At 42.4% G+C, this 576,716-nt stretch overlaps 5 protein-coding genes, 2 non-coding genes and 1 pseudogene across 54 annotated transcripts in view; 2 read left to right on the forward strand and 6 right to left on the reverse strand.

Annotated features, from left to right (window-relative positions):
- Window positions 1-18,184: 18,184 nt before the first annotated feature.
- On the reverse strand, window positions 18,185-353,750 carry SH3KBP1 (SH3 domain containing kinase binding protein 1). Of its 6 annotated transcripts, XM_070291401.1 has the most exons (20): window positions 351,958-353,750; window positions 308,717-308,874; window positions 223,658-223,781; window positions 186,153-186,256; window positions 175,170-175,299; window positions 174,580-174,639; window positions 167,240-167,314; window positions 163,479-163,684; window positions 117,558-117,633; window positions 101,733-101,827; window positions 81,777-81,884; window positions 70,969-71,020; window positions 68,220-68,300; window positions 65,400-65,559; window positions 51,248-51,333; window positions 31,650-31,759; window positions 28,002-28,130; window positions 23,099-23,367; window positions 20,222-20,285; window positions 18,185-19,220 (listed from the first exon to the last, which is right to left on the reverse strand). In XM_070291401.1, exons 1-20 carry the CDS (start codon window positions 351,959-351,961, stop codon window positions 19,179-19,181), a joined length of 2,133 nt encoding a protein of 710 aa, XP_070147502.1. In that variant the 5' UTR covers window positions 351,962-353,750; the 3' UTR covers window positions 18,185-19,178. The 6 variants fall into 6 exon arrangements, with proteins under 6 accessions (XP_070147502.1, XP_070147499.1, XP_070147497.1 ...); XM_070291398.1 differs by lacking the exons at window positions 167,240-167,314; window positions 174,580-174,639 and having other exon boundaries at window positions 308,743-308,874; window positions 351,958-352,357; XM_070291396.1 differs by lacking the exons at window positions 167,240-167,314; window positions 174,580-174,639; window positions 308,717-308,874; window positions 351,958-353,750 and adding an exon at window positions 286,763-287,061.
- LOC138930068 (protein TFG pseudogene) lies at window positions 257,433-258,433 on the reverse strand (annotated as a pseudogene).
- Window positions 353,751-379,536: 25,786 nt separating the features above from the next.
- On the reverse strand, window positions 379,537-435,822 carry BCLAF3 (BCLAF1 and THRAP3 family member 3). 28 transcript variants are annotated; one of them, XR_011446288.1, is made up of 15 exons: window positions 435,554-435,822; window positions 433,166-433,318; window positions 420,913-420,987; window positions 417,898-418,467; window positions 416,870-417,526; window positions 408,569-408,744; window positions 406,940-407,054; window positions 406,165-406,228; window positions 404,583-404,698; window positions 394,517-394,631; window positions 392,387-392,482; window positions 389,593-389,748; window positions 388,273-388,391; window positions 381,342-381,370; window positions 379,537-380,575 (listed from the first exon to the last, which is right to left on the reverse strand). XR_011446288.1 is itself a non-coding variant. In XM_070291415.1 (14 exons), exons 3-13 carry the CDS (start codon window positions 420,951-420,953, stop codon window positions 381,365-381,367), a joined length of 2,052 nt encoding a protein of 683 aa, XP_070147516.1. In that variant the 5' UTR covers window positions 420,954-420,987; window positions 433,166-433,318; window positions 435,554-435,822; the 3' UTR covers window positions 379,537-380,575; window positions 381,342-381,364. The 28 variants fall into 28 exon arrangements, 21 of the variants coding, with proteins under 21 accessions (XP_070147516.1, XP_070147507.1, XP_070147512.1 ...); XR_011446292.1 differs by lacking the exon at window positions 381,342-381,370 and having other exon boundaries at window positions 388,273-388,388; window positions 408,569-408,684; XR_011446291.1 differs by lacking the exon at window positions 381,342-381,370 and having other exon boundaries at window positions 408,569-408,684.
- Window positions 435,823-445,513: 9,691 nt separating this feature from the next.
- MAP7D2 (MAP7 domain containing 2) lies at window positions 445,514-543,523 on the reverse strand. Of its 2 annotated transcripts, none has more exons than XM_070289569.1 (15): window positions 543,279-543,523; window positions 495,963-496,040; window positions 494,666-494,829; window positions 487,836-487,950; window positions 484,542-484,652; window positions 479,800-479,930; window positions 478,144-478,253; window positions 464,279-464,556; window positions 463,575-463,707; window positions 460,313-460,535; window positions 459,455-459,559; window positions 455,836-455,892; window positions 455,331-455,409; window positions 451,296-451,482; window positions 445,514-447,198 (listed from the first exon to the last, which is right to left on the reverse strand). In XM_070289569.1, the coding sequence occupies exons 1-15, from the start codon at window positions 543,403-543,405 to the stop codon at window positions 447,177-447,179; spliced, it is 1,920 nt and encodes a 639-aa protein (XP_070145670.1). In that variant the 5' UTR covers window positions 543,406-543,523; the 3' UTR covers window positions 445,514-447,176. The 2 variants fall into 2 exon arrangements, with proteins under 2 accessions (XP_070145670.1, XP_070145669.1); XM_070289568.1 differs by lacking the exon at window positions 445,514-447,198 and adding an exon at window positions 448,908-449,183 and having other exon boundaries at window positions 543,279-543,411.
- TRNAG-CCC (transfer RNA glycine (anticodon CCC)) lies at window positions 520,470-520,542 on the forward strand. Its single transcript has one exon. It is a non-coding gene; the product is annotated as a tRNA-Gly (tRNA).
- Window positions 530,529-530,635, forward strand: LOC138931293 (U6 spliceosomal RNA). The gene has a single exon (XR_011446535.1). It is a non-coding gene; the product is annotated as a U6 spliceosomal RNA (small nuclear RNA).
- A 6,741-nt stretch (window positions 543,524-550,264) lies between the features above and the next one.
- EIF1AX (eukaryotic translation initiation factor 1A X-linked) lies at window positions 550,265-560,777 on the reverse strand. Its single transcript, XM_070291425.1, has 7 exons — window positions 559,748-560,777; window positions 558,780-558,863; window positions 556,487-556,590; window positions 555,411-555,461; window positions 552,783-552,864; window positions 551,923-552,014; window positions 550,265-550,372 (listed from the first exon to the last, which is right to left on the reverse strand). The coding sequence occupies exons 1-7, from the start codon at window positions 559,761-559,763 to the stop codon at window positions 550,367-550,369; spliced, it is 435 nt and encodes a 144-aa protein (XP_070147526.1). The 5' UTR covers window positions 559,764-560,777; the 3' UTR covers window positions 550,265-550,366.
- Window positions 560,778-561,754: 977 nt separating this feature from the next.
- RPS6KA3 (ribosomal protein S6 kinase A3) overlaps window positions 561,755-576,716 on the reverse strand; it is a 102,149-nt gene continuing 87,187 nt past the window's right edge. For all 15 annotated transcript variants that reach the window (XM_070291434.1, XM_070291429.1, XM_070291432.1 and 12 more), the window contains 6 exons: window positions 575,986-576,144; window positions 573,761-573,922; window positions 571,112-571,188; window positions 570,474-570,591; window positions 567,906-568,046; window positions 561,755-567,268 (listed from right to left, as the gene is read on the reverse strand). In XM_070291434.1, coding sequence (XP_070147535.1) covers window positions 567,146-567,268; window positions 567,906-568,046; window positions 570,474-570,591; window positions 571,112-571,188; window positions 573,761-573,922; window positions 575,986-576,144 — 780 coding nt within the window. In that variant the 3' untranslated portion in view covers window positions 561,755-567,145. The remainder of the gene's footprint in view (window positions 567,269-567,905; window positions 568,047-570,473; window positions 570,592-571,111; window positions 571,189-573,760; window positions 573,923-575,985; window positions 576,145-576,716) is intronic.

Here is a 576,716-nt window from a genome sequence, read left to right on the forward strand (position 1 = left end):
CCCCAGGCAGCCACTAATCCACGTTCTGTCTCTGTAGATTTGGCTATTCTGGACATTTCACATAAATAGAATCATACACTGTGTGGATAAAGCTTTTCATTTGCTTTGGGTATATACCTAGGAATGGGATTTCTGGATCACATGGCAACTCCATGTTTAAGCTTTGGAGAAACTACCACTGCTTTTCAGCGTGGCTCCATGGTTTTATATTTCCATCAGCAGTAGACAAGAGTGCCAAATTCTCCACACTCTCACCAACATTTGTTATTGTCTTTTTGATTACTGGGAATGAAGTGACAGCCCACTGTGGTTTGGATTTGCATTTCTCTTAAAGACTAATGATGTTGAGCATTTTGTCATGTGCTTATCTTCTATTTGCATAATTTCTTTGACAAAGAGTCCATTTGGACCGTTTGCCCTTTTAAAAATAGGGTAATCGTCTGTTTATTATTGAGTTGCAAAAGCTCTTTATATATTATGGATACAAGTCCCTTATCAGATATGTGATTTGCAAATATTTTTTCCTCTTCTATGGGCTATGTTTTTACGTTCTTGACAGTGTCCTTTGCAGCATATCACAAGCCATTTTGACACAAGGAGAATAGGACTTATAAAGTAACACTTTGCCTTTTCTTCATGTTTCAGTAATAATATAGTCCATTCCTCCACTTCACCCCCAACAGGAAGCAGAAACTGCCAGCATAAATCTTTGGAGAAATCCTCATTCCTGGCCTGATACAAACTAGCATTTTCACAAGTGACGTCAGTGTGCACCTTCTTTTGTGGCCAATGACTGGAAAATGGGCTCCAAGGAAAACTATAAAAACAGCAAAACCAGAATTAGGAAGAAGAAAGCTAGAGAAAACTTTCAACATTTCCGTTCTAAGACTTTTTAAAAATACTATGCTATAAAAGGACACATTTTCTTTGCAACCTTGTAATGCATAATAATAGTAATTTTCCTAATGTGCCTGTTCATCTGAGATTATTTCAATGACTAGTGCAGCCTTCAGAAGGGCAGAGATGCCCATTTCACAAATGCTTGCCAGTATCCTGCTGTTGCCACACTTCAATCTTCCCATGTTTCTTCCAGCTCTCACTGGGCCCTGATGACTAAGTGAGCCTCATAAGAGTTGTGAATTCTGGCTTGAATAATATCTTTCTTTAAATGCAACCCCTGTGGAATAAAGGACCTGGCTAACAGGCACCTTCCCCACAGGTGGAACACACAGCTCACCTTCTCATTGTCTCCAGTAATTTGAATGCTTGAAACATACCCGAGTCCCTTCTCCTGATGTCCTTCCTACCTCCCCTGCTCCCGCCCCACTGATGAGAAAACTGAAAAGTTCTGGATTAGTCTTTTCCATTTAGTTGAACAATTGTTCTGTTCTTACTTCTGCCTTGCCCCTTACTAAGCACATACCCTGGAAAATACTTTGCCTCAATGGAGAGATGTCATTTGGACTGGAATGGGGAGTTGAAGAATAGAGTGGAGACGCTGTAGCTAAAGGTTAAATCTAGGTGTTTTTCTAATTTCCTCTATTTTATTTTAGACTGGTTATTCATACCAATTAGAAGCTGACTGTGGCTCAGATCATGAACTCCTAATTACCAAATTCAGACTCAAATTGAAGAAAGCAGGGAAAACCGCTAGACCATTCAAGTATGACCTAAATGAAATCCCTTATGATTATACAGTGGAAGTGAGAAATAGATTTAAGGGCCTAGATCTGATAGATAGAGTGCCTGATGAACTATGGAATGAGGTTGTGACACTGTACAGGAGACAGGGATCAAGACCATCCCCAAAGAAAAGAAATGCAAAAAAGCAAAATGGCTGTCTGGGGAGGCCTTACAAATAGCTGTGAAAAGAAGAGAGGAGAAAAGCAAAGGAGAAAAGGAAAGATACAAGCATCTGAATGCAGAGTTCCAAAGAATAGCAAGGAGACATAATAAAGACTTCTTCAGTGATCAATGCAAAGAAATAGAGGAAAACAACAGAATGGGAAAGACTAGAGATCTCTTCAAGAAAATTAGAGATACCAAGGGAACATTTCATGCAAAGATGGGCTCGATAAAGGACAGAAATGGTATGGACCTTACAGAAGCAGAAGATATTAAGAAGAGGTGGCAAGAATACACAGAAGAACTGTACAAAAAAGATCTTCACAACCCAGATAATCATGATGATGTGATCTAATCTAGAGCCAGACATCTTGGAATGTGAAGTCAAGTGGGCCTTAGAAAGCATCACTACGAACAAAGCTAGTGGAGGTGATGGAATTCCAGTTGAGCTCTTTCAAATCCTGAAAGATGATGCTGTGAAAGTGCTGCACTCAATATGCCAGCAAATTTGGAAAACTCAGCAGTGGCCACAGGACTGGAAAAGGTCAGTTTTCATTCCAATTCCAAAGAAGGGCAATGCCAAAGAATGCTCAAACTACTGCACAATTGCACTCATCTCACATGTTGGTAAAGTAATGCTCAAAATTCTCCAAGCCAGGCTTCAGCAGTACATGAACCGTGAACTCCCTGATGTTCAAGCTGGTTTTAGAAAAGGCAGAGGAACCAGAGATCAAATTGCCAACATCTGCTGGATCATCGAAAAAGCAAGATAGTTCCAGAAAAACATCTATTTCTGCCTTATTGACTATGCCAAAGCCTTTGACTGTGTGGATCACAATAAACTGTGGAAAATTCTGAAAGAGATGGGAATACCAGACCACCTAACCTGCCTCTTGAGAAACCTATATGCAGGTCAGGAAGCAACAGTTAGAATTGGACATGGAACAACAGACTGGTTCCAAATAGGAAAAGGAGTACATCAAGGCTGTATATTGTCCCCCTGCTTATTTAACTTCTATGCAGAGTACATCATGAGAAACGCTGGACTGGAAGAAACATAAGCAGGAATCAAGATTGCCAGGAGAAATATCAATAACCTCAGATATGCAGATGACACCACCCTTATGGCAGAAAGTGAAGAGGAACTAAAAAGCCTCTTGATGAAAGTGAAAGAGGAGAGTGAAAAAGTTGGCTTAAAGCACAACATTCAGAAAACAAAGATCATGGCATCCAGTCCCATCACTTCATGGGAAATAGATGGGGAAACAGTAGAAACAGTGTCAGACTTTATTTTTGGGGGCTCCAAAATCACTGCAGATGGTGACTGCAGCCATGAAATTAAAAGACGCTTACTCCTTGGAAGAAAAGTTATGACCAACCTAGACAGCATATTCAAAAGCAGAGACATTACTTTGCCGACTAAGGTCCGTCTAGTCAAGGCTATGGTTTTTCCTGTGGTCATGTATGGATGTGAGAGTTGGACTGTGAAGAAGGCTGAGTGCCGAAGAATTGATGCTTTTGAACTGTGGTGTTGGAGAAGACTCTTGAGAGTCCCTTGGACTGCAGGGAGATCCAACCAGTCCATTCTGAAGGAGATCAGCCCTGGGATTTCTTTGGAAGGAATGATGCTGAAGCTGAAACTCCAGTACTTTGGCCACCTCATGCGAAGAGTTGACTCACTGGAAAAGACTCTGATGTTGGCAGGGATTGGGGGCAGGAGGAAAAGGGGCTGACTGAGGATGAGATGGCTGGATGGCATCATGGATTCGATGGACGTGAGTCTGAATGAACTCTGGGAGATGGTGATGGACAGGGAGGCCTGGCATGCTGCAATTCATGGGGTCGCAAAGAGTCGGACATGACTGAGCCACTGAACTGAACTGAAGAAAGCTGAGCACTGAAGAATAGATGCTTTTGAACTGTGGTGTTGGAGAAGACTCTTGAGAGTCCCTTGGACTGCAAGGAGATACAACCAGTCCATTCTGAAGGAGATAAACCCTGGGATTTCTTTGGAAGGAATGATGCTAAAGCTGAAGCTCCAGCACTTTGGCCACCTGATGCGAAGAGCATCAGGGTCATTTGAAAAGACCCTGATGCTCGGAATGATGGAAGGCGGGAGAAGGGGATGACAGAGGATGAGATGGTTGGATGGCATCACTGACTCAATGGACATGAGTTTGGGCGGACTCCGGGAGTTGGTGATGGACAGAGAAGCCTGGTGTACTGCAGTCCATGGGGTCGCAAAGAGTTGGACACAACTGAGCGACTGAACTGAACTGATTCATACCAACTATAGTTCTACTAGTTAGTTCCTTGACTCTAGAAAAAAAAAATTTTAGTTACCATTTGAGTGGTAATCTTAATACTTTTCTCCTAAGAAAATACATTGTACCTGAGGGCCAAGTAAATAGTGACAAAAGGGAAACAACCAGCTTGCACTATATTAAATGTGTTTGGAAAAACTCTAACATGCAGTAATTCAACAAGAATTTATTGAGCATCTATTATGTGTCAGGCATTTTCCTTGGTGCAGAAGTTATCAGAATGAACAAGACAGCCAAAGTCCTGCCATTATGTTGTAAATAGATAAAGAGATATGGATAAAGAGATATGGCTATAGACAGATATACCTGTGTATAGATGCTATAAATATTGTATGGACATAAATGATTATAATCTGCCATAAAGTACAAAAAACCAAACAGAATGGATGAAGCATTAAGCATAGATTGTGTGTAAGATATTAGTTTATGAAATATAGGTGAAACTCACAGCTTGTTTTAATTATACACCATGAGTGAACAAGTAGATTATGAGAAAAATGTGGACTTCATAAGATTTATTAAAAATAATAAGTTATTTCCCTTTAAAACATGCTGCAGATGGAACATATGATGGAACAAGAGTAGCACTTACAGATAGATAAGGATGGAAAGTCATTTGGTATGAACATACAATCTCTGAACTGACAGTCACCCCCTAAATTGATCACCCATTGGTGACACCAGGCACAGTCCCATTCTAGTCCTACATGTGCCCTCCACCTTCTTGAACTGACAGACTATATTTATAATAACTGTTTTACTATACTTGTTTATGGATACTATCATGTTTTATTACTGGATCTTTTCCTATTGGTTGATTTTTCTCTTCATTCTGGGTCATGTTTTCCCACTTCCTCACATGCCTGATGATTTCTTATTCGATGCTACACACTGTGAATTTTACTTTAATGAATACTGTGTATTTTTATATTGTTATAAATATTCTATATATTCTTATGTTCCTATATAGGAATATATAGACATTTTTATATTCCTACAAATATTCTTTTATATTTTCTGGGTTGGGAAGATCCCCTGAAGAAGGGAAAGGTTACCCACTCCAGTATTCTGGCCTAGAGAATTCCATGGACTGTATAGTCCATGGGGTCACAAACAACTGGACACGACTGAATGACTTTCACTTTACTTTCACTTTCATAAATATTCTTGAGCTTTACCCTGGGACACAGTTACTTGGAAAAACAGTTTGATCCTTTTGAGGCTTGTTTTTAAGCTTTAAGAGGGATCAGAGCAGCCTTTGGGGCTTCCCTGGTGCCTCACAGGGTAAAGAATCCACCTACAGTGCAGGAGACCTTGGTTCAATCCCTGGATCGGGAAGATCCCCTGGAGAAGGGAGTGGCTACCCACTCCAGTATTCTTGCCTGGAGAATCCCATGGACAGAGGAGCCTGGTGGGCTATAGGACATGGGGTCGCACAGAGTTGGACACAAATGAATGGCTAACACACACACACACAGCAGACTTTAGACTAAGGTTAATTAATCCCTACTACTGAGGCAATGCTATTCCTAATTCTACACGATATCTTATGATTTATGAATTGTTCCATTCTGGCCAGTGGAAACAAACTATTTGGGTCCTGTGGGACCTCCAAGGATTGTTCCCTCTCATCCATTCAGGTAATTCTTGCCCCAGCCCTGAATGTTTTCTTTACCCCCAAGCGCTGGTCAGTACTCTACTGAAGATTCCAGATCTACACACCTCTAGAACTTGGTGCAGCTCTCTCCTCCCCAAAATGCAAACTGGAGCCTCCGTGGCCTCACTGGCATTCCAGCTCCATCAACTCAGGATGATCCTGAGGCTCCCTAGACTGCCCTTTCTCTCTTCTATGGCCTAGAAACTCTCTCAGGCCACTAAGCTGGGAAATTATAGGGTTCTATTGTTCCCCCTTTCTCCAGGATCTCTGTTCTGTGTTGTGCTATATGATTTTTTGCAACCTTTTTTCTGGAAAAGTCCAAAATTCTTTTAAAGCCGAGACCGAGAAAGTTCTAACATTAGACTTCCCTGGTGGTCCAGTGGTTAAGAATCTGCCTGCCAATGCAGGGGACACGGGTTCTCCACACCTACTGAAGCCCACATGCCCCAGAGTCCATGCTCCGCGACAAGAGAAGCCACCGCAATGCGAAGCCTGTGCACTGCAACGAAGAGTAGCTCCCACTCGCTGCAACTAGAGAGAAGCCTTCTGGCAGCAATGAGACCCAGTGCAACCAAAAGTTAAATAAATAAATAAAATTTTTAAAAGTTTTAAACATTTAAAAGAAAAGCGTTTCCTCCCTTCTCTACTTTAGGCCTGCTGCAGACTGCCCCCTTGCGGCAGGAAAAGAAGGAGCAGTGTTGGCTTCTCCACCTTCTACCCTACCAGCCACCTCTCCAAGATGGAGGTGTAGGGAGAGGGGCTGAGACAACCCCACTCATGGGTTTCTCATCCTGAGAAAATGCATACTGTTCACTCCACACTTGTCCGCTATGTCCTGAAAACTTCTTGGGCCATATGTCGCAAGCCATCTTTTGAGTCCTTTTCCTAGGCTCCTAGTGAATAGTAGGCAACCCTCCAACATGGCCAATGGCAGGGAAGAACTCACCAGCACACTGATCTCTCTCCAAAATACTCTTCTAATTTCCAATTCTCTTTTCTGGGACTGCTCAGCCTCACTTTGAAAATGAGCATCTTGCTTCTGGTACCAAACCTTCCAGAACTCTCTCCTCTCTGCCATCAACCTTCTGCTACCAGAACCGTTCCAGATGATATCTGCTTCATCAGCCTAGGGCCTGGAGTGAGGAGGATGATATAACGAACCAAAGCCCTCATTTAACTTAAAATGGACATTGAAGAAGAACTTGAAAGAGATGAAGCTGTTAGCCATGCAGATATGTACAGGAAGAGCACTGCAGACAGAGGCAAGGGCCAGTGCAAAGGCCCTAAGGCATCCTGGCATGCTCAAGCAAGAGCAAGGCCAGAATCTCTAGATATTTAGAATTCCGTCATTTCATTTTTTAAACAGATCTAGTTTCTAGAAAGTTCTTCCATATATTTAAATAAAATCTTTTCTTATAACTTCCACCCATTTATTCTAATTTAATTCTTCTTCCACATGGCAGCTAAATACTGCTCTTGGGTCTTCTCCCCCCTCCCACACCTTTCAGTCATTTCTCCATGATATAATTTCCAGGCTACTCACCACCTTGATGATTCTGTTATCATATTCAAGAAATCCTTCAGAGATTGAGTGTAGCTTTTAACCAGTTTGCCCCAATGGTATCATCTTGACAAACTATAGTATGCTCTCAAAACCAGGATACTGGCATCAAGACAGTCAAGATACAGAACAGTTTCATCGCTACAAGGATCCCTCTTGTTGCCCTTTGACTGCCACAACCATCTCCCTCTCACCTCCCATCCCTAACTGCTGGCAGCCATTAATCTGATCTCCATGTCTATAATTCTGTCATTTCAAGAATGTTCTATAAGTGGAACTATACAGTATAGAACCTTGGGATTCATCCAAGTTGTTGCATCAGTAGTCCTTTCTATTTATTGCTGAGTACGATTCCATGGTAGAGATGCACCATGGTTTCTTTAATCATGCGCCTTTTGAAGGACACCTGGCTTGTTTCCAGTCTTGGGCCATTACAAATAAAGCTATGATGAACATTCATGTATAGGTTTTTTGTGTGAACATAAGTTTTCGTTTCTGTGGGATAAATGCCTAGGAGTGCAAATTCTGGGTCGTATGGTAGTTGCCTGTTTAACTTCTTAAGAAACGGACAAGTTGTCTTCCAGAGTGACTACACCATTTTACATTCCCAGCAGCAAAGTATAAATAATTCAGTTTCTCCACATCCTTACTAGTATTTGGTGTTGTCACTTTAAAAAATTGTAGCCATTTTGATAGGTGTGTAGTAAAATCTCATTGTGGTTTTAATATGCATTTTTCCAAAAGGTAATGATGTTTAACACTTTTTCATGTGCTTTTCTGCCATTTATCTTTCTTGGTAAATGTTTATTCATATCTTGTGCCAATTTTCTAATTGGAATGTTTGTTTTTTTTATGGTTGAGTTTTGAATGTTCTCTATATATTTTAGATAGTTGTTTTTCAGATATGTAGGTTGCAAATATTTCTCTACCAGTCTGTAGCTTGTTTTTTTAATTCTCACAGGGTCTTTCACAAACACAGCAAAAGTTTTTAATATTTTTAAAAAATTCTTTTTCATATTCTTTTCAATTATGGTTGATTACAGGATATTTCATATAAACCCTGTGCTATAGGCTTTTCAGTGGTGCTAGTGGTAAAGAACCTGCCTGCCAATGCAGGAGACGTAAGAGACACGGGTTTGATCCCTGAGTTGGGAAGATCCCCTGGAGGAGGGCATGGCAATCCACTCCAGTATTCTTGCCTGTGAAATCCTGTGGACAAAGGAGCCTGGTGGGCTATGGTCCATAGCATCGCACAGAGTTGGACACGACCAAAGTGACTTAGCACATGTGCACGTGCTATACAATAGGATCTTGTTTATCCATTTTATATATAATAGTTTGTATCTGCTAGTCCCACGCTCCCAATCCAACACTCTCCCTCCCCACCTCCTCCTTGGCAAGTCTGTTCTGTAGGTCTGTGAGTCTGTTTCTGCTTTGTAGATAAAAGCTTTTAATCTTGATGAGGCCTGCTTTATCAGTTTTTTCATTTATGGATGGTGCTTTTGATCCCAAGTTTAAGAACTATTTCCCTAGACTTAGGGCTCCGAGATTTTCTCCCTTTTTTCTCCTAAAAGTTTCATAGCTTTACATTTTACATTTAAAATCCATTTTTGAGTTAATTTTGATATAAGGTGTGAGGCTTAGATAAAGGTTCATTTTTTGCCTTTGTATGTTCAATTGATCCAGCACCATTTGACAAAGAGGCTCTTTTCTTCACTGGATTGGTTTTACACTTCTGTGAAAAAACAACTGGGCATATTTGTGTGCATCTATTTCTGGGTTCAATATTCTGTTCCACTGACCTATGTATCTATCCCCCCACCAATACCACATTGCCTTGATTACTGAGCAGGCTGCATAGCAGCCCCTACTGTGAAGTGGAGTGACTACTGTATATAGCATATATATACACATATATATATACTGTATTGGAGAAGGCAACCCACTCCAGTACTCTTGCCTGGAGAGTCCCATGGATGGAGGAGCTGGTGGGCTGCAGTCCATGGCGTCGTGAAGAGTCGGACATGACTGAGCGACTTCACTTTCACTTTTCACTTTCATGCATTGGAGAAGGCAATGGCAACCCAATCCAGTACTCTTGCTTGGAGAATCCCAGGGACGGGAGCTTGGTGGGCTGCCGTCTTTGGGGTCGCACAGAGTCGGACACGACTAAAGTGACTTAGCAGTAGCATATACTGTATATACTACTGTATATAGTGACTACTGTATAGTTCTTTATTTCTCTTTTCCAGGATTGTTTTAGCTAAATTAGAGCCTTTTTCTATATAAATTCCAGAATAAGCTTGTCTCTGTCTATAAAAACCTTATTAGGCTTTTGATATGAACTACATAAACCTATGGATCTATTTGAAAATATATTATGCTGAATCTTCCAATCTATGAACACAGTATTCCTCTCCATTTATTTCAATCTTCTTTGATGTCTTTCATTAGAATTTTTTAATTTTCAGCATCCAGATCTTGTACATATTTATTAAGTTTATATACAAGTATTTAATTTTTAAAAAGCAAGCATAGTCATTTGTTAGCATGGAGAAATGCAAGTGCTTTTGTGCATTGCATTTGTATTATTACATGGCTTTGCTGAACCCACATATTAGTTCAGGACAGTTTCTTCTTTTGCCCCCTTTGGGATTTTCTATGTCGACAATCATGTAATTCACAAAAAGGGTTAGTTTTATTTCTTCTTTCCAAAATTTATGCCTTTTATTTCTTTTTCTCCCCTTATTGCTATGGCTAGAACTTGCAGTTTTATGTTGAATAAGAACAGTGAGAGTGGATGTCCTTGCCTTGTTCCAATCTTAAAAGGAAAACATTTGAACTTTGACCCCAAGTAAGATATTAGCAGTAAGTTTTTTGTAGGTGCTATTTATCCAGTTAAAGAAGCTTCCTTCGATTTTAGGTTCACTGAGAATTTTTTTTTATTGTGCATGGGTATTGGATTTTTTTGAAACACTTTTTCTGTATCAATTGATATGATTATATGATTTATTCATCTTTAGCCAACTGATATGGTAGATTACATGAACTGATTTTTGAATGTTGAACTTGCGTGGTTGGAATAAATCCCACTTGGTGTGGTGTGTAATTCTCTTTATGTATTGCTGGATTTTGTCTGCTAACATTTTATTAAGGGTTTTTGCATCTAGGTTCATGAGATACACTGACCTGCAGTTTTCAATTTTTTGGTACTATATTTGCCTTGATTTGGCATCAGAGTAATACCAGACTCAAAAATGATTTGGGAAGTGTTCTGTTCTTCTTGATTTCCTAGAAGAGACTATGTAAAATTGGTGTTACTTCTTTAAATATTTGATAGAATTCTCCAGTGAAACCATTTTGATCTGGGGGTTTCTTTTTCAGAGCTTTTATAAGTTCTTTTCCCCAGTGGTTATAGGATTGTTAGGATTGTCTATTTTGTTTTGGTTGAATTTTGATATTTTGTGGTTTTTCAGAAATTGATCCATTTCTTTTAATATGTTGTATTTATGATCATAAACTTGCTCATGGTATTCCCTTATTATTCTTTTAATGGCTACAGGATCTGTAATGATGTTCCCTGTTTTATTTTTGATTTGGTGATTTGTGCCTTCTCTGCTTATCTTTGTCAGTCCTGGTATTTATTCAAGTAAATATAAATATTTAAGTGCTGATGAACCATCATTCTTCATTTCTGCTACTGTTTTTGACTTCTAGCCATTTGAATCTTTCTTACAGTTTCCATCTCTGCTGAAATTACCTATCTGACCTTGCATCTTATCTACTTTTTTCATTAGAACCTTTAACATATTAATAGTAACCATAATCATTCTAAATTCATTCGCTGATACTTCCAACAGCCATGTCATGTCTAAGTCTGATTCTGATAATTGCTTTGTCTCTTCAGGCTGTTTCCTTGCCTTTTGGCATGCTTTGCGATTTTTGGTTGAAAGCCACACATTTTGTATAAGGCAGTAGATATTGTGGTCATGCTCAAGTTTGTTGTCTCTATAGACATCAGAGATATTAAATTCCTCTAGTGATCTTTTTTGGTCCCTCCTCTTGGTTTGGGGGCTTCCTTTTGTGCTGTTCCCTAGTCTATCTCTTACAGCTCTTCCTTCTGTAATCCACTGTTGTTATTCCCAGAGTCTTGTTAGTGTGCTCGTGGGCATGGTGCAGTGTCTCTAATAATCTAAGCCTCAGTTTCATCACACTTGCTTCTGCCCCTCCTCCATCTCTTTCCCCAGATACAGTGGGTATCCAATCAACAGCCTTGAGGCCCTTCTTCCTGAAGATTAAATTTTTGTTTTTTTAGGCGAGATGAGAATCGAGGCTGAGTGGAATTGACTCCTCCAGCTGTGGTGGTATATCACCAGTGCCCTTTGACATGTCCTCTCTGCTGCAGAATAAGCCTTTTGCTCCTTAAGGGAGAAGGGTCTGACTGGAATTCTCAGTGATTCCTAAGCCAGTACTTTCAACCCTGCCCCATACATTTTCTCTGGATTTTCTGTGATCCTCTCTGTAAGAGCCAAGAGGGGTTCTTGGAGGAAATGTCTGCAAAAAGTTTTAACCCCTCTCCCCAGGAGCATTGTGCTCTCAAGCTAGACCACACTAAGCCTCAAGAAATTTGCTCTATTTTCTACTTTGATATTCTTTTCCATTTCCATAGTATCTGGCTTCCATCCCTGGTAAGTAAATGTTCAGGTCCCATGTCTCAAAAAAAAAGTGCTTATGTCTCTCCAGATTTTAAAATGGCTGTTCTTAAAACTCAGTTGGTTCTTACTTTCCAGTCTCTCTAGCTTTCTTCTTATTGGAAGCACGGGAAGGACATCCTGCAGCTCTCTACATCTCCGAACTGAAACTGGAAGTCTTATTCAACTGTATTTGACCTACAGATGTCAATTCCTTATGGTTTAACCTAATAGACCATGGCATAGTTTCTGGAGGGTGCACCCTGTTCTGCTGCAGCCAAAGTCTAACTAGAGATTTCTGAAAAAGATTGCTAAGGTTTATTCTACACATAATTCATTGAGAGTGAGATCATTAAAACACAGATTGCTGGGTCCTTCTCCAGAGTTTCTGAGTCAGAAGGCTGAGGGCAGGGCCCGCGAATTTTCATTTCTACCAGTTACCTGGTTGGTGATGCTACTAACTGCTTTTTTTGGGATCACACCCCAAGAACCCTATGGCATATCTCAGAGGCTCAGGGCACATCTACATGTCCTTCTTATCCATCACTTTGACAGCAAATGGTCAGTCCTGGGGGGCAGTGATTAGGTTCTCAGCTGACTTCAGAGAACTGTCAACAGTTAAGGATCAGGAATATGCTCCCTCTTGAATCCATTCTGCACAGTGAATCTAAGTAAAAAATAATACTTTATGTCTTTAAACAAAGGTAGCCACAGCTTTATAATAGCCAATGAAAGTCTTAGAGATGACGGTGTACAGACCCTGTGAACTTGTTCTAGATCCATGGTGATGTTAGCACACTCCTTTGGGTCCAGGTGTTGAGTGAGACTCAGGTACAAGGACCTCTGAAGGCTTTCTTTATTAACTGTTTTCTTATGTCACGAATCCTACCAAGTGCTACAGTTTTACACTTAAAGAGTTTTAGTAAAGGTAAAACTGGCTGCTCAAATGTATAGAATAAATCCCAATTGGCCTCAGTCACAATGACCAATTCATCTATTCAATCAATAAACATGTATCAAGTGCTTACTATGCACTTGGCAATGTTTCAGGTGGTAGGGACATAGCAGTGAAGAAAATAAAGTCACTATCTCATGGTGGCTTCATTCTAGGGAGAGTAGACAGAAAACAAGTAACTGTGTTTGTGTGTGTGTGATTAAAACAGAATGAAACACACGCTCCTATGGGAGAATCTGAGGGAGAACTAAGGCTATTGTTGCTCTTTTATTTAGCAGGTTAGGGATGGCCTCAGGTTAGAGATGACGTTTGAGAAGTCACTAGCCAGAAGGAAGAGATCCAGACTTGACACCAAGGGAGGTTTAGGTGACTACAACTTTAGGGGCAGATGGGTGGCTAGTCACTTTTGTATACTAATGTTAATTTGACTATGTTTGTACTCAGTCGCTTGGTCATGTCTGACTCTGCAACCCATAGACTGTGGCCCGCCAGGCTCCTCTGTCCATAGCATTTTCCAGGCAAGAATACTGAAGGAGGTTGCCACTTCCTACTCCAGGGGAATCTTCCTGATCCAGGGATCGAACCCACTTCTCTTGCATCTCCTGCATTGGCAGGCAGGTTCTTTACCAGTGAGCCACTGGGGAAGTCCCTCAACTATGTTTATCTTCAGGCAAAAACTATCCTTGCTAAATAATCTCAGGTAACTCACACTCCACTTCTAGGAATTGCCTTAAGGGTAAACTGGAAATGCGGACATAGATTTATGCCAAAAGGTGTTCATCATAACTTTATAACATAAAAAACTAGAATTAACCAAAAAATGTCTTTTCCCTGATCTATCCACCCTCAAGGCTCCATTAGGCACCTCTGCTCTGCAGTTCCAAAGCCCCCAGACTTCTCTCTGGTCATGCTCTCTCACTGCGGAACACTTGCCTGCTTACCTGAGCTTATCTGAGCTCCCTGAAGAGAGGCTCTACATTGCATTCAGCAACTATCATGGTGTCCGGCACATCATAAGCACTCAACACATGTTCCAGAAAAGGTTGCTTAAATGCTCTCTGGCATATCTAGAGACAGAATATTATGCAGCTACTATAAATCATGCTTTTGAAAAAAAGTTAATGGCAAAGAAATGATAAACTAAGTATAACCTATAAAACTACAGACACAGAATGACCTCCATTAGGAGACACCAAAATTATTAAAGGCTGTATCTGAATAAAATTAGGACAATTTCACCTGTTTTTTAAAATTCAAAGCCTCTCACATCTCTTTTTTTATGTTCTGATAATCTTAATGCCCAGACCATGCAGCCATATTGGCCAGGAACTGCCCCTACCCAACCCCAAGAAAGCAAGAAGGCACAATCCTACCAATGTCCCTGTGGTGGAGATGTGGAAATACTTTCTGCCTTTCTCTTTACAGTTTTTATTTTCTACTCTGGGTATAATATTAGCTTCACAATCGGAGAAAAAGTAAGTTAGCTAAAAATACTCAAGGTAACAGAGTGAGTTCCACATTTGAACTTATGGTCACTGCTCTGGTCTTCTAAACCTTAGAAGATTCATTGGTAGGCATGACATGGGACACCTTAGCACGTGGTGGCCCCTATTATCTCAAAGCGTCTCACTCTCTCCTCTGCCTCCTTTTGTCTTTCTCATCCTCTCTGCCACATTCTCAGCACTAGACGCACCCTTGTAAAAGCAGGTCATTTATCCTTCCAGGCCCGAAGTTCCCTTTGAGACTTCTCTTCTCTCTTCATTCCAGATTCACTTCCTCCATGGAGACTGCCTTGATTGAGAACAAACAAGAACATTTTTTTTTGAGAGCCTCTTTGGGCCAAGGCAGGGGGGGATAGGTGGGTGTTTCAAAGAAGGGTCCCTGTTCACCTACAGTTCCAGCCCCAGTCAAGTTCCTTGTTCTCTCAGATTAGGCCCCACACTAAGAAATACTTATTAAGTTTCAAGAGAACCCACTCCATTTCCCTGAAGACATTTCTGTTTTTCTCTTAGGGAATAATCTTAGAAATGCTATTGACTTCTTTGTGGTTCTTCTGTACCATGAATCACTTTATTAGCTTGGTTAGTTTAACAATTAGCTTGTAAACCCTTCATGTTGATGTATGGCAAAACCAATACAATATTGTAAAGTAATTAACCTCCAATTAAAATAAATAAATTTATATTAAAAAATGAAAATAAATAATTTAAACCTTAAAAAAACTTAACACAAATTATAATGAAGTTTTGCATTTCCAGGGCACTTTCCCAGCAAAGCACTCAAAGTTTGCTGACACATCTTAGTTTCTTGGAGAACTAGTCCTTCTATAGGGGTGAGAAGGAAAGGAAGCATTCATGATTTAAATGGCCCTGTTTGTATAATTTAATTAAATCTGTTGCCATTGAAATAAGACTGTCCCATGAACCTGGTTCTCCAGGAACTCTTCTTTTTTAGTCAGTTTTTTCCCCCTGTTTTTTCCTTAGAAAATTCTAGTTACAACCTACTAGGTTACCTTGTTCTATTGTTTTGTTGAAGATACTTATCACCTATTACTCCAACAAGAAAAAAAGCAATAATAGCCCATTTTACTGGGGCTTCTGAATTCACAGATACGGTCTGCACTCACTTTTTCACTGATGTGGAGAGGCTGCTCCATGGCCACTCCAGTTCGGGGTCACTTAAAAAGGCATGAAGTTAAACCACCTCAGGAATCGGCAGCTGCTTCATGGATTCTCCCTGGCTTCAGACACTGCCTTCTGCTCCACATGTTGGGAAAGCCTAGCGACAGAACTAAGAATGACAGCCAAGGTTCAACACCTTAAGAGACAGGACTCCTCTCTGTTCATACCACACTGACAACCGTTTACTTCCGGCCAGGAAAGAGTTTTTCTGCCCTGATCGTTGTGTTTCCTCATTAGAGCCAATCTGGGGAATGGCATCTTATTCTTCTGGCTTGGGTCGAAAGAGCAAGCCTTCACTGTTGGAAACTGCAATTAGCCACACTGGACACCTATCACCCACACAAGCATTGCTTTGTTAGACTTTTCATTTGTACAAAACCAAACAGAAAAGCTTTTATTCTCTTTTTTAACCAAATCCCTTTGGTGCTAAAACATCTTGACATTAATTTGTGGTAAAATAACTAATTTGTGATAAAATAACTAGAGGACTAAAACCTAATATTACACACAAAAAAGGAGATCATGATGACCTCAGGTTACAATATAAAGGCCTTTGTAGGACCTGGGGCTTATTTTTATACAGATCATGGCAACTGTAAGCAATAAATTATATACCCTGTGGTTTTCCTATCCAGGAGATGGTTATGTAAGGAAATAAAAAGCCTGCGATTAGTAAGCAAAGACACACACGTGATCACAGGTACAGGCTGTCTTTATGGGAGAAACAAGTGTGCTTGAGTATGCTGTCTAGAGGGCTGTGCATGAATAAAAATGGCTTTACACAATTATTTGAATAATAATTTAATGATTTTTACACTAAAAAGAATTTAGACCTAACTTGAATCTTCTGCTTAAATATGAAAGTAAAAGCAAACAACTTGGAAATGGAATTCACAGCCACAGATTTTAATGGGTTATTTCTCTTCACTAGGGAAAGATGAGGGAGGAGCATGATATTCCATGTCTTCTGAAGACATTTATCTGAGAGTAATCAAATTGTGGAAAATGGAGAAAAATGACTTGAATTCCAAGATATCATTCCTCTTGGACCATGACAACTTTGAACAAAAATATTTTCACAAAACTTCATTTTAATCATCTTCTTTACAAAGCACAATACTTAAGACTTTTCTAAATACAACTTTAGAAAATGAAGCAAAAAAATAATCTCCATAGATGCTGGTCAAGTCCATGCTGAATGCAAAAGAATTTTTTCAGAAGTGGTACTTCCAAGCTTTTCAATATTCTTGATGGGTCCATTTTGTAAAGATGGCGGCTGTTTAGGCAGTGGCTCATCCAGTTCCATGACTGTAGAATCCTCTTGCTGGCTAGCCCATAGGGCAGGAAGGAAGCTGCATATGCCAACTTCTCTTTTTAGAATTGCTTGTCCTTCTCCTGAAAGCCAATGACTCTATGAGAAGGTAACATCCCTCTTGTATTCCAGGTCACCAATGCCCCACAAGGGTGCTCCAACCTCTCAATTTAACTATTCACAATCGTCTGTATACACATTATATAAAACTATATCATTAGGGATTTTCATAATGAGTGAGATATCCAAACGTAAAAGAATCCTATCCTCATTCTTATATTAGGTGGCAGGAATCTCTGAAGGCTTCAAACTTAACATAGAAACTCTTAGAAGCACAGGAACGTTTTATGTCACTCAGAAACATGGTGCTCCTGGCCCCCATCATACTGAGGGCAAGGTAGCTGGAAAGGCAGTATGTTCAGATGTGAGAGTGAAGGGTGTGAAGCTTCTTTCCTTACACACTCCATCCCTTAACTATGCCCTCACCCCAGAACCCCACCTGGAAGACCAGGGTGTCCAGGGATCTGTGAATACTCTAGAGAAAGTAGCTGCCTCTAGCAACAAGGCTGAGTATGTAGGTGAGAGGGAGGAGGAAGGAAGGGAGAGAGGAAGAGACGTTTATGTGTAATACTTTTGATAATCAACATGTGGTTGGGTTGGGTTTTTTTTTTTTTTTGCATCACTCCTTCATTTTAATCAATTCTCAGTCTTTGTCGTGCGAATCTACTGATGTTTAGTAGCTTCACTTTAAAACTCAGGAAATGGACAAAGCAGCTTTTTAGAAACACATAAAACATCTTCAGGGGCCATGAAGGGACCACCCCCCACACCCCAATCCCCAAACAGTCTTGCAATACTGTATGCTTCCCTTATTTTCAGCTAAGGATGAGAAAACAGTTACAGAGTCTAGGGCTGAACTCTTCATTGGCTACAGAGATAAAGCAGACAAGCAAACACCAGTTTCCTTGGGTCGGAAAAAGCAATTCCAGGAATGCAAGAGCGAGCCAACGGCTACACTTCAACAAGCGCCTCCCCCCTTTCTCTTGGACCTGAGGAAAGGGTTACAAGAAAGCAAGGCAAATGACATCATGTGAGTACAGTTTCCACAACAGCACACACGAGGACCCAGTGCAGGAAAGAATACAACATTCCCCCCCCTTGGTTTTCATTTTTACTTTTATTTATTTTTGCTTTAATAATGCATATTCTGTTCACTCAAAAGGTGCAAAGGACAGGAAGCAGGGGTTTAACTTGGCTGATGAAAAATCAAGCAGGGGTGACATTTCTAGTTCATGAACCTAAAACTAGAACTTAAAAGTCACAGCTGGTACCAAAGAGCGCGCCCAACTTCACAGCTGTCTCCTCTTAGGACCTTTGGTTAGGCGAGGGAAGCTTTGAAGACAGTGGCCTCTAGTGGACTTTGATAAGTGGCTAGAAAAAAAATGTGTGTGTGTCTTTTAAATCATGGTAGCTGCATCACAAAAGCTCCAATCAAGAGGGTGGTAAAAAGAAGGCACAGATCATTGCAAATACCAGAATTTCTCTTTCTCTTTTTGTAAATATACCATCATATATAAGCTAAAATTTATCTTAGGGTGGTGGGGTTTGCTGGCAGAAGGGACAGGTTGGACCTAAAATTGCATATGTAATAGAATCCTTGAGGGGGACACAGAGCGAGGCAGCTTTCCACGTAAGCGAAAAGAATGGGACACTCACTCTGGACTGTGTGTAGTACAAACACTGGGGAAATCTGTGGCAAAACACGATTTAAAAAAAATCATAAAATTATAAAGCTTGTAAACGAAGAATCTAAAATTACATTTTATTAATGGAAAATATCATCAAAATAGTACCACTATGGACTAAACTGCCTGAGTTTTCGTTTCGCGTGAGATCTCATAGTAAAAAAGCCTTTAGCACAATTTGCTCTGTTTAAGTCACAACCAGTGCCAGACCCAGGACTATACCATGGGGAAGAATCTCCTCTTGGATGGAATTTGTGTTGTGCTATCAAGACTTTTGTGCTAATCTTTCAAACAGGGATGTGTTGAGGCAAACCTTTAATCTTTTGGCACAAGGTTATTTTGGCTGGGGCAGAAAATTTGAGTCTTGGACTCGGGATGAATAATGCAACATTTCATTTATCAAGTATTCATTTTGATTGAAGAGCTTTCTTTATGTCATTAACTTCCATCTACAAAGGAAAAACAAGAGCCAAACAAAATCACAATCAATTGGCTGGCTAGATAAAAGCTGGAAAGATAAGCAGCCTGGTTGATTAAAAGAAAATAATCAACTTGACAGTTTGAAAGGTGAAATGAGTGAAATGGTATCTGAATGAAGAGTTGATCACGATGCCAGAAATGACATAAGCCAAAAGAATAGGCACATCGACATGAAGCTCGAGGAGAGGGTAGATGTTTGAATTCTCCAGCTACAAGTGTCCAAAATTTGTCAAAAGCAAAAATACAACAATAATTCCAGTTTCTTGGTCAGAGGGTAGAGAAGGTTGTCCTGACACCCTGGACCACTTGGCAGGGCTGGAAGGCCACTGTGCTTGGGCCCAAGGGGGTGTCTATGAGCACTCCCAAAGTGATGGCATGCAGTCACCGATCCTTTAAACACTATGGATCCCAGTCACCACCAAAGGAATTGACTGCGTGAGAGCGGAAAGCCCACCATTTCCAACTCCTACATGCTCTGCCCTCTGGTCATGGCTGAGTTAGGTCAGAGAGAGGCCAGAGGGGGGCAGAGCTTTGATGCCCTGCAGGACAGACACAGCTGTCAGGGAGAAGTAGAGAAAGAGCAGGCATGAAGTGTGAACGGCTGAGGTCCTTTGAACTTCAATGGCTGCATGACAGAAACACCAATGGGGTCTCCCTAGCCCCACACTCTCTGGTAGTTATGACAATGAGGCCTCCAGAAACAGCGGGGTTGGGGGGTAGTTTTCACAGAGATGGATTCCAAATGAGAAACCCAACTGGGGGCACAATTGCTAATGCCTCCCTTCTCCAAGATTTCCTGGGTCCCAGGAGGGGATGTGAGTAAGGCTGTGTCATTCTAAGACAATTGTCACAGGAAGCCCATCTAAATCGGTAGAAAAATAACTCTCGTCTATTTTCAAAATAAAGCCCGGACTTTGCTCCCACCCTCAACTGAGCCTCTCATGGGGCAACAGGACCCCAAGGGACCCACCTGCAACCGAAGCCGGATTTTCTTCTCTTCATCCAACTCTGACAGTAACTGCTTAATCTCTCGTCTGGAAAGCAAATGGCAGTAACATTAAACAAAGCCCAAATTTCTATAACAGGAGATAAGAAATCTCTTATTACTACAAAATCCATCTGTTCCTTTTACAAAGAACATGTGGACAGAACATTACACTATTTTCTTTGTATGGCTAAGGCTTAGAGCCTGGTGTAGATAGAAAGGCCATTACTTTTGGGTTCCCCAAATATGCAGCCATTAAATAATAGGTCTGACGTGACCTTGGAAATCCCTTAATGTAAGCTTCTTCTAGAAGAAGAAAGGGAAACTGAGACTCAGGGGGGTGGCCTGATTTGCCCAGGGTCTAGTCTCTAGGTATCCAGGCTTGTATTTGGTTGTCTTCCCTCTCATTAGTCCTTTCTTCTAGAATTGCTAGTCTTTACATGTACTTACATTAACAATATTCATTGCAGAAATTTTACTGCTCCCCATATATATATATATACACACACACACACATCTATATGTATATATATTTCCTTAATTTTCACAGAATTTTAAATTACTAAAAGGTTAGCATTATGTTTTCAGATATTTTCACAGAATCCTACAAATAGGAACACCTGAAAACTTGCAGGTCAAAGAACTGAACTAAGGATATAGTAATTATGTCACAGATGAGGTAGACACAAGTTAGAACACAAAGCCCGGTGCCCTTTCTAACGTTAAATAATGAAGTAGAACAAAACGAATCATCTCACAAACCCAGGCTCTAGACTGAGGTCACTACAACCATGCTAACTCTGGTCAGAGAGCTGTGCTCCATTTTAGGGTACTAGACACTCCAGCTTACACGTGCATGTGTGCAAACTAGACTGGGAAATTAAAAAGCAAAGGCCGCAGAGGCCTTGTGCGGCATCTGCTCACTGCAGATGCGCGCCATGTGGTCCTTGTAGCTGGACCAGTGTTCTAGCACTGTGGTTGACACACTGGGTTCTCTGACATGCACCGGTCACGCTTTGTCCGTGTATTTATTCATGCACACGCTGTGTACCATGATCTCAGTGGGCCCTACTTAGGATTTAGGAGAGAAGTATAAGATGGGGCCTGAAACACACGGCACGACTCCAGGAGGGAATCAAGTCCAGGTAGGGGAGTTCATTGGAGAAGGAGGTGTGAAGGAAGTTGCTACGTCTTGAACCAGTGAAAAAAGGTACGTGTCTATGAGGAGGGGAGACAATGGGGGAGTTGATGGAGAAGAGCCAGGACAGAACAGGGAGGCGAGAACTTCAGGTTTGGGAATAAGGAGAGTCAGCACAGACTTGAGCTGAACGCTGCACGGAAAGTGACACAGAGAGGTAAGCTGGGAGACTGGTGGGGACCCAGCACCCCGGGGCAGGGAGGCCAGGCCCTGGAGAGGAGCCACTGTGATGTCTGATTTGAGAAGAAGTTGGCTGGGGAAGCACAATTCCAGCCGACCACGCCCAGGCTTCACAGTGGAGAGAGCAACATGGGGTGGAGCAGCCCCCAGGCACTGGTGACTCTGCACTTAGGACTCAAGCACAGGGCATTTCAGACAGGCAGGAAAGTTCTAGGCACTTCCCAGAAGGAGGGCCCCAAGGCAGGAAGCCGTGGATCCAGGAGTGGCTGATTCATCTTGGTCAGAAGGCTGAGAACCAGTGCTCTGGGACAAACTGGGGTTGTGGGGTCACTGTCTAGGCAGGGGACGCCTGTTGCCTGGACATGGATGGGGCCTGTGGGTACCCATAGCTCTCCTGTGCAAGGACAGCTAGGAGCTGGGGACTTGGGGGAGTCAGGGGCAGCCTGGCTAGCCCTTCAAGACCCGTTCTAGTCCCATCCTGCAGTTCTGCATAGTTGTCTGATGAGCCCTTGCCAGGCAGGGAATGGGTTCCTACGACACCTCCAGCCTGAGCGGAACAGAAGCAGGATATAGCCGCAGGGCTCCAAGTGTGTTCCACAGGAGCCTTATCTTAGAATGCTCTGGGGAAAAGACGATGATGTACTTTTGGGAAACACCGCATACACTAGCCTCTGTCTTCCCAGGCACAGTGAAGGCTCTGAGCAGTGCTCTAAAGAAACTAACTTGGTTTAACCCAATTATTCCCCGAAGAACATGAACACTCAGTGACAGGTAGGTGCTCACCCTCAGGTGTCCTCCCCAGGGCATGGCTGCAGGTGCCTGTGAAGCTGCCGTGCTGCTCCCCAGCTGGGCTGCTAGGCCGCTTTTGGAGACCCTTTCAGGAAACACCTCCTTGAGGTGCCTCACCTGTTCCCTCCAGAAAGAGCTAACGGGCCCCTAAACGTGCTGCACCTCGGTTTATTCGGGTAAGTGCCTCCCGACTCCTAGCCCTTTTACCATTTTTGTCGCTGCACGCAGTGTCCTGGGTGGGGTGTGTGCGCCGAGTGTCAAGCCTCAGGTTCAAAGAGCCCCTGCATCTTTTTCCTACTCTGTGTCCCTAAATGCAAGCCAGTTCCTACACAAGGCAGCTAACTGAAGAGATGGCAATTTCGCTGATGCCAGAAGGCCGCTGGGCTGATTAAGCAGTGGTGCGTGTGCATACCATGTGTTCTGGGGATGTGATCTTTTTCACAGCCTGCTCAGCACATTGGTCCTCGTGGCTGACTCCTCCTCATCCACCCTGCGGCCAGCCTGGGCCCTTCCCAGGTGCGGCTGAGCTACCTGAAGCCTCTGGGCTTCACCCGCCCACTCCCGCCCCTGCTGCCATCATCCTGGGGGAGGCTGGCCTATCCCCAGGGAGGCTGGGACCCAGGCTGGCAGAACTCATCCTTGACTTGCGGAAAGCACCCCAGGAGGTGGTTTGAGAAGGGGCTGCAGACACTCACTTCTGCTGGTCCTTCATGGTCTCGATGATGCTTCTCAGCTCCCGGACCTGCGTCCTCAGCTCCTCCATGGCTGCCTGGCTGCTGGCCACAGGCTCCATCTTTGGTTTGCCTTCTGTGCCGAACAGAGATGGGGAGTTGGCTCTGTGTCCAACTGTTCCCAAGGAGGATGACAGAGGGGAGGATGCTGCCGAGGACAGAGGAGCCGGCCCGCCGCCGCCCGCAGCCATGGTCCCCGGCTTCGGTGGCAGGGACGCTTTGTTGTCGGACACCTGCAATGAGGCAGGACAGACAGGGTTCAGGCCAGGGAGGCATGTGGGGCGCCACCCTGCCCTGTTTACTACGACACTCTGTCTACATCACCTGCCCCAAAGTCCTCCACATGTTCCACCCATTCATTCCTTCCTCCATGTGCCCTCAAGGGCCTTCTTGCTGCAAGCAACCCCTTGTTGCTGTTCAGTTGCTCTGACTCTTTGCGACTCCATGGACTGCAGCATGCCAGGCCCCTCTGTCTTCCACGGCTGCCTAGAGTTTGCTAAGATTCATGTTCACTGAGTCAGTGATACCATCCAAACATCTCAACCTCTGCTGCCCCCTTCTCCTTTTGCCTTCGTCCCTTTATGTATTTTAAATTTGACCACCTTTCTGAACAGGTAGTTCCTAATTGATTTAATGTACTTGTCCAGAGGCCCATGGACCTGCTAGGCTCTTCAGACTCTGAAGTGAGTAAAACATTTTCCTGACCTTCAAGGGGCTGAGAACCCAGTGAGATGCAGACAGACAGACCAACCAACACACTGCAAATGACAGGGGAGTGCACAGGCAGGAAGGGAAGCACCCAGGAGAGACCCAGGGTCCTGGAGGGAGGGTACCAGGATGAGGAGGAGGACCAGGAGGTGGTCAGAAGGGGGCAGTTCAGTTCAGTTGAGTCGCTCAGTTGTGTCCGAATCTTTGCGACCCCATGGACTGCAGCACGCCAGGCCTCCCTGTCCATCACCAAATCCCGGAGCCTACTCAAACTCCTGTCCATCACGTCAGTGATGCCATCCAACCATCCCATCCTCTGTCATCCCCTTCTCCTCCCACCCTTCAATCTTTCCCATCATCAGGATCTTTTCCAATGAGTCAGTTCTTTGCATCAGGTGGCCAAAGTATTGGAGTTTCGGTATCAGTCCTTCCAATGAATAGTCAGGATTGATCTCCTTTAGGATGGACTGGTTGGATCTCCTTGCAGTCCAAGGGACTCTCAAGAGTCTTCTCCAACAACACAGTTCAAAAGCATCAATTCTTCGGTGCTCAGCTTTCTTTATAGTCCAACTCTCACATCCATACATGACTACATACATAACCACACACATCATGTATGGGTGTGAGAGGGGGCAGTGTGTGAGACAATGGCCTAGAGACCAAAGAGTGAACCGCAGTCAGGGGAAGCTAGAATGTCAGGGGGCAAGAGAGGTGGGGTGTGCCCTCAGGGACAGTTAAGGCTAGGGAGGCACAGGGGGCTTGTGGAAAGGGATAAGATCGGCTGCCAAGCAAAGGTCACCGTGGCTGCAGAAAGGCCGAAGGGCTGGTGGGTCTGGAGATCTAGACACTTTCTGGGAACTCTCATATAGTGAAAGCTGGACACAGTGAGGGTTTGCCTCAGGCAGTGGCCAGGAGTCTAGAGAGAAGACAATTTAGAGAGATGTGGCAATGGCAGGTCCATTCAAACAAGAGATGCAGCCCTGCCCTCCCGGAGCAGACGCCCCACAGTCACGAGGATGTGGTCCTAGACAGGCCATAGGAGGTGAGATGAAGTACAGACCAAAGGCCGCGGGTGGGGATGCGGAAGGAGGCACTAAGGCTGACCCTTTCATGGGAGGAAGAACAGACTGAAAGCCCAAACAACAATCTCAGTTTCAGATACACTGAATTTTAGGAGCCTGATGGACAGCCGAAGGGGAAGTCCAATGGGCAGAGTCAGTGACTGAAAAAGTGAATTGGGCCAGAGAAATCACCAGATGAAGTGCAAGCCATGGGGGTGGACGACACAGAACGGCAAGAGAAGAGGCCCACTGATGGAGCCTACAGGTGCCCAGGATTGAAGAGGTGGAGAGAGAGGGAAGGACTCTTGGGGGCTGAGATGGAGAGGTGAGAGAGGGGATGGAGCCAGACCAGAAGAGGGCCCCCTGGAGGAGCTTTCAGAGGTGCTGAGAGCAAAACTGAGGGGAGCTGATTGCTGGAGCTAAGGAAGAGTGAATTCTGGTCAAGGCAGGTTGGCAGCTGAAGGGGTGGTGAGGGGCACGGCCTGCAGATTTAGAACTCCTTTTGCAAATACTCGGCTGAGAAAGGAAGGAGAAGCCTCAGGAGGAGATAGGATCAAGAAAGGGTTGGATTTGCTTTCAAAGACAGGGGAGACCCTGAGCTGGAAGATTTCTTGAGGGTAAGAACCCAGCGTGAAGATGGAAGAGACAGACAGGAGGTCTGATTGGAGAGGTGTCCTGAGGGGGCCAGGAGGGCACAGGGAGCATGAGAGACATGGGTGGGAGGGAAGAGGGGCAGGCCGCAGGCCTCTGGAGGTGAGATCATAGGGGGGGTTGGGGGAGGGAGTAGACAGGATGGCGGGAGGTGAGGGAGTCGAGGCTGCTGCTGACGCTGGGCAACACAGCCGGGACTCCCTCCAGCAGCCGGCGCCCAGGGCTGGAGCCAAGATGGGGCTGGGCTGGCATGGTGAGGAGGCTGAGCCTGGACTCAGGCTGTGCTGTAGGGAGAAACTGGGCAGAGTCAGCCAGAAGCAGATGGGCCATCATTCCCAGTCTTTCTGCTCGCCTTTTCTCTGCCAAGTTATCATTGAGAAAATCGCTTTCTGCTGCCAGAGAGAATGCGCCACCATCCTGTGCTGATTGTTAGTAGGAGTCAGAGTAAGAGGGGCGAGGGGCTGACATTTACAGAGCACTAATTATATGCCAGACATTGGCTGGACAACTGAAACGAGGGTCAGCTGGCACACAGGCTTTATGGAGCAGGAAACTGAGGCTTAGGGATGTGGTTGAGAAATCCCCCACGTTTCAGAGCTCATGAGTGGCAGAACTGAGCTTCACTACCCTCCCTTGATATCAGCTGGACCCTCAGGCTTGGTAATGTGACCAGGGCTGCCTGTGCCCGAGTCTCAGGGTCCTCTCTCCTGGCCCGATTTTCTTTGCTTCTTTTCTACTCCCAAGTTCATACCTTTCCTCATTTCCCACCCTGCATTCTCACATATGTCCCTCAACCAACCCATGTCCTCACAGTGACTTCCAGACATTTCTTGGATCGATGCTTCTCTTTGCATTTCCTACATGACTCACCCTCCAAAATCACTTCAGGTAACACGTGTTTGTTATAAGCCCTCACAGAGTACAGGCCACCAAATGTCCTGATCAGTTAGTTCATGAGGAATTTCTAGAAGCAATAAATAAGACATGACAACTCCAGGAAAGAAAAATGGAACAGAACTGAAAACTCAGAAATGTGAAGAGCCAATGCCCACCAGTAGATGTCGCTACAGAGATGTGGGACAGAGGGCAACTCTAGGCATTCCTGGTCACCAGAAAAAATGGATCTAAATCCAATTTCTACAAATGGAATCCTTTTATAAAGGCAGACTGCTTCAGTTTTGTGAATATTACAATTGATCTGCTTTATAGGATTATATTTTTGCTGACTATATCAACTTTTTAAGAAAATCTATACATGTCAATCCGTAAATCTATGAGAAGGAAAATTTCACACCACCTTTGATTTCTTTGTGTTAATTCCTGCTGTGAGTGCCTTAAAAATGACTTCTGCTTTCTGTTTTTAGACAGAAAGTAGTTGCTAATGTTTACCGAAAATAACTTCAATTGACCAGCTTCTCTCAGCATGAGAACATGACATTTTAAAATCATACCTCACAATCACAGGATGAACGGAACTTGTTTAGGATAACCTCTAGAAGCCACACACAGTTGCTAAACAATGTGTTCTTTGTTTCTCATAAGCCAATAATAAAAGAGCTATACCATCCCTGGGCATGCAGTGAAATTAAAATTTTTTAGACTATAAATTTATCCTAATAAATCAATCCAGATAAGCTTTTATGTAAGAAATCCCATTAGTTATTCAAATTCATGAACTGCCAATTGTAATTTGTGACACCACCAGTTTTGAACATAAAAGTCACAATCTGTAGGCAGAGGGCACAGTATTTAACGTATTTCATGTAATCTTTGTAAAACTGTTTTGGTTGTTGTGATGGTGATGGTGTGTGAGGAAATATGTGTGTGTGCACGTGTGTGTGGTTGCTGGTATGAAAAGGGGATCAAGCCATAAGAGAAAACATGGGATTATGCTCAGTTTTGGAGACCGTAACATTCCTTAGGAATTTTGATGACCAAAGTCATCACTGTCACCAAAGAATGACAAAAAATTTGTGCTGTGTATTGTAATGGACTGAATGTGTCTTCCCAAAGTTCCTATGTGAAAACCCCAACTCCCCTTGGGATGGTATTGGGACAGGGGATATCTGGAAGGCAATTAGGACATGAAGGTGGAGCTCTCATGACTGGGTTGTTGCCCTTCTAAAAGGGACCCCAAAGAGCTCTCTCACCCTCTTTCTTCCATATGAAGATACAAAGCGTAGTCATCAGTCTGCACTCCTGAAGAGATCTCTCAGCAGAACCTAACCACGCCAGCATCCTGATCTCGGGCAGCCAGCCTCCAGAAATGGGAGAGACCGATTTCTGTTGTTTCTATGTCACCCAATCTGCGGCACTTTGTTTCAGCAGCTCCACATGACTAAGGCATCTGTTTCTCTTTGTTTGGTTTATAATGCATCATCAGAGCAGACACGAAAAGGCAGGGGTCCTGTGCTGTCAGGATACCCTCGCCACAGCTAGCCACTCACTTGGGATATGGTAACAGTCTTTGACGTTTTCTTGGATGCGTCCACTCCTCTGTGTGCAAGCGAAACGTGTTCTTCTTTGTCTTCTTCAGGACTTGGGGAGTCAAAGATGTCAGGGCTTGAAAGGGAAGACTGGATAAAGCCAAAAGAAAATGCTTTTGTCAGAGTTATACCTTAGCTGACATAGCTTTTGTTAACATAATGCAGTACACTTTTGAAAGCACTCGACACTTATATTTTGTTTGTCTCTTTATTATAATGCCAGGCAGAAAGTGTGCTATTGTCTGTGTGCTAGAGAGAGGGGCAGAACTGGGACTAAGACGATTTCCTTGACCAGAGATCTTTCTTTCTATGGGATCTTTCCACTGATGGCTGTTGGTCATTTCATCTGTGCAAGCATCCACCTATCCATCTATCTTTTCCAGCTCCCTCCATCCCTAAGAGACCCTCTCTTTTTTGTAAACATTTGCTACAATGTGCCAAGCACTCAGCTTGGTACTGAACTTGACAGGGACATGCCAGACACGGTCCCTGCTCTCACAGGGTGGACAGTCCAGTGGGGAAGGACATTCAGGTTGAGAGGAAGCTGCCTCTAACCCGCCTCTCCTCCCTTCCCTCCTGATCCTTTCTCAGAACCACTGAATCTGTTGCATAGTGAAGTGCCTAAAAGGACTTGTCTGAGAGGAAACCATCTCTGGGAGTAAGGGATCAGCAGCCCTACAGTCCAGTGAGCAGTGTTATCTGCGGCCCCAGAGAACCGCCCTGCCTGCCAGCACACCACACTCATGTCTAATCTGCTACCTGCTGCTAAAACGCTGCCCTCAGGGCCATGGACGATCATTATCCATTCTGGATTCCATCTTTGCTAAGGTGTATTTACAGAATGGCAGCATCTCTTGGTGAAATATGAGGAAACACTCCTACCCTTTCTGCCTTGCTGTGAAGATTGAAAAAGCTGGATGAATAAAAACCAATTCACTGGAATCACCTCGTCAAAGAAGATGACTATGTTAGAATTTCCTTATTTTAGGACAAAGCAAAGAAAAAGAAGAGTTCCTGTGGCAAGGAGGAATCTTCCAGAGATGTTGCTGGCTGAGCTCCTATTCAGCCTTGCCTCTGCGCCTTCCACCTCTGCAGTGGGAAGAATAGCCATGTTCAGGGTCACCGTGTGGCTCCATTATAGAAAAATCAGACCTATAAATACTATTCAGTTTCTTCTGTTTACTCTACTTACTACGCATTACATTGAGGGAATGTTTAAGCAATGTTTTAAAATGAAAAGGTCTTGTTTGTTAATCTTCAGTTAATCTGAGAATCCAATTACCTACATCCCCCCCAACCAAGCTTTCTTTTACTATAAGCTTAACTACCTTATAATGCCTCTTATTTTCAGATTTTATTCAAAAAGCCAGTTTCCTCCTATATAACCTATGATTCATGAGCTGTCAATCAATGTTGGCTCTTTGAATTCAATAAAAAGCTCACACTAGGTTGAGAGGCCCCAGGCTACAGAGACATGACTAATGTATTTCCTCCATCATTCCCTCCAATTGCCTTTTAGGAATATGTTCATACCCAGTAGTCCCATTTTGCTATGAAAAAACTAATGGGAAAGTGCTAATGGGAAGAAGGGTAAACAGGAATGGACAGGAATGAAGGGAAAGACCACAGCAATTGTACTTCTTTAAAGCACAAATGTATCCTGCTGCTTTAAGTCCACAAATAAAATTGTTTCATATAATATGTCAAAGTTCGAGCCACTATTTCATAAGCTTTCTGCAGACAGGGACCATATTTATCTCATTCCCAGTCATAGCCTTGGTACCTGGAGCAGAGCTGAGCCCACAGCAGATAACCATCAATATTTGTGGAATGAGTGAATGAACAAACATGTTATCTAAAGGCGGGGTGAAGATGACATGCCTTTACTCAGTCTCCCCCAAATGTATCCGAACCCCCAGACACAGGCTGTAGGGACCAAGAGTGTGGTGCGGGGAGGAGGGCGGGTGGAAACTCAAACTTCTCTGTATTTAATTCTGTTCTGATACCTCAGGGTCCTCTAGATCTTGAAAAGTTGAGAAGAATTTGGACAGAAAACAAAAATGATGAAGGATGCATAGAGAATATATCAGAGGTAGCCTGGAGAATCCCAGGGACGGGGGAGCCTGGTGGGCTGCCGTCTATGGGGTCGCACGAAGTTGGACACGACTGAAGCGACTTAGCAGCAGCAGCAGCAGCAGCAGAATGAAATATTTAAATACAGAGATACTAAGAAGCAATTAAATAGTCTGTGTGTTCATGAAATGTTTGAGGAGGGTGTGGAAAGCTAAGAGGGAAGGAAGGTGGTGCTGACACAGTGCTCTCTGTAATAGTGAAAAAGTAAGCCACGTTTTCAAGCCTTTCTTCCCCAAAGATGGCACTACACAGTTAGATATGCTTCCTACAATGAGGAAAAACAGGACCACTCAATCCACACTTCCAGACTCAGTGGATATGAGAGACGAGGTCCAAAGGAAGTGGCATTCTTTTTCTTCTAAATGACCACTCCTTAGGTGGGATCATTAGAAAGCATCCTGAGAAACCTGAGAAAGGTTAATTCTTTGGTATCTGAGTTGAAGGCTTTAGTTCCACAGTCCCAGCAAGGACAAGGCAACTCAATATATAGAGACAGACAGACCCACACACATACAGACATACATATGCTGCTTGCAGAAGCATCACGATTTTTCTACAGTGACCTTCACTTCAGTGTTTAGGATGAATGGAAACATACATGTCCAGTGATACTGCACTGGCTAGATAAACGCCCACGTATTCCCAGGCTAGAGCACGGGGGGCAGCCACATTCACTGTGGCGTGATGGGAGGGCATGCAATGATGGGGAGAAGGTGCACAGCGGAAGGGGAAAGCAACTTCCAAAGCCATATATTTTGTGTGGGCCTATTTTGAAGAAGTGCAAGATACACAGCAGGAGGTGAACAGGTCTTAGCTCTTGGGAACAAGACTATAGGGAACTTACTTTTTTCTTCACCCTTTTTGTGCTTCAAATGTGGTACAATAATGCATTATAGGTTTTGAATAAGAAAGTTATTCAAAATGACCCAAACAAAAACTTCTTTGGGTTATCTGGAGTGTTCTGACTGTTCTCTCCTGCATGGTCAGGTGCCTGGTACGTTTGAAACCCATCTCCTAAAGGTCTATGTGGGGTTCCGTGCAAGGGTGCTGAGGACAGGGCTTTGAGAGAAAAATGCTGGGCCACTGCCAAGCACTGGAGAGCTGCTTACCCTTTCTTCCCCCAAAAGTTCTCTTTTGTTCATAGGCCAAACCAGCCTTACTCTCCTTTCCCATCAGAAAACATGACATTTTTTTCCTCTTACCAATTTCACTTCAGGTTCAAACAAAAATCCGTGGACGGACAGAGGAGGAGAGTGGCACGAGGGAGTCCCCACCTCACTGGCAGATGCTCAAAGAACTAAAAGAAGGAAGCACTGCCTGACTCCAGAAGACTCTCCAATTGCTTCCAGCCAGCAGTGTAGCTCATAGACCTCCCTCTCCCAGAGGGTCCTCCAGTCAGCCACTCGCAGCACAGCCCTTGGCCAGAGGCCCCAATCTCTCCTGCTTTCCAGCCTCGGGAAGCGAGGAGACACTTACGGATGTCAGAGACTGGGATGGAGGTCGCCTCCCTGTGGCTTTTGGTCTGCTTGTGGTTGGGTGACTGAGTTTCTCAGTAGATGATACCACGGAGTCAAAACCTTCTAGGTCTAAAACGAAAGGACAACAGATTTTTTAAAGTGCATCAGTAGGAGTAAGGGAAGGTTCTTATGCTGCAAGCATGTCTTTTCCTTAATAATCATCCTTTATGTCTGCTTTATACTTCATCATTTATGAAGGTTGTTTTACATCTTTGGTCACCTCATCAGTGTGATTCAAATTGAATGAAAGAATCATTTCCGCCTCAGTTTAACAAGCTAACATGGAGGAAAGAGAGTCATGATTTTTCTCCCCCTCTTCAATAGCCATATTCATAAATCTTCAAAAGCTACAGAAAGAGAAATAAAGGAGGACTCCTCTTTCTTCCGCAAAGCCAAGTCCATTTTGATAGATACAACATTCATGTAGTTGTAATACAATAAGAACTCATCACAAGGTACCACATCCCTGGGCAAGTGAACGCTGGTTGTTGATTCCAGAAGACAAGCAATGGCAACCTTGTCCTCTGGCTGGACCATCACCCTACTGTTAGACTCTTAACTGCCTGGAAACAGACAGCAAGCTTCTGTTCCCTCAGATGACTCACAGAGCCCCATACCAGTCTGTTCCCAGAAGCATCGCTCAGCGGAGACAATATCATCTTCAGTCACCAGTCTGCTCACTCGATCTCTCCATGATGACTGAGCAACGACTCTGTGCCCCACACAGAGCTGGACACCAAGGCAAACCCAGTGAGCCTGGTAGAAATGAGCCTGTCCTCGGGGCACCCCCATCTCGAGGACTGATGTCTCAGATGAACGGCACATCATTCAGTCAGATCATCACTGCCTTTACTTTGTCACCTCCTTCAACCAGATCAGGCAAAAGGGGTGGCCTGGTTCTACAGAGTTCTGGGGATTTACAAACCAAGTGTAGATCTGTGTGTGATGGACAAAGGGATGGCTGGCAGAAAGGGACCAACCTTGAGACTCATTGCTGCTGGTGAGTGGGACCACGCCCCCTCTTCCTGACCAGGAGACCATGCTTCATCAGCCATGCCTGACACTGCCTTCCCAAACCATCCCTGTTCTCCCAACAGAGCCCCAGTTTTGTTTTACGACAATGTGCCCAGCAGAAGCTTGTTTGGACTAATCTGGTGATGGCAATCCTGCTCCTCATGGCCTGCGATTGGTTTAGAGGTGGCCGTGGAGCCCAATTTGGGTCACTGAGAAAGGAAAGGAAGTCCACGAACAGCCTCTGGGGGAGATTTCCTCTCTGCCTCTAAACTTCCTCTTCTTTCCTACTTGGGGAGCTGTTGTGCAAGAATAGGATGCCTGGAGTTGTGGATAGGCTTGATGTCCTTCTAAGAAGAGAAAGACACCAGGACCCACTTATCCCGCTGCCATTTGAAGACACAGTGACAAGACAGAGTCCGTGAACTGGGAGGAGGGGACTCAACAGACACAGCATCTGCTAGTGCTATCATCTTGGCCTTCACTGCCTCCAGAACTGTGAGAAATAGATGTCTGCTGCTTAAGTTCTGTCATGGCAGGTCTGGTGGACTAAGACAGGCATGGATTTTGAGCTAAGCTGTTTGGGCTCAAATCCTGGCTCCACCACCAGCCACCAGTGTACCTGGCATGTTTCTAGTCTCTTCCCATCACTTCTTTTTTTCTTTTGCCCATACCCCACAACATTTGGGACCTCAGTCCCTGACCAAGGGTTGAACCCACGCCCCCTGCACTGGAAGCATAGAGTCTTAACCACTGGATCGCCAGGGAAGTCCCTTCCTGTGCTTGTCCTGCCATTGCACAAATGACTAGTACACTCTTTTTATGAACCATGAGGGAGATGCTCTTGGAGATCTTCAGGACAGCAGAGCAGAAAAACAGAAAAAGCTTGGGTGACTGATCACCTCAAGGAGCCACTCGACAACCCTGAAATGACAGTGTCCTGACTTCTCACCATGTGAAATAAACTCCCCCTCCCCTTACGTCAGCTAATTTTAGTCAGATATTCTTTCTTTGCAACTGAAAGCATCTTAAACTGCCACAACTGCAAATATGCTGGCTCGGGACAGAAAAGATAAAAACGATGTGTGTTTTTTTCCCCTCCTTATTTTGGGGAGTGCTCCTTTGTTGATGGGTACCATAAGCAGTCTGGCCGTGTGACAGCTTTATTCTATTAATGAACAGGCAGGTGCTGTCTGCAAACTACTTCCTTGAGTGGAATATGCAAAATCAAGCACAACTCACTGGTCAGGACAAACCATTACATTACCCCTGGGATTAGATGACATGACTTTATTCCAGCACCTGGTGAATGAATAATTACTCAACATGAACTCATCTTATCAGGGCAAAGCAACTATAACCAAAGGCTAACTCTGCAGAGACAGCACCAGAAAAGCATCAGCGGTGCTCTGAGGCCAATGAGGAGCTGATCAGCACCCGGGGCCACAGAGAGGCTTCTGAAAAGGGCCCCCACTCACCAGCCAGCTCTGTGGAGATTGGGGTGGGTCCCTCTAGAGCCTGTTCACTGGCCTCACCCTCTCAGGGGCCTTACCTTTAAGAGAATCTTACTTTCCTAAAAGATTCCCCTTCAGTCCCCACCCCAGGACTCACTTCTACCAGCTCCATGTTGTCTAAAATTGAAATTACCAATTACACACTTGGATTGGTGCCAAAAGCCATCATCTGACACTAATATCTGAATTAATTTTTTTAATTGTTGTTTTCTCCAATTATAAATGGAATATGTGCACAGTGTATAATTTTTCAAAGCCATAAAATGATAACAACAAAACAAAGTCAACTATAACCTTACCGTGCTGAGACAACACTTTTAGTATTTTGGTAGCTTTCCCTTCAGGCTTTTTTCTATAAATAGACTGCCTAGTTCACACTACATGTAGTAATGCATTCTGCTTATTTCACTAAACATTATATTCCATGTGTCTATTTTGATTGTTGTAGAATCTTCCACTGCACTGCAGTTCATGATTTACTGAATCAATTCCTTACCAATGGGTAATTAGTTTTCAAATCATTTCCTCTCTCTCTGTTGTTGTTTTATTAAGGAGGAGTGCTGCACAAACATCTTTGCATACACCCTACATCCAGTGAATTTAGCAGGTTCTCTGGGCAGCTCCTCAGCTGGGCCCTAGAGGAAGGGATTAAGGCCCAGGGCAGGGAGGTCTGCTGGCAGAAGGGTGGAGGTGGGGTATGGAGGGCACAAGGCACTTGCAGGGCACAGAAAGCCTGGCGGTGGGGGGGGCGGGGATGTGGAGCAAATGCTGAGCAGAGCCAGGAGGGAAGGAGGCGAAGAAGAGGGTCGCAAAGGTTGCAGTAAACAAGCCAGCACTGAGGGCCTTGGCCGGGCGCTGCCAGGACCTGAGAGCTACCACCTAGACATCTCCTAGACAGGCTCCATCCTGGACACTGAAGCCAGCTCAGGAGGCAACACTGGAGCAGGCTGAAGCCGTGAAAGAACAATCAAAGGTCTGCTGACTCTGGTTCTCCACCTTGACTGCGGAGAAGAGCCACCTGGACAATTAATAAAAAGGCTCCTGCCTGGCTCCCACCGTGGGACTGACTGGGTTAGTCTGGGGTTTCAGTCTAGGCCAGGCGGGCTCCCCGTCTCCCCAGGTTTATTAGGATGTTAGTAGCAGCAGCGGGGGGCAGGGTAGGGGGTGAGTCAGGACTTGAGCAAGCGGAGGAGAGCAGAGGGCACTGGGCCAAGGGCCACCAGGGGGGTAGCAGAGGTTCCAGGGTCCAGTGAGGCATCGGAAGTCAGGCTCCTCACAGGGTGGGCCCCCTGCTGACCTGGTGGGTGGGCAACAGAGGTGATCAGGTGGTAACCAAAGTGGTCACAGAGGTGACAAGTCAGAAATGTGGCAGCTGGGATGAGAGAGGCACTCGAGGAGCCCAGCATGCAGAGTGGGGCAGGAGAGGGGACAAGGGGAGTTGGGGGGGTGGCCTCGGGCCCCCCCTTACAACAGACCCAGAACATCCCCTGGTGTGCAGGCCAGGCAGCACCCAGGAATTTTCTGTTGGACTCCATCTGTGCTTCCGACCCACCCTCCTGAGCCCGCTGAAAGAATGAAGGCCCTGGGGGAGTTGAGAGTTTGACGCCGTGTGAGACAGTGGTCTGTCCTAAATCACACTTTCCAAATGACTCAGAGGGCTGGTCTGTGTGCAGCACATGACGGTGAGCCCCGGGAGGGCAGGGACCTGTCTTCATGCCCTCACACTCAGCGCCTTCCTGGGGCAGACACGTTGGCTGTCTGGTGAATGAAGGAACACACGAGCAAGCCCACGGATGAACTGACTCTCAAGAAAGAACTCTGATTATAGGCATGCAGCTTATAGAGTGGGGGCTGTTGGTGGGCTACGAGGAGCAGCTTGGTCAGGGAGGCTGTGGTGGGCAGCCTTTGGTGCCAGGGCTGCAGAGACAGCCCAGCTGGCCCATCCATGCTGTTTCACTGGCTGAGGTCTGCACTAAAAAAGTCCCGCACAAGCTGAAGCCTGGCCACTCAGCCAGCAGCCTCAGTCAGCATCCCCGCGACAGATGGCCCAGAGGAGCACCTCGTCTCTGTCACTCCACAATACAAGCAGGGCCGAGGCCTGCAGGGGAGCCGCACTCTTAACCTTCTCACACAGACTCAGTTATGTGGAACTTTCTACAGTTGGAGCTCGTAAAAAGCATTCTGGGGAAATAACAAACAAAACCAAAGTGCCAGAAAGAAGAAGATGCACCAAAGATGAGGTCACTTGTTGAAAAGGGAACCTCAGACCTTGAACTTCAATTCACTTCTGCTTTCGGACAGTGGAGGGGGCAGCTCTTCAGCAGTGTAACATAAATTTTCAGTGGCACAGAGCGTGCTCTCATGACTGTGGCCGGGGCAGCTGAGATTAAGGCAGAATTTCCATGACTAACCCATTGTGGTGTGAAGAAAATGTCCCAATTTTCATGGTGGTTTTGAAATGAATCAGGCTGAAACCTGATATGAGCTTTCTCAGCCTGGCTAGGAATTTTTCCTCTTAATAAAAATTGGTTTTAATGCCCATAAGCCAATCCAAAACTCTGGAACTGGCAAATGTGGGGTATTTTTTTTAAAAGTTAGTTTCATAAGGATGAGAGGCCCTGAGCTTTTCTGATACTTGGAAGACGAACCTTCTGCAGACATACGGGGATAATTCATGCTGGACATGAAGTTGGCTTGGAAATAAATGCCTTTGGACTCTTCACGGCACAAGGAGTTGCCCGTTTTCCATAAGTTTCAGTCACACCTATTTAGTTCAATTAGAAAATGTGGGCTCATTTTCCATTGATGGGAGGGATGGTACCAGTGACCACAGGCGACCTGAAACACACCCACTGAAAACATGGAGGAGAGTCAACAGCCTGAGGCGGGCCAGTGGCACCAAAGGAAATGTTTGTGAGCTCCTACGTGGCTCTGTTTATTTACTGTAGTTCGCTGCTCTGGACTCGAGAATGAGTCCTGGAGTAGAAGTTTCCTACATCTGAAGCTTGGCAGCATTGCTCCCTCCCAATATCTCTGGAAACCACACCATCCCTGCATGTCCTGTCAAGGACCATTAAAGCTGCAGGAACTTCTTGCGTGGAACCATGGAAATGAATTTCTCACTCTAAGTCCTGTACCATCCCACAAGCTGCTGCCAGAGGGAGATGTGTAAAGGGAAGATCTGAGTATGCCCCTTTGCTGCTTCAAGTCCTTCCTGAGTGCCAACGAAATCCTGGTGCCTTCATGTGGCTGATGCACCTCTGTCCCTCAGGTGACTTTCTCTTCTCTCCTCCCCTCTCCTCTCCTCCCTTCCCCTGGGGCCATCAAGGCTTGGCTTGGCAACTAAGATCTCTTCCAAGAATCCATACTGCGCTCTAAACTGACCTGAGTTCTCCCTAGAAACTCATCACTCCAATGTCAATGTTCAGCACCCTGAACTAACAGTCTCTGTTGGCCTATCTCCCTCCCTCACCAGCCAAGGAAGAAGCCATGGCTTCTACCTCTGTTTTTCCCAGGCCTAGCACCATACCTGGCTTGCAGTGAGTGTTCAGTAAATGATTATTGAATAAATGAACAAACAACCTTTCTGGGCTTTGGTTTTCCCACAAGGCAAAAAAAAAGGAGACAGTTATCTGAGCCATCAGCTCTGCACAGTTATTCTTTAATAAATGAGAGATTATGTGAAAACCCTTTCAGATCACGCAGGTAGAATTTTGTTTTCAGACGCCAATGATGGAGCTGTGGGATCTGGGAGCAGAGATTTAAGAGCAAGGCTAAATCTTTTAAAAAAAGAAAACCAAGCCACAACCAAGATTTTTCTTTCTTTAAAATTTAAGATGAGAAAACTCTAAACCCACAGGGCCGCAGGTATATTCTCTACAAGGAAGAAGCATCTCAAGGTAGTCTGGTCAGGAGGAAATCTCACCCTGCATGGAAATCCTTTGACACATGTGAAAAATCTGTGCAGACTGCAAAGATAGGCCTGTGATGAGGGGTCAGTGAACTCCCGCATCAGCTGAGTCACCAACTGAAAAATTCTCATTTAAGCAATGATTAGATTCTGTGGGAAAATAAGCCCTCCAAAATGTGTATGGATATAGCAGATTCACTGTTTTGTTTTCATTTATTAACCAGGGTGAAGTTTTCAAGATACAGGCGGCTAGGAGTAAACAAACATGAGCTACCGGTCAGCCACCCTACTACTCCACCCTTCATGAGAGTGTGCTCATCCAGCCCTCCCAAAAACCCATGCCAAGCAGGCTACTCTATTCCATAAATGAGACAGGGAGGTCACAGGTGAGACAACATTATCAAGGTCACAGTCAGAAAGTGGCAGGGTGCACTCTTAGATTCACGCTGGTGACATTCTTTCCATTACAGAGCACTGGACAGGCAGCAGTGTTCCTATTGGACCTTCCTTCTCATTCAACTGATAGTGAATTCTGAGAATTGTTCCTCCATCAAGAGCAAGATGCCAGGACATGTAATTTGTGTGTGTGCTCTGAAAAGAAGCTGCCTTTGTTCTATTTTATTTAAATGTGCTCTTAAAAGGACTGAAAAGGGGGCTGGCTTCTTTAAAGAAATCTCTGGCAAGAAATACAAGGTGTGAGGCAAGTTAAGGGAGAATGTTGGTCTATTCAGTGTGGAGTAACTTTTATATGGAAACTTGTAGCTCAAGAATAAAAGAGGGAGATAAAGTTTGTTTACTCATTCACTTAAACATTTGTTACGTAACTACTGTGTGCCAAACACAGGGAAAGTTTTGAAAATAAAAGGACAATCACTTTATATCAGTACTATCCATTAAAGCTTGCTGGGAAGATGGAAACTGGCTATATCTGCACTATCCAATATGGTACCACTAGCCCCTTGTGGCTGACTGAGCACACAGAACACGGCTAAGTGCAATGATTTAAATTAAATTTAAATAGTCACATGGGGCTAGTAACAATGAAGACCTCTAGCGTGCCCTTACATCGTGCTATTTCTTCTCGTATGTGCTCAGTCCCTAAGTGAAACTTGTGAGCCAGGCTCTGGGCTAGGCATAGGGGTGGGGTGGGGGGCGGCATGCAGTGATGAACGAAACAGCCATGCACCCCACCCCATGGAGCTCAGAGCCTCTGGAGAGAGACAGGATTGTACAGACATAATTACAAATTCTGCTAGCTAATACGAGAGACAGGTAGAAGATGAAATTAGCAGTGACAGTCTGGTGACCTAATTGAGATCAGCAGAAGGGATCTGGGAAGGGGGTAGGGTACATCTTCCTGAAGTCTAGCACAGAGAAGTAAAGAGCTTCACGTGCATCCATAGCCAGCAACGTGGGGGAGGGGGGATGTAACGCTTCACTTTTGCATTCTGTTAAAAATTGCTCGCTACAGGCCCAAATTTGTTATTGAAAATGATTTAGTAAATAATGTATCTATTAGAAATTGTAGTTATGTTAGTATTTGCCAGAATGTAAACTGGCGCAACCTTTCTGTAATGCTGTTTGGCAATATCTGTCACAAAAATGTGTACACCCTCAGATATTCTGCTTCTAGAAATTAACCCATGGCAATGTTTCAGTACATGTAGAATGACATATTCCTGAGGCCAGGGGCATTCAGACTGTTTACCAGTGTACCTCCTAAAATAATTTAAAAAAAAATCTATGTACTCCCTCACACAGGTTAAGTTGACATCTAAATTTTCCACAAATTTTAGTCATATAATTTCTATTATAATATAGAAATCATAATATAATTTATTATATATTATATATTATAATTTCTATATTATAAACATTGATATCTTAAAATATAACTATTGCTCTCTTGAATATATTCAATGTAAATCTGATACCATACCAATTTAACAACCACCATCATCCATTTAAAAAATCATGAATAAATTTTTCTTTAATGGTTGGAAATTCTGCATCACTCCTTTTCCTTTTTGAATTCATATATCCATCATACTTCCACTGCTGAATTTTATCCTAATGTAGTATGTTCTATGCTTTTGTTAATTTTATCCATTGTTAATTTTTCATCTCTTCCTGCCATATGAACATGTATATAAACTGAAAATAACTTTTTCATTTCCTGAAATCATAAGGCTCTAGGTATAAAAATGACTTTTTTCTGGATTGACCTATCATTATTACTATGAAAATGATCAAAACATATGTATACACATTTTGATAAGGAATTTAATAGCATAACAAGTAGAATTTTATTTGGCATCTCCCTCAATCAGCTCATGTGTATTTACATTCAGCTTGATATTGATTCTATTCCTATTTTCCACTTTATAGATATAAGCGCCAAGAAACTCTGTTAACACAAAAATAAGTAGACAGGAACAGAAAGAATTTTGTTATCACAATGTCACTTAATTCTTTGAAGTACTTCCAAGTTACATACCAAAAATCAGACAGTGGGCTAACATCAAGAACTATTTTTAACTATCTATCAATGAACAACTCAGTGGGTACCTCCTTCAATTTGGATGGAAGCAAAAGGATTAGAAACCAACTGGCTTGTATATGGATGTTTTTTTGGTCCAGTCAATAGAGTCTTTTAATTTCTCAAGTATAACACCAATCTCAGAATTATCTCTGAGTTTCCACCAGAGATTTTTGTACCCCTGGAGTGGGCAAGAGATTGGCTATGCCACATGAGGTGAGAGAGGGCAAATGAGAAAGGGGAGTGAGAAAGGAAAATCAGCGTGACATCAGGACTCTCAGGAGATGAGTCTGAAGAAAAGAGTACATAAGAAGACAAGGTGCTATCTGTGGCCTGGGAGATCTCTATGGTCCCCCAAGGTTCATGTCATCCTATTTGCAGATCACTGTCCTAAGGTGCTCTTGCCTGGAAAATCCCATGGATGGAGGAGCCTGGTGGGCTATACAGTCCATGGGGTCGCTTAGAGTCGGACACGACTGAGTGATTTCACTTTCACTTTTTATTTTATGCACTGGAGAAGGAAATGGCAACCCACTCCAGTGTTCTTGCCTGGAGAATCCCAGGGACGGGGGAGCCTGGTGGGCTGCCGTCTATGGGGTCGCACAGAGTCGGACACGACTGAAGCGACTTAGCAGCAGCAGCAGCAGCAGCAGTCCTAAGGTGATCTTTGCAACATTGCCCCTAATGAACAGGTTACAGTAGAATCACACATGGAACATCATGTAGCCTTTAAAAATATAAGGTTGATCTATGTGACTTATGTGGAAAGATGTCAAACACACATTATTTAGTACAAAAGAACAAGTCAGGACTAGAACTGTATTGCAACATGATAACATTTTAAAACCTTCCATCCAAACACAGAAAGACTTCTAAAAGTATGTACAACAAGTTAACAGTGATTATCTCAGGAAGAGGCTGAGATTCTAGGGGAATTTCCCTAACTTCCTGTATTCTTTCATTTTTTTAAGTGAACACCTTTTCCCCTTTGTAATTGTGGGGTGGGAAGAAGCTGTTTGATATAAAAAGACAACTGAGCAAATCACATATGAAAAGATCTCTGATACAGTTATCAAAATTTCAGCTGATTTATGTGTTCAAGAACTTTCCTAATTTCTGATAACAGGAGTCATGGTAAGAATGAAGGGTGCTATCTGGTTCTCTCTTACTGAACCACAGCTATATCAACTACCACTCTGAAAGAACCTGTTTTGTTTCAGCCATGTCACATCATTAGCTCTAAATTCTACAACAACCCTCTGAGGCAGGTGGGCATTAGGAACTAACCCTGTCATATAGAAGAGGAAAAAGGAGCTCAGAGTCTCTTAACCCAGACTGCAGAGCTAGGAATTCAAATCCAAGTGCACTTTTCTGAAAACCCACGGTCTATGTAACACGCCACCACTTTCCTCAGTGGTTCTGTGGGATTATCTTGCCTCCATATAAGGGTTTGCTCTGGCTACTCAAACTTATTTTGGATGACAAACATCCCACCTTTTACATTTTTCTGTAAGAATTTGGGTGAAAAAAATCAGAATGAGTATTTTAAAGGTGAATGAATTTTTAAACTTCATAAAAAGTTCTGCCTAAACTATTATGCCCTTAATTCTTAATGATTTAAATTTCCAGATGGCCAGCAAATCTCTTATAAGCAAAAATCTTTATGCCAAAGAAAACCCTGGATGAGAACTCAGAAAGGAGCAAATTATCAATTCTGGGTTAAAGGAACTAACAGAACTAGAGGGAGTGAGGCAAAGAGACAAATGGAAGAACAAGCTATTTAATCTTATAGAGGATTCAGCGGTTACCAGCAGAGTAGTTTTCTCAACGTCCAGAAAACTCAGCTAAACTAAACAGATCGAGTCAGAAAAATAAGACTACAGGGCTGAACTGGGCCCTTGGATCACTTCTTCTAAGCCCCTGGTTTAAGGATTAAAAACAAAACAAAAACAAAAACAAAAAAAAAAACAAGCTCCTAAGAGGCTGACACCCTGCTGATGGCTCACTTCAGTGGGATGAGCCGCAGGCAGGTAGAGGGTGCATATTCTTTGAACAGGGCATTTCTTCTTCAACAGTGGTTAGAGAAAGAGGAGTGGAGGGCAGTCAAAATAGCAAATTCTAATGCACATGTGAAAGAGTATCTCAATGTCCAGAATATGTACTCCAAAGCACATCAAGTGCCAAAATGATGCTGAGAGCAAAACTCGAGGAGGAAGTTCCTCCCGGCGGAAGCACTTGTTCTACTGTGCTGGGCAGAGCTGCTAGAAGGATTGGCAGGCCCCCACACTCCAGTCGTGGGCAAAGGCAGAGGAAAGAGATACTAAGTATTTTAAATGCCCTTACAATTCTGACATTCCACGAGTGATTTTTTTTTAAACAACAGGCAATTACATCTCTCTAAAAAATTAGCTAATTGTTCATTTCTGGGTGCTGAGTTTTTATCCCAGCTTCAATACCTGCCTCTGTCTGGGGCCTTTCATTTGCCCCTACCTGTTCCCTCCTCCTACACTGCCTCTCTACAGACCTGTGCTAGACCAGTAGTTTTCCAAGGTCACTCCCAAGAACTGGTATGCATTCATAACAACAAAGTTATCTCCAAAGCACACGTCAAGTGCCAAGAAAAAGAAGGTCAACGTGGTGAGTCTCCCAGTAAGCCAAGTATGTTCAATTTTTAAATTGGAGATTATCTCCTACCAGATGATGGCATTTGCTTTTTAAAATGTGCTTCAATAGACAAATAAAAATTAGCAGTCCTTCAAATTAAAAGGCTTTAGAGGGGGGAACTGAGGTAAATGAGTCTGTTAAATTCCAAAGATTATAAACCACCTCGAGAGAAAGGACTCAGGCCTGGAGAGGTGGAGGGTGCCACGATAGGTCATTGGGAGCTAAATAAAGATCTTCTGACTTGAAACTAGGGCTCGCTGTTCACTGACACCTCACCCTTATCTTGTCACCACCAGATCCAATTCCCTTCGAATGGCCCCCCCAAGCTTACTCCACAAGAGCGCATCACTTTTGTCACTGAATGAACCAAAGGCAGTGGGCGGCAGAGTGGGCTGAGGTTCCCAGCCCACGCCTTCCCAAGAGTCCATGGCTAAAAGGAGTTTGGTAACTCAGCTTTCCTCCTTCATAAAGGGTGGTTTGTCCAGAATGCTTTTAGTATGACAAAGGGGTACTTGAGCATGGTTTTCTGGCAAGTTGTGTCTCCTTCTGGATATTTACAAGTCAAACGGAAGCCAGACAGGGCTCTGCCAATCCATGAATCCACAGCCAGTGGGTGGAAGGGCCATCACAGGCCAAGTAAATGCCATGTGCAACCTGAGCACTGACTGTCACTTGCTCCCTTCTTACCTGCACATTCAGTCGCAGCTCAGAGGCCTCAGTGGGCACACTGTGTATGTAACAAAGGTTACTATATATGTCTCTTTGCTGTGATATAGACTACTTTGAACCTACTGGGTATCCCTTTGCATTTATATTCTTAAAGCTGAAAATGGTCCCTGCATGTAGTGAAAGCAGAGGTGGTGAAGCAGCTGGGCTGAACGAAGAATGCCAGGGCCCTGTCCAGAGAGGGAGGGGAGGGCATAACGCCCCGGCACACAGGTGGATTTCTGGGGCTGGCTACCAGCCCACACAGCCAGCGGACATTGTGACCCGCTTCCAGCCAAGACCCATCCGAAGGATGCTTGCTGAATGCCCAAATGTTCCCCCCTCTCATCTCCCCAGTCACTCACTCTTCCTTGGGGCAGGCTGATGGCTGTGGGGGGGCTCGGGCAGGAGGGTACTGTTTGCTCTCTGTTTTAGAATAATTCACAGTCCCAAATACTTTGCTCCTGGGAGGTTATGCACTGTTTATCATCGTCACCCCCACTTGGCTTTGTTTAACCTCCACCTGTGTCTCTAGAGCATTCATGAAGCTTTTGCTATTAGCACTGTGAATGTTTACTGCTTTCAGGCTTACTGGATGTCACGAGGTCAAAGTAGTCTGTGGCACCCATCAAAGCGCAAACCTAACAATGCGACAGACTGCCAAAGGCCAGGGCTGCCCTGTGAGGGGCCAACTGGCGGAGGTGAGCACCTCAGTTTTGGTCTGGACTGATGTTTCTAATGGTGAAGATCTGGCATTGGAACATCTGGGATCAGAGTCATAGAAGTGCCAAGAAGGACAAGGCCTGCCATCAGCCTGTCTTCTCTAAGATTGGCTGTGAGTCCTAAGAATCTTAGATGAGAGGTCGGGAACCAGGGGAAGAGGTAATGCAGGGGGTACCCGGACAGAGAGCCTTTCATGAGCCAAGGCTAAGTCCAGAAGCATGGGGTGGAAACCAAAACTGGTCAGAGGGACTGACTAGGTTCAAGACCCACCAATTAGAAGTTCAACCTATTTCCCTTCCTTGGTGTAAAGTGTTCGATCCTAAGTACAATCTCTTTTGCTTTTGTTATCACACTTGCTTCTCAAATTATCCTGATACGACTTGAAGTTTAATCCTCACTGGTGTCCCTGGATAGGAGCAGAGCTCCGTAGGTGCAGACCCCACAGCCTCATGTGCGGAGCTGACAGTGACAGAGCAGGAATCACATCTTCCTTTTCTTTGTACGGGTCATGCTGGCCACTGTCCTGATCCCAAAGGTCACGTCTGAAGGTCACTGGTAAAGGGACACTGCCTGTCAGAGTGAGCTGGGGCTCTCGAATAAGCTTAGAGATGTGGCTTGCTCACACACAAGTTCAGCCAGGAGACCTTCTGGAACACTCCAAATGTCACTTACGGGGTTCTCTAAGGCAGGTAGGATACAGTATATGTTGTCCTATTAAACCCGAGAAATTGCTCAATGACCTGAAACGCTACAAGACCCAGTAACTGGACTGGTAGCTCCAAAAGGGGAAATTAAACATATGAAGGGGGTGGGGAAGAACAGAAAAATCAACAGCCCAAAGCTTGGGGACCTAACTCTTCCCCTAAGATCTGTCCAAGAAACCCAAAGAAATGGTTTCTTATGGTAAAAGGCAGAAATTTCAAGTAAGTTAAAATTTTCATCACTTGTTTACAGAGACTTGGGGTCACATTGACAAAAAGTTTGTGTTACTGGTCACTATTAAACTGCTTTAAACTATATATAGTCTTCAGCTTTATCACACAAATTTCTAACTTAGCATTGATTAAATTTCATGTTTGTTGTCCTTTTATTTAATGTCCATTTAAACACTGGGTATTAAGTCTTTGGAGAGTAACTAGTCTCAAATATAACACTGTTTGTGTATGAAAATTAAATGTAAATTATATTATTTTTTATAGGGCAAAGAGAAAGAGGATGAGTGTCTTCTCAAAGGTCATGGCAACTTCCTTGGTCCATGTTTAGGTCAATAAGTTAAATATAGTTAATTTTTGGTATCTAAACACACCAGCTGCCAAAAGCTCTGAAACCATTTTCACACACGTTTTATAAAGAATCCCAGGAAGCAAGATGAGCTATTCCAGGACCATAAGGCTGCACTCAACTGAGGGGACACTGTCCTTGGCCCAGCTGTTCCCAACTCACCACCTGGCTTTCTCAACTGTGGCGCTACTGACACTGGCACCAGATTGGTCTTTGCTGTGGGGGTTGCCCTGTGCATTGCGGAACGTTTAACAGCATCCCTGGTCTCCACCCACTAGATGCCAGTAGCATCCCCACTCCCACCATGTTGTAACAAGCAAAAATGTCTCCAGACATTGCCAAATGTCCCCTGGGGAGAATGGCTGAGAACTGCTGATACAGACCAACTTCGTACACAGGAAAATCTGGGCTCTATGGGTCAGGGGGAACTAGGTTCAAATCCAAATCTGCTATTTACCAGCCAGTTAACCTTTCCCAAGTCACTTGACTTTCTTTAGTCCCTGTCCCTTCCTTGTAAAACAAGACATTACACCTCCCTCACAGGGTTGATGATGATGAAAAATATATAAAACATACCAAGTGTCTAGTAGGTACCCAGTGACTATTAATTCCTTTTCTCCTCTCCTTTGCTCACTCCCATTGCTATGAGTTCACCACTATAACCTCAGGATGACAGCAGAGGGGGATGAAGAGAGCGAGCATATGCTCTTCATTGCCCTGGAGGAATGATTCTAATACTAGGATGTTAGACACAGAGCTATTTTACTTGGAAGAAACTATCACAAATTGTACCTCAAAGAAGAATCAAAGAGATTATAAAGGCATGTTCTACTATAAAAGATTCTGAGAAAGCACTCCTAGGCTTTCCAAACACTTTGTGATGATTCTATCACATACCTGTATTTGTGCCAATGCCCGAGTAGGCCCCAATTTAAGAAAAATATGGGCCCGCTGAAAAAATACAGGGGAAATCAGCTTCCTCAAGGGAACAGGGGATGGTGTCCATATAAAGAGACCAAAGTGGGAAAAGTATGATGAGATTTGAACAGAATGGAAAACGAGTCAAAACAAAGAAGTCAAGCAACTGAAGAGGAATGAGAAAGGCTTTTTTTTGAAGTCAATTAATTGCAACTAGATGGCTTAGTTCCCAGGCTGCTTCACACCTGGAGGCCCGTTGCTATGTGCTTTAGTGGGAAAGGAACAGAAAATCTCCGTAGCATTGAAGTATAACAAGAAATCCCACCATGCCATGGGAACTATAATATACTGCATAATAAAAGTAAATGTTATGGCACTTGACTTCACGGCCTATAATCTCCCATTCAATCAGAACAGAGATTCTTCCATCAGCAAGAGAAAACTGGGCAATTTAATTTTCCTTTCTATTCATGTGCAGGCCTGTTTGGAGCTCATCCATGTATTCCTATTATGTTACTTGAAATATGGCCACATAGTTTGATACAAACAATATCTCAAACTGACATCAACAAGTCAGCTTTGGACCAACTGATTTCATTCCTAATTATCTTGGGCAGACAGATGCTGGTAGCTGCCCACACGAGATCTGAAAAAGCCACCTTCTCTAATTTAATAATAATTTTAAATTATAGCTTTATTAAGAGGAAACACAGATTTATTTATAGCTACCAATGATGATTTCTAATGGGTTTTAAGGCTGTATTCTGTGATTTCACTGTGGCCCACATTTGGACAGCTTCAATTGTCTGAATCACTAACAAAACATTCTGGTACAGATAATTTCCTTCTTGATTCAAAGCAATGAACAGATGCTACAAAAGCAGATATACAAAAGCAGCCCAGAAGAGAGCCAGCCCCTTGGCAATGTCCTAATCTTGACAGACCCACCTGCAAAGAACGTTTCTGGATTTGGACCTAAGACACTGCTTAAAATCCTCTCCTCCACTGGCCCTGGTGATGCTGTAAGAGCCCACTTTTCCCTTAGGTGTGGGCTTTGCACCAGGTTTAGTCCTCAGTTCTAGGTCCTTCTTTGTCTTTTCTCATGGTAAGGATTTTACTTATTTTCCTGACAATCACTTTTAAGCAAACAACATGAACAATTAGCATCTCTGCCTTTCAGCAGCTCATCAAGTGATTTTACATAATTCTGGAAGACAAGGTGAAGAAGCTGAGAGAGACAGTAGTAGTCTTTACAGAGAAAGCAAGTTGAAGCTCAGAGAGTTGGTGTAAATTATAGAAGGTCACCAAGCCAGGAAGCAGCACAATCAACAGCACTCAAACCCAGGTCCACAGGTGCCAAGCCCTGCCTTCTCATCTCCTGAAAGGTTCTAATCTCCACTGTAATCCCTGCCCACCTCTCTGGCCTCAGCCTCCACCTTCAATCCACATGGAGCACTGATGCAGTATGTCTGGCCACATCTCAATGTCAACATGCTTAAATTCATCATGTTTATCCCAAACCAGTTTCTCCGCTGGATATGTTTATTTCAATCCAAGTCACTCCCCTGCCTCAGTCAGTCCCCCAACCCTAAAAAAACCTCAGAGCTAACAAATCAGTCTCTCCTCCTCCCCACTCCCAAATCTGATCTGCTCACGAGGACCAATGATCATTCTCTCTCATTGCTGCTCCACAACTATCCCCCTTCTTTCCCACCCTCCTGTGAGCCTCTGCCTCTCTCTCACTACCTCTCAGGTGAACTATCAATAAACCTGACTCCCTGACACCCATCTACCCTTCATCTGATGGGTTCCACAGAGCTCCACCAGTTATTATCTCAATTTTTAGACTGGATCATGTCACAACCATCCATGGCTCTCACTGCTTATAGAAAAAATGACAAATCCATCCCTCCCAAATTCAGAGCAGCCCTGACTTCCATTTCTGGGTTAGCACCTTGCTCTGCTCCAGGCTGACTGATGCCCGGGATCAGCACTCCCCATGTGACTTTCCTGCCTGCCTCTGCCTTGACTGAAGCGAATTTAACTTCCAGATCCAGGTCAGTCTGTCCCACTTTGCAGAGCCTGCCTTGACATCCTGGACACCATGGAACAGCCCCAACTATGGTCAGTATTACTTTCTACCACTCAGTTAGCATAGTCAGTGTGACACTTCCCATTTGCTGTCTTGAGGGCCACAACAGACCCAAAGCCCCTGGAAAGTGGGGCCTGTGTACAAGGGCCCTGGCATCTATTGAAACCTTGCACTTGAAGAGTAGGTACTCAAGTATTTAGTGGTTGTCAACAAGGCTGCCAATCATTATTTCTGGCAATGCAAATAATATATACATTAAATTATTAGCTTGAGGAATTAGTCTTCTGGGATTAATGTCTCCTTGGAAAAATGAGAGTGAACCAAACATCAGCATCTCTTTCTGGGCTCCCTGATCCATACACAGTATGAAAAGCTTGCATAGGCCAAGCCCCCTCCATCAACGCCCCAGTATTTCCGAACTAGATCATCAGACTGAAAATCCTAGGATTCTTATTTTTGCGACAGCCAGCTTAGCCATCTCCAGACCCAAAGGAAACAAGGCTTAAGGGCCAATGCCCTTCACAGCAGGGCACAGCCCTGTGCATCCTGGACGTGGGTAACACCTCCTTTCCTGGGGGTGCCCCATGGGACCCTCACTGCCACTTTGCCAATGGGCCAGCCGGCCTTAGCATGGGGCCCAAAGGCTGAACCATAGCAGTGAAACCAGGACTTAAGCATGCTCATTCTGATGATTCCTTCTCATTCACAGCCAATGCCTGCTCTGCTCTTTTCTGCCCTTTAACCAGATCCAAAGCTGCAGCAGGCCAGTGTTGCTATTATTGTTGCATCAGCCCAAGCTGTCATAAGCTCCTGGTCGCACTTCCTGACCGGGCTTCTCAAAGGCTATGAGAGGATGTAAAAGAGTTTCTGAAACCAGGGCAAGTACTTGTGGTGTTTATGGTCACAACAACGTATCATACTCCTAGGCTGTCATAAGACCGGACCAGACTGTAGGTCAGCAATTGCAAAGATGCAACTCGATTAGCAGGTTCAGAATAAAACAGCACCCCAAAAAGTAACCCCAGGTGATGAGACTGCTCATGATAGGCGCCCCAGTACCTCTTACAAGGCCTGCTGTCAGCCGTTTGTTTCTAAATTGAGCAGCCGATGCAAATCATGCTAGAACCTTCCACTTCAAATCAACCCCTGATAGTGGTTGCCAGAGCTTAGGGAAGGGAAACGGGGTGGGAGGTGTGCTTAGTATTAATAGTTATAAAAAGGCCACACGAGGGATCCTAGCGGTGATAGAAATATTCTGCATCTTGACTCTGGTGGTGGATATACAAACCTACACATGTGACCTAAGTGCAGAGAACTAAACACACATGAGCACTGCTACAACTGGAGAGCCCAGTGGGCTGTATCGATGTCAATATCCTGTTGTGACTGTGCACTCTAGTTTCATAAGATGTTACCACTGGAAGACACTGGGCAAAGGGTATGTGGATCTCTCTTCATTGTTTCTTCCAACTGTGTGTGAACCTCTATTTCAAAATACAAATTTAACTATAAGGCTAATTCCAAAATGTATACTTCTGGCCATGATAGATACAAATACAGATGTAAAAATGAAAGAAATGTAGTCCCTGAACCCAGACTTCTTCAAAGGGCTATCACCCAAACAGCATGCACTTGACCGCACTCCACCCATGCACACCACCCCCTGCAAAGCCCTTGGACTTGTTTACCCACAGGCTCCAGGTACCTTCCCATTTGCCACATGCTGGGATCTTGACCTTGGGAAAACTCATGTTCTGAACTAAGTGGCAATTACTCTACCAAAGCTCATTTTTAACTCAAAGTCAAAACACTTAGTGCTGTGTCTATAGTGAATTCTGCCACATGGCATGTCCACCCATTCACCTTTTTCCACTAAATACATAAATCTCTGGAAAATATGAATATAAATGCTACTGTCCACTTCTCCAAAAGGTTTATCCATCATTTCTTTTCATTAGACTTCGCAAGGAATTTCTCCTAAGGCTGGGGAGAGTAAAAATCCCAGGCATTCTGCTTTAATGTGGAAACCATCCTCACGTCCTTTCCTTAGAAAACTGCAACATCAAAACTGACTGAGGGCTGTTAGCTTCGCATTTAAATGGTTGTGTTAGTTGACATCAGGCCACTGGAAGGGGCAACCCGCACTCTGCAGTTCCTTTCAAGTTTTGCAAAGAGAACAAAGAATGCTCTCGTTACTCACCAATGTCATTGCTGCGGTCTGAGAGGTCCTTGTCCAGCATGCCAGGTATTGAGCTGCCCACCAAGTCGATCTTGGCACCGTCACCCCTACATTAAAGACACAAGTCTTTTAATAATCATTTTGTCAGCTTTCTTGCACACAATTTAAGGGGTATGCTGCGCCTGGGGTAGGTCGCACTGTTTCCTGTGAGGGGGCCAATGGGAGCCGACAAGCTGTCCAACCACGTGGGCCTTGGTGCAAACCAGCCGATACACTGAAAGCCCTCCTCTCCTGCACACATTTTCAAAGATGGCTATTTTAATAACGAGCGTTCAGCTAGGCACCTTCAGCCACAAATCCTCCTGCTGGCCCACAGGGTGCGACGCAGGGCCTGCTCCCGCCCTATGGCCAAATAAGCACCAGCATAACCAGGAGCTTCCCTTTTAAGGAGACAGGAATTTAGCCAGTGCCGCTTGTCAAAGGTCGGCTACTTTTAACCTTGAGAAAAAGAGTTTCTGGCCTGGAGCTGAGGCATCAGCCAGGCTGTTGACAGGCACAAGGTGTCAAGTTGAGATCTGGCAGCCTGACGGCTGGCGCTGGGGTGGGGGCCCGTAAAATGAGACAGCTGTTGGGTGGGTGCCCCCAGGCCCATTGGGACACGAGAGACTTCCCTCTGTGTGTGGGCTAGGAGCAGCCCGTTGGGAGGATGGGGACAGGCCTCCAAGATGATGAGAGAAACAGGCCACTCATGCACGGCAGAAGATTCCTCCAAGTCCCCCCAAAATGGGCAGTTCTGGGGACCCTTTCAGGGAGATGAGTCACAAACTAGATTATCCAAGGTCTGTGATGGCAAGTGAAATAGGCAGATCTTTGCTCTTAAAGCAAGAGACTTGTCACAGCCCCTGTGGTCACCATGTAGCCAAACTACACAAGTAACAGATTCACTCCAGGAGCATTTGTCAAATACCCACCACACTGATGGCTATTGAGTAATGAGTGATACTTGGTAATGAGAGGGCCAAGCCAGGTGGCACCCACTCTGGGGGGGGGGTTATTTCATGGTCTAAATGGGGGAAAGAGACAGAGAGCCCCAAGCACACATGGCATAGGCTGAGTAAGATACAGGGGCATCTCAGTCTTCAGGGAATCAAGAACTGGGTCAGGACAGATACCTGCGGGCAGGCCATAGGCACACAGAGAAGGTGGCCTTATAGTTGGGCCTTGGAGGAGAGGGGAGAAAGGACATGACAGAGCAAGGGCCCAAGGCATCTGGGAGGGAGGCATCTGGCCAGGGAGTCTCAGGGCTGAAGTCTGAGGTCCCCAGATTGAGAGCAGTGAAAGGACAAAGGTTGGCAAAGGTCAGTTGGCAAAGGTCAATGGTGCTGGGCTGAGTTCCATGGGGTTCAGTGTGTCCCGGAGGCAATGGGGACAGAATAAAGCTGAAGCTGGAGACCTATGAACCTGGAAGTAAGAGGCAGACTTCTGGGTTCCTCACTCAAGAAGAGGTGATGGGGGTGGCATTCAGCGAGACATGCATATCCTTGTGATAGCGGAGAAGGCCCAGGAGAAAGAGGTCAGCTTCCCTCAGCTTCCAGATGAACAAGGCTGACTCTCAACCTCAAGCACCCTTGGCAGAAGATGAGCAGACGTGAGAACTCCACAGGACCAGGGCTAGGCTAGATGGCTTGGTCCCCACCAAGAGGCAAGACAACTTGAGGACTGTGTGAGAGCAGCAGGAGACTGCCTCGCCTCAACCCTCAAGGTTGTGGGACCCCTGGACCGAGTTTCCATAGTTAACCCCCCCTCCCATTCCCTGGCTACAAAGCCCAGCTCTCACAGGCACACTCGCCTGGACAGATGCTGAGCCAACTGGAGTGGCGGGATTGAGGACTTTTATTTCAAAACACTTTACTGGCAGGGCTCCTGTATCTGCTAATTTGAATGTGACCTTCTGAATGAAATGCTTTAGAAATGCATTTCTTACTCTTAGTTAGAAAGCACTTTCATTTTAAAAAATTCTTGAGGGTTCTTAATCTTGTTACTTGGTAGCTGTGGCGTTGGAACGATTTGGGGCTGTCATCTTCCCGATTCCCGGACTACACTCAAGTCGTGCTCACAGCCAGCCAACTCTGTCCTTTGGGAACACACCAAGAACTAAAACTTACGAGAACACATGTTCTGTCTGGGGAGAGATGTCACTCAGGCAAGGAAGGTCCAGTTAATTCCACTAGCCTTTTTTTCTTTTGGCCAAAGGGGAAGATGATTGGAGGTGACACTGCAGAGACCATCAGGGCAGAGGTGGGGGTGTTGGAGGTGCAGGTCGGGGGAGGAACTTTGCACATCAGTGAACCACGTGTATCTCAGAACAGCTCAGCTGTTTCTGAACACGTGGCTTATTCATGCATTTTGGGAACTGTGAATCTTGTAGCTACCATTCCCCTCTTCGGTTTGACACATGGAAGCTTCCAGTCCAACATGAGCCTCTCTCAAGGGGCCATAGAGCACTCTATGTGCATTGCTGTGCTCATCTGATCTTGGGCTGTATTACTTATCTGCCCTTATTTCCACTTTGTTGTCACCCTTTTAAATATTTTATTCTTTTATATGCATTTTCAAAAGTTACCTCCTAGCCTTTTGGGACCACGGCAGGGTAAAAAGTAGTAATTTTTCAGAATGGGGTATATTCATCTGGGGGTCTACACTACAGAGATAGTCTGAAAAACCCAAATGGGTTCTGTGGATCAAGATGTTTCTCACAGCATTATCTGTAATATAGAAAAACTGAAAAGAACTAGAATTTTTTTATAAATAGGGGAACAGTTGAAAAACTATGATATTTGATGGACTTTGATATAACCATTAAAATGATATGTATAAGTAGTTCATGACAACAGGGACAAATGCTTATGTTACAATGTCAACTAAAAAACACAAGTTAAAATTGACATACACCTTACTTCACAGGCATCCACATGCCCTCTGATATATTAGGAAGAGGGATTTTTTTTTTTTTTTTAAGGCTAGAAGAACATGTATTTACAATGGCTATTCCTGGGGAGTCTGATGGGTGATTTCTAGCACCAGCCCAGCACCTGGTACATGGCAGGAATTCAAAAATACTTGTGGAATGAACGAGCATTTGCCTTTTTTTCCTGAAATGGGAATGCATTATGTATTTATAAGAATTGCACTTATTCCCAAAAGACATAAAGTTGTACGACATTCGGTATGCTCACACCTATGTAAAAGCGATGGAAAACAAACTGAGTCATACATAGGAAAAAGATGGGCAAGAAACAGTTTGAAATGTTAATAGCAGTTGTCTCTAGGATAAGCCTATAGGTGAATTTTTCCTTCCTTTGAAAGTTCACTCTTTTTTTTGTAAGTTCACTTTCAATAAAAGATGCGTACAATTCAGGCAGCTTCTGTTCGCTCCCATTTCTCCCTAATAGTATCATCCAAGTAAAAGACAAGACTGCCTGGCCCCTACCTACAAACTCTCCTTTAAGGATCTCCCCGATCCAGGGGCCTCTGTGATCCCCTGTGACCACACCTGGAACTCACCTGGGAACCAGTTGTGGCGGGGGTGGGTGTGGTAGTAGAGTTACAAAGCCTACACTGACAGGGCCAGGTTATGAGAAGCGTCCATCCAAAGAAATAGGAAACAGCGCCCGTGAGTGACCCCTCCCCAGATTCTAAAGTGCCTGCCATATTCTGACAGGAAGACTGGGACACCCCATCTCTAAATGAGCTCTGATCCCTCATGCCAAGAGCAGACACAGGCTTTCAGCTGAAATTATCTTCTACACAGGGCCAGAAGCAAGCCTATTTTGAAAACACAGTAGGTGCAGTTTAAAAAAGGTTCTGATCCTTCCAAGTAGGGAAGCTGCAGCTGGTGTTTTGACAGTGTTCAGACTGTGGGTGTGGAAGCGTTTTACAATGTCTATTTGTAAATGCCTTTCACTGTATTTATAGATGCTTACAACAAAGCTAATGAATTTCAGTTCTGAAAAATAGCAGAATTTCTGAAATTCTCCAAGGCACATGTTTGGAGCGGCTGACACCCAATGAGGCTGCAGCCCTCCGTGGTCCCCGTTCTCCTCCAGTCTGCCCAACACATGGGTACCATTTTGGCAAAAAGGATGTTACTAAATTCAACAAAAGAGGAAAGAGCTCATCCTTTTGTAGTTTACTAACTCCCATGAGGATTTTTTTTATGGTGTTTCTGTGCCTATGGCTGTTAAATAAAAGGAGAAAATAGAAGAAAGCAGGCATATCCCCACATAGCCAACAATGTTGGAATGTGACCCTCACTCAACTCTGAGTTTTAAACCAAAATAATGTTATTTTTCTTGTATTTCTTCAGCGGATTTGATTATGGATACTTAAAACATGTGACTTGGGTAGGCAACTAGCAACCAAGAGTCTCCATGCTTTGCTGGCCAGGGACCTGAAATCGCAGGGGATGGGCTGACCAGCCCAAGGACATCCGGCAGGAGTAAGTGGAACCCACAATCTGAGAGAACTAACAGCAGTACCACACTTGACTGGCTGCCTACCATGAACCAGGCATGAAGATGAGATCCTTCCATGTAAGATTCAACCGCCCCAACTGTCCCTTGAAGAATCTCCTCTGTGTGGCAGACAGAAAGCTGCACCACCCAGAGCCCCATTCTGTGAAGTGGGTCCCCCCACCCCGCCACTGCTAGGAGAGGTGCTGGCCCCTCCAGGGACCACCTCAGCTTCAGGGAGCCTCCTTCGGCCTTTCCAGGGTGGCCCACAGTTCGTGGTATAAAAGCGTCAGCCATTTCAGAGGCGGTTTTGGGGGAGAATGGATACATGTATACGTATGGCTGAGTCCCTTTGCTTTTCACCCGAAACCCACAACACTGTTAGTCAGGTAGACCCTAATACAAAATGCTTCTGGTGTTAAAAAATTAATTAAAAAAAAAAAGTCTCAGTCATTTCAGCTGAACATCAGACAAGTCGGAGGGGTCATTTTAGTCCCAAAGCTCCATGGACTTGGCCGAAGCTTTGGTAAGGCAGCATCACAATTTTTCTCCCTCTGCCCAACATGGCTTCCTTCTCTCTCCCCACAGGCACTGGCCCCTACATGTATCTTGCATTCTAAACACTGCCACAGAGGCTGCTTTCTGGAGAAGCCCACCTGGGTGGCCCTTCTTTTCATTATATAGAGCAGGAAACTCAGGATCAGTGAGAAGAAGTCACTTGCTGACAAAAGGTTATAAAACTAGTAGAGTGGTGGCATCTGGATTTGAACCTACTAACTTTGACTCTGGAGCCCAAGCTCTTGACCACTTCTCAGAACTGCTTCACTGAGCCTGCTGGTCGTGGAGACCATGCAGCAGGGTAGAGGCCTGGCCACCTGTGTCCCTGCAGCTCACTGGCAGCTGGGGACATCACCTTTGCTCCCCAAGTTAAAAAGTGCTAATAATAAACAAAAATCACATACCCGAACCCAGAGGGGCCTGCTCTTCCCCCTCAGATCTGAGACGTGAGACGGGGCACATGAACAGTTGGAAATGTGGAAGACGCGCCATGCGCATCCCCTGAGAACATGAGCTCAGCCAGTGGCCTGGCCCAATTTAGCCCAAGTTGGGACAGTTAAGCCAAGACATGTGGCCTGGAAAAGACGCTGAAGTGCACAGGAGGCCGAGGAAAGCAAACAAGTACGATAAATAAATGAATGAACAGCAGCACTAACAGCAGCAGCTAAAATCCACCCGAAAGACCCCACAACCCTTCTAGAGGGGAGTGGGGATGAAGGGAAACAGTGAGTCTACTTATTCCTACCAAGCGAAAGACTCTAAGTCCAGACGATGATTCTTTTTGTCAGTCTCTCCTCTGGACCCTCAGCAGGATCTATTACTATCATGTAAATGCTTGGATTTTAACTGTCTAAATATTGTTACAGGGGTTAAAAAAAAAAAGGCTGGGGAAGAAAGGAAAGAAAAAAGAAGCAGAAAATCCTCATCCCCTGTTCTGAGAAAATCATTGAGGGGCACCCCTTCAATCTTTGATTTTCCCCCCAGCTTTCATCCTGCCCTGGCTTGTTGTTCAGTTGCTAAATCATGTTCGACTCTTTGCAACCCCATGGACTGCAGCATGCCAGGCTTCCCTGTCCTTCACTGTCTCTCGAAGTTTGCTCACTCATGTCCATTGAGTCAGTGATGGATCCTGCCTGGGAGTCTAGCCACTTACAGGGATGATGACAGATGGCAGATGGGAAGTTGCTAGAGAAACAACTGCAGATTCTCTCTCTTCTCTCTTGCTCCAACCCTGCAACCTTGTTTTATCAGCCCCTTCTGATGCAAAATCACCCTATCTTACTGCTCACCTCCTTCGTCTTGGTCCAACTATGCACTGAGGATGCGAGGTCAGAGGAAGTGAATGCTCTTCCCCGCTTTCTAGGCTGCCTTATTGTAACATCTCAGACTTAGGCTCTGATTATGAAAACTGAGTAGAGATTACCCAGCTCAAGCCCTCATTTTCTTATAGACAAGGGAGCTGTGCTCCAAGGCCGGGAGCTATGAGCCCGAGATCATGCAGTTAATTGGTGGCCACACTGAAACTAGATAGAAGCTTCTTGACACCCAGCCCTATCTTTGCCCACCACCCTTGGGGCAGTGATAATCAAAATGTACATGTTTGATGCTTCTAGAGCTATTTCTCTCACAAAAAAAGCAGTGATAATGGCCCTTCCTGGGCCCTTCCTGCCTGGGGAGGTTGACTCTTTCCTTCAGAAAAGGACAAAATGGTGGCAGCAGCGAGGCCAGGGGTGCAGGAAGCAGGGACCAGAGTGGTTTTCCTGGCAGCTCTCCCCTCGCACCATGTCCCTGTTTGGATGAGCACAGGGAGGCTCGGCTATTTATAGTTGGTGAAGACACTTTGGAAGATGATGGGACACTGCCCGCTCAATTCTCCCCCACGTTTCTGTTCTCTGTGCAGACTCGGCAAGTGTGTGTGGAAACAGGCCTCCGTCCAGAGTCCATCCAGGGCATAACGAGCCCCACAGCCCCTGAGGCCAAAGAACGATGACACCCATAGCCCTCATCTGCAGACCCACAGCCGGGTATCTCAGAGGGGCAACGGGCTTTTCAGATGCCTGGAGGAGGGGGTTCTCATCATCAAGAAACTCTGAGAAGAGTCTGGGGGTGGGTGTCACTTGGAGGAAGAGTGTTCAAAGAAACAGCCCATTGGAAAAGCATCACATGAACCACGTAGTATTGTGCCCATGCGGGGTGCCACTATCTGCTGCTGACTCCTTGCCTGCCTCTGGCCATCACTAGCAGGAAAATCAATGTGTCTCAGTCTGGACTAAGGCTAAACCATCACTACTGCTGGATCTCGCTGCAGGGAATAAAATTTATTCTTTGTGAGGGTAGAAACATGTATGGAGAGAGTTATACATACAAATGAAATGAGGCCAGCAAATGCTGCACAGACATTTCTACACGATGACCAGGTGTTTCTCCAGTGTCCTGTAGGATTATTGTGCTCCATACATCACCCGCCCTGCCTCAGGCCCCAGCCTTCCCTCTGCTTCCACTCCCTGGAGACCCCTTGTTGTGTAGTCTTGAGGGTGTCTCTATTTCCCCATTCCCTCAGGGCTACCAAGCCTGATCTGCTTATCACCATATGGCAACCCCTCTCCCAATAAGGTTACCCACTGAGCTCTCTCAGCGAGGAAAAAAGATAGACTGAGGGCCTCACAAGTACCAGCTGAGGAGCTAGGTGCCTTGGGGGTGGTGGTGGAAATGGAGACTCAGGAGGTGGCCACTGTGCCCAAAGCCACAGGGTAAAGAAGCAGAGGAGTGGGCTTCTGACCCTGGTGGGCCTGGCTCCAAAGCCCAGTAAGCAATGGGTGAGCAGGAAGAAGGTCTGGCCTGGTTACCAGAGTTAACTACCACCCAGAAGAAGGCCTGGTCAAGGGGAGGCACTTGATACATTTCTGAAATGAATGAATGAGACACACACACTCTTCTCTTATCACTGAGTTCATATCTAGCACCCATTTTTCATCTTTTCCCCGCAGCTGAGTTTCTCACAAGACAAGTCTACATGTGCTCAGCTGCCCATCTGTTATTTCTTCAACTCAACCCAAGTTTGTCTCTCAGCCCTAACTATTGTACGGAATCAGCTTGACTGGGATCACGAAGGGCCAACTAGTGCCCAAAGACCACAAGTGCCTTTCAGTCTCCCTGGCTCTCACTTTGGTGGCAGTTTTCATAGTGGGTGTGGCAAACCAGTGGAGGCAGCAGCCCCAGGAGCTTGCTAGAAATACAAATTCTCAGGCCTGAACCCAGATCTCCTAAATTAGAAGCTTGGGGAGCAGCGACCTGCGTTTTAACAAGCCTGCAGGTGATGGAGACGCACATTCAAGTGTGAGACCCACTGGCCAGTAGCCAGTCCACCCTCCCTTCTCCTAGCTTCCATGGCCACCCTGCCCACCCACCCTTTCCCACGGCTCCTCATCCTTCCTCCACCCTGTAAGTAACAATTTTCCCCACTGCTGTCTGTACCCACTCCTCCTCTTCTCTGTAATCTCCTGGAGTGATTATAGCCATTTCATGCCTGTAACTACAGTCTACGAGCCAGTGACACCTACCTCTGTAATTTCTAGCCCAGATCTCTCCTGAATTCTCCAAAGACATATCTTGGTCCTGACTTGCAGAGAAGAAGGGAAACACTCAAGCATCACATGCCATATCCTTGGAATCTCTGGAAAGATGTTTAGAATACTCAAGCAATCCAAACTCAAAATGGCGGCCTGGCCACCTGGGTGCACATTCTGCATGCCTGCTTAGGGAATGTTTGGGTACACTCTGGCTAGCTTCTTTCCCTCTTTTTTAAAAATATTAAATGACTGATTAGCTTAGAGCTAATAAGAGCAAAGGTCTTTTTTTTTTTAATGCTTTCTTTTGGTGGGTACGGGGACCACACAAGTCATAAAACCACTAGACCAGCTTACTTTGGGCTAATTTGTATCCCGAGGGGCTTGAAGCAGCCTGGATGCCTGCATAAATCTAAAGAAAAATTAATTTCTGGGCAGGCAGGTTGGTCTCCAGAGAGACATCTGCCCTTCCCTAAGCACTTAGTTGATATTTGGCATATAAATACTTACTTAATCTTTGCCTCAAGCTAAAATGTCTCAGGACTCAACAGTCACTAATCTCCCAGGGTTTCTCTGATATTCAGAGATCCCTCTTCATTATGAAGAAAAAATGTACAACTCCAGGGTCCCTCATACCTGATCCCTGTTCCAGGAGACTCCACATAGCCTTCAGCCTTCCATGCGAAAGGCACCTGGTGTGTTTAAGACTAAAAGGAATAGACCATTTCCAAGAAGCACAGGTCTGGGAAACCACCAGGCCTCATGCCCACAGCCTGGTGTCCAAGACCCGACTGCCAGTCTTCTCACTGAGATTCCTCCTCTGACACATCTGAAGCCAGGGGACAGTGCCTTCTGTGGTGCTTGAGCCATAGTAACCAACTCCAGCCACCTGAAACCTCTTGACTGCTACCACTCTGACTACCGAAACTTTCTCATGACTGACTGTCATCAACTCCCAGAATGCACTGACATCCACCTGGGAGGATACTGGCTTTGAGAACACCAGCCTCATCTCACTTCAGCTCTTGCCATCTTCCTGAGCCTGTGACAGCCATGTGGGTGATCCATTCTCCCCCTCCTTCCCCTGGTCCCTTCAGCACTTACAACTTTCATTCACCCTCAGCCACCCACATTCAGGGCCCTTCCCTCTGTGGATATGTCCATCTTCAGACCCTCTCCGCCTCTGAAGTTGTGAACATCAATCTCCTCTTTCTGACCAGCATCTCTAGTACCTCTGATCATCAACTTTCCACACTTTCAGCTCCCACTCCATCCCTGTTCATCTCACCAACTCTTACTTCTTTTGGCTTTACTTCTGTTCCCTCCATCCCAGAGCCCCTATCACTCAAGTTCTGTCCCCTCAGCCCCCCATTCCCTGTGCTGCCCCAGACAACCAGCACAGCTCCCAGGCAAAGCAGACTAAAGGTCTCATTCCCTGTTATTCCCCTTATTCCCAGGAAAGTCTGGTGGTTTCCCTTATTTGCCTGTTCTTTGGGAAGAAAAATGAAGGGTTATTACAACTTGGGGTGTCCGTGTTTGGGAAGATTAACAAAGCTGTTCTGGTCTATCCAGCCTGCGTCTACCTCTTTCCCTCTGGGGTTTATTTTCCTTTGAAGGCACACACCTGCTCTGCTGCTCAGGTTCTGGCTCACTGCCTCCCACTGCAACAGACGGCTAGAGCTCAGGACAGCCTGCTTCTTTCCAGCTTTTCCTTTTTTTCTTTTTTTCCTTTTGGTCCCTTCTCTCAAGTTTAAGACCTCTTCTCATGGGGGTTTCTGACCCTATCTTTATTAAATCTACACTACACATTATGAGATGTATAACATTACATGTTCATTTGTGTGTATACAACACATATACACAAAGGTTTAGGCATTCTCTGTCATTTGAAATACCTTGATGATCAAATATCAAAAAAGTAAGTAGGCTCTTTTCAGGTGTGAAGATAGATGTAGGCAGAAGGCTCTTTGGATGACTGCCTTAGTTATATGGTGGGCTGGATGAGACTAGCAGACACTGTTTTCACGCCGTGAGATAATAACTGACACATCCCCAAAGCACAGACTTTCAAACAAACAGGCACTTAGGACCCAGGGGGATCTCCTATCATCATTCAATTTGTAAATTAACTCTTATTGACTTTTTTTGAAACAGTCTCTTTTTTTCTGTTACATTTCTACCTACATTTACTGTTTAGAAGTAAGTATGTTAATGGCATACTGCTACTTGCTCAGATGGACTCCAAATCACGCTGGTGTCCTAGTTCCCTTAGATAAGATTCCTGAAGCCCGTGATCTGGTACACAGACGTCCCTCAATCCATTTCTGTTAAGTGAATGCATCTAAAAACGACTCCTTTCTTACCAAACTTATGTATTCCTTTTTCTAAAAGGTGCTAGTTCCTATTTAAATAGAAGGAAATTGATCTCTTCTGGAAGCCACAGTTGGCGGCGAGCTTTCTGGCAGGTGAGAAGAAGCTAAGCCCAAACACTGCAGCTGGAGTGGCAGGCAACGCCTCATGTCTCTTTTCCGGTAAGAACAGCAAATGGTGATTGCCCACCCATGTGTTCATCCGTCCGTCCATCCATCCGCCCATCCCATCCCATCAGGTAAATCCCAGCAAGGATTTGGGTTCACACAGCAGACAATACCCCTTCTCTGGAGGACCACCAACATAAAACTACTTGATGTGAACATCCCTGAGTCAACTCATTTGGCAGAGCAAAACAAGTTCACAAACCAGTATGGGTTGGTTGTTTAACATAACTGCTTAGCAAAAAATATGAAGCGTGTGAGATACTGAGAAACAGTAAGCCTTTCTTCAATTTTCTTAAATTTTGTTATGTTGAAATCCATGGCATGCAAGGTGACCTGGAACATCAGACATGAGTGCGACGGAGCTTGTACAGGAGAGCCAAAGTGAACAAGATGAAAGCACTGGCACCTCCCCCCCACCCCTTTTCGGAACCAGGGCATTCAACAAGTGTATTAAATGAGCCACTGCCATATGCTCAGCCCTGTAAAGCATGTGGAGATGACAAAACACACTCTTGATCCGCTTCAAATCTGGGGAAGGAGTCCGGGGGTGTGAATATCCCAAGTGGCAGAGCAGGGGGCCCTGCACCAGGCTCCACATGGGGTGTCAGGCATTTCAAGGAGAGGAACTGTGAGGGATGAGGGAAGGCTTCCAGAAGAGGGGCATGCTAAATGGACAGCTGAGGAGCACTGACGGGTGCAGGAGAGGCAGACAGGGAAGGGAGGAGGCGCCACCAAAAACCCAGGGGAATGCAGACCAGAGGTTCTCACAGCATGGATGTGGGCTGGCAGCGTCAGCATCACCAGGGAGCTTGTTAGAGATGTCAATTCCCAGACCTCCCCTAGACCAACTGCATCTGTGGGGTGGTGCCCAGCACGGTGTGCAAATGAGTTCTCCAGGCGACCCTGATGCACACTCAAGTTTGAGAACCACCGAGTGGGAGCGGGCACTGTTCTCCCTCCACCTGGCTGACAAGGGGCCAGACCAGGTACCAGCTCCTCCTTGTCTGGCTCTGTCACTTCCTGGGGCTGGCAGGAGGGAAGCCTGGGGCTTGCCTCCCACTCCCTCCTTTCTGCAAACCAGCGCCCTGGGGGTTTGGGAGGTCGGGGGCTGCCCACCCACCCTCTCCCAGGCTCCTCAGACCTCACACACAAGGTCAACAACAGCTAGGCTTCTGTCTAAACCCCTCTCATGCATCTTCCTCAGTGGCTTGTCCTTCTGACCCACAACTGGATGCTGCAAGAGCTGGGGGTGGAGGGGAAGAGCTAAGCAGAGGCGGCAGGGAAGTGGGGCCTCTGTGAGCCCAGAGGACTGGTAGTTATCATTCAGGCCCACTTTCCCTGCAGGTCTAATCGATGGCTCACAAGGCCCACACCTATCTCCTAACAAGACAGTTGAGAGCAACCTTCGAAGGTGCAGAAGCTACTGGAATTGCACTTCTCTTCAGATTAGATCATTAGAGAGATCAACAGGAATATTCTGGAAATCGTTACTGACTTCGCTGAAACGCCTGTGGTCCCTGGAAGGCTGTAAGAATTTGGCAGAGCGTGGCTTCTGTTCTCCTTTCACCACCACAAAGTGATGTTCGACCTCTGCTGGTCCACCCTCCCTGGGTGTGGAGTGCATATTCTCTGCAGAAGCACTTAACATTCACATACCCTTTTCCTTCTGAAGTGCAAGCCCTGGGCCAACCACGCTACTGAAGCGGCCCTTGCTCAGGTCACTGTGGCTGTCAAGTGGCCTCGTGGTGCACATGTCAGTCGGCAGAAGAGGACACAGCACGTAGGAGCCTGACCAACTCAACAGTGGCCCTGGTCCCATTAGTTTCCCCCCAGGCCATCATAGGGGGCAGTTGTTTCACTGCACCTCGGGGGACACCTGCCAAATGTCATGGGTGAGCCAGCTGCTCCTCCGATGGGCTCACACACCTGAGATAATCATGTGTTACGTGTATTTTACCAGGATTGAACCTTTTTTCTAAAATGTAAAAGTGAGCTATTTTTCTTCCAGTTTGATACACAATCATAAATATGACAATGGAAGTGAAACTGGTTTACAGCCCTAGGGCTACATACTTGGTTATTATATCCTTCTATCCTTTCAGATGCTTTCCATGATCCCTGCAATCTACAGACAGGGAGAGTGAGGGGTGAGAGGCAGTGACCTGCCGAGGCTGCCCGGAAGCCTGCCTGACCTCAGCGCAAGGGCACCGAAGCCCCGTGAGATTCTCCACGTGCAAACTTAGCTCACAAGAACAAAAATTCGGTGAGTGACCGTGTGTTGACAGGTCCACATAAAGAACTCTAAGCCACCGACTTGCTCCAGTATATCACATCAACACATAGAATGTGCAAGCAACAGTAGAAAGTTCCAGCAATGAACTTGTGGAGAGAATGCAACACTCCCTTGTTCCTTGTGGTAGGCATCTTGGGTCTGGAAGGCACACTGTCCAACTCTAATCCTATCATATCACTAACACTAACAGTCAGCAGCAGAACGCATTTGAGTTTTGCCGGGCCCGTCTCAGAACTCATGCCTGAATGAAGCATGCCCCTTGCCTTTGAGGGTCTCACAGTCCACAGACATGGACACTAAGACAATCTTTGCTAGACTACGTCCTGGGGCCCACAATATGGCTGTGCAGGCAGGGGCAGAGGGAGCCCGGGATTGCGGAGGGAAGCGCCACAGAGCAGGGAGAGCCTCAGAGATGGAGCAGCCAGTGAGAGGACCTCCAGGGGTGAAGGCAGGCAGGCCATCCCTAGCACTTCTGGTCTGAAGGGCAGCTGGCCTTGCTCTAAGGGTGCATAGGGAATTCCCACATGTGAGCAGGGTGAAGATGCCAGGACCTGGATTCTCATCTGTAATCCTGAAAACCAGGCCGCACCTCCCAGCCTCGCTCCCACTTCTGCCCGAGCACAGGAGCAAGGACCCAAGTGGCCAGCGTCCAGTGTCCTTTGGTTGCCCACCCCACTCCCACCCTTGGCATCAAGAGCAGCACAGTACCTGGTGTGGGTCAGGGGACCCACGGGCCTCTCTGGCCTCCTCGGGGGTAGCGCGCCTGGTCTGCTGAGAGAATTGGTCTTGGGTGGCCGTGGCTTTTTGGGTGGTATGGCAGGAACAGAAGGCTTCGGTAAATCCAGTTTTGGCTCTCTCTCTGGTCTTTCTTTAAGGAAGCATAAGGAAGACAGAGAGAACTTATGTAAGGGGCAGTACCGAAGACTGTGTACTTCTTGCTTAAAAACAAACAAACAAACAAACACACTGATGCTGTTTGCCAAGGTGAGGATGGAAGCAAAGAGCATCACCTGTTCTTGGTCAAGTTAGAAAGTCCCAGAGAATCACAGGCCACTGCTCGCCTTTACTCATGCTGGTCCCTCTGCCCGAGGGTCCTTCCAGTCCCTGCCCAGCCTTGGAAAACTCCCACTCACACTTCATTGGGCCTACTCACATTTCCCCAGGCTGCAATGTCACACCATCATGTTCCCTTCTCAACAGCTGGACCCACCCTCAGAGGCACACTTTCCTACTACTCCCTTTCCTGAGCCATGAAGGACAGCCCTTTATAAACAAGCTCCACTTGAATACTTTCTGGGCGTCTGTATGCTTGGCCCAGCCGGCAGGCTGTCAGCCCCCAAGGGCAGGGCCCACATCTGGTCATCTGTCTAGGACCTGCATGGGGCCTGGCACTGAACATGCGCCTGGTAAATGGCTGATGGGTTTGGTCAATGACCAGCGGGCCCTGTTGGGTGTGGGGAAGAAAAAGGCCTGTCTCCTCCCAGGTGTAGAGTGCCAGGAGCCACTAACAGGGGAGCATTTCAGAAAACAACAGCTGAGTCTGGATTCTCTCTGTGCACAGTTTCACCTTGGAAGGTAAACTGGGACTTCACAGGTAATTGGTTTCCGAGGGTTTGGGGCTTCGTAGCTATTAGAATGAAGTTACAGCCAGATCTAGTGGCCAAACTGGGCAGGGTTTGGTGGCAGCTTCCTGTACTCTTTCCCAGATTCACCTTGCCCTGTGTGTGCTCTGAAGAGCCTGCACCCACATGCTTCTCCGTAAAGACAGGGCTTCAGAGAGCTGCCCGTTGGGGGACTGGCAGCATTGCTGTGTTCACTCGGAAGCTGGAACCCTGAACACGTGTTACTTGCAGACACAAACTCATGTCGTTTGGGCGACCTGGACAACTGGCAAAGCTTTAAAAAGCCCATCAGGTATCATACAGACATCAGTGTGCTCAGCCCCACAAGAGTTCAGTAAGGGAGTGTGCTCCATCCTGGCTTGCTAGGAACTCTTTTCCTGGTCCGCAGGGACCAGAGGAAGAAGGGCTTTGCTAAAATACAAAGGAGCAGAGATTCCTCCTGCGGGGAGGGACAGGCCCTCGGCAGCCTACAGAACGAATGGGAGAGAGGCTTTGTGCCCACCTACTAGGGAGGTCGAGTCTCAAGGCAGGGCTGGTTCACCAGCTTCCCTGTTGCTTTTGACCAGAGCGTCTGCACCCTGACTCACTGCAGCCTAGAGCAAGGCATCATGAGAGGGGAAGGAAGCAGAAGTGTGTGGCCATTTGGCCAGCCAACTAGGGTGGCTGTTCACACGTAAGCCAAGGCCATATGCTAGTCAGCATGGAACAGAGCAGATAGTGTCCTCAACACAGAGCCTGGCGTGAAGCCCAAAAGCAGCCACATGTCCTCTATGAGGACAGAGGCAGTGTTTAGCTATGTCACAACATGCACACTTCTATCAAAGAACTATTCGGATGGTGCGTATTTTTATTGATCTGTGATGCAGACCTGGCCTTCACAGTGAGCTTCTACAACTCAAGTTTTAATTCTTCACTCTGAAAGAAAGATGTATAACTTCTTAAGAACTTGCAGTGTTGTGGCACACTGATATAAAACTTGTGGCACACTGATATAAAATATTACATTTCACAATAAAGCTTCATGAGGCCACCCAGGAGCACCTACAAATAACTGTGTGCATTAATTCAGCATTTCTCTTGTGACTTACAAATAACTGCTTTTTAAAATGGAATTTGCTCTGCCTCCTGTTAATAATAATAACCTAACACTTTTCCCATAAAATGTGTGATCAATCAAATTTGAGACACCTAATAAAATCAGTCTTTCCACAGCATACAGATTTCTTTGGGAGGGACACTCAGGCTGTAGAAGTCAAACCCAGCCATAAAACTGACTGTGTGATACAGGTTAGGGTACTTCCCTGAAAATGATCATTTTTGACCCCCTTAAGGGGACTGTGGGCACTGGGCTGCTTTTCCCAGTTTGGCCATGACAGCCCCATCCTCAACATTCCTGACCAGGGACGTGTGTCTATAATACAGTAGCCAGAGTCAAAAGCCCAGCAATGACTGACAGCTTTCGTTTGTCTGGATGGGAATCTCTCTAAGCCATGCTCACTCATCAGCAGGTAATGAGCGCCTGGGGCACTAGGCTAGCCAGAAAACGTGGTAGGTACATCCAGGCCCTCGGGGGACTTACACTCAGCATCCTGACTTCGGGTTGCTGCTGGTGTGGGGAAGGTGGTAATTGCAAGAAGATTGGGATGAAAGAGCTCCAATGTGTTAAATGACTAGGCTGGGTATTTTTCATTTGATGAGAAATGCTGGCCCAAAGAAGCACCACAATCACCTTCTCTCCTATTTCCTTAGACACAGGAAATTTAAAAGCGATCAAAACAAAACCATAATCACCATATTGCATATTGCAAAGAAAAAGAAAATTCTGTGGGTAATCTGGAGTAGCCCTGCGACAGACAGCTCTGTCCCCTGCTGTTCTAGAAGTGCCAACAAAGACATGATTTCATACCTTTCTCTTCTGTTCTGTTTGGAAGCGTTTCCGGTCTTTCAGGAGGTATCTTTTTAATTTCATGTTTTCTTTCAGTGGTACCTGGGCAGGGGGAGGATAACAATTATTAGCAAATGTTTTCCTATCCACTTATTAGACACACTAGCATTTAAAATATTTATCAGGTACAGCAAAGTCAACAGATTTTTTTTTCCCCCTAATCTGAGGGCTGGTGTTATCTGGCAAACACAAGCTGCTTAGAAACAGAGCAGAAGCCACTTTTGGCATATGCCATTAACTCTGCCTACCTATACATTCTTAATTTACAAGAACACCACTACTATTTATTGATGTTTAAATCTGACTTCCTTCAGCATCAAAGCAGACACAGGAGACCATGTGGCATGGGTAGGGAATATGTATAAATCAATAAACAAATCCACGGGATAAGACGATCATTGTTTTATGCCACCAAATTTGGAGTGGTTTGTTATGCAGCAATGGTAACTAGAATATGCATTCTTTTTTTAAATTGAAGGTTAGTTAACTTACAATATTATATTATTGGGTTGGACAAAAAGTTCATTTGGGTATTCCTGTACATCTTATGGAAAAACTTGAATGAATCTTTTGGCCAATAGTTTCAGGTGTACAACACAGTGATTTAATATTTTTGTACACTACACCCCATATAATGTTATTAAAATATTGACTATATTCCTTGTACTGTATATTACATCCCTCTGACTTATTTTATAACTGTTGTCTGGGCCTCTTTCATCCCTTTAAGTGGTGGGATATAATGAAAAACTAGGTGGCTTTCCCTAGGTCCTTTGCCATCTGAATTCCTCAAGTATCACATTTTCCCAAACATGACAATTTACACTTCCTCTTCACGCACATGGACTGTAGCTGCTCCCTTGCCTGGGGCCTTCATCATCGTCAGTGCCCTCAGGTTCATAAGAACACTTGGAAAATAGCTGAAGCATGAAACCCATCACAAGTACTCCTCTGATTTATGGACTTGGTTGAGTGATTGACAAATCCCTTATATGACCAACCCTATAGAAGGGTGCTTGGTACTAAAATCTCAATCACACGGCATAAGAAGCCAAAAGAACGTAATGAGCCACCTGAACACACACTTTACCTAATCTCTTTAATGACTCACTACAAATTAAACACTGGATCTGATTTCTATCAGTTCTGTACCTGATTTTTTTTTATAGTCAAATAACCAAACACAAGGAAATATGATAAGAAAGAAAAGAGGAATATCTACGTCCCTGTCACAAAACAGCATCCAAGATTATGCAGGAGGATAAAAGAACAGTAGTAGTCGTCTAGGAAGATTAAATGCCAATCATGCTTTACCCCTAGAGATCCAGTACAACCTTTGGTAGAACTGTTTTAAAAGGATAAGGATTTGCCTACCATGCTACAATCTGGTCTCCTAAGGCTAATGAAGAAGTTCAGTACCATTCTGAGAGACACAGGAGGAATGGACAGTCCTATTGCCATGAAGAATCCAACCCTAATGACATTCCAGGCCACCTGAGCCCAGGACCACTCAACTCACCTCCTTGGTCTCCATAACCTGTCATTCAGGCGTCTAGGGAAAAGGGTCTTCAGAAAAAAGCCAATCAAGAGCCTGCTTTCATCTCAGCAAAATAAAATATTTATCCAGCCAGAACCACTAGGTGGCAAAATTAAACTGCTCAACACAAACAAGGATGGGGGCTGAGCAGGAGATGTAATTAACGTCCCATTTTGGGGCTTAATCTCTGTAATTCTCAACTATGCCAAAGGGAATGGGAAAGGAATGTGAGGTCAAGCTGATTTTTACCCCCAACAGGATGGGCCAGAAGAAACAAATCACTCCTAACAAATGGGTTGAATAAACCAATCGGGAAATGTATTCATACTTTAAATGCTATATTAGAATATCGTAACTGCAGAATTAAAAACACCCCTGCTCTTCTTCAGTTTGAGCTAATTTTTTAAATGCCACTTAACTAGCTATTCATGGAGGAATTTCTCCCTAAACTGTGTTTCTAATCATGTTAAAGAGCAGTTCTTCTGGGAACTAGGAATGTTAATCTTTATGTGTGAGACATCAGCATACAATGAGTTACCAAGTGTTGAACAACGTCAAGTCTTCCTATATTATTCAACCTTAATATCTGAACCCCGCAGAAAGAGCGAATTAACTGAACTCTTTTTCAGATGAGAAAAGAGTCATGAGGGAAAGTATTGCTAGAAAAAAACACTTTTTTGTTGTTGGGGGCAAGTGAAGTAAGCACAAATTTTGGTTAACCGCACAGGACAGAAACTGAAAATTCAGCACTGCCATCCATGCACAGAGACGCCATGACCCACGGGAAGCAGTTCTTCCCAGGCTGACCCTCAACGGGCAGACACGGGCAAAGCACACAACTAGTTCTTCTGGCCACAAAAGTGGTTTATTTTTATTTTTTTTAAAAAAGCAAACAAAGCTGGCTGATTCCAAAACAAAGTCTTTCCAGTCATTCTCTTTGAAAGCTAGATTCTGTTGCTGTTGTTGCTGTATTGGGGATACATTTTAATGACACATTTGCTTGTTTAGGAAAAACAGGAGTGTATTTAAAACCTGCCTGTCGAGACCAAATCGTTACTTCCCAATTTGGTCATCTGTGGCCTTTGAATCTAAAGCTCTTGAGCTCTACCCAGGATGCTGTAAACATACACAAACAGAAAGATAGTGTGTTGACAGAAGCGAGAGGTACATTACCTGCCCCTTGCTTGATCACAGGAGCCGAGGGAGGAGGTGGCTTCTTGGGTCTCTGAAAAATTAATGAAAATGATACCACATGAGATTGTTGGCAAGCCCGGCCTCTCACATAAGGACCACAGACAGTGTTTTCTAGATGTAGCTTGGACAGTCCAGAGAAGCTCTCCAAAAAATTGAGCAATTCTCTCTCCAGGGATGTCAGGTTTTGGCACCTTTAAACAAACACTAAAATAAATCCAGTCTGCAAAACAAAGCTCTGATGGACAAATGAAATACCATTTCCCCCTTTCTAAATTTGTAACAGCCTTCTGGAAAAGCACGGCTCAGCAAAAATGGCCTGAAACCAGCAAGCACAATGGTACTCCTACGCTGAAACCGCATTTGCAATTAAGATTTAATCTGCTGAATAACCAAGCGATTCAGAAAGAGTCACTGGGAATGGCTCTAAATTAGATGGGCTCTGGCTGTGGGACCTGCAACAAAATGCAGGCTGAGGGCCCCCTGTGGCTGGGCAGGGTTCTAAGCCTTTTGCCCCTTTTCACCTCAAGGCTGCGAGGGTCCCCCACAGACCATACATACCCTGGACACTGGAACGAAGTTTCTTTGCCTATCAGCTGCTATTTATTTTTCTCTCACACCCTATCATTCTAGAGGGGGATGAGCAGCAATGCAATCAATGGCATCTCCTGGCTCACCCAGGACTGGCTATAGGAGGGAGGCAGTCGGGCTGGACTTGGCAAATGTCCTGGGGCTGAGAGTCCAGCCAGGGCAGAATTCTTGGACACCATTCTTGGACAGGGGAGAAGGGAGCCGAAGGCAAGGAGAGAACCATCTCATTATCAACATCATTAAGGGAGACTTCCTTGGTGGTCCAGTGGCTAAGACTCTGTGCTCCCAATGGAGGGGGCCTGGGTTTGCTCTCTGGTCAGGGAACTAGATCCCACATGTGACAACTAAAATGATTCTGCATGCCACAACCAAAACCCAGACCAGCCAAATAAAGAAGTAAACGAACAGTTTTTTAAAAAACATCATTAAGGAAAGATGGACTTGGGGAAGGTTTGAGCATATGATCCGTGTTGCTGCTGATACTTCTCCTGACCCTCTCTGGCTATCATATACTTGTGATTTTAAAAAAGCTCCACAGACTCTTCCACATGCTGAAAAAGCACTGCTGTGACCAGCCAAAGCGCCCAACCCGCCTGTGCCTCCTGGTTCCTGATGCAGTACCAAGGCACAGGAAGAGATGGCTTTCAGTAAAACCTACAGAATACGAGACCCACAAAGAACTATCTCAGGGAGCATCATAGCATGCAGGCTCTGGATATGAAATTTCAGCTCTGCTCTGAGTGGGGTGACTTGGCCAAGTGACCCTGAGTAAGAGTATAACATGGTGGGCAAGAGGCGGGGCTTCAGAATGTGGCCGTCATTACACAGCTTGGCTCTTTTCATTTTTACCCGTGGACCCTGGGCAAGTGACCTCACCTAGATGAAAGCTCTCATCTGTAAAATGGAGATAATATTATTACTTCCCTCTTAGGAGGAGGTGGTTTCACAAATGGGGAGAATCAGTAGGCACCATCTCATCCAAGCCTCATGACAACTCTGTAAGGAGTGATATTATTATGCCCATTTTTCAGATGATATAATTGAGGCTGCAAGAGATAAAGTCATTTCCCAAAGTCACCAGGCTAGTAAACGGGACAGGGGGCCAAGACTCTAGGCCAGGGCTATCTGCCCTGTAGGCATGCTCTTAACCCCTGTGCAGTGGCCATGCTGCCAGAGGGCATCCACAGACAAACCATCTTACGGCCATAAACCACACAGAGTTTAGAAAAGCACAAGGAACTGTGGTATGTTAACATTAAGGAGGGAAAAAGGGGTATCGAATTGCAGCTAGAGTATGAGCTCAACTATGTTACAATGCATTCAGAATGTGAAAAAGACTGGAAAGACAGAAATCTATAACGCTGATCTCTTGTAGGATTATGAGTGCATATGTGTGCTTCCTTAGCATTTTTCTGTACTGTCTACATGCGTCCAAACTTCATTATAAAAATAAAGAAAGAAGGATGCTGCAAGGTCTCCTCTGCATGGGGGCAGGCCCTCCACCAGTCCAATGTGTTCCATTCCCAGGGCTTACTGCTCTCTCCCCTGTTGTCAGCCCCTTCCAGTTCTCTACCCTGGCTCCTTTCCCTTCCCCTTCTCTCTCTGTCTTCGTAGAAATGAGACTGGGGACAGATATGTGTTTACCGAATGAACTTATCGTTGAAACCCTGCCAATTAACCTTCCTTTACCTCCAGATCAGAGTCATTTCTTATGCACGAAACTGCCAACACCCTCTGGCCCAATTCTTCCCAGCCCAGCCCCAACCATGCCCACCCCCTGAACGGCTTCCTCACTCTCAGTTGTTGGAACATTTTTCGAACCAATTTCGCATGAGCCTTCTCTTGCTGAGGCCGTTCCCCCAGCGACCTGGCCTCAAACCACAGGCCCTCAGATAAAAAAAGACAATTACAAGTCATCGTATTTTCCAAGATTACTGTGCAAACGAAAAAGAAACCCTTAGTGTTGTGTCAGATTTGGCATGGAACAGACACATGAAATGTGACAGGGCAGGGCAGAGGAACACCAAGAGAGGGGACAGGAAGGACTGTGCTCCCTGACAGTGTGTGGAGAGCAGTCATGCCAAGTGCCTGCTCAGAGGGCAGAGGAAGGAGACAGGGGTATAAGGTGGTATCAGGAACCCTGGCAGCTGCGGAGGCAGGTGAGGCAGTTTGGAAAGGAAGGAGCAGTTGGCGAGCTGTCTGTCTTGTATCCACCAAGCCTGATTGACGCTGGCCAGGTGCCTGCTTTGCTTGGGAGCAGAGGAGGTTTACAAGTTGTCCTGTTTTTTTCTTCTTTGATTGACTTCACTCCCTGATTCCATCAAACTTAGCCTTCCTGCCTTCTTCCATGAGAAATGATGCCACATTTTTTCAAAGGAGATGTCTCTGAAGCTAATTCTAAACAAAACCAGGGTTCCCTGTAGCTCTAGACTACCCCCCCAAATGATGACTAAAGTATTCATATGAGCTGACAATGATGTTTTCTTTGAATGCCACAAGAAGACAGGGCAGTGAGAACTGAGAAGGCAGAGTGGGTAAATTGGTGGTAGTAGAAAATTCATCACAAGAGTTCATGATTCTCAAATAAAAAGACACAATTGATTTTCCAGGATAAGCAGTAGGTCAACGCTTTCTCTATTGTGTTTACCAGCATTAACTAGCTCCTGTAGGTGCACAGACAGAAACAGCCTTTCAACTCAGTCAAGTATTTTAAGTCATGAGTTTTTTAGAGGCACTCGTTCTATTTATTCTCTTCCCTCCATAGTGAAAATAAAACACTCCAGCTCCAAGCCCAGGTGGTGTCATCCTGCTCAACTGGCAGGTTGGTGCTAAGAACAGAGGATGTCAGAGCTCTGAGTGATCTGAAGGTCTCCTTTAAGCTGAGGAAACTCAGGCCCAGAGGGGCCAGGTTAACAGCCATGTTAACAGGAGCTAAAATACATCTCTCGTTGTCCAGACTGTGGCAATTCATTAAAAAAAGAACCAATGTGAAAATATTCCTCAGAAAGTCAATGAGCCAACATCTTTTAATTTCCAGGAGAGAAGAACACCTTTCCTGGTCTTCATATGTGCAGGGCATACAGGCCCATGTGTGTGTGTGCCTGTGTGGCTTGGACACAGAAGCAAAGACCATCCTTCAAAGGATATATGAATCAGATTTCATTTCTTCCTATTATGACCAGGAAGGAAACAGATTTGGGTGTTCTGGAGTGAAGACAGCAGGAAGCCAAGTTTTACTTCCTGCTGAAGGATTTCATCATTGATTCTGCCTTTGTGTGGCAAGTCTGGCCAGTCCCAACCATCCTCCTGGGCAAGAACTGTGATTTGTCACTATGCTTCACAAGCCATTTTGTCTTCAGAGTTCTGGCCCCACACACACAACTTGCTGAAAGTAACCAGAGGAGTGGACTCCTGATGGCTGGGTGCCCTTCAGGGCTCTTTGTCAGCAGGAGATGGTAAGGTTGTGGAAGCCAATTTCAGCCTGACTTTGAGACTGAAGGAAGCCCTCCTCCAGGCCCCTGGCTAAGTTTTCTGGAGGTGTCTGCATGTAAGGCTGGATAGGGGACACAAATACACAGCTCCTGATCAGTGTACCCCTCATGGCTCTAGAAACACATAGAAGCCTTCACTCTGCCCTTTCTTCTCCTGTCCCTGGTAGATTGACAACACTTTTGAAGAGTGCATCTGGGGCTCTGCCCCTATGTACCCTACAGAGTTCCCCCACAGGAGATCCCCGAGAGCTACCACAAAACCTGCTCTCTGGAGAGTCTCTCTCGAGTTTCCTCTTCTTGGCCTCTGGGCCGGTGGCCTATATCCACAGTCTGCCTCTTGGCTGGGCTCATCCAGATTGTCAGCCTGCTGGGTAGTCACCCAGGCTTTGGTGTTCGGTTTCTCCTTAAGGTGCTCTCAATTCAACCCCTTGGCTTGCCTCCTCACTCTATCTATCCCACCTGGAAAGTGATGCTTTGATTCCATGGCCAGACCTCACAACTGCATGGTGGATCTGGTCCCCGCTTTGTATGGAAAAGAGAAATCTGACAAAGGACCTGGCTTTCCCTGCCCCTCCCTCTACTCTTCCTCCTCTCTCATACTGTCATGGAGAGCAGCTAGGAGGAGGATGGGGCAGAAGAAAGGGAAGGTACAACTTGTCACCAAGTGACCAAAAGACAAGGCATTCCTTAGTGCCAAATGTATATTAACCATGCTCCTAAGGACTGAATATTTGCCCATTGAATGAACGCAAAATTCTTCTGCTGAAACCTACCCCCCAGTGTGGTGTTATTTGGAGATGTGGCCTTTGGGAAGAGATTAGTCATGAGGGTGGAGCTCTCATGAATGAGATTAGTGCCCTTAAAAAGCAGACCCCAGAAAGCTCCCTCACCCCTTTCACCACACGAGGACACAGCAAGAAGACAGTTACCGATGAACCAGCAAGGGAGCCCTCAACAGATGCCAAATCTTGGACTTCCTAGCCTCCAGAACTGTGAGAAAGGAATTTCTGTTGTTTATAAACCACCTAGTCTATGGTATCTGTTATAGCAGCCTGACCTGACTAAGACACATACTGTTAGACCCTATGAAGGTGAAGCTTGGGACATGGGGTCTGCCTTCAAAGAGATTATAGTCCAGATGGCATGATGAGAAAGAATCACTTCAGGCAAGAGTATACTGAATGAGCTGCTCAGCTGGGAGAACAAAAGCTGTAAGCACCAACAGAGAAGGAAGAAGGGTGCCACCCAGGCCACGTCAGAGAAACTCAGCTGAGGTTTTGTCATTAGGCCATCATTATCACTGGGGCAACATCAACACCTCAATGATCCCCTTCTCTGCAGGTAACATTACCCAGAAAATCAAATGTACAGACAAATAATGTCAAAGGCAAGTTTTATTCATCATGCTGCTTATTAATAAGCACATATTTCTTTTTGGAAGACTAAAAAGAAACAAAGAATTCATTAGGCAACTTCAGAAATTAGAAAGGATAGTGGTTCTCAAAAGGATGAAGCTCATGACTAGGAATAAAGAAAATTCTGGCCGAGGATAGTGTTGTAAACTAGATTATGAGATGACGGGGGCTAAGGTAAGGGGCCTCCTGAGAACTTGGTAAAGAGAATGTGGTCCAAGTTAAACCACCAAAGTCACCTAGAGAGATGATCCATCATGGGAATCAAGCAAGAGAGATCCTTTCCTATAAAACTTTGAAACCTACAAAACTCCCACCAAACCATCCTAAGGTTGGCACTCAATTGTAATGGAGAAGGTGGGAAACCCACTTGATTGTACCACTGTGTGTCCAAAGATGGATGATGGATGGGAAGTATCCGATCAGCCATGAAAACAGAGAAAAATGGAGAGCTGCGGGGGCCACAGGTGTGGGACTCTCGGCAGCATTTTCTAGGCTTTGCTGAACTGAACTTAACACCCAGTTCCCTTGGCTCACCCTGCCCCCTGGTGCCTGAGGGACCTCAAGCTACAGCTCTAAGACCCTTTGTGAAAGTAACTAGCTCCTTTTCTTTTCATTCTGTGCTCTCCTGGAAAGTACCAAACAAATGTGGTTTCCTATAGAATCTGGATTTTAAGGAATCAGGCCCACAGGGAGCAAATGCCCAGGGCAGGCAGACCCACGTGCTCCAGATGGGCTGATATTTCAGTTCTCGTCATGATTAGTAAGCTGCCAGTCTGCTCCCTGAGTAAGTCTCTGTGAGTTTGCCAATGTAAGTTTGCATCACAGTCACAGGTACCCTTCAAACTCTTTAAGGGTAGGGTTCTGTGTCCCTGAGGCCGAGAGGCAGACCCTCCACTAGGGCAATGCCTCTGGGCTTCTCAGCAACATCCTAATTCTCGACATGGCACAAGCTCATGAGCCCCCAAATCCGTGCAGAGAAGTACAGTACCATTGTCTGGTGATCAGAACATTTTCTCTTAGAAGAACTGGATCCCGAGACTTTCTTAAAACACTATCTTTCAGAAACATTACCTTTCAGGATACCTGTTCTATCTTTATTATTATTGTTGTTGTTATTTTTAATGATGAAGATGTTTCTGCAGTTCAGGGAGTCTAAGTTCCCTGCTTTCCCTCAGTCCTGACAACAGAGCATGCACGACCCTTCATCAGAGCTCTCAGAACATTTAATCTTTCCATTCTGATATTCAATTTTCCTGTTGAGGCTCAAAATAAACAGGCAGCCACTGAATCTAGGTTCTCTTATAAACAGCTTATATAATTGCTCCAAAATATGTACCCGGAGATTGACCGGTGCTCTCAGAAATGTCTTAGGGAAAAGCCCCAGAGTCTTTGCAAGCCCGGTGCGAGAGAACCCTCTGAAAGAAAGACTTCCAGGAGTTCCAAAAGGCCCAGGAGTAACCACCTGAATCCACACCCCAGAAGAAAATACGCCAGCCTTGTCAGAAGGCGTTGCTGATGCCTACTGATTCAAGAGGTCTGCCGTTGAATAAATGCTGTGTGCGGCTGTCTACCCTAATCATCGCACATCGTCCTCTTTTCTGGGTGAGCGACTGCAACCCCAGCCACTGGCAAGACAAGATGACATCTGCTGAATCCGATGGCAGAATCATGTTGCAGGCTCTGTCATTCACATCGTGCATTCGTGTTAATGATTCTAATCATCTTTACACAGTCAACTCTGCACACGACAGCCCTGTCTCCAGTCACGCTGTCACCAACTCACCAACACTCTGGGTGCAGTAATAAAGGCTGGTGTAACAACCAGTGCAAAGCTGGTTGGTAGGTTTTATAGGTCAGAGGGGATGAAAAGGATGTAATACTTTGAATCTTCTAAAAGTTAAATGTCACATTATACAATCACTTCTCAGCTGTGGCTATTACTTTGTCTGACAGGTATAACTATTGTTTCCCTAAAATTGAGTTTTCTGCTTCTTAGGAACAAAGGTAAAAGACCTATCAGAGAGATTGTGGCTGCCTGTCTGGGGTGGGAAAGATGTCCATGGGCCCCCAAGAGCATGCATGCCTCAGTGAGCAAGCCGAATCCACTCATCACTGACAGCTTCACTCTCTCAGCAGGAGTCCTCCTGCAATACTTTATGTAACAGAGCAGCGCTTCTAGAAAAGTATGCCATGGACTCTCATTTGAGCGAATTTATTGCCCCATAAAATATGACTGGGGACTAGAAGGCAGGGTGCCACAAGGTAGGCAACCACAGGCTTTGTCCATTTGTTAAACTATTTATACAGATTTTACCTCAGCATTCAAAACCATACTACCTCAGTCAGAATCAAGAATGTGTCAAAAGTCTGGTAGGATGGCGAGCTTGCTAAGATCCTTTAGCCAGAGAGAGAGGTGTCAACATGGAGGCCTTGGCATCCAAGTGCTTTGGATGTGAACACCCTTTATCAGGCTCAAACAGGTAGTCTGGGTGGTCCCCTGCTACCCAACCCTAAGCTCACAAGGACAGCGGCCATGTGAGTCTTCTTCACTTCCATCAACCAGTATGGCAGCCTGTCTAAGGAAGGAACCCAACAGATACAGAGAAGATGAATGAATAAACATAAAACATCACTGCCAGGCAGCAGATGCCCACCAAATATGCAAAAAGACATGAAAATTATGCCATCCTGTACTCGCTTGTCTCTACACATACATAAAGCACCAGATTTCTTTTTAAAGGCTATTCATCAAAGTTCTTAGATGCATTGGGATCCCCAGGGAAGCTCACCAAGACACCAAGCTAACTCTGTGCTGATGTGATGAACTGGGGTCAGATTTCTACCACTGTTGCAGTTTTAGCTGGAGTCTTCTCACACTTGTGCTAATAGTAATTACACAGACTGGAATAGTTAATATGTATGGGGTATTCGCAAAGGACCAGGTGCTGTGCTAAGGAATTCATATGTGTCATTTTGGTTAATCTTCTCAACAATTTAACAAGGTCGGTATGATTATTCCTGCAATTTAATAGATGAGAACACAGTTGTCACTCAGTATTCATGGGAGATTGGTTCCAGGAACCCTGCAGAGAGCAAAAATCCACAGATGTCCAAGTCCCTCATATAAAATGGGAAAGTATTTGCATATAACCTATGCACATCCTCCACTATACTTTAAGTTATCTCTAGATTACTTATAATATCTAATACAAAGTCAACGCTATATAAATGGTTGTAAATGCTATGTGTATAATTGTCACTACACAGCAAATTCAAGACATCTAAGCTTTACCTTTAGGAACTTCCTGAAATTTATTGTTTAGTATTTTCAACCCAAGGTTGATTGAATTCATAGATGCAGAATCCAGAGATATTGAGGAAACAGTCAATGAGTTGATCTTGAACAGAACAATTAAGTGACAGGGCCAGGGTTCAAGTTCCAGTCTATTCAATGCTGCAGGCTAGAGTCACAACCACGTTCTACAAATGTCTGCCAAACCTCCTCCCTGTGTCTTACAGTTTTAAACATTTACTATACAGATACTGCCAAGGGCTAGTGTCTTTTTCTTCCTCAGGGATGAATTCTGTTAGCCGATAACCCACCACTACAACCATTATCAATAAAAATGGCTCAAATGACTTTGCTTGGTGGAAGACGTCTACTGAATGGCGAGCCCTTCTCTGTTCTATGAATTTATTCTCCTCCTAAAATACGGTTCGAAACTAGAAGATGGGTTGTCATCACTTAGACAGACACCCGCATCTACACCAGAGCTTCCCAAATCGTAATGTGGAAACAGACCACCTGAGGATCTTAAGAAAACATGGGTTCTGATGCACAGGTCTAGGGTGAGGTTCAAGCATTTTTAACAAGCTCCAGGTAAGGCTGACAAAGTGTGGTCCCCAGACCAGCAGTGTCTCAAGGATCTAGAAAACACTGGGAAGCAGAATTCTCTGAACCTCAAACTTAATTCCCAGAGAGAATATAGATGTGGAACCAAGCATCCTTCAGCTAAACAAGACAGCCAGCCATGAAAAAGCCTAAAAGGTGTAGCCGTTTGTTCAAACCAATCTACAGGCCATAATCTTGGTGGGTACAAACACCATCTGGCTCCTTGAACAATCATATCCATCCATCTAAGCAGTGTATACACCACCAATGCTGTTTAGTATCCTTGGTAATCAACCCACTAGTATTGTAGCTACCTTCCCCAAACCTCAATTCCATGGGAATGTGATGGGTCAAAGTTTATGGTCCAGTAATAGAGCCCCCATGGGCATGAAGAGAACACAGGCCAGAAAAAGTGGGCAGAAGGCAGGAGAAAGCCTGAGCCAAGAGCTCTGAGCTGAAGAACAGCTTGGAAAAGGCCAAATAGACCAAATCACTGTGGAATTCCTCTTTACATTCCTCTTAGAATGTAAAGTGCTTCTAACTTTTCAACATTTCCTGTTAGAGTGTCATTAGAGAAACAACATGCTTGCCACGAGGCAAACAAAGATGGACTGGCTCATTTAAACCACAGCATTGTAAAAATGGGTTCTCACAAAGAAAGAGAAAGTACATATCAGAGGGATACACACACACACACACACACACAATGGGCATGCGTGTGTATTTGTTGTTGTTTAGTTGCTAAGTTATGTCCAACTCTTTGCGACCCCATGAACTGTAGCCCACCAGGCTCTTCTGTCCATGGAATTTCCCAGGCAAGAATACTGGAGCTGATTGCCATTTCCTACTCCAAGGCATCTTCCCAACCCAGGGATTGAACTCATGCCCCCTGCATTGGCAGGTGGGTTCTTTACTACCGAGCCACTAAGGAGCCCACACACGTGTACACCTGGCCAAATGTGTGTACACAGATACAGAGTTGGGAAGATCAGTAAGCCTCATCCTGCATCCTCGGCTTCAGCCACTTCCACATTAGTCATGTCACCACCCAAGGACACACCATGCAGGATACAGGCCATCCACTTACCAATGGAGCCCCCAAGGGTTTCTGTCATTTATTTGGTTGCTGAAACGCTCCAGGTACCAAACCAAGTGCTTTGCACACATCATCTTGTCTAGTCACACAACGACCCTAGAAGAAGGCTCTCTGATGAGGAAACTGGGGTCTGCGGAAGGTAACAGACCTGTTCACACACACTAGGTATGGGGCAGCCGGTCCATCAGACTAAAATGCCGGGGCTCTTCAACAACAGATGTCCTCACCCCGCGCCCCCAGCCCGTCACGGAGGCCGCAACTCTGACAGCAGGCGGTGTGCTGAGAGCCGAGCCGCAGAGACTTACGTTTCCCTCCTTCTCAAAGTCAGGTGGCAGCAACTTGACGAAGTTGTCAGGAAACACTCCTCGTCTGCCGTTCAGTTCTCCTTCCCACCAGCCCACGTCGATGCAGTCCTAGGAAACAGGAGAGCAGAGTGAGAAAGGGGGCAAGCACCTCACGGAGAGCTCTGACACCCCTTTTAGAGAGATGGAAGTGCTTTCCTTGAGGCAGCCATCAATGGTTCCTAAGACTCAATAGTACAAACGCCAAAGTTGGATGGGAGGACAAAAGCTCCGGTGTCCGAGAGCTGCCAGCTGGGACTCGAAACCCAGTGCGGCTTTTAGAGGCCCTGCAGATGGTGACTGCAGCCATGAAATTAAAAGATGCTTGCTCCTCGGAAGTAAAGTTATGACCAACCTAGATAGCATATTAAAAAGCAGAGACATTGCTTTACCAACAAAGGTCCATCTAGTCAAAGCTATGGCTTTTCCAGTGGTCATGTATGAGTGTGAGAGTTGGACCATAAAGAAAGCCGAGCACCAAGGAACTGATGCTTTTGAACTGTGGTGTTGGAGAAGACTCTTGAGAGTCCCTTGGACTGCAAGGAGATCAAACCAGTCCATCCTAAAGGAGATCAGTCCTGAATATTCATTGGAAGGACTGATGCTGAAGCTGAAACTGCAATACTTTGGCCACCTGATGTGAAGAGCTGACTCAGTGGAAAAGACCCTGATGCTGGGAAAGACTGAAGGTGGGAGGAGAAAGGGATGACAGAGGATAAGATGGTTGGATGGCATCACCGACTCAATGGACATGGGTTTGAGTAAATTCTGGGAGTTGGCGATGGACAGGAGGCTTGATGAGCTGCAGTCCATAGGGTTGTAGAGAGTTGGGCATGACTGAGTGAGTGAACTGACTGAGAGCAATAAGATCTTTTTCCCTCTCTTAAAGATAGGAGAAAATATATTTTCTTCATTTTAACATAATGAAATTATTTCATTAACTGCAAATGTGGGTTAGAAAACATCACACACACAAATGTTCTCTTTGATTAGCCTGTCACAAAGCTTGTTGAAATTAAGAAGGGCTGGGTGACAGTCAGCCAAGTGGGAGAAAAATCCCACTCTGTGCAAGCTCATTAATGCACCTTTTCCTCCCCGTGTTGAGGGGGCACAGTCGTCATCATGAAAAGCCCTTCTCCCCACCCTCCAGAGCTTAGTGTTTGCTCACTAAATGAAAGAAGAAATCTATTCATTCTCCCAGATCAAACCTGCTTCCCTTGGAATAAATCCTATTATGTTCATACACTTGTCGAACGTTTGAGTGCCTACTCTGTGCCAAGTCTTGGGGACAGAGCTCAGCGTAGCCTTCACAAGCTCCCATCCCGAGCCTAATGGGCCCATGGCGCTTCCAGGCACTCAGCCTCATGCCAGAGAACCACCTGCAGGTTTCCCCATCCTCAGTGGGGGGCATGGGGTGGGGAGTTTGATCTTCTCTAGTTCGATAATAAATCTCGTATTTGTTCTCTGGGTCCAATTCCACCTCTCCCACCCCAATCCAAGACCTACCAGCCTGTTGTCAACCTCCTCACTTGGGCATTTAATCCTTCCCTGTGTATGTACAACATATGCACCACTGTCAGCACATGTCATTGACAATTCTCAGACTGTGATCGACAGCTTCCAGCTAAAAACCCAAATGGGCAAAGGCTTTCCCCCAGAAAAATGCTTTTAAAATAAATGCTTGAGAAAGGAATTCCTGCTCAGAGCTCACAGAGACACACTCGTGGTCCTTCATGATACTGGTGGGGCTGGAGGAGGGCTCAGGCAGGCTCAAGAAGCAGATATGCAGCTGGCCTCAGGCCTGGCACTGAGCCCTGGGAGGCCCTGGCTTATGTGACTCATGTGTGCCTTGCTAGAGCATCCAGTCCAGCAAAGAGAGAAACACAGCTGAATTTTTCACCATCATACCCCCAGACCAATGCCACATATAATAAGGATTTATGGAATCAATGAAGGCTCTTTCTAATCCTGAGTTCTGTGATCTCCCTCAGTCCAAGACTAGGATTACTGCAGGACAAGATAGTCTCTATCTGCCCCAAGCTGTGAGGATTCTATGTAAGTTACGGCAGAGTCCACCTCAGGTGAGAAGTAAATGCTCACCATTGTTCTCTTCCCACAGGGGTAACTGTTACAGGGATAGACCGACTCTTTAGAAGAGAACATAGGTTTGGGAAGTGGGTCCTACATCACCCCATAAATTCTAGTCCCAAGCAACATCCTTAGACAAAGACTCTTGAAGCATCAAGTGCAGATTTACTCAGAATAAAACAAGGTTCAAAAAACTTAAATCTGAAAGAATGCTTATCTTTCGTGGAAAATGACAATGTGAAGCTGAGCTAAGTGTTTTGGTCCTGCCCATGTCACATCACTCCCTGAGCAATCTAGCATCAGTCCGAAATAATGGATTCATGAACAGGGGTTGTGGAAGCAGAATTTGATGGGTTGTGAGTTTCTTCCATCTCTGAGAAACCATTATGTCCTCAACAGTATCAGGAAAACTCATGAAGGAGTAGGGGTGGAAATTCTTTACTCCTAATCCTTGAAAATTAAGTCTTTAAATCCAGAGCCTCTGTTTCTGAGGAAATGCTTGGCATATATATTTTTTTCTCTTGTTTTTTTTTCTGGACAAGTTCTTGTCATCTTCAAAACCCAACTTGAAACTCACCTGTAGGAAAGTGACTATAATGAAAGCTTTTGTCTTTTCTCTAACACTCAGAACTGTGTTAATTTGCATTTCATGATATTCCATTTAACAAACAACTATTACATATAAAATATATGTCAGTTCATTCTGTAGGCACCAAACATTAAACATGCAAAAGAACATGACCCCTAACTCCCAGTAGCTTAGAGATGTGTGTGAAACACACACATGCACACTAGCACTCACATAACATACAAGGTCCTTTTTTTGATAACTGTATCAACCACGAGCTCTGGTACCAAAGAGAAAAGAATCATTAACAGCTTTTCCAATAATCTTAGATCTTTTCATGTGTGAAGGGTTTGCTTACATGAGGGCTGAATTTTTCTCCACGTTCATTTCAGATCATCTGATACAGACTTAGGTCTGTAAAAGGCACTCAAATATTGTTTAGTGCTGTCTTTCTTTTGAAGGCTTTTTAAAACTTTCTAAATGGTGCAAATCCAAGCTTCCCATTAGTCTTATGCAATCAGTAACCGAAGAACCACTGTAATGAAGCTTTCGGTTTTGCATGCCAGAAAAACAATAAAGAACATTTTAATAAGCAAAAGCATATTCAGAATAACTTCAGAACTTATGTACGCCTACAGGGAAAAACAGTGCATATGACAGTATATTTATGATACCTCCCATCAGTGATGAATAGCTCGGATGGCTCATCTGGGTTCTGCTTTTTAAGGAAACCATGAATAGTGCTAATCGCTGTGCAATTCAAGGTATGAGAGGGGAAGCATGAAGGTGGAACACAGTGTGTCTAACCATTCTGACCGGTATAAGAACAAACACAAGGTTCATGGATAAGTACACTGAAAAAAGAAAACTGACATCATGACTTAGAATACTGAGAAAAATGAAAAGGGCATCTGCAGCAGGACAGAAAATAGCCACAGGGTCAAGATGCCTGCAGTGGGAGCGAGATTTAGAGAACTGAGACTTTTTTCCCCCTAGCAATAGAAGCTAATTTAAGGGAAACAGGAAAAATTCTGACAGCAAACTGAGAAGTGAAAATAAGTCCTCTTCAACAAACCAGACAGAAGAATGAGGCTTTTGGTGGCAGAGATGAAGAGAGAATTATTTGTCTGAGGGCTCTATTTCCAGAAGTGTGAAACAGCAGCGAATTCAATTTATTTAATTAGGACCTAAAACATGCAGGACAGGAGAGGAATTCAGGGGGGAAAGAACATCATCGTGACCTTATGGGGCTCCCAAGCTCAGAGCCAAGTGAAAGAGGCGGGCACGGCGAATCACGACTGCACTGAGAGACAGGCAGCAGTGCTAGGCTAGATTAGCGATGACAAGGGGGACCGGGAGAAGCCTCATCCTCGTCTCGAAGGAGAGGAAAAGGGCAAGAATCAAGGTCATGAGAAAGGCCAAGGGTGGGATCACCAAGGGTGAAAGAAGGGGAAAGGGAAAGCAGGAAGCTGGGGTCATGGAAGAGAACATTCAAGAATTGGCCCTTAGAATGAAGGCAATGCTTGCCTCCCAGGAAGCGCCAACCAGCCTCTACCGAAGAGTGATGTGAGGGGTGAGGCAAGACGGCACTCATGAGTGATGGGGGCAGAATGGACAATCAATGACTTATGAGGCCAGAACATCATCAGGGTGGAGTTTTAAATGTCCCCCAGGAGGATGGCAGGAGGTGGATGAAGGCAGAATGATGAGGCAGTAGCTGACCACTAAGGAGAGAGGCAGTGCTGTTAAAATACTGGAAGCTTTTACAGTGACCATATAATTTATTTCCAAACCTAAGACACTATTAATAATTATACCACAGGTATAACCCAAGATGATGGCTACCCTAGTGAATTTTGAGATTTCAATAAGGATGAAGAAAGGGCAGTATATGCAGGTAAAGGGACGGTCTTTAAATGAGGTGGAAGTTTGCAGTGGGAAAGAGTAAAAGATCTGCATGTATTATAGATGAAAGTTTCCAGAACAATGACTAGAAATAAGATCTATTCACATGCAAGCAGAGGAAAGTAGACCTTGACCCTTATCATGAATCAAAGAACATGGACAGAATTATATTTCTGACATAGGATGTTCACTCTTTTATGATTTAAGTCCTCAAAACGGTTTCTGTATGCCTCATCCCCAGGCAGATATTAGAGTAAAATATATTTTTCCTTGTAAAATACAAATGACATGTTTCCTTTTAAAGAATGAACAGAGCCTTAGGTGTGCTGTACTCCAACCTACATTCCTCACTGTATCTATCTCATGAACCAAGGCATCTCAGAGAGTGGAGGAAGACAGTGAATTGGGGCCATCAGATACTTCAGTGGCCCTCCAGTGATAAAGACTCTGGGTCTCAGTTCCTTGATACACAGGAGAAGATGTCTGAAGTGTAAAGAGCAACGCAACTGCTGAACTGCTGCTGGTGGGTGTCGTCATTATTGTGATTCCATGGGGGTGGTCCCAGAGACCTCGAGGGATCGTGAGCCCAGGAAAGCATCTTGATTAAGTATACAATACATCTGTCACGTGACTCAGCATCATCTTCCGGTGAAACTCCCTGGCAGCGGCTCACACGCCTGGAGGGAGGCTAAGGCCCCAGAGTGTGTCTGAGGAGGGAGACTGGCCCGGCCCCCCATGTCAGGCTTTAGTCCGCTCCACCATGCCAGAGGGGCCCTGGGGAACATGGAGGCACCACCACTGCGCACAGCTCTCCCACTAGGGACCAGCTTAGAGGTGCCCTCTGACATCCAAGCTGGCGGCAGGAGTCACCAGTGAGTCCTGCTCTGTCTGCCTCCTGTGTAAGAACTTCAAATGTTTAAAGACCAACTTGCCACCTGGCTTATAAACTGTAAAACCTGGCTGCAACCTCATGTGGGGCTCCATTTGGTCCAGAGTGCAAAGCAAACTCTTAGAGCCGTGTTTCTTTAAGCTGGCTGCACATTTAGAATCAGTTGGGGCTAATACCCCACACCAATTAAACTATAAATCCTGGGGGTGGGGGTTGAGACTGAGAAATCAGTGCCTTTTAAAGGTCCCTGCGTCCTTCCAATGTGCAGTCTGAGAATCAATTATTTAGACTAAGGCTGCTCAAATGTGTACACTGTCCTTGTGTGGATCATGTGAAGATGACAATTTGGATTCAATAAGTCTGGGGCTGGTCAGAGATTCAGCATTTTAACAGGTTCCCAAGTGATGTCAATGCTACTGGTTGAAAACTTTGAGTAACAAAGTTCTCAAAAATGGAAAGCTCCATAGAAACAAGGAATCTTATTTTTATACTCTGTATCCACCAAACACCTAGCACAGTGCCTGGCAAATACTGATGATGAGACATGTCAGCTGAATGGATGAACTGATGGATGGCCCAATCTCCTCTCAGACTACTATTCCACTTCTCACAATTTTCAAACATCCAAAGTGAAGTCAAGTTGAACAAGGAAGAGGAAGGAGTAGATTAGCTACACAAGAAAGCTTCATTTATATAATCAGGCTTACCTGGTGGTCTGTACTGAATTATTTGTTCATAATTATAACAATTTAAAAAGTACCTTTCAAAGAGAGGTCACGTTTTCTAAGACATTGTACATGGCCTATGTGAGTTTGGACAGGAATGTATAGTTCAGACATAGTTGGCTCTTATGTCACCCCAGCAAACTTCAAAATGATGGTTTCACCAGCTGGTCCTCTTGAAAAAGAAAAGTGCTCCCCTCGTGGTCAGCTGTCCCTACACTCCCTAGTACTGATTTTCCAGAAATTACCCAGCATGGCTGTTTCTCATGACCTTCTCTATGACTGAAATATCATTAGAGAAAGTGAGTGCTATGTGATTTCAGTGTGGCTGTCAAGTGAGCCTCTGAGTGCCTCGAGGGGGTCTGACACTCTCAGCACCCTACCAGCAGTATGAAAAGTGCTGTTTAATATTTACTAATGAACGCCTTCTACATGGAGCTTCAGGGGGGCTGTTGAAAGGACACTCCATGGAAGCCGAAGCCCAGGAGCACTTCGTTCTGCCTCAGCTTCTTAACACCTTCTCAAGAGATGCAATTATTCTGCATGGCTGGGATTTCTGCTCAGTATTTCCAACATCCCCTAAGTCAGTTACTCCAGCAGACTCATCAACATCACAGTCAATGAGGTAACAGGAAAAAAGATAACCATGCCTATTTCAGTGTCAGAAGAAATGCCCAGCAGAGCATAGTTACTGAGGGAAGTCAAGGAGACCATTCCAGGGACAAGCCCACTAAAAAAGATGTCACATTTCGAGTGTTCACATCCTAGGATGGGTGAGGCTTAGGCAGTCATTCACTGTTTTACGATACTGGGAAGTAGTAACCTCAAAGAGATTGTCTACTTCCAAAAGAAAAAATCCTGACTTTTTATTGGGCAACAACTTACAGGCTTTGCTATACTTATAACCTTTCCGTTTTACATACTGTATGACTGGTAACAAAAACTTGGGTGAATAACACGAAAACAGCATTAATCAAGCTTCCTTTTAGTCATGTCAATATTAATTAAAGCAAGTCCTGATGCCTGAAAATTGTATTCAGAAATAACTGCATGCCCTTTATAAGCTATCCATACCATACCTCACATTTTTGAGCTTCTTCTTACATCGGGTCATTTGTGACTGTATAATCTCAACATGCACTGCACACTACATTATCAAAGGACTGGATTTTGCTGTCTTCCCTGCAAGAGTGTGGAGTTTCATTATGGTGGGCATGTTATTTGCAAATCAGCTTGACCTGTCAAGGCTTAGTTTTAGCCTCCATTCAGGGTGGGTCTAGTGTAGCACTGGGCTTCCCAGGTGACTCAGAGGTAAATCCACCTGCCACGCAGAAGACACAGGTTTGATCCCTGGGTGGGGAAGATTCTCTGGAGAAGGAAAAGGAAACCCACTCTGATATTCTTTTGTTTTGTTTTCTTTTTTTTAATGTCTTAGTTTATTAAAATAAATGTTGTACATTTTTGGCATGACCAAAAATAAATGACAGTTCCTATTGTGCATAGGTTCTTGGTCATGAAAACTCCAGTATTCTTGCCTGCAGAACTCCATGGACAGAGGAGCCTGGCGGGCTACAGTCCATAGGGTTGCAAAAAAGTCAGACACGACTTAGCAACTAAATAACAACAAGGGTAGTGCTATTCCTATGACTGACCTTTTGAGTTGTCAACTGGATGCCAAGTGTGATCAATGAAGTTTTCCTAGTCTGCTTGGCCAGAACTCCAACATCTCCAATTACTGATCATCTCTAGGATATCCACTCATCTCACAGCCCACCCACACCTCCCCTCCCATACTTATTTTCCGCTGGGCCTGGTGGACTCTTGCCCTACTGATGCACGCTTAGGATATGGCAAAGATTCAAGGGACTCCTGTGTATAAACCTCCAGAGCTTGCTCTTTGCACAGCTCGATCTTCTGCAATTCCCTGCCCTGAAAATTTCATCCACCTCAGCAGTTGTGAGTTACAAACAGTTACAATCTCTGTTTCCTCTATCCGATGAGTCTTCTGCTCTCTGTTTGTGCTCCAGTGCCCTGTGCTGCAACTTAGAAAGTTGTTGTTCTTGTTGAGTTGCTAAGTTGTGTATGAATTTTTTGTGACCCCATGGACTGTAGCCCTCCAGGCTCCCCTGTCCGTGGGATTTCCCAGGCAAGAATACTGGAGTGGGTTGCCATTTCATCTTCTAGGGGATCTTCCTGACCCAGGGATCCGACCCGTGTCTCTTATGTCTCCTGCATTGGCAGGTGGCTTCTTTATGCTAAGCCACCAGAGAAGCCCCAATTTAGACTTAGCACTATCTTTCTTTCTTTTCCCAGGCAAAAAGCCAGGGGTTACATGGAACTCTATGCTTCATTTCTCCGAAAGATCACATCCTTGTGCTGTGCACTGCCCAATGCCTCAAAACAGCTGATTCATGTATTTTGTCCAAGTTTAAAGTTGTCTATGGGGGGCAGGCATGCATGCTAAGGCGCTTCAGCCATGTCTGACTCTTTGCGACCCTGTGGACTGAAGCCTGCCAGGCTCCTCTGTCCATAGGATTCTCCAGGCAAGAATACTGGAGTGAATTGCCATGTCCTCCTCCAGGGGATCTTCCTGACCCAGGGATCCAACCCACGTCTCTTATGTCTCCTGCATTGGTGGGCGGGTTCCTTACCACTAGCGCCACCTGGGAAGCCCAAAGTGGCGGAAGGGTAAATCTAATATACCCTTTACTCCATCATGGCTGCAACCAGAAGTTATATTCTCACTTGAAAATGGGATGACCCAGAAAGATGTTATGGGGAGGGAGGTGGGAGGGGGGGTTCATGTTTGGGAATGCATGTAAGAATTAAAGATTTTAAAATTTTAAAAATAAAAAAACTAAAATTAAAAAAAATAAAAAATAAAAATAAATAAATAAATAAATAAATAAAAAAAGAAAGAAAATGTTGTTTCTTTAATCAGAGTGAATTTATTTTATTCTAGATAGAACTTTAAACTCTATCTTTAAAAGTCTGAGCTATTTCAAGGTCTAATTCCCAAAAGAAGTCTAGGGAAAGAATTTCTGAAATGAAGACACATATAAGGGTTTTTAATTATCCCGGAGTTTCCTTTGCTCGTCATATATGCTCTTCTCTAACAAGGAAGGTAGAATATTCCCTAAGGGAAAGTCGAGTCACTGTTAACCATTTTTATATGGAAAAGTTAAATATATACAGTAAGTTAGTGACACCCAATCTTTTCTAGGTAATAGCACATCTATAAAATGTTAATATTTTGATGACATGCTGCTGGAGGCCTGACACTGTTAGAAGCCATCAACCCAGGAGAGGGTGGAGTTCCACCCCCTAAGGCCCTTTGCATCCACACAGGAGAACTGAGAGGATGTACGACAGAAGTAACATTTGAGTTCAGATTTCACTAAGAAATAAGAGAAAAGTTGAAACCAAATCTCAGTCCCCAGAAAGAAAAGAGAGTTTTCACAGGCATTATGAGAGGCAGGCAGACAGGAATTAGGGGAGACTTTTACAGGAGACAGCCCAGAGCAGAAGCCTCAAACACCTCTGGGCTCATAGATGGTTTGCCTCTTATAAAAAGATGCTTCTATATGGAGCCCTTCAGAGAACAGCACCCAACAGATGCTACCATACTGGCCCAACTCCAGGGTCATCACTCACAATGGGCATCTCCTGGAACTGTGGGACGTGGCTATATAGTTAATAACAACAAATATATACGAATTGCCAACTGATTTCATTTGCAGCCTATACAATCCTAAGTCTTAGGAAATGTTTATATTTTGTCCTTTTTTGTTTTTCCTAGCAGAATGAAAGACTTTGTACCCTCTTAATTCTGCTTCAAACATCACTAATCATGTGAAAAGCGGATGTTTGCAGAGAGGGCCTTTCTTGGCTACTTGTACTCTGGCTTTCAGAATGATCAGAGACATAACATATAAAGGCATGTGAACTAGCATTACATCAAGTGTAGATCATCAAGGTGGCACTTTTTCATTTATTTGTCCATTTAAATATAATTAAGCATGTGAAATTATATAACAATATGTTTTCATAGAAACTTCTCATTTTCTACTTGTTAGGTCATTTACATTGAGAGGACCACTCAATGCTAAATTTTAGAAGCTGTTTCTAATGGCACCTTCAGCTCATCCAAATGGCTAATGGCATAATTTACCTCTCAAGGCTGTGCATCCTACAGCAGAGATTTCACTTTCACTTATGTTTAGAGAACTATATTGATTCTGCACACAAATACATGCTTTTCTTCCATTAAAAGGATAGTAGGTATAATAAAAAATCATTTTGCTTCATTACAAAGACACTGGCATTTATAAAACATATTTCATTATGTTTTAAGAGATGTTCTTAGCTCCTGCATCACCTCTAAGAGACACAAAGAAGGCTGTTAGGGTGAGGGGGGAGGAATCTTCATTTTCCAAATAAGCACCAGGAAGGAATAAGAAGTGAAGGGTATAGTCATGATCATTATGAAGGTCAAGAACACCCAAGCCAGCTGCAGGAGCTAATGGTAAATTCTTACCATCCATCTCCCCCTTTTTTTTTTTTTATAAGACAATGTACATTTCTTTTCTTTCTTTTAGAAAAGCTTATTCCTTGGCATAAAAATTTGTTTGGAGTCTTTTCTCTATACACAGAAAATTTAGCTTCTAGGCCTGAGCAGTAAGTGTAAAATATAATTCCCAGGTCCAATCTCAGTCCTCAGGCAACTCAGACCTGAGCAGTGGACTACAGCTACACTTGTCTACCACTTGGAGGAAAAGGGGGCACAGGAGTGTAGAGGTGGGGTACATGAAACAGCTCTGCTATGGGAGCTTCATGGTCTCTTGTCTTACAAAGAATATTCCCAGGAAGACTCAGAACAAAACCAAGCTCTTTGAAATTCAGGCAATTTATGTATCAAGCAGTTATTTACTAAACACTGAGGCTCAGATGATCTTGGAGGAAAAACAGACTAACCAATCACATTCTCTCAACAGTACCTTTGCAGACCAAAAGTCTGTAATTTTGCCAAACTCCAATGCATCAGTTTTTTTCTTTCATGAATTTTGCTTTTTGTGTCCTAACAAGTCTCTTACGTTTTCATAAATAACTTTTTCATGTCTTATGTTTCTATGCAGATCTGTGCTTCATTTTGAGTTAATTTTTGCATAATGTGTTAGATTAGGTTAGGGCTCTTTTTTTTTCGCCTGTTGATGGTCTATTGTACTAACACCATTTCTTGAAAAGATTATCCTTTCTTTCTTAAATTTTCTTTGTATCTTTGTTAAAAAAAATTAAATGACTATATTTTTATGGATCTGTTTCTAGACATTCTATTTCAAGGGCTAGCAAACTACCTCCCATAGATTAAATGTGGTCTGCTACCTATTTTTGTGCACCTCTGAAACTAAGAATAGTTTTTACATTTTCAAATGGTTTTTAAAAATCAAAAGAATAGTATTTCAAAGTATATGAGAATTACAGGAAAGTAAAATTTACATGTCCATAAATAAAGTTTTATTGGCACTCATCCATGCCCATTCAACACCTATGACTGCTTTTGTATAGTTGACACAGATATTGTATAGCCCATAAAATCTAAAATATTTTCTCTCTGGCCCTTTACAGAAAAAGTTTGCAAAGACTTGGTCTAGGATCTGAGAATCCTTATCCATGCATAATCTCAGGGGTTCTCTGAATGATATTATAAAAAGATACTGTAAGGACAGAAGCTTTAAATAGAACCTCTGAAAGCCCCGAGGAGGACAGAGAAGGAAAACACTTAATAGCCAGCTACCCATTCCAACTAGGACTAAAATATAAAAGCTTTAAGTAAAACTACTCTTAAAAGGATGAATTTTACTGCAACATGTAGTTAACTACAAAATGGGGAAATTTTAAGTTTAAAAGGTATTTATTTTTAATGACATTTTCTTAAATATCTCTATGAATCACAAACTAAGGAAAAACACTTGCAATGTGAAAGATGACATGATAATGCCATGAATAATATGGTATTTTTATAAAAACCAACTGGAAAATTACAAAATTTTCTACTTGAGTAAGCATTTTTAAAAATGCAAACACTTATCAGATTAGCAGAGATGACAAAGAATGACAATGCCAGGGGATGATAAGGACAGGGAAACATTCTCATTGGCTCCTGAGGGGAGACTAATTGGGAGATGATCTTTCAGAACATCACTTAAATGCCTTTAAAAGGCACTGAGATGGGACTTTCCTGGTGGTCCAGTGGTTAAGAATCTGCCTTCCAATGCAGGAGATGCGGGTTCCATCCCTGGTCAGGGAACAAAGGTCCCACAAGCTGGGGGGCAATTATGCCTGGGCACCAAAACTTGAAAGCCTGAGCGCCACAACTGGAGACTCTGTGCCCCACAACTACTGAGCCCGAGCACTCTAGAGCCCATGCTCCACAACAAGAGAAGCCTGCACGCTGTGACTAGAGACAAACCATGGCAGCAGTGAAGAGCCAGAGCAGCCAAAAGAAAAGGCACTGAGGCAGCAACACAGCAATTCATCAGCATGAAAGAATAAGTGCGAACATTTATCCAGAACTTACTATGAGCCAGGGATTTCAAGTGCTTCGCCTCCTTTAACTTGTTTCATCTTTACAACACCAAGAGGTAGCTATTGTTATCATCTCCATTTCACAGATGTGAAAACCAAGGCACAGAGAGACTGAGTAGCCCGCCCAAGGTTACACAAGTAGTAGAAAGTGGTAGGAGTGCTTACACACATGAGGATCTACAAATAAGGTGATGACTACCGGCAACATGGTGCAGAATAGGGAAAACTCAGAGACAAGCAAATGTAAAAGAGGACTGTGGTCCGCCATACATTGGGATATTAAGGAACCATTTAACCTTGCTGCCAAAGATAGGCATGCTATACTGGGGACAAATGAGGCTACACAAGAGTGTATATGATATGACCTTATTTTTATTTTGAACTATAATTGTGTGTGTGTGTGTGTCAAGTCTGGAAGAACATGGCTCAAATATTAAGAGAGATATCTGAAGGTGATGTGGTCACAGGTGATTTTGACTTGCCTTCCTATTGATCTGTCTTGTTCTCATTTATTCTCTGAGAGTAAGTATTACTTATTTAATTTTTAAGTAGAAGAGGGCATCAGAAAATGAGATGGCTAGTGGCATCACCAATGCAATGGACATGAACCTGGGCAAACTTTGGGAGATGGTGAGGGACAGGGAGGCCTGGAGTGCTGCAGTCCATGGGGTCGCAAAGAGTTGGACATGACTGGGTGACTGAAAACCAACAACTTAACAGTGCATCCCACGCTACTTTCCATCTCAGAAAAGTATATTTTAATAAAATGCAAATATGAATGTAAAGAGCTTTGAGATACTTTAAGAAGACAGAGGCTATAAAACTATAATAAATCAGTTTCATCCTAAGAAAAGTTAAATAATAGAGGGGCATTTCAGGGAAAGTACAGCCCTTAATTGCAGGGGAGTTCAATATACCAAGAAAGAACTCCCAGTCAATGGGCATTTGTCTATTCTTCTTCCTATCATAACTTATCACAGCAATAACTATAATTTAACTTTTTATTTCTAAAGCACTTTCAGTCACAACATTTCATTTAATCCTACAACAATAATACAAACAGAAAGGGTGGAAACAGAAAACAGAAAAAAGAGTTTCTCTAATTCCTTAAGACACCTGCAGATTTTTATGTGTGTGTTGGAGGAAAAATGTATTCCAAGATGCTGGGGAAAGGGTGATTGATGTCCTGTCACTTAAGCACAGCACTTGGGAGAGAGATGATAATTAAATTGAACAAACACAGGGTCCGTTCAGTTTTATATAATTTGAGGTAGCATGCAAAGCTGAGAGTCGGCATCAACTGCCAATTCATATGTCGATGAGAAATCTGCAATTATCGAAATTTCCAGGTGGCATTGTTTTGACTGTCTACTGGCAAGCGCAAGTCCTACTTTTACCATCTTCAGCTAATTTAAAACTGTGTCTCTGTGATGGTACACAAGCTCAGGAAGCAGAGTTTTGATCAAATGTGTTTCTGGTGCCAGGAATCTTCCCAACGGTCTCAGAGTCCAGGTTACTTTTATTAGCAAGACAAAACAGCAGCAAACTGTATTCCTGGAGCTTTCCAGTGGTCTGAGGAAAAGATATACTGTGACTGCTGTACCCAGTCAGGACATATGCAGTCTAACAAGACAGGCTATACCGCGAGAAATACATCCGAGGACATAAATGACTCATTTGTTGAACACTGACATTTTTCAAATGTGTGTAAACCCAGATGATCCCAGACCTATGCTTAACTTCTTCATTCACTCATAAAACACGTCCTTCTAATGGGTCTGTCAGAGCGTGTCATCATTTTCAGGGTGACACCTGCTAATTTACTCCTCACCCCTGAAACCACATTTAATCCTACACTTTAGCTCTGCTAAAAGCTTCAGCAGTTGAGAGAGAAAGGGTCAAGGCCAGCAATCTATATAGCTGATCAGCTTTCTTCTTCCAAGCTGAGAACCTTTCCTGAGATTTCCAAAGTCACTTTCTCATGGGGAGAGGAGCAAGGGAGTCTGGACACATTTTTCTCATGAATAAATGTTTCAACTAATGAATTAATGGAAGGGAGGCAGGAAGAGAAAATAAAATTAAAATAAACAAAGGACAGATCATAACAGAAAGACTTAGGAAGGAGCTCAGGGTGACTTTCCTTTCTTTCTCTTTCCCCCTTGTCCTCTCTGCTCTCTTCCTCTTTCTCTTTTTTTCACGGTGACAGCAAGGAGAAAACTAACCAGAATCGAGAAGAAAAGAAGCGACATGGGCTGGGCATGGGAAGAAGTGGAAGAAAGAAGTAGGAGAAGAGAGCTTCAGGCACAAAATGAAGCAACATGAGCCCTGTGCTGACCTCAATGTGGTCTCTGCACTATGATTCCATTTCTGTAGACGCGACAATGGAATCAGCAAGTCCTGAATGATTCTGACCCTAAGAGGTCACAGCCATGGATACCAAAATGTCAGAAACGGATGGGGGAATGGTGTCATAATATTGTTTTCCTGATAAAATAATGATGATGTCATGAATTTAGAAAGAAAATCCCACAGGCACTTGCCCTAGATATACCCAGCAACAACATGTGACTCAATCAGTAGACAAGAGTCACCTCAGGGAGTGACCGAGCCCCACCTACTGCAAGAACCCACAGCCCCACAGGAAACAGCAGTCCCGTCCCGCCAGCCCCCACAGTCAAGGTCAGAAGACGCCTCTGCCCTGGCGTGGCTGCTGGTGACTAGGAGTCTCTTGGGAAAGTCGCTTCCAGGCTCTGGGCCTCTCTCTGTTCCTCCTTTGTCATCAGGACAGAACACCCAGGGTGCCATCTAACTCCCAGGACTGCTGTGACCTCAGGCATTTGGGGTTCCTGGTTTGCAACATCCCCAAGAACAGGTGAAATCCCTAAAAACAGGCAAAACCCCTAAGAACAGGCAACATCCCTAGCTGGGATTTTTTTCACAGTGGTGACCTTAAACCGCTCCTACCTGTAGCTACTCTTCTGGCTTCCTTCTTTCTTGAGAGGCACACGTATCAGTTTTCTCCCCCGAACATCAATGCTGTCTGCTTCTCCTTCCCTCCAACTACACTACACCGGGACTTTAGTCAATAATGGTACCTCTCTTCATATTTACCTTGATATTGTCAAATAGGCTGTATAACCATGAAGAAATGGGAGTGTCTGTTTGCCTTTAATGGGTCAAAGACACAGCCACTCAGGGGAGCTTTTTGATAAGATATACCTGAGTTCTAAAGGAGTCACGTGGGAAGCCCTTCCTCCCTGGTGAGTGGGGATCACTATTGTGGGGCCAGGAGGCTGTTGCCCAAGGGCAGGGACATCGGCCCTCTCCACAGCTGGGCTTGTTCTGCCCCAGGCAGCAGCGGCCAGGGCGCACACATCCTTCACAGCTGAGCCCCACCTGAGCCCCCCAGCTGCTCTCAGTCCTTCTCCAGGGAGCTTCTCGGGTTGGAAACCAGACCCAGAGGCTTCTGAACCCTTTCAATGATGCTCTGAGCACAAGCCAGGAAGGCAGGGATGGGGGTGGCAGGAATGCAGACGAAGGAGCTATTTTTGAGTGACTGGAAATAAAAGCTAAACACAGGTGTGTTCTGCACCCATGGAAATTTTCCCAAATCCACAAGAATTCTTTATAAATAAACTAAAAAAAAACACACCACTGGAGTTGCCACATTTCATCCTGGTTTCCAGGGGCACACACAAATAGTTCAGGCCAGTGCACACTACTTCCAGAACTTAGGAGCGCTTACAGGCACCCACTAAAGGTGTCTGACTCATTTTCTAGCAAGCTCTATGAACTGACAACCTAGGACTGAAAATGAGGGTGATGTTTGCCCTGTGACTCCTACCATGGCTCAGAAAAGCAGGGCAAAGAGAAATCAATTTAACTGACTATAAAATGAGACCACGGCTGGCTTTTAGGGTAAATTGAGAAACTCTACAGCAAAAGCCATCAACACTTAGAGAACAGCAATTCCGAACTTTCAACTCAACTCATAATAAAGAACCATATCAAAATGTAGATTAAACAAATCATGGTGAAACTATTCACTCTGCAATCTGAAAAGCAAACAGTCATCTAAATGAACTTGTGGGTGATCCCTCAACTTGGAGCAAGAAGAAGATTTTTTTTATAAAGCAGGCTTGACAGACTCAGATTCCATCCTTCCCATCTTCAGCAGGCAAAGTATTTTTGGCATATTTTCTTTCCAATTCTTGCTGAAATCTCACCCATTGCAAAATTCTTTTTTTTAATATAATTTTATTTATTTATTTTTGGCTGTGCTGGGTCTTTGTTGCTACTCAGGCTTTCTCTAGTTGCAGCGAGCATGCTCAGTCCCTTCAGTCGTGTCTGACTCTTTGCAACCACAAGAACTATAGCCCACCAGCTCCTCTGTCCATGGGATTTCCCAGGCAAGAATACTAGAGTGGGTTACCATTCCCTTCTCCAGAGGATCTTCCTGACCCAGGGAAGAACCTATGTCCCCTGCATTGCAGGCAGATTTTTTTTTTTTAGGTAAGAAGTGGGTTTATTTAGAAAGAAACACACTCCACAGACAGGGTGTGGGCCATCTCAAAGGGCAAGTGTGGCCTTGGGAGAAACACACTACAGAGTGTGGGCTGTTGCAACAACTAAGCCCGGCAACATGACTACTGAGCCTGTGCTCTGGAGCCTGGGGAGCAGAAACTATTGAGCCCACGATTCACAGCTACTGAAGCCCACATGCCCCAGAGCTGAGCTCCACAAGAGAAGCCACCACTATGAGAAACCTGCACACCACAACTAGAGAGTAGTGCCACCCCTCCATGTGGAAGCCAGGTCCAGGGATCAAGTGGACAGGGAGGATGCCAAGTGCTCATTTTGCAAGTGTAGTTGTAATTATCTGTAAGCTGCTTCACAGGTCCAAACTGCTTCTTAACATTCAGCTAGGGAACTGGGGAAAGCAGTCGCAACCCTCAGGACACTGTTAAGAGCAGCCTTCCACCTCCACCTGGTTCCCTGCTTCCTACTGGGTGGATGGGACCAGGAGAGAGTCCCACTCTAACTAAAGAAGCTCTTTAGAAAACTCCACTTTCTTTTATCCAGCAGGATTTCAGGCTGGGAGGAAGGAGTGAAATCACCAGGATGAATGAGTTCTCATTGTATAGAATCAAATGACAAGGATGGAATATAAGATGATGTTGAGGTAGAAATAGAAGAGACCATCTGCGGCAGTGTTTTCTTTTCCCCAAACCTTAGTAAACGTTATTGTACATCTGGTTTTCAACTGAAAAGAGGGTGTCCCCCTCCAAACAAAAACAGGAAAGTGACCTCCCCCCCTCCACATTGCAAAGAATGGCAGTTGTTTAAAACTCTGGTCACTTTATTGTCTGGGGGTGGGCGGGGGGTGAGGAACAGTTCCATCCCTTCCCCTGTGGAAATAAAACCTAATCTCTGTGCCAGTTATCAGAGTGTCTATCTCCTGCTTCACAGCCACTTCACGTCTTTGGTTCAGGGTCTGATTTAAAATAGGCAATGCCCTGTGCCCAGGAATGCAGCCTGGAGGAGGCCCACAGGATAAGCGCAAGGCTGGCAAAGAACCTCTCTGCCTCCTCGGCTGAAAGGAACAAGAAGGGCACTGTTTCCCCTTCTCTGGGTTCCTCTGGCCACAGTCAGCACCTACAGAGGTGAATCAAATTAAGTTCACAGGAGAAAATTTTAGAGGTGAGAAGATGGATGTTCTGGGGCCCTCAGCAAGCAGGGAACACTCTGCTGGTCCAGAAAGGTGCTTGAGCATTGCCCAGCATGCCACTTTCCATGTAGAAGGTGAGAGCGCCAAGCTGTCTCCCTAAATAATCTGACATTGGGCAAGCTACTTAAACTCTGGGGTCCTGCATTCCTTGGCATCTGGGGCTTGGGCTCTTCAAACACACAGCCTCCACAGCCATTCCTTAAAGGTCACTGTCCTTGATTAGAAGGTTATAATGGTAAATCCTACCAATCACCTATAGACACATTTGGGAGTGGGAGATGGGGGGCAGGTAACACCACATCCCTCCCCTCTCAGTGATGGCCAGAGGCAGCAGGACCCAGGGCCTGCTTCCCACCTGAACCCCCTGCCCTCTCTCCCCTTTCTCTGCCCTCTCCACCCTGTCCATGCTTTCTCAGTTCAGTTCAGTCGCTCAGTCGTGTCCGACTCTTTGCGATCCCATGAACTGCAGCACGCCAGGCCTCCCTGTCCATCACCAAAACTGGCTGGAGTCTACCCAAATCCATGTCTATTGAGTCGATGATGCCATCCAACCATCTCATCCTCTGTTGTCCCCTTCTCCTCCTGCCTTCAATCTTTCCCAGCATCAGGGTCTTTTCAAATGAGTCAGCTCTTCGCAGCAGGTGGCCAAAATATTAGAGTTTCAGCTTTCTAGCCCTGCATAAATGTAAGCAGTAGTGATGATTCCCCAGTCACGCCCTTAAGCATCCTAAAGACAGCTCAGGTTTTCCTCATGGTCAACCATGATAAGAACCCTATATTTCAGGGAAAAGGCCACATATTCTGGGAATTACTTAAATAATAGATCTTTCAACCCCCTTCTTGATGAGTACCACTGCATGAAAGCATAAAGTCCATGGTGCAGGCCCTGTTAAGCTGTGTCACTTCACACAGATGCAGTGATCATAAAATCATCCCATCTTCTCAGCCTGAGCAAGATGGGCAAGATTCTCTCAGGCATGCTACCTGTCTTTGATCTGAACACTAAACAGTCTTTAAGCCTTATCTGAAAAAAAAAAAAAAAAAAAGCCTTATCTGCCTGTGAGGCCCAACTTTGCCTTTCTGGAACCCCTCCTTGGGTCCCTCATGACACAGAGCTTTGCAGCCAGGGCTGCTGTGGAGGGTGGACTTGCCAGTCAAGCAGGCCGCTCTCCGTCCCCCAGGTTAGCCTTTCTGGAATAGGGCCACGCAAATCTGCAGCTGGCTCCAAGGCAAATGGTATCTAGCTGTGCTTCAAGTTCATTCATTCACTTGGATACATTTGGCCTAGCCTGACTGAGAGGAAAGACGCAAGATTCTTCCTTGGGAATTCAGGATTATGAAAATAATTTCAAAGGTTATAACAAAAGCTCATATTATCCGCTCAACACCTCAAAGTAGTTCAGAGTTTAGAAGATAGGAGGGAACCTTTGTTTACCTTATTGATGAGAGTGACTATATCTCCTTCTTTGATTGTCAATTCATCGTCATTCTGTGCCTCATATGGAAATATAACTTTGCAGTAATCCTTGGCTGTAAGGAGAAAAGAAAACACAGCCTTTAAAATGCTGTATCTAATGAGCTGTCCCAGGAGGAGATGTTCTCTATCACATCAACTGCAGAGAAAGGCACACTTAACCGACAGGACATAACTGCTGCATAAAGAAACAAGGTTCACCCTCGGAAAACCACCCAAGATGGCTCATTTTTGGTTCATGCATTTTTTTATTCTTGCTCTTTTCCCTCACAAATTAGGTGATGTCATGAAAGCCACTGACTGCTTTGCTTTTCTCAGACAGAAAAGCAAAATGGTTTCCTTGGTCTCAGAAAACAGGGGTGTCCTTTTATAGACTCTTTATTTTACACACCATTTTATATCTTCTTCAGGTGGATGCATACGTAGATACAATCTACAAAGAGCTTAAAAGCTTAAATTTTGCCCTCTCTTCTGCACATCACTAAATCAGAAATCAAGCATACGCATACATTATAAAATGGTACTCAAAACAATGGAAAAGACTCCAGTATGGTCTGTTAAGAGACAGAGGTTGATGTAGCTGTATGTGATCACGTGTCAGTCACAAATGGCCAACAAATACTGACCAAATGTTCTTTACACACACGTGGGATGGGGGCGAACTTTTCAAATATGTTTCAAGGTCCCTCTATGGGAACCTGCCTACTCAGAAAGGGGGTTGTTTGACAGTAAGGAAACAGAGAGAAAACCCAGAGAGAAAACACTAAGGCCAGTCAAAATCCATTCAAATATGCTCTGAATTATATGCTTTGGAAAGTCTGCTGCTGCTGCTGCTAAGTCGCTTCAGTCGTGTCCGACTCTGTGCAACCTCATAGACGGCAGCCCACCAGGCTCCCCCGTCCCTGGGATTCTCCAGGCAAGAACACTGGAGTGGGTTGCCATCTACCTGATACTAAAACCACAGATGCACCTGTTTAGAAGACAGTGAAAATATTTGTAAGGTACTGGGAAAATTAAGACTTTGAAAAGAGGTTTAAAGACTCAGGACAGAAGGTAGAAAGAAAAATTCGAAAGAATTAGCACCTACTAATATATCTACCTAAAGAAACTAAAGACCCATATTTAGAAAACTATAAAACACTGATGAAAGAAATCAAAGAGGACACTAATAGATGGAGAAATATACCATGTTCATGGATCAGAAGAATCAATATAGTGAAAATGAGTATACTACCCCAAAGCAATCTACAGATTCAATGTAATCCCTATCAAGCTACCAGTGGTATTTTTCACAGAACTAGAACAAATAATTTCAAGATTTGTATGGAAATATAAAAAACCTCGAATTGCCAAAGCAATCTTGAGAAAGAAGAATGGAACTGGAGGAATCAACTTGCCTGACTTCAGGCTCTACTATAAAGCCACAGTCATCAAGACAGTATGGTACTGGCACAAAGACAGACATATAGCTCAATGGAACAAAATAGAAAGCCCAGAAATAAACCCACACACATATGGACATCTTATCTTTGACAAAGGAGGCAAGAATATACAAGGGAGTAAAGACAATCTCTTTAACAAGTGGTGCTGGGAAAATTGGTCACCCACTTGTAAAAGAATGAAACTAGATCACTTTCTAACACCGCACACAAAAATAAACTCAAAATGGATTAAAGACCTAAATGTAAGACCAGAAACTATAAAACTCCTAGAGGAGAACATAGGCAAAACACTCTCAGACATAAATCACAGCAGGATCCTCTATGATCCACCTCCCAGAATTCTGGAAATAAAAGCAAAAATAAACAAATGAGATATAATTAAAATTAAAAGCTTCTACACAACAAAGGAAACTATCAGCAAGGTGAAAAGACAGCCTTCTGAATGGGAGAAAATAATAGCAAATGAAGCAACTGACAAACAACTAATCTCAAAAATATACAAGCAAAAAACAAACAAACAAACAAATAAAAAAAATATACAAGCAACTCATGTAGCTCAATTCCAGAAAAATAAACCACTCAATCAAAAAATGGGCCAAAGAACTAAATAGACATTTCTCCAAAGAAGACATACAGATGGCTAACAAACACATGAAAAGATGCTTAACAACACTCATTATCAGAGAAATGCAAATCAAAACCACAATGAGGTACCACTTCACATCAGTCAGAATGACTGTGATCCAAAAGTCTGCAAGCAATAAATGCTGGAGAGGGTGTGGAGAAAAGGGAACGCTCTTACACTGTTGGTGGGAATGCAAACTAGTAGAGCCACTATGGAAACAGTGCAGAGATTCCTTAAAAAATTGCAAATAGAACTGCCTTATGACCCAGCAATCCCACTTCTGGGCATACACACTGAGGAAACCAGAATAGAAAGAGACACATGTACCCCAATGTTCATCGCAGCACTGTTTATAATAGCCAGGACATGGAAACAACCTAGATGTCCATCAGCAGATGAATGGATAAGAAAGCTATGGTACATATACACAATGGAATATTACTCAGCCATTAAAAAGAATTCATTTGAATCAGTTCTGATGAGATGGATGAAACTGGAGCCGATTATACAGAGTGAAGTAAGCCAGAAAGAAAAACACCAATACAGTATACTAACACATACATATGGAATTTAGAAAGATGGTAATGATGACCCTGTATGCGAGACAGTAAAGAGACACAGATGTGTAGAGCAGACTTTTGGACTCTGTGGGAGAGGGAGAGGATGGGATGATTTGGGAGAAGGGCATTGAAACATGTATACTATCATGTAAGAAATGAATCGCCAGTCTATGTCCAATGCAGGATACAGGATGCTTGGGGCTGGTGCATGGGGATGACCCAGAGAGATGTCATGGGGAGGGAGGTGGGAGGGGGGCTTATGTTTGGGAACACAAGTACACCCATGGTGGATTCATGCCAATGTATGGCAAAACCAATACAGTATTGTAAAGCAAAATAAAGTAAAAATTAAAAATTAAAAAAAAAAGAATTAGCACCTACTGGGTATTTATTATTCTGCACCAAAGTCAACAACCCCAAAGACTCTGAATGGCTTTAGATATTTCCCAAGGATTAGGCCAGTTCCTACAGATTACAACCTAGAGGTATATAAGTAAGTATCAATTATATTATCCCTGGTACAATTTACATCACTAAATTGTGGGGATATTTTTTATTATGGTTAATATATCAATCAAAGAGAGTGATATATAAAATTAAGGCAATAAAACATCTATAATACAGACACACTGGTCTAGGGTTGGGATATGACAGAGAGTAGGGAGGGGACAAGGGAGGAAGGGAGAGAGGGAAAGAGAGGGACTAACTTTGTTGACAGATGTTTTTGCTTCCCATTCAATGACTTGAAGATATCATTTATATCCCCTAGCCTAGTGCAGGACCCCTTCTGTCTTAGGAAGTTGATGGCTTTTGCTCCTTAACTCATCCTAAGAGGCACTAGTTCTAAATCCCATCACTATCAATCCACCCAAATATTCCTAAGCCCACATGGTTCCAGCTCTCTTAAATTAGCTATAGCAAACCTCCAAAATTCTGAATGGACCCAAATGTTCTAAAGGGAGGGGGAAAGTTAAGCATCTTTAAATTGGATAATGACAGCTCCTTACCAATTTTCCTATTGACTGTATTAGTGAAATATGACTACCCCACCTCAAAACTTGCAACAACACTGAAATAAATGCAGTATTATTGGAGAACTGCCCTGCAGAGTCTTTGCTTTAAGAATAATTTGTTGGATCAAAATCATGGAAACGTTTTACACAGAAGATAAGGCTTCTGTGGCCAACAAAGAAAAGGAAAAAAGTCATGTTTCTATTCCTTTCTACCCATCAACAAATAGTCAATTAAGTGTGACAGACATTGTTGGTTAACTTCCTGGTCACTATTCCCCATCCCCTTCCCAGTTCATAGAAACCTAATTTGCTCAGGCATTATTTTCAGGAATAGGGAACCCTCCCACAGCCCTGGGGATGAGTAAAGTATGTCTAGGCAAATAATAGTTTTATAACCGTTTTTACATTGAAATATAGTTAATTTATAATGTTGCAGTTGTTTCAGGTGAACAACAAAGTGATTCAGTTATGCACACACACACATATAGTATTCTTTTTCAGATTCTTTTTCCACACAATTTATTACAAGACATTGAACATGTTTCCTGTGCTATAACAGTAGGTCTCTGTTGTTTATTTTATATATAGTAGTGTGTATGTTAACACCAAACTCCTAATTTATCTTCCTCCACTTCCCACTATCCCATTGGGTATTTGTATGTTTATTTTCTCTGTCTGTGAGTCCACTTCTGTTTGGTCAATAAGTTCATTTGTATCAACTTTTTAGATTTCAAATATAAGTGATATCATATGATATTTGTTTTTGTCTCATTTACTTAATATAATAATCTCTAAGTCCACCCATGTTGCTGCAAATGGCATTATTTCATTCGTTCTACGGCTGAGTAATATTCCATTGTATATATGAACCACATCTTCTTTATCCATTCCTCTGTTGATGGACATGTAGGTTGCTTCCATGCCCTGGCAACTGTAAATAGTGCTGCAATGTAGCTTCCTAAATTATGATTTTCTCTGGATATATGCCCAAGAATGACATTACTGGATCATATGGTAGCTCTACTGCTAGTTTTTTAAGGAACTTCCATAGTGTTTTCCATAGTGGCTGTACCAATTTGCATTCCCACCAACGGTGTAGAAGGGTCCCTTTTTCTCCACATCCTCTCCAGCACTGTTTGTAGACTTTTTAATGATGGCCATTCTGACTGGTGTGAGGTGATGCCATATTATAGTTTTGATTTGCATTTCTCTAATAATCAGCCACATTGAGCATATTTTCATATGTCTGTTGGCCATCTGTGTATTTTCTTTGGGAAAATGTCAATTAGGTCTCTTTAGGCAAATAATATTTATTTCACTTCCCTTTGTGAGTGATTGGTTGAGAAATGTGCATGTGATCCACTTCTAGCCAATGAGATGTGAGAAGAAATGTTCTGGGGTGGGGAGAGGCTATTAGATTTTGTTCCCAGATTAAAAAAAAAAAAGATACATGAGAAAAATAGTTACCCCGGCCTTTTTGCATTTAACAGTTTCACCCTTGTTGGAAGACAGTACACCGTTTTGTCCTGCAGCAGTCACATTTCAGCCATGAAAGGAAAGCCAAGAAAATCAAACAGGAAGTGACCTTGAGCCCTGACACTGTTGAGATGTCTGTCAAATTATTCAACTTCAGGGGACCTGTCCTTGGATTTCCTGTTATCTGACTTAATAAAATTTCACTGCTTATCATCACTTTGTGGTGAGGTAGGTATTTATCACTCAAAGCAGAAGGCTCCCTGACATGAAGGAACTCAGAAGAAAGAGGACACTTTCAGTAACCTCTTCTGAAACACTTCACTATAATCTGCCTCCCCAACCCAAACCTTCTTCCTATGTATCTTTCTCATCCCTTCTCCCACCCTCCCCCACCAACTCTTCCCTTGTTACCTTAAGACCTGGCCTCATAATAGGTCAGTAAATGACTATGAAATTGATTTATAACCAACAGAAGTGAGAAAACATTTTTATAAGAAAGTACTAATATGCTTTTAAAATGTTTCATGAGGCCATTTCGTTTTATGGTCAGTTTCCTTATGAGCTAAAGGAGGGTAGGTGTTCCTCTGTCATTTTTTTAAAAACAGCTTTAATGATGTATGATTTATATACCATAAAATTCACACATGTAAGTTGTACAGTTTGAAGAGTTTTAATAAATTTATAGAGTTGGGTGGCCATCACTGCAATGCAGTTTCAGAACACTTTCAACATGTAACTATGCTGTTTTATATGTAAAGCCTTAGGCGCAAAATGATCTGCTGCGCTATTGCTGCTAAGTCGCTTCAGTTGTGTCCGACTCTGTGCAACCCCATAGACGGCAGCCCACCAGGCTCTCCCGTCCCTGGGATTCTCTAGGCAAGAATACTGGAGTGGGTTGCCAAATGATCTAGAAAGCACCAATTTTAGATAAAAGAAGGAGGTGATAGTGCCAGTGGCTACCATTAACTACCTCTCTCAGTAAAGCAGGTTCCCACACGATACCTTACCCATCTTTGTATCTCCAGAACCTGACATAGCTCCCATTCAGTGTTTCTTGATGATTCTCTAGCAACACCTATAAAGTAGAGGACTATGGGATAGCAAAGCAGGAAGAGAGGATTCTGGGCTAGAAGTCAGGATGGTCAAGACTGGGTTTGGCCCCAACCAGTCCTTCCCAAGCACACAACTTGAGGCAATCATGCTGTTGCTCTGGACCTCACATCCTTAGTTGTGAAAGAGAGGCTGGCCCAGGAGTACCAAGAGGAGGGTTTGGCTAACTTTAGCAGGACTCTTAGAGCCAATTTAAGCTTATTCTAGAACTCTAATATAAAACAAATAAAAACAGAACTATCTGGTTAAATTAGAGAGTGAGGCTCATCCATCTTCTCCCCAGATCCTCAGAAATATCTCAGTGAAATAATGGAGGCATCAAGGAACACACTGGGCTACACATAAGTCCCAGCTGCCTCTGACCGTTCAGGGCTCTGGTCATGAGCCCCGTAACTCACAACACTCCTGACAACTACTTACCCCACATTTTAAGTTATTATGATATATTTGAAAATAAGAATTTTTTTTTTTACCTCTGAGGCATTTGGGCCCTAACTCAGCAGTATTGGGAAATAACATTAGGCTGGTTTGGCTATATCAATGGTTTTAAGATATTCAAAAGTAAATTCAAATACAAAATAATATATTAACTGAGACTATGATTTTAATTTTCTAGTCTGTGGAATAAAAATGTTTCCTACTTTAATTCAAATATTTACTGAGTCACCACCATGTAAAAGATGGGCTTCCCTGGTGGCTAAGTGGTAAAGAATCTGCCTGACAATGCAGGAGACACAAGAGATGCAGATTTGATCTGATCCCAGGGTTGGGAAGATCTCCTGGAAAAGAAAATGGCAATCCACTCCAATATTCTTGCCTGGAGAATCCCATGAACAGAGGAGCCTGGCAGGCTACAGACTATGGGGCAACAAAAGAATTTGACACCACTTAGCGACTAAACAACAACATGAAAAAGTTACTGTCAGTTCTTGGGCTTGTGATATACAGGTCAGTCCAACCACCCTCACACAGAAGTCCAACCTAATACACAAATAAGCATCAACTCACTATGACAGAATATTGTCACGGCGTTTCAGAGAAAGGCAAGATCATATTCAGGAGAGAGTTCACAAAAGAGCAGGCATTTGATAGGTCTTGAAAGAAGGGTATAATTCCAAATCCCTTTTGAACGTGGGAAGATTATAAATTTTAAATGAGTAGCAGACAGAGACGGAGAGTAAAGGACTGAAATTAATTTTTGGAGGCAGGGATTTTCCATCTATTCATCAATTAGGTGGATTTAATTAGTCGAAGATCAAATAGGAATGAATACACACATGCACATCAAGAAATAAAGACATGATTTATCCAGTGATTAAGATGATTGTGTCTCTATTTTTTCTTTAGAAAGATTTAAAAATATTAATAAATTAGCATAAGACTGAAACCTTAAGTCAGTTTTTAAGCCTTTTTTGTCTCAGAGTCCTTCAAGAATCTGATAAAAAGCAATGACTCTTTCCAGAAAAGAAAAAAAAAAAACACAGATACATTCAAAGGTGCAGAGAAAATGTGTTATACAATATCTGGTATACAGTATCAGAAGGGTCAAGGACCCTGAAACAAAAATTGCCCAGTTCCCAATCAAGAGCCCCTTATAAGTGATGATCGGCACTGCAATTTCAAGAAATACCAAGTCCAGTCATAATTCACATCCCTTTCAAAAAAAAGCCCCCCAAATTTCTAGAAATTTACATGAGATTAAAAACAGATTGTTCAAGGAATTTAATTCACATGACCACACCCAATGACACCCTTCAGCTGCCTTTATAGTCTATTTGTACAAAAAGCAAACAAACAAACTTAAGAAAATACTCTCACCTTAAAAAAAAAAAAAAGCAGAGAAACAGAATAAACATATCAACAAAGAAAACATATACACACACCAAGAAAGTAACATTAAATTTAGGACAATTCTTTGAGCTCAACTTAGGACATGAAGATCAAAACTCCATGTGTCACAAAGTCTGGTTGGAAGCCTTCCAGAACTTTCAGCAGAGATGGAAAGTATCAGGTCATGCCTAGAACCGGAGGTTTTCTTTTCTTCTGAGGACACCAGAACAAAAATATCAAGCTCAGTGGTGTCTACTTTTGCCAACATCAAAATCTGAAAATTCTTTCATTAAACTGACAAATATTATCTGAGACACTACTGGTTCATAATCCCTTATTCAGAAGGCCTGGGGACAGAATTTTTCAGATTTTAGAAAGGAAATACATTGCACATACCATATAATATGTAACATCCCCAGCTGGGATCTGGGGCTATACTCAAGCATCATATACATTAAAAATTTTCAGCAAATGGATGCTTCGTCACCCCAAATGTGATGAATGAGCTAGTGGTAAAGAACTGGCCTGCCAGTGCAGAAGACTTAGGAGACAGGGGTTTGATCCCTGGGTTGGGAAGATCCCCTGGAGGAGGGCATGGCAACCCACTCTGGTATTCTTGCCTGGAGAATTCCATGGACAGAGGAGCCTGGCAGGCTATAGAGTCCAGGGGGTCACAGAGCTGGACACTATTGAAGTGATAAAGCCTTCTAGTTTTCGGGAGTGTTTTGTACTTTGGAATTGCAATAAGGGTTTGACTTCTTTCATGTTCTGGGGAAAACTGAAATAAGACTAGTTATTTGATTCTCAAGGAGTTTATCATTAAGGAGAGGAAATAAAGCACTTATATGCAGAGCTCTGGACAAGGCAACAGGGAGGAGAGTCAGAGTGATGTGTTTGGATTAAAGCCTTAGAAACTTGGAAATGGGGAAATCACTTCCTAAAGCAGAAACCTGGGGTCCCTTCCTAGCAGAGGAAAATAGCACTGGCCCTGCCTGGACAATGTTCCAGGCCTTTGACTAGAGTGGGGTGGGGTGTTTCCCAACCATTCTTGATGACAAGAAGCAGATAACTAGTCTTATTTCACTTATTCTCTTTAACACTCATGGGAGGGGTGGGAGGAATACATTTATTCAAAAAATACTGAGTGTCCAGCATATGCCCGGCGGCAGAAGATACAGTGGTGCCCTCCTGGGGCATAAGATAGTCCACACCAGCAGTTCACAACTGGGTTGACTTGGCTTCCCATGAGACACCAACAAAGCCCCTGGATGTTTATGGCTGTCACAGTATGGGGGGAGGTGGTAACTGACATCTGGGAGGCTGCTAAATACCGTACAATGGACACAGGACAGCCCCCAGCAAAGTCTGATGTGGTCTAAATGTTCACAGGGCCCAAGTGGAGAAAACCAGGTCTATATCTAAACTCGGGGAAATGAAGCACAATGTCTTTGCCACTACATTGTCAACTCTGACCCAATGCTTTCTGTCACGAAAAAGTTGACTCCTCTGGTATTGCATGTTGATGGTAATATGACTTTCAAATTATTTCATATATATGAACTATGCCACTTTTTACTTTCTTACTTTGAAAAGAAAAGAAAAATCAAAATGTGACAGGCAAAAGAAGCCTTTCTGTTCTCTAATATGGAGCAGACCGTGGCTCCTCTCAATGACACCTTCTCCTGCTCAGGTGAGGAGAAACTCTGAGTCTTTGGGAGGAAGCAAATCCACTAGGACAGCAGAGCGAGAGTTCATTTTGTCTTCTAAGAGGACTGCATTTGAAATCCAGGTCATCTGCAGCATGGGTAGGCTGGGCACCCTTGCAGAAAGACCCCCCCACTCTGAATCTGTGTTGTGAGCATTTGATGAAAGGTGCTTTCCTAGGGTGAACAATGACCCTTGAGACACTGAGCCTGAGGGCTTTAGGGACAAATCAGGTGTGGGAGAAGCTAAAGGGCTGGGTAGGACACACATTCCAGTGTTCTTGCCTGGAGAATCCCAGGGATGGGGGAGCCTGGTGGGCTGCTGTCTATGGGGTTGGACACGACTGAAGTGACTTAGCAGCAGCAGCAGCAGCAGGACACACATTTCATATCAAACTTCCAAGGCCCAAACGTAAGCGAGCTTTGGAGAAGATAAATGAGCAAAAACACCTATCCTGGCAAATGAGATGAAAAGAGTTCACAGGTAAGGCTGGGCGAAGGCAAAAGGAGAAGAGGGTGGCAGAGGGTGAGAAGGTTAGATAGCATCACTGACTCAATGGACGTGAATCTGAGCAAACTCCAGGAGCTAGTGAAGGACGGGGAGCCTGGCGTGCTGCAGTCTATGGAATCACAAAGAGCTAGAAACAGTTTAGTGAATCAACAACAACAACAAGGCTGGGAAAAATCCCAACATAAGGGGAGGTGACCCTTTTTTCTCCTAATCAAACATGTAGCGAGAAAGTGAAAATTAGCTCAGACTGAGAAAGTAAAAATCTGCAAATGCGGATACAAATGCAGATACAGCCAGCTGCAACATGAACTGGAAATAGTATTCCTTCCAAGCACACACGCTACAGCTGCAAAGGGTCCAAGAAGCCCCTTCTCTGAGAGAGTGACTACTGCTTTCTTACTCCCTGAGAAAGTCTGTCCTCTAAGACCACAGGTAATCAGAAACTTTGCTTTTATGTATCGTATTAGTAATAATGACGTGTTCCACCCTTTGTTGAAGGAAACAAGTCACCGTGACACAGAAAAGAAGCCTGGAATCCCCACACCAGCGCAGGGCCTCCTGTAAGGGGTACTGGACACAGCCCTGCTCTTGGATCAGTGGTTCCCAAAGACACAGGACTGGGTTCAGCTCACAGACCAGCTGTGATGTGGCCCCACTTACACAGCCCTGTTTTGCTTGGAACATATCAAAACCCTGCTGCTTCATCTAAATTTTGCTCACTTCCGCCTCTCCTCCAAATCTGTAACTGCTCGTTTTTGTTTGGTGCAATGCTCCACAGGGTTCCTGGGCAGTCCCTGTGTTGCAATGAGCCCAGAAACGTGACCTTGTCAAACTAGCGTAAACCAGGAGCTCTTGGGTTGGCTGGGCGTTGGCAGAGGCTAGAAAGAACAAGGATCTGTCAAGTCCCACAGAGCAACCACTGCTGACCCCCTAGGAATCTGAAATAAGCTCGAGGGTCAACAAATATGTTCTTTCCCTCCCGGTGACTGTGAACTTGGGGAAGGAGACTTGTGGCTTCTACACTGCTTTGACAAGATTCTGTTAGGTACAGAGCCTGGTAAACTGAAATCATTTCTAATTCTCCATCTGCTCCACCACCATTGTTGCCAGTGTCCACTGAGTCCATGGCACTTTCCTGGACTGGATGGTGGGGGTGGTGGGCAGAAGACACCGCCCCCACCATGAGGGATCAATGATAGCCACAAGGTACTACATGTCACCGTCACAGGGGACAATGCCTAAGAAGCAAGTCAAGGGACAAAGTGATCAGAAAGATGGTGCAAGTGTCCAGTGATAATGTGAGGGGAGGATAAGCAGACAAAGTTTAGCCTTTGATCCCCAGGCATCGTTTATTCAGAAGCCTGACCTGCCTTTGTACACATTCTGTCAAGGACTATTTTTTCTCTAACCTACCTGTTCAACTGGTCCTCTGAATCTCTAAGACTGAACTGTTTGTTCAGGAAGATGCTAAAGAACTCTTTCTTCAGGCTATTTTTCTATCCCACAGAGGCCACAAATCTGTATCAATTGTAGTCAGAAAGAGGGGAGCTCCAGATGTGGTGAGCTGGAGGCACCTCAGGGCACTACATTTATGAATATTTAGACAGCTTTTCTCTTGTTACAAAAATTATGGCAATCTGTTCCACAGCATGCATTTCTGATGAATTTCAATATCATAAAAGCTTTATTGGGGGTGGGGAGATGATGTTGTTTAAATAAATCCTGATCAGCTGAGTTTCACTTCTCTCAGAAGATACCAATCTACACTGAATATTTTTTGAATCATCATAATGCTTACTCATGACGTGAGCTTGTATCCGGTTGGCAAAAAAGACCACTTGGGTTCTTCAGTAAGATGTTACCAAAAAACCCAAAGAAACCTTTTCAAAAATAGTTATCTATTTATTTGGCTGCACCCAGTCTTAGGTTGTGGCACATGAACTCTCTGTTGTGGCACGTGGGATCTAGTTCCCTAACCAGAGACTGAACCCCGGCCCCCTGCACTGGGAGCTCAGAGTCTTTGCCACTGGACCACTGGGGAAGTCCCCTGAACAAACTTTTTGGCCAACCCAGTATCTGAACGCGCTAAGGAGACAGCTATGTGGGAAGGCACATCTCTTCTCTGTACTGCTGGGCAAGTTGTTATGGGTGTGACTTCCAACCGGAAGGAAGGAGGCTGTGTTCTTCCCCAAGTTCAGGGTCATTTCGAAAAGTGGGTCAGTCCTCTGTGTCCTTCCACCTGAACTTGGGTACTACACCAAAATCCAGAAGCAGCAAAATGTTCCAAATGGAGGGGGCTACCTGGTGGACTAGGAGCCCTCATGGAAATCATGGGAGAACCATTACCCCAGAATTTGCTCTTTACAGTGGAAGCCAGAAAGTGTGTGAGGGGTGAGATTAAACTGCAGCAATCTTGCTCTGGCTCCATGAAAACATGGTTGTCAATAAAAACCTCTCCAGGCTTCACTGAGAGTGATTACTCTTCCCAACCACTTACACACAGACTTATCTCTGGCATCTGTGCCAAATGACATCTTCTCATATTCCGACTCAACTGTTCACATCTTTCTTTTGCCTCTCCCAAGGGCTGTTCAATTCTTGGAATGCAGAAAGCTTTCACTCTGAATTATAAAGCTTTTGGAACTGAATCAGATAGTGAAGATGCTGGGAGAGACCCGAAGGCTTCTCTTGAGCACAACCCTCTGACTTCAGAGACAATGCAGACAATGAAGAGCAAGGCCAGAGAAACAAAATTATTTGCCCAAGGTCACACAGCTAGCTAAGAAGAGAGCTAGTCCCGGAACCTGTGCTTCCTGACTCTCAGCAGAACACCCCTGCTACCGTGTAAAACCACTCGTTATTAACAACTCAGCCCCACTCTGGGATGCATCTAGTGATAGACGTCGTTAATAGACACTTGTAGGACTGAACGAGGCGTGGGCTAGAGTCAGGATTCTCCCAAGTGCTCAAGGGACCTGAGCATTCTGAACTGTGTTAAAATCCAGGCCCAGGAGGCCCATCTTAGATCCCAGAATCACTTTCAAACTACACTGTCTGATATGGTGGCCCCTGGGCATGTGTGGCTTCTGATAATCAACACGTGGCTAAGCCAAGATGAGATGTGGTATACATGGAAAATACACGCTGGATTCTGAAGATTCAGATGAAAAGAGAATTAAAATACCTCATTTAATAATTGTTTATGGGTTACACATGTTGAAAGGATAATACTTGGGATATATTGAGCTAAATAAAATATATTTAAATTGAGTCCACTTAATTCTTTTTTTAACCTGTTTCTTTTCTTGTTTTTTTCTTTTTTTATTTTTTAATGTGGCTACCAGAAAATGTAAACTCTTGTATGTGGCTCACATAGTATTCCTATTGGTCAGTACTTCTCTAAAACTCCTTCCACACCCACCACCTAACCCTGCCAAAACAGACCTGAGTCTCCTGCCTGCAGACATTACCGAGGACAAAAAGATCAATCAAGGATATGCTCTTATTCTAGTGTGAGTTCTTGAGGCCTGAGGATGAGTCACTTAAGCATGTCCTGCAGACTGTCCTATTTTGTGTCACAATCTTACAAGTGACACTCAGATTCCCCCAGCTCTGCCTCCCCCAAACCAACTCACAAGTCACCCTAGCTTCTATTTACTCTGCAGAGAGAGGAACAATCTATAAGGCATTTTTCTTTCACTTCTATTGAAACGCTTTTCCATTAAAAAAATTCTCTGTTTCTCAGATTCTTATTTCTGCAAACATGACTGAGGTTGGTGAAGGCCACTGGTTGTCACCTGTCACAAGGACAGCCTGTCCCAGGGACCCCATTCCAATTACCTTTGAAGCTTGATGTGTCTTCCCCTCTTCCTGCCCATCTTCCACTCCAGCCATTCCAGCAAACTTGCCTAATAACCTGGATCACTGATAAACTTGTCAATTGCCAGAACTACAGAATGAGCAGTTGAATGGAAGGAAGGATGGGCTACTGTCCAACAGCAGAAAACATTATGGAAATAGTTTAACTTTGAATTCATGTAAAGAAAAAGTTTCAGGATGCTCTTCAAGAATCTTGAAGGTTTTAGTGTTTAAATGGAGATTTAGCATTAGCATTCTAGCACCCGGGAATTTGTTGGAAAAGCACAATTTCAGTCCTCACCCCAGACCTGCTGCTTCAGAAATTCTGGAGGTGTGGCCCAGCTCTCTGGGGCACAATCAATTTGGGGGAGCTGCTGGATTAGAGCGTTAGTCTAGTGAGCTTCCTGCCTCTTAAACAGAGTCTGATTGTATCATTAACACCTTGAAGGCATGTCGACCTCATCTGAACCTGAACCATTAAGACAGCTGCACCTATAACACCCATGAATGTATTTATCTAAAACACCATTTGGGGCTTGGCAGTCCCATAAATTCATTTTTTATGTCTAAGGCAGTAACATTTACTTGCTCTCAAAACTACCTGTTTTGCACTGAAAAAGGAGTTCCTGGTATATTTTCCGCAACTAAAAGAATATATTTGTGCTTGCTCTTATATTAATCATAATCACATATGTATGATAGAGCCTCTCTCAACCTTTGGATTTCCAAACTAGATTAGTAGTCTGTCTACATTATCCTCATAAGGAAATCTGAAGCTGGAAAAAAAAAATAAGTGAAATCCCTAGAAGGAACTGCAGTATTTATTTCTGACTAGAGCATGTTCAGAACATTCCAGTTATTAGAAGAATGACTAAAGGAATTGGAGGGCTGCCAGACTCAGCAAATACAAACACAGGATGCCCAGTTACATTTGAATTTCGTATAAATAACCAATATTGCATGGGACATACTAAAGACAAAAAATTGTTCCTTGTTTATCTGAAATTCAAATATAACTGGGCGTTCCTGTATTTTCTCTGACAACTCTAGGATGGAGAGCACTGACCACTGGGAAGGTTGGGGTGGGGCAATTATCCTCAAATACTTAAAAGGCTGTTAGGAGAAAAGTGGGCTAAAATCAATATAGACCCAGACACTAGAACCAATGGGTAAAAATGACAGGAAGAGCATATCTGGCTCGACAGAAGACAGATACTTTTAACTACAGGAATACAAGCAGAGCTGTGCTGAAGGAGTCAAGATTTGGGAGTGTCTGTTGAGTGGTCAGGCTAAAACATAAAGCCTCTCTGACTTGAAGGCCTATGAATCTCGACACTGCTTGAATTGCCATTTTCTAAAACCTTCCTGACTCCTCAACTATGCAGATGGATCCAAGTATACATGGATAAGCCCTTGGCTCTTCATGCAGGTGAGAAACAAATGGCAGGAAAGTATCTTCTTCCACTGAGGAGTTCTGAATTGAACTTGTGCCCACCCTACTGGTAGAACACAATGAAACCTATCTGGGTGCATTTTTTTTCCTAATGTGCTATTAAAAAAGCTATTAAGATTATATAAGAATTTTTCAAAAGTGGCTCAATGATCATAAAACCATTCACTGCTTTCAAACATAAAACAGATAAACAAAGAAAACTCACCCTTTGTCCGGCTGTCCATTTCTGGTTTTGACGAGTCTGGAGTTGCTGCAGTTGGAGGTAACTTCTTGCCAATAGTCTGAGGGGGGAAAAAGATGATTTTTACTTATCAAGATGATTCTCTGCATTAAACAAAGGAATAAAAACATCAAGATTATGATGACGAAAATCTCACAACTCATCCCCCAAACCACACACTTACGTTTTGGTACTGTTCTAGGTAATGGCTGCCTGTCTTCGATTAGGTCTGAACCACAGGGACAAGTAAGTGGGAAAACCAGCTCAAAAAGGTTTATCCTTGTAGGCAAGCCATATCTCTTATTGTCATTCTTCCTCGGCTCTTATTAAAAGGTTGATTACTTTCAGCAGAGAAAACAGGTTACATTTCCCCTCATTTTATGAGAAGTTGGCTCAATCTATGGCCCAGAGCAGGTGCTTAAAAGTGTCCGCATGCAGCGTGGAAGAAAAGCAGGAAGAGGGAGAGCACAAAAGGACAGAAAAAAGGGAGGAATGGAGGGATAGAGGGACAGAAGAACAGACTGATGATGGACAGGTGGAAGGACAGGCAGAAGCCACAGTCCACAACAAACGTGCCTTGTTGCGTCTCCTTCTAGTCATCTACAAGCCAACCTGTGGTGAGAGGAAGTATGCTTGTGTCCTCCAAGGTAGGTCTGTCTGCCCTGAAGGTGGAACAAGCAGGGCCAACAGCTCCCTTCCTCCTCACCAGCTTTTAAACCCTCCAGGGTTTTGGGTAAGGCCAATGCTGCAGACCCAAGACACCTGCTTAGCAATTTTTAAAAAAATACATGAGTTTGAGTTCGTTTCATCTCTTCATTCATAGCTAATTCTATTGTCATTCATTATTTCTGGACCCTCCACAGGGAAGAATGGATATCGTCTCTGACTAAAGATAGTCCCCCAAACACAGGCAACTCAGTGACTCAAAGCCACAAAGAAGAAAAACAAGAGTCCCAAAGGTGAGGTCTGGCCCCTCTCTGCTCCTCCGCTGTCATATATGTGTGCTGGGGATTAACGCCCAAGGAAAATGGCCCCTGACGCAGGGAAACAGCTGTCAGAGCCAAGTAGCCACATGCGGCAACCTCTCCAGCAATGAGGGCTTTTCCCAGGGAGAAGTTCAGCCACTGGGAAAACCAAGCATATCTGCCCCTTGAACACATGAAGGGGAGTAAACCGCACGATTCAAACACCGCCCTGTGGCCTGCTTCTTCAGATACAACTGGTTCACCACAGTTTTTCATTCGAAAAAGCTCCTCATGCTTCAAATGCTGAAACTAACATTAAATAGGAATATATCACAGAAAGAGGGTAAGATAAATCTAATCCTCAGCCCTTCATGAATTTTTAAAAACATTTGTGACAGAAAGCCTTTAAATTTTACACGGTGACATTTTTATTTAGTGCCACAGGGCTTTCTATATCGGATAAAAAATGAAACCCCAAATATTATGCCGCTCCTCAACCACCGCTAAGTACTCAAACTAATAACATGGTGTGATTCTGACAAAACGTCAAGGAGGAAAAAAGCTGGTTGTTATTTGGCCATAAGGTCACATTTGATGAAAAACTATCCTTAGAATTATCTTGAAAAGCCAGGAAGTGACAATAAAAATAGAGGCTCTCAGAGTGTTAGCCGCATTCCTGCTCACACTTCCAACAGAATCTCTCTCCCTTTCTCTGGTTTTCCCTTTTGGGGACCAGAATAAATCAACACTATTGTCAACAAATTAGGAAGAAGAAAACAAAAACAATGAATCCTTGAGTTACTGCTGACAGTAGAGAGAGAAAATTAGGAAAACAGAGCAGTAAACACAATGTCCAATCCTGACTTGGCTTCCACTCCTGAAAAAATCAGACATCCAATGGTTTGGACCTTAAGCCAGGTGCCTTCCTTTAGAGAAGCCTTCACAGGTTGTGTATTTTTATGACTCCCCCTTATTTGGTAATGAAAAGAATTGTTGCCCTCCAGCTCTAATGTCTTGGTTTACCAGTGATATCCCAGTTTACCAAGTTAAGAGACATCAAGAAAGGCCACCAGTTAAATACACCTACTTCTGAACAGAAAGACATAAGAAAGCAAAGATTACTCTATTTTTTTCTTTGTATTTCAGAAAATACAGCACACTGGCCTCTGCATGGATCCCAGAATTGGGGTGGTGGTGAAGCCGATGTGGCTGTCATCTTCTGGGGGGTGCTATATCTTAAGTTCTTTCTTCTTCCTCATATGGGCCCTGACTAAAGGTCAAGAGGAATGCCAGCTCCTCCCCAATCAGCCTGGTCTTCCAGGAACCTCTCTTTTCTCTAGGACCCAGACCTAGAGAAGTTTGCCTCCCAGACCCGTGGCACCAGCCTCATCTGTGAACTGTGTCAGGAAGGCCAATTCCCAGGCCTCGCCCAGCCTTTCTCAATCATAAAGCTGGGGGATGGTGCCCGGAAGTCTCTGTCTGAACACACCCTCCAGGGCATCATGATGTACATTCAAGTGTAACAACCACCAACCTCGATGTAAAAGGATTCTATTAGCACTAACCAATTACCTGTTCCTGGGATTAACAGCTTGGGTGTTTAGTCTCAAACCTAGACAAATTATAAGACATCTTTCTTGCTCTTCTTCTCTACCTCCTTCCACCAAATGCCTTCCTCTTCTCCAGTCTTACTGGCATAAGAACTTGTTATTACTACTAAATGAGTCACTTCAGAGAAGACATGAAGTTTAACAGAGCAGACAAGGTGACAATATCACTGAGGGTGGGGGCCAGGGGAGCATAGGTGGCCACGAGACCCTTCACCAAAGGAGGACTGAAAGGTTGAATGAACGGATAGCAGATGAATGAATGGATAGTAAGATGGCTTTGAACCAAAAACGGAAGACTGTATCTAGCCTCCCTGGGCTCAGACTGCCTTGAAGGCCAGGTGTGTAGATCCCCATGACTGCACCAACCTTCAGAGAAGGCCAAGCCCTGCTGCTCTTCAGTGGCATTTGGGTGGGAGGTTTCTTCACTGGACAAGACTCTCACAAGACTCTCAAGGGGAGTTAGCAACCCTCGCTCCTGCCCAATAATAGCCTAGAGTGCTCCTTCATCACTGTGTCCACCCCAAACACCCTACACCTTTTCCAAATACCCCATCTGAGAACCTCTGTCCCTTACCCTTCTTCTAAATACAAGAAGAAAGACAAAAGGTAGTGAAATACTTCTTTCTCACCAGACTTCTAGCTTCCCCTACCTCTGAAAACATCTGGACTAAACATGAATGGAAACCCTAGATTTTAAAAGGCACACATTATGAGAGCAACGCCCAGCTCCAGTGCACACAAGGGTCCTATATAACTGAAGGTCAGCCATCATGTGGGCTTATGTGGACGGAAAAACTGGGGAATCGTATCCATACATCTCTCATCTACTTGGCAGGCGGTAGTGGATGTGGAAGAGCATCTGGGATCTCTTGTTTTGGCCTCCTCAGCCGAGTTCAGAGTTCCTGCCCTCCTGGGTATCGCAAAGAAGACGGTTTATCCTGGGCAAGTACCGGCCCGACACTTCGGGGCTGTGCTGATGCTGCTCAGGATGCAGCTCTTCCATCTTCTAAGAGATCTGCAAATGGGCCCACTTTATCAAGTGCTTTCCAAAGGAGGGGGGCTTCCCTTGTGGTTCAGCTGGTAAAGAATCCGCCTGCAATGCAGGAGACCTGGGTTCGATCCCTGGGTTGGGAAGATTCCCTGGAGAAGGGAAAGGCTACCCACTCCAGTATTCTGGCCTAGAGAATTCCATGGACTGTACAGTCCATGGGGTTGCAAAGAGTCGGACACGATTGAGTGACTTTCACTTTCCAAAGAAGGAACTCCCATGCTCTGCTCCATAGCTCAGCCCACGTGCCCTCCTTTATTCTGTGCTGCGGCTAAAGACTTCCCAGGATCCACATCAACATGACTCTGGTCTGACTGCCCCCAACCCAGAGGCCACTGCTGGTCTGGGAGTGGATGTATGTCTGGAGCTGACGTGTATGGAGGGGGAAGCTCTACAGATGGTGACTACCTTCAACACACAGTCATCACCAAGTTGGTGTCAACTTCTGTCACTCCTGTCACGCCCTAAACTCCAATTAAAGCCTGATTTTTAAAAATAAGTAATTCAAAAAATTCTGTCCTTTGAATAGTTAATATCAGAAGTCCCTCACATGTGAGCTCTCTTAACAAAAGTATTAACCACAGTTTTGGGGGAGTTTTGTGAACAGTAGGAGCATCATATACACTTTCAGCTCAGCAAGATTTTGGTAACAGAGCATCAGGACAGATAACTCACATATGATTTCAGTTAGCGAAGTTCTTTTCTTTTCTTTTCTGTGCCAAAATGAAGAAACTAATGCTTGTAGGAAACTCAATCACTGGACTGGACTCAAGTGGAATCCGGTTCCCTAATGACTAATAATATCTGTTTCTCTTTGCAACTGCTGGAGCCTGAGACCAGGATCCCGCTCAAACCAAGCACAAAAATCACTCCTCTGACTTTATTCTAATTCAGATGCAAGCTCCTTTGAGTGCAAAAAAGTTTCCAGTTATAGGACAATGCTAAGGAGAAGAAAGTTTCAGTTTCACCTCTGGAAGTCTCTTTTCCAGCACGATCACAGAAAACTGAAATCACAAAGGCAACCAGGTTGGCGGGGCAAGGGGAGGAGGGAGAGAGCTCTGCACGTCCTAGCAGTTGGTGAAGCCCCACTGTGGGGAGACTAGACTTTCTGGCGGCTATTCTAGGAAAGGGTGATCTTTTGAGGAGCTAAATGGAGACATCATTCAAGTGTTTACACAAAGCCAAACACAGGGATGACGTTTCAAAAAGCTGGTGAGATAAAAGATCAAGGATGGATCTTTGAAGGCATAAATTTTACTACACTAGTATCTGACAGCACTTTCCCTTTATGTTCAGTACAGATTTATTAAGCATCCAAAACACATGAAGCCGTGAAGCAGACGAAAAGGCAAGAGGATGCTGAACGTCCCTGCAAGCACTGAATCAGCACTTCCCTGGGTTCTCCAGAGTGGTGTGTTGAGGGGTGCCCACCCATTCAGCATGGTCATCCCAAGTCCTGGTCAAGATACAGGTCATGGGAGATCACAATGAGAAGAGAGACAAAACAGTGTCTGTATATGACCATATCCACAACCTTTCAGCTTTCCTTTCCCACCATAACTCAAAGAGATATACAAACTGCTATGTAAACTCACTGTTACCTTTTTTATTTATTCTTACAGGCTCCTTTCATGAACATCTACAACTGATGATACGATGAAGTCTTCTCAGTGCTCAGCAAGGAGAGGCAGGAGCGGGGCAGAAGCTACTGTCTGAGCCAAAAGAGAGCTAGTACAAAAGAATGTCCACACAGCGGAGCATCTGTGCACTTTTAATGGAAGATTTTTTTTTTTTTAACTTGCTGGGAAATTTACATTAACAATTGTCAATACACCCACCTTTGACTGGCTCAGCTTAAATGACTTGATCTCAACAGAAGATATGCCAGAATAAAATACAACTCAAAATTCTAAAAATCAAATGCAGAGTGCAGTAGGAAAAAATATATTTGGACCTCCATCCTAGGGACAGAGGTTACTTTCGAAATACCTCACATACCGCTGTGTTAATTCTAACATCTCCAAAGGGACATGCTTCATGTGAATCTCTTTCAAACTTGGCTATAAGAGAAGATAAAATGTAAAAAGTAATCTTCTGATTATAATGTTGGGCTTAAGACTTACAATTATTCACATAATGTGTATTTCCCTGGCTGTCTTGAAAAGTTAGTGATAAGTCAAGTTACATGAAACCTCCCAGCCCAACCAGAGCTAAAGACCTTGTCAGATTCACAGCTGCTTTAGAAGTATTTGAAGTTTAACTGCTTTTCTCCTTCTTTCTTTTCAGAAACAGTGCCCTCCTTGAGAGCAAAACCTAGATGTTAATTATTCTCTTATCTTCACAAAGTAAAGAACCAGGAAGTGTTCACTGAATGGAGCCAGAAATTTGGGGATGACATCTCCTCCCCCTTTGCCCTACCATTAGCATCCTACCACATCACAAGAGCTACATGAAAGGAGCTGTCCTCCTTGACAATCCAGACCCCTCTTGGAGTCCTGGTGTTTGTCACTGTCACATATCAGCTCTTCTAGCCTGGTTTCTGATAACAGCAGATTGTATTCTTGGCCCTCTATGGCTCCTGTCTCACTCCCTTGTTCTCATGCACATGACTCCAATCTCCTATTAATTATTGGTTGCCATAAAGAAGAACCCAATGTCAGCCAGGTTTCTGGTGGTCCTCTCTCTGCCTGTGACTTCCAAATACTCTTCCTAGCTTGCTCCCTCACATTGTCTCAAGTTCCTATTTATTATGATCAAAGGACTCTCACTTGGAGGGGTCTCTATCACTCATGTATGTGTACACACACACACCCCATTCTCTTGTTCTGAAATAATTTTCCAAAACATGTTGCCAAGATGTTCCACCATCACACCAACTAACCACCTCAACACCTAATGTCACAATCTGGTAAATGTGGGAAACACAGAATACTTGGGCTCGAAGAAGTCCTGTAGTTACAGTTTACTTTTATCCTTAACATTATTTCGGAGTTTTCTAAACTTATCTGAACATACCCCCACTTCTTTGATACCTGTCGACACATCGCAAGAATGAGCAAGCTATGGAAGAGCTGGGTGAGAGCATTATCACCTCTGCTTCCCAAATTCTCTTGCCTCATCCTCTCTGTCTAGACTCACAACTTGGAACCCACTCTTGACTCTCTTACTGTACCTTTCTATATCAAACCCACCACCCAGTTCCTGCTTTCAGATTCATCCCTTCCTCTCTGAGCCCAGCCTATGGACTTAGCTTCTGTCACAGGGACTATTTTGAAAGTTTTCTAGACAACGGTCCTATTCCCCAATTCAAGTTGCTTCTTTGGATCTCCTGTAGACTCATATTTTAATCACTCTCCACCATCACTCCTTACTATATCTACTTAAAAACACTCAGAATATATACTGTTTCTCAATGGTTATTCATGTAATTTCCCAAAGTCCTGAAGAAAGTTGAGGGTTTACTTCTAATCACTGCAATGTGCTAGATCTCTCCATGGCTGGCATCTTTCTCTTGTGCTCTTAGACAAAGAGCAAACTTTCTCTGACTGTAAGACACCTAATCCCATCTTAGATGCTTCCATTAGATCTTCCAGGGTTTACTCTGTCAACCTGTCCAATAGAAACATTAGTATCTATCCTTTTACTGAATGTGCTTATATGAAGTCTGTTTTATATTTGTATGTTAAACACACATACTCTCTCTCTGAGACACATGTGTGCATCAGCAGGAAAAATGTACCTGAGAATATGAGCCAAATTCTAGAATTTATCATGCATCTGCCAGAATCTGATCATTTGGTTCATTTGTTTGCTTTTTGAATACCTCAGGAGACCATGCCCTAAAAAAACTGGAAAGAACCATCCAATACATGCATTAATGGGATGGGTTGGATTTTCTCTTTGTCAAAGCAAAATAACTTTCTGAAGGTGTAGTAGAGGCTTCCACTTGTGCTGGAGAAATGCAGTGCTAATGAATGAATCAAAACCTACTTAAGTACTCAATAAGGTGGAGGATGTACATTCAGACAACATTAAAAGCGTAGAAGGCAGCTCTCCAAACGTCTGACAGCATATGAAAATGCTGTTTCTATTTTACCCCCACTTTTCCCGAGAGAGGAGCCTGCATGCTATTTTGTTGTAGGACATCTTATTCAAAGAGGATAAATAAGCCAAAGTAAATTTCCATTTCACATACTACTTTGGCAAAACAGTTTGCCATTATGCTTTCAAAAGACTCTTTTCTGCTGTTAGGACACATAAAAGGGAATTTCATGCCTTTCTTCTACCAGAGGATTTGTTTTATCTTTTGATTAATAATACCTTCCTTTTAGATGCATTTAGAGAATTTAAGATGTAGAAAGATGGTAGGGCAGCAGGGAATATCACAGGGCCAGTTTCAGTTATGTTTATCCAGGGCTTTAACAAGAAACTGCCTACACATACATGGAGCAAGTCCTAATTTTCTAATAAAGCAGCTGTATGAATTCAATGAGCATACAAGATCCTTCCCAGCTCTACAGTATTTTGACTTATTCGGTCCCAACATAGTCTAGGCTATTCCCCTTACCTGGGATAGAATCTTTTCCTCTAGTATATCTGAATTCCATCTCAACTCTAATGTGCAACTAAAGTCCAACTAGCTAAATGTATTCTACTGACATGCAGCTGACATGTGATCATGACATTTTTATGTGTATGAGATATTTGAGGGCAAAGTATTATTCAGTATTCCTTTCTACCTTTAAAGTGTTTCAATACTCTTCCTTCATTCACCCCTCCCTTCCTTTCTTTCACTCACCCACGTGTTCATTTACTCAGCATTCTTTTCTAGAAATACCATCATGAGTGAACATTTGACTTTGACCACTATTACAGGGGCATTAGGGGCTTACCAGGTAGTGAAGTGGTAAAGAACCTGTTTGCCAATGCTGGAGACACAAGAGACGTGGGTTTGATCTCTGGGTTGGGAAGATCCCATGGAGGAGGAAATGGCAAACCACTCCAGTATTCTCATCTGGAGAATTCCATGGACAATGGAGCCTGGTGGATTACTGCCCATGGGGCTGCAAATAGTTGGACAGGACTGGGCAACAGAGCACAACAACACAACCATAAGCCACGATCCATGCTGGAACCTGGGTATACAAAAATCAGACAGGCCAAGTCCTGGATCTTTAATGAGTTCAAAGCTTAGCAGTGGAGACATACTAATTAACCAAGAACCACAGTGCAAAGGGATAAACTGACAATAAAAGTATATATAAAAGAGAAAAAAAGAGCCATTAACAATTCTACATGGGAAAACAAGTCTCAGAGCAGTGATGCTGGAGTTAAATTCTGAAAGATGAGTAGGAATTTGCACAGTAGAAAATGGTAGAAAAAGCATTAGGGCTAAAGAAGAGAAGGAGTGAAGGCAAGAAAGTAAGCAAGGAATGGGGGCTTCACAGCACAGAATGGGGCTGACAAAGCGGGGATCCTGCAGGTAGGGTGAAGGGAGGGGGAGATGCCTGGACCAGGAGGTCAGCAAGATAAATGGGGCCAATGTTACAGTCTTAAAGGCAACTTTAACTTTTAAAGTCTGCTTTATCTTAAAGGCAACTGGGAGTAAGCAGACGTATGGTCTGATCACATTTGTGACTTTAAGACCAGTGATCTGGTGGCACTGGGAGGAATGAAGAAGAAAGAGCATATGAAAGTCAAGGAGATCTTTAGGAGGTTGACACAATGATCCAACTGAGGCAGTGAAACTAAGGATGCAGAAGAAAGGTTGGAGAAACACACAGACTGACAACACGTTCATACTCCACGGTCATGATGGGGATAAATCAGTGGCTGAATTGGTGTGTATACAGATGGGAAAACACCCAAACTCTGTTATGTTCTTAAGTCAACATATGTATTCGACAGAGGTGTTGAGTGCCAATGGTGTACGAAGAACGTTAAATTCAGACCCTCACTAGAGAGGCAAAAAAGCTGGAAGCAGAGGCTTAGAGGAGCATGGTGGAAAATCTATCCCAATAAGAAGAACCACAGTGGATGTGTTTCTCAAGTCTCTGATGCTGGTGTGGTGACATCAGTAAAAAAATAGTAGGCCTGTGATAGTTTTGAACAGTTAGCTTACTGTTAAAACATCAATCCACTTACCATTTGAAAAGATTAAAAAAAAACATAAAAATACATAAGCTCTTGACACATATGAAAAAGCATCTTTCTAATCTAACAAATTTCAAGTAAACAGTTTAGTCAAGTATGTCTCCAAAAATGCCTTAAGATAGAGACAAAAATGGGAAATTTCTTTCCTCCAAAAGAAATTTCCAGACAAGCTTTTCTGTCCTTCAGAGGAAGGAAAGGAAATGAAACAGTTTCAGTCAGAATAAGTTAATAAGCTACGCTAAGCTTGTTAATAAGCTATGAAGTCCATAATAAATGACAAAGCAGGCTGAGCTGGTTTAGAAAGCTGACCTATATTTTGGGGCATCATCATGAAAACTGTGACTGACTGATACCTGATTTTCAGTGTCACCAATAAGGTCTCACTATATATTTCAGGACATGCTTTTAATTTCTCAGACAGTTCCTTAACAACATTTGGAAGCTTCTGCAATGTATTTATATTGCTGGCATAAAGATCTAATAACCAATCAGTATGAGCATTGCTGGTTTCCTTATAACTCTGACATGCTAGAAGCAGCTTGCTTCTGTTCTAAAAGTGATATTAGTCATATTTTGTACACGCAAAATTTTTTAATTGTGTATTTTTCGAATCAAAATGTAATGTCCTCTATTCTAGGTATTCTGGGTCTTAAAATCACGGCAAGAATATTCACACAAATGTGAATCTATAAACATGTAGCTTCTTGTTTCTTCTCTGTAAGCTGTTGGAGTACTCATTTTAGTTTTATATATTTCTAAAATAAACATTTCAAAATCCCCACCCCCACCCCATCAAAGAAAAGAAAGAAAAGAGGTAATACTTGGAGCAATGTTTTGCTGCTTGGTTTTCAAGTAAAACTGCTACTTACAAAGCTAGGGCATACAATGAAAGATTATCCAGCCTTAAAAAAAAAAAAGGGAAATTCTGACATATGGTACAGCGTGGATGAACTTTGAAGACATTACATTAAGTGAAAGAAGCCAATCACAAAAGGATACATACTAGACGATTCCTCTCATATGAGACAGCTAAAATAGTAGAAATCACAGAGACACAAAAGCAGCATGGTGACCACCAGGGGCTGGGGCAGGAAGAATGGAGGCTTGTTGGGTACAGAGTTTTGGTTTCGCAAGGTGAAAGGAGGTCTGGAGACAGACAGATGATGGTGATAGCTGTGTAAAAATGTGAATGTACTTAATGTCACTGAACTGTACGCTTAACAATGGTTAAAATGGTAAGTTTTATGTCATGTATATTTTATCACAATTTTTAAAAAGGCTAGGGTATACTGCTCTTTCCCTACCAGCCTCTCTCTATGTAGGAATACTGACTAGAATGGCAAAAAAAAAAAAGAAAAAAAAATTGCTCATGAGGCTCTGATATCCTGCTATTTAATATTCAATCACAAAATCATTAGGGGTGCAGACAGCATGTAGTGAGGTGAGTTACAGAACAAACCCATCTTTATCCAGAAACTCACCTCAGTCTTCCAGTAAAGACTCTTTCCACTTCTCTGAAAGATAACCGACTGTCTCCATAAAGACAATCTCTAAATCTGGCTAATGTAAATATTACTAGCTCTGGCTTAAATCCTGTAGGACTCATTCTTTATGTTCATCAGCTGCTCCACAGATTCCCAGAGAATAACACTTACTCCTTTGTGGAATCAACTAGGCTCCCCGATTTTACAGAAGAACAGAAGAGAAAACGGCATCAAAGCTTAAAGATTCAATGACACTACCTTTATATTTTATTAGAAAGAACGAGTTCACAGCACATACTTATGCAAAACTGGGACTTTTAAGCACATCCAGAGGCCAGGTCCACATTGCTTACGTCTTCTAGATGTAGAGCTGAATTCTTAGAAAGGTGATCCCAAGGTGCTCCAAGAATGAAGGGCCTCAAAAAGAGATCCAATTAAACTCAGAGCAGTTTAATGACTAGTTATTAAGACATTTAACAATGAGGGGTGAATCCAAATTCCGTGCCTTCCATAAAAATATCCTAGATGCCAACTGTTGGAATCCTCTCTCACTTCTTCCTGTTCCTACTGAACTTGCTTTGAATCTCTAGAACAGCATTCACTACTCTCTGCCTTGTAATTATGGCCACTGATGTATGTATCTGTTTAACAGACTGAGACTATAAGCAAGATAGGAAGGCAAGGGCGTATTGTGGTAATCTTTGTATTCTGTGATGTGTCTTGCACACTGAAGGTACGAAATATTCATGATTTACTTCAGTCAACAATAAATTCAACATCCATCCAAAACATTTAGGTTTTGGGGCTTCTCTGGCAATCCAGTGGTTAAGACTCCATGCTTCTAATTCAGGGAGTGTACATTCAATCCATGGTCAGGGAACTAAGATTCCACATGCTGGGCAGCATGGCCAAAATTTTTTTTAAAATATTAACAATAAAAAAATTTAGATTTATGGGGAAGTCCTGTGTAAGATGCACTTTCTAGGTGCAAGGGATGTAAGAATGGAACAAATCAACCTGTTTTCCCTTTCATGACAGCATCTGGTGGTTAAGAGCGAATCAGTATTAATAGGAATCCCCTCTAAGATCAGACTTACCAACTATGTGATCCTGGGCAACTTACTTAACCTCAGTTGCTTTGTCTGAAATGGAGATAATAGGTATCTTATAGATTTTCTAGGAAGACTAAATGGAAAAATGTATGTAAAGTATATAACCATTATTACTGTTATTGAATTTTACCAAATAAAAAAATCAATCATCATAATGCCTCTTCATGAATCTAGTTACAAAGGAAGACTGTTTCAATTACAACAGCTTTGAAAAACAGCAGGTTAACTGTCCCACTCCTCTGCTTGAGGACTGGAGAGCATGAACAGCTTATAGAAGATAGTCACACAGCAGAGACAGGTTCAGAGGAAAGCGATCATTCTGAGAACAGATCAAGGAAGAAAGGCAACAGCCATCACCATACAGTCACTGCCTATAAGGAAAGGCAGACAGAACAAACAGGAGAAGCCACAAGGACCAGAGCCGACAAACCACAGAGCATTCAGGTCAGTAAGGCTTCGGTAAGGTGGTGCCCAACAGTGAGTGGCCAGAAGCCCCTCAAGTTCGAGCCCATGCCAACTGCTTCTGGCTGCTCCCAACTGTTATCTACTGTTAACGATGGAAAAACAACAAGGCATGTGTCTGGGGAAAACGGCCTGTTGTCAGAGAACAGAAAGCCTTTTATTGAGCATTTTGATACTCAGGAGTAAACACACCACCACTGAAAATCACCCCAAGCCATCTTTCACAAAGCTTGGCAACCATTCAATAATGGATGAAGAAATCTGAAATTGCCAGGCCAAACTGATACTCCTCCCAAGGCAGTGAAGAAACAGTGGCTGAATGAGACCATAAACTCATGTGGTAGAGATTTCCAAATATGCTAGTGGATATTGCTGACAGATACTTCGACCTGAAAAGATGGATTCACAGGCCTCTTCCTGGAAGGGGCCAGGCTTTACTGCCAAATGCTGCTCTTAAAGGCTTCTTTCAATACCAGGAAGGAAGGGACAAATGGTATTCAGTTTGGATCCTATAGGTAGTACATTAAATTCAGCAAACCTCTGTGGAATGCCTACTGCTACACAGCCCATCCCACAAGGCAAAGCGGCTTTCCTGTTATTTTTATCTCTGTTTTCAAGACAGTGTTGTGTTTTTAGCTATAATATGGGAGATTTAAACACAATATTGACAAGGATCAATGCAACCATCCAATTCCAGATCTCCCAGATCTTCTAGTAACTATAGCCTCAAAGCTGAACATTCCACGGCCTTCCAGAGAGATGTCTACTGAAAGTTTGCAATGACATGGGAAATCATATATAATACTGAGTGGAAAAGATACACAATTATGTGTGTGAAAAAAATTATGCATGTGGTATGATCTCAACCAGTTAAAAATGCATGGCAAAAGGAGTGAAAGCAAATACAAAATAATGTCAACAGTGTGGACCCCAGGGTGATTAAATTATAATGCTTTTTACTTTTATATTTTTACAATTATTTTTTCAATTGAAGGATAATTGCTTTATAGAATTGTGTTGGTTTCTGACACATATCAACATGAACCAGTATACATGTCTCCTCTCCCTCTAGACCTCCCTCCCACCTTCCTCCTCATCCCACTCCTCTAGGTTGTTACAGAGCCCTGGTTTGAGATCCCTGAGTCATACGGGAAATTCCCATTGGCTATATATTTTTATACTATCCAGTGTTTCTACAAACCAGTGATTACTTTTAGAGTAAAAGTTTTCAGAAAATAGCACACACTAACATAGGTAGAAAGAATGGCCTACCTTTCACATTATTGATGCCTTTCTTAAGGTCTGACTTGATTTGCAAACACATCCTAACTAGAAATCACATGCAGCTTCCATTAGTGTGTCATTATGTTTCCTTTTCCAAGTCATTAGTAAGGATGCTAAGAACAGATGTAAAATGAGTCATGATGGTAACTCACAAGATACCACCCATACAGAGCATCCCCGGCCATTTATCATCACACTTCACTTATAGTTATCCATCAGTTCACATCCTCAGCGACTAAGTGGATGATATAAAGTCATTTTCAATTAATGCTGTTTCACAAAAAGCATCAAGTCATTTTATCAAATGTTTTCAAAGTAAAAAATATATTTCTTGCTCCTCTAATTAAACCTATGAATTCCTATTTATACACGGGAAAGGGACTGAAAAGAGTTGAATTAACTGTGTAACTGCTTTTAACGTATGATTCCTTATCAAGTTCTCACTTCCCTGTATTTGAAGAAGCACTGGTTTAAGGGGTGTGACCTATTTGCACAGGGTCCACAGCTTAATTGTTCTCAGTTTTCTATCAGTTCTTCATAAGCAAAAACTCATTTTAAACACAAACCAAAGTAATTATTTAAAATAGTTTCTCAAATGGTAGAAAAACAAAATGTGATGGAACTCTGGTTCCCCAGATTTTGAGGTTTGGTTGTTTTCCCCCTGTTCTTAGAACTACAGACTTAAGTATATCAAACCCTTAAAGTCACAGATTTCACAGCTGTCTTCTTTTCTCAACTATTTGCCAACTGTCTCCACTAAATGTTAACATACTTTGATTTTGCTACCTTTCAAAAACCAAGCCTGACTTTTTTAAAAATGAGATTCATGTTTGGGGTGTGGACAGATGGAATAAATATAGTTTTAAGAGAAACCTTTGTGTAGAAAAATTTCTGGTCTCTTAGAGCAAAAGTTCAATTCACTCTACACTTGGCTGCCATTTTTATTCATTCATTCATTCAAACTGTAGTGTCACAGCACGTGTAAGGAGGAAAAACAGTTCTCTTAAGTCTACGAACAAAGCTAGTAGAGGTGATGGAATTCCAGTTGAGCTATTTCAAATCCTAAAAGATGATGCTGTGAAAGTGTTGCACTCAATACACCAGCAAGTTTGGAAAACTCAGCAGTGGCCATAGGACTGGAAGAGGTCAGCTTTCATTCCAATCCCAAAGAAAGGTAATGCCAAAGGATGTTCAAACTATTGCACATTTGCACTCATCTCACACACTAGTAAAGTAATGCTCAAAATCCTCCAAGCCAGGCCTCAACAGTACATGAACAGTGAACTTCCAGATGTTCAAGCTGGATTTAAAAAAGACAGAGGAACCAGAGATCAAAATGTCAACATTCGCTGGATCATCGAAAAAGCAAGAGTTCCAGAAAAACATCTATTTCTGCTTGACTACGTCAAAGCCTTTGACTGTGTGGATCACAGCAAACTGCAGGAAATTCTTCAAGAGATGGGAATACCAGTCCACCTGACCTGCTCCCTGAGAAATCTGTATGCAGGTCAAGAAGCAACAGTTAGAACTGGACATGGAAAAAGACACTGGTTCCAAATTTGGAAAGGAGTACGTCAAGGTTTTATATTGTCACCCTGCTTATTTAACTTATATGCAGAGTACATGATGTGATATGCCAGGTTGAATGAAGCACAGCTGGAATCAAGACTGCTGGTAGAAATATCAATAACTTCAGATATGCAAATGACACCACCCTTATGGCAGAAAGCAAACTAAAGAGCCTCTTGAAAGTGAAAGATGAGAGTGAAAAAGTTGGCTTAAAGCTCAACATTCAGAAAACGAAGATCATGGCATCTGGTCCCATCACTTCATGGCAAAGAGATAGGGAAACAGTGGAAACAGTGTCAGACTTTATTTTTCTGGGCTCCAAAATCACTGCAGATGGTGATTGCAGCCATGAAATTAAAAGACGCTTACTCCTTGGAAGGAAAGTTATGACCAACCTAGATAGCATATTCAAAAGCAGAGACATTACTTTGCCAACAAAGGTCCATCTAGTCAAAGCTGTGGTTTTTCTTGTAGTCATGTATGGATGTGAGAGTTGGACTATAAAGAAAGCTGAGCACCGAAGAATTGATGCTTTTGAACTGCAGTGTTGGAGAAGACTCTTGAGAGTCAGACTGCAAGGAGATCCAATCAGTCCATCCTTATAGGAGATCAGTCCTGGGTATTCACTGGAAGGACTGATGCTGAAGCTCAAATTCCTGTACTTTGGCCACCTGATGCGAAGAACTGACTCCTTAGAAAAGACCCTGAGGCTGGGAAAGAGTGAAGGCGGGAGGAGAAGGGATGACAGAGGATGAGGTGGTTGGACAGCATCACCGACTCAATGGACATGAGTTTGAGCAAGCTCCAAGAGCTGGTGATGAACAGGGAAGCCTGGTGTGCTGCGGTTCATGGGATCACAGAGTCAGACATGACTGAGTCACTGAACTGACTGACTGGCTGCAAGCAACAGAGAAGGAACAGCCAGGCAGGGAGGCCTTTGGAAGGCCAGCTGCCAGAAGCTAGATAACGACTCTAATAGTGCCAGAACTCCTGTACCTGAAGCCACTGGCATCCCTGCACACTTGGCGCTGCCAGGGTCCCTGCCATCCAAGCAGCTATGCTACCTCCATGCTTGATCCTCACTAGGACAGAGCTGCCAGAGGGTAGAAAAAACTTTAACAGTGCCATATCTCCTGTGCCCATGGTCACCAGCTCCACTGAGTACCTGGTGCTGCCAGGGCCCCTGTGATCTAAGCAGCTGCAATACCTCCACACCTGGTCCTCACTAGGGCAGACCCAAGTCCTCGAGGGCAGCCTCAGGAGCAAACTCCTGTGGATGACCCACATGCAGAAGTGGAGATAAAAACACAATTGAACTCCAGGGGCAGTGTGGCAAAGAAGGAGGATCAAAACCTTTTCCACCAGCTGGACAAGATGCAGATTAAATCCACATGATCAACTAGGCAGACTCTGTGTCCATGGAATATACAAAAGGACAATGAAAGTTTCCACAAAAGAAAATGCCTTCTCGCTCTGGCAGCTGGGGACACTGGAGGCAAGAACATGCAGCGAATAGGGCCAGATTAGAGTCTAGTTGTCCTGACAGCAGGTCCAGAGACCAGCCTTCTAGGGAGGCAGAGGCGGACTATGACTCACAGAGAGGGAAAGGAGGCTGGCAGCTGAGATCCAAGAAAGACATTTATTATTCTTCTGATATTTTGACTTGTTCTGTTTTTCTTTTTTCTCTGTCACTGTTATTTTATTACTATTATTATTAACTCTATCTAACCTTTTGAGAACTTTTTAAAAACTCATACTTTTTATTCCCTTTATATACCTCTCTTATCTACTTCTACATTAGCTTTCCATAGTTCTATGGGGTTTTTTCTTTTTAAAATTATTTTTCTTACTGTCCTTTCCCTGCTGTAGTTATTCTTTAATATATACAAACCTTTTTAATATACTCCTACTTAAATTTGTTTTTCTATTTTTTTCCTTTTCTTTCTTTATTTAACCATGTTTGTTACTTTGTTTTGTTTTGTTTCCTTTATTCCCCCAGTTGGCACTCTGCTTTGGTATTGTATCCCAGTTTGAGTTTTAGTTAGTTTTGTTTATAATTGGTCAACATCATTTTTGGTTTCCTTCACTCACCATGTCACTCTTGTACTCTCTTTTTTCTTTGTACTGTTTTGGTTTTTCTTGTGTGTGTGTATATGTTCCTTTGATTTTGGTATTACTTGTCTGATTTTGTATTTACCATTTGTCTGGAGTTTGTTTTTTGATGATAGTTTCTTTTTTTTATTTTTGTATGTTTGCTTTAATCCCTTTAATGCCATAACAAACAGGTTGTGGAATCTCGGTTCCCTGGTCAGAGATCAGGCCTGAGCCACTGGGACGGGAGCACCGAGTCCAGGACACTAGACTTTCAGAGAACTTCTGATCCTCAGTCAGTTCAGTTCAGTTCAGTCGCTCAGTCATGTCCGACTCTTTGTGACCCCATGAACTGCAGCACGCCAGGCCTCCCTGTCAATCACCAACTCCTGGAGTTCACCCAAACTCATGTCCATCAAGTCGGTGATGCCATCCAGCCATTTCATCCTCTGTCGTCCCCTTCTCCTCCTGCCCTCAATCCCTCCCAGCATCAGAGTCTTTTCCAATAAGTCAACTCTTCGCATGAGGTGGCCAAAGTACTGGAGCGTCAGCTTTAGCATCAGTCCTTCCAAAGAAATCCCAGGACTGATCTCCTTTAGAATGAACTGGTTGGATCTCCTTGAAGTCCAAGGGACTCTCAAGGGTCTTCTCCAACACCACAGTTCAAAAGCATCAATTCTTTGGCCCTCAGCTTTCTTCACAGTCCGCCTCTCACATCCATACATGACCACTGGAAAAACCACAGCCTTGACTAGATGGACCTTTGTTGGCAAAGTAATGTCTCTGCTTTTGAATATGCTATCTAGGTTGGTCATAACTTTCCTTCCAAGGAGTAAGCGTCTTTTAATTTTGTGGCTGCAGTCACCATCTGCAGTGATTCTGAAGCCCCAAAAAATAAAGTCTGACACTGTTTCCACTGTTTCTCCATCTCTTTGCCATGCAGTGATGGGACCAGATGCCATGATCTTCGTTTTCTGAATGTTGAGCTTTAAGCCAACTTTTTCACTCTCCTCTTTCACTTTCATCAAGAGGCTTTTTAGTTCCTCTTCACTTTCTGCCATAAGGGTGGTGTCATCTGCATATCTGAGGTTATTGATATTTCTCCCAGCAATCTTGATTCCAGCTTGTGCTTCTTCCAGCCCAGTGTTTCTCATGATGTACTCTGCATAGAAGTTAAATAAGCAGGGGGACAATATACAGCCTTGACGTACTCCTTTTCCTATTTGGAACCAGTCTGTTGTTCCATGTCCAGTTCTAACTGTTGCTTCCTGACCTGTATATAGGTTTCTCAAGAGGCAGGTCAGGTGGTCTGGTATTCCCATCTCTTTTGGAATTTTCCACAGTTTATTGTGATCCACACAGTCAAAGGCTTTGGCATAGTCAATAAAGCAGAAATAGATCTTTTTCTAGGTTGTATTAATTAGTGAGAACTCCCACTAAGGCCTCCACCTGTATCCAAGACCAGGCATCACCCAACTGCTGGCAGCACCCAGTGCAGGATGCCTCAACCAAACAACAAGCAAGATAAAAACACAAACCCAATCATCAGCAGATAGGCTTCCCACAGACACCTCAAAACATAGTGCCTCATACAGTACTGCCCACCAGAGAGGGGAAAAAAACTTGCCTCCTCCTACGAGAATGCAGGCACAAGTCCCTCCCAACATGAAACCGACACAAATCATTGGATCAACCTCACCCACGAAGGGCAAAAATCAAAAGGAAGACGTAATATGACCCTAAAGCCTGGGAAAAGGAGACCTCAAACACAGTAAGTTAGAAAAAAATGAAAAGACAGAGAAATTTTGTGCAAATGAAGGAACAAGGTAAAAACTCACAAAACCCAATAAATGAAGAGAAAACAGGCAAATTACCTGAAAAACAATTCAGAGTAATGATAGTAAAGATGATTCAAAACCTCAAAAATATAATGGAGAAAATGCAAGAATCAATTAACACCTTTAACAAGACCTAGAAGAAATAAAGAATAAACAAACGGAGACAAACAACACGATTACTGATACTAAAAACACTCAGGAAGGAATCAATAGCAAAGTAACTGAGACAGAAGAATGGATACATGATCCGGAAAATAAGATTGGTGAAAATAACTGCTGAAGAGAAGAATAAAGGAAAAAGAATGAAAAGAAATCAGGATAGTCTCAGAGAACTCTTGGAAATTAAACACACCAACATTCAAATTATACGGGTCCCAGAAGAAGAACAGAAAAAGCAAGCGTATAAGAACATTTTTGAAGAGATCATAGTTGAAAACTTCCCTAACCTGGGAAAAGAAATAGTCAATCAAGTCCAAGAAGCACAGAGAGTCAAATACAGGATAAAGCCAAAGAAAAACATGCCAAGACACATACTAATCAAATGAACAAAGATTAAACACAAAGAAAGAATATTAAAAGCAGCAAGGGAAAAGCAACAAGTAACACAGAGGAGAAAGCCCATATGATTAACAGTTGATCTTTCAGCAGAAACGCTGCAGGCCAGAAGGGAATGGCAGGACATATTTAAAGTCCTGAAAGGGAAAAATCTACAACCAAGATTACTCTACCCAGAAAGAATCTCATTCAGAACTGACGGAGGAATCAAAAGCTTTACAGACAAGTAAAAGTTAAGAGAATTTAGCACCAGCAAACCAGCTATACAGCAAGTGTTGAAGGGATTTCTATAGGCAGGAAACACAAGAGAAGGAAAAGACCTAAAAAAACAAACCCAAAACAATTAAGAAAATGCTAATAGGAACACATATATCAATAATTACTTTAAATGTAAATTGATTAAATGGTCCAACCAAAAGACACAGACTGGCTGAATGGATACAAAAATAAGACCTATATATATGCTGTCTATAAGAGAACTCACTTCAGACCCAGAGACACATATGGAATGAAGGTGAGAGGATGGAAAAAGATATTCCATGCAAATGGAAATCAAAAGTAAGCCAAAGTAGCAATTCTTATATCAGACAAAATAGACCTTAAGATAAAGAATATTGCATGAGATAAGGAAGGACACTACATAATATTCAAGGGATCAATCCAAGAAGAAAATATAACAATCTTAAATATCTATGCATCCAACGTAAGAGCACCTCAATACATAACGCCAACACTAACAGACATAAAAGGGGGAATTCACAGTAACACAGTAATAGTAGGGGACGTAAACATCCCACTAACACCAATGGACAGATCATCAAAAAACAAAATTGATAAGGAAACAGAAGCCTTAAATGACACATTAGACCAGATAAACCTAATCGACACCTTCAGGACTTTCCATCGAAATGCAAAAAAATACACTTTCTTCTCTAGTGTACCTGGAACATTCTCCAAGATAGACCACATCTGCCATTGTGTCACAAATCAAGCCTCAGTAAATATAAGAAAATTGAAATCACATCAAGCATCTTTTCTGACCACAATGCCATGAGACTAGATATCAACTACAAGAAAAAAAACTGTAAAAAAAAAAAAAACACAAACATATAGAGATTAAACAATACATTTCTAAATAACCAATAGGTTACTGAAGAAATAAAAAGGGAAATCAAAAAATTCCTAGAAACAAATGACAATGAAAACACAGTGACTCAAAGCTTATGGGATATAGCAAAAGCAGTTTTAGGAGGGAAGTTTATAGCAATACAATCTTACCTCAAGAAACAAGAAAAACACTGAATAGACAATCTAACTTTACACCTAAAACAAATGGAAAAAGAACAAAACCCCCCAAAGTTAGTAGAAGGAAAGAAATTGTAAAGATCAGAGCAGAAATAAATGAAAAAGAAATGCAGGAAACAATAATAAAGATTAATAAAACTAAAAGTTGGTTCTTTGAGAAGATAAAATTGACAAACTGTTAGCCAGATTCATCAAGAAAAAAAAGGAGAGGAATCAAATCAACAAAATTATAAATGAAAAAGGAGAGGTTACAACAAACAACATAGAAATATAAAGGATCATATGAGATTATTACGAGCAACTGCATATGCCAACAAAATGGACAACCTGGAAGAAATGGACAGATTCTTAGAAAAGTTCAACCTTCTAAGACTGAACCAGGAAGAAGCAGAAAATATGAACAAGCCAATGAGAAGCACTGAAACTGATCAAAAATCTCCCAAAACACAAACACCCAGGACCAGATGGCTTCACAGGTGAAATCTATCAAATGTTTAGAGACGAGCTAATGCCTATCCTTCTCAAACTCTTCCAAAACACTGCAGAGGAAGGAACATTTTTAAACTCAATTCTATGAGGCCACCATTACCCTGATACCAAAATCAGATAAGGACATCACACAAAAAGAAAACTACAGGCTGATATCACTGATGAACATAGATGCAAAAATACTCAACAAAATTCTAGTAACAGAATCCAAAAACACATTAAAAATATCATACACAGTGATCAAATTGGGTTTATCCTGGTGATGCAGGATTCCTCTCTATATGCAAATCAATCAATGTGATACACCATATTAACAAATTGAAAGATAAAAACCATACAATAATCTCAGATGCAGAAAAAGCTTTGACAAAATTCAGCACCCCATTTATGATTTAAAAACTCTTTAAAATGGACATAGAAGGAACCTACTTCAACCTAATAAATGCCATATATGATACACCCACAGCAAACACTATTCTCAGTGGTGAAAAACTAAATGCATTTCCTCTAAGATCAGGAATAAGACAAAGGTACCCACTCTTGCCACTATTATTCGACATAGTTTTGGAAGTCCTAGCCTGGCAATTGGAAAAGAAAAAGAAATAAAATGAATTCAGATTTGAAAACAAGAAGTAAAACTCTCACTCTTTGCAGATAACATGATATTATACATAGAAAACCCTAAAGATACTATCAGACAATTACTAGCACTGATCAGTGAATTTAGTGAAGTTGCATGATACAAAATTAACATACAGAAATCACTTGCGTTCCTATACACTAGGAATATATAGGAATGTATAGCCATGAAAAATAAGAAAGAGAAATTAAGGAATTAATCCCATTTGTTACTGCAACATAAAGAATAAAATACCTAGGAATAAATCTACCTAAGCCACCCTGGTGGTTCAGATGGTAAGGAAACCACCTAAAATACAACAGTCCCAGGTTCAATCCCTGGGTCAGGAAGATCCCCCACAGAAGGGAATGGTTGCCCACTCCAGTATTCTTGCCTGGAGAATCCCATGAACAGAGGAGCCTGGCAGGCCACAGTCCATGGAGTCACAAAGAGTCAGACAGGACTGAGCAACTAACACTCACGAGGAGACAAAAGAGCTGTATACCGAAATCTATAAGACACTGATAAAAAAAAAATCAAACATAAACAGATGGAGAGATATTCCATGTTCCTGGGTTGGAAGAGTCAATATACTATGCTGCTGCTGCTGCTAAATCACTTCAGTCATGTCCGACTCTGTGCGACCCCACAGACGGCAGCCCACCAGGCTCCACCGTCCCTGGGATTCTCCAGGCAAGAACACTGGAGTTGGTTGCCATTTCCTTCTCCAATCAATATAGTATAGTCACCGTGAAGATGACTATACTACCAAAAGCAATCTGCAGGTTCAATGCAATCCCTATCAAATTATCAATGGAATTTTTCACAGAACTAGAACAAAAAATTTCACAATTTGTATGGGAACACAAAAGACCCTGAATAGCCAAAGCAATAATGAGCAAGAAGAATGGAGCTGGAGGAATCAACCGTCCTGACTTCAGACTACACTACAAAGCTACAGTCATCAAGACGGTATGGAACTGGCACAAAAACAGAAATACAGACCAATGGAACAAGACAGACAGTCAAGAGATAAACCCATACACCTATGGGCACCTTATCTTTGACAAAGGAGGCAAGAATATACAATGGAGAAAAGATGGTCTCTTCAATAAGCGGTGCTGGGAAAACAGGACAGTTACATGTAAAAGATCAGAACACTTCCTAAATCATACACAGAGATAAACTTGAAACGGATTAAAGACATAAATGTAAGATCAGAAGCTATAAAATTCTTAGAGAAAAACACAGGCAGAACACCATATGACATAAATCACAGCAAGGTCCTCTATGACTCACCTCCCAGAGTAATGGAAACAAAGCCAAAAATCAACAAATGGAATCTAATTAAACTTTAAAGCTTTTGCACAGGAAATGAATCTATAAACAATGTGATAAGACAACTCTCAGAATGGGAGAAAATAATAATAAATGAAACCACTGACAAATGATTAATCTCCAGTATTGGAGTTTCAGCTTCACCACAGCAGCTCATGCAACTCAATATCAGGAAAAACAAATAACCCATCAAAAAGTGAGCAGAAGACCTAAACAGACACTTCTCCAAAGACATACAAATGGCTAATAAACACATGAAAAGATGCACTCAACACTGCTCATTATTAGAGAAATGCAAATCAAAACTACAATGAGATATCACCTCACACTGGTCAGAATGACCATCATCAAAAAATCTACAAACAATACATGCTGGAGAAGGTGTGGAGAAAAGGGAACCCTCTCATACCGTTTGTGGGAATGTAAATTGACACAGCCACTAAGGAGGACAGTATGGAGATTCCTTAAAAAAAAAAAAAACAACTAAGAATAAAACTAACATATGACCCAACAATCCTAGTACTGGGCATATACCCTGAGAAAACCACAGTTGAAAAAGACACATGTACCCCAATGTTCATTGCAACACAATTTATAATAGCTAGGATATGGAAGCAACTTAGATGTACATCAACCAGATGAATGGATAAAGAAGCTGTGGTATACAACAGAATATTCAGTTCAGTCCAGTTCAGTTGCTCAGTTGTGTCCAACTCTTTGTGACCCCATGAACTGCAGCACTCCAGGCCTCCCTGTCCATCACCAACTCCCAGAGTCCACCCAAATCCATGTCCATCGAGTCAGTGATGCCATCCAACCATCTCATCCTCTGTCGTCCCCTTCTCCTCCCGCCCTCAATCCTTCCCAGCACCAAGGTCTTTTCAAATGAGTCAGTTCTTCGCATCAGGTGACCAAAGTATTGGAGTTTCAGCTTCAACATCAGTCCTTCCAATGAACACCTAGGACTGATCTGATCTCCTTTAGGATAGACTGGTTGGATCTCCTTGCAGTCCAAGGGACTCTCAAGAGTCTTCTCCAACACCACAGTTCAAAAGCATCAATTCTTCTCCGCTCAGCTTTCTTTATAGTCCAACTCTCACATCCATATATGACCACTGGAAAAACCATAGCCTTGACTAGACGGACCTTTGTTGACAAAGTACTCAGCCATAAAAAGGAATGGATTTGAGTCAGTTCTAAGGAGGTGGATGAACCTAGAGTCTATTATACGATGAAATAAGTTGGAAAGAGAAAAACAAAATCACATATTAACACATATATATGGAATCCAGAAAGATGGTACTGATGAATCTGTTTGCAGGGCAGCAATGGAGACGCAGACAAAGAGAACAGACTTATGGACACAGAGAGGGAAGGAGAGGGTGAGACAAATGCAGAGAGTAGCATGGAAACACATACACCACCATATGTGAAATAAATAGCCAGTGGGAATTTGCTCTGTGACCCAGGGAGCTTAAACAAGTGCTCTGTGACAACCTAGAGGGGTGGGATGGGGTAGGAGGGAGGTTCAAGAGGGAGGGGACATATGTATACTTATGGCTGATTCATGTTGATGTATGGTAGAAACCAACACAATATTTAAAGCAATTATCCTTCAATTAAAAATGAAGAGATTTTTTAAAAAGAAGGAAAAAAACCATGAAATCACCTACTTTAATCATGTGCTTTCTTAACGGCACTTTTTGCGGTTATATGTTATTTTCTAAAGGCATATTTTGTTTTCTTATGAGGGTGTGGGGAAGATAATGTGCACAGTAAAATACCCAACGGATGCATTTTCTGGTCTTTAGAAATCCCTTGTCCTTTTCTGTTACAATGGAGAACGTTCATTTCAGTGCTCTCCACGTTTGAGTTCCCGAGAGCAGCAATTCCTCTTTGTGCCTTCTACGAAGACTCGCTATAGGCTTGGCATGGAAAAAACAACACAGATTCACGGAGGATGTTGACAAAGGTGGACAGAGGCCAGTGATGGCACTTCTGGAGTTTATAACCTATTCCCTACTCCCAAGTTATTATACTTAATCTCTTTCAGACAGGCGATCTTCAGATGAGCATCTATCCAATTCTACAGGGACTTTCAGGGGAAGATTTCTGCACCGTTCCCATCATAGGACAAGGAAGAATGATCAGTGCTCACTGTTGGCTGTGCATGCATGCGAAGTTGCTTTAGTCATGTCTGACTGTTTGCGACCCTATGGACTGCAGTCTTTCAGGCTCCTCTGTCCATGGGATTCTCCAGGCAAGAATACTGGAGTGGGTTGCCATGACCTTCTCCAGGGGATCTTCCCCACCCAGGGATCAATCCCACATCTCTTACATCTCCTGCATTGGCAGGCGCATTCTTTACCAGCACCACCTGGGAAGCTACTTCTCTTATTTCCAAGCTGGCCACCATGTCTCAAATTAAAGGGACTCCTTTTTTTTAATCCATCAATGGGACCAGAGAATGGTCAACCATTAACCCCAACATAATTCTTCAACTCTGTTTATCCTTCTCTCTTTGCCACAAGGACCAACACTACTCCACACTCCCAAATCATCCCCTGAGTTCCAGTTTCCTGACTATCTTCATTCGCTGCTTTCTGTCATCGCCTCTTAGAGTACCCCTTCCTCTTTCTAGTCATTCAGTTTCATGACAAGATCATCAACCCATGTTAGATCTTCATTTCACACAGGATTTTTAGACTAATGTCAGGGTTGGGCTTCACACAAACATACTGCTCTGTGGCCCTATTAAACCACTTTGGTACTGTGATGTCTCCCTGACCCAGCTGTATGTCATTTGGTTTCTCATGAATTTTCTCAAGACCCCTTGTCCTCTCTTACCTGGACCACTTTTCTCCTCTCCTGCCTAATGACCTAAGACTGAAGGCTCTAGTCAGAAAAACCTGGAATTCTTGGGCAATGAATACAAAAATTACACCAAAATGTCAGTGATCCTATAACACTTTACTGTAAGCACCATAAGAATTAATTATGCTCTGCTCACCTCTATGCTGCAAATCGACAACATGACATGCATTGCTTAGGCAGATTACATCCATGCATGGGCACAGAGTTACCATCTTTGTAATATTTTGGCTTCTTCTGAGTCAAAAATAGCAGTATCTGTATTCACATCACTTGAAAAAATAGAATCCTAAATTCTGAGCAAGTCTACTTTCTCTGCTACTAACAACACCTGAATGCAGAGAGGATACTGGGGTTTGAAGCAAAAGAAACTAAATCTAAAATTGAGACATATAAGACATAAACTGTATCCAGCTCTTCCAATGCAGTAAATAGACAAGTGCTAGGCACTGTCCCAAGAGGACATATTTGAACAATTCTAGGATCGAAAGTCTTGACATTTTATATCTTATCAATTTTTCTTAACAGTCTAGAAAAGGTAACCAAGAAGTTTCAGAAAAGCTGCCTCTGGTGGAGAAAAAAATGAGAAATCCAACAAAGAAATCAAAATAAAAAGAACAGACTGAGCAGATGCTACCAAAACAAATGGAGCAAAAGATATTAAAATCACTGGCGGGTGAAAATGCTTAGTAAGTGAAAGAAGAAAAAGAAAATGAGGCAGTAAATCCATCTTTATCACTTCTAACATCCTCAGCTTAAATGAGCAAAACAGAAATATAGCCTCTAAATGATAGAGACCCCCAAATATCTGTCTTCAATTTTCCAAATAATGTTTATTTTCTCCCTAAAAATTCAAGGATGAGTTTAATTGAGGTGACACTCCTGAGTCACAGGCCATTTGTGAGATGACTTAACCATGGTCCTTTGATGAAGAACTGGCTTTTAAGTCAATACTGGAAAACTTTTAATTTGTAAATTGTTCATTTTGTTGCCCAAGTTTAGAGAAAGAGACATTGCTATTAGAGGTGCAAATAGGGGTTATTATAATTATGCTTCCATGTGTTTCTAGAGCATTTATGGTTATTTATTTATTTAGGATCTGGCCTTTGACATGAAGAGCCTGAGTTGAGAATAAGGCTGTCATCTCACACTTTTTTTTCCCCTTCATCTCACACCTTTTAAATGGCCTTGAATGCCACAGAAAACTACAAAACAGGTTGCTGACTAACTGAACGATCTCTGTGATCTAAATTCTTTATATGTAAGCAAAGACAGACTACCATGCAAAGTAAGCTGAATGGGTTGTTTTAAAGTTGCAAGAATACTCGAATGGTTAGGCATTCCCTTTTCCGGAGGATCTTCCCCACCCAGGGATTGAACCTGAGTCTTCTCCATTGCAAGCAGATTCTTTACCGTCTGAGCCACCAGAGAAGCCTCCAGAGTGAAAGTGTTAGTTGCTCAGTCGTGTCTGACTCTTTGGGACCCCATGGACGGTAACCCGCCAGGCTTCTCTATCCATGGGATTTCCCAGACAAGAATACTGGAGTGGGTAGCCATTTCCTTCTCCAGGGGATTTTCCCAACCCGGGGATCAAACCCAGGTCTCCTGCATTGCAGGAGGATTCTTTACTTTCTGAGCCACCAGGGAAGCCCTTTCATAGAGCCTTACACTTAATCCATCCCACTGAAATCTAGTTGCTTAGAACATCATTTAACAACTAGTGAGAATCTCTGAGAGAAAAAGACAAGCTAGGTACTGAAGCATGATCATTTTAATGGCCACACAGAAAATTTTAAAACCTTGAACTTCAGGAACCAAAAGTATCTGAAAACTCTAGGACTACAAATATTATGAAATAATTGTTAATACATGAACACAACAGGGCATGATGAAATACTTACAGATACCTCAGCCCACCCCACTGAAGAATGTCCACTGAAGCAAATGAACATGTTGGCAAATGATGTGCGAAAGGAAGGACTTTCATCTCTTGTCCCCAAGGAATTTCAGAGCAGAACGTGAAGAGAGAAAAATCAATCATAAAACTGCTTTCCCCACAACATTAGATGAAACAAGTACTATCGTTTAGAATTAAAATAGTATGGGGTTGGGGGAGGGGGAGTGGGATGAATTGGGATTGACATATATATACTACTATGCATAAAACAGACAACTAGTGAGAACCTACTGTATAGCACAGGGAACTCGACTTAATGCTCTGTGGTGACATAAATGGTAAGGAAATCCAAAAAAAGAGAGGAGATATATATATATATATGTGTATATATGTATATGTATATACACACATACGGCTGATTCACTTTGCTTTACAGCAGAAACTAACACAACATTGTAAAGAAACTATACTCCAATAAAAATTTTTAGATAGAATGAAAATAGCACAAAAGAGAAATTCATCTTTTCTCAAAAGAATGGCTTTGAATCTACTCTTCATAAACCTGTCACCCTTAAACCTCTGAAGCTCAGCAACCACCAAAACTCTCTGCTCATCTGTTCTGCAGGAGCCACAGGAACAGGGGGAACTAATTCTTCCTTGAAGCAATTTTACAATCTCTTGGGATCATGTACCTGATCTGCTAGTTCATAGTTCTAAGATGAGAAGAATAATATCCTTTCCTTTTAGTGATAGGCAACACGAACACACGTTAAACACCAATCTCAACCACAATGAGACACTACTTCATACCCAATAGGATGGCTATTATTAAAAAAGAAAAACAAATAGAAAATCACAAGTGTTGGCAAGCAAATGGAGAGACTGAAACTCTTGTGCATTGCTGGTGGGAATGTAAAATGCTGCAGTCACTGTGGAAAACGGTATAGAGGTTCCCTCTAATGTTAAAAAGAGAATTACTAGATGATTCAGTGATTCTACTCCTGGGGATATATCCCCAAAACACTGACAGTAGGGATCAGTATGGCAGTGTTCACTGTAGCATTATTCACAGTAGTAAAAAGAGGGAAACAACCTGTTTATCAGTGGAAGGGTGTGCGTATGTGTGTGTGTGCACGCGTGCTAAGTCCCTTCAGTCATGTCCGACTCTGTGTGACCCTATGGACTGTAGCCTGCCAGGCTCCTCTGTACATGGGATTCTCCAGGCGAGAACACTGGAGTGGCTTGCCATTTCCTTCTGCAGGGGATCTTCCCGACCCAGGGATCAAACCCAGGTCTCCTGCATTGCAGGCAGGTTCTTTACCCTCTGAGCCACTAGGGAAGCAATGAAGGGATAGTTAAACCAACTGTAATTTACCGATACAATGGAGTATTATTCAGCCTTAAAGAGGAAAGAAATTCACGCACATGGATGAACCTTGAAGACATTATGCTAAATGAAACAAACCACAAATGGACAAATATTGTATAACTCCACTCACATGAGTAGTCAAAGAAAAAGAAAGAAAGTAGAAAGGTAACTGCTAAGTGGAGGGGGAACTGGGAGTTAGTTTTCAGTTTGGGAAGACGTAAAAGTTTTGGAGATAGATGGTGATGATGGTTGGATAGCAATGTGAATGTATTTAACACTACTGAATTGTACATTCAAAAAGGAATAAAGTGGTGTCATGTTATATATATTTTACCACAATGAAAAGATTTTATACTTTTAGAAGGGTACACAGAAAGCTCTTATGGGGGATTTCCACTGGGAAGTAAAGTTAAGTGTGGGATTGAGACAGTCTTGGTTTTGTTCTGTTGGAATTTTTTTTAATCATATACTTACTTGGGTTATTTTCATTTAAAACAAAAACAACCAGAATTAAGTCACACTATAATCTGGAAGTTCCTCTTTTAAAAATTCAGTCAAAGGAAATAATCAGAGAAGGTACAATGATGCATATACAAAATGTTATTTTTAATAGCAAAAATCTGGAAGCAACCTAAATGGCTATCACACAGGGAATGGTTCAATAGATGGTGGTGCATCTTGACAGTGAATGATCACACAGCTCTCTGACAAAAAAGGAGAACTCATATTAAGTTTTAAAAACTGGTAACATTTAATATGATCTAATTATTGTATGAAGAGTGACGTGTGCTACATGCACATTCCGGATCAGATAACAGATGCATATACAATGTTGACTATAGTTATTCCTGGATCATAGAATTAAGGACAATTTCTATTTGTTTCAACTTTGAGTTGTTTTTATTATAATAATTATTGCAAAGAGCTTCTATAAGCAGAGGAATAACAGAGCTATTTCCATTCTGAGAAACAAGTAAGCAAAGGATTTGGGGGGCACTCAGCAGTGCAAAGAGTAGTTTACAGGTCACTAACCTTTAAGGGGCCCATCTCCAGGCCCTCATCTGATGGAGCCAGAGAGGCCATCATCAAGACTTTTCCAGCTTACACTTCATCAAGTGTTTACTCATTTCCCAAATGAAGAGTCACCATCTGAATTTTGCATATAAATACCTAATTCTCATTTTTACTTTTCACAGCTCAGATCAGTGACATCCAGTGATAAGAATAATCAGCAAATGTAAGATATCTTTCAAGCCATTGCAGATGAATATATTTTTTATTTTAGCCAACTGCTGCCTGCACTCATGTCCTTCTAGGCAAGCAACAGACCATTCAAAAAACTTTTCAAGAAGTCCTCCTACTCTTAAAATAGTGTGTTAAAACAGTGTGTTTCCTTTTTTTCTTGCTGTTTTCCTTTTTATGTAATTGTGAAAATATTACGTTAGAGCTGACAGAAAAAGACATAGAGGAATATATTTTATAGATATCATCAACTTGTCCCTTAAAAATTTTTTTTGCAACAAAAAACAGGAATATGGAAGACATATGACACATTGGAAGCCTTACTTGTCCTGTGGCTTATTTAGGGAATTTTATTTTGTGTTTGGAAAATGACAGACTTCTGCTTTTAGGTAGACAAATATGAACAACTCACAGAGAGAAACCAGACTACCTATTACTAGCAAACTCTTAGAAAATCAAATAATTTAGTGTCTCTATTTTACCCTATATATGAGCAAACAAACAGAAATGTCCAGTACTACAAAATCAGCCAAAGATCTTTACCTCAATAAAAAGCAATTCAACAGCACCCAGAAGTCACTACTCACAGCTTCTTCATTCACCAGGAAAACGCCAATGTCCATGCCCCCCACCCCAGAGTGAAACACCCCATAGCTGGCTCACTCTGTGTGGACGTGGTCTTCTCTCCTAAGCTAACCTGAAGAGCAAGCTGCATTTGTTTACCACACAAACATCTGTAATTGCTAAACATCTCGGTGACATGGTGTAACAGTTACTGCTTGTGCAGGCTGCCCATCCAAATCACCCTCTGCAGTGTGAGCACAGGAAAACCCCAGAAATTAGAAACATCTGTAAAAATTAATGGCCAATTGACCAAAGTGGTGGGGGGTGGTTAAAACAGCTAAATAGTTCCAGTGTCACATCTGATTGTAGAAAATAATCCTCCACATTATAGGTTGTTCCTTAACCCATTCACAGCAACTCCCCTCCCATCTCCACAGGGGATCCTAGCTAGCAAACACTTCATTTTAACCTACTAATGCAAACTCATCACAAAGCTTGTTAGAGAATAGTATAGGTAAGATACAAGTGAAGGGAACTTATTCCATCTCTAAAAGAAAATAGAAAAAAAGAAAAAAAAAAGAAATACCTCTTCTCCCATCATGTAGGCAGCCTCCTCTTTTCAGTTTGAAAAGGTCCCAGAACTTCCCTGCAGCCCTCCCACTTCCTTCCAACAGCCAAAGGCACGGAGCCTGAAGGACCCAGCCTAACCCTGAGTCATACTTGGGACCAAATGAGCAACGGGGAGAACAAAGCTCCCATTTGTTTGTGGTTCAGGAAGCCAGGGCCGATTCATGGCTTGGGTGGCTTCACGAAAAGTCCTCCTCCCTCGCCTACGTTGCCGCAGGAATCTAGGCTGCCTCCTCAGACCCACAGGTGTGACCACTGGGACAAGCAACACACTCAAGGAGCATTTATTTGGCAAGACTCGGCAACCACTTCTGGTTAAAAACGTCAGAGAGAAAATAAAAAACCCACTATCTTTCAATAGATGACATGATTTAGGAGTGAGAGATGTCTAAGATATGGTTTGTATATGAAATGCCCATCATGAGTGTATTTTAAAGAAATAAAATAGTTGTAAAACACAAAAATTACTCATTTAAAAAAGACAAAATCTGAAGAAGGAGCAGCAGCCATCCACTTCCCTTAGGAAAAATACAGCAAGACTGCTGCCAGCCATGCCAGCGGGAGTATCCTAACAGATAGGAATAAAGTGCTTAAATAGAAATCTTGTTTTTCGCCTAAATGAGATACCATTTTAATTGTCACTATGATGAATTCAGAGCCCAGTGTTTAAGAGTTCACAACTCTATAGCCAGAGCGTCTAAGATCAAATATCCAGCTGAACCACTTCCTAATTGTGTGATCTTGAGCAACTTATTTAGACTGTGTTCACCTCAGTTTCCTTATCTATAAAATGGGTATAATAGCACAATGATACAGGGCTATCCAGCAGATTAAATAGGCAATATATGTAAACTGCTTAGAAAAGTGCCTGGCACACAGGAAGTACCCTATGAGTGACTATTACAAATTCAAGCTCTCTTCAATAGTATCCTCATCTTACTACAGTTTTCATTTACGGAGATTCTGATAACTGGTTTCAGTTATTAACTATGGTTAATTTTTAAATTAAGCTCATTCAAAAACCATTTATTCCGTATTTATTACCTACCTACAGTAGTAAAGAGCTTTGAATAAGATGCTGTCCCAGTCCTCAAGAAACTTGCAATCTGCTTGAGTAAATAAGGCATAGATCTACTTATGCATCAGGCAAGAAAACACATGTGGGAAATGTCACTTGCCTGAAAATGGCAAGTATGATGCATGTGCCACAGAATTAGCATTTTGAATTTAGAGGACAGATAAGAAATCCCCTTATCAAAACCTAATTAGGATGGGAGGGACAAGACAAATCATCTCTGCAGAAGAACTCCAAATAATTAATGTAGATACTCCACCCTGAAGCAGATAAGCTCAACTTCCCACTCCTGAAGAGCGAGGCATGTACAGTGACTTCTTCCCAAAGAGTTGATGGGGAAAAGGAGAAAAAACAGACCAGCTTTACAGTGGAGAGAACTGCTAAACACTCCCTCAGCTGGGAGACCAAGGTCAACATCACCCGTGAAAAGTCATGTTCAGACCATGGACCCTTTCTCTGATGGGATAAGAACAGCACTCCACCTATGTGGATCTCCCCCCAAATCCATCATTTCAGTCAAATCACGAGAAAAACATCAGACAAATGCCAACTTGAGTTCAACCTACAAAATTCTGCAAAACTACCAAGGTTACCCAAAACAAGGCAAGTCCGAGAAACTGTCACAGCCAAGGGGAGCCTAGGGAGACCAGGGCAAGCAAATGTAATGTGGTCTCCTGGATAAGATCCAGGACAAGAAAAAGGACTTTAGGTAAAAACTCAGGAAATCTGAAAAGAGGATGGACTTTAATTAATGGCAACATTAGTTCACTAATTATGATAAACTTACTATATTCATGTAAGATGCTAGTAACAGAGGAAACTGGCAGTGAGATATGTGGAAACTGTATTATCTTCATTATTTTTCTATAAATCTAAAACTACTCTAAAATTAAAATTTTCTTAATTAGGAAGATAAGCCTGCTGAATGTACATGTATATATAAATGTATATACATCATTTATAGACACACATGATGATGTTCTGACTATATACATCTGCATATATATATATATATATATATATAAATGTATTTAACACGTATATAAATGGATTTAATGCCTTCTCGGCTTAGCTTTCTTATCTCTTCATCCTAAGCCTAGCTATTGATATAGAAAGTCGAATGCTGACTCCTGGCATTTTGCTTTCCATAACACACAAAAGAGTTTTCTTTGAAAGGAAACTTGGCTCTTCTATCAGTTCTGCTGCCAACCCAGTCTACAGCGGCCCAACTCAAAGAGTGTGCATGAGGTGGGCCCATCTGCCCCTTTCCAAGAGCTACTAGAAGTTCCTGGTGCCTGGCCAATTAGTCATCAACCACGGAGCCCTGAGACTGGCAACTCTCCCAGCTACTTCCTCTCCCATCTCCAGTCCACACTGCCCGGCACCTCCCCAGTTTTCTCTCTAAAGTGCCAATGTGCCCAACACACTGCCTGTCAGAACCCCTCCACCAGTGTGCCAGCCCACCCAGAGATGTAGCCTGTGAGTAGGCTGGCAGACCTGAGGAAATAGGGTCAGGCTTTCCTGCAACTCGGGCTTCCCTTGTGGCTCAGCTGGTAAAGAATCCGCCTGCAATGTGGGAGACCTGGGTTCGATCCCTGGGTTGGGAAGATCCCCTGGAGGAGGGAACGGCTACCCACTCCAGTATTCTGGTCTGGAGAATTTCATTGGCTGTATAGTCCGTGGGGTCCCAAACAGTTTTTACTTTCACTACAACTCCCCGCCCCCAAGACCCCTGCAGTGCAGCCAGACCCAGCCCTTGGCCATCACCACGCTCTCCCCTGGTCCCTGTACACACTGCTGGGACCATGAATCTCCAGGTATCTTTTAACACTTGGCTCAAATGTCACTTTCCTTGAAAAATCTCCCCTACACACTATTCCCTCCTCGCAGACTCCAGGCGAGTTAGCAGCTCCTTCCTCTCTAACGTCTTTAATGCTTTGGACATAGCTCTGCCAGTCCTTTTCCCGTGCATCAGAATGACTTTAAATATGTCCTCACTTCTCTCTCATGTAGGGACAATCCAAAGCGCTAAATAAGAGGCCTGTATGTGACAGCTGATCTAAGGCGTGATGTGGGGGAGGAAGTGTGAACTCCCTTCCAGTTAAATACACCAGAGCCGCCCACCCCCTCCCCCTCGCCCCTGCAACAAACAACCTGCCAGGTGAAAAGTCTGCACACATTATGCTAACACAGCATCCAGACATGCTACCTAGCCAAGCCCTTTCCAAATGGATTGCCATTCCTTAGCTCATTTATCCAGAAATTTCAGAGCTGCCGCTGCTGATCCATAAAATACATTCAATAAAGCTTCAGTGAATGAAGGAATGAGCCAATTAATGAGCAAATGGAAGAGTAAATCTACAACCAGGCTACAAGCAGACCCCAAACAGAATGAGTCTTCCTTTATTCTCATGCTTGGATTAGGACAAAACATACTCATGTATCCAGTCACAAATATTTATTGAAGGCCACCTATAGTTTACCAATGATTTTCAAGGAACTGTAGATACAATGGTGACTAACAAAGACAGGGTCCAAAATAATGGACTTGCTTTCTTTTATTTCTTAGACTTATTTTTAGAGCACTTTGAGGTTTACAGAACAGTGAAAGGAAGGCGTAGAGATTTCCAGATACCCTATACCTCGTCACATGCTCAGCCTCCCCTGCTATCAACATTTCACACAAGAGTGATATATTTGTCACAACCAATGAACCTCCTTATCACCCAGGGTCTCTAGTTTACCTTAGGGTTCACTCTTAACTTTTCAATTCTATGAGTTTGGACAAATGTTTTGTATTGGCCAAAAAGTTCGTTCTGTAAGATGTTTCGGAAAAACTTGAATGAACTTTCTGGCCAACCCAATATAATGACATGTGTCTATCATTATGGAATCATACAGAATTGTTGTTTAGTCACTAAGTCATATCAGACTCTTTTGCAACCCTATGTACTACAGCCCACCAGGCTCCTCTGTCCATGGGATTTCCCAGGCAAGAATACTAGAGTGGGTTGTCACTTCCTTCTTCAGGGATCTTCCCAGATCAGGGATCGAACCTGTGTCTTCTGCGTTGGCAGGTGGATTCTCTACCACTGAGCCACCTGGGAAGATGCGCCGTACAGAGTATTTTCAGTGCCCTACACGTCTTCTGCACAGCACTTACTTTCCAATGGCCGACACTGAAGACTTGGTGATGTCAAACAGCTACCACAGATGTAGCAAAATTTATTTCTACTTCTCCAAGCGTTAAAATTTCCATAATGAAAAGTTAAAGACATGATCCTGGAGACTGCACTGCTATTTATAGGCATTCGTATTCTAACAACCAGAAGGGTAACAATAACTATTAACGTTAATTCAGTGATTATTCTATGCCAGGCACTTGGACCCATTTTTGTGTGTGTTACTTAATCTTCCTAACAACCACATGAGCCAGGTTTTCTTGTTATTTTATTCTACAGATGAGGAATCTAAATTTGTAGATATAATAATAATAATAATTTGTACCAGGAAGAGGTAGAATTAGGATATGAACATTGGGAATTCTGACCTTCATGCTTAATAACCACTACATTCCTAAAACACAATTTTAAGGCCTCCTGGGAATGTGATTCTTGGTGACCATATGGCTGCTATTAAACATTTCATGGAAAATACACTATCTGAATGTTTTAGAAAGTATACATGAAACACACATAAAATACTAAATAGCAGCTACTATGTCCAAGAGTAACCCTGTATACTGCTTCTGGTTCCCTTTTCCTACCAGCGATCTTCTTACCTTTCCTAGATTAAGAAAGATAACACATAAAGCAAAGTTTGAAAATCCCAGACACTTCATTCAGCTTAGGCAACCAGTGGGCATCTCAATTCCATCTGCTGTTTAAAAACCACAGGTCTTTCATCTGCTTAAGAGATGTCACAAAATCTTATCTTTTAACCATTGTGCAAGACATTCAACATTATAGGTCTCATATAATCGTGACAAGGTTTGACCCAGTTGTGTTTCATTAATCAAAGTTTATATCATTAGCTCCTGGGATACCACACAGCTACAGTCTTCAAAGGATTAGAGACATAACTCTCTCACTTTTAAGGAACTAAGATAATCACTTTAGATGTTTACATGTTTTAATTTTACATCAGTATACAGCTTGATGAATTTTTACTAGTAGGGATAAAAAGACTACCTGAGATATATATGACGATATTAAAATTTCTCTTCCTGTAATTTGGCTGATTAAAAAATTGATTACTAGCTCATTTGTATGTGACTTTAATTCTAATTTTCTGTTGCAAGTAAAAGCTACAATGTTGATATTATCAAGGCATTAATTTGGATGCCTGTGATTCTATAAATGAGATTCAAGATGATGAGAGTTAAAAAAGAGACTGATGCAAACACAATATCTAGTTGTGGAACAGAGAAGAAAAAAAAGAAAACAATCATTTTGAGAGAGAGAGATCATAATGGAAATCAACTAAGACGGGAAGACCATGGAGCTTCTTATAGGGAATCCAATAAGGTAAACAACCAACCTAGAAAAATATTTTTTCCAATCTGGCCATTTGAAGATCCCAGACCAAAAAGACTACTTTTCTCATTAATTAAGGGGGCCAATACTAGCTGTACCTAGGGCACTTAAGCATGGAATAAGCTGGTACCAAAAGGCCAGGATTATTCTATATAAAAATATACCAGGGACTTCCCTGGCAGTCCAGTGGTTAAGACTTTGCCTTCCAATGCAGGGGGTGCAGGTTTGATTCCTGGATGGGGAGCTAAGATCTCATATGCCTGCCTTGGCCAGAAAACAAAAACATAAAACAGAAGCAATACTGTAACAAATTCAATAAAGACTTTGAAAAGACACATGTACCCCAATGTTCATCGCAGCACTGTTTATAATAGCCAGGACATGGAAGCAACCTAGATGTCCATCAGCAGATGAATGGATAAGAAAGCTGTGGTACATATACACAATGGAGTATTACTTAGTCATTAAAAAGAATACATTTGAATCAGTTCTAATGAGATGGATGAAACTGGAGCCGATTATACAGAGTGAAGTAAGCCAGAAAGAAAAACACCACTACAGTATACTGACACATATATACGGAATTTAGAAAGATGGTAATGATGACCCTGTATGCGAGACAGCAAAAGAGACACAGATGTATAGAACAGACTTTTGGACTCTGAGGGAGAGGGAGAGGGTGGGATGATTTGGGAGAATGGCACTGAAACATGTATAATATTATGTAAGAAACGAAGTGCCAGTCTATGTTCAATACAGGATACAGGATGCTTGGGGCTGGTGCATGGGGATGATCCAGAGTGATGATATGGGGTGGGAGGTGGGAGGGGGATTCAGGATTGGGAGCTTGTATACACCCGTGGTAGATTCATGTCAATGTATGGCAAAACCAATACAGTATTGTAAAGTAAAATAAAGTAAAAAAAAAAAAAAAAGCCCACACATCAGGTTAGGTAGGTCTTGGGACTCAGCTGTGCATCTGGAATTGACCTACCCAGGTGTAATACCTGACACATCTTTCTGAGCTTATTTGGCCAGGAGTGATCACCTGAGTGACTCGTGAAAAGGGAAAGCATTCAGAAAAAGAGTGAGACGAGAGCAGGGTCACAGGGAAGCAGCCTGATGAGGAAGTTCTCTCTCTGGTCCACAGGTGGGAGATAAGGTATAAGCCATGTTCATGAGAATAAGGTCCTGTCTGGGTTGCCTTCTTACAGTCTCTCAACCTGATCTCTAGGTGGATGACTCTAAAACCCAAATCCACAGTTCACTCCCCATTACTTATTTACCCAACTGCTTGATGGATGCCTCCCTTGATGGTCCCACAAGGACCTCAAAATGCAGCTAGTCTAAGACTGACCCCATAACCTTCCTTCCCCAATATCTTTCTCCTCCTGTTTTCTCTAATCAGGGAATGATACTGCCATCCATCCAGCTGCTGAAGTCAGTTGCCCGAGGCATTCTCTTCAAGTCTTTCCTCTCCTTTATCCCCCACATACTATCAAACTTCTTGATTCTATCTCCAAAATATTTCCCCCCAATACTTATAATAGTAGTTCAAAGCTGTTAGAAAATTTGTCTTATCTTGATATTTCTTTCCATGTAAAGGGGAGACCAAACGGACACTCTCTCTGGACGCTCTTGGCCTCTGGGCAGAACTGAACACTCTTGGAACTCTCTGTCTCCCTATTCACTTATCCTGAGAGAGTGAAATGACTTCTCTGATATGTGAATTTAGGTAAAGTAAACTGGGCATGCTTAGCTCCACTCTTCTTTCTCCTCCTCTTGGAAATTGACTGTCTCTGCTGTTCCCCAAGGAGCAGGCTCTTCTACATCACATGGGTCTGCCCGAGCACAGCATCACTGAGACTGGGTGAGTGAGTCTGTCTAATTCTGAAGATCAATAGCTAGGCCCATTTGATTTTTCTAATCTATATCCTCTGGCTTCCCTGGTGGCTCAGAGGATAAAGCATCTGCCTGCAATGCAGGAGACCCGGGTTCGATCCCTGGGTTGGGAAGATTCCCCTGGAAAAGGAAATGGCAACCCACTCCAGTATTCTTGCCTGGAGAATCCCATGGACAGAGGAGCCTGGCGGGCTACAGTCCATGGGGTTTCAAAGAGTTGGACATGACTGAGTGACTTCACACACACACAATCTATATCCTCCAAATTTGCCTTCATCAATAACAACATTGTAATATAACACAAGTAGAGAAACAGACACAGATCATAAATATATAACTTGAGAAATTTTTACAAAGTAAAATAAGACCTATGTAAATAAATATACCATGTTCATAGATTGGAAAGGTGTCAATTCTCTCCACCCCCCCCAAAGTATCTATAGAGTTCAAGTAATGCCATTCAAAATCCAGAAGATTTTTTGGGGGAGTAGGGATTAATAAGCTGATGCTAAAATTTATATGAAATGGAACAGCCCAGGAAATCTTAAAGAAGAGAAATAGAGTTTGTGTAGTTACAGTACCAGAAATCAAGACTGACTACAAAGCTACAGTAATTAGAGTAGTACAGAATGACCATAAGGACAAACAGCCAACAGAACAGAGAGTATGGAAGTGAACCCACACATACACAGGCACTTAAATTATGACAAAGGTGACCTTTTTGATAAACAGGTGATCTTCAGAAAGGATGATCTTTCTGATAAACAGTGCTGAGTCAACTGGACATCCATACTGAAAAAAATAAGCAAAAATAATATTCTGATTTTCCACCCACTGACTCACCTTATTCATTAACTGGTTTAGAACCTATGAGGAGGGAGATTTACTGGTAGAGTCAATATAAAGTTTCTGTTACCCTCTCTCCTGAATTCTAGTTACCTGGCATCTGTAATCCACTCCTCCCACTGCAACTTGGTATACTTTCCCTAAACCGCATATCTGATCACATCCTTCTCTGCTGAGAATTGCTCCCCACTGCCCTCAAATTCAAGTCCAAACTCCTTAACAAGTCTCACCAGGCCCTTGCTAATCTGGGCCCAGCTTTCTTCTTCATTCTCATCTTTCCCCACTTCCTGCTAGAAGCTGGACACACATTCTGTGCTGTTTTCTTTTCCCTTCAGGCACGTATACATGCTGCTCTTTCCACTTTGACAACTCTATTCTCCTCTGCCTAATGAATGTGTACTGGACCCACGGTTCTCAGCCTAAACATCACTTCCTCTAGGAAGTAGGTACACACAGACACACGGGAATACACACTCTCCAGCCTCCCTAACCACTCACCACTTCCTGCCACGCCCAAGGCTTCTTGCAGCGCAGCACATGTTCTCAGCCTGGTCATGGCATTCCCCACGCTGCGTTATTCTTCTTGTTTACTTTTCTGCAGCTCCCTGATGGGCAGTGACCTGTTCTTATTTACCACTGTATCCCCAGTGCTGAGCGTATAGTGAATACCCAATAAATACTACCTGAAATGAGTTACATTTACATTTCCCAAGTATTTTCAGCTATATAGCATTTTTTAAAAGTCCTATGATTCCCTGGTGGTGCAATGGAAAAGAATTCACCCGCCAATGCAGGAGATGTGGGTTCCATCCCTGATCCAGGGAGATCCCCTGGAGTAAGATATGGCAAGCCATTCCAGTTTTCCTGCTTGGAAAATCCCATGGACAGAGGAGCTAGTGAGCTACAGTCCATGAGGGTCACAGAGAGTTGGACAGCATGTGGCAACTGAACACACACACACATATGCACACACGAAGTAGGATAGGTATAAAGAGTATTCCCATTTTACAGATGGTCCAACTGAGGCGAAGTCAGCTTGTAAAGGTCAATCAGCTAGGACAATGGTACCACACCTTTCTAATCTTATGATATTTAACTTAGTTCACCTTTAGCCACACCGTATTTTCCACTGTTTTTGATATAACACATATTTAGCTCTGGGCTGAGTTTAAATGGTACACTTTCCCCCAAGTTTTTTTTTTAACCTTTATCAGAGGAAATTTCCAACATGTACCAAAACAGAGCACGGCATCCTGCGGCCCCATGTATGCACCACCTAGTCTCAACAATTATCAACTCATAACCAATCTGGTTTCCTCTGTGCCTCAGCCACTCTTCCATCTTCCAACTTACTGGAAGTCAAATCCCAGACATTAAATCTTTTCATCTATACATATTTTGGTTAAGTGGTGCATTAAACACATCATTCACAGGCATATTCACAACTGGTAGTGTTAAAAAGGTTCATAACTGGGGTCCTTCCTTATCGTTCAATAAGAGAAGCAAGAATACGAATTATTTCCTTGTTGTTATGGGTGGGTGTTAAAGCTACACCAGTACCTCTCTCCTGGTGTTTAATCATCAGCATTCAACCACTCCGGGTAGGGTGATACAGATTCAAGCCCAGGTAAAATAAACACATAATTTTCAACTGACTCAGAAAAGTAGATCTTAGAACTTCTCACACTTGAACAGAAAGCACACTAGAATGCTCGCAGCTGTTAACAATCATCATAGTCCTTTTTTTCCCCTCATGTAAGTTATCAAACCAGTCATGTCTGAAGGTCAACTGCCCCAGCCTAAGTGGAAGACCCGCTTGTGCTTCACTGAACACAGATGCCGTCACATGAGATCCAGTCTGTGCTTCTGCAAACCTGAAACAGTGAGCTCAACTCTCAAAGGAAACTTTCTTCCTTAAACATAAATCTTTGGCGCAGAACTATCTCAAAAGCGATGAGAACCAGGTTGTACACTAGTAAAACATCATCACACTCATGGGCTCCCACGCCAGGTTGTGCAATAACATAATGGAACCATAAATCTATGGAACTATCCATGGCACCAACAACAGGGGGTGGAGAGAGTTTTAAATCCTCTTAGATGCTGTAAAAATTGTCCGCTGCCAGTAAAACAGGCTGGGAAGTTTACGTTTCCCCCAGAGACTTCACAATGAGAAGCAGGCTAAGGGAGCTGCCAGCACATGGTTTCATTCCACAAACAAACCACGAATCAAGATGCACACACACGCTGTGTGTGTGTGTGTGTGTATTACTCTGATGAAGTTAACATTTCATGTCTGTAAGACCAATGCAGTAAATCTTGCTTCACAAAGATGTAGCGAACCATACAACTACTATATTTCTGACTATATATCTGTTACACAATCGCCTCATTTCATAGATGTCTGTAATCTCTAAAGTGCTAGTTTTAATATTATTCCTGTAACTAATACTGAGCATCTACCATGTGCCACACACTGTTCTAAGCACATTACACACATCAGTGAACAAAGAATACACATAATACAAGATAAACATTATGTCAGAAGGGTGCGCGTGCTAGGGAAAACAGAAAGTGCAGTGCAGGAGGGGCCAAGGGGGCAGGTTCCTGAATGGTGGGGCATCGGGGAGGAGGGGCAGGCAGCTGGGGGCGCAGATGGCAACAGTGTCCAGGCAGAGGCCCGCCAAGCGGGAGCACACATGGGATGTGTGAGCAGGAACCAGAGGGCTGCAAGTGAGCAAGCGGGGAAAGAGCAGTGAGCAGAGAGGTCCGAGTGGCCATGGGCTTCAGGTCAGCCTAGCTCCTGGGCTGTGAGGAAGACTCCCACTTTGGTCCACAGGGGAGCCTCTACAGGTGTTTGAAAAGAGTGGCATGACCCTGGGTTCGACACTGACACTAGGCTGTAGGGGAGGGAGACCAATTAGAGGCCACCGCAGTGATGGTGAGACCAGAGCTGATGAAGGCGCCAGACACGCTTAGGAGGCAACGCGGGTGGGGCTGCTGATGGATCAGCCATGGGATGTGAGGGAGCGAGGGGAGGGAGAGACCACCCCAGTGCTTTTCTCTCAAGTGATGGGAGGGGAGCGGCACTGCCCTCAACTGAGATGGGAAGGCTGTGGGCAGAGTGATTTGAGAGGGAAGAGGATGAGTTCCGACCTGGACAAGGTGATAAGAATTTCAGAACTGCAAGTGACTTTTTCCCAATCTGCCTTCAGTTGTTCTTGTTAATTTGCCACAAACTTGGCCATGAATAAAAAAAAAATACGATTAAATTTTTTTCCAGCATTTCAGGAGTTCAGTAGCCAGTGAGATTTCTCTGTACATAAATGGTGTGTTACACTGCTATACTTAAAATGGATAACGAACAAGTACCTACCGTACAGCACAGAGAACTCTCCTCAATGTTATGTGGCAGCCTGGATGGGAGGGGAGTTTGGGAAGAATGGATACATGTATATGTATGGCTGAGATAGATGAGAATTTATCTTATATAAAATTGTCTTATATAAGAATTTATCTTATATAAAAAGAATTTAAGAACTTCAAGTGGAGATATTCAAGTTGGCAGCTGGACTTGTGGCTGGCTGTGGGGCTCAGAGGACATGTGCTGAGATACAAACCTGAGAATATTATATTTGTCACTGATTACACACACACAATGTGCTTTTACACAGAGAAGAATAAGACCAAGAATCATGAAACAAACAAGGAATTAACTGTTCACTGACAGAGTCAATGATCATGCTCATTTCGACCACTTGAATAAAATGAAGAAAAACCTGTATTCATTGTTCCTTCCCAAGATGGGAACTTGCTTTTTTGTAAATATCTCCTGGAATCTGAAAGTGACTGTGTTGAACAGAAATGAGCTCACAAGCTGGGATACTAAATAGTTTTCAGATCTTGAGAAACACCAAATTGATTACTGAAGGAAACAATAGTGTATAAGAGAAGTTTCCACGAAAGAATTTAAATGAAACAGTCTTCATTTTTAAGTGTCTGTCCTTTCTGTCTTACTCATTTCTCAGGATGTTTAAGTGTCCAAAAAGTTTCCTTTCCAGATTTTGTTTCTAATGCATGATGACACCAGGCTAAGTTGCTGGTGGATGGAGGGAGGGAGGTGGGTGGAAGTTCTACAGCTGCAGAAGATGATGCAACTTTCAAAAATTCATCTCACTGAAAAATGGAAAACCCTTAAAAGCTGTGGGTAAACCTGCAGTAGCGATGTTGCCAATACCCCATCCCCCAAGCCTGCTGGCACAAACGTCAAAGAAAAAATTTCAGCACTAAATCAAATTAACAAACATTCCTTAAGCACAGCAGGAGTGTAGCTTATTACAATCTGGAAAATTCCACAGTATTTATCAAATCCTAAGCAAGGCTATGATGCTTAGAAGTGTACCACAGTAGACGTCACTGACAGCCACAAGCATGACGGCTCGGGGTGTGTTGCTGTGGCAACCGAATAGTCAGCAGCAGCACGCTGTCTGCCTTTTACCAACCCAGAACCAGGGGCAGGACAAAACAGCCAGCTCCCTGACGGGAAAGACCCAGGCACTCGCAGAGAGGGCCATCTCCGCCATTCATGCACGCAGGAGACTTCCTGGTGGCAGTCTGAAATCATTTGCACCAAAGACCTTGAGAAAAAAATGCACAACCCCTTTCTCTAGTGCAGAAGCAGTCAACATGCCCCAGCACAAAGCACCAGAGAAACATTCCAGGAGAGGAGAGAGACTGGTGGCTGCCTGAAAAGTATCAAGGTCATGTGTTTAGCTGAGACCAGGCGTGAGTGGCTTTTCTCCAGAGAAAACCGAGAAGGGCTGGTCTATGGGAAAAGTCACCCTGAGAAACGTTCCATAGACAGGAGATTGGTAAGAAAAGCAACAGTAAAGTAGAGCATGAGCCTTTTTAAAAGCTGTCCTCATATAGAAGGTGAGCTGCACACAAGGACAACGAGAGCCCAAGAGAGGCACAGGACATCTTAGACGCCAAGCCCTACAAGGTAACTTTTGGATACAGGATGTTATGTGGAAATAAAACAAACTGTCAAACATACCTTTTCCACCGGCAGAAAGTCATTTTCTACTTCAATCGACCTTGGTCTTAGCTTTATTGGCTTGTCTTTGAAAATATCTCCAAAGCCCACTCCCTTGACTTTCTTCGGCTGGATGGCAGCTGTTGCGACTGTGCCGTTGGCACCCTCAGATTTGGTACTGCTTGAGTCACCCCCGTCACTCTCGGAGCCTGTGGTTTCCCTTAAACCTGTCAAGAGCGGGGATGGGGAAAGAAAGAGCTCAGAAATCAGCCACAGCCATGAAGCACCTCATAGCCAACCAGGAACCACTGCTCCAAGTATCACAGGGTACAGGATAACTCGCGTTGCCATTGTTCATTTAGTGTGTAAGGATGTTGCAGGGAGGTGGCTCTGAGTTTTGTTCCACCTCCCCAGCCTTGAATTTTAAGAAGCAAATCAACACTTTTCAGAACATCCAATTTCAAAGCAGATGCCTCTGTCAATGTGGCATGTCACCTCTTTTCCTCCAGAGCCTGGTTCTTAGCCAAATTTGTTTTTGTGCAGTCTATGCAGTAACAACCTTTCCTGCCCCCTCCTCGCCTCCCCACCCAGTCAATACCACATACTGTACCTCCTATCTTTATGACATGTCAATTAGCAATTAGCAACGAAAGTAACATTTCCTAAAGGGAAACTGTAAAGCTAAAAGCCATTTAAACAAATTAGCAATTAAAGAAACCACACAAAATTATGACTGCCAAAGAATTAAATCTCTGGATGGCTTTACAAGGAATAAATGCACACAGACATGCTTCTCTAGGAAAGCACTAAACCAAACTTGACATTGGAACGCTTTCACTGGCAAGATGATTGTATTTGTTAAAGAAGGAAAGGAAGCTGCCTTGTGGGAGGCCAGAATGCCCCACGCCTCCAGCTCTTCTTCACTCCCTTAACACCAATGTTTCCCTGAAGCTGAACTCCTTTCCAAAGAAGAACGCTGGGGACATGACACCTTTCCTTGGACTTCCTACAGTCAAACTGTTATCAGTAAGACAGCGTGGACACTTACCTCCCCAGATTCCTCTTTCCCCAGGCTCTGCCCACAATCATGTTCCTAAAAGGAAGAGCCTATTTGTTTCTAGTTAATTTCTGAGTGTACATTCTTACTTTGATGGCCAGTACATTAGTCATGGCATCAAAGGACAAGAACCAAAGGAAATTTTATGAAAAGTCTACCATTAAGCCTGTCTCTCAAAGACTCGAGATGTACAGAATAGCCCCTGAACATTGACTATGTATCTGCTGATGACAATGATGCTCTAGTTCTCTATTAGCCACACTGTGCATTATCTTCCTACAGGTAAGGTGGCCTCCTAGTACCTAAGAAAGATACACCAAATCACTGCTTGCATAAACTGTCATAAAATGTCGAAGTCATTCATACAGACAAGTCTCAGTGCAGGAAGAAACTGTTAAATGAAAACAGAAAAATACAGAAAGGTCATTAAAAATCACTAACATGTTTCAAAATCAAATCTTTTAAACAATGGCTGTGTTTGTTGTTGCTGCTATTTTCAATAAAACAGTAATTATAAGCCAAGAAGAGGGGGGCAGGAATGAGGAAGATCCCAGGTGTACATTTTAATTAACTAAAGAACAGCACTTATGAGCAAGAACAGAGGGCATAAGAATAAGGAACAGCCCACAACAAGGGGGTCAGCTGCAATTTACAGGCCTGGATGCAAGTGTGCAAACATGGAGAACCTCCCTGGATTAGCTATCCATTCATGTGTTTATCTGTTCATTGTTTTGGGAAATATCCCTGCTGGAGATATAATTTCGGAGTCTAAATATTATGTCATTTCCCCTTTAACATGTTCTCATTTTGCCGTATGGATTCTTTCTGTGTGATAAATGGCTTGTATATTCTTTTCTGGTTTGGAAAGAAGCATTTGAGAGTGGAATAAAGAAACGGTTAGTGAATAGAAACCACCATCGTGCCTCCACCCTGCCCCTCAACCACCACCAGCAGAAGGCAGCAGGGCAAAGGGAATAGGGCAAGGCTGTTACCGTTTTTTCAAAGAAAAGAATTTGAAGGATTCTTTTTATCATTCCTCATTACCTAGAAACATAATATTTTCAACCACTGGCATCCTGATTTCACTGAGCTTCTGGTTTTAGGGATTTGCCACCTTCTGGGCTCACCTTAATAACTGTGCATTAGTTACTCTGAGAAATACTCTTCATGTTACACAGCGAGAGGTTGCAGGGTCATTCAACCACACAAGCATGGGCTGGGAAGGAAACACACGGCAGATCTGTCTTCCAGAAATTCTGGCAGCCTGCTTCTATCACTTTCCAGTATGATACAAGTTAAATAGCTGAATATTTAGATTGATGAAAAACCCCAAAATCTAGTCCTTCCCTTTGGTGGGAAAGAAAGGTGGCTTTTCATGTTCACGTCTGTTTGGTGCTGTATCTTTTGGTCACTGGTGCTCGTAACACACACTACTGTGTAAAATATGCCACATGACACCCAAGGGCAAGGGAACCCAAAGTGTGGTCTGTGAACTGGGGCCAGGTCATGAAGGGTTCGTTACTGAAACACTGGGTACCAAGCACAGAAAGTGTCTGTGCACAGAAACACTTATAGCAGTGTGTGCTGGTGTGACTTCCAGACGTGTGGCCCACAGACTTGTCTATGTGAATGGAGCACAGACCAGCCTTGGTCCGTCTGCTCCCACAGGGAGGCGCAAGAGGTGCAGCACATGCGCAGTGAAGGCACGTCCCGCAGGACCAGGTTATCTGTCCGCAGGGGGATGGAAATCAAAGAACACTTTGCTGCAGACAGTTTGAGAAGCCTGGCTCTGGAGTTCATGCCAGAACCTTCTCTTTCATAGTCATGTATACATCTCTATGCACACATATGTGTATACGTCTTTATGTACACATATGTACGTATGCACACTAAGGCAGATGATTTTCCTTGGCCGTGAGAAAAGAACAAAGCTTCCTCAGGTTTGCTATGGCCGCTCATATAATTGGCTGAATTACAGAAAAGTCATTGTCAATAATTCCCTTAATATTCCAGCACTAATCAATTCAAATCCGTGAGCCATTTCTATTTACTTTCAGTTTTACGCTCACATGTCTAGTGCTTACTGTGTGGCAGGCCCATTCTAAGAACTTCATGAGATTCATTCATCAATCTCATTTATCTCCATCCCCTCAACTTTTGGCAGCTTTCTTTCCACTGCACCAAAGGCTACACCCTGGTCCTGACAAAAAGAAGTCTGCCGTGTGGTGATTGGCTGAATGAGCAAAGCAAAATATCATTTCTGGCATGGACTGTTCATGCCCACTTCTTACTTCTTTGAACCGCGCAATGAGGCAATGCCTTACTGATTGACCCACTCAGTAAAAGCAATAACCACAAAGGGTTGACATCTCCATGAGAAGCCATCTTACACCACTCCAGAGGTGCAGATACTGGGACAAATACATATGCCATGACCAGTGTTACGGATCCCTTCTCTGCACGCATGGTTCATGCACGCATGTCACACACATGACAGAGGCACAAAGCAAACAAGGCAGCGCTGGGGGCCGGTGATGGGAATGCTCCTGCAGCACACACCAAGGAGACAGCACTTATCTCAGGCAAATAAGTCCATGTCCTTGGCTGAGAAATTCACAGACACTTGGCAGAAGCATGAGCAGCTCAGGGGAGTGCAGCTGCATCAAAAAACACAAGTACCCAGATCTTATCTTTACAAATGCCTCCTGCTGTTAAGGTCACTCACTGTAATAGCGTCTGTGGCCCTCCGTCTTTCCCGGTGCAGCTCGGTACAGAATTGTCCCTTCAAAGGTAGTCTTTCCTGACAGTGAATGAGAAAAGAGAAGGGGAGAGAAAAACAAGAGGGGGGAGGGGGAGCAAGTGATGGCAAAAGAAGGAAGAAGGAGAGTCTTTAACTGAACTTGTCTTCAATGAATCCACTTTAAGCTTCATCCACAAAATTAATTAGAAATCATAAAGGCAGAGTTTAAGAATGTTATAGAATGAGCCCAAAGTCCCCATGCAACCATGATGGCAATGAACCCCAGAACTGGGGCTCACCTCTCTGAATGCCTGGCATGTGGATTATGCCCAATTTAAACCTGGAAGCCACTTCCACATTACACCTCAAGGACAGGAAAATCTCAATTAACCAGAGGAAATCTAACCAATCAGATTCCTTAGGTAACTCAATCTTCTCTTTGCAGAGTGTGACTCAAACAGAATATAGATTTTGGTCCATTATCTTTTATCTTCTACCCCTAGAGCCCAGGATGATACAAACTGATACTCATGACCCCAAGAATCTAAACAAGGCACAGAATCCTTTTTAAAAGATTTTTCATTCTTAGTACCTTTAAGCAAGAAAATGTACTAGAATTCTAGAAACGGGTTTTTATCAATGAGGTTGGAAACCAATCGTGACTTCCATGTTGATGTAAGGGGTTTGCTGCTTAGCATCAAAGATGCCAGAAAACCCTATTTCTTTAAACCACCTTAATTGAGGTTTGCCATATCAGTCATGAGACTGCACTTAAGCATGAGGACATAGGACTCACCCAGTGTCAAACTATCTCCTTTTTTGTTGTTACAAGTAGAAGTTAACAAATAGCATAAGACTGGGCACATGGCTAAAGCCCAAATCTCTCTGGAATCACGAGTAAGTACATAGACTACACATACTCTGCCCCAGTCTGAGTGGACGAACACACACACAAACACACACACCCCCTACATTAGGAGGTAAAATGGTTTAATAAAGACAAACAATATATACATTACTCTAAGTCATCCAAGAAACAGGTCCTATTATGGTTGTGAGCTAAATATCGAACTGGAGACCACATAGCTCCCTCATAAGAAGATATTGTTATAGCTCCCTCATAATAAGTTCGAAGGATGAAAAGGTAGGCTACATTTACAGAGAGGCAGAGAGGAAAACTGAGTGACAGAAAGCAACTTGTCTCACTTTTTAGAAACACTCTAGGAAAATGGGAAACCCCATTAGGGACCATCATGTCAACTTCTGGGCCATGTCACTCCTAACACATGAAAGGAACTGTAACTGATCAGATCAACAAATTAAATGGAATCAGGTATTGCCAATTTCTGTGTCCTATAGACATGGAGGTACACCACTGCTTTAAAATCTGCCCTTTTTGACAGATGTGCTCCAACTAACTAAAGCGAAAACTTAGACATTCAAATCACTGGCTACATAGGGTAATCAAAGAAACAAGTGTTTTAGATGTTCTTCGTTAGACTTGTAGCTCTTGAGGACTTGATGACAAAGTGGAGCAATTAACAGTGGCTGGTTTTTATTTGGGTGAATTTTTATCCTGCTTAACTTCAATCATTAAGGTAACATTACTCCACTCCTAAGGAATACAGCTGTCTTCTGAGCCAGACTCCTCCCATCCAAGAACTGAATGGCAGCAATCCTCTTGGTGTTACACACACAAAAAAGAAATCAGTATTTCAATGAAGTACTTCAATTTTTTCAATTATTTTCAAAAAAGTACTTCAGTATTTCAATTTCCTCCAAGTACAAGAGAACCTCCCTTTGTTCTTCCCCAGGACCAAGTCCGAGAATCAATGAGGCAGACATGGCACTTCTGTCTCTGAATGGCCAAGCACTTCTGTAAAGGTCCCCCCATCCACTGGCAGCAAGATGACTGAAGTGGAGCCTGGGCTGGGGGTGAGTGAGGACACACACATTCCATCTAAAGAACAAGAGAGATGGGCCATGGAAAGGCCATGAATGTGAATGCTATTTATTTTATGAGGTGGGGGGATACTCTACTATTAAATATTAGTATTCAAAGGCAGAAAACTCTGTAAAGGGGAACCATTTTTCAATTTCAACACAAAATCATATGCTTACACTAGCATCTAATTTTGCCTGAAACTCTATTTCATCAATTTGCTAATTGCTCCTTCCTGCCACCAGAACATCATATACAAAACAAATATCATTTAATATTAAAAAGAAAAAAGTATACAAATACCAAAGCATGGTGGATACCAGCCTGGCTTTAGTTTTTATAGGCATGGGGCACTAAGTAATCCATTTCTCACAGCTAATGAAATAAAATATTTCTATATCATGGAGTGGTTTGGCCTAAGTTTTAAAAGGCCGCCGTCTTTGGCTTCACTTTGTCTTCACTTTAGTGAAAAGTATCTGAACTTATAATTTAAAAATAAGGAACTAGGAAAATAAGAAAGCCAAGTAAAACTCAAATATCATGGTTATTAAGGGTTATAGAAAGAAAATGCAAACTTTCTCCCTCTAAAAACTATGGGAAAAAGCTGAAAACATTTCTGTAGCTAAACAATGTTTTCTTTAAAAAGAAAAACAGGAATGCTTTTTAGTTTTACAATTATTTCATACTCTAAGAAATTAAATAATATCAAAAAGATGTTAGAAATAGGAAAGTCACATATCTTAAATGTGAAGCAAACAAAGTATACATGAAATTGAAATTGGACAATAGTCATATCTGGATTTCTTGGCCTCTACATCCAAATAAATCTTATAGATCAAGATATTTTCTGATTATAATTTAATACCATAATATAATATCAATATAATTCATAATCAGTTCTATTCCACATCATTTAGTCAATACTACATATGCAAAATTGTCACTGAAAAGATAATTAATTCATCATAATCTGTGATAATTAGATGAAATATTAAACTACTCAGATTTGAAATTTGTTACATGCTCTGTTAAAAGGTAAACTATAGGCCATACGAGAAGCAAAACTAAATTGTGCAAAGTACAGGCAGGAAGGCTCACCTATATGGTGGCCTCAGAAGCCAGGACACACCCAAGACTCCATCTCACTGGGCTTTAGTGTTCATACTGACATCAGGTTAGATTTCTCAATTCCTTTCCATCCCTGACATAAGACTTTGCCCACACAAGTATTGCAAACCCTTGGATGTTTTGTTTTTAAAAAATCTAATTTAAATTTAATTTTTTAAATTTAATTTAAAAATCAATTTTTTTCACTGTTAATCTCTTACATGGGAGCCTATTTCATTCTTCAAAAAAACGAACAAACAAACAAAAAACCCTCCCTGTTTGGTACCATTTTGCAAGCCCTAATGAGAGAAGAGATCTGGGTGATAATCATCAGTGGCTAATATTCAAAAAGAAAAAGAACCAGACATTATAAGCTTCCAAATACACTGTCCACCACCACCTATTAGGCAGCTTTTTACCCCTACCCCCCCAAATCTCTCAAATCTGAATCTAATCAAGGCCCTAGATCTAATTACCAGTTTATAGGACAACAAAGTAAAGGACGCAGCAGAGATGAAATCAGCAAAAGGCAAGCTGTGGGGAAATAATGACAAAGGACCCCACTTTCTTCAACAAGAAGGTGACATGGAGGAAGAACCTAGAGATCCAGAGACTTGAGACATACCAACCAATCACATTGCATGTACTTTCTTTGGGTGCAGATTCAAACAAACAGATTGTGTTAAATAATAGAAGAGTATTAGGAAAAAGTGAATATTGACCATATAGGTAATTATTTTGAGGCATTACAACTATTATTGTTACTATTAGGAGTGATAACAGTATTTAAGATATCCTTTTATTGACATATTGAAATTTTTATGGATGAAATTATATATCTGGGGTTTGCTTCAAAATAATATGAGGGAAGATTGTACAGTGGTATAATTGCAATAAGCTGGCCACAGCCTGCTAACTGCTGGAGCTGGGTGACGGGTATGCAAGGGTTCATCATATTGTTCTTTCAATTTGTGTATATTAGAAGATTTCTCTAATAAAGAGTTGATAAAAATCTTTTTGAAATGGCACCTTTAAGGTTTCATGAATTCTATGAAAGGTAAAGGTGCCTTCAAATTAAATACACAGCAGAAAGTTTCTGCTACTACCTGACAATTAATTTTCTTATTCAAGATAAAATGTCTAAATCAACATCTCAACCAATATAATTGCTGCAACTCTTTCCTTGATAAATTAGATTACCCTGAATAAAGATCTAAAGTTTACAGATTTTCAAAACCAACCACCATATACAAAAATACATGGGGGCAGGACTTCTCCAGTGGTCCAGCAGTTAAGACTCCCTGCTTCACTGCAAGGGGCACAGGTTCGATCTCTGGTCAGGGAAGTTCTGTGTGCCACGTGGAGTGGCCAAAAAAAAAAAAAATCAGGGTTAAAGAAAAGCAAGTTCAAGCAATTTGCATCTGTCATTCGAAGCTAAAAACGCCTCCTCAGAGTCAGAAAGGATTCAGCAAGCATTTACTGAATATCATGTGTCAAGCTGTCTTGGCACACTTCCTTATAAATATAATGCAATGTTTCTTCAACTGCACTCATTCACTGGTTGACAAAACTCAACCGAGTAACTATCCCCAAAAACATTCTAGAAGTAGAAATGTGAACAGTACAAATATCAAATGAGTTTCTGCACATGCAGGTGTGTGTATGTGCATAACAAAGAGATGTATAAGGATACACGAACACAAAGTTTTCTTCATATATACCAGGATACAGGTTTTACCTGTACTTAAAAAAAACCCTCTCCTAATGTCTACTAGCATTTTAATTGAGAAGATTTTTATATGATGTCACTAGGGTCCCTAAAATTTACCAAAATGGTATAAAACATTTTGAGTTTGACTTTCCCCAGAACCATGTATTAATTATGCAATCTCTGTGAAAACTAACTGGTCTAACAAAGACCTTTATTACCTACAGCTCAGCTCATACCAGAGTAAAAAGCTAGATATCTTTTGTGCATTAACTCCATTTGTCTTTCTCAGTTCTATGATAAAAGTAAATATGCATGTATCACAGCTATACAAGATATTGTCCCTGGGGGAAACTGCACAAAGGGTTCATGGGACCTCCCTGTACAGTGGGGTTTTTTTGGCAACTTTCTATGACCCTACAATTATTTCAAAACAAAACGGTGTTTCTTTTGTGAAGTAAAGTACCCTGAAACTAACTCCATTCCCTGGAGATAGACAATAAGCAGATTCACTCTAAAACCAAAGTTTCCCAGGTAAACAAATCCTACCAATATACATAATCTCTGCATGTGATCTGATCTAATTATATGTATTTTACCATCTCAGTGTAAAGAGCTACTGAACAGCCTGTCAGAACACTGAGAGATGGTATTTCTCTTTCAGGGGATGATCTCAATTTAGCAAGCCCTAGGGACATGATAATCACATCTGCTTTCCTCGGAAGCCCTTCACGACCACCATCGTCCCTACATCCCTCTGGGACTGGGCTCTCTCTGCCTGTGAACCTCACTGCTCCTCACACACCTGGCTGGCTGAGCACCTGCGGGCCTTTCCTCAGCTGCCGCTGGTCTGTGCACCCTCTTTCCTCAGTGTGAGCTGACTGAAGACAGGGACCCTAACTGATTTGTCTCTGTATGTCTTCAGTGCCTTGTACAGCATCTTAGTAACAACAGGGGCTAAATAAAAGTTGAACGAAGAATAGAAGACAAGAAGGAAGGAGGGATGGATGGATACGGACAGCCAAAGACATGGAGAGAAAGGCCCTCTTCTCCTTAACTACACGTACAGGAAGATTACCAAAGCCGAGCATTTCTTTCACAAGCATCCATCCTTGTTAGGAAACCAGGCCTCTCTGGAGGCCTCAAACCCCCTCACCAGGGACAGATCCCATGAAAACTAAACATGGCTGCTGGAATTATCAGGCTGTCCCAGGCCTGAAACGGCAGACTTCTAACTGATTGAGAGTGCTGGGGACAGCAGTCTCTCTGAGAGAAACAGCCCTTCTGAGCGTGTGATGAAAGGCTGGGGGAAACCATTCCACTCTGTCTCCTAACCTCCTGCCTCAGAAATTCCAGCACCATGTGCTTTGAACTGAGGAGTGAAGCAGGTTCAAATATCCACATTACTGACTTGGAGGAAGAGGAGATGGTTTATTGCAACAGTTACAAGAACACAGGAGGCATTACTTCTCTGAGCTCCAGCTCTGGAAGCACAGCTAACATGGCAGGACACCAAGAGGTCAAGGTTCTCCCAAAGATGTGGTCCAATACCTCTCCAGATCGCCTTTTCTGCATCAGTAGAGGAATCTCAAAGTAATTTCCAAATGTAGAGAGAATGCTTCAGTGAGCACGGTACCAAGTGCTGTGTAAATAGCCTCAACATACTAACAGGGATGTCCCAAGGGTTAATCATGATTAACAATGAAGGTGACCATTTATAGACGGTCTTCTATAGGTGAGGTACTTTGTATACGTTCTTGCCATGGGAAGTCATAACACACTTACCCATAGGAATAATGCTATGATGACCCGATTTGGTCCTCCTTCCAAGAGCCCATCTAATGCACAATAGCCCTGAGATATAGTATTGTTATTATAGGACCCAATCACAACACTATTCCAGTGTCTGAAAGGAGAAGCATAGCACTGAGAATTCTTGTGTGCAATCTGGAAGCCATAGCAAATGCCACTCTCATGGGGTCAAGGATACTTCCTGCTGTCCTGCCCATACTCATCAGCTGGCCTATGTTAGCAGAGAATTGCCTTATCCCAAACCAGAGAACGTAGGAGTCTCAAGATGCTTCCTTTGCCCCCAAATCAGCTCCTCTCTTTCCTATCATAGATCCCAGGATGGAATGAGGTTCAGGGGTAGGGGCCCCAGACTTTGGACGCCATTGAGCCGATCAGTCAATGCCACTGAAACACCAAGTGAAGGAGGTGGCCCTAGCACGACTCCAGAAATGGCTTACCTCCACACTGGGGATGTGCCCAGTCATGCCACTGGTTGAATAAAAAGAGACACAACTAAGTGGGAAATAAACTCAAGTCAGACTTTTCCAAATGGAAAAGAAAGCAATTTAAACAATTATTTTGACAGGGCTGAGCTGTCCTCTTCTTGTTAGGAAGGGACGTCTGCAGCCCCTGCCAGTGCCAAAGCTCAGTGACACAGTCGCGCCTCTACGACACTCACATGCACGACTGCGGCTCAAGACGGCACAAGAGGGACACAGACGCTCACATAAGGAAGCTGGGTTAGCAACTGGGAGAACAAAGCTTCCCCGGCCTGACCTTTTGCTCCGTGAGCTGGAAAGGGCAGCAGAGAAGCTGGAGGGAGGAGAGCTTCAGGCCCTGGAGAGAAAAAGACCTGGAGTTCGTTCTCACCATCGCAGTAGGACACGCATGCTCACCTGATGTGGGGCTGGACCCTCAGCTCGCTTGGCCCACGTGTGTCCTGAACATCATCCTTCTCCCCACCAATGATGTTGTGTGTGTGTGTGTGTGTGTGTGTCATTTTCTCTAAGTTCCTCAAGAGATGCTGTGAAATATCAATAATCTCATTTGATTCATCTTAAAAATAATTATCAGCTTGCAGGGAGTGACACTTGAGTATAGAGAGGTACGGCAACCTGGGCCATCCATGGGGGAGTGGGAAGGTCGACAGTCACCTATCCAAAGCTATTAACAGTGTGCGTCTGTGCATGTCACACACTTACAGTGATACACCTACTAAACCATGGTGGGTTAAGGCAGCAGAGCCAGGAAAATACTCATGAGCTTCTGTCACAGTCACTTAGCACAGGCCATGGAACAGAGGGGAGGCTACAGAGGCACCCGTGGGTGCCCCGACCCCCTCCTGTGCGGTGGGAGGACTTCCTTACTTGACTTGGAGAGCTGGTCATCCTGGGAAATGCCGAGGTCATCCGACTCCCCTGACAGCTCCTTGATGAAGTTGGAAGGAAACATTCCAGTCTTTCCATTGAGAACACCTTCCCACCATCCTTCTTCTACCTGCACACATGTGAACAGAACAGAGGCAGGACTCAGGTTAGACGTGGTGTTTCCCAGTTTTCTGTCCCATCTGTATAGGGCCAAGTGCAAAATCCACGCAGGGAGAGCTGCGGGACCCAAAGCTTCCAAGGGAACAGGGAACGAGACGGCAGACCTCACAGACCCTTGAGATTCAGGCACAGGAACGGGGTTTAACCTAGGAACTATAAATGCAAGTGGAAAAGAATTAACACTTCATTTTCACTAACCTCCAACTGAAATTTGCCATCTCCTTTGATTGGAAATATAGGTAACATACCAGACTAAGAGAAGAACCTGTGATTTGATACCAACCAAATAATATTTTCATATTGCATCATAGATACTGTGGGTATTTCAAGATATCGTTTGCACTCATCACTACTTTGAAGTGGTGGTAGTTATCACAGCTGCTGGGAGACCGTTATTTAATGTATTAATAAGAAATTATAACAAGCAAGTACACATAGATTGATATACCAAAATGGCTCCCTTGGTAATCTTATGTGTTTTATGTGTGTGCATGCTGTCATATCTTTGTGACCCCATGGACTATAGCCCATCAGGCTCCTCTGTCCATGGGATTCCCCAGGCAAGAATACTGGAGTGGGTTGCCATTTCCTCCTCCAGGGGATCTTCCTGACTCAGGGATCAAAATCGTATCTCTTGTATCTCCTGCATTGGCAGGCGGATTCTTTACGACTGTGCCATATGTGTTTTAGATTATGCATATATTGCTAGTATTTAAAAACGGAGAATGGCTTTCCCAGATTACCAAACCTAACCAGACAGCCTAACAAAAACTGCTTAAGAATCTACGGAATAAGAACTTGATCAGAAGGTAGAAGGACCCTCTGTACGTTTCTGGAAGGTTTCAGATTACCCTGAGATGAACTGATATGGGATGAAGGGAGGTAGGGAGGGCAGTCAGACTGCAGTGACCTGGGTGGGAGAATGAAGCCTGGATCTGGGGAGGGGCGATAATGAACAAGGCATGGACAGATCTGAGGATCTATGAGGGATCTGTTGGTCTGCAGAAACCAACTAGCTGAGCTGAGTGAGAGAAGGGTTAAAAAAAATCCTCCTAAGTTTCTGTGATGAAGCCACTAACAGAAGAGCAGAAGTGAGAATTGTGAACTGGCTTCTTGGAAAAAAATAACAGAGCATTTTGAGAACTATGAAGTATTCAGTTACCAGTAATGGTGTGGTATACTAGAAAGAGACCTAGAAACTTTGAAAAAAAAATTTAACCATGTACACGTATTACCTACTCAAATCAACAAATATAATTTAAAAGCTTAAATAATTAAAACAGAAAAGAAAATTAAGAGTCAAAAGCCCAGTTCAAATCATATTCTGAAACTTAGCAGTTGTGTGACCGCTCAGATTTCCTACTGACTGAACCCTGACTTTCCTATCTGTACAATGGCATGATGGGTATGCTTGATGTGTTAGAAATAGATGTATTATGATTCTACACTATGGGCTAGGGACACAGGACTGTACAGGACATGTTCTTTTTTTTCCCCTCAAGAAAGTGACAATCAATCAAGTTAGAAAGGGCATGTGGTTTAAAGATGGCAGAGGGTGGCAGCGACCAAAACCTAGCAAATGCAAGGTAAAGAGATAAGAAAACACCATGACCTAGCACAAACCAAATGTGTTACACAAAGTTGAGCTCATCGAGATCCGGGATGCTAAAGGAAGACTTGGAGAAAAAAGGGAAGTGTGAGATATTCAGGGGACCGCTGACAGAGCCTCAGAATAGAGACAACCAGAATGCAATTTAGAGCACATGTTAGGGAACTCCTGGGATATCTAGACTCACAGAGTGGACATTACATCTGCGTGATCACAGAATCTTCAGGAAAGAATCCAGACAACAGCACTTACGCATGACTGTCCCTATTCAATACCAAATCACAGCATTTGAAGCATTTCCGCTGAACTCATTCCATGTTTCTATGTCAGCTCTACTGATACGTATTATTCTTTCAAGGAGCTTTTTATAGGATTAGAATGGTTAGGAAGCTTTGCCATAACCCTGAATATAAACAGTTGCACAATTTGTAGCATGGGGTCCTTTGTGTTTGTCCTGAATAAGGAACCATAAAATGACCTTCTTTCTCCCAGAAATCTCAGGGCAGGAGGGAGAGACCAAGGGCATGGACGGCAAATGAGCAGCTCCTGTCGCCATCCCCAACAGCGCAGGGCAGCTGGGCCAATTCTGTTTGATTCACTTTGACAGTATCTAAAATGCCCCCGTTCCAGTAATAAGCGGCTCCAGCTCGAGATCCCTGAAGGAAGTGCTCCTGATGTGTGGGCTCGGCAGGCTGCCTGCTGGGAAAACAGGGGTGTCTTCACCTCACCACACCCCCATATGCCCGCAGCCCTGTCACAGCACAGTCTGAAAGGAGTGGCCAAAAGGGAACTGGCAGACGCCTATCATTAGCCTTGCAGCGCACAGAGGAGCAGACAATCAAACCACTGCTCATCGCCCAGGGGGGTACACTTCCCATTACAGGCGCCATGGAGGGCGTGTCTGTACCCAGCAGCAGAGAGAGCTGCGCAGTGCTATTTCCTCCTACAGACTACTGCTCTGGTTGCAAGATTCAGGACAGAGATAGGAGACAAATGATCCCCACCCTCACAGGATCCCTCTTCAGCAATATTCCATCCTACAGCAAGATGAGGACACTGAAGCCCATGAGGATTACAGTCATTCATGAATGGTTGGATGGATAAATGAATGGATGGCAGGGAAATCAACCAGGAGAAATCCTCCATGGGGGCTATGAAGCCCTGATTCATCCACAAAAGGAATTTTCCCTTCTGTGGGGAGCAAAATGGACCAGGAGACCCTGACTATATTGCCCGCTGTTCTCAATCAGGTAACACCACACTCAGGTCTGTGTGTCCCTCCCAATTTCACAAATATTTAATGAGCACCTATTCTGCATTGCCCTAGGACCTCAGGACAGATTCATCAGTGAACAAAACAAAGATTCCATCCTTGAGAATCTTCTACAAGAGTAGAACATGCAGAGTCTGCACATCACCTGCTTAGAAATCAGGTTGCTTATGCTTATGTTTCTATATTTAAAGAGAGAAAGGAATGCATCCATTTTTAATAAAGTGAGGATTATGAATGTTACCAAGGGCTTATGATTTCTTTCCCAAAGAAAGTATTCAAGTGGAACAGACACCAACCTTCTCTGCACCAACACACACGTATCAGCAGGCTTCTGCAGGCCTGGGCTTCTAGGCTGAGAACAAACCCCTTGTACCTCCAAGACCAACCCTGCCAGCTCTGGAGCCCATAGCTGTATCCCAGAGCTGGGAGCAGGGCAGCTTTACATGGCAGTGTTTGAGAAAGAAAGATGCAGTAAAACCACTTAGACCATTCTGTCTGTGGGCCCTGCAGTTCGTAAGTCTTCACAGTCACCAGCCTCTAAGTGGGTTCAAGGCCCATGGAACTAGTTTTCAGCTCTTAGCCCTGTTCCAAGTTGTAGAAGAGGCTGGGAGAATTATACCTCCATCTCTAGCGCCCCAACTCGTACAAACATTAGCAACATTTTCAAGGCACTGAAGGGGATGCCTGGGAATACAGAGGTGACCCCAGTTACTCAGAACACAGGTGCATCGATTTTACCGCATGTTGCTTCACTGTGCCTCACAGATACAGCATTTTTTTCAAACTGAAGGTGTGTGGCAATCCTGCCTCAAGCAAGTCTATCGACACCATTTTCCCAATGGTATTTGCTCACTTTATGTCTCTGTGTGACATTTTGGTAATTTTTGAATATTTCAAACTTTTTCAGTAGTATCATATTTGTTATACCGATCTCTGGTGATCTTTGATGTTACTACTATGACCCAAAAGCTCACATGATGGTGAGCATTTTTTTTTAGCAATTTAAGACATCATACTATTGCATACTTAATAGACTACAGGATAGTATAAACATAACTTTCATATGTACTACAAATTGAAAAATTACTGTAACTCACTTTATTGCAATATTTGCTTTAGTGCAGTGGTCTAGAACCCAACCTGCAATGTCTCTGAGACATGCCTGTAGTTCCTACATCACTGTTGAAGTTTTCCCTCTCAACTGTACCCAGGAGGGGAACAACAGATTCACCAAGTCTAAAATCTACTTCAGGGTATAAGCAGCAAGACAGGAAAGGTTCATTTAAGGGTTGCTACAGTTTTTCACATCCAATTGCCCTTTGTTACCCAAACCTCAGTCAGAAGTACACTGGAGGGGACTTTCCCAGTGGTCTAGTGGCTAAGACTCTGTGCTTCCAATGTATGAGGCCCGGGCCAGGGAACTAGATCCCACATACCACAGCTAAGAGCCGCATGCTGCCACTAAGATCCTGCATGCCACTTTTAAGACTGAAGATCCCAGTGCAACAACTAGGACATGGTACAGCCAAATAAATAAATTTTTTAAAAAGCCCACTGGAGAGGCGAGTGTGAAGGAAAAGGGAAGCATGGGGGAGGGCGAGGCTCACAGGCAAATGGGTACTTGTGTTTGGGTACGTCATTGTTTCAAGAGCCGTTTTGCCATTCTTTCCAGAAAGAAACATGGTTACAAGTTGAGCTCTAAGGAGAGGCCCACATCTCAAGATTACTCAAATTTTTGTCAAAACTTCATACTTGGTAGTTTCTATGTTTCTGGGAATGTATCCATTTCCTCTAGCCTGGCCAATGTGTTGGCATATAATTGCTCATAACAGTCTCTCCAGTTCAGCTCAGTTCAGTTCAGTTGCTCAGTCCTGTCAGACTCTTTGCAACCCCATGAATCGCAGCACGCCAGGCCTCCCTGTCCATCACCAACTCCCGGAGTTCACTCAGACTCATGTGCATCTTATGATCATCTATATTTCTGTTGTATCAGTTGTAACTTCTCTTTCACTTCTGATTTATTTATTGGAGTTCTTTTTTCTGGGTGAGTCTAGCTAAAGAGCTGTGTTTTATCTTTCCAAAAACCAGGTCTGAGCTCCTTTGATCTTCTCTATTGTCTTTTTAGACTCTACTTCATTTATTTCTGATGATCTTTGTTATTTCTTTTCTTCTACTAACTCTGGAAGTAGCTTACGCTTTTTCTTGTTCCTTGAAGGCCTTATGCTAAGTGAAATAAGAGAAACAATGCACAGCACAGTGAATATAATTAATAACACTGTACTGTATTTTTGAAAATTGCTAGGAGAGTAGATCTTAAATGTTTTCATCACAAGAAAAATACTGTAATTATGTATAGTAATGGATGTTAAATAAAATCACTGGAGAGATCTTTTTGCAACATATATATATATATATCTCAAATCATTTTGCTGTACACCTAACATAGTACAGTTATATGTCAATCATGTCTCAATTTAAAAAATTTATTCAGAAATAATTAAATGAGAATTTCAATAACAGTCATTTCTCCTACCTGTGAGAGGTAGGGGGAAATATTTTAGAAATTTTTTTAAGCTAGAAAACCATCAAGATACTTTTAAAAAAGTTTTTACATTTAGACATAATTCATTTAAATGTACAGATCTTAATGGTACAAGTCAAACAGTTGTGATAAATGCATGCACACACCCATGTAATCCATACTTCTATTAACATACAGAGCATTTCTATTGCTCCAAAAAATTTGTGTTACTTCCTAGTCAATCTGCCTCCAAGCAAACACTAATCTGACTTCTATCACCTATGATTGGTTTTGCCTTTTCTAAGAACTTTATGTAAATGTGCTAAGACATGGTTTTACCTTTTGAATACTGCTGAAAAAATACAGATTGTTTCTAGAAAACATTTTTTCTATTTGTGGAATTGGTGGGGAAAAATATTTTTGAGGGAACCACTTTCTGAAGCCATAAATACCTACATTATTTTCTATTTTCATTGCTTTAAATAACTATACTTGTTGATCTGGGAACATGGAAAGCTGGTTGTGCCAACTATAAACAAGTGTTATCTAGGTTCTAAATGCCCAAGTCAACATTTTCCCCAAATTGCTACGTCTCTTTGTCTGATTACCTCTCTGGGCAGGACCATACCGAGAGGAAGTTGATTTTTATCCCCTCCCCTTATTCTTCTGAGAACAAGCCTATTCCACATGAGAGGGGTCCCTCAAAAAAAAAAACCTATAGGGTAATGACTTAAGAAAATACATATGATACATATTTAAGACTTAAGCAAATGCTATCCAATGAGAGAGAGAGCAATATACACATGGTTTTCCTGACAGTGGCAAGGGTTTCTGGTACAGCTCTTACAGACACCCTTCAGCAATGCTTGAAAGTCCTATCCTTTCAAGCTACATATCAGATCCTGTTAACAGCTGAGCAACTTCAGTCAAGTTACTTAACCTCTCTGAGCCTCAGTTTCCTCAGCTACAAAATACAAATACTGATCACACCTTCCAGACACTGATTTCTGTGATGACCAAATGAAATATCATGTATCACAGTGCCCTGGCATGTGGTAAACACCCTATAAACATCAGCTTCCCCATCCCATCCCACTGCCCTTCTCTGCAAGTGAAGAATGAAGGGTGGGGAACCTCTTGCCGGGGGAGCAGGGGCAAGTCTGGCTCTTACATTTGTAAATAAAGCTTTATTGGAACACACACACACAGACTAGCTACAGGCTAGTCTAGACTGCACTGGCCAGTCCACTCCACTCCAGACAGAAATGTCGCAACTGTGTACTTAAAAATGCCTACCAGGGATTTAGCCTGCTAGCTTTCCTTCTGGAAAGTGAAGTCCCATTAACTTCACAAGAACTTTTGTCCTCCCTGCAGACCACTGACTGCTCTCCAGCCAGGAGGCAGAAGCACTTTCCTGAGTGACCTTCACTTTGCCAGCCCCACTCATCCCTGGACCGCCCCACACTCTGCATTTCTCCTCTGGCCACACTGCAGAGACCCATCCGGGCTGAGCTGGTAACTTTGGCCAGAAGTGCTGTTCCCCTCACCAAGGATCAGGGCCAGGTCCACCCAGACCTGCTTCAGTTCACTGCTCTTCCTGCCAGCACACAATATGGTTAAAGAGTACAAAGTACGTAGGTTTGAAGACAAAAGGCTAGTGGTGAGAAGAAATGCGATCATAATTTGAAGGTTTAAAAACATGATGCCAACAAATTAGGTATAGAAAAGACAACTAAAAGTTTGGGAGGTGAGGGAGTGTAGAATTTTAGGAGAATTATTAACCCTCATTGCTTCCCTTAAGTTGTCTTCAATCCACTTCAAGGAAACCAGTGGTGGGACTTCCCTGGTGGTCCAATATCTAAGACTCTGTGCTTCCAATGCAAGGGGCCCAGGTTCGATCCTTGGTTGGGGAACTAGGATCCTATATGCCACGTAGTGTAGCACTCTTACTTCCAAAAAGTTTAAAGAAACCAGTGGGAATAGTAGAGGATGCATCATGGATGCAGAGAAGGCGGAGCTCAAACCAACAAACACATAGTTTAGGAAAACGCCCTGGCCCTATAAGGCAGATGAATATACATTTTTAAGCTAAGATTACACGTTGAGATATAAGTATATCATTTTTTAGGATTCTCTACCTGCTTCAACTGTTCTCAAGAACTGGTCCATATATTCAAAATCCTAGGAACTGTCTCTTGGGGACAGGTGGGGAGCTGTTTGTATAGCTTTGTAACACTGCAGAATTAATCTATGAATCAATTTATCAATAAAAATATAATCTATATGCACATACACAATACGTTATCTTTCTCTTGACAAACAGATTGATACTATAGTATTGCAAAGCTGTAACTATGGTCTTCTCATAACCTGCTCCTGTGATTTAAGGGATTTTGTTTATTTGGGATTTTTATTTTGTTTTTAGTCTTCAGTGGCATTAGACAGTAGCAATCTATTGGCATTTATATAACATCTGTCATAAGAGAAAAGGACAGACTATACGATACAGGGATAATGGCCCAGAATCTGCAATATTAGAATAAACTTCAAAAGTAGGGAAATTAACTTTTGGTGATATAATTTTAAAATATGGATTAAAAGGTAAACGTTTATGCTTTGTTTTACAGAAATAGCAGAGGCTACCCAGTTAGTTTTCCTTTTTCCTACTTGAGGCAAGCCCAGGACGAAGCCTAGCACTGAACAAGCATGGATGGTAAAGAGGCTGGGCCCACAGAGGGTGGTGAAGCTCTTCTTCCAGGAAAGGAGAACACCAGCCCTGTAATGATTCCTCTCCCTTAGCGATCCTCACTTGGTTCCCCTGGAGTCAACAGACAGATGAGGCTCAGCAATAATTCCAGAAATTTATTAAGAACTTTTATCTTGATTTGTATTTCTTACAGTATTATTACAACATTAAAGGGAAAACCATCTTCTATGGCAGAACCACTTTCAGTCCTGCGGCCCTTTCTGTCTTTGATCACATGCATTGAGATAGACTTCAGACAATTATATTTAACTGTTCCTAGTGAATGTAATTTTGTGACTGATCTGTTCATTTTGAAAAAAATATTTTCATACTTCCATGTATTAGCAAGCATTTATTAAAGTATGTGTTAGGTTTCAGGCACTATTCCATGTACTATGAATATAAAGATAGATAAAAACCAGATCCTAGCTGCTGAAAAGCTCTCAGGTTAGTGGAATATAACAGATAATTACAATGCACAGTATTGTAATAAATATAAAGGCTTCTGTATTTACCATCTTAAAGGCTTCACAATCTTCTAGCTGGATAATATACTTTAATTCACACAACTATTCCCTTTCTTGATGATTTTTTCATTATCACAAGCATTGCTGCAATTAACATGTTTAACATATTTTTTTTCTGTAACCATTTTCCATGAATAAATTTCTAGGAGTAAAATTACTGAGTCAAAGGGTATTAATTCAGATTTTTATAGCTCTTGAAGCACCTTGCTAAATAGCATCAAACAAGGATCATAAAGATATACAAATTCACCAGTTCTTCTAATCACTGCCAAGTCTCACCACTAAATATTTTTTTAGGATTTTCAAAAGGAGGTACCCAATCAAATTGTCTTAATTTGATTAATTAGTAACAGGTTAAAACAGTTTCTCATGGTTCAGATTTTTATTTCCACTTGTGGGATATGTGTTTATAGCATATCTATCCTTTATCATTCTTATAATAGCTTCCTAATATATTTTCATATGTTACATATATAAAATTTTTTCAAATTTTTTCCTGTTTGTTGTCCTCTTTGTTTAGCTAAACTCACTTCAAATCATACCAAAATTTTAACTCTTTTTTTTAATTTTTAGTCACAATCGTTTATTTTTTCCCCTGGAATTTCGTCCCTGGTTTCAGTCTTAAGAACTGTGTCCTTCTACCTTTGGCACAAATGTTCTACTCCGCTGTCCATTCATTTCGCACTCATTCAGCTTTCAGTAAATATCTCCTATGTGTTGTGCTTGGCACCAGGAATAAAACATGATGAACGACATACTAATTCAAACGATCCAAAACTGGGAAACTGGCAAAAAGCGAGTTGCTGCATGTCCTCCAACACTGGGAACCACACTGATTGATTCTCTAGGGACAAGTATCTTTGCTTGACACACTGTTTACTTTTTATGAGGAGAGTTTACAACTGTGTTAGGGCAGATGCTAACTGCTAGAAGACCGAGAACAAAGTGAATGAGTCTTGTCAGATAACCACGAAAATAACCTTTGACCAGCAGGGAAAAAGAGATTCATCCCCTAGAAAAGATGACCTCAGAGGTTCATCTCACTGCCCTGTAGGACACAACGTAGTTTCGCATCTAACTTAGCAATCTTACTCAAACTTTTTTCTCTTTCAATCATTTATAAACACTTTGCTCTTTCACCATTCTCTTTGAGTCAGCCTTACCATCTTGCAGATGCCCTCATTAATGAGTGAAATAAAGCTTTGATGCGTGCTCCCTTTATGTTTATATGAGAGTCCAGAAATCTGTCTGCTGGCATCAGCCCTGCCACTCCCACCCACGTCATACTTCACTTAACCTCCTCCTTGACTTCTGGCTTCCTAGTTTTTATTTTTTAATAAATCATGGGTTTCTGTAACATTGAATGGTATGCAGGAAATGAAAGCAATTGGAAAACTATCACTATACACAGATACATATGTTGAATCAGGATGAATGATCAGATTCTAAGTGCGAAGCCCGGGATGTTCCTGGCCTGAGGGAGTGGAGCCCCCAAATCCTGTGCCAGGGTCTGGTGCCCACCTCACCAGCAGGCCTGGCTGCAAGCATCTGGGACCACTCAGGGACAAGGTAACGTAGGGCAGTGAGAGAACAAAGGTCTCCAGCCAGGTGGACCTAGCTTCAACCCTCAACCCCTGCCTCTTCTGGGGTCTCTCAGGCCTCTTTCTTTATCTACAAAACTAAAGTGGTTATGAATAGTCAATGGACCAATGTATAAAGAACCTTGTCATGCCCATCACATACTAGGTCTTCTATCAATGTCACTTCTTTCCTTCCCTCTGAATCCACAGTGCTCCCCATGACCAATACCGAATCCATCCTTTAAGGTGGACATGGTCACTCTGGATACCGAGCGTCTATGAGCACTTGAAGCAGAGGAGGAAAGCTATGCTACTGGGTTGGCGTTAGCTAGCGTGCAGTGAAGAAGATCACAGTTTTAAATGGTCCACATCTGCCCTCAGCGGGCTGGGAGGCACACCTCTCTAGAGGCATCTCTTCTGGAAGACTCAACCGGATGATGTCCCCGGTCTCTTGAGTCCTAACACCCCCCACAGCAAGGCCAACTAGCCACAGGTGGGTTCTGACAGTCCATGAGAGGCCCTGCACCCGCCCGCCTGGCACACGTACCTCTCCCACCACCTCTATGATGTCGCCGACTTTCAGCTCAAGCTCGTCATCGTTCTGCGGCAGGTAGCTGAATGCTACCTGGCACCGACGCCTCCGTCGCTCGCCTGCACGGGAAAAGGAAAACATTCAGATCCAGCTCTGGTCTCAAAAATCGATTTTAAAGAGAGGCATCCTAGGCATGCAGGCAAATTAAGCTGACTTGTCTCAAATATGCTCTCTGGGACATGGCTAGAGGCATGACAGCTCTGGTCTCTGGGAGAGAGGCAGGAGAAAGCAGAGCAATGCTGCTTGGTCTTTGAAAAGCTGCTGGGTCAGAAAGGCATGGATATGAGAAACCAATCTGGTGGTGCAGAAGGCAAAAGCCCACCCCGAAGCGCTGGAGCACAGTGTTGCCTTAAACGGTTTTCCATGGACAGGGCTTTGTATTTGCTGGTGACTTTTAATGAAAGCTGATGTGATACAGTGGAGGGAAAAGAATGGTCTGCTTCTAATGCTAGCGAGGCAGAGGAAATTCTTCCCAAATGTGCAAAGGAAAAGATAAAGTATTCTGGCCTTTCTCTCACTAATCATCACCCTTTTAACATGCTGGAACTCAGGCTGATAAGCAAAGGCTGATTAGATTTCAGCCTACTCTTGGTACCATTCCAAATGCCCCACAGGGGATCAGCAAATCCACTTCGGTCCTCTTCTCTCTGTCCCAGGGGAGCCATTAGCAGGATCCCTGGCTGCTTACACAGAACCAATCCAGGAACATCAAGAGAAAAGCCAGGGCCACACTTTGCTTGACTGAAGGACACTCAAAGTCACAGCATCTCACTCCCCCAGTGTGGCCCCACTGGGAGGTCCTGGTTCAAAGCTGTTCAAATCCGGATGCAACTATCCACGCCACAGACACGCACTGTGGGGAGACAGAACATGCATATGGTGTGTGTGATGGGGCTTAAGGGGCAGAGACAGACAGCAGAGGAGGCCCAAGCTGCAAAGACGTGGACCGGAGAGGGGGACTGAGACCAGCATTGCTCAGAAGCTTATCGCTCAAGGCTGACCACCTCACCTCATTCCTTCCTGCTGCCACATGGCCTCGAACACCACAGGGATCAACGACTTCAAGGCCACACATTTAGAAGTGCTTACATTATCTTTGGGTACTGTCTACAGGGACTCCTTTCCTTTTCTAATCTTCCCTGAAACAGCCAGTTCCCACAGGAGTGACCACTGGCCGCACTGAGACCCCCATGCAGTGTGATGTCATACAGAGGGGAGGCCTTGGCTACATCTGATGTGCTGATTGATATTTATCCCAAGCCAGTGGCCTAGTTTTCTCTGTTCTATTTTTTTTCTGCCCGAACCTCACGAGGGAAGAACAGAACTGAACAAAGGGAAGAGGGCAGAACTTGAGCACCAGCATGTCACCTAACCACGACTTTGGTGGTGACATGAAAATACTTCACCCCCCCCAAAAAAAAAAAAAAAGAAAATACTTCACCCCCTTGTGAGAAACCACAAGCTGCCTGGTCTCCATAAGAACCAATACGTGGCTCTCAAGCTGGTTCCCAGGTGCCAAGTACACTGTCTGTGGACAGAGGAGGGCAGCCCCAGCTCTCCTAGGAACAGAGGGCTCACCCAAATGGCTCTTCCCAGGCGGGAAGTCCACAAGAGTCATCTTGAGGACAAAGAACTCCACTGCTGTGACTCCCTTGATGGAGCAGTGGTTAGGAATCTATCTGCTTGCCAGTGCAGGGGACACAGGTTCGATCCCTGGTCTGGGAAGATCTCACATGCTTCAGAGCAACTAAGCTCATACACCACAACTACTGAGCCTGTGCTCTAGAGCCCATGCGCCACAACAGGAGAACCCACCACAATGAGAAGCCCGCGCATCGCAACTGGACAGTAGCTCCTGCTCGCCGCAACTAGCAAAAAGCCCATGCGGCAACGAAAAGCCAGCACAGCCAGAAATAAATCGAATTATACAGTTTAAAAAAGAACTCCACTGCTTCTCCTGGCTTCCAACACAAAGGAAGGAGATCAAGCCCTCCAGAATAAAGGATACAGATTTTCATTCGAGCCACGAGTCCAGATGACCAAGCGATCATGGCATCACCTCCTACTCCCTGCGCCTCCGCTGCCCCATCTACACCTCGTAAGGTGAGCTTCTATAATCTTTAAGAGCTATACTTGTTCATGTTATGTTCAAAACAAACTCTGCAGACAGAAAATTGAGCATGAAACAAGTAAATATGACAAATGTCTGACACCTCACACTCATACCCACAGAGGTCACCTAAGTTCTGACCAAAATGACTTTAAAATAACATCTGAATACCTATTGCTAGCTGAAGTCATAAAACTCAGTTATATGTAAATTCGTACCTTCACAGAATCCTTTGTAAAATGTAGCATCGAACCCAATGCTACATAAAGGGCAAAGGAGAGACAAGACTAACCCAGCAATCAGGACCTAGAACAGAATAGTATTTCTCTAGAAGCAAATGTTTCCATCGGACATCTGTAGAGCCCTGCCTGGAATCAGAAAGAAAAGCACACTAACTAATCTCTCTCTGCCAGGCTACTCAATATTTCTTAAAAGCTTCTAAGATTATTCAACTGGTGGCACAAAGACCTATAAAGACCAAGAAACATACAAGACCAAGAAAAGTGAGCCTGAAACAACGACCCCCTCGGACACTAGGATTGTTTCTGATCTTTTCTAAGGCACCTCTGCCACCCATCACCCTAACTCACCCTACCAATCGCAGCAGTGAAAAAGAAAAGAGCCAGAATGAGCAACCATCTTGGAAATGAAGCAGCTCGGGCTCAGTGACTTACCCAAGGTCACCAAGCTAGCAAGTGGCAGTGTCTCCCTGCCCTGAGTTCAGAGTTCTCGCTCTAATGCTGGATGAACCAATTCAGGTCACATCTCGGCTCAAGTTCCCTGCAATCTGTACTTAACTGCTTCCCACAACATTGCATAACACAGCCTGAGGGCTTCTCCACAGCTTTCTCATTACAGATAACTCCTCATTCCTCAACCTCTGCAAATTACTGTTTCAATCTTGTTTGCCAGTTCCACCCAACCTAAAACTCAGCTCGGGGGGAACATCTGACATTCGGAGGCACTGTATCTCAGTGGCTTCTGCCCATATCAAATTAAAGGAAATTTAAGACTGTCATTTGCCATGTTTTCCTTTCCCTGGCATTTCACTGATGTTCACTAGTTGGTCTTGACCTTCCTCGAAGAGGTATGCAGACAACAATGTCATCTCCTTTTAATAGCTAGTAGAAACTGGAGGGGAAATAATGTATGACTTGCCCAAGGCTGTCGTTTGGAGTCCTTTCATTCAAGTTACCACCTCCACACTCACAGCCTGGTCCACAGGCAATTTTTAATACACTTCTACTGCATGTGTGTTTTTTAACTCTTTATACATAACTGAAAGTAACGAACACAAGTTTTATGAACATATAAGCAAAGGTACGGGGGCACACAGCTTACTAAAAAATTATGACTAAGGCAGACTTCACAAGGCATACTTGACATGTCTCTACTTTACTGCCATATCATATGATGGCCACAAAATCCAAATGCATGAACAGGCACTCTTTCAGAGGAACACAGGCAAACACAGGTAGCAAGGCAGGTACCCTCAACTCCCTCACTAGATCTCATAACCACCTTCCATTCATGACCAGCTTTGCTTAATAAAATAGTAAAAGCTAACATTTATTGAGTACTTACTGTGTGCCAGAGACTACTAAGCAATTCATACGCATTAGCCCATTTAATCCTCTCACTGAACCTTGAGGGTACATCCTGAACCTTCCCTTTTACAGACAAGGAGACCAAGGAGGCACATAGAGACTATTTTACCAGAGGTTTCACAGCTAGAAAGTGCTAGAAGGGCCTGGGATTTTGAATCAGGATATGCAACTCCAGAGACTGCCTCCCCTGTCTGACTGTTCTTAAGAAGAATTCCCGTCCATGAGTCTTGAGATTGCAGAAAGGACTCACTGGACTAACATGGTACATGGTTAAGATGTGAAACCAGGAAGTGACAAACCATGAATCAGAAGCATTTCCTTACAGCTGCTGAGAACTGGGGCCCATATTTTAATGAAATAAAACTGGTTGGATGGGGAGGAAATGTCATATATTCACATTCTCTAAAAAGGAAATAGAAACTACAAAAGGTGCCAAGACCAAGTGTCAGAAACAGCACACACATCTATATTTTAGGGCTTTCCGGGGTCTTATGGCATGAGAAAACTTTACTAGGTCAGTTCATTCAATGACCACAAAAATATAACAACAAATAGTGCAGTGGTTGAAAAAAGCCTTTGGGTCAACTGAAAACTTTCAATACTCATACAGCCTGTTTGTTTTTTTTTTTTTTTTAATATGCCACATCCTCCTTGACAGAACAAGAGTAAAACTATGAGGGTTTAAATCACTTGATATTTTCAAGAAATTCACTAACTTAATCAAGGGAATCCTCACCACATGCCTAGAGAATGCAGCAGTATCCTGACACTGTTTTACAAAAGAGACAACATTTATAAAATCAAAGAGAAACATCATAAGAAGCCTCTAATTCTTAGGGTCACTTCTGGCATTTTCTCCAGATAAGGCCTGGGGTCCACCTGTATCAAAACTTTGGCATGCAGGGCAGACCAACAGAACTGTACTCTCTGAGGCTGAGTCCAAGGGCTTGCATTTAAACCTGACTCTGCAAGTGACACTGCCCACAAAAATGTAAACCTCAACAATGCATCAGAGCTACCAATTATAGGTGACCGAAGGAAAATACCTTGTGGGACCAAACACTCTCCCTGTGGAGGATGCTAAGCAGTAGTCCCAATCTTGGCCGTCCCCTGAAATCGCCTGTTTCATAGTTACAAGTTTTATAAAATTTCCCATAACTTCCTAAACAACAGCCCCTAAGGAACTAGGTCTCCAGAGAAAAATGACTTCTTCCAGGACTGGAGCAAAGAAAATACAAAGTAAGACTGGAATATGTGGCTATGACAGAATGAATGAAGCACCTGAAGCCTTGACGGGTAATTTCAAAAGGACACAAGGATGAGCTTCATGGGGCTTCTACTGGCCAAATATGGGACAATGACACCATTTACTGAAGAATTCATTCATTTCAAAAAAGCTCATGAACCCATCATGATACATTCACTAGGTAGCTAGGTTCATAGCTAGACAGATGGGTAAGATTAGACAGGTAAGGATGGGCCATGAGGGCAAAGCTCTCCTTTACAAAAGAATGTCAACAAATACATGTAGAAATTACAGGAACTGACAATCACTATCTTATAACCATCATGGCAACGACTGATTCTGACAATAATCAATGGTCTCTATAACCACGGGGTGAAATCTTATTGGGGATTAGGAGGATATCCCTGTAGCTCAGATGGTAAAGAATCTGCCTGCAATGCAGGAGACATGGGTTTGATCCCTGGGTCAGGAAGATCCTCTGGAGAAGGGACTGGCAATCTACTCCAGTATTCTTGCCTGGAGAATCCCACGGATAGAGGAACCTGACGGGCTATAGTTTGTGGGGTCGCAAAGAGTTGGACACGACTAGGTGACTAACCCACTAGAGAGTCTCAAGGTATCTCCCCCAAGATTCATTGATTATGAAAGGAAATAGTCCCCACAGTATGGAGGAACCTGGAAGACAAGGTCTCAAAGTCCCTGTCATCAGCGATGGGACTAATTGACACCAGGTGCTGCCTCCTTACGTGATATGCTAAGAAGGGCTTAAGACTGCCTATAGAATGCTCCCACCCAAAATGTTTAAATGAAATCTGACAGTGAAGAAACATGCAAATTCAAATCCTGTAAATCCAAAATGAGGGACGGTTGACAAAAGTGACCTGGTTTTATTTTTTTTTAATCTTTTCAAATTCAATAGCACATAAAACTTTTTAAAGGGTTAGAGGACTGTTCTAGACTTTGAAACAGTAAAGAGATTTAACAACTAAATATAATGCAATTCTTATCTAGATTCAGGGTTTCTTTTAAAGGTTATAAAGGACATTATTGGAAGAAATGGGGAAGTTTGGATATGGACTAATAGTAGATAATAGCATTACATTAATGCTACATTCCCTGAGTGTTAATTCTACTGCAATTACATAGGAGGAAGTCCTTGTTCTGAAGTATTTGAGATGAAGTGTCTTGATATTTGTAATGTACTTTCAAATTGTTTAAGGAAAAAATGAAGGATGTGCACATGTATGCATATACATTTACATACAGACAAATATGAATGCACACAGACATATAGTGAGAGAAAGAGAGAAAGCCAATGTGGCAATGTCAACAAAAGGGGAATCTAAATGGATGTTCACTGTACTATTGTTACAACTTTCCTGTACATTTGAAATTTTTCTAAATAAAATGTTTAGGCGGAAAAGAAAAAAAAAAAGGATGCCTGGGCCCCAACCCTAGATTCTCTGAAGTCACCGGTCTGGGGTGCAGCCTGGGCATGTGAATTTCAGGAACTCCCCAGGTGATTCTAACATACAGCCAGGCTCTAGAGACATCTAGACAGGTCAGTTGTCAAAAAATAAATGGGGGATTCCCTGGTGGTCCAATGGATAAGAATCCACCTGCCAACGCAGGGGACACAGGTTCAATCTCTGGTCTGGAAGACCCCACATGCATAGAGCAACTATGTCTACGCCCCACAACTACTGGCCCTATGTTCTAGAGCTGGAAGCCACAACAAGAGAATGCACAACAATGAGAAGCCCACGCAATGAAGAATAGCCCGTGCTCGGCACAACTAGAGAAAAGCCCATGCAAAGCAATGAAGACCCTGGGCAACCAAAGAGAAACTATTTTAAAAAATCAGTGGGACTCTTCCAGACCATGCTCTTTAGGTCCTATATTCAGTTTCTCCCAAAAGGACAAAAAAAAATTGTACTTATTGGCAATGTCATCTAACACACAACCCAGGTGAACGCTGCTGTGCTGGGTTTCTATTTTACAGGCCTTTGGGACCGTTGTACTAAGCAGTTCCTAGCTCTGGAAATGTGCTCCTGGGGGCCGGGGGATGGAAAAGAAGGTAGTCTCTGCTATAATTAATTAGTGAACACTGCCAGGGTTGCAGCAATTCCCTAAGTTACTGAGCAGCATTCTGGATTCTTGAAGAAGCTGGTTTTTTATTCAGAAACATCAATTTATGCAAGGGGTCAGGTTTACTATTTTAGGACAGAAAAACAATACAAAGTGAAATAAATGAAAGTGGAGAATCACCCATTTTACTCAGGACACCCAGTGGATTCTGGATGCAAGGGAAGAGAAAACTGAATGACTGACTTTGTGGACCCAGCATCAAACCCTGTCCTGGAAAAATTCCCACGCATGCCCCTGTTTCCAGTGGAATGTAACTCAGAGGAAGAGAAGGCTACTTCAGAGGCTGATGGCATGCCAGGAGAAAAGGAACTCATGGGTCTTTCTTTACAAATGACTCTTGGCTGTGGCTGGACTGTCGCAGCGGAAATGTACAATATTTAATCAGCCAGCCCTGTTTGGTCCCTGGAGATGAGCCTGCTTGATCCTCAAAGGGATATGTATAATCAACATCTTTGCATGGCAGAAAACAGAAAATCCAATTGCCTACTCCTTCAAAGGCAAGGTTCATCCGAAAAGAGGTTAGAGCTAAGCCAGTGCTCATTTGCTCCCAAGTCTCACCAGAATGCAGGAGGGAAGTGCAGAACCAAGAGGGAACCAGTGAGTAGGGCCTCTGGGCCACAGAGACAGGGTTGGGAGGTGAAGTCAAAAGTCACATAAGGAAAATCAACTGCATCTTAGCAGAGATGAAGGAAATAAACACTGACTAGGTATCTGCTATGTGCCAAGAACCCTGCTAGGTATGTCATATGTATCCCCTCAAGTCCTCGCACCAACACTATGAGGATCAGGGTGCTGGCCCCATCTTGATGGATGGGCACAGAATGCCTGGATGACTGTACGAGGTCCATGAGTAAAATAAGCTGTGGTCTGCAGGCCTCTTCTTCCACCGACCCCAGATAATACCAGGAAGGCAGATCAGGAGTGTATTTCTGGGGGACTTTGTACATCAAGCAAAGGATGAGAACTTTTATTTTGTGAGATCCTGCCCAGAGAAGTGACCAGAACGTGTGAGAAGGACAGTGATCTGGGAAGAAGTGCCTGGTACCAGGGGTATGCAGGACAGCTTGGGGGAAGGAGCCTAGAAGCAAATAGAGAGCCCAACAGAACACAAAGAGAGAAAGTCTGAAAAACACTCAGAATCAGATATGCAGGGAAGGAAAGGAAGGATGATACCACAGTATCATCATCAGGTGATATGTGTGTCTCTGTTGACCCCTCTGGAGGCCAATGACCCTTTCTTGTTCGTCTTTGATCTCCAGTACCTAGCTCAGTGTCTATTCAAGCAGACACACAATTCATTCTTAATGAATGAATGAACTAATGAACTAGTCCACATTCTGTCTGTGAGTCGTCAGTTTTGTGAACACAAATTCCCAGCACTGAAGCAGGATCGGAAAGGTAGAGGGAAAGAGTTAAAGACTCAACCTGATGTTAAGCAGGGCCCCCACCAATGTGTGTTTAAAAGCCAATTCCAAAATGGTTAAGTTGGTATATTTTATGTTATGTACATTTTACCAATTTTAAAAAAAGCCAGTGGCATGGATGAGAAGATTCTGGTGACCCTTGTAGTCTTGCCACTGTGCTGAAGGTGTCTCACTCTCCACCAGTGTTGTAGTCTGAAGCATCTGTGATGTTAAACAGTGTCTGTGATAATCTGAACTGCTCTCTTCTTCCAAGTTTATGGTCAACTGTCAATTATACCTAATGGGAGAACGGGCCTAGATCCGAACAAGAAATGATGTATATTTGATTTTAAATGTAGTCCTCTTTAAGACAGGAAATACTTGTTTTCAGTAGGCAGAGATATATGTGTAAGCACGTCCAGGGCAGCATTGTTTCTAACATGTACAGAGACCCACACAGGAAACATCCTGAATGTCTTCTGTGAAGGAATAGCTCCATTAATCATGGTTTATCAAGGCCTTGGGAAATGCAGCAGCCAATTAAACCAGACAAGCAGCTCTACGTGTACCGATGTGCAATAGGTGCCCATTGTATATTAAAAGACCAAATTACATAATACCTATATGATCCCAACACTGCAAACACACACACACACACAGACCACCACCTCCCTCCCTCCTTAACCCCCATCGTGGACTCCTTTATTTACTACTATTACCCAGAACCTATCAAGAGTAAGGATTCAACAAATGCTTATTAATCAATAACTGGATTCATTCACTCAACTGATATGTGAGAGCCTAATATAATTAAATGAGTGAGAGGAGGAGAGCATGTGTGCATGAATAGCCTTGTGTAGAAGATGGTATGGAAGGGGACACACACACTCTCTGCCATGAGGGTTCCTTCTCTATGTTCCCCTAAGAACTATTGCTTCTCTCTAACACTGCCTGCATCCCACTGTATTTGCAATATCTTTGAGCATCAGTGTGTATGTTTTTCTCCATGCCTTCAGCTCTGACACCTCTCAGCTCTTTCATGCACACCTTTTTCAACAAATGCAACTCCTTTACCAACATCCACATGTGCCTCATGATGGTTCTGTGGATGCCATCTCATCATGAATGTCCACTCAGCATCAACGTGTGAGTCCAGGTAGCAGGTATCTTGAAACAGGGGGAGGGACACAAATCCCTGATCTAGACCTTCCCTCAGGACTAAAATTTCAGAGTCTAATGCCCTGTTTAAAGAAGCCACTGAAAGCAGCCTTAAAGTTAGCCAATTAACGTATCATAAAACACACACACACACACACACACACTGAGATTCTACTGCCAGCATAATACAGAAAGGGGCCATCCATTTCACAAGCTGAGCTTCTGCAAATAGAAGCTACACATGGGTATTTTCAATGTTAACATTGTCACCTGATATTTCCATAGAATTCATAAAATACATTAATAATACAGGTGCGCAGGGCATGAAGAACTCCTCCAACCACAGTGGCCTCCACCTCAAACTGACTCATAAAAATAATGTGAATTAGCTGTCCGAACCTAGATAGCATATTGAAAAGCAGAGACGTTACTCTGCCAACAAAGGTCCATCTAGTCAAGGCTATGGTTTTTCCATTAGTCATGTATGGATGTGAGAGTTGGACTGTGAAGAAAGCTGAGTGCCAAAGAATTGATGCTTTTGAACTGTGGTGTTGGAGAAGACTCTTGAGAGTCCCTTGGACTGCAAGGAGATCCAACCAGTCCATTCTGAAGGAGATCAGCCCTGGGATTTCTTTGGAAGGAATGATGCTAAAACTCCAGTACTTTGGCCACCTCATGCGAAGAGTTGACTCATTGGAAAAGACTCTGATGCTGGGAGGGATTGGGGGCAGGAGGAGAAGGGGACGACAGAGGATGAGATGGCTGGATGGCATCACTGACTCGATGGACGTGAGTTTGAGTGAACTCTGGGAGATGGTGATGGACAGGGAGGCCTGGTGTGCTGCGATTCATGGGGTCTCAGAGTCGGACACGACTGAGCGACTGAACTGAACTGAACTGAAGGACACATGCAGCTCACGGACACATGGTTATCAACATAGCATTAAGGCACATTAGGAGAATCCTGGGCCTTGTAATAGCGAAAAGACAGATAACCCAGTGGCCCCAGCATTGCGACCACATCGTGCAGCCCACTTGAGCTCCCAGCCTCAGTTTTCTCATGTGTCACAATTGGAATGATGAGGGCAGACTTGCTTTACAGCAGGGCTTGCTGCCACCTGACTCCTGCCCTTTTTTCCCACTTCTTTTTACATTCAAGAATATGCTACAGGACACCTTTGTTCATCATTTATACCAGTTCAACCAATTTTTTTTTTTTTTTGCCAACCTTTGCTTCCCATTAGAGTGAGATAAAGGAAACACAATGGCCAACAAACTCAGTGATATCTCTCAACATCCTTCTGGTTTTCCCCTTTCCTTAGGCTGGTAGCAGGGCTTGATTTAGCCTTTCTGCATGGCCCCTTAATCCACATGACCAGAACCACAGCAGACTGCACTGGGGGACATGGCTCCAAAGCACAGCTGGGGGAGGGAGCCTGGATGTTCAGAGAAGAAAATCTGCTACATAAAGCACACTGCTTTTCTCTGCTTTAGCAAAGCTGATTTGGGCAAAATGCCCAAAAGAACTCAACATATTTATAGAGTTTTGTTTGATCTACTTTTAAATGCTCCATGCAGAGTCATTCAAGTGAAATGAGAATACAGAATTTCAAAGGAAAAACTGAAGGGAAATTCTAAATATAAGTTATTTGTTGAGCATAAACAAGATTTCTCCTATCGAACACCCCCCCCCCCAACAACATCTCTATTTTTAAAGGCCTTCTCAAACTTTGCTGCTGACAAATGGATCCATCCAACCCCTAACTTTTACGGTGAAGTGGGGAGGCAGAGAGGGAACAAGAAGAAGAGAGAGGGAGCGATGGGGAATACGAACTGCAACAAAGGTCTAGCAAACCCCAGAAACCTTCAACTGGGGTCCATCTCTCATGACTAGAGAATTTGCAGGGGAAAATACCCACCATGAACAAATCTAGAGTTTCCCAGTTCTCAAGATCAGTACCAAAAAAACCAGCCCTGGGAGATTTAGATAATGACAGAAAATTCCATGTAACTTTCTCTTTAGGAAGAAGGGAAAAGATCTTCATTGCAGGTAATCAAAATGTTTGTTAAATTCTGATTCATTTTTAATATAGTTTCTTTTCTCATCCCTATCAGAATAAATAGGGGGGAAGTGTAATTTTTTATAAATTTTCTTGATACAAATGGGGGTTTTCATTCTAATTCCTTCTTTTGTATCTAAAAGCAGAGATTCTTTTGTGTGTGTGTGTAATAAAGTTTTATTAAAGTATAAAAGAGATAGAGAAAGCTTCTGACATAGGCATCAGAATGGGGCAGAAAGAGTGCCCCCTTGCTAGTGTTAGCAATGGAGTTATATACTCTCCATGAGATTCTTTTTTTTGATCGGAGTATAACTGCTTTACAATATTGCGTTGGTTTCTGTTGTACAACGTGAATCAGCTATATGTCTGCATACGTCCCCTCCCTCCTGAGCCTCCCTCCCACCCCTCGTGGTCGTTGCCGCTCCCTGGGCTCTACAGCAGTTTCCCACTAGCTGTAGTTTCCACATGGTCGTGCACATATGTTAACCCCACTCTCCCAATTCATCTCCCCCTCCCGCACCCCACTCCCCACCGTGTCCACAGGTCCGTTCCCTGCGTCTTAAAAGCAGAGATTCTTAACTGGCTTTGTGGACAGATTTCTGGGCATCTCAACATGGACCAGAAGAAACTTACGTCTTTATTTTCACTACTCTCTATCTGAAACCTGGTCTTTTTTTCCACTCTGCATACAGACAACAAGTTCACAGAGTAGCAGCATCTGTGGATTTTATTGACTGACTATTACGTGGGATAGGTATTTTCAGTTCACATCATGGTCATTGCAGTGATCTTGAAATATTATTGATAGTCATTCCTACTTCAAAATTATGAGCACCTCTAGGCCCACTGCTGGATCTTGCTGCTTAATACATCAATAAAGGAATATGTATTACTTAAGTTTTTGCAATATTTTGATACCTGTATATGAGTATGACTGGCTTCTTTTCTAATCCTATGGATTTTATTCATTTACAGACATTATTCTGAGAAGTGGTCCATTGGCTTCACCAGATTGGCAGAAACACTCCACAGCATTAAGAACCACTATTGCTGATTTCAAGTTTATGGTTTGCAAGGAAATTTCAAAGTGTGAGGGAGAATTATATATATAAAATAAATCAGTAAACATAGCATTTGGACTCTGCTTGTTGTAATGCTTCACACTGGGCAACTTGACAGGTCCTGACCCACGAGCGGCTGTATGGCACAGTGTGCAGGTGGCTGCTGGCCAAGTGCCCTCTTATTACCCGGGTCAGTGGCTGGCAAGAGCCCTGGTCTGTCATCTGGCACCTTGGCTCAGCTGAGCTCAATGCCCATTGCTCCCTTCCACAAAGGCCAACACAACTAATTCCCAGGCTGACACCTGCCACTGCCTCAATGTCCCCCTCCAATTGGGCCCTGTGTTCCTCTCCCTCTGCAAACTAGTGAGGTTGTGGAAAGCATCACAAGGTCCCCCTGCCACCCCAGGATGAAGAGGTCACCTGGGCTTCTGTGCACCCACAGAGCTCCAGGTACACCTCTTCCTCCCACCCCTCATCAGCTGCGCTGTCTTCTTTGAGTCTGTGTTTCCAGTGCCCCCTGGGCAGTCAGTGCACCAATATTTCATGAAGGGAGGGAAGTTTGTGCCAATGTCTACAAATGCACAGAATTTGCCTGGAGGGTCTGCCAGGCTTCCACCAAGGTCCCGTCTTCCTGGTATCACTGGAGGATGAAGGACTCTAAGGTCAGCAAGTCCAACAGACCAGAGGCATCTGACAAATTCTCAAAAACAAAATATTTAAAAATCAAGAAAACAGCGCTTCCACTCTTTAGGAAGTTATACTCCAGATAACTTACATGAAATGTACAAAGATACATGCATAATATTCAGTGCTCCATTATTCAGAAGAGTGAAAAACCAGAATCATACTAAACTTCCTTAATTCAGGGGACTGGAGGAACTTTCCTGGTGGTCCAGTAGTTAAGAATCCACCATGGGATGCAGTTGATGTGGGTTAGATCCCTGGTCAGGGAACTAAAATTCCCTATGCTACTAAGCCTGTGTGCTGCAACAAAAGACCCCATGTGCTGCTACTAAGATCCAACACAGCCAACAATAAATAGCTAATAAATGAGAGGATGAGTTGGTCAAGTTGAGGTTTACCTACAGGCAGACTACTCAACAGGAAGGGAAGTAAAGTGGCTCAGTCGTGTCCGACTCTTTGCAACCCCATGAACTGTAGCCTACCGGGCTCCTCCATCCATGGGATTTTCCAGGCAAGAGTACTGGAGTGGGGTGCCATTTCCTCAACAGGGCACTGCCTTAAATGAACTGCTATGGCATGAGTTCCAAGATTCTCTTCAATCTAACATCATGAATCACAATACACTATAAACAACATGATGCCATCTGTATTTCTCAAAAATACCAGTACGTCTGTATCACAGTGTACTGAAATTAAGTCATATCCTTCGAAATTGACACTTTTGTGGTCGAATCTCTGCAATTTCTTATGATTCATCCCAATAGATACGAGTGGAGATCTTCTGAGGAGATAACCACAAGCCAGGCCTCCTCTGGGGAAAATGAAGGAAGGAAGGGATTTTAAGCTACTTTTTGACTTTCATTACCATGATGTTCCCTTATTAATTTTTCACACAAAGCATGTATGATTTGTATAATAAGTCTAACAAAGAAGACTTGGGGTGAATCTAAAAGAAAAGGTACAACCTAAATTTTAATAAAAGAGTAGAGAGGTCTAGACACCATAGCACAAAAGCTGCCTTACAGAGCAGGTGATTTTGTGGTGATGAAAGAACAAAGCCCATGACTGGCTTCCTCTGGGGGCTACAAAGGGCTTTGTTGCCAAGGCCCCTCTGGAGGAGTGTCATTCAGAAAAGGATGGGTTTTTAGGCAAATGAGCAGTGCAGATAAAGGGACTGGGCTACATGTATGGAAAGGCTTTTAAGCAGAATTTTCCCCCTAAACAGTTTACTGATATACATAGTTATCTCTTTGTTTAAGGCAAATAAAAACTGTTCTCCCTTACTGAAGCAAGTCATACTTTCCTTGGAAATGTGGGAGAGTAGCAAAGGTGCATTAAAAAGAGAATCTCACACTCTGATTTTTCATTTTCCACATTAATCTGCACCCTTATTCCTCCCTCTGAGGGAGGGAGCAGAATGTTGTGAAAAGTGTAAATTTAGAAACTGTAAGTATAGAAAGGGTCCACCTAGAAATTTGGAGGCAAGAAAATGAATGTAGATTCTTTTGTGGAACAGAGAAAAGAAGACCAAGAGGTAGAGAAACAGAGAGAAATAAATGCACATGAATTCCTCCAACGACTCTGATTTTTGTCCCCAGCACTTGCCTCAACACTTTAGTATCGTTCCCTTAATAGGCTTCATGATAAAGTTTTCCACATCATATACCTAAGGCAGTGTCTCTTGCAAGCTGAAACTTCCTAGAGGGAGCACGTGCGCACACGCACACAAACACACATGATATGTAAATGAAGGGGCGTGGCCATGTGCCAATAAAACATTATTTCCCAAACTAGGCAGCCCCAGATATGACCCATGGGTTGGGGTTTACCAACCTCTGGTCTGCACAAAGGGGAGTTAAGTGTCCAAATCAGAGACCAGGTATGATTTTTCTTTAAAGGATGAGCAGGAAACACTGCTAAAGTGGAATCTTCACCTTAGAAGCAACCCCCTTCTCAGACGCCTTCCCTGACAACTTCTGAGACAAGATTAGGTGTCCCCCTGGGCACTGCCATGGGACGGCACAGCACCCAAAGCAGGATACTCTCTTCATTCTGATCCCACTGACCATCTGCCCAGGACTCTTCAATTCTCAAATCCTAAACTCCTGTGAGCAGTTGCTGAGCTGGTCTCCTTGTGGATTATGACAGGCTAGCCCAGAGCCCAGCTCTCAACAAACCTTTAGTAATAATTTCAAAAGCACAGGAAAGAGCAACAAATGAAGATGAGGATGAGGGAAAAAAGGAATTACAATATGTGTCTTTCTCTTTCTGACTTACTTCACTCTAGGTTCATCCATCTCATTAAGACTGACTCAAGTGCATTCTTTTTTATAGCTGAGTAATATTCCAGATCCAACCAGTCCATCCTAAAGGAGATCAGTCCTGGGTGTTCATTGGAAGGACTGATGCTAAAGCTGAAACTCCAATACTTTGGGCACCTCATGTGAAGAGCTGACTCGTTGGAAAAGACCCTGATACTGGGAGGGATTGGGGGCAGGAGGAGAAGGGGACGACAGAGGATGAGATGGCTGGATGGCATCATCAACTCGATGGGCATGAGTTTGAGTGAACTCCACAAGCTAGTGATGGACAGGGAGGCCTGGCGTGCTGCAATTCATGGGGTTGCAAAGAGTTGGACACGACTGAGCGACTGAAGTGAACTGGACTGAACTGAATATTCCAGAGCTCTGTGACAGCCTAGAGGGGTGAGATGGGGTGGGAGGTGGAAGGGAGGTTCAAGAGGGAGGGGACACATGTACATTCACGGGTGACTCATGTTGCTATATGGCAGAAACCAACACAATACTGTAAAGCAATTATCTTCCAATAATTTTTTTTTAAAAAAGAAGTTGCAATGATCATGAAGTGCTGACGGGAAGAACTGAAGGCTGGGATGACACTGCCAATGAAAATGCAGAAGGAAGCAGGAGCGGGAGTGTGACAGGAGAATCTCTGGCTCAGCCACGTGGGCACAGCTGGGGACTCCACTGCAGACAACTGAACCTGGGCACAGGGCTGGCTGGGCAGCCCTAAGCCAGGGTGGCACAGAGAGACACAGAGACAGGCCTGCTCTGGCAATCCCAAGGAAGAGAAGCCACTGTCCTGCCCCCATGGGGTATAAGCAGGGCCGCCCACCGCCCTATCTGTGGGCCATAGCACAAAGCCAACTCACTGAGAGGAAGGGCAGGAGGAGAAATAACCCGCAGCCCAAGGAGGCTGCCCTGCCTCTGGACCTCCTGTTGTACAAGAGAGACAATTCCTTACAACCTAAGCCAGGTGAAACCAGGGTGTCTGTGACTTGCAGCCAAGAGACCAGCAACCAGCCGGGGTGGCCAAGTTGAGATGAGGGTGAGGGGAGAAGGAGGGAGGTCTGGCCCAGAGGAGAGGTCTGAGGGTTCGTGTGTCTTGTGGCAGTGGCTGAGCCTGGCAATGAGTAGCCAAAATCGAAGATACCTAAGACAGAAGCATAAAAACTGGTTACATTGAAGAAGTTGGAGAAGATGCATTAGCAAAATATAACAGAGAAAGAGGCAGAGCAGAGGTGAGAGGGATAAAAACACAGAGGGCAAAATAGATGTTTTCAGAGAGGCAGTAATGCCAAGTGCTGTGGAGTCGGGCAGGGCAGCACAGAGGAGGCGGTTTCACAGACGAGTCCCAGCCCAGCCTACATCGCTCACTAGAAGTATAACCTTCCATAGGTCGCAGAAAGTCTCTGAGCCTCAAGTCTGCCAACAGTCACACAAAAACGATGCTGCCTTCTTCAGGGTTGTGGAGAGGACTGCCAGGTGTTTCTACTACGCCGTCACACAGAGCTGGGGGTGCTGACCACGTTTAGGCCCTACTCTTTCACCCCTCACATGACTGTCACATGGCTCTGGAGGGCCTCCCTTAAAGACAGAGTAGATCTCCCCAAATGCTGTGACCTGTTTTAGGAAACAAAGTGACGTGTAGGTAGCAGCGTGCCAATCTGCAGCCCAGGCCTCAAGAGAACTCCGATGTTTCTACTCACTCTGTTGCCCTCTACACTGCCATGTGAATATGCTCCCACGAGCTGCTGGAGCATGCGAGACACAGCATAGGACAGCTAGAGCCAAAGCAGATGCTAGCAGGCCTCCAGACACATGAGGCGAAGGAAAGTGTCAGTCACTCAGTCCTGTCCAATGCTTTGCAACCCCATGGGCTATAACCCACCAGGCTCCCGTGTCCATGGGATTCTCCAGGCAAGAATACTGGAGTGGGCAGCCATTTCCTTCTCTAGGGGATCTTCCCAATCCAGGGGTTGAACCTGGGTCTCTTGTATTGCCAGGCGGGTTCTTTACTGTCTGAGTCACCAGATACATGAGGAAGCCTGGTCAAAACCAGAAAAGCTACCTCGCTAGCTCCCAGTTAACCCCAGATTCAGAAGCAATAAACGCTTACTGTTGTTTGTCACTGAGGTTTTGTGGTTGTTCATTATGAAGCATGACTGCGGCCACTGGTAGGTGATACAATGCCTGGCACAGGGTAGGTCCTCAGAAATGGTTTAGAGCACACACTCAGCAGCCCTCCTGCAAGGCCATGAAGATGAGGCATCTCCCTCTCTGCAGCCCTTCTTGTCCTCCTGGGCACCCTGGTGGCTGGCACCCAGGGGGATGAAACCAGCGCCCCTGCCCGAGCCCGGCTCACTGCCTTCTGCCTGGAGCCTCCCTACCCGGGTCCCTGCAGGGATCTGCTCACTGGGTCCGTCTGCAATACCAGCTCCAGGCTCTGTAAGACCTGCACTTATGGCACGTGCAGAACAAGTTCCTGGATGAGGAGGACCACCTGAGTACCCGTGGTGGTCACCACAGGCCCCAGGAGAGCAACCGTGCTCCCCTGAGAGGCTGAAGTCCTGGGAGGCCCCGCATAGGGCTGGGCTGTGTGCTTCTGAAAGACGTGCATCTCTGCCTCTGCTCCCTTCTCAAAGCCACCCTCCTCGGCAGAAGCCTGCCTCTCTCATGGCATCCTCACCCTCACGGCCCCTGCCACCATCACTGCACTGCTTAGAAGGGGCAGTAATGGAATTTCTGGTAGCCAGTTCTCAACATCAGTGGTGGCAAAGGTCTTTTCCCTAAAGAAGCCCCTTTCTCCACAGTGATGTTGTATATTTATCTCTTTGTGCCTTCAACCTCGGGCCTTACATTTAATAAATTTGTTTTCTAATCAAACACACACACATACACACTCAGGAAAGATAAAGGCTGCAACTACACTGTATCATTCTATCCTGGTAAGTTTAGTGTTATTTCCCTTGACTGTTTGGCTGTATTCATCCAGCCACAAAGGGTAAAAGAAGTTTCTAGAAAAGATTTCTTTTTAGAGGTTTTTCAGTTCAGTTCGGTTCAGTCGCTCAGTCGTGTCCGACTCTTTGCAACCCCATGTACTGCAGCACGCCAGGCCTCCCTGTCCATCACCAACTCCTGGAGTTTACCCAAACTCGTGTTCATGAAATCGGTGATGCCATCCAGGCATCTCATCCTCTGTCGTCCCCTTCTCCTCCTCCCTCCAATCCCTCCCAGCATCAGGGTCTTTTCCAATGAGTCAATTCTTCCCATGAGGTGCCCAAAGTATTGGAGTTGCAGCTTTAGCATCAGTCCTTCCAATGAACATCCAGGACTGATCTCCTTTAGAATGGACTGGTTGGATCTCCTTGAAACACTCATTTCAAAGGCCAGGAAAAAGTTACTAATTTCCTACTTGTTTAGTATGTTTGTTTTCAGCTAACAAATGCAAGTGGAACATAAAGCAGACGGAACTTTCTCCTGTCCCAGAATTCTGTTCTCCTATCCCAGAATTCTATCACCCAAGTCATTCTCCACTCCTCAGAAAACACACAATTCAATTTAGGTAGTGTAACAGATATGACGTGTCAATGGTAATTATTAATTTTTAAAACTTCTCAGCTGTTGGTGGGTAGAAGGGTGTTGAGTATTTTTCATTCATGATCCTTTCTTAAATTGTGGTAATAGATACATAACATAGGGTACAGTTCACTGGTATTAAGCACATCCACATTACTGTCCAACCATCACCACTAGTCATCTCTAGAGCTTCTTTCATCTTCCCAAACTAAAATTCCATATCAATTCTCTCCCTCCAGCCCCTGGTAACTACCACTCTACTGTCTATCTCTATAAATTTGATTACTCTAGGGACCTCATTCAAGTGGGATCATATACTATTTGTCGTTTTTATGACTGGCTTATTTCACTTAGCATAATGTTCTCAAGATTTATCCACGTTGGAGCATATATCAAAATTTCTTCCTTGCTGCTATCAACATGGGTGTACAAATACCCGTTCCAAGTCCCTTCTTGATCTGATTTTATGTCTCTTTATTAAAACCTTATTTTGAAATTATTAAACATGGTAATGAAGAGCCTAAGCTACTCTATCTTGTAAAAGAACTCCATTTTGCAAAGGTACCAGGCAAACAGACTTAGACTTTGGATATTGCCTAAACTTGCCCCACTGTGCACGAGCCAATCAGCCCTTAGGTTAAACCTCCTGACTTTAAGTTCAAGAATTTGTGATTTACCTTGGAAGTAATGATTTACCTTTGTGATTTACCTTGGAAGTAATGATTTACCGTGGAAGTAAAAAAAAAAAAAATCAGAAATCCACACACAACCCTATAGAAGAGAGTAACCAATCAGCAGTCCTTCAGCCTGAACACCCCCTTTGTTACCCTTTCACCTGAATATTCCCTACATAAGCAGTGTAACCCAAAACTCGGGGCTCCTCTCCTTAGCTGCTGCGTCGGTAATGGTGGGAGCCCCAGCTCGAGCTTGGTAATAAAAACTCTCTTGCTTTTGCATCGGATACCGGCTCCCTGGTGGTCATTGGGAGCTTTCGAGACTTGGGCATAACAGCAAAGGATCTACATCACTTAGCTAGCAGTCTCCAGGCATCATCTAACAAAGATGAGGGGACGGGATTGGTACCTACAGTTTGCAAATCAAGCCAATTTGCTATGAGAGATTTTTATTCCACACCCACTGCAATGAATAGGGAGATGCTACAAAAAAAAGTCTTTGGGGGAGTAGGATTCTGAAACATGCTAATCTGAACACAAAATGAACACATGTCCTACCACCCATTCAACCCTGTACAATCAAGCTGAGTAAGAAACTTGCAGTATCGTGCAGTGGGCAACAGTGGTTTACCAAAGGCAGAAACACTGTTTCAAATTCACTGCTCAATAAACCACCATGGAGCTTTCTCAGCAAAGAACCAAAATCCTCTAAAGTTCTCCAGAATTTTCCAATAGATCATGTTGGAACCTGATTCATCCAACAAACATTTGTTGGCCATAGAAGCTTGAATGGGCTGCTGAGAATATGCAAAAATGGATTCCAATATTCCTTCCTGGAGACGCAGGTTTGATTCCTGGGTTGGGAAGATCTCCTGGAGGAGGGCATGGCAACCTACTTCAGTATTCTTGCCTGGAGAATCCCGTGGACAGAGGAGCCTGGAGGGCTACAGTCCATAGGGTCACAAAAGAGTCAGACATGACTGAAGCAACTAAGCGTGCGCACACACACACATTCCTTCCTGGAGACTCTGGAAAGCATTTGCAAAAAGAAGAGTGTGACCTTTCACCTTTCTAACATTCCAAAAGGCTTAATGACCAAAATGAGGGTACACAGGTTAAAATGCTTCACAGGACTATATATAAACAGTACCATGACCCTTATCTGAAGAACTAGTTATATGCTAATGAAGATATGGAAATTTGGCAACTAAAGAGTCAAAAACTCAGAAAGGGTTCTCAGAGTTAAAGAATAATGGAAAGTTCTCAATCAACCTTCCAGTTTGCAGATGAAGAAACTGATGTTTCAAAGGTGAAATGACCTTCCTAAGATGGCTAATAGCTGTGAGTACTGTGAACTATATGAATGTCTCATGAGTGCTCATATAAAGGTCTCTGACTCATCCTGGGCAGAAGTATAAGGGAAAAAAAGGAACACAAATGGTTTTCTAGCTTCAATGTACTCACAGTCAAGTTCTAAGCCACTGAAAATGGATAGGATATTTGGCAACTGTTACCAAGTCTTCCTGGTTACCCAAGCCTCTTCTGCCTCCGGCACCATGTAATCTAAAGACTGAAAGGGAGGCCACTGGAGTCTGTCTGGTGTGGTTTGGTTTGGTTTCAATACAAAGCTGACACTCCTCAGCTCTAACAAATGATCACTTTCCATTTTCCACTTCAACTTGGGCTTTTTACAGAATGAGTTCACACATCAATATGAACAGATCGATACAGTCCATAATTTATGAAGATATGGATGGAGGGAGAAATTGATCCTGTGGAACCACCCAACTGAGGCTTGCATCTCTTCTTTTAATCCTTCTTGCTACTTAGGTTGGTCATTTTTTTAATTTAACATCTCCACCCGAGCAGATCAATGAGAAGTGAGAAAAGTGAAATAGTACCCTACATAAAGCTTTCTAATAAACTGAAAAAGGTTGTCTGCAGGTCAAACCTGGATTTCCACAATCCATGTCATTCCAGTCGCACAAATGTAAATAAAAGCTGGTGGAGAGGGAGGTGGGAAGGCGGTTCAGGACAGGAGGACACATGAAATCCACGGCTGATTCATGTCAATGTGTGGCAAAAACCACCACAATATTGTAAAGTAATTAGCCTCCAATTAAAATAAATAAATTTTTTTTAAAAAAAAGCTGGTGACACATATGCAACATATGCCGACATATGCACAGCCTGGGCCTAGATCCAGAATGGGATGCAGCTTAAAGAGCAACACATCACAGAGGAAAGAGGGAAGGAAGAAAGGAAAAGAGAGAAGGCGAGAAGGAGGCTCTTAAAGACAACTATGAATTATACACTAATTCTGTGCAAGAAGGTCAGGGCTATACAGCCCAAGCTCAGGAGGCAAAGATGAAGCATATTGTGAGGTGTACATATATGTACAAAACGGAATCAGAATTTCCATTCCTGGCTCATCTGGGTTTGCTAGTCCCTATCCACACAGTGTCAGACACGTTGGCGTCTTAGTTACTTTTTCTCTTTCTATATAACTTCAAGCATCTTACTTTTTATCTTAAAGATTTAGATAAAAGAAAGCTAATTTCTTCAAAAGAAACATACTGTTTCCAATGGCATTATCAAAGAGTTGCTTTCAAGCTTTTTAAAAGTCAAACTTAAAGCAACGGGTATCTTTTTTTTTTCTAAACATTTTTTTTAAGATAACTTTTACAATATGGTTGGTATTTTTGTTTTGCTTTTTTTAGCTTTACTCTGTCAAATACCAGGGCCTAGAAAAAAGGATTAAAAGAAATAAGGGGAAAACTCAATAACATAACCTTGGGAAATCTGATTTTTCTTTGCAAGCAATGACAATACTGAAGAACCCATCCAAGGGGGGTGGGGAAGACAGCTCCCTGATCCAAAGCTGCAGCATCTTCAACAAGCCAACAGGAGGTGGTTACACAGACAGATTTTACTTAAACTGAAATCTGAAAACACGATACTAATCACCAGTAATGCATAATAAATGTGGGGTTCCAGACAAACAAAATTAACAGATAATCACATAATCCAGCCATCTCTTTTAATGAGTATCTTCACTTTCCCTCTTCGGTTCTGTTGATAGTAACGCTGAGCACTCAAATATCAGAGAGGAAGGAGCCCAGAAAGGAGGGAAGACAGGTACACTGTTGGATGGAGATAAACTGAAGCCTATCCACTTGCATTTAGAAGACCTTGGGGAAGGGTGTAAAATCAGACACAGATTAAAATGATGACATAAAATTTAAACCTTCTCATGCCCCGGATATACTTCACCTAGGAAATCAGAAACATTTAGGAGCCTTTCCTCAAACACACTTACCCTTATCACTTAATTCTACTTTCAATCTTGTTACTCAAGATCTGGTTCAAATTCCCTCCTTTGGAAATGTACTTCACTTTCTCACTCTCTACTAATGGCACATTATCAGGTCTAGAGCTAGATGCAGTCCTTTTTCTCATAATCCACTTTCCAAAACAGACACTTAATAAGTCTCCTCTCTCCTCGGTGCTCAGTAACAGACAATTTCTCTGAATCACAGAATTTCAACACCTTCTCCCTAATACACAACTTAATGCGCTTGTTCTCTCTCTGATAGTTTCCTTTTGGTATCTCATTTTGCAAAAAGGTTAGGATGTTTGAGAACAACTACATATAGCTGACCCTTGAACAACATGGGGGTTAATCTGGGTATAGTTTATAGTCAGCCCTCTATCCACGGTTCCTCCACATCCACAGAGTCAACCAACCATGGACCATGCAGTATTGTAGTTTTTACTATTGAAAGATATCTGTGTATTAAATGGACCCAGGCAGTTCAAATCTACATTGTTCAAGGGTCAAGTGTATTTCCATCCAATATTTAAAGTTGATTCCAACATGAATACAATATGGTTTCTTCCTTCAAGGAGTTTACAATCTAATAAAGAAAACCAAAACCGAAATACACACACACACAAAGAAGAATATAAGTGTACTGACAGCATGAAATGCAGTTCAGTTCAGTTCAGTCGCTCAGTCGCGTCTGACTCTTTGCGACCCCATGAATCGCAGCACGCCAGGCCTCCCTGTCCATCACCATCTCCCAGAGTTCACTCAGACTCACGTCCATCGAGTCCATGATGCCATCCAGCCACCTCATCCTGGGTCGTCCCCTTCTCCTCCTGCCCCCAATCCCTCCCAGCATCAGAGACTTTTCCAATGAGTCAACTCTTCGCATGAGGTGGCCAAAGTACTGGAATTTCAGCTTTAGCATCATTCCTTCCAAAGAAATCCCAGGGCTGATCTCCTTCAGAATGGACTGGCTGGATCTCCTTATAGTCCAAGGGACTCTCAAGTCTTCTCCAACACCACAGTTCAAAAGCATCAATTCTTCGGCGCTCAGCCTTCTTCACAGTCCAGCTCTCACATCCATACATGACCACAGGAAAAACCATAGCCTTGACTAGATGGACCTTAGTCGGCAAAGTAATGTCTCTGCTTTTGAATATGCTATCTAAGTGTCCAAAAGTAACCATTAAAGATCAGCCATCCACTAAAGCTTTTCTGACACTATTATTCATATTACTGCATATATTCTTTTGTGCGATGAAGGCAGCAAGAGACCTTCTGTGTTTACCTTTATTGGTGTGTCGGGCAAGTCATTTCTCACCTCTCCCCACCTCAGTTTCTTTATATTTAAAATAGATGGAAAATGATGTTTCTCTCACCACCCTTCACGGTATTATTCTAAGAAGTGAATGAGTCTTTTAGTCTATCTCTATGTAAACTGTAAAGCTCTATCAAAGTCAAGGGATTTTTAAATCAACTATGTTTCCATAAAATTTTTAAAAATAAAACTAAAGCTAATGAGAGAAAATAATCATACTGAAAAAAGTTAACGAGTTTTTGTTTAAAAAATGTCATTTGTTCAAATATAAAACTGTGTAATTTCTACCCACCCACCTTCTAATAAGTACTAGCATTTCTCCTATACCAAAGAGGAACATTTTCATCAATAATTAGCAAGAGTATTCCACAAATGGCTATTACGACAGAAACATTCAAAGGTTAAATTCTTCTGTGGACTGGCAATAAGAAAAAAAATATGAAGGGGAAGTGATCCTATTTACAAAAGCCAACAATAACCAAAATCTATGTAGGAAAAAGGGGTAAGCAAGACAGCACAGATAAAAACATAAATGAACAGAGTAATATCCTATGTTAGCGGATCACTACAATTTAGAATTCAGAAGGGGATATATGTTTTAATGTGGTGATATATTTGCCACAGCTGGACCCCTGTGATGTTTGGGGCAAAGAGGTGAGGGGGAGAAAACAGTTTCACTTATGTGTATAAGAATATATATAAGCACCTGTAGATAAAGGCAGTTTATATAATACAACACAAAGTTTTTAAACAAAGTTGAGCAAATGTCAATTCTTTCTAAATTGACATAGAATTTAATATAATTCAAATCCAAATACCAACGGAATTTAAGTGAGAGTGGCTAAAATGTATTTGAAAATGAAGAGTGATAACAGGAAGGACGAAAGCCAAATCCTATATTCAAATGTATTCTAAAGCCCCAACAGTTAATGATATTGATACAAGAATGGTTAGACAAATTAATGGTAGAGAACTGAAAGTCAAAAAAAATTTAAATGATAAATGAGGTATCACAAATGAATGGGGGGCTAGATTAGTCAATAAGTGGTCCTGGCAAAGTGGCTACTGCAAAATAAAAATCAATTTGCACACCAACCTCATACTCTACATTAAAATTCCTTATTAATTAAAAATTGGAAGTTAAAAACCGAAGCTTGTATAAAGAAGAAAAATTAGGTGAGAATTTATTCAGAAAAATCTCCAAAGAAAACATCAATATGCAAATCCACATATAAATGTACTATTTTTGTACATGAAAATCAGCAATTGCAAACAAAATGAAAAGCCAACAAACCAGGAAGCATAGTCCACTGTGAATGACAAAGTAATAATATACTAATCAGTAAGAAAAATTGTATACAGATCTCAATATAAGAGCCAAGAACACAACAAACAGGAGAGGGGGGAAAAAAGGTTGAAGTACTCTATTAATCAAAGAAATTCCAACTAAAAACACTAATAAGCACTCTCCCCACTTCTGGTGGTGGTGGAAGTTGGCTGTAAGCCTTCCAGAAATCGATTCAATAACAATTTAAAATCCCCCCAAATATATACATGCTTTTGTCTGGGATGACACATCTAAGAATCTTTCCTAAAGAAATCATCAGCACTGCAGATGAAGATTTAGGAGCTAAAATAGCCAACGGAGAGTTACTGACAACGGCAAGAAAAGCTGGAACCATAAACGGATTCTTTCCTTTCCAGCAAACGCTCTGTCTATGAAGCACAGAATTTAGAAAATAAGAGGTCTGGCTTTTGATTTACAGGGAAACTCATTCCCCTCCCCCCTCAAGAAATGAACAGTAGAATGCCACAGTCAGTTCTCTACCCTTCTCAAATCGATTATCTAATATTTAGGTCATCTCTAGCAAAACAGTGTCTTTTTGATCCCTCAGACTCACTATCTCCTAGGCAACTGATTGAATGAGGAAAAAATAAAGCTTCACTGAGAAATATATAATTTGTAAAGATGAGAATAAATGCAGTGACACATCTTGCCCCTCAGCTGGGCCGGGGTAGTGGCTGAGGACGGAAAAGAGGAGGAGAAGGACAGACAGACAGACACAGTCAGATGACACATTGTAACACGAATTTATGGGGCAATTGTTTTAAATAGTTTTACTGAGATCTAATTTGCATACCATAAAATTCACTCATTTTAAGTGCTCAGTGTGATGGGTTTTATGTATTTACAGAATTGTGCAACCACCACAACAGTCTAATTTTAGCACATTTCTGTCACCCCAAAAAGAAACCTCATGCCCATTAGCAGTCACTTTCTGTTCCCATACCCAGCTCTGGGCAAATACTAACCTACCTTCTGTCTATAGGGATGTGCCTATTCTGGACATACATATAAATGGAATCATACAATATGTGATCTTTCATATCTGGCTTCCTTCATTTCGTAGTGTTTTCAAGGCTCATTCATGTTGCAGTATGTATCAGTACTTCATGCTTTTTATTGTCAAATAATATTTCATTGTAGAGATTAAACCACATTTTGTTCATCCATTTATCAGTTGATGGGCATCCGGGTTGTTTCCAATTTTTAGCTATTAGGAACAATGTTACTATGAACATTTGTGTACATGTTTGTGTGTGGTTTTCCTTGGGTGTGATATACTGGGTCATATGGTAACTATACTTAAAATTTTCTGGAAATGCTACACTGTTTTCCAAAGCAGGGGTACCATTTTATAGTCCAACCAGCAGTGTATAAGTTATTCATAGTATGCCCTTATAATTATTTTAATTTGTCTAAGATGAAGAGTGATGTCCCTTTTTTAGTTCTTCATATTAGTAGTTTAAGTCTTCTTTCTTTTTTCTTGATCACTGTAGCTAAACTTTATCAATTTTGTTGACCATTTCAAAGAACCAACTTCTGGTTTAAATTATTTTCTGTATTGTTTTTCTTGTCTCATTCATTTATTTCCACTCTGAGCTTCATTGTTTCCTTTTTTCCACTTGCTTTGAGTTTAGTTTACCCTTCTTTTTCTAATTTCTTGGGGTAAAAAGTTAGGTTATTGACAATCCCACTTCTAGCTTCTATTTCAAAGGATAATTAAATCACTACCTCTAAGAGATATCTGCACCCTGATGTCCACTGCAGCGTTATTCACAATAGCCAAGACATGGAAGTGACCTATGTGTACATTGATGGAACAATGGATTTTTAAAAGTGATACAAACACAGGTGTGGGTGTGCAAAGACACAGGAATATTATACAGCCATAAAAATAAGGACAATGTGAATGAACCTTGAGGGCATTGTGCTAAGTGAAGCAAGCCACAGAAAGACAAATCTTACATGTTCTTACCACTACACACACACAAAAGGCAATTAAGAGGTGAGGGATGTATTAACTAACCTTATTGAGACAAGCATTTCACAATATGTATGTATATCAAATCATTATGTTGCACACCTTAAACTTACACAATGTTATATATAGCTCAAAAAAGCTCGAAAAACAAGGTATTGATTTGCAATGTTTTCTTTGTGAATATAGCCATTTGCAGTTATAAATTTCACTCTAAGCACTGCTTTAGCTGCCTGCAATAATAAATTTTTGAATGCTGTGTTTTCATTTTTACTCATTTTGAAGTATCTTAAAATTCCCTTGTGGATTCTTCTTTGATCCACTGGTTATTTAGGAGTATGTTGTTTAATTTCCATACATTTGTGAATTTCCCACATGTCTGTTGTTGATTTCTAATTTCATTCCACTGTGGTTACAGAATATACTTTGCATGATTTTAATCCTTTTAAAATTATGAAGAGTTATTTTATGGCCTACCATATAGTCTAAACTAGAGAGTGCTCTGTGTGCATCTGATCACTGGCCCTTTCATGGACACTTTATTAATATTTCTCAGACATCAATAATTTCTTCCCAACACTCTGGGGCCCTACTAGCAGTTTATCACTTTTAATAACAGCTACTACTATATTCAGTGAGTGATGCCCCATACTACTATTACCACCCTCTGCCCCCAAACTTCTCTTTCCTAATTTTTATCCTTATAATTTCCCTAAGGGAGTTAACAAGAATAGCATTTCTCTTATTTTACAGAAGAGAAAACAAGAGTATGAGACTTGCCCAAAGTCCCACAGAAACTTTGGGGTGTAGCAGAAGGGGTTCTGGACTCTGCCCCCAGCCATTCTTCCTGCAACAAGGCCCTGCTGTCACTGAGCTTATTGAGGTCTTCGGAGAAACATAAATGGAACAATAAGTTCAGTCCCACTGGAATGCACTTCCCCCGCAACCTGCACACATACACACATCCAGGGGAACCTTCAAGCTGTCCTTTCCTTCCCTTTCTAGTTGCAGACAAAAGGGTGGCCCACCCAGCATTGCAGCTGGGCCTGCTGTCCGTCTGACCATGGCTTAGGAAGATAGAGGCCATGAAACGTCCTCATTGTTCAGGGCCTAGCAGTCCCAGAGCCTCACAAGAACAAAAAACCACAAGTCCAAAGACTGAACTGTGGCTGCAGATGGCATGGGGTGACCAGGCTGTGATGACAGACCAATACGACCAATCTGTGTAATTAAAAGAGAATGAGGAAGTTTCTGAAGAAAAGGTCTCCTTTCCAGGGCTTTCTCTAAATGAGGACAGCTGCTGTCCCAACACAAGACCTCCAACGAACTACTTTCAGTTAACCTATCAGTTCTCTTTTGAGAATAAGCTCCCTTTGGAAAGGAGGAGCCCATGTGGGCCTCAGCAAAGCACAGCCCCCCAGATCAGAGGGATGTCCTTTCAGGTCTGCTGAGCAGAGACTCCATGTCCTCATGCCTGGCACGCTGACAAATCGGACCCTGAACCAGGCCAAATCCTGGGCCACTAACAGGGACCTCAGCCACCTCAGGAAATCTATGATTCTACAACTCTGAAATTGCAGGCTACATGGTTTATTCTCATGGCCCTATAGGTAGGTTCATTATCTGAACTCAAAATGCCCACGTCTTTCACAAGGAGTGGGAAAGAATGAATAAAGCTCTTCTTCATGTCCAATCAGGTTTTAATAGAGTCAAGAAAGGCTAAGATTCCCTATAGTTCTACTAAAGTGGATAAAAAAGACAGTGGAAACGTTTTGACTATGAGTGACGACCATTCCGTCACCATTATAAAATTCACCACTAGATGCACAAGTTCCATCCTGACTCAAGTCCCAGGTAGACCTGGCCTCTTAGTTCACTGGCTCTGCCCTCTTTTCCTGCTAAAACCCAGCCCAGGGAGACGCTCTTAGATACGAGGACACAAAAAATGATCAAGAGAAAAAATTTTCAGCTTGTCACCAAAAATAATACCTTTCAAATTTTAGATTTCAGGAATGTTCTCACAGCATCATCTAACTTGTTTACTCACAGCCATGGGTTTGAGAAGTAACATCAGTCATTACTTTCAGTGCCAGCATCACCATCTGCACTCACTCATTCTAACATAACCTGTTCAAGGTAGAATCTGAAGATGATCTGAGACATGCTTAGATAGTCCTTGCTTTGCATTTTAAAGCCCAGCACACCTCAAAGTGGAATCCTAACTAGTCTCCAGTAAAATGTGGTTCAGTGGTCAAAGAGAAGCAGGACATCTGAGAGCCTGCAAAATTATAATATGTTTATCAGTCTCTAAGAGGGTCTTAGCACATGCATAGCTGAGGCTGAAAGTTACTTGTCCTGACAGCCAAGTTTCTCTCTTTATCTCTCTCTTCATTCCCCATTTGAGAATAGTTTACAGGGCTACAATTCTGCATAACACGTGCTGGGAAATGCTGGTCTGCTTTCTATTCGAGCTTATCTGCATGGGCTCTTCTCTAGTATATGGAAACATACAACACCAACCTCTTTTACAACATGCCTTATAAATATAAACTTGAGTACACCAAGGTTCAACTCAGGACTTGGGAAAATTAAGCACTGCATAAAATAAGCACTGCATACAATGGTGCAATGTGGCTGAGCCCAACACTGTCCTTGGGCCCTGGTATGCTGCATACAGCTCATACAATTTCAGCATTCTGCACCATGTGAATCATAAACTCCTCTACAAAATGAGACAACTTCAGTCATTCCCACTTATATAGACTCTCTGACTTTTAAAAGGTACCTAAGGCTTTATGCCAGCAATATAAAATACAAAATAAAAAAAATCAAGTGAGATTTACAAGTGCTCATGCTCTATGCACAGCGTTTAGAACTCCAAATGCTTTTTCCCATAGAAACAAAGTCGTAAGTGGTGATTAAGTTCCCAGACTAACCCACAATGTAGCTAAAACAAGGCACCTCTGCAATGTCATCAAGTAAAAAAATTAATACAATAAAATTAAAGAAGAAACAGATTTATTTATCAAGAACACTATGCTCAGTGGTATATCCAGAGGAGCATAGAGGGGCAGCCCCTTCCCAAACAGGAAGGGACTTCCTGTAGAGAACTGACAAATGATAATGAAGCCAGCAAACTCAGTTGGCTTTTTATTCCACTACCTGCTGACAATTGAAGAAAACATCAGTAATAAAATAGTACTCCTCTGAGTAAAACTGGGTTCAACAAGAAGTAAAGCAGCAGTTAGGAGTTCTTAGAGCTATGAAGGTGGAGACCATGGCTTACCCACATGGATTTTAGTGTAATGCTCTATTGTGTCCAAATTAGTTTCTATATTTAGAGTCTTGCCTATAGGAGTCCTTTTTTTAAAAATGCTTATCAGCAATTATCCTGATCAGTAGGAGTATAAGAGATGGAACAGGACAGAGAAACAGATTCTATGAGTTCAATGAGTAAATATTAGAAGAGAAAGGAAAGGAGCCAAAGAGAACACGTGTATAATGTGAGAAGCCATGGGTCTGAGATGAAATTGCACAGACTGAGAACACTAAATCAGAGGAACCAAAGTCATCCTGCACAAGACTCTTCCTGGGAGAAAGAAAAGGCGGGGTGGAGGAGGAGTTTCCTAGGAGAGCCACCAGGTGGAGCCACCACCACAAAACCACTTCAGGGAGGGTCCTCTGGAAGGACTTGGGTTGAAGTCTCCAACCATTGATTGTTCCATGGGACACTCATGACTCCACTGTTAATGCTTTATTCCCCAGGCACAGAGATAAAAAGGAGACAAATATAATAGAAGAAAATTCTAAAAATAATTTTGTCAATGACTCACACATTAAAAATTACAGAAAAAAAGTGATAGCAACATCCTTCTAGAATGACTTCTTCCCACTCTTTTCATCACTAACCCTAGGCCCAGTAGGCAGTACTACTCAGATGAGAAAATGGACAAGAGCACCATACTCTAACACCAATTACTGATCCTAACATCGGCTCCTAATAAAACATGTCAGAAATGCAGCCAGGGACCAGTTACTGCATTAGACCTCTCCATGGCCCCTTTACTCTCAAACTTTCAAGAATGAAGGTCCACTGGGGCAAAAGAAAAGACCATAAATGCATATACAGACACATTCAGATAGACATATATATTACTGCATGACTATATATGATATTCATCTACATTCATTGCCAGGTGGCCAGCTTTATTTTTATCTTCCCATGGGTGAAGTGACAGCCAAGAGCTTCCACACAATAGTAATGCCTTCTCTTAACCCTCACTAAAAGCCAGCAATTTAGGTAAAACAGACAGATGATTTGGAAACTTAAAGAAAAATCTGACTCAATGCCCCCCATTTTCTGATTCCTAGTTAACTGTAGGTAACTCATATTCGTTTCTCCAAAAAGAAATTTGAAGGGAAAAAAGTCTTGCTTCTAGAAAAAAATCCCCAGATCTCACACCTACCTCAAACAAGGCACTAGAAAACCAAAGTAGTTGACATTTTCTTTATTAAGGACACACTTGTTCCATCCTTTGTTTATAGTTTCATTTCAAACAAAGAATCGATCCATGCCACTGCCTCTGAGCCAACACAAGAGTTCCACACCAGAATGTGCACATTTACATACAGACGCACACACTCACGTTCTTTTTTTTTTTTTCACACTCACGTTCTGATGGACAAGCCAATGGATACCTCAAGGATATTATTCAAAGTTGCTAAGTAAATGCTCAAGAAGTGAAAGCTTGAACAAACATTCCCCTTTCGTACAGTCATGGGAGGGAGGTCACCATGGCCAAATGTGTTTAGGGATTAGAGTGACTAGTGCTGAAACTGAGAAGATGAAACCTAAGCAGAAGGTGAAACTCTTCTGACAGCTCTAGGCAGCAGACCAAAATGGAGAGACCCTCTGTGAGGCAAACACTGGGTCCATGTTACACTGAGGGGCGTGTATATAGCCCCAATCCCCACAGAAAATGAATTCTGGAGAATTTATGCACTAACTTTTAAAGCAACAGTGTGTCACCAGAGGCAGAGCAGCTGCTGGTCCCTCTGGCAAAGAACACTTTTGAATTAAACCTGTCTGAAGGACTACATATACAAGAAGTGAGCTTCAAACAGTCGTGTGCTTTAAAGTCATAGCCACATTACCAACTTGGATAGCAACCCTCCCCCATCTCATCTTGAATCTTATCTCATAGCATCAGCACTATACCTGTTACATAACATCCTTTAAACCTTCAGATCTTTCCGTATTAATCTCTGGAAGGGGCAGTAAAATGCAAATGCATAACAAACCTTAAATAAAGATGGTAAAAGCAGTTTATCTTTCGGAAGGCAGATGCCAAAGTAGCAGAGCGACTTAAAAAGATGATTATAGAATACATTGTATATCAGGAGAGCATAACAATAATAATAATAGCAAAGAATAATAAATGTGCAAAATACAATAGAGACTTACCAAACACTGAATTCATGATAAACTGGAAATAGAAACAAGGACATATAAAGCCAACCAGAAACATGTGGAGTGGCTTCACATTCAGAATGACAGAAGTAAATAAGAGATATATCCCCACTGTGCCAGAAAAAAAGATATAAGAAATGTGCAGCACTTTCTTAACATTTCTCAAGTGACACAACAGACTGGAACTGCTTATTGGCAGGACCCGCTGGTATTTTTCTAGTCTTTCTCTCTGTCCCAGCACGAAGCACGGGGCCAGGACCATAGCAGGCACACAGGAAACATGTGTTAGGGAATGTCTGTTAGTATCCATTCCAAAGTGAGTAAAGAACAATATCCAAAATTACAGGCAGCAGGAGGGGTTCAGAGAGAGGCAGCCTCCCCATGAGGCTGCTAACGGTACAAAGACTGGGAAATAAGAGCCCTGAAACAGAAGCTGATCCTCACAGAGGCCAGCAGGGTACTGATTCCAGGCTGGACATTTAACCTATCACATGGATAAACCTCGATGAGAAACACTTATAAGGGTGAAACCAAAAGCTTTTTAATTATATTCTACTTCAAGTGGAAAAGAGTCCATATTCAAATGAACAAAACCCTCCTTGCTCATTTTCAAGGATATATTTATTGTATTTGCTGTTAACGGTTAAAGCATCCATTCTGTTCAGTTATGGTTTTAAACTCAAGGTGTGAGTGTCTTTAAAAAATAAACTTCCATGTAGTAATGTTAAAATTTAGGAGGGCCCACTACTTTCCTATATGAGTTCTATGATGGAAGAAGCAAAAGAATAAATCATTCTCAGAAGGAAACAATCTTCTTCTTTCTGGTTCATGAGAATGATGTTTTGCTCCAAGAAAAGTTTTTACATTTTCTGACTGTAATTTTAACATTCTAGAGTCCGGGATAACTTTAAGATATATACCATCCATGATTCAAAGTTTACATAAAAAATGACCTCTCAGGTCTTGGGGAAGGTTTATTTTAACCAGGAAGCTCCCTCACTGTGACTCAGGTAAAGCCCAGAGAAGTGGCCAAGGGTGAGAGCAGATACAACTGTCCTTAATAGTGCGAATGCCTGGAATATATAGCTAATGGTTGCAGGACAATGGGATGATCTGTTTGCTCACTTGCTTGCTCTCTCTCTCTCAATTTCAGTCACATCTTTTACTTAAATAAAAAGCCCGGGGAGTCATTCCAGTACCTCCCTAAATCAACTCTGTAGAGCTTTGCAAAGGTTAAAGCTGAAAACTGAAACTAATCAGTCCCCAAACTCATGTTTCCATGGTCCTGGCCTTTTCTCAAGGCTATGAATAGCTCCCATCAAATGTAGTATCTTTTGACCTTCTGCAGGTGCCTTGGTGGGGGGGCAGTGAGTTCATCCCACACTGTGAGCTACTACAACCCATTTGCCCCTGCTGCAAAGTGAGGCACGTCCCCAATGCAAAAACTTCTGGACACAATATTTCTTCAGCTCAGTCTGTCTCAAGTTCGGGACTCAATAAAATGGTTCAGTTTCAGACTTTCCATAGAAATAGACTTCAGTCTTTATTAAACCATTGCTAAGCCTGTATCAAATGATATAGCCCATATAAAGTAAACAATCATCTCACATTTGATAAAGATGAAGAAAAAGAATCTGTGTTAATTCTGTCAAATTCACACAGGGTCCAAGGCTGAACCACAAGGTGGACTCATATACTATAAGAAAAACTCCAAGTTAGTGAATCCAAGTAGCCTATTACTACACTCTGAAGGCAACTTCCTTCCATAACAACAGCAAAGGACAAAAACATCCAAGAGATTTCTAGGGACAAAGCTTGATGGAGACAAAGGGAAGGAGGAGACTTTGGTCATTTACAATAACTCATAAAACCTGAAAAAATTAGTCGGACGGAAGTGTTTACAAGTAACTAGAATCATCCCACAGATTTAGCCTCTGATCCTTGTTTTAAGGGGAAAAAAGTGGTTTTTCATTAATTTGGGGTGGGAAAAAATGTAGCTTTTGAGCTCAGCACAATGAACTATTTATCTGGCCTGACAAGGCCAATCAATCCAGCTCCCTGTTTATTATAAGGAGTAGTAGGATACTGTTAGCTTTGATGAGTGGGGGCAGGGCCAAAGACAGCCCTGATCCTGGTACACAATTCTTCCCTTCAACTGGAAATTTATGTTTGGCCCAGGTGACCTGGGGGTCAGGATGAAGCCTGGGATAGAATGAAGATGGTTTCTTATGTGTTTCATATTTACAGGACACCCTCACGTGCTAAGGTCTCAGAGTCAATGACAGATTCATTATATAGAATACTTAGGAGTAATAAAAAGTTGGTCAAAATCAGGTGGAGGCTTAAAAAGGGAATATTAAAGTCAGTAAGCCAGTTCTTTAAATGCCCTTTTCTGGTTAATGAAAAATTCTGTAGGGTACTTCAAAGGTCATATTTTTGTTGCAGAGACAATTACCTGAAAAGTTTGATTCTTTCATTGATTTAAAAGTTCTCAGGTAATTTTATCAAATTCATCTGGATAATTACCTTGGTTCCTTAATTAATTCCTTATCTTGCTAAATTAATGAATTACCTGAATGATCTTATTTTACTTTACAAAAACAGAGCTGGCTGGAAAGGCCTTGCCATTGATCTCTGTGTATGTAATTCCTCAGCCCACCGACCCAAGCAGTATCAGGAGAAATGGGAGGGGCTCAGGTGAGCAAGGGAGGTTTGGGGGTGCAGACCCACGCACCGAACTCTAGCTGTCCAAGTCCAGTGAGCACAGGCCTCAGGAGTTCTGGAACCTACTTGCAAGAACGCAGGATGGGCTCTGGGCTACAGCTACAGTTTTAGAGCTAGACAGCCCAAATTCTTACAACGGGAAATCTCCATTGGCAGGATGGGTTTTTTAAAGAAAAGGGAAAGAAAAAAAATCCTATAGCTGCTAACCAGCGTGGGCCGCCAGCCAATATTTCATCTGAATAATTCAAAAAAGGAAATGTAACCCAGGGCAGCTGGAGAGGGTAGAGGAAGAAGCAGGAAGGAAGAGAGACACAAAGCTGAGGTCTCAAGCACTATGATCAATGGACAGTTTATTGGACAAAGTCTTACAATGTCTAAATTTGATGAAAGATTAGCTGTTCTTGCCCATGGTTATGCAAACTTGCCTTCTTTTTTCTTTTTAATGGAACTCTTTGCTAATACATTTCTGGGTCCTGCTTTTTGACCGGTTCTATGTTTCTCTTTAAGGAAGTAATAAGCCCCTGAAAAGGCTGCCTCTGAAAGTTAAGCTACCTCGGGTGTGATCAGTGTGTGCCTGATGGGGTGGTCCAATGGGGAGGGTAGGCATGGGAAAAACTAAGGCAAATCAGTTTCCATTTTAGTATAAAACTGAGTCAGGTCATCTGTACTATCTTATAGAATCTCTCCTACCATTTTAAACAACAAGGTCACAAAGGGTGGACAGGGGAGAAAACAAAACTCCAACCAGCTGATAACTGGAAAATCCACCAAGGTGGAGACAAGATGGTGAAAGGTTTTCTGGTTACACAGAAGGCTGAAGGAGCTGCATCTCTGTAAGTCCTGCCTCCTAAACTGAGAGACAAGGCCTGTGTTTGGGAGCCCAGCAGTTAGAGAGAGAAAGAGTCTGCTGAAGTCTGCCCTTAAATTAAGCAGAGAGCATGGCCAGACCTGCTTGGCTTAGCCAGCACCATAGCATTCTCTGAAGTCACCTGTCATCCATAAAAATAGACACAAAAGAGAAAGCTAAAGTCCTAGAAAAACTATCATTTAGAAATTTAGTCTACCACTGTAAAAAAAATTTTCATTAGTTTCCTTTAGTATGGTTATTATATCATTACTTGCCATGTATGAGTGTGTATGCACCCAAAACATATACAAAAATCAATGCCATTCAATTTTCCAGAAATTCAAACTTTGATCCAGTTCACCCAGCAGTTATCAGTTTGGGTTTGTGTGTGGGGAGAGAGCTCTCTCTCCTTTGCCATACCTCTCTTGTTGGTTCTTAGAATAGTTTCAGAAGACAGCAAAGCATTTCCACTGGACACTTCATGCATGGGCTTTTCTGGAGCTTTGCTGGAGAGAGGCTCTTTCTTCATTTCCTTCTTTATTTCCTGTGAGGATAAAGAAAAGGAAAACAAGATTGTAGTTTAACATTTCCAAATGTCTCTATTTTAAGCTTCAGCTTTCTGGAATGCACTACAGTGACCTCAACTCAGTGCAACATTTTAGAAACACCATTTCCTATGTGTCTGTTGTTTGTTTTCCTTACATTTAGTAGAGAAGCACCTGGTCCTATAAAACAGAATAATGTCCAATACAGTGATGCAACCTTCTGTGACTATGGTCAAGTGATCATAAAGGCCACCATACAACTCTAAGGGACAGCCTGTTCTACTTTTTGAACAATGACAAGCTTTGGCCAAACACAGTCACCCCTCAAAAACTTTCTGGTTTCTATTCTTCCAACAGGGGTTTAAAGAAGTATATTCCCACATCACCATTGCGCTCACAGTAATGCTAAACCCAAAAGAAGACTTAAGTTCATTTACAGTTACCAAGTTCCTCTGGCTTTAAATCCTTAACCGAGAAAAGTACAGAGATAACAAACTAAAGACTATCGTTCTAAGCCAGAGGTCGGCAAGCTAAGCCCACCATGTGTTTTTGTACATAAAATTTCATTATAATACAAGCCCATTCATTTCATTTAGGTATTTGCTATGGCTATTCTGATGCCACAACAGCAGAGTTGAGGAGTTGGAACAGAAATTCAAGCCCAAAATACCTGACGCTTTACACACAAAGTTTACATGAGGTAGTCTCTTATCAAAGCTCCATTAAATCTGGATTTTTAAAACCTGATGCCTGATACAATCATTTCAAATTACTTAATAATTTACATAATTATGTTCAAAAGCAGTAAGAGTCAGAAATGATAGTAATTCACAAGCTGCAGATCTGGGCTGGGGTTCTGGGCTTGTCTGGACCCAGGATCACATTGACTTGGGAAGAAGGGAAAGTGAAGTGCCTGGAGTCAAAGCATACCTGGGTGTCAGGAAGGGCTCAAAGAGGAAAGATGTGTTTTTTAGAAAGAGGCTGGGGCAAGAATTGGGCATGGGTCCTTCAATGAATGAACAGGAAGATGGAAAATTTGGTGGGAGGCCACACTTTGGCCTGGGCAGAGGTGGAAAGAACAGAACAAAAGCTTGTCAAAACATAGCCACTGCCTAGCAGCTTCCTACACACCCAAGTGTTAGTTACCGTATCCAATTCCCCGATTGCTGGCCCTGTTCACAACAGCCTCGCCCTCTTCTCCCTTACCAGGGCCCCACCGGAAACCAGCAACTGTGGCTGGTGCTCTGCTAGGTTGAGAGTTTCAGCTGGCGCACCAGGCCAACACAGCGTAAAGCTGTGTGCATGCGCGTGTATGTATACGCACTCCCACCTCAGCAGCCCGGCGCCTGCTAGAACAGCAGTTGCTGGGGGTTTGTGCAGCTTCACAGGCAGATGGCATCAGGGGACAATCTGCAAACACTGTCAGCCTGAGTTGCATGAAAGGATGCTTTCTTAGTGATGGCTGCCAGCCTGCTATGGCTCTAGAAATACAGAAAAGCAGCCACCGTGGGGTCTTCTTCCCCAATGGCTGCTTCTTTGGGGGTAGAAGAGTTGCTTAAACATCACTCTCCACTGTAGGGTGGGTATGACCATGCAAACACCAATTTCCCAACTGGACACAATATAATGCAGTGATGCAACATCCAGTTTTGCCAAGGAGTGATTCAGAGAAATTCAGTGGGCTGTGGGTGACATGCTGAGTACTTGCTTAGCACTAACCACTAATGGCATGCAGCTGGGGAAGGATGAAGGGGTTGCAAACATTTGAAAAATTGGGGTGGTCACTGGGAAAAGCCTCAGAAGCCATGGTTGTCAAGAATGTTCACACCCAAGGCTTCAGAGCAGCACTGCTTAAGGGCTGAGAAACCAGCAACAGGAGAGGATCTGGTTCATAAGTTTCAGATTCTGTGCCCCACACCAATGATTGTTCACATTTGCCAGATACATAAGCCTAATGATGACACAATTCCATAAGTTGCTTCTTAGATGGAAGCAAGGAGACAAAACCAAAAATATGCCTTGCCCTTTTCCAAAGAAACAAACCAGACACGCAACCATGGCAGTGCATCCTACAGCCTCTCCATTGGCCCAACAACCAGGTTCATCCAGGCTCAGTGTAACCTCACCAAAACCAAACATCTTCCCTCCAATCTGCCCCTTCTCTGGGAGCGACGGGAGCGATCCCGCTTGATAGCTCATCATCTGCACACTTACCCTGGCTGGAAGACTCAGTGTTAATCCTCGTTATCTAACCAGCCACCCAGTTGGGCTCTATCTACTTCCTTAATCTATTTCTCTCCTTCCTCCCATACTGCCTCAAAAATATGAGTGTCAGGCAAAGAACCTGAACAGACATTTCTCCAAAGAAATATACAAATGGCCGATAAGAACACGACAAGATGCTCCACATCATTATTCACTAGGAGAATTTAAATCAACACCAAAATGATATACCCTTTCACTCCCACCAAGATGGCTAGATTTTTTTTTTTTTGTAAAGGAATACGAGTGCTGATGTGGAAAAAATGGAATCCTCATACACTGCTGGTGAGAATGCAAAATGGAGCAGTCACTGTGGAAAACAGCATGGTGGTTTCTCAAAAAGTTAAACGCAGAATTACCATATGATCCAGCAATTCCACTTTCAGGTAATATACCCCAAAGGGTTGAAAGCAGGGACCTAAATAGATACTTGTGTGCCAACGTTTGCTGCAGCATTATTCACAAAAGCCGAAAAGCAGAAACCACACAAGAGTCCATCAGCAGGCAAACGGATAAACAAGATGTGGCGTGCGCATACGATAGAATATTGCTCAGCCTTAAAAAGGAATACAATTTTGATACATGCTACAACATGAACGAACCTAGAAAACATCATGCTAAGTGAAATAAGCCAGACACAAAAGGACAAACATGATCTGATTCCATGTATATGGGACATCTAGAATAGTCAAACTCAGAGACAGAAACTGACTGGAGGTTACCAGGGGGCAATGGGACGGGAGGATGAGAGTTAATGTTTCACGGTTCTGGAGTTTCTGTTTGGGGTGATGAAAGTTTGGAAACAGACAGTGGTAATGGTTGCATAAAATTGTGAATGCAGTGAATGCCACTGAATGTACTTTTAAATGGCTAAAATGGCAACTTTTGTGTTACATTTTTTTTTACCCACAATAAAAAATATACATGAATACCATCTTATATTTGAGAGTTTACCTTGTACCAAAGCTTCCTCTCAGAGCTGCACCTGGATTGCAACTTTTAATATGCAGAACAGCCCTATTCACTGATGTGCATGCCAAGTCACAGAGAGCTGAGGAAGCCTGTTGGAGGTCAAAGAAGGAGACGCCAGAACAGGAGCTCAATGGTCTAGCTTCAGAGCTCGCCTCTTAGCCACTCTCCCCCAAATGCCACTGTCTCCAGTCCTGCCCTCCCTGCTCCACCTCCACACTGCCCCAAGGGACGCTCTCCTAAAACCACTGTCCACTCTTGCCACTCTCCTCCTCAAAGCCTCCAATTACTCCCAAAAGACCACAGGGAAAGCTTGTGCCTTCAAACTGTTTCAAATTGCACAGCAAGCCACACTTCCCTGTGTGCTCACTTCTGTCTCAACCTATCTGACGTATGTGCTGACCCCAGGCACCAACTACTGTGCACAAGCAAGGGAAGGTGCACCTTTTGAACACCCTGACATTCACAGATGTCTGATGTCATGGACCCCTATGGGGGGGGGGGCTCCAAAAATAGGTGACGATGCTGGCAATGACACAGCCTTACACTGGCAAGGGTTTATATAAATTAAAGTGCTGTCACTTTTTTTTTCACTAGCTCCTCACAATAACACTGTCATTTTGTTACTGAAAAAAAAAATCCTGATTTTTCTAGGCTGATATATTTTTGCACACAAGAATCATGAGACCCAGTCAGGGAGGATGCAAGACCATCAAAAGGCTATGAGGCTAGTATGGGGCAGGGAGGGCCGTGGAACCCAGCTCCAGGCCTTCCAGGCAGACCTCTCCTGCTACATCTCACTTCCCTCAAAGAACCAGTGTCCTGGCTACAGTGCTAAGTTATGTCAGTTGCGTCTGACTCTGTGAGATCCTATAGACTGTAGTCAGCCAGGCTCCTCTGTCCATGGGATTTCCCCAGCAAGAATACTGGAGTGGATTGCCATGCACTCCTCCAGGGGATCTTTCTGACCCAGGGATCGAACTGGTATCTCTTATGTCTCCTGCACTGGCAGGTGGATTCTTTACCATGAATGCCACCTGGGAAGCTCCCTGACTATACTGGGGAGGCTCAAATCACCCCAGCCATGGCTCCAGTGGGAAACTTCACTTTCCTCCACACCTAAAGAATCTAACACTGCTTTATCCCTAAGCCCACGAATACTAGGGCTAGAATCCTTGAAGACTCTTTATCATCCACATAAAATGGCTCTTTGCTGCAGAAGAGGGTGGACTCGACAGTGGAATAACCCCTGCTAATCTACAGCTGCCAGGATCCCTGAACCTGGAGCTCTCCGAGGTTCTGATCCAAGTCGGAGGATGCCAGATTTCCTGGGTATGAGCATTCCGAGCCCCCAATCCTCAGTCTCAGCTTTCTAATGACGAGGTCTAAGTTATTAATCCATTTATTGAGAACCTGTATCCTACTCTCTCAGTGGTAGAGAACACACCCTGGGTCAAAATTGTGGGTCACGGGGGCTTATAGAAATTCATACATGCCCACAAATATAAATCAGCAATGATTCTGCTTGCTTTAAAACACAACAGAATAATCACGGTATCCACTATCCTAAACCTTTTTAGGAGGTAAAGGAAACCCAGTTTTTCTCTTCTCAAATCTGACGCCTTAACAACAGAAACTCTGCTTGGACAGCAAAATTGAGGCCATCAATAAACTATCGATGTTCCCATGACACTCAAACTGTGTTGCAAGGACCTCCTGAGTGAACGGAGAGGGGAATTCACGCCATTCCTGCTTCCCAAAGCAGTATGCTCATCAGAGTCTGAGACAGTTTATCCAAAACTGGAGGCCAAGAAGCCCTGATAATGCCACTCTAGCAAAAATTCTGTGACACATTTAGCAGCCTGTAAACAGCAGCCTCACTGGGCAAAGACATAATTCGTACACCACTAGGAGTTAAACTAGCAGAGTCTGCTTTCTGATAAGCAGGATTGCCTGGATGTAGCTAGTGGCAGAGTCAAGTCAGCGCCCTCTTTTCACCTCTCCCTCCCCATTCATTACATACTAGGCAGGCACTGGGGGGTCTGCTCGGTTGAACCTCAACTTCTTTCAATTAACCAAAATACTACATAGCAAACTATCAATGAAGGTCCAGGTGGGGGCAAAATATCAATGAAGGTCCAGTTGGGGGGCCCCGCCCTGATTTCACCCTTTCTGTCTTCTACCAACCTCTGACATAAGTTAAGATAGAGACATCACGCTGGATGGAGAGAATGCTGTCAACAAACCAAAACTAGTCCTGGCATCATCATTTAGCAGGTGGGTGACCTTGGGGTCAGTGGTGAAAGCCTCTAAGTGGCTCTTTCATCATCCCCAAAAGTAGTTTAACGCTAGACGCTTTGGCACCATTAGAGAGATGTCTTTAGGATCAAACAGTGAATTGAAGAGTAGTATACAAAGTGATTACTTATTGTCATAATTCATGCCATCATTAAATAGCAAGTGCTATTTAAAAAAAGAACTACACCTAAGAACACGGATGACTTTTTACAGTCAGAATGTTGAGTGAAAGAAGCCAGAGCCAACAGATCACATACTGTATGATTCCATTTATGTGAAGTTTGACAACAGGCAGAACTAATCAATGGTGAGAGATCTCAGAATAGACGTTACCCTTGGGAAGGTACCAAATGGGAGGGGTACAAGATAGCCTGCTGGGAGGATGAAAATGTTTGCCAATTTGATGTGGGTGACGGTTTGCACATGTAAAAATTCATTAGGCTGTATTTCTAAGATCTCTGCACTTCACTGTATGCTATTTCAATGTAAAAGAAAAACATAAACACATAAGCCAGAAGAAGACAGATTCTCTTCAATCAAAATGTGCTAATATTTCATTCCAGGAAGTCAAAAACCAGAAAAGCTAGTGCTTTGGTGTTTTAATATTCATCTCAGGGAGTGGAAAGCCTTCTGGGATCAACATTAAGACAATAAATGGTCAGAATATGCCAGATGCACCCTACCAAGTAGGTGAGCCAAGGGGCGTCTCATCTAATCGACATAATCAGCTGAGTGGCTCAGCTCCCTCCAAGGGGCACTTCCTCTCCCCATTAGCGGATTTCCTCAGATCTCACAATGATTCTTTCTCTCCTGCTACCAAGAATACAGGCACACGGGGCAGGCTGGTGACGCCGACACCAGGGGAGCTCAGTGCTGTCCTGACCAGCCAGAAATGCTGGTGCCAGGATTTTCGCAGCATTAGAGCAAGGCTGTGCAGGGTCCTCTAAAGCTCAGGGCTGAAGCAGGACAGGGAAATGAGGCATCGTTTGTCAGCCTGCCTTCAAACTTGGTCGGTTTCTTTCTGAAGAGTAAGGTTTCCTTTAGAGCTAGATGGGACTGTGGGTTCACAGCCCATGCTAGTTCATGGAAAATCTTTTTGCAAAATTACCACTGGCAGAAATTAATAGGTAGTCACTAAAAATTACCCCAAATCTACTGATCAAGAGAGTTTTGAATAGATACAGAATCCTGGAATAGCACATTGCTGTGCCCCCCACTTACACACAGATGCATGATATCTTCCGCCCTCCTCACACACAAAAAGGCAAGTTTACGAAGAAGCTGCTCCATGAACATTCCCTGCTTACAGAGGTTCTGCTCTCCTACCATTTGGCTCCCTTCACAATATCAGTCTTAAAACACCCAGGAAGATACTGCAAGTAACCTGAAAGTAATAGTAGACACCAAGAGAGCTTCAGCTCTATCTGTAAGACTGTTTCTTTAAAACAATACATCTCATTATTACAATATTTTTTGAAGTACTCATGCTGCTGAACCACAAAATGCACCAAGTTCATTAGGGAGAATTGTAAAGAAAATGTATATAAAATATCTGAAGTAAATAAGGCAAAATATGAGGATTTGATAAAGCAGACTGGTGAGTACACTGGTACTCATTATTCAGTTTCTCTCTTTTTCCAATGCTTGAAATATTTCATAATTTCCCTTAAAAATTACATAGTGAAACCACGTTGATGTCTCGTACCACAATGACCTCCTTATATTTATAAAATACACTGCCACTTTAAAAAGTGCTCTGACATACTATCATAAATATACCTAAGATATTTTCAGCTCAAAAGCTAAGAAGGAAAGTTTTTTAAGTAGCAGGAAGCTTACTGTCATGTCTCTATGTAAATCTTCAAACGACATCTATCATATATTTGTATTATTACCTCCCAAGAATCACCCATTACACAAGCCTAGGCAAGAAGCTCTTGACCTGCAGGATGGGAATGAATGCTGTGAAGAGTTCAGCCAGTGCTAGATTCCAGGCAAAGATGAAACTGACTAATTTCATGTTCCGAAGAGATGACACAGCTTTCTGATGCATGACACAATTACCTGCATGACACTCAGTGCCTTTATATATGCCCATGCCCTGCTAAACAGCTAGATTATTTATTACCATTGGATCAAAGGGTATCAATACCAACTGTTTGGACATGATTTAGTGAGCACATAATAAATACTTGTCAACTGAATGGCCAATCTAGCAGGGTGTAATAAGCAGGATGGCTATCTACAGATAAGAGGGAGTATTTTCAATTCAGCTCAAAGCTATGACAACATTGAGACCTGTATGATCCTTACAATGACACAACTGGTGTTCACTGGGTCACAAGTAACTCCTCACCTAAGAGAATGCAGGTCTGGCATGAGAGTGGTAGGAAGAAGATACCGTAAGAAAAGTCACACGGTGCCTCATTTTTTAAAAATAAGCAATGCCATTTCTTTCTAGACTGTGAATATTCAAAATAAATGTACGTATATAAAATGAAACCTTAAAAACACTAGAAGAAAACATGAGAGAAAGATTTTAAATCTCATAGCGGGAAAGACTCTTTGAAAGTCCGACACAGAATCCAGAAGACAAAAGAAAGAGTTGATAAATTACAGAAAACTATAAATATGGCATAGAAAAATAAAAGAAAATTTATCAAGAAAGACAGAAGTCAAAGTGGGAGAATATTGCCTGTGATATAGAAAGACCTCTTTCCACAAAATATAAGCAAAGAGATCAATAACCCAACTTAAAATAGGAAAGCACAATTCACAGGAAAAAATGACAAACACATGAAAAGATGTTTAATCACACTCATAAGAGAAATACAAATTACAGTGAGATTCATTTGACAATACCTGTACAGTACTCACCACCAGAAGGACCCTGAAACCTTTTGGCGATTTTCTTTTATGAAAACTGTAAAATTTATGCCTTCTGTATTAGAATATTTATACAAGTATTCTCAATAGAGTGTGGACTCTCTCAGAATATTGTCTTGGCTTTCATAGCACGCAGCACAGTGCCTGGCATACAGCTGCTACTCACGCAAAGAATAAGTATGAGAGATACAGAAATGGCAAGCATAAAACTCCCCCAAAGTTGACAGTCTAGATAGAGAGGGATATAAATAACTTTTTACTTACAATGAGATATCTTTTCCCCTTGATATTAAATACCATAAAGTTTCTCAATGGCTCTCTCTTATACCCAGTGGATTTCTTAGTCTTACTGATGTAAGATAGTTTTTATTTGTCAAAAACAATCAAAAATGGTAATATATTGACAATGATATAGAGAAAGACATCCTCTCAGACTTTCCACTGAGAGTATAAACGATGAATAAATTGGTACAACCTCTGTGGGAAGCAATGTGGCAATTATCTATCAAAAATGTAAATGCCTATGCCTTTTGACTCAGTATTTCCACTTCTAGGAATTTAAACTGCAAATATACTTGCACATGTTTGAAGTGGCATATGTACAAGATTAACCACTATGGCGTTGCTTAAATTAGTAAAAGACTGAAAGAATATAACATGTTTCAGTAGTGAACTGGTTCCATGAATCCACACCATGCAACCCTCTAAAAATGAGGCTGGTCCAGAAGTGTCGTTAAGGATATACACCAAGACATGTTACTAGGCAAAAAAGCCTAATAATGCATGCAAACATTCATGTGAATTTGTGTGCGTGCCTCATCGTGCACACAAATGGATACAAAACAACAAATGGATAACTGAGACGACCTTCAGAAGAGGAAACGGTGGAAGAGATGGAAAACTTATTTTGTCCCTTTTAATTGGTATCATGCACCTGTCTTGCCTGTACAAAATTTAAATTGACTTCAAAATTAATAAGTAAAATGTGTTTAGTATTTTCCAATCATTAGACTATTGACTGCTACTTTTTCTGCAAACAAGAATTAAGTTGGGATTATATCATTTCCATTGCTAATTTGAAAGATCCCAACATAACCAGTCAAAGTGAGAACAGTACATATAAACAAATACAAAACTTAAAAAGAAAGCTCTTTGGCACATATAGTTCATCAAGAAGGGGACACAGGAAAGTTAAAATGTGGGGAAAATCATGACAGAACCAATAATCAATTATTTCTTCAATTATTTCATACATAACTCAATATTACGGAAGTATAATTAATGACATGATAACAACTGATAAAGAAAAATAAAATGCATATAAAGAGGCCATATTAAATCTTATGTGTACTTTTATCATGGGGAGAATACATTTTGCTTTGGTGCCCAGAGTGCAAGCTATAGGGGTTTAACAGTTTGGGATTAGTTAACTACACTTGAAAAGGTTAATTAAACAATCTCAAATTGTTTAATTTGAGCCCCCTAAGGAATGGGCACTTTCTCTATCAATTGCTTCCTCAAAAAAGTTTAAATGTTACTGATAGTATTGTATCTACTTCATGAAGCTATACTATCTGAAACACATAAATTATTGGGCCTTTTGCTAAACAGATTGCTCTTGGAGAAAAAAAGAAGGGACATCCATGGTCCAATATCCATTTCTTCTTTTTTTTTCTGTCATCTTTTAAATAGCTTTGATGATTATTACAATCCTGTGCCTCTCTGACCCTTTGCTGGGTTCCCAGTCACAGCACTGACCACTGTACTCTTGAGTTAAGAAGTCTCTCTCTCAGTTACTCGGTAAGCACTTCAGGGGTAAGAAATAGGTTTCACTCATCTTTCATCCCCAGACACTCAATAAGTGTTGGTCAGCAGGTACACAATAAATGTTAGCCATTACCATCACCTCTCTTTTAACCATTATCTGAGTACCTACTTTGTGTCAGATAGAAACGAAAACAGCACATGCATCTGGCTGACTATCAATTTTTACAGTCACAACTGCTTCTAAGACTAATAATCTAATGGAAAAATGTAAACACAAGGTAATCTACTTGAGAAAGTTTAAAGTAATGATCATAAAGGTGATCAAAGAACTAAAGAGAATGGATACACAGAGCAAGAAATTATAAGTTTTTTTTAAATTTTATTATTTTTTATTTACTTTACAATACTGTATCAGTTTTGCCATATGAATTAAAAAATATAAAGAACCACCAAGCAGAATTAAAGAATATAATAACTGAAATGAAAAATGCACTAGAAGAAATCAATAGTAGATTAAATAAGGCATAAGAACAGATCAGTGAGCTCACAGAAAGAGCAGTGGAAATCACTGCTGGCAAACAAAAAAGAAAAAAGAATGAAAAGAAATGAGGACAATTTAAGAGACCTCTGGGACAACATGAAGCACACCAATATTCACATTATAGGGGTCCCAGAAGGATAAGAAAGAGAGAAAGGGCCTGAGAAAATATTTGAAAAGATAATAGCTGAAAACTTCCATAACCTAGGGAAGGAAACAGTTACCCAAGGCCAGGAAGCACAGAGTTCCATACAGGATTAACCCACCAAGGAATATACCACATCACATTGTAATCAAAATGACAAAAATTGAAGATAAAGAGAGAATATTGAAAGCAAAAAGGGAATAGCAACAAATAACACATAAGGGAACTCTCACAAGGCTATCAGCTGATTTTTCAGCAGAAATTCTGCAGACCAGAAGGAAGTGGCACAATATATTTAAAGTGATGAAAAAGAAAAACCTACAACCAAAAATATCCTACCCAGAAAGGCTCTTGTTCAGATTTGATAGACAAGTCAAAAGCATTACAGACAAGCAAAAACTAAAAGAATTCAACACCATCAAACCAGTTTTACAACAAATGCTAAAAGAATTTCTCTAGGCAGAAAAGATGACAACTAGAAACAACAAAGAAACAAAATGGAAAAGTTTACTGATAAAGGTGAATATACAGTAAAGGTAGGAAATTTTCCACACACAAAGATAGTTAGGTTAAAAGACAAAAGTAGTAAAATTATGTGTATCCACAATAAGCAGTTAAGGGATATACAAAACAATTAGATGTAAAATATAAAATAAAAAACAGTAATTGTGAGGGGAGGAGAGTAAAAATGCAGGGTTTCTAAAAGGTCTCTGAAATTAAGAGATCAGCAACTTAAAACCAGTACATATAAATGCAGACTCCTATACAAAAACCTCATGGTAACCACAAAATAAAATCCATAACAGATATGCACACAAAACAGAAAAAGGAATCTAAACATAACAGTAAAAATAGTCATCAAATCACGAGAAGAGAACAAAACAAAAAAAGGGGCGGTAAGACCTACAAAATCAAATTCAAAACAATTAACAAAGTAGCAACAGGAATATACAGATAAATAATTACCTTAAATGTAAACGGCCTAATTGCTTGAACTGAAAGACACAGACTGGCTGAATGGATACAAAAACAAGACCCACATATCTTCTGCCTACATGAGACTCACTTCAGATCTAGAGGCACATACAGACTGAAAGTGAGGGGATGGAAAAAGGTATCATATGTAAAAAGAAGTCAAAAGAAAGAGCAGCAATACTTATACCAGACAAAACAGACTTTAAAAACTGTTGCAGGAGACAAAGAAGGATGGAAGATAATGAGCCAGACAGAAAATCAGTAAGAAACATGGGCCTTAAATGGCACATTAGACCAGACGGACTTAATTAATATTTATAGAGCATTCCATCCAAAAGCAGCAGAATACACAGTATTTTCAAATGCACACGGAACATTCCCCAGGATAGATCACATGCTAGGCTATAAAACAAGCCTTGGTAAATTTAAGAAAACTGAAATCATATCAGCAAAAAAGCATGCTTCTATCAGCATAAAAGCATCTTTTCAGACCACAACACTAGAAATCAAGTACAAGAAAAACAACTGCAAAATACACGAACACGTAGAAACTAAACAATATGCTACTTAACAACCAATGGATCATTGAAGAAATCAAATAGAACTCAGAAAACACCTAAAGACAAATGAAAATGTACACACAATGATCCAAACTCAATGGGATGCAGCAAAAGTAATTTTAAGAGGGAAGTCTATAATGATACAAGCTTACCTCAGGAAACAAGAAATATCTCAAATAAACAACCTAAACTTACACCTAAAACAACTAGAGAAAGAACAACAACAAAAACTAAAGTTAATAGAAGGAAAGAAATCATAACAATCAGAGCAGAAATAAATGAAATAGAGACTTAAAAAAAAAAACAATAGAAAAGATCAATGAAACTAAAAGTTGGTTCTTTGAAAAGACAAAGTTGATAAACCTTTAGCTAGACTCATCAAGAAAAAAAAAGGAAAAGGGCTCAAATCAATAAAGTCAGAAGATGATAAATGCAGAAGAACCAACACCACAGAAACTCAAAGTATCATAAGAGACTACTTAATATAAGCTATTATATGCAAATACAATGGACAACTTAGAAGAAATGGACAAATTCTTAGAAAGGTACAATCTCCCAATACTGAACCAGGAAGAAACTGGAAATATGAGCAGACCAATTATCAGTACTGAATTGAATTAGTAACTTTAAAACTCTCAACAAGCAAAAGTTCAGGACCAGATGGCTTCACAGGTAAATTCGACCAATATTTAGAGAAGAGTTAAAACCTATCCTTCCTAAACTATTCCTAAAAATTGCAGAGGAAGGCACACTTAAGAATTCATTCTATAAGGCCACCATAACCCTAATATCAAAACCAGACAAAAATATCACATACACACACACAAAGAAAATTATAGGCCAATGTCACGGATGAACATAGATGCAAAAATTCTCAACAAGGTAGTAGCAAACCAACTTCAGCAATACACCAAAAGGATCATACATTATGATCAAGTGGGATTTATCCCAAGGATGCAAAAATTCCTCAGTATCCACAAATCAATCAACGTGATACATCACATTAAGAAACTGAAAAACAAAACCATATGATCATCTCGAAACATGCAGAAAAAGCTCTTGATAAAATTCATTATCCATTTATGACTAAAACCTCTTTAGAAACTGGGCATAGAGGGAACATACTTCAACATAATAAAGGCCATATATGACAAACTCACAGCTAACATCATACTCAATGGGGAAAAGCTGAAAGCATTTCCTCTAAGATCAGGAAAAGGCCAAGGATGACCAAGCTCACCACTTTTATTCAACATAGTTTTGGAAGTCCTAGTCACAGCAGAGAAGAAAAAAAATAAATGGAATCCAAACTGGGAAAGAAGTAAAACTATCACTGTTTGCAGACAGCATTATGTTATACACAGAAAATTCTAAAGATGTTATCAGAAAACTACTAGGGATCACCAATGAACTCAGGAAAGTCACCTAGAGTAATAGAAATAAAAACAAAAATAAATATGACTTTCCTGGTGATCTAGTTTAACCACTAGACTCTACACTTCCATTGCAGGGAATGCCAATTCAATTCCTGGTCAGGGAAGTTCCACATATCAGATGATGCAGCCAAAACAAACAAACAAAAATAAACAGACAAACGGACCCTAATTAAATTTAAATGCTTTTGCACAGCAAAGGAAACCATAAACAAAATGAAAAGAGAACCTATGGACCGGGAAAAAATATTTGAAAACAATGCTACCAACAAGGGTTTAATTTCCAACATATGCAAACAGCTCATATAGCTTAACATCAAAAATAACACACAATTTAAAAATGGACAGAAGACTTAAACAGACATTTCTCCATAGAAGACATACACATGACCAAAAGGCACATGAAAAGATGCTTGACATCATTAATTATTAGAGAAATGCAAATATATGTGTGTGTGTGTATATGTGTGTATGTGTATATATATATATATATATATATATATATATATATATATATATATAACTGAACCACTTGCTACACACTTGGAACTAACACAACACTGTAAATTAACTATACTTCAATTCAAAAATGTAAATACACTAGGATCTTTTAAATATAAAAGGATCAATGTATGGCAAAACCAATACAGTATTGTAAAGTAAAAAAAAGTAAAAATAAAAATTAAAAAAAAAGAAAAAGAAATTAACCCCCAAAAATAAGAAAAATAAAAAATAAAAACTCATGTAAATATAAAAAATTAAATAAATATAAAAGGAAACCAAATACATTCTTCATTTTCCTAAATCTTCTAAAAAATATAGAATTAGCTTGCAATTATGAAGAGTGTATTAGGAGCAAAGTACTGGTCTAAGGGTTTACATGGAGTATAAGTCATTTGGTGCTCACAGCCACAGTATGAAGTAGGGAGCATTATCACCTCTCTTTAACAGGTTGGGGGAAGTGGGTCCCAAGAAGAGATGAGCACAAAGGCAAAAAAGGGCTGAGAGAGAATCCTGAGAAAAAAGAGCAAAGCCAGAGGTATCACACTTCCTTACTGTACAGGATACTACAAAGTCATAGTAATAAAAACAGCATGGTACGGGCACAAAAATAAACACACTGACCAATGGAACAAAGTAGAGAGCCTAGAATTAAATCCTGCTTACAGAGCCAACTAATATTCAACAAGGGAGTCAATAATACCCATGGGGAAAGTATAGTTTCTTCAATAAATGATTCCCAGAAAACTGGAGGGCTGCATGCTGCTGCTGCTAAGTCACTTCAGTCATGACCAACTCTGTGTGACCCCATAGACAGCAGCCCACCAGGCTCCCCGGACACCCATCTCATACCACTCACAAGAGTTAACTCAAAATGGATCAAACACTTAAACATAAGACCTGATACCATAAAACTCCTAGAAGAAAATGGAGGGAAAAAAAAATCACTGATGCTGCTCTTGGCAGTAATTTGGGTATAAATAACAAAAGAAAAAAGAAAACAACAACAAATGGGACTATTACTCAAAAGCTTCTGCAAAGCAAAAGGAACAATTAACAAAATCAAAAGACAACATACTGAATGGAGAAAAATTCTGCAAATCATATATCAGATAAGGGGTTAATCTCCAAAATACATTAAAAAACTCAGTCAACTAAAAAAAATCTGATTTTAAAATGGGCAAAAGAATTAAATAAACAATTCTCCAAAGAGGACATCAAAATGGCCAACAGACAACATGAAAAAAATGCCAAACATCTGGGAAACATAAACCAAAACCATAATGAAATATCATTTCACACCTGTCAAAATGGCTATTATTAAGAAGATAAGAGACAACAGGTACTGGTGAGGATGTAGTAAAAAGGGGACTTGTGTACACTGCTGGTGAGAATCTGAAGTTGGTTCAACTACCATGGAAAACAATATACAGGTTCCACAAAAGATTAAAGACAGATCTACCATATGATCCAGCAATTCTACTTCTGGGTATATACCCAAAGGAAATGAAAACAGGATTTCAAGGAGATATATTCACTCCCATGTTTATCACAGCATTATTCACAATAGCAAAGATTACGAAAACAATCCAAAAGTCCATTAGTAGATAAATGGATTTTTAAAACACACACACACACACACACACACACACACACACACACACCGGAATATTATTCAGCCATGAAAAGGGAAGCAACCTTGCCATTTACAACAACATGGATAGACCTTGATCACATGATGGTAAGTGAGACAAGTCTGAAAAAAACAAATACTGTATGATATCACTTATATGTGAAACCTAAAAAAATGAAACTCAACAAGGTCCTACTGTAAAGCACAGAAAACTATATTCAATATCATGGGATAAACCATAATGGAAAAGAATATAGTACAGAGAACTCTTCTCAATATTCTATAATAATCTATATGGTAAAACTATCTAAAAAGAGTAGATATATGCATATGTATAACTGATTCACTTTGCTGTAGAGCAGAAACTAACACATTTTAAATCAACTATTCTCTAATAAAAATTTTAAAGTTAAAATTAAAACTAAATAAGAACTCCAAAAATGGAAAAAAAAGAATGTATATATGTGTATAACTGAGTCACTCTGCTATACAGTAGAAATTAACACAACACTATAAATTGACTATACTTTAATAAAAACTAAATTTAAAAATAAAAAGTTAAACCTGTAATAAAAAGAGTAAAATGGTGGTTGCCAGGGTATAAGGGATGGTGATGAGAATGACAGTGTTGAAGGGCACGAATTTGTAATGAGGAGTAAATAAGACATAGAGATCTAATTCACAGTATAATGAATACATATAATACTGTATTATAATGATGTAATATGATAAATATCACTATACTGGCGACCGTATTACAACAGATAAATGTTGTCAAAGTAACACATTATACACCTTAAACTTACACAATGTCACACATCAAATTTATTCAATTTTTAAAAGTCAGAGGGGGTTGCTGAGTGAGGGCTGATGGCTGGGTAGCTCTGTAGGCAAGCCTGACAGTTACACCATGCTACACCCACAAACAATGTACATTCCTAATGTTCCCCCTTCTCTAACTCTGAAAGGCTAACTTTCATAAACTGCTATTTAAAAAAGGAGAGACAAGGAAAATGATCATAGAGTAAACTTCCAGAAGTGACTAGTGTGAGAGCCAACAATTTGAAAGCCACTCCCAAGTAAAGAAATCCTTGAATTTTCACCACCAAAAAAGCACCTGTTTACTGGTTGTTGAAAGATTGTTTATACACATGTCCATCCAGGATCACTTGATTGTCAAGAATAAATTATTCCAAGCCTGTGACAAAACAATGCCATTTCATGCTCATTTCCTGATTAAAGCTTTTAGACAGCTGGGCATTCTCATTTCTCAGAGCTGTAGGGAGCTATGCAAATTTCCATGCAGCAACTCCAAGATCATTAATCTAAGGAAAGCATGTGCCAACAGAATACCAGATTTTATACTGTTTCAGTAAAGAGGAGGGGCACCTTAATCTAATTACCCTGTGTGTGGTCACCTGACTGTGGTTAACACAAAGATCAAATGCTAAACTGTACAATCAGCAGAAAACTGTTAAGTAATGAGGCATTTCATATTACAAAAGGAGTGGGAAGAGGCGGGTGAAATTCTTACATTGCTTGGAAACAGATACTATAGCAATAAAAATAATCATACCAAACCTATAGGGATGATAGGTGGAGCATTTTAATTCACAGGGAGCTAGAAGCATAACTATAAAACAATTTCTCTCACACACATGTGCATGCGTCAATAAGACTGGAAGATAATTCTAGCAAAGGATGGCTAAGTAGAGATGAAGTCATCAACAACCAGACCCAGGCAGGCACTCACAGTTAGACTCAGCCTACAGCCATGACCATGCATTTGGCACTCAGGCCCCAAGACTGATATTTCCCTTTCCAGTAAGAAGCAGCTGGGCTTGGAAAGGCAGTGCCACTGGTTTCAGCAGCTGACACTTCAGGTCAACTTCTGGCTCTGACACTGCTGAGGGGGCAACCTTTGCTGTCTCACTTTTGTTAGTTGTCAAACAAAAGATTAAAATATTTTGAAGATGAAGTGAGATCTAGTGGATGAAGGCACCACCTCTGGGTCCCAACATTGTCAGGTTCTGATTATCACCAGGAGCAGAAACCTCACCCACCAACACAGGGCCAGGCATGGAGGGGTGAGGAGTATGAAAAGGGAACAATTTCCAAGGGCAACAACTCTAAAGCGTGGCAGATCTGGCAGAAGTATCAAACATGTACTTCCATGCACTCACTCAGAAAGCTACTAGACAGTGTGCTCTACGAAATTAAACAGCTAAATGAAGGAGAGAAGAATCCAGGACCCAGGGCAGGCAGTAATGAGGGAGAGGTAATGGGACTTCCTGGCTGACTGTGGGGCAGCAGCTTCCAGAGACCAGTTCAGCTAGAAGCTGCTGGTACTATTCCAGGTGGGAGAGGGGAACAGGGGGATAGAGAGATGGAGTGAGATGGAGGAAGAGAGATTGAGAGGCGTCTCACAGCACTGTTTCCTTAAAGGTCTGAGAAGATTCGAATGTCCTAGGACAACTCGACAGACAAAAAAGAAAATTATTATCCCTAGGGAAAATGAAAAGTTATATAAGGATTCGAATGTCCTAGGACAACTCGACAGACAAAAAAAGAAAATTATTATCTCTAGGGAAAATGAAAAGTTATATAAGGAAATTAATTACAGTATACTCTTGCTGTAATAAATGTCAACATTTCTATAGTAATAAAAAAACATTACATAGAGATTAAACCAAAACCTAAGATATGACCACATATAGGGAGGATGGCAGATGGGGGTGGTGGTAAATGAGCTAAATTCCACAATTATCATCATAGGTGACAGATAATGTCCTAGAAGTCACAAAGGAGACAGAAGCACATGCCTGTTATTTAGAAGTAGAGCAGCAAATACTAGAAACAACAGCTTGAACTGAAAAGTGATTGTATCCTAAAAGCAAAGCAAGAACATGAGAAGAGACTTGGAGCTGCTGTTTACTCAAATGGGAGTTTTAAAGCATACACACACACACACACATTATTCATATACATTACATATACCATGTAACTTTGATTAAAAATGTAACAATTTTAGAGGCACACATGCTTGTCCACCCAAAATAAACCAAATAGTAAAAGAGGTTATAAAGCAAAAAGTAAAAGTTATATCCATTTCCCCCCTGCCAAAATCTCATTTGTCCTCCCTAGGTATCGTTAATGTGAAGTTGTGTATGTGTGTGTATGTCTGAGGGTGTGGTGCATCCCTATTTGTTTTTAACACAAACAGACTCATACAATATGTGGTGTGTGTGTGTGTGTGTGTGTGTGTGTGTGTCTGTGTGTGTGAAAGCAGCACAGAATCCACCTCTGGAGTATACTAGCATCAGAGCAGATGATCTGGCTGTGAGGGACAGGAGATTTCAGATGGTGGAAATCTGACCAAGCAGAAATACCCAGATTAAAGGATGCTGAATCAGAGCTGGGAGTGTGGAGATCCTGGGGAAATGGGAGGGTGGAAAATCAGAGTGCAGACACCACCTTGGGAACTTGTGGACACTGCCTCGACCTTCCACTCCTCAGAAGGATGCATGGGGAGCCACATGTTTGTCACCACAGCATAAACAGAAGTACACCCACTGTCACCACTGGCTCTCTGGCACACGGATGGAGAAAAAGACTTGTGACAAGCAAATTTCAGCCGTTTCTGAGGCCTGACAGAAACTCCACTGCCACATACAACACTGGGGCTAGAGCATAAAATACAATGTCAATATACACCTCATCTGCTCCTGCCCTGAGGACACCCCCCCCCACCTTCTGCTAAGTTTCTGTATTCTTGGCTGGTTAAATGGATAACTTATTTGAACCTGGTGGGTGAAGACAGTCCTTTTCCCTCCTGGATATAACCCACATAAAACCATGCAGTTGTCTCAAGTCTTCAGCAATGACAAACAACACTACGCTGAGCATCATTGTACCTATAACTTTGAACACATGCACAAGTGTAATTGGGGACAAATTCCTGAAAGAGAAATCTCTGGGTCAAACACTTGGTGCATCCTTACTTTTAACAGATAATGCAAAATTGGCCTCCAAACAGTCTGTCTCAATTACACACCCACCAATAGCATGAATCTGCCTGCAATGCAGAAGACCCCGGTTCAATTCCTGGGTCAGGAAGATCCACTGCAGAAGGGATAGGCTACCCACTCCAGTATTCTTGGGCTTCCCTTGTGGCTCAGCTGGTAAAGAAGCCTCCTGCAATGCAGGAGACCTGGGTTCGATCCCTGGGTTAGGTAAGATCCCCTGGAGAAGGGAAAGGCTGCCCACTCCAGTATTCTGGCCTGGAGAATTCCACGGACTGTATAGCCCATGGGGTCGCAAAGACTTGGACACAACTGAGCAACTTTCACTTAATCACATGAAAGAGTGCTGGTTAAACTTGGTAATTTCTGCCCATCTATTTAGAGAAAATTATATCTAATCTATATTTCTTTAATTAGCAAAGGAGATGAGAAGGAAGGGAATGGAACACCACTGTCAATCCTTTTGCCAAGGTTATTAAGTTCCAGCTATGTGCTAGGCACTTCATCATGCAGTGGGGTTCAAGATGGTGCCTGATCTCCAAGGCCTCAGCATCTAGCAAGGCTAGAACCCCAAGCGGCATGGGCATGCACACCAGCTCTTAGTCATCAGGGGACCTCAAACAAGGTACTAACCTCCCTGAACCAAACAGTCCTCATACTAGTTTCTTACCAACAATTTGGATTTATTCTCTTCAAGTTCTGGAGGTCAAAAGTCTAGGAACTGTTCCACTGGGCTAAAGTCAAAGTGCTGGCAGGAGTTCCTTCTGCAAGTTCTAGAGAGAAGATTTCTGCGTCTTTTTCAGCTTCTAGGGTTGCCTGCATTCCTTGGCTTATAGCCCCTTCCTCTGTCTTCAGGGCCAACAGGGTAGCATCATCAAAGCTCTCTTTCTGATCTCTGTTTCCATCATCACTGACCCCGATCCTCCTACCTCCCTCCCTCCCTTTTATAAATTTTAGTTGTGGTCAATTACACATAATAAAATTACCACCTTAACCATTTCTAAGTGTTTAGTTCAGTAGTGTTAAGTACATTCAGATGGTGTGCAACCAGTCTCCAGAACTTTTCATCTTGCAAAACTGAAACTCCATACCCATTAAATAACAACTCCCCACTCTTCTCTCCCTCTAGTCTCTGGTAATCACCATTCTATTTTCTGTTTTTAGGAGTCTGACTACCTTAGACATCTCATACAAATGAAATCATACAATATTTGTCTTTTTGTGACTGGTTTACTTCATTAAGCATAATGTCCTCAGGGTTCCTCCATGCTGTAGCGTGTGTCTCCTTCTGAATAGTGTTCTATCACATTTTGGTTATTCATTTATCCATTAATGGACATTTGAGTAGCTTTCACCTTTCAGCTATTGTGAATAATGTTACTATGAACATGGATAAACAATATGTCTTTGAGACATGGCTTTTGATAATTTTGGACAAACACCCAGAAGTAGAACTGCTGGCTCATAAGGTAATTCTATTTTTAATTTTTTGAGGAACTGCTATACTGTTTTCTGTAATGACTGCACCATTTTACATTCCCACCAACAGATCACAAGGGTTCCAATTTTTCCACATTGTCACTGGTTCTTGTTACTTTTTGTATAGCAGTCATTCTAATGGGTGTGAGGTGACCTCACTGTGGGTTTGATATGCCTCTCCCTAATGATTAGTGACATCAAACATCTTTTCATATGCTTACTGACCAACTGTAAATCTTTGGAAAATGTCCATTCAGTTCCTTTGGCCATTTTTAATCAGGTTACTGGGGAGGGGTGTTGTCGAGTTATAATAGTTCTTTATTATTCTGGATATTAATCCCTTACCAGATTTGCAATATTTTCTCCCATTCCATTTTATCTTCACTCTGTTGATTGTATCCTTTGATACACAGATGTTTTTAATTTTTATGTAACCCAACATATTTTTTGTTGCCTTTTGCTTCCCTCTATAAGAACCATGGTGATTATAATCTCCCTATCTTAACAGCCTTAATTTAATCATAGCTGCAAAGTTCCTTTTGCCACATAATGTAACATATTCACAGGTTCTGAGGATAGAATGTAAAGCTCTTTGGGGAACCATTATTCAGCCTACCTCATCATTTAAATGAGAATATCGGCAGTTTCTAACTCAAGAGTTGTTATGACAACTAAAAAAAAAAATAAACTGAACTTAGAACAGTCCTGGTAAATGTTAGAGATTATTACAAAACCATACGAAGTGTTACAGTAGAGTCACGGGTACTGGTAAGCAAAGAAGTTGGAGCCATTTATTCTGTGTGGGGAGAATGAAATGCCTTCTCAAAAGAGATAACGTACCAATTTGGTGATAAGAAATGAGAAGGATTTGGAGGGTCTGAAAAGGAATGCCAGGAGAAAAAATTCTGAACTTTCTTCTACATTTTTACATTGGCATTAATAATGCAGAAATCTCATTACTTTCCCAAGAAGCCACATCTGCTTTCAGACAGTAGCTACACAGTGTTACATATATTTATGTATGCATATATATTTATAAATATATATGTGTGTGTATATATGTATAGGTTTCCCTGGTGGCTCAGTGGTAAAAAAAAATCTGCCAGCCAAAGCAGAAGATGCAGGTTCGATCCCTGGGTTGAGAAGATGCCCTGGAAAAGGAAATGCCAACCCACTCCAGTATTCTTGCCTGGGAAATCCCATGGACGGAGGAGCCTGGTGGGCTACAGTCCATGGGATAGCAAAAGAGTCAGACATGACTTAGCAACTAAACAACAACGTCTGTGTGTATACTTTCCAGTTTATTTATTAGAAAACACACTCAGCTGAATTTCTGAATCTTTCTTCAATAAAAAATTCACAAACTTTTTCCCAACAAACTATTTTTAGAGTAGAAAGGGTTGTGTTTTTTTTTTTAAGGATAAGAAGAAGCTCATATTTATAAAATTTGTCCTTTAAGCTTAAAAATAGATCTAAAACTTTGGTGACAGCCCTGCCCCACCCTCATCCCTCAATGCCAGAAAAACAGGCACAGCATGCCTGAGACTCTGGGTTTTTAAAGCCAGCCTCTGCTTAGCAGCTCTGCTCCCTGGAATGTTCACAGTAAATAGCAGGCAGACGCAGTAATGAAGGAAAATCACTATTGCAGTTATTCTCATTTCTCCTTTCATATGTGCTGGGGAGCTACAATAACTAACTGGCTGAGATGTCGAATAATTTCTCAACTGCCCTTGTCCTCTTGGGATGAACCTTCTCCCTGCCCCCACCACTGACAGGAGCTCAGCTTCAGCACTTCTTACACGGAGGTTAATTTGCTCTGAACCCAGGGCACACTGGGGAGTCTGACAAACGAGTGGCGTGGTTTTAGGTCACACGTAGGAGACATGTTGATAACAATGCATCGCACTGGTATCAATTTTCCAATCGACTGCAATCCAACATGAAACACATGGACACACAAAACACACATACCAGTTGCAATTTGAGATTTTTACACAGCCACAAACACAGATGCATAGAACTGCAGGATTTATTATCCTCCTGAGCCATCTTGTTGCTCTCTGATCATTTGGGGCAATCAGCTATAATCATCTCAGCTCAACAATAAAAGGCACCTCTAGAAGGTTAAACGCAGAAAGAGCATGCTGGTGACTTTGTTTTAAGGCTTTACGATATGTTGGAGGGGGGTGGGGAAAGTGCACAGTAATATATAGGGTTCAACCAAAATTAACATCATTTTATAACTTATATTCCACCTTATAAATGAGAGATTTAAATACATGTTGTCCACAACCCCAATAATCACTCAGAGTGAGGCTAAAATCCACCCAATGTAACTGACTCAGCCCCACAACCAAATAGCATGTATCATGGGCATTCCATCCTGGACACATGGAATAATTTTGACTGGCATTTGTCTTAGAGCTTAGGTAATATGGGCAAAGAACTCTTTTCCTTGAAGGAAAGAAACAGATACAAAATACTTACTTGTGGTGTCTATGTTTGGAAGAAATAGAATATGCTAAATTTTCAAAATGAAATAGATCTCCACAATAGGGAGATTAAAATGAAGCCGACATGTTCCAAGACTGATACTCAATTCTGCATTTTTTGATGAGTAATCCCATGGTCTGATTTATGAGTCAAACATGAGTACAACATTAATTTTTTCAGACATTTCTGACACCCACAAAAGCCTAGATGTGACTGTTGAAGGCATTTGGGTTGAAATGATGGAGAGAACTCAGCATTTTACATCTTGTTTTCCTGTCGGCCCAAGTTCAAAACATAGTTTTTTACTTAGTAACATCCATGTAAAGTTTCCTGTCTTCAAAGTAGATAAACCTCTTGTTAAATAGAAAGGCGTTAGAAGACTCCACTGCTTATAAGACTGTATTGAACATAATTTTAAAGCTGCATTATAATTTATTTTCATTACAAATAGCCACTGCATGCTTTTGCTCCTTTTCTAATCAATATTATTATTGATTTAGCATCACTGGGCAAACAAACAGAAGGAAACAAAAGTCTTAACTACTTTCTAAACACAAATCCCCAAAGCTACAATGCTATTTGTAAGGCTGACGTTACTTATGACATAAATGTCAAAACGAACAAGGGACACTTCATGTCTTTCTCAAGTAGAAGATGTTCAATACAGTGTGTGCTTGTAATAAATCAAAAGATTGAACTCTCACGTTACAATTTGAGAATAGAGTAATAAAGATAAGCAAAACCCCTAGGAAACTCCCCAAACAAGGCAGTTATTGGCTTTAATCTTCTCTCTAATCAATATTATAGAGCATTTCTAAATGGCAGATAAGACACATAATATCATAAAATCCAAGACTGAAAACCAGAATGTTATCCTTTCTAAACTGTTATGTTGAAATCTGACTGAGAATTTCAAACCACAATCCTCCTCACCCACTTAACCTTGGGATTCATGGACAAACATCTAAATGTTAAAACAGGTGAAATTTATGAATAGTCAACAGACATATAAAAATATAAACGTAGTAGTAACCAGAGATGCAAATAGCAAACAATGAGATACACTGCAGGAAACACTGAATTTGTAAGGGAGATAGTTGGGGGACGGAGCCTTCTCCAATGCTGCTGGTGGCAGTCCAAGTTGGCACACTTCAGGGAAGATCAGTTGGCAACAAGGATCATATGTCTTTCAAAAAAAAAATCTCATAAACTCTAAACCTAGTAACTTGACTTATAGGCACTTATCCAAGACAAGTAATCATAGATGTACTCAAAGGTGTATATAAAGGAGCACAATTTGCTCTTTATGAGAAAATTAGAGCAATCTAAGATACTAACAATGGTTTCACAGGTGGCTCAGTAGTAAAGAATCGGCCTGCCAATGCAGGAGATGCAGGGGATGAGGGTTCAATCCCTGGGTTGGGAGAATCCCCAGGAGTAAGAAATGGCAACCCATTCTAGTATTCTTGCCTGGGAAATCCTATGGACAAAGGAGCCTGGTGGGCTACAGTCCATGGGGCTGCAAAGAGTGAGACACAATTGAGCATGCATGCATGCAAGCTATTAACAATCGGGACACAGTGAGGTAGGGCTTTGTGTTTTCAAAGTCAATGACTGAGAGTAGCCAGGATGCCTAGAAGCCCCCAAAGCTACAGGAAAGGTAACTGTGGACCTGGGCCTTGAGAAGATCGGCCTCGGCTCCCCACGCCTGTCTTGATGGTATCGCTCTGCTTCTGTCTGTCTTGCTTTTGAGGAGAGGGTTCTGCAACTTCAAAAAGCTTGCAAAACATTACTGATGTTGTAGAAAACTAAGTGATACTATGTTAAACTTAAAAATTGGTTACAGTGAAGACTTGGTACCCAGGTGAATTGAGGTTGTTTCTTTTAAGAAAGTATTTTTTTTAGTGCACTATTTTTAATTTTTCTCCTCTGCTAAGCATTGGTTTTGTCTTAGCTGTTTTATTCTAAAAATAAAAACATTAATAGTTTTGAATATTTTTAAAATTGGTTACACTTTCACTGAATATATTTTACCATAATTAAAACTTTTTTAAAATTGCCTGCAAAACACCACCTACACTATGATCCCATTTTTGTAGAAAAATTACACTTATCCATGTTTAAGACAAATGACTGGAAAGTCAGAATGTGAACTCTCAACCATGGTTATCTCTAGAAGGTGGGATGAAAGTTATTTTCACCTTATGTCCTTTCCTTCATTTTATAAATTTTAAATATGTACATTAAGAAAGAAAATACCTGTGCTGGTGGTAAGAAAATTAAAGAGACTCAAAACACTGATTAAACTGGAAGAGAAAAAGAGGGAAAAGAGCTCAGGAGATTTATTCAAATAATTGTTAAAGACAGTGGCCTTTTTTAAACTCAAAGTTATTATCGGCAGTAAGAGAGCCCCTTCTGCCTCTAGAAGTGGTGTTAGGAGAAATCCATTGATAGAGGTGAATTCAAATAGCTGAAGAGCATCTTTCAATAATGGGGGTTCCCAGTAACCTGTAACAGCTTTGGGAAGCTTTGAGACCATCAAGGCAGAAGTAAGAGGGAAAAAATTGAAGGAGAGAGGTCAATGGAAAGATAGCAATCAGAAAATTCAGGCCAGAACAGCTTGGGGCCAGTTTTTAAATATTCAAGGGGAAAATTCTAGACATAATAAGGGATATTTCCCCAGCTTCCTGAGTCACCACCCACCCTCTCTCATTTCCTCTCCTTTGCAATACTGAACACTGAACATGAAAATTAACGGGAGCTATAATAATGACTCCCAGGAGGAAAGGTTTCTGCACAACAGAAAGTCAAAGAAAGCACTATGAATTCTGGGAATATCCCATAGAGATGGGCGAGGATGAAAGTAATGCAAAAAGAGGAGTGAGGGGGTAGTCTGTCAGGGAAAGGGTGGGGCGGGGGATATGAGCCCCAAGTTACACACAATTCCAAAACTTGCAGCTCTCTCCTCCTCCTCACCTTCCCCCACCCTGATGACAGATATCATATGACCATGAGGAAACCTGGTCACTGTGTGGTGCTTTGAAGCACACCTATTTTTGTCACCTATTTTTGTCTGCTTGTCACATTTTTGCACTGATCAGAAACCAGATGTGGCTTCAACTCAGCCCAGCTGACCCTGCCTGATAAGAGTTCCTGGAGCAGCCTGTTTATTTCAGGAGAGAGAGAGAGATCACACATAGACAGACAGACACAGACACATAGAGGCATAGATGTACAGACAGACGCAGACCTACAGACACACACACAGACAGATACACACACAGAGATGGACACAGACATGTACTGATGGACACACACAGAAACAAACAGGCACAGACATACAGACACATACAGAGAGAAATACAGACACACACACACAGAAAGCAGAGACACCCAGAAAGAGAGATCATTCAGGCCCCAGAGGTGAAGCATCGTGAAGGTAACCTTAATACTGAGCTGTGTTTCCTTCCGCTCTCCGCCTCTAGCTCACCAAGTGGTCACTCATTCCAGGGGCTCCTTTGTCCTAGACCACAGCTTGCTCCTTGGAATTCTACCTCATTTCCAATTATTCAAATTGAGCAGAAAATGTGTGTTTCTTTTCTCTAACTGCAAGGCCACAGGTTCACGTGCATATCTGAATCACCCACATTCACTGCTGCTGTCACAGACGTCAGCTTCTCTCTGAACTCAAAAGCAAATTTCACCAAGCAAATTGCTGTCTTGCGAGCGCGGACACCTCTATGCGAACCATCATTTTCAGAACAACTAAATGAACAGCCAGGGAGGGTCTGGCTCCGTGTTTCCTCCCTAGGTCTCAGCTAACGGCACTGCTCTGAGAAAGGCATGTGGTTTTGGGGAATGGCTCACCTCCTGAGAACACCCTGTCACCCAGTGCTACCCTTCTGTAGGAAAGAGTTAGCAGCTATTCGACAGCATTCACAAAGGATACACAACCTGAAGGAGCAGAATCCTCCGAAATCAGTCACTGTCCTGATTTCCAAATGGTCCACACAGCTCAAAAAAAAAAAAAAAAAAAACCTCTCCATAGTCCTAACTGTAGGGTCTTTTTTTATTGTCTTTTAAAAGGGTTTGACCCTGAGGGTATCTTTTCCCTATTTTCTACTATAAATAAAAGTACTTGATTTCCTACCCCATAGTGTGTGCTTTGGTCTTACATCTTAACTTTTGTCAGCAATCATTTGAGCCAAGTGAAAAGAAATTTCAGTGCATATCCTTTTGGTAATCTTCAGTTAACTTTTAAACCTGAGGAAGTTCTAGTTCACACTGTTTTCCCCAATAAACTGAGAGCATGTGTTAAAACCCAATAGAATGCATTTTCACCTTTACATTTTAGAAACTGTATTCTCAATTCTAGAGAAATCCAGAAAAGTCCTGACTAGAGAAAAGTAATAATTGCAGGGGCCATCCTACTTTGCAAAGCTAGACCTCAAAACACACCAGACTTGCCAAGAGGCTGCCTGAGTGTTGCTCCATCCGGGCTTCTGAGGGTGGGGGTGGTGAGTAAAGCCAGCAGCTGAACAGCACTTCCCCCACTCCCCTCCCCGAAAGCCTTTCAGGGTCACAAAGAATTCTCACAAAGAATCTGTCACCGTTCCCCAGAGCGCAGTCTGTGGAAATTCCATCTGAGGCCTGCCATCAGGGGATTTTATCAGGGCAAAAGTGGTCCACCCTGAATGGAAGCAAATCTCTTCACAGGTCTTCACAACTAACCCCCCAAACAAGCTGAAGTCTGTGCCCAGCCAGGCTCCCTCCATTCCCGTCAGCCTGGTTGAGGTAAAGCACCACACCACCGGCAAAAGCTCCACCGTATGTCAGGAAAGGGACAATGTCATGGAACCAGAGGAGGGTTTCTTTTCTTTCATATTCACTTGGCTTCTAAACAATTAAAATACTGGGTGGGCTTGATTTCCTTCCAATTAACTGCTCTTATTCAGCTTATAAGCCTTTTGGGGAAAGTTTTACCTTGCATTTTCAACTACTGATTTAAACATCATGCCTCATTCAATGTTTTAAATGAAATATTCACACTATATCTTAAACTGACATGCCTGCTTACTCAAAATCATTCATTACTGGGGAAAATTCAGTGTAATTAACTCCAAAAGGAAGAATTAGCTATATTAGTCAAGTGTTAATTCTAGTCCATTAAGAAACCACACAGCAAACTAGTCCTCGGTCTGTAAGGAAAACCTAGGCCTCAGTGGCGCCATTGAGCCACCCTTTTCAGAGACCCACTCACCCCTATCTGTGCTTCTTCATGGTCCAAAGGCACTGGAGACCTGGCTTAAATGGCCTTAGAGAAAATTACCTTCTCAATCATATCTAGAAAAGTATTTTAGCAGTTGTGTTTTCACTGAAATAGCTATAATATCAAAAGATTTGCAAGCTACTTCACATTTATTATCCCCCATTGATATTTAATAATTTCACTCTCAAGCCCTGCAGCCTAATTTACCCCTTGCACACTGGCAACAATAAGATGGTCTCCCTCTCCTACAGGGAGCTCAGTTGATATTTAGTAGGAACATGATTAGCCCAAAGGATGACAGAATGGGCCAAGAATTCATCTCCCCAAGAAGAACTGATTTAGCTGCTTCCATCAGTGTAGAGAATATAAAGATCTCAGAAGATATCCTCTTCAAAATGATCTAAAGTCATGGGACTTCCCTGGAAGTCCAGTGGTTAAGACTTTGCCTTTCAACGCAGGGCATACAGGTTTGATCCCGGGTCCAGATGCCTTGGGGCCAGAAAAAAAAAAACCATAAATGATAATGTAACAAATTCAATAAAGACTTTAAAAATGGTCCACATCAAATATTTTTTTTTTTTTAAAAAGAGAAATGATCTAAAGTCAGAATTCTCAAAATGCCACACACTTATAAATGGCCACTCTTCCACAGGGGAGCTGGAATCACCTGTACTGTTGGAGGGAGTCTGATATGTAAATGTTTTCTGATCTGGGTGTGTAGAGGCCTGCTCAGGTGGTCTAGTAAGAAGATGCTGAGGGAGGAGGGAAAGCACTGCCTCACAGATGCAACTCTATAGAGCACACACTCCCAGGAAGAAGGGTAGGTGACGAGCTGAGGTGGCCACTAGGTAGTGAGGGGCCCTGGGCTGACAGACAATAGAATTAAGTGTAAATCTAGCTTGACAGTGGGCCCTTTGAGTCAATGCCTCTCTTAGTTTTCACAGGAGCCACTGCCATCCTGACTATTTGAATGCATCTCGGGTTCATACCAACCTGCCATCTGGATCTGCACTGCAACAGCACACGGCCACTACCAAGACCACAAAGGCCCATTGAGACAACTGATGAAGTCCAGATAAAGGCGACTAAAGGTGCCCTCCATCTCCCCTAACCCATTCACTGTCCTCAAGCCTTTCAGGGCAAACGGAAACGCTAACCCCTCAAGGTCTTCAGCGGACAATGCAACTCAAGGCTCCACGGCCCACTCCCCATTTGGCTAAGGACCACGGCTGCCACCACCAGCGGGCTGGGGTTGTATGGGGAAAGAGCCTGCTGTCACTTGGGCCCTGCCAGGAGAAGCTGCCCTGCCCCACTGAGGGGAAAATCCTATGGGGAGGAGAGGAAGTCAAGAGAAACAAAAAGCTGGGGCTGAAAGGTTGTCATGTTCAGCTCAGCCCTGCGCTAAGGGAAATACTAGGGCCCGCACCTCCTGGCTTGCAGATCGAGTTCCCATGAGGCCCTAAAGACTTGGGGCTCCTGTTCATATCCCCTCAGTCCCTTATTTCCCTAAATGACTCAGTAATCCCGGTCTAGCTATGTGAAGTAACCTGAATGAGCTGCTGTTCCCTATACTCAGAAGGGCCTATGTAAAGCCTCACTCATTCATCAAATTTCACCAACTGAGCAAGCAAGCACCCCCACAGCAAGGCACTGCATCTGCATGCCTGGACACGATCCCCAGTGACAGGAGCCTTAAACACACAGGTCCTCCAGTGCCCTGCTTCATCTACTTGGAAGTGATTGCAGGGGAAGAGAGGAGGCCCCGAGCAGTGGATCCCCCAAGAACCTGTCAGAAATGCAGATTCTCCAGCATCGCCCCAGACCTTCTGAATCAGAAACCATGCAGATGGAGCCCAGGAGCCTATGTGCCACCAAGCCCTCCCAGAGGGCTTGGACATGCCAGGACACACACCCTGGCATGAGAATCTGTCCAGAGGAACAAAAAAGGTTGCCCCACTGCAAGGTTCCAGGAGGCCCAAGACCCTCCAAAGTGGCGAGATGGCTCTGCACTTTCAGGAATGAGCACTTCCATGATGTGCTCTACCCCCCTAGCCACCTCCCATCTAGGAGGAGGAGTGAGTTATAGACTCTTTAGGCAGCAGGGGCTTCCAGGAGACACATGTTGGACTGCTTGCAAGGGAATAACTGATCAAGGGAGGCTGGAGGGTAATGGAGTATAGGATTCTAACAGATGAGAAAGTACACACAGGTTCATGTTTTTGTCACTTTCTATTTTACCACTGCTTAGTAATAATCTGTACTTCACCTTTTGGTGCTGTTTTTGTTGATTCATTTTATTCAACAGTGAAACTGAAGTTCAAGAAGATGGAGGTGAGAGTTAGCAAAATGTTCTACATCGGACACTGGGGTCCTGATTTCCCATTATCTGCTTGGCTTGAGGTCCCGTTTCCAGGAAAATGGTGTGCTAAATGACCAACGACACTGATCACCATTTATACACACTTCCTAAATTTTATCAGTATACTTGGACAGCAGGGAGATCAAACCAGTCAATCCTAAGGGAAATCAACCCTGAACACTCATTGGAAGAACTGATGCTGAAACTGAAGTTCCAATACTCTGGCTACCTGATGTGAACAGCTGACTCACTGGAAAAGGCCCTAATGCTGGGAAAGATTGAAGGCAGGAGGAGAAGGGGACAAAAAAGGATGAGATGGTTGGATGGCATCACCGACTCAATGGACATGAACTTGGGCAAACTCTGGGAGACAGTGAGGAACAAGGAGGCCTGGCATGATGCAGTCCATGGGGTCACAAAGAGTCGGACACAACTTAGTGACTGAACAACAACATCTATTAATTATTGACTTAGGATAATTCCAAGAAATGGAATTATTGGCATAGTGGATACAAAACTAGGCACAAAGATTTACATACATAGATGGCCACCATAATTTTATTTTCGGTGGCAAAAAAGATGGGAAACCTGAGGTCTACCCTAAAGTGGCTGGTGAAAAAGACTGCAGTATATTCTTACAATGAGACTTTACTATTCCCAGAAGACATGTAATAATTTTTGCGAAATTCAAAGGATCACTATAGTAAATACAATGTTTCAGTGCTTCCATAAATCTACTATGCTTAAGAATTTCCTGGAAGTCTTCTTACAATACAGATTCTGATTGAGTAGGTTTAGGGTAGAAACTGAGATTCTGCATTGCTAATGAGTTCCCAGGTGATGGGATTCTATTTCTTCACATTATACAAGCAGAAAAAAAAACTGTTTTTAAGTTTTAACTAAAACTCTATAGGAAACATCCAGAAAAGGCTGACCTATAGAGACAGACAGTAGGACCAGGGGAAGGAAAGAAAACTATAAAGGGCATGAAGGGTCTTGTAGGGGTGGTGAAAATATTCTAAAGCATTTTATGGTAATGGTTGCACAACCATATACATTTATTAAAAAATCACTGAAATATATACTTGAATGAATTGTATGATATGTAAAATATACCTCCATTAAATTACTTTAACTGTTTTTTTAAATGACAGGCAGATTTTTTTAAAATGATCACACAGCACTATTTTAAAACACTGAAAGAATTTTTAAAAAAATACTAAGTTGAGGGAAGGGTAAGTGTTTCATGTTTCATAGGTACAAAATTTCAGTTTGGGGAAGATGAAAAAGATCTGGAGATCGATCATGATAATGGCTGCATGACAACGTTAACATACTTAATGTCACAGAACTGTACACTTAAAATGATTAAAATGGCAAATTTTGTGTTACATATAATTTATCACAATAAAAGTAATAATGATAATTAAATAACAAAATACAAATAGGAGCTGCTTTTAACTATTTCCAAAGAAGGGTTTCTTTCCCTCTGCTTCCTCCTTGAGGCCCACAGTATGATTCCTACAAGGGCCCCATCCTGGCTTGGTGCTCCCACTATAGTGGGTTGAATGGTGACCCCCCTCAAAAAAGGATACGTCTACATCCTCATTCCCAGAACCTGAAGATGTAATTAAGTTAAGCATCTTGACTCATGACCCCTTTTCTCATTGCAAACCCCACTTTTTTTTTTTTTGGATTCAATCATCTTTATTAACCTATCAATGTTACATTTTATACATAATAGCTAGTCTTCTCAAAGGGATCTACTTTAGTACATCGTGTTAATAATAAAAAGCCAAGTAAGAGGGCTGAACTTCAACCTAGCATTTTAATATCCTCTGGACAAGGCAAGCTAGAAAATCAATCACTTTGCACACATGTAAGAGTAGTGTTCCAAAATAAGTACGAAGCTGCTATACTTTTAAGCAGGGGAGGAAAAAAACTTCCATTTTGGTCTTTTTTCTTCCAGCAAATTATACTTTCAATTACCAGCAATAATGGTATCATAAAAAAATGCTCTGCTTTTTAAATTCCTGAACTTCAATACAAATTAAAATAGTAGTATTGGAGTCTTTTGCGAGGCAAACAGCTAGCAGCTACGTTCATCAGTGTAACTGAGCCTCTTTATCGATAACCTGGTCCAGGTTGGGTATAGCCCTGACCAAAGGGAGGACGGCTACGTGCATATGGGTTAGACCCACTTGAAAGAGGGGTCATGGTACTTCCAGGAGGTGGGGTGAAACCTGGTCTTGGCTGGTAGGCCCCGGGTTGGCTTGGAGCCATTCCCGGTTGTGAGGCAGGGGCCACAGTGTAATTAGTGGGCTGAGAAGTTTGGGTAGTGTAAGTTTGTGGAGGGTAACTGCTTGCCTGATACTGCTGTGGAGGTTGAGCAGGCAGTTGCTGAGGCTGACCAGAAAAGGCAGGTGCCGGTGCCTGGGAAGTTGGTTGCTGGCCATATCCTGGGAACTGCTGAGGTTGCTGGGGTCCAGTCTGCTGACTATAGCCTGCTGAATACTGAATACCGTACTGCTGCGGCGCCTGAGGGGGCGCCTGTGGCTGCTGAGTGCCATAGCCGGGCTGCTGCGAGTACTGCTGGTACATCTGACCTTCACTCTGACCTGCTTGAGTCTGAGCTCCTGTATATGGTGGCTGCTGTGGCTGAACTCCTGGTGGGTGAGTTGCGGAGGAGGAGGAAGCAATGCTGTCGGGAGTTCCTGACCGGTCTTCTGCAGGAGCACTGGGAGGCCCTGGGTGGTCATGAAAACTCAGCTCAGTTTCTAATACAAGATCTGAAACCTGATCATCTGTTAAGCCAAACGCTGACACTGAATTGCAAAGGAAAGGTCAGAACTATCAAAAATTGTTATAAGATCTCCATCTTCATCTTTATATTTAATTGTAACTTCATCATTACTCAGAAGTTTTCCTCTGAAGACTCGCTGCATCATTAGCACTAATTCATCATAAGTAATATCTTCATTATGAATGGGAATTCGTCGAATATCCTCCCCAAGCTGAGCTTTGATGATTAGTTTCCCACTCAGATCCAACTGTCCATTCATGGTGGACTCCAGGATGTTCTATGTATGTAACGCTAGAGAAAGACGTTTTCCCGAGGCCGCCACTGCTGCCCCTCCGCGGGTCTCCGCTGATCCGACCCCGTGCGAGGCCGCCACCGTCGGGCTCTCAAACCCCACTATTTTTTAAAAAGTTTCTCTCTTTGAAAAGCAGTCATTAGGATGGTAAGTAGTAGACCCAAGCACTTTGACCAACTCTCTGAACACAGGGAATAAAATCATATGAGTGTATTTTAAATGCCTATTCTTATTCATTAACTCAAGTTTCAGAAAACAAATGGGAAAAAACTGTAAACACTTAAAAAAATTCTCAACCAATTTTACAAATTTTACCACTTCTAAAGGTGGACATTTATAACAGAAATAACTGTATCCATATCCTTAACTTTATCCTAAGTACATCATGCAATCAATTCATTGCTTCCAATTTTCCAGGGGTTACTTCCAAGACGTTAGCGAACTCAACTTCCAAAAAACCCTGCTGGCATTTAAAGACCAACAGAATTACTAAATCTTTCTACTGGAAAATCCAGGCCACCGTTCCCCAAATTGGCTTAAAATGAACATACATCAATTATCTGACGACCATCTGGTTGCCAGCAAGAGTCTTTTGGAAACCAGGCTTAAAACGAAAATGCAGAAACCAGCACATAGTTCAGAAAATCAACAAGATTCAATACTCAAATCGTATCTCCCGCCACTGTTCCTTACCAGATTTTGATCTCTAATTCTGGAAGCTTTCTTTTACTTAGTTGCTATTGCCTTGATTTGTGTTCATGGTAAAATTATTCTTTGTAAAGATGATGATGTGAAGAGTAGGTTTCATTTCTATTCTTGTATATCTACAAAACGTGGTACACAATTAAGCTAAACTTAAAATAACTGTTTAGCTGCTGGCTTTTTGTTATTCGAAGAATGTTACCACCACACAAAGAGGAAATCTCAAATCCAAAATGTTATTTTAAGAAATACTATATCCTGGGGTGGTTCTATTTGTAGGCAACTGTCTCTGGGGTATAATTCAAGGGGTACTGAAAACAGATCTTCCCAAAAATCTCTCTCCCCTGATCCCTGACTCTCCAGTCTTTCAGAGTTTGAACTTTTCATCATAAGATTTAATGGACCCAAACAGTGCTAGAACCAAAAGGACCTTTAGAATTCATTGGGTTCAACTCCCTAATCACAGAGATACGGTTATGTGACTTGTCCAGGGTAGGGTTGGCCCTGTAACAAACATTTCATGAGCACCCAACCAGTACCAAGTACAGTGCCAGGTAGAGGGCAAAAGAAGATACCTCCCCACCTCTGCCCTGTTCTCCCTAAATTCATAATCGATTCTAATAAGAGACAAGATTCAATATCAGAGCTTCAAGAAAAAAAGGTGTCCTCAGTCACAAGAGTAGAAAGGAAGGTTTGCTGGTCTTTGCAGGTCAAGTTTTTGTCATAAAAATTCTCAAACTGCTTCACTTTCACTTTTCACTTTCATGTACTGGAGAAGGAAATGACAACTCACTCCAGTGTTCTTGCCTGGAGAATCCCAGGAACGGGGGAGCCTGGTGGGCTGCTATCTATGGGGTCGCACAGAGTTGGACATGACTGAAGTGACTTAGCAACTTAGCAGCTCAGGATTATTCTCTTAACTGGAGGATCATAGTGCTGTCGCATGAAATTGTTATGAGATGCAAAACACTATATTCTAGAAGGGGGCAAAAAGTCAAGTCCACCCCAGAGTCAGCTGATATGGTCTATCCCTACAATGAAATATTCTTTGCCCTGAAAAAGGAAGGAAATTCTGACACATTCTCCAGCACAGATCAACTCTGAGGACGTTCTGCTAAGTGAAATACGCCAGTTACAATAGTACAAGTACTGTCTGATTCTACTTGTATGAGGTACCTAGTGTAGTCAGATTCAGAGACACAGAAGGTAGACTGGTGGGAGGGGAGTGGGGAACTGTTCTAACATCACCAGATGAAAGAGTTCTGGAGATCAACTGCACAGCAATGTGAACACACGGAACACTACTGAACTGTACCTTTACAAACTATTATGATGGTAACTTTTACGTTACACGTATTTTACCATAATTTTTTAAAATTACACCAAGGGAGACGAGTCAAATTCAGTTCAAGAAAGTTTTTTCCACCTCAAGCATGGCCATGTGGGTTCCAGGAGGTCCGAGTCATAATTCTAAATAAAACAATCGGAAAGGCACTGCCTTCAAAAGATTCAAGGTTGGGGTGGAGAGGGAGAGTAGGAGGAAGAGGGAGAAGCTTTGAAATGAGTCTGGCCAGCAGCTGGTGACTGCTGAAACTGGATGATGGGCACAAAGGGGGGTCCTTATACTATTCCCTCAACTTAGCACGTACTTGAAACATTTCTAGTGATAACCCATAAACATGAAAACCTGGTTAAGAGAATTTCCTTCTCTGGAAAAATGCAAAGGCTTATCCCTGAGATGTCTAGTATGGCTGGTAATCCTCATTCATTCTGTCCCAGGAATGCGAAGCCCCCAGACACTGCAATCAATGTCAGAGCGACAGTGTGAGCTAACACTAACGTCAGCACCCCTAGATTTCTTTTAATCTTTCTGAATAGGATACACTTGTATCATTCAAATCTTTGAAATAAAGCACAGAGACACATGCAATCCAGCTTCCCCTCCTCTAGTTTACCACTATCACTCCTAACTGTAATTAGCTTCTTGGCTATCTTCCAGTGTCTTTAAGCAAATATCATACATTAGTATATGATTCATGCTCTCCAAAGCTTTGCTTTTCTCACTCAATAATCTATTGGTGGGGGGGTCTTTCCATATCAGTAAAAAGTATTCCCATTCTTTTTTTCTGGCTGTACAGTGTCCCATATAATACGGAGATTACTCTAGTTTATTCTTCCCAAGTTAATGGGAAGTTTAGCTGTTCCCCAAATTTTCCTATTCTAAACCAGATCGTATCTATGCTGTGAAAAAAAATCAATTTTATTAAAACAAGGTTGCTCAATACACATAGTGGGACTATTACATACATTCCCGGTGTGTTACTATTATCCTGGACAAGTATTTTCCCTCTTCTTCTTGGATCTTTCCCCATTTCAGTATAGCCCAAGCTTAAGTTCAGTTCCTCCACAAAGCCTGTCCTGACTCTCTGGCCCACAGTGAGCAGCCTTTTCTTCTTAATTTCTATACTAAACATTCTCATGCAACTTTGTGTGGATTGGTGTTTATTTTTCAAATATCTGATGTGAACTGTGTGGTGCTGGAGGCCATAACTTTTATCTCCGCTACCTATGGTCTGCACAGCACTGAACAAGGTTTTAGCAAATAAAGCATACTCAATCAACAATAACCAATTTACTGGAATCAGGAAATGTCTCCCTTACTCATAACTTGCAGGTTTTCTAGACCCAAGACATCCTTCAGAGAAGGGTTCTAGCCAGTTTTGCTGTGTGAGTTACTGTACAATCATAATCAAGCTGTGATTCACTGCAAAAAAAAAAAATTAAAATCCAACAGATTGAGTCCTCTTGGCATGCTCTGCACACAGAACAGGAAACATCATGACATTCGGGAGGTGCCCGACATCTCAATTCACAGGCACAAAATGATACTTAAATAGCATCTGTGGTGGTGACACAGCCAAGATCTACAAGAAAGCTACAAGTAACATCTATGGTGGGGGGAGAGAAGCTCCCTCATGCTCTTAGGGCAAAATAGCAGCATCATTCACAGGCACAGTTCAATTTTACTCCACATCTATTTCATTCATTCCATCAGTCTATGCTGAGAGTAGCTACAGAAGGCTTCTTTGAGGAGGTGACTTCTGAGCTGAAATCTGCATGACGGATGGGAGCTGTAGGCCAAGCGAGGACACTCCTCTTGGGAAGCTGCCAGCTGCAGGCAGAGGGACACAGATGGCAAATCGAGTTCCAGTATCATTGCTGTTACGACTTGAATTGTATCCACCAAAAGATGTTATATTCTTACTTTCCAATACCTGTGAATGTGACTGCATTTGGAAATACGGTCTTTGCAGACAATCAATAAGATGAGGTGATTTGACTGGGCCTTGATCCAATATGACTGACGTCTTTACAAAAAGGAGAAATTTGGAAGTGGCAGTGTGCACACAGAGAGAACGTCATGCAGAGATGAAGGCAAAGATCAAGGTGATATATCTACAGTCAAGGCCAGCAAAGCCCCAGAAGCTGTGAGAGAGGGCCTGGAATGGGTTCACCTTCAGAACCTCAGAAGGAATCAACCCTGCTCACATCATCATCTTGGATTTCCAGGCTCCAGAACTGTGAGGCAATAAATGTTTGTTGTGTAAGTACCTCTAGTTGGTGGTACTTGGTGATGGTAGCCCTAGCAAACTAGACATTAGGTCCAGGAAATACACATACCACACCAAAAGTCACTTTCAATCAACTTTAGCAGCAAAATCCTTGTCCTAAATAAAATTATACCTGGAACCCCAGTATGTTAGAAGATTAAAAGGATGAAAAGGATTACTCAGAAGAAAATATTTCATTGCTTGTTAAATACATGAAGTATCCACCTCCTCTGATCCCAGGAGTTCTTTGCAACCCTGTTTGAAAAGGACTTAAAAGTAAAGAATGAAAAATAAAGGAAGGAAGGGAAAAAACCCTGATAGCAGGATGAGGCCAGAAAACCTGAGCGGGAGATAGGGCGGTAGTGTCTACCATTATGTTATTAAACCACCAGCACCAGTTATGAGGATCTGCTCTAAGCCAGGATTATATCTGTCCCTCGTATAGAGTCTGAAAGCCAGGTGTTCGGGCCCTCTCTTTAGTGGTGGGGGATGCGAAACTGGAGAAGCTGACTTGATAAAAGCACCTGTTTTCATGTGCCAGGGCTGTTGTAACAAACAGCACAGACTGAGACGCTTAAATAACAGAAATTCATTCCCCACAGTTCACTTCTGGAGACTAGAAGCCAAAGTCAAGGTCTCTGCAGGTCCGCTTTCCTCTGAGGCCTCTCTCCTCAGCTTCCAGACGGCCACCTTCTTGCTGCGCCTCACATGGTCTTTGCTTGGTGTGTGCGTCCCTGGTGTCTGTGTCCCAGGCCCCTCCTCTTACAAGGACAGCAATCAGTTTGGCCTCATTTTTACTCAATTACCCCTTTAAAAGGCCCTGTCTTCAAACATCATCACATTCTAAGGAACCGGAAGTTAGGGCTTCAGCATTAAAATTTGAGGGTGGTGGCACACAATTCAGCTCATAACAGCCCCTTAAGGAGAAAGCTGCAGAGCTCACAGTCCACCCCAGAACCATTTGGTGCCAAAGGCCATTTTCCTTGGATCACACTGCCTGCCCCTAAAAGTCTTCTTTATTAGCTCTAAAAGAAAATATATTACTTGAACAATAAGAAAAATAAAGTTCTTTTCTAAGGCTTCCTGCTGAGGTCAAAGCCAGCCATGCCTCTGGAAGCTCCCGTGAGAGCCGTGTCAGCAGGCTGGGTGTGAGCCCTGGAGGGCAGAAGAGAAGGCAGGGGAGAGCCCCTTCGCCCCCTAAGGAGCCCTGCTGGAGGCCAAACCCAAACAGACGCCAGCTTCCACCATCAGGGCAGGGGCCCCAAGTACCTAGGCAATCTTCTAACATTAGCTGGAGTGCTGGACAAGGGAGTTCCAACCAAGAGTTGCCCCAATTTCAGGCTCACTGACAGGAGAAGTTGGTTCCCTCAGCCCTGCTTACCTCTCTGTATCTCAGCCTCAGGGTGGCTCACCCAGGCCAACTCAAAAACTTCTGGTCAAGACTGCAGTGAGTGAACATTTGAAGTGCCCATCAGAAACCCCCCAGACTTCTCAGAAAACACAGGCCCCTCACGTTGTTACCCAGAGCCATGGCAGCTGCTGCGCCCACCAGGGTTCACGGAACCATCTTCAAATGTCAGCCGGCCTCCACGGCTTCAAACACGACATCAATAAAATGATGGCACCTTGCTGTGCCTTCCCCCGGGCAGGAAAGCAAGGCCCTGAAGAGTGAGGCGACAGAGACCTTACTGAGCACAGTTCTGGGGGCCAAAATAACGGAGACTTCCAGGGATGGTTCTCCTTCACCAAGCCCAGAGGCCCCATAAAATAAGGAAAGTTCTGAAGTGAGCAGCCAACCCAAACACATATGTCCCAAAGACCGTGCTAGGATTCTGAGGACTAGAAAGCAAGGGATGGTGAACATTTGATTAGGGAGGCAAAGCTGGTCACAGATAATAAAACGACAAAAGACCCAAAATGTAGTACTTATTATGATTATCAGTTTTTTAAAAGGACAGTACAAAAAATTATCCCCAATGAGTAGACAAAGACAGAGAAGGAAAAAACATCAGAAAAGACTTCACCTAAAACGTAAGGGGAGTGAAAATGATTATAAAATGATTGTATCATATTACATTTATATTTATTATATTGACATGTTACATTTGGTACACTGTACCAAACGCTAAATGGTAGGCCCTTCTATTTCAGAGACCCAATGAGAAATAAATGTTGTCACCTTTTTATTAACAAATGTCCATTTCTAACCACCTCAATTCTAATTGAGACATGTCATCAAACATCACCAGAAAATTGTCTACCTGGGTATTGTCACCCAACTTTACACGTATACTTCTTATTCCATACTTGACAGGAGAAAAAGCCAGTTCCAGGCCAATCCCAGAAGAAAACCAGTAAATACATATCCCCCCAGGTGTCCCCAGGCCTCCTCAGTGGCTCAGTGGGTAAAGAATTCACCTGCAATGCAGGAGACGTGGATCCCTGGGTCAGGAAGATCCTCTGAAGGAGGGCGTGGCAACCCACTCTAGCATTCTTGCCTGGAGAATCCCACGGACAGAGGAGACTGGCAGGCTACAGTCCACGGGGTCACAAAGAGCCAGGCATGACTGAGTACAGCACAGCAAGTGCTTCCAAGGCCGAAAACCAATCCCAAGGGAGACTGAGGTCTCCTCCTAATCTAGATTGTGGCCCTTCCCATAGATGAAGGTCAACTATTGTGTCCCTAGTTTATTAATCCATAGTTATGCCAGGCAGAAAAAAATACACGATGGAAGCAAGTCAGGAGATACACATACACACACACACACGAAAGTGAAAGTGTCAGTCACTCAGTCATGTCCAACTCTTTGCGATCCCATGAATTTAGTCTGATAAGCTCCTCTGTCCGTGGAATTCTCCAGGCAAGAATGCTGGAGTAGGTAGCCATTTCCTCCACCAGGGGCTCTTCCCAACCTTTACCATCTGAGCCACCAGGAAAGCCCCCCTATATATATAGGTGGAAGGGCAATACAATTGGTGGAAGGGAAATTTAGCAGTATCTGTGAAAATCCTAAGGAGAGACTTAACCCAACAACTCCACTCTAAGGTATTTATCCTATGGGTGGACTCACATAGGGTGCTTTGTTGCAGGAAAAAACAGAAAGACCAGAAACAATCCCAAATAGGGCACCAATTATATAGAATAAGGAGCAGATATAGCAAGAATCATTAATTGAAAAAAAGCCAATTGGATCAGACCTTGCATACTGTCTAGTTTGTGGGGTTTTTTAAAAATTGTGTTTTTATTGTTTGTAGTTGCAATAAAATTCTAGAGAATTAAAGAAAAACAAGAGGAAGTAAAGTAGGGAAATCTACTTAAGCTCTTCTGTTGTGCTTCAACCATGAGGTGGGGTGTTTTTTTCCCCATTTTAAACACATATAAGAAAAATATATGAGCAGTGAGAATTCATGAGAACTTAGCCCTAAATTGCTCTCAGCAGTGAACAGAGTCTTAAAGAAGACTTACTGATTGTCAGTGGGCTGTAATTCCTACTCAGGAAGTACCCTGATACAGTTAAGAGTGGTTTTCATGAAGCAGGCATGAAATCTAAATAGTGTCTTATTAGTCATCATTTAATCAGAAAACCAAAGAACTTTCCACATTGCATTCTGCAAGTTGAGTGCATAATTAAAATTTTATCAGTGCACTTTTCATAATTTTAAGGGGCAAAAGTATGTAATATAATCAAAATACAATTCAGCAGATTATGAATTGGGTATCTTGTTCATTAGGGCTAAAATTTCTTTATTTCTACAAGGAAAAAGAGCTGTGAAGGGCTTAGATGCACACACATGAATCCTCATCAGAGCTTTGCATGTAATAGCAAAAGCAAAATTGGAAATGAAACAAATGTACACAACAGGAAGCTGAGTGAATAAATTATACCATAGCCATACAATGAAATGCTCTGCAGTTCAACAGCATAGATACAGAAAGATGTTGGTGGCACATTTAAGATTTTTTTTAAAAGCTGATTTTAACAGCATTTGTAGCACAGCCCTATTTGGAAAATGGTGCACATAATTATACATATGTTGGAAAAAGTTAGGAGCAAGAACATACTATAAATTATTGTTATCTCTGGGCAGTTGGATTACAGGAGATTTTAATGTGCATATTTCAATTCATCTCTATTCTAACTTTTTTATTTAAAAAAAACTGTTGTGTGATTTCGAAAATGCTGGCTATCTTTTCCTTCCTTGGGATAAGAACCCAGTGTTCTTCTGTGGAAGAAAATTCCCACATGAAATGTGAAGCTTGTCCTCTTCTTCTGTCCCTTTGTGGGGCTTTCAGTAGTTTTTCTGATACTTCAGAAACTAGAGGGAGAGGGAGAGACAGGTCTAACCAGGGGCAACTGTGTCCCACGGTATATGTTGCCAGTGCCTGAAGACAGTTTTCATCGCCACAACTAGGTGAGGAAAGGAGCTGTGTGCTATTGGCATCTAGTGGAGAGGTCAGAGATGCTAAACATACCACAGTGCACGGGGCAGCCTCACAATAGCCTTGAAATAGCCCAAAATGTCAACAGTGTCAAAGTCGAGAAGTCCTGTGTGTTGGGGTTAATGAATCCTCAGGTGACATGCTTATGCTCCAAAACAGCACCCTTGAAATGTAAACTATTATTTACAGGATGGATAAACAAGGGCCTACTGTACAGCCCATGGAGCTATATTCAATATCCTGTGATAAAACATAATGGAAAAAATATTTTTAAAAAGAATGTCTATATGTGTATAATTGAGTCACTGTGCTGTATAGCAGAGACTAGCACAACACTGTAAATCAACTGTACTTCAATTTAAAAAGATTTTTAAAGGCAGCACCATCAAATAGCTGCATAAGGCATGGCTTGGCATATGGAAAATGCACTGCTGATGGAGGCAGAATATCGGAGTTGAATCCTGGATCAGCTCCTTTTCTGGCTGTAAAACCTCAGGCAGGTGACCACAGCAGCCTGCTGATCTTTCATCCTTCTTCCTAAAATGGAAATACCACCACCCACGCCCCAGAGCGTACAAGAAGTTTCAACACAATACTGGAGGAGAAAGGGTTCTGTAAATGACGAAGCACCACACACACAGGAACAGTATGATCACCCTGAGCTACTCATTGTCTACATTTATCGGTGAATGCACACAGAGGATTGCAATGGGTCTTCGCCCAGCACACTCTTCCCTACCCTGAGTCACATGTCACAGTGGTGATTTGAACCATCAAGAACGTTGTTTTTATACTACATGTTCCTTGGCCTAAGGTGTGAAGCAGCAGAACTTGATGGTCAAGCAACAAGATCTGGAGTCAGACTTCTAGGAAGAAACCCAGCACTACCGCCAACTGCCTGGTGATCATGGAAAGTGATGCGGTTTCTCTGTGCCTTAGTTTCCTCCTCTGTCTATCCAAACCAGAAAATTTTAGAGTGAAAGAATTTATCATCTGAACCAAGACATTTTGGAGTGAAAAGGATGCTACTGATGTCAATGCCAGGACAACAGGCAGATACCAGGACAGTCCTCCTGCAAACAGGGACATGAAGTCACTCTAAAGATAAGGATATTCACAGTGCCCACCCCCAAAGGCTGGTTCTGATGATTAGATCAGCTAAAAGAGGCAAAGCACACAGTATACACTAGTAAATGCTACCTATGATTTTTTTTTTCCTTTCTCCCTTCATTCATCTAGCAAGTACTTAGTGCCCTGGCTTGACACTCCGCTCCAAGCAAAGAATAAGTCAGACACAGCCACCCCCTGTCCCCAGCAGGGCGCCTCCTCTGTGCCACAGTGTGTGTGTGTGTGTGTTACAGCCCCAGGACTTTTTTTGCACAAACACAGTCACAACACTTGCAGAATTAAGCACAAACCCACGGTGAGCACCACAGGTCAAGAATGCCAGGAAACACATACCAAATGTATAAAAGTTCCAAGTCTCTTTCACAAGCATGAACAATGAGTAAGAGCTTATCTAATCCACAAAGCTAAAGGACTTTATTATTATTCCAAAAACCCTGATTCAAGGAAACGGTTGCACAGTTTGACAAAATTTGCTATCACTGCATTTCACCAAGGGTGTTGATTAATACAATTTTGTAAGAGCATGTAATGTTTAAAAGCTCAGTAAAGTATTTGCTCTGTTTCATTTCTACAAACATCCCGTTACAGAGAGCTGTGTACAATTTGTCCACCTAGACATCTTGCAGAACACATTTATTATGAAAGCTGAAAAGCTGTGTTAACTCTAGCTTGCTTTTGCACTGAGATGCATTTATGTCTTTCACTAAGAAATAAGCAGTTTGCTTCAGTGTGCTAAAACAATTTTCTCTAAAAGTCAACACTCACCATGAGAGGTAGAGGTTCCTTATTTCACAGAAAAGTTCACTGGCTTCTAAGGGCCTGGGACTCTAATCACAAGTTCCCTTCCTTCCTTCCTTCACACCCTCCTTCCCATCGCCAATTTCAGTAAAATTGGTCTAAATTATGATCACCATAAATCCTCACACTTGAATGTTTCCATATCCCACTGTGAGGTCCTGCCCTTCCCTCCTCTTCCTCATTCATATTTTGCCAGGCCCATGTTCAGCCAGCCTCCTTTTCTGCCCATTTCTGACGATCCCTACAGAAACCTTGTTCCATTTCTTGGGTGGCTGTTAGATCTAAAATACAAGTCTGGTTCCATCACTAGAAACACAAAATATGGATCTAAAAAGAGAAATTCCATCAAGTAAGCTGGATGTGCATAATTCAGAACAAATTGTGGGCCTATCTGTTTCTTGTTGTACTCCACGTCTGCCTGTCTTGAATCAAAGAAGCTTAAATCAGCGGTGTGTGTTTTGATCTGATGGTTACACAGATATGTTCAGTTTCCAAAACTTCAAACAGCTTACTCTTATGTGCATTTTATATGTGTTCTTATGCTATACTTCACAGTCATTTTAGAAAGTAGCTTACATCGCGTAAACCTCTATGTAAAGTAAGCATATATTACACATGACCTACACTAGTGTTCGCCAGTTTCCACACTTGAGACTGCTGTCAATTAGTGGGCCATGCAATCAGTTTAGAAGGTCCTCACCAATACTGTGTGTGTGGGCATGGGGTGGTAAGAGCACTTGAACTACCTTCTTAAAAATTAAGTGCACTACACAGTATTGCTGTACAGCGGAACTTTACAATACACAACACAGTATTGCTGTACAGCGGAACTTTACAATACATACATCTTGCATAACTGGAACTTCATACCCACTGCACAGCAGCTCCCCACAGCCGTCTCCCACCAGCCCATGGCAACAAAGATATCGCAACAACTTCACTGTCCAGTTATGGATGAATGGATACAGACACCACGGCATATAAAAACAATGAAAAATTATTCAGCTTGAAAAAAATAATGGAATCCTGCTATAACCTGACCAGCATTCTTTAAAAAGAATACAGAATAAAAGAGCACATCATACACAATGAAGGCAACTATTGCTTCAGGAGATGTTTTGCAACTCTACGTATGTGTCTGTATATGCACATGTGTACTATATGTGCACACGTAGACTAGGTTGTCAGACTTTTTAAAAAACTGCAGGACACAGTAGAAAAAAAGCCTAAGAAACACTGAGTACACTGACAATAGAATTTGGAAGCCAGGAGGCCTGGGTTCTGATCCTGGCTGGTTACAATCTACATAACCTATGTGAGCCTCTATCTCACCATTTCTAAAAATGGAGGGTAATATTATTTACCTCCTGGAGTTGGTGTAAAGGATCAGTGATCTGGCTGACAGTCCACCACAGGGAACTTAAGACACTGTCTCCAATCCTGCCACCATTTGCTTGGTGCCCTGGGCTAGGTTCCTTATCTGTAGGAAGGACGCTTGAAGGAAATATACAAAGATGGGCAGTATCCAGGCTGAGCCCCCATCATGGGACCCCCTTCAGGCCTCTGATGTCTGAGAGTGGCAGAGCAGGGAAGCTACTGCCCAGCACACTGGGTGATAAATCATCCAGCTGTGGATTCTGAGCAGAGGAAAAAACCACTTTCTAAGATAAGAGGGTTTTCCCATTATTCTTGGCAGGAGGTGATGAAAGGCAGAAGGGGAGGAAGGCCTTGGTAAAGAAATAAGCATTTGTTTTAAGCAAATCACTTTGGAGACAGGTGGTTTTCATTTTGAGAACAAAAGTGATGCTTACAACAGTTAGAGGGCAACTCCAGATAGCAGCCATGGGCTTGCCAGGAGAGGGAAACAGGGTCCTAGGGTCTGGAGTGCTCCCAAAGTACCAGAGCAATGACAGAGGCACATGGGAGGGTCCAGCACAGAAAAGCGGGAACTAACTTTATCAGGTTGTAGAAACACACTGCTTAAAAGGCATCCACTGTAGCCCTCATCCAAAGCCTCTATCTATTTAACAAATACTTGTTGAGCATCTACTAAGTGTCCAGAATGGAGTTAGGGCTTGGGGATACAGTGGAATAAGACAGACAAGACCTCTGCCTGCACCAGGGCTGAAATTCCAATGGAGGAGGTAGCAAGTGCCAAGAAAATCAATGAGGCAACAAGAGATTTACAGGCTGTGATGTAAGCACTCTGCAAGAAATAGATACGGCGATGTGACAGGAAAGGAGAAAGGAAACCTAAGATGGAGGAAGTCCCATTAGATAAGACGGCCCAGGAGGGCTTCTCTGAGTTAACACCTGAAAGTGGAGCAAGAGGCAGCCAAGCAACAGCCAGAGAAGGGTGCTCCCCAGCGACGGCACCCCAAGTGCCTGAGACCAGCAGCAGGAAAAGCGCTCAGGAGGAGCGGGGGTGGCCAGGGCCCAGGGGAGAAGGAAGTGGCCAAGTGGGAGGGTGACCATGATGAGACTGGAGAGGCAGGCACGTGCCAGACCACACAAGGCACAGCCAGCCATGGGCAAGATGACAGAGTCCAGTGAAGAGCAAGAGAGAGCTACTGAAAGTTGGTACACTGTGACACATGATTTTGATGATGGTTAAGGGGAAAGGCGCCCTCTTAAATCATTGCACACAAAACAAAGTGTGCAGATTATGATATGATGTCTCCAAAATCAATAACAAAATTACCACTGTCTCAGAGCTCACAGATACAGTTATTGAGGAGTCTTGCCAGCTAGAGACAAAGAATTTTAGTCTACATGTGAGATAAAATACATGGAATTCAATGGAGAGAAAGGGGTGGGAGAACTTGTAACTGACAAGGGAACACTATTACTAGCAGTTAGCTCACAGTCAGCAAATATAAAGCGTAGAGTAAAACTAATCAACAAGACAGGCTCTAGAAAGTCCCATCAACAAGCTAACACACACGATGGTGCAAAGGTAAGTGAGCATTGATCCATGCACATGGAGGTTGCCTAAATCCATAAACAGGTTGACTGAAACAACTGGTGGCAAGTCAACACGACGGTGCTCTACACCTACTTCTGAATCCGAAATTAGATGAATTGCTGAGCAGTGTTCTTCAAGCTCTATCTTTTCTTTATCTTCTCCCTTGTTCCAGCTGAATACAGGCATTCATAACTCAGAAACTCAAAACTGAACAAGAAATGACTATTCTGAGTGGTCACTTTTTCTCTAGGACTCACGACACTTGGGTCCCCAGGCTCCATGGTCTGTAACACAAACAGGTCTGTGGCACATGGGCATGACCCACTCACAACTTCTCCCCAAGACCTCTTTTTTCTGGGGAGTCATGTGCCCGTGAATAAAAGGGTAACCAGGCCAAATGGCCGAGTAAGATAAGCCTATGACACCAACCGCGAGAACTCAACGGCCACCATGACTGCCCCCAAACGAGCTGGGGACAGCAACACAGGCGGCATTTCATAGTCCAGCACACTCCTTGGGTCAGTGGTCTAATACCCCGTTAAGGAAGGAGATGGGGTTAGGAGGGCAAAACACATGGTTAGGGAAGGCCTACCAAGTGCCAAGCGCTTTCACGATCATCACTCCAAATACCCCAGCATTTCCATGAAGTGCAACGATCACAACTTTCAAATGAGAAAAGTACAACTTCAAAGAGGTTTCTGTGAGTGGCCCCAGGCTACAGTTAGCTGAGTGAGGACTTGAGCCTCGTGTGCCACCTGAGTTGGCACTGAGGAACAGGTTGGCGGTCTGAAAAGACCCTGCTCTTTCTGTCCTATTTCCCCCATTTTGCTCCCCCCTCTCCTGTCCCATCGTTTCTTCCCACTATAGGAAAGCTGGACTCCACAGCTGCCTTCATCCCAGCCTCCCAACTCTGCCAGCTACCTTAGAAATGTTACCTGCTCCCAACCCTTTCCAGGGACACTTCACCCGTGAAAGGGCCACCTGCAGGCGTGGGGGGTCGCGAGTGGGCTTGGCTGGCTGGGGTTGTCTTGTATGCTGTGTTCCCTGGAAAAAACTCATTGATAGTGGTCAGGAGAAGGAAAGAGCCACCCCACCAGATGACAGGGCTGTTCGAAATCTTTATGGATGCTGCCATCAGCCGAGAGTCACTTCTGTCACAGAGGAGGGCTTGGGGAAGAAATTCCCTTTCTCCACAAAAAAGAAAACTCAAACGCCTGGGTCCAAATGAAAAGCGGTGTTGCTCACCATCGTGGAAGGACTGAGCCAGGACCGAATTCCCCATCATGCCTCCCTCCCAGTCTACAGAGTAGTCGGGCAACAGGCTACAAAAGATGCAGACGGAATAACAACTGAAACAGATGTATGGCCTACTTACAATCTCAGACGCATCGGCAGCAGCGCTCGGGGCTTTGGCTGCGGAAAGCTCCATACTGTGGGGTATGAAATGGTGAGTGTGGGCTGACTGTGTCTGAACTCTGGGCAGGAGTGTGTGCTGTGCTCGGCGAGAACTACGAGTCTCTCTGATTCACTTGGCAGCAGAATTATTCTAAGCATCCTGTCCCGTACCCAGCCCGCCCGCCTGCCCGCCCCTCCCACTACACATTCACACTGGCTGGTTTTTTTTTTCCTCTCTCTCTGAGCTTATTTCTGTCACAAATCGAGTGAAATACACTTTTTCCAAATTAATCCAGTCTCTGGCACTTGAGAGTGTGGAACCTTTATGACCCCGGGGGTGAAAGAGGAAGAAGAGCTACCTAATTAGGAAGAAGTTGTAACTAACATAGGAGAGGAGAGCTGGAGAACCACAAAGTCTGCAGTCACAGCAAAATGGAGATTATTCAAGACAGCTGAAACACTCCACCCAGCCTCCAGGAGGGGACATGCATGGGGAACAAAGGGCATATGGTGTTTGCTTTCTTCAACATCCGTTCTCACCATTAAGAGCTGCACCAGCAAACACTCAGTACTTACATGGGGACAAACCTCACTTCACAATAGACTTGAAAATGTAGCTCATAATCAAATAAATGACTGTGCAAAGCACAGGCCTACACTGATTTTTTACTACATATAAAGCAAATTTAATAAAGTCCAAATAACTGGCAGAATGTCTATTTGGCTTAGTTAAGCATGGATTATACTTGAAAGAAAGTCAATTTTTGTTAATTCCAAGTTCATATGGTAACTTGAACACTGACATATTCAGGACAGGATTTTATTTTATTTTTTCCTCCAGGAGAGATTCCAAGGGGCTAACTTAATAACTAGATAAGAATGATTTTCTATTATTTATTACTAGTGACATATTTAAACAGTTCTATCCTAAAGCAAACAGGTTTTTTAAAGAGACTTAAATCATTAATATCCCACATAAGTTAATGTTACCACCATCCCCCTTACTGCCCACACCATGACATCATCCAAAGGTAAACTTCAGAGCACTCCCTGATCAAACTATGATGAACTCCTGAATTAGTGAGAGCTGAACTGATGACACTTTTCAGAGACAGAAAGCTAGGGTCAGCTTCAAAAATGCTCGGGTACCACTCTTAGTTACAGGTGTCCACCTATTCTCCACCCCCCTCCCCCTCCCCCTGCCAGAGCCCATTCCCAGCTTCAGAGAGGCAGCCTTATTAATTGCAAGCCAATCACTGGTTCAGGGTGAGCAACAGGAAGTAAGCTCACCCAGTCAGGCTGCAGGAAAGGACTCCTCCTACATAACCAGCTATGAACAAGGAAGCAGAGGGCCCCATAGCCAAAGCCTGTCATCCTACAACGGCCTGATGACCACAGAGAAACCAGTCCTTGGGTGAAGCTACTGCCAGACGCATACAGTGGAAGAGAGACAGTAAGAACATAGGTCTCTGATGTCACTTTTAGCAGCTGATCACACTGCCTTGGGTGATGAGCTAAAGCACTGCTGACAAGAACAGTCAGGGGAGCCAAGAGCAACAGTTTGTAAGTTGGCAAAAGAGACTCCTTTAAAGTTAATAAAACACTCACAGAAAACATCCCCCTTAATGTTCAAGAAAACGGAGAAGTTACAAAGATGAGTGGTTGCCTAGGGCTGGGCATGGAAATGGAAGTGACTACAAAGGGCACAAGGTTTCTTTGGTAGGGGTGATAGACAAGTTCAAAAATTAGACTATGGTGATGGTTAAACAATTCTGTAAATATACTAAAAACCACTGAATAGAACACTTCTAATGGGTGAATTTTACAGTATGTAAATTAGATCTCAATAGAGCTGTTAAAAAAAAAAAAGCTACATGGGAACAGATGCTCATTCAGAAGTCCCAGGATGAAGGGCCTTTAGCCTTTACCTTCATCCACAGCTGACGGAACATGTCCCTGCTTAAAATCCTTCCTTCAGTGCGTCCCAATTCGTTGCAGAATCCAAGTGCCTTACAAAGGGATGCGACGTCCCCGTCACCTGCCAGCCTCACTTTCCCCACTTCCCACTTCACTTGCTGGCAAGGCTCACTTTCAGAAACTCATCCAACTGTCTCCCCACAGCCTCTGAGCACACTACACCCACTTTCTTGCTCACTCTAGCTCCAGCTATCCTCTTCACTAATCTCATCCTGCTTATCCTACACTGGCTCTCAGGTCCCATCCCTTTGGGCTCCCTGAGCATACTATGTGCTTGCCATGGTGGGTTGAAAAAGTATGTTTTGGGGTCTGTCTCTTCAGGCTAGACTCTAGGACCGAAAAGAGCACTCCAGACATAACAGACACTCAGCAGACACCCACTGAACTGGTCTGCTCTTTCTCTTTGGGGGAGGACACCAGCTTCTCCTATAGGTCACTTGTGTCATTGACATTGGGGGTGGGTGAGCCAGTGAGGTCCCGAGTGTCCTGGCTCTCATCCACACCCACTTGCCTAGAGTGATCTCAGGTCCAGCAAGAGACACAGGCCCCTCCAACATGCACACGCCGTGTGAGGAACCCCTCATCTGCAACCACACTGAGCACGTCGGCTTCTCGGCTCAAACGCTCCCTGACGCAGAAGGTAATGGTGACAATGCACATCGTGTCTCTCACCATGTCTAAGCTTTCAGAAAAGGAAGAGTGGGAATCCATTTTTCCCCCCTGATGACGGAGTTGTCCTTGTTTTCTTTAATCCTTACACAAGGTAAAGAGCTGGGGTACCAAAAGTCACAAATGCAACTAGAATGGGAAACACTTGATTTCATGTCAATGTATGGCAAAACCAATACAGTATTATAAAGTAAAATAAAGTAAAAAATAAAATAAAATAAAATAAAGCAAGACTGCACATTTTTAAAGGGACCCAATAAATGGCGGAATGCTGGCAAGATCATTTCCACCAAATGTCTTATCTGCCGGCAGGATCTCAGGGGAAAAGATTAATAGCAAAACTTAAGAACGTTAAAAAGCCAGTTCCTGGAGAGTCTCAATGATCAAAACAAAACAAAGTCACTCTGTGAAAGGAAAGACCCACAGAAACCCACCATGGAGTGGATGCTTCATCACAAGAAAGACATGGCCCAGCCCTCCTGCTTGTCCCAGCTCTCCAAACGTCCCAGAAATGCAACTCCAACCCAGGAGTAGAGGAAAGAGCTGAAACAACACTTCAAATATTCGTGATGGTAACTGTAAGTCCTACCTCATAATCATGACTCCTCTTTTCCATATTTGGGCCCCAGCTTCCCTGGATGCACTCCACAAGCCCTCACAGACATTATCTAATGCTAAACAGATCAGCAAACTAACCATTAAGTACTCTGCTTTTTTCTCTATGCGCCCTGATTTAAAGCAGTCTGCGCACAATCTTAAAGAAGTGGTCAATTCCCTTGTGTGTTGGGGGGAATGCTAAGATTTCTCACACAGTTTAGATCAAACAGGAAGCTCTTAGGATGTCAGGAAGTTTGTCTTTAAACATCTCAATTTGATTCCAACAGTGAAGTTTTCAAAGCTGTCACTATCCCCCTTCTCCCCCTCACAATAAAACCAAAGGTGGCAGATTTATCATGAAATCACTTCAGTAGCTTTTTTCTCCCTAAATACCTGGCTGGCCTCAGCCCCAGTGTCTCTAATCCAATTAGTTGGTGTGGGGTCTGGAAATCCATAGTATTCAAACTTCTCCAAGTGACTCAGGGAGCCAAGACAGCCCCCCAATAGAGGGCTGGGTGAAAAGGGCCAGTTATACTCTGGCTACTAAAAGAAGCATCAACCTCAGCCTTTCCCCACCCACCTGGCCAAGACTCCCTGAGCCCGAACTTGCACTTTCACAAGATGGGAAAGGACAGATCACGAAGGCCGGGAGGCATGACAGAGTGTGAGAAACTCAGGCTACACCATCTCCTAGGTCGTGTTTTGTTTTCCCTTTGCAAGTGGAAGAAGCAGTAGCAGGAGGTCACCATCAGACCTCAGAATCCATATCCCAGTTTGTCAGGATCTTACTGATGAACAAGAGGGCCAAATCCTCCTCCCTCCCTCCCTCCCTCCCTCCCTCCCTCCCTCCCAGAAACTATGAGCAGTCAGATTAAATGTAAAGGGAGTCAAAAGACTAAACATCGCCTGTTTGTTCAATTAAAGCAATACATTTTTCCACTCATGCTGGCAACATCAACACTCATGGTACTGTGCATGTTTAAAAGCTATCAGCCACATTCAACTCCTACCCCAGCACACCAGCAGGACCGGCAAAGTTTCTGAGTATTAAAGAGCTCTACACGGACCCAATGCATGCCAAGATAAATCATTCTTAGGATTCATGAGAACTACTAATTGCATCCATTTTTAAAAATCAATATACTTCAAGAAACTTTTTAAAAATTCATATGGTTATTTCTCTTGCTCAAACAACTTCATAAGGCATTCACAGGAAGTCGTGGTTCCAAGCAAATGTGGCTATGTATTAAAACACACACACACACACACACACACACAATCTCTCAGTAGCCCAACACCCAGCTCAGCAAAGATTTCTAGCAGGTTTTTAGAACCCAGCAAATCAGGGTATCCCTCGTGCTACTTAAGATCTGTGTTGTTGTTTTAATGTAGGCAAAGCCACACTGACAATCCTGTACCCCTGTATCATAGTACAATTAGGAGTGAGACAGCACGGATTCAAGTGAAACCACCCACAGGTTCAAATTCAGCTCTGACTGACTATCTGCTCTCCCCTGGGCAAATTATTTAACCTCTCTGGTCCATGGAAAATGTTGTATAAGAATTCACCGTTTTTCCTACCCAGAATGTAATACCATGGGGCTTTTCTCATGGCTCAGTGGTAAAGAATCCACCTGCCAATGTAGGAGACATGGGTTCAATCATTGGATCAGGAAGATCTCCTAGAGAAGGAAATGGCAACCCACTCCAGTATTCTTGCCTGGGAAATTTCATGGACAGAGGAGCCTGTGGGTTACAGTCCATGGGGTCGAGAGTCAGACATGACTTAGTGACTGGACAACAACAACAATACAGTACCATGAATGGTGTAGATAAGAGAGCTATGTACACAAGAGGCACTCAATTATTACACCCAGACTACATTCCCTTCAATGAATATTTCATTTCTTAACATGAGCAAACTTTTGCTTCTGTCAAGAAATGTGCCTGTGGAAAAGATTTTTTGTTTCTTTTCTCTAATGGCAATGGCAAAAATAAATAAATAAATAAACCAGAAATCAATGAGTATATAAAGTTCTTCTCAAATTGTGTACTTGATATGGTTTATTTATATTACGACATTTATTCTTAACAAAGAAGCATTAGTATAGAAAAAATTATGAAAAGTATTTAACACTTTTTTCCACTCATGCTGGCAGCATCAACACTCATGGTACTGCGCATGTTTAAAAGCTACCAGCCACATTCAACTTCTACCCCAGCACACCAGCAGGACCAGCCAAGTTTCTGAGTATTAAAGAGCTCTACACGGACCCAATGCATGCCAGGTGAAAAATGCACTCTATAAAACAGTAGACTGGTACCAGTGACATACAGTTATTGTGATCACAAATGCTGATTTCCAGAATGCTGAGGGTAGGCAACTACCAGGCAATATTGTCTTCAGAGTATCAATGTTACATTGTAATACATGCAGTAATAAGACAGCAGAGGGACTTGGGATGTTGAAACTATTTAAACTACCAATCTTCATCTGATTTAAGCACTCATGACAAATGAGCAAATGATAGATTATTCAGTGTATTTATTAAATCCATTTCCCTGGGCAATTTCACTAGCCAACACTCTACCATAAACTGAGTTACCATAAGAATTAAACGATTTTTTTTTCACCAGAGGCTCATTTTAAGAATACCCATCCTTCCAGTTAGTTCTTACAAGGCAATCATTCGAAGAAGGGCTACTGGTGTTCAGACACCAAGGCTGACCTTTAAAAGAGCTACAGTCTTCACCAAGTCAGATAACCTCTCTGGTTTCAATTTTCCTGTTTGTAATATGAGGAATAATCACTATTTCAGATGGGGGTCTAGGGGTGAGGATTAGCTGAATTTATGTATATTCTCTACAATTATGAAGCGTAGTAACACTCCCAAGAATAAGACTTCTGCTCACAACAGCAAATTCACGTTACTTTTCCCTCTATGTCAGGTCCTGAAGTGGCTATTAAAAATGTTTATTTATCAAATAATAAACTCTCACTGTCCCTCAAAATGCAGGGAGAGAGGAGTAATTCCTGCCTGTGTTTAAAAAACAGAAGAATGAGAGCAGGAAGAAACCCACACACTACTTCCTCTCTGGGTTAGCCTTGACAGTGACAGCTGCAAGGGTCACTCTCATCAGCAACATCCCCATAGTGCTATGACCTTCTGAACCTGAGGGGATCCAAGGTTGTTCATGGCTCAGGGCCTTTGCACTTGCTATTCTCTATTCAGATGGCCCTTAGTCACAGAGAGCCTCCTCACCACTCAGGTGTGAGCTACGATGTCACCTTGCTCCTGAGGCCTTCTCTGATGACTCTGGATGAAACAGAAACAGCTCACACACTCCACCAGTCACTCGATCCTTTCCCCCTCCTGTATTTATATTAAGGCAGAGACCTTGTGAAGTGCATTCCCAAACTGGCACCTGGCACATGAAGGGCACTCAGTGGACAGACCTAGGTAACCTATGTGTTTGACAGTTTCAACACTCTGTCATATCTGCATCTGGTTCTGATGATGGCTTTGCCTCTTCAGACTGCATTTTGTGGCCTTCTGGCATGCCTTGTATTTTTTGGATTGAAAGCCAGACATTTTGTACAGGGTAGTAGCTACTGCAGAGAAGGCACTGGCACCCCACTCTAGCACGCTTGCCTGGAAAATCCCATGGGAGGAGCCTGGTAGGCTGCAGTCCATGGGGTCGTGAAGAGTCGGACATGACTGAGCAACTTCACTTTCACTTTTCACTTTCATGCATTGGAGAAGGAAATGGCAACCCACTCCACTGCTCTTGCCTGGAGAATCCCAGGGATGGGGGAGCCTGGTGGGCTGCCTTCTATGGGGTCGCACAGAGTCGGACATGACTGAAGTGACTTAGCAGCAGCAGCAGTAGCTACTGAGATAAATGAGCCCTTACTGAGGGATTTATGCTAATTTAGTCAATAGTTGGGCTATGTTGCTGTGTATTGGTCCCAAGGACATTAGAAACTTAGAATTTCCTCTGGTGATCATTTTTGCCCCCTCACACCCTCAACTTTTGGGGCTCCCTTTCTACTGTTCCCCAGAGAGAACCTGTCTCGTAGCTCTTCCTGTTGAAATCCACTGCTGTTACTCCTGGAGGCTTCTTAGCATGCTCGGGGAGAATGGGTTCTCGAATATTCTGATCCTCAGTCTTTGGAATGCACAGGGGGCCTGTGTCTGAGGGTTGGGGGTTCACCTTCAAAGTGCTTCTGCCCCTCGCTCACCCATTTCCTCAGCTGCAGGGGGTGTCTCCAGTATCTTCAGTCCACAGCCTTGAGGCCCTTTTCCACGCAAAGACTTTGCTTTAGGCGAGGTAGGGGCTGGGGCTGAGTGGAATTCCTGCCTCCAGCTGCAATGGTATTTCACTGGTGCCCTCAGACCACGTCCTTCCCCCCACAGAAGAAACCTTTTGTTCCTTAAGGGACAAGGATCTAAGCAGATTTCTCAGTGGTTCCTGAGACAGTACCCCCAGACCACACGGTGAGTTTTCTCTGGATTTCCCCCAGGCTTTGCTGTGAGAGCCAGGGCGGGTTCCTGGCAGGGAAAGCCTAGGAAAGGGTAAGACTCCCTTCTACCCACCACTGCCCCTAGGAGCTTCCCACTGGTGTTAGCCTACACTCAGCCTCCAGCAAGCTGTCAAAACTTGAGCTTCATCTTTCTACCTGCTTCTGTGGTGCCTGGGGGCTTCTGTCTCGAGTAAGCAAAAGTCTTATGTCTCAGAAAGTGCCCTCCTCTCTCTCCAGATTCTGAAATGACTGTTTGCTCTGCAAACTTGTTCTCTGTTCATTTCTAGTCTGTCCAGATTTTTTCTTGTAAGTGTAGGAGGCACATTTTTGCAACTCTCTCTGTCTCTGAGCTGAAATCAGAAGTCTCTTTACTGATTTTTAAAGAATCAAAAGTAGGTATGACAAAATGGTAACATTTGATAAAACTAGGTGGTGGGTAGGTAGATGTTGTTTATATTCTCATGCCCTTCTATATTTTAATAGATCCGTAACATTTCAAGTTTAAGGTGTGGGTGGCCACAGTGGGAAATGGTACTATAATATAAATAGACTGAGATATGTATACATTTGGTTCTTGTTCAACAATACACAGAAGTCTCCTGAATTTTAAAAAATAACCATCATTTTTGGCAACACCTCAGAAACTGTTATGAAAAAATTTAAATCACCCCAATACCATTCAATTTTAGTGTCAAAGTAAAAGAGGAAACTAAAATAGAAAAATTAATGTCTTAAAAGAGAACAATTTATTTGTACATGGTTATAAATCAATGTACATGACAATATTACATGTTAATTGATTCACTGTCCTTTAAACTGATAGCCAACCATTACTATTCATATTCCTGGGAATGTGAAGTTACTAATGCATGGCCTGTGGACCACAGGTCATTCAGCAAGTGCTGCGTCCCAGGCTGCAGTATATCAGGCAACACATGGGAACCTAATTAACACACACCGCAAACCTCGGCCCGCCACATCTCCCCTTACCTGCGTTACTAAATTAATATAACCTTTAATCACATACAAATGAAAGCAGCAAAGGCTCGGTAAGATCCATCTCATGGAAAGAACTTTCTTTTTACTTAAATAATTCACTACCTTAGATAATAGCAAGTAAATTATATGCTATGAAAAAAATGAACCATTAAAGACTTCAAAACTTCCAATTAATCTTAAGGATTGTATATTCTATTCAATTCAATTAGATGAATATTTAACACACTTCTCTGTACTTCCAACCATTCTAGTCACTCTGGGGAAAGAAATGGGCAGACATGAATAACCTACCAATCTCTGCCATCACGACAGACCCTGAGATGGGTTGCAGGGCTGAAAGGAGCCTGCATGACCACACAGTCTGAGGATGGCAAATGCCTGGCACAGACCAAGAAGGGCCCTCCAGTTAAGTTTCATCAGCAAAGAAGGTGACTTTTAATTATTTTGATGCTTTAGTATTCACTTGTATATGCCAATTAAAAGGAAATCTTTTTTCAGTAGAATGCATCTTCATTCGGCTTTTTTTGTAATGAATGAAGACAGGCCTAAGCTTGGCTGTAGTGAGCCTTAAATGGGATGGCTCTACCAGTGATGAATCTGCAGCTTTAATTATCATGCGTGGTTCTGTTAGATGCACTCCAGGTAGAACTGCAATCAGGGTGACCAGTCAGACAGCGAAATAACACACTTTCCCCTGCCTGAGAACCATCACTCGTCGGCTGTGCTGTGTCGTTACCACAGCTGTTTACCTTCCTACACTGCAACAGGCTCGAAATTAGACTGCACCTCGAGCTCAAGGGCTGGGGACGATGTTTAGCTGAAAGCTGGCAGCATCCTAGTCTTAATGGTCACCTTAAAATACCTGTTAATGGAATCCATTCGAATTCAAGTTTTAAAATAAAAGGGTGAGTTAAATTGAATTAAAAAAATATCACAGGCTATAACAGAATAAAGGCATATAGATTTTTAACCACCACTGATAGGAGAAGCTCACGTTATAATTGCATGGATTATATGTACCAAAGAGAGCATCTGTCATGTGACATTTTGAACCAAATAACACAGCACTCTCTGGAAAAAAAAATATCAATAAGCACAAAGAAGCAATTTCTCAACAGTTGAAAGAAACCACACAAACCTGACATGCTCCATATTCAAATACTTTTCAAAGTTCATATTATGTGTCATCAGAGTCTAATGTCATAATTACTCATTTGACACAGAATAGCTGAAGCTACTTTCATATGGCAGATGTACTTTTTTTGTAGTCAGGTTGACAATTATTCCAGTTTCAAGGTTTGGGGAGAGAAAAGTTGTGCACACACTCATGATTTTGCTGCCAAGAGGAACAGTTAAAGACTGAACACAAGGCAAGCTGTGAGCAGATACAGCATGACCAGCAATAAACCTGATTCCTTTTCTATTTGTGCCCATGAAGGCCTCAGTATTACAGTGTGACTACAGGTCTAGCGGTTATAACTTGATAATAATTACCATGTTAAACAGTCATAATGTATCTTCTGCCTATAACCGGCCAACCTATTGATTTGGATACCATTTCTTTACTATGAATCTATGTGGTCAGAAAATGAATCCCAAGTGACCAAACCCTGCAGTAGCTGGCATCACACTACAGACAATGAGGTGTTGTCCAAACACACATGGCTTTGCTAAGACCACATTCATGTTTTATCATCAATGCCAATTATAGTTTATTACAGTCATGACTAAGATGCACATCTATAGTAAGTCTTTTAAAGATAATTTGAATTTTTTTTCTTCCACAACATGCAAAAACCAGTCCTTTTTCATTGTAACCTGGCCTCCCACTGTACTGATACTAGTTATCTCAGATCTTGACCATGGCCTTGTTTTACAGACAGGAAAATTACAGCCCTGAGAGCTTCAGGGCCGCCACCAAGGAGCTGTCCTGCCTCATTCAAAGAAAGACTGGGTGTAAGAGGAGGCGGTGCCAGAGTGTCCCCACGCCGCCTGGGAATGCAGTGGCGCTGCAGGCTCCTCACTCTGGGACCTCACATCTGGGACCACCTGCCTCAAGAAAGCCAGGGCAGGGCGTGTTTTGGCTCATACAAGCTTGCGGCTCCAAACGCAGGCCAGCCTGCTTTGTTTTCCACCCGGATACCCAGACACAGGATATCATCTCTGTGTCACTTTTCTTGAGAAAAACCTGGTGGTCCCAGAGGAAGGATGACAACAAATGAAACTCTCCTTCCTCCGTGACGAGCAAAACAGGCAGCCAAGGGCTAACAGGGCCCAACGCCACGTACTTCATTCCCCAAATAGCTGAATACATCCATGTGTGGCTTTCGCGTTACTGCGTGCAGTGAACACACATTAAAGACACATTCACTTTTCCACCTTTCCTCTCCCTGAACCTCCCTCAAGAACTTCTTGTCTCATCTTCCACAGAAGAAAGATGAGGAAGTTTACCCCTGAGCCTGGGAGTCAGGGGGTGGGGGATACATTATTTCAAATCCCCTTGGGAGTTAAGAAACCAAAGTGAAACCAAATGTCTCCTGGGCAGCCCATGAGGTGTCCTGTCCACACAGAGCTTCAGGACAGACCTTGTGTCTCCAGCCTCCTTCCCAGATCCTAGGTGGCTTTCAAGCTGAGGTCACACTGCCCACCCTCACCCACTGCCAGCTCCTGCTAATCACTGCCCCAGGGCAGGGGCAGTGCCAACACCTGGCCATTGCTGCCTGTTTCTGCTCTTCTCTCCGGCAGTCTGGGCTCAGAAGCTCCCTGCCAGGCTGACTGGGATGAAGAGCGTCACAGCCTGTGGCGCTCCCTGCACCCCTTCCCCACCCTTCCAAATTCCAGGGCTGTTACTTTCGCCCCCACCAAGAAAACCTGAAGCCCTACCTCCATCTCAGCACCAACTGGAAAACTCTCATCTCTGTATCTTCCCAATCTCTCAGCATGGCTAAATACTTGTATTAATAGCTAACATTTGCTGGCTGATGAATAAGTATCAAACACTTCTCAGTTGCCCTACATGTGTACTCTCGTGCATTCTTCCAAGGACACCAACTAAAAGATATACCGTTGTCATCCTTCCCATTTTTCATAAGAAGAAAGAAATGGACACCTGGGCAGAAGGATCAAATGGCCTCCCCAAGGTCTCAGGGCTAATAAATACAGATTCCAGCTTCTAGACCACCAGGCATGACTGCTCCAGGTCAAAGTGCACTGAGTCCCAGGCACAGACCTCAGTAAGGATGTGCTGAACGTGGCTGACTTGACCAGGCTCACAGGTCACAGCAGAAAAGGCTGAAATGACCAAGTAAAAAGACAAGGTCATGGCAAACTCTCTTCCCACACACAGTGTGTGTACTATGGGGAAGGGGGAAGATGGCTTCTCAATATGACCCACACTATAGACACTTTCATGCAGATTTGTCTACCTGCACCATGAAAAAGAAATCTTAGATGAAAATTTGATTTTTAAAAGGTCATAATTAAGTAAAAGTTGAATGGATGAGTTGAAAATCAAAAAAGGAGAAGTTTAGTTACCACACAACTTGTTCACATATGAAAACTTTTATTCTAAAAATTACCATTTTTATTTTAAACGACTACCATTTCATGTCCTTCAATAAACTTTGGAAGATGGCATTCATTCCATAAGGCCTTCTTGAATAAAGATTTTATGCAACGCATCAAATTTACTTTGTGCTATAAACTTGGAATGTTCTGCTTCCTGGTTTTGGAGACACCAACTTTTTTTTTTTTTTCACATCAAAATTTATCAGCCTGAAGAATTTGTACATCTGGCGGGCGTGTAAAACTAATTTTTTAAAAAAATTCTAACTCTTACAATGTGATTTAAGAGCTCCAACACTACTGATTAGAGTTTTTTTAAAATACTAGAGATATTCTGTATGTAAATGCATGAACATTAGAGAATAGTGTTATATTGGGCGGTTAAGAAAAGTAGCAGTTTTCCTTTATATGCCCAAACTTGGACTCATTCCAGAGAGGAGTAGAAAAGCCCCTGCTAAAAATTCCCCTTATATCCAGTGCTCATCATTATTAATAACAATAGTAACAAGGTGCAGTTCACACCCCATGCTGGGAGCCACCTGGGGAGAGAGTCTGGGCCCAAGTGACCACTCTCTCTCCTGGCCTGAAGCACCTTCTCCTACCTTTCAGAACATTCACTTTCCTGAATCTTCTCCTCCCCTTCTGACCACTACCTGTCAGTCTCAATACTGGTTTTACTGTCAATACTATAGTTGGGGGAAGGGGCAAAACTCCTTTCTTCTTGGACCCCACTCTCTGCCCTGATGATCTCTGCCAGTCTGGGCTTTGAAAGACCCCTAAATTCCTGTCTCTAGCCTTGAAATCCAGACCCACATCTTCAATCTGCTTCCCAGGACTCAGTACCAAAACCTTGCCATCCCCCCTCCCTCCTCTGTCTGTCTCACCACACACAACCAGCCTTATCCGCAAATCCTGATGGCTCTACCTCCAGAAGCATCCAGAATCTGGCCACTTCTTCTCTGGTCTCCCCGGGACTCCTGCATGGGCCTCCAAACCGCCCTGCTTCCACCTCTTGTCCCCTGCAGCTTGTCCCGAACACTGCAGCCGGAAGGAACCAGTTAGAGCACCCTCGGTCACACCACCTCACTGCTTGCATGATTACTTCCCATCTCACTCAGCGTCCCCAGGCTTAGAGCAGCCCGACCAGATCTGCAGCCCCGTGACCTCTAAGCCCATTCCTTGCTGCTCCCCTCTGGCTCTCTCCCCTCAAGCATACTTGTCTCTATTGCTCTTCCAACACACCACAGACTTTCCTTCCTCAGGGCCTTTGCACGTGCTATTTATTGCCTCTGACCGAAAGGTTCTCTCCACAGATCCCCACAGGGCTCCCCTCCTCACTTCTTGAAGTCTTGACTTAAAGGTTACCTTTTCAGTGAGGCTTGTGCTGGTCTCCTTATCACAAACTACAATCCCATGCTCAACATCCCATACCCCCCCTCCTCTGCTTTTCTTCCCTCCAACATATTATGTAACTTGTTCATTATGTTCATAGCTTATTGCCCATCTATCCCACTAGGATGTAAGTTCACGAGAGCAAGGATTTTTGTCTGATTTGTTCAGTGTCTTTGCTAGTAACTATAACACACCAAGCACACAATAAACATTTGATGAATGAATGAAACTCAGACAGCTTAAATAACTTGCCCAAGGTGGGAAAGCTCAGCTCTCACTCCAAAACTAGTGCTGAGTCACAATTTGTGATGAAATAAAGATGCTTTATCACTACACACTCAGATAACTACAGACCTGATAAAAATTTGAACCAAGTTACATAGCAAGGGTTACATACCATTAACCCAGCTCATTTGTTACTTTCATTATTTGCTGCTTCCTGATATTCTTTGGGAAGACAAGAGGGATGTAAAAACAATTCGGAAAAAGTAACATTCATCTGGGAGCTACTCCCATCACAAGAAGTCAAAGGATTGAATGCACCTCAATCTCTGAGGTAAAGTAAACAAATCAGATGAAAATACATAATTTTCCATTTTAAATCAACTTTCAAAAATCTTAGAAATAAAGAAGCCAAAACCTCCACTAGTAACATTTAGCATTTCCCCCTACACACACAATTTGGTGTTTGTGTAACATGCTGCATATACAATTATGTAGCCTGCTTTTGTTCTCTCATAGCATATACGTAGTTTCTATATTACTGCATAGATCCTTGTATGTGCATGCTCATTCAGTCATGTCCAACCTCTTTTGTGATTCCATGGACTGTAGCCTGCCAGGCTCCTCTGTTCATAGGATTTTCCAGGCAAGAATACAAGAGTGGGTTGCCATTCCCTTCTCCGGGTGCTCTTCCTAACCCAGGGATCGAACCCACATCTCATGTGTCAACTGCATTGGCAGAATTCTTTACCACTGAGCTACCTGAGAAGCCATAGATCCTTACAGCCCCCAAATTTAAGGCTATGTGGTATCCTGTCAGCAGGCAATGCAATTCTAAGCTAGTATGGACAGAGGAGCCTGGTAGGCTACAGTCCATGGGGTCGCAAAGAGTTGGACACAACTGAGCGACTTCACTTTCACTTTCAAAAAGAAAAGCAGAGAACATAAACATCAATTCGAATTAGAAGTCCAAGACCGCTGCTCAGCAGGCCATCTTCAAATTGACTGCTAGCTCCACCACTGGATTTGACACAGGTGTGTCTCCCAGAGCCAGGAGCATCAGTTCCTTTGGCAATCCTTGGGCCATATCATTTCCCATAAGACCAGGAGCTTAGGACCGCCACCATCTAAAGAGTAAGAACTAAGTTCCCAGCGGTGCCAATAACCACAAACATCGGGCAACAAGCAACAAAGACAGTCACTCATTCAACAAATATGGAAAAGCACCACTGTGTGCCAGGCACGGAGACACAATGCTACACAGAGGCCACAGACCCTCAGTCCAGCAGGGATGATGGACATTCATCAAAGAACCAAAAGAACAGATTTCAAATCTTAAGAGTGACAAGTGTTAGGAGAGAAAAATCGCACCACAAAGACTCACAGAAAATGGAGAGACAAAGCTGGAAAGAAAGATGGGAGCTGCAGCCCATGGGTGGACCACGTTCAAGAGCTTAATCTCTAGCCTAAAACCAAGGAAAAGCCAAGGAAGGATATTTCTAGTATGTGCAGTATCTGGGGAAGAGGGTGTGATCAGATTTGTCTTTCAAGACCGTCAGTAGAACCTCAAGGTGAGGCAAAAGAAGGATAGCCGTCCAAGCAGCCTGGGGAGGCGTCTGCTCCAGCAGACGTGGCCCAGGCAGCAAACAAGACCCAGGCCCTTTCGTCAGCACTGTCTCTGAGGCCCCGACCCCCTCTGGTCCACCTCACTGCTGTCTTCCTCCACTCTTCTTTCTTTCCGGTCTGCTTCTCTCATCGGTCTCCAGACAGCCACAGAGACATCAAACAGTGATGCCTCCTGGTGTCTGCACAGTGGGCAGGGCTCCACTACATTCCAGCCATGACCTTAACAACACAGCACAGATAAGAGAATCTGACCTTGGGAGAGAGAACTGCCATACCCAGGACAGGCTAGAGAACTAAGCGTGAGGAAAGTGGGGGGAAGGGGTTGGTTTGTTTTTGTATTTTTCTAATTCAGTGGAAAACAAGGACAAGAGTTAAGAATCCTAATATATACCAATGCTGGCACTCACAAGCAGAGATGCAGATGGCTCTGGGGTACGGTCTGAATATGGGGTTTTTATAAAGCTCCCCAGCTGATACCCATGTACAACCAAAGGGGAAACCCACTGGCATTATTATTTTTTAACTTTTTATTTTGAAATAATTATGTACTCCAGGGCAAATTAGAATGAAGCAGGGCAAAGGCTAATAGACTTTTGCCAAGAGAACACACTGGTCATAGCAAACACCCTCTTCCAACAACACAAGAGAAGACTCTACACATGGACATCACCAGATGGTCAACACCAAAATCAGATTGATTATATTCTTTGCAGCCAAAGTTGGAGAAGCTCTATACAGTCAGCAAAAACAAGACCGGGAGCTGACTGTGGCTCAGATCATGAACTCCTTATTGCCAAACTCAGGCTTAAACTGAAGAATGTAGGGAAAACCACTAGACCATTCAGGTATGACCTAAATCAAATCCCTTACGATTATACAGTGGAAGTGAGAAATAGATTCAAAGGATTAGATCTGATAGACAGAGTGCCTGATGAACTGTAGACAGATGTTCATGACACTGTACAGGAGACAGGGATCAAGACCATCTCCAAGAAAAAGAAATGAAAAAAAGCAAAATGGCTGTCTGAGGAGGCCTTACAAATAGCTGTGAATAGAAGAGAAGTGAAAAGCAAAGGAGAAAAGGAAAGATGTACCCATTTGAATGTGGAGTTCCAAAGAATAGCAAGGAGAGATAAGAAAGTCTTCCTCAGTGATCAGTGCAAAGAAATAGAGGAAAAGAACAGAATGGGAAAAACTAGAGATCTGTTCAAGAAAATCAGAGATACCAAGGGAACATTTCATGCAATGATGGGCACAATAAAGGACAGAAATGGTATGGACCTAACAGAAGCAGAAGATATTAAGAAGAGGTGGCAAGAATACACAGAAGAAGTGTACAAAAAAGGTCATCATGACCCAGATAATCACGATGGTGTGATCACTCACCTAGAGCCAGACATCGTGGAATGTGAAGTCAAGTGGGCCTTAGGAAGCATCACTACGAACAAAGCTAGTGGAGGTGATGGAATTCCAGTTGAGCTATTTCAAATCCTAAAACATGATGCTGTGAAAGTGCTGCACTCAATATGCCAGCAAGTTTGGAAAACTCAGCAGTGGCCACAGGACTGGAAAAGGTCAGTTTTCATTCCAATCCCAAAGACAGGCAATGCCAAAAAATGCTTAAACTACTGCACAGTTGCATTCATCTCACATACTAGTAAAGTAATGCTCAAAACTCTCCAAGCCAGTCTTCAACAGCACGTGAACCGTGAACTTCCAGATGTTCAAGCTGGTTTTAGAAAAGGCAGAGGAACCAGAGATCAAATTGCCAACATCCGTTGGATTATCAAAAAGCAAGAGAGTCCCAGAAAAACATTTATTTCTACTTTATTGACTATGCCAAAGCCTTTGACTGTGTGGATCACAATAAACTGTGGAAAATTCCTAAAGAGATGGGAATACCAGACCACATGACTTACCTCTTGAAAAATCTGTATGCAGGTCAGGAAGCAACAGTTAGAACTGGACATGGAACAACAGACTGGTTCCAAAGAGAAAGAAGTATGTCAAGGCTGTATATTGCCACCCTGCTCATTTAACTTACATGCAGAGTATATCATGAGAAACCCTGGGCTGGATGAAACACAAGCTGGAATCAAGATTGCCAGGAGAAATATCAATAACCTCAGATATGCAGATGACACCACCCTTTTGTCAGAAAGCAAACTAAAGAGCCTCTTGATGAAAGTGAAAGAGGAGAACGAAAAAGTTGGGTTAAAGCTCAATATTCAGAAAACGAAGATCATGGCATCTGGTCCCATCACTTCATCACAAATAGATGGGGAAACAATGGAAACAGTGACAGACTTTATTTTGGGGGGCTCCAAAAATCACTGCTGATGGTGACTGAAGCAATGAAATTAAAAGATACTTACTCCTTGGAAGAATAGTTATGACCAACCTAGATAGCATATTAAAAAGCAGAGACATTACTTTGCCAACAAAGGGTCCATCTAGTCAAGGCTATGGTTTTTCCAGTAGTCATGTATGGATGTTGAGAGTTGGACTATAAAGAAAGCTGAGTGCTGAAGAATTGATTCTTTTGACTGTGGTGTTGGAGAAGACTCTTGAGAGTCCCTTGGACTGCAAGGAGATCCAACCAATCCATCCTAAAGGAAATCAGTCCTGAATATTCATTGGAAGGACTGATGCTGAAGCTGAAACTCCAACACCTTGGCCACCTGATGCAAAGAACTGACTCATCTGAAAAGACCCTGATGCTGGGAAAGATTGAAGGCAGGAGGAGAAGGGGATGGCAGAGGATGAGATGGTTGGATGGCATCACTGACTCCACGGACATGAGTCTGAGTAAACTCCGGGAGTTGGTGATGGAGGCCTGGTGTGCTGCATTCCATGGGGGTCACAAAGAGTCAGACACGACTGAGCGACAGAACTGAAACGAACTGAATCATGTACTCACAGAAACTTACAAAATGGTGCAGAGTGCCACGAACCCTCCACTCAGCTTGCTCCAGTGATGGCATCTCACATGACTACAGTACAATATCAAAACAAAGAAACTGATGTGTGTACAATACTGGTAACTACACTACAGATCTCATTCATGTCTCATAGTTTTTGCATGCACTGATTTGTGTGTGTGTATATAACTCTGTGCAGTTTGCCCCATCATACACATTTGAGTAATCACCATCGCAGTCAAGATACAGAACTGTTCCATCTCCACGAAGTAACGCCCTTGTGCTATCATTTCATAGTTCTACCAGTCCTCTCCCCACCCTGTCACTGTCCCTTAGCAGTTAATCATCTGTTCTTCAACTCTATAATTTTGTCTTTTTGAAATGTAATATAAATTAATCATACAGTATATAACATTTGAGACTGGCTTTATTCCCAAAGCACAATGCTCTTGTGACCCATCCAAGTTGTTGGCTGTATTCATTTCTTTTTACTGCTGAGTACTATTCCATCATATGAATGGACTAGACTGTGTTTTATCATCCACCCATTGAAGGACATTCAAGTTATTTATAATTCAGAACTATTATGAATAAAGCTCTGCTGCCACGAACATTCTTGTACAGGTTTTTGTGTGGACAAAAATTTTTATTTCTCTGAGATGAATGTCCAAGAGTACAATCACTGGGTCATGTGGCAAGTGCAAAGTTAGTTTTATAAGAAACTGCCAAACTGTTTTCCAGATGGCTGAAACCTTTTACAGTCCCTGCAGCAGTATATGAGAGAACACTTTCTGTACACCCTCGCCAGCATTTGGCATTACTGCCGTTTTTTGTTGCAGCCCTTCTAATGCTTATTCTAATAGATAAATAGTACTAGTATCATTGATACATAGATCAATAGATACAGTGTCATTGTCCTTTTAATTTTCCTTTCTCTAATGGTAATGATGCTGAACACCTTTCATGTGCTTACTTTCCATCTATATATCGTCTTCAGTGAAATGTATGTTCACATCTCTTACCCATTTTTAATTGGACTTTTTGACTTAGTATTGCATTTTGAGAGTTCTTCATTCATTCTAAATATAAGTCCTTTGTCAGACATATGGTTAGCAAATATTTTCACTCGGTCTGTAACCTGTCTTTTCATCCTCTTCACAGAGTTTTTCACAAAAGTTTTTAACTCTGAAGAAATCTAATTGATTGATTTTTTATCTTTAATGTTCTGTTGGTGTGATGTCTAAGAACTCTTCACCAAGGCCTAGATTCTGAAGATTTTCTCTTGTGTTTAATTCTATAACTTTTACAGTTTTATGTTTTACATTTAAATCTATGATCCATTTTGAGATAATTGTTACAAGGTGTAAGGTTTAGGAAGAGGTTTATTTTTTTGTCTCTGGCTGTGCAACTGATCCAGCACCATGAGATGAAAAGGCTCTTTCCTTTGTTGAATTGCTTCTGTACCTTTGTCAAAATCAGTTGGGCATATTTGTGTGGGCCTATTTCTGGGTTCTTTATTCTGTTCAATTGACCTATGTATCTATCTCTCCACCAATTCCACACAGTCTTAATTATTTTAGCTATTAAACTAAGTCATAAAATAGAATAGATGCCTTGTACTTTGTTCTTCTTTCTCAAAATTATTTTACCTATTCTAATTCCTTTGATTTTCCAACACACATCCTGTCCATGTTTTCTTAGATTTATACCTAAGTATTTTAATTTTTTAGGGTAGATTATAAATGGTATTGTGCTCTTAATTTGGGTTTCCATATGTTCATTTCTAGGACACAGAAATAATTTTTGTGTGTTGATCTTGTATCCTGTGATCTTGCTGAATTTATTTACTAATTCCAGGAGTTATTTTTTGCTTTGGGGGATTTCCTACATAGAGAATCATGTCATCCACAAATAGGGACAGTTTTTATTCTTCCTTTCCTATTTGTACATCTTATATTTCTTTTCTCAGAATGGCACTGACTAGGATATCCAGTACTGTGCTGAATAAGACTAGTGACAGCAGAGATCTTGGCCTTGTTCCTATTCTCAGGGGGGAAAGCATTCACTCTTTCACCATTCAGTATGATGTTAACTGTAGATGCTCCTTATTAAGCTGGGGAAATTCCCCTATATTCCTACTCTACTTAGAGTTTTCATCATGAATCTTTGTTGAATTTTGTCAAGTGATTTTCCTACACCAACTGATATGATTATCTGATTTTTTCCTCCTGTCATCTGTTGATACGGCAGATTACATTAAGTGATTTTTAAACAATGAAGCAGACTTCCATATCTAGAATAAACCCCACTTGGTCACAGTACATAATTCTTTTATATTCTGCTGGGTTTGTTTTGTTCTTTGTTGAAGATTTTTGTGTCTATGCTCTTGAGGGATACTGGTCTGTAAATTTCTGGTACTGTCTGTCTAGTTTTGGTAATCAAGTTGCAATGACCTCATGAAATGAATAAGAAGGCATTCTCTCCTCCTCTGTTTTCTGGAAGAGATTACGTAGAATTGGTGCCTATTCTTCAATTGTTTAGTGGAAATCTCCAGTGAAACCTAGCCCTGAAGATTTCTTTCGTAGAAGCTTTTAAATTATCAATTAATTTCTTCAACAGTTATAGGACTGTCAAGATTATCTATGTCATCTTGGGTCAGTTTTGGTAGTTTGTGATATTCAAGGCAATGGTCCATTTCATCTAAATTGTCAAAATGTATGTGTATAGAACTGTTTGTCATATTCCCTTACTCTTTTTAAAATAGCTGCAGGATCTGTAGGGATAGCCCGTTTGATTCCTAATATTGCAATTTGTCTCTTCTTTTTTAAAAAATAATTTTCAGTCATCTTAAAGATTTATCCATTTTGCTGATCTTTTTAAAGAATTGGTTTTTCATGGATTTTCTCTGTTGTTTTCTGGGTTCAGTGATTCCTGCTCTTCATTACTTTCTTTATTCTGCTTGTTTGGGTGGGGGGAGGGTCTTTTCCTTTTCTAGTTTCTTGAGGTGGCAGTTTAGATTATTGATTTCAGATCTTTCCTCCATTTTGAATCAAGAATTTAGTGCTATAAACTTCCCTCTCAGCACTACTTTAGCTATGTCTCATAAACTTTTTAATATATACTATTTTCATTTTCATTCAGCTTGATGTATTTTTAAAATTTCCTCTGAGACTTCCTCTTTGGCTCATGAATTATTCAGAAGTGTGTTATATGATTTCCAAGGGTTTGGAGATCTTCCTGTTATCTGTCACTGATTTCTAGTTTGATTGTATTATGGTCAGAGAACATACACATATTATTTCCACTCCTTTAAATAAACTGAGATTAGTTTTATGACCCAGGGTATGGTCTAACTTGGTGAATGTTTCATGAGTACTTGAAAAAGGTATGTTTTAAGCTGTTTTTGAGTAGAGTGTTCTATAAATATTAATCAGAACTGCTTGGCTGATAATGCTGTTCAATTCTTCTATATCCTTCCTGATATCCAATTTAGTAGTTCTTTCAAATTCTGAAAGAGATGCTGTAGCTCCCAAATATTATTATTATGGATGTGTTTACCTTCAAGTTCTATCAGTTTTTGCTTCATGTACTTTGCAGCTCTGTTGTTTGGTTCACTAATATTTGAGATTGTTATGTTTTCTTGGTATAATGACATTTTTGTCATTGCGTAATGTCTCTATCTCAGGTAATTTTCTTCACTCTCTCATCTACTTTATCTGGTATTATATATAGCTGTTCCTGCTTTTTCAAAGTTAATGTCTGCATGGTTTATCTTTTTCTACCCTTTTACTTTTAATGCATCTATATCAATACATTTGAAGTGAGTTTCTTGTAGATGATAGCACACAGTTGAGTCACATTTTTTATACACTCTGTTATCTCTATCTATTGGTATACTTAGACCATTTTCAATTAAATAATTATTGATATTATGTCTGTCATCGAATTCCTCTTTATTTCCTGTTTATCATTCTTCTTTTTCCTTTTTCCTACCTTCCCGTGAGTTACTTGTACATTTATTTACAGACTTTTTGAGTATATCTCATTGTATAGTTTTTTAAATTACTTTTTAGTTTTTTAGTGGTTTGGGTTTGGTTTTTTTTAGCTATTACAATATACATATGGAACTTATCAATGACTACTGGTATCAATGTTTTCCCATTTCAAGTGAAGTGTTCTTTTGCTTGCAAAAGCTTTTAAATTTAATTAGATTCCATTTGTTTATTTTATTTTTATCCCTTTTAGGAGGTGGATCAAAAAAGACCTTGCTGTGATTTATGTCAAAAAGTGTTCTATGTTTTCCTCTAAGAGTCTTATAGTGTCTGGCCTTACATTTAGGTCTTCGATCCATTTTGAATTTATTTTTGTGTATAGTCTTAGGGAGTGTTCTAATTTCATTCTTTTGCATGCAGCTGTCCAGTTTTTCCAGCACCACTTATTGAAGAGGCTGTCTTTTCTCCAATGTATATTCTTGCCTCCTTTGTCAAAGATAAGGTGGCCACATGTGTGTGGATTTATCTCTAGGCTTTCTATCCTATTCCATTTATCTACATTTCTGTTTGGGGACCAGTACCTTTGGTAGCTTTGTAGTGAAGTCTGAAGTCAAGAAGCCTAATTCTTCTACATCTGGAGAAAACCATACTTGGAAAAGATATATGCATACAGCATTCAATGTAGCACTATTTATAATAGCCAGAACATGTGAGCTATCTAAATGCTCACTGACAGAGGAATGGATACAGAAGATGTGGGACATATATACAATGAAATAATACTCAGCCATAAAAAGGAATGAAATAATGGCATTTGCAGCAACATGGACAGACCTAGTGATTGTCACACTGAGTGAAGTCAGACACCGAAAGATAAATATCATATATCACTTATACGTGGGAAAATAAAAGGCTACAAATGAAGTTACCTACAAAACAGAAATAGAGCTACAGATGTAAAAACAAAAACTTATGGTTACCAGGAGGTAGGTAATATGGGGAGCAGAGGGTAAATTGGGAGATTGCAATTGACATATACACAATACTTTATAGATAATAAGGACCTACTCTAAAGCACAGGGAACTCTACTCAATACTCTGTAATGGCCTACATGGTGAAAGAATCTAAAAAAGAGTGGATACACATACACACACACATATATATATATGTATGTATTAATAAGACACATTTCTGTACACCTGTAACTAATACCTAATACAACACTGGAAATCAACTATACTCTAATAAATCTTTAAAAAGTTAATTAAGCATAAAGACAGTCTATTAAACATACTCCTGTTTTTACCCATCCACTGTTTTGTTTTTTTCCCTCTTTCTGTAGTTCCAGGCCTCCTCCCTGTTATCATTTCCTTTTCTGTTGAGAGAATTTTCTTTAGCCATAACTTATTTAAGGATCTGCTGTTGACAAATTTTCTTTCTTTTCCTTCATCTGAGAATGTTTTTATTTTCTTTTTATTCCTGAAGGATATTTTCACTAGATGTAGAACTCGGAGTGAAAAGTCCTTTTTGTTCAGCACTTGACAATGCTGTGCACTTCCTTCTTGTCTCTATGATTTCATATTAGAAATCCACTGTCTTCCAAATCATTCTTCCGCTATGGGTAATATGTTACTTCTCACTCACTGCTTTTTGTCTAAAGACAAAAAGTTTTTAGAAGTTTGGTTATGATGTGTCTTGGGATAGATTTCTTTGAGTTTATCCTGTTTGAGTATTGCTCAGCTTCTTGATTCTAATGGCTTATCCCTTTGCCCAATTTGGGGAAGTTTTCAACCATTACTTCTTCAAATATTTTTTATTTCTATAGTCTTCTCTTCTCCTTTTGTTACCCCAATGATACAAATGTTAGACCTAATGTTATTGTACCAAAGGTCTCTGAGGCTCTGTTCATTTTTTTTTTTCAAGACTAGCTTCCATCTGTTGGCTGGACAACAGACAGATAGGGTACCTAAGTTTTATTGGTCTCTCTTCAACTTCATTGATTCTTCCTTCTGTCATTTCCATGATAAAGCTCATCCAGTGTACTTAATACGGTGATTTATTTTTCAGTTCTTTAATTTTCATTTTTTAATATCTCTATTTTTTTGCTGAGATGTTCTAATTTTTTGTTTGTTTCAGGAGTGTTTGCAACTGTTTATTCAAGCATGTTTCTGATGGCTGCTTCAAAATGTTTGGCAAGTAATTCCAACATCTTAGTCTTCCCGGTGTCAGTGTCTGTTGATTTTTTCGTTGAAGTTCTAATTTTCCTGGTTCTTGGCACGACAAGTCACTTTTTATTGTATCTCAGGCATTTGAGCTATTATAAGACTGCATCCTATTTACATTTAGCAGGCACTAACCCTATTTAGATTAAGCATGCATATCCGGGGCTAATTTGTGGGCTAAATGATACTAGTGACAGTTAAGTTTCCAGAGCCCATGCAATGCTAGTCTGGTCTTCTTCATTTGTGTTATCTAGAGGTCACTCTGAATACCTAGGTGGCATTTCCTACTGTAGTTTTTTTCAAACTTTGTGGAACGTGAATTCTAGTCAGATTCATTTATGTATTGGTCAGGATTTTGCTCAGGATCTCCTATATGAATCCCTTTCTCTAGCTCTCTCTTCTTCAAGATCCTCCCCACTATCTAGTGGAGAGGGTGAGGAGTGTCCCGTACCACTGCTGAGCCCAGGGCAGGGGTAAGAGTCCAGACTTCCCATCTGGTATCCACGGACAACATGCCACTAGGGAAGGAGCCAAACGCCCCAGGAACAATTAGCTATCTGTATTTTAAGCCACACACTTAATGGCTCAACCTCCATTTATTACGTCTCACTTCTCTAAGTCAGAAGTCCAGGTCAGCTCAATTAGATTCTCTGCTCAGGGTCTCACAAGGCTAATATCAAGAATCTAATCAGGCTGGACTGTAATCTAGAGACCTGGGAGGAGAATCCACTTCCAAGCTCATTCAGGTTGTTGGCAGAATCCCTTTTTTGCAGCAGTGGGTCTGAGGTCTCCATTTCCTTGCTGGCTGCCAGCCAAGGTTTGCTCTCTGCTCCAATAAAGTGGCCTGTATTCCTTTTCACATGGCCACTCCACCTTCAAAGTCACAACTCCTCCTCAAGTTTTCCAACTTTCTGATTCCTCTTCTTTCACTTGACAGAGAAATCTCTCTGCTTCTAATGGCTCAAGTGCTACAGTTAGGCCCACTTGGATCCCTTTCTTTTGGAAAGTCAATGGCACCATGTAACATAACACAACTACTAGAGTGATTGTTGTTGTTCAGTCGCTAAGTCGTGCCCGACTCTTCGTGACCCCATGAACTGCAGCACACCAGGCTTCCCTGTCTTTCACTACTGGGATGACAGCTCATCACATTCATGGGTTCTGGAGATTCAGGAGTGGAATCTTGGGGATCATTCCTAGAAATTCTGCCCACCTTAATACCACTGGGTAGAAGACAGTATTTACTTCAGGGTTTAGTAGTCCAGAGTTGTTGCAATTAGGATGTATTAATTCTAATGGGCTCACATAGAGCATTGTTTGCATATTTCTATGTTGTTTTTGTATTTGTAGTACAATTTAAAAAAAAAATTTCCAGCATGATTATGTTTCTTTATATATTCATAAAGGTACTTTAGAAATAATAGTATTTTCAAATGTAGAACTTCAGCTCACAGGCTACCAAGCCATGGGCTTGAGAAAAGAGACTAAAGAGAACGACACAATCAGTTCCATTGTACAAAAGGAGTGCCCAAGCTTTTTCAGACAGCAAATCTGAAAAATATTCAGACAGCAAATATTTAAAAAATATTCCAAGGCTCCTATACCAACTGCTGCCCACTCCAAACTTCTGACAAAACAGTGTGTCTGGAGCAGTGCCAGACTGGAGACTGACTGGTTTACAGTCCTGTATGGGACCCCCACAGTTCCCAAGTTTAAGTGTCTGGTAATGATCACAGAAATATCTTACATGGTTTAGGTTCTGATCGGTTAGAAAGCTAGGGGCTGAAACACATGATTTCAAAGTCCCTTTCCAACCTCAAATTCGATAATCCTGTCATTAAGAAAATAAGACTCCATTATGCATAATCACCAAGATCAACTGGGTCAGGGGACTGCTCTCCCTGAGTCACAAGACACCCCTTCACACACACACACACACACACACACACACACACACACACACACACACACACACACACACACACACACACACACACACACACACACACACACACACACACACACACACACACACACACACACACACACACACACACACACACACACACACACACACACACACACACACACTTCCTGTGCTGCAACAGTGAGAAAGGCTGAGGAATATGCCAACTGGTGTGCCTTTTACTGGTAACACATTTGTCTTCAATTACTCCAGACCCTTCCTGGAGTACCATTTCTCGTAACAGCATCTAACAGGCTCCAGTTGTCAGTTTTAAGATTTTGTTCTCTAAAAGAAGACTACATGTTGAAAGTTTCAACAAAAATTTGAGTTAGAACTGGTTGTGTGCAAGGCCTCCATGGATGGGGAACAACTAGATAGTCACACATCTGGGTTATTTACCATTCTTAGGAAAGACAACAAAGTTCCTCCTGAAAAGCATATCCTGAACACTGCAAAATAACAAGCTTCTTTACAAATGAGTAAAATGAAATATTTTCCTGAATTGCCTTACTTTCAGAATTCATAGGAAAAGAGAGTACCAACCCATAAATCCAGGCAAAGGTTGTTCTTTTGAGCTGAAATAGCTGATTTCTTAAGAGAATTACTTAAAATGCAGAAAGCAAGTTCACAGCCACAATTCTGAATATAGAATAGCAACCTGGAAATCTCTACTTGATGTCCCTTGTAAAGTAACTTTGTAATTTTTTTAACTCAAGAATGGCAGAGTAACTGAGAGGTTTCTCTCAGAGTGGCACAAATGTGCACTTCCCTGGACACCTGGGGAAGGCAGGATGCAGTGGGCAATAATGGTGAGGGGTTTAAGCCCACCACGATAACTCGGACACCCAGACAAGGCTGCCTGCTCGAGTTCAGGTTCCAAAGTTCTCTACTCCTCACTAGCTTGGAACTCGTTTAACCTTAAGATGCCTCAGTTATCTCTTCTAAAAAATGGGCATGATTTAAAAAAAAAAAAACTGGTACCTATGTTATAGGGTGGTGTTAAGAATTTAATGATATATAAAGCATGTAAAGGGCTGGGATTTTGTTTAAAGTATCTTTAATATTAATTTCTCACTTTGATACTAATTTCTCATTTAAATGTTTTCTTCTCTGCAATCACCCTCTTTGTTTTTTCAGTCTTTTAATTTTACTGAGGCTTTCAATGGCTAAGTCAATGATCTCTCTTGGTAAATGTCACAATGCACTTGAAAATATCTTTTGATATTGATTTCTAACATAATTCCACAGTGATAAGAGAACAGTCTCTGTATGATTTCAATACCTTTAGACCATTACATTTTTTCACCTTGTTCTATGTCCTTGGATATGTTCCAATAGCTCCTAGTTTACAGTCTATGGGAACTTGAATAGAATTTGTATCCTATTATTGTGTGAAAATTGTATAAATCTTAATTATGTTGAATTGGTTCAGATTGCTTTTCAGGTCTACTATATCCTACTTCTCTGGATATTCATTCTATTAATTTTTAAGAGTCTGATATTGAAACTCCAACTGAAAATCTTCATTTATCTACCTAAAAAATAATTGCAATATATAACAGAATTATATGTAACCTTGTTCTGTATTTTCTAAATCTCCTGTAAATGTTTCATCATATTTTCATAATTTAAAAAAATTAAAATTAAAAAAAAACATGTAAAGGGCTTAGCCTCCTTCCTGCTTGGTGTAAGTGTTCAACAAATTTTAGTCCTTGTATGCAGATAGACACGGGCAAGATTATATATACAGAGCTAGGCAGCCAGCGAGCCTGAAAGAGAAGACAGTCATTATTATTCCATAAAGTAACCCAGCAATCAGGGCCAAAAGATAACTGTAGGTTCATTTAGCGTGTTGCAACAGAGCCGCCTGATGAATCTAGTCAAAACCTTCTCAAGTGGCATTTTAATCAGGCCCATCTTTTCAGAACAATGTCTAACATATGCTCTCCGGAGTATAGAATGACCAAAGGCCAGGTAACAGGAGCTAACATTGTTCTCCTGAGGAAGAAGCTTCCTAGTAATACATGTTTTCATTTCACACGTCTCCTTTGCGCTCAGTCCCCGGTCCCAGCCCATTGCAGATGGCCAGTAAAGGGTCCTTGAGGAGTATGGCAGATTCCCCACACCCGAGGACATCACCACGATGCACTGTGAGCAGGAGGAGGCTGTGCATGCTAGGAAACACACCTGGAAAATTCCTGCCACCTTTCTAAGAGAGGTGAGTACCTTGAAGACAATATTCTAGAGACCTCACAAAATCAATGGCCCTTGGGGTAAAAAAGAAAAATGTGATCAAAGAGATCTACTTCAGGGTTTCTGATATAGAATAGCAACTTGGAAATCTCTCCTTTCTGCCACTTGTTGAAGTAAATGTGTGTGTTTTCTGAAATCAAGACAAGCAGAGTAAATATGAGCTTTGCCTCAGACTGGTGCAAACATGTAAAAGCCTCACCTTCCCCACCTCATCGATGAAAAAAAAATAATAATAACCATGTTCACCAACCACTTTACCCAAGTACAAAAAAGACTCTGGATACGCCAGAGAGAGATCTGAAACACCTAGCAGATGAAAGCTGGGGCAACGGGAAACCGAGCTGAAAACTGTTACACTCAGCATAAGACTTACAGCTACAAGTAAACACACCTCAGCCTTCGACAGAGGGGCCTGCGGCTGCGGCGGCGTGTGCTTCTAGCTCACATCCACCGACAGGCAGGGAGAGTGCACACTTCCTCACACACACAGCAACTTAAAGATCAACAAGCACATTCTTTTAACCCGTGCTGCAGCTTCCTGCTTTCTACTTGAGAGCCTGGGTCCCACTGCCCTTCACCTAAGGTCACCCCCTAAAGCAAGCCAACCCTGCTTGGCGACCCAAGCCATGGGTTCAAGGCCTCTGCCTTTTGAGAGTCCTTTGGCCAATTGTGAAAAAATGTCTGTCTGTGGATACATGTCAGGAGAATTCAGGAAAAGGCTAAGAAGATCTTTGCTGGACTCAAATCCACTGTTGTCTGGCTCTGATGTAAGGTTCCAACAAGGGGGACACTGGCAAGTAAATCCAACATGGGGGAAATGAACCCCTATGAAAGAGCCCACATCTGCCTCTCATGGGTGGCTATCTTTCTCTTCCATTTCAGGTCTCAGGAGGGCAGCCATATTTTTAAAAAATAAATAACTATGAGGATTTCATCCGTGTCTCCTACTATTATATCTCATATTACAGACTATTGTGGTCTGTGCAGACAAAATATCCAAAACTTGGAAATGAAACCAAAAATGATCATTGTGTGAACTTTTAATGTCATGCTGATGTATTTTCTAATAAGTGTGACCCTGCCGAAGGGGTTATCTTATTCTCTCTGAAAATATATCCTAACTTAACTCATACTTTATTAGGGTATTTTACAATTCTATAAAATTCCTGGGATAACGTAGAAAAACAGTAAGATACGCCATTTTCTTTTTTTCTTTTCTGATAGAGATGATAACCCCAGAGGTTAAGATTTTATTGTTCTCTTCAGGTATATACTGCTCTATTTAACATGGATAACCAGCAAGGACCTACTGTATAGCACAGGGAACTCTGCTCAATGTTATGCGGCAGCCTGGATGGGAGGGGGGTTTGGGGAAGAATGGATACATGTATATGTATGGCTGAGTCCCTTCACTGTTGACCTGAAACTACCACAACACTGTTAATCAGCTATACCCCAATACAACATAAAAACGTTTAAACAAACAAACAGAAAAAAGATTTTACTGTCCTCTAAGACATGGGCTTCCCTGGTGGCTCAGCAATAAAGAAGCCTGCCAATGCAGAAGTTGTGGATTCAATCCTTGGGTCAGGAAGATCCCCTGGTGGAGGACATGGCAACCTACTCCAGCATTCTTGCCTGGGAAATGCCACGGGCAGAGGAGCTTGACAGGCTACAGTCCATAGGGTCGCAGGAGTTGGATACAACTGTGTGACTAAACAACAAAAAACGCATGAACCCATTTTGATCTTCTTTAATTTTATTGAAGTATAGTTGATTTATAATGTTGTTTTTGCTTTTCTTTTCTTTGAATATTCCTTTTCTCGTGGACTTTTTAATCAGTTCCCCACATCCTCAGAGAGTCAGTTTTGTTATTCTGCTAGTTCTTTCATTAAATGAGTTCAATAAAACTTTGACACATGCTCTCTACTGGCATGTTTTTGACAATCTAAGGAGTCTTTAATAGTTCATGGACCCAACAATCAAATCGTCCCTGGGAGATTGAGTTCTGTGCTTAAGGACACTTCAGCAGTCAAACTCAAAGGTCAACTATGTGAAGACCACCAGACTCAGGCACAAAGGAGGCCCCAGATCCCGCCTCACAGAGGCCACAGATTTAAACAGAAAAACAAATATGTTGAAAGTGAGGGAGGGCAGCAATTCCACTCCTACTTGTATATACATAAGAGAAATGAGTGCCTGTCTCCACAAAACACTCAAACTGGAAACAACCCAATGTGCATGTATAAGAGAAAGGATAAACAAATTACAGCATACTCATAAAATGGGATACCATACAGCAAGAACAGATGATATACACCACGTTTTGTTGTGCGAAAGTAGCCATATATACAGAAGTACATACTGCATGACTCCATTTACATGAAATTCAAGTATAGGCAAAACTAATCTATGAGGACAGATTACTTATGAGAAGGGGAATGACTGGGAAATGGCATGATGGAAATTTCTAGAGAGATAGAAATAAAATTCATCTGGCTGATGGTTACAGAGGCATGCGCTTATATAAAAAATATCAAACTGTACAATTATGATAGCATTTTAGTCTATGTAAACTGCACCTTGAAAAATGAATAAAATTTTTTAAAAGAGAAGGGATCAAGAAAAATGTACTCTAAAAGAAGTGGGTGAGGAGAGAGGTGGGGAGAAGAAAGGGAAAGAGGGATTCTAAAAGATTCTTCTTCCACATGTACAGTAAATCAACTAAATTAGAACTAACTAAATAAAAGAAAAAGAGGAACAAACCCAAAAGGCCATGGGGCCTGGTTGGGTACATTGATGGGCACCAAGAAATAGCCCAAGAGTTGGGGAAGCCCAGACAACTTTGTGTTTTGTTTTGTTTTTAATTTTATCATTGCAAACCAGGCATCATCTTAATGCTGGAGTGGTCAGACTGCAGGGTATTTTTCCTTGAAGAAATTGAGACAATACAGAGTTGAGGGTGGATACAGAATCCCCACACTTTACGGGAGCAGGTTCAACTGGGACACTGATTAACAATCTGACAAATGAATCAAGAAAACGCTTAAGATAAGCTCTCCAACGATGGTCACATTGGCATAAGGCACACAACTAAACAACGGGATACCACAAGATTACGCAATTCCCTCTGGGGAAAAATGATTCTTAAGCTAAATAAGGCATGTGTAAACCTACTTTCAAAACTGTGAACTTATGCCAATATGATTATTACTACCTAAAGATGTATTTTCAGCTTCCAGAACTCTCTATGGCAGCGTTCTTTATTGTTCAGCTCTGCTGCATCCACCCACTGGATTTTCAATAATAGGCCTAAAACATTCCCAGTGGGTGAAGACTTGAAAATAGAATCAGCCATCTGAAAGAAGCGAAGTTTCTTTTTCTGCCAAATGTAACAGCCACAAGTGGTGCGGCCCCAGCCACTCCTGCCACATCCTCTCTGGCACAGGTAGACCAAGCGCCTCCCAAGCATGCGGCTTCCCCTCCCTGGAGGTGCTCGAGCCAAGGTGAGACAAGTGTCAGGCAAAGAAGACAGTCTCTTCCTCCACCAGCAGCAGGGACAGCAGTAGGTGTTAGTAGGTGGCCGGCCACACGCTAAGTGACTTTGGCGCATGGTCTCCGTGAATCCTCAGAGGGCCCTGACGAGGTGGCTGGGCTCAGGAAGGACGGAAAAACAGATGGCACACCCGGATTAGGTAATCTGCGATGGGAGGCATAAAGAGACTTTTACAAAGTAGGTGAAGGAGAGAGACACTCCAAGGCAGGAGCTGAGGGCTAGAAACAAAGGAGCCCCAGCTCTGCTGAGATGATGCAGGGAAAGGAATGTAGAAAAAGAATTTGGTGGGAGCAGCCACCATCTTGCAGAGGGACACGGCTGAACACGGGCCAGCCTGGAGTGGGGAGCCAGAGGGATAAGCCCTAATGTCGCTGGCCTCCCCTCTGCCTCAGACATCTCCCACCAGCCTCCCCTTGAGACAGAGCCCGTGGGCCATGGTGGCCTGGCCCAAGGCCCAGCAGGTGCAGAGGGGCAGACAGAGGCCCTGGCAGGGGGGCAGGATCTCAGTGACGAGCTCCTGCTTCCCAGCACCCCTGGGGCTCTTCATGAGTATGCCCTCCCTGCCCTGGTGCCCACTAGCTTCCACAAACACTTATGATGCCCCACTATCCCTGAGTAAAAGCTAAGTTCAAAGTTTCTCAGTCTGTAGATTAGTGGTTTGGAATAGGCCAAGGACATAGTAAGGGGCTTCTCTGGCAGCTCAGATGGTAAATAATTGGCCTACAATGACCCAGAAGACCCAGGTTCCATCCCTGGGTTGGTAAGATCTCCTGGAAAAGGGAATGGCTACCCACTCCAGTATTTTTGTCTGGAGAATCCCATGGACAGACAAGCCTGGTGGGCTACAGTTCATAGGGTCACAAAGAGTCGGACATGATTGAGCAACTGAAAGAAAGTAAGAACACAGTAAAGGCTCTCAAAACAGGGCCCACTTTCTAAACTAGACCTGAAGTCCCTTCTTCCCATCGTCCTCCCTTCCTTCCCCTGGTCCTCCCCCCTTCCCCTGATCCTCCCCTCCTTCCCCTGGCCCTCCCCTCCTTCCCCTGGTCCTCCCCTCCTTCCCCTGGCCCTCCCCTCCTTCCCCTGGTCCTCCCCTCCTTCCCCTGGACCTCCCCTCCTTCCCCTGGTCCTCCCCTCCTTCCCCTGGACCTCCCCTCCTTCCCCTGGTCCTCCCCTCCTTCCCCTGGACCTCCCCTCCTTCCTCTGGTTCTCCCCTCCTTCCCCAGGTCCTCCCCTCCTTCCCCTGGTCCTCCCCTCCTTCCCCTGATCCTCCCCTCCTTCCTATGGTTCTCCTCTGTAACTCCTTCCTCCTCCATCTTCACGCAAGCTTTGTCTCTCTTATCCAGAAAAGTTCCCCTTTCAACTCAGAATTTGGCTCAATGCCAAGGATGGTCCTTGCCCCCAAATTGGGGTTTAGCTGGGAAGGGCAAAAGAATTCACCCTCGTTCACTCATCAATAGCCTCAACCCCTGGGTCCAGATGTGAAGCTGTTCTCCTCTTAAAATGGGAGAGACAGGGCTGCCAGGTCCAACCATAGTCCAAGAAAAAAAGTCTATCCTCCCACCACTGTTTAGAGTAAGCAAGGCTTATCAGCCTGGAACCCACCAAGCTCTCCCCAGCTTTCTGCACACCAAGGAGAAAGAGCACGAGAGAGGTTAGTAGGATCCTCTGAGGCAAGATCTTGAAGAAAGATGAAACTGGGTTTCCATTTGTTCTACACTGGGCTGGGGGGGGGGGGTGAGGGTTACCGTTAGAGGGCCCAGGGGGTGAAGCCTGGAGCATCTCACTGTGCTTCGTCAACAACTCCGCCCATGTCGCTCACATGGCTCTTTGATGGGGGCACCTGCTTCTCTGGGCTCAGCATCCCCCACACCACCTGCCTCCCGATGGCCCCAGGTCTCAGGCATGGTCTGGTGCCACCGGAACTACAGCAGGGGCCCTGGCGACTCCTGCACACCCCCGTCCCTACCAAGAACAGGCCTGTCTAGCCCGGCACTGGGTGGGAAGGTTACGGTCCAAGGACTTTTTAGACCTACATGGTATTTCCCACTGGGATCAGCCCGCAGGTGATCCGTTTTTAAAGCTAATTCCAACTATTATTTACAACTGCATGGTATGAACTTTCTCAACATGACTGAGTTATTCAATACATTTTTTTGTAATTAACCCTTTGGCAAAGGCCATCATTTTCAAAACGTTACTAGAAAAAAAAAAAAAAAAGATTTTACTCAGTGCTTCATGACCACAAAGGAGGAAAGGAAAATAACATTGTTCCTATCAAAACAGCAATATGATGTAAAGATGGAAACATGGCACAATTGGAATTCTGTGTTTAGTTTGCTGCTTGATTTAAGTGGTCAAAACTGAGTTTCACCTTCATCTCGGATGGGATAGAAAAAGGCAAGAGTCTTTGAAACTATCAAAGCATACACACAATTAAAAGTAAAACAAGTAAAGCAAGTGGATAAACTTTACATTTTTCTAGCGTTGGCTAAGTGATACACAGTTTGGAAAGTGAACATCCTGGGCCTTAAAGGAAGTGAATTCAAAACAAGTATCCCCCTATATCAAGGGCCAAGCTCTATGTGCTCTTCTCGACAGCACATGAGATGTCAAACTGAACTACCCCCTGGGAGGGTCCCTGGAAATTCCTCCTCAAGTGCCCCCCACCTTTGGCCAGCAGAACCCGCATAGGAGACAGGAAAAGGGGTTTTCGCTTTGTACTCACTCTTACAAAGTTGTCAGGGAACAAACCTCTCCTGCCATTGATCTGTCCCTCCCACCAGCCTCCATCCTCCTTCCTGATGTTGGTGATGATCTCACCCACGGTGATCGTCAGCTCATCGTCGTGCTGGGCCTGGTAGTCAAACTCCACTATGGCCTCCACTGGAAGGAACAGGGACCAAAAAAGAAGAAGAGCACTTTAGATCGGATGTTGGAGAAATCCGAAGCCGGCAGCACTGGACAGTCAGGGAAGTCCTATTAAAGGGGCTTCCCCTCTACCGATACTTAAAAATAACAGGGCCACCCACAGCAGCCTGACTTTGGTTAACCTGAGGCCTGTAGCACAGAAGCCACAAAGTGCTGGTCCGTGGTCAGGCACCAGCAGAGTGACCTACAGGTCTCAGGACCAGCGGGGACTTCAGAGGGGAAACACACAATGACAGAAGGAAGACAACCCTGGCCCACCACCCTGCCCCCAGACGCAGCCCAGCACCATTTCCCCAGGCGCAGAGACTGCGGGCCACAGCAGCTGCAAGTCTGGCTCTCGGGTGCCCCCTCTCTCGTCAAGACCAGGTGAGGCTAACCTCCCAGCCTGAGCTATGCAAAGTGTGGGTGATGATCATTCCCATGCTACAGAAATAATGCCTGCCTCTCACCGACAAGAAGATGGCTGCTTAGGCAGCAATACCATTTGCAACTGTTCTCCCAGCTCACGGTGATTTTGTACACACAGTAATAAGTGGAGGCAAAAAATGAGGCAGAGAGGTCTTCTGGTACCCATGCAAATTAACAGAGCCAATCAACCCAGAGGTTGACTAGTTTATCCACACACAGATTAAACAGTTCATCTGCTCTTCAGGGTTCACCTCATGCCCACCTCAATCTCCTGCCCTTTGCCTTTTTTACTTGCAGCTTAATCTGAAAGCATGAATAAATGGATGGATAGACAGATGAACAAAGGGTAATAAAAATTAGGTGAAATCACAAGTGGTAAAAAGGGACTTGTCTGGTGGCTCACTGGCTGATACTCTACACTCCCAATGCAGGGGGCTAGGCTCTAGCCCTAGTCAGGGAACTAGAGCCCACATGCTGCAACTAAGACCCAGCATAGCCAAATAAATAAATTAAAATAAATATTTTTTTAAAGAGTGGAATATATGTACACCTATGGCTGATTCATGTTGATGTTTGACAGAAAACAACCAAATTCTGTAAAGCAATTACCCTTCAATTAAAAAATAAATAAATTTTTTAAAAAAGAAAAAAAAAGAATGGAAAGTTAAATGACCTCTGTAAGGAACCCATATATAAAAATGAACTCAAAATGGATCATTGGTCTAAATGTAAGAACTAAAACCATAACATTTTTATAAGAAAGCACAGGAGAAAATCTTAGTGATCTTGGGTTTGGCAAAGATTTCTTCAATAGAATACCAAAAAAAAAGCGCAAATGACTTCTACAAGTTTAATACACAGGGGTAGGTTTTCCAGGAAAAAGGCTGGTAGGTGAATGGGCTCCTTGTCAAATACATTTTGCATATATATCCATTGGGGATAAATTCCTAAAGTGCTTCCAGATGAAACAAGCCCATCCACCCAGACTGGTGTGCTCATCTCATCCACTTGTAACCCAGACAGTTCATAAGCAACTCAGAGCAGAATTTCCTTTCCTAGATTATTTTTTCATTCCAAAATTAGCTGGCTGACTGTGCTGTCATAAATCTGCCCAGGTTGAAGTTGACTTGTGAACCATTTTCATCACTTATCAACAGAAAGGAAAAGTGTAAGAGCATAAACAAGGCAACCTTTTCAGATTTCTCCTGGTTCCTGACAAATACAAAGGCAGAAACACTCCAATTTTCTTATATCATATCCTCACACCAGCATCCATCCACCCAGACTGGTGTGCTCATCTCATCCACTTGTAACCCAGACAGTTCATAAGCAACTCAGAGCAGAATTTCCTTTCCTAGATTATTTTTTCATTCCAAAATTAGCTGGCTGACTGTGCTGTCATAAATCTGCCCAGGTTGAAGTTGACTTGTGAACCATTTTCATCACTTATCAACAGAAAGGAAAAGTGTAAGAGCATAAACAAGGCAACCTTTTCAGATTTCTCCTGGTTCCTGACAAATACAAAGGCAGAAACACTCCAATTTTCTTATATCATATCCTCACACCAGCAGTTAAAGTGAGCCATCATAGCAATCAGAACCAGGTCGATCAAAAAGCAGCTTTCTTCAAATTACCTAGACAAGAATCTACTGAAGCTGTGCTATCAGAACTGAGATTACAGTAACCACCGTTTATGTCCCAGACACTTTCTCTGCATTATCTCACTTAATCCTCTGATGCCCATCTTCCCAATTAAAGAACCTGAAGCAAAGTAGTTAAGCTTATTTTCTGAGCCAGTGTTCTCCGAACCAAGATGAACTCACTACTTGAGGAATTAGTTGACAAGATGAAAAAAAAAAAATGAGTTCATTCATTTTTTAATTTTAAAAAGAGAAAAATTCAACATCTCTAACATTCCATTTGCAGAATGACACTGGCTCCTTCATCCAGCCTCTAGGTCAGGCAGTCAGGGATGCTCCAAGGGCACAGAGCAGCCTGCAGGACAGCTGTCTCCCTTGACAAGAGCGGCTGCCAGAGTCAGCACCAGCTTTCAGCTTCACGGGCACCCCACAGTTCTGAGAGGCTTCTTGGTAGAGCCTCTGTATGACTATTACCCCTTTTAACTAAAATCACCCTCACTAAATGGATGAGAGGCTTGAGAAGAGTTTGTAAAGAAAATAGGGGTTGGAGATAATATTCAACACACAACCATGTCAACAAACAAACACGGAGGTGTTGACACTTCAGTCCCTAGGTGGGAGCTCTCTGTCAGCCATGTTAGGAGGCAAAGACAAGGACCAGCCAATCACCACAACACACTCTGAGTTATCATGACAATTTGTAATTCACGTTTTCTCCTACTCTTGATATAGGTTTGCTGCTGCTGCTGCTGCTAAGTTGCTTTAGTCGTGTCCGACTCTGTGCGACCCCATAGACGGCAGCCCACCAGGCTCCCCCGTCCCTGGGATTCTCCAGGCAAGAACACTGGAGCGGGTTGCCATTTCCTTCTCCAATGCATGAAAGGGAAAAGTGAAGTTGCCTAATTATAATATGGAACTATTGGGATTAGCAAGTTATTTAAAATGACGTACCTGAGCCATGAAGACAAATGTCTTCACTTTTTACCAAAGTCTAAAATCATACAATAGTCAGTCTTATGTTTTCCAAAAGTTCATTAAACCTAATAATAAATGTTTAGAAGCTTCTTTCGGGTTGTCTTAATCAATACGTACAGCAATACATTTATACATAAGCTATAAATAAATACATATATGGAGATAGTAATTTTTTAAAAAACAGGTATTATTCTTTTTCACAAGAACAGGATTGGAACACTGACCTAGGCTCCACAAGGCTGATCCTATTGCAGTACTTAGAGATGAAAACTCATAGCTTTTTTTTTCTTTAATATTTTGATGCAGATCATTTTTAAAGTCTTTATTGAATTTATTACAATATTGCTTCTGTGTTATGTTTTGGGGTTTTTGGCCATGAGGCATGTGAGTTCTTAGCTCCTCGACCAGGGATCAAACCCTCACCCTCTGCAGTGGAAAGCAAAGTCTTAACCACTGGACCACCAGGGAAGTTCCCACTCATAGCTTTTCTGATGGAGACAGAGTATCGCCCAAAGCAGAGTTGGGGGGAAGCAACCCATGGGACCTGCCTGATGGAGAGGGGGAAGGAAGCTGCTCAAGGGTCCATCTTGATGCTAAATTGAAACGGTGTGTACTTTGGGAACTCAGAACCACATCAACTTCAAGAACACAACTGTGCTTCTTCTTTCCTAAACAGCAAGTCTCATTTTCTGCCTTCTCCACACTGGCTTTATCAAGGTAAAGCTGGAAGAGGACAAAGGGATCTGCTTCAAGAAGATGAATCCAAAGAAATAAACAGCTGCTGCCTGCTGTTGAAAACTGGAGAGAAGCATAGCCTGATTTTCCTTCCATCTCCTTCTTATGAGGAGTCCAAGAAGAACACAGCTTTACCAATGGCTGCTAGAAATAAGGCTGAGAATGAGGAACTGGGGGCTCAGGGATCTATAAAGCATAACTGAGTAATTTTTAAGTCTTCCAACATCCTATTGAGCTGGTCTTTCCTGAGTTACCCTTCCTTTAAAGTCCCAGACACTTAATCTCAGGCACTCTGCCTTCCCTCGGGGCCCAACCAGACTCTGGCTGGCCCCTTTCTGGTTCATGTGGCCCCTGAGCCTCCCTGGGCTCTGGCACTGAGGCAATTCCATGCTGTGGTGGCTGCACGTGTGTCTTATCCTCCCAGTAAGCCTCTAAATACCTTCTGGGTACAGACGTCCCTTAGTTCTGTCGTGGTCCCTATGAGCACCCATGACGTACAGTAAGTACTCAACCAAGCTGTGAGAAACCAACGGCTCAGCTTGCATTTGCATTTTATAATGGCAGATAGTTCTCTGCCCAACAAAGATGCTACTAAAATGCCAAGTGTCAATCACACTTTTGCAAATTGAGTCAGATCTTCGGTGCACGAAGGGAGCTTGCTATTTAAAGGATCCTGTGGTTAATTCTTTTGTAACATGAATAATCACTTCCTGCTTTACCTTTCCTGTCAAGAAGAATTTTTACATATCAAGTTTCTCTAAGAGGAGGAAACCTATGTATGGCTTTGTTAAGAGCTCACAAAACATGTGGTTATGTCTCTCCTACCCCTTTTAAGGGCTCTTTCAATGTCCCTTGTAAAGCCTTTGAAAGGTTTAGAACTTTTGCTGTCCACTGAAGTGTCACTTGCCACGTGTAGCTATTGAATACTTGAAATGTGGTTCGTCCAAATTGAGATGTGCCATAAAATACACAGCAAGTGGCAAAAACTTATTAGGAAAAAAAAGAATGCAAAATATCTCACTAATTTTTATATTGATTATATGTTGAAATGATACCATTTTAGATGTGCTCGGTGAAATTATTCAAGTATTATTCAAATAAAATTCACTTGTTTCTTTTCCTTTTCTGAATGTGGCCAGTAGAATATTTAAAATCACATACGCAGCCAGTATTATATTTCTATTTTAGAGAGACAGTTTAGGATAATACTCAGCAGACAGATCTAGATCTCACAGAGCACAAACACAGTCAAAATATGCACAGGAGCCCATGAGAAAGTCTGTGGCCCTAAAACCCATTTCCTTGTCTTCAGGAAGCTGCCACTAGGAGAAAACCTGACCTAAGTTTTTTTTTTTTTTTTTTTTTAACAGTACCCTTTGGGAAACTACCTCTGGGCATGAGCACAAAATTAAAACATTAAGCTAAATAAAATATATCAGAGGTATAATTAGGTCAACAGTAAACAAAATCCCGTATTTAAAGACACCATAAATTATAAAACTTAAGGACGTCTCCCTGTCAGAAAATACCACTCTCCAGCTGCCTGCGGTGCCAAAAGCCAGCCTCCACACGTCTGCTAAAGCTACCATCGCTGCAAAAGCCAAATCTACAGTTAACCTCAGTGCACAGAAAGACAGAAGCAGAGCCAGAGGAGATAAGAGATCTGCTTCGAAAGGCAAAACCTCCCCATCTCCGCCTTCAAACCTGCTGGGATGTCTCCTCCCCCCAAAGATGAAATGGGTGTTTTTAACTGTCGGTTGGCTAACCCAGCTGCCAAGCAGCTTCTCACAGCGACCAGCTTCTCACGGTGGCGGTGGGGTTTCGGAGGCCCCGCTCAGTGGCCGGCCCCTCCCTACCTCTGCGCTGAACTCGATCTGGGTGCTAACCACGCCCTGCCAGCATTCGAGGGCGGCTGGCTCCAATCAGACAGCGAGCTCCCGCTGGGAAAAGCCCTGCTCCTTTTCAGGACTCCACCTCCCTCGCCCAGCATCAACTTGTGTTCCAGCTCTCTGACTGAAGAGAACAGATACAAATCAAGAAGTACTTTTTCACCAAGAAAGTTTTCACCAAAAAAAGATCACAACTGCCAGTCATTAGAGATAGAAAGAACACGAGTTATCATCTTGTCACATCCTTTTCTTAACTTTACAGATGAGGAGGAACTGAGGCCTGGAATGTTCCGTGACCAAGGCTTACAGAGCTAAATAATGGCAGCATCATCAAGACTAGGATTAAACTCTCCAGCCTTACTCTCCAGGTGAGAGAAGGGAAAACAGAAAGTAAAAAATGGGAGGGGAAAACTGAGACCAGTAATGTACACACTTCCACAGCACTGGCCTTTTCTCTTTCTTTCTTTCACCTAAAGCATAGTTAACAGGATACCCAGAAAAAATTTCACCAGCCAGGAACATATGAGAACCTATGTTCAAATCTACAGATACAGAAAACAGATGAGTAGTTGCCTAGGGCTGGAGTGAGAACCGGGCCTGACTGCAAATGGCTAGGAGACATCTTTAGTTGGGGACAGATATGTTCTAAAATTAAATTCTGGTGACAGCTTCACAATGCTATAAATGTATTAAAATCATTGAATTGTGTACTTTAAAAGGGTAGAATTTAATACCTCTACATAGTTTTTAAGAAGACAGTCTGTGTATGTGAGTTTTGGAATTTATGATGGCAGAGATTTGCTCATCAAGGTGGTTGCCTGTGTGTGTCCCAAGGAGAAACCACTGCCCACCCAGGAAGGAGAAGCCATTTGGGGAACTTTCCCCTCCCCCAGGAGATACCATCAGATGGAACCGTCCACCCACAGGCCGGCCCTGCCCTCTGCCAGCACAGGACTCAACTACCTCGCACAGCAGCTGTGACAAAGGCTGGAACGGGCTGCAGCAGATCCCCCAGCAGGGCCCCTAGATGAGGCGGGGACTCTGGGGCTGACTGGTTGCCATCTTTCCCAGACTTGAGCCTCCAGTTTTTTCTTCCACCCTATAAACCAGCCCATGGCCTTTCAGTAAATCCTGTTCCCTATTTTAGTGAAAGGAGAATTGGTTTCTGTTGCTTTCAGCCAGAGAACCCTAATGGGTACATTCAAGCATCAGCTTTTAAGGCGTGCAATCTTAACCACTGGAACACCAAGGAAGTCCAAGCATCAAGTTTTTAATAAACAGACTCTTCCCAACACAAGTGTGCATGAGGCCCAGTTCTCATTAGCTCATGCTTTCTCGCCAGCATCTGGGCTGAGGGTCTGGGGACCCGCACTTCCTGGGTGAGGACCTCAGGCACCACAGGGACTTTCAAGTCCAACAAAGCTGACCTTAACACCAGCCACCTTTTCCTTCAGTGTCTTTACAAACACACCACTAAGGGGCACCAGGCCAATAAGGGGGTCATGCCTAAGGCTTGAAACTTACAAATTGCGCACTAGCGCCCCCAAGGAAGAGATGCTCAGAACACAGACCTCAGTGAACCAAGAGCCACCGGGCTTGAACTCTTTCCCTGGGTAGCAGCCAGTAGCAACTCCCAGAACCCGGCATCATCAGGGAAGTGGTAAAGAGATGAGATGAGTGGTAAAGTCAAGATGAGAAAGAAGAAACCCAGGTGGGAGAGATAAACGAAGGCACAGCCTTGAGAACACCTGTCACACAGCTTTCTAAGATGGCCCGAGGAACCCCAGCTTCCCAGCCCATCTCCCTGCTCTTGTCACCTCTGCCTAAGTGTCTTTACAGAGGATGTGAGGAAGAGGAGAAAAAGCACAGGATTTGGAGCCTGGGATGCCCAGGGGTGAATTCCAGCTTGGATATTCAGTAGCTGTGTGACTTGAGGCCAAATACCTTGCTTGAGTTTATTTCCTTTGTGCTTAAAATTGGGAGATGATCTCCCCACCAGATCATTGTGAGGCAGAGGGATGATGCCTGTGAACTCCTGTACACAGAAGCTGCTCCATGAATGACAGCCACTAGTCCTATGGGCCCTGATGCTGTGAGGGTTTCCTGGGCCCATCTTCCCAGTCTGCCCCCTGGAATGGGAGCCCTTAAAGGACAGATCTGACCATTCCCTCCCCCCATCTGCTTCTCTGGCACTCGTTATGTGCTCAACAAATGTTGATGATTGAGTACGTCTGGAGGAAGTGTCACCCTGAAACCAGAGCTTATCACTCAGCACAATGAAACGCAGTTGCCACTGGGAGCCTAGTTGTTAGGCCAGAAGGCTGGAAAAAGTCAAAGATCAGGATGACTGGACAGTCACAGAACAGGAACGGTGCACTGGGCCGAGCCTCTCGAGTGCACTGGGATCAATCTCGACTCTATGCTCTCCCCTGCCATGACAGGACCACTGCTCCTGACAGTAGAGGGGTGCTGAATTCAAGCTGAGAATGGGGTACAGGGCTGTTCCCTCAATGGGGAAGTGCTTCACAAAGCCTTGTGGCCTGCACTAGGAAGCCTTCGCCTCACCAGGGCCTCAACCAAGAAGCTGAGAACAATGAGTTATTAAACACTTCCCGACTAAAATTAACCCTTGCAAACCTCATGCACAGCTCTCTTAAGAACATGCATTTGACAGACGGGATAAGAATACCTTAGGCAGAAAAAGCCTCTTTAAAGGAAAAAGGAAACAGAGAGAAAGTATGCAGATGGTTTGGCAGGTTAAAAAATAAAAAGGAGACTAAATACAATTGATTAGAGTTAGATAAGCCTGTACAAAGAAGGATTCTGTGTAACAATTATGGAGGGGAAAATAAACTGCATCTTAGAGCACCAATTTAGTAAAAAGTCAGCTAAGTCAAAATGACTTAGTCACCTAAAACAACCTTTTTTAAGTAAAAGAGAGAAAGCCCAGGAATATTGCTCTACATAAATATTTATAAAGTTTTAAGTAATAAAATGGCTTGAGGATAAGTAGAGATGGTATTTTTCCCTGGACTTTATAATCACAGCCTGGTTCTCGGACTCAAAGGAGACTCGAAGCTAGGTGCTTCTCAGTGCAAAAAAATCCAAAAGGTTTGAGGCCAACCAAAATGTAAAAGAGAAGAACAAATGGTCAGATGTCTGCTTCTACTACGTATTAATTAGAGATTCTGTAAAATAAAATAATTAGAAAATATTTCTTTTCCCCCAACACCCAGTCATTTCAGGAACCAATTTTACTCAACAGATACTACATAGATGGTTGAAACACCATTATGGATAAGGTATCTAAAAGGTTTGCTTAAAACTCCTTTATTAAAAATAAATTCATAGAACCCTGTTGTGAAAGATTCTCTGTGAGGACTGTAAAAGAATACATGACAGGGCAGACGGGAAACTGGCTTTAAAGTTGGACACGTGTGAAAGAAAAAAGGCAGAAGCCTTTCCGCTGATGTCAGTGTAGCTAAGCTGAATCAGCTTTAAGAGGCAAGAATGTTTAGAAGAGTGGAGAACAAGGTCAAAAGCAGGGAAGTGAAGAAGATTCCAGAGAAAAACATGGTCAGTGTGGTCGGGGGGTGGGGGTGGGGAGAGTGGGCACAAGGACTGAGCCACTGCCTGGCCCTCTACTAACAAGAAATACCCTGTCTGGGAAGGGAGAAAGCAGAGAGGGAAACCACAGTCTTTCTGCTTCCCTTCCCAGCAGATTTAGTGCCCCTTTTCAGGCTTTTATACCCCAGGTATCATAATCCTGCTAAGAGCCCCTAAAAGGCACAAGAGAAGTGTAAAGCTGAAGCTGTGGGTCTTCTAAAAGAAAAGTCACACTGCCCAATGCATCTTCCTGCCTCAAGCGCTGAGCTGACTGCTTGGCCCTGCCAGGCACTCAAGAAATGCTTGTTGTTGAAGGGAGAAATTTACCAGGATGATTTTATCAAGAAGCTAAGAATCCAAGAACATGGGATCTGAGACAAACGCACAGGGCTGAGAGCAGAAAATAACAGCACAATAGTAGCTCTTCAAAGCAATCGAGAGTTTCAAACTGTCAGAAGCATAACTACTTTGAACTCCGCAACAGCCAAACGGGATATAAAACCTAGAGCATTTATAACACCATAACATGTAGGTTACTTGGGCTGTTGCATCTCATGGTTTCATACATGATGTTATACAATAATTCTGAGTCTATCAATAGTAACTACCAACAGTTTTCAAATCTATTTGATTGGTATGTTTAATAGCAGGGCAACAATTTGAACTTAAAGTTGCCAGTCAAGTATCCACTTTGCGAATATTCTTAATCAACTAAAGTATACTTTGTCACAGTATCAGAAAACCACTTGGTAAGTATGCATCTAGAGAGATTAACAAAAAACGGAAGTAGAGCTAAAACCCAACATTTCTTTCTTTTGAAGGTTATAAATTAAAGCCGGACAAACAAAATAATACCTAAATAAACTGGACTGAGGTTTAAAACTATGGAAACCTTTTCCAAAACTGAAACATGAGGTTCATAAAAATTAAAAAACTAAAAGGATCAACAGCCCCATATCAACAGACTTCTAGGATGATTTGAGTAGACCAATGTGTAATTTTTTTTTTCAGAAATAATTACATTTAGTCGTTAGACATCATTTAAAAAAAAAAAAGCCAGGTAACCTTGGAGAAATGGCTGATTTCAGGTCTGGGGCAGGAAAGATGACAAGCCTGAAACATCATATCAGACAAACATCTTGTCAAACCAAGGAAGCCATGAGAGATTAATAAAGTCGTGTCTAAAGGATTCAGAACTGAATGAGAAAAGGACACAAATGAGACAATATGACTATCAGTAAGAAGAACTGCAGTGGACTGAAACACATCAAACAGGTTTGATGCCTCAAATTGATATATGTTATGTGAATCTATGTTTCAGAGTGATTTTTTAAAAATCAAAGCTAGGGAATCAATTCCTATTCTGAAAAGTGGTAAATTCAGGGAAAGAACCAAACATATATCCTGCTTTGCCCATATGAATTCAGGATAACTAAATTGTTAATGAGGAGAAATTTCTCTTTACAGGCATATTCTAACTAATAAATGAAGAACGGATGAGAGAATTAGACAATCGACATTTTGCAACATGTAGTGTAATCAGGGACAAGGGCAATGCTCACTAACGGCTGCTGATGTTACAAAAAGGGAGACAACCAGGCTTTGAGAGCCTCATGATGGAAGTACACAGAGTCCCGTGAAGCACGCTGGCCAATGAGGGGAACGAACCTAAGTCAAATCAACATCTGGATTTTACTGACAGTTGATGGGGAGGACAGGAAGATGGTCGATGGCTCCCGAAAGTACAGTCAACAAAACCCAGACTATAGGAAACTCCACAAGCAAACTCTTCAACAACAACAACAAAATTATAAAGGAAAAAAGAAAAGATATGGGAGAGCCTAGATTAAAAGAGCCTGGAGAAGAAAATGGCAACCCAGTCCAGTATTCTTGTCTGGAGAATCTCATGGACAAAGGAGCCTGGCAGGCTACACTCCATGAGGTCGCAACAGTTGGACACGACTTAGCGACTAAACAGAGAGAGAGAGAAATTAAAAGAGACTCGGGGACAAACAACCAATTAGAAAGTTCAGACCTTTCAAATTCAAACAAATGCCTTTTGAAATATTTTAACTATGTGTAATAACTGGCCATTTGGACTGGATGCCCGATGATAAGAAAACACTGTTAGTTATTGTAGGTGTAAAAATGATATTATGATTATGGTTTTGAAAAGAATCATTATCTTTAAGAAATACATGCTGAAACACTTCCAGATTGTTAAAGTGCTCTAAATATGCAAGGAGAAGAACAGTATTCTACACTGAACCTAAGAGAAAAACCTAAGATAAAAATCTTAATGATGGTGTAATCTACGCTGGTGTAATCAGTTGTTTCACAAGTGATTCAGCTAACTGTGTTATACACAGCAAGGCACCTGAAAAGGCCGTTATAAAGGCAACAAGTCACTAAAAGTGTATGTGTGTGTACCTAAGGTTGTTATCAATGGCACTGTGTGTGTGTGTGCTGTGCTCAGTCGTGTCTGACTCTTTGCGACCCCATGGACTGTAGCCCGCCAGGCTCCTCTGTCCGTGGGATTCTCCAGGCAAGACTACTGGAGTGGGTTGCCATTTCCTCCTCCAGGCGATCTTCCCAACCCAGGGATCAAACCTGAGTCTCCTGCATTGGTAGCCAGGTTATTTACCACTGAGCCATCTGGGAAGCCCATTAAGGGCACTGCTGCTGCTGCTGCTGCTGCTGCTGCTGCTGCTGCTGCTGCTGCGTCACTTCAGTCGTGTCCGACTCTGTGCAACCCCATAGACGGCAGCCCACCAGGCTCCCCCATCCCTGGGATTCTCCAGGCAAGAACACTGGAGTGGGTTGCCATTTCCTTCTCCGATGCACGAAAGTGAAATGTGAAAGTGAAGTCGCTCAGTCGTGTCCGACCCTCAGTGACCCCATGGACTGCAGCCTACCAGGCTCCTCCGTCCATAGGATTTTCCAGGCAAGAGTACTGATTAAGGGCACTAAGTATCTACAAACATTTTTAAATAAACAATTAAATCAAAAGTATTTTCTCTTTTTAGTGCTATACTTCATTCTCTGTGAATAATGTATAACCAAACTGGTGATTATCTCTCTGTAAGACATGTTTTATAAGAGAAATCTCAAGGCAGCTTGGATGTAAACTGTTTACCTTGGAGGGTGTACATACAATGTTTAATCCTAATTGCTTTGTTAAGGTACACTTTCAGCTACTTAAAAACTACAATAAGCAACAAGCACAATCAAATGTATGCTTGTTCTATACAACACGTCTACAAGCATGGACCTCCGGGAAAAGCTTCAAGGCAACCTCTAGGAACATTTTCTTAATTTGAACCTTTTTTTTTTTTTTGGTTGCTTTGTATGTGGATGCATATGAAGAGTAAGGATGTAAGTATTTTTATCTGTCATGTGTCATGTCTTTTTTTAGCTTCAGTGAAACATAACTGACATACAACACTGTATAACTTTAAGGTAATGATTTGATATACTTGTATATTATGAGTCCCACAGTAAGGTTAGTCAACATATTTGTCTCCTCACATAATTACCGTTTTGTGGTGGTAAGGTAGTGGGGAGAAGATTTAACACCTACTCTCTTAGCAATTTTCAAGTACATAATTCAGTATTCATAACTACAGTCATCCAGATATTCCAGAACTTATTTATCTTATTATAGGGAATTTGTCCTCTTTGACCAGTGTCTCATTTCCTCCACCCCATTCCCAGCCCCTGATGACCACCATTCTATTCTCTTTTCCTGACTAAAGCTTTTCAGATTCCACAGTGTGATATCATACAGTATTTATCTTTCTCCATTTGAGCGCCAAAGAATTGATGCTTTTGAACTGTGGTGTTGGAGAAGACTCTTGAGAGTCCCCTGGACTACAAGGAGATCCAACCAGTCCATCCTAAAGGAGATCAGTCCTGGGTGTTCATTGGAAGGACTGATGTTGAAGCTGAAACTCCAATACTTTGGCCACCTGACCACCTGATGTGAAGAACTGACTCATCTGAAAAGACCCTGACACTGGGAAAGATTGAGGGGAGGAGGAGAAGGGGACTACAGAGGATGAGATGGTTGGATGGCATCACCAACTCAATGGACATGAGTTTGGGTAAACTCTGGGAGTTGGTGATGGACAGGGAGGCCTGGCGTGCTGCGGTTCATGGGGTTGCAAAGAGTCAGACACAACTGAGTGAATGAACTGAACTGTCTAACTTATTTCATTTAGCACATGCCCTAGAGGTTTACGTATGGTGTAGCAAATGACAGGATTTCCCTTTCATGGTTGAATCATATTCCACTGTATACATCTATTACATTTTCTCTATTCATTCACCTGCCAACAGACACCTAAGCTATTTCCTTGGCTACTGTAAATAATGCTGCAATGAATTCTGGGGTACAAATATCTCTATGAGATAATGATTTCATTTCCTTCTGATACATATCCAGGGGTGGAACTGCTGGATTACATGATAATTCTATTTTTAATCTTTTGAGGACCCCTCCACAGTGTTTCCAATAGTGGTTATACCAATTTACATTGTGAGTTTGGGATTCTTGAGATGAGTTTTGTATAAAGAAGGCTGTGGTTTTGGTTGTTTAGGTGTAAAACTGATAATATGATTATGGTTTTTGACAAAGTCCTCATCTTTAAAAAATGTGTGCTGAAACATGGCAGAACGTGGCAGGTCACCTGCCTAGCCCTTGAGGTTTCACTCTCTCTGTGAGCTGGCCCTCACCTGGTATGGAAAAGCCTAGATAGGCATCTCTGTCTTTCCCTTGCTGGTATTGCCCACAGCCTTGCCAGGCCTGGCTTTGTCCAGCCCTACTGAATCAGAAGCTTCAGTGTAATGAGAGTCCCAGGGTATTGACACACACAGTGTCATTTGAGAAGTACTGGTTTAAAACCACACAGAATCCTCACCCAGGGGTCAGAATCACCTGTGCAGCCTCCCCCTGCCTCTCCTCCCAGCCTGGCCACATAAGAATGGGGGGGGCACATCTAGTTTGAAGAGGGTCCCCCAGGTGACTCCACACCACCACTCTCTTCAACACCCCTTTTAGGAAGGAGGAACATAAGTCTACATTGAACAGTGGGGTTGGGGGTGCTGGCAGACCCTAGGCCTGATGATTTCTGAGGTACCTTTGAGGGCTATGAGCCTACAGGTCCACAGAAGTGCCACTAGCAAGATAGGAGTGAGCAGGATCATTAATGCCAGACAGATTGCCCTTCCTCAGCATTCATGGGGGGAAATTCACTTCATTCTCATGTCAAATGAAACAAATCCAAATGCTCACCCTGTCCCTCTCCCTGAAAGGAGCTGGAATTCCGAGGCTCTATCACAGATCTAATCACACTGGATGTCAGCCTGTGTCCCCTACTGCAGTGTGAGCCACAGGAGGGCAGAGAGCACGTTGGCTGTGTCTGCCCCTGGAGATCCAGTGCTGGCCTAAGCCCTGGCATACAGTAGGAACAGAATAAAGAATTGCTGGATGAAAACATACTCAATCTCTTGGTGCCAGTTGCCTTTGTCCTCATCACATCATTTAACTATAACAACCACTCTGTGGCAGATTATACTTTCCAAGACGGCTACAGCAAACTTTCCCATCCCTCATGCTCTTCTAGAATGTGACCCCAGGCAACAACAAGGGAAATCTAAGCTCAATTGCTGGGGCTCTGAATTTGGGCAGGCTTGTGAACACTTTGACCAGGTGAATGCAGGAAAATGATGCTGTGTGACTTCTGAGGCTGAGTGACAAAAGGCTAATATGCATTTTCCAAGCCACTTGCTGGCTTAGAAATGGTCAAGTTATAAGGAAGCCTAGGCATACGTGTTACATGTAGGCCTTCACCACAGAATTGCTGAGTCAGCTGAGCCCAGGCCAGCATGGACCTGTCAGAGGCTTCAGATGATTCCAGCTTTTCCACTGTCGTCACCCCGTGTTCCAGTCTTTCCAGCTGAGGCCCCAGACTCTGTGGAGCTGAGATAAGCCATCCCTACCATGCCTTGTCCCAATTCTTGACCCACAAAAATCTAGGAGCATAATAAAATGGCTGTCTGGAGGTGCCAAGTTTGGAATAGTTTGTTACACAGCAGTAGTAACTGACACACACTCTATGAAGTGTCTATTGTGGTACCAAATTTATGAAGAATCTGGTTCCCAGAAAGGTCAGATATCCTGTTCAAAGGTGGGAAACACAGGAATTAAGGTCATCTGTTGGTGATGGTCAGGTGAGGAAGGAATCTGAGGAGCCTGAGAAAACAATCTAGGATGAGTTCAGTGCAAAATGCACATAGGATTTTCTTTTGCACTGTGTGTGTATGTTAATTTACAGAAGAAAACAAAGGAGTGGGAGAGGCCAGTGGAAGCACTGGCTGGGTGGCTGTGAGACCCAGCGGAATGGGAAAAAACCATTCACCCCACCCCCGCCACCGCTCCAGAGCCAATGGCAGGGCCAGAGGCAAGCGTGGCATGGGCATCCCAGGGCTCGCCCCGGGAGGAGAAAAAGGATCAGAGGCGAGCTGAGCGGCCTCCAGTAACTGATTGAGGCAATGTGTGTGTGAGGGAAGCGGGGAGGGTGTTCAATGTGTACCTGGAGCCAAGATGGCAGGATCCAGGCTGGAATAGGGGACATGGCAGCGGGTGGAAAGATGATGATGGATGACCAGCTACACAAGGCTGGGGAGCCAGAAGCTGAGAGTCCACAGCCTGTGAGGACACATGCAGGGAGCGCTGCAGAGCCAGACAAGATGGCAGACAGTGCGGAAGCGCAAAGGGAAGGAGACAAGGAAGCAACCCAGGATGGGGGCTCCTCCTCCTTACTTCTCCCCTCCCCACATCACTCATCTACACAACATTTCTTTCCAGAATTACCTTCTCAAAAGACTCTCCAGAACACTGTCACCAGGGAATGCGAGACTGTCTGTCCATACAAGTCTCCTAGCGTTAGTGGCCTTCAGAGGATCCCAAGGTTAAACCTCTCTTGGAAATGACAGCTATTTCTCCAAACACACCTAGAACTAGCACTACACGAAACAAATAAGCTGAATTTACCATTCCATGAGGGGACTGTTCCTCCATGAATGTTAACACACCCTTGGAGTCAACCACGTCATAGGTCTGAAATCAATATCAATTGTGTAAGTGAATGTTGCCTTTGAAAGAAAGCAGATGTCTGGGAAAGCTCCCATCCTTGATTCTAGAACTCAAAGGCCACCACTATGTAGCACAGGTTTGACATTAACAAGCTCAAATGCATTTATACCCAACCCCTAGCCCCAAGTGCAAGTGGACAGTCCTGGTTGCCATCACTCACACACTCTTCCCCAGAGGGCATGATCTATATTCTCACCCATGAACCCTGTTTCTTATTCTCCACAACACAAAACATCCTCCATCTTCATGGCTTGAGGTCAACTTCAAGCCCCATCTTGAGATACCCACCAGTATATTCTCACTAATTGCAACATTAACTACCTAAATCACGCCTATGAGACACTGCCTTTAACATCTTCTGAAATATTGTCTTCAACTGGGGGTTGGTAAGCTTTTCTTAAAGAGTGAGATAGTAAATGTTTTAGGCTGTGTGGGCCATATATGCTGTTCCAACTACTAAACTGTGAAATACAGCAAGAAAGCAGTCTTGAACAACACAGAAATGAATGGGCAAGCTATGTTCCAATAAAACTCTACTTACAAAAAGAATCAGCAGGCCAGATTTGGCCTGTAGGTCAGTTTGCCATCCCCTGTCTTGGATTGTTATTTTAATTCAGCTCTTAAATTGTATGTCCTGCCACCTCAAAACAAATTTAAGTTCCTGTAAGGAAGGGACCCAGCATAAATATTTTCATTTACTCTTAGTCCCTGTCTGGCACAGTGCTACACATGGAAGGAACAGACACATTTTCTAAAAAAGCCTCTGAGTATATGTTGAATGATGGACTACACATCACACCTGGACTCTGTCTGGCATTTAAGCATGTACACTGATGGTCCAAACATAAATTTCTAAGGAGTAACTTAACTGAATTATCTGCCAGAAAGTATTTTTTCTAATTTTCCCAATCTGCTCTTTTGCCAGATTATTTTTTTCTTCTAGTCATTTCTACAGATGACTTAATACCCTCATTCTACCAGTGACTTAATCAGACTGGCACATTGCATGAGCTATTTGACATCAGTAGCAGGATTTAGTGGAGAAGGCGATGGCACCCCACTCCAATACTCTTGCCTGGAAAATCCCATGGACAGAGGAGTCTGGTAGGCTGCAGTCCATGGGGTCTCGAAGAGTCGGATACAACTGAGCGACGTCACTTTCACTTTTCACTTTCATGCATTGGAGAAGGAAATGGCAACCCACTCCAGTGTTCTTGCCTGGAGAATCCCAGGGACGGGGGAGCCTGGTGGGCTGCCATCTATGAGGTCGCACAGAGTCGGACACGACTGAAGCGACTTAGCAGCAGCAGCAGCAGGATTTAGGCAGGTTTTCTGTAGATGCCCACTTAAGCATTCAGAGTTTCCCTCATCATATCACAGGAACAGAGAGAGAGAAAGATTTGCACAGCTAAAAGGAAAGCTTTCGGGGGCGGGAGGAGCGGGGGGAAGGAGATGAAATCTATTGCCGCTGCTCTGCACAGAAGCAAACATGAAATAATTACATGTAACCAAAATAAAATTAACTTCACTGTGGGTTAGTGACAGTTCCTGTCAGATGCTTCTAGCTCACTTCTAAATCGATAACTGCCAAGAGAAAGAAAAGAAAGGAGACATCTTCTGAGGAATTTCAAATATTCAATCAACTACATCACCCCCCACCTCAAAAAAATCCCTGCTTTTGATTATGTTAAGGTAGATCCCATATATAGAGCAAAAAAGTAATGATGGTCTTTCAGAATGAAATGATAAACAAGTTTCAGAAAGCCTGAGACCTCTCTTCTTGGCAGTAGTGACCTTCCATGCCAAGACAGTCCTCACTTCCTTTCACCACTTCAAACAAAGGCAAAAGCAGCTCAGCACAGGCAACCCTCATCTGCTTAGTGAAAAGTTCATCCGGCAACCAACTCTTCGCCCAACTCGTCCTCCCCTGCTTTCACGGCTTCTTGAGAGGTCCAGGTGCATCAGATGGGCTGCTCGCTTCATCCTCCTTCAAAGCCTTCTGACCTGGGGGTGTGGAGGGGAATGCAGTGAAAGTGACGCTGCTACTCATGGGGTAAGGAGGGTTCCGGCCTTTGATACAAGCTCAATAGACTGTGGGATCCGCAAGCCCAGGGAGAGACCAGAGATGTGGGAGCAGAGGGGAGATACAATCACACCCAAAGGTTTTTGGAAGACACCTGTGGCAGGAGCGGGATCCATGGACAGAGTTTGTAGGTGGCAGACAAACCAGTTAGATGGCCAAGCAAGAAGAGGGGTAAGGAGCAGAGAGGAGGCAGGGGAATCTCTACAGGAACAGGGTGCTTGATTAAGAGACATTTCTGGGATTAAAAAAAAGTCTACAAACAAGGACCTCAATATTTTATAATAACCTATAAGGGAAAATAACCTGAAAAAGAAAAAGAAAAAAATATATATATACACACACACACATATATGGGCTTCCCAGGTGGCACAGTGGTAAAGAATCCAGCTGCCATTCAGGAGATGCAGATTCAATCTCTGGGTCAGGAAAATCCCCTGGAAAAGGAAATGGCAACCCATCCCAGCATTCTGCCCTGGAAAATTCCATGGACAGAGGAGCCTGGCAGGCTGCAGTCCATGGGGTCATTAGAGTTGGACATGACTAAGCACACACACACACACACGCATATATGTAACACACAGCTGAATCAGTGCACTGTACACCTGAAACTAACACAGCATTCAAAATCAATTATGCTTCGATTTATTTTAAAGAATGGAAACAAAATGTTCATAATACTTTACTGATTTAAAGAGGAGCCTAAAATCTATAATAAAAACGTCTACATAAACACACACCATTCTAAGAAATGTAAGTAAAAATATTCCTATTTTAAAGAAAAAATGGCACCTTTTCTCCACATCAATACTAAACTTCCTGAATTCTACTTTTGTAACTGTAGTAAATTTCTTTAACGAAAAAAAAGAGAGGGGTGGAAATGCTTTCTAGATAATCTGAAACAAAGAATCAAAGGCCTGAAAAACAAATCAGATAGTCATAGAGCTAAAGGAAAATAAGTTCAGACCTTGCTTTAAAAAAAGTCTCTAAAGAGGTAGACGCCTCCAAAGCTTTTCTCAGTCAAAATCCAAAGTTCTCAATGATTTCCTAGGTATTCCATCATCATATTCTAATGCATTCCACATAGGTTGGAGCAGCTCTCAAGAATTCATGTAGTAAAATAACAATATATTGAATAATTAGGATCAGAAAAAAAATACAGTTAAAAGGTAAAGAGCCAGGAAAAGTTAAGGTATCAGTAGGAATGGTATATGATTATCATATAGAGACCAACCACTTGGTCAAGCCGATTGGCTTTTAGTTTTCTAAGAGCCAAATCAAAAAGGGAAACACGATCAAACCATATAGTTTACAGTGTTCACAGAAGCGGTGGCAGAGTTAGGGGCACCCAAAGAAAAACTAACTGGCACAAAGAACTTTGCATGTGGGGCTTCATAGAGCACTGTGTTTAGAAGCCAAGGTCATAATAAGCCTTTTTTTTTTTTAATGCAACAGTGTTGAAAAAAAATCAGAAAACATTTCATGCAGTAAATGTTTTCAGTGAAATGAGTATTTCAGTTGTACTAAGGATGGGTGTGTGCACCAGGTTGCTATGTAAAACATATTCCTTACTGGGAGATAAGGTCACAAAAATCCAAAAAAGAGGAACTTCCCTGGTGGTCCAGTGGCTAAGACTCCAAGCTCCCAATGCAGGGGGCCTGGGTTTGAGTCCTGGTCAGGGAACTAGATCCCACATGCCACAACTAAGAGTTCACATGCCAGTACTAAAGATCCTGCCTGCTGCAATGAAAATCAGAGATCTTACATGCTGCAACTAAGACCCAGGACAGTCAAATAAATAAATATTTTTTTAAATCTGAAAAAGAACAAAAGAAATACTAAGTGGACTAAATTTCCAGCCTGGCCTGTGCCTGTTCCCTCCTGCCTGGCTCCAGGTGGTAAGGAATGAACTACCCCCACTTCCCCTTGGCCTTTGACTGTCCACTGCTCCTGCTTGGAACCTTCTAGGCCATCCCTCAGTGGTGGCACCTCTGGCCAAGTATGACAGCTTGGCTTCCTCTCTCTTGCTGGCCCCTCAACCTTCTAGCACCTGCCTCTGAGTCCCCTGCCCTTTCACTGCCCAGCCCCATCCCAATCTCTCTCCTATGGAAGCCTTCATCCCACAGGGCACAGGAGAAGCAGAAGAGTACCTTCTCCTGCCAGCCCCAGCTGTATCTTTCCCAGTTTCGCCATATTCCTTTTGAAAATGTGAACCAATGACTTAAATACCCATGTTTCTAGCACCGCTATTCACAACACCCAAAGGTGGAAACAAGTGTCAGTCAGCTGGTGAATGGATGAGCAAAATGCAGTCTCTCTATACAGAGGAATGAAGTTCCTCGTGCTAAACATGGATGCCCCTTGCGAGCATTAGGCGAATGAAAGAAGCCAATCACAAAAGGACACATATGATATGATTCCACTGAGACGAGGGACCTAGAACAGGCAAACTCATAGAGACAGAAAATAGAATAGACGTTATCAGGGGTTGGGGGGATAGGTGCTGGAGAATAACGGAAAGAATGGGGATGGCGGCAGAACACTGTGGGTGTGCTTGATGCCGCTGATTTCTACATTTAAAATGGTTAAAATGGCCATCATTATGTTATCGATATTTTGCCACCATAAAAAGGAATGACCTCAGTCCAATCACGAGAAAATTCACTGTGAGGGACATTCAACAAAATACTGATCAATACTCTTCAAAACTGTCAAGGTCATGAGAGATGAGGGAAGACCAAGGAACTGCCAACAGATTGCAGGAGACAAAGGAGAAATAACAACTCAGGGCAAGGTAGGACCCTGAATGGGATCCTAGAACCCAAAAAAAAGGACATCAGTGGAAACTGGTGAAATTAAATAAAACTCTTAGTAAATATTAATAGTATCACACCAATGTTGATTTCCTGGTTCTGATAACAATACTGCATCATGCAAGGTGTTAACATTAGGGGAAGCAGAGGGGGGGAGATATGGAAACCATATTATTTTTGTATCCTTTCTTTAAGTCTAAAAGGAAATTGGAAGTTAAAAAAAATCTGTTTAATCAATACCTCATAAAAAAAAAATAGTGTAACATACAGATGTGTGGACACAAATCCTTACCCTAAAGGTGGTCAGTTCCTATGTACCCAAATCAGAAAAGAATACTTCAGGACTTACCTGGTGGTACAGTGGATTAAAGTCCGCCCACCAATGGAGGGGGCATGGGTTCAATCCCTGGTCCAGGAAGATTCCACACGGCACTACTGAACCTGTGCCCTAGAGCCCAGGAGCCGCCACTACCGAAGCGTGCATGCCCACGCCCATGCTCCGCGACAAGAGAAGCCACCACAACGGGGAGGCCACGCACTGCAACTGGAAAGCAGCCCTCACCTGCTAGAGGAAAGCCCGCACGGCAGCAAAGGCCCAGCACAGCCAGAAAGACAGTTATGTAAAAAAGAAGCCAGAGCTGCAAATCAGCAATAAATCTGACCGAAAAGAAAAAGAGAAAAGAACACTCCAGGGATGGTGGTGGGGCTGGGGACGGGTGGGTAGCACTTGACAAACTAAGCAGAGTCCATCTACCTGCTGCTGCGGCGGCTAAGTCACTTCAGTCGTGTCCGACTCTGTGCGACCCCATAGACGGCAGCCCGCTAGGCTCCCCCGTCCCTGGATTCTCCAGGCAAGAACACTGGAGTGGGTTGCCATTTCCTTCTCCAATGCATGAAAGTGAAAAGTGAAAGGGAAGTCACTCAGTCGTGTCCGACTCTTCGAGACCCCATGGACTGCAGCCTACCAGGCTCCTCTGTCCATGGGATTTTCCAGACAACAGTACTGGAGTGGGGTGCCATTTCCTTCTCCAATGCATGAAAGTGAAAAGGGAAAGTGAAGTCACTCAGTTGTGTCCGACCCTCAGTGACCCCATGGACTGCAGCCCACCAGGCTCCTCCGTCCATGGGATTTTCCAGGCAGGAGTACTGGAATGGGGTGCCATTGCCTTCTCAACCATCTACCTGGGAGTTAGCCAATTAACATAAGTGAACTGAACACTACTGGCTCCCTGTTCTCTGGATGGAGCGAAAATGTGCTGGCATGTGAACCTTAGCAAGAACCACACATAAGAATTGAGGAAGACCAGCAGTCCACCTCCTGCGGGAAGGGAGGCCAGGACTCCATCAGGGTTCATGCTGCCCATGAAAGAAGGGCCTGTGCGCTCCCAGTGCACTGGGGGGATCCTCCCAGTGGAGACCATGACATCTGCCTTGACTGTCTCTCGCCTGACCAGCGAGCTCGAGCCTAAGGGACAGGCGGGCTTTCCGGGAGCCTGCCTGCTGACACGTGGCCATGTGAGTGGCCCCAATCGGTCTGAGACTTGCTCTCCCTGTAACATACCTCCCAGTCATGTGACTGTGGGAAAGAACACACAAGGTTCCCATAAACTGTTTCCCAAAATATTCTGACAAGCCTTCAAACGCCAAACCAGTCGAGGTCAGTTTACAACTAAGATCATTTCTTAGGATTGCTGAGAACATATCTGCGGTTCTGTGCACATGCGCCGGGTCATCTACACTCCCCAGTGCGGAGCACCGCTCAGATGGGGTCTCGAGCTGGGCCACTCTGCTCTCCAGAGAGAGTCCTTTGGGCAGTGACAACCCTCCCCTGGGCCACCAAGTGTCCACAGTGAACCCTTAAGGGGTTTCAGGGCTGGAGTTTACTGGATGCCCAAAACGTGACCCAGGTCTCCAAGCTGACTCAACAGTGAAATCAACACAAAACACATGACAAAAAAGCCCAAGCTTTTATTTTCTTTCGGGCCAGATGTAATCAACCCCATCTTCTATTTTCTTCCTCCCAAGGGGCAAACTCGTCTGTCATTTCCTGTTCTCGTCCCCCTGCTTCCTCATTACTCTCTTCTCACTCAGCCCAGCTGTTCCCAGCCATCCAGACTCCCTGCTCGCCTTCAAGGCCACCCTTGACCCCCGCACCCTTGGGAAGGTAGCCCTAGGTGACAGTCCTAGCTGGATCATCAAGATTCCAGGGTAGACCTCTAAAGAAACAAGGTATCTGAGAAACTTCATTGCCTGCCAGGCTAAGAGAAATCTCCTTCTCAACTTCCTCAAACTCTGCAAAGATGGAAGCCATCTCCCACACAGGCTGCCACCAAAATGACTGCCCTTTGGCCTGACCGGATGTGGAAATCAGGAAAAACAATGCACCCAGTGTGGTCAGCAGAGCAGTACCCACCCTCCCCCTGGGATGCTCACACTGTTATCCCCGGAACCTGAGAACACATGGCAGAGGGACCTTCAAGTTACAGATGGAATTAAGGTTCCTAATCAGCTAACCTTAAAATACAAAGAATAGCCCAGATTAACCAGTGGACCGAACATAATCCTGAGGCTCCTTAGAAGTCTAAACTGGGGGCAAAGAGAAGGTGACAGTGATGCAACATGAGGAGAATAGGACCCACTGTTGCAGGCTTTAAAGATGGAGAAAGGGGGCCATGAGCCAAGGAAGATGAGTGGTCTCTAGATCCTGGAAAAGGCAAGGGAAGGGAATTTTCCCTAAAGTTCCCAGAAAGGAACTGGGAACACACTGATTTTAGTCCAGTGAGAGCCACATCAGACTTTTGACCTACAGAAAATAAGACGATAAATTTGGGTTGCTTTAAGCCACTAATTTTGTGGAAATTTATTATGGCAGCAATAGGAAATAAATACAACTGGCTATCAAACTTAAGTAAACTGTCCATGCAAAGTCCACAGCACTTTCCAGTTGCCTCTCTGGAAGGCCTGGCTCCATGCCCTGGATGCCATTGGCCTCCATTCTCTCAGACCTTTCCTCCAAAGAAACCAGTGCCCAGGGATGGCAAACACACATGGTTTTGTGTCACAGGGCCATTCTAAACGGAACAGTTCGCCTGTGCCATTTTTATGAGGTAGCTGCTTGACACAGATCTTTAAAAAGAAAACCCACTCAGAGTTATTTCTGTAACTGAAGGTGGGCAAGAATGGGGATAGTAAAATGAGATTATTACTTAAGAAATGAGCAATGGAAGTTAAACCTATTCTTACCTTTCACTGAATTCATCAATTCACAACTAAGTATGATGATGACAATTTCCATTTGAGACCACCCCAGTGCCACAGTGCGAGGGCGGGAGTCTCAGTGTGGCTTTCCAATGGCTTCAAAACTGGTGCATTCCCATCTGTGTCAGTGTTTGGCTTAACCAGTGCTATAAACTTACCAAGTGCCAGAATTCACTCTTTTCAACCTATTTTTCTTGCAACAAATACCCTAAACGCAAGCAGAATTGTCCCAAATAGAGGGTGGGGTAAGGAAGGGAAGCCACATGGCAGTCAGTCTCTATCTTTCCATAGATTTGGATCCTCCTTCCAACTGGCTGGGAGTGAGGGCTCAAACTCTAACAGCATCCAACTGGCAATAGTCTTGCTCAGTGATTCCTCTTCCCCAGGCTTGACAATAGTTAGGACTGACAAGAGCTGGCCTAAAAATAAAAAGCCATGATTTCCAATGCCAGAAAAGTGAGGCCATTTAAGCTCTATTTTTAGCAAGTCTTGGTTACCTGGGAAGCTGCATATGGCCCCTATAATTCTCCAAAGCATGAATGCATTAAAAGATTAAAGTGCCTGCGGAAAGTGGGTTGGGCCCCCAATGAGTGTTCTCACGCTTGACCCCATCGGCTTCCACAGGGACTGGAAATCATGCTGCCATCTCTTCTCCATTAGCCATGGTGAAACTATCAAATGAGAGGGGAGTTTTCACCACCAATTTATGATACTGGAGATATTATGTTTTTGACAAGAGGGCATTTTCTAAGCAATTACTCCCTAGGGAGGAAGAAAAGCATCCAGAAGCAAAAAGTCAGAGACTGGGGTCAGGCTAACAATAAAGTCCAGCAAGAGGAAAAGAGAAGAAAAACATCGTGTGGCTCAGGGCATACAGGGGACCAGTGACACTTCCCTAAAATGCAGGATGAGAGCCCTGCAGAAATGAGCCTGCAGGCTCCCTTATCGCAGCTTGACTCTGCACAGCCCAGGGCACCTGCACGCACTTCATTATGTCCCCGGACGGAAGTTGGCAAGCCTGAATGCAGACCACAACTGAGAAAGACCAAGGAGAAAATTGCTGGGGTGGACCCAGGGCGAGGAACCTTGGAGGAGCAGTAGAGCAAGGCAGCCTGCTAGCTGCCCCAAGGACAGAGCACGCCCCGCACCAGGAGCCACCACTGGTCTTCTCTTGACAAGTTCACTGTGACACAAGTGTCTACTAATGGCTGATCTAGAACCCCAGGAAGATGTGCGCTGTGTGTGCAGTTGAAGGGGTCTGGGTCCAAGGGCAGTCACGCTGGCTAGATTCTATGGAGACCACATCACAGATCATCGTTATCCATTTTTTGAGGTCTTTCAAAAGAGAAATGCTTTCAAAGACACAAATACACCTTACAAAATGATAGGCCAATGGCAGAGAAGACTCTTAAGCGGCACTGTCTCTCTCCCTGGCACTTGATCACATGCAATGTGCGGACGAGACAGGAATAAGCGATGCCGTTAAAGATCAATTTCCGGCCCAGTTTGGGGAAACGAGACTCTGGCTTGAGAGTCATACATCATCCCTTGTTTATAGTCATTTGACAGATATTTTCCTTTTACTGCTCATTCTGGCTGAGACAACAGCCAGGTGCAGGGATACCAGCATGGAGGAGACAGCCACGGTCTTCAACTTGGTGCTGAGGAATGACAGTCCACAGAGTAAGATTTATGGGGTCCCTGTGGTCCCTGGTGGGGCCTCCTGAGCCAGCACATGCCCAGTGCCCTCTCCTCAAGTGGTGACCCTTCTCCTACGCATCCAGAAGCATTCATATTTGAGTCAGGGGTGGGGAGGAGGGTGGAAGGGGAAGGAGGGTGATGTCTAGCTACAACAAATCGGATGTCCTTGTGTTTTCCAGCAGATCAAGTAAAGCAAAGATAAATAAGATGTCTCATGATCTCTCCTCAAAAATAAATTACTCATGCCCAACTGGCAGCTTCTTCCCGTTCATAACTGTAAACCTGGGGAAGTGATCTCCTGACTGGCACATGCGTGGATTAATCCAGCCCAGCATGCTCTTTCCTTTCACCTCCTAAGCAAGAACTCACCAGCTCCAGGCTGAGAGCCAAGATTCCCCAGGACCACGCCTGGGATAATACGGACAAAGGAGACCAGACAAAGACCTAGCAGAGACCAAGGAGGGCGAGGCAGTGATAGGAAGGTGCCCACGATGGTGCTGTGGGAGCCAGCAGATTGAGTCTCATGGGGCCATGAGACTGGCAGCCTCCTCAGTCAGCACCACACAAAGTCTTCCCTACCTCACATAGCAAAACTGGTGCACAGAAATTTGACATATTATCGACTTAGCAACTCCCCTTCCATTATCAGAAGGAAGCATTTGATGGCAGGAGAGAAAACAAAGAAGATTCCTAAAACTTTTAGACAGGGACCTGAGCTAACACAGAAATCAGACCAGGCCCTGCCTCTTCCCCTTGCCCCTCCCCCTGCACCCCAATCCCCACCTTCTCAAGTAGCGAGGAAATTCACTTTTCCACAGCACTCGCCAAACTGGCCCTGTTTTTACTTCTCTGTATCCCACCTCTAAAAGGATTGACTCAGAACTCTCCAGTCATGCTGCACCTTTAAATATCTTTTCCTGCTACAGAAGTTCCACCACCTGGTGGACCACTGATTTTTTTTTTTTTTTTTGGAGCGAAGACAGTCTTTATTAAGAAATGGTCCTCTGACTTCCCGGGTGGTCAGTGGTTAAGAATCTGCCCGCCAATGCAGGGAACACGGGTTCAATCCCTGGTCTAGGAAGACTCCACATGCCGCAGGGCAACCAAGCCCGTGAGCCACAACCACTGAGCACAAGCGCTACTGAAGCCTGCTAGCTCAAAAGCCTGTGCTCTGCTACAACAGAAGCCACCGCAATGAGAAGCCCTTGCACCACAACCAGACAGAAGCCCGGACTCACCACAACTGGAGAAAAATCCTCATAAAGCAAAGACCCAGCACAACCAAAAATAAATAAATAAATATATATTTTTTTTAATGGTATGGAACAGCTGGACATCCACATGCCCTCCCCTCACCCCGCAAAAAGAATCTAGACACAGACCTTATGCTCTTCTCTAAAAGATTTAGAGAAATGTGTCATAGACCTAATATGAAAAGCTATACAATTTCTGGAAGATAACATAGATAAATGACCTCGGGTATGGTGCTGACTTTTTCACATACTAAGTCACTGTCATTAATAAGCTGAAACTTCATTAAAATTCCAAAATTCTGCTTAGCAAAACATGGTCTCAAGAGTATGAGGAGACAAGCCACAGACTGGCAGAAAATATCTGCAAAATACATATCAGAAAAAGAATAGGTATCCAAAATATACAAATAACTCTTAAAAATCAACAATAAGACAAATAAACAGGGACTTCTCTAGCGGTCCAGTGGTTAAGAATCCACTTTCCAACGCAGGGATTTGGGTTCAGTCCAGGGAACTCAGATTCTGTCCCTGGTTGAGGAACTAAGATCCCACCTGCCATGGGTCAACGCAGCCGGAGGGGTCCAACTACTGAGCCCTAGTCCTCGAGAGCCACGCCTAAGACCCGATGCAGCCAAATAAGTAAATATTAAAAGAAAGCAACTGATTTTAAAATTGGACCACTGATTTTAAAACAGCGACTCCCATGGTACATCCAGTCAAGAGCCAACACACACGTGTCAGCAGCCAAGGTCAACAATGGTCTAAAGAAAGTGCAGCAGACACTGGTAGTGTTCATTGCTCAAATTAAATCTCAGATGAGTAGGGAGAGCCTGGGATATTGGAACTATTGGGATTTCTCACTCGAGGGCCAAGCAAACACATGATGGGCCCAAGGTTATCAGATGAAAACCAACATATCAGTCCTGTGGAGTGTAACTGGGACATCGAAAGGAGAGTGACCTGGAGTCCATCATTAAAGAGCGGTTCCATCTAGAGGCTCAAAGTCCTGGTGACCTGCAAAGTTTTAGCAACTTTGTCTGTAAGAGTACTTCTGCCCCATCAAGCAGAGACAATCTGGTTGTAATTTCAGGAAAGAATTCAAACTCTTGAGGTTGGGGGTGTTTGACGGCCCACTCAGTGGTTTCCTGGGGTGGAGACAGGCTACCCAAGAGCATGAGAACAGAGACACAAGCCTGATTATCTCTAGCAATGGACTGTCAGTCCCGCTTGTGTCTGGGAGGCAACAGGGCATGGTAGGGAACACAACAAACTGAGCCCTCATGCTGGCCCATCTGAACAGACGCACCACGACTGCAGCAGAACAAGAGCAGTGGCCCAACGTTTCTCCAAGACCCGGCATTTCAGAGCAGCTGGGGATCTAAAATGTCATGAGAAAACTCAATCTGAGTCTCAAACATGACATGAGCGGTTTCAGATTTGTAAAACACCCCAGGGCACTTTGAGCTGGTACAACTCTCACAGATCCAAAGATCCTGAGATTATTTTCTGCACTGAATTTCCAGGACACCCCCCACAGCAAGGATCCTTCCCACAACCTTCTTACTCACTACCCCAGTGTTCTCAGCCCCTGCTTTCGCTCCACATGACTGAGTCCAGCGCTCCATTTGAAGATGGTCTGAATTCACTGGAGAGATAAGTATTGATTTATACTATTTCCACATTCTGACAGAAGAAAAATTTTATCATTTCAGATGATTCAACCTGGGTTATTTTCCAAAATGTCTGTGTATCTCTTAACACTGTTATAAATATTTGCAGTTTTCCAGCACAGAGACAAACTCAAGGACTAGTAAATAGATCCCACCATAGTTCTCATGGTCCCTGCTCCTCTCCACACTGTCTTGGTTTGGGGTGCTAGAAGAAGAATACCATAGACTAGGTTACTTAAACAAGCATGTGTTCCTGATGGTTCTGGAGGGCTACAGTTCAAGATCACGGTGCCAGCATGTCAGATTCTGGTGAGAAGCCACTTCCTGGTTTCCTCATATGGCGGAGTGGGGTGGGGGACAGAGAGAGGAAGCAAGCGCTCTCTCTCTTCTTATAAGGGCACAATCCCATCATGAAGGTTCCACTCCCATGATCTAATAACCTTCCAAAAGTCCTGCCTCCAAATACCATCACATTTGGAATTAAGGATTTCAACATGAATTTTGCAGTAACAAAAACATTCAACATTCAGTTGATAGCACATGTCCAAAAAATCTGTGAGGGGCAAAAGATACCAGGAAGGTATTTGATCAGTGCACCTACTGTGGACACAAAATATATGATGAGAGGGTCTTCACACACAAGCGGGCTGTGGCAGTGTGCCAGTGTGGCCATTTATTGTTGTATATTTATAACTCATCTGAGCCGCTACTCTGTGACAATAAAAACATTCATCACGTATTTAATCCTAGTGATGCTAGTGGCACTGTTAGCTTTTTCTGAGGAAACTACAAGCATAACAACAGGGAAGTGGCCTTCGGGAAAGGAATGCGGCCAACAGAGGATGGACAGACGATGCTCACTCGTGAGAGAAGATGTAGACCTCAAAAAGTTTTCTTTTGTGATTATTTAGATATGCAAACCCCAAGAATCACAAAGTACAAGAAAACAAAGTCCCATCTTCAGCAAGTTCACCAGCTCTGACAATTTAATACTTTAAAAATCTATCCATGGGCACAAAATGGGAAAAAATGCAGTCATGTGGTGCAGTAGAGACTCTCATCTCCAAGCATCCCCTTCCTCCTTTAGAAATGGAGCCCTTGCCTCCGTCCATGGTAGACATCATAATGCCCTCCCCAATTCCCAGAACCTGTGAGTATGTGACCTAACCTGGCAAAAGGGACTGTGCAGATGTGATTAAGCTTGAGATGAGGGGATTATCCTGGATGATCTAGAGGAGACCAGGGTCTTTAAAGGATGGAAGAGGGAGGCTCAAGAGAGAGAAGGAGATGTGATGATAGACACAGAGGTGGCCAAATGTTGAGCAGCATGGGAGCCACAGAAACATTTATCCTCTGGGAACACACATTGTGAAAACCAATTAGGCATTCTCTTCTAAAGCTCACATCCTCTCTTCAATGAATATGGTGTTCTCTCCTTCATTATTAGTTTGTTTGTTCAGTCCTTTGTTGGGAACATGCTGGTACAACCACTTTGGAAATCCACCAACTTGCAACCCAGCAAAATCACTCCTTGTCATACACCTTTCAAGGACGTATTTCACATGGGCACCTGGAGACAATGATCAGCATGGTGACAGGACACCCATTCATAGTAGCAAAAACTGGAAGCAATGCAAAAGTCCATCACCAAGTGAAACGAAAAAGCCACAATGGCACATTCAAACAATGGAAGATCAGACAGGGAAAAGAAGTGAAGTACAAAATGAGAAACAGCCAGTCACCAGTCTCTGTGTGGTTTGCATGCTGGTTACATAAAATTAAAACCAAGCAAAACCAGACAAAATGTTTTTAGGAGTTACATATGGAAATCATCAAACTAGTTCTTAAAAAGAAGGGAAATATAATTTTTTAAAAGGCTCCTGATGTTCATCTCCTCTCAAGAAGGCAGGGGGACAGGGCGGAGCCACAGTGCACATTGAGGGGTGGGCTTATGAGGACTTATTTTGTACCAATGCTTGACACTGTCCACACTCACACGTGGTCTATGTGGATCAAATGTCCTCTCAACTTTCAGAATCGGTTCTCATGCACAGCACGCCATGAAAAGGCCTCAGAGAACACTGTGTGAAGGAAGGATTCTCACATTGGTTTGAAGAGGGAAGAGATGAGATGACCAAGTAAAGTCAAAAGATCGCACCCTACATCAAGTGTGTATGCCCAGCCACCTTGCCAGCAACAATGGCAGCTCTGAAACACATCATTGTGGCTCCTGTTAGTGTTGATTGAGCTTTATTGGGTTAATTCATCCTTCATTTGTGAATCAGTTTATACTTCCAAATGAGCTTCAGGTTGATACTGCAGGTTTATAGTTCCAAATGAGCTAAAAGCAAAAGGAGCATATATCTAGTTAAGTGCCTATTTTTTAAGCCGCATCATTATTACAAAGTTTTAGGCAATTAAAAAAGAAAGAAATTCTGACACATGCTACAATATGAGTGAACCCTGAAGACACCACGCTAGCTGAAATCAGCCAGATACAAAAGCACAAACGTACGATTCCACTTAAATGAGGTCCCTGGAGGAGTCAAGCAAACAGAGTCAGAAAGGAGAACACTGGTTGCCAGGGGCTGGGGGGAGCAGGAAATGGGGGTGGCTGTTGGAGGGGTGGGGAGTCTCTGTTTTACAAGATAGAAAGAGTTCTGTGCTGGCTGGTGGTGACACTTGAACAACAAGGTAAATGTACTTTATGCCACTGAACTGTCCACTTAGAAATAGTTAAGATGGTACATTTCACATTCCGTGTATGCCACCACGATAAAAAGAAAATTGATGGTAAATTTTCTGTCATGTATATTTTGCTCCAAATAAATAAATAAACGCTAATAAACATTTTTTAAAGTTCAAGGCAAAGAGGGGGTCTTGGTAAATACTTCCCTGAAAGGAACTTCAGCCTCACTCATCTGAGAAACCCTGTTCTATTTGGTTTCTCTAAGCCTCCAGCAAGGAGAGAGTTTCAGAGACCAACTAACAACTGTTATCTCAGAGAGTTGTCTTCTAACTTGATGTGTGTTCCTCATATGGACACCTTTCCTTCTCTGGGGAGAAACAAAACTTGTTCAAACTAACACTGTCCAGTTTAACTGCTTATTTCATTGTGTGGTTCATGAAATGATCACATCACAATCTCCCACGTAATTAGGGAAATGAGAATTAACCAAAATGTGTCATTGAGGGAAACTTTAGATATCTGTGTCCCTCTGGTTATATCAGCTCTCACACCTAACAGGCACTAAATAAAGACTTGTAGAACCTAATCAAATTCCAATATAAATGGCAGTAATGAATCAACTATCTTGTCTGTCCTGCAGTGCAGTCTGGTTATGTTCATAACTTAAAAATGAAACAAAGGGAAAAAGGATTTGGTACCCATTAGTGATCAAGGCTTCCTAATATGTTATCATGAAGTTTAGAACTTTCACAGACATTGGACACTTGGCCTTGAAAGGGTATCATAAATGTTCAGCTTCTTGGCCAGGTCCATGAGCTAGCATCTGACATGCACTTGGGTGGCTGGGGAGCAAATGCTTTACACAGTGCTGTCCATTAACTCATACTGATGCATCAAGAAGGCAGGCTTCAAGATGCTTCATCCAGCCTGGATCCTGGGGTTCTAGCCACCCTTATCTGATGTCCTTTGAAGCTAAAAGTCCAATTTTTTCAAGTGAGCCTATGACAATGACATAAAGCTAAGCTAGGAAGTCACAGCAGGTTACAGTCACAACCTTTCCCTTGTCAGCATGAGACCTGGACCCACAGCCCAGCCAAAAGAGAAGGCCCATTGATGACCCAGCGCCTTCAGGTCAGTTTCCCCTGCAGTTCTGGGGCACTAAAACCCTTTAAACAGTCAGTCAGGGAGTGAAGTGGAAGGAGGGCAAGAGGGAAGATGGAAAGAAAGAGAAGAGTAGAGAAGGAAGCAAGTCTCCGAGGGTTTCACCTTTCGCTGTGTTTATCACGTTCTCTCATGCCTGAGCACTGAACCAGGGTTCATCGTCTCCAAATGGCACAGTGCAACAGGTACACGCTGTGGGATAGGAGAGCCCCAACGGCAGTCTCCTTCAGAGACGTCTCCCTCTCTCCCCGTCCCTGTGTCGCTTACCGACACACACAGCACATATAGCACAGAAGGGATGATAAGCCATAGGAGCAGTTTCTTGAACTAAAACTGAAAGCAAACACAGGGATGCCACGCACCTTGCCAGTGCACAGTAATTGACCCTCATGGACGTATCATCATTATCATCAGCATGGGCCATTCCAGTCACGTGGAGGCTATGGAAACAAAGAACGGATGTGGAATGTCACCCTGCCTGCAATCTGGTTTCCTTAAATGATAAAGAGGAAAACGGCGTCCATCCCATCCTTATTTATAATATCAATATTATGGAAGCAACCTAATGCTCAAATGGTAGGGAAATGGTTCCATAAGCTAGGATTCAGGAACTCACATATTCAGCTACTACAAACACCAGCTTTGGAGATGATTATGACGTTAAAAAAAAATCAGGATGTACAATTATATATACTACATATATTAATATTATCTACAAGTATATAGTAAAAAGTCTAAAGAGATATGTATGTTGGTGTTGTTTAGTAGCTAAGTCATGTCTGACTCTTTGCAACTTCATGGACTGTAGCCCAGCAGGCTCCTCTGTTGACAGGATTTCTCAAGCAAGAATACTGGAGTGGGTTGCCATTTCCCTCTCCAGGGCATCTTCTGGACCTAGAGATCAAACTCACATCTCCTGCATTGGCAGATGGATGCTTTACCACTGAGCCGCCAGGGAAGCCCCTAAAAAGACACACACAAAGATAAAGTAAAAGTGGTTGTACTGGGGTACTGTATGAGCACTCAATTTAAATTGTCCTGCTTCCTATTTTCTGAACTCTATTATAGAGTTACTATTTATAACAAAAAAACTTTTCAGGGTTACAGAATCCTGGAACCAGAAGAAGACATATCCATCCTAGAATCTGCCTCTCCCCTCGGTCAGGGATGGAGCCCCCTGCACCACTGTTGGAGAAGAGGTTATCCTTTAAGATGACTGTCCTCACTGGCAGGGAACCGGCTGCCCAGTGTCTGCAGTGGAGCAGGAGCCATTTCTATACATCCTCAGGTGGCCATCTTGACCTTAGATGACACTGAATACACACAATGGCTTCATCCACGAAGGAGGTATTGCTCTCAGCTGAAGATGCTGAGGCAGGGGCGGTACCCTACGGGGAAGATTTATGGGAAGAACCGGGGAGGGCGTGAGACATGGGGGATTTCAGGAGAGAAAGGGGCTTGAGGGAGAAGACCACAGAGTGGCGGGAGGGAAGAGAAGAGAGGGCTTGAGGGGGAGAAAGTTGGGGGAGAGTCAGGGGACGGGCAGTGGGAAGAAAGGGAACAGGAGGAGGAAGGAAGCGGGGTTAGTAAGAAGGGGAAGTGCAAACAGGGGGTGAGGGGAGGTCCCCTTAGGAGGAGAGGTGTGGACAGAGGGACCTGGAGGAGAATGGGACAGACCCAGGGATGGGAGAGAAGAGGTGGGGGGACAGACTGGGGAGGCTGTGGGGAAGAGAGAAGGAAAGAGGTGGAGAGGGCAACGAAAGAGGCCTGGAGGGAAACGGGGAATGAGCAGGAGGCGGGTCTGGAATGGGTGGGTGGGCAGTGAGGGGAGAGAGAGGCTGGGGAGAGATGAGAGTGGGGTACAGAGAAGATGTGGGGAGGGCTGGGGGAGAGAAGGGAAGGGGACCCAGTGAGGGGGAGAGCAAGAGAGGAGAGGAAGGGAAGAGAAAGGGTGGGAGGGTGGAGAGAGGGAGCCCAAGCACACAGCAGCCACAGTCCCCTACCCCTTCCCCGACATCACTTGGTTAACTCGCCCGGCCAGGCGGTGGCTGCTTTTCACAACGTCTTCATCTCTTCCTCCATTTAAAAACCCACAGGTTCCCTAAAAGAGCCAGACAATGTCACAACTGCACCCTGCCCCCACGGCGCGCTATCATCAACCCCTCCAAGTGCCCCCAGTCACATCCACGCTTTTTAAGTGCTGCCAACTCAAAAGGAGAAATCGAGTTCAGTTAGACAACTCTGGGTCTCAAAAGGTAAAAATAGCCATGACTCACTCAGAAACATAAGGGTGCCCAGCAAAGCCAGGAGCCATCCCTCGGGGGGTGGGGGCCGGGTGCATCTCTGACGGCTCTAGCACCACACCTCACACCCATCACCCCTGGTCAAGACAGCCAGGAAGAGCAGGCAACAGGGCACCTTCGCGCATCCGCATTTATAGTACCTGCCCCAAGAGCGGGCCCCCAAGCACCCCATCCCAGGGGCAGGGCTACACCCCCATCAGGACTGTCCCAGCACTCAGCATTCACCTGGCACCAAGGAGGCCCTCCTTAAGAACTCACATGGGACTGGACCAGGCACTTCCTCCCCTCACAGATGTGGGCACACAGCACCCACTTGTGTGTCTCCAGGGTGACACCAACTCCAGGGGACTCGGAGTCACCCTGTGGGAACCCGGAATTGGGATTTAACCAGGCGAGCACGCAAACTACTCAAGCAGAAGCAGGCAGCATCCAGAAGGGCCTGCCAAAGAAGATGCAGATCCAGAGAGAAGCTGGCTGCGGGCTGGGGAAAGCAAAGCCAGAGCAGACCTTCCCAGCGCTCTGCCAAAACAAGGTTCAAGCACCTCCTTCTAGCCCTGGGCACAAAAAGGAGAACTAGCTGGAATAATTAGAGAGGACACTAAGCTAATTAAAGACTTTTCACCCGGGGAGTGGGTGTGCGATGGATAAAACTGGTGCAGCCCCAGAGGACCAGACCTAGAACTGGGCCCCAAGTTTTCTAAGTCTAGAAGAGTCCAGAAAAATCCAGCAAAAACACCAGGGCTGATGTTTGAGCACTGACTGTTAAGAAGTGGAAGTTTAAAGACCCAGTATTTTCAACTGTCTATATATGCTACACTTGGATGCTTAAGGGCTTAAATTTGTTATGCAAAATGAGTAATTAATCAGCACTGAAATATTTATAGTCTTTCATCCAAGACACTGGGAAGAAACAGCAGTATGAACTGAATAGCACTCATCTTGCTCTCTATCCCCTGCGTCTAGGCACAGACCAGCCTCCTGCAGTGGCCCCACCACTTCCCTGGCCCCTGTAAGGAAATAAGCGAAGGCCTTTACAGAGCTTTTCTTGCCAAGTGAATACTGCTCAGGGAGGACAAATATCCCAGGATTTTTTTGTTATCAGTGTTTTTTCCTCCTGAGCCTAACTATAAGCATAGTTTACCAGTGAGGTAAGGCCCATGAGCTCCATTTTGCTTTGCTTAAGTGCCCCCTAATGTGAACTACAGGACTGCCTGTAAGGTATTTATCCATAAAATAATGATCGAGTTGAAAAACAAGCGCTCATCACCAACCAGTTGCCAGTGTAGGGACATAAGCAAAGAAACATGGCATTCCATCAAACCCCCACGTGTGGATTCCGGAGACCAGTCTGGCACCACAGTGTATTCTCCCATGACTGAAATACTCTTAATGGACCCCAGTAATTGCAAAGGAAGTTGCCCAAGCCACTGACTCACAAGTGCTTCAGGATACAGAAGGAAAGTCACAATTCTCCCACAGGATGAAAGAGATGGATCCAAGGGAGCTGCCTGGAGGGACAAAGCAAAACTGAAGTACCCCACCCCTCAAAGAAAATATCAGCAAAAACCATCATAAAAAACAACAAAACCATACTTTCTCTTTTCCTGTATTTCTTTGGAATCTTAGCTGGGATCCTTGGGCTTCTACCAAGTGTTCCACCAAAACGGCTGAGTGGTCCAGGAACACCCCTCCAGGGGATGGGGCATGGACTCTAACCTTCCAGTTACAAACTTACAGGGAGGAGTGATGAAAAGTTTTCGAAATAGACAGCAGCACTAGTTGCACAACACTGTGAATGCACTTCATGCCACTAAGCTGTGCACTTACCAATGGTTAAAATGGCAAATTCTGTTATATATGTTATACCATAATTTCGCAAATAACATGATATACAGACACTGAATTGCATGTGTTAGATGGGTGACCTATATGACATGTGAATAATATCTCAATAAAGCTGTTTTAAAAAACTTCTCAAGGAAACAGGCTGTAGAAAGCTCCTCACAGTGCTGGGGGGCGGGCAGCAGGGCTGGGGGGAGGGGAGATCAGTAGCCTGATTTTTACTAAGCACCGATACAGGTGGCTGGTTCTCTCTCAGTGAAAGAAAGCTGGGTTCTGCACCTGGGGGCCCAGGTCAATTGCCTCTTGGAGTCTCAGTTCCATCATCTGATGGTGTGGTCGACGGCTGCCAAGGGCCCTACCAGCACTCCAGAACTGGGCACCAATAGCTGGGCAGCAGCAGGACCATTATGTGTCACCTGGCATCTAAGAACATCCCACCAGGAAGGCAAAACATCAGGGGAGCCACACATGCAAGAGGGAAGTTCAACAACTTCACAACCCAGGTAAGGACAGAAGCGGGGTAAGCTGTGTGAAGACACTGTCCACTCAAAGGACAAAACAGTGAAGAGTCCTGCTGTCCATTGACTTCTTGGTCCATTCATAAAGCAAAGGCTGTGGCCAGAGAGGAAAGTCTTAGGTTCCAGAACGGCTAGGATGAAGGAAGGGAACAGTGCTCGACCATCTGTGTAACACCCAGAGCCGGCTTCCCCAGAGCTCAGGGCCGGATAAGTGTGGTGGAGACTGGCGCGCTGCAGGAGGCAACGCAGCATCTCTGGCCTCTGTCCACCAGATGCCAGCAGGCTGGCTTCCCCCAGCAGCTGCCACCCCCAGACACTGCCAAATGTCCCCCCAGGGGTTGGGGGCAGAATTGCCCCTGGTTGAGAACCACTGCCAGAGAGAACTTGCTATCTTAAACTTGTAGCTCTTTGTTGAAGCCATGTGACACATGCGGCATTACCGTTCTTCACCCGCTGCTGTGCAGGCCACTGGGAACTGTTAGCAAATAGACCTTGTCAGCACCCTGTGCCTGCAGGAGTTTATAGAACTGCACACATACTCCTGGCAGCCAATAGCCTCAAAGAATTTCAAGTAGTAGCTGCACTTGGGTGAGAGGGTTATTCATTTATTCATTCGTTCACTAACATATGGCACTTACCCTCTGCCAGGCAATGAGCCAGGGCGATGCAGTTGGGGACACCCAGCTAGAGATGAACAGACTTAACACAAGATGAAGTGTTGTAAAACAACCTTTGGAGCAGGCCTCAAAAGAGGAATAAGGGAGCGGTAGGCTGAATAATACTCCACCAAAGAGGTCCACATCCTAATTCCCAGAACCCATGAGTATGCTACCTTCCATGGCAAAGGGGCTTGGCAGATGTGATTAAGTTAAGGATCTTGAGATGGGGAGTGAAGTGAGTGAAGTTGCTCAGTCATGTCTGACTCTTTGCGACCCCGTGGACTGTGGCCCATGGCTCCTCCGTCCTTGGGATTCTCAAGGCAAGAATACTGGAGTGGGTTGCCATTTCCTTCTCCAGAGGATCTTCCCGAACCAGGGATCAAACCCAGCTCTCCCGCATCACAGGCAGATGCTTTAACCTCTGAGCCACCAGGGAAGCCTCTGAGATGGGGAGAGTATCCTCAATTATCTGGGTGGGCACAGTATAATACAACAGTACTTATAAAATGAAGGCAGGAGGGTCAGAGAAAGAGAGAAGGAGACATGAGGACAGAAGCAGAGGTGAGAGTGATGCGGCCACAAACCAAGGAATGCAGGCTGTCTTTAGAAGCTGGAAAAAGCAAGGGAATGATTTCATTTCTCAATACTGAGTCATAACTCCAGGAGAGGCTTGTTCCAGACTAGGAGCACATTCTCCTCCTTCTCTGAGGTCCTGTATCACTTATAATGGCATATTATTTTATGAGCAGAGTGCCCACAAACTCATGTACTCTGGACCTCAGCCTTCTCATCTGCAAGGCAATGAGGTTCTATACTTGATCTTGACCATGCAGCAAAACCCCTGGAGGGCTCATTAATGCTCTCACCTTCCTGACTCAGTGGATAGAATTAGGGCCAGAGAACTGGTATTTCAAACAGAATTCCAGGAGGCTGCAGCTGCTGATTGGGGGACCACATTCTGAGTACCACTGTATTAGAGATCCTCCTTCTCTCACATTGAAAGGATTCCAGTACTTTCCTGCATTCCATCTCTCCCATTAACAGCTGTGCTGCTTCTCGGTTTTCAGCAGCTTGCTCTATCCCTCCGGAATGATTCCAGGTGGAGTGTGCAAGTTGTCCATTCTGTAAAGGCTAAACAACAGCCCCCAGATGGGGTGATATTAAGGAAGTCACCCCCAAATATACCTAGATAGCTCTTATCTCCCCACCACCAAGTCCTACTCCCCACCCCCACTCATCACATAGTTGACAAGACCACTCAGTAATCAAGTGAGAACACAGATGAAGCAGGAACTTGTCCAAACCACCAAAGTCACCCAATGTCCCTGGGTCCTGGCTTCTAGGAGCAACTCTGGCTTCTTCACCAATCCCAGCCTTACTCTGGTTTTCCCTGCTTCTAAGTAAGGTTACTAAGGCACTCGATCAGGACTCACTCCTACTTCCTAACACCACCTAATCCAGAGGAAACCTCTCTCACTGTGGTAGCCCTGGCATGCCCACAGCACAGGGCTGTTCCACTGCAGGTGGTCCTGGGGGGTGAGGGAGAGGAGGGCAGTGATGGTTCCTATCCAACTTTCATATTTCAACTCAATCTCCTCAAAGATGCTGTCCTTAACCCTCCGCAACCTAAGTCAGATCCCACCTCTCTAATCTCCTTTCACAAGACCTATCAGGGCTTATAATTACATATTGTTGTAAGTATTGGACTCCAGCCTACCTCTCCCACTAGAATGAGAAACCCAAGCTGGCAGGTCTGTGTGCTGTGTGTCTGTTCCTAGCACAATGCTGGGCACAAAGCAGGAGGTCAATAAATATCAGAGGGATAGATGGATAAACAGACAACTGGCTTTGAAACAATTACAAATATAAATGGTGACCAGAGAATATCAATAACACAGTAAGAATTAGAGCTGTCAGAGAAGAAACAAACAAGATCTGTGCAGCCAGGAGGTAGTTGTGATGGCTAGAAGAGGATAAAGTAAAGGTCATTATAGATAAGAGGTGGAGCCTTCCATCTCTAACTTGAGTCTATTTATTGAACATATTATATTCATTTCAGCTTTAGTTGATTTAGCATAAAGCAGTCTACCAACACTAACACAATGCACTGCTAACGACAGTCCACACTTTGTTGTTACTCTGGGATTCTTTAAACAGAAATCCTTCACTGGGCTTGCAGATCCTCCACGGCTCCCAGATTTGGGTTGCAATAATATTTGTGCAGTTGTAATTACAAGAGCCTTTCTCTGCATTTACTGAAGGCATCTTCCTGCAAACTCAGATGGCACATTCTGAGTGCACTTTTTAAGAGGCCATTTCACAACTAACTGGCTTCATTTCAGGGTTTGGGATTTGATGCTTTGCAGTTGTTTTTCAGATCAAAGACTATGTAATACAGCTTTATTGTGTTATCCATCATGTGAAAAATCATTATCAGACTCGATAAGAGTGGAAGTGTATCAAATTAATAAACTGGACAAATCTGAAAACCAAAGTGATACGGGGGACTGGAAAGGGGGGTGTGCCTGTGTGTACACACACCTGCTTCAGAAATAACATTGTTAGGTGGCTCCGTCAGAAGACATACAGCATCAATTGTTAAATAACTCTGCTTCATCACAAATACACTGCTGAAAAAGCTTTAGAAAACAGCATGTGATCTTCACCCCCAAAGTACTTTCAGCATCTCAAGTCTCACTCTAAACATTTTAATGAATTAAATGACAGCGTCCATTTTACTCTTAGCACTGCTAAGTATTAACACCTGAAATAAATGAAAATCACTTTCAGCGCCCCCTCTCCCTTTTGTAATGATTACAGTAAAAAAGATTAAGCCTTAAAGGGCTATAAACTGCAGAAGCACTTTCTATTTTCTTAGGAGGTTCTGGATAATGAAAATAGTTCAGACTTGAAAGATAAATTACAGGTCTGTTTCTTAAAAAGAACTCAGTCCTCTTTCCACTGAGATACAGAAAACACAGTCCAGCCATGAAAGTAGACGCTTGGATCAAACATCTTTTGTGTGTGTGTGTGCGATCCTTTAGGTGACCCACCCAAAAGGACAGATGATCAAAATAGCATTTGGGGTTACCTCAGGAGAAACCAATCTGTTGTGAAAGTAATGGGTGATGTTTCAAGTATATACTTTGTTGATGAACTAAATTATCTTATTAGGTGCCAAAGCAAAACAAGAGTGCCAAGCTAAGTGTTTTGCCTTCCACTATCCCCTCATTCATTCATTCATTCATTCATTCAGTAAATATTTATTTAGAGACTACCCTGTGCCAGCCACCAAAGAAAACACTGCTGAACAAAACAGCACAACACAGCAATGTCCCCACGTTCATGGAGCTACAGTAGGGGACAGAATGTTAAACTCAAATAAATAGGGAATAGTGCTATTTTTAAAAAGTGCTATAGGAGAAAGGGTAACAGAAAGGAACCAAATTAAACTAGGAGTGGTGCAGGGATCAGAGAAGGGCACTGAGAAAAAAGTGACATTGAAGTTGAGAAGCCATCAGATCGTCATCACTTTGGAAAAGGAAAACCATTTCTGGAAAATGACCACAAATGGGATTTCAACTCTGTCAGCAGCTGCTGGGGTTAAACCTCTCCCTTTCCAGTGCATCTGTCTTCACCACTAACTACTGGCCATTCACTGTCTGACTCACCTACCTAAATACTATGACCTGAACCCAGAAAGGTCTCACTTCATTATGATTTATTAAAATCTACAGTCTTCCTATACTTGGCCTAGAAACACCTCAAAGTAATCTGCCAGAGGCATGAAAAACAGACTGCCTACCACCAAGAATATTACCTGGGTGGGCCAAACGTTTAACAGCCCCGGCAATCTCAAGTCCATTGCCCAATAAAGTGCCAGTTCGTCTGGGCAACGTGGCTCCAATACTCTGGGGTCTATACCAGATGGGACCCAGGGGACATAACAGTTTGTTGGCTACTTAGAACTGATCTTTGACCAGTAAATCAAGGACTATATCACCCTTTCCAGTTCCCCAACCCTGCAGACTTAGAGGGTGTGGGAAGTGGCCTTTGAGCATCACCGAGCAGAGAGCTTGCCAGACTGAAGAGAGGCAGGCTGGCAGAGAGGGGTTCAGGGCTGAGAGGAAGAGGGACGTCAAGGGAGGCGGGTCAAGGCGCTTCAGACCCTAGGACTGCACGCCAGCCCGGGTAATGGGGCGTTTCCCGCCACCCCCACCACCACGTCAGCCCCCGGCAAAGGCACCCGGGCCCCCGCCGCCTCTGCAGCGGGGCCAGGCGGGAACGGCAAGCGGCGCGCAGGGCCGGAGCCCACCAGCTCCCGGTACCCCCGCCCTCAGCGCAAGGAAGGCGCGCTGGGGGCGAGAAAATGGCCAAGACAAAACTCTCCCCGCCCACCCGAAAAGCCAACCACACCCCCTGCATCCCTCCGCGCCAGCCGCCCCGGGCCGGCCCCCGCGCTCTTCCACCCAGGCCCCCGCGGGGTTCCAGTGGGCGCCGGGCGGGCTCGGCAGGGACGCGGGCGCGAGTGGGAGTGAACAGGGGCGCGCGAGGCAGGCAGGGTGCCCACCCCGGTGTCACCCGCCGGGGCCCTGCCCCTAGGGCGCCCTCCTCAGCTCCGCGGTCCCGGGACAGGCGCGCCGCCCCAGGCTGCGGTGAGCACCCGTTCGCCCCCCACTCACCCATTGGCGTCGAGCCGGGCCGGGCCGCCGAGGCAGCGTGAAAGTTAGCGGAGGCGGACGCGGGGGTCAAGGCGCCGGGACCTGGGCGCGGGATTCGGGGCGCTGGTATGTGGGCGCGGGGGTCGGATGGCTGGGTCGGCTTTTTCCTCTGTAGCGGCGGCCGCGGCGGCTCAAAGCCGCCCGCTGCTGCCTCTGCTGCTGCTGCTGCTGCTGCCCCGGGGCGACTCCTGCTGCTGCTGCATCGCGACCCGCTGCGCCCGGCTGCGCCGGGTTTCCTGCTCCCCGCTAGTGGAAATTGCGAAAAAAAAAAAAAAAAAAAAAAGCGCCACCCAGCCCAGCGCCCAGCAGTCGCGGCCGCGCAGCCCGCTCTCCCCTCCTCCTCGCCGCCGCCGCCGCCGCCGCTCCTGCGGCTCCGCCTGCCGGGGACGCGCGGCCGCCAGGGCGGGGGCGGGGCTGGAGGGGCGGGGCCAGTGGGCGGAGCCTTCGAGGGACCGGGCTGGCGCCCGGGGCGTCTCTGTGACTGCTGCGCTCCGGCGCCCCCCTCACCGCCTGCTGGGGAGGGACCCAGCTCTGCGAGGCTGCCCCCCACCTTTGGCGGCTCCGCTAACGCCCCGGGAAATGCCGCGAGACTCCTCGAGACCAGAGGAGGGGAGGAAGGGTCTGAGGGGAGGGGGCGTCCAGGTGGAGGGGCACGTGGAAAGGAGATGGAAAAAGCTGATCCCAAAGGTGCGACGTGAGGTGGAGGCCAGGTTGGGGGAGGGGAGACCGTGGGCAGGTGAGGGGCTGAACACCTGCTGAGGGTGATGACAGGTAATCCCGGGGCGTCTCGGCAACCCAGAAGGCTTCACAGAGGGGGCTGTTGGGAAGGAGAAGGGGTTTATCCTACGGAGGGAGAGGAACGCTGTTTCCCTTCAGTGCAGCGTGGGAACGGCAGACCAGGCGCGAGTTCGGCTTGTAGGGGGTGGTGAGTTGGAGATGCAGAAAGAGAAGTGAAGCCAGTGGGCTGCATCGCCACACACCGACCCTCATACGGACTCCTAACCCAGCACCCCCCTGCCTGAGTCAGGTGGGATTCACTGCTCAGCAATGTTCCAGGCTCTCATGTTCCCAGGAATCCACTGAGCCAATTCCCCACCAACAGGCAACATTGTGCCACACTGAGCTGATCCCCAGATCAGGGCAGCCTACCCTTGAGTGGGCACTAAAATGAAAACAGCGAATTTATGTTAGTTCACAGGTAACGCACAAGCTCCTTTTGGAGTCCTTTCACTACCACACCTTTCACCATACTCTGACATCCACCACATTCATTTACCGACTCGTTATTTCCTTTTCCCTTTCCACCATCTGGTGGTAGGAAGAGATAGTGAAATAGATGGGAGACATTCAGGAAGAGAGAAAATAAAGACAATAAAGAAATTACATTCAAAGAAACTAAATAATTGACCACTGAAAAATGGAGGAGACTGAGGGTTAGTGAATCCACAAGTGACAAAAACAGACCCCTTACCAAATACAGGTTGTCTTCCTGCCTCAACAATAATGTTGGGGCAACTCTTGTAAATTGGTTACATCCTGGGATTTCTACAGAAAGATGTACTTATAACTGTTTCATTAGCTTAAAACAAACCAAAAAACCCTTCAAAGTCAGGGTCTTACCAACAAGAAATCAGTAGCTTCATCCTTCTAATACTTTCTGTGTGTATCAGAGAAATCTAGACAAGAGACTAATCAAGGAGAAGACCCATCCAACACAGCTGCTGAGAGGTGGTAGTGACATCAGTGACACACTCCTGTGGAAGGGATTAAAGAACATGGCAATTAAGAATCTGAAGTGTTGAAGGCACACATGAATATTCAATTAGACCTGCTCCAGGCACCATGGCATCTCACTCATTGCACGCCTTGGCATATCAGGGCGATGAGACCTTTTGATATGATCTTAGAGTTGACAAAACACTGAAACACATAAACCCTGGCTAAAACTCAGTTACTGGGAATTTTCTTGAACCCTACCCTGCCTAGATCTGATAGATAGAGTGCCTGATGAACTATGGAATGAGGTTCGTGACATTGTACAGGAGACAGGGATCAAGACCATCCCCATGGAAAAGAAATGCAAAAAAGCAAAATGGCTGCCTGGGGAGGCCTTACAAATAGCTGCGAAAAGAAGAGAGGCAAAAAGCAAAGGAGAAAAGGAAAGATATAAGCATCTCAATGCAGAGTTCCAAAGAAGAGCAAGGAGAGATAATAAAGCCTTCTTCAGTGATCAATGCAAAGAAATAGAGGAAAAGAACAGAATGGGAAAGACTAGAGATCTCTTCAAGAAAATTAGAGATACCAAGGGAACATTTCATGCAAAGATGGGCTCAATAAAGGACAGAAATGGTCTGGACCTAACAGAAGCGGAAGATATTAAGAAGAGGTGGCAAGAATACACGGAAGAACTGTACAAAAAAGATCTTCACGACCCAGATAATCATGATGATGTGATCACTAATCTAGAGCCAGACATCTTGGAATGTGAAGTCAAGTGGGCCTTAGAGAGCATCACTACAAACAAAGCTAGTGGAGGTGATGGAATTCCAGTTGAACTGTTTCAAATCCTGAAAGATGATGCTGTGAAAGTGCTGCACTCAATATGCCAGCAAGTTTGGAAAACTCAGCAGTGGCCACAGGACTGGAAAAGGTCAGTTTTCATTCCAATCCCAAAGAAAGGCAATGCCAAAGAATGCTCAAACTACCGCACAATTGCACTCATCTCACATGCTAGTAAAGTAATGCTCAAAATTCTCCAAGCCAGGCTTCAGCAATACGTGAACCGTGAACTGCCTGATGTTCAAGCTGGTTTTAGAAAAGGCAGAGGAACCAAAGATCAAATTGCCAACATCCGCTGGATCATGGAAAACGCAAGAGAGTTCCAGAAAAACATCTATTTCTGCTTTATTGACTATGCCAAAGCCTTTGACTGTGTGGATCACAATCAACTGTGGAAAATTCTGAAAGAGATGGGAATACCAGACCACCTAACCTGCCTCTTGAGAAATTTGTATGCAGGTCAGGAAGCAACAGTTAGAACTGGACATGGAACAACAGACTGGTTCCAAATAGGAAAAGGAGTACGTCAAGGCTGTATATTGTCACCCTGCTTATTTAACTTATATGCAGAGTATATCATGAGAAACGCTGGGCTGGAAAAAGCACAAGCTGGAATCAAGATTGCCAGGAGAAATATCAATAACCTCAGATATGCAGATGACACCACCCTTATGGCAGAAAGTGAAGAGGAGCTAAAAAGCCTCTTGATGAAAGTGAAAGAGGAGAGCGAAAAAGTTGGCTTAAAGCTCAACATTCAGAAAACGAAGATCATGGCATCCGGTCCCATCACTTCATGGGAAATAGATGGGGAAACAGTAGAAACAGTGTCAGACTTTATTTTGGGGAGCTCCGAAATCACTGCAGATGGTGACTGCAGCCATGAAATTAAAAGACGCTTACTCCTTGGAAGAAAAGTTATGACCAACCTAGATAGTATATTCAAAAGCAGAGACATTGCTTTGCCGACTAAGGTCCATCTAGTCAAGGCTATGGGTTTTCCTGTGGTCATGTATGGATGTGAGAGTTGGACTGTGAAGAAGGCTGAGCGCCGAAGAATTGATGCTTTTGAACTGTAGTGTTGGAGAAGACTTTTGAGAGTCCCTTGGACTGCAAGGAGATCCAACCAGTCCATTCTGAAGATCAACCCTGGGATTTCTTTGGAAGGAATGATGTTAAAGATGAAACTCCAGTACTTTGGCCACCTCATGAGAAGAGCTGACTCATTGGAAAAGACTCTGATGCTGGGAGGGATTGGGGGCAGGAGAAGAAGGGGACGACCGAGGATGAGATGGCTGGATGGCATCACTGAGTCAATGGACGGGAGTCTGAGTGAACTCCAGGAGTTGGTGATGGACAGGGAGGCTTGGCATGCTGCGATTCATGGGGTCACAAAGAGTCGGACACGACTGGGCAACTGAACTGAACCCTTAAACAGCAAACTGGTGGCTGAACTCTGCAGGGCTAAGAAAAAAACAGCAGTGTGTATTATGTCCTGCTTAATTTTATTCACTTCTGTCCTACTTAGAGAAGACAGTCTTTACTTCTCCCAGGTTCACACAGGCAAAGACAGATGACCTGAACTTTTGTGGCTTGTTTTGGTTCTGGTCTATTTCAAGACATGTTTGCCTTCTTGAACCAGAGTCCTGTGTTCTAGGTATGTCAAGACAGACTCCTTGATCTAGGTATATTTCCTGCATGAACAAATTTGTCATTTTTTCACAGAAGAAAAACTGATAGCAAGACAACGTTTTTGAAAACTCCTGAGCTGTGCTCTAATTTTAATGCCTTAAGTAAACTAAGTTGTATCAGTTCTATCCATAACACTATAGACTTTTTCCATTTTGAATTGCTCTAAATTACAAAGATGGACATTCTTTCCCTTTCATACCCCCTACCACAGACACACCTATTGTTTGGTTCTTCTGAATTGTCCCTATTGTCCTTTTATTTCTCCTTTGAGAAACTTTTGCTGACTAGCATAAGGGAATTAAAAATTAAGATTTTAATCCAGCTGCTGACAAGAGTAGATATGTAATTTCTCATCCTGCCTCCCTCTTAAAAGAGTATTTTTTAACAGAATAGTGCACTACTTCAAATTATGTCAGTTCATCCCATGAAGATGACTAGAGAAATACAATCAGATTTCATACCACATCCTTGTCCCACTGAACTCCCATGTCTACCAGGATAGATGATGCATTTGGGGGAATGGAGAGTAGCAGAACTGCCACACATAGACTGAAAAGGCCCCATTGTGTCACTCGGTGGTGATAACATTTTGGGTGCAGTAGGAGGCATTGAGCCTCTGCTCATGGAGTGCTCACAGCCTGTCCTGCTCACACTCTTGGACTAGACATCTGTAATTTGCATGTGATGAATGATACTTTGCTTTGATAACCTTTAATATCATCTTTACATTAAATATAACTTACATGCAGAGTGCTTTACAAAGGGAAAGGGAAGTCGCTCAGTCATGTCCGACTCTTCGTGACCCCATGGACTGCAGCCCACCAGGCCCCTCCATCCATGGGACAGTCATTATCCTGTGCTTCTGATGAGCTTTATGGAGAGATGTAAAAACCTCATGGTGCCAGAATATAGGAAGTGGTCAATAAAAATGATGGGGCAAGTCAAAAGGGCCAAAGCTGGAACAATCCAAGGAACAAAATCAATAACCATTTCACTGGATTATAATCCAAAGAAGAAAAGTCTTATCTTTAAGTCCCTAAGGAGAAATATAACAGACAAAATAAGTAAATACGTCAGAGAGACCAGCCAAATCTTCCTTACTGAGGAATTCCAATTAATAAATGGAAAGAAATGAGGGAAAGAGAAAATCGCCATTGAAAACACCACATTAACATTTATAGTGTACATAACACCCCTCAAATTCTCAAAAGAGCAGGTACAGGTTTAAGAAAGAACCCTGTAGATAGCACGGTAAGTGAGCAGTCAGAGTTCTGTGCTCGCATTTTTTTTTCTTTTTTTTTTTGTTATTTTTTTCTTTTTTTTCCCTACACTCACATTTTTGAGGTAGGCTTTTCCCGCCTTCCTTTGCATCATGCACACTGGGTTAAAGGTCACCTGCCCAGATCAAGTCACAGAAATAACTTCTCTATGTGGCTGACTCCACTTGATAACCACGCATAGATTGACCCATTCATTGCCCTTTTATCTTTTTTGTTGAATTCTTTGCAACAAATCTAACAAAATTGGTTTTATCAGCTCTACAAAGATAAAACTACTCAGAGAAGCAGATCATTTATAAAACTGAACCATGATTGGAACTTCCCTTGGGGTCCGCTGGCTAAGACTCCACACTCCCAATGCAGGGGGCCTGGGTTCAATCCCTGGTCAGGGACCTAGATCCCACATGCCTCAACTAAGAGTTTGCAATGCTGCAACTAAAGATCCTACATACCACAACTAAGACACAACATAGCCAATTAAATATTTTTTAACAAAAACTAAACTATGATTATTTTTTACAAAGTTTGTAGGAAAGGCTTGCTTTGTAAAGGAATACACAAAGAAAGTAAAGGAAAACACAAAGGAAGTAAGTAGGAGATGAAATGTGCTCTCCCATCAGGCTATAACAGGAATAGGTGTTCTTGTTAACAGATCCAAAGAATGCCTGCTTAACTGACTTCAAAGTTGATCAGTGAGAGGAACTTGCATCTGAAACACACAAGAGGAGCCCCATTGTAGACTAACTTGTCAAGAACATTTTCCATCCCTTTCACAGCATTGCTTTGTCTAAGAAAATAGCAGATTGGGAGGACAGTCCTAGGAGATTAACAAGCAATATGGTTTCCACTATTTTCTTCCTACTCTACCTGGCCCCCTTTCCCCCAAGATTACAAGGGGTTCTGTGTAAAGAAGGGCATTTTCACAATTAAAAAGTGAATCAAGTGACATTCCCAAAAAGTTCCAAAGGCACTTGGCATTAATTTAAGATCATGTGTGTGAAATATACATTGTAATAAGTATATACAACTTTAAATAGAGTAATTGGAGTTTGACATCAGAATAAATCATCCTGACAGGGCAATTTTTTAAAATGGGAGCTAATCAACAATAGGGCTTCCCCAGTGGCTCAGTGGTAAGGAACCCCCCACCAATGCAGGAGGCACAAGAGGCACAGGTTCAATCCCTGGGTTGGGAAGATGGCCTGGAGGAGGAAGTGGCAACCCACTCCAATACTCTTGCCTGGGAAATTCCATGGACAGAGGAGCCTGGCGGGCTACAGTCCACTGGGTCGCAAGAGAGTTAAGACATGACTGAGCGACTGAGCACACGCACATATAGGGAACAGAGATGAGGAAAGGAAAGAAAGATTTTGTTAGCTGGTTTGGAGTAGATGAAAAGATCAACCAAGTGCAGGAGGAAGTCATTGGGGGTGAGGAGGAGATTCTGAGTTCAAACTGGAATACAAAAGGGAATGAAGCAGTCATCCATGCTACAGCATAGGTGATCCTTGAAAACATCATGCTAAGTGAAAGAAGTCAGATATAAAAGGACATACAATCATGTGGTTCCATTTACAAGAAATGTCCAGAACAAGCAAGTCTAAAGAGACAGAAAGATGATGAGGGGCTGGAGGAATTGGGGAGTGACTACTAATGGGTACAGAGTTTCCTTTGGGAGTGACAAAAATGTTTTGAAATTGATTGTGGTCATAGTTGGACATAGATGGGAATCCCAGACCACACTACCTGCCTCCTGACAAACCTGTATGCAGAACAACAAGCAACAGTTAGAACTGGACATGGAACAACAGACTGGTTCAAAGCTGGGAAAGGAGTATGACAAAGCTGTATATTGTCACCCTGCTTATTTAGCTTATATGCAGAGTACATCATGTGAAATGTCAGGTTGGATGAATCGGAAGCTGGAATCAAGATTGCTAGGAGAAATATCAACAAGCTCAGATATGCAGATCATACCACCCTAATGGCAGAAAGTGAAGAGGAACCTTGATGTGAAGATGCGATGTGATGTGAACCAGAAAGTGAAGAGCCTCTTGATGATGGTGAAAAAGGAGAGTGAAAAAGCTGGTTTGAAACTCAACATTCAAAAGACTAAGATCATGGCCACCAGTCCCATCACTTCATGGCAAACAGATGGGGAAACAATGGATACAATGACAGACTTTATTTTCTTGGGCTCCAAAATCACTGCACATGGCAACTGCAGCCCTGAAATTAAAAGATGCTTACTCCTTGGAAGAAAAGCTATGACCAAACTAGACAGCATATTAAAAAGCAGAGACACTACCAACAAAGGTCTGTCTAGTCAGAGCTATGGTTTTTCTAGTAGTCATGTATGGATGTGAGAGTTGGACCATAAAGAAGGCTGAGCACCAAAGAATTGATGCTTTTGCACTGTGGTTTGGAGAACACTCTTGAGAGTCCCTTGGACAGCAAGGAGATCCAACCAGTCAATCCTAAGGGAAATCAACCCTGAATGTTCATTGGAAGGTCTGGTGCTGAAGCTAAAGCTCCAATACTCTCCTGCGAAGAGCCTTCTCACTGGAAAAGACTCTGATGCTGGGAAAGATTGAGGGCAAGAGGAGAAGTGGGCAACAGAGGATGAGATGGTTGGATGGCATCACCGACTCGATGGACAGGAGTTTGAGCAAACTCCAGGAGATGGACACGGAATGGACACAGAAGCCTGGTGTGCTGCAGTCCATGGGGTTGCAAAGAGTCAGTCACGACTTAGTGACTCAAAAACAACATCTATAATTATTGCACTATACTCTACGAAGATAATAGAAAACTGCTGGATTATATACTTAAAAATGGGTGAATTGATAGTATATAAACTATATCCCAACAAAGACTGTTTTATATATATAAAAGAGTGATAATGGGGGCAGAGTTTCAGTTTGGGAACAGAAAAAAGTTCCAGAGATGGATGGAACAATGTAAAGGTACTGTGCCTTCACATTGTTTCATCTGAACTGTCCACTTAAAGATGATTACAATGGTAAATTTTATGTATATTTTACCACAATAAGAAAAGAAAGTGTTACTGCATTTGTAGAGCCTGACAGGGATGGTTTTCCCTATGTTTTGTCCTATCCATTAGCAACTCCACATTGCTTCCCAGACAGATCATCAGTACTGCAATAACTGCTACCGCATTACCCTCAGCGTCACTTCTTCAGGATTCAGAGAAACCACATCCAGCAGCCTGAGCTGAGGGTGATGAGCCACCACCACCCCCCAGGTTGTCAAGCCCCCAGTGCACACAGCCAACCCAGATGGGTCCTCAAGCCCCAGACACTGTAAGACTTAGTGGAAAAGTCTCTGGACCAGGCCCCCAGTTACAGGTATACTTCATTTTATTGCACTTTACTATGCTTCACAGATACTGTGTTTCTTACAAATTGACAGTTTGTGGCAACCCTGCCTCAACTAACTCTATTGGCCCCATTTTCCCAGCAGCATTTGGTTACTATGTCTCTGTGTCACATCTGTGAAATCCTTACAAGATCTGAAACTTGTTCATTATTGTTATGTTTATTATGGTGGTCTTTGATGTTACTAGGACTTGCTGGAAGCTTGACGATGTTTAGCATTTTTTAGAAATAAAGTATTTTTTAAGTTACGGTGTGTACATTTTTTAGACATAATGCTATTACACACTTAATAGACTTCAGGATAGTGTAAACATAATTTTATATGCACTGGGAAACCAACAAAATGTGTGTGACTCATTTGATTACACTAATCACTTTACTGCTATGGTCTGGAACCCAACTGGCAATATCTCTGAGGTCTGCCTGTAATAAGGTAGCATGAAACCCTTTTCTGGCACAACTTCTTGTTATATAGAGCCCAGCAGATCAAGTTCCTCTCCTCAAAAATAATTAGAGGCCAGCCAGAGGCAAAAGTGGGAAGTATATCAAGGTCATCTTTGTTTGGCTTTTTGTCTGTTTTTCTTTTTTCACTTTTTTATTGAAGTACACTTGATTTACATGTTGTGTTACTTTCGGGTTTACAGCAAAGTGACTCAGTTACATGTATTTTTCAGATTATTTTCTATTATAGGTTATTACAAGATATTGAATACAATTCTCTGTGCTATATGGTAGACCCTTGTTATTCATGTATGTTATGTATAGTTCAATAGTTTACTAATCCCATACTACTCTAATTTATACTTCCTCCCACCTTCCCTTCTCCTTTGGTGACCATAAATTTGTTTTCTGTTTCTGTGAGTATATTTCTGTAAGTGATGTTGGGAAAGCCAGGTAACTTCATGTAGATCAATGATATTAAAACACTCCCCTTGCACCACATACAAAAAGAAACTCAAAATGGTTTAAAGACCTAAAATAAGACATGACACCATAAAACTCCTAGAAGACAATATAGGCAAACATTCTCCATCATAGCAATAATTTCTTAGATCAGCCTCCCAAGGCAGAAGAAATAAAAACAAAAATAAACAAATGGGACCTAACCAAACTTAACAACTTAGGCACATCAAAAAAAAAAAAATCAAGAAAACAAAAAGACAACCAATGGAATGGGAGAAAATATTTTTAAACAATGCAAACTTCCAAAATATATACACAGCTCATGCAACTCAATATCGGCAAAACAACTGAATCAAAAAAAAAAAAAAATGGGCAGAAGAACTAAATACACATTTCTCCAAAGAAGACATACAGACCCCACATGAAAAGATGCTCCAACATCACTAATTATTAGAGAAATACAAATCAAAACCACAACGAGGTGCCACTTGCCATGGGTCAGAATGGCTATCATCAAGAAGTCTACAAATAATACATGCTAGAGAGGGTGTAGAGGTGCCACACATTGGTGGGAATGTGGATTGATGCAGTCACTAAGGAAAACAGTATGGAGGTTCCTTGACTAAAGACAGAGCTACCATAAGATCCAGCAATCCAACTCCTGGGTATATAGTATATATCTGAAAATGAAAACTCTAATTTGAAAAGATATATGCACCCCAATGTTCATAGCAGCACTAGTTACAATAGCCAGAATATGGAAACAACCCAAATGCTCATCAACAGACAACTGCTATAAGATGTGAGATTTTAAATATATGTACATATATATATATATATATGTCAGACAAGACAGATATTGTATTACTTCTATGTGGAATCTAACAAAATATGTCAAATAAGTCTATATACATCTTAAGGTGCGGTTCCCAGAGCAGCGCTGTGGTGGCACATGGGAAGTTAACCATGCACACTGTGGACACCTCCCCAGATCTCCCAAATCAGGAACTCCAAGGGGCCCCAGTGATCTGAGTTTGAACCAGTCCTCCAGGGAATTCTGATGCAGCTCAAATCTGAGAACCTCACTGGACCTCAGCATCCTGGAGCCCAGATGACCCTTGTGGTCACATGACTACTAGTTCTTAGAGATGAAAGGGGGCTCAAGGGAGCTACCAGTGACACACATCTCTGAGCCAGGAAAAGAGATGTGGTGCTTATTATCATTATGAAAGTAATGCCTGTTCATTATTTTTTTTTAATTTTGTGATAAATATATAGTATAGAAAGTAAAAATATTCCATTAGCTCACAGTTATTGGTTATTATGGAGATAATTGATCATCACTTACCTTCTGATGGAATGTTCCTTTAGGCATTTTCTAAACATGTAATGATACTAAGATATATGAAAATTCCCAAACTATAACTGGTTTTTTTTTTTTTTTGAGTTGGTAACTCTCTAGTACTCTAATGATAGAAACTGACAACCTTGGGAAGGGAGGACTTTTTTATTGGATGAGTCCCAAAACACCTTTTATTTTTCTTATAAATTTGATTGTGAAATAGTAAACCTGTCTGGAACAGAACTTTTTGAGAACATATTTCATAACCTTCGGGGAATAAGTTAGAATTCCTGACAAAAATGCTTAAGGAATTCTCTGATGCTCTTCAATGAGCAAAGCTCTTTTCAGGGAAACTAGCTACCTCCTTGCCTGCCCACCTTCTCCACGGACCTCAGGTCAGAACTCTAGCAATCTTTAGCCTGACATTCTCCACCCCCCACCACCACTGCAGGATCTAACGATGATCATCTATCTAACCAGTTGTTTCCCAGAAAATGTCCTGACAAAGGGGAATCTTGAAACTTCTCCTTGTGTTCATAATTAATTTTTCAGAAAAGTTTTATATATGCCTCAGTCTCTCCTAACTGTAAACAACACCAGTATCATATAGACACTAGACCTTTTCTCAGCACCCAAATAAAGGATTAAAAAGGTTCAACCTTGCAAAAACCACCACAATATTGTAAAGTAATTAGCCTCCAATTAAAATAAATAAATTAAAAAAAAAGATTCAACCTTACACAAAAACACAGTGTGCTACCTACCTCTTGAATACCTATCTTAAGGTATTAATCACTACCTTTTATGGAGAAGCAGGGAGCTCTGATATTCTTCCAAGGTGACTCAGTGGTAAAGAATCTGCCTGCCAATGCAGGAGATGCAGGTTCAATCCCTGGGTCAGGAAGATCCCCTTGAGTGAGCAATGGCAACCGACTCCAGTATCCTTGTCTGGAGAATCCCACGGACAGGAGCTTGGCAGGCTACAGTCCATGAGGTCACAAAGAGTTGGACATGACTAACCATGCACGCAGCAGCAGCTGATACTTTTATCCTCTTTTACATTCTTAGGACAACAGTGTAAGATGTTACTATCCCGCTTTACAGGTGAGGAGACTCAAGTTCAGAGAAGCTAAATTTCTCATGTCCCTTAGCAGGGAGGTCTGGCAATGTAAAGACAGCTTCTGGTTTCATTAGAAACTAGAGTTGTCTGAAATTGAATGAAATGATCCAATTTTTTTCATAGTTTAAAATTCCTATGCAATGGCCTTCATATAAAATGTAAATAGATTCTTGAGAGTGCTTTGCTTGGTATGAAATTTGTATATATACAAAATGCTTATGACATAATAGCAAGTGACAAAACACAGCATACATCCATATCTTCACATGTCCTATACTTATAATTGCCTTTTAACTTAGAAAATACATTAAAACTCTGGCAGTAAATAGTCCAAAAGATTAAGAGGTCATCTAGGAATCACATGGAAGTATTTGGTCCTTTTCCCTTCTATTTTCTGAGTCAGAAGAGGATGGGGGTGCAGCCACTGGCCTGGGAATGAATGATTCAGGCTTCACCGGGGACTACCTGGCTCGCAGTATTGGGAGCTTTCTGAACTTCTTTATGCCTCAGGTTCCTCATCTGGAAAATGGGTTGGCCTGAGACTATAATGGGCTAATGCTTGCCAAGTGCTTAGCACAGTGTCTGACACTGTTCCAGATTTTCTAGAATGAGTTTAATTTTAGTAATGAAAAAGGTTGCTTTTGAAGGTTGACCTTGATGATGTTTTCCTTATTGAATATCTTAGAATAAACAGTGACTGTAATTGAGTAATTACAGTCATATAGTCAAACAGAAGCCACCTGATGCGAAGAGCAAAGTCACTGGGAAAGACCCTGATGCTGAGAAAGATGGAAGGCAAAAGGATTAGAGGGCAGGAGAAGATTAGATGGTTAGATATCATCACCGACTCAATGGACATAAATCTGGGCAAACTCTGGGAGGTAGTGAAGGACAGGGAAGCCTGGTGTGCTGCAGTCCATGGGGTCACAAAGAGTTGGACACAACTTAGCGACTGAACAACAACAAATAACTGAGCAAACAAACATTTAAAAATCATCACAGGACTGTAAAGTGAGCATCTACTTGGACAATTTGCCACTGTCTTAAACACATGCTTCTGTCCATCTAGTACACTAACATGTGTCACCATCTTTCCCTCTCCAATCCCAAGAAAATGATGATAAAGGAATAAAGAAGAACTCCACGCACAATTGGCACCAGTGGTAAAGAGCCTGCCTGCCAGTGCTGGAGACCTAAGAGATGCAGGTTCAATCCCTGGGTCAGGAAGATGCCCTGGAGGAGGGCATGGCAACCCACTCCACTATTCTTGCCTGGAGAATCCCATGGACAGAGGAGCCTGGCGGGCTACAGTCCATAGGGTCACAAAGAGTCCGACATGACTGGAGTGACTTAGCATGCACTCACCACCCACAAGGACAAGGAGAACAGGAGAGGAAATAGCACAGGACTAGGCATTTCAAGGGCTGCCATCTATGGGGTCGCATAGAGTCAGACACAACTGCAGTGACTTAGCAGCAGCAGCAGCAGGCATTTCAAGGCACTGTTGGGGTTCAAATAGCAGCCTGGTAAGGGTATCAGGCTTAGCAAAGTGAAGTGAAAGTCACTCAGTCATGTCTGACTCTTTGTGACCCCATGAACTGTAGCCCCTCAAGCTCCTCTATCCATGGAATTCTCCAGGCCAGAATACTGCAGTGGGTAGCCTTTCCCTTCTCCAGGGGATCCTCCTAACCCAGGGTTTGAGCCCAGGTCTCCCATATTGCAGGTGGATTCTTTACCATCTGAGCCACCAGGGAAGCCTAAGAATACTGGAGTGGGTAGCCTATCCGTTCTCCAGCAGATCTTCCTGAGCAAGGAATCAAACCAGGATCTTCTGCATTGCAGGTGGATTCTTTACCAGCTGAGCTACCAGGGAAGCCCTCAGGCTTAGAAGGAGGCCAGCAAATAGGGGTTGCAGCAAACCCCAGGAAGCGAGCACCTTGGCTGAGTGAAATTCAGGCGAGGCTCAGGGCTGTGATCACGGGAACAGTGTCACTGTCTGTATACTGAGTGGCTGGATCCTCGGTCCTCTCCTGAACCTGCTCTGTCAGATACTAACCCCGAGAGGATCCAGTTCCCAGAACCCTAGTGACCAACCCTGGCCATCCTCCCTGCCATGGGTCGGGGCTAGGAGTCTCCTTCTCTAGAAAACCAAAGAGGCTGAGAGGCAACTGAAACCAAACACCAGTTCCCTGGGAACAAGACACACGGGCAGATGGGATTCACAGCTGCTGCCCATGAAGCCTTTGAGAACACTTTGCCACTATAAACTGGGGTGACTTGTGGGAGAATCTTCTTGGAGATTCTTGAGAATTGCCACAACATCCAGTTCTGGAACTTTGGACCAAGGCATTTAACTATCAGCTCTTCTGACCTTTTCAGCAGCAACCCTGACCTCTATCCTCACCACTCCCTCCAGCCTGCTCCTACCCACAACCAAGATCCTAATTCTACATTTGACCTTTTATACCTGAAACATGCGGAATGGCTTCTGTTCTGACGGACCCAGACTGGGACAGGCTGTGCAGGAGGCCTTCTTTTGCCATCCTTGGTTCTCCTCGAGCCCACTCTGGGCACTGGAAGTATGCCCAGCACTAGCAGGGGTGAATGGCGGGAGAGAGGAGTTAGGGAATTAAGCCCCTTTACTCTCTCCCTTCCGTGTCACCAACTGGCTATGTCCTTGTGCTGAAGACCTCAGCTTCCACCCCTGCCCTTCCTGTGTGCAGACCCTCATGGAGTTCCAAATATGACTTCCTCTTTCTGCCCTTTGGGCCCCAGCATACTGATATAATCTTTGCTGTTTCCCCTGCACCCTGCCCACATCTTCATAAATGACCCCTTATTAAACCCTTTAGATGGCCCAACTGAAGTGTAGCATTTGTTTCCTGCCATGCCCCAACTGATACCCCTCTCCGTCACTGCTCACCAAAGGCCCTACCAGGCTCACAGGATGGCCAAAAGGCTTGTAGGCGCCTCAGTGTTCAGTATCAACCATCAAAGATCACCAGAAATTTGAGAAATATTTCCATTGTGAAGGAAGTAACAAAAACATACCAAAAAAAGAAAGAAACTAAGGGGAAAAGATAAGCATATAGGGAACAAAAGAAGACTTCATCAAAAACCAAACGCTAAAACGTTGAAAGAACCTAAGTGTCCATTAACAAATGAATGGATAGAGAAGATATGTTATATATACACAATGGAATACTATTCAGCCGAATAAAGAATGAAATCTTGCCATTTGTGACAACATGAATGGGACCCTGAGGGTATTATGCTACATGAAATAAATCAGACAGAGGAAAACAAAGACAGTACGATTGCACTCATATGTGGCATCTAAAAACAAACAGAAAAACAAAAAGAAATAAACAAACCAAACCAAAAGAGCCACTTAGATACAGAAAACAGAAGAGTGATTACCAGAGTGGGAGCAGGGAGGGTGAAAGAGGTAAAGGGGGTCAACTATATGGTGGCCCACAGAGCATGCTGTAGGGTTACACACCAGTCAAAACATAATGTTGTACGGATGAAACTTATGTAATGCTATAAACTGTTGTTAACTCGATATTAAGAATTTTAATAAAATAAAATAAATACTATACAAGGACCAAAAACCCCCAAACACAAAAAATTTTCATAATGTGAAGAGCCTATGCATCCAGGTCACAAATAAAAACAGAGACAAAGAGGGAGATAAGAGAGAGTGAGAAGAAGCGGGAAGAAGAGGAGGCAAAGTTGTTGCAATCAAAGAATGAGAGAGATCTTGGAAATACAGAATATGATAGCCAAAATTTTAAAAACTAAATAAAAGAGCTGTTGTATAAAGTCAAGGATATCTCCCAGGAGGTAAAATAAAAGACAGTGAAGTGGAAAACAGAACAGGAAGGGTGTGAAATATAGAGGATCATTCCAGAAGATCAAGTGTCCAACTTATACGTAGTCCAGGAAAAAAGTAAGCAAATAAATGGAAGAACTGCAATTATTAATAATACAAGAAAATGTCCCTAAAATGAAGGACAATTGTCTCTGCATGGAAAGGGCCCACCAAGTGTCCAGGACAATGAATAAAAAAAGATTCACAAAAAGATATAGCCTCATGAAATTCAGAACAGCAGGGATAATCCTAAAAGCTTCCACAGAGAAGCAGCAAGTTGTCTAACAAAGGGATTGGGGATCAGGACAGTATGAGACATCTCAATAAGGTTTCCAAAAGTTGGAAGATAATGGAACAATACCTTCCAACTTCTGAGTTATTGACCCTCAACCTAGAATTCTACACTCAACCAAACCATCTATCAAGTATGAATGTGAAGAATGACATTTGCAAACATGTGAGGACTCCAAATGCGTGCCTCCCATGTACTCTTCCTTCAGAAGCACTGAGAGGATGTGCCCCAGCAGAGAAAGGAGTACACTAAGAACACAGAAGACACAAGACCTAGGAAACTAGGGGTGCCACCGAAGACAACAGCAACAGGATGGTTCCTGGATGCCGCTGTGTGACGAGACCACAGGGCAATCAGTTTAGCTGAAACAGCATGGAGAGCTTGAGGAGGGAGTTTGTGCAACATGTTATTGATAATCATGAGCAAACCTGGTGGAGGACATGGTGGACAAAATAATGCCCCCCCAAAGATGCCCGTGTCCTAATCCCTGGAACCTCTGAATATGTTAGGTTAGATGGAAAAGAGAAATTAAGGTTGCAGCCAACTTTGGGAAGCGGCAAGGAGGCTGGATTATCCAGGTAAACCCAGTGTAATCCCAAAACTCCTTAAATATGCAGCAGGGAGGCAGCAAAAAAAAAAAAAAGGAAAAAAAGAGAGTGCTGCAGCACAAGAAAGAGAAAAAAAGAGAAAGATGGGACCAGCGGTTTCCAACTTGGAAGATGGAAGGGGTCAGAGAATGCAGGCAACCTCAAAAACCAGAAAAACAAGGGGATAACTTTTCTCCTAGAGCTTCCAGAAGGAATGCGGTCCTGCCAACACCTTGCTGTTAGCCCAGTGAGACACATTCTAGACTTCTGGCCTTATGATAGCAGCAATAGGAAATAAGGAAGACTTGAATGAGTGCCTCAGAACTAAGCAAGTAAGAAAATCAAGACACCTATTAACATCAGGAAAAACAATAAATTGTACGGAAAAAATCTATAGTATAAACTACCTGGAACACTATTTAAGTGGTCATTTACTGTAAAGCAATAAATATTAACAAAAAATATGATATAGTGGAAGACTTTGGGAGAGAAGTTTGGGAGAATAATGGAAGTGATTCTAAGAGGAGCTCCAGAGATAGTGCCTAAAACTAGTAAGTCAAGACATAGCACTATAGGCATGTTATTTAGATATAGGGAGGGAAATCCAGAAGAAAGAGTTGAGTTTGAAAGTGAATCTCCCTGGGGAGTGGAACTGAGGAATACAAGGGAGGAGAGTCGAGGTCCACTCCCTCAACTCTCAAAATAAGGCAAGAGAAGCCTTATTTTATTTAGAACACTTGTTTATGTGTATACCACTTTCCTGTCATCCTGTAACAAAGTACCATGAATGGAGGGGCGTAAAGCAACACAAACTAATTATCTTACCATTCTGGAGGTTAGAAGTCCAAAATGGATGTCATTGGGCTGAACTCCCTCCAGAGGCTCTACATGAGAATTCATTTCCCTGACTTTTCCAGTTCTAGTGACTCAGTGCTCTGGGTGTTTGGGAGTTTGTGGCCCTTTTCCCGTCAGCAGTTACATCTCTCTGAATTTTGCTCCCAACATCTCAGCTCCTTCTGGGACTATCTTCTCTCCCCATTTTGCTACAACCTTTGTGATTATACTGGGCCCACCTAGGTAATCCAGAACACTTTCTCTAGTGCAAGAGCATTAACTTCATTCATCACACCTACAAAATTCCTAAGGGATTTTGCAAGGGAAGGGAACTAGTTCCAGGTTCCTAGTTCCTAGTTCCAGGGGTGAGGACATGGATGTCTTTAGTGGAGTGGCTTTATCTACCCCAATGTGCCTGTGTTACTTTAATAAAAATATTTTTTAAAACACGCACTCTTTGACCCAACAATTCTCCTCCTAGAAATTAATGCTAGTGGAAAAGTCATGTGCATAAAAATTTATGTTCACAGACATTGTTCATTACATTGAAAAATTATAAAAAATACACTTTCATGATGAAAAGATTTATGGTACAGCAACGGTAAAGATGTACCGGATGGACAGGGAAGCTTGGGAGTGCTGCAGTCCATGGGGTCACAAAGAGTTGGGCATGACTGAGTGGCTGAACTGAACTGAACTGAACTGAACAGTAAAGAATCCACCTGCAATGCAGTAGGCCTGGTTTAGATCCTGGGTAAGGAAAATTCCCAGGAGAAGGGAATAGCTACCCACTCCAGTATTCTTGCCTGGAGAATTCCATGGACTTAGGAGCCTGGTGGGCTCCTTACCAGAACAATATTTTGAGAAGGACATAGCAACCCACTCCCATATTCTTGCCTGAAGAATCCCATGAACAATGGAGCCTGGCAGGCTACAGTCCATAGGGCCACAAAGAGTTTAACACCACTGAAGTGACTTGGCATGCACACACATATAAAAAGACTATTATGTAGCAGTTAACTATCATGCTATAGAGCTTTATGATGAATACAAAAAGATGTTGACTGTAGTGAACAAAAAAATATAAAATGGTAAGTTCACAACTATCAAATTTTTAAAAAGTGTATTATGTGTAGAAAAAAATTTTTGTTATGTATATTTATGTGTACATATGTGTGTGTGTGTGTTTATATAGGGAGAGAGAGAGTAGGAAAATGTGAATGTGTGAGCGTGTGTGCGCATGCACAGTGGGTATATATGTGCCTAAGGCCCACAGGATTGAGACCAAACTGTTAACTCTGGTTACCACTGAGTGGTGGGAATGCAATTTTAATTTTTCTCTTTATGTTTTCTCCAACTTTCTAGGATATTTCCTCCCCTCAAGTGTGTATTACTCTTATAACTAGTAAAAAAGTTACTTTCATTTTGCATAAATAACTTTTTAAAATGAGCATCTGAGGCTTCAGAGGCTAACTATAGCAACAGCTATAGTGACCAAAGATTACACAAGTAGCAATTAGCACGGCTAAAAAAAAAAGTCAACGACCCTTATTAATTAACAGTCTCTAAGAGCGACTTCACTTTCACTTTTCACTTTCATGCATTGGAGAAGGAAATGGCAACCCACTCCAGTGTTCTTGCCTGGAGAATCCCAGGGATGGGGGAGCCTGGTGGGCTGCCATCTATGGGGTCGCACAGAGTCAGACACGACTGAAGTGACTAAGCAGCAGCAGCAGCTATCCATGCTCTAGGAGTATGTTGAAGCCATGACTATAAATCTCCATATCTTGTTCTCTTTCAAATCTTATTTTGTGCTAAGGTCTGCTCCCTTGGAGAAGGAAACGGCAACACATTCCAGTGTTCTTGCCTGGGAAATTCCATGGACAGATGAACCTGCGGGCTACAGTCCATGGGGTCAGAGTCAGACACAACTGAAAACTCATGCATTACTACTGCTAGGCTAGGAGAAGGCAATGGCACCCCACTCCGGTACTCTTGCCTGGAAAATCCATGGACGGAGGAGCCTTGTAGGCTGCAGGCCATGAGGTCGCGAAGAGTCCAACACGACTGAGCGACTTCACTTTCACTTTTTACTTTCATGCATTGGAGAAGGAAATGGCAACCCACTCCAGTGTTCTTGCCTGGAGAATCCCAGGGACAGGGGAGCCTGGTGGGCTGCCGACTATGGGTCGCACAGAGTCGGACACGACTGAAGCGATTTAGCAGCAGCACACTAGGACATCTTAGGAGGTGCTGAATCTCAACTGGTTTCTAGGCAGCAATCAAAAAAGGCAGCTCAATTTCCTTCCTTGCCCATTAGGTGGGGCAAGAAAGCTTTAGAATAGTTCCTGCTAGCTAAAACATGAACAGGAAGAGACCAAATTGAATGAAAAAAAAAAAAAGCTAGAAAGGCTCAGAAGTCATCTCTGTCCATTTGGGTGGCATGGGTGCTAAAATTTTTCAAAGATGAAAACTATTTCCCCAGAGTTTTCTGAGTTCAGTTGCTCAGTCATGTCCAACTCTTTGCGACCCCATGAACCGCAGCATGCCAGGCCTCACTGTCCATCACCAACTCCAGCAGTTTACCCAGACTCATGTCCATTGAGTCGGTTATGCCATCCAACCATCTCATCCTCTGTCATCCCCTTCTCCTCCTGCCCTCAATCTTTCCCAGCATCAAGGTCTTTTCAAATCAATCAGCTTTTCGCATCAGGTGGCTAAAGTATTGGAGTTTTCGGCTTCAACATCAGTCCTTCCAGTGAACACCCAGGACTGATCTCCTTTAGGATGGACTGGTTGCAGTCTAAGGGACTCTCAAGTCTTCTCCAACACCACAGTTCAAAAGCATCAATTCTTTGTGCTCAGCTTTCTTCACAGTCCAACTCTCACATCCATACATGACCACTGGAAAAACCATAGCCTTGACTAGACAGACCTTTGTTGGCAAAATAATGTCTCTGCTTTTTAATACGCTGTCTAGGTTGGTCATAACTTTCCTTCCAAGGAGTAAGCATCTTTTAATTTCATGGCTGCAGTCACCATCTGCAGTGATTTTGGAGCCCAGAAAAATAAAGTCAGCCACTGTTTCCACATCTATTTGCCATGAAGTGATGGGACCGGATGCCATGATCTTTGTTTTCTGAATGTTGAGCTTTAAGCCAACTTTTTCACTCTCCTCTTTCACTTTCATCAAGAAGCTCTTTAGTTCTTCTTCACTTTCTGCTATAAGGGTGGTGTCATCTGCATATCTGAGGTTAGTGATATTTCTTCCGGCAATCTTGATTCCAGCTTGTGCTTCTTCCAGTCCAGTGTTTCTCATGATATACTCTGCATATAAGTTAAATAAGCAGGGTGACAATATACAGCCTTGATGTACTCCTTTTCCTGTTTGGAACCAGTCTGTTGTTCTATGTCCAGTTCTAACTGTTGCTTCCTGACCTGCATACAGGTTTCTCAAGAGGCAGGTCAGGTGGTCTGGTATTCCCATCTCTTTCAGAATTTTCCAGTTTATTGTGATCCACACAAAGGCTTTGGCATAGTCAATAAAGCAGAAATAGATGTTTTTCTGGAACTCTCTTGCTTTCTTTGATGATCCAGTGGATGTTGACAATTTGATCTCTGGTTCCTCTGCCTTTTCTAAAACCAGCTTGAACATCTGGAAGTTCACAGTTCACATATTGCTGAAGCCTGGACTGAAGAATTTTGAGCATTACTTTATTAGCGTGTGAGATGAGTGCAATTGTGGGGTAGTTTGAGCATTCTTGGGCATTGCCTTTCTTTGGAATTGGAATGAAAATTGACCTTTTCCAGTCCTGTGGCCACTGCTGAGTCTTCCAAATTTGCTGGCATATTGAGTGCTGCACATTCATATCATCGTCTTTTAGGATTTGAAATGTCTCAGCTGAAATTCCATCACCTCCACTAGCTTTGTTCATAGTGATTCTTCCAAAGGCCCACTTGACTTTGCGTTCCAGGATGTCTGGCACTAGGTGAGTGATCATACCATCGTGGTTATCTGGGTCATTAAGATCTTTTTTGTATAGCTCTTCTGTGTATTCTTGCCACCTCTTCTTAATATTTTCTGCTTCTGTTACGTCCATACCATTTCTGTCCTTTATTGTGCTCATCTTTGCATGAAATGTTCCCTTGGTATCTCTGATTTTCTTGAAGAGATCTCTAGTTTTTCCCATTCTGTTCTTTTCCTCTATTTCTTTGCATTGGTCACTGAGGAGGGCTTTCTTGTCTCTTCTTGCTATTCTTTGGAACTCTGCATTCAGATGCTTATATCTTTCCTTTTCTACTTTGCTTTTCCCTTCTCTTTTCACAGCTATTTGTAAGGCCTCCTTAGACAGCCATTTTGCCTTTTTGCATTTCTTTTTCTTGGGGATGGTCTTGATCCCTGTCTCCTGTACAATGTCATGAACCTCTGTCCATAGACCATCAGGCACTCTATCAGATCTAGTCCCTTAAATCTATTTCTCACTTCTATATAATCATAAGGGATTTGATTTAGGTCATATCTGAATGGTCTAGTGGTTTTTCCTACTTTCTCCAATTGAAGTCTGAATTTGGCAATAAGGAGTTCATGATCTGAGCCACAGTCAGCTCCCGGTCTTGTTTTTGCTGACTGTATAGAGCTTCTCCATCTTTGGCTGCAAAGAATATAATCAATCTGATTTTGGTGTTGACCATCTGGTGATGTCCATGTGTAGAGTCTTCTCTTGTGTTGTTGGAAGAGGGTGTTTGCTATGACCAGTGCATTCTCTTGGCAAAAGTCTATTAGCCTTTGCCCTGCTTTTTTCTGTAGTCCAAGGCCAAATTTGCCTGTTACTCTAGGTGTTTCTTGACTTCCTACTTTTGCATTCCAGACCCCTATAATGAAAAGGACATCTTTTTTGGGTGTTAGTTCAGAAGGTCTTGTAGATCTTCTAAGAGCCATTCAACTTCAGCTTCTTCAGCATTAGTGGCCAGGGCATAGACTTGGATTACCGTGATATTAAATGGTTTGCCTTGGAAATGAACAGAGATCATTCTGTTGTTTCAGAGATTGCATCCAAGTACTGTGTTTAGGAGTATGATGGTGATTCCATTTCTTCTAAGGGATTCCTGCCCGCAGTAGTATATATAATGGTCATCTGAGTTAAATTCACTCATTCCAGTTTATTTTAGTTCAATGATTCCTAGAATGCCAATGCTTACTTTTGCCATCTCCTATTTGACCACTTTCCATTTGCCTTGATTCATGGACCTAACATTCAAGGTTCCTATGCAATACTGCTCTTTACAGCATCGGACCTAGCTTCTCTCACCAGTCACATCCACAACTGGGTATTGTTTTTGCTTTGGCTCCATCCCTTCATTCTTTCTGGAGTTATTTCTCAACTGATCTCCAGTAGAATATTGGGCACCTACTGACCTGGGGAGTTCATCATTCAGTGTCCTCTTTTTGCCTTTTCATACAGTTCATGGGGTTCTTAAGGCAAGAATACTGAAGTGGTTTGCAGAATACCAAACTGAGAATCTGTAAAATGTGTTTTGGTACCTGATGATCAAATCTGCCCCAAAACAAAACAGAAACAGGCTGAAAAACAGAACAAACTAGTGTGGTTACCAGTGGAGAGAGGAAGTAGGGAGATATGGGGAGAGGATTGAGATACATACAAATTACAATGTATAAAATTAATAAGCAACACAGGGAAACAAAGCTATTATTTTGTAATAACTTTAAATGTAGTATAATCTATAAAAACATTGAATAACTAGGCTACACACGTGAAACTAATACTGTAAATCAACTATATTTCTAATTAATTAAAATATCTCTGGTTGAAATGCAAATTAAAACAGCACTGATATAGCATTTTCCATGGGTCAGATTGGCAAAAGTTCAAAACCTTGTCAATACATGCCACAGGCCAGTGGGAAAAGAGGTTGTCTCCAGCATTGCTGGAGGAAATTCCAACTGGTACAACTCTTATGGAGAAGAGCTGGCAGTATCTAGGAATACTGCACATACAGTTTACTCTTCTGCCCAACAATCTCACTTCTTAGAATCTACCCTGAAGATTTACCTCCAATTAAATGAAACTAAATATGCACAAGGTTATTGATTACAGCATTATTTGTAATTGCCAAATATCAGAAACTACCCAAATGTCTGAACATAAGAGCACAGGGACAAGTGGAGGATGTGTAGCTGTACAGGAGGAGAACAACCTCACAAAATGACATGGAGTGACTTCTAGGATTTCTTAAGTGAAAAGAGCAAAAGTGCAGAAGATGACACAGAAGATACTTCCTTCTGCATAAGAAAGAGGAAATAAGAAAACAGACATGTATCTGCTTGTCTTTATCAAAAACACAGGCAGAAGCCAGAAGTTGGTTATCTACAGGGAGTGGGAGGGAATGGTGTTGCAGGAATATGGAAGATAGTGACATTTAGTGTATTTTTTTATATAGTTTTGATCTGTGGAAGTATGTTAATATTGTACCTATTCAAAAAACCAAATGAATAAGGATGTTGCCAGGTGCTGCCCTGAGGGTTGGGAGGTAAGGACAGAGCTTCAAAAGAGAGAGATGGTGGAAGGTGAAAATTACCATAGAATGGTAAGACCTAAATCTCCACGCAGAAGGAGCTCAGCAGGAGCTCAGATAAACAAGGAGCCATAGAAAAGACCCATCATTGATAACTTTCAGAATATCAGAGAAAAAAGGCAAAATTCTAAATTTCCTGGAGCTTAGAAATATTCACATATGCGGGAGTAGGAGCCAAAGCAATGGAGAAATTTTTAAAATAGAAAGCATAATTACTTCCTATCTATTCTAGGTATTTCATATAAATAGAATCATATACTTGTTCTTTTGTGGCTTATTCACTAAGCATAATGTTGACAAGACTCACGCATGGGGTAGCATGTATCAACACTTTATTCCTTCTTATGACTGTATAAGAAGATTCCATAGTCTGGATAGACCAGATTTTGTTTATCTAGTCATCTGTTGATGAATACTTGGGTTGTTTCCACCTTTTGGCTTTTGCAAAAAATGCCATTGAGTACACGTTTTTAAGTCTCTGCTTTCAGTTTTCGTGGGCATACACCTAAGAGTGAAACTGCTGCATCCTATGGTAATTCCATGTTTAACTTATTGAAGAACTTCTGGGCATGTTTTCACCATAGTCCTTAAGAGACCATTAAATAAGTCACACTGAATTCTCTGCAATCCTTTGCAGAAAATTCTCATCAGCAAGAACTTCACAACATTGGAATCAATTTCTTCTTTATGAAATATTAAGTATCATTAGAAGGGATTCGAATTTGAGGTAAGAATTTGCTTCAGAAAATTACCTGTAAAATTCAATCTAGCTTTTAATATCATAAATGATATGTACAGCAAAAACAAACATGCTCTCTTAATGTTAATAATTCAGGGTTTTAGAAAACATTTTTTGCTTTTTGGGAACAGGATTCGCCTTGTCCTCTAAAATATGTAAAGCTGAATGTCATACAAACTACAAACACATTTTAAACATGTGTGTGACTATCTACAAAGGCTGAATATACATAAAGTATTATCTCAACTACCAAAATGATAAAGCTCAGAAAAAGACTAATAAAAAATAGCAAAAGTTAGTTTACACTAAATATATATGAGCAGTGTGACTGTTGAATGAATTTTTCTTCCTTTTATATACTATTCCAAATGAATTTAAATTATACATAATTATATCAAATATTATAAATCAATTTATTAAAAGCTAATGCAACACATAAATATGTTTATCCACATTTGATGATGTGGAAGGGACACAAGGAGCAAACCCCTCTGGACTAAGGAGAAATAGGGTAGCCCTTGGAGGTAAAACCTATTTCTACAAATTTTTAGTAACATATAAAATGGATAGGATAAAATATTACTTAAAAAAGGCTTCCTTTTATAAAAATGATACAACATTCATTATATTCAACCAGAATACAGAAAAGCACAAAGAATCACTCATAATCCCACCACTTACAAAAATCATCTGAGTTAACAGTGGGTGGGCATGTGTCCTGACCTCTCTCTATCCATGCACAGACAGGACTGATGGTGAAAATTGCTATTTTTAACAGTTTCAGTTGAATGCTACAGAAAAAAAATTAGAAATGAAACTGAAGGTATTGATGAACTTCTGATAAATACAAGGGCTGCTAGGTTCCTAAACGCACTGTCAGTGAATCTCAAACTGAGCGAGCATCCATATCCCCTAGAGGGGTTATTCAAACAGACTGCTGGGCCATCCCCAAGGTTTCTGATCCAGCAGGTTGGCAGTGCAGCCAGAAATCTGCATTTCTAAGTTCATGGGTGATGCTGATGTTGTTGGTTGGGAAATGATGCTTTGAGAACCACTGCATTAGGTCAAGAAAAAGACTGAAAAATAATTTTTTTTCTACTTTATATCACAGTCTTAGATGCTATAACTTGACATGACACCTGCTCATGAAAGATGAAGTGGTTGGTTCTTAGTCTTCATCCCATTTTTCCCCCATACCACCTCACCCCACCCCCACCATGTCCCAACTGATTCATTTCTGTCAAGATTTATAACATTAACATTCTATTCTACAACTCTGATTTCCTCGGTTTTAAAATCTTAGTTGTGTTATTTTATTGGATTCAGAGCTAGTAATAATAACCATTCCTTTAGGCAGGACTTTGCTGGGGAACCTGGTATCCTCCCTTGTCTGGGTTCCCATTAAGTGTCCAGAACTGGTGCTCACTGGACCCACAGGTGTATCTTACTCTGTGGGCTCTGGCTTCCCCAGGCTACTTTGCAACCTGGAGAATGCCTTGTCCTGGTGAATCTTTCCCCTTTCCCTGAGGTCCTGAGACAGTAACAAGCCCTCACCTTACCAAGGATTTTCCTTGAGTCTCCTCCACATGACCTGGTCGCTGCATCAGTCCCTCCATTCATACTGGGGCTATCACTCCAGTTTCTTTGCTCAGTACTACTCAAGGGGTGGGGGGAGCTGCAAGTCACACCACGCCCTGTTACACTGGCATCTTCCCCGTTTCCTTGCTTGGTTGCTGCTGGCGAATCTGTGGTTGCCAGTTACTGAGTTTGCTAGATAATAGAAAAGGAGAGTTTCTAATCCTGCTTTACTTTTTCCTCCTTCCTTCCACCTGAAACTATCCCCAACCTTTTTCTAAAAACCACTGAAAAATGTAGGGTTTACTGGATAAAATATGGTCCGTATTATGTATCTACATAATTAATAGTTTTTCTAATTGAAAAAATATATCCTCCAAAATATGTATAGTAGTTTTCTATGATAAGATTATGGCTGACCTTTTAAAAACTGAAATTTATATTGACTTTACATGTAGATATAAGAAATAATCCAGAGATCCTATGTACGCTTCACCCAGATTTCGCCAACCGATCAGATTTTAAAAGCAGCAAAACCACCAACAGAATAGTGCCTCTTAAGGTCTGTGAAACCAGTAAGAAAGAAATGTGACCAGGAGATGCTCAACCAGGAATGCCAATTTCTCTCTCAACCTTTAGTATATTATGTTTGGTTTTTGTAAGTACAGAGCAGTGGTTTAAACATCAACAGGTCATACCTAGGGCTGTAATTCTCATACGAAATTAATGTTCTCACAAACTGGCAAGTAATTGCTTCAAGCAGAAGGATCAATAGTATTTTATTTCATTACAATTAAACATTTGACAAAAATGTAAGTGGGAATGTATATTATTATTAAGCAAAACACAGAAAACAAAGAAACAAGATATTGAGACTTAAAATGTCATTGAAAGTCCCATCGATGTTATCTTACACATAGTAGGTACTCAATACAACTGAACTGAAAATAAACACTTTATAATATGTGCTTGCAAAATGTGTAATGCTGTAGTAAAGTACAAGTTCCAAATATGAGATTTTTGTCTGTCAATTTTTTAAAAGCCTTTAAAAATATGATACGCACAAGCTTACCCTGAGGGAAAGTAAGATGGAATATATAGATTATAAAACCTTCATGTATTTTTCACAATAGCATTTTGAAACTGGAAAAGAACAAATAGTTGTGGAAAAATAACTGAATGAACCAATTACTAAAAATTCTGTGCACTCATAACTACCTGATGGAAAATTTGAAGCACCTTTTTTGCGCTTTCTTATGTCATAATATGAAATGTATGAAGTATATAGACCTCGATCTTCAGAAGCTTAAGAAAACTTCAAGTTGTAAGCCAAATGTCATCAGAAAAAGAAAAATCTGATATAAAAATTGCTATGTAAGGCCACTGTTTAAAGTTCTTTCATGTACAGACACTATACAATTCATACTTTGTTTTATTTCATAAGCAAAACTTTCAACATAGAAATGTCTGGATATAACTCAGTTCTCTATGAAACCATGCTCAGAGAAAAATGCATCAACAAATAATGCCCCTTGAGACTTTTTGCAAAAGAAGCTGTAGTTAATACAACTTTTAAATTGAATACTGTAATTTAAAAGCAATTGTTAAGTGTAAAAAAGTTGCAGCATTCCACTACAGAAAAATAAAATTATTTTATCAAGAAAGTTACAGTATTAGTGCTTTAGTGCCAATTCTAACTCTTGATAAAAAGATGCTCCCAAATATCGTCCTGTAGTGTCGTTTCCATTTATAACAATTTCCAATTAGATTGCTGGGTCAATGTTTGTATATTCCTATTGAGAGAAAACAGGAGAAATACGGTCTTCAAAAGAATTGTCGGTTCAAACATCTGAGCTAGAATTTTGTTTACACTCCAATTTTCAAAATATTTTAATTAATATATTACCACTTGTACTCAAGATCCCCACAAAGCTATATATATATATATATACACACACACACATATATATGTGTGTATATATATATTCCCAAAGACAGAAAGTAACAACAAAACACATCAAAGCAGCTATCAAATGGTGTCAGTAGGACAAAGAAAATATATGGCACTCAATAGGCTAGTATTAGTAAGTTAATGAAAACAGCATTTTGCTACTTGGGTGAGTTTCACTGGGGACATCCCTGACAGAAAAATCAAGACTCTTAAACCTTAGTCCCTCAAAAACAGACCCCAATGTGACACGCACACAACCTTTATCTTTGTCATCATATGGTATCTAATTCTAAAACTACATGGACTCTTCTAGCTTGACTGATAACAGCAAAGAAAGCTATTAGAGGGGTTAAAACTTTCTTGCTTTTGGATGGTTTACCTACATTGTACGAAGATGTATGGTTTCAATAAACACAGGAAAAGGAATTCACAATAACAATAAGACTACGACTTAACAAATGTGAATTCTATACTGTGATGCTATGCAAAATATTAAATTACCAACCACAAACTGGACACAGGACCATGCAATTAATAAAAGAGCAAAAATGGTAGAATGGCATGTTTTTCTGGGACATTAAAAAACTTATTAATACATATAGCCTTACCTTTTAACTAGGATCTTATATTATTAAAACTGAAAGAAATTTAAAAGTTTATTTATTTTTTGGCACTTATATCCATATGGAAACGTCTAATTCCAAACAAAAACAGTACTGATAGAAAATTCTTCTATTTTGATTAATGAAATGTTCAAAATACATACATAATTTTTGTCAACATCATTCCTTTAAACAGAGCCAGAGTTCACTGTATCCTATTTCTTTACTCATTATATAATATAAATAGCATTTACATTGATCTTCAAATTAAATATCTGTTGCCTACTAACAACTTTAAAAATAAACAGTAACTGTAATAATTCTGAAAAACTTCAACTTAAACAGTTTGTAAAAATGTGTAATTATTCTGCATCACCTTCACCCCTGACATGGCTTCTTCTACATTCACTCTCAGATTGATCCCTACATTCTTCCAGTTATTTGAAAATCTATGTTAAGTAGAATGCTGAACTAGACATATGAGCACCACCCTCACCGAGGTGTTCATAACTTGACACTTGTGTCACTGCAGTTATTTCCTTGTTGGTCTTCCTCCATTTTGCCTCCTCCTGGAACCTGCCCACCAAGCCCTCAACCTTAGACAGTTTTCTCCTTCTCAGTGTAGGAAGACGTCCTGCTGCCACCACCTCCTGTCCTCTCTTTTCTACCCAGATTTCCAGGTCCTCTATAACTTGGATACCTGTTTCTATCCAACTCTACATTCTACTGACAAAAATGGATCTCTGGCTGTAGCTGCTTCTAAGTCCTGCTCTCCAAGACTCAGCTTACAACTTCCCTCCTCGGTAAAGACAGTAGAAATCACAATACTTAGGATATATTCCCTGACCATCTCTAACATCCTGATCTTTTCCACCTCTCTTCAGGCACTTCCACCTGTGGAAACAAGCTCTTCAAAAATATGGCTGTGCAGAAAAGAGTGAACATAGCATGCCTGACTGCTATTCTTTGAAAGGCCTGCTTATAAAGCTGGCCTTTGGCTTGCATCTAAGAACTTATATTTCAGGAAGTTCTCACCATCAATGGGTGCATAAATTGTGCAAACAACATGGTCTATGCCGAACATCTGCTTTAGACTCTGAGCTAGAACTCAGAGTCTGGAATGTGGTATGTGCCTGGTGGGGGCTACCTACATGACCACCATTGGGCCCTGAGTCTCTAACGAAATTCCCTGCTTGGCAACATTTCACGCATGCCCCCAAACAGCTCACTGTTTGGGGTCTCAGGCACATCCTGTGTGACTCCACTGGGATGGGACTCTTGAAAACCTGTACCCACTGTCCTCTGAACTTCGTCCATGCACCTCTCTGTGCTGACTGTGCTGTGCAGCATTCCACTGAACATCACAGTTAGCAGTGTCACTACAGGCTGCATCCTCTGATTCCTCCTCGTGAATCACTGAACCCGGGGTGGTTCTTGGGACCCCTGACACAACTGCTGCTGTGCACTAACTTTTTAGAGCTATAGATGTGTATGTGTTTGTGTGTGTTGTGATTAGATTCCATTCAACAAGCATTTTAAAAGACAAACTGTATGAAAGGTAGTAGGGGCAGACATGACACTATTGAGGTTCCCTCTATCCTCAAGGAGTTGATCAACTACTTGGGGAAATAGAAAGGTAAGAAGCAACAATTAGAGACCAAATGAAGCAAGAGCTAAAGAGGGGACTTTCATAAGACTTTACAGTGGATCTTAAAAAGGAAAGAGGGGGTTTAATAAGAAAAGAATGGGGATCTGGAGGCAATTTCTAGTCAAGAGAACAGCATGAACAAAGATAAAAATACATGAAACATATTATGCTCCAAAAACACAGGGCACATGGGAAAAATGTAGTTAGAAAGGCAGCTTAGAGCTGGACCTGGCTAACAAGTCTGGTCTCTTTTTTTAAATAAGCAACAGAATCCTTGGAAGATGTTTGCACAAGAGTGATATGACTCAGACTGTGTTTTGGGACAATTAACTGTGTTACTAGCAAAGGGACAAAATAAACAAATCACAGGAGATGAGAGAGCAAGTTAGAGGCTCTAAAGATTCCCTGAAAAGCCCTGGAATACCTAAGAATGCAACACACAGCAAAGGTGGCATTTCCAGTTGGGGAGGGGAGGACAAATTACTCAATAAGCAGTGTTAGAAAAACTGACCATCCACTGGGAAAAAAGTTAGATCCTGACCTTATATTGTTTCATAAAGACAAATTCTAAAAGGAACAAGTATTTATATATTGAAAAAATTAACCACAAAACTACTTAAAGGAAACACAGTAAAGTATTTTTATAAGCACAAACATGATATGCAATCTGAAAGATATGGGATTAACCTGACAGATTCATGAAAATTTACCAGGTCGGTAATGTAAAACCACCATAGAAGCTGACAAACATAAAATAAATAGCAGTAAAATGCGTAACAGGTTAATGCCCTCAGTAAATCAAAAGCTCCCACAAAGCAGTAAGAAAAAGTACCAACCCTCAACAGGAACACTGGTAGAGCATAGAAATAAGGAAACTGAGGGAAGAAATACAAATGACCAGTAACACAGAAAAAATATGCTCACATCATTAGTAACTGAAGAAAGGCATATGAGAACTATTTTCTGCTATTAGACTGACAATGGGTAATAGAGATTAATAATGTGGAGTGCTAGCTAGGCATAGGTAAACAGGCCCTTTCATGTGCTTCTGGTGAAAACAAAAATGAGGAAAAATGAAGCCATGGCAAGATACCAAAATGTCAATGTGCTCAGTTGTTTTACAGAAAAGAAAACCTGTAAACTATCCCTAAGTCATCAACAGCAACAATGCATCCTGCGCCTGCAATGCAGGAGACCTGGGTTCAATTCCTACGTGGGGAAGATTCCCTGGAGAAGGAAACAACTACCCATTCCAGTATTCTCGCCTGGAGAATTCCATGTGACTGTATATAGTCCATGGGGTCACAAAGAGTCGGACATGACTGAGTGACTTTAACTTTTTTAAGTCATCAATAGAGGCATGGTTAACTAAGTCAGCAATCAAACTGGGGTAACACATACTCTTAGGGGTATATGACAATTTTCCAGGGTGTATGTGGATACAGACAGTTTGGAGGGGATTAATTTCCAGACCTTCAAATGCTCAGTGCTTGCCTTCCATAATTAATCTGCCTGTATAATAGGTTAAGGCTGATCTCCTTCCTTTTTATACTAGAAAGATACACCCTCTTATCCTGAATCTTAGTACTTTGCATTACCTGGGGGCCCTCCTCCAAAAAAGGGGCACCTGGAAATACTGGTGATGGTGTCAAGAAAGTGAATCAACCCCGCTGCTGCTGCTGCTGCTAAGTCACTTCAGTCATGTCCAACTCTGTGCGACCCCATAGATGGCAGCCCATCAGGCTCCCCTGTCCCTGAGATTCTCCAGGCAAGAACACTGGAGTGGGTTGCCATTTCCTTCTCCAATGCATGAAAGTGAAAAGTGAAAGTGAAGTCACTCAGTCATGTCCAACTCTTAGCGACCCCATGGACTGCAGCCTACCAGGCTCCTCTGCCCACGGGATTTTCCAGGCAAGAGTACTGAAGTAGGGTGCCATTGCCTTCTCCAGAATCAACCCTAGTAGCTAGTTATAAAGATCATACTTCTGCAAGTCAGATGCTTTCCATTTCTTTGCCTTATTTTAATTGTAGGAGGACAAAATCAACCTGTCAGTAAAAGAATATTCAAATACTTTTTGATAACAGATCACTAAGTGATTTTCTGGCCTATAATTGAGAGTGAGTCCAAAGAACTGAGTGGCACTGCTATAATAAAAGTCCTTTCATTTCCATCTATACAATCCTATAAACAAGATTTCTCAGGACTTACATCTACAAAAAGAAAAAATACATTAGAATCGATAATTGAACAATATTATCCTATACACTCTACTAGTAATATTTATCTATGAACACACAAACTAATTGAAAAGAGAAATGCATTTCCAATAAAACTTTTGTTTAATCACTACTTAACAAAATCTGTAATATATTTATAATATTGTAATCAACTGTAATGTTAATTCAATCCAACCTAATAGTCATAGAAATCTATTAATATTATCTGTCAAATTTTATTTGCTGAGCACTAAAAGACTTTCAAAGTTAAAAGTCCATGGGGCAAATGGGATCCAAATTCAAGGTAAAAAAAAGGAATGACATAGTATTTCCCACTTGTTAAAAAACCTTGTCTGCATATTTTAAAAAATGGATGCTAGTTATCGAATTCCTGTGGTGTGCAGGTTCACCAAAGAGATTTAAAATGATGACGTAACAATTTTACCTAAGATTCTCTATTTATAATATGCCATAAATTATATCCTATATAACATTAAAATTATGATAAAAACGTTATTAGATACCAACCTAAACATGTACAAGGACGTAGATAATTTTTTGTACTTTTAGGGTATGTAAGCAAAAGAAGTTTGAAAAACGCTGAAATAAATAAGACATCCACAGAGTGGAATGACATGCAGTGAATTGGAACAGTAGATGAGTTAAACAAATAGGAACACCTGGGACAATTGTAGTCAAAGAATTAGGAGGGTGAGGAGGACAAGTTTCTAGCCTGGCTGGCTAGCTGTGAGAGCTATGGACCCTGAGGAGAAATCAGTGGTCTGAGGAGAAGAGCAGTGTGATTTTACTTTTAACATCTTGAGATATAATTCACATACCATATAGTTCACCCATTTAAAAATACAATCAATGGTTTTTAGTGTATTCACAGAGTTGTGCAACCATCACAATCATTACTTCTTTTGTGCCCCAGCATCCTTCAACTCGAGGGATACAGCAGGAGCATAATAGGTTCTTGTTGATTCATCTGATCTTGGTTCCTGCTCTATCTTTGTACCTCATGACCCCTGTGTTTTTTTCCAACCCCCCAAACCATGAATCCCAGTCTCTAGTTTCCTCCCCACAGTGTTTCTTTCTGCTCTCTCGTTCCCCTCTTCTTATCCACGTTTGGAAGAGCTCTGGTAGGCACTGAGCTGACAGGTACCTGGGGGACTCCTGGAGTCTAGGACACTGAGGAGCTGCATGTTTTCCTGACCAAACGCAGTTTTTCAGAGGCAATGTTCCCAGAAGAGGCTTCATGAATTCTGAATAGCTTCTCCGTCCTAGTCTGGTACATAGTCAGACAGACCCTCAAGAGTTTCTGGAAACTTTCTATGATGAGCAGAGAATATTTCATGGGGGCACTTATGAATGACAGTGGATAAAAGTCTCTTTCCAGGGGTAACAGAAACTTCTCCTACCTCCTCATCTTCTAGCCCAAGCACAGAATCCAAGACAAAGGAAACATAATAAAATGGAATTTAGGTGCAAGAATTGGGTTAATATAACAAGTGCATGATGAATGAGGAGGAAGCATTTTAGTTTTGCATGTTCCTAACACTGCCTTGGAATCTTACTACTTCGTAGGCAGCTAGGAAGCTGAAGTAGTTTTAGGGAAGCCATGACAGTTCTGGTAAACAGACAAAATATATTAGGAGCACATCAAGGATCTCCCCTACTCCTCCCTGAAACTGTTTGGTACTGGACACAAGAAGCACATGCCTGATGGCACAGTAACCAGACTGTACTACAGATGAACATGATAAGAACGTCAAGCTATGAATGATCAACCTTGACAATTCAACATGGTCAGAGAGTGAGGAATCCAGACAAGATCACTGTAAACCTTCCTGGTGGACTTTGAGGCATATGCAAATACATTGGTTCATATCTAATTTCAGAATCAAGAAGCTCCAGGACACCTAGATTAATTAATTAACCAAGCGAAAATAATGAACTCCTTAGTAGGGCAAAAAAGCCAAAGCAGGGTACAGATGCTGCCTGGACTAAGGTTTCTCTCCAGGGCAGGAGCTTCAAAGTCCCCCCCCTCCCCACCCCCGCTCTCCAACCTCCAATGCTAAAGCTTGGGATGAAGCAACACTGGAAGAAACCAAAGACTCCAGGACTTCACTTCTTTTCTGCAGGGCACGAAAGTCAAGGTAAAATGGAGGACTAGGTCTAAACTACCAGCTGGTACTATGGAATGGGATTTCAGAGTAGCATAATACGACTAGGACATCTCTAAGGCGAAGTTAGTCTTAAGTACCTTAGTTCAGACCCTGACAGAAACAGAGCAGTTTGTGATGCCTCATTCCTTTCCCTAAAGTTCAGGACAGTGTGGAGCCCAACTGTCAAGAAGGGTGCTAATAGTAGAGTGCTTGATTTCATGCCATGCTCAGAGAGGTGGACCTAAGTTCAAACAAAAATCTATACAAAGTCTGGCTATGGCTTGCAGGCATTGACAGCAGCCATGCTGGAAAAGCTCATGTCAAAGTAGCTACTACACAAACATCTTTAAAGTAGTACCCAGAATGGTAGGCCCAAGAAAAATAGTAGTAGACACTGTTTTATTAAAAAAAATCTAGCGTATGGGGACAACTTCTAAAGCACTCAGTTGACAGTGAAAGGCAAGAAGAAGGTGAAGCCACGAGCTGCCTGGGACCCTAACTAAAACCGTTATATCCTAGATAATACAAAAAGCCTAAGCCCTAGAGATTGGAGACCCATAGCAGGTTGTGGCTCTTTCCAGGACAAACTTGTTATGTCCTAAGATGAAGGCTTGATATCTAGTTTCTACAGGCTGTTAAGTAAAGCTGGCAGGCAATGTGGTCTGGAAGAACAGGGTGGCCAGCAGGAGTGAAACAAGCTGAGGCAAAGAAAAGGATGAGGAAATGGGGCAAGTTCACTGAGCATACAGACACTGCAGGCTGAGGCAAACAGTCAAGTGAGCACTCAGGAGCCCAAAATCATCTAAAAAACACGGGTAAAAATGGAGCTAAGTGAAGCTAACACTCAAAAGTTCTGCACAGAGCTAACAAAAGACAAACACATGCTATGTACATGAAACCCAACCTTGCAATTGAGGAAAAGGCTTGCCTCAGCCTTCCTTCTCGAGTGGGGATCAATGACCAGCTTCCCTGAGAACAGCCAGGCTGCCACCTTTGACTGGGGACGCATGCCTAGAAGATCTGCTGCAAAGAAACTTGTCACATGAGACAGGAAGAGAAGCAGCACCTTGATCCAACATATGGGAAGTGTATGAGAGGGGAAAATGACTTCAGTCACTCTCACATTTTTAAACAAGAGACAGCTTTCATAACACTAAGAGTGATAGACACAGTGAAATTAAAAACCTCTTTTAAGGTAGTCAGTTAAAATTGAAGGGTGGGAGAAGTTACAGAAGATATTCTATTCAACTCGAAAACTTCAATAAAAAAATCAATTGTTAACTCCATTCTACTGGTCTACTTATTTTGAAAAATAAGTTTTACTAAAATCACTAAGTAAGCTCAGTGTAAAGGCTTTACCAGCATGAATATTTATGGGAACACTAAAGGTTAGAAAATTTATAAAGCTACAACTAGATTATTTGATAGTAACATTAGATATACATCTACTTCTCAAAATATTAGCCCCAAATTATTAACAAAAATGAGTCAAAAATTGACAAACATGCCTCACATAACAGTAAAATGCTATTGTTCTCATTTCAAATATTTGCAAAAATTACTTTTATATAGTTGTGCTGCATTTTCAAATGCCAACATGGCAAGTTTAAATAAAATCAATCCACAACTAAAGAGTACACAATCCAAATTATCAAGTAGTGAAACTTTTTAAGTAAGAGTTAGCATATAGTAATGATGGTTGCACAGTGCTGTGAATATAAGTAGTGCCACTGAATTGTATAAAAATGGTTAAAATGGCAAATTTTGTTATATGTATTTTATCACAAAAAAACAAATGAATGGGGAAAAAAGAAAAGTTACTGTATTTTGTAATTATGTGCCATTTTTATGTAGTCAATTCAATATTTTTTGGTACTTGGAAAATTCACATTGTATTAGGCTAAAATGTATCAGATACTAAGTCTTTACCCAAATTTCCATTTCAAAGATTAACCACAGGACAGAAATTTTAAAGTAAACTGTTCAAACAGCTGGCATATTAAAGTATTTGAGGTATAATAGCCAAGGCATTTTAAAATTAAGTGGTCTCACAAATCTATTACCATTATTCCCTTAAGTTTTTCTTCAACTATCATGCAATAAAAACTTTGATATGTAGGCTGCTTCTTAGGTCAAAATTTAAACTGAATTTATCTATTAAACATAAATACTTTAGGAGTTCTAAAGTCACTTAACATTTTTAAATGATAATAATCCAACTAACCTTTTTTCCCCTCAGTAATCTTTCTCTGAATTTATTAGTGACAAATCCCCTTGGACCAGCGAACCGTAAACGCTGATATTTAGCCTGAATGTACAAGCTCTTCTGTACTAGGTCTGATTTATGTTGGAAATGAAATCTGCCACCTCTAAAGTTGGTCTGTAAAGGAAAAAAATAATTAAATGTTAAAACTACAGCTTCCAAATCTACTTTATTAGTATAAGAAAGGGCAAAAGGTCTGGAACTTAGGGCTGCCCTTAATTCTAGGTATTACAGGTATTTAAAGGGAAAAGGTTAATGATAGTAATAAAGTATGTTTTCCTCAAATTAGCTTTTTAGTTCATTTTGTAGTAATAATTTTAAAAATATTTTATATAAAATGAATATTTTAAACTACTAAGTTAAATTTTTTAATTCTTGAAATTTATCATACTAAGAAAAGCACAACTTTAAAAACTTCAGAATTATTGCTCTGATTCATAGTGAAATATATCAAATCCCAAATGGGTAGAGGAAGACATTAAGTATCAACATCTATTTGAGAATCAAAAACTCTCTTAACTTTATCCTTGTCAGTAATTTTGAGTCATTCTTTCTTTATCATAAAAATCCCACTGCTGCACGTATTTCCAAGATAAGAGCTATACTTAACAAGGCATTTCCTGGCCTGTATACTGTGGGAAATATACAACTGGTATCTTACAAAGGAGTAATTTTTAAAATTAAGTAGATTTCTCTTTCTATAATGATTTCACAAATGGGTACATTATGCATAATCAAGAAGAGTTTATTAAAAAGTATTTATGCCAGGCCTATTATTTTCTTAAGGCTACAAACAATTTCAAGTAAAACAGAATTATAACTTGATACATCAGAGCTAATCTTGTGATTTACATTCCCATTTTTACATATCTAATAAGGTGATTATTATCTGACTCTGAATTAGTCCAATTTATGTAAAAAGTAAATTTTAATGAAATGCCTCCTTTTCTTAGGAAGGATTATTTCATCTCCTTTTAATGTTAAAGAATTTTCCCTTAAGGAGAATGGATAACAGGAAATAGATCTTACAAGTCTTAGAAGAATTACTACAATCAAGTACATATGACCAATGAGAAGTGCAACATGTAGGAAACACTTAAATCTGAAAGTCTTCCTACACTGTCTCTGAGTTATGCAGACATTACATTTTTAGTTTTATACCTCATTGCTCAACAGATTAAAAGATGGTATGAAACATGTTTATATATTCTATGGCCCTAGCTATTATCTTTTAATATTTATTTATTTGGCTGTGCTGGGTCTCAGTCACTCTTTGTTGCTGGCAAGCAGGTTCTTTTAATTGTGGCATGTGGGATCTTTTTAGTTGCAGCATGTGGAATCTTTAGTTGTGGCATGAGAACTCTCAGTTGCAGCATGTGGGATCTAGGTCCCTGACCAGGGACTGAACCCGGGTCCTCTGCATTGGGAGCATGGAGTCTTAGCCACTGGGCCACCAGTGAAGTCCTCTATTTTTTATTTTTGAAAACCTAATGTCACACATGCTTTTAGGAACATGAACCATTGGTTAAAAATTTTATCTAGGCAATGGCTAGAAATTGTGTTATTCCCACTGAGAAAAATCTTTTGACATCTAGAAATTTTGACTTAGGAAGCCAAGGTATTAACAGAAGATCACTCAAATACACTCCTAGTCTATGGTCTGGAGATCATTTATACTACCTTTCTGGTCATACTAACTTTCTCCTAGTGAGCTAACTGCTCTAGCCAAACTGCCTACTACTTTCACCAAAAAACCCTCAGGTTCTTTTGTTTTTTAGGGGAGGGGAAAGAGACACTGTTGAGTGGAAAAAATATGAAAAAAGGATTTATCATAGGTAGGAAATTCAGTCAAAATGGATTTTAAAAGCATCCCAACTTCCGAGAGCAAGGAGAGAGAAATATAATACTTTGCACTGTAATTCTTATTCCATGTTTGAGGCATGAATTGTTCTAGAAAAACAAACATGTCAGTTGATTAAAAGTAACACTGACATCAGACATAGCTGTACAAGTAATTGTAATGTGATGAACATGTTTTAACAAAGCATGTGGGACCAGAGACTTTCTCTGATGATCTGGAAGACCTGTGAGGGTTGTGTGTCTAAGGGCAGGGTTTCTTAATCGGTGAATCCTGGAGAAGGTTCTATAACTACGCGATTACATCTTAGAGGTAAAGGGGCAAGATCCGTCTGCCTCTCCACCTAGAGCCACTCCATCTGCTGCTGCTGCTGCTGCTAAGTCACTTCAGTCGTGTCCGACTCTGTGCGACCCCACAGACGGCAGCCCACCAGGCTCCCCCATCCCTGGGATTCTCCAGGCAAGAACACTGGAGTGGGTTGCCATTTCCTTCTCCAATGCATGAAAGTGAAAAGTGAAAGTGAAGTCACTCAGTCGTGTCCGACTCTTAGCGACCCCATGGACTGCAGCCTACCAGGCTCCTCCATCCATGGGATTTTCCAGGCAAGAGTACTGGAGTGGGGTGCCATTGCCTTCTCCAAGAGCCACTCCATCTAGATCTGTTTTATGTATTTGAGTTTCCACGTAATATTTGAAAAAGGGTTCCACAGGTAAAATATATTTGAAAATCAAATTCTGAGGAAAGGGGTCATCATTAAACTGATTACAGTTTATCCAGAAATACTAAAGCTATTACTTCAAAAAATCACATAAAGAGCTTTTAATTTACTAACACTTAGAACATTATGTTCTAAAGCAAAAACCTAAAGCAGGAATTAGATGGAAAATAGCACTCTACCTTAAAAGGTCTTCTAAAGCCTCTTGTATTTTGATGGTTTTCCTCAACTTCAAATGGTCTGTGAGTAATGACATCTTTTCTCTGCACAGTATCATTCTGCATGAAAAAAAGTTATTAGTATGGGTTAATATATTTTAAATTTTATTTTTTAAAGTTCAACATTCAAAAAATACACAATTTTTTTTTTTGGCTGTGCCTCATGGCATGTGGGATCCTAGTTCCCTGACCAGGGATCGAACCTGCACCCCTCCTACACTGGAAGTGCAGTCTTAATCACTGGACACCCAGGAAGTGAAGTGAAATGAAGTCGCTCTGACTGACTCTTTGCGATCCCATGGACTGTAGCCTACCAGGCTCCTCTGTCCATGGAATTCTCTAGGCAAGAATACTGGAGTGGGTTGCCATTTCCTTCCCCAGGACACCCAGGAAGGTCCCCCAAAATATACATTTTTAAATGCATGGGATTAAGAACACAGAACATGTAGCTTAGCTGTACGAAATACATACATCTTCCTTCATGTAACCATGCTAGTTTGTGAAGGGCTAGTTTAATTCATGAATGTGAGAAGCGTTAACAAAATACACACTTTTGCATTAACACAGTCTGTGACTTTTAGAAAATGGGACTGTAAATCTAGTATTTACTCAAGGCATCCAGAAGAGAAACAAATCCATTATTACTAGGAATTGCTAAAGTTCCCACTGACCGAGAACATAAATTCTCAGTGTTGTATGAGGAGGTGTTGCTGACTCAGGCTCCTGCTTTAAGTAGATGCTCCTGCCATGACTAAGAAAGTATCAGAAAGCAGAGTATTTGTGTGTGTGTGTGTTTGTGTGTGTGTTGTGTGTGTGTGATTTTTATATTCTCTATTTTTCCACTTATTATCAATACATTTTTTATTTTAGGAGTTGCTTTAATGTTTATAGTTGTTGTTGTTTAGTCACTGAGTCATGTCTGACTCTTTTGCAATGCCATGGACTGCAGCCCACCAGATACCTCTGTCCATGGGATTTCCCAGGCAAGAATACTAGAGTGGTTGCCATTTCCTTCTCTAGAAGGCAGAGTGTTAAGACTGTAACTACAAAGAACATGAAGACTTTGATGGGAACATAGAATATGGGCCCATTCTGAAGATGGATTTCTTTTTCCAAAATAATAGTCTTATAACCTTCTATTTATTCCATTTGCTATGGAGTCTATTTTTCACAAATTTTCCTCTTTCACATCTTTATTTCTCTCCCCAGTTCAAGAAAAGTCATATAAAATCCTTTTCCTAGTAGTCATCTTGAGTTTATATATAACTAAGTCTATATATTTGAGTAACTGCAAAAAGACACATGTAATGAGATGAGACTGTGGGGGACCTTGAGAGGGAGGAGGTGTATTCTGTACATGAAGGGGCCAGTGGGAAGACTGTACCAGGAGGCTTCTGATGAGGCTCCAAATCATCCCCACAGTCCAGTATCCAGGTCCCTATGTTACTGCCTTTGAATGTGGGCTCTATCTAGTGACTTGCTTCTTACAAATGGAGTATGGTAGAAGTGATGGGATATCACTTGTAAGATTAGGTTACAAATAGACACTGCTTCCACCTTTCTAGCTGTCACCTGCTTGCTCTTATGGAAGGCAGCTGCCATTCTGTGAGCTGCCCTTTGAAAAAGCAAATCTTTAAAAACAGAAAGTAGATTAGTTGTTAGCTGGGGGTGGGAACAAGAAATAAACAAACAGGCTTGAGGGATCTAATAAGGGTAATGAAAATGTTCTAAAACTGGATTATAGTGATGGCACACATCTTGGTAAATTAATAAAAGATCATTAAATTGTATGCCTTCCCTGGATGAATTTTATGGTATACAAAATAAGCCTTAATAAAGTTGTTCCAAAAAGTTTAAGAAACCTAATTCTATAATACATGCAGTAAAATCCTGCTAAATCAAATGAGATGACCATTTCTTTGGTCATAATAACTATAAGCCTTAACAGAATATTAACATTGAACAACAGAATCATAACACTTATTAATAAACAATTACAAACATGAAAAACATTGGTGGTCCATGTACCTAAAGATTCATGTGAGAAGGAAAATGGAACATACAAAAACAAAAAAGTTGGGCATACAATCTTACCGAGGAAGGTTTCTGAATAAATTTTCTAAAATTTGATTTTTCAAAAGATGTAGGTTTTTGGAATTCATCAACATGAGTATCCTTCAACTCTGAAAAACTGGAATGCTGATCACTCCTAATAAAATGAAAGAGAAAATAAGAATCTTTTATTAGTTTATGTTTATCCAACAAATAAACAAGAGAAATCAAATTACACCCTTCAGAAACAAACCAGCACGACAGTAAAAAACAACAACAACAACAAAACTCAATTATCTATCACTTCTAAAATTACAAATAATAGTTACGAGGGCTAAAACCCTCATTTCTTCATTTTCTATGAACGTTAGTTAGCCAAGTTGGAAGTTAGCAACAGGGGAAAATAGTATTCTGAGGACCAGGGTTCTTAATCTGGAATCCAAAGACAGGCTTCCTAGGGCTGTAACTCTTGAAATCATACACAGACTGTATGTTTTCTGAGGGAAGATAGTCACAGCTCTTGAGCCTTTGGCAGCACTGGACAGCCCTCCCTGGGCCAACAGACTCAGTGGGCAAAGTTCCAGAGAAGAGGCGGGTGAGCAACTTGGGCCTTCTCACTGGTAGAGCTGGGGCCTCTGTACCCTGGCTCCCCTCTCCTTTTGAAGTGAGTTCTGGAGGCTCCCAAGGGTTATTCCTGAGCAGCTCTACCCGGGAGGGAGGTCATTCCCTGGCTTCTCCTCTGACCCCTGGCCTCATTCCCAGAGCCTTCAAGGGGTTCTCTTTCTGTCACATCCCGCCTCTCCCACAGTGCTCCTCAGACCCTTCCTGCTCTGTGGCAAGCAGAGCTCACAGCCTCGGCCTCACGCAGCTCTGCTACAGGACCCCACTGACACAAGGACAAAATCGACACGCCCCCTCACTGACCACCAAGGCCCTTCTGGTCACACCCTTGCTGCCTCGGCCAGCTGCTTCATCCTAACCTCCCCAACAACCACACCAAACTGTGGGAACATCAGCTCCACACGGCCCCTGGAACACACCACAAAATCGTCTGCCTCTACACGCTGGCCCAACCAGTTCCTCTGCTGCAATTTCCTTCCAATTCAGATCAAACTCAAGAGTGAGCCTCACTTGAACCTGTTCCAAGAAGGCTTTCCCAGTCCCCTCTGCAGTGGACTAGGGGCCCCTGCTCTGTCTACATATAGCACTTTGGGGTCTTCACAAGTATCACTTGTTTTTGGAACTACTGGTGTGCCTTCTCACCAAGCAAGGTAAAATTTCTTCAGAGGAGACACTGCCAATAGCTTGTTTTATAGTCCCAGCTCTGTTCCTGGAACCTGACATGAAATAGCCACATAGGATTTTTTAAAATGTCAAGAAACCTTACATTCTGTCAAAATGCTCACAATATGATAGTAAGTCAAGAGCAAGGGGCGAAGTAAAATACTGAGGATAATTTCACTTATTTAAAATATACATGTATATGCCCAGAAAAAAATGACAGGAAATATACTAAATATTAACAGTAATCATACCTGTACTACTACTACTTTAAACAAAACAATGGACTTTAAAAAATCCTCTTTACAAAGCATGTATCTGATAAAGGGGTATTATCCAGAATATAAAAAGAATTTATTACTCAATAATAAAAATATGATAATCCAGTTTAGAGATGGGAAAAGGATTTGAATAGATATTTCTTCAAAGAAGAAACACACAAAAGCACGTGAAAAAAATGTTTGACAACATTAGTCATCACGGAAATGCAAGTCGAAACTACAAGTAACTACCTAAAACCCACTAGGATGGCTATAATCAAAAATATAATAATACCAATCTTCACAGCAGCATGGTTTACAATAGCCAAAAGACAGACACATGTTCATCAAAAAATAAACAAAATGTGGCATATCCATGCAATGGAATATTATCCAGCTTTATAAAGGAATAAATTATTTTAATGAAATATTGGCACATGATACAACATGCATGAAAACATTATGCCATGTGAAATAAGTCAGACTGAAAGGTAAAATTATTGCATGATTCTATTTATATATATGAAGTATTCAAAATAGGCACATTCATAGAGATGTCAATAGAGACATGAGGGGCTAGGAGTCGGGGGGATAGGGTGCTACTGTTCAATCTGTATTGAGTTTCTGTTGGAGAAGATTAAAAAGTTCTGGAGGTGTTGGTTGCACAACACAGTGAATGTACTTAGTTCCAATGAATCTTACACTTAAAACAGTCAAAATTCAGTGTTCTAAGTCAGTGCTCAGAACAGTGACTAGAACATAGACATTAATATATAAATATTTGTTGAATATATGATTAAAAGATCTTCTATCCCACGTTGAAGGTCAGGAATGGCGGCGGTAAGGAGATACCCCTCGTCCAAGGTAAGGAACAGCGGCTATGCTTTGCTGGAGCAGCCGTGAAGAGATACCCCACGTCAAGGTAAGAGAAACCCAAGTAAGATGGTAGGTGTTGCAAGAGGGCATCAGAGGGCAGACACACTGAAACCATACTCACAGTAAACTAGTCAGTCTAATCACACTAGGACCATAGTCTTGTCTAACTCAATGAAACCAAGCCATGCCTGTGGGGCAACCCAAGATGGGCGGGTCATGGTGGAGCGGCCTGACAGAATGTGGTCCATTGGAGAAGGGAATGGCAAGCCACTTCAGTATTCTTGCCTTGAGAACCCCATGAACAGTAGGAAAAGGCAAAATGATAGGATACCAAAAGAGGAACTCCCCACGTCATTAGGTGCCCAATATGCAACTGGAGATCAGTGGAGAAATAACTCCAGAAAAAATGAAGGGATGGAGCCAAAGCAAAAACAATACCCAGTTGTGGATGTGACTGGTGACAGAAGCAAGATCCGATGCTGTAAAGAGCAATACTGCATAGGAACCTGGAATGTCAGGTCCATGAATCAAGGCAAATTGGAAGTGGTCAAACAAGAGATGGCAAGGGTGAATGTCGACATTCTAGGAATCAGCGAACTAAAATGGACTAGAATGGGTGAATTTAACTCAGATGACCATTAAATCTACTACTGCAGGCAGGAATACCTCAGAAGAAATGGAGTAGCCATCATGGTCAACAAAAGAGTCCAAAATGCAGTACTTGGGTGCAATCTCAAAAACGACAGAATGATCTCTGTTCGTCTCCAAGGCAAACCATTCAATATCACAGTTATCCAAGTCTATGCCCCAACCAGTAACGCTGAAGAAACTGAAGATGAACGGTTTTATGAAGACCTACAAGATCTTTTAGAACTAACACCCAAAAAAGATGTCCTTTTCATTATAGGGGACTGGAATGCAAAAGTAGAAGTCAAGAAACACCTGGAGTAACAGGCAATTTGGCCTTGGAATACGGAATGAAGCAGGGCAAAGACTAATAGAGTTTTGCCAAAAAAATGCACTGGTCATAGCAAACACCCTCTTCCAACAACACAAGAGAAGACTCTACACATGGACATCACCAGATGGTCAACACCAAAATCAGACTGATTATATTCTTTGCAGCCAAAGATGGAGAAGCTCTATACAGTCAACAAAAACAAGACTGGGAGCTGACTGTGGCGCAGATCATGAACTCCTTATTGCCAAATTCAGACTTAAATTGAAGATAGTAGGGAAAACCACTAGACCATTCAAGTATGACCTAAATCAAATCCCTTATGATTATACAGTGGAAGTGAGAAATAGATTTAAGGGCCTAGATCTGATAGATAGAGTGCCTGATGAACTATGGAATGAGGTTCGTGACAGAGATCAAGACCATCCCCATGGAAAAGAAATGCAAAAAAGCAAAATGGCTGTCTGGGGAGGCCTTACAAATAGCTGCAAAAAGAAGAGGAGAAAAGGAAAGATATAAGCATCTGAATGCAGAGTTCCAAAGAATAGCAAGAAGAGATAAGAAAGCCTTCTTCAGTGATCAATGCAAAGAAATAGAGGAAAAGAACAGAATGGGAAAGACTAGAGATCTCTTCAAGAAAATTAGAGATACCAAGGGAACATTTCATGCAAAGATGGGCTCAAGAAAGGACACAAATGGTATGGACCTAACAGAAGCAGAAGATATTAAGAAGAGGTGGCAAGAATACACAGAAGAACTATACAAAAAAGATCTCCATGACCCAGATAATCATGATGATGTGATCACTAATCTAGAGTCAGACATCTTGGAATGTGAAGTCAAGTGGGCCTTAGAAAGCATCACTACGAACAAAGCTAGTGGAGGTAATGGAATTCCAGTTAAGCTGTTTCAAATCCTGAAAGATGATGCTGTGAAAGTGCTGACTCAATATGCCAGCAAGTTTGGAACACTCAGCAGTGGCCACAGGACTGGAAAAGGTCAGTTTTCATTCCAATCCCAAAGAAAGGCAAAGCCAAAGAATGCTCAAACTACCGCACAATTGCACTCATCTCACATGCTAGTAAAGTAATGCTCAAAATTCTCCAAGACAGACTTCAGCAATACGTAAACCGTGAACTTCCTGATGTTTAAGCTGGTTTTAGAAAAGGCAGAGGAACCAGAGATCAAATTGCCAACATCTGTTGGATCATGGAAAAAGCAAGAGAATTCCAGAAAAACATCTATTGCTGCTTTATTGACTATGCCAAAGCCTTTGACTGTGTGGATCACAATCAACTGTGGAAAATTCTGAAAGAGATGGGAATACCAGACCACCTGACCTGCCTCTTGAGAAATCTGTATGCAGGTCAGGAAGCAATAGTTAGAACTGGACATGGAACAACAGACTGGTTCCAAATAGGAAAAGGAGTACGTCAAGGCTGTATATTGTCACCCTGCTTATTTAACTTATATGCAGAGTACATCGTGAGAAACACTGGGCTGGAAGAAGCACAAGCTGGAATCAAGATTGCCAGGAGAAATATCAATAACCTCAGATATGCAGATGACACCACCCTTAGGGCACAAAGTGAAGAGGAACTAAAAAGCCTCTTGATGAAAGTGAAAGAGGAGAGTGAAAAAGTTGGCTTAAAGCTCAACATTCAGAAAACGAAGATCATGGCATCTGGTCCCATCACTTCATGGCAAATAGATGGGGAAACAGTGGAAACAGTGTCAGACTTTATTTTGGGGGGCTCCAAAATCACTGCAGATGGTGACTGCAGCCATGAAATTAAAAGACGCTTCCTCCTTGGAAGAAAAGTGATGACCAACCTAGATAGTATATTTAAAAGCAGAGACATTACTTTGCCGACTAAGGTCCGCCTAGTCAAGGCTATGGTTTTTCCAGTGGTCATGTATGGATGTGAGATTTGGACTGTGAAGAAGGCTGAGGGCCGAAGAATTGATGCTTTTGTACTGTGGTGTTGGAGAAGACACTTGAGGGCCCCTTAGACTGCAAGGAGATCCAACCAGTCCATTCTGAAGGAGATCAGCCCTGGGATTTCTTTGGAAGGAATGATGCTAAAGCTGAAGTTCCAGTACTTTGGACACCTCATGCGAAGAGCTGACTCATTGGAAAAGACTCTGATGCTGGGAGGGATTGGGGGCAGGAAAAGGGGACAACCCATGATGAGATGGCTGGATGGCATCACGGACTCAATGGACGTGAGTCTGAGTGAACTCTGGGAGATGGTGATGGACAGGGAGGCCTGGCGTGCTGCGATTCATGCGGTCGCAAAGAGTCGGACATGACTGAGCAACTGAACTGAACAAAGTTAACTCTAGTTCAGTAGATACAGACTGTTACAATAGCAAAAATAAAAACTGATGTTTTCTAAAACCCACCTAGATAAAAAGAAAATCTAGGCAGTTTGATGTTCTCTTGAAGTCTACTGATAGTATTTTGAAGCTGCTTTATCACACGCATACCACGCCCCTCTAACACAGCACCTCAGTGACACTGTAGGGAACTTATTAATGCTGGTGACAAGTGGGAGAAATAGTGTGTCAGGAGGAGACATAGAGACTTTAGGGTAATAAGCCAGTTGAAAGTAGGAAAAGACAGAGAACAACAGGGTCTTAGAGATGAGACAGAATGCCCTGGTGTGAGGCTTGCTTGGGAAAGACTTTAAGGTATCAGGGAATAAAAAGTGATCCAGATCTAAATGCATTATGATTTCAGTGTCTCTGTCCTGTCTACACCTTTGGAAAATCTTTCATTCAACAAATATGAACTGAGCCCAAGGCAGTGGGGATACAGTGGTGAGTAAACACAGACGCAGAGCCTACAGACAACTTTTAACAGGAAAAAAAAACTGCATAGGAGAGAAACAGTTATATCCTATGACATAATTTTGTAATATTTCATTTCTTCTGAATTTCTATGGAAATCTATACACTGACTTGATTAAAAAGGTTTATAGAAAAATATTAGTGAGGTCAATTTCAATAAACTAAATTTCTATAAAAGGATAAAACAAAAAGTTTTCCTTATGTTAACAAGGAGACTTAATTAGGATAAAATGAGAGATTAAAGATTCTATATTATCTTATTTAAAAGATGAACCATAACAGCTGTTGGTGAGGATGTGTTGAAAATGGAACCCTCACACCTTGATAGTAAGAATGTAAAATGGTGCACCCACTATGGAAACAGACTGGCAGTTCATCAAAAAGTTAAACATAGTAATGATATGAACCAGCAATTCCAATCCTAGGTATATACAGAAGTGAAAACCTATGTCCTCACTAAAACTTGCATACAAATGTTCACAGCATCATAATTTACAAAAGTCAAAAAGTGGAAACAATCCAAATAACCATCAACCAGTGAATGGATAAACGTGGTGAATACATACAATGGAACATTACTCAGCCAGAAAAGGATTATTTATGCTCAACGTGTGTGTGTGTGTTCAGTCACTTCAGTTGTGTCCGACTCTTTTGTGACCCTATGGACTATAGCCTGTCAGGTTCCTCTGTCCATGGGATTCTCCAGGCAAGAAAACTGGAGTGGGTTACCATGCCCTCCTCCAGGGGATTTTTCCAACCCAGGGATCAAACCTGTGGCTCCTGCACTGCAGGTGGATTCTTTACCACTGAGTCACCAGGGAAGTCCATGTTCAACATGGAGGAACATAAAAAACATTGTACTACATGAAAGAAGCCAGTCACAAAAGGAAACACATTATATAACTGTAATTATGTCAAGAATAGGCAAATCCATACACACAGAAAGTAGATTATTGGCTGTCAGGGGCTGGAAGGACAAAGAAATAGGGAGTGACAACCAATTGTACAGGGTTTCTTCTGGGGGTGATGAAAATGTTTTGAAATTAGATAGTGGTGACAGTTGCACAACTTTGTGATTATACTAAAAACTACTGAATTGTTCACTTTGAAAGGGTGACTTTTATGGTAAGTAATACCTAAAAAAAAATTCTCATGGCTCCACCAAGACACACTAGCCACCTAATACAAATAGACAGCTCAACAGATCCAGCAAAAGACATCTTGCCGGAAGACATTTTTCCACACAACGCTATCCTCAAAGCTAACATTAATAATACTTAATGCTGACTAGCTACTCTGCAGCTTACATGCATCACTTTACTTAATCTTCACCACCACCATGAGGTAAGTATAATTCTTCTCTCTATTTTACAGCTGAAGAAAACAGAGATTAAGTAACTTGTCCAAGGTGAGTCACATAGCTAGGTATCCATAGAGCCAGGTATTGAACTCAGGTCAAACTCCATTGCTCAAGTTCTTCATCACCTCAAAGGGTAAAGATATATTCTGAAGCCTCACATGGTCTTTATAATATGTTGATTATCTAAAATCTGTTTTAAAACCCTTTTTTCTTGGTACCCTGAGTCTCTTGCACTTGCTAAGTCAAGAAAAGCATGACAGGGCTTGTGTCACTAAAGAGCAGTCATGCCATGTCATATAGGAAACTGGAGATTACCTACCAAGAAACAAGATTTTAACTATTTTATTTTCAATTATTTCATATGCCTCAACACACAGTTTTGCTATCTTTTAATTAATTCCAAACAGAGTTCCAGAAAAGCATCTATATCTGCTTTATTGACTATGCCAAAGCCTTTGACTGTGTGGATCACAATCAACTGTGGAAAATTCTGAAAGAGATGGGAATACCAGACCACCTGACCTGCCTCTTGAGAAATCTGTTTGCAGGTCAGGAAGCAACAGTTAGAACTGGACATGGAACAACAGACTGGTTCCAAATAGGAAAAGGAGTACGTCAAGGCTGTATATTGTCACCCTGCTTATTTAACTTATATGCAGAGTACATCGTGAGAAACACTGGGCTGGAAGAAGCACAAGCTGGGATCAAGATTGCCAGGAGAAATATCAATAACCTCAGATATGCAGATGACACCACCCTTAGGGCAGAAAGTGAAGAGGAGCTAAAAAGCCTCTTGATGAAAGTGAAAGAGGAGAGTGAAAAAGTTGGCTTAAAGCTCAACATTCAGAAAACGAAGATCATGGCATCCGGTCCCATCACTTCATGGCAAATAGATGGGGAAACAGTGGAAACAGTGTCAGACTTTATTTTTTGGGGGCTCCAAAATCACTGCAGATGGTGACTGCAGCCATGAAATTAAAAGAAGCTTACTCCTTGGAAGAAAAGTGATGACCAACCTAGATAGTATATTCAAAAGCAGAGACATTACTTTGCCGACTAAGGTCCATCTAGTCAAGGCTATGGTTTTTCCTGTGGTCATGTATGGATGTGAGAGTTGGACTGTGAAGAAGGCTGAGGGCCGAAGAATTGATGCTTTTGTACTGTGGTGTTGGAGAAGACTCTTCAGAGTCCCTTGGACTGCAAAGAGATCCAACCAGTCCATTCTGAAGGAGATCAGCCCTGGGATTTCTTTGGAAGGAATGATGCTAAAGCTGAAGCTCCAGTACTTTGGCCACCTCATGCGAAAAGTTGACTCATTGGAAAAGACTCTGATGCTGGGAGGGATTGGGGGCAGGGGGAGAAGGGGACGACCCATGATGAGATGGCTGGATGGCATCACGGACTTGATGGAGGTGAGTCTGAGTGAACTCCGGGAGATGGTGATGGACAGGGAGGCCTGGCATGCTGCGATTCATGGGGTCGCAAAGAGTCGGTCACGACTGAGCAACTGAACTGAACTGAACTGTCAGTATCAATTCCAGTTTTAAACAAGCTCCAGTATCTTGACCTAGTTACCCATAGACATGACTTAAAAGTCTAGTCAAATATATTAATTTTTGAAACTAAGGACTGTGGAAACAGAATTAGCACCAGCCTTTTCTATTCATACATTCTCACTTTCTGAGAGATCCAAATAACTTAAGGACCCTTGAGTGAACTGGAAATTTTGTCCTGTTCTATCATACCTCATAATCATATGGGGTCCCAGAGTTGCCATGAGTTCTACATAGTTTTCAGAACTAGAGATTAACTGCGACCACTCTAGAACACTCAGAAGCCCTAAAAAGAGGTACAGGGTGGGGAACAAAAAACAAGGATCTACTGATAGTCAATGTGCCACTCATGGCATTAAGTACATCACATGTGTCAGTTCATGTGATATTTTTAACCTGTCCAACATAAACTGGTTACTCTCACTTTTTAGAGGAAAAGGCTCTGAAAACTAAGCAAGTTTGCCCAAGAGCAAAGAGTTTATAAATTGGCAGAGGTAGGATTCAAACCCAGGTCTCCTCTGCATTATCTACTACACCTGCCTCTGCTTCATGGACAGACATCCATGAAGAGTTCTGAAAGAGGACAGCAATAACCTCAGGAAATCTTGGATTATTCAAAGAATACCAGAATCTAAAAGGCAGAATGTGTCAGTTTCAATTGGCTTGAGCCAAATAGTCCATATATTTGCTGGTATTTGCTCCTTGCTGATATTAAAAAAGCTATTACACTTCTCTCTACATCACAAAGACCTCAAATACTCACCTATCCCATAATTTTTATTATTTCAGTGAAATAGCACATGATGACCACTGAATAACTCTGAAACATTTTAATAAACATATGACATGGATTTGAAGGATTACATTCCTACACTAAAGTGAAAATTACCATCACACACACAAAATTGGAAAATATGCTAAAACCAAAAGCTCTCTGATAAGAGGATGTTTTTCATCTACTGATTACCTCTCTGTAGCACTAGCTATGTGAAAAATGTGCTCATCTTCATTCTGTAACCGCTCTTTTCTCCTTCTTTCAATGTCATGTCGTAGGTCACTTGGATCTATTATTTTGACCAGAGTCTGAGGAATTTTGACAGAAGACAAACCATTCACATTACTGTTAGTTGCACAAAGACTGTATTGAACAAGAACCTTAAGTTAAAGTCCTAAATAAGTTATCTTGTACTCATCTTGTTAATGGTAGTGTAAACAGATACAAGTATTTTGAGACACAAGTGACAAAACACAGTCAGAAGAGTTCATACCACTGAACCAGGAATCTGACTTCTGGGCCTCTATACCAAAGAAGAGTCTATCTATTCAAGTATATTCAAAATGTTTTATTTAAAAAATAACCAAAAAATGAAAGTACCTTAAGTGTGAAAAAATTTTAAAGGAGAAGGGAAGAAAAATTTATGGTAAATTTAAGTCATAGGAGTAATGTACAACCACTTAAATTATGATGATATAGACTATGTGGAAGTAAACATGGAAAAACACTGAAAAGTTCACTAAAACTTGCAAAGTCTCAATTATAAAAAGGTCATTGGGAATTGAGAGATTTTACATAAAAGGAATGTTATTATAGTTTAAGTAAAAAGAAAAAGCATCCAAAATTGCATGTACTGTGACAGTGACTATGTTAAAATTTCAGACATAAGACTGTAAGGAAAGACAATCAAATAATACTTTGTGTCAAGCGAATTAAAGGTAATTAAAAAAAATCCTTAAATTTCCTATAAGTTTATTATAGTATTTTGATTAACAGAAATTTCCTGAAAATATCATTGATTCAATAAACTAACCTATCTCTGTAAATTCAGTAAAATTGTAACCATTCATGTGAAAAAAATTATTTATATATTTTATCACAAATGTATTTATTAAAATCTCTCCTCTACAAGAACTCTTCACTCTCAATGAATAATTAGCAGGGTTTTTAGAACTTGATACTTCTTCTAAAACAAGAGCCAGTTTTCTTCTCCCTTGGCTAGTTAAGATAGTTTTTCTAATTAGCAACGAAATGAGGGTAGGGGGAGGTGGCAGGGGTGGGAACAATAAAAAAAGTATTATTTTCATTATTTTGTTAGTTTATACTCCATAGAATCTTTCATATAATCTTCAGTAAAAGGAAGGGCAGTATCAAATGAAACTAAGTTCCTTTGCATGCATTCCACATACAACTTAAAAATATATCCCACATGACTGCTTTGGAAAAAAAAAGGTATCCAACATACTTTCTGCAAGATTTACACTGTGAAGTTTTGGGATGAATATTAAACACTATAATTTTATGTCAATTTTACAAAGCTGTAAAATCCTTAGGGACTGTCTCTCTTAGGGAATATTTTTGTCTTTTGCCAGTGTTCTCTTTGTAACCTGGCTGAAAACTAGAATCACTTGGAGAGCTTTGTAAATTTCAGATTCCTGGGTCTTAATCATCCTTCCTCACCCACTTTACCTTTTTTGCTCCCAATGACCAGTTCCCTTTCCTGTTAGTTTGTCAACAATAAGATAATCCCCCATCAAAAACCATATTCACTTACCTGTTTTGAGTCATATACCATAGTTTGTTTACTCTGAAGCTCGGCCAAAGACATATCTATTCTCCTAAAATAATAAAGGCATATTACAATTAAATAATTATGTTATACACTGATACCTCGATTCCATTAATACAGAATGGAATTTGAAATAAAGCTGGTGTGTCTTGAAGGAAGAAAAAGAAATCTGCTACCAGGTGGTTTTTCATCTATGTGGCAGTCTCCCAGGACACACATATCCTGTAAACAACATCACAGTGAAGCCTTAGTAGTTCTCAAATCACTAGTCTGTGTAACCTTAAACTTGGCTCCGGTGATCTACTGCATTCTAACATTGATTCAGCTCAGCTCACAAGACAGGGTTCACCACCTGCTTGGACAGGTGCCAGCAGAAGAAGACATATGTTTTCATCCGGCTGCCCTCAGAACAGTCATTTCTGAGGACATGAAGCAACCCATGATTTCAATGGCTCGACAACTGTCTTTCATTCTTCCAGTGATAACTTCAGTAGGCAATTACTATAGACACAGCAGAATCAAAGTTAGGTAGGTAAATATTTTCAAAGTCCTGTACATTTAAACAATGCTAATCATGGCTTTAATACAACCTAGTCTATCAAAGTGCACTGGCCTAGTACCTGCTTGGGTCAGTCCTGTTTTAGGCAGGAAATGCTGTTCTAGAGTCTACAGTAAACCCAAGAGGCAGGCAGCATGTTCCCACATCTGTTCTGAGACTTATTCCCATGAGTTATATGGACGTACAATAATCAGTCTTTACCTGTGAATTTCTGGATCCGAGCTCAACTTAGTTTCATTTACATCTGCAGCTTTTTTAACTTGAATTTTTGAGAAACGCTCATGCAGAGTTATTTCAGGTGATGGAAAATAATTTGCTGCAAAAGGAAACAAAAAGTTTTATCTCAGTGTAAAACTGATTCCACTTAAAAGGTTATATATACAATAAGCACAGGAGTAAGGGAGTATTAAAAAAAACATCCAACCTGCTTTCTCTTAAAAATATGGGACCTAAATTTATTTCACAGACTAATGTATAGTGCTCACATGTTTTTTCCAAGCTCAAGCAACAGTAAATGGATTTATGAATGCAAAGATTCTGTTCCTATTTGGCATTCCAGCTTACTTGCCAGAGGGGAAAAAAAATATTGGCTTTTTCAGAGAGAGGACCTTTCTTCTCCAAGGTAAGAGCTTCCTCACTGTTACTATATGTGGGAAGTAAAGCTGGCATAGAGCTCTACAGTTCACTTAGAGCAAAAATAATTTCAAAAACAACCCTAAAACATCAATACAATTCTGAACAAATGCTAAATGCTATGGTTACATATCACAGAAGGCTTCCTAACGCCATTTTACTTAGTGTTAACCGAAGTTCATGAAGACATTCTCAAAGTGCCTATGCTACAAGCTTTGAACAGAATAGAGAGAAAGATAATACACTTGACCCATGAGAAAGCTACTTGAGCAATCCTTTTCCCTAACGTACTGTTCCTGTTCTGGGACAATCTCCTGGGTTTCTCTGCAATACCAGCTTCCTTTCTGCCAAGGACCACACTTCCTTTGGGTGAGAGGGGCTGGAATTGAGAAGGTGAACTGTTTCAAACTGCATCCTTTAAAGTAAATATATGCTTTAGTTTGAGGGCTGCAGAGAAAATAATTCATTTGCAAAATGTTTTCAGAAGGTAAGAAAGATCAACACAATCATCTAGTAAGAAATATAAAATTAAAAATTTGAAATTCACGAAAGATCCTAGCTTATAAAACACAAAACTGCCTTAATTACACAGAATCAATAAAGAAAGTTATTCTACATGACTAAATTTTCCAATTAATGGAAACTGGCCAGAAGCAAAAGCAAAACACAACTCAATGAAAACCTTTAAAATATTAATTATACAATTCCCTGACATCATAAAGTATAACAAATAATACTGGAGTCTTTTACTGATCACTTAGCATCACCCTTATGACACAAAGTCCCAGTAACACCCTTGGGGGCTTTAGGAATATGACCAAATGACCTACACGTCCAGATTTCTCGAGCTTCTTGAGTTTCATATCTGGCTTTTGTTCTTTCCTCCTTTCTACTGGGTTATCAGTTATTGTTTCTCTCTGCTCTCAGTATACCTGTCCTTTGCAGCAGCCAACCTCTTCTTTTATAATTTTCAATTTGTAATCTACTATGAGTTGAAGCACCAGATTATTGAACTACATAAAAAAGAACAACTGGCTTGAATTAATATGTGCTACTTTCTTCAACAGATTTCCTAATTAATGATTTAACTTATAATGAAATAATTACTATTACAATATCAGATATTTACCTATATCTCGTGAAAAGTCAGTACATTATTTTTGCGTTATCCCTAATGTATGTGCGAAATATACCAACCTTTAACTTGATGGATTATAGTTATGATTTGCTGAGCAAATTCTCCTGTAGGTTTGTTTTCAGTATTCTGAGTTGAGTCAAGATGTTCAAACACTGGATGAAACTTTTCACTTTTCCTGCCAACAGCAACCAAATCATGTGACATCTGTCTCTCTGTGGAATAGCTAGAAGCAACCCTAGAATAATTTGTAAATGTTTAACTAAATTTGAGACTATTCACTGAGAAAATAACTTATTAAAATTAATCAAGATAACTATAAAACTAAAAATGTTTATTTTTTCTTATAATTAAGGCACTAAATTGTATGCCATAAACATGTACAATAATGAGCAGGAGAAAATAGCTATAGGCACACAGTTTTGAGTTCTCCTTTTCAAATCAGAGATCATCAAATATTTGCCACTTTAATAATAAAATCTTCAAAATTCTAAGCTAAACAATTTTTACTTCAAAAAATACAGCATGGCATTGAAGACACTCAATATGCAAAATATAATCAGATTATTTTCTACTCCCAAATGTCCATATAACTATAAAGCCAGCAAGTTGACACTATCTTGAAATACTACCATTCTTTACAAGCTGATATCAAACATAATAATGTTTCTGACTTCATAAAAATCCTAAACTTCTATGTCAGTAATGAGCTGAGACTAGTATTTTGAAATCAAATTCTGTTTAGCTTAATCACTTACAAAGTCTCACTGAACTCTCAGAAAATAGCCTTAGTTGTTAGCAAAGTTATGATCATGAGAAGCAATGATACTGTTCACCCTAAAATATATCCTTAAGGATATACTACCATTTATAATATAACCCCAACCATCTTACCATTTTAATACTTTCTGAATCTTTATAACTTTCATTAAGCACTTTCCTGACCCTCAAGTACCATTATAAATTCATGATTATGACATATAACAATTATTCATGCCAAACAAAGGGGCTCAGAGCTTACAAATATTAATCTTTGTAATACCTCTATGCAGAAGGTGTCATGATACTGAGACAATAGATGTCATTTGTTTTGCTTTTCATCCCCGAGGTTAAGCATTCATTTGCATGTAATCCTTCCAAATGTCATAATGGGAAAGTATACTTTATTCTAAGAATGCTACTCCTGCTTAAAACCACTCAAATTCTTCATCTCTAGGCAGTTTATGCATCAGAAAAGAAAATGCCTCATTATTTATATTTATTCCTCATGTTGGACCCAAAACAGCACTAACCAGCTTATACCCATCTCACTCCTCTGCATTTAACTCTGAATAGCTTCTGGCTCTTCCTAAAAAATAAGTTCATTATTCAAAGAACTGAGATTTACAACTGCTAGGGTGTTTTATGATGATGTTTCAGAATCCGAAGATAAATCCAAGAGAGAGCCCTGAAATATGTTTTAAATAATAGCAGCACCACTAGAAAAAAATATCTCTTCATACAACAAAAATCAATCAGATGGATACATTTGGGGCTGTGGGTGTACACATGCACATATTTATTTACTGACATCACTTAATAGCCATATATCTAAAACTGCTCCAAGGTTATGAAGGGCTTAAAGATATTCTTAACTGAAAATTTTAACTCTTCTAGCAAGATGGTTTTAAGTGCTTATTTTCAACTTCTCAGAGGAAAACCTCCCATCTGATTTTTCATGCTCCCTCTTAAATCAGCCCTGTTGAGATGACTCCCTGCCAAGGCAGAAACATGGATGAGTGACTACGCCACAGGTTGATGCCACTGCTGTGGTTTCCTTGACTAATCAGAAAGACCTTTAGAGGGCCCATTTCTCCTCCTAATTTGTTCCAAGCTTCTCATTCTATATCTGATAACTAGTAAAAGACATTTAGTGATAAATGTTAAAAGCTAGAATGGCCCTGTAACAACCCCTACTAACAAAGTAATTAGCCTCCAATTAAAATAAATAAATTTAAATAAAAAATAAATTTTAAAAAAGAATTACATATGCTTTCTGTTCAAAGGGGTTTAATGGTACAAAAAGCTCTTCCATACCCCCAAAACAGCTTTACATTTTTTTTTTACAGGAGAAAAATAAGGTGTTTAAATAGAATTATAAAAATGATCTATAAGGGGAAATCAGTTGACAATGGTTTTCACTGCTGTCTCAGTTTCCCCCAAGACAAAACCAGCTGATAAAGGCTTCCAGTTTTTCACCAGATAATTATTAAAATTTACTTGTAATTTATGATTACTGTCATAACTCTTATCTCCCCACTCCCAAGTCCAACTCTCAATTCATAGGAATACTGTGGTATACTTTGAAGCTATACTTAATTATTGATATTTACCAGTTTAAAATTTTTCTCTAGATATATCCCATAAGATTTTTAATAAAAAATATAAAAGTGACCATCTTTCTAGAAAGTATACATGAAAAGAATATAACCTGAAATTTTGTTTTTTAAAAATAACTATACTTTTGCTATAAGGAAAAACTTCTGGAGACTTCAAAATGCAAAATGTTCTAGGTAGTTTCATTTGCAAATTTAATCACCCCTTCGTTTATATTTTAGTATTTCCCATGACATTACTGATCAACAAGTTTACAATTTCACAAAATATCCCCAAAACAAGTAGTTAAACTGGAAAGACCAAATGTTCTCATTTGAGATGCATTTTAGACACTTTTAAAAATTAAAATATAGCCATCACCTGTATTCTATTAAATCTTCTGGGTTCTCTGTTCCCTCCCCCAACTTCACCCTGGTTTTCCTTCTCTATTTAAGGATATTTCACCTGATGTTCATCTGAGTGCCACGCATAACAACTAACAAAACATTAAAAAAAAAACTATATTAAAACTTAATTCCTCTTCTCCACAGTTAAAAAACCAACTGCCTGGCAAAACAACAATAACAAAAACCGAACCACCAAAATCAACGGATAATCTCCTGCTCTCTGGAAGTTTATAATAGGTAACAAAATTCATATGACACATGTAAAGTTTTCCTTTCTCAGTTTTATTCTAGCTAATAACTATCACAAAGCACTTTCTGAATCATAAGTTTGTTCCTGTCTTCCTAAGAACACATTTAGAATTTTTGGAGTTGAGGGAAATGGATTAGAGAGACTGCTACTCCCTTAATTCAACATCTCATTATTACTTTTTTTCACAAAAGTCCCGTAACTGGCCTTGTCAACCTCAGTGCCCTTTCAAGACATCTGATAGAAGGTGGCCAAAACTGAGCCCTCTCCCAGAAGCTAATCCTGTTACATCAGGCTGGCAGTGTGGTGGTCTTACTTTCACACCTCCTGCCCTTCTATTTCCTTTCCCTAGACTGCTCAGAATGGCACAGCTCAAAGTTCCTGGGTGTGTTTTCTGCCTTTGTTAACCTATAAATATAAAAGGTCTTTCATCTCATCTCCACATGTCTAAAACACACCAACCTTCAAAGCCTAGCTCACATGTCAACTCCTGAAAGAAGCCTTCCCTGAATCCCCCAGCTTGGGATCATCCGAATCACATATCATACACCACCTCACACATCACTCCACTGTGCCATGGTATTACCAACATTATCTTCTTGCCTCTAAGACCAGGGGAGAAGAAACCTAATCCTATGTGGATCCATAGTCCCAGGGCACCTTAACAGATTGTCTCACAGGGTAGGTCCTCAAAAAAATATATGCTGTATAAAAAAATGATAAAATGAAAAATGACTGGCACAATATGAAATGATGAGTTTCACCTTAAAAGATGACAGATTTAAAAATTCTGAGATCAATTTTTGTTTTTTAACTTTCTTGGCTTACTTCAAAAAATTTTAACTTAATTTAGATAAATTTAAATTTTTTCATTTTTTATAAGAGAAAACCTCAAATATATTCAAAAGTTCAGAGAATCCTATGATGAGCCTGTCAAGTTAGCTTCAATAGTTATCAACACATAACCAACTGAAGCAGACTCACAGATCCTAGAGGAACACCCAGTTAATTTGGGCCCCAAAAGGCATAGACAGGTGACCTGCCCAATGTTATGGAACTGCGCAGTGACCTACTGGAAAACAAAGACCTATGCATCCCAACATCAAACAAAGTTTACCTCCCTATACTAGGACCCCCAAGAGGTACTAAGAGAAGACTGAGCGAAACATAGGAATGAAAGGGAATCTTTTCTCAATTAATTTTTGAGTTTAGAAAATATATATGAGAAATATTAGAAGGAAAAAACTCTTAAGATTTTTGTGATACCTAGCAGCAAGTTAGCAGGTTTGTGTATCACAAAAATATCTCCACCCAGCTTATTTTGCCTCCAGCTGAAAAGTGCCCATCACGGGTAAGCTTGTGTGATTAGGTTACCTTCCTTCTATCCTAGCTGTGGTTTTTCACTCTTCCCCAGCCTAAGCAGCACCTGTCTGCCCGGAGCATCAGGGCTCCAGTGTCTTCTGGGGCTCATCATCCACCTCACTCCCCTTTTAGAATGGGGAAAAACTGGGTAGGGTCAGGGATGCCCTCTCTGTATCTCTTCACTGGGAAATAAAAGGATTAAATGCAAATATGGTTGAGGCAGTCAGTCCAATGTTGCCTTCACTAGCCAACCTTCTCATTCTAGATGCCTAGTGCTAGCACCTGGGAAGTCAAAGGAGCCTCAGTGCAGGCCCACCTGCCCCAGCTTACTCTTCTGTGGAGACTGGCATGCCCTCCTTCCCTCCTCTCACCAACTTCCTAGCCTGACCAAGGTTCAGCCTCTCACCTATTCTGTCCAGTAGTAAACCCAAACTCCCTTCATCTGCCCCATGACTTTCAGATGTCTACAACAGTGAGTGTTTGGAGTTCATAACAACCTTAGTACAGATTTTCATATTGTGACGCTCTTCATTCTGAAACATAGTTATGACTCATATGTAACTTCTACCTCTGATAATGCAGTTTCTGACAAAGTAGGTCACTAGAAGATCACTAGGTCAACTAGGCTTCTATTTCTCAACATCAAATTATAAAATTAACAGTGTTCAGCATCTCTAATGAGGTCTACTAAAATAAAATCCTTCAAAATTGTTACTTCTATGTTGACAGAAGTATTAACTATGCACTGAACATTCAAGAAGTGTCACCTACTGCTATTCTAGATACAAACTAATACCTAGAAAAATCACTAGGTTTCAACTGCACTGATAACTGGAAGAAAATGTATCAAAACCAGACCCAAGCTAAGAAAGTAAATGAACGTATAAAATGAACTGCCTTATTAGTATCTCCAAAAAAAGTGTATACTCTAGATTTTAACCAACAAATAACCTATCTGCACTCTATGATTATTTCAGTTTTATTAAGCAGAAGGAAATCTAATTTATGTTGGGAGTTGAGAACATGGCTGTTGAGGATATGAACTATCAATACCTTTGTTTTATGGACACTTCATCAGTTCACACATAACTAAATTCAACCCCACAAAATTCTTACACATTCATTCATCAGTTAATAATTATAATCAGAGAGAAAGATTTTTGCTGATTATGATGCACTGCCATACTGAAAAGATGCATATATTTATTAATAAAAATCACTAAGTGACAACTGTATGTTTTCAACTGCACTGATAACTCAAAGAACATGTATTAAAACCTGACCCAAGCTAAGAAAGGAAACGAATGTATAAAATGAACCACCATTTATACATTTTAAACAAATGTATAAAATGAAGAACCAAAATTCTTCAAGTCTTTAGAAAGAACTTACAGTAAAGCTCTTTATTACACAAACCATTCCATAGGTCCTTGTCAGGTAATTCAAACATGTACTGACAGGTCCCACTTAATGGGCCATGAAATTCACAAAAGGAGAGTTTATAAATTCAAAACAAAGGTACAGCAGCCTCAATTTTAGGAAGCTCATTTTTGTGACACATGATGAAGATCGAGCTTCTATTTCTCAACATCGTTATAAAATTAACAGTGTTCAGCATCTTTAATGAGGTCTACTAAAATAAAATTCTTCAAAATTGTTACTTCTAGCATTCTTTAAAAATGTTACAGCCAACTTATTAATTCTAATTTAAGAATAAAACATTTCTTTATTAAATATTTAAAAATTCAAGATTTTAACTTTTATTTAAAAATTACTTTTACTATTATTTTAAAATTCAAAGTTTTTGTGATTGTACTTTTATGTAAAAATTCAAGATTTTTGTGATTTGATTGCATGTAATTTTACCTCAAAAGAAAAAAAAACTGTAAACAAATATTAAATACTGAAATATATAAAGGTGAGTGTACTTGTATCTTCTGTATTTCACTTTGAAATGCAGTGAAAAATTAAGATGGAATGATAGATGAACAGATGTGATTACAGAAGTATAGTAAAATGTTAATTGTAGACTCTAGGTGGGTATATAGGTGTCGACTGTACACCTATATATGTTTGTATGTTTTGTTTCAACTTTCAATTATGTTTCAATTGTGTTTCAATTATGTTTCAACTTTTCTGTATGTTTGAACATTTTCATAATATAAGGTTAGAAAGAGAAAAATCTTAAGGTAAGATCCTTAAACTTGATGCTCAGAGTAGCCTTTATACTCTTAAGATTAAGAACTAGTAGAGCCATTATGGAGAAGGCAATGGCACCCCATTCCAGTACTCTTGCCTGGAAAATCCCATGGACGGAGGAGCCTGGTGGGCTGCAGTCCATGGGGTCGCTAAGAGTCGGACATGACTGAAGCTACTTCACTTTCAGTTTTCACTTTCATGCATTGGAGAAGGAAATGGCAACCCACTCCAGTGTTCTTGCCTGGAGAATTCCAGGGATAGGGGAGCCTGGTGGGCTGCCGTCTGTGGGGTCGCACAGAGTCAGACACGACTGAAGCGACTTAGCAGCAGCAGCAGCAGAGCCTTTATACTCTTAAGATTAAGAACTAGTAGGAAATAAAGCACAAAGTGACTTAAGATATATTATATAAAATAGAATGTTGCCGTTTAGTCACTAAGTCATGTCTGACTCTTTTGCGACCCCATGGACTGTAGCCCACCAGGCTCCTTTGTCCGTGGCATTTCCCAGGCAAGATTACTGGAGTGGGTTATGACAATCATATATATGGTTATATACGGTTATGACAGCCATATAGAAAAGTAGCCCCAAAAAGCTGTATCAAAATATTAATAAAATGGTCCTAAGGTAGTAGGATTATGGGTGATTTCCCCCCTCCCTTCTATTTGTCCAACTTCTTCTAATATAATCATATATATAAATTCTTTCTGTGTACATATAAATATGCATATGTATATTTTGAGATATTTTTGCAAGTATAATGAATGTAAAAAAATATCAGGAAAAGGACAGTCAAATCTAACTTTAAAGAAAGAAACAAATGTATTAAAAAAAAAAAAAGACTATGGGTTTACCACCCTCACTTTTACATTCTAACCTTGGATTTTTTTCCCTCTAGTTTTTTTTTCAAGTACAGATACGAGTCAACTGTGAACATAAATGCATCAAATCAACATGGTCCATCACTTTTTAACTCACATACTGGTAGTGTATTAAGATAACAAACAGACTAGCTGATGCATCCAAGTGTCAGTGCCTTATTATTCTCAGAATCTATATAAACAGAGGTAATAGAACAAAGCATGCAATCCACTTTAGAGGAATAAAACCTATTACGAAAGTAGTCTTTTTTGTTAAAGTCTCATTAAGCGCTAAACCAAATGTCTTACAAATTGGCCTCTCTCTAGACTCTAGCCTAATTCCTCTACCTAGGAGAAGCTAGTTGGTTGAGCTCCACTCCTTTTGAGATGGTAGCAAGTTAAGTTAAGTCATCCACCTCCTTGAGACACAAGGGGACATATAGATTTGAGCCACAGGCACGGACTCAGATCTAAGTCACTTCATCTCTCACAGCCTCACGGTCTTTCTCTGTAATATCAGGGCCTGCTGAAAGGTCCCTTCCAGGCCAAAAGTTCTCTGAATTACATGCAACAGGGAAAACAGGCTTTGAGAAATTGAGCAAGGAATAGGTCTCCTTGAATATGACCTGGCCTATTTGTGGGTATAGAAAATGTGGAAACATAAAAACATGTAAATTCATGAAGAGGACCAACTCCATAGAATGCCCTGCACCCCAAAAGCATCTTGAGATACAAACACGGAAATAAACATGACATCATCCTGTATTACTAAATCATGGGATTAATTCCCATTACAGGGCTTTTTTGAAAAATCTGGCAATCCCCACCCCCTCACTTGATGAACTCTAAACACACTATGAACTCTATTTTCAAAGCTAAAATAAAGGTGGCAGAAACAGTTATTACACATCATTAAGAAAAAATGAAGACAATACCTAGATCTATTCTGTGCTTGCTTCACATCTACTTTAACTGTGAGTGACTTCTTCCTAAGAAAGACAGATGAAGGCTTCAAGTCGGAATCACTATTATCAAGTTGGTTACAGGAAGAGTTGCTGTCTTTACTGCCAGCTCTTTCTTTCTTTATTTTGTCCTTCCGTGTGTCCTTACAGGATCTCGAATCAACATCGCTTTTATCTAAGTGGGTTAAGGCAGCACAGTCTTTCTTTGATGGCTTAGAAGATTCTCTGACTTGCCCACCTTCAGTCTCTCTCCCTCTTCCAGCATGAGAACAACTGGACTCTCTATTCACAGGGCCTTTTTGAGAACCCAATTTTCTATCTTCCTCCTTAGGGTACCTCTGAGCTCTTCCATCATAAAAGTCCTTGTCGCCATCTGAGGTCTTTCGATATCTGTGGCGAGAATCACAGGATACCTTGGCTGCTGAACTGGTCTCTGGGAATTCCCTTGGAGCATATCGATGAGTCTGGGTTTCAAGGTTCCGCTGATCTTTCTTCTCTTGGTAAGGAGCAGAAAAATGCCTGGATTTCCACTGCAGGCTCCTGACAGGCTCTCTGTTTTCATACCTCTCCACATCGTGAGGTCTTTTTGATGTGTGTCCATATTTTCTGAAATCATGATCCTCAGGATACCTGTGTTGACATAAAACAGTTTACATTTGCACTAGAGAGAAGAAAGTGAGAATTTATATGTGTGGAATGTTGGGCAGCATGGCTTTAAATGCAAAATGTAGTGGAAAGTTAACCTACAATCCCTTAAGCCAGCTCATAGATGCACAAGGTACTTAAAGAAAATAGCATCTTTTAAAAAAATATATTCTAGCCATCTACATGATTTACTCTAAAAATAAACACTTCACTACTATCAGTAGACCAAAACTACACTACAATGCTTTTGATCTTTTAGACAAAAGCTTTTCAAGGTTCTCTTTAACCATAAAGTAAACAGACTTTTTCATTTGAGGCTTTATATCAAATTATGCTAGTTTAATGTTTTTCTATACCTCTTCTGAAAAGAGCTCCTTTTCTCAAAATCTTCAGGGCCTCTTCTAAGTGACTGAGAGTATTTTTCATCTTGTATCCTCTGGTGCCTCGGTTCATCTTCATGCCAATATCCTTCGAATCTAAAAGAATCTGTTGTTGATCTCACAGGTGGTGTCCCTCCTTTTTCACTTCTTCTATTTCTGCGGTCATCAGGAATATACCTTCCTTGTGCTTTCTGGGGATAACAACTCCTCTGGTGCTCTTTGTAGAATATACCTTCTGAGTGTCTGGGCACATATTGAGCTCTTCTGTTACTATCATCTCCTCTTTCTGGTAAATATACTTGGGGAGGCTTATAAGTATAAAACTTTTCTGAAGAGTTTCCTCTTATGTTTGGGGAAGGTGATCTATGCTCGTAAGATCGGTAATATATATTTTCACGAGAAGAAATCCTTGGTTTACTCTGTCCATATTTCTCATTGTCCATTCTCCAAGTGATGTGTCTTTTTGGATCCTTCCTATAGTCGTAGCCATAATGCTCATATCTTTGCTTGTAGTGTTCAGAACTTCTAGGCACTGGTGTTAAAGACCTATGTAAACAAATACAGAAAAGTTTAGTCCATTCAAAGACAATACACTAAGTTGGTCTTACAGTGACTTATCCAAATAAAACGTTTGCTTTCCCCTGCCTCTTCCACTCAGATTCATCAGTATTTGGTATCTGTATTCTAAATTGTTCACTTGGGAGCCTGACTATGCTTCTGCCCAATTCAACATGCATACTCTTTTCACCTGAACTAATGTACCCCATGTACATATCAAAATGAGCTGAGCACAGCCATACTACTGGAGGAGGACCAGCTTAGGTACGCAGCAGGATCCATTTTGGAAGACTGCTGACAGCAAAGTTCTGGCAAAAGGGCCTGTCAACAAAAGCTTACGTCAGGTTCCATGGTCAAGTAAGAAATAAGGAGAAAGAGGGTTAGATTCACACAATTAAGTGTGCAGGAGAATCTCTGGAAAACCGAACATAATCTCTGAAATCAAAATAGATTCTAAGAGTTTATGTTGCATATCAAATCCAAACTCAGACCCCAAACTGATCTCACAGTTTTCCTAACTGATTGTCTATTCTCTCTACTAAGGTTATATCAAGTAGCAAAAACTACATCTTTAAACAGCATGTGGAGGTGGTGGGAGGAAGAAGACCTTAAGAAGTGGACCTCATGCTTAGTCCCTCCAGTTATTACTATTGACATAAATAAGTTTTATGTCCCAGACCTGTCCCCTTATATATAAAATGAAGGAAGTGCTGTTGAATCATAGTTTTTACTTCTGTGAATGTGTGCTTTAGTGCAGCTTTAATGATCTCCAGGGACAGCATGTCCTTTCTGTAACTACTTTCTCTAACACCTGAGCACTGCCAACATGGAACCTTTCATTCCAACTGAGGAGGAAGGCTTCTGTATCTGAGGAAACCAGCCTGAGTAACCAGTCTTAAGGTTAAGAGAGAGAAGTACTACCATCTGGTTCAAATTTGCACCTGGGGACCTTTCCTCCCATCTGACTTATCCAATCTCCCAACTTCCTGAGAGTTTAATGTCTTCTAACCAATGCAGCAGCTATCTTTGCAGTTTTTGTTATCACCCCCTCTGCAGCAGCTGCCACGGAGTTGAAACAACCATGAGTAAAACTCTTTCCATTTGGTGACATGTCTGGGTTCTTCCTACAAGAAAGGAGGCTGATTTATCTTCCTCATGTACATACCAGGACTTATACACTGGATTTGACAATCTCTCCCTCTAGAGTCACCAAACTAGATGCACTGGCAAGTGCATTATTCAGCTGAAGCAGAGACTCTCATCCAGCTGGCTGCAACTCTTCACAGGAAGAAGCAACTGAAGACCCTGAGGACTTCCTGGAACACTCCATCTTTTCTACTGCTAAGGAGAAAAGCTGCCAGCCAGAGGCTGAGGTCTTCCAGACTGACGAAATACTCAATCTCTTACTTTAATCCTTACCTCACATTGAGTACTGCTTTGATATTATACCTCATATCAGGGTTCTATTGCACAGAGCCCCTTTCTTCTGAAGGAGACTGCTGAAATAGTGGCTATCATTTACAGTTCTCCTGAAGAGACAAAAGAGACCCAAGGAGTCTATTGGGACACTCCATGAGTCTCTAGTGCTCTGCACGCCTCCTGAGCTTCTGTTTCAAGGCAAACTCCCTGGAAAGATAGGGACAGGGCCTCCCTAAGGGGCAGAGAGCCAATGTGTTTGCTGTCCAGGATAACAAGATAATGTCTCCTCCAAGGAAAAGACTGGGCAGGATTCCCTGCTGTCCTTAATGGGGCTTGGGTTCCTCAGCTGTGTCAGCAGCTCCCACCCTCAGAGGACTAGAGGTAATGTGTGTGTGTGTTAGTCACTCAGTTGTGAGTGACTACTTGGTTGCAACCCCATAGACTGGGGCCCACCAGGCTCCTCTGTCCATGGAATTTCCCAGGCAAGAGTACTGGAGTGGGCTGCCATTCCCTTCTCCAGGGGATCTTCCCGACACAGGGATCGAACCCAGGTCTCCTACACTGCAAGCAGACTGTTTACTGTCTGATCCACTTGGGAAGACAAGAGGTAACAGGAACACAGGAACAGGAAGCTCAGCTGCCTGCTGCACATGAGTAGTAAAGGTTTTTGTCTCTGATCCAAGAGTGCCTTGTGACACACTAATCTGTTAGCCTGCAAGTAGGGAATGATAGCAGACCCTTTAGAGTTGGTGACAAAGGGTTCTGAGAAGGCACCCAGAAATCAGGCACTAAGCTTGGCAGGGTCTTTTGTGCCACCTCACCAGAGCCTACCACAAAAGGGTGAAACAAATGACCTCTGTGAGGCCCTCCATGTTCAAACCATTTACTTCTTTGCATTCCTTTTTCTTTCTGAAGCTCTTCCACATTATAATTTGGTCTTGAAAATGACAAAATGAAAACTGTTGAAGCATGTTTCAAACTCATGCTTACTCTGCTTAACTAAGGACTGCTCACCTGTGCCTCCACCTGGGGGATCTAGAGCGTGACCGTGCCATCCTTTGACACGTGAGCCACTATCCTCTTTTTACACTGCAAAGAAACACAGGATTAGCAAGTTTGTAGAAAGGGCCTGTAACCTGCTCCAAAAACAGTGAATGCCACTGACAAAAAGTAACTTAAGCCCTCTGTGCCTCAATTTCCTTATAGGACCCACCTTATTGAAATGTTGTAAACATAAAATCAATTAGATCAAAGGTAAGAAAGTTTTTTCTGTAAAAGGCCAGAGCATAACTATTTCAGATTTTGCAGTTCATATAAGGTCTTCATCATATTATCTTCTTAAAAATTTTTTTAATATAAAAATCATTTGTAGATCAAGGACCACAAAAAATTAGGCCCTAAAGGCCAAATGCATTGTAGTTTGATGATCCCTGAATTAAGTCATGAAAAAAGCTCAGAATACTGCCTAGCACACAACAACTACTAAATAAGTGTTTCAAAAATAGGGAACATTCCCCCAGAATTCCTCTGAACACAACCACTACTCCTCCTCCCCACCTTTCACCATTGGTTACGTACATATAACTGCAGTTACGTTCATACAATCATAGTCAAAATATTTAGGAATACTTGATGATATATCCCACTTTTAAAATTGTTAGATAATAAGAATTACAATGCCTAATTATCATACTCAATTATCACCTAACTTCCACCAGGTAAATACACCAAAACTTAAGCATGATTAGATATTTAGTTTGCTTCTGTTTTCTAAAACAAATAATGTTAAATAAGTTAATTTTAGGAAACATATAAACTAGGTTTTAAAAATACATTTCAGTCTTTAAAAGAAACTGATAGATTTAGGAACTGAATTTTTATAAAAAACCCATTTGGGTATAATCTTTTATAAGTTGTTTTTAGCACAAGTCGCTCAGTTGTGTCCAACTCTTTGCTACCCCATGGACTATACAGTCCATGGAATTCTCCAAGCCAGAATACTGAAAGCCATTCCCTTCTCCATTTCAGTAATCTTCCTCAGTTCTGATACTATAGTTAAGTAGTGCCCAATTAACTGGACCCAACCCCCTGATGGCTTTCAAAATTATTGCCATGGGTCCATGAATAATACACACAGCTACCAAAAACAGACTACAGAATGAGTAAGGGTATGTCTCACATATTAGAACCTCTATTTTGCAAATTTCTGAAGATACTATAGCCACTGTTAAAATATAAATGACTTCTTGTCACTACGAAGTTTTATCACTAATATAAAAAGTACAACCATAACTATGTGAACATAGGTTTGAAAATGGAGTTCTCATAGTCAAATATTTGCAAACTATTGCTATAATAAATTTCAGAAGAAAGTAAAAGCATGTAAGGTCAAAGGACTTGAACCAGATCACTCACCAGAATCACATTCAATTCAATTCAGTTATACATTGGTTCTTTTCAAAAAAAAAAAAATGAGGCTAGGAAAAATTAGTTCAGATGCAGTATGAAATTAAGACACTAAAGCAGAAAGTGTTTTCTTCTGAAAGTGCAGTTTCTCAGTTGTGTCTGACTCTTTGTGGCCCCTTGGACTATAGCCTACCAGGCTCCTCTGTCCACACGATTTTCCAGGCAAGGGTACTGGAGTGGGTTGTCATTTCCTTCTCCAGGGGATCTTCCCAACCCAGGGATCGAACCCAGGTCTCCCACATTGCAGGCAGACACTTTACCATCTGAGCCACCAGGGAAGCCCAGTGTTTTCTTAGTAACTAAAAATATAAAAATGGGGGGGGGATGGGGGAAGGGATAGTTAAGGAGTTTGGGATGGACATGCACACAAAGCTTGTATTTAAAATGGATAACCAACAAGGACCTACAATATAGTACATGAAACTCTGCTCAATGTTATGCGGCAGCCTGGATGGGAGGGGGGTTTAGGGGAGAATGGATACATGTATATGTATGGCTGAGTCCCTTCACTGTTCACCTGAAACCATCACAACATTGTTTGTTAATCAGCTATGCATGAGTGCTTAGTCGCTTTAGTCATGTCCAACTCTTTGCGACCCTATGGACTGCAGCCCACTGGGCTCCTCTGTCCATGGGATTTTCCTGGCAAGAATACTGGAGTGGGTTGCCATGCCCTCCTCCAGGGGATCTTCTCAACCCAGGGACTGAACCTGTGTCTTCTGTGTCTCCTGCATTATAAGCGGATTCTTTACCACTGAGCCACCAGGGAAGGCCCTAATCAGCTATAACCCAATACAAAATAAAAAGTTTAACAAAAGAAAAAAATATATAAAAATATATTCATTTAACAAATGTCACTGAGTACATATTATTTGCCAGGCACTGTTCAAGGGAGAGAGCAGTGAAGAGAAACAGAAAAAAGTTCCTGCTCTCTTGGAGCTTACATTCTACTGAGGGAACTTATAATTTAATTAAAGAAGTTTTGAGTACATACCTATTAAATTGAACAAAAATAATAAAGCCTAAAGGTTGTATGGGAGACACCAAACACAGTTGACTGTGATGAAAAAATATAATTTTCCCAGAGGGTAATTTTTTAATCCATTTTATTTTTTGTAAAACATTTACTGAGATACAATTCACATATCATACAACTCACCTATTTAAAGTGTACAGTTCAGTGTTTTTCAGTATATTCACAGGGATTTGTAACCACCACCACAATCTAATTTTAGAATATGTGATTCTTTGTGATTGGCGTCTTTCCTTTAGCATAATGTTTTCAAGGGTTTTACTATTATCAGTACTTCATCCTTTCATGGTTGAATAATATCCCACTTTATGGGTATACCACATCTTGTGATTCATTTATCTCTCAGTGGATATTTGGGTTGTTTCTATTTGGGGGGCTATTATGAATAATGCTACCATGAATATTTGCATACAAGTTTTGTGTAGACACAGTTTTTCAATTCTCTTGGGCATAAATCTAGGAGTGGAACTCCTGGGTTATAAAATCACTCAATGTTTAATTTCTTGGGAGACTGCCAAAGTTTTCCAAAGCAGCTACATCATTTTACATTCCCACCAGCAATGTATGAAGGTTCCAATTCTTCCACATCTTCATTGACATTTGTTATGGTCTCTTCCACTATAGTCATCCTAGTGAGGGTGAAACGATACCTCACTGTGGTTTTGATTTGCATTTCCCTAATGATGGGTAACCTCAAAATATGTAAGAAATTATGAAACTAATCATGCCTACTTTCCTTTAATCTAATAATTTCAGTCTAAATGTGTTATTCTAAGATAATAATTTAAAAGAAAAAAAACCACTATATATACTAAGATGTTTATATCAGCTTAATTTAAAATAGGAAAGAAAAAAATCCACTCTAATTATAATGCAAATGCCCAACAGTCAATAAAAGATTAAACAAATTTAAAATACATACATCTAGTCACTCCCTACCTTTCTCCTAGCCTTGTATGTCTTTTCCTTCGCCTATCTTATTAGTTCACCACAGCAAATGACTTGCTTTTCCCTGATCAGGCCATTCTGTACTCTTTGACCATCATCTCCCTGAAATTCTTTCCCTGACTTTCTTTTTTTTCCCCTGAGTTCCTTTCTTTTTGGGAATTCTGAGTTTATTCTACAATTCTGTCAATACATTGTGATTATTTAATATAACTATTTATCTCAATAGGCAAAAGACTCCAAATAGCACATCACAGAACACAAAAAACTCAAATGATCTATGGACATCCATCTGAGATACTCAACCTCAATAGTAACTGAGTAAATACCAATTCAGATCATAACCATTCCACACCTGTCAGAATAACCACAAAAAAATGGAAGTTGTTATTTCACAGTGTTGGTGAGGCTGTGGAACGATAGAGACTGTCCGTACACAGCTAAGCAGGTATACAACCTGCTTATAACCAGTTTGGAAGGGGTTGGCAGTACCCATTAAACTTCAACATGCTCATATTCCATGAACTAGCAATTTCACTCAGGTATAGAGCTTAGAACAGTGGTCCTCCAACTTTAGTGTGAGGAAGAGTTACCTGAAAGACTAGTTACAACACAGAATGCTGAGCCCTCCTCTGGGATGGGCCCTATTTCTAGCAAGTTCCCAGGTGATGGAGATTCTGCTGGTCCGGGGAATAGAAAACTACTGGTTTACTCAAAATGGATTAAAGATCTAAACGTAAGACCAGAAACTATAAAACTCTTAGAGGAAAACATAGGCAGAACACTCTCTGACATAAATCACAGCAAAATCCTCTATGACCCACCCCCCCCCACCAGAGTGCTGCTGCTGCTGCTAAGTTGCTTCAGTCGTGTCCGACTCTGTGCAACCTCATAGATGGTAGCCCACCAGACTCCCCCCCACCCCGCCCCGGGATTCTCCAGGCAAGGACACTGGAGTGGGTTGCCATTTCCTTCTCCAGTGCATGAAAGTGAAAAGTGAAAGTGAAGTCGCTCAGTCATGTCCGACTCTTAGCGACCCCATGGACTGCAGCCCACCAGGCTCCATCTATGGGATTTTCCAGGCAAGAGTACTGGAGTGTGTTGCCATTGCCTTCTGCGACTCCCCAGAGTAATGGAAACAAAAACAAAAATAAACAAATGGGACCTAATTAAACTTCAAAGCTTTTTCACAACAAAGGAAATTATAAGCAAGGTGAAAAGGCAGCCTTCAGAATGGAAGAAAATAATAGCAAACAAAGCAACTGACCAAGAATTAATCTCCAAAATATACAAGCAATTCATGCAGCTCAATACCAAAAAAATAAATGATCCAGTCAAAAAGTGGGCCAAAGAACTAAACAGACATTTCTCCAAAGAAGACATACAGATGGCTAACAAACACATGAAAAGATGCTCAACATCACTCATTATCAGAGAAATACAAATCAAAACCCAATGAGGTACCATCTCACACTGGTCAGAATGGCCACAATCACAAAGTCTACAAACAATAGATGCTGGAGAGGGTGTGGAGAAAAGGGAACCCTCTTATACTGCTGGTGGGAATGCAAACTGGTACAGCCACTATGGAGGACAGTGTGGAGAGTCCTTAAAAAACTGGAAAGAGAACTGCCATACAACCCAGAATTCCCATTGCTGGGCATACACACCAAGGAACCCAGAATTGAAAGAGACACATGTACCCCAATGTTCACTGCAGCATGGTTTACAATAGTTAGGACATGGAAGCAACCTAGATGTTCATCGGCAGATGAATGGATAAGGAAATTGTGGTATATACACACAATGGAATATTATTCAGCTATAAAAAAGAACACGTTTGAGTCAGTTCTAATGAGGTGGATGAAAGAGTGAAGTAAATCAGAAAGAGAACCACCAATACAGTATATTAATGCATACATGTGGAATTTAGAGAGTAATGATGATCCTATATGCAAGGCAGAAAAAGAGACACAGATGTAAAGAACAGACTTTTGGAATATGTGGGAGAAGGCATGGGTGGGATGATTTGAGAGAATCGCACTGAAACATGTATATTACCATATGCAAAATAGATGACCAATGCAAGTTTGATTCATGAAGCAGGGCACTCAAAGCTGCTGCTCTAGGACAACCCAGAGGGATGGGGTGGGGAGTAAGGTGGGAGGAGGGTTCAGGATGGGGAGACACATGTGCACCTGTGGGTGATTCATGTCAACGTATGGCAAAACCCACCACAATATTGTAAATAAATTATCCTCCAATTAAACTCATTAATAAAAAAAGAAAAGCCACTGGCTTAAATGGAAAGGTATAGGTCACTTGGGAGAAAATGTTTACAAGTGAGATTTACTGGTTATGTGATAAAAAGAAGTATTACTTAGAATATTTTCCTCTGACAATACGAAAATTAGCTTTATTAAAATTCAAACTATTCACTTAAAATTAGTGAATTTTATTGCATATAAGTTATACCTCAAAGCTGCAAAAAAAAAAAAAGCTTTGGGGTGATGAAAGTGCTGTAAGATTAGATCAGATATTATGGAGATGATTGCACAATTCTGTTAACTATCACTATCAAAAATCATGAACTGTACATTTTAAACCTGTAAAATATAACTCAATAAAGGGTTTTTTTTTAAGGTAAATTTGCTTGCATTTGCTTTTTTGGGTTCATCAGCTAGTAATGATTAGTAGTGGCTCAGGGACTTAGTGCATAAGAGAAGAGCGTTCATTTAAACTCTAGAGCTAAGATGGTTTTTACATTTTTAAAGCATTGTTTAGAAAGAAGAAGAATATGCAACAGAGACTGTATGTGGCCCACAGTCTAAAATATTTACTATTTGCTGCTGAGCTTAACTGCTCAGCTGTGTCTGACTCTTTGTGACCCCATGGACCACCAGTCTCCTCTGTCCATGGGGATTCTCCAGGCAAGAATTTACTATCTGGTCTTTTACAAAAAAGACTGCCAATCCCTGAATGAAACTGGGTAGGGCAGCAGGTCCTTGCATGCTCCACTGAGCTTCCCAAGTGGCTCAGAGATAAAGAATCCACCTGCCAATGCAGGAGATGTGGGTTTGATTCCTGGGTTGGGAATATTCCCTGGAGAAGGAAATGGCAATCCACTCTAGTATTTTTTTTAAATCAAGTCATGAAAAGACATGAAGAAATCTTTTTTTAAAACTATTTTCCAGAAGTATACTTGATTTACAATGTTGTGTTTAATTTCTGCTGTACAGAAAAATGACTCAGTTATACACACATATATTCTTTTTCACATTTTTCCTGTATAGTTTATCACAGGTTACTGAATATACAGTAGGGCTTTCTTGTTTATCTATTCTGTATAGGAGAGTTTGCATGTGCTGGTCCCAAACTCCCAATCTATCCCTCCACCATGTACTCCAGTATTCTCGCCAGGGAAACCTCATAGACAGAGGTCGCAAAGAGTCGGACACAATTTAGTGACTCAACAAAACACTTGTGACTAGCAAAGGACAGAACTGGAGAGGAAAAAAAGGAAAAGAAACACCAGCAGGGTTTGTGACTGGGGAGAAGGAGATATCAATAACAAAAGAGAAATTCATTTATACTGTTCCTTCAGAGTGAACTGTTTAAGGGCAGTGAATGAATCTGTGTGCCCTTGAACTTAGAAAGATGACCGGACAACAGGGGTATCCACTCCCAGGAGGATGCTGAAGGGGATGCTGGTGCCAAACAAAGCCGTTCCTACCAGGACAGCACTGGACACATCCCCTCACCTGCCTGAAAGGCCCAGCTCCAGCAGTTCTCCTCTTCTTCGACAGCATCACTTCCCTCCCCCATTGGGTCCCTTCCATCACTATACAACCTCTCTCTCCGTTTACAAACAAAATCCTCAAAGGGCTGCCTGTATACCACAATCATTCTCACATTCTTCTCCTCCCATTCTACTTGTCCCCTCACCAATCTACCTTTCCACTCCACCAAACTGCCCCAGTCAAGATCACTAACAAAATCCATGCTAAATCCAGTGGTTCTTTTCCCTCTTTTTCCTGGATCTACCTGCAGCACCAGATGGTTAATCACACCTTCCTCCCAGAAACATTTTCTGCACCTGGATTCCAGAATACTATATACTTTCCTGGTTTTCTCATACCTCTAACAATGCTTTCTGTCTCCTTTACTGGTTTTTCCTTATCTCACCATCCTGATGCTTAAATAGTGAAGCCAGTCTTCCTCAATATAGTGACTTCAGTCTTTGACTTTTCATTGTCTACACTCTCTTCCCAGTCTACACTTTTCTTCAATCTCATGGCTTTAAATACTCTCTATATACTAACAACCCCAAGTTGACATCTCCAGCCCTCACCTATCCTCTCTGTTGCAGCCTTCCACATCCAACAGACTGCTGGATGCTGTAAACATGTCCAAGAGCAAACTCCACACCTTCTTCCAAAATCTGCTCCTCTCAAGGTTTGCCCCACCTCAATAAATGGCAACTCCATCCTTAAGAGTTTTCAACAAAGAGGAAACATAACTGTCCAATAAACAAATACTACCTACTCAGGAAGATAAAATTAAAACAATGGGGTACCATTTCATACTCATTAGATCTGAAAAACTTTTAATCTGATGACCCCCATATGTTTACAAGAAAGCAGGAAAAGACAATTTCTCAACTGAGGAAAATTTGTCCTCCAAAAAACATGAAGTAGAAGCAAACTCTAACTTTATATACCAAACAGAATATATCCCAAAGCATTTAGGAATGTATATTTTAAAAACTCACCTTGAATCAGAAATTTAAAAACTAAGAACAGAAACATATCAAAAAAGAGTGATATGACTGAAAAAAAATTAACTGAACTAAATGGAAAGAATGGGAGAAAAAGGCTAAATTATCTCAGAAGTGAAAGTCGCTCAGTCGTGTCTGACTCTTTGCAACTCCATGGACTATACAGTCCATGAAGTTCTCCAGGCCAGAATACTGGAGTGGGTAGCCGTTCCCTTCTCCAGGGGATCTTCCCAACCCAGGGATGGAACCCAGGTCTCCTGCATTGTAGCTGGATTCTTTACCAACTAAGCCACAAGGGAAGCCCAAAAATTATCTCAGAAGGGAAGAATAAATTACCAGGTGCCCCAGGGAAAATAAATGAAATTATTCAGTCACTTTGGCAAGCAGTCTGGCAGTTTCTTAAAAAATTAAACATAGTAGTTACCATGTGACCCAGCAATTCTAATCCTAGGTATATACCCAAAATAAATAAAACCATGCATCCACATAAAAATTTATACACAAATGCTCATAACAGCATTATTCACAATAGCCAAAATGCAGAAACAACTCAAATGTTCATTGAGAGAGGAATGAATAAACAAAATGTGGTATCCCCATACAATGGAATATTATCTGGCCATAAAAAGGAACAAAGTACTGACACACAGTCAGACAGGGATGAATCTTAAAATCATTACGCTAAGGGAAAGAAGCCAGTCAAAAAAGACCACATATTACAAGATTAATTTATATGAAAGGTCCAGAATAGGCAAATCCATAGAGACAGAAAGTAGACTGGCAGTTGCCTGGGTGTGGTAGGGGGAGGGGAGGCACTGGGGGAAATGGACACAGGGTTTCTTTTTGGTGTGATGAATATGTTTTAAAACTAGACTATGATGATGGTTACACAACTCTGTGAATATATTAAAAAAAACACTGAACTGTAGACTTTTAAATGGGTGAATTGTGTGGTATACTAATTATAACTCGGTAAAGCTGTTACAAAAAACAACTGAGAGAGATTCCATACTAAATGTGAACTCAGCATTGACAAATGCAAAAAAACTGACCAGGAAAGCCTTTGTAACAAAGACGCCACACTGGCAGCACAGAACCAGGTCAACTCAGAACCCACAGAACAAGAGGGCAATCAGCAGATCAGAGGAAGTCAGACCTCAAGAGAACAGGTCACAGTCTATTCTCCCAGCCACAGTAGTTGGGTGCTGTCACCAGTTCCCAGTAACGAGGAGCTGGAAGTGGATACAGAACCTCAGCGTTGCCTATTATTATTCTACTCTGATTTCACGGACACAGTTATATTTCTCTCACACACAAAAAAAGGCTAAATAAATAGGGGAGTGGGTTTCTCAGGTGGTGCTAGTGGTAAAGAACGCACTTGCCAATGCAGGAAACATAAGAGACGTGCGTTCAATCCTGGGTTGGGAAGATCCCCTGGAGGAGGGCATGGTAACCTACTCCAGTATTCATGCCTGGAGAATCCCATGGATAGAGGAGCGTGGAGGGCTACAATCCATGGGGTTGCAGAGAGTCAGACATGACTGAAGCGACTTAGCACACAAATGGGGAGCAAAGGCATAAGTACGAAGGTTAACCATTAGACAAAAATAAAAACCTTCCTCTTTTTAAAATAGAAGAGCAAAAACTACACATCACAGCATAAAGAAATAGCAAGTATAATAAAATACACATGATTATAAAATATGATAGACCAAACATATCAGTCCTAATAGTAAATGTGATCGGCTTAACTCACCTACTAAAATAAACAGGTTCAATTTGGCTCACAAAACAAGTACTTGTATAAAATACACATCTAAAACAAAGTAACTGTGAAAGGTTAAAAATAAAAGGATGGCCAAATTATACAAGGCAAATGGAAATAGAGAGCAGGGGTGGGAAATTTGGAATCAGGCAAAGCAGAATTCAAGTCCCAAAGCATTCATCATGTCAAAGAAAGACACTTCAGTGTTAAAAGTCACAATCCTCGATGAAGACAGAACAAATAAAAATACACATATTTACAACAAGTAACACTGCAACCACCTTCATGAAACAAAAACTACAACAGATGAAAGGATACATAGAAACACTAATAATAGGAGACTTTCATATAACATGCTTAGTGGTATTAAGACAAAAATGAGATAGATCTAAACAGCAAAATCAACAAGGTAAATATTAAGTATATTTATCAAGCTCTACATTTTGATACTATTTGATACTATTTGACAATATTCTTCTGAAGTTTCCACACCACATTCACCAAAAATAAGCATACATTAGGTCACAAAGAACACATCAGTTAGCTGCACATAATAGAAACATTACAAACAAAACTTCCTGATCATAACGCAATAAAACTAGTTTACTAATAAAAACAAAAAACAAATTTCACCTAGAAATTTTAAAACCTCTTATTAAACAATTCCTGGATACTCTAACATAGATCTTTAAAGAAATAATGACAATAAAAGCTCTACATATCAGATTCTATGGGATGCATTTAAAGTAGTCGTCAAAGAAAAATTCATTGCACTAAACTTATTTATCAATAAAAATGAAAGAATAAAAGTAAACGCATTTATTTCCAAGGTTAAAAAAAAGGAACTAAAAAGCAGCAAAGTAAACCAAAAGAAAGCACAAGGAAGGAAATAAAGATAAAAGTAGAGGAAGAGAAAAGTAGATCTAAGTAATCAGAATTCTGTAGTTTTGGGAAAAATTAAAATGGATAAACCACTAAATAATATAACTTGACTAGGAAAAGATCTAAGTAATAAATCAGGATTCTGTAGTTTGGTGAAAAATTAAAATGGATAAATCACTAGATAATATAATTTGACTAGGAAAAATAATATAAAGTGACTAGGAAAAATAAAAAAGAGCAAAGGGGAAATAACCAATGAAATAGAAGAAACATTTTAAATCATGAGATTATTTTATAGCCCTCTATCCAATAAATTTGAAAGCCCTGATGAAATGGATAATTTTCTAGAAAAACTGATTATTACTAAAATTGACCACATTAAAAAGCTTGAATAGACCAGTTTCCATAGAAGAAACAGAGAAAGTTATTAAGAAAACATTACATGAAAAAGCAGCAGGCCCAGATTGTTTCACAGGGGAATTCTACCAAACCTTCAAACATCAGATTGCCTCAATGCTCTATAAATTATTCCAGAGCTGGTATATCGGGATAAGGATCAAGCCTACAGGAACATTAACCTTTTGAGGAGATGAACCAGCCAAGACGAACATCCTCTAAGGAAGGTGGGAACCCAGGAGCATAGAAGGATGTTTCAATAAAGGAGACTTTCATAGCAAAAGCTATATAGAGACCCAATAAAAGGAATGAAAAGTGTGAATACATGGCTTGAGGAAGGTAAGGAGACTGAGAAAGCCAATTATTAACAACATTTTCTAACAGTCTGTCCGGCAGGGGAGGAGTTGTAGTTGACGGATAGGGGTCTAGGCAGGAGGTTTTGAAATGGGAGCAATTTGAGCAGGTCTTTATTGATAAGGAAAAATTATGTGCATGGCACTGGGGATATAATGTAGAATGACAGTCATAGTAGAAATCTGTCTAGGTCCAATTAGTTGAATGTTTCCTTTGATTCCTTACTATCAACTCCAAATAATGTAGTCAATCTCTCAATATTCCACATTTATATATTACCTTCTTCAAATGTCCAGACTGAATTTTTATCAGCAGTCACATTTTATGTTAATTTGGTAAACACTACTCACTGCTAGCAACTGCTAGGGGCAAATCATACTAAGTCAGAAGAGACCCAGTTTCTTTACTGCAGAAGCTGTCTTCACTGGATAAGAAGGATCACCAAAGTACCAGTACTTCCTAGTTCACTAAGTTGTTTTGCGAACACTATCTCATTTAATCTTCATAAGCCTTTGAGAAAGCCAGAATTACCTCCATTTCACAGATGAAGAAACCAAGCCTCAGAAAAGTTAACCAACCTGCCCCAAAAGATGAAAAATCAGAATCCAGGGACTCCAACATTAACACTTCCCCGCCTTGCAACTCCTACCTTCAGAAAGATGACTCTGAAGTGACTGCCTGGTCAGCAGAATTGGACTTTAGCACACTTGAGAATAGTTGACATCCTGCATCACATCTAAAATTGCCGTCTAAATTTGGAAAGCAGCTTTTATGTCCTCTAGCTGCCTGGATATTCTGTAGCCTGTAGGGCACAAAGACTATGTTTTATTCATCATGATCTCAAGGACTGTATTTTATTTAGTTTTTTATCTGTCCCCCTCAGCTTTATATATAGTGCTTTTAATTATTTTCTCCTTCAACATTAGCAGATTCATTCATTCATTTAATTTCATAACTCTGATATCATTATCAACATAATCTAGGGCATCAGTGTAAAACTTCAAATTTAAAAGGTGAAGGAGTGGGGGCAAAGGGTATCACAAAACAGCTTTCTGAATTCAGAAATTAACATTAGAAAATCAATATGCTCATGTGCTCTGACATTTTTACAATATGGTAAAAATTAGCAATGAGACAAAGCATATTTTAAAAATGTACTTTCATTTGACCCTTAAAATCACCCTGCAAGAAATGCAAGGTAAAGGCACTATAACCTCCAATTCAGAGTTGAGCAAACTGTCCATGTTCAAGATAATCAGATATACTGGAATTCGAGGAAGTCCTGACTTCAAATCTGTTCACTTTATAATGCCTTTGCCTCACCAAGATAACCCTTCTTTAGGAAACTAGTGAAGGAAGACTAGAAGATGAGAAACAGAATTGCCATCAACCAATAAGCAGCATGGGGTGGGGGGCGGGCGCGAATAATGTCATCAACAAATAAGCGGCATGGGGGATGTGGGCGGGGCAGGGGGGTGGGAAGAAGAGGACATCTAGAGGAGGATACCTGTACTTGATTGCAGAAGAACATAAGGGCCCTGAAGGGGTCCTATAGAAATCCTTTAACTGTTGCCTTTTGTTAGGGTGGGGAAAAGGACACTCACAGATTGTTGGTGGGAGTGCAAAATAGCACATCCTTTCCAGAGGGAAATTCACATTAAAAACAACAACGATTCTATCACTTAGGAATGTACACTAAAACAGTAATCATGGATGTGCAGATTTTAAATTTCTCCAACGAAGTGTTTAAGTAGTGACAAACTGGGAATAACCAACTAAGTAATTAACTGTAGCCAAATAACGGCATGCTATGTAGTCAGGAAACAAACAAACTGGTTATCAAAGAGAATCTATTTCATAATTCATATATTCATCTCTGCAAAAAAAAAAAAGATGGAAGGTGTATCCCCAGCGTAAACATTCACAACGGTTATTTGAACGGTGAAAGAACAGTTATCTTCCTCACCGTGGTTCTGTATATTTTAGAAATTGTATATATAAGCATATTATTAAATATTTCGCTGTATAAATATTTCTAATCAGATGTTTTAAAGGCTTCTGGGGAGGGTGTGAAAGCGCAGGGCTTTCAAAAGAACACTTTAGTAGCCATTTTAAAGATACCACGTGAAAAAATAAAGCATTCTACACCGTTACCATTAAAACACCATCGAAAAATAAAGCACTCATCATGAATCTACATCAAAATCTTTTATTTCCAAATTCCAGTCTTTTAGTCGTACCAGCTCAAATTCAGGAAAACGTTAAGAAGGTTGCCTGGCCAGAAGTCTGAGAGACCTTCTTGATTTCTACCTGTGGTTTTTAGTTTGTTTCAGAAAAGAAAAGCAATCACCTAAGAGGCAGCTCGAAAAGCACCTCGGCAGGAAAATGTGTGAGAGGATAAGTTTCTCTCAGATTTCTTTCCCTCCCGACCTACGGACAGGGCAAACCTGACAGTAGCCGCCCCGGTTTCCTAAATACACCTCAGAGAACCACAGAAGATTCAATTTTCAATATACGTTTCTAAAAAGACAAGTTTTACTTTCCAATGCAGGATAAAGAGCAGCCTTCACTACTCACTCTGGACATTATCAGAGCAAGACGCCGCTTCCCAGCAGGAGAGCCTCCTGAGAAGGACAAAGCGGGGGCTCGTCGGCTCGGGTCCCTACGGCGACGCGTCGGCAGCCGCCCCTGGGAAAAGGGCTCCGTCCCTGGGCACCGCCCCCTCCCCCCGCCCCCTCCCCCCGCCCGTCCCCAAGACAGACGTTCGTAACCGCCGGGGGCCAGAGCCTGCCCGACGACGGGCGAGGGTCAGGGCCCCGGCAGCAGGTGCCCGGATCGCCGCGTCTAAAATAAGGCACCGGTCTAGTGTCCAGAGATAAGGGAGCAGTCCTCCAGGATCTCAAGCTGGGCCGCCGCGTCCTCCCAACCGCCTCAACCGCCTCACCCGCTACCCCAAGAACCGTTCTCTCAGGCGACGGACACGCCCTCCCCTCGGGCCGGAGCCTCTTCGACTCGCCCGCCCCCCAGGGCCGCTCACCGGACCGAGAAGTTCCCGCTACCGCCGCCGCCGCGACCGCTGCCGCCGCCGCGACCGCTGCCGCCGCCGCCGCCGCCGCCGCCGCCGCCGGCCCCTCCGGCCTCGCCCCTCACACGGCCGCCGCCTCCCACAGAAGCGGCAAAACGGCTACCTCAGCCGGGCCGCGGGACCCGGAACCACTTCCTTCCGGAACCGCCTCGCCCCGCCCCCGCCCTGGCCACGCCCACTGTCCATTACCTCGCGCTGAGCGCGCTCTCCCACTGACCTCTGCTCTCAACGCTTTCCCAGTGACGGGCGCCCCGCCTGAGTGGCTCCGGCCTGAGCTCCTGCGCCCTCTGCCGGCCGTTCCCACCTCTGCATCTCTGTCCAGGGCGCATGCGCCATCTGCCGCTCTCCCTCCGGGAAGGAACACAATGGGCACAAGGGGCGAGGCCCGAGGATCCTGGAGGTTAAAGGTCAGGGGTAGGAGCTCACCCCTCAGTCACAGGCAGGAGCTTGGTCCCGTGGATTTCAACCCACCCGAACCTGCAATGGCTGTGGCCTCTTTCCTGCCTACTCAATCTCCAACCATTCCCCATGGCTTTAACTTAAGCTTCTACCCAAAAAACAAAACCTCCCTTCTAGACCTTCCAAACAGGTTAATGATACCATTATCTCTCCACCGTGCAATTAAAAATATTGACTCATTTTTGCCAGCTCTCTTGATTTCCCTCCTCCCACACTCCATCCAGCACCCTAAAGGTAGTATGTCCTCACTCTTGAAGCTTTCTCATTTGACACTTTGATGTTCTTTTTACCCCTTGCAAGATTTCTCTTTCAGGGTCCACTCTATCAGGTGGACATTTTATCTTACCTTGCCACCATCATCTACTTCCTGCATAATTTTCTGTCTCCACCTGAATTACTGCCATCAACCTGATGAATCCAACACCCATGACTAAGGCATGCTTCCTTAACTTCCTCAGTCCAGATGACTTGACCTCTATTCTACTTAATCCATCCATTCCCAGGTACCCATTCTATAAAATCTAGATATCCATAGCTTCATACTGTGTTGTAGCTAAAACCTTAAGTTTACAAACCCCATTTATTTGGACTCAATCCTCATTCTTGCAGTCCCGTGTCTCCCTTAGTCCCAATATACTTGTTCTTCAAAATCCACAGAGCCCTCATATCCCCTGACAGGCCCATGGCCTTTAACTTCAACCACTCTTGTAAGCAGAACACTTGAATCACCCTTTGATACACTCTAATATTAAATCACTAACTTGAAACACTCCAATTATCTGCATTTTCCATTCCTACACCTAGGTTTCCAAGCACTGCTATACAACTGCCACACAACTATAATATTAATATGGAGACCCCCTGCAGTGGAGAGCCTTGGTGCCTCTCAGGAATCCTTTTATGTGACCTCTCTCATTTCCATAATAGCTGTTCCTAATCCTTACCACTCTCTTTAAGCCCCATATCAATTATCATTTTCCTTTCTTCATACATGAGTTTTGCCTCCTGTTTTGCAGAGAGAATTTCCCAGCAGAGTGTATAAGGCCTTGCATTATGTGGTTCATACTTACCTCTCTAGTTGCTCTCCTCTTTTGATCAATGCTTGGAAACATAGGTGTAGGAATGGAAAATGCAGATAACTGGAGTGTTTCAAGGAGGTGGTTTGATGTTAGAATGTTTACATGACACTTATTACTTTATAAATATCTGTGTTCCCTACTGCTGCTGCTAAGTCACTTCAGTCTTGTCCGACTCTGTGTAACCCCATAGACGGCAGCCCACCAGGCTCCTCTGTCCCTGGGATTCTCCAGGCAAGAATACTGGAGTGGTTTGCCATTTCCTTCTCCAGTGCATGCATGCATGCTAAGTCGCTCCAGCCGTGTCCAACTCTGTGCGACCCTATGGACAGCAGCCCACCAGGCTCCTCTGTCCACGGGATTCCCTAGGCAAGAATACTGGAATGGGTTGCCATTTCCTTCTCTGTTCCCTACCTCACTGTAAACCTAATTTGGCAGAGACCAAATCTGTTGCTTACTATTACCAGCATTTAGCAGAATGTCTGGCACACGGTAGTGAGTCATTTTCATAAGTATGCTCTTTCTTTTCCACGATTAGGTTTTGTGTGCTTCACAAATACATATGTGTGTATATGTATAATGAAGTATACAAAATTAATATATATATTTCTTTTGATTCATCTTTGAACAAAGTGATTTTTGTTCAGACTTGTTATTACTGATTAATAATAAGCACAAGTAGATGGTCCTTGCCCTTAATGCTGCTTGTGTGGACAGAGAAGTAGTTTGCATAAGGTCTCAGCTCTTGGTGTGTATATGACTAGAACACATATACAGAACCAGCCTAAGAGAAGTGAAATGTTATTTGCCTTTCCATTTATATTGTTTTTCTTTGGTTTTCAGGCAAGCCAAATCTACTGTAGAATGCCAAGTATGCTTAATATGAGTTCTATATTAGTGAGAATAAATTATGCTATGATAACAATCCCCAGATCTCAGTGGCCTATAGCAACAAATGCTTATTTTTCACTTATATTTCAAGTCCACCACAGGTCAGCTTTGGTTCCATCTGAGACCTAATGGGTTACAGTTCATGGGGTCACAAAGAGTCGGACACAACTAAAACAACTTAGCACACACACACGAGACATTGCTGGTGTCAAATCCAAAGAAAAGGACCATGAGTGGGATCATGCATTGGATCTTAAGGCTTCCGCTTTAAACCTGAATCAGAAATTCTAGGGGTGGGACCCAGCACAGTTTCAACAAGCCTTCCATGGGATTCTAAACCATGCTTAAGCTCAAGAACTACTTCTCTGTTGCTTGTATTTTCTGTAAACCAGCAGATGAACACAGAGGCTTGATAAAATTCACACTAGTTTTTAAACTGATTCTTAAACCAGAAAAAAAAAAAAGTCAAATTAAAAAGAGAGAGAGAGAATCCAGGCTCTTGACATAGACCAAGTGCCAACTGTCATTGTCATTTTTTGGAGGAACACTGCTTCGGGGCAAACCTGTCAGCTGCCCTGATGTGTACCTCCAGCCATCCTTCTGGATAGCTTTCTTTTTTAAATGCTAATGTGAGAATAAGGTAATTAGGAAGAAGTAGGACAAATCACTCTCTCATCCCTTGACAATGCTGTTGGCCCAGATTTTTCTCAGTTTTAGTCTACTCTGGTCCTTATAACCCAGGACTGACAGAACCAGGTAAGTTTTCTCTTTCCTTAACCATCTGACTTCGGTTATGTTCCTTAACACTGTCAGTGAAATTGAATGTAGAATGCTTAGCTGACTCTGATCCCTCCTCTTTTTCTTCCATTCCATGATATAGGCACTTTTTTGGTGGACACTGTTCTTTACCTTTACTTTTTAAAGGGCATCATCAACAGTAGAGCACAGACAGAAATGATTTATAACATTTGGAAGAAAATGATTTTAGACAGGCTTATACTGCAGATTTCTTTTTGCTCATTCTAGTCACTGACTTTATGGCTGTTTTCCTACTGAGATGGAGGACAAATTCCTAAACAAGATTTGGTAGCCACTACCAGCCCTCTGGTTCCATAAATTATTTCCTTTGTAATGCAATATGTGAAGCAGCTTGGCCCTGGTTCTGAAAGCAATACAATATGTGTGGTTTTCAAACAATGTGTCAAAAGTCAGCGGTTATTGTGAAAATAAATTTTTTGATTGATATGAACTACCTACATTGATGCAAGGCAAAAAGTAATGGTGAAGTTAGGTTTAAAACTTAATTTCACTGCAAAATAATTGTTTAAAAATTCATTACTCACCTTATTTATATCTTTACAGTTCTCCCTGAAGCTCTTCCCCTAAATACTTGAAAAAAAATTTTCTTGGCCACACTACATGGCATGCAGGATCTTAGCTTCCCTGACCAGGGATTGAACCCATCTCCTCTCCAGTGGAAGGGCTGAGTCTTAACCCATGGACCACCAAGGAAGCCTTTTTTTCCCAAACTCTTGATAAACTGAGTTCACCTATCTTTTCCTATCACAAGCAGGTCCTGCATCCTGACACAACCCAGACACCAGTCATTAAGCTCTCAGAACTTTCATTTGCATGATCAATTTGCTTTGTTTAACTCTGTATTTGTTAGGTACCCCATAGCTGCTTCTTAAATAGCACCATGCCTAGCTGGCTCTGGTGGGGTTCTTCCAGGAACAGGCTCTGAGACCAGTTAGCACAGAGGAAGGGCTCAGGGAGTGCTGGGGGTGGGTGAGTGGGAAGGGGGAGTGAAGGAAGCAGAAGCCAGAATTTGGGCAATACAGTTTCAACAAAGGCCTCAGATGCTCGCCCCAGGGAGCTCCGAAGTTGGGACAGCCCTTCTGAGTTGTCCTACCTTGAGGCAAGGGTCTTCACAGGCCCAAATAATGCAGTCAGGATCCAGCCTCTCAGGCTGCCCAAGTGAGAGGATTTAACGTTGGTGAGGCAGCCTCCTTCCGTCAAGGGTAATTCTTGGAAAAGAACTCCATCAACAAGCCTCAGCAACTTACCTCCAGCATCTGGAAGGAGACATCCGGAAGGACAAACACCTTGTCCTAAAGGGGAGGTATCCAGATGGTGCACCACAACATCCATGACACTAGCATCCAATGTAACCTTCAAAGCCATTAGAGCCTCTGCTTCAACTTTCCCACAGGCTGCTGAGCGCTTAGTGTCCTCATTGTCAAAGTGTAAGTTCCCAAAACAAATGTAATTGTGATATAAATGTTCAGTGAGCATGTGTTACACCTGTGTTGTTAGGGTTCAGAATGAGCCACCCCCAAACGTGCCACATTCTCATGAGGATTATTTTGAGACTCTGCATATTCAAGAGAAACTACTGCCCTCCTTTGATTATCTAGAAGAATTGAATTTTTTTTTTAAACCAGAGAAGACTCACTAGCAGAAATAAATTTTGTCTACGTGGCCCAATCTACATGGCAGGACAAACATCCAATTACCAAACGTCTGCTCTTCTTCTTATCATCCTTTGGGTGACACCCTTGTCCTTGGAAGCCCCTGGCCTCTATTCCATTCCTCAGCTCAGACAGCAGAGACCTCATTTTATCTGTCTCCAAACCTCTTATAAACATGGGGTCTCTGATCCTCTCATGTATGTGGAGTTCCCATATGTATGAAATTAAAGTTGATTATCTCCTGTTAGTCTGTCTCAACGTTGATTTCTTAGATGAGCCAGAAGAACCAAAAAGGGTATGGTAAGTTTTCTTCCTTCCTGACAGTGTTTAACTCATTAAGGAGCAGGATAATGAAACTTGATCAGGAAAGATACGAAACTGATTGTGACATGCCCTTGGATTTAAGTGTACACACAGTAACGCAAATATATTTAGTGGACAAAGAATGCTGGATAAAACTGTAAAGTTAGATACAAAACTACTTAGTGCCCTAAAGGGACAAACAGGCATAAGCTTTGGAATTAGCTTTTCTATGGGACAAAAGTCATTACAACTTCCTGGCTACAAGTGAGTAACTCCAGAGATGAGGTCCTAGTACACAGCACACAGGCAGTCATGCAAATTCATATGCCCCAAGACTCAGCAGCCCCTTGGGCTGCCTTGTTGAAACCATACTCTTGCAGGACTCTGTAAGGGCACAGTTATCTTTCAGCCTATTTCCAAGTTCCGCATCATTTCTCACTAGCAGTGAACACTGAACAACTCATACCAGCCATTGGAGCTGTCGCTGTACAGGGGTGGCCCCTGAGAAGTCTTCAGAAGGCCAGGTCTACTACGCAAATGGAATTGCTTCTTTCCTCTCAGTGATGCCAGTAGGATCCCATTTGTTCTAAAAACAACCAGGAAGACCAGCCACGGGGGCTGCATTCAACCCCAAAAGCTCTTCCAACATCTACAGTGCAGAACCTAGTGCCTCCCTAGCTATCATCTCTATGGTGACAACGTTCTGGCTCTCAAAGATGAGCCTGCATGCACTACTAAGAAAATGTGATTCGAAGATAAGTACAGCCAACAGAGAGCTGTGGGCTGATTCGAAAAAGGAAGTTCCCTTAAGCAAAAGTTTAATTCCTTGGGGCTGTATTCCTTACATTTTGCATCTCATGAGATGGGGGAAGCCTGCCTTCATACTTTCTTGGAAGTCCAGAAGGATGGCCACTTCAAATCTTTCCCCTAACATCAACCATCTCTCAGGGCCAATGGGAAGAATCAAACTTGGCATTTCCTACCTGTTGCACAGACGCTTCTTGCTTATTTACCACAGAGCTAAAGGCAGGCTCACCATTCCATGTCCCTCATCGGCCTAAAGGGCCCATGCTGGGCACCTGATGCAATATTTACGCACAGAGAACGTGAAACAAAACAGCCAACATGAATTGACTTACATAAACAGAACCATAATTTGGCCTGTTGGAAATTATGGGGAAAGGGGGAACAACTCGTTCAGGGAATATTATTTTCAAATCCCATGGTCTTGCTTCCAGGTACAATAGGAACTTGAACTGGTGATAAACTCTGCTACTGTGAGTAGACAGATGGATAAGTAACCCTTGAATAGCACACTCAGATGAAAAGGTTCTAGAATTAGATAGTGGTGATGGTTGTGTGACTGTGAAGAAATCAAAGACAGTTATTTCCTTTAAAAGGAAAGAATTTTTATGGTATGTGAATGATATCACAATAGTTTGTTTAATAAAAAGAAATCAGAACTATGACTCTCCATGGGGCTTCTGCCCCTTCTCCACTATAAGCACCTGTTCTAGCAAAGCATTTCTGCTGCTCTCCGGGTCGGAGAGCCGCCAACTCCCCTGGGGGCACCAAAGCAGTGGACCCAGGGTCAATCCCAGCTCTGCAAAGTTCCAGCTGTGTCCTTGGGAAAGTAACCCTCTCCTACCTACCTCACATCCTTGACAAGTCTTGGGACCACCTCTCATACAGCAGGGATATGCTGACTGTTCTGGTCCATTCCTGCAGGAGAAGCTTAAACCACAGCAAATGGAGGCCACTGCTTCCCACCTCCTGAGACCACAGCATATCCCAAATTGGGGGAAGCATCAGTTTGGGTCTTTGGAGGTTGGTACCAAGCCTTGTGTCTCCATTTTCCCCTGACTTAAACCTTGAACCGTAACTGACACCCACACCTTGGACCCTGCTCCTGACCTGATCATTTCCTCACTTCTGGGTCCTTATCCCCACCCCTAAACTTGGGGATCCTAAGTTGGTTGACCTTCACGAGACACCAAGTCACATGTTCTCTCTCTCCAGAAACAAATGATCCACCCACCCTGGTCCATGATGCATTAAATTCTCATGTCTCTTGGGTGTGTTGCTGGCCCCTGGGGGCCCACGTGATTGCCCGAGGGGGCCCACGTGATTGCCCCGGGGGGGGCCCTAAACTTGGTTGACCTTCAGGAGACACCAAGTCAGAGATCCTAAACTTGGTTGACCTTCAGAAGACACCAAGTCACATGTTCTCTCTCTCCAGAAACAAATGATCCACCCACCCTGGTCCATGATGCATTAAATTCTCATGTCTCTTGGGTGTGTTGCTGATTTCTATTTCAAATTCTATTTCTCTATTCAGTTCAGTTCAGTCACTCAGTCGTCTCCGACTCTTTGCGACCCCATGGATTGCAGCACGCCAGGCCTCCCTGTCCATCACCAACTCCCGGAGTTCACTCAGACTCACGTCCGTCGAGTCGGTGATGCCATCCAGCCATCTCATCCTCTGTCATCCCCTTCTCCTCCTGCCCCCAATCCCTCCCAGCATCAGGTCTTTTCCAATGAGTCAACTCTTTGCATCAGGTGGCCAAAGTATTGGGGTTTCAGCTTCAGCATCATTCCTTCCAAAGAACACCCAGGGCTGATCTCCTTTAGAATGGACTGGTTGGATCTCCTTGCAGTCCAAGGGACTCTCGAGAGTCTTCTCCAACACCACAGTTCAAAAGCACCAATTCTTCAGTGCTCAGCTTTCTTCACAGTCCAACTCTCACATCCATACATGACTACTAGAAAAACCATAGCCTTGACTAGATGGACCTTTGTTGGCAAAGTAATGTCTCTGGTTTCCAATATGCTGTCTAGGTTGGTCATAACTTTTCTTCCAAGGAGTAAGTGTCTTTTAGCTTCATGGCTGCAGTCACCATCTGCAGTGATTTTGGAGCCCAGAAAAATAAAGTCTGACAGTTTCTACTGTTTCCCCATCTATTTCCCATGAGGTGATGGGACCAGATGCCATGATCTTCATTTTCTGAATGTTGAGCTTTAAGCCAACTTTTTCACTCTCCTCTTTCACTTTCATCAAGAGGCTTTTTAGTTCCTCTTCACTTTCTGCCATAAGGGTGGTGTCATCTGCATATCTGAGGTTACTGGTATTTCTCTATTAGACTATACTATTTTAGTTATGGAAGTTTTACTATATATTTTACTGTTTATTGTTGGGGGGGAGTCTCTGTTTTAAAGACTTATTTTATAAATTTCTTAGCTTTGTGTTCATTTTCTTATATGAAATGTACAAATTATATTTTCTTTTTCTAAGATCCCACATGGCTTATGGGATCTTAGTTTCCTGACCAGGGATTGAACTCAAAGCTCTTGACAGAGAAGGCGCTGAGTCTAATCACTGGGCTGCCAGGTGTTCCCTGTGCAACTATATTTTAAGTTGCAAAACGGAAATCTCATGAAGTAGAACTTCATTTAATTTACATGAATGTGAGGGTGAGTCACCTACTTGTCTTTGTCAGGTATGTAGGCTTTCCCTTTCAGGAACATGGCATGTCTTTCTATTTACATCTATTCTAATGTTCTCTGGCCAAGTTTTAGACAAAGTTTGTTCTTTCTAGAAATTTTATAAGCTTTTTAAGGATTGTTTTCCTGTCTGTTTTTAATGTATAAGAAAACGATCAATTTTTCTTCTCTTAGTGGTCAGCTCCCCTGTGCAACTATCCCGAGTTTCCTAGTTATTTCATTTGGGCTCCCCGCAAAAAGACTACCTGTAAAGGCTTCTCTTTTCTAATGTTCTTAAGAGTTCTTGCTCCATTTTCTTACATAACTGTGCTTCCTGAGTAACACTAAAGAGTGGGGATGGATGTCACTCAGTGTTGTGCCCCAATGTAATGGGTATAACTCTAGAAACAAGTTATTTCTTTACATTTGCTTTCCAAATTAAAAAAAAAATTATGAAAGCACTTGACTAAGAGAAAACCTGTAGTTACTAAGAAAGATTTAGAATGTCACAAAACAGGAATTGCTCTTAGGAATGACTAGCCACCACTACAACCCTCTGGTCAGAGCTCATGACGACAGAAACTACTTTATAATGCCACAGTCCAAGGCCAGCACATGGAAAAAATTAGGATGTCCACTCCTGTACCCTCACTAGAGGCTTTGTCATCAGAACTAAGGAGAGTTTCACTGACTGAGCCCTCAGCTTCAGAGATGGCAGCCCAGAAGTTATCACAAAGATCCGACATCCCTATTTCAGTCCTGGCCCTTCGACTCCTGGTCTTGGTTGGAACTGCCTTCCAGGCTGTAAACAGTCATGATTTAGATGCAAAAAAGTTGGTGTGGGTTTCAGCTTACTGGAAAACAGGGGTCATCATTTCCATTATAATTTTGTTTAAATGCCAGATTGCCCTATGGAATGTTTTTGGAGATTACACTAAGGTTAACTTCATCTCAGCCAGCTAGAAATCCCTCACATCACTGGTATGAAAGTAGAGCAACTTTACTATACTTACAAGTTCCTCATGTCTTGGCACAGCTCATCACTGAAGCTTATTTCCACAGTTGGCTTCAGTTGGAACTGGTAATAGAGGAATTTTCATGAGTTAGACAGGGAAAGGACACCCACACGGGATTTAAAATTTTTTTTCCAATAAGTTTTTTAGAAACCTGGTATCTGGTTCGGTTTCAGCACATTTTTTTTCATTGAGCCTACAGAAACAAACAAAGCACTACACACCATCAGACTCTTTAATGAAAATGTATTTCACAGTAAACACAATGTACACGTCACGCAAATGAGGCATCACCATGATCACAATGGTGCTGTGAGGTACAACAGACTGCAAGAAAACAGACATTTAGCAAAACAGGGCTGTAAAAAAGATGCTGAGACATTTTTTTTTGAAAGTCAGACCATGCTACCATTTTCTGTGTGCTTGTCATAAAAGGGATTTTCCCCAGATAGTCATCAAGATCCATGGCACTGTATTATTGGAGGCATGTATTTTATTTAGTATATACACCATACACAAACATACATAGTTTCCATAACTAATAGTCTCACACTGTAGCTGGTTTTAAGAGCACATGAACAAGATTACTACTGAGACTTCTTTGTACATTCTGGTTGCAAACTTCAGTCAGGATTATGGATCTTTCCAAACTCTTTATTGTACAAGATAAAAAAATTTTTCAAAGAAGAAAAGGTTACTTTAATCTGAAAGTCACATTTCACCACAAGAAATGAAGAAAACATACTGCTGCTGCTGCTGCTAAGTCACTTCAGTCATGTCCGACTCTGTGCGACCCCATAGACAGCAGCCCACCAGGCTCCTCTGTCCCTGGGATTCTCCAGGCAAGAATACTAGAGTGGGTTGCCATTTCATTCTCCAATAGAAAACATACTATTATATGGCAAAAAACGTGTGCAGTATACATACATTCTACTTTCATTTTCCTCCGTCCAGATGTTTTTATGTTCAAGTCTGTTATAGTGCCATTTTGGAGCCAGTGCAGGGCCCCTTGTCTCAGAGCACAGTGCTTTTCATTTGTGCCTGCTTTTATTAGAGTTGAACAAACAAACAAAAGGCCCAAGAGCCAAGAAGAAAACAGCAACATGAAAAGCAACCACCTGTGCAGGAGATGCACAAATTATTCAATCCAGAAGCCACCTGAAGGTTTGGAGTGACTATAGCTTGGAGGATTAAAGGTGCAACATGAAAAGGCCCTTGCAAGATTCAAGTGCCCAAGTCTGGAGGGATATGCCTAAGAGAGCAGACAGTCTTCCATGCTGTTCAATGGCTTCCTTAACTCAGCCAGACTCACTCTGCTGGCCGCCCAAGGAGCAATGAGAAGCAACACATTTTGCAGGCAACTAAGCTTAATAATATTAAATGTGGCTTCTTGATAGAAACTTCCAGCAAAGAAACCTCAGAGATGAGGGAAACCCTCCAGAATGTGTTCTTCTTCTAAACAGAGCCAGGGAGATATGCAGCCCAAGTTCAGTATATGTTTAAATAGAGTCTGGGTAAATGTCTAGAATATTTACCAGAAAAGACATCTAAATGTTTATATGCTCCAAGTTTGGGGATAAGAATGGCTATAAGGTGACTTTTCAAGTCAAAATCACACGGGTTATTCAGAAGATCACTATGATAATAGAGGAGTACAGGAAGCGCTTTATCAGCAGCTAAAGCTCATAAATAGAACTGTAACATAGAACTCTGCTAAAGCCCGAAAAGGCCACTGTCTCAAGCTTCTACTGAGAGTGGCCAGCGTTTGACATACTAACTAGGAATGCAGTTACATTTCAATTTAGTAGTTTAGAATCCAGCAGTTAAAGATGACTGAAGTTTCTTCAAAGGGCTGGCAGCTCAGATTTGACTACCAGCAGCTTCACGGGTTCTCCAAACACCACCTGTGTCAATTCAAAACCAAAACCAGGTGAAACCAAAGTAGAGACAATATTTTGCAATTTGTAGCATCTATTCTCTGTCACTAAAATGATCATGCAGTGTGGTACTTTCTACCTTCTTAGTAACTACATTTCCTTGGCTTACAGTACCTCTCAGTGGAAGTGCTGCAGCATTTTGTGTAGGACTATTCTTTGGGTGAGGGGATCAAATTTTTTTCATGTGGGACTATTCTAAAACCTGCAGGATGATTAATGTCACAAGTTTTGCTTTCCAAATGCCAGTGCTGCCTCCAGCCATTGTGACAATAACCCGCTCCAACACATTTCCAGTGTGGGGTGGTGCCACCTCTGGCTGAGAACAATTTGCTACCTAGACTATCTGACAAATGAAAATATACAAGGAATGTAAATAAATTATTTAGCCAAGATTTTTTTGGGACAGGGATTTTGGACTTTTTTTTAGTTAGAGAGGTAGGAAATAGATTTGAGGAGCCATGAACACTCTTCTAGGTTTTGTGGATTTTCTGGTCCTTATTTGATACTGAGGTAGTTGAACCAAAGGGTGCAATGTACACTAACAACAAAAGAAACCTCTCACTAAATAATAATCCATGTAACTGTCAGGGAAATAGAACACTCAGGTGAATTTTTTTAAGTGTCCAAAAAGCTACTCTTCCAACCAGGGATATGGTTTACTTTTAAAACTACCTGTCATGCATCCCCTCTCATATGTGAAAAGGACCACAACTGCTTCCCCAAGAGCCAAGAGAATAAAATGTACCGTCTACAGCCAGTAGCTGAGGTCATGTATAAATAAGCATTTGAGACATGGTGACCTCAGCCACGTGGCCTCCCCAACTTGTTTCCTCGTTTGAGAAATAGAAAGGTTGGACTAAATCACATCAGTTATCAAAGTACTGTTATAGGAGTGGAATATCATAAAACAAGGTGACTGACAGAATGTTGAGAACAGAAAATTTTTCAACAGTCTAAAATGGGAGGAGCAATTAGTTATGAAAAGATCTGATGATAGATTCTGTTTTCATCATTCAAAACTAAGCCCCAAAATCTGAAGTAAAGCCAACAGGAGGTGATTATAACTACACACAAATTCAGAGTGTTTATAACCCATAAATGTAACTTACTCAAAGAAGCAGCTTCTAGAAACACTTTGGGAAGATAAAAGGGCCAAAGGAAGGGAACAAAAGCTTCAGGGCACAAACTTCGGTTCTTCCCCCCCTTGCCTCAGGGGGGAAGATGATCCAAGAACAGATGTTTGCTTTGAAAGAATCCAGAAGAAGTCAACAGAACAGCAAATCACTTGGCCCAACACTCACCAATGTATATGAGCGATTCTAGATAGAATGTAGGATATCACTGAATAAAACTAGTGGGGGTAGAATTCTCTTGTCTCTAAAAAGTTGCTATTTGAGACAGATGGCTGGTCAAACTTTTAGCCAGTGCTTCTACACACACTGCCCCAAACAGCAGGGGTGAGCACAAGGGGTGTGGTGCTGAAGGTTCTTGTCTAAAGGATTCATTTGAAATCCATCTCAATTCTTGTGTGTGCTGCAGTATATACCATGAATTCACATTTATATTTGTGCTTTTTAAATAAAATTGACCATCCAGGAGGCTGAGTGATGTTTATCTTATCTTCACAAACCCAGGTTGAAGAGTTACAGATTTAGACTGTCATCAAAAGACTGTACCTTTCATTAAAGAGATGTTGTATTTGTCAACAGAAGGTGTTCAGGGTATTTTCTTGGCCAGGACTGTTAAATCCTTCGATCAGGTTTTTGTTACAGTCATCCAAGCTGAGATTTTCACTGGATCTCTTGGGGAAAATGGGGGGGCCAGTGAAATCTAAGAGATCTTGAAGTGCTCGGGCATTACCAGTTCCATTTTGGTCCAGAGATACCCCAGGAATCATTTCACTCACTGGTGAAAATTCTGGGATAGAGATAAGCTCTTCTTTTGAAACAGGACTGGAGGGCAGAGGGAGAGAGGGAAGGAGAGAGAGATGGAGAGATAGAGAGACAGACAGACACAACTATTAATTCTACTTGTCATATTTTGTTATACTACTCTTCTTTCCTAGAGAAGATGGATTTAGAGCCAGAGTTGTGTGTAACACATTATAAAAGATACAGGTTAGTTCAAGTCTGAGACACTGACAGAAATGAGGACCCCATGAATGAGAACAGGGAAGTGGATTTGAGACAGGAGAGCAGGGGCAGCGCACAACCTTTAAAAGAATGACATAACCCTTGAGGATACGACAAAAACTGGTTAGAACCGATTAGGCCCAAGATGGTGGAAGACTGGACATCCACTAGACCTTGGGCCTCATTATATGCTCACTGTAATACATTAGTATACGATAAATGACACACGCGAAGATGCCATGACAGTTTAGAGAAGTTCCGTGGTGTGTCAACCATAGGCCTAGCTCAGATGAGCAGTGGGCTGGGATGCGAAGTCCCCTCACCAGGGGTCTCTCTGAACAGCCAGAGTAGGGCTGCTGTCAGGTTTGTCTTTTTTTTTTTTCTCCTCCGTTAGAGCCCGGAGAAGAATCTAGAAAAACTAGATGAACTGCAGAAGCTCAGATGATCTGTCTCCCTCACACTGAATATAGTTAAAGTGAAGCAGCTGACCTAACACCACTTCCGGTGGCTGGAGCCTGGGCAAACTGTTTCATTACTGGGAACGCCTGCCCCATTTCCACCGTGACCACCTCCATTCCTGGGATTTTATCAGCTGGTCAGAGCATGGGGAGGACAGAATGGTGCCATAAGCTTGGGCACTGCCCCCAGGAGTCACCCTTCTCCAAATGCAGAGGCAGCCACAGTAAGAATGCAGCACACAAACAAAGCTCCTTCATTTCCTTGAACCTTGGCCAGTGCCAGGTCTCGTCCAGTTCCCTCACCCAGAGGCAGAAAAAATAAGCACAACTGCCTCAGCGTAGCATGGGGTGGGTGGGTGGGTAGGTACTGCGTTATCCTTTATGATGTCTCAGCAGTTCCCACCTACTGGAGGGGACAGAGTGGCGCCAATCAGGGGAAGTCTGCCAGGACAGTGGTGCGTGGTAGCAAGGACTGAGGAGGTCCTGTTAATCAGACTGCTCAGGACTTGCTCTACTGCAGACAGGGAGGCTGGACTCCATGTTTTCACATTATGTGGCTTAAGGCCAGCTGCAGTATTTACAATCAGTGTGCCTAGGAAAGGCCCTGCTCCCCAACCCCTCACCCTAGGCCGAGGCTGAGAATTCACAGGAAGGAGAGAAGGGTAAGCTGCAGCAGGCTGGAGCTCTGGCAGAGCTTGTGCAAAATCCTGGCATTCCCTTCTGAACACAGAGAAGACCCCCACTCCAGTCTCTGCCCCAAGCCCAGGCTGACTGAGCATTACTTTTGTCGGGGAATAATTTGCCAGGTGACATTATCCAAAACACACCAGTTAAGAATTCCTTAAGTTGTTAGGATCTGAAAGCAAATTAGTTCCTTTATTAAGTCTCCAATGACAAGTCTATTTAAACATGAGACACTGGACACAGTGGGTGGGCCCTTTTGGTGCCCTACCCAGATCCCCTTTAGCTGTGATTGTACCCATCCTCCAGCTGCTATGGACTCACAGCTGACACGCTTCCTCTGGATTATTGCCTTGGCTGATGGAAGCATCCCCACCCCAGATTCTCCACAGTCAACAGCTGATGAACACAGTGCTGTGAAGGCCCTGTCTTTATCACAGTCAGAGCCCTTTCTGGTGGAAGACCATCCTGCAGAGCTCCATGAGACCAGCTGAGACTGCACCCTTGCTGAGTGACTTCCCCTGCCCAATCCAGCTTCCCTCCCACTCCCTTCTCCTGAGAGCTTCCCTCCACTAAAATCCATGCCCCAGAATCCCTGTTCTGGGTTCTGCTTCTAGGGAACTCAACCCAAAATACAGATATTACTTAAACCATGGTTAGTTTTCCTGAATAGCAACTGTACCGATTTTAGGTGTGTACAAAGATTTGGGGGTGGAAATGATGAAATCAACTAAGGGATGGTGGAGGTATCTGGGGAAGAGATGAGGCTCAAACTCAAAAGCAATGTACTTACCTCATATCCATAGACTGAACTTCTTCAGTTGAATCATCTAGACTGTTTGATTTCCCATCAAGGGTGTCCAGATGAACAAGTCCCTCAACTGGTTTAAGTTCATCAGTGAAAATATCTTGAGGGAAAGTTTCTGGGGCAGCATGTTCCACAACATTTACTTCCTGGCAGGTGTTCAATACACTGATTTCTGACAGAGAACACAAAGTCATTCCATCAATCATAAAACATACCACTGAAATAACATGGGGAATATCTGTGTAGGCAATCCTCTGCTTTACCAATGATGCAACATCTTTTGTAAAAAGAACCCCAGGCAGTCACCTTCATACCAGGAAGAGAAGACAAATGACATCATCTGTGTTTGTGCAGGGCTCATGCCCCACTCTCCCCACTTAATGGATCACAGCTCTATTGTGGTGAAGGGGCTTGCATAACTCAATGAAGCCATGAGCTATGCCATGCAGGGCCACCCTAGAAGGACAGGTCATAGTGGGGAGTTCTGACAAAACATGGTCCACTGAAGGAGGAAATGGCAACTCACTCCAGTATTCTGCCTTGAGAACCATACAGACAGTATGAAAAGGCAAAAAGATATGACACTGGAAGATGAGTCCCCCAGGTCAGAAGGTGTCCAATATGCTACTGGGGAAAAGTGGAGGGCAATTACTAATAGCTCCAGAAAGAATGGAGCAACTGGGCCAAAGCAGGAACAATGCTCAGTTGTGGATGTGCCTGGTGGTGCAAGTTAAGTCAGATGCTTTAAAGAACAATATTGCATAGGAACCTGGAATGTTAGGTCCATGAATCAAGGTAAATTGGATGTGCTCAAGCAGGAGATGACAAGACTGATCATCAACATCTTAGGAATCAGGGAACTAAATGGACGGGAATGGCAAATTTAATTAATTATATTTACTACTGTGGGCAAGAATTCCAAATGAAAGAGTCAACAATGCAGTCCTAAATGCAGTACTTGGGTGCAATCTCAAAAGTGACAGAATAAGCAAATGATTCAACATCACAGTAATCTGAGTTTATGCTCCAATCACTGGTGCTGAACAAGCTTAAGTTGACCAGTTCTATGAAAATCCACAATACATTCTAGAACTAACACCAAAAAAATATTTCCTTTTCATCGTAGAGGATGGGGAGGCAAAAGTAGGAAGTCAAGAGATAACCAGAATAACAGGTAAGTTTGGTCTTAAAGAGTACAAAATGAAGCAGGACAAAAGCTAACAGAGTTTTGTCATGAAAACACACTGGTCATAGCAAACACACTCTTCCAACAACCCAACTCTATACACATGAACATCTCCAGATGTCAATACCAAAATCGGACTGACTATGTTCTTTGCAGCTGCTGAAGATGGAGAAGCTCTATACAGGCAGCAAAAACAAGAACAGGAGCTGATTGTAGCTCAGATCATGGGCTCCTTATTATAAATTCAGGCTCAAAGTGAAGAAAGTAGGGGAAACCACTAGGCCATTTAGGTATTTGACCTAAGTCAAATCCCTTATGATTACACGGCAGAGGTGACAAATAGATTCAAGGGATTAGATCTGGTAGACAGAGTGCCTGAAGAACTATGGATAGAGGTTCATAATATTGTACAGGAGGTGGTGACCAAAACCATCCCCCCAAAAAAGTAATACAAGAAAGGTCAAGTGATTGTCAGAGGAGGCTTTACAAATAGCTGAGGAAAGAAGAGAAGGAAAGGCAAGGGAGAAAAGGAAAGATACACCTAAATGAATGCAGAGTTTCAGGGAATAGCAAGGAGACATAAGAAGGTCTTCTTAAATGAGCAATACAAAGGAGAGGAAAACAACAGAATGGGAGAAACTAGAGATATTTTTAAGAAAACTGGAGATATCAAGGGAACATTTCATGCAAGGATATGCATGATAAAGGGCAGAAACAGTAAGGACCTAACAGAAGCAGAAGAGATTCAGAAGTGGCAAGAATAGACAGAATAACTATGCAAGAAAGGTCTTAATGACCCAGATAACCACGATAGTGCAGTCACTCATCTATAGCCAGACATCCTGGTGTGTAAAGTCAAGTGGGCCTTAGGAAACATTACTATGAACAAAGCTAGTGGAGGTGATGTAATTCCAATGAGCTATTTCAAATCCTAAAAGATGATGCTGTTAAAGTGCTGCACTCAATATGTCAGCAAATTTGGAAAACTCAGCAGTGGCCACAAGACTGGAAAAGGGGAGTTTTCATTCCCCAAAAAAGGGCAACGCTAAAGAATATTCAAACTACTATACAATTGCACTTGTTTCACATGCTCGGAAGATTATGCTCAAAATCCTTCAAATTAGGCTTCAGCAGTACGTGAACTGAGAACTTTCAGATGTACAAGCTGGGTTTCAAAGGGGCAGAGGAACCAGAAATCAAAATGTCAACATTCATTTGATCATGGAAAAAGCAAGGGAGGGCCAGAACAACATCTACTTCTGCTTCACTGACTATGCTAAAGCCTTTGACTGTGTGGATCACAACCAACTGTGGAAAATTCTTAAATAGATGGGAATATCAGACCACTTCACCTGTCTCCTAAGAAACCTGTATGCAGGTCAAGAAGCAACAGTTAGAACCCGACATGAAACAACAGATTAGTTGAAAATTGGGAAAGCAGTAGGACAAGGCTGTATACTGTCACCCTGCTTATTTAACTTATATGCAGAGTACGTCATGTGAAATGCTGGGCTAGATAAATCACAAGTTGGAATCAAGATTGCTGGGGAAAAAATAACAACAACAACCTCAGATATGCAGATGATGCCACTTTAATGCGAGAAAGTGAAGAGGAACTAAACAGCTTCCTGGTGAGGATGAAAGAGGAGGGTGAAAAAGCTGGCTTGAAACATTAAAAAAAAAATTGAGATCATGGCATCAGGTCCCATTACTTCATGGCAAATAGAAGGGGAAAAGTAGAAGCAGTGACAGATTTTATTTTGGGGGGCTCTAAAATCACTGTGGATGATGACTGCAGCCATGAAATTAAAAGATCCTTGCTTGTTGGAAAGAAAGTTGTGACAAACCTAGAAAGCATGTTAAAAGGAAGAGACATCACTTTGCCAACAAATGTCTGTCTAGTCAAAGCTATGCTTTTTCCAGTAGTCATGGATGGAAATGAGATTTGGACAGCTGAGCACCAAAGAATTGATGCTTTTGAATTGTGAAGCTGGAAAAGACTCTTGAGAGTTCCCTGGAGTGTAAAACCTGTCAATCCTAAAGGAAATCATCCCTGAATATTCACTGGAAGGACTGATGCTGAAGCTGAATCCCCATTACTTTGGCCACCTGATGTGAAGAGCCGACTCATTGGAAAGGACCCTGATGATGGGAAAGATTGAAGGCAAAAGGAGAAGAGGGTGGCAGATGATGCAATGATTAGATAACATCACTGACTCAATGGGCATGAATTTGAGCAAACTCCAGGAGATAGTGGAAGACAGAGGAGTTTGGCGTGTTACAGTCCGTGGGGTTGCAAGATCGGACACAACTTAGTGACTGAACAACATGACTCACTCAAGAAACTTGATGTCATATCCTGTACAGGTCCCCAGGCTTTTGAGCCACAAGGCAAAAGAGAAATGTGAAGAGTGACTTTGAGATGGATATATGTTTTCTGATTCTGGCTGCCACGAAACCTGAGGAGCTTTAAGAATCCGTGACAGAAAAGAGCTGGACTATCCAGAAGTCCCGAAGGCAGGAGAAACTGCTATAGAACAAGAGAGTCAGTTCTTAACAGAATGTGACCAGCAATTAAGCCCTCTGGAAAGCAGCCTAGCCAGCAGATGGCCCGGCTCTGGTGCTGGGATTATTAGAGTAACTGAGGGACCTACTGGCTTTCAAGTGGACCTGTAGAGATGGAAACTCCCCCAGGGGGTGGTGGTGGGGAGAAGTACATGGACTCCACACAGTGGTAACGCTCTTCAGACCCATAGGTGCTAGTCCCCTACAGGGAACACCATGATCCCTCACTTTCTGAAATGAAGACCCCAAGAATCAGAGCTCACACTCACCTATTTTGTTAGGGACCATGGGTTCTGTCTTATTTTCCACACACAGAGCAGACTGAAGCTCCACTTTTGGGTCTTCTTTCTGAAAACAAACAGAGGGAAGGTAGGCTTTATGTACCAAGACAAGTGCTTTTGAAAAGCATCAGGGGTTATTTGGAACCAGGCTGAGCCATCTGTCTGTTCCATGGTAATTCTGCGTGTATTATAAATCAGCTCTGTTTCCCATAGTAATATGCCACCATCCTCTTTTTTTTTTAAATCTGTGGACTACAGTGCTTCTCCCTGCATCCCTACCTCCACTTCTCCAAGGAAATTTTTATTACCACCCCATCCTGGAAACTCCTTTCTTAGACTCCTCTTTCCTTTTAGACACCAGCAGTCTTCTTAATCTAGCCAGGAACAAAGCAGGAAGAACCTGCTCTCTGAGACCTACAATATCACTGAATATATTCTACCATTATATTCTTCTCAGTACATGAATTATGAAAATGGCACTCTGAATGCCTACCTTCACTTCCAAAGACACATCACTCTTTCTTGTTCTCTTCATAATTTCATCTATTCTCTGAAAATCAAAAAGAAACAGGTAAGAGGACTACACCAAAAAAGATATCCTTTTCATCAGAGGGACTGGAATGCAAAAGTAGGAAGTCAAGAGATACCTGGAATAACAAATGTTTGGCCTTGTAATACAAAATGAAGCAGGGCAAAGGCTAACAGAGTTTTGCCAAGAGAATGCGTTCGTCATAGCAAAAACCCTCTTCCAACAACACAAGAGACAACTCTACACATGGACATCACCAGATAGTCAATACCAAAATCAGATTGATTATATTCTTTGCACTGAAGATGGAGAAGCTCTATATAGTCAGCACAAACAAGACTAGGGGCTGACTGTGACTCAGATAATAAACTCCTTATTATAAAATTCAGACTTAAGTTGAACAAAGTAGGGAAAACCACTAGGCCCTTCTGGTATAACCTAAATAAAATCCTTTATGATTATACAGTGGAAATGACAAATAGATACAAGGGATTAGATCTGATAGAGTGTATGGAGAACTATGGATGGAGGTTCATGACATTGTATAGGAGGCAGTGATCAGGACCATCCTCAAGAAAAAGAAATGCAAAATGGCAAAATGGTTGTCTGAGGAGGCCTTACAAATAGCTGAGAAAAGAAGAGAAGGGAAAGGCAAAGGAGAAAAGGAAAGATAAACCCACCTGAATGCAGAGTTCCAAAGAATAGCAAGGAGAGATAAGCAAGGCTTCCTCAGTGACCAATGCAAAGAAATAGAGGAAAACAATAGAATGGGAAAGACTAGAGATCTCTTCAAGAAAATCAGAGATACCAAGGGAACATTTCATGCAAAGATGGGTACAATAAAGGACAGAAATGGTATGGATGTAACAGAAGCAGAAGATATTAAGAAGAGATAGCAAGAACACACAGTAGAACTATACAAAAAAAGATCTTAATGACCCAGATAACCAAGATGGTATGATCACTCACCTAGCGCCAGACATCTTGGAATGCAAAGTCAAGTGGGCCTTTGGAAGCATCACTATGAACAAAGCTAGTGGAGGTGATGGAATTTCAGCTGAGATATTTCAGATCCTAAAAGATGATGATATGAATGTGCAGCACTCAATATGCCAGCAAATTTGGAAAACTCAGCAGTGGCCACAGGACTGGAATACTCACTCAGTGGCCACTAAATGAAAAAGGTCAGTTTTCATTCCAATCCCAAAGAAAGGCAATGCCAAAGAATGTTCAAACTACTACACAACTGCACTCATTTCACATGCTAGCAAAGTAATGCTCAAAATTCTCCAAGCTAGGCTTCAAGCGTATGTGAACTGAGAACTTCCAGATGTTCAAGCTGGATTTAGAAAAGGCAGAGGAACCAGAGACAAAATTGCCAACATCCGTTGGATCATAGAAAAAACAAGAGAATTCCAGAAAAACATCTATTTCTGCTTTATTGACTATGCCAAAGTCTTTGACTGTGTGGATCACAACAAACTGTGGAAAATTCTTAAAGAGATGGGAATACCAGTTCACCTTAACCTGCCTCCTGTGAAACCTGTATGCAGGTTAAGAAGCAACAGTCAGAACCGGACATGGAACAAAACTGGCTGGTTCAAAATTGGGAACGGAGTATGTCAAGGCTGTATATTGTCACCCTGCTTATTTAACTTATATGCAGAGTACATTATGAGAAATGTTGGGCTGGATAAAGCACAAGCTGGAATCAAGATTGCTGGCAGAAATGTCAATAACCTCAGATATGCACATGATAACACCATTATGGCAGAAAGTGAAGAGGAACTGAAGAGCCTCTTGATGAAAGTGAAAGAGGAGAGTGAAAAAGCTGGCTGAAAACTCAACATTCAAAAAACTAAGATCATGGCATCAGGTCTCACCACTTCATGGCAAATAGATGGGAAACAATGGAAACAGTGATAGACTTTATTTTCTTGGGCACCAAAATCACTGTGGACAGTGACTGCAGCCATGAAATTAAGAGATACTTGCTCCTTGGAAGGAAAACTATGACAAACCTAGACAGTGTATTAAAAAGAAGAGACATAACTTTGTTTAAAGGTCCATATACGCAAAGCTATGGTTTTTCCAGTAGTCATGTATGGATGTGAGAGTTGGACCATATAAACAAGGCTGAGTGCCAAAGAATTGATGCTTTTGAACTGTGGTGTTGGAGAAGACTCTTGAGAGTCCCTTGAACTACACGGAGATCCAACCAGTCAATCCTAAAGGAAATCAGTTCTGAATATCCATTGGAAGGACTGATGCTGAAGCTCCAGTATCTTGGCCACCTGATGAGAAGAGCCGACTCATTAGAAAAGACCCTGATGCTAGGAAAGATTGAAAGCAGGAGTAGAAGGGCATGACAGAGGATGAGATGGTTAGATGGCATCACCAACTCAATGGACGAGTTTGCTCAAGCTCTGGGAGATGGTAAAGGACAGGGAAGCCTGGTATGCTGCAGTCCACGAGGTTGCAAAGAGTGAGACGTGACTGAGTGACTGAACAACAACAACAAAGAGGACTACAAGACCAAAAATAGATACAAGTATCTCAGTCTGTATGCAATTTCACATTTCTCAGAGAACTCATAAAAGAGAAATCTTAGCAGAGGATAATGTGTATAGAAAGTGCCTCCATTGGTTTTACAGATATATACCTCTGCCATATGAACAAGGTCCAATGCTTAAGAAGTGAACTAGTAAGTATCTAGAATCAATTATTTATATCCCATCTTTCTCCTTCCTCTCTTTAGATTAGCTAGAATTCAACAAATCACTACCTGTCATTCAAGAGGACCACCCAACAGAGACCCTAGCTGAAGAACAGAAGAGGAGGCCACAAACTGGACACCACCTTAAACCCAACTTCACCCATAATTACATTAAATGTAAATAGTCTAAACATGCCAATCAAAAAACAGAAACTGTCAAACTTGATTTAAATAACAAATCCTGACTCTATGCTGTTTATAGGTGTGCGTGCCCAGTCATGTTCAACTCTGCGACCCCAAGGACTGTAGCCCACCAGGCTCTTCCATCCATGGAATTTTCCAGGCAAGAATACTGCAGTTGGTTGTCATTGCCTTCTCCAATGCTGTTTATAAGGGAAACATTTATAAGAACACACATAGGTTTAAAGTAAAAAAAATTCATCATGCAGGTGCTAATCATAAAAAGACTGACAAAGTAGAATTTAAGACAAAAAGTATTACTAGAGATAAAGAAGGAATATTTCATAATGATATAAGGGTCAATTCAACAGGAAAACTTAATAACTTGAAATATAAATTCACCTAATAGTAGAGCTTCAAAATATATGAAAACAAAAATGTATAGAACTGGAAGGGGTAATGCACAAATCCATAATCACAGATGACATTTCAATACCCATTTCTCAGTAAATAAAAGAACAAGATGACTGAAAACTCATAAAGATACAGAAGATTTGAATAGTATGATCAATGAATTCAACCTAAATAACAATTCTAAGAGCACTGTACTCAACGACTGCAGAACATAACTAGACTCCCTTCCTGTCCCTGCCTCATCCTAAGTACACTTAATCCCTTAGCCCTCACCTTCTTCCTCTCCAGTCGCTCCTGCTCCATCTGTAGCATGATCTGTTCTCTTTTCAGACGCATTTGTTTAGCTGCCTCCTGGGCCTTTGCTTCTGCTGCTTCCTTCTGGTAGAAACATAGAAACCAAGGTATAGGCATTACTAAGCTTAAGAAAACACTAGTTAATTCTCTGGGATTTGCACTTGTTCCTCCATCTCATCTTCTACCCAAAGTGGGTGCTGCACCAATATTCAATGTGGATTTTTACAGCCTGCCCTATGACACAGCAGACATGGTTCGGTCTCATTCATAGGACCTCAGTCTATCATGCAAATTACCTGCAGACACTTTGCATACAAGGTCAATGTCTTTTTGTATCTGAGGGTAGTCTCTGACCATGAAGTATGCATGTGGCTAGGAGTTTCAGGAAGTTAATTCCTCAAAGTTACTTTCAACCACAAGGGGCAGGAGTTGGAAGATAAATAACCTAGTTTCCTCATCCCTCCAAGGGGTAATTCTAACGCATATTCCATAGTCTCCTAGAGTTCCACAAGGAACAAGTTCCATATGCCCACAGTAACCCACTCATCAGTGTGCTTACATTGGCTTTCTTCTCACTCCCCTACCAGCTTCCTAGGATCATCTCCCAAATAAACTGCTGACACTCAAATTCTTATCCAGGGTCTGCCTTTGGGAGAATCAAAACTGACATATAACAAACATTACCACTTCACTTGTGTTGCCCAAAGTAACTCAAATATATTAACTAGTTCAGTTAAAGAAAATGCTTCAAGGAAACATTGTAAGTCATTCAAATTCAACTAATTTTACCTAATACTAAGGCCCTTAAGGAAGTCTATATAAAGACTTGCACAGTACCTGCTTTACAATCATGGCTTTTTCCTGCTTTTCTTTTTCTTGTTTTTCCTTTTCTTGCTCTTCTTTCAACAGCAGTGCCTCCTTGGCCTTCTGCTTTGCCTCCTCTGCTACCTTCCTTTTCTCTTCCTCCTCTTGCTGCTTCTTTTCCTCTTCCTGTTTACGGGCTTCCTCTAGGCGAAGTCTTTCTTCCTCTGCCTTTCTTTTTAATTCCTCTTTCTCCAGTCTTTTGAGAACAGAACTATTGTTACAAGACAGTGATGACATGCCCAAAAGACAAACCACCAAGAACTCTGTGCTAACAGTAGAACATAATGTATGTGTGACACAGTCATAGACACATGCATGTGAATTAGCATCCACTTAAGAAAATGACTCATCCTTCCCAGAAAGCCACTCCAGTCCATACAGTTACCAAGAAATATTAACCAGGGTTGACTTCAAATTCTGTGATATCGAGAGTACTAATATATTGGTTTGTGAAAGACTGTAATGAAGAGACAAATGTTCCCTAGTCAATTTACAAATGATCACAGCCCCATCATTCTTATTCAATGACAATTATTTAAAAACTGAGAATAAATATTTAAAACCAACTTAAGCTAGAAAAAAAACTAGAAATGTCTCAATGGCTACATCTGTGCCAGACAGCAATTTAAGAACAGTGACTAGGAGCTCAAAAAGTTCACTTTGATTCTAATTAGTATGTGACTTCTGAAGTAGCAAATGGAAGGAAATGCTCAACAGAAACCCAACATTTAATACAAAAATTAAAGCATCTATTTTCCATTTATTTTGTCATTCTTAAAAAAATGTTTTAGCTTTTATTCTTTACTAAATGAAAATTAAATGGCATTTAGACATTTTTAACCCACAGATGAATGGTTGGTGATGTAACAATAAAGAGATCTAAGCAGTGAGGGAAAATTCTGTACAGTCTTAAGTGCTTATTTTTACATTTCTAACGTTCTTCCTGCTCACGTGTCATTTTCCTCATCTATGAAAAATTGTAGGTAACTATACTCATTTTGCAATCAATTACTGACTGGCAATGTGCCACATGGGCAAGGCCAAGACTGCATTCTGACTGTACCACCTGCTGTGTTACCCTTCCTTGGAAAAACCACTCAACATTTATGAAGCCCATTCAAAACAATGGGAATAGCAACTTACCAGTGATACCTGCTTCCAAATAAAGATAATTTCTATAAATCTGTATGTTTTTTAGAAAAAACCTCTCTTTGGAAGCATGTAGCACTGACTTACTGGGCTGTTGGTATGTTACTATAAAAGATCAAGACTTAAAAAGAACATCCTTGCATCCTAATAGTTGGCTTTAGAAATCACAAAAGCTGCAGTGTCTAAAAGCTGGAACAACTGAAATTATTAACAAATATTCTGGAGAACTTTGGAGAAGAGCATTATGGGGCCTACTCAGAAAGAAACACCAGTTCTTAGATTCCGCAATGAAAGACTAGGATGCCCAACACAGGATTATAAAAACCAGATATATCCATAACAAAATCTCTCCCAAGGTTAATCAGAGCACTATTTCAGTTCTCTCTCTTCTAAACAGCCAGTTGTGACTGTCTCAGAGAAGTTAATACACAAAATATGTTGTATATAAATTAACACACAAGCTACTTCATCTTTCTCTTCACCCTCTGGATCTGAAAGTCACTGTTTCTTCCATTTTACCATGAGGACTTCCAAGGTGCTGGATGCATGCCCATGAGTAAGTAACACATTCTCTTAGCCCCTAGGTCTCCATAATCCTCCTCATCACTCAGAACACAAATTCCTCCCCAGAGGCCCATGAGCCCCTAAAATTCCCTCCATTCAACCATACTCTGTTTCCCCCAAAGTAGAGAAGAACCGGCTTCTCCTGTGTGAAACCAAGAATCTCAAAATCCTCTGCAAGAATAAACATTCTTTCTCTCCTTGTTTAATGACCCAGAGAGAACATGGCTGTGGTCATTCCTCCAGCACCCCTCTGCCACAGGCAGCGCCACCCTGCCACTCTTGCCAGCATCACTAGGTTTCCTCCAGAGTTCACCAGACCCACATGTAGTTCTGACACCCTCTTCCATCCTTGTTCCTGTCAACCATGCCAACCCCATCCCACTTCCTCACCAGGCAGCAAGTACCAGAAAGCTCTGCATTGCAGTCACCATTCAGTGGATGCATCCCTTATCCCCAGCCACTGGGGAGGGTCTGCTGTATAAGGAAATGCAGGAGAGTGCTGGCTGGAAGGCAGATGGCTGCACCTGCCCCAGAACAAGCTACAGGCATGTAACTCAGCTGCTCAGGGCCTGCATAGCCCCTGGCCTATCACTGGAGGTCCTGCAACTCAGCTTCCTCTCCTGGGACCTCCCTTCACATACCCTGTGGTCCACTCAACAAAAAGACCTGCTGCTGTTGCCCAAAAGGTTTGATGTGGGAAAATCATCAGAAAAGTCCAGAATTTGAAGAAGGGACCAGTCATATCTTCCCCTACCACCCTTTGAAAAAAAATAAATCAGCAAAAGCATGATGAGAGACCATGAAAGACTTGTCAAGGTCACTTACAGATCAAGAGTATTCTATCAGTCTAAACTCAGCGCCAGTCGTCAACTACTACAGCATGGTGGGCTTCCTGTTATGTTAATTCTCTCAATGGTAGTGGACTACAGGCTGTGATTATCCTAAAAGCTTCCTATATCAACTTAATGATAAATCTACCTTGCCCTTCAACATGCATTTCTCTCTGAATACTAAGACTAAAAAAGACAGAACTGTCTGTATTTTGACCAAGTGCTCTGGGGATAAATGCAGTGGTTCTCAAACTCTAGTGAAATACTGAGGCAAGACACAGCCTAGCCTGTGGATTTTTACCACAACCCTTAACAGACTGTGATAGCCTCCAAAGTTTAGGGACCACTGCCATGACATCTTCTGTCCTGCTCCAGGATGGAGTCCCTGTAACCTTGTGTCTCATGGACTATGAGGGTGGCTTCTGCCCCATCAACGGGTGTCTGCTCAACCCTCCTCTCTCTTACCTGGGGATGCGAGTTAGGATAACTGGGGGTGGCAGGGGGACACGATTTAGGAAGCAGAATCAAGATGTTTACATCTCATTCTATAAACAAAACTCAAACTCTACAGATAGTTCTGCAAGGCCTGGCTGGTGCTAGAGTCCAGGCTGAGAACAGGGGCTATCTGTAACATTGAGATTCAGGAGCTGGGCATTTACAGCGGTCTGAAAAGGTCTGAGCACCACCCATACTTGTCTTGTTTTTCCTTCTCCAGACGTTCCTGCTCCTCCTGTTCCTTCTGCAGCCGGGCCTGTCGTCTCTTTTCAGACAGGATCTTTGTGGCCTCTCCTGCATCAGTGGTGCCCGCTGTGGGCTTCCCTGAGGCTGCGTCAGAGGAAAAGATCAAGGGACATGAAATCATGACTGCACTCACATGGCAGCTGCCACTTGGAATTGAAAAAGCCAACCCAGTGGGTGACAGGAAATGCTGCCGGGACCAGCACAATCAGCCACCGAGCAGAGGCTGCCATGGGCTGGCTGGGACCCTGGATGCATTCCACTGTGGAGGGCAGTGGAAAGGCAAGGAGGAGAGATGGGTCACCAGCAAGCCCCATGGCAGCCTCCACCACTGCACCTGTCTGGGTGAACTCACCATGGCTGTCACAGAAGCTTAGAGGACTACAGGAAGCCCCTCTCTGTGGGAAGGGCATGCCCTGACCAAACATAGCTCAGCACCCCCCGGGGCTTCCACAGCCAGAAGCAGTGCCAGTCCCTCAGTCTCCTCTGCCAGGAGACACTCAGGAGAGCAAGGGGAAGGACTGGGCAACGTGCCAGCTGAGAAAGCAGCACCAGGGCATGGAGTCGTCTCTGGGGAAAATCCCCGTATTTCCCCCAAACCCGAGGCTCCTGTGGGGATGGACTCAGTGGCAGAACCAGTTGGGCAAGGAGGGCCTACCTCTGCCACCCTTGGCCTTCCCTGCCATGGCCTCGTGCTTCTCATGCTTCTCGGTGGCCTGCCTGTCTGCCACGTGCTTCTCTGGGGCCTCCTCCTTCGGTGAGCTGGCTGCCTGCTGAGTCAGAGTGCCTTCTTTCTCCTTGTTGCTCTTCTCTTTGTCTGCTTTCTTCTTGGGTGTCTCCTGGCCAGAAAAGCTGGGGAGGCGGTACTTCACCGGAGATCCTGGGTATGGCGGCTTTGTGTTCTTTGGAGACTGCGGATATGCTTTTGAAGTTGCCCTGGAAAACCAAAACCACGCCATAAGATGATTACTGGGCCTGACCACAGAACTCTCTGTTCTGAAGACATCTGGTTCCAAAAAGCTGAACAATTTCATCCTTCAAGAGGGACAAATGTAAGGAGGAGCACACACTCAGCAGTCCCTGAAGTACTATCACTCTAACAGGAATGTATGGTACTTATAAGACATCCCCTACAGAAGGGACAAAGTTTTAGGAAGCTCAGCTGATGACATCATGTCCTGATTTCACTTAAGTTTGACGACAACATGAGAGTAAAGTGTTAGGCATTTCCCCACCTCCTTTTTTTAGATGAACACCAAGGTTGGATCTGGCTTCAGCGTATGGCAATGAACAAGCCCAGTCCTATTTTTTTCTAATTACGGCAAAATACAACATGAACTGTACCACCTTAACCACTTTAAAGTGTACCAAAAAAAGTGTACAGTTCAGTGGCATTAAGTCCATTCACACTTTAGTGCAACCATCCCACCACTGTTCACCTCCAGAACACTGTACTTTTTAAATACTAACTCCACATTCTCACCTCTCTCCAGCCCTTGGGAAACCACTTTACACTTTCTGTCTCCAAGGATTTGACTATTCCATGTACTTTACATAAGTGGAATCATACAGTTAAAAAAAAATCACCTTTGCTGAGGTATAACTGACATCTAGTTCCTTTTCAAGTTCTGAGGAACAAAGTCAATGACGAGGTGGGGAGAGGGGGTGTCTTTTTCAAGGTTCTCAAGGTTTAAAAGACTCTCTTCAGTTACTAGGAAGATGCAAAATGTGAGAACAAGCCCATGTCCACCCAGGGAAATATAGTTTTGTTAACATACAGGACCTTGCCTTACCTCTGTTGGAAGAAGGTCCATTACATGTGTCCTAGCTGAGTCTGGCTCCTGGTGAGCTCTGGTTGCTGATGACATGGGTAACAGCCTAGATTCAGTTGCTGAGTATACCCAGAAGTTCACACATACTGGGGTGACATTTGTATAGAGTACTTTTAGGAAGAACATAAAGTACTCGGCTGACAAATTACAAATTGTCACTCTCAATCCTGTAGCAGGATGAACAATATGAAACTGTTAATATTCAACCACTGTGGCCTATAAAAATGGCAAGTCAGCATAATATTAAAGGCCAATTTCTCACCAGAGACCTAAAGAGTTACCTAATCAGATACTGGGGGTAAGGAAAAAACAAGATAGGATCAATACTAAACTTGGTCTTGAGCTGGAAAATAATCCTCAAGTGGTATGTGGACTGGAAAAGATGCAGGCCAGTTTTCAACTGATGCTGTCATGGTAGAAGGCAAACTCTGGCTGTTGAAGAGAACACTTTTTCTCAGTCCGTGCCAGGCTGAGGGTCACACAGTGACCCAAAGAATGTGACTGAAAAGTGACCTGGATTTTTAAAATTCAGATGTTTCAGTATCAACCATTTTACAGATATGGAATCCATCCAGATCCCATTTCCATGGTGAACTGTACACCCCTCTCCGGCAGTCCGCTCCCTAGCTGGACCAGTGTGAGGCCAGAAAGGATCACTTCATATTAGCCATAACAACTTCCCCTGCGCCACCATCCTGTTAGGTGTGGAGCCGCCCAGAATCCCCTGACACCTTGTCCACGTGTGGATGGTGCTTCCCCTCTGCAGACTGTCCTGCCTCAGTCCTGGGGCTCAGCTGACTCAGGCCCCACTATTCCCAGGGCATCTCTTGACAACCAGGCATTTCTTTCCACATGCTCTAGATACTCCTGATTTTCTAATTCTGTTCCTAGACACCAACCAAATAAAAGCCAGGTAAGGAATCCTCTTGCCCCCTCCATATACATATGCATATGTACCAGGGTTTCTCAACCCTGCCATGACATTTGGGCTAGATCTTTCTTTCTGGGGGGCTATTTTGAGCACTGATTAGCAGCATCCCTGGCCTCACCTCACTAGATGCCAGCAGCAATCTCCACCACTCCCCCTCCAGAGGTTGTGACAATCAAAAATGTCTGCAGACATCATCAAATATCCCCTCAGGAGCAAGATCACCCCCCCAGCCAAGAACCACTGAGGTAAGACATACATACAGCATCCCCCACATACCTTCTATGTGTATAAAGCAGATGAAAGTGGTGCTGCTCTGGTTGGAGGGGTGGTGTCCTAATTCCCACGCCTCTAAGGCCCACCAATGAGCTTCCTAAAAGGCCATGGCTGGAGAGGGAATTCTTAGTGCCTCCAGTGTTCAGACAGAGTTGTACCTGGACCATCCCTCCAATAATGTGGAACTCAGGCTTCCTGTAGCACTTTCCAAAACTCTGTTCATGCTTCCTGAGTGCTGTCTGCACACCAGCCCCCGAGCTAAGTGTATTTGTATATGTATGTGTATATATGTGTGTCTTTTAGTTCTCAATAACCAGTTATGACACAGGTACTACTATTACGGTCACTTTAAGGAGGAGGAAGCTGGGCTTAGAGAGGTTAAACAAGCCATTGAACTGTGGTCTGAACCTTCGACTTCCTGACTCCACTTCTTTCAACTTGGCCCTATTCCCTGTTCGCAGTGTGGCTAAGCTGGAGTTTGGGGTCACCATGATCCCCAGATGTTCATTTTAGAAGGGGCACAGAGTAAGCACACAATAGCTGTCAGATATTGGTGTTAATATATGATAAAATAAAATCTGAGTTATCCTTACAGATGAGAACAAACCAAAAACAGGAGGAAGCATAATGAGGGACACCACAGGTCCTGCTACCTCATGATGACAATGTTCCATTAAGCATCATTTTCCAATTAGCTGCAAAAACCTATGTTTAGACTCAAACAGCCCATATAACTGTATGGCAGGAGATGTGCTCAACAATGCCCTCCTTCCATACTGTCATCTAGGGATGCAATGATCCTATAACCACCAGGAGGGGTTGAGGGAGCTGGTCCTATACGCTGAGAAGATCAAAACAGGCCACTTACTCCCTGGAATGTCAAGTGCATGCTCTGTGCAGCTCTGATGCAACCACTGCAGGGGCAGTCAACAGTATAAAGAATTACTCCTGGATGTGGGATTTGGAGAGGCCGGCCATAGGAAGGCTGCTGTTTCATGGCAGATGACGCAGACAGAAACATGTCCTCCTCCCATAAGCATTCCTAACTTGACTCATCAATTAGGAATTTCTGCTACTGAAAGGACTGGCAAAAAGCCATCTGCTCTTTTTCCTGGCCCTCATCCTCCTCCCCCAGGAGTGAAGCATGACCTCTCTGCTGGATGAGACAGAGCAAAGGTACTGGGCGCCCACCATCCAGTCCATTATAATTGTCTAAGGGACCTGCCTGCAGCAAGCACACACCTGCACTTCCCTCAGTGGTACCTGAGACGTGGGCTCCCTGGGGTCCTGGTGCAAGCACCTGTTGCACATGTGCAGACATGTGAGGAGCTCTTCTGCAGACCCCACTTCTACCAGGAGGGTCTCCAGGGCTGGACTCAGGGAGGAGTGGGTAACAGGCTTGAAATGGCTACAGGCCCAATTCATTCTATAGTCCCACCTTAGTAGCAGAATCTGGATCCCAACATGACCCCATGGCCTGGTCTAAATGGCTCATGCTCAGAAGGGAATGGAGCCCAATGAAGTCATGCCCTCCCCTCAGTCAGTGTGCTCAGAGCCTGTAAGAGGAACATGCAGGGCAGGACTATTATATCAAGGGGAAAGGCTGGCCTCGCCTGGGTAGGAGAGGTTCTGACAGCCTCAGACCTACTCGGCTCTGAGCAGCCTTGCTTCAGTTTGCTTTAAGAGAACAGTCACATGTACGTTCTGTTCACACCACAGACTCTAAGGTTCTATTATAAATAAAAGTGGGCCAATTGTCCATGAGCACACATCTAAAAATAATTGCTACCTGAGAAGTAAGGGTGAATTATTTGGGATAAAACTTAATATATTAAGGAATCTAGTTACATTCCCCTACCCCAGTCCTTGCCCAATAAAAAAATATAGTAACTTAGAACACACACACACACACACACACACACACACACTTGCGTACACATACAAACATGACCTTCAAATAAGAGAAAGAGTAAGTAAGTCATTGCTTTTTGAAAAAATACCAAATGACCAAACTACAGAACACAATCTTAGAAGTTCCCTATTTTATTTCCAAATCTGTAGAGTTTCCTGCTCATCTTGCCTCACTACTTCCTACATGGACACGGTACCCTGCCAGCCCTGCAAGAGTTGCTGAACATGGGCATCTTACACCAGGTGATGCTGGTCTGCCAGGCCCCGAGGCTCTCTGGCCCCGTGCTCACACCACTTACTGCAAGCCAAACTAAGTGTAGCAAAGCTCTTGTTTCCCCAGTTTCCTAGAAATAGATATCTTGGCTGATGAAAGAAGTTAAACACAAATTAATCAGGGAACTCACTGTGCTTTCATAGTTTCATTCTAAAGTGCCTTCTCATCTATTCGATAAGGGTCTATTTGATTACCACAATAACCCAGTAAGGTACATAGGAAATTACTATTAACCATATTTTAGATAAGAAAATCCCAATCCTAAATGCTTAAATGACCTTTCCCAAGAGGTGTAAAGAGATGAGAGAGCCAAAGCACTAGATTTTTCATCTTGCTTTTTAAAATAGCTTTTCCACTTCAATTTTTAAAAGCTTAATATCTCCAGTGATTAAAAACATTAACAAAAGGAATTCACAAATTTTGTTGGGTTAGCAGAGATAGGCCTCTCTGATGCACAAGGCAGGATTATATAACCTTTTGAGGTTTGGTGACTGGTAGGAAATATAAACAAACACCTCTGTAAGCAGAGCAGCAAGAAGACTCTCAGGAGAGGGTTGTCACGCTTCTGAACCTGAGTTTACTGCAAAGCATAAACCCAAAGGGCTTTTTTTCTCCACATCTTAGAATCTAGTTCTATTTTTCTCCCAAGCCACTTGACTCCAGGCCAAGTAAACACAGCCCACCCACAGGATGGGAGGGGTCTGTTGCCTCAACAGCACAACTTGATCAACATTCTGACAAGTCTATTTGTCAATCACATTTTACTACTTTCCAGAGGGAAAATGAGTAATTTTATACCAGAGAAACCTGTGTATACCACCTCAACTCAGTGATCACAGCTATCATCACCAGTAATGAAACATAGCCTCCTGACATCATAGCCTCCTGACATATGCACTGAGAAGGAACCAATATCCCTTCCATGGGACTCCTGCCCCCCATATAATCTGAATCTAACCATGAGGAAACAGCAAACCAACTCAAAATGAAGGACAGTCCTAAAAAGAATAAAACCCACTGGTCTGTGCTCTTTACAATTGTCAGAGTCATTAAGAAAGGCTGAAGAACTATTGCAAGTTAAGGAGACTGAGGTGGCAAGACAACTAAATGTAATGTGGGACCCTGGGTTGGATTCTGGACCAGGAAAAAGATGTTGCAGAGGATGTCACTGGGACAGCAGGCAAAGATTACAGTCTGGAAATTAACAACATCATGTCAAATGTTAACTTTCCTGACTTTTCACAACTATATTGTGGTCACACAAGAGAATATCTTCATTCTTAGGGATAAAGGGTCAGGATGCCTGCAAATGACTCAAATGGTTCTCAGAAAATGTATATCTATGGAGACTGCATGAGAGTGAGTAGGGGATGGGAATGATGAAATCTGTGCAGCTACATGCCAACAGGATGAAAGGTACACAGGAGTTCTTTATTCTATTCTTGCAATTCTTCTATAGGATTGAAGTGATTTCAAAATAAATAGGTTTTTAAAATTGGTCTAAACTCAAATTATTCTCTACTAAGACTGACAAATACAGGACTAGGACTGGGTGAGTATATAATTATGGCTGTGAGGAGGGGGTATAACTTAACATTTTCAATTATCTCTTTCAAGAAAAATTTCAGGAAAGAATGTAAGTCTATCTGAGAAGGACAGTGGTAACACACACAATAGTTAAACCATGGTCCACTGTAGATACTCATTTGGGCAGAGCAATGGTGCCACACATCTACCAAAGAAGCCTATGTGAATGGTGCTCGGCAGTGACTAATTAAAGGCCCTCAACCATGAAAGGCACAGACAGGTTGGCTCCAGGAGCCTGTGATTCTAAGTGGGAGGTGCTTATTTTGGGCCATCAGACAACTTGCCTTAATTCCTTCCCTCATATGGACTCTCTCAAGTTTTGTTTCTAATGCATGATAACATGAAATTAACTTAGGTTCCTGACACAAAATTGATCTCAGGCAAGCTATCTCTGAAAGTCATTATCTTTGGTAGATTAAATTTTCCAAAGATGGCCCCAATAATATCTTCTTCCACCTCACATGATCTTTCCAAGTTTATTTTTCCATTCCATTGAATCTGAGGTGTTTCCACTGCTTTGACTAAGAAAACACAGCAGAGAAGGAATGCTGTGCCAATTCGAGGCACAGGCCTTAACTGGGGTTTATGGGCCAAAATCCTTAATAGGCCATCTTGGACCTTAGGTTGTAACTGTAGCACCAGTTGACAGTGAACTATAACTGCACAGAAGACCCCCAGGGTGAGAACTTTCCAGTGAGCCCATGTTAATCCACAGAACAACCACATAAAAGACCCTAACTAAGACCCTCCCAGTAAGTCCAAGTCACAGAGCTGTGAGAATTAATAACAAATTGTTGTTTTATGCCACTAGGTTTTAGAGAGTTTGTCACAGCAGCAAGGGATAATGGATACGTTCCCCATCATAATGACCAAACCAATTTGGAATATATTTCTAAGAATCTGAAACCATTAGAGAATATTTCACACAGAAGAACTAGGAGTACAAACAGCACCAACAAGCAGAGGCAGAGGCAAGACAGACTGGGTAAACCCACTTGATCACACTCAGTTTCCTTTCTCTAGCTTATAAGAGGCAATCTATGCTCCATCCACATCTTAACGAGTGTTGCTGAAGCTAGTCTTCTAAAACCATACAAGTACCCAACAATGCCAATCAACAATGAAAATAAACTTGAACACTTAAAAGAGCAATGCTATTAATATGCACAGCCACCCTACAGTGATTTAACTGTTCAGATCTGGGATGAATCCAAAGGTGGAATTAAGATTGCCTGGAGAAATATCAACATCATCAGATATGCAGATGATACCACTCTAATGGCAGGAAGTGAAGAGGAACAAAAGAGTCTCTTGATGAGAGTGAAAGAGGAGAGTGAAAAAGTTGGCTTAAAACTCAAAGTTAAGAAAACTAAGATCATGGCATCCAGTCCCATCACTTCATGGCAAATAGATGGGGGAAAAAGTGGAAACAGTGACAGACTTTATTTTCTTGGGCTCCAAAATCACTGTGGACGGTGACTGCAGCCATGAAATTAAGAGACATTTGCTCCTTGGAAGGAAAGCTATGACAAACCTAGACAGCGTATTAAAAAGCAGAGACATCACTTTGTCTAAAGATCTGTATAGTCAAAGCTATGGTTTTTCCAGTAGTCATGAATGGATGTGAGAGTTGGACCATAAAGAAGGTTGAGTGCTGAAGAACTGATGTTTTCAAATTGTGGTGCTTAAGAGTCCCTTGGATAGCAAGAAGATCCAACCAGTCAATCCTAAAGGAAATCAACCCTGAATATTCACTGGAAGGACTGATGCTGAAGCCGATGCTCCAATATTTTGGCCATCTGCTGTGAAGAGCCGACTCATTGGAAAAGATCCTGATGCTGGGAAAGATTGAGGGCAGGAGAAGAAGGGGGCAACAGAGGATGAGATGGTTCGATGGCATCACCGATTCAATGGACAAGAGTTTGAGCAAACTCCGGGAGACAGTGAAGGGCAGCGGAGCCTGGCATGCTGTGGTCCATGGGGTTGCAAGGAGTCGGAAACAACTTAGCAACTGAATAACAACAACAACAGATCTGGGAGGAGAACAATACACTGTCAGAGCCATTCATTACAAGTCCCATCTGCATTTCTGGATGAGTGTTCATAGTATTGACTAGCCCCCATCCCATGCTATTCAAAGCCATGTCACTTCCAGTGTGCTTTAAAGATCACACGCTTGGTCTACACAAGGGAAAGCTGAAAATGACCATGTGGTTGGGGTTTATTTTGTGTGATACCATTTTAAAAAATCAAGTGTTTCTTTTTCATCTTTCTTCAGTATAGAGTATACGAAAGATTATTTATAAAATAAAAAAACGTATGAAGAATGATATAACAAACGTTCACACACACACCAACTAGTGCAAGAGGAAGCCATAATAGGCCAGGATCTGCCACATGTCCCTTCCTGACCCCAACCCCACTTCCTCCTCAAAGGTCATCATCACTCTGCATTTCATGTTTGCCATTTTCTTAGTTTTCCTAAAAATCATTTTACCACACTTAAATTCCTAAAAACACACTGGTTGTGAACATCTGGGAACTCAGGATATGTGGAATCATTGCTGACATTCTTCTACAACTTCCTTCTTCTGCTCAACACTGCATACCTGAAATCCACCCACTGCTTGTGGGCAGCTGAAATCCACTCTTTTTCACTGCTGTAGGTTGGTTAGATTTTCAGAATTTACTTGCAGTCTTACTTGGCTTTCCACATGTCTCAGACCTAGCCCATACCCACTGTAGTTCACTCACTACTTTTCATCCCCGGTAGAAACAACTTTCTTGCTGAACATTTTAAAATCAAGAAATGTTTGCTATTCCTTAGATGCCTTGACTTGGTAGTTCTGATTTGGAGGTGCCTGAGCAACCTTTATCGCCAAGGCACCTTGTGCACAGGAAGCCCAGCTGCAGTAGTGTGTGCTCTTTTTCCTGCCTGTGCAAGAGATGGCATGTATAGGGCTCTGAAAATTAAAGCTAGTCTATCAATTTGTTGAAAGTGGTAGGAATCTTGTGCAGCATGGTACAGAAACCAGTATTCCTCATCCTTTAAAAATTCCCCAAGTGAAGCATGCAGCCCAGAAAACAGAATGTTTAAGAAACTGCTCAGTGAGAGAATAAACTGATGAATGTTCCAGAAGGAATGAGGATCCAAAAGGCCTGAGTCCTTGGGTAGGTCTGGCTCCAGCACTGCCCATACCTACTCAGACCACTCCCTACCCTCCAGATCCACCTCCCCTCACCACCAGCTAAGCATCCACAGACTCACACTGAGCCCAGATTGTGCAAAAATAAACTGAGTCAGCCCCTGCCTTCTCGGCAGCCAAGCAGGAAATAAAGTGCAATGAGGCACATATCAGTTTATCCTGCTCCCTCACCTCATGCAGGGTGCTCTGCTCCAATGTCACCTCCTTGGAGCAGTCTTTCCTGACCTCCTGATCTAGCTACTCCCCTCTGCCATTCTCTGCCATCTGACCAAGGCTCATTTTTTCTTCACATAATTTATCACCACCTGATATTACATTGTCTAGAACTAACACCCCCAAAAGATGTCCTTTTCATTATAGGGGACTGGAATGCAAAAGTAGGAAGTCAAGAAACACCTGGAGTAGCAGGCAAATTTGGCCTTGGAATACAGAATGAAGCAGGACAAAGACTAATAGAGTTTTGCCAAGAAAATGCTCGGGTCATAGCAAACACCCTCTTCCAACAACACAAGAGAAGACTCTACACATGGACATCACCATATGGTCAACACCGAAATCAGATTGATTCTATTCTTTGCAGCCAAAGATGGAGAAGCTCTAAACAGTGAACAAAACAAGACCAGGAGCTGACTGTGGCTCAGATCATGAACTCCTTATTGCCAAATTCAGACTTAAATTGAAGATAGTAGGGAAAACCACTAGACCATTCAGGTATGACCTAAATCAAATTCCCTATGATTATACAGTGGAAGTGAGAAATAGATTTAAGGGCCTAGATCTGATAGATAGAGAGTGCCTGATGAACTATGGATGGATGTTTGTGACATTGTACAGGAGACAGGGATCAAGACCATCCCCATGGAAAATAAATGCAAAAAAGGAAAATGGCTGTCTGAGGAGGCCTTACAAATAGCTGTAAAAAGAAGAGAAGTAAAAAGCAAAGGAGAAAAGGAAAGATACAAGCGTCTGAATGCAGAGTTTCAAAGAAGAGCAAGAAGAGATAAGAAAGCCTTCCTCAGCAATCAATGCAAAGAAATAGAGGAAAACAACAGAATGGGAAAGACTAGAGATCTCTTCAAGAAAATTAGAGATACTAAGAGAATATTTCATGCAAAGATAGGCTTGATAAAGGACAGAAATGGTCTGGACCTAACAGAAGCAGAAGATATTAAGAAGAGGTGGCAAGAATACACAGAAGAAGTGTACAAAAAAGATCTTCACGACCCAGATAATCACAATGGTGTGATCACTCACTTAGAGCCAGACATCCTGGAATGTGAAGTCAAGTGGGCCTTAGAAAGCATCACTATGAACAAAGCTAGTGGAGGTGATGGAATTCCAGTTGAGCTGTTTCAAATCCTGAAAGATGATGCTGTGAAAGTGCTGCACTCAATATGCCAGTAAGTTTGGAAAACTCAGCAGTGGCCACAGGACTGGAAAAGGTCAGTTTTCATTCCAGTCTCAAAGAAAGGCAATGCCAAAGAATGCTCAAACTACCGCACAATTGCACTCATCTCACATGCTAGTAAAGTAATGCTCAAAATTCTCCAAGCCAGGCTTCAGCAATACATGAACTGTGAACTCCCTGATGTTCAAGCTGGTTTTAGAAAAGGCAGAGGAACCAGAGATCAAATTGCCAACATCTGCTGGATCATGGAAAAAGAGAGAGAGTTCCAGAAAAACATCTATTTCTGTTTTATTGACTATGCCAAAGCCTTTGACTGTGTGGTTCACAATAAACTGTGGAAAATGCTGAAAGAGATGAGAATACCAGATGACCTGACCTGCCTCTTGAGAAACCTATATGCAGGTCAGGAAGCAACAGTTAGAACTGGACATGGAACAACAGACTGGTTCCAAACAGGAAAAGGAGTACCTCAAGGCTGTATATTGTCACCCTGCTTATTTAACTTCTATGCAGAGTACATCATGAGAAACGCTGGGCTGGAAGAAGCACAAGCGGGAATCAAGATTGCTGGGAGAAATATCAATAACCTCAGATATGCAGATGACACCACCCTTATGGCAGAAAGTGAAGAGGAACTAAAAAGCCTCTTGATGAAATGAAAGAGGAGAGTGACAAAGTTGGCTTAAAGCTCAACATTCAGAAAACGAAGATCATGGCATCTGGTCCCATCACTTCATGGGAAATAGATGGGAAATAGTGGTCATGTATGAATGTGAGAGTTGGACTATGAAGAAAGCTGAGCGCCGAAGAATTGATGCTTTTGAACTGTGGTGTTGGAGAAGACTCTTGAGAGTCCCTTGGACTGCAAGGAGATCCAACCAGTCCATTCTAAAGATCAGCCCTGGGTGTTCTTTGGAAGGAACGATGCTAAAGCTGAAACTCCAGTACTTTGGCCACCTCATGCGAAGAGTTGACTCATTGGAAAAGACGCTGATGCTGGGAGGGATTGGGGGCAGGAGGAGAAGGGGACGACAGAGGATGAGATGGCTGAATTGCATCACTGATTCGATGGACATGAGTCTGAGTGAACTCTGGGTGTTGGTGATGGACAGGGAGGCCTGGCGTGCTGTGATTCATGGGGTCGCAAAGAGTCGGACATGACTGAGCGACTGAAATGAACTGAACTGAACTGATATTACATTTGCTGTTTACTGTCAGGGAAGCTCCACGAGGACTGATAAGAGCACTGGACAGAGAGTAGGTGCTCTATGGGTGTTTGATGAAGGAAGGACTGACACAGGTATGTTCTGTGAGCACAGCGAAGGGGACAAATTCTACTCTGGCTTGTTCTGGAGAGGATGCCAGCTGAGCTTGAGTTCTGAGGGACAAGTAGTTCAAGGTGAGCAGCTCTCTCTTTGGAGCAGGCCTAGAACTGTCCTTATTTGGGTCCACATCTACCTCCTCCATTGCCAGGGGCCTGGCCAAGTGGAGACTACTTTCATTTGCTTGGGGATTCTCCAGAGTACCTAGCACAGTGGCCTGCCCTCATTCATTCCACGAATACTTAGAAAGCATCTACTAGGTGCCCAATACTGGACAGAGTAGAAATTTCAAATATTTCTCTAAATTGAATTACATTATAAAAAGTCTGGGATTGTGTTTGAGTCTCTTTGGTCAAAGAAAGCTTTTACAAAATTCAAGTGTTATGTCCTTTAAAATATAAAGTATTTCCTGAAACACAGCCTTCAAGATTTTCAACTTCAAAGAAATAGCACAGAGCCCACTACAAGCCTGCTTCCAAAAACTGAATTCGTATCTCTATAAAGGGAACGCCCTCTACTCCCCCCTGCCCCCGCCCAGTTCACCTCTGTGAAATGTACAATGATGATAATGAAACTTGCCAGCTACTATCCATGCAGGGACAAAGAGTCAATATCCAGCAAAGATAGGGTGGAATATGGAAAAACCCCAGTAGGAACAGGTTTTTCTCTCTGTTAATGTCAGTGTCCCAAACTGATACCAGAGCAGTGATATGTAAATAGAAGGCTCAGAAATAAGACAGAGACCTCAAGCACACCTAATGGATTTAGAGTTTGCAAAAAAGCAATACCAAACCAAAGACAGGCAATACAGGCACAGAAGGAATGCAATGGACTTCAGGAAAAAAAAACACTATGAATTCAGTAAAATGCTATGGAAAGATTTTCTCTATGGAAGGCAGATACATCAATAACCAGTATTAGCAATTTATCAAAACTACAGCAATCTCTGAGCAAAACAATATTAGTGGAACAGTCTTGGAAAGCAACAAATCAGAAATAAGAGCTGACATCACTTTGAAATATTTTTTTTTAATTCCCAGGTGCTCATTAAAAATCTGTGTTTCTTCCTATGTTCTCTGAACCAAACTGTTGTACTATAGAAGCATTATGTGATTCTCTCTATATATACAGCTTCTTTTTCCCAAATTAAAATCATATTTCTCTTTGTTCCTCAGTACTTTTGAAGATGTTTCCATTCTACTGCTGAATTGAGTTATTTATTGAGTTATTCTTGTCAGTAAAATATTTAGTAAAATATTTAAAAGACTTAAGTCAGTGGTCACACAGTGTACATTTGTTTTTCAGTCACACAGGTTTTCATTGGTGAGTTCACTCAATTCTTAACAAAAGAATATAATGGCTTCATTATTAAAAAAAAACACACTGCTGATGGTGACTGAGAAGTTATTATTGCCTCTCTGTTAAAGAGACAGATAAGATGAGAGGGCGTGAGAACAAGCATGGAGCACATGGGCTTCAGAGCTCAAGTACAATGCAATCCCTTCACTCCAGATGCAGCTGGAGGAGAAGGCCAGAAAAGTAGAAGGGGACTGATGCAACGAAAGAGAACAGGCCAAGTGGATCATCTCCATAAATCAGGGTCCAATATCATCAGGCAACAAAGCCCTCAAGACCCCACTGTTTATCCAGAAACATACAGCACACCTCAGAGTGCTGGCCACACCTTGTGGGGGAGCTGGAAGCACTTACCACCCCACACAGAGCCTCTCCCAAAACTGCTTTAAACGTGTGACTGTGGCAAAAGAAAAAGAGGCTTACTTGGATGTCACAGGAGAAGACGACCTCTTAGAAATGCTTCTCAGAGGAGACATGAGGCCCACACTGGGAACAGAAGCAGTTGTTCTCGGCCCCCTCTTCATCTTCTCTGTCTGTAGGAGACACAGAATAGGACAGCCATGGCCCATCACTACCATGACTTCCATGATTTTTAAAAATACCCCAGATGGAAGTGATGCACAGCTTTTTTTTAGAAGGAGCCAAACAAAGCTATACTGCTTCCCACTATGGGAATCTTTGTAGAAAAGCACCAGGGGATCATCCCATTTAGGTCATTCAGTCAGGGAAAAACATTTCAGTCTTAAAACATAAAGACCTCCTTTTCCTTTTTATCTTACAAAAAGCTAACAAGGAAACCAGATTATGGTCCTGGATATACAGAATCTGGAATGACTACAAAGATATACAATCACTATAAAATAGCTATAGATGGGTACAAGACAGTGAGCTGGAGACCTTGACAGTATACCTGGTTTAACAGGAACTGTAACCCCTCCATCCCTCAGCATCTCCATGGCCTGCCCCACACTGGCCCTGGGCCTGGCCCAGAGCAGATGCTCCATGACAGTGGTTCTCTTGTCTCCCTATTGTAACTTTTTGCAACAAATTCTCATGGGGCCCACATTCATTAGCCCCCTTCCTCAGTAATCCATCCAACAGCATCTGAAACATTCACTTCTCCTGTGAGAACCTCAGGATCATACTGGATTAAAAAATAAATAAATATGGTATTACAAAATAAATGCCCAATGGTAATGTGGTATTTAAAGTAAGTCCACATGTCATATGATGCTCCTCCTTTTAACAGGTAGAGCTTAGTTCACTTCTCCTCAAGCATGAGTTGGTCTCTCTCTCTCTCTTTTATCTTTTGCTCTGGAGGAAGCCAGCTGCCATGTTGTTTGGACTCTCAAGCAGCTCTACAGAGAAGTCCATGCAGTAAGGAATGGGGGCCTCCTGCCAAGGGCCACATGAACAAGCCATCCTGGAAAACCCCTGCCAAGTTTTCTGACAACTGCAGTCCTAGCTGCCTGCAATCCTGACCACATCCTCATGAGAGACCCTGAACCACATCCACTTAGCTATGATGTCCTCAATTTCTGACCCAAAGAACCAGTGAGGTAATACACATTTGTTTTAAGCTGCTAAGGTTTGGGGTGATTTGTTACACAGCAAGTGGTAGCTAATGAAAGTAATACAGCATATAAAATTTCTAAACAAACAGACACAGTTGGGGATACTGCTCAACATCTGCCTTACTGATGGTGTTAGCAAGACAACAACAAATTTCAAAGGCCACTGCTGTGGATGAAGACTGACCCAGAACCTCAGTTCTAGTTGCCTGTAGAAGCAAGACTGGCCCAGAAGCAGACATTCTTAAAGAAGCAGAGAAAGGGCACTCGGAACATTCTTTTTGACCCCCAACCTCCTTCTGAGGGCTTTGAAAATCTATTTCAAGGCAGTAAGATTTAGGAGGGTGCAAAAAGTTACAGGATTTTCAAAGGTTGGGTGCCATTTAAAACCAAATCTTTTCCTTGAGCAGTCCCTGAAGACTCACGGAAACAGACCCCAGGTCAAGTGCAGGGAATAATCACAGTGTCAGATAACCCAGTCCCAAGGGGTGAATGGGTAGAAACCTACTGGAGAGGCCTCCACTCCGGCAGGGGCGCCTTTCCCAGCATCTCCTCCACCAGATGTAGATGCGATCTTCTTCCTCTCGACATTTCGAGTGGGAGAAGACTTGTAGGAAGATTTAAGGGAGCCAGCAGGAGCTACATGGGGACAGGCATGGGATACTAGAGTTACAGTATAAAAGCCAGAGACACAGGGAGAACAGATGGAGAAGTTGAAGGAGAGCAGAGAGTTGGGAAGAACACCATATTTCAGTTAAAACGTGAGACGAGGAATCCACATTCTCAAAACACTGCCATACTTTCTCTAGTATATGCAGAATAGATGTTATCTTAAAAGACTCCCATGCTCAAGAGTCTAGGTCATCTCAGGAATTCAAAATCTGGGCTTTGGAGCCAGGTGGACCTAGCACCATCACCTAATAGCTGGTTCACCTTGGGTAGGTTACTTAATCTCTCTAAATGTCAATTCCCTTGTACAAGAGAGAGTTAACATAGCAAACCTGACTGCTGTCCTTGGAAGGGCCTGTTTATAAGCTTGACCCTTGTAAGCAACTGGAAACTTGGATTTCAGAAGTGTTCTCACCATTAACTGATGAGTAGGTCACTATGCCTAAGCTGTTTGTACCAACATTATGATTTATGCTGAACACGTGCTTTTCTTCTGAGTCTGGAATTTGAGCATGGACCTGGCAGAAGGTGCCCATGTGACCAGCCCCCAATAAAAACTCTGGGCACTGAGTGTCTAATGAGCTTCTGTGGTTGGCAACACTTCACATGTGTCCTAACTCACTGCTGGGGGAATGTGCCCTGTGTGACTACACCGGGAGAGGATGCTGGGAGCCTATGCCTTCTCTTCCCTGGACTTTGTTCCATGCAGTTTCTCCCTTTACCTACTTTTCTCTGTAGCTATTTGCTGCAATAAATCATAGCTCTGAGACCTCCTAGAGAATCATCGATCCTAGGAGTGGTCCTCCTGATGCATTCTTTGTTCTCAAAATGGGGATACTTCCTACTTCCCAGGAATTTTTTGTTTATTTGTTTGAGACATAATTCATATATCAGAAAGTCACCCCTTTAAAGGTATACAATTTAGTGGCTTTTAGTATATTCAGAAGGTTGTGCAACCATAACTATGGTCTGATTCCAGAATATCCTCAATATCTGCAAAAGAAACTCTGTGCCCATTAAGCACCCACTCCCCTTCCTCTCTAGCAACCACTTGTTTGCTGTCACTCTGGATTTGTCTATTCCAGACATTTCATATAAATAGAATCATATCACTTGTGGCATTTTCTGCCTGGCTTCTTTCACTGAGCATAATATTTTCAAGGTTCATCATGTAGCATGTGTCAGTAATCCATTCTTTTTCACAGCTGAATAATATTCTACTTTATAAAGAAAAACATTTTTTCAATACATTCATCTGTTGTTGGACATCTGGGTTGTTTCCACTTTGCAGCTAATATGAATAATGCTAAGACTTGTATACTTTGTGTATGTTTCAATTTCCTTGACTCTACATCAAAGAGTAGAATTGCTGGTTCATGTGGTAACTCTAACATTTTGAAAAACATGCCAGACTGTTTTTCAGAGCATCTGCAACATTTTACATTCTTACCAACAATGTATGAAGGCTGTAATTTCTCCTCATCCTCATCAATACATATTACAGCTGACTCTTGAATAATACAGGTTTGAAGCACATGGGTCCACTTACACTCAGATTTTATTCAATAGTAAATACTACAGTACTATCTGTGGTTGGTTGAGTCTGTATGGGGAACCAAGACAGAAGGCTGATTATAAAGTTATATGCAGATTTTTGACTGAGGTGGCTGGTACCCTCAACTGCCAAATTGTTCAAGAGTCAACTGTATTATCTTTTTTCTTTGAATTTTAGTCATCCTAGTAAGTATGAAATGGTATTACGATTTTGATTTGCATTTCTCTAATGACTAAGAATGTTGAGCATCCTGTCATGTGCTTATTGGCCATTTTATATATTCTCTGCTGTGCTATTTCTGCACAACTACCTGTAAACAGACAGAACAAGGTAGAGGACAATATGTCATTTATATGTTATCTCACTGGATACACTATATCTTGGGAACTGAAATGGAGACCCAACATGCCTAATGTGAGCATGGTGTTATTTGCAAACAGAGAACGCTAGTCCCCATTCACCATGTCATGACAGTTTGATCTGCTTTGGTCAAGGAAAGGCTTTGATGATGTGGCCCAGTGTTTCCTGGACTTTGGTGTGCAGATCTGGTGGAGCCTGATTAGTGAGGCTCTAGATATTTGTGCTTACTATGACCAGCACTGTGCTATTTCATTTAACCTTCATGCCAATTTAAAGTAACTCCACTTTATAGATGAGGAAACAGAGGCTTAGAGAGGTTAATTAACTTACCCAAAGTGGTAAGAGCTAGTAAGTGGTAGGGCTAGTTATGGGATTTCTGAGATTGCAGTGTATAGGCTATTTTTACCAAACTGTCTGGTTAAAAAAAGTCTACTAGCCTCCATAGCTCATGAAATGGATTTCTTTTCCTAATCCACATGCCCTCAACCATAAAATAACTTACTCACCTCTGTGACACTTGAAAGACAAGAAACATAGCAACAGTAAAACACTGGTGGATAGAAAATGTTATTAACCATTGAAGACATTTCATGAAGCCAGGGAACGGGAAGCAAGATACAAAAATTCAGGAATAACTCATAGGCTGACCAATATCACTTGGGGTACCTTTCTCAGTGTCACCAGCTTGGCCTCTTTTACCTGAGTCACTGGCCTGCTCAGAGGGCACGAGTGTACTTCTGCTTCTGGCTAAAGAAGCCTGTGTGGATGTCAACAGTCACAGAACAAAAAATGTTTCCATGGGACTAAGGTGCATGCAATTAGCTGAGGGGTGGAATCAAATGAAAATTTTAAAAAGCAAAATCAAAACAAAATAAAATGCCTACAACAACACAGTGCCTGATGAAAATCAATTTTGAGGTGGCAGAATGAATGTGGAAAATAAAAATATTGTAGCAAAGGATGGCTTTGGAGCTTGTCACAGTAAAAGAAAATGGACGATGTGTCATTTAGAGCTTGGGAGAGTGCGTTACTTCTGTTGGGGTGCCAGAATTCATTCAATATGCTACTACAGAATTACTGTATCACCAGAAGAGACTTAGCCCATTTTTCAAGATATAATATGGACTCAAGAAACCATTTACTCACCAAAGTAGCTCTAACACTGAAAAAAAGATTACTCCTACAAAACACTTGTTTTAGGTCCTCTGTTAGGAAATATTTTATAACACACTGATTTTGTTAATGTAGAAATGTGCATCCTTTCATATTTTTCCCATATAAACAAGGGCAAAGATTAAATAAGAAACATAAAAATAAAAATAGCCAACTAATTATCAGCTTTAATGGAGTTAAGTAGCAGTATTCATACTCTAAAATTTAGTGACTGAAATGTCATTCTGATGGTTTGGAACATATTGTGTGATCATGGATTAACTTTTTAATTACTTTGTATTTTTTGGATATCCACTAGCCAGAAAAATGGTTTGGGAATTTCAAAGTTTCAATTAATAATCCACAAGCAGATAACTGAGTGGCCAGCAATATATAAATATCATACTGATTATCTTTATACATTAATCAATGCAAATATGAATTTAACATTAATTTAATGAATGAAAACATACAGGACATACAAATAGAACAGATACATAGAGTTAAAAGCAAGTAGATGTTTTCTCATCCAGCTCTTAGTTAATTCAAGGTTTCTAGCACTTACCATGAACTGCATCAGAAATCATCAACACTGACACTCACAGGTTCTCTGACACACAGGACAGACCTCTGTGCTGGAGGTGCAAAGTTAAAGCCAGAGGAAAAAAACCAGGAAGGCACACTGGCATCTTCAAAGTCACTGGCATCTTCAAAGTCACAAACATTATCCTGCTTACCCCCTGGTGATGACTCGACATGTTAAATATTCCACTGGCACCGGACACTTCTTCATTGATGCTAAGATACACATTTAATGCATAGAGAGCTTCCCTCCCTTCCTTAACCTACACATTCTAAAACGTATCAGTTCAGACTTACAGTGCCTTCTCTGAGCCTCCATTAGAACACAGCTGAATCTATTCAGTTTCTGAAACTGGCACTGTCCTATACCCATCATCTCCCACCTCAAAACAGAAAATGCCACCCATCCTTTCGCCCTTTTAAAGATTTCATATTAGTTCTGAACTTCTGTTTTCCAAACAGAAATGAGCAGGCTTACAGATCACAGACAAGAGCAGAGCCCCATTTTTTCACATATCTGAGTCTCCCACGTACCTCTGCCTCATCAATCCCGCTGTGTCTGGCTAACCAACAATAGCACACCAATAACTGGGCAGTTGCTTTTTTAACAGTCACATCTGTCCACTGGTCAATTAACTCCAGGCCACGATAACGTCTATGTGCACTGTGGAAAATGGAAGTCTCTTTCAGACTGGGAGACTAGCATTAACTCCTGTCCCTTTCCAACAATGACCTTGCTCTAAAGAGCAATGCCACTTTCCAAAGTCCCATTAGTGAGGCCCGGGGGCTCCCACAAACAGATCACAAGGCTAGGAGATTGGGGGTATTTGAAGAAGGCTCAAAAGAGGGGCTCTCACAAAGACTGACATTAACACCAATGCTCACACTAGAGAGAAGAAAACTGGAGAGACCAGGTCTACACGTTCACTTGCCTCGGTCTGGGGAATAGGATATTGCCGCAGTGGATGAAGACAGGCGCTTACTCATGGGAGGCTCCGTCTGCTTTGGCAAATTCATGGTTGATGTTGAAAGTTTGTCACATGCTGCAGAGAAACGCATTAAAGACATTGGTATTCACACCACTCTCAACCAAGAAACACATTTTCCAAAGTGTTCTTCCTGTCCTCATCCACACGCCTCTGAAACCACTGCGGCACAGCACGCTGCCTCCAGCTCCCTGCTCTCTACTGAGCAAGTCTGAGAAGGCCTGGGCCACAGCAACCATCTATTTGAAGCAAGTTCTTCTCTTTCACTGCTCAACTTTGTGCTTCTCTTCGATTTCAAATATTCAACCTCACTCAACTGTTCAACTAAAGCCATGCTAATCCCACCAGCCAACCATTTCCTTGTGTCCAGGGACTTTTAAGTATATTCAGACCACACGAAAACAAAACCAACCTGGACCGAGAGACCAATCACCACTGCCAAATGTTCTATGATCTGACTGAGACTGTGTGAGCTGAAACCGGACTTTTTCTGAGGTTATCTAGAGCTCAGGTTGCAGAGAGGAGTAATTTGTAAAGCAAAGAGCTGTATTTAAAGCAGAACAACCTTTAGCAGTTGGTTTCTTGCTCTTATCAAGAAACGGGGTCACAATGGCCCTTTCTCAAAAGGCTCTGACTGTTTATGGTAGGATTTCAACATGCAGTCCTGGGTTTGGTGCTCTTACTTGCAGCCATTATTTCAGACAGGCTTGTAAAGGAAACCATCACAACAACTGGAGAGGTGCTAACAGTACCAGCCAAGCTGTGTTGGAGCTTTAGGCGAAAGGAAAGATGTGTGGCCCCGGCTCTAAAGGAAGCAAACTCATCAATAATATTTTCAAAATCTGCTCTTCTATTCATCTTGTTTACAAATGAAAGAAGTGCCATGTGTGACAATTTCTCCTGACCAACGGATGATCCTAAATAATTTTTAAATAACTTAGACTGCAGTAAAATGATATTGTTTGGGTATAAATAAAATATTTAAACTTAAAATATTATGAGTTTTAATATACTTTTCAGTGTTTCAGTAATTTTTTCAAGTATTTCAATGTTCTGAAAAAAATAACCATTAGAAATTACATAAAATCATGTCTCTAGGGATACATATTTCCCCTTCTGCCTCAGGCTCCCATATGGCTCAGCATGGTACTAGTCTTTGGAAATTCAATAGTTTGTTTATCACGAATTATTCTGTAGTGATTTTGATTAAAATATTCTTTTATCTTGATTACTGAGATTTTGGGTTTTCCCCTAAAATGAGGGCTCTGGTCACATACCTCAGCTCACCCTGGCCCAGGGCTCTGGGTGTGATTTCCAAGGAGTAATTGTCAATTCTACCTGCCCCTCTCTGGGCGGAAGGCGAGTGCCCACATGACAATGAATGTGGTCCAGGCAGCAAAGACTCCGCTATTCAGCAGCACCAATAAAAATTATTCTTTGTCAAAGAAATGCTGGAAATCAAGGATATTTATTCCTACAGCTATAATTTGACCTTCTGGGTAGGTGGTAAACATTGTATCCGTTACATCTTGTTTTTTCTCTGCCAGCCAAAGATGAGTTGAATTTCTGAAGTCATCATTAAATGGGAGCAAGGTTTTGCTAGTTCTGTTCTTGATCTAGACCCTAAGAATTTCCCAGGCCTGTATACAAAACAGAGAGCCTATTAGAGAGAGGAAATCAAGAACGAAGCCAATTTATCTCCTTTTCTGGATTCACAGTGTTAGTACTGATAAACTCAAATGCCTCTATAGGAATCCGTAACATTCATACCTGCTGCTGCTGCTAAGTTGCTTCAGTCGTGTCCGACTCCATGCAACCCCAGAGACGGTAGCCCACCAGGCTCCCCCGTCCCTGGGATTCTTCCGGCAAGAACACTGGAGTGGGTTGCCATTTCCTTCTCCAATGCATACCTAACACTGTATAATTATAGATTTTGGTAACCAGAAGTGACTGAAATACACTACTACTTAATGCCTAAAACCAGTGATAAATTAGAGTGTTAAAGATCTAAATGCACAGAAGTCAAACACTGACAACATTTTCAAGGCAGAAGTTAGTGAGCTAAGGATGAAATGTCTCCAGGGTGCTAGGATGTAAGGCATGCATGTTCCACGATGACGAATAAAGAAATATGGGTACGTCATTTGTATCTCTAGAAAAAAAGTTCTAAGAAATCAATTGCAAAAGTGTTCAAGACAGACACAGTGATGGAGGAGGGTGACCGGGACAGTCATCACAAAACGCCATGGCACAGTGATGCTCAAATATACCGTTGGTTGACTCAGCAGCGGCGGCAGTGGTCCCTGGGTCCAGAGGGAGGGTGCTGGCTGCTAAACCTAGAGGAGGGGGTGGGGTATTTCCTGATTCACCTACACAGCAAAAAAAAATCAGACCAAAGAGAGGTAAAAGAAAAAAGTTCCAACTGCTGGTTGATTCTCACTTGCATTAGGAAATTAGAAAAAGTATCTGGGATGGGTTGTTAACTTCTCCAGATTAAAACAGAAAAATATATTCACTGACAAAAGATTGTGTATGCTAAGTCACTTCGGTCATAAGAACAATATAATAAAGTCATGAAACTGTACCACACATGTAAACCCATTTGCTCTCGGAAAGAGCTGATATACAACTCCTGCATAACATAATGGCAGATACAGAAAGAAGACACTAAAAAGATGGCAAAGCCACCCAGGGACTAGTAACAATCCATACATTAAATTAAACATCTGAAAATTTAAAGATGAGTATGAACTGGATAATGAAATAAATAAGTCACCTTGAAACAAAACTGAAAGAGCAACAGAAATAAATGATGTGGAGTGAAGGACCCCAGCCCCCTTTAGGGGTTACTGCTGCTCAGCCTTTCCCAGTCAAGCTGTAGCCATGACTTAGTCCACAGCCACTGACCTTCCCTGAAATCAGGTTATCTCTGGGCTTGCTAGGTGGATCCAATTAAGCAGGCTCTACATTTATTTTCTTTGCTTTTTCTTTTGCTTTACCTCAAAGCCCAGTTACTGTATCAACTGCTGTTTGCAAGCAAGAAGAATGAACAGATCTCCTTCACAAGAAATGCATACACAGGAAGCTTGGCAGCTTTAAACAACACATCTGAAAAAGGTACCTGCAGACCGGTATAAAGCACCCCTAGATCTTGTGGGTGCTGGTCTGCCCATGGTCTCCCCTTCCTGCCCCGAGATCTCCCCAATGGGCCCTGCGATGCCAGGACAGTCTTTCACTCACCATCACGTCCTCCGGATCCGGCAGCCAGTGATGCTCCTCCCGACGAGCACTTCTTCTTCAGCTCCAGCTGCTGCGAGCGCTCCAGAGACCTGCGCATCATCGCCTCCAGCCGCTCCTGTCCAGTTCATGCAAGAGAGAGCAGCATTAAGCACCCAGCCCCACCGCACTGCTGTGCCTCTGCGTGGGCGTGAGTCACCAGACAGGGCTCTCTGCTCTGCATCCAAAACCCAGGCACGCGTGCTCGCCCCACCACACCAGCGCTTTCTTAGTGGGCGGAGAATAAACGCTGCGGCTACTGCGGGCTCCCAGCGCCAACACCTCTCCCTTCCCTGGAGAGAGGCGGCTGCTGCAGCAGCCAGGCTTTGATTTGGTTAAGAATAGTGCCAGGCCAGAGTTAACTCCTTGACACCAATCCCATCCAGCAGAACTGGAATTGTGCTCTAGAACCAATTGCATCCTCTCGAGTTGAAAAGCATACAGCACTATGATTTGAGCAAACTGAAATTAAGATATAATTTGAATTTTAGTAGCCTTAAGCATAACTTTTTGGGGTGATACACCATGACTTTTAAGTCTATTTCACAAGGTCCCATTTTCATCTTAGAACTTCTTAAAGGGGAATTAACTGTGTTCTCCATTGTAACACTTTTCTGCTTGTGATACATAGTATTCCGGGGATAATACTGCAGATTTCAAAATTTTAAAGGACACAAGAGTAGGGAAACTTGTGACTACAAAATTAAGCATTTACCTATTCTCACATGTAGATGGGGGGAAGGGAGGAAGAACTAAACAGTTTTTAGCCAGAAGATAAAAACAACAACCAGGTTTCTCTCCTAACAGAGCATTTATCAAAAGCACGCCCCTGTACTAACCCAACTGTTCTTTTCATAAAGTTGGGCCTGATTGCTGGCAAGTCTCTCCCCGGTACTGGAGTGAAGCTGTCCTAATTTTGTGCTCCCTACAACCTCAATGACACTGCAAATCCCAAATCCACTCCCTGCCTCCACTGGAGAAAGTCCGCAGGGTAAGTGGTTACATGGACACCTTTTCACCCTCATAAAACTAACCCGGAGGTGCTGGGCTAATCCTAGTCTAATTTCAAACCCAAAAGATATTATTTTCTCATGGCTTAAATAAAGAAGTGAGCAAGATTAATTTAGAGTAGCACCAAAGGAGTGACTATGACTTAAGAAGTGGGGAAAGGCTCCTTTATTTCACTCACTTGAAACACAGAAAGGCCACTTAGGAGGCACATGGATCTGCCTTTCTGTCCCTACCAGAGGAATGAGATGAGCATTCTCCACATCGCAGACTCTGCTGCATAATTTTTCCTCCATAGAGCACTGCATTAAAAGATGGCCTCTTCAGGGACCTATGAGCAGAAAGGATATTTCTTTCCTCCAGTAAATCTCAGATTTGTATTTGCTATTAACTGTGCACTAGTTTCTGGCTGAGACTCTACAATCATGAGTGTGCATTTCCTGGCAGAATCCTGTCCTTACGACCCTGGCCCATTAAATTCTCACAGTCAGTCCCAGCAGTTTGTACAAGAAAAGATAAGGGCTTGGAGGAACTAGAAAGAACTTCTTAACTATTTGAGGACTGAAGTCTGGTCACTCAAGATTGGAGCTCAACAGTATTTCATTATGTAGATTTAACATCAAGTATTTAACTTTCCTAAATGAAATCAGTCCTGAATATTCATTGCAAGGACTGATGCTGAAATTCCAATACTTTGGCCACCTGACGGGAAGAACTGACTCACTGGAAAAGACCTTGATACTTGGAAAGACTGAAGGCAGAAGGGGACCAGAGAGGATGAGATGGTTGGATGGCATTACCAACTCAATAGACGTGAGTTTGAGTAAGCTCTGGGAGTTGGTGATGGACAGGGAAGCCTGGCGTGCTGCAGTCCATGGGGTCGCAAAGAGTGGGACACAACTGAGCGACTGAACTGAACTGATTTAACTAATGACCTAATCTAAGTGTTGAAATCTTTCACCTCAGAATGAATTTAGTATTGAGTGGGTTATGAGAGACTGCATACATGTCAGAAGGACCTCACAAGATAGTTGCTCATCTATTTGGACACTAATGAGAACTAAGAACACCAAGACTGATCAGCCAGCCACATCACTGAACAGCTATCTAGGGGCATAACCATAAGGGAATGCCATCCACAGCCAGACCTACTCCTGAGTTAATAAGTTACCTGTCATCCATCCCCAATCCACTGTGCTGCTCCAAACTCTACCATGAGCGATTCATTTCTTTGAATCATAAGCAGGCTTATGAAAATGACATTACCCCTGAGAGAAGACACAATCACTTTGTGTCTTCCCTTTGGGGGAGATGATGCAAAATAGGCAATAACCAAGGTCTCTGGTGGCTCAGTGGTAAAGAATTCGAATGCCATTGGGTGAGATGTGGGTTTGATCCCTGATCTGGGAAGATCCCCTGGAGAAGGAAATGGCAACCCACTCCAGTATCCTTGCTTGGGAAATTCCATGGACAGAGGAGCCTGGCGGGCTCCAGTCCATGGGGTCACACAGTCAGACATGACTTAGCAACTGAACAACAACAAACCAAGCTCTATGGTAAGTGGGCTTATAAAACCCAAAGTTGTCAGAATGGGATGATGCTTTTTCCAAACATGCCAAACCAAAACTTCACTCTTATTAGAGGTTAGTCCTATTTAGTCCCGTATTACATAGTATGTGTGTGGATTTTTCTGTTCCTTCCTGTGATAAGACTGTAAAGAATCCTAGATTTGGAGTCAGAAGCTATGAATTCAAATCCCACTTCTGCCTGCTATCTTTTAGCCCCATGATCCTGAGTAAATCATTTGATGCCGTCCTTGGGCATTAGTTCCCTTATCTATAAAATGGGGATGATATTACCTATATTACAGGTCATTCAAATTTACAAGCTAATAGGAAGCATAAGTCCAATGCTAACTGGATCCAAATTTGATGAGAAGGATTATTAACATGGCAATTTATAGCAGTGGTTCTCAAACCTGAGTGAGCTTGCATCAGAATCCCCTGGAGGGCTTGTTAAAACACCAGTTGCTCTGCCCCACTGCCAGAGTTTGAGCCAGCAGGTCCAAGGTGAATGCCCTGAGAATACATTTCTGACAAATTTCCAGGAGATGTTGGTACTGTTGGTCTTGGGATGGTACTGAGAATCACTGGTTAGAAGAAAGCCTGAGCATGAGGGAGCATGTTGAGAAACTTCAATCACATCAGAAGAACAGTATTAATAAATATCAGAGCTGCATACTGCAAATCCTACCAAGTTCTAGCTCTCCTGAGTATCATCTGATCATCAACAGAGAATGGCGAAAGGGCAACGCAGACTCTTGTCCCTAGAATGTCCTTTCCCAGGTGGGGCTTAGCAGAAGGAAGGAATGAGGGCAACTTACCCTTGACCCCTTGAGCTCTGGCCCTAGATATGCCTGGATGAACTTAACAGGAGAACCACGACCAGGGTGACGCTCTGAGTTGGCCAAGCAGTATAAAAAGCCTGTGGCAGGGCTCGGCCTGGCCACTGTTACCCAGACAGTGTCTCAGGCAGGAGTGGAGGGTTGACACACCTTCCCCGTTGCCCTTACTCCATGCATTTGGGGATGAGAGAGTGGGGACAAGCCCCTAAATGGTCCTAAGCAGGGCTCCGTGGAGGGCCTTTTTCTCTGGAAACAGACATCCACATCTGGCTAGAAAGCCACATAATCACCATGGCCCTATGCCAGCCAACGCCCTCTAAGAGCAGCCAGCTCTCATCTTAAGAAGTTTTCATTTAGTTGAGTTCAGAAAGGTCTTGTTTTTACAATCAGCCTGGTGGGTTTTGTTAGGTATCAAGCAAGAAGAAGATAAGAAGTCGTGATGTGTTAAAGTAACTTACAGAGATGAAGGTACACTTTGAAAGAGGCCTTTCCTGGTTATCTGTTTAGCAGGAGGAACAAGGAGTTGGTTCTGAGTCATGAAACTATACTTCCCTGAGTGGAGAAAGGTGAGTACACTGTGCTGTCACCCTTAACCCAGGGAGGTTAAGGTTCTGGTTCCAGAAGCTTGATGCTGGGGAGCTATGTGGCATGTGAGGGTTTCAAGAACCCACCCCAAGGAGAAGGCAGCCTGCAGCGAGAGAATGAGCTCAAGGTCAGGCTGCCAAGTGGACACTGGACTCCCGCTTCCCTAGGACAGGCCTGCCTACCTTCTAGCCTTTGAGACCTCTGGGGGCTTCTGTGGTGTCAGAGAGGAGGTATCCACGCTGAGTCTGGGGCTCACCTGCACAGATGTGAGGTGTTACCAAGAGCGACAGCAAGGTCAACAACCCTAGGAACCTGGAGCCAGGGCAGGGCTGGTGGGGAGGCGAGGAGTCAACAGGCCTTTTCTGAGCTCCTAACATCAGACTGGAGAGGCAGGAGTTGGTGGGGAACACACTTTCTAGCAAGCTAGAGAAGCAAAATGGAGTGACCCATCTTCCTGTAGAGGCTTCTCCCTGGTTGACAGAGATGGGCCCTGACAGAAAGGACTGAGATAATCCTGGCATTGTGGAGCGTCTCCACAGCCACGTGCCAAGCAGGGAGCAGCCCTCCTCAAAGATCTCCAGCGAACCATGGAGGCAAATGCAAAGGCTTTCCTTTGGAAAGGCTCCCGCAGCAGAGAGCTATCCATCCCCTCCAAAGATCCCTAACGACAATGCCAGTCGGACCTCAGTCCCAGCAGAGCAGTGATGACCAGGTTGCATGGGCAGAGTCCCTGATCTCCACTGAGGTCTCCTGGGGCTCTAAGGGCAGGAGCAGGTGGGGCAGGGAGCCCACTGCTTCCTCGGGTTGCTCTGCACCCATGGGAGGCCCAGCTCTCAGTCTTGCCCTGCTGTGTCTGGGGAAAAGGGCATGCAAGCTTGGTGTGTGTTTGCCGGCCATAGGCAGGCAGCCTGCCCCACTACCCACCAGTATCACGTAAGGGGTGAAAGGGAGCAGACAAAGCAAATAGGAAATCAGCCCAAGCACAACAAGCAAGTCAGCTGCATCAGGACTAATCAGCTGGCATGACATTCCCTCATCTGCAAGAGACTGGAGTCCGACATAAAATGATTGACTTAAAATGCCTCTGGCACTGTTGTTCAATATAAGAGTGCAGAATGCCTCAGAGGTGGACCTGTGTGGCACTGTCAGGGGTGGTGCAGGCTAAGGAAGTGTCTCCTGTGTCTTTGAGGCACCCTTTCCTGGAAGTGGCAGTGACAAGCATTCCCTGCAATCAGCAATCCTGCAGGGGGTCAGGAGTGGAAGTGCAGGGAGGAAGACCAGCTGTGAGTCAAGGACGGGAGGATGGGAAGAAAGGGGCGAGTCCAGCGACTCACGGCAAATGCCCAAGCTGGGAAAGGAGAGGTCCGTCCCGGTCGATGAAACAGCCCAGCTCACTGTGGCTTTTCTCTGGGTCTCCACGCCCTGTGCCATCATCTTTTCTGGGCAGCTCTCTCTTGACCGTGCTTCAGCCAAGGCCAGCTGGAGTCAGTGAAGGGAGCAGTTACTCTGTGCTAGTGCTTTGCCGGTGCTTTTACAAAAGTCACCTTCTTTAAGTCCTGTGACCACCTCTCTGTTCTGGGCTGAGAAGAATGAGTTCTTAGAGGGGCTGTGGGACTTGGCCTTGGCTGCTGGCTGCCTAAGTGGGAGAGCTGGGATTTGCACCAGGAGCTCGCAAAGGCACATAGGGATCCGGCTGAGACAGCAACAGTGAACTGTGACTAAGATCTTGCTTCAGGCCTCCATCCACTAAGAGGAGCAAAGAAGCTGCCACTGATGCCTGTCCGCTGTGGGCAAAGACAGTTCTAACTGTGTGTATGTGTGCATGATTGTGGTGTGTTTTTTTTTTTTTAAGTTAAAAAAAAGAACCAAAGGGTAAAGACAGTGATAATTCAGAGATTTAAAAGAAATACTGAATTTATACCAACATCTCTGTATCTTATGGGCTTCCCTGGTGGCTCAGATGGTAAAGAATCTGCCTGCAATGCAGGAGACCTGGGTTTGATCCCTCAGTCAGGAAGATCTCCTGGAGAAGGGAATGGCTACCCATTCCAGTGTTTCTGCCTGGAGAATCCCATGGATAGAGGAGCCTAGTGGGCTACAGTCCATGGGGTCGCTAGGAGTCAGACACAACTGAGCAACTAACACTTCCACTTTTCACTCTATTTTACAGTGCTGGCAATTAACAAACCTCTATATTGTTCATACTAAATGATGAGTCACTATACCTTATGAATAAAAAATGAGCATCACCTGATACAAAGCTATGATTATACTCTTAAAATATACTTGTTAAGAAAATCTATACCCCAAATATGCTTTCTAAATATACTTTCAAGGTTTAGTAATAAAGGACTCTGTCAGGTAATTACATTCCATTTCTTTTTTAAAACATAACTAGAGAGAAAGGATGACTAAAGCAAGAACCTGCATTAAAATATAAATAGAATAGCATGTTTGTATTGGAAGGTAGGCTATTTGATTTTCCAGCAGTGACTACAAGATCACGTTACTTTCTATACTCACAGCCCTTCTTCCAGCTTCATGTCTGCCCCAGAAGCATGGATGCCTCAAGTAACCCCCAGGTGTATGTCACTCAGTCCCCACCCATAATCCCCTGAGTCTTATCATTAGAGAAGACATCTGAAAGAGGATGTCTTAGAATCCAGCAAGTCCACCCTCTTCACTTCAGAGACAAAGAAATTAAGGCCCAGAGAGGCCAACCAGCTTATCTGAGGTCACACAGCAATAAACTGCTAAGTTGAATGCATCTGTCTCTTTGCTCCTGTTCGGCCCTCACCTCCTCCTCCCGGAGCTTCTGCTTCCTCTTCTCCTCCACAGCCGCCCTCTTCTGCTCCTCTCGCTGCCGCTGCTCTTCCAGCTTCTTCCACCGCTCCTCAATTTGCTTTTCATACTGGAGCTTGGCTCTCTTCTGTTTCTCCAGGATTTGCTGCTCCCGGGCAGCTGGGGGAAGGAAGGCAGAAAAAAGGTGTCATTACCGGAGTACCCCAGGCCATTTGGCTTAATATCAACAATGCAGAAGTGAGACCGAACCCCAAAAAGGAACCCAGAGGGATCGTAGGCTGCAGTAACTGAGAGGAAGGGTTCTGGCACCTCCACCACTAGCTGGGTGACCCCAGGCCTATTAGCCACATCCTCTGTCTGCCTCAGCTTCCTCTTCTATGAAGTGGGGATGTGCAACATCACAGTGTTGGGGAGACTGAATGAGACAATGCAGAGAAAGCAGACAGTCACCGCCCCTACACGTGGGAGCTCTATCTGTCATCACCATCAAGTCAGACTTGTCCCAGTGGCTAGGCCACATGGGGGATTGAGAAATGAGAGCTATCAGGGTATCATCATTCAGGATACATTAGCTGTACATACACTGCATACCAGATGCTGAACTGGGTGAAAGTAAACAGAAGAGGATGAACAGGACTGTCTTCCTTCTTGAGACATTTACTAAGGGGCCTTAACTCCACCTGGCCAAGCAGGCAAGGGTTCCCTGGAGGATGCAATGTCTGAGGTGACCATGAGGAGGCAGTCATTGAGACGGATTCACAAGCTTCTCTTCCGTCTCAGTGCCCTAGGGAAGCCACTCTCTACCTACCTGAGGCACCCTGTGGGGAACACCCTTGATGCTTCTGTCCACAGCCTGCAAGGTAGGACAGCTTTTCCCAACAGGACAGCCTTTCCCAACTGGTTCCCTGTCCTAACATAGAAATGGCCTTCTGTGTCGATTTCCTCTGTTCCTCCAAGGATGGCCCTTCAGCTGCCCTGGGCAGAGGTCGCCTGAAGAGGGGGGTGGTGTGCAGAGAATGTCTCTCATTCTTCAGCACCCTATCCACAGCTGTAGTGCAGTGCCAGTAACAGAGCTTCAACACGTGCTCAGGGAGTAAATCAACCACTCTGAGAATTATGTAATATCTGTGAACAGATCAGTGGTAATGATGGTTTGCTCCCAGTTTTCCACGTTGACCTAGCAACTGTCCCAGTTCTTTTCTCATTTAGTCACAAATTTCTAACAATCCTGAGAAAAGACACCATCATATCTCTACTCCCTTAGACCTAAACAGCCAAAGTGCACAACTTACCAAGACATTTTTCTCTTTCTTCTCGTCTTTCTTTAGCTAGTCGTTGTCTCTCATCGGATTTTAAAAATCCTTCCATGCCTACAAGCGAGAAAACACGATTAAAGACTTCACTCTCCCCATCTGCTGAGTGTCAGGGGGCGCTGGGGCCGCACCCTGAGTCTGGTCACACACACACATCAGCATCAACATCACTTCACCCGCAGAGTGAAGTGATCCATCACTCCCTACCACAGGGGAGGATGGCCCAGACTTAAGAGCTGAGGAGTGGTAGCTGTGGCTGTCACGCTCACCTGCCAAGCTGGGCTGAAGTGGCCCCAGGCCAGCCCTGGAGAACTAACCTTCCTCCTAGTTCTCTGGCTCCAGGCCTGGCCCCAGAGGAGTCAGAAAGCTCAATTAGGGACAGGCCTGGCAACATGCAGAAAAGCCTACCAGGCTTCCCCTGGTCCAGTTCACAGGGGAAGGCAGATGCACAAAAGAAAACAAAATTATTACACAAATTATTATTATTATTAGGGCTTCCCTGGTGGCTCAGATGGTAAAGCATCTGCCTGCAATGCAGGAGAGCCGGGTTCGATCCCTGAGTTGGGAAGATCCCTGGAGAAGGAAATGGCAACCCACTCCAATATTCTTGCCTGGAAAATACCATGGATTGAGGAGCCTGGTGGGCTAACAGTCCACAGGGTCGCAAAGAGTCGGACACGACTGAGCGACTTCGCTTTTTCGCTTTTATTATTATTAGTGAACATTCGACTTTCTGGAAGAAGACAGCTGCTGAGGGGCATGTATGAGTGAGCTGGAAAAAAGTAACACTCAAGTTTGATTTTGGTTCTACTAAGTTTGCTCCCATGTCAATCTTAGCATTTTATAATCACAAAGAAGGAATATGATGTACTCCTGTTTACTTGTTACTTCATTTTGTTTTATTTATCAGTATAAGAAATAAAATGGAACAAATGGCAATTCCCCCCTAAAATGTCCGGGAAACATCCCAGGAGCTCCACATCTCCACTCATCTTCTACACGACCCTAAAGGGCTTTCTGAAGCAAAGATGAAATGATCTTCGTGGTTGCTTTAGGATTAAAAATAATTTACTGCACTTGCTCACAGCTGATCATTCATGAGTATTACTTACACAATGGTCAAGGACCACATTCTGGAGAAACTGGCTTTAGTGCTGCTATAACCGGACTGATGTGCCCAGCACCTGGGTCGCCTCTGTGGTAATATCACAGCTGACTTCACAGTATGCACCTTTCAGGGGTGTGCCTTCCACTGCTCAGGAGAGAGGCCCGGAGGTTTGGACCGCAGAGCAGCAGCAGGAATGCGGATAAGGATGGATGTGATAAGCTCTGGGTTGTCACAATTCCCCAGAAGCATCTAATTTTGCTCCTGGATTATGCAGCAGGGATATTAAAGCTCAAGAGAAGTCTTGGAAAATCAACCCAAGTGCCACTTCCCATTTAAAAAAAAAACACTGAAGTATAGTTAACTTCCAGTGTTGTGAGTCACTTTCAGGTGTACAGCAAAGTGGTTCAGTTATACACGTACATACATACACACATGTATATTGCTTCACATTCTTTTCTACTATAGGTTATTACAAGATACTGAGTATAGTTCCTTGTGCTATACAGTAGGTCCTTGCTGATTATCTATTTTACATATAGTAGTGCATGTATGTTAATCACAAACTCCTATTTTCTCTCTATCCCCTTTTCCTCTTTTAGTAATGATAAGTTTGTTTTCTATGTCTGGAGTTTATTTCTGTTTTGTAAATAAGTTCACTTGGTTTTTGTCAACTCTTAATCATTACGATTAATGATTAATGGCATCACCGACTTGATGGACATGAGTTTGAGCAAGTTCCGGGAGCTGGTAAAAGACAGGGAAGCCTGGCGTGCTGCAGTCCATGGGGTCGTAAAGAGTCAGACACAACTGAGCAACTGAACTGAACTGAACTGAACTACAATGGTACCAACGACACGAACAGCATCAAGAATTTAAACGCCCAACTTCTCAGCTCATCAGTGTTGCTCTCCCAGTCTGACCCCTTTCCCTTACACCCCCTGAACTTGTATGAACCCCATCCACCTTCAAGAGCCCACAGTTTCCCAGATCCGTGAAGCTCTGTGCCCTCACATTGGTCGCAGAATCCTAATTTCATTCTGCTTAGCTGCAGGGTACTGCCTCCCTGCAGGGAGTGAGGGCCTACTGAGCCAAGGGCGGGTCTGCATCTCTAGGTCCACCCGCTTGGGCCACACCCTACCCCACAAGCCTCAAGGTGCATACACAACACTCAAAGACAGGAATGTGGTCAGTGGTAGGGTAGCGGGGACAGAAAACCAGATTTCTCCATGATGATTCTCTAAACATTTTCAACCTCTAGTCTCTACCTTAAGCATTTGATTAATAAGGATTTGTTCTGTATGAAAATCTACAAAGAGAAGCCAACAACCCCTGGACAGATGCTGGCAACAGCACCCACATCTACTTCACAGCTCAGGCATGACCTGTCACCCTCCAGATCTAAGATACAGACTGAGAACCACTGAAAGTGTTCTTTGAACAGAAGAAAAAGAGAAAAACTGAGGAAAAAGGGCCAAGCACATTTGAAATTGGCCATGGTACCTTAAGGCTTTACCAACAGAAGGATGGCTGTTGCAGAGATATGCATGATTTTGGGCTGCCCCCTTGTGGGCACTTGTAAGAGTCACACTCTCAAATCATTTTTCAAAAAATCTTCATTATCAGGCTCATAGTCATGACCTGCTTTGTCATAACAGGAGGCTACAATGTATGAACCAAGTCCACTGCTTGAATTTACCTGGCCCAATCACCCCATGATGACAGAGGTACTATTATGACTCTCATCTTACAGGTACAAAAACGGTACACAGAGGTTAACTTGTTCAAGGTTACGCCATCAGAAAGTGGAGATGCAGATTCCAACCTAAGAACCTGACTCCAGGACTCACTCTTAATCACTGCTTTCTCACATGGCAAAAGAGGAAACGTAATAGCTCAATCTCAGCACCAATGAATAAATGCTTCGTGGCTTTCTGAGACTCTATTATACACAAGGAACAAGTTCCATCCTTGTCCCAAGAATGCACATGCAAATTTGGAGAGAAGTGCAAGACCAACTCATTAGAGAAGTACCGATTAAGCACTACTGTGAGCTGGGCACTGGCCAGCTGTGAACAGATGTGCTAAGTATTTGCTTCCTCTTCATACTGATGGTTTGGAAATGACTGGATGCTGCGTGGGGAAAGGGGGTAGCCAGATGACCCCTGGGGCAGCCGTGCCATGCAATTTTGCTTGGGCCCCTCTGAGGGGGATGAAGTGACTCAGTCCAAGGTGGGTAACCTAGAATCTCTATACACTCTCACAAGGCAGTGACAAGCCATTCTTCTCTGTTTAAGATAATCAAGATTAAATGCAATTAACAATTCTGTTCCTCCATCACACTGGGCCTGTTTTAGGCACTCACTAGCCACATGAGGCTGTCAACCACTGTACTGAAAAACAGTGAACCAGGAACCTCAAGGCTCACTCTCGTGATTCACATGTAACTGCCCTGGGACACACACAAATGAAGAATTCAGAGTCCAATCAAGGTTGAGTTTTGCTGGGTGAGTAAGACTGTGGTAAGGCATCATTTTTCTACATAGCATCTGCCTCTCCTGATTAAAAGAACTGTCAAGCAATCATTTCTAGAACATCCATTTGAGGAGAAGCCAAATAATTATATCTCCATTTCCACCTTGTGATCCCTGATGAACCTCTGGGGACCTCTGCCAAGAGGTTCCACCCGAAGGATGAAGGGGTACTGCACAAAGCAGACAGCCCCTATGTGTTCGGGGGCGTGGACCTGACCAGTTAGCATCACTGCAGCAACGCAGCCTGAGAAGTCGAGGTAGACTATGATTCACAGGCTCAGGGCAGTGACCTTAATACACGAATGCTAACACCACCAGGAGACTTCCACTAAAGACATGGGTATGGGTGTGTGTGTGTGTGTGTGTGTGTGCATGTGCACGCACGTGTGTGTTCAGTTGCTTAGTCGTGTCCAACTCCTTGTGAACTCATGGACTGACGTCCGCCAGGCTCCTCTGTTCCTGGGCTTTCCCAGGCAAGAATACTGGAGTGGGTTGCCACTCCCTTCTCCAGGGGATCTTCCCAATCCAGGGACTGAACCTGAGTCTCCTGCATTGGCAGTGATGACTTGAGCCAGGGTTAGCAACCCTAGCTTTGAGAGCTACTATTGCACTGAGAGTTAGTTCAGTTCAGATGCTCAGTCGTGTCTGACTCTTTGTGATCCCATGGACTGCAGCACGCCAGGCTTCCCTGTCCATCACTAATTCCCGGAGCTTGCTCAAACTCATGTCCATTGAGTCGGTGATGCCATCCAACCATCTTATCTTCTGTTGTCCCCTTCTCTTCCCATCTTCAATCTTTCCCAGCATCAGGGTCTTTTCCAATGAGTTAGTTCTTCGCATCAGGTGGCTAAAGTATTGGAGTTTCAGCTTCAGCATCAGTCCTTCCAATGAATATTCAGGACTGATTTCCTTCAGGATGGACTGGTTGGATCTCCCTGCAGTCCAAGGGACTCTCAAGAGTCTTCTCCAACACCACAGTTTAAAAGCATCAAATTTTCGGAGCTCAGCTTTCTTTATGGTCCAACTCTCACATCCACACATGACTATTGGAAAAACCATAGCTCTGACTAGATGGACCTTTGTTAGCAAAGTAATGTCTCTGCTTTTTAATATGCTGCCTAGGTTGGTTACAGCTTTTCTTCCAAGGAGCAAGTGTCTTAATTTCATGGCTGCAGTCACCATCTGCAGTGATTTTGGAGCCCAGGAAAATAAAGTCTGTCGCTGATTCCACTGTTTCCCCATCTGTTTGGAAGTGATGGGGACACCCCGTGAAGTGGTGGGACCGGATGCCATGATCTTTGTTTTTTGAATGGTGAGAAGGCTTTGGTGTAGTCAATAAAGCAGAAGTAGATGTTTCTCTGGAACTCTCTTGCTTTTTCTATGATCCAGCAGATGTGCTGGCAATTTGATCTCTGGTTCCTCTGCCTTTTCTAAAACCAGCTTCAACATCTGGAAGTTCACGATTCATGTACTGTTGAAGCCTGGCTTGGAGAATTTTGAGCATTACTTTACTAGCATGTGAGATGAGTGCAATTGTGTGGTAGTTTGAGCATTCTTTGGCATTGCCTTTCTTAGAGATTGGAATGAAAACTGACCTTTTCCAGTCCTGTGGCCACTGCTGAGTTTTCCAAATTTGAAATAGCTCAACTGGAATTCCATCACCTCCACTAGCTTTGTTTGTAGTGATGCTTCTTAAGGCCCACTTGACTTCGCACCCCCGGATGTCTGGCTCTAGGTGAGTGCTCACACCATCGTGGTTATCTGGGACATTAAGATCATTTTTGTACAGTTCTCCTGTGTATTCTTGCCACCTCTTCTTAATATCTTCTGCTTCTGTTAGGTCCATGCCATTTCTGTCCTTTATTGAGCCCATCTTTGCATGAAATGTTCCCTTGGTGTCTCTGATTTTCTTGAAGAGAGCTCTGGTCTTTCCCATCCTCCTGTTTTCCTCTATTTCTTTGCACTGGTCGCTGAGGGAGGTTTTCGTATCTCTCCCTGCTGTTCAGCGTTAGTGCCACAGGGGAAACTGCACAACGGGTCCACGGGGTCCCCCTGTAGCACTGCTTACAACTGCGTGAATCTGCAATACCCTCAAAGTAGGAGCTTTTCAAAATGCACTTTAGTCACTCAGTTGTGTCTGACTCTTTGCGACCCCATGGACTGTAGCCCACTTGCTGAAGTGTAAAACCCTGGGAGGGACCCAAAGACAAAGAGGGAGCAGGTGACACCTTCCTAGAAGGACAAGGGGCAGCCCTGCCAGAGTCACCTCTGCCTCATTCTTGATGCAGTAATGCTTCCTGGGGTGAGGACGCTCAGGAGGTGGTGTGTACCCCTGAAACTGAGGCGTTTTCCTGGGTAATTCACCCCTAGAGGAAATAAGAATCAAACAGGGATCCTGAGCAGACAAACAACTATTTTCTGTGAACAGAAGAGCATAAAATTTCATACTTTGCTGACCTGCTCTTGCTTAGAGTAACTTCCCGTTATCCTTGGGCTGTGGCAAGACTTTTTAAAAAACTAATTTAAAAATGTATTTTATTAGCCTCAGGCACTCTCTCTCTAGAATATCAATGAGTTGATATTAGTCAATTATTCATGTTATATAATAACTGTTATCGAAATGCAAAGTTTTTAAGTGAAGCCAGCTGTGTTCGACTTTTAAAAACTGACTGCATTAAATGAATTTTAAAGTAACCTTCCTAATGACAGCTCACGTCTGTGCAATTACAATGCCCAGACAAAGGGAAGGGACTCAGGAATGAAGAGCTCATCAAATAGGAAGCCATGTCTGCCAGCCCCTCCTGTGGGGGGCCCACCCCTCTGTGGACTGGCAGGCAGGGATGCACCAACAACTCGGTGATGATCTGTCTCAGGTCATGGAGACCACCGGTCCTCACCTGTGGCCACAGGCCGTCGCCTGGGGAGCTCTAACAATTATGGTGCCTGTGCCTCCCTCCCAGAGACTGGCCTTGTTGGCTCAGGTGTGGCCAGGGTGCTGGTGCTCTAAGAGCTCCCATGTGATGCTTCTGTTCAGAAGGACTGACACTGCTCCTAGCCTGCTGCTCCTCCCACTGCAGCGCGGGTTGGAACCACTTGGAGGGTTTGTGAACCCAGAGTGCTGGACGGCACTCCCAGAGTTTCATGGAGTGGGCCTAGGGCCCGCCAGAGAAGGGTGTCCAAGACCCACACCTTAAGAGCTGCTGTTCTACTAGACTAGGTTGATTCTACAGGGCAAGGCCCTGCCTCCAGCTCCTCTCTGGATGTCCAGAGCCCAGCTAAGTGTGGGGCTCAAAGAGTGGGTCCCCAGTCATGTCTGCAGAAGGAACAACTGGCCGTCTGCCTGCACCCTCCTGCACAGAGTCTGCCATGGCTGTTACTGCCCCTACGCTACTCTCTGCGCATGCGCATCTGCCCCTCGCCCTCTAAGCCCCAAGACCTTGCACATGGTACTCAAATAGTTACTAAATGAGGGGCCATGAATATTATGTCCGTTTGATGGAAACCTCCCCATTTGTAGAGCATTAAACCAAGTATCAGAAGTGTCTATAAAAATGAGGAACATTTTAAAATATCTTTGTAGCCATTATTTTGCTGGATCTGTTCAGGAAATTCAAAGGTCAAGAAAGGAAGGTAGCTTCCCCCACAATTGCTAACAGTTTCCAGGTGATCAGGTCTCCTTTGAGAACCACTGATCTACTCCATTCCTTACCAGCTATAACCTTCTGAATTGGCTTAGATTCTCTTTTCACTGCAGTGAAAAAGTCTGTATTACACTGTTGCCACTGAATTTGTTACTTCCAATGTGACTCTTTCAAGGATTATGTCATAATTTATATTAATGCTTCAAAAAGAGGCAGGCCTGGAACTAGCATTTACGTTCAATAGCTATTGACTACTATAGGATGGAGGTGTACATATCCAAGTATCAAAACACATTTTTAAAAAATGTATAGAGATACCAAAAAGTCCTTAAAAAGTGGGGAAATAGAGAATATAAGAAATAAGAATATATACAAATTTACACTGCTATTATGTTTTTATAAAATATGCTAAATTTCTAGCAGTTTCCTTTAAAACAATTGAATTAAAATTTCCCCCAAAATGTCAATGTTGTAAGAGTATTACTAAATGACTTAAATGCTTCCTAAATGATTTTCTTAAATCACAACTGCACAGCTAAGAGAAGGGCCAGTTTTTTTTTTGCTTTTCAAAGTGTAGAACTGGTTCAAGTCCAAACAATCACAGAGTATAGCACTTTGACATAAAGGTCAAACAATAATGGATCTCAGATCGCATCATTCTTGCCCTGGAACCAGGAATCTGGTACATAATCGTCACCAATCCACACCGATCTCCTAGGCTTACTGGAAGAAGGAAGGCACAACAGCCAAGTCCTACAGCAACTGCCCTAGGTTTCCTCCTCTGTAAGATGGAGAAACAGTAGTGCCTCTCTTACAGTGAGGATGTAATGAAAGCTCACAAGCGCTGATTAACCATGCCCAGGACACAGCGGGAGCACAGTGAATTCAGCTAGTCTGTGCTGCCCACGCTAGTCTGCCTGTGCCTAGTTACAGCTCTCCCTCTTCTGCTAACGAGGGCTCCTGCCCACAGGACTGACCATACTACCTTGCCTAACACAGCTGATGAGACAGAGTGTGCACTATGCTGCCAGTCTAAAACCACAGCGAGCGTTCCTTTCCTATAAAAATTATACTGGGAACATGTATACATGCCTTTGACTTCTCAGTCACCAACCATTACTTGTGCCTACACATGCTGGCATTCCCCTTCTGGTAACTCCGTGGAAATTAGATCTTATCTCTAGGAGGACAAGTAACTTCCTACTAAAACAAGAATACACAGGTGACATTTCACAAACACTAATTGCGAAGGTGGTATGTGATGACGCTGTTCTTCACCATCTCAACAGTAGATTGCCTAGTTATACTCACACACATGTAAGCAGCCAGCCTAGGAACTCCTGCCACAGCAACTCAGGCTCCCATAACCACAGGAAAACACACCACACCAAGTTATAAAACTCAACTGCACCCAGTTTGACCAACTGTACACAGGTTCACAGGCTAGCCCAGCTTCTTCTAAAGGTGCCATTTATTAAGCACCTATCTCCTGCCTGGCATCATGCACTCCAAGATGGAGAAAGTGAGACTCTCCCCAGGGGTTAAGACTTCTGTCCAAAGTCGCAGCTGCTAAGTGGCAGAGCTTGGATTTGAGGCCAATCTGGCTGACTCCCAAGCTGATGGGCATCAACTCAATAGTGAGAGGGAAGGCCACCTGAAGGGAAGAGCCCTGACCTAGGGATCTAGGTGTCCAGAAACTGAGTAGCTGTTCCTACCAGGATTCACAAAGGAGGCAGTAAGGCTACTACTATGCAGTCTAGAACAAGTCCCTGATTCCCTTGATCTTTAAACCCTTCTTTCAAATCTACAGTGTCTGCAGCTTGCCCCCATGGCCTCCTTGGCAGCCTGGGCCCCTGACTGTTGGAGGACTACTATGCTAATTGAGGGGGAAAGGGGACTGGGGCAAGAAAATGTACGCACTGGTTAAAATTTACCTGATGGCACACTTGAAAGGTGTGCACTTTAGTGTAAGATACCTATTTCTAACACTACAACAACTGCAACAACACACAGAAAAGACAAAATTCAGTGCTAGCCGACCTGCCATATATCAGTAGTGCTCAAGGCTGCAAAGAGCAGGCCTGGATCTCCCAGGCAACTGCATCCTCAATGCGGCTCCGTGAAGCGGTGAGGGAGCTCCAAGGGCAGCGTGGGAGACAGGAGGTGAGCCTCAGCAGGGCTGATGTGGAACTGAAGACACCAGCAAAGGCCCAGGGACTGGCTCAAGCTGCAGGGCTCTTAAAGAGCACGTGGTGATTCGGGAGAGAAGGGGTCTACACAGCCAGTTCCGGACTCTGCCTTGACCCCTTCTCTTCCAGGGTCCCTTTACCTGCCTTTCTCACGCCTTTTACTGTCTCCACCCTATACCAGATCTCAGCTACTCATTGTCCAAAAGGCCTGGCTCTTCTACAGCCATCAGAGGAGCTATCGCCATTTGTATCACTTCCACACTCATATGGAGCTCAGTCCTGGGGGCTTCTTCCAGGTTCCATCTACGTGGCCCTTCCAATAGTGCCCCAGTCAAGGGACCCTGAGTAATCCCTTCACCTCTCAGAGCTTCGGGCTCCTCTTCTGTATAAATCAGGATCATTACTACCTACTTCCCAAGGTTACAGTGTGTGTTGGGGGATGGGGGTGCTGTGAAAATGCTTGGCAGCAGGAGAAGCCACAGTTGGCTCCCTTCCCCTGATGATATACGAGAACACAGACCAAACAAGTCGTGGCAGTCATGCACTGGGTCCAGGCCCCAGACCACGCAATCTGAAGCTCTGCACACTTCCGTCTCCCCATGAACCCCACGAAATTGCCCCAAGAGACCTGCCGCAACTTTCCACAAGGTCCCAGTTTACATTCTAAGATTTCCTCTCCTCTGCTGAGCCGACAATTCATTTGAAAGGTGAGGTGAACAAAGTCAAAGGTAGCTAAAAGAAGACAATGAGCAGCTAGAAAAATTCAACTCGATTAATGACCTACTGAGCACTGCAGTGCAGAAACTTCCCTCCTACGCTGGCTCCTCATCTGGGAGGCACCTGGACTCCTGTGTTTCTACAATAAATTTAATACATGTTTGTATCATTTCAAAAGGACCCACTGTTTGCAATATGACTTGCTAGCTAAATGAAACCTGCATAATTTCCCTTCCACCCTTCTGAGTTCTTGGCTGGGACCCCCTGTAATATAGATGGAACTTTTTTTTAAGATTTATTTATTTTTGGTTGTGCTGGGTCTTTGTGCATGCTCTTCTCATTGCGGTGGGTTTTCTTGTGGAATACAGGCTCTAGGGCGTGCAGGCTTCAGAAGTTGCGGCTCAAAGGCTCTCTAGAGTTCAGTATTTGTGGTACACAGGCTTAGTTGCCCCTTGGCATGTGGGATCTTTCAGAACCCGGGATCAAACTCACATCCCCTGCATTGGCAAGCTGATTCTTAAACACTAGGCCACCAGGCATGCCCTAGGCAGAAGTTTATTAAATATATATGTCATGTACATATGGGAGGTTCTCAGGAAACCAATCACACTCTCCAGGATGGCCCAAACCACTACCTCAAATACCACTTGCAGCTAAAGACCAAAGACAGATGTGAGTGAGAGGTGGAATTCATGGAAGGTGAGAGGGGGAAATGCTTGGTAAACACAGGCTGCCCTGCAACGCAGATACGTCTCCCAGGTTTAAAAGTCATCCGTATCCATGGTAAAAGCCATCTTCCTAATATAGGCCCCCTCTTCCTAATGTAAATTTCCTTTATAAATACAGATTTCCCTTACAAAAGGACCATTTTCAGAACTTCTCAGGCGTCTGTAGTTTCTCAAAATAATCCTATGCCAAAGAGGCGTACTTCATATTTTGAGTAGTGTATTCTACCCCCTTTGCCAGCCAAGCTCAAGGCTCGCCAAGGCAGCTGGGTGGCTCCGCACTGACGCCCATCCTCCCAACCTTCCCTACCTCCAGGCTCCCCTGCTCTGTGTGCCTCTCACTGTCACACAGCTAGCTACAGCTACAGGCCTGTGGATTCCACCTGTCCTTTCCAGGGTGATGAGCAAGAAAGAGGGAAGTAGGAGCTGGTGCTCGATAAGAGCAAACATGGACAGCAGAGCACGCCTAGACGCTTCTGTCACAGATGGGGCAAGCGGGGCCAGGGGACCGAGGTTGCCCTCGGGGTCCTTTAGAGATGGAGAAGCTCTGACACAGGGGGCTTTGGTGTGAGCATCCAAGGCCGGCCTGTCCCAATCAAGGGGTAAGGCTCAATGTGAAGACAGAATGACCTTTGAAAAGCCCTCCTGTTCCCCAGCAAGGATGGAGAAGAAGCTGGAAGCCAGTGAGCGCTCTGGAGCCAGTTGAGTACAGGTTCTACTCTCACAGATATCTTGGAGCATCAGGGGAGAGGGTAACAGAGGGGCAGAGGGGGAGAGGAGGGAAGGAGGGAAAGGGAGGGGGCAGGAGAAAGAGACACACACACACACATTCACACACACGCACACTGCTCAGAACACTGCCTGCTGTGCTCAATAAAGGTCAGGCGACGCCGTTTCTGAGCCTAGCCCAGGGCTGTCCTTCAGTGGTTGGGCGGAGGTGGGTTCTAGGGTTGCACACCACAGGGGACATGGTCGTTTAGTGTGGACTCAGAAAGGCCTTGGACATCTGCAAAGAGTGCCAGACACAGGGGGAAAAAATAACTCTTATTTGCTTTTTTCAGCAGTGAAGTACAAGACACTGAAAAATGTCTCTTTGAAGATGTGGACAGAATCCAGCAGGTAAAAGCTGGTAACGAGAAATAAACTACAGCATTCTCATTATTAGTACTGCCATTTGATTTTTTGTGTATGTTTCATGATGATGACCATAAAAGGTGTGCAAAGGATCCCAAAGTGGCACTGGAGACCCTGCTGGCTTGTCTTCATGCCATCATGACCAGGTCCCCATCGGATCCCGGATTCCTATGGTGGGAAGAGCTGTGCCCTTGATGAGTGAGACACCAGAAGCTCCCTCATTCTCTCCTTCCTTGTTTCCTGCCTCCCACAGCGACATGCATTGGGTGATGGCAGTCTGCCCACCCTCCCTGTTAACAGGGTTGGCAAGAGCCTTCAGGGCCCTTCCCTAAGGACAGCCCCTTGTTCCCAGGCTGCCTGCTTCCCTACAGTCACCTCAGTAGGCTTCAGACCTGCATCTTGACCACTGCTGAGCAACTCAAGCATCCAAGGTGAACTCACCTGCTGTAGACCCATCTATTCACAGTCTCAGCCCTGGGCGGCTGAGCCCCACCTCGGAGACGGCCCTCGTTACACCAGTGCATCGAGGGGCCAGTGACAGGCCAGCAGGACTGAACTGGAGGCCTCAGTGCGGTGCTTGGGCATGTGGCTCGAAAAAGATGTGTTTTAAAACAAAATGCAAAGGGTAAATAAAGAGGTTAGAAAAACAATCACTCTTTGCATTGCAAACAATGTGAAGACATCAAGAAATTGGAAAGCTGTAATAATTTCCTTTTCTCCCAGAAAAGCATGCCCAGCAGGATTGCTCGGCCCTGCCCCAAAGCACAGGCCCTGCATCTGGCATCCTTAAACAAGGACGGTCTTCAAGGGCACTTCAAGGCCTCGAGGCGGAAACAGCTTCCTGACTCAAATAGGCTGTTTTTAAATTGAGAGGACAAAGCAAAATGTGTGCCCCACTCCATGTCACTCAGGGCAGTCTGGCATGCCTTTCTAGGCAACCTTGCAGAGATCTTCAGCTTGCTAATTAAATTTACCCCCACTTCACCCCATCTAAATACCTCTTTGGAAAAACAAAAACCACATAAATCTTAAAATTCTAGTTATTCAGTAGGTCTGAAACCTACTGAGGTGACTGGGAAGGAGGGGCTGTCCTCAAGGAGGGGGCCTTGGTGGGCAAAAGTTTATTTTGAAAACAGAAAGATTACAGATTGTAAGAGAAAAGATTAAGATTACAGATTGACAAGAGAAAAGGCAAATTGTGAATCACACTCCTCATTTCTGAGAATGATTTTTGCAGAGTAAAACCACAAGGCCTTCAGAAGTGAAGTCTGAAGGGTCACAGCTCTGTGCAGGCTTCTCTTTGGGTTGTTCCACGGGAAAGGCTCCTGCCATTCAAGACAATGCGTGACAAACGCCCGTTTGTGCACCACAGCTGGGTTTGAGCACGGCCACCTTGCCTGTTGTGGCTGTCACTGTTTCTCTCCTTTTCTCATCACAAGAATATAAAAACTGATAATACGTGTTTTTTCAAATCTTGCAAATACTATCACCAAAGAAAAACAATATGCCAGCCCATCACAGCAACCCAGCTTTGGATTCACATTATTTTAAATTAGCCAGACTGTCACACTTAAAGGTCACTACATACATTTCTATTACAGCTGACCCCAGACCAGTGCTTATGTGACCACTGCCTTTAAAAACAGCACACTAAACAATTCTCAGACTCTAGTACAGTGGCTCTCAACCAGAGGTGATTGTGTCTTCCAAGAAACACTTGGCGGTATTCAGAGACATTTTGGGTCATCATGACATGGGGGAGGCATGCTACTGGCACCTAGTGGGTTGAGGCCTGTGATGTTGCTGACAATCCTATGGCGCTCAGGACAGCTGCCCTGACATACACTAAAGAACGAGCCAGCCGAAAATGTCAGCAGTGTCAAGTTTGAGAAACCCTGCTCTAATAACTTGCACTACAGGTGAAAAGTAGAAAAACTTCCTCCTCACTGAATACAGCTTGGTTCTTCCCACATCAATGCACAATAGCATGAAAAAATCTAGAAAATGATATAGAATAAACATGATTCCCATTTGGGCAATTTAGTTTAAAACTGTAGCAACTTATAGTAATATCCATTGTATTTTTAAAATTCTTCTTCAAAAACAGATAATAAGTATCTTAAAGGTGTTTGACAGCATCAGTAGGGACAATTTGTTCCCCTAGGCAGGACCTAAAATTACTAAGAGTGGCTAAAATTACTAAGAGTAAGTGATAAGGGTTGTTTTGTAACAAGCATCTTGGAACAAACTGCCCCAATGCCGCCTTCCTGGATGGCAGCACAGTGAAACCACAGCGCGAATCTGAAATGGAGGCAAAGGCAATAAAATCACAACAAATGTCCTGCACTCATAGGGGGAACTGGGGAAGGGGGCAGAAGAGAGACGGATGGAGCAGCTCTGATGCCTATAAAATCCAACAAGCATTTGAAAAGTGGGTTTACTTGATTTGATCAGCACTAACAGGAAATCTTATATATTTGATCAAAGTTTTTTTTTTAAACATAGCGTTTCCTTTTGGGCACTTTTTTTCCCCATAAAGAATCAGCAAAATGTAGGATGCTTCATGACTGCAGACACTGTGTCCCTTTTTATAGTAACAGGAAGGATATTTCTGTTCCCAAGGCAACCCGAGGTTTCACTCATCAACATGGCACCAACTATTTTCATGAAGCACAGTATTGATCTTCTGAGGTTTCAAAATTGGGAGTTTCCTGCCTAAGACAGGGCATGATGGTCCCCACCCCCGACACCACATCTGAGTTGTGCATCAAACATAAGAAATAAGGATAAAGAGCAGGTATCAGGTAAAATACTTTCTCAAGTTTTTCTCCAGGTGCTCATTCAAGCAGATAACAAGGCATTTGGTCCAACTGGCTCTCAGACATTTGCTCTTTGCAGAGAGATGTCCACTGGGAACATGTAAGACCTAACAGCAGTTCAAGGGCAGGGGAGTGCTGTGGGCAGCCTGGCCCTTCCCAGAGCCCTGCCCCCACTGCCCTCCTGCTCTGCCCTTCACGCGGCCAAGGCCGTCCTGCACCCAGCCTCTCCTCCTGGCCCACGGCGGGGCCTGGAAGGCGCAGGGCGGCATGTTCCTTGCCTCCCCTCTCCACCTTGTTCTCTGCCTGCCTCTGGCCTGTGGAAAACTTTCACCAAAGAATAAGTTTAATCAGAGAAATGAGAAAGGCTGAAACAAAGGAAAACAGTCTAAGGAGACTAAATAATAACAATGTAGTCATTAAGCATAGTCAAGGACCTTTAGTTCTTTCTCAAGGGCTGTAGATAATATTCAGAGTCATATCCTGTGAGCTGTCTCATAGATACTAAAACCCCAGGTGGAGAAGTTAACTACATGAGGACCAGACTGTACCCAGGACTTGAGCTGCCACAATTCCGAGAATTGACCGCAAAGAAATGGGAACAAGTGCACCCCGGAACTGAAGATTAACTGTACCTACAACAACCAAGATGATGCTGGTCACACCACCAATGACCGATTTGAAGATGACTGCTAGAGATGACTGTACTGTTCCCACATGGAGTGCCCCCACATCACTCTGTCTATAAATGCTCTCACCTCCTGCGTCTTGTTGGGGAGCGGGGCAGTCGGCCTTTGGACAGATGTCCGCTACCCTCCCTGCCAGTTGCTGGCATCTGAAATAAAGCAAACTTCCTTTTCTACCACCCTGGCCTCTTCACTGGCTTTTGAGCGGCAAGCAGTTGGATCCCCCATGCATACCTTTCAGTAACAGGCCCAGGGCCTGAGCCACAGAAAACCTGTATGCCTCTGTGAGCTACACAGTGAATTAATAATCCAGATGAGTGTTCATGGGGATATGATCAGGAATGGAATGGAAAGGGAAAAATGCATTCTAGCCCAGAGAAGTGTATGCTACACAAAAAGGCATTTGCAATAGCAACAAAGTTTGGTAGTCAACAAAGTGGTAAATTTGGGGAGCTTGGAAAGTAGCTAAACTGGAGACTTCAACAACAGCCAGTTTAGAGAAATAATGCTGGTGATGACAAGAATAAGCAACATCACTCATGCCAGTGCTAAATATGTTACACTCTGAGCTCATTTAATTTCCCAGCAAATGTAAGTTCAGTTCAGTCGCTCAGTTGTGTCTGACTCTTTGCGGCCCCATGAATCACAGCATGCCAGGCCTCTCTGTCCATCACCAACTCCTGGAGTTTACCCAAACTCATGTCCATCAAGTCAGTGATACCACCCAGCCATCTCATCCTGTCGTCCCCTTCTCCTCCTGCCCCCAATCCCTCCCAGCATCAGGGTCTTTTCCAATGAGTCAACCCTTCGCAAGAGGTGGCAAAAGTACTGGAGTTTCAGCTTTAGCATCATTCCTTCCAATGAATACCCAGGACTGGTCTCCTTTAGGATGGACTGGTTGGATCTCCTTGCAGTCCAAGGGACTCTCAAGAGTCTTCTCCAACACCACAGTTCAAAAGCATCAATTCTTCGGCGCTCAGCCTTCTTCACAGTGCAACTCTCTGGAAAAACCATAGCCTTGACTAGACGGACCTTTGTTGGCAAAGTAATATCTCTGCTTTTTAATATGCTATCTAGGTTGGTCATAACTTTTCTTCCAAGGAGTAAGCGTCTTTTAATTTCATGGCTGCAGTCACCATCTGCAGTGATTTTGGAGCCCCAAAAAATAAAGTCTGACACTGTTTCCCCATCTATTTGCCATGAAGTAATGAGACCAGATGCCATGATCTTCATCTTCTGAATGTTGAGCTTTAAGCCAACTTTGTCACTCTCCTCTTTCACTGTCATCAAGAGACTTTTTAGTTCCTCTTCACTTTCTGCCATAGGGTGGTGTCATCTGCATATCTGAGGTTATTGATATTTCTCCCAGCAATCTTGATTCCAGCTTGTGCTTCTTCCAGCCCAGCGTTTCTCATGATGTACTCTGCATATAAGTTAAATAAGCAGGGTGACAATATACAGCCTTGACGTACTCCTTTTCCTATTTGGAACCAGTCTGTTGTTCCATGTCCAGTTCTAACTGTTGCTTCCTGACCTGCATATAGGTTTCTCAAGAGGCAGGTCAGGTCATCTGGTATTCCCATCTCTTTCAGCATTTTCCACACAGTTTATTGTGATCTACACAGTCAAAGGTTTTGGCATAGTCAATAAAGCAGAAATAGATGTTTTTCTGGAACTCTCTTGCTTTATCCACAATACAGCAGATGTTGGCAATTCGATCTCTGGTTCCTCTGCCTTTTCTAAAACCAGCTTGAACATCAGGGAGTTCACGGTTCACGTACTGCTGAAGCTTGACTTGGAGAATTTTGAGCATTACTTTACTAGCATGTGAGATGAGTGCAATTGTGCGGTAGTTTGAGCATTCTTTGGCATTGCCTTTCTTTGGGATTGGAATGAAAACTGACCTTTTCCAGTCCTGTGGCCACAGCTGAGTTTTCCAAATTTGGTGGCATATTGAGTGCAGCACTTTCACAGCATCATCTTTCAGGATTTGAAACAGCTTAACTGGAATTCCATCACCTCCACTAGCTTTGTTCATAGTGATGCTTCCTAAGGCCCACTTGACTTCACATTCCAGGATGTCTGGCTCTAGGTGAGTGATCACACCATCGTGATTATCTGGGTCGTGAAGAGGTAAGCACTATTACAGGGTTTCCCTGGTAGCTCAGCTGGTAAAGAATCCACCCTCAATGCAGGAGAATCTGGTTCAATTCCTGGGTCGGGAAGATCCCCTGGAGAAGGGACAGGCTACCCACTAAAGTATTCTTGCTTGGAAAATTCCATGGACAGAGTAGCCTGGCAGGCTACAGTCCATGGGGTTGTGAAGAATTGGACACAACTGAGTGACTTTCACTTATCAAGTACTATTATTGACCCTGTTTTCCAGGAGGGGGAACTGAGAGATTAAACACTTTTCTGAGGTCACACAACTGGTAAATGGCAAAGGCGAGATGCAAACTCAAGCTGTCTGAGTCTAGGCGGCTTGGGGCCTTCTAGAGACTAGGGGCTTGGATGCTGCCTAGACGTGAAAGGCAAGCCTTACCTTAAAGGCACTGAATGCAGAGGAAAATATATTCCACATTCACAACAGAAACCTACAAGAGGTACTCAACTTTGGGCTTCTACCTCACCTAAGGACGTTTAACACCTGCCACAGGCAAGAAATCCACAAAGCTAGTCCCCCATATTTTCAGCAATTACAGTATTTCAGACACGTGACTAACTACTGCTGAGCAAAATACCTGAGGAATCTTTTCATTTCTCTGCTAACCATCCTGGTCTAACTCATAACCAGCCAGTCCTATCTCAAAAATACATAGAACAAATCAGCTCAAGGGTTTAAGAAGGTCAAGAATCTTTTAACTTATGGGTTCAACAACTAATGTCTATACATTAAAGCTTGTGTACATATATGATGCATTATTATTTGACAGAAATATAGTAAAAATAGCATTCTGTGTAAAAACAGTCCCATTTGGAAGTCATGTCTCAGGGTCCTTGACCCAAAAGGAAGCCACTTTCAGCCAAGTCTGAGCAGTGCTGCTGCACGGCTGGTTCAACTCAAGTTGAACTCTTTGTAAACTGTAGGTAGCTACCAGTATTTTAAATAGTGCAGAACTGACTGTGAAGAGGCAAAACGGAATTTGGGGATGATGAAAGTGTTCTAAAACTTTATTGTGGAGAGAGCTGCACAACCATACAAATGCAAACTGTTCACAGAGAATGGGTGATGTTGACAGTACATAAATTGCAGCTCAAGAAAGCTGTAACAGGAAGAAACGGAGGCAGGGAGGAATAGGGTCAGAGAGGAAAGGAACAGAAAAGCAGGCACCAAGTAGGAAAAGTAAGCACTGTTTTGTAAAGACCTGTTTCAGCTACATCAATACACACACTGTAATATGTGTTTCTAACTGTGGAGTTATTCATGATCCAAAAATCAGTAAGGCCCTGCTTTAGGGTAATGACATCTAGAAGTGCTATGCAACCTTGATGGGAATCCCCTGGGGATCTCGTTACACTGAAGGTTCTACTCAGTAGGTCTGGGGCAAGGCCGGAGTCTGCATCTTGCGCAAGCTCCTGAGTCATGTTGACACTGCTGGTCTGTAGACTCCACTCTGAGTAGGAAGGAGCTGGGGTATAAATGGAGGCTGAGCTGGCAGGAATACTCAGACGTAAGACTGTCATCACCAGAAGGATCCTTAGAAAAATTTAATACATGTTTCCCAAATGGCCATGATCATGAGAACCGTCTAGGGGTTCTTCCTAAAAACACAGATCCCTATAATCAAGACAGTGTGGCACTGGCACTGGCATAAGGACAGACACACAGATCAAAAGGACACAACAGAGTCCAGAAACAGATCGACAAATGCACAAGCAGCTGAATAGTTAACAAAGGTGTCAAGGTAATGTAGTGGGAAAAGAACAGTCTTTGCAACAAATGGTGCTGGAACAAGTAGATATCCATATGCAAAAAAATGAACCTTGATCCATACCTTACATCACATATAAAAACTCAAACTGGATCTATAAAACTTCTATTAATACCTAGGAGCATGCAAGGATTTCTTAGAACACACAAAAATCTCAAACTATAAAAGAAAAAACTGACATATCAAATTTCATCAAAATTTAAATCTTCTGCTCAAGACACAATAAAGAGATGGCAAATCAGACAATGAGAAAATATTCACAATACACATGTGTGACAAAGAACTTAAATCCAGAATATAACAAAAATTATTTTTTTAAATGTCTGATTTTAACATAAAAACTATTGACCAATCTTACTTATGGATAAAGATGTATAGTTTTAAAATAAAATATAAGCAAATAAAAAATTCTTACAGTTAAACAAGCGAACAACTATTTAAAAAATGGGCAAAAAGTGTGAACAGGCATTTAACATGCCAACAAGCACATGAAAAGCTGCTCAATCTTCAATTATCAGAAAAATGCAACATAAAACCACAGTGACAAATCATTATACAACCACTGGTATGGCAAAAAAAAAAGTAGTAATTTAGATCTAATGAAAAACTAACCATACTAAGTGCTTGCATGGATGCAAAGCAAGTAGCCCTCTCTTACACTGCAGGTCAGAATGTAAACTGGTACAAGCACCTAGGAAAAGAGTTTGGCAGCTCCTTTCCCAGTTAGAGTATTCATGCATCATACGACCCAGCAAGCCCACTCCTATGGATTTACTCAAGACAAATGCAAACGGGTTTACAAAGCAGTTTGCACCTGAATGCTCACAGTATCTTTGTCCATAACTGCCACAAACTAGAAACAAATGTCCATCAGCAAGAGAATGGCTAAAATGGCAATGCAGCAAAAACACGAGTGCATTCTCAGTGAGAGAAGTACTCTGCAGCAATAAAGCAATGAATTACTTATATATACACACAACATGGATGAATCTCAGAAACATATGGAGTGAAAGAAGCCAGAAAGAAAAGAGTACACCCTACATGATTCCATGGACATGAATGTTAAAAGTGGCAAAACTAATCTATAGTAACAGAAAGTAGATTAGAGGATGCCTGGGGCTGAGGGTGAAGCATGTCTGCAAGGGGCTGTGATGGTCAGAAATGAATACATTCGTTGAAACACTGGTATTAGTATACTGAAAATGAGTGCATTTTCTCTGTATATCAATTATGTATGCAAATCTATGTACAACAAACATATATACTCAACAAAACTAATTTAAAGCAGATTCCCAAACTCCTCCTCAGACCTGGTGAAGTGGCATCTCCCAGGAGGAGGCAGAAAACCTGAATTTGTAACACAGAAAAGGAGGCCTAGTGACATGAAGCAGATTCATGAAGGTCCCAAATAAGTGGTTGATGAGCATCTCTGTTCATAGGAATGAATATTTATCAATATTTCCCTAATAGTAAAACAAAGAGGGAACAGAGCAGGATAGGGAGGGGAGATGAGAGCAGTGTTCATGACATGGCCTGCTGTGTCCAAGCAGCATTTAATGGGCCATAATAAAAAGCAGTAAATAAATTATTTCCATTTAAGACAGTAAGAGGCCAGTTCACATTAATAAATCATTTCAATATCATTCTGTCCACATCTCAACCTGCTCCTCAGATGTGTTCCTGAGTCTGCGAGCTTGAATAGGACCATTTCCTAGGGGACTCTGCCCTCCTGCCATACCTAGCTCCCATCTTTTGTTGGCAGGAGCCAGGATCTCCCTCCCCTCCAGGTCTTTGCAAAGCTCTGTCCCCAGATTGGAATACCCTCTCCCCCAACCCAGCACACACACACTTAGTGTTGACTGATGAGTAGCTACTTCCTCCAGGAAGCCTTCCAAGATCTACCCAGGTATCCCAGAAGGGAAAATTCTGTGTGCCTCCGCAGCTCATCCATCTTCATTTATATAGTTGTGATACTCCAGCTTCACATACCCTTTTATTTTCTTTACCATTGTTTTCCCAGCAGTCAGTCCAGAAAAGGCTCCAGGGAAGTATTTGTTGTCTGAACACTTCAAATACCATTCCGCTCATGTTATCTGTGAGACCCTTAAGTCTGGTCTTCTCCATCACCCTCTACTCTTTGAATAATATAATTCTTTCACACAGGGAAAACAATTAAGTACCTACATCTGGCACATTTGGTTCTGTGCTCTTCAGGGAGTGGAAGGGTGTGGGGGCCTGGCTGGGCTCAAACAGGTGCCTGGAGACCCAGACACTGACACCCCAGAACCAGGCAGGTCTGATTGGGCCCCCTGGAAAAGGTATCATCAAACCTACTGAGCCAACAGATCTGTGTCACAGCCACTGGCTGTGATGGAGACAAACCTGGTCCTCAATGGAATATGGAGAACTGACTGGTAACAACAGCTCATCTGTTATTCACTCCACCAGGATCCATTTTAGGAAAGCAACAAGGGCTTAAACCAGTGGCTCTCAAACTTGACTTTGCATCAGAATCACCTTGAGGGCTTGTGAAAACAAAAACTCTGGGCCCCACATCTACAAAAAATCTGGGCCCCTGACTCACTAGGGCTGGGATGTGCTAGTCGCTCAGTCGTATCAGACTCATTGTGACCCCATGGGCTGTAGCCCACCAGGCTCCTCTGTCCATGGAATTCTGGGCTGGGTAGGGTTGGGGTGGGGCTCAGGAATTTGCATTTCAGACAAGCTCCCAGGTGGTGATGATGTTTGCCCTCTGAGAAGCCCAGAGCTTGCCTCCCACAGGCATCTTTACACATAGCCTCAGCCCTCTGTGTTGTCTTGGAAAAAAATCTTTCAGGCCCTCAGCTTCTTGTCAGCAAAATGCGTTACATGCTATCTGCTTCTTGGGGTTGTATTAGGGATTAGAAAATACATCTGAAGCACATGGCATGCTATCTTTCATGGGTCACAGCTTTACCCATAAAGATATTTTCTGAAAAGGTATTTAGGAAAAGTCTTGTTTAGAATGCCTCAGTGGCTGGAAGATGAAGGACCTGAGATCCTTCTGCTTTCCTGTTCAGTCATTCGAAGTGTGTCTCCCCTTCAGATCACAAGATGCTGCCATGGCACCAGCGTCATCTTCTCACAGGAGAGCAGGCAGAGCTGGGGTGAAGAAGGGAGGAGCCAAAACAGGGAGGAAGGAGCTCTCTCCTCAAGCTCATTTCTCTTGGACGCCAGAAAGATTCCCCAGTAGTCTTCCCCTTAAGGCTCCTTGGCTGGTACTGGATTACATGGCTACAAGGGAGGCCAGGAGAGTGGGTACATGGCAAAGGGGAATGGAACCACCAAGAACAACTTAGGCTTGAAGTGACTCAAGGTTTGGCCCCGGTGCTGACTATCCCAACACCCCAGCTCTGAAGAAGGAAGGAATGGCTGCTCTGCTGTTCATCCTCCTGTGTGGATGCCCCACCGCCAGCCAGTGAGGGGATGGATGTCCCCACACAAAGCCTGGATCAGCATGCTTCTGGAAACAGATCTGGTCCCAGGTACCAGCTGCTGAATAAACTTAAAGCGCTCACTCTCTCCTTTCTCCTTGTAAACTGAGATTACTGCTGCCTTTGCCACAAGGTAGAGGGAAGAACTCAGAGAAGGCAATGGCACCCCACTCCAGTACACTTGCCTGGAAAATCCCATGGACAGAGGAGCCTGGTAGGCTACAGTCCATGGGGTCACAAAGAGTCAGACACGACTGAGCAAGTTCACTTTCACTTTTCATTTTCATGCACTGGAGAAGGAAATGGCAATCCATTCCAGTGTTCCTGCCTGGAGAATCCCAGGGACAGTAGAGCCTGGTGGGCTGCCGCCTATTGGACATGACTGAAGCGACGCAGCAGCAGCAGCACCAGATAGGAAGAACTAAATAAAAGAACAGGCTGTCCACTTTTTGTCTTTTTAGACTGAACTCTGAAAAACTAGGGCTGTGTTGACTGTGTCACAAATCACCGGTCAGCACACGTCAGGTACTCATAAATGTCTGCAGAGTGTGCCAAGAGCCACTTTTAAGCACCTGTCCTTAGATTCTGTCAAGGCTGTTTCTAGAAACACATTTTGGGGATTTTTACACCAAAAGAGATGCTGCTGAAATAGAAGCTAGAAGGAAACAAGGACTAACACAGATGACAAGGAGAAAAGACTAGCTGCTGTAAAAATAGAGCAAAGACTGTTACCAGGTTGTGGTTCAGGCGGGCTTGGGTTTAGACAGGACATTCAAAAGACACTGCCATGGAGGAGGGCATGCACGACAGGACGCAGGGGTGACAACTCAACTGTGTCTCTCCTACCGACCTTGACCAGCTAACTGGAGCCTGGGATCGGGAGAATGCTGCGGCCACTTCCAGGTGGTGTCTTGAGTGTGGCATGAAGCAGGGAGGATCGAGAGTGTCAGCATGCATGTCACATGGTTTTCCTCTCCCTGGATGAAGTAACTCAGGGATGTTATTTTGACCAAAAGACGTTGACTGGGACTTCCCTAAGGATCCAGGGGTTAAGACTCAGTTTCTTGTCAGTGTCACCCCCTGCACAGGTTCAATCGCTGCTCAGGGAACAAAGATTTCACATGCCACATGGCAGAGCCAAGGAGAAAAAGAAAGAAATTGACTGGCCTGGCCTTTGTGGTCATTTGAAGGGGCCACAAACCAAACTCACCAGTCTTTTGCAGGCCTAGAATGGCTCCTCAACAGCTCTGACCCGTGAAAGGAGGTGTGTGATGTGCTTTATTTTCTAATCCTTAATACAAACTCAAGAAGCAGGTGTCATCCATATCATTTTACTGACAAGAAACTGAGGGCTTGAAAGGTTTTTTTCCCAAGACAACACAAGGGGTTGAGGCTATGTGTAAAGATGCCTCTGGGAGGTGCTCTAACATCTGGCTCCTGGGGCCCTGTCCTCCTAGGGGTCCGAAGGCTGAACCTACACAGACACTAGCTGACTGACATCTAGAGCTAGGTCAAAAGTGGTCTCCCAGGGACTTGCCTGGTGGTCCAGTGGCTAAGACTCTGCACTCCCAATGCAGGGGGCCCAGGTTCAATCCCTGATCAGGGAACTAGATCCCATATGTCACAATGAAGATTGAAGATCTCACATGCTGCGACTGCGACCCAGCTCAGCCAAATAAATAAATGATTTAAAAATAAAAGTGGTCTTCCAGGCTAAAAGTGATACAAAACCTCTGCCATCAGAATGTTCACCAATTTCTGCTTTAAGAAATAAGCAAAAAAAAAAAAAAAGAAAAGAAAGAAAGAAGCAAAACCCCCAAATTCCTCCCCAAACAGGAGCTTATACTATTTCTCTCAACCAAAGTATACAAGGAAAGACAGGACAGAGCTTGTTCTAAAAGTACACCATGCGCTCTCTCACGTGGCTCAGAAATTTCACAGAGAGGGCCTGCTAGTACTCGCTCCATTGCAGGAGCAACAGATAGGAAGGGATGGGAGGCAGACACAGCCAGCCTGCAAACACACACTGCTGCTGGCTCCTCAGCATCAAACACAACTAGTAGATTCATTGAGTAGGGCTCTGACTACCCGTTTCTGTCAAGGTTATTTGTTTTGAGCAAGATGGCTTGCCCTGATTAAAGCTACCAGTGGCCAACAGTAAACGATGAAATGTTTTAATTTCCCAAAAGAAATGAAAATATCTATAACTCCCAGAAGAAACTAAGCTTAGCCAAATCTTTTCTGCATTGATGTTTATAATCAACACAATGTTTTATGAAAATTAGTTAATAAGATTTATAGTCTAAAAAAATGAGTAAAATGTGCATGCCACCCAGTCTCTGCTTCCCCAGTGTTAACTGCCCAGCTGGGCACAACTGTAACATCAATGGGGCTCAGATTCCATTCACAAGGCTTTGGCTTATTCCCTGCAAAACCTAACCTGGTACCTTGTATACAGCAAGCACACCATAAAGTATGCCCTCTTAATACCAGGGCATACATTAACTCTGCAAATGGTAATTTATGGAGCTCTCACTCTCTGCTAGGCATTGTATTAATTGCTCTGCCCACATTCTCTTGTTTAAATCTCTCAACAAGCTGTGCAGTTGGATATTTTACTCTCCCCTTCAAGAGTGAACTGACATGTTCATCTAGATAATAAAGGGAGCAGAATCAGGATTCAAACTCAGGGCATCTGGCTACAAAAGCAAGCAAAAAGCTATGCTCAATGCAAGTGCAACCAGTTATTTTATCAGCAGCAGTAACAGTGATTAGCATGCTACACACTGATACACTTGACACTGGGCCACACAAGGTTGAACTGTGTGGGTCCACTTACACACGGTTTGTTTTCATTATTAAATACTATAGTACTACATGATCCAAAGTTGGTTGAATCCATGGAGGTGGAATCGCATGTACAGAGGAACCGCCTATAAGGAGGAACCATGTATATAGTTCAGTTTAGTTCAGTCGCTCAGTTGTGTCCCAACTCTTTGCAACCTCATGGACTGCAGCACACCAGCTTACTCTGTCCATCACCAACTCTCAGAGCTTGCTCAAACTCATGTCCATAAAGTCGGTGATGCCATCCAACCATCTCATCCTCTGTCATCCCCTTCTCCTCCTGTCTTCAGTCTTTCCCAACATCAGGGTCTTTTCTAATGAGTCAGTTCTTTGCATCAGGTGGCCAAAGTATTGGAATTTCAGCTTTAACATCAGTCCTTCCAATGAATATTCAGGACTGATCTCCTTTGGAAGGAATGATGCTAAAGCTGAAGCTCCAGTACTTTGGACACCTCATGCAAAGAGTTGACTCATTGGAAAAGACTCTGATGCTGGGAGGGATTGGGGGCAGGAGGAGAAGGGGACGACCCAGGATGAGATGGCTGGATGGCATCACTGACTCGATGGACGTGAGTCTGAGTGAACTCCGGGAGATGGTGATGGACAGGGAGGCCTGGTGTGCTGCGATTCATGGGGTCGCAAAGAGTCGGACACGACTGAGCGACTGAACTGAACTGAACTGTTCTCCTTTAGGATGGACTGGTTGGATCTCCTTACAGTCCAAGGAACTCTCCAGAGTCTTCTCCAACACCACAGTTTAAAAGCATCAATTCTTTGGTGCTCAGCTTTCTTCATAGTCCAACTCTCACATCCATATATGACTACTGGAAAAACCATAGCTCTGACCAGATGGACCTTTGTTGGTGAAGTAATGTCTCTGCTTTTTAATATATGTATATAGAGGGTCGACTCTAAGTTATACTCGGATTGTCAACTGTGGGGAGGGTGGGTACCCCTAACCCCTGCCTTGTTCAAGGGTCAACAGTATTTGAAGCTCTACCATTAGTGACTATTAAATACAATTTCTGCTAGAGAAGAAGTGACTGAATTTACACATCTAGAAACTGCACACTTGATTTCAGTCCCAGAACTTGCTCACACTGCAAGGCTGGTCCAACCCAGAGCAGCTTCTGGGCCTGTGGTTCTGAATGGCCTAGTTTTCAAGAACCCTGCAGCCCAGCGAGACAAAAGAAAGCCAACCTGGGAGGGAAAATTGAAGGAAGATGGTCAAAAGGTACAAACTTCCAACAATAAGATAAATACATGCTAGGAATGTAATATACAACACAATGGCTATAACTAGCACTGCTATATAATATATAGGAAAGTTGTTAGGACAGTAAATCCTATGAGCTACCATCACAAGGAGAACATTTCTTTCCTTTTTTCTTTTTATTGTATCTATATAACATGAAATCTGTATGCAGGTCAAGAAACCTGTATGCAGGTCAAGAAGCAACAGTTAGAACCGGACATGGAACAACAGACTGGTTCCAAATTGGGAAAGAAATATGTCAAGGCTGTATACTGTCATCCTGCTTATTTAACTTATATGCAGAGTACATCATGTGCAATGCTGGGCTGGATGAAGCACAAGATGGAATCAAGACTGCCGGGAGAAATATCAATAACCTCAGACAGGCAGATGACACCACCCTTATGGCAGAAGGTGAAGAGGAACTAAAGAGCCTCTTGATGAAGGTGAAAGAGGAGAGTGAGAAAGCTGGCTTAAAGCTCAACATTCAAAAAACAAGGATCATGGCATCCAGTCTCATCACTTCATGGCAAATAGATGGGGCAACAGTGGAAACAGTGTCAGACTTTATTTTTCTGGGCTCCAAAATCACTGCAGATGGTGACTGCAGCCATGAAATTAAAAGACTCTTGTTCCTTGGAAGAAAAGCTATGACAAACCTAGACAGCATACTAAAAAGGAGAGACATTACTTTGGCAACAAAGATCCGCCTAGTCAAAGCTATGGTTTTCCCAATAGTCATGTATGGATGCGAGAATTGGACTGTGAAGAAAGCTGAGTGCCGAAGAATTGATGCTTTTCAACTGTGGTGTTGGAGAAGACTCTTGAGAGTCCCTTGGACTTAAAGGAGATCCAACCAGTCAATCCTAAGGAAATCAACCCTGGGATTTCTTTGGAAGGACTGATGCTGAAGCTGAAGCTCCAATACTTTGGCCACCTGATGCAAAGAACTGACTCATTAGAAAAGACCCTGATGCTGGGAAAGATTGAAGGCAGAAGAGGGGGGCGACAGAGGATGAGATGGTTGGATGGTATCACTGACTCAATGGATATGAATTTGAGCAAGCTATGGGAGATGGTGAAGGACAGGGAAGCCTGATGTGCTGCAGTCCATGAGGTTGCAAAGAGTTGGACACGACTGAGACTGAACAACAATATTACAAGACGGATGTTAGCTGAATCTACTGTGGTAATCATTTCATCATATATGTACATCAAATCATCATGAAGTGATGTATATCAATTATTCCTCAATAAAACTGGGGAAAATAAAGAAATTCAGCCTCACAGAAACAGAATGAAGGCAGGTGACTTAGAAGGGCGGCCAGGGTGCAACAATGGCTGTCTATCCATCTGTCAGATGAATTCCTGTAGTTGTGCCCCATCTACCAACTCATTTACTTTGACAGCTATTTAAGGAGGATTTACAGCTAACCTGCTAATATAAGGAGAGGGAGGGAGGAGGTAGGGAGATGACAAGAAAGCAACAGGGAAAGAAAGCAGAGTGGGTGGCTTATACTATAATTTCGGGGAAAAAAAGTCACTGGTAGACAAGGATCTAAGAAAGCTGGCCCCAAATCTGTAGAGAGAGTATATCAGTGGCTGGGTTGCCTAGGACTGGGAGATGGGAGGAAACAGGGAGTGACTGGCAATAGGTATGGGATTTCTTTTGCAGGTGATAAAAATAACTTAGAATTGATGGTGCACAATTCTGTGAATGTGCTAAAAAGCCAATGAACTGTACACTTTGAAGGGGAAAACTCTGTGTGTGTGTGTACGTTAGTTACTTAGTTGTGTCCAACTCTGCGACCTCATGGACTGCAGCCTGCCAGGCTCCTCTGTCCATGGAGTTCTCCAAGCAAAAATACTGGAGTGGGTAGCCATTCCCTTCTCCATGGGATCTTCCTAACCCAAGGATCGAACCTGGGTCTCCTGCATTGCAGGAGGTTTCTTTACCTTCTGAGCCACCAGGAAGCCTGGGAAAAACTGTATGGTATACCAAAAAAGAAAGAAAGAAACAAAGCTGGCCAACTATCAGAAAATCACAACAAAACCACCTCTAAAGTAACAAATGTTACAAACCACAAGTACATAAGCAGAACCAGTGAAAATCAGAGCACCCTGGTATGTATGAATGGTAGGTTATAACAAAAGTGGATGAGTTTTATTGTTTGCTTCAGAGCAGAGCAATCTAAAATCTAAAAATTAACTATATAAGGCATTTTTTGGTAAACAATCTGTTTCATGTTTGAAAACAAAGTAGTTGCAGAATATGGGATCAGAACCAGAGAAGGAAAAGAACCAGTTCCAAACCAGGCAAGGACATCTGACAAAACAAACATAGGAGGTGCTACAAAGCAGCAAAAAGCCACATAAAAGCCTGCCTGATCCTACAGAACCAGGCTTTCAGAGTATTCTTGAGGAGGGTGACCCATTTGTGAGGTTATTCAATATCCTGTTCCATAAAACAAGGCCTCATAAGTAGCTGAAAATATGTCAGGTGGCAGGGGAGCCTTTCTGATTTTCGGCCCTAAAGCACTATAGTGGGCAGAGTATTCCTCCTAAAGCCTGTGTGGCATTTCAAGGATCTGTTACAAAGATCCTTCTTTTTAAAAGTTTCATACTAATCCTGAAAGCGCCCTCCCTTACACCCAAGCCACCTTCAAGATTCTCTCTCCCACTCTAGTTCCTCAGAGGTCATAAAAACCAGTGACTAGTGGAGATGATTGCACAACCTTGTGAATATATTAAAAACCATTGAACTGCATACACTTCACAGGATTGAGATTTATGTTATATGGACAATACCTCAAAATAATTTTTAAACTGTTTAAAAAATTAGAGACAAACACAGAATTACCACAGGACCCAGCAATTCCACTTCTGGGTATATACCCCAAAGAATGAAAAGCAGGGTCTCAGGGCTTCCCTGGTGATCCAGTGGCTAAGACTCTGTGCTCCCAATACAGGAGGCCCAGGTTCGATCCCTAGTTGGGAAACTAGATCTCACATGCTGCAACTAAGAGTTCACATGCTGCAACAAAGACAGAAGATCCTACGTGCCACAACTAAGACCTGGCACAGCCAAATAAAAGAATAAAAAAAAATATTAAAATAAATAAATAAAAGCAGGGTCTCAGAAAGATACCTGTACACCCGTTTCACAGCAGTATTATTCACAACAGTCACGAGGTGGTAGCAACCTAAGTATCCATTGACAGATGAATAGATAAACAGAATGTGGTTTATACATATAGCAGAATATTATTCAGCCCTTAAAAAGAATGAAATTCAGATACACGATACAACAATGGATGAACCTTGGGGACATCATGCTAAGTGAAATAAGCCAATCACTAAGGGAAAAATATTGTATGACTCTGCTTATATGAGGAGGTATCTAGAATAGGCAAATGTACAGAGACAGAAAGTGGAATATTAGTTACCAGGGACATGGGGGAGGGGATAATGGGGAGTTACTTAATGATACAGAGTTTCTGCCTGAGATGATGAAAAAGTTCTAGAAATAGATAATTGTGATGGTTACATAATACTGTGAATGCATTTAATGTCACTGAATTGTACACTTAAAATGGTTAAAATGCCAAAGTTTATGTTATGTATATTTTACTACAATAAAAACCAACTAAAAAATCAGGGCCTTCACATCTAAGAATTCGTACTTGATATCTGCTTCAAGGTAATAAGGTGCTACAAAAAGGACTTCAGAGAGCAAACACCCTTTTTATATTACAAATTTGAGGTTGAAACATTTTAATTGCATTAGTCAGGTTTCAACCCATTAGGTAGTTAAGATTTAATGCTTATACATTTAACCTTGTCATTTGGAAGAAGAATCAAAAACGGAACAGCACAGATAAATTTCTCTGCTTTTCACTCCATTAAACAGCCTGCAACTGTAAGATACCTCTTTGTCAGTTGCTTCATTTGCTACTATTTTCTCCCATTCTGAAGGCTGTCTTTTCAACTTGCTTATAGTTTCCTTTGTTGTGCAGAAGCTTTTAATTTTAATGAGGTCTCATTTGTTTATTTTTGCTTTTATTTCCAATATTCTGGGAGGTGGGTCATAGAGAATCCTGCTGTGATTTATGTTGGAGAGTGTTTTGCCTATGTTCTCCTCTAAGAGTTTTATAGTTTCTGATTTTACGTTTAGATCTTTAATCCATTTTGAGTTTATTTTTGTGTATGGTGTTAGAAAGTGTTCTAGTAGTTTTCAGTGCTAAACTTGGATTATAAGTAAATTAGAGAAAGCACAGCTCAGTAGGTCACTAGGTCCTTGAAAGGTAATACCAGTATTTATCATTATCAATATATTATATACAACATATATATATATACTATATATATACATTGTATACAATGTATATATACAACATGTATATTATATATATACATTGTACAACATATATATACACGTTGTATACAACATATATGTTGTGTGTATATATATACACAATATATATATACATTGCATAATATACAACATATATACAAACATATGATTTGATGTTTATAGACATGTTGTACTCAATGCATAGATGATGACAATGATATCCATGACCTCAAGGAGCAGAGCTACATGCAAGACACCACACTAAGCACTTTGCATTCATTACCTCATATAATCCTCCTATCAACTCTGTGAGGAATTTGCTACTATATTCATAAGAAGTTGCGTCTGGAAGAGACCGTGAAACTAACCCATGGCCCCACAGCAAGTTAGTGGCCACACTAGTACCTGATCAGGAGAAGGTAAGTGATAAACTCATCAAAAATTTTTAAAAATTTTATTGTGGTAGGAATACTTAGCATGATACACTCTTAAAAAAGCTCAATGTGTACTATACGGTTGAACAGCAGATCTCTAGAACTTATTAATTTTATTTAACTGAAACTTTATACCCACTGATGAGTAACTCTCCATTTCCCCCAGCCCCTGGCAACCACTATTACATTCTTTGATGCTATGAATTCGACTCTTCTGGGTACCCTCATGAGGTGGAAACATGTAGTATTTGTCTTTCCGTAACTAGCTTATTTCACTTATCATAATGTTCTCAAGGTGTTGTCTCTGCAGGTGCCCTGATCTGGATTCTGAGGAGGGGACTCCAAGCGATTGGGCTCTCAGCCTCCTTGGTCCAGGATGACAAGGAACACAGAGGGAGCAGGGTCTAAGTCCTAGAGGGACAGGGCTTAGCAGGAATGCAGGCACCTGAGTTTCTCCGCAATTTGAATACAGCAGGCAGAGCAGTGAAAGGCCAGGGGGTCCCCAGCACCAGCCCTGCTCAGCCTGTCCCAGGAGCGTCTACCCTGAGATAGTAGTTTTCTCAGAAGACCGACTCCCTCAGGATCTGAGTGCTGACCAGCCAAGGCTCAATCAGTGACACAGGTTTTCCCACAAGGGCTGGGAAAGTCCTCTGCCACGTGGCCGGCAAGCTCCTCATGCACACGCCACACCTGATGGTCAAAGTCACGGCAGTCAGGCCTGCTGCAAACACCCCAGCACCTGGAAACAGAAGCCTAAGGCCTTGAAACCTGAGCACCTTCCTGGAGCCAGGTGCATGCCCGGCCAAGGAGAGCATCGCGAACAAGCATAGAAGTGGCCCCTCATGTCCAGATGCTCCCGAAGGAGCCACAACCCTGCCTGCCTTTGTCTCACACTTGTCCCACCTTCCAGACCAGCCTCGCCAGCCCCAGGACTGCTGCGCCCAGCCTGCCATGTCCAGGGGCATTGCAAAATCACTTCTACTCTGCCTCCGCCATCCTCAGCAATCCCAGCCTGAAGCTTCCACGGCAGGTTTCAGTCTACACACGCGACATTCCCTGGGATCAGGGACACCCGGCTTACCTTGAAAGGTCTTCCTCCAGGCGAGAAGCTGCAGCGTGCTGCTACACGAGCCGAGTCCAGGGAGAAGGAAAACTCAAGCCTCTGTGCAAGGTCCAGGTTCAGCCTCCCCATAAGGCGGCCTGTGGAACTGCACGGCCCTCTCTCATTTACATGCACGCTGAAATCATTTCCAACCAACGCCCTCAGGAGTTGAGGCCCATATCCCCTTCTAGGGCACTGCTCACTTATAGATTAACTACCTTGGGAGAGAAGAGTGTGCAGAAGTTAGAAACAATGCTCTCTGCTCTGGTCCTATTTTTGTTTGGGAGAAAACCCACCTTGAGCCAGAGATGGGATTGTAAGCATAGGTGCTCATCTACACCTTTAGCTTTGCTCAGTTCTCTGCTGAAAACTTCCCTTAGTAATTTCTTACTCTCCAAGGAGCACTTATTGTACTGGCTACTCTTGAGATTTGTCTCATGAAAAAGTGTACAGTTTGGCCAAGACAGAGGCATGGAAACACATATTTATAATGTAATAATGATCAGCTCAATAAATCTATATCAGAGCAAAGGAGGACACACTGCCTGGGGGAGGCAGCTGTGCATGTGCCCCAAAGTCCGCTTCAAATGACTGCAACGAAAAAGACCGGCAAGAGCACACACTGACAAAGACGGACAAGAACTGGGGCTCTCATGCCCTCCCGGTGGGGATACAGAATGGCAGGCAGAATCACAGCCCCCTAGAGAAGCCCACGTTCCAAGCCCTGGACCCATGAAAATGTCACCCTCTGTGACAAAAAGGCCTCTGCAGATGCGATTAAGGTAAGGGTCTGGAGATGGAGAGACTGCAGGATTTTCCAGCTGGGCCCCATGTAGCTACAGGGAGGCAAGAAAGCTAGAGTGGGAGAGAAGACACGTCACAAGGGCAGCAGAAACTGGAGAGAAGAGGTGACTGGAAGAGGCTGCGCTACTGGCCCTGACGATGGGGGGTGGGGCGCGGCCCGAGGGGTGCGGGCAGCCGCCAGCAGCTGGAGAGGGCAAGGTGACGGCTTCTCCCCTCAGAGCTCCAGAAAGACTCTGCTGACACCTGGACTTTAGCACTTCTGATGTCCAGAATTAGAAGATAATAAATCCACATTGCTATAAGCCACTAAATTTGTGGTAACCGGTTATAACAGCAATAGGGAACTACTTCCAACTGTTTGGAAAACAGTTTGGCACTATCAGCAAAAGCTGAACATATGCTTACCTTCTTGACCCAGTAATTCAACTCCTAGGTATGCACACAACAGAAATACATGTGTGTGGGCACCAAGAGATATGTGCAAGCATGCTCATAGCAGTTTAATTCACAATAGAAAACTGGAAATAACTGCCTATCAGCAAGAGAATGGATAAGACAAACTGTAGTAGGTATAGTCAGATAATCTAATATTACCCAGAAATAAAAAGAAATGAACCACTGATATCTGCAACATCATGGGTGAATCTTATAGACATAATTCTGAAAGGAAAAAAAGACACAAACACAAAAACTCTAAACTCAATTAAGAAGTTCTGGAGATGGATGGTGGTGATGGTTGTACAATAATGTGAATGTACTTGCTGCTACTTAACTGTACATTAAAAATGGCTAAAATGGTGCTCGCTTCGGCAGCACATATACTAAAATTGGAACGATACAGAGAAGATTAGCATGGCCCCTGCGCAAGGATGACACGCAAATTCGTGAAGCGTTCCATATTTTTATGGATGAAACTGGAGCCGATTATACAGAGTGAAGTAAGCCAGAAAGACAAACACCAATACAGTATACTAACACATATATATGGAATTTAGGAAGATGGCAATGACGACCCTGTATGCAAGACAGGGAAAGAGACACAGATGTGTATAACGGACTTTTGGACTCAGAGGGAGAGGGAGAGGGTGGGATGATTTGGGAGAATGCCATTCTAACATGTATACTATCATGTGAATTGAATCGCCAGTCTATGTCTGACGCAGGATGCAGCATGCTTGGGGCTGGTGCATGGGGATGACCCAGAAAGATGTTATGGGGAGGGAGGTGGGAGGGGGGTTCATGTTTGGGAATGCATGTAAGAATTAAAGATTTTAAAATTTAAAAAAAAAAAAAACTTATTAATTCCAAAAAAATAAAAAAATAAAAAAAAATAAAAATAAAAATGGCTAAAATGATAAATTTTATGTGATGTATATTTTGCTGCAATATTACTGTACATACTATAAGAATCTATTTCTATAAACTCAAAAACAAGTAAAACTAACCTATAGTGAAAAGAGTTGAGAACAATGGCCATCTTTAGGGAGTTCTGTCTAGAAGGAGGCCCAGGGGAGCCATCTGGGTACTCGAAATATTTAGTTTCTTGATCTGGGTGTTGGTTAGGGATGTACATGTAAATATTCATCAGACTGTGTGCTTAAGATGTGTGCACTTTACTTTCCAAATGCCAACCCCAAGTTTATTTCCACGTGATCTTATTTACCTGAATTAGTGTTATCAACACCATAACGGAAATGGAAGAGAAAAGAAAAACCCACCCAAAGTGTGTGTGATCGGGAAAGGCTTCAGGGAAGAGGTGAGACGTGAGCCAAGCATGAGCATGGGCAGTGAGGCACATGTGGGTGCAGAGAGTGCTGGAGACAACCAGCTGGGGGTGATCACTGACCAGAGATGGATGCTGGAGGGGTAAGCAGGAGCCCTGTTCCAACACAACCAACCTGGGAAACCCCAGCAGAAGTTTAGACTGTGTTTAGGCTAGGCTGATGTCAGAGAAGGTCACACAAGAGTGCAACACGATGGATCCATGGCAGGAGGGTGATGCAGACAGAGACCCCTGAGGTTCCTGTGATAACGGCTGTGTCCTAAATGACAGGGTCTGACCTAGGCATTGGCAGTGGGGATGGGGTCATGAGAGATGGACACAGAACCCCCTGCCTTGGTTATAATGGGAGAAGGAGAAGGGAAGTCTGGTAAGTCTGCTGGTTAATAAGCCGACATGCCTGGTGATCCCGCTAATCAGAGTGGGCAAGATCAGACTACCTTTTCCCCAGCCTTCTGGGCTGGCAGTGGAGGACCACAGCATGTCAGGGTTGGAAAGCATTAGTCAGATGACCTAAAGCACCAGTGCACTCACAAGTGACCAAGTTCTCCCAGGCCAGCACATGAGGCCACAGTTGTGAGCAGCAAGCTGGACGAGAGAGCTGAGGCTCGCCTAATTCAGTGAGCACATCCTAGAGAAGGGAGAACTGATTCCTTCAGCTGCACTGCTCATGGCTCCCCTCGCCACCCTCACCTTCCACTATGGGCTTCTCCTGTGATCTCAGTCCCTGCCAACATCCCCCTGGAAAAGTTTTCCCCACAGCCCATCCATATGCTGCAAAGCTCAATATTTCATCTCATGATCTGATGATGCCTTATAAGTCAATCTGGCTTCTCCTCCAACCAAGGTGTGTAACCAAAACTGAAGCAGGGACAAAGAGGGCATCCCAGGGCCCCCAGCAGCCAGAAATAAGTCTCGTCTGGCAGATCTGTCATGGCACTGCTGACAAGATGGGACCCACAAGAGCTAGATGCCAGTTCTGACCTTGGTGGCCTGTGCACATCTGAGAGGACCTGAATAACAAGTACTAAATACCAGAGTTTGTAGAGAAGAAACAAGTAATAGATGGGACAAATTAGGAGTCTGGCATTAACATACTATATATAAAGCTACTATATATAAAACAGATAATCAGCAAGGACCTACTATATAGCACACGGAACTCTATTCAATATTCTGCAATAATCTATATGGGAAAAGAATCTGAAAAAGAATGGATATATGTATAGGTATAACTGAATCACTTTGCTGTACACCTGAAACTAAATTAACCATACTCCAAAATAAAATAAAAATTAAATTAAAGAAAAAAAGAATAGATGAGTTTGAAGGAACTTTTTGAGCCCAAAACACACTCCTCATTTCTGATCTAACCTGGCAAGGTCAGTAAACATCTAGTTAACTTCAGAGTCCAATACAGAAGCTGTTACCACATATGGCTATTAAAATTATTTTAAATCAGATACAAACAAAAAGTCAGTTCCTCACTGCTCAATAGCCACATGTGGCAAGTGGCTACCATTTGGAACACACGGAGAACAGAAAGCTCTACCGGACAGCACTGTGTATAACATCTCCTGCTTGAATTGGCCTGATCATAAGAGACAGTCACTCTGAAATCTTTACGCACCACTACAGGGCATCTTTATACACCTTTAAAAAGAGGGCAAGAATCCTTTTTATTTTTAGCTAATAAAGGTAAAATTATGTACCATACAGGTCATTCAACAATCTTTAGTAGAAAGGCACTGGGTCTTCTTGGGTCTCTCAGTCAAAACTGAGAGAAAGTAAAAGACAAGTAAGAGAAATGGAAGCTGAGGGGGAAAAAAAGAAATAGAAACTGATTAGGGTAGAGTGAAACAGTTCATTTCACTCCCTTGACTGTTTTGCTGTAAAGAGAGTTACTCTCGCCCCAGAAGATTAAGGATACACAGAAATTGTGCTTAGTTGCTCAATCATGTCTGTCCGACTCTCTGTGACTGAATGGACTATAGCCCGCCAGGCTCCTCTGTCCACGGGATTTTCCAGGCAAGAAAACTGGAGTGGGTTGCCATGCCCTCCTCTATATGCAGAAATTAATAGACTATTAATAAGAAGCAATTATTCTTTAGAAATAATTCTTGACTGCCGAAAACAAAATCAAGTGAAGTGCAAATTGCCTCTTGAGAAACCTATATGCAGGTCAGGAAGCAACAGTTAGAACTGGACATGGAAAAACAGACTGGTTCCAAATAGAAAAAGGAGTACGTCAAGGCTGTATATTGTCACCCTGCTTATTTAACTTATATGCAGAGTACATCATGAGAAATGCTGGGCTGGAGGAAGCACAAGCTGGAATCAAGATCGCCAGGAGAAATATCAATAACCTCAGATATGCAGATGACACCACCCTTATGGCAGAAAGTGAAGAGGAACTACAAAGCCTCTTGATGAAAGTGAAAGAGGAGAGTGACAAAGTTGGCTTAAAGCTCAACATTCAGAAAACGAAGATCATGGCATCTGGTCCCATTACTTTATGGCAAATAGATGGGGAAACAGTGGAAACAGTGTCAGACTTTATTTTTTGGGGCTCCAAAATCACTGCAGATGGTGACTGCAGCCATGAAATTAAAAGACGCTTACTCCTTGGAAGAAAAGTTATGACCAACCTAGACAACATATTAAAAAGCAGAGACATTACTTTGTCAACAAAGGTCCGTCTAGTCAAGGCTATGGTTTTTCCAGTGGTCATGTATGGATGCGAGAACTGGAAGCTGAGCACCAAAGAATTGATGCTTTTGAACTGTGGTGTTGGAGAAGACTCTTGAGAGTCCCTTGGACTGCAAGGAGATCCAACCAGTCCATTCTAAAGATCAGCCCTGGGTGTTCTTTGGAAGAAATGATGCTAAAGCTGAAACTCCAGTACTTTGGCCACCTCATGTGAAGAGCTGACTCACTGGAAAAGACTGATGCTGGGAGGGATTGTGGGCAGGAGGAGAAGGGGACGACAGAGGATGAGATGGCTGGATGGCATCACTGACTCGATGGACGTGAGTTTGAGTGAACTCCGGGAGATGTTGATGGACAGGGAGGCCTGGTGTGCTGTGATTCATGGGGTCGCACAGTTGGACACGACTGAGCGGCTGAACTGAACTGAACTTAGGAGGGGGGAAAAAAGAGCAGGAACATGGTTCGCAGTAAGAAAACTGCAATTAGAATCAGAAATATTTTAAAGAGGGCTTTTTGTCTGAGGATATAACTAAATCTACTTCAACAATATTGGTTACCTAACTAAAGAAAATGAACAAAGTTTTGTTCATAACAGATATCTACATGAGCAAAAATTACCCACATGCAAAGAAAGCTTCCACCGAAGGCTGTCATAGTATTTCACCACAAATTGTCACCCCTGACTGGTGCTCAAGAGAACCGAACACACACAGTTAACTAGGTAGAGAAGTGCAAACTCTCATAAGAGGAGACACCCCCTGCACAAGGACATTTGCCTCTCTAGTCAGTGGAATGCTGAAAGCACAGGCCTAGGTGCTAAGGGAAGAGAACATAGCACAATCGTGTCTGTGTGTGTGTGTGTGTGTAGTGGGAGGTGTATTTAAAAATAAGCGCAGCAGGAGAATCCTGTTTCACCCAGTTTATGATTCAGATGGTTATTTCCAGTTATGGGTACATATTAAAGTGCTGTTTTGAAACAAAGACACATAGTACTACTTAATAAAGGACTTTTGGTGTCTGGTGAAAAGTTCAAGCTATGGGGCATTTCCTGCTTTTTATTAATTTCAGGTATTTCTTTATGTCCTCCTCTCTCTCTTTCCTTCTGCTTATACAAAATATAGCAAAAATACATATGAAAAGTGGGAGAGAAAGAGAAAAACAAGGGCAGGGATAAGAAGAAGGTGCATTTAATAGATCTACCATAGAAGGTGGTGCTGCACACTGGCTGACCTACTAAACCCACAGTTAACTTGGTACCAAAGGCAAAGACAGATCAGTTGCACAGGATGGGGACAAATTGGTCTGGGCAGGGACTTGTCCTGCAGGTCCTGAAAGTGAGTGTGGTTGCCTGGCCCTGCCCAGTGAGTTCCCCTAGAGCTAGAGCCAGCTTCACCACATCATCAGACCTAGGATACTGGAGGTGGCTCAGCCCCTGCATTCCCTGAAACTGTTCAATTACGTGGTCTCCAGTTAGGGGGTGTGTCCTGTCAGTCAACCAGAACTTGGCGATCATAATCAGAGAGTGGCTTCTGTGAACAGGAGCTGCTGCTGCTAAGTCACTTCAGTCGTGTCCAACTCTGTGTGACCCCATAGACAGCAGCCCACCAGCCTCCCCTGTCCCTGGGATTCTCCAGGCAAGAACACTGGAGTGGGCTGGCATTTCCTTCTCCAATGCATGAATGTGAAAAGTGAAAGTGAAGTTGCTCAGTCGTGTCCAACCCTCAGTGACTCCATGGACTGCAACCTACCAGGCTCCTCCGTCCATGGGATTTTCCAGGCAAGGGTACTGGAGTGGGGTGAACAGGAGCTAGGAAGGCACAGTGCTAGCCTTGGGGGGAACGGCCAGACCTGGCCTCACAGAGTCCACCCTGAAGAGGGGCTTCGCCACTGGACCTGACACTGAATGTGGAGTGTGCGTGCTGGCTAATACCACTCTCCTCCCACTGTTCCATCACTACTATACCATGCTTTTCCATGATAACAGCCCAACATTTACCTGGAAGCCAAGCCTACTCCCTTTCCACACATTGTGAATAATCCAAGACAGTAATCCGTATCAGGACCTTGGCACCTGCCCACATCAGGGAAAGCAAAAGCAGTCTCTCCCCTTGGGAGCCTGAGGGTCCTGGCAGGTTTTGCCTTATTGCAGGGGAGCCTGTTTTATCAAAGCATCTTTTCATTTCCACACAAGAGAGCTACAATAGGTGGAATACTGCAGCATACATCCTGTTCTTCATGCAACACTCAATGCCATGGTGCCCTATGTGACCAACCAACACAACTTTATGCCATGAGGGAAATGTTTTAGATCACCATGTCCAATATGTGAGCCACTAGCCACAGTGACTACTGAGCACCTGAACTGTTCACTAGCCCATGTAGAGATGAGCTGAAAGTGTCAAGTCTTCCACTGGTTTTGGAACACTTGGTGCAAAGGACAAAAATGTGAGATATTTCATTAATAATTCTTTATATTAATTACATGTTGAAATGACAATATTTTGGATATACTGAGTTAAATAGTTAAAGCTAGCATTCTATTTGTATTAGCTAGCACCAACCTATACTCAGTAGTTTTCTTTAAATTGTTCTTTAAATTGAATTTTTTTCATATTTTACTTCATGCTGAAAATATTCATGAAATTAGTTTGATGTATTAGTTGTACTTTTACAACACAAGGAAAGAATCCACAGGACTATTAATCTAAAACTGAGAAGATAAGTTTGTCCACATGTAATCTAAATCATCTTGTGTATCACATCCTTTGGGAAATGCTGCTGCTGCTGCTAAGTCGCTTCAGTCGTGTCCTACTCTGTGCGACCCCATGGACGGCAGCCCACCAGGCTCCTCCGTCCACGGGATTTTCCAGGCAAGAGTACTGGAGTGGGGTGCCATTGCCTTCTCCGTGGGAAATGCTAGTCCAGGGCAAAAGTACTCAGTGTATGGCCTGTGGACAGATGCCAGACTCCTTATGGTTCATTATTGTACACAGTAATGATATAAATTGAGAGCACATATTTAGAAACATTTGTAGCTATTTGACAAAGCAATCTGATACCCACTGATATCCTGGAACCTGGCAAACAAGAGATTCTGTTAAATGAAACTTCTTTCCCTCTAAGCATTTTTGTTGATACAATTTTTGCTGTAGTTCTAAGAAATGAAGGTCATCAACTTTATACAGAAAAGTAACTGTGTACTATAAAAAAGACACATAAAATCTTCATAAAATGTGTATCAACAGTACTAAGCTACATCTTGAGTAGGGTACAGAAAATGTGGGAGGCACGGCCCATGCATAAAAGGAGTTTGTTATAATCTATCTGGAATAGAACAGAGGCATGGAGATTAAAAATACTTAACTCTAGAGTCAAACACACTTGGGTTTGAGCCCTGGCTCGCCACTTAATGTATGACTTTGACCAACTTATTTAAATCTCTCTCTCTCTCTCTCTCTCTCTCTCTCTCTCGCTGAGCATTGTGGCTTGCAGAATCTTAGTTCCATGACTAGGGATCAAACCCAGGCCCTGGCAGTGAATGCACCAAGTCAAGGAATTCCCTTACTTAACATCTCAATTTCAAGGTACTCACCTATTACAGTAGAGAACCTCTAGAAAGGGAGAGTCCTCTTCTTCCAGTAGGTGCTTACCACACATCACCTCAAGAGGTGGAGTATATTTCCCCTCCCCTTGAATCTGGGCTGGCTCTGTGACTTGCTTTGACCACCAAATGCAGCAGAAAGGACATTCTAGGACCTTCAAGTCTGGGCCATAAGAAAATTGGCAACTTGTGGTTCCCTGCTCTTGAAGCACAGCTGCAAAACCACAGCTTCCAAATCATACCACCTGCCCTGTGAGTGCTGACTATGCTGAGCACATTATGAGTTCTATCCTATTAAATCCTCCCAACAAAGCCCACCAGACTACTGACCAGCATCCACCAGAAAACCCCATCTCCCATCTACCTGATTCAGCCCTGAAAATCTTTCTGTTGTGTAAGTCAATTAGTACAGCTAATACAGAAGGCAAAATGTCACTGTGGAGAACAGTATGGAGAGTCCTTAAAAAAACTAGGAATGGATTCTTTACCAGCTGAGCTACCAGGGAAGCCCAAAACTACCATATGACCCAACAATCCTATTATTGGACATATACCCTGAGGAAACCATAACTGAAAAAGACACATACTCTAACATTCATTACAGCACTATTTACAATAGCCGGGACATGGAAGCAACCTAGATGTCCGTCAACAGATGAATGGATAAAGAAGCTATGGTACAGATACACGATGGAATATTACTCAGCCATAAAAAAGAATGCATTTGAATCAGTTCTAATGAGCTGGATGAACCTAGGGCCTGTTATACAGAGTGGCATCATAAAAAGGAAAACAAATATTGTATATTAATGCATATATATGGAATCTAGAAAGATGGTACTGATGAACCTATATGGGCAGCAGTGGAGATGCAGACATAGTGAACAGACTTGTAGTACAGTGGGGGAAGGAGAGGGTGGGACGAATTGAGAGAGTAGCATGGAAACATATATATTAACATACGTAAAATAGATAGCCAATGGGAATTTGCCGTATGGTGTAGGGAGCTCACCTTGGTACTCTGTGACAACCTAGAGGGGTGGGAGGGAGGTTCCAGAGGGAGGAGACATATGTATACCTATGGCTGATTCATGTTGATATATGGGAGAAATGAACACAATATTATAAAGGAATTATCCTTCAATTAAAAATAAATAAATTTTCAAAAAGAATATAAAATGTTCTTTCAAAAAATGAACCACTTCAGAAGATGAGGCATCTGAATGAAAGGAAAACATCCTTTAATTTTGGAGAGGAAAGAGGGTTAGAGACAGAAATGACAGACTTTGACCAGTTGTGTCACCAGGCTCAGGACATCAAAAAATAAACAGTTTATAGTCAGACAGGCTTCCAGGAGTTTGCCCTGAAGGTTCTGCCAAGTCCAAGTCCATCAGTGCCATCATTCAACAAAGCCAGAACAGAAGCCCCAGACCAAATGCAACTTTGTCTCTCTGTCTCCTGACCTAGGGGAGTGGGAATGTCTTTCTCAAGGCCAAAGGGACTCATGATGTTAGAACACATGCACAAGCTCAACTCGTTCCTCTTAGGTTCAAACAATTTTAGTATTAGAGTGGTCAAGAATGGTTGTAGGGAATTCCCTGTGGGTCCAGTGGTTAGGGCTCTGCAATTTCATTACCGAGGGGTTCAATGCCTGGCCGGGGAACTAAGATCCCACAGCTGCGTGGCTAGACAATTAAAAAAAAGTTTCAAATGCAACTTTGAGAGAGGATGAAGAACTCTGAATTTCTTGCGGCCGGACTCTGTTGAGAGCTTGGTCCCACCCTACTGTGGTCCCCAGGGGAGTCTCTCCTGAACTTCCTATGCACCCTTCCATTCGCCTAATCTGGGTGGGAGGTGAGCAGGGAACTTCATCTCAGTTCAGTCGCTCAGTCGTGTCCAATTCTTTGCAACCCCATGGACTGCAGCACACCAGGCTTCCCTGTCCATCACCAACTCCCGGAGCTTACTCAAACTCGTCCATTGAGTCAGTGATGCCAACCAACCATCTCATCCTTTGTCATCCCCTTCTCCTCCTGCCTTCAATCTTTCCTAGCCTCGGGGTCTTTTCTAGTGAGTCAGTTCTTCGCATCAGGTGGCCAAAGTATTGGAGCTTCAGCTTCAACATCAGTCCTTCCAATGAATATTCAGGACTAATTTCCTTTAGTATGGACTGGTTGGATCTCCTTGCTGTCCAAGGGACTCTCACCTCAAAGCAATTCCCTCCCGACCAGGGAACCATGGGCAAATGAATTCAACTTAGGAAACAGTATTTACCTGCAGAAAGCACTGTAAAGTTCAACATGTTCTGTAATCCCACTATTTCAATCTTCTCCACCGACACACTCCTTTAAACCAACTTGCGAGTATTTACTCAACCCAGTGGAGCTGCTCCCAGCATAATGCAATTGTCGAACATCAGTTACAGACCTACTGTGTGCAAAAACTTTGAGGATGAGTAGGATGACATCCAGCCACTCTCTGCATCAGGTGGCACTGTGAGAGGCACCTGTAACCTGGACCCAGGCCTTACTCTCAAGCTGATCATCTAATAGAAGGGACACTGAATGACCAGCTCGAGCATTTACTGTGTCAAGCACTGCTTTACAGCTACTAATTCCTTCATCTTCAAAGCAGTGCTTCTATTCCTTCCCTCCACCACGGTGTTCTTATACCCATTTTCAAGGTGAGAAAACTGAAGCTCAACAATGTCTCTGCAGGTAAGAAAGCAGGAAGAGATGTGGCATTCACACCCAGGCAGTCAGGGCTCTGTTCACAGTGGGCACCCAACGAACAGCTGCCGAGAGGAGCTGGAAGGTTGATGTCATCACATGGGCGGAATAAGAAGAGTGCTTTCCTGCAGGTGCTACAGGCACAAAAAAGACGAAGTTCCTTAATTCACACTGAGAGGGGCCTATGGGAAAAGTGGAGAAGGGCGCATTTCAGACTGAGGGGAGCAGAGGACCTGCGTGACACCAAGGCAGTCTGACAGACTCCGGTGCAGTCTGCTGCCTCTCCCTGCCTTCTAAAGGCACTTAAGCAGACTCAAGCAACAGGTGCTTGCACCTCATTCCTTATACCATGCACATAACAAAAGCACTAAAGAGAACAGCACTCTGGTCATTTCCATCCTGGGGTGTAGGCAAAGGGAAAGAAAGAAAGCATTACTGGGGGATAATAGGGAAAACTGCACAGGATTTCAATATCAGAAGAACCTGTTGCTAGAGGAAACAACCAGAAAGGTATTCCCATGAGACCTTCTACACCAGCTCTCAGGAAAACCACTTGCCGGCCCATATCCCCCCACTATGAAATTGTCTGAGAGCCGAAACCTCTCTGTCTTTTCTGGCCCTCAAAGCACTCAGCACAAACTTAGGAACAATGGTTGACCCTCAAGAAATGCAGGTTGAATCTCATCAGGAACAGGTCCCAAATGATAAAGCCTTGGATGGCCAAGAATAATCACTATGAGGATGGATAATCATAAAACCGAGGTTTTATCATCAAGACTTCTCTGAGGATGACATTATTTTTCAACGTACCTAGCCTCACAAAACCTGCTTTCAAAGAGCAAACCCTTGTACTACCTGACACCTAAATTGAAAACTTCAATTTTTCCACACCAACCCTAATGTACATGGAAGTTTATTAAATATTTTATCTTTTAAAAAATCTTTTGTTTGGGGCCGCACCGGGTGGCTTGCAGGATCTGAGGTCCCTGACCAGGGATCAAACTCCTCCCCTCTGCAATGGAAGGGAGGAGTCTTACCCTCTGGACCGCCTGGGAAGTCCCTGAAATATTTTAAACCTTCACAGAACATGTCTTTCCGTATTTCCGATGTCAAATGAAGGAATATAGCTTTAAGCTATTTTTTACAATAAAAGTTTTCAACTAGAACTTAATAAGAATGGCACCCTTATCTGTGGTTGTTGTTTCGTCGCGAGGTCGTGTCCGACTCTTTGCGACCCCATGGACTGTAGCCCGTCAGGCTACTCTGTCCATGGGATTTCTCTTATTAAGTGCCTTCAAATAAAATAAAATACCACAGATGAATTTCAGGCCCAACCATACAGCTCCACCTTGACTCTACAACATCAAAACTACCTACTTATTTAAACTCTCGACCGAATTAAAAGGTGAATTTTAACAACCTTCCTTTTCCAATGTTTTATTCTATTAGGTTCCCCTCCCCCAACCTGGTCCTAACGGATGGGTAGGTTTTGGGTTCTTCCCTAGCAGATGCGACCGAGTTCCTCAAGCAAAAAAGACGAAAACAGAAGTACATGTTTGTAGTATTTATATCACAATCCTGTGATAATTGTTAAATTCTGCTTTTCAAAATATGCATGATGAAAAACGCAAACCGGGAAAGATTTAAGCCACCCCCTCCTTTTCTAAATGATACAAATGAAGGCCCAATAAAAAAATACCACTTCCCCCATGAAAATCTTGTTTTAAGTGATTCAAGAACATTTCCCTTGATTTCCTTCCCTTCCTTGGTATACCTTACATAAAATACGCAGACCTTCACGATGTGATAAATCTCCAAATCCTCTACTTAAGATCTGTGCGTTTTTGTGGGAAGCATGCTATACTGCGGTAAAAACACGTCTTAAAAATAGCTCCCATTAACTTAAAAAAAAAAGGTGTTGTCAGGAAAAACACGAAATCGGTTTCCACGTTGCTTACACCCCCGCACTACCTGGAACCACTTTACAGAACGTTAAAAGACGCGAGACTAGCTTATCGAAAATTCCGTCAAATGTCCTCAAAATCTCTGCCCGCTTCGCTCGTTTGTGGGCAGCCAGTACGGGGACCGTGCCTCCTCAGCTCCCAGCAGCTGCAGCCCCGAGGGCCGGGGGCTCATCCGCCGCGCGGCCCCGCCAGACCCCGGAGCAGTGTACCCGCGGCCTCTGTTGGCACGAGCTGGCGGCAGGGGAACCCGGCTAGGGGCTCGCACCTGGCCGCTCCGCCAGCGGGTGGCGCGCGGGGTCGGCCCCCCGGGGACGCCGCGAAGCGCCGAGCTGGGCTGCCGCTCGCGCTCGACGCCCGAGACGCAGAGTGGGCGGGCGCGCAGGCCCCGGCGACCCCCGGCGCCGGCTCGGCCACCCCCGGTGCCTCCCCATGCCGGCTGCTCCGGGAGACCGGGCCAGACGCTCGGGGCCCCTAGGGCATCAAGCACGGTCTCTGCCTCCACCCCTGACACCAAGCACACCTGCCACCCGCCCTGAGCCACCCCCCAATGGCACCCACTCACTCAGGTCGCCCGAGAGGGAGTGTCCCCTGTCACCGGCGCCGTGAGGGGCGCGGCCCTGGGACCCCGCGCCCAGACGACTCCGGGCAGAGGAGAGGGTGTTAGCCCGGCTCCGTGCCCCGCCTCCCACCCCCGGCGCGGCCCGCCCCGCCCCCTCAGGGGCCTGAGGCGCCCACGCGCCCGCCTCAGCCCGAGACTCCCCTACCTGAAGGCCGGTGGTTGGGCGGTGAGGTCCTCACCGCGCCCGGTTCGGCCATCTTCCCAGAAAGCGGAGGGGCCCGCGTAGCCCCCTCCGTCCCGGCTGTCGCCGCGCAGCCGACACCGTGCTCCATCGGGATGCCAGGGCTGCACAGGCGCACTGCCCCTGCCGCCGCGCTGTGGAACCCGCGCGCGTCCCCTCAACGACGTGCACGTGCGATGTGCGCACCGGTTCTCAAGCTGCGCATGCGTACCGCGTCCACACGCGAGGTGCACACGGGTCCTCACGCAGCAGGCGCGTACCTCATGCACTTAGCAATATGCACACCCACTCTCACGCATCACGCCTACACGGCGTGCACATGCAATGTGCACACTAGTTTTCACAGAGCTCCCACACACCGCGTGCACGTTCGAGGTGTACACTGGTCTTCACAGCGCGAAAGAACACACTGCATGGACACCGTTCCCCATACAGTGCTTACACACAGCAGGCAGCGTACACATCCCAGTGTAAACACACATCATCACACAGTGAATACACTCAGTGTCATACACGGGGAATGCAGTTTCTCGCAGCATGCACTCACATCCTCACTCAGCTTGCAAACACAGTGCACACACACCTGCCCACCCAGCATGCACACGTTCTCACACACCGTGCATTCAAATCCTTATACGGCTCGCATTAAGTTCACACACACTAGGCAACCACATACTTAGAGCTGCAGCTCTGGCAACAGGTCCTAGTAGGGCCTCCGGCAGGCGCCACTTGGGCCCGTGCCATGTGTACAGATGTCTCCCTCCAAGCACAGGCGCCCAGGGGCGGCAGGAGCTAGGTCCTCCCTCACTGCAGTCAGACATGCAGCCAGGAGACTCCGGGACGCCAGCTAGGTGAACCTTCAAGAAGAGCAGGGGTATGTAGTCTGCCTTCCAACTGTTCCCCTGCTCCCTGGCTGACTCCACTCGAGTCAATGGTTCCTTCCTTACTAGAGCACAAATAACGCACACAGGTACCTGTAACCGTGTCTGCCTGCAATGCAGGAGGACCCAGGTTCGAGCCTTGGGAAGATCCTCTGGGGTAGGGAATGGCAACCCACTCCAGTATTCTTGCCTGGAGAATCCCAAGGACAGAGGAGCCTGGCGAGCTACAGTAGTCTGTGGGGTCGCAGAGTTGGACACGACTGAGCGATTAACAAACACTGCCACTACTAGAAGAATCTCTATAAGGAGAATATCTCTGCTGCAGCGTTCTCTGCAGGATGGTGACCAGCCCCCAGGTTTTAACTTACACCCCTCGGGGAAAAATGCATGATTTAAAAAAGAGGAACAGAGCTGAATGTGGGTTGGGGGTGGGGTGGGATGGGGGGGTATGTGATGATGATGAAAACGTTCTACATTATGGTGATGGTTGACTCTTTTAAGTGTATGAAAAACCACTGTACATTTTAAATGGGTGAACTTTATGGTGTGCAAATTATACAAAAAAAAAAAACCCCACAAACCCTAACTTATAGCTGGGTTCTTAGTGAAAAGCTTGGAAAGAGTCCCTTTGTTGGCACAAAAATATGATGAACATTTTCCTGACACTCCCAAAGGTGTGCTGGGTGTAGGGTGCAACTATGGTGAGATAGCCAGGAGTTTAGACACAAATGGGCAGGAAAGTGGGCAAGCTGGGGCTGGTCCCTTGGCTGTAATGAAAAGTGTTCCTAACCCAGTAAGATTAAAACAAGTTAATTAGGGCACCAGAGCTGTTTTTTTTTTCCTCTTACAGTGGAAGGACAGTCTTAACCATTGGACCACTAGGGAATTCCTTGAACAATTTGAAATGTTAAACCACCTAGTAAGTTAGTCGAATGCAGCAGTCCTCAATTTTTTTTTTTTTTTTTTGCCTCAGAGCCCCTTTACAGCAGGGGTTGGCAAACTACAGCCCATGGGCCAAATGTAGCCCACTTTTACTTTTAATAAAGTTTTACTGGAATATAGCCACTGTCATTTGTTTACATCTTATCTCAGGCTGCTTTTGTGAAACACCCACAGAGCTTAGTTGTAACACAGATCATAGAGCCTACAGAACTTAATATATTTTGGTCCTTCAGTAAAACCTAATTCCTATTTTACACCTAAAATCAAGACTCTGAAAGAACTGATCTATCTGCTGATGCTGGTAGATATTTTCCAAAACTGTTTTTACCTGAAAGTGCCCATGTTAATATTGCAACCCCGTCAGTTTTCTTTGAAGTGGTAAGTTCACTTGGGGGAATATTTATGTTAGAAAATTTTTAGATTTGTTCAACAATAAACCTAAATTTTAAAATAAATAACATCTCTTTATCATCCAGCTTAACTGAAAATTGAGTCTCATATCTGCTTTTGTATTCAATGTATTACAGTAGGTTGTTAAAACACATGAAGAAAATCTACCCTCTATGTCCTTGGAAAAGAGAGAAATAGTTTAATGCTTTCCAGGTATGTTCTTGATACTACATCCAACCTTGACAAATGGTAACTTCAAGTTAGTTGCAATGTACAATCTGACACTGAATCAGTGATCTTTTCATACTAGTACACTAAAATGCAACATTTAGCAAATACCGCTTGACTCTGCTACAATCTTCCAAATGTCAACGCATTTCATTCTATGGTATTAAAGTCACATCCATTACTACCACCACTGACCTCTTCAGTGTGACGCTGTCAAGCTAATGGTGGCAGTTATCAATTTCCCCCAACTCTTTTTCACTTAAAACTCAAATTTTATCACCTCCAACAAATGCTTTCTCCTTGGAGTGACAGTCAGTGCTGACCACAAACCCAAGTTTCAATAACTAGTTTGTTAGTTGTTCAAGTAAAAATGGTATTCCACAAAAAATGATGGCTGGTGCAGTTTGCAACTCAATAATCAGTTTTTCCCTGAGACAACTATGTAGAAGAAATGTGTAGATGTGTAGAAGACTGCCACACTGAAAGAGTTAGCAGGGTGCTGCTGGGATTCTTCGGTTAGTTATATAACCACTCTTGACAGTGTCGTATAGCTGTCTCATACTTCCTTTGGAAGCTTTTAAGAATATAGCATACTTGTAGCTTGCACTTTAAAAGATGCTTGAGATACATTTTAAAGAAACAAATCCCTGTACAGAGGATTTGTTAACAAGATTAATCATTTTACTGAATGTCAAGAGACACTGTAAAACTTGCTTTTTAAAAGAAATTGTTGCAAAAAGCCAACTAATTCTATACCTGACAGTCTGGTGGATCAAATCAGCAATGAGACCTTACTCAGATTTTGTCTTCACTTTTTGATCTTTCATTATCAGGTTGTGAACCAAACAAAGCCTGGATTGCAATAGAGAAGACTGGCTTTTTAAAAGTGAGAAAGTTGACCAGAGAATGAATAAATACTTCTGTCTCTGCACAGCATAAAATAACGTCCAGTGAATGGGATTCTGGGAATTTGAGATCATTCTGGACAACTGAACTAACGTTAGAAAATGTCTTCAGTAGAGGTTTGTAACAAATTCACTTGCCCAGAAAATCTTGTATCTGGAGTCTGACCAAATGGATTCATTCAAATCAAACACAGAAATAAAAAAACAGATAATGTATACATTTCCCTCATACATCACAATTTTTTAAAATCAAAATTTTAATGATCATGAATAGTTTAGTTTGAAACATCATAGTTCAAAAACAATTTCATACGATGTTGAAAGTTATTTCATATTTTATTTCTAATTGCAAGTTTGCATCTGATTCCAGACAATTGGAATCCTAATTCCAAACAATGGGAAAAGAAACCCCCAAATCAGTACTAATTAGCTGTCATGAATCTACTGTAAGAGACTGATTTAAGACTTAATGAAATATGACCAGAGCTATCAACAATACTAAACTTTCTCTAAAGAAATATAGAGCAAGTTAGTATTTTGCAAAATATCCTTAGGCAATTTAGAAAATTCCATCTGTTAGTCTTACACTGAATTAAATGAGGGTGGCAGCAATTATTTTAAATACCATGTTGACATAAATATACAAATATATTCTACACACTTCTTTTATTATAGGAACCAAAGACTGCAAGGGAAAGAAATAGAGAATATAAAAGTCATGCATATTGTATCTTATACAGTCCTAGCTATCAAGTGAATAGTGAACACTGCTATAAGTGCATCACATATGAATACGTTATTAATCCTCCCAATAATGCTGGTTCTGCAGGTACTGTTATCTCTCATCTTACAGGAGGAAGGCCCTGAAGCTCAGACAAGTTGGAGAAGGTGTGCATGGTCACCTGCAGGTAAAGGGCAGAGTGGCGGCTGGGGCACAGGCTGCCTCACCCCAGAGTCCATGCTCTTCACTTATCACAAGGCCTCCTAAGCACAAGGCGGCTGTGGAGGAAGAAATGATATAGTCCAGCACTCTCCAAATTCCTAAGAGTGTCTTATCACACTTACTAGTAAGACTTAATTCAGATTTTGTTCTTTTCTAAACAGGAAGAAAAATGCAAGAATGCTACTTTAAGGTAAATAAAAAATACAAAGTGGTATGCAAAAGTTCATGGGAGTCCAAACTGTGTAAATGAAACTCCCCCTTAGTAATAAGCATCTAATAGAGATCTAAACATCTCATACTGAAACAAATCTATAATTTAATCTTTACGACTGTCAGGGAACATACAGAACTTACTTCTTATTTCACTGTCAAGCCACACAACACTGGATGTTGTTAAATCTGTATGCAATAAAGTATAAATCCAGCTAGGTATTTTATCTGAAACATGCTTTTATCTATTTGATTACTCACTTGCTCAGTATTGACAGCAGTTTACATCTATTAAAGTTGTTATGCAACATTCTATATTTTATATTTACACGAGATGAGATTAAGTTAAACTGTAAGTCACTATGAGTTTTGTAAGCAACTACGTTTATAGCCACAATTCCATGGATGTGGTGAGTAAACCAATGACCATTAATAAAATACAAGAATTTTCATCATGCATAGTTTACAGGCTCCTTAAGAGGTGGTCTCTTTGAGAAGCTGGATGTTCAAGATTCAACAGTCAAACAATTAATTCTTGGCAAGTCTTTAACACAAACATTTGCTTTGGTTATTTAACCACCTTAGTAATAGGACTTATTTATACTCTAACTGGAATAAACACTGTGTATAAAAACACAAGCCTGTCAAACTCAATAGTGGTTAACTATTACACTCTCTTTGCAGTAAGAATCATTATTCTTGGATTTCAAACACTTTATTTTCTTTCAGGGTACACCTTATAGCACTGTATTATAAGAATCAAACAGCATAACAAAAAAATTTTTTTCCTTAACGACCACTTCCATTCCAAATTCATGTGAAATATAATCAAATCAGTTAAAACTAATTTTTACATTAAAGACAAGCAAGTAAAATAATTCCTCCAAGTAGGGTTGCATATGAACTACTCGTTTACCCCAACTATTTTAATCATCGTGATTTGAGATCTTCTAGAGTGCAACAGCACCAGATGGGACTGTTACTACCTCGGCAAGAAAAAAGTCACTTGCAAACACAAGAATCAATGTCATATTTGTAATTTGAAAAGAATCTTTAGACAAACCATTTGTTAAGGGAAGTAGAAAAACCAATGTTGGAGTTGCACCACCCCTACCATGAACTGTAGCACAGATGCAGGGTAAAACATTCTTGGTAAGATAATGAGGAAAGATCTACATATGGCACAAATTTAGCAAAGCACTTTTATGTATAGAAGCCTAAATATCTTAGGAGGTTTAGATTACTCCTTATGTCATTACTTCGTGATGAGGACAATCATGAAGTAACTTTTTCAAAGCTGTTTCCTTACAAGTGTTAAAAGCTACAAGGACTTCTTTTATATGATTTCTATGTAGCTAGTGAGGCCTAGGTCCTGCCCGTAATTTCATCTTACTAGAAGTGATAATAGAAAACTAAGTAACACAGGGTAAATCTAAATTGCCGATAAAATACAAGCAAAAACACCTGTACACATAATAAAATACATCCTAAACACAAAGTAAGGGTTTAATATTCTCTATAGCACAATACTGACTTTTATTATATTTCTCCCTTGTATGCAGCTCTTCCATTCAGAAACTGGAGACCATCTTTTCATTTCATACCTTCCTCTTTTCCCAGCTTAGAGATACTTTCCAAAAGGCTTAATTTGTACAAGCAGTTATGAAATTAAATTTTCATTTACACATACGTGTTTAAAAAGCGCTCAAAATTCCAGCTTACACATATGACTTCTGAAAATAAAACTTTTTGAACATAATCTTTTTCTTTTGCAAAAATATTCTACATAGCATGTTATCAGTCTTTTGTTTGGGAAATCATCCGTGAACAGTAAGTTAAAAAAAAGGTTGATAACTGTATCAATGTCTCTAATGTTAAGATAACTGGGTGCCACCTAGTGTTTGATTTCTGCAACTACTAACTCTACAAATTCAAAATTGCTATTAAAACCCAGGTTCTAAAAACTTCACTTTGGAAATGCCTTTTTTGTTGGCAGGCTTACAGTGGCAAAATAAGATCATAAAAAAAAACTATATGATTTCAAAGTTAGTATAAAAATAGCCAAATGCTACTTAAATATGAAAAACAGAACAATCATTTTTTACTTCAAATGAAGATTTCTGCTTCCCTTAAGTTGTACCAAAATCTTAAGGGAACTAGGTAACTGGAATATATAAAAATTCATTGTACAGTCAACAGGTAAGTCAAAACTAGGGCTTAATTATAATTTATAACAGTGTATAGCAAGTGGTTTATTCAAAACATCCATTTACTTATTACTGGAAGTGGTCAAAGTGGGAAAGGCAGTAATGCATTTTTTTCCTTTTTAGAAAGAGCAGACTTCCATTATATCAAAAGAACAAAGTGGCCTTAACATTTCACTTAAGAGAATTCAGCATTACCAGTTTTTAAAGAAATACCTTAGAAACAAAATCACTCTGCTTTAGCAAATTGTGCTGCTAATGAAACTTTTATTTTAATGAGTCACAGTTAAACATTCAAACTGTTGAACAATCTTCAGAGAAAACTGGAATGTGCAAGGCTGAGTTCGCTTTAGATCTGGAAGAAAAAAAATCAGGTCAACCAAAAGAATTTTTATACTCCAACAGTCTACCTCATGTAAGGGGCACATGCACCCTCTTCTTTAGACTATCTGGGAAACAAATTCAGTTTGCTGAGGAAATTCTGTACACTAGGATTTTCTCAATTCTGGTCTGCTGCCAGTGAATCTTTACAAATTCCTTCAGAATGCTATACGTTATGCAGAATATTATCTGTAAAGATTAGTGTCTCTGTCCTTTCATGCTAGTGACTAGAAATTTATCTCGGGGGTGGGAGCAGACACAAGGAGTGTTACTTCCTTAAGAAAGGGCCAAGTGTGATACCAAATTCTCCTACCAGTCAACCTGGTTATAGAGGTGAAGGCAAGAACACACAGAAACCATTTGGAGAAACACCTTGGGGAAGAAGCAGTGTTCTCAGGTGATAAAGCAACACTTATAAAACATACAAGCCAACTCAAATTACTTTAATAACTACTTTATTATCCCAGTTAATAACTGTCTTTATTATCCCAGTTCTGAGGAAGCACTGGCACAAATTTAAAAATATTTTTCTTAGAAAAGCTTTACCCTATCTAGATGTTCACCCTATCACCTCTGCGAATGTGACTTCAGACTCAGGCATGTTCTCTGACTAGGTTCTTAAGTTACTAACAGTTTAGTCACAGGAATCCTCTGACTCAGGGGTCTCCAAACGGAGGTAACATTAAAAATAGAATGATGGATTTATTTCTTAACCCTTATTAATTTTCTATTTTAGGGTATGCTTTAAAATGCAGTACTGTAGGTTTTGTGCTCAAATTTTCCTTAAGTCATGGTGTATTCTAAATGGTTTGGAGATACATCAAAATATGTAAGATGGACTGACAGATGAATAAAAGTATAGACAGAAATGTGATACACCAAGTATAGAAATATGTTAATTGTAAAATCTTGGTGGTAGGTATCACTAACTCAGTCTTCCTCAAGACCAGTCTTTGCTTTTTTGGGGCAGGGGGGCTGTGCCACAAAGCTTGTGGGATCTTAGTTCCCTGACCAGGGATCAAACTCAGGCTGTCAGCAGTGAAAGCACAGAGTCCTAACCACTGGCAATCCAGGGAGTCCCTTTAACAGGGCTTTTAATGTTATGTTGTAATTCCAACGCTTCATACCAAACTGGTTCAAACAAGATTATTCTTTTAATATACTAGTTTCAATTAAGAGAAGGCATGTTTGTACAAAACAGGGAATATAGCCACTTATATTAATAATAACTATAAACACACTATAACCTTTCAAAATTGTGAATCCGTATATTGTACATTTGTAACATATAATATTGTACATCAACTATATCGCAATTAATAAAAGAAAAGGCCTGTTTCTTGGATAAAATCTTATTTCTCACAATTGTCTGCTAAATTTCTTAACAGCTCTCTCTCTAGATACTCTAGCAAATACTGATCTTTTCAGGAAGAAATACTGAAAAAGATCATAAAATTCTCATAAGCACAAACAATTTGACTAGCACAAACTAAAGTTGAGAAAACACAAGGTGCATCAACTTACATCATCAATGTCTTCATCATCATCTCCGATGTCATCAAACTGGATTTCATCATCATCTCCAGGACCAAATGTATCAGTTTCATTGATTTTAGCTTAAGAAACAATAACAAATATAGTCATATAATATAGCCAAGATGTTAACAAAAATGAATTAAAGTGCCCACTGAAAGCAGTAGTTGGGTATCAAACGTTGAACTATAGAAGTCAAACTTTTAATCTGTTTCATTATCAAAAATATCCTCGTAATGTCTACCTAACAACCCTAGTATATAGAACACTATTTTACACATCTCTAAGTCAAGATGGAAATAGTTTTCTTTTGTTCACAAATGTATTTTTAGTGAGGCTGGCTCCAATTAAACAAACTCTAAACTATTACAACTTCTAGCTACACTTCAAAAAAGGTAGCACATGTTAACAACCCAGAAATTATCAAACACGTCAATCAGAAAAATTTGGTTATATCATGCTTATCCCTTAATAACAGAAATGAACCAGGAATTCCTAGTCCTATTCCCAGATATATTAGTATTTCCTAGATTGGAAATGTGAAGTAAATAATTACAGCAGGATTTTCACACCGAAGTAAAATTACAGTTTTCTTGGTAATATGCAACAACCAAAATAGTCCAGGGGCTCATAAAGGATAAATCCTCACCAAAACTATAGTTATTAGAGACACAGTCTCAATTACTTTCTTCTTAAGATGTCTAGTAATATGAACTGAAGGTAGGCATACTTGGACTGAGTCACATAAGACAAAACTAAATATGCAAAATCAAAAAACTTCTATCAAAATTCCTTCATTTAAACCATCAAGGATTAACAGCATATTAATAGGTTAATAACTCAGACATTACCATGTTCTGGAAGCTCGCCATATGCTTTCAGGCTTCTAGCCTCATCTGCATTGTATTTTAAGATTACATCAGCTTTATTATCCTTAAAAAGAGACACATAATGTTTAAAAATAATTATGCCAAAATACTATCCATTAAAATACTATCCATTAATTTCATAAATTAGTTTCAAACTTTTCTTAAATTTTAAAGTTTTCTCCTACCCTCTGAAAAACATTCTTGGGTTTAAGTCAGTCTGAAGAATCCTGCATATGTAAGTGAATAATGATCAACAAGCTTAGGGAAGACATTTATATAGATTTTACCTCAAAAGAAGCAGAACTGTGCAGACCCAATTTTTAAGATTATTTAGTTACCCTTTGATTAGAAGTCTTTTGAAAAATAAAAATTCACTGGGACCATAATTTAGGTGATTGAACACTAATTCAAAAATTGAGACTGGGATAATGACCTAAGGGAATTATACTTTTCCATAATCAGTGGTTCTTAGGGTACAAATCCATCAGAATCTCTTATGGAGCTTTAATGTCTATGCTCAGTCATTTCTGACTCTTTGTGATCCCATGGACTGCAGCCCACCAGGCTCCCCTGTCCATGGAATTCTCTAGACAAGAATACTGGAGTCGGTTGCCATTTCCTCCTCCAGGGGATCTTCCCAATCCAGGGATCGAACCCATGTCTTGGCAAGCAGATTCTTTACCACTAACGCTACCTGGGTGGAGCTTTTATATCTCCTGATAAATTAGGAGTTATGGAATGAAGACCATGACAGTGTATTTGTAAAATATATGGCTATTTCTGATGCAAGTGTCCCACTGAAAATGAATGCTTCATAACATTCACACTTCCCCATCTGAAAAGAATCTGACTTAAGGAAGAAAAACGGGTTCGAAGCTGATTGTTTCAACTTCAAAAAAATTTTTGGACCTGAAAGCAGGTCCAAAGAAAGGCAGGAAAGTGATCACAGTGACCCAAGAATGGTATGATTCAGGACCAGCACTTCTCAAAAAGCATTATGTACAGAAGCCCAAGGGGATTCTGGTTAAAACACACATTCTGATTGAGGCGCCCTGGGGTGGGGTCCAAGAATCTGCATTTCTAACAAGTAACTGAAAGCTAGTGATGCTACTGGCCCCTGTACTACCCTCTCAGTGGCAGGGGCATAAAAGAAGGATCATGGGAAATTAAGAATCAGAACATTTATTGTGGCTGTCATTTTAAGAGTATCAATATGAATGCTACCCAGGTGGCACTAGTGGTAAAGGACCCACCTGCCAATGCAGGAGACTTAAGATACTCGGGTTTGATCCCTGGGGGAGGGCATGGCAACCCACTCCAGTATTCCTGCCTGGAGAAGCTCATGGACAAAGGATCCTGGTGGGTTACGGTCCCTGGGGTCACAGTCAGACACAACTGAAGCAACTCAGCACGCTAGCGTGCATGCATGCATGAATGTTACATCTTTCAGAACCTTGACTTCCGTATCCGTCAAACAGGGAATTAATTCTACTTCTGAGGTTCTCTTTAAGATCAAAAGAAAAAAATGGACATTAAAATAATATCAGTTTAGAGCTCGCTATCTCAATGTCAGCACTGTTTATGTTTTCGGCCACATAATTCTTTGCTGTAGGGACCAATCTGTGTGTTTTAGGATGTTCAGCATCACCCTTGGTTTCTATCAATTAGATGCCAGCAGCACTGCCCTTTACCCCCATGTGTACAAACCAGTCATGTCTCCAGACACTGCCAAATGTCTCCTGGAGGAAAGTCACCCACAGTGGAGAACCATTGATTTAAAGTAGTAATTTTAATTCTTTATTCTGGAACATACATTTAAAAAATCAGAGTATGATCAGAGTTATAAAAATAGAGACACTATCACTCAAAATGTAAACATATACACAGTGCTGAGTTCCAATAGGTGGAAACCAAATAGATTTCACAGACTCACAATGGGTAGAGTCTCCAGGTAGAGATCTCTGAAGGGTAACTACCATTTTCTTCCCTAAGTTCCCATCTAAATTTAGAGCACAAGAGTTGGATATGACTGAGTGACTGAACACACACACTTTTATCATGATTTGTCTTGTAACTGATTGTGTGCCTCTTATTATCTCCACTGTCAGGCCATAAGCATTTTGTGAGATGGCAGCCTGACTCACTCAGTTGTATCCCCTAGAGTAATGATTTTCGTATTTTTATTTCAATATGTATAAATTAAAAAAAACTGGGGCAGGCAGGCACTCCAACATAAAATTACATTTTTATTGTTATCCTGCCAACTGAGAACACTTAACAAAACTACAGTATAGTATCCTTCATTCCAAAAAGGGAACTTCTAAATATCCAAAAGAGAAAAAGGAGTATTTAGCTTCATGAAAAATTCACACTGATTCTTCTATAGTGAAAATGCAGACTCCATAGACTGGCACTGGCGAACCATGATCCCTGGGGTACCCAGCACAATGCCCATGACAGAACTGGCCCTTAAGAAATGTTTATTGACACAATACTGAGCAGCCTACTGGCCTGGGAACTGATCAAATTTGGCTATGACTTATGTTCTAAACATCAGTTGCTCACCAAATTCAAGCAAGTAAACAATGAAAATTTTAATAATATTTTTACCTGGTAGTCCCGTAGACCAACCAATATAATGTCTGAGGTATTTATCCAGACCTATAAAAGCCAGAGCAGGTTACATTTAAAATAAAAATATTCAACCAAGAGCAATGTTGAGTCAGTCTTCCCATAACACATACATATTATTCACTCAATTGTGGGAAGAGCATCTACATTTAGAATTAGGGGAAAAAAACTACAATAAGCAGCTGAGCCATTTTAAAGTTTCTATCATTTGGGATATTAGAAAAATAACAATTTAACTACTTGACAATTTAATAATTTCAGAGGACCAACGATTAGTTTAGCAATTAAGGGATTTCTAATACTGAACCACTCCAAGTGGTTAGTTACCCATTACATATGAGAATAGTTAAAATTAGAAATGTGGTTTTACCTTCCCCCCATGTACTCAAATACACACAGGAAACAAATTCCCTTTAGTTTGGTAACAGAAACATTAATGACCCAATTATTTTTTTAATCATAAAGTCCAGATTAGAGGGACTTCTATTCTAACCAACCTCATGAATAAATAAATCTGCCTGATCAGCTACACTGATGGGAAATTAATCATTTCTTTCCAAGGCTGCTCATTCTTTCAATTCAGGAAATTTAACATTAATACAACATTTATTTACCATTAATTCATATTCAAATTTCTTAACACTGCTTACAACTATTTCCCCCAACCCCAAGTCAGAACCCAAATAAGGACCACTTACTGCACATAACCAATGAGTCTCTTTAATCTTCTTTACATTGAAATAGCCCTTCCAGCATTTTTTTTTCTTTCATGACAGTAACATTGCATGTATTGGATTGGCCAAAAACCTGGTTCGTGTTTTTCCTTAAGTTGTTATAGCCAACCCAATATTTACAGTCAGATGATTTGTTTTACAATGTGTCCCTCAATTTGGACTTAATTATTTTCTCACGATTAGATTCAGGTTAACCACCTTGGGCAGGAATACAACATAAATGATGCTGAAAAAAGGTCCCTGACCCATAAAAACCTTACTGCCATTTCTCCCCCTTTAACCATAATTTTATATTAAAGTAAAACAAGTCTCCACAGCTACCTTCTTTCTCAGTTTCCCTCTGATGTGGCACAATCTCTTAACACCATCGAAGCACATTGCTTCCAATCGTCCGTTTCCCAACATTTTGATCACTTGGGCATACTCTGGATGAGGGAAAAGAAAAGAGTATAGGACATTGCTCAATTTCTGATAAAGGCAACTTAAAAGTCCACATAGGTTCATTAGAACATATAGGTGTGTTGGTTAGGAGTAAGTATTTGCAGTAAAGTAAGTACAAGGGCGTGATATACACCAACCTAGTATACAGCAGGGCCAACATCAAAGCTGTGGAATGCCATGTCCATGACAAGCTGTCTCTATTAGAAATATTTTAATTACCTTACTTACTCACTGTGAGTTCAGTAGACTGACCACTGTCTTCATCACTGTATGCTCTACTTCTGGAAATCAAAGTGGCTTGTACCAAAATATACACTAAAATGTTCCTCATCAATCGCTCACTTTGGATCCTCACCCAGTTATGGATCTCCTTTCCCTCAGAGGAAGGTTAGCCTTTAGAGACTGGTCACAACACAATTTTTGGTACACTAGCAAATAAAAGCAGCTTGAATGTTATTAATGTCTTTGTTAAATTAGTGATTATTTTGGTTTTTGTAAAGCTGGAAAGATGTTCCCAGGCAAATGCCAAACTTTTTTTTTTTTAATTTAATTTTTTTTAAATTTTAAAATCTTTAATTCTTACATGCGTTCCCAAACATGAACCCCCCTCCCACCTCCCTCCCCATCAAAATCTTTCCAAAATGGTACCAAGGAAGCCATCCTGTTTTGTTGCCATTCGAAAAACTGAGATTATACACTGGCTTGCACAAGGGCCATCTCTTGTGGCCCAGAAGATCGGAGGTAGGGGATGGGGTCACTCCAAAACTTTTTTCTCTTACTCAAGTTGTGTTTAAGAAGAGGCTATCCACCAGTGTGTAAATATAATGAAACCTAACTTTCAAAGGTTCACCTGTGGGATTGCAAAGTGGCAGTGTTACTCAGACTGCAGTGAATCTAGCACCCATTTACCACCTCAATATTGCTGGTCAGTTAAAAGGTAGCCTCTCTTCCAAAGAGGGAGGGGGAAACATGAAAAAGAACTAATGGTAGTCAAAATAAAGTCAATTGCTAAAGGAGGTAAAAATGAGCAAGGGTAAGAAATAAAAAGGTCTTTCAGCCAGATACTGTGTTTTATTTTCAGTGGCTTATATATATTCATGGTATGAACAAATTCATCAAGTTCTGTAAAAGAGACAATTAGAACAAGTTATTTGTTAAAAACTGCTGGAAATTACTGAGATAAATAGAAAAATTTAAATATGATTATATACTGGACAGATAATATATTCACGTTAAAATACCTGAGTGTGAGTTGGTGATGGACAGGGAAGCTTGGCATGCTGCAGTCCATCGGGTCACAAAGAGTCGGACACAACTGAGCGACTGAACTGAACTGATAACCTTAGTTATCTGAGAGAATAGACTTGTTCTTAGGAGACACATGATGAAGCATTCATAGTAAGGGAAAAGTACCATAGTACCATGATGTCTTCAGTCAACTTCCAAATGGTTCAAGACGGATGGAGACAGTCAGACACACAGACACAGACACACACACGTGCACATGTGAAGTGTTCAAGGGAATTCACAGTACTTAAACTACAACTTTTCTGAAAGTTTGAAATTACTCAAAATAAAAACATGGGAAACTAGTTTTATTACTTAAAAATCTTAATCAGTTTGAAAAGGTCAAGTCAATGGTTCAGTTTCATTTCACTGTACTTTATAAATTATTGATAAATGCCAATACAACTGGAGAAGTAAGGGAAAGGCTTTGGATTCATTCCTCTAATAACCACGGTCTATTGAACACAGTATGTAGCACCATTCACTATCAAAAAAAAAAGCCAACCAAGTCATGGGATTGTCAACAATATAGCTTTTGAAGTTCAGTTCGCTCTGTTCAATTGCATTTGCCTGGGAACATCTTTCCAGCTTTACAGAGGGAACTGTTCAATTCATTCTTAGTTCTGAGTGTGTTCACATAAAATAGTGAAACATATGTATTTACAGAAATGCCATCAACCCTCAACAAAGGCTGAGTATACACGAAATAACTACAAAGAAATGCTCTGGAGAAGTGTAGGGGATGAGAAAGTGAGAAGAGCAAAAAGGAACATCGCATTTTTTTGCTCCAGATTATGAACAGTATCTTCTAATGTTTAGAAATTGAATATCTTCATTTACAAAAGAGAACTATTACTGAAAGAAACCTAGCTTATTAAATGCTTACCTTGCCCATCTTCTTTGAACACCAGCTCTCTCTTTTCAGATTCATTCTCATTTTTGCCTCTGCGTCTGTTTTTACCTCCTTTACCTAATGGTTTTTAAAGAAAAAGACATTATCTGCAAAACAGTAGAAAAAGAACTTAGCTTATAAAACGTTCATGACTAATTTTATAAAATAAGGTCTCTCTGTACCTGCTCTCCCAAATGAAAGATCTGTGTGCAAAAAGATAACGGCCAGAGGTGGGCCTGGCAGAGTTCTCACTACTGTAATGGAACACACTGATTTTTGTAGTAGAGGGAGAGAAACAATTGTGGCAACTCTTGAGAGTTTACATTGGATCTGTAGAATACATCAAGCCAGTAAAAAAGCAAGGTCCTAACTGCCTGAACTTGGAAACAACCAAGATGTCCTTCTGTAGATAAATGGATAAACTGTGATATTTCCATATAATGAGTACTATTTAGTAATAAAAAGAAGTAAGCTATCAAGCCCCCTTTACCACGGAAAGGGAAGAGTCTCAATAATACCCAGCAACTGTCCATAAAGATTCCCATGCGGGAGTACTGATGGCCACTTAAAGCAGGTATCACCCTATGAAAGTTAACAACTGCCGCTAAGGCCTGTGGCGCCCATGTGGCGCCCATGTGGGAAGCCCAGGCCGCACGGAGGTCTACCCACAGGTCCCCGTAGCGCCGGGGTCTGTCTGGCGCGAATTATGAGCAGAAGCACACGTTCTCCCGCAGGAGGCCCTTCAAAAATGGCGTCGGCTCCACCCCAGTGTGACCAAACTGGAAGCCTGAAGTAACTTCCCAGCTCCTCCCCCGAGACCAGAATCGCGTCCGGATAGCCTAGCTGTGTGAAGGCAGGCCGGAGAGGAAAGTTACTGCGGCCTAGGGCATCTGGAGGCCGCGGACAGAGCAAGGGAGACCGGGCAGAGGGGAGTCGGGGTCCTGACGTTCAGGCGGCATTACCTTTATTCTTAGGCATGGCGGTGACGACGCACTTGAGGCGTCTCCGACTTCTCTCCGGGTGGTGGCGGCGACTCCTCCGAAGGGAGACGCGTGAGATAGGGTGACACGAACCGGCTGCGAGAGACCGGGTCGCGTCTGCGGGAGTCTAGCGACGGACGTCTTCCGAGATCCGCCTTCACCGACGTTCGGCCGCAGCAAATGGCGTCGCGCCTGCTTGCGTCCGTTATCCCCACCTCCCAACGTCAGCAGGCCACGCCCCTCCTACCTATGGCGCATGCGTAGCCGGCTGACTCCTATTGTTAGATAGGCAGACGCGCTCTCAGACCGTTAACGGCCGTTGGTGGAGCCCCGCGGGGGGGCGGGGGCGGGGCACGTGAGCCTGGGAGCAGGGGCGGGGCCACGAGCCCGGGGGCGGGGCCACGAGCCCGGGGGCGGGGCCGTGAGCCTGGGAGCAGGCGGAACCTTGGAGGCAGTGGGCGGTGCCGAGGCGCCGCGGTACAGGCGTACTCAGGTAGCGCCCCCTGCTGCCTGGCGCCAGACTTCTACTCAGTTCAGTTCAGTCGCTCAGTCATGTCTTACTCTCGGACCCCATGGACTGCAGCATGCCAGGCCTCCCTGTCCGTCACCAACTCCCAGACTTCTACTGCTTTGTGGCAAACTGGCGTCTTCAGGTTTGAGCTGCGGGTTCATTAATCTCACAGTTCAGTTTTATTACTTGTCCCAAAGAGTAATATTTACATGACACTTGTTATTTATAAGTGTCCCCTGCTAAGTCACTTCAGTCGTGTCCGACTCTCTGCAACCCCATAGATGGCAGCCCACCAGGCTTCCCCATCCCTGGGATTCTCAAGACAAGAACACTGGAGTGGGTTGCCATTTCCTTCTCCAATGCATGAAAGTGAAAAGTGAAAGTGAAGTCGCTCAGTCGTGTCCGACCCTTAGCGACCCCATGGACTGCAGCCCATCAGGCTTCCCATCCATGGGACTTTCCAGGCAAGAGCACTGGAGTGGGATGCCATTGCCTTCTCCTTAAGTGTCCCCTACCTCACGGTAAACCTAATTTGGTGGAGACCAAATCAGTTGCATACTATTACCAGCGTTTAGCAGAATGTCTGGCACACAGTAGGTGCTCAGTACACACAGGAAGGGAGGGAAGAAGACAAACTCAGCATTAGGGGCTTAATTGTATCCTCCCAAAATCTGGAAAAGACTGATGCTGGGAGGGATTGGGGGCAGGAGGAGAAGGGTACGACAGAGGATGAGATGGCTGGATGGCATCAGCGACTCGACTGACATGAGTTTGGGTGAACTCGAGAGTTGGTGATGGACAGGGAGGCGGCCTGGCGTGGTGCAATTCATGGGGTTGCAAAGAGTCCGACACGTGACTCAGCGACTGAACTGAACTGAACTGAAAATTTGCATATTTAACTCATAACCCCCAATACCTCAGGATGTGACTTTGGAGACAGGGTCTTTAAAGATGTAATTAAACTGAAATGAAAACATTAAGGTGGGCCCTGATCCAATATGACTAGGTGTCTTTACAAACAAAGATTAGGACACAGCACAGAAAGGAACACCACATGAGCAGGAAGGTAGCAATCTACAAGCCCAGGGGAGAGACCTCAAAGGAAACCAATACTGCTAACACCCTGGTCTCAGATTGGTAGCCTCCAGAATGGTAAGAAAATAAATTTGTTTTTAAGCCACCCAGTCTGTGGTACTTTATTGGTAGCTTCAGCAAACTAACACAGCTGACTATGCAGGAGGAAGAGCTTCACTTTTAAGTAATCTTATTTTAAATCATTTTTCTGAAAATGTTAGCATTTAAACATTTTCTAAGAAAGTGGACATTCCTAAGTTACAATTGTCAAACAGTGGTTCTCTACCAGGAACGGTTGACAGTGTCTGGAGATACTTTTGCTTGTCACAACTGGGGAAGGAGGGCCATGCTGCTGGCATCTAACGGACAAACCTAAGCAAAATAATCTCATAAAAGGACATACATGCATTTATTTGAAACTTTATTATATAAATTTTCATTTCTTTTAAAGATTACAAAACCTGTTCTGTGACAGGAATACAAGCAATATTGTTCCAGGATTATTCGTGGATACATCTGAAAGAGCTTAGATTATACATTAATAGTATGATTTGAAAACTTCCCAGATTAGACTCTTAAGTAAAACAATTTAAAATACTCAGTGATATTTAATCCTTTACAAGCATTTCATAATCATGGCAGCAGTGCCAAGCATCTGATGAGATTTAACTACCAATAAAAGGTACAATACATATAAACTCGTGATATGGTGTCATGGGCTTCTGGCATGCCTTACTAGAGAGAAACTAGTATAAAGTAAAATCATATATAAGAGTAGAAAAATATTTGTGACTTTTTTCTTTTTTAAAAACTGTTTAAGTAGATACCCACCCCTTTCCCAACCATGGCCAAAAATGCAAAATAATTACATCCCTTAGGTGTATACCTTCCCTTTTGCTTAGGGTAAGAGTTAAGATAAACGTAATACAGGTATATAATCTTAAGAGTTAAAAACTCATCACCCATAATTATTAAGGATGCTAAGGAATGGCAATACCTTGAAGCTTTTTTTTTTTTAATTAAAAAAGGAAGCCTTAGATGGTAAACTACACTTAGAGAAACACAAACCAAAACCTTTGTCCTTATGCCTTTGCTTTATATTTAAAAGTTCTACTTTAAGTACTTGTTTGAAAAACTCAGTATACAGTTCACTCAGTACTATAGTGATAATAGGAGTAGATTTTCACTTCCATTAGATATTGAACTAATCTACTTAGGACTATTATAGCAACTCTCTTCTCACATACATTTACATACATTGTACTCAAATGGTATGTGCTCTAAAGAGGTTTTCTTGAGGTTTACACCTCTGTTTAGTCTCTAAATTTTCCTTTCCACTAATCTCTATTCAATGTAATATACTTTGCTAGTTGCTCTGGGAGAAGTCATGGACATTTAAACAGCTTATCATGCACTTCAAGGTTATATGGCAAAATAATGAGGAAAGTGCCTTTAGAGGTAGGAAGTAGGCTCTCATCCCAACCCTTGGTATGCCCTGTTATGAACAGTTAAAAGACTGGAATCAAAGTGGTAAATGTGAGACAGATAGTAATACAAGGCTTAAGAAAATTAAGTTGACTTTGCTACTAGAATTCATTGAGAACACTCAGTCACATTGGAACCAGTTACAGGTCATTCGATCACACAGAATACAGCAGTGTCAAAAATATATAAAGCGCACTGTAGATACAAAATCTTCTTGGCCATCCATATTTAGTTATTATCATTCTGTAGACTCTTCACTAGAAAAAGTGGTTAAGCGTGGCTCTGCAGAACACCACAGTCCCAAGAAAGCAAATTAAAAAAAAAAAACCAGCAAATTTCATTCCTTCATTAATTGGTCTCCACTAATGGTCACTTAGGGAGACCAGAAAAATGTAAGCAATCTGGAGGTGAAGAGAGGACTGTTTTCATTAATTGAAATAAAAATGCTGAGTTAAGTCAACTTATCTGTGAATTAAATAAGGCTCAAAGTATACATCCAGTTTGTTAGTCACATGGAAGTGGACCTTTCGGAAGACAGAGCTCTAGGACTAGTTGGAACCCCCTGGTTTAAGCACCAAGGTCAGCCATGGAACTCATCGTATTTGTTAATCACAGAAAGCAGACCTTTTCTGACCATTTACATTCCTGAGATATCTGTCCTAATGCCTTTGTAAATTTCAAATGTTCGATACCACCATAAGAGAGAATATTCTCTATAAAATACAGTCAAATAGCCTGAAAATTTTCAGCTCATGTGTAAAGGCCAGGAAGTTGAGAAAAATCACAGCCGTGTTGAAATGTGTGCTGCTGGCTTTTGTGGTGATGCACATTTGTACTAAGCCCCCAAATCGTGAATGCTTTTCTGCTCTCACCTGAGGCTGGATGTACCCTAGTGCTTTTCCTACCAACCCATTGTGCCCACTTATGAAGCCTTTCCTGGGCTGAGGGTACAAGGTACAGCTAACAGACTAGCCCCACTTCCCATGATGTTCTCTTCTCCCAACAGCAACCACTTCTTAAAAATAGATGGGAGAAGGCTGACCCAAACCAGCTCCTTGCAGCCCACTGTGTGTGAAATGCGGAATCTCTACTGGATACACACCACACCCTCTCTGGACACTCACCAAGGGACTTTTCCCACATGTCAGTCTCCAGCCTCATAGCATCTCAACTTTGTGCCTTGTCAAAATTACTGTATTTCGGACTTTTGAGGTTGCTTGCAAATAAATGAATCTATATCAAATCTGCTAAAGTGAAGAGTCTATTGTACTTAGAAAGAAGACATCTCTATGAATTAGGAACTGAAATTACTTACTTATACAAAAAGTTCAGAGGACAAAAAACTTACCTTAATTTAGCATCATCGCTTGAAAGGGAGGATAGAAAACACATGGTATAGTGTAATCCAGATTTTCCAGTATGTGCTTGATAATGTTAAATTCAACCTACCATTCTGGATATTATTTTGGATTATAAGCTAAGAGGAGGTTTGTGAAAGTGGCCTGTTAGTTTAGTTCCTTCTTTCATATTGAAATATCCTTCAGACTGAACTAAAATCTCCTGGGAGGTAACCAGCAGCACTAATGGGAAAGGGCCTCACTCCCACAATTGTGGCCCAATTGGGGCCACAGAGAAACTGGACTTGAAGAAATTAATGGAAAGGTTATCCCAGCACAGGCACTACATTTAGAGCACATTGTTGGCCAAGTTTGTCTGCTCTAAGTCAAAGGCAATAGGAACACCAGAATCACAGATGAAATAAAGTATGAACTGCTTTTTAGGCAGAAGGCCTTCAGTTTTGTGAACATATAACCAGTTATTCTCCAATAAAACTGGCAGCTCTTCTAGGCAGAGAAGGCAAAGAAGGCATTCATGTACCAGCAGAGGACTGCTCCAAGAACTACAGTTTTTGAACAACTCAGCACATGGTCGTGTGATAATATGAGGGGAAGGCAGCACGGTGTTATGAGGGAAAGAAACTGAATGGAAAGTTAAGGATTCTAGTCTTTGCTCTGGGTCTCAGGTTCTTTACATGCAATATGAGAAAGTTGGACTAGACAATTTATAAGGATTTACACATTAACTTCTGGTTTTAAAAGACTACGATTAACAATACACCTAAGCACTTATGAAATAGTGTCAGTGTCAAAAATCTGAAAAGATCTATTTTCTGCCTAGAATTACATAAGTGACAAGAATTTGGGATGACTCAGGTTTGAAACACTTAATAGAGGAGAGAAAACAAAAAAACACCTTTATTTCCAGGCAATGGAAAGCAGGTGTTAATCGTTATCATCCATATACTCAGGAATATTTTAAAACTTTCTCCATCTAGATTTTCTGAAATCTTTCCTCTTATGTATGTTTTTATTTAGAAGATAAATTTATATTTGATTTCTAGGCAATAATCATTTTGTATCACCTGGGCAAAAGGCATGATCACTTTTCTCTTTCTCTTGAATTACACAGAGGAGAAGTTAAGGAATAACAAGTGGCTTCCAAGACATTTAAATAAACCATGCTTTCTTGGCTTTGTACTCTCAGGGGGAAGATTTAAAGCTTCTGGCAGGAAAAGGGATTTCTGATGTAAATGGCTTAGTACATGACTAGGAAAGATATGTTCAGGCACACTCTTGATGAGATAAGTTAAATCACCTTTTCCTTGCTCATATGTTTTTCGTATTACATACTGATGTATGCTAGGTAGCTTGGCAAAGATACAGGTAATAATGGATGCAGATGTTTCTTTAATGAAATTGTGGAAACTACCAAATTTGATGTAGATAATGAATAAGCAGATATAGTGCCCATTATGAAAACTGATCATTTCTGAAATTAAAGACAGCATTATATGAAACTAACACAATATTGTAAACCAACTATACTCCAATAAAAATTTTTTAAAAAAGAAAAGAAAGCATTACATGGCTATAAATCATCAGGAGGAATTCAGAAAACACTCAATGCTAAACATTCACTTAGTCTACCTCAGCTATGATTTAAGGTTAGAACAGATAATATTTGATCCAGAATGTTTTATTCCCTAGAATAAGAAAGCTTAAGTCCAAATTTCATAGAGAGGCCCATGGCCTTTATTACATTCAAATTAGTGTTTAATGTAGAGCATCTTAATGGGATATAATTCATTATGATTTTTCTTTTTCTTCCCCCCCACCAAAAAGCATACTTTCCCTGCAGGTATACAAGAACAGGTATCCTGTTATTCATATGCTAAATTCTGCAATTTGATCTATTTAAACACGAAAAATCCAATGGGATTTCAATGACCTGTTGCTAAATTTTCCTTTGCCATCTCTTCACCATGCCTTTTAAAGGTCTTTGATGTATATTGGGAAAAATCCCAAATGTATGCCAAATTCTAAGTATGGAGATGATTTAAGATAAACAATGCAAGAACTACTTCCTTAATTAAGGAAAAAAAGACCCTAAGGATTTGCAAAGTATATGGACTAACTTCATAGGTGTACTCTTGATGTCTGTCATACCACACACACACACACACACACACACACACACACACAGTAACTTTCTCTATCACAAAAGCTCTCTAGGTTAGCCTGACAGAGCACCTGACTTTAAGAAACAAACAAACAAATGAACCAGTGAAACAGACATGGGGAAAGATATGTACATTTTGGAAGTATTACATTCAAAGGCTGTTCTACAATCTGGCCATTTTGAGGGCTGTCCAACAATACTGTTAATCCAGGTGAACTATTTAACCAGATTTAATAGTCAATTGATTAATAATAGATTCCAAGTTAAACAAGGCATGTATACGTTAAAGAAAGCAGTACAGAAATGTACTGTATATGAACTGTTTACAAAAACATACAAAATGTTGGATGGCACAAGGGATACAGTGCTAATAGAAACGGATTGTTTAAGCTAAGTGCTTAACATAAACTGTCCATCCCTATAACTAACGAAGAATATTTAAGGGACATGAAATATTTCCTATAAAAATAATGCTATGTGGTGTAGAGTACTTTATTCAGTGTATTTTTAGGTGGTATTCATGTGTTCATTATTATTCTTGTTGATTCAGTGAATATATCTTCATCATGTTTCCATTTTCATTTCATCCGAAGCTCCAGGAAAATCTAACTTGCTAACAATCATTTAAAGCGAGAAGAGACAAAAGCGGGAGCAGCAGCAGGAGCAGCAGCATTATGGGTACCAGCTGGGACAGTGTGTGCTTGCAGGTGCCTCTCAGATATGTGCTACCTGTCACCAGAACTTGTGCTATCAACTTACACCATGGTACCAAATATCTCACTGAGGTCACTTCACAGGGCTGTAGAGGTGATTTTTTTAATACCTCTCCGCTGAGCAAGAGTAGAGCGGCCTACTGGTTCCAAAACTGGTGACTGATTACGGTTTAAAGCAGAGTATGTAGCTGCCATGGCACCCTGAAAACAGGAAAGAAAGGTCACAAATAATGACAGAGGGTAGTCACTTATACACAGAATAGGAAATGAACTTTCCCCAGATAATTTCTTCACATGCAAATTTATATAGATTTTATTAGGCTCATAATGAAAATAATCACACTAGTCAAATCCTCTGATCTAACTAAAATTGAAGAGGCCAATGAGGGAGGTTGAAATTATGGATGAGAGAAGACAGGGGTGGGCTCATAACAACCAGTCCTTACTTTTCTCTGGACTATTCAATTGTTTTTTACCTCTGCAATCCTTTACCATGAGAGTCAACAAGGAATGCTGTTTTGGAACTTGTGTTTTACCACTGCTGACAACCTCAAAGAGTCTGCTTTGGGTTGTGTGTAAGAAAGAACAAAGAAAAGTCAGGAAGTCCACAAAGCTTATCTGATTAATAAACTCAGAAATCATTCCTGAACTAGCTTTAGGATGGTATTTTGGCACGCCTTGGCTTTTTCTTTTTTAAATCACCCACTGTATGAGAATCTCACCTGAGAAGTGGATGCGTGTTGAGAGGCAGTGAAAGGGCAAGGTGCTGTGGTACAGAGACGGCATCTCAGTCTCCCCTGGAGGGCATGTGGCATGCATGCCCCAGTGGGCTGCTCACCTTGACCAGATGTGGTGCATCCTGTCTGTTGAGTTGGTATTGCGGCAGTTGGTCCCAGTGGACAATCCAAGGATGTCTGAGCACAAGGGCAGCGGTCAGTCTCTGGTGAGGGTCCACATGAAGCATCTTTGACACCAGGTCCTGTAGTGGGAAAAAGAATAAAACAAGCTTAAACCTGTTATTTGTTTTCCTATAGCACCTGATACTGTGTAGTATTCCTCCTTGGTTTCCATGACACTATTCTTTCTGAGTAGCAGACCTTTGGGTACAAAGCAATTTGGTCAATATGACAATGTTTAAAAAAAAAAAAGTAAAAACTTAAGTCTTTGTTTTCTCCTCCCTGAGTTAACAATAATTCTGGTGCATTGCAAAGGGTAAATTTACCACATTTTATGTAAATTTAAGGACTTTGGCTCTTTTTTCTCTCATATATTCTGATTTTCTCTACATTTTCATTGGTTTATTTCTAAGTAACTTTCAGCTACTTAAGATTTTTTTTGTACTACTGGTAAAACTGAAAAGCAGGATACAACTGTCTAATAACAGGAATTAATTGGAGTGTTCTAAATGCTCCCTCCAAAGATTACAGAGTTATTTTTACTTTTTTCTACTTCTCAATTTTGTGGGTATTCAGCATATTACATTATACTTATAATCACAAGTATTAACTGGACAAATTAGCAAAACTTATTAGTAATCATGTGGCATTCATAAAATAGGCTGTGCACTAGATGTAATTTTTTTTGCATTATTTGTATCTCATCCTCACCTGCCTTTCACTCAAAAAAAAATCATAAAATGCAAGTGAATGAGAACCAAATTATAAAAATCATAGAGATAAGCTAGACTTGCTTTAACTTATTAAAAAACCAGGCAATGTATAAACTATGGTACTTTCTGTGGTAACATTACTTGATACGCCTGACAACCAATTGTGACCAAGTTTGCAGTCAATCCCAATGGTTAAAAATTACTACTCCACAGTGACCTTGAAAAAGGAAAATCTGACCACTACAATGCTTAGTATTTTTCAGCAGCTCCCCAGTAATTAGAGAAAATCCCAAATCCTGAGCATGACTGACAAAACCTTTCATAACTGTGGTTCATCAGTGACCCTGTTACATGTACCTTGTACTGGTCACATCAAACTCTGTGCACCACCCTGGAGGTACTGTGCCATTCCCATGCCATCATGACCACGCATGGGCTGCTCCCTCAGCCTGGGATGGACTACATCCTTCTGCTTCCCAAAGCTGTCTGGCCAATCCCTTCAATGCTTCTGGAAAGCCTTCCATGAAACCTTTCTGATCAAACATCATCTGTGAACTTCTTTAGCACAGTAAGCAGAGCACTGTAAAAGCACATGTGACACTGAACTGTATATTTCTGGCCATCTCACAACTAGCCTGAGAGCTCTCTGAGATCAGGAATTCCATCTGAGTCCCATCTTTTATCCCTGGCACTTTCACTTATTAAGCACAATGCAGGTGCTCAATACATGAATTTTAAAAAAGTAAAAAGTACCAAGAAAAATGAATTACCTGGTTTAAGAAATTTTATTGTTAAACAAAGGGAAAAGCTAACATATCATTTTAAATACAGTTATAATACTAAATATTATCCACACAGATATTAAACTAGTCAACTGAGGCTTCATATCGATGCCAAAATTATCTACAGAAATTTCTGACATATCCTATTTACTAATGCAATCATTTCAAGTCAAGCATCCACCTCTAAGAAAAAGGAGTGAGCACTTTTTACCAATAGTATCTCCCTCATCTCCTCTATGTTTTTCTTATTTTGAAATGGAAAACTTTGCTCTTCTTTTCAAACAGAATTTTCTTCAAATGAACTGAAAGTGAAACTAGAGGAGAGTTAGAAGGCAGATCAATGCTATTCAGGGGATGGCGAGTCTGCTAGCAAGAAAGGCATTTCAAATGGATTTCAAGTAGACACTATAAAGCTAAACTACTATTTATTGAGAAAAAGATAGACCCCTTTCTTCATAATATGGACCAAAAATAGAACACAGTACAGTTATTCTAGGGAACAAGGACTTTGGAATTGGCTGTTTCTTTTGAAGCACCTACTCATGCCTGCTGTGGAGAAGTTCACACTAAAATTCTGGGCTTTGGTTTCCTACTGGGAAATGGTGACACTACTAGCTATTCTACAGTGTTGTTAAGAGGATTAAAGGGGATAATCTAGGTGAAGTGCAGTGTGAGGCACAGAGGAAACACACAGATCATCATGAGAGCCTGGGATGGACTACATCCTTCTGCTTCCCAAAGCTGCCCGGCCAATTCCACCGTAAGCATTATTCATCATGTTCATTAGTAAGAAGTACCATGAAATAGATAGATAGATAGATAGACAGATAGATAGATAGGCCAAACCAATCTATTCTGGAAAAGAAACAACATAAGTGGTCAATTTTTGAGTCTGAGGTATTTGGCAACATCATTTCAATACTGCTCTATCAACAAGTTTCTAACTGATATTTTTTCTCACTAGGGATTATGAAAAATTATTTTCTCAAAAGCTTTAATAGGAAGCCATACTTACCTTTGCTGTGTCTGAAACAGAATTCCAGTAGCCACCACTGAGTGAGAATTTTCCACTGCCTATTCGAGCCAGTATTTCCTCTGGTGTATCATCAGGACCATTTGCAAATGGAGTGTAACTAATTTATAACAGAATAACATGCTAATGAATAAAGTTTCTTTTTTGGTTGGTAATTTTCATATTTATTTGCAATATCCAAAAGTACTCTAAGTAGTTCATTTAATGTTACACCTCATCAAAATCTACTTAAGTAAAAATTAACAACAATATGAAGCTTCATAAAGTACCAGGTCAAGGTATAGGTTATGAAATATTACTTTAAATTTAATATACAATAATATAATTAAGACATGACATACTATAGAATAATAAATTTAAAATAGTATATGTTTATGACACAGAGTACAAAAATGATATAAAAAAATCAACTCATAACCTGAAGAACTTAATAATAGTACATTACAGAAAATAATAATACAGGTATAACAGTGATACACACATATACACACAGAATTGTATTATTAAACAACAAGAGAAACTATGGAAAGAAAGTATTATAAGAGATTAAAAAATAAATCTAGATAATGTAACCAAAATTATCGATGAATAAATGCTTACAACATACGGTACACACTCACCCAGTAAGCATTGTGTAGAGGAGGACACCAAGACTCCATATGTCACAAGCAGCATCATAGCCTTGTCGTTTTAAAACCTAGAAAAAGTAAAAATTAGTATCAACACACTGTTTTTTATTATACAGATTTGGATAGGCGTGAACTAAATTATGTCTCCTAAATCAATGCATACAAGAAAAACAGCATGATTAACAAACAAGGCAATATAGTAATACTACTTCTAGAAACTTCTACTAATACTTTATATAAATTTAAATTCTGATATTCATCTTAATTTATCAAACGCTGCTGTGGCACACAGAGGACTATAAAAATAAACTGAAGGTAAATTTCTTATTTAAATGTATTTATATTTTGTAAGGGGCTGCAGAAATAATTAACAAAACAAAGAAAATATAACAGTATAAATGGTATAGGGCAAAATTGTACTTTTATATATATACTCAAGATTTAATCATCACTATTATCAGGCATAAACTGTGACAAATACAAAACAACTGTTTTCTCTAAGAAAATCAGAATCTTGCAAAGGAAATAAACATATATGTAGTTAATTCAACATGATAAGTTTTCTAACAAAAATATGTTTTAAGGATATGGGTATAAAGATGAAGAAGCAATTCACTCTTGATAGGGGAGAGAGGGAAGAAGGCTCGGAGGCAACCTGCTTGTATTGGGCCGATAAGGAAGAATTCAGGAGGCGAAATCAAGACGTGGGAGAGAGCAGGGGCAAGAGAGCAGAGCCTGCTTAGCGACATGTAAGTTCAGTGTGGCCAGATTTCCACACAGGGGATTCTATAGAGAGACTGAAGCGGTTTTTAAAGGTTTTTTAAATTATTTGTTTGGCCACACCACGTGGCTTCTGGGATCTTAGTTCCCCAACCAGAGATCGAACCTGGGCCCCAACAGTGAAAACACCAAGTCCTAACTACTGGCCCACCAGGAAATACCTTGGAAAGCTTTTTATAAACATCTTGTTAAGGAATCTAGGTGTTTTTTTCCCCCTGCAGGCAATCAGATGTCATTGAAGCATTAAAGAGGAAAATAAAATAAGTGGATGTGTATACCAGAAAGATAACTCAAGGTATAGAGAAAATGCTGGCAAGAAGAGAGAATGGACACAAGGCCACCTCATTGGAGGCAATTTGTAGCAAACTAAGTGAAAGGCTGTGAGGATCTGTACTAAAACAGGACATGAAGAGGAAAAGACATAAAGATAAAATGGGAAGGACTCAGTAAAGACTGGATATACAGGGTAAGGGAAAAAAGGTCTAAAATATTTAGGAATCAGAAAGGAAAGGATCTGGTGATCCACTGAATGTGGAGAAATAATACAGGAGGAGGATTTTGGGAAGAGTTAAGAGGTCAGTCTAAGGACAGTTTGATCATAGAAGATTTCCTGAAGGTGAATTTAGAGGCAGGATCTGAAGCAAAAAAAAAAACATTCCAATGTGCCAAGACATAAAAGCTACATGGTGATTCCAAGAAGCAGACTGCTTATATGAAGTAGGAAACAATCCTGAGGAAAAATGAGATGGCTGGATTAGGGGGTCACGCTTGGACACCAGTTTGTGTCAGAGGCTGTGGATATGTCAACAAATAAAGGAAAAAACCTGTCCCTCATCAGTTCTAGTATCACTGGGAGAACTGAATCAAATAAACTTAAAAAAATTTTTTTTCTATCTAAAAAGTAAAGTTTGGAGAACGGACAAGGGAATCTGAATCTATAATCCAACTAGTCTAACGTTATCAACTATTATCATTTTTGTGAAATATCTAGCACATGGTAAAGCACAAACTTCGTAGCTGGGTTTCTTGGGCTCAAATTTAGATCTGATCTCAGGCAAATGGCATCACCCCTCACTGTGCACCCTGTTTCCTGTAAAATGCAAATAAAATTACTCACCTCACATAGTTATAATGAGAACAAATTATTATACCCAAATTAAAGCTGAGAGGATGAAATCTGTTAACATATGTGCCTGACATGCAAGCCTTATATTAGGATTAACTATTATTTTTTATTATCTTGCTTCTAGTTTTAATTTTTTACATAGTGATAATCCAAAGGCAAGAAATTTTGAGGGCAAAACATTGGATTTTAGAGATGCTATAATGGGGAACTGCAATTTCTTAGGAAAAGCAGCAACCTGATCAAAGCAGTGCTTGAGGAAGACTTCAGCAACTTTGCAACATCTTTGTGGACTGATCAGACAATGACAAAAGGGAACGCCATGCACCTAGGCTGTGGCAGTCACCTGGGGCTGTGGTGAAGGAAGCAGGGGCTAGGAAGGCAGGTCTGTGAACAGAAGAAGCCCAAACTGGTTGTAGGGGATAACAGAGATGCTAACTGGTTACAAAGCTAAAGACAAGAAAAGACCATGATGTTTTAGCTTTAGAAATACAGGAAGACGGTGACAAAAATCAGGAAATTCGAAGAGTATCAGGAAAGAATTTTCCAGGCAAGGATACTGGAGTGGGATGCTGTCTCCTTCTCCAAGGGATCTTCCCGACTCAGGGATCAAACTCAGGTCTCCTGCATTGCAGGCAGACTCTTTATCATCTGAGCTACCAGGGAAGATGGGCAAAACAAAGCAAATGAGTCTTTAAATATACTGAAATATTGCAAGCAAACTCTTTCACAATTACCTCTGGTGCAACAAAATTTGCCGTATAACAAGGAGTCATGAGAAGACCATTTTCTGCTCTTAGCTGTTTAGCAAAGCCAAAATCACAAATGCGAATAGATTCTGGATTGCCAGATTCATCCACATAAAGAATGTTGCTAGGTTTCAAGTCTCTGTGAACCACCTAATTGAAATACAAATTAAAGAGCTGCATTAACAATACGTCTCCATTATGGAAAATTATTTATCACAAACTTAACAAGATGATTGGTAGTGACCTTCACATTATTCCAACAGTATAAAATACTAATAGTGTAAGTATAACTCTCTCACACAGAACTGTGGCAAGGAAAGGAGGAAGAAAGAACAGTATTTATCTCCCCCCTCACTTTGTCCAATTAAGTGGATTAATGAAAAATGCAAATAGCAGTAATATCTGTCTCCAAGTTATTCATTGTTCAACAAATATTAATTGAATATCTATCATGTACCAGGGTATTATACAAGGAGCTGCAGATACTCTGATGAACAAGACCTGTAAGATCCTTGCCTTTACATGCCAGGAGCTTACCCAGTAGTAAGGGAGGCAGAGAATAAATACGTGAGTGATGGGGCACAACTTGGGAGGGTCAGGAAGGGTCTCTAGAGGAGGTAACAACTGATTTAAGATCTGAAGAACTGAATGTAGAAGCCAGAGAAGTGGGGGTAGTCATTCTAAGTAGAGGGAATGGTGTGTACAATGGATAAACACAATAAATGTATGGACAGGCTCAATGGAACAGGCATGGGGTTTAAGTGTAAAAAGGAAACAAAAACCCGGATTTACCTAAGTACTGCCTATGTGATATCCAAGCAATAATGGCACACACACAGAAAGATACCATTCCTTTAGAGTTCTGAATTACTTTCTCCCTTTAATCACCTACTGGAATACTTTTTTTTTTTATCTTAAGTCTCTCTGATGCCCCTTATTACTTATTAGACAATATGTGTTTCTTCCATCACTCAATTCTGAGTTTATGTTCTAATCAGTAACCTCAGTTTCACACCCTAACATCCAGAACTTTACTTCTCCAGACCAGTTATTATTTTAATAACTAATTACTGCTGAGGCACTAAGAAAAGAACATAGAAGAGTTAGATGACTGCAAAGTCACAAATTCTTCAGTGAAAACTGAGTTCTATTAGTTTCCAGTCACAGTAATAGGCAAATCTTAAGCAGCTACAAGTGAAGAAGCTCTAGAATTAAATGAACACATTTCACTTGTTAGCTTCTAGGGGCAAAGACAAAGAAAACAAGAATAATGTACTGAAAATAAACTCCTTAAGAAGAGGTCTGTTATTCTTTTCTTGCTTCCCATTCCTCTTTGCTCCTCTGCTATTTTCCTTTCCTCCCTCTCCCTGCTCCTTACCTCTCTCTTGTTCCTTTTCCTTCCCAGACTCACTTGTTTGAAAAAAAAATTTTTTTTGTCCATTTACTAAAAATCTGTAGGCAGGAATAAAGGAGGAAAGCACCCACCAGTCAGAATTCAGGTGGCTCTTTGGTCTAGTCTGTTTGAAGGATTTCCTTTTACAAGTGAATACAACCCATGCCTCTGGTTCTTGTCTAAACTTTGCTGCTGCTAAGTTGCTTCAGTCGTGTCCGACTCTGTGCAACATGGACGGCAGCCCACCAGGCTCCCCCGTCCCTGGGATTCTCCAGGCAAGAACACTGGAGTGGATTGCCATTTCCTTCTCCAATTTATGAAAGTGAAAAGTGAAAGTGAAGTCGCTCAGTCGTGTCTGACTCTTAGCAACCCCATGGACTGTAGCCCACCAGGTTCCTCCGTCCATGGGATTTTCCAGGCTCTTGAGTACTCGAGTAGGGGCCATTGCCTTCTCCGTGTCTAAACTCTACACGGGCCCAATTCTCAAGAGTATGCAGTGGCCTAGCAAAATTGGTGCTGTTTTCTATGTCACAAAATCTCACGTACTTCTTGGGAAGTGTAAGAATTTAATGTTTATAAACAAGCTAAAATTTTAAAGTAGAACTTCAGGCTCAATGGGAGAAATCTGCATAGTGGAAAAACAGCAGCATAATTAACATAATATAGTTATTTTTCTTTACATGCATAAACTAACTTCTATCTTTGTAATTTCAACTCAAACACTTAAGAGTGAAAAAGAAAAAAGGTATTTAGTATTTTATACCAAATTTCATATGGTGTTTTATATACATTAGGTTAATAAAATGTTAAAAATACTTACCCCTTGTGCATGAAGATATTCAACAGTTTTGGTAATAGTAAACAGGACAGCACTGGCCTCTCGCTCAGAGAAAAATTTCTGCCTAAGAATTTTATCCAGCAATTCACCCCCTTTCATAAGTTCTGTCACTACATACACATATTTTCCATCATCATATACCTGTAAAATTCAACATCAAAAATGCAAAAAGTTATGTGAAGCTTTACATGTGCTCAGCATGAAGTTTAGCATAGTAAAGATAAATTAAAACTCAATTTATATTCAAGGAAAATTTTACTTATCATAACCAATGAAGGATATAAAATTTATAAACAATTTTATACACATAAAAACTTTAAAATAGGAATTGATGAGACAATGTCAGAAAAATAACCTGATTTCCGTCCGTGAAACTTAACTCAAGCCAATCAAAATAGCTATGGGTATGGAATGTGAAGGGGCACTGAACTTCAGCTCTTAGGGTGTGTTCCTCTTGATCTTTCTACCTACTAATGATGAGAGGGACTGCTACAAAGACATGTGATTGAGATTTTCCTGGAACTTCTACAACTGCAGAACTTCTATATTTATATGCACTTCTATATTTATATAGTGAATTATTCTGATTTTGATTAAATTGAAAGACAAGCTGTGGCAAGAATTAAGTAGGAAGAGTAAGTAGCAAAGAGAAATTCCATTCAACCATACAGAAGCATACCAATTCACTTCTAATGTAGAAAAAGCAAGCTCAA

Source organism: Ovis canadensis, chromosome X (assembly GCF_042477335.2).
Source record: "Ovis canadensis isolate MfBH-ARS-UI-01 breed Bighorn chromosome X, ARS-UI_OviCan_v2, whole genome shotgun sequence".
Taxonomy (NCBI): domain Eukaryota; kingdom Metazoa; phylum Chordata; class Mammalia; order Artiodactyla; family Bovidae; genus Ovis; species Ovis canadensis.

What these genes read in the sequence shown, in the direction of transcription:
- MAP7D2 (XM_070289568.1), bottom strand. Translation starts at nt 543,405, where the DNA reads ATGGAGCACGGTGTCGGCTGCGCGGCGACAGCCGGGACGGAGGGGGCT. An exon ending in AGCGACTGGAGAGGAAGAAG is followed by an intron (nt 455,893 to 459,454) that starts GTGAGGGCTAAG and finishes TTTGATTTTCAG; the next exon opens with AGAATAGATGAAATTATGAA. An exon ending in CATGGTCCCTAACAAAATAG is followed by an intron (nt 451,483 to 455,330) that starts GTGAGTGTGAGC and finishes GTTCTCTGTCAG; the next exon opens with AAATCAGTGTATTGAACACC.
- SH3KBP1 (XM_070291401.1), bottom strand. An exon ending in AATGGACAGCCGGACAAAGG is followed by an intron (nt 101,828 to 117,557) that starts GTGAGTTTTCTT and finishes TTCTCCTTACAG; the next exon opens with CCAAGGATTACTGCAAAGTT. An exon ending in AAATCCGGCTTCGGTTGCAG is followed by an intron (nt 19,221 to 20,221) that starts GTGGGTCCCTTG and finishes TTTCCTTTGTAG; the next exon opens with ATGGAAGTTAATGACATAAA.
- EIF1AX (XM_070291425.1), bottom strand. An exon ending in TTGGTCTACGGGACTACCAG is followed by an intron (nt 552,865 to 555,410) that starts GTAAAAATATTA and finishes TCTCTTTTTAAG; the next exon opens with GATAATAAAGCTGATGTAAT. An exon ending in TGGCGAGCTTCCAGAACATG is followed by an intron (nt 552,015 to 552,782) that starts GTAATGTCTGAG and finishes TTGTTTCTTAAG; the next exon opens with CTAAAATCAATGAAACTGAT.
- BCLAF3 (XM_070291404.1), bottom strand. Translation starts at nt 420,953, where the DNA reads ATGGCACGGTCACGCTCTAGATCCCCCAGGTGGAGGCACAG. An exon ending in AGGAGCTCTTTTCAGAAGAG is followed by an intron (nt 417,527 to 417,897) that starts GTATAGAAAAAC and finishes ATGTCAACACAG; the next exon opens with GTATCCTGAGGATCATGATT. An exon ending in TCGGATCCAGAAATTCACAG is followed by an intron (nt 406,229 to 406,939) that starts GTAAAGACTGAT and finishes TTATTATTTTAG; the next exon opens with GAGAATAGATATGTCTTTGG.